Source organism: Rhinolophus ferrumequinum, chromosome 19, assembly GCF_004115265.2.
Source record: "Rhinolophus ferrumequinum isolate MPI-CBG mRhiFer1 chromosome 19, mRhiFer1_v1.p, whole genome shotgun sequence".
In the NCBI taxonomy this organism is placed as follows: domain Eukaryota; kingdom Metazoa; phylum Chordata; class Mammalia; order Chiroptera; family Rhinolophidae; genus Rhinolophus; species Rhinolophus ferrumequinum.
Genome location: NC_046302.1, coordinates 45,813,594 through 46,261,934, shown reverse-complemented (window position 1 = coordinate 46,261,934; position 448,341 = coordinate 45,813,594). Strand labels below are relative to the sequence as shown.

The following is a 448,341-nucleotide window of genomic DNA, read 5'->3' as shown; positions in this document are numbered from 1 at the left end:
TAGGTCTTATTTTTGGGGAAACACGGTATATCTATATCTATATCTATATCTATATCTATATCTATATCTATGTATATAGTGTCCCCTCCCTTTATCTTTTGTTGGACAAGTCATAATGTAAAATATTTATTGAGCGGTTACTACATGCCATGAATTGTGCTGAACACTTAAAATGCATTAGTTGATCAATGCTCACAGCAATCCTATGAGATAAAATACATGATTATTATCATTTCACACATGAGTATACTGAGGCCTAGAAAGGGGAAGTCATTGGCTAAAGGTCACATACCTAATAAGAGGCCCCCAGGTTTTGAAGCCAGGTTTGTCTGACTCAAGAGCATGTGCTCTCACCACTAAGACACACTGCCCCAAGTAAGTGATGGACAGCGGGGTGGACACAGGGCTGGCAGTTCTCAACATACAGAGTTTGAATGAAAGAATTCAGATCCGTGAAACTGCGCTTCATGTGATTAAGTAGATTATAGTAATATTTTGTTCCTCTTTGTGGAATGCTAGCTACCCAGTCTTTTTCAAGCTAAAGAATGACAAAGGTGGGACAGAAAGTAGTTCAGAAGGACAACTGTGGTTTTCCCAAAGCATTTGTGGCCACTGAGCTTGCTCTGTCATTTGAGTAGTTATAATCTAATTAACTGATGACTATACAGTATTCTCGGACAACTGGGACACGTGTTAAAAATGCAGTACTTGGGCGGACGGGTGGCTCAACTGGTTAGAGCACGAGCTCTGGGCAATGGGGCTGCTGGTTCAATTCCCACATGGGCCAGCGAGCTGCGCCCTCCACAGCTAGAATGAAGTCAATGAGCTGCCATTGAGCTCCCAGGTGGCCAGATGGCTCAGTTGGTTGGAGCTCCGGCTCTCAACCACAAGGTTGCCGGTTAGACTCCCGCAAGGGATGCTGGGCGGCACTCCGTGTAACTAACAATGGCGACTGGACCTGAAGCTGAGCTGTGCCCTCCACAAGTAAGATTGAAAGGACAACAACTTGACTTGGATGGAGCTGATGAGTCCTGGGAAAAACACACTACTGTTCCCCAGTAACAACAATAAAAAAAAAAGTCCTGGTAACACACTCTTCCCCAATAAAGTCCTGTTTCCCTTCCCCAATAAAATCTTTAAAAACAAAACAAAACGCAGTACTCAGACCTACACCAGGTCTACTGAAGTAGTCAGGTGATTTGCATTTCTAACAAGCTTCCCAGGTCATTCTGTGCCTGGTTAAGTGGTGTAGCCCTTTCAGGTTAACCCCATATCCTGTTCCCAAAGAGATGCCTTTGGTGGTGTAATAGGGAATGACTTGGACAGGGAGTGTTCCAGGCATTTACTGCTCTGTAACAAAACACACAAAACTGTAGTGGCTTAAACAATTAAATATCTAAAAACAAACATTGATTTAGCCCAGCAATCTACAATTTGAGCAGACCTTAGCAAGGAAGGCCCATCTCTGAGCCATGTAGCACCAGCTGGGGCTGCGGTGGGGGTGGGGCTGAAGGCTCCACTTCTGGGATAACCAACTCATGACCGGTGAATTGCTACTGGATGTCAGCTGGGACCTCAGCTGGGGCTGAGAGCCCAGGACCCGGGTTCCTCTCCATGCGGGCCTCTCCGCGGGGTGCTTGGGCTTCCTCACGGCATGGGCTGGGTTTCAAGAATGTGAGTTCCAAGAGACAGAAGAAGAAGCTGCCAGTTTCCAAAAGTCCTGGGTTGGGAAACTGCTACAGCGTTGCTTCTGTCATATTCTATTGGTCTGTCAATCACAGGGCCCAGGTTCAAGGAGTGGCGGCATTGGCTCCCCCTACATGGAAAAAGTGTCAAAGAATCTGGGCGCCATGTGTTAAAACCACCAGTCAGGATGCCTAAAGTGAACCCACCTTTGCAATCAGCTCTGTCATACTGGAGGATTTCCTTTACCTTTCCAGACTTAGGCTCACGGCACACAAGACAAAGAGGCTGAGTGATACAGCTGTCCGAGGACCTCTGATTTTATGTCTGCCCATCACAAATAGGAGAGGTAGAGCGTGGGGCGACGAGGAAACTCCTCTGTCAGACTTGGCTTTGTTCTTCAATGGTTAATACTGTATCGAGATTCCGTCACACATGTCTAAAATCCATATCCTTCTGGGGCTTATTTAGCTTGCCTGCAGTTTTAGGTCAATTTCAGAAATCCCCCTGAGTTCCTAAGGGGGCTCTGGAGGTTAACTCCACTATTGGGACACAGGCCTAGTTATATTGCCATGCCCCCCCCCCCAGGCCTGCCCAGCCTGAGGTCACAAGCACGCAACAGCTTGCTCAGAATCTAAAGGTCATTTTTCAGGAGAAAGTGGAGAAAAAGAATAGGTACTGCAGTGTTACTATAGTATCTTCTCCAAGGTCTGATCCAGAGCACATCAAGCATCCCCACGTGAAGGAAGGCAGGGGGAGAAGGGAAGGGGAGTTTGTCCAAGGCAGCTTGTTTCCTCCTTGCGGCAGATGAGAACGATGCTGCTCCTTCTTTGTTTGGGGGCGTCCTGTGCATTGGAGCGTGCACGGCACCCTTGACGGTCACCCGTAAGATGCCAATAGCGTGTCTTTCCCAGTCATGGTAATCAGAATGTCTTCAGACATTGCCAAATGTCCCCCGGTGGAGGGAATCGTCCCCAGTTGGGTCCCAATGGCCTATACCCAAACCTGAGGCACTGTCAGCACAGCAGGAGTCGTTTGGGGGATCCAGCAATCCGGGGTCCAGAGGCAGAGAAGTCTCCTAGGGCCACGTGTACAAGAAGGCTCAACACACTGCTGTTTATGGCAACTGGGAATGGGGACACACTTAGGTGCCCATCGCTGTGGCGAAGGAATAAGGGACGTGTGGTTTCCAGAAGCCTTTTACGCCACATGCTCCTTATCTTCAGACTCAACAGGCGCCTCCACCATCAACCACGTCACTGGCATTTTGAAGGGTCCGTTCCAGAGTCACCTTCCCTCAAGGCTCACTCCCTTCTATTGTCCACAGGCTCCTTTTTAGGGAGGAGACGATGTTCAATCCATCTTTGTTTGCCTCCAGCATTTACTTGATGCTTTGCACTCAAACATCATTCAATACAGGCTATATTTATTAAATATGTAATAGTATTACCTGGAACTTATTTGTTAACTCTACATAAGATGTATTGAGATTGCCCGAAATAAAAATAAATGTTTGATTCTTAAGAAAATAATCTATTTTTAGAAAGTAAATATAATTTAACTCGGTTGCCCTACACAAATAGGAAATCTGATTATTCTTTGATCTTAGTTTTCCTTTTTAAAATTTAATTCACGGAGTGATGACCAATCATGAATGACCCTACAGCTTAATAACGTATCTGTTAATGTTCGAGGAAAAAAACCCCAGTGAATTAAATTAAGTATTAATGGGGTTTGAATTGATTTGAGGAACAGAAATAAACAGCAATTGTACCCCGTTGTGATCTAGTTCTGCGTATTTTTACTGCAAAGGCTGACTTCTAGTTTGGCTATAGAGGCACCCTGTCCCTGTGTCTTCCAAATCCATGTCCCTTGGTCATATAATGGCACTAGACGCTCGGTGAGGTGTAAATGATAATAAGCGCAATAGCCACACTGGTAAGTAGGGTTGGTCCGTATGATTCATTCATTTATTCATTCCTTCTTCAGTTCACCCATTCAACAGCATCCATGGAGCCCCTACTGTGTCAGACATTGTTCTAAGTCCTGGACATTTAGAGACAAACTGAAAACAGGCCCGTCCTCAAGGAGCTGCCAGAATAGTAAGCAGCCGCAGACATGTCAACAAATTGGGTAATGATATTACTGGGGTGGTTGGTGAGCTGTGTACAGAGAACAGTGGGGACACCAGGTGGGTAGATCTACCTGGGAAGGGTCAGGGAAGTCCTCACGTTGAAGGTGACCCTTCCATTGACACAAAGGGGCTTGAAGAACATCAGGGGGAGGCCTGCAGTGGGCAGGGGACACCGAGGTTTGGAGAGCAGAAAACAAGTCGGTCCCACAGATACCGACCTGTATCTGCACAGGTCCTTAGCTCTGAGGTGGTTGTGTGAAGCTGGGGCAGTGGCGGAGATCCGGCACATGGCACCACAGGTCCCCTGAGAAGACAAGGGGGAAAGAGAGCTGAGCCTTAGCCCGTGCAGGGGCCAGGGCTGCACCTTTGGGACTGAGGGCCAGTGTCTGAGGCTGAGACACCAGAGGAAGCTGACCTTATTAGTGTAGCACACAGGCTCTGGACTCAGACAGAGCCGGGTTCTAACACCGGCTGCATGGCCTTGAACAGGCTGCTTAAACTCTCTTTGGCTCAGTTTCCATCACCATAGAAAGGGAGTATTAATAGTACATATCAGAGTTGTTGGAAGAATTAAATGAGACAATGTTTATAAAACAGTGCCTGGCACAGCGCAAACAATCATTGAACACTAGCTGTTGCTATCATTTTGTTATTAAAATAAATGTGAAAGACTAGGGAGCAAACTTTAACCCTTCAACTACTAGATTGTAATATGGGCTTTTATTTATCCCCAAAATATTTACTGAGCACCACCTGTAATGTGCCAGGCATGATTTCGATGCTAGTAGAGGAAAACACAGTACCTGTCGCTGGAAGAGCTTAATCAGAGGTTAAGAACTCAAGGAGTCTGTGAACTCAGAAGGGGGAAAAATGCATCTTTATTTTCACAAAGTAAAATGTAGCATTTCTTTGGATTATGAATGTAGGCAACAAACCATGCTAGTATTAACAGTCGCCAATTAAAATAAATATTTTCACATCACATCACAGTTATTGCAGATTGTCATGCTGGGTGTCATGCGGGGTCTCTGGTCCCGCTCCCCGCATAAGAACGCAGGATGTGGTGAGGCCCAAAAGGCACCCCCGGGAAGCCATAGATAGGGGAGTCACACCACTATAGTCTCACTGGAGGCTGGGTTGGAGACACAGGAAGCAGGAGCCACAGGATCCACAATCTGCCCTCTGCTTCTCTGCCAACCAACCCCTTGCTAACTGCAATCTCCACTTGCAAATTCAGCTACGGCAGTTATATCAGTGGCCAGTGGCTAACTGGTTACAGCTGACGGCCAACTAGCCACAGCTGATGGCCATCTACTACCTGAGCCAGCACCTTTCCAAGTGAGGCCGAGAGCCTGGAAACGGCTCGATGGGACTCTGTCCCCACACAGATATCTAGAAACATTTATTAGAAATAGTATTACTTCAAAATGAGGGCGTTGGTGGACCACTTTAGATACTGTTATTTTATGTGCTATTAAAGAAGCACATAGATCCCTGTATCAAATTTGTGGGTTCTTCTGTATTTTGATAATTGTATTTCAACGCAGCTGGGTTTGTTTGTAATCCTACATATTGTACCTGATGCATTTATAACACTTTATGCTGAAATGGGATCTGTGGGTTTCACCAGATTGCCAGTGGGGTCGTGGGAGCCCACAAAATTGAGAACACCTGATACTTATCCACGTCTGGGAGACAGACAAAAAAACGAATTCTGTGAACACGTAGGTAAAGTCGGGTAGTGATAAGCTTAATGAAGACAGAAAGTTAGGGAAAAGGCATAGAGAGTGGTGGGTGGTTTAAACAGTGAAATCAGAGAAGGCTTCCTCGAGGAGGTGACAGTGGGGCACGGACCTGCAGGAAACCAGGGAGAGTCACGTGTGTATGTCTTGGGGGCGGAGGGTTCCAAGCTAGGGAACAACAAGGTGAAGGGTTGAGGCAAGAGGGCGCTTGGCCTGTACCTGGGGTGGGGGTGGGGGTTGGGGGGGACGGTGAGAAGGAGCCTCAACGCTGATAGGAGACTTTGAGCCTCTGCCCTCTGCAGTCTGGGATCCCCAGCATCTGGCCAAGAGGCAGCACATAGTAGGCTCTCAACGAATGAGGCGTTCAAGGGAACTCATTCACCTCCCAAGCGAAACTGGGTTTTCCTCCCGGCTTGCTCTAGAAGGGTTAAAGTCAGTAGGCAGAGGCTAGGTGTGGCACCTGAGGTCAGTAGACAGAGCTGACTCTCCCTTCACTCAGCCCCAGGACTTCTGGCCAAGGAGAGGTGCAGGGTGAACCCCAAAGGGTACAAACGAGGCCTGGGCTGCTTCCCAGGTAATGGGTAAGCCAGAGGGCACAGGCTTCCTCCCTGTTGGTGAGCTGATAACTGATACTCCCACCGCTTCCCCACCACCCAACACAGTAGCTCCGCACCCCCACCCCCACCTGCCAGAGTGCTGAGTCAGAAATCACAGGGTGCCGGGCAGCAGCAAGTGCAGTAATCATGGCCATAGCGCAGTGTCATTGAGCCCTCATTTGTCCCAGGTGCTTTTCTGAGAGCTTTACAGATTTAGTGCTCACCAGAAAGACTTCCCAAGGTAGGGCATATTATTATCCCCACTTCACAAACAGGGAAACTGAGGCCCAGGCTTGACAACCTCCTAAGTGTGAAAAACCGCTTCCATCAGGAGGCACAAATACCTGGCATCCTACTGGCATCCGGTTGGTTCATTTTTGTCCGCACAGCACCTAACACTACATAATCGGTCATCAATAATCCTCGCTGGATGCTGTCCCAACAGGTGCTCTCCTAATCGTGGGATTTTAGGGAAAGGAGAGCTGTCCCTAAGAGCAGGAGTACAAAGATTTCAAACAGCACAGCAAATGAACTAATACACTTAAATCAAATTTGCCATGTGCCATGGTTCTAAGTGCTTTACATATATTAATTAATTTATTCTTACAATAACCCCACAGAAATAGGTACCGTACATGCTCTGCTTTATAGATGAGGAAACTGAGGTACAAAGTGGTGAAGTGACTTGCCCAAGGTCACACAGATAGACGATGCAGAGGTAGAAAGGGACCCCAAGCTGTCTGACTTTTAACCTCCACACTGCCTGCTTGAGACACCAGAATACAAGCTCTGTGGGTTGGGTTGTGTGTCAAGGGTCTGTCTATAGCACAAGGGGACGTCAGCAGAAAGGCAAGGAGCTGACCTCCTAAGTGACTGATTCTGACATTTGGATGGGGAGGACCCAAAACGCTACCCGCACTGGCCCAGCTTAGTGACCCACACATCCCATGGGGCCAAATTAGGCTGGGGCTGAGGAAATGGGGTCGTGGGGCTGCTGCAGGAGGAGCAGAAAAGCCATGGGAGAGCCCACCATGGGCTGAAAACCCAGAGTCACTTTGCCTGGGGCACTGCCCTGGGCCAGACCTCTCTGCTGAGAACGCAAACACTCCAGAAGCCAAACCCCATTGTTAATAGTTTTTGAATGACTGTGAAAACAAGAGCTCTGAAAACAGAAATCCCTTAAAGTACTTAGGGTTTCTGGGTGCAAACCCGTGGTCCTGCTTCCCACATCGCAGCTTCCAGCTCTGCCCCACCCAGAGCAACTCCAGCTGGGCCAGAGGTCGGGCGGGTGCCCTGCGGCCTCCTAGAGTCAGGCTGGGCCTGCAAAGGAACCTGCTCCTGTCAGCGATGGGCCCAGCGGACTGGAAGGAACTGGCTTAATAAATGTTTTTACTTTGGCATTTGGAGGAGGGCAGACCCCAGCCAGGCCTCAGAGCCCTGGAAAGTGCAGTGGGGCCCGCTGACGCTTCCCTGCCCTTTCCAAGGTGTTCTCATGACAGCTGCTACTTGCGGGCCTGCAGGCTGGAGCAACTGCTGTGCAAGGTGGTGACCTTCTAAATCCGGAGCAGTTAATGAACCTGGCGGCTGGGAGCCCCGAGGCTGCACCATCCATGGTGGCTTCTGCCAAATTCCTCTCCTTGTTTTTGATTCCCTTCTTCCTCCTTCTCCCCCTTCCCATTATGCCTGACATTTCTAAGGCCAACTTTTGTTACAAGCAATTAGCCTGTGTCAGGGATCTGGGGAGATGAGCTGTGTGCGTGCCAAGACACAGGCTGAGGTAGGAAGAGCGTCAGTGGGGAGGGCTGCCTGCAGCCTGGCTGCCGAGGTCCAGGGCAGTGCCGCCTGGCCCCCCGTCCCCCAGACCCCTGTCCCAGCCCTGAAGTGGGGCAGGAAGCTCCTGTGAGCAGAAGTTATGCCGCTGTGCAGCCCAAAGGGAACTCTAACACAGCACTCTGGAGCCCTCTCCCTGCCTCTAATCTAGAGACTCATCCTCCCAACCTGAGCTTCCCAGGCCTGGGATGTGTCAAAGGCCACAGTTCATGACCTATTTTTATCTTTGCAAAAGGAAAAAAAAGAAACCCTGTATTTATCCATAATAGGCCATGCAGGCTAACCAACTATGTCATGTCACACATCTGTATGTGTACGTATGTGTATTTTTTTTTAACTATTTTGCCTGGAATTCTTCATCCACTCAGTGTGGTTGCCTGGACGCTCAGTTATCAACTTTGTGTGCTGACGAGTAAAAACTAGAAACATAAAATATTTCTGAATCAATGCATTTCATGGGGTAGATGGCTCCCACGTGGGGGGAGGGGCGCTTGGTGGGAAGCAGAGGGAGGAGAGACAGGCGCTGAACCCACTGCCTCCTCGGCGCCAACTGCCCCGCCTCAGCCTCCGTGCTTCCCGCTCCCACCAGATACCCCACAGGCCTCCATCCTCAGGTTTCCCAGAAGGATGTCTGACCATTCAAACCCAACCATCGGTGTCAACGCGCTCATTTGTTCAGGGTCGGGATACAATGAACCAACTTAAGAAATCAACGTGTGCTCCTGAGAGTCTGAGAGCTCCCCTAATCCTTCCAGGTTACAAAGGTGGACTTCAACGCTGGCTTTCTTGAGATGGTTTCCATCTTCGGTGTGAAATCACAAGGGAGCGTTTCAGGAAGATGAGGAAACCAAGGCTCAGGGAGGCCCGGTGAGTTGCCAAAGGCCACACACGGGGATGTACAGCTGCCCACGACCAGAGCTCAGGTCTCCAAGCCCCACACAGGCTCTTCCCGCTTTGACAATGGCAGTGGCTCCCTGCCATTTGCGTTCAATCCATGTTCCATCCACCATCCATGGAGGGAATATAAAAAGAGAGTGTGCAATCGCAACGAGATCCAGAAACCCAGAAATAATCAGTTTCAGTCCTAACGTAAATAGTGCTCTCCTGAACCCACCAGCAGCCCTGCTGCGAATTTGACCAGACAACCAGAGCAAGGGAGGAACTAAGAAGAGAGGACAAAAGAGAGAAAATCTTGGTGGAATCTGAGGGCAGGGAGAGCTAAGCTGCCACTGGCCCTCTTAGTGTTAGAGCGTTCTTTCTCCCTAGTTGGATGGGGTCGAGGATTTGGGAGCCAGCTGTCCTGTCTTGCCCTGGGGAAGACTGTGAATGTGGCCCGGGAATGGGGTTAACCACCCCTACGCCTAGACTCCATAGGGTGCCAACCTTTCCTAGTAGCTCGCCACCAGCTGTTGGCACCCCTGACACCTCTCAGAGATCTTTCTTCCTCTCTTCCAGTACTGCTACAACAACACTGCTTTCCTCTTTCTGGTCTCCTCTGACCTACACCAGAACGCCTCGCCCATTTGCAGCCCCACGTGGTGGTTTCCAGACCAGGCAATGAAGCTCCAGCTCAAAAGTTTTGCTATAGAAGGCATGGAAAACCCCTCCTCCATGTTGTCCAAAAGAGAACAGATGTGACCATTTGGCATCTCCCTTCCCACTCTTGGCACTTTTTCAAAATTTTCAGGGTAATATATTGACATGATGGTTTTTACACCATGCGCAAAAAAAAAAAAAAAAAAAAAAAAAAAATTACAGGAAGCAGCAAGAAATATGCAATTGAAATATCAGTGAGAGGGTCCCTCTCCCGGTATGCTCACCAGTCAACAGCACAAGCTCCTCCCAGGGGTGAGAGCTGACCACGCCCCCCTCCGTCCGTGAGATCCCATTGGATGACTTGTTTCCTCGGTCACAGAGCCCACCTGTTGTGTCATGACCATCCTCGAGTGATGACAGGTCTAGAGCTCCAAACCTGACTGAACCTCTTTCTAGTTCTTTCTGTCTGGAGTCGGTTGATTTTAAGTCTCCAGGGGGTGGGGGCAGGTTTCATTAAAAACACTGGGCAAATCTGGCCTCCCCACATTCCAGTGGTACCTTCACTGGAGGGCAAAGAGAAGGCTAGTGTGAAGGATTTAAACCTGCTAGATAGTTGTAGTTATCTGTGAACTGGGAGTGTGTGTGTGTATTTCGGGGGTGGGGTAATTTGGGGTAGGGGTGGAAATAGCATCCAAGAAGTGATTGCTGAATTTCTGAGGACTGAGTAGATGGACAAAAGAAACTAGAAAAAGCTTTCTTCCTCCTCCACCCCTCCTGCCAAACAGAACAAAAATAGGCAATTAAGCAATGTCACCCTTTCTGTTTAATAGGAGTCAGAAAATAGCTAGTCCTAAGAAGTGGGGACAGAATGGGTCAGGAAGGGACGCAGTTCTGTTCCTCCCGGGCAGTGCCCGCTCCGCAGTGGTTCTCAGAGTGTGGGCCCCAGACCAGCACCCCTGGGAACTTGTTAGAAAGGCCAATGCTGGGGCTCTGCCCCAGACCCACTGCCCCAGAAACTCTGGGAGTGGCCCAGTGAATATAACTGAACGAGCCTCCCCAGTGACACTGATGTCCGCTCAACATTGAGAAGCCCTCAAATCCAGCTGCACCCCAGTTTCCTGCAGTGGGGGCCATTCAAATTAGAGTGGCTTCTCCTATCCGTTCCCCAGCTTTCTTTCAAGTCTGTCTTGCTCCAGAGAGCCCTGTGAGCCATCAGCCCCTGGAACAGCCCGCCTCCTGCTCCGAAGCCACATGCACTCACGTCTGTGACCCCCATTCTGCCCCTGCCTGCCTATTTTAGATACTCGTTTCCCTGGGGTGGGGGGCAGCGCCCTCGCCCTCGAATTCCCTATGTCTCTGACCCCATGATCCCACGCACACCCTGGGTGATCCCAGGTGGTGGGCCCCGGAAAGCTTCTCCAAAGGAGACCCCAGGGCCAGTGTGTAAATCCAAACGGAGAGTCTGGGGCAGTGAGACCTCACAGTTTCCTCCTGGGATCACCCTCCCAGCACATTGCCCAGGGAGCAGGCCTTTCCCTTCAGGCCCCTTCGTGCTATTCCCCATTTGGATTAGAGGCCGAACACAAACAGAATACAAAAGACAAAAGACAGGGAGCTTTCCTGGCTGTCAGAGTCTATAAAAGTCTGGGAAGTGACAGCAGGAGCTCTTGCCTGCTGCTGCTGCCCTGAAACCCAGAAAGAATCAATTTCAGACCCAGGGCCAAATAGTGCCCCAGGGGGCGTGCCTGTGACAGGCGCTGACTCCGCCCAGGCCCCAGGCCCCACCCCAGCCAGATCTGGAGGGGAGGGGGGAGGGAAGCGGGGGGGGGGCGGGGGGCGGGGGGGAGGGGACAGCCTTCGATTTACAAAGGAAATCTCTCTCTCTCTCTCTCTCTCTCTCTCTCTCTCTCTCTCTCCCTCCCTCCCTCCCTCCCTCCCTCCCTCCCTCCCTCCCTCCCTCCCTCCCTCCCTCTCTCTCTCTCTCTCTCTCTCTCTCTCTCTCTCTCTCTCTCCCTCTCCCACTTCCTGTCCCTCTCTCCCTCTCTCCCTGACTCTTAACTGCTCTAGTCCTCTGAAATCCTCTTCACTCCGCATCCACACTAAAATAAATCATTTTCTTGCTTGCTTCACGAAAGCTAGAATGTGACCCCAGCACAGCGATTATGCCACCTTCCCCTTTACATCCCAAGTCCCCTAAAAAATACACGTTTTCAATAAATGCTTGTAGTTCATTGAGAAAGACTGTTTAGGGCTCCTGAAATTACATTCATGTATCCTTCTGGATTTCAAGAAAGGAATTCTTTATCAGGGACCAGCGAGTGCGTGGGCATCTCTGTGCGTGCACAGGATGAGCTCTCTCAAGACGCAATGTTAGTTTTATTTATGTGTTTACTTACTTATTTTCAGAATATTGTTCAGCACATAAGTTAACGTTTTCCATTTGGTGGAAACAGGAAGCACCCAGGCCAGGACTGCCAGATTTAGCAAATAAAAGACAGGGCACCAGTAAATTTGAATTTCAAATAAACAACAAATAAATCTTTAATGTAAGTATACCGGAACTATTGCATGGGACATACTAACTATTGCATGGGACATACGTAGACTAAGAAAGCATTTGTTGTTTATCTGACATTCGAAGTTACCCAGTGTCCTGTATTTTATCCGGCAACACTAAGGATGATTCAAATACCAAAAGGACGAAGGGACACAACAGACGAAAAAGATAGAAAAACTTTAAAAATCATGTTACACTTTATTATGTTATTTTAAAACAAGGAACAGAATAAAAAACTGCTTCCTCGCGCACTTCTTAAAAGCTGAAATTAGGCTCCTTTTATGTGAGTGCAAATGTAGGTGCCAAGCTGGGGTCTCAGATGGAGTGATTTTAAATCTCAGAAAAAGCTTAGCAGTTTTTGTAAAAAGGAAAGTTGGCAAGTGATTAGTGCCGATGTGGCCCAGCTGCTCTTTTGTACTTTGAAAGAAACAATTAAAATGGCTGGGACATTAAACTTTAAAGAGCTGGGATGTTCATATTCGATAGCTAATTTTAAAAAGAGCCTGATAACCTGGGAGAGGAAGGGACCCCTTCCTGGAAGACACGATTTTTGTCCAGCCCTACTGCCTTCCAGACTCTAAATTTTGGAAAATCGTTTTAGATAGATAAATAGATAAATAGCCGGGTAGAAAACTCTCTCTTGCTTGAACATGAAGATACCAGATGCAAAATTAATTTTTTTCACATTTTAGATTCTAAAAGGCACAATCTGAGAAATTGAATACATCTGGAAGAGACAGACCCAGAGCTAGTTTCTTTCTACAAATTGTGGAGCCCCTGTGATGTGACAGGCACTGGGGTTAAGGAAAAAGAAAAACACAAAAAAACAACTGAACAAAGCAAGTCCCTACCCTGGAGGAAGCTCACAGTTGGGGTTGGGGGCGAATGTGGGGGTGGGGACATATCTCAGCAAAGACAGCTCCCCAGAGAGGTGGAGGCCAGGTGGTGAGGAGCCAGGACACACAGTGTGGTCTCTGCACAGACAGGGGCTCAGGCCCAGCCCTGCCACTTGGGGGGTCTCTGAGCCTCAGTTTTTACATTTGTAAAATGGGAATAAAAGTCACTAGATTGTGAGGACTAACCCAATAAGTGAAGTAAAGTGCTTACTACATCACCTGCCATTTAGCAAGTGCTTCCTCGATACGAGCTCTTATTATAAGTGCTGACACACCTGTTGGGATTTATGGGCGCACAGGGCAAGGAGCCTGTCACTCCGCCTGGTTGCAGAGATGGGGGAGCACGAGGTGAGTGGCTCCCCAGCAGAGGCTGGGTCTTAAAGCAGAGTAGGATTTTCTCAAGTAATTGAGGGCACTCCCTTCATGGATGTGGAGGGAGTGTGGTATGTACAGGACAGTGACAGTCATGTGGCATGGCTGTCACATGGAAATGACAGTGTTTGGGCAGCAGAGGCGACCAGAGACCTGATTATCATGGGCTTCATAAATCATGCCAGGTGTCTGACTCTCTAGGGCTGTCAGAAAACTGTGGTGGAGTTTAAAGGGGGAAGGATATAATCTGTATTTCTTAAAAGATCTTTAATAGTGAGGTGGCAAATGAATGGGAAGTAGGCAAGAGGGACGGAGGGGAGACAATTTAAGTGACTATTTCAATGACGGACGAAGATGATGCTGAGGACTGAATTATGTTGGCAGCCTGACAGGTGAAGAAGATAATAGTGACAGAAAAGAGAGTCAGGAGACAGGCTCATCACAGGCTTGGGGACCAATGGGGTGTGAGGGATGACGGAAAGGAGAGGCTCAGGATGACTCTCCGGTTTCTGACGTGGGTAACACAGATGCAGGTGCCGTTTACTGGATGCTGAACCGGTTTGGGGATGAGGACGGGGAGATAGATGTGGATAATGCATTCCACTTTTATTACTGAATTTAAGGTGCTTATGGGCCAGTCAGGTGGAGGCTTCTGTCTAAGAAGTCCAAAGAAATAGGGACCTGGGGCCTGGCGGAAACATCTGTCTCTCCGGAGATGGGGAACCTAGGTGGCGATTGCAATGGTGAACTTAGATGACACGAGGACCACCTGGGGAACTCAGGCAGGGGGCTGAAAAAAACAGCCAAAGAGGTGGGAGGAAACCAGAAGAGCCTGGATCATAGGCTGCAAAAGGCTCTAAGGTGCTCTTTAGGTGCCACACTGGGCTCCAAAAGGCGGCCTTTGGATTTGGTGGTGGTTGATGGTCCTCAGGTGGAGGCATCAATCAATGGAGGGTAGTTTCACCGAGAGAACCATATTGCATCTAAGAGCGGCAAAGGCACTGCCTGATAGAGACGTGCAGGTGCACAGGAAGAACACGTGGCATTTCAAAAGAAAAAGCACAATTTCATTACAATAGTCTCTCTCCCCTGAGTTAAAATGTTTATGCCTCTGAAATATAGACACCAGATTGTTCTGTGAGCTCTAGCATCACTCAGAGACGGTATATTTCACCAAGAAAATTCACAGTTATAGACTCCATCAATAATCTTACCCGATCGCAACTAAGATGCAAGTGCAGGTAACTAGAAAGGACAATACCTTGAATCTCATCACACAGGAAATAGTGAACCTACCAAGATTTCACCACAGCAATCCCCCCACCCCCACCCCCACTACTCCTATGATCAGTGCAACTAGGTTCCTTGCTTTCTTGATCAATCAATATTTATTAAGGGCCTAGTACCTGTGCGGCCGTGTGCTAAGCCTTATGGAGCTTCCCATCTGCCTGGCACGATATAACAGTCCACGCTTGCTCTGGCTGTTGCTTAAGATCCCCAGCATGCTTCCAGCCTTCCAAACACTTACAGTCTAGTGGGAGAGAGAAGACACAGACCAGAAAGGTGACTCGGAACCGATACAAGCTCCATGGGAACACAGATGTAACATGAGCCCTGAGCACATGCCTGGCACAAAGGAGGGTTCTGTTAATATTTGTTGAATGAAGACACCGCATAGATGAAAGGTGGGCGCCCCTATCATTGTGGAGGACGTCGGAAGCTGGGAGAACATGGCAGATGGCAGAAGGCTTTGCAGTAGAGCTGGGGCTGACCTGCGTCTTATTTTATCCATTCACTGTGTGCGCCCTTCAGGTGGAATAAGCGTTCACTTAGACGGCAGTCGCCTATGTGAATCAGCAATGAGTCTATGTGGTTCTCCGGGCGTAGCCTCGTGCTCAGATGCACACTTACTGAAGCTTTAAATAGTGACAAGAAGAACAGTCAGATTGCAGCAGTCCGCTCTGAGCTGAAAATGGCCACTGTCAGACACATTTCCTCCCCCTCCCCGCCAAGCCTTAGTTAGTGTGCGGGCCTGGTTCTCCTGAATGGCTCACTTGTGTATTATTTGTAATAAGAGCCATTAGGTTACCATAATTATCCCGTCACCTTTCGTCAGGGTTTAGGGCATAGGACAGAGTTCCCGCCGAGGCCTCACACCACTGCTCCCGGCAGCCCGGCAAACTGGAAGGCCACTGCAGTAACTTCGCTGACCTCCAGCTGACCTGTGGGGATCAATGAACAATTAATTACTATCATCCCACTCTGGGAGAGATAGCACACTGCCATTTCTCAATTACAACAGGAAGTGCCCCGTGGCTGACAGCTGCCTGTCGGCCAGGCCAAGCTGCCTCCTGGTTCTGACCCCTCTATCACTGCACGCATGCACACGCACATGCGAACACGCCGGGCCTGTCTCACACCACGTCTGTTCCCCAAGTGCACCCACAATCACACAGGGCCCCACACAGACCACACTCTTCTCCCACCCGCCCACTACACCCTCACCCACAATCACACTACAGTCTGACTCACATCACACCCATAGTCTTTATCAATATCGATTTTCCTGATGTATTTTATTGTGTGACATCTATTCCGATGTGCCTAAGAGGGGGGGTGGCCCATTGCAGAGCCAGGACCCAGAACAACTTTGTCGTCACTACACTTCCTTTGACATCTCTACCCACAAAACCTTTGGTGCTTCCTGTTTTCAGCTCTTCCGACACCTTCAATGCCCCCTCTGCCCCCATCCTAATACTCTGTATTCTGTACTCTCCTAAGTTACTCTAATCATGTAACCGACACCTTTCCTAGACTAGAGCAGGACTGATCAACTCTAAGATATCCACCCATGGCTGTTGATATCTTTGGATACCACTCCTATAGTTAACTAGGGCATTTAATCCTAAATTCAAAAGAGTAAATATGCTGGCAGCTTCAGGGACTCTGGCTCAACCCAGAGGCGGGACTGGGCCATTTTTGGTCATACAGGCTCTGAGAACCCTCATATCTCACTAGTGTGTGTGTTTTCCTATTTCGTTTCCACAATAAACTGCCTGAAAACTGTTCATTCCATTGGAAAGACCCAGAAGTGCATTAGCCAAGACTCTTTTATTGTATACAACAGAAACCCAGCTCAAAAAGGATGGAGGACATAGAGCATCACTTCTGCAAAGCCAGAAGTATGTCTCCTTCTAGCAAGGGAGCCAAGTGGTTGGACAAAGTCACCAGGACATGGCTTTCCGGGTGACTTTGGTCTCTGGACTGGCTTTCCTCCCAGGCAGGATCTCCATAAGGGCTCCCCTAACATGCGCAGGCTTACATTACCCAGATAGTTAGCAACTTTCACTGACGAAGGAACTGCTGAGTCTGAGGAAGAGAAGGTCCAACGCAAGTCCCAGGATTCTGTCTCGTGGTCCAACCTGAGTCTATCTTTGAAACAACCCCACGGACCAGGGGCTCGGAACACAAAACTCCAGACCCCTTCCCTTCCCAAGCTCCTGACCCCTGATAGCCAGAATAGACCCAGCCTGTGGCCAATCATTGTCCCTGACGGCTGTACAGCGGTAAAGGCATGGTGCTAACCCAAAGCTTGGCTTGGGGAGGCCGGTGGCTCTTTAGGAAAGCTGGCTTCTGGTCCGTTGTCAGAAAGCAAAACCACCTTAATTTAACAATACAGGTAACATCATGATCCATATGCCTGGTACATAGGAGGAGCTCTCAACTATTATAGTTATTAAAAGGACGTGTTTATGACCCTACCCCTTATATTTCTACCCCTCAGCCCAGGCGCAGAAGAGAGAAATACAGGGATAAACACTGCCAGTCCCTTTCCCTACCCAGTCCCTGGCTGCTGCTCCAGCCAGACAAAGAGGGACTTCTCTGCTCTGTGAGATCAAGAACCAGGCAAATCCATGGGGCCACATCTGCCAGGAGTTGGGTCCCTGAGTGGAACATGGACGTGTCTTGCTAGTTCTCACTGAGCCCTTCCTGGCTTCGTCTGGAGCTTGCTGCCCTCCTGCCCTGCGCACTCCCACGCTCAAGGGAGATCTGCGGCTGGGTGGGTACCGTAAGTTCAGACTGGAGAGCCAACTGGCAGATCCCGCCATCCAGTTTTATCAGGGAGCCCCATGCGTCCGGTAATGTTATTGGCTCTTTGATCCCAGATAGCTCCTTAATTAGTTAGAACTAAGAGGGGAGAGAAAGTGTAAATGATTAGCAGGTCCCCCTTCAACCACAAAGCGCATTTCGCCTCCTTCTCCCCCCTCCCCCTCCCCCCTCCTCCTCCCCCCTCCTCCTTCTTACCATCATTAGTATTATTGTTATTCTTATTATTGTTATGGTCCACACTGCTGTCATACCAACCCTCTCCCCAAACCCAGAAGCATAAGGGAGCCAGGCCAGTGTAGCTGTGGTCTCTCACTTTCCCTCCTGAGGAGAATCATCAGCCCTGGGTGTCCCTCTGCTGGGAACTGAGCCTTGTCCTGGGCAGAAAACACAAAACTAATTGGAAAGCTCCATCTCCATCCTGCAGAACCATACCAGTCCCTTGGGCTCAGGCACTAAATCATACCTCCAGCCCATGTATCTGCCCGGGGAAGAAAGAAAGCAATTGAAACCCAGTATTTAAAGGCAGTCTCAGATTTATCCCCCGTCTTGACAACCTACAGAACGTTGGAGAATAGACTCTGCCTTTCTCTGGATGATAAAACAGGATCCAGTGTTCAGGAATTAGCCCTGAGAAAGTTCATCACTCATCCTCGTGTGACCTTAAGAAACAAAACTACAGGCCCAAACTCTTAGTTTTAACAGTCTTCTTCTACCCACTTGCAAAGCAAGTATTCTCTTTCCAGCATCCCGGGGAGCTAGCTTTGTTTAACCAATGCCCCCTGGGACCCTCACCCTGACATGCTCCCAGAAAGGATGTTTAAGGCCAATTATTTTGGCTTGTTTCCATTCAGAAAGCTTCCCTGTTGTTTGAACATTAATGCATTAAAACCCAAAGCCCCGAGCCCATTTCCTCACCCCCAGCTTGACTTTGGAAGTTTGCTGGCTCCGTGGCAAACTGGTTACTGATGACAGTCATTACCCCTTGTCTGTGGGCAGGTGAGCCCAACTACCCGACAGGGCCAGACACAAGTCCACACGGGGTTGCGTCATCCGCAGCTGTCAGTCCAAAGGACCGTGGGCAATGTGGTGTGCTAGTAACTCCATGCCCGGTCTTGCCGGGGAAGCTCACCTGATTGTTGACAATTAACCCGATCCAAGAAACCCACATAAATCAATCACGACAGCCAAAATGTGTGTGTGTGTGTGTGTGTGTGTGTGTGTGTGTGGTGACAAATTTATAGAAAAGGTCAGTGACCTGGGCTTACCGTCTTGTATCTGAGGTGAGAATTTGGGGAGGAAGTTGCCAGTATAAGCAGAGACACTTCGGAGACTATAATTTCCGGAAAACCATGCTGGGTGGTTTGCCTTCCTTTGGCCATTCTCAGCCTCAGAACTGCTTCCTTAGCTCAGCATCTGATGTCTTTGGGCTTCTTTCTCAAGGCCTCTCCCCATGCCCCCCACACCCCAATGCATCCAGCCCCTCCCTTACAATTCCCCAAGAATGCTCACTGGATGAGTAATCCTGAGCTTCTGGTCTCTTCTCAGAAAGCAAAACCGCCTTAACTTAATAATACAGGTAACGTCCTGGTGAGAATTCCTGGCACATAGGAGGAGCTCTTAACTATTACAGTTGCTAAATGGACCCACTTATGACCTACTCCTTATATTTCTAGTTCCCAGCCTCTGCCCAGAGTCCCTTGCTCCTTCTTCACTCTACACCACCCCTCCTCCCGACTGGATATTCCAGGCAGGTCTCAGCTTAGATATTCCTTGGTGCAGGCACTTTCTTGGACCCCTCATTCTGCTCGAGGGGACCCCCCAGTGTTGTCAGATTGGGCCTGTATTAAGGTTCCTACGGCTGTATGGCTGAGTGGTTTAAACAACAGGAATTAATTAGCTCACTGTTCTGAAGGCTGAGTGTGAAACCTAGGTAATGGCAGGGCTGACTCCGTCCACGGGCCTTGCCCAGCCTCTCTCCTTGGCTTGTCAATGGACGGCCCTCTTCTCCCTGCGTCTTCACATCATCTTCTCTCTGGGAGTCTCTGTGTCCAAATTTTCCCCTCTCATAAGGACACAGTCATATTGGACTAGGGCCCACCCTATAGTGACCTCTGTAAAGACTCTTTCTCCAAATAAGGACACATTCTGAGGCATGGGTGGTTAGGACTTTGATATATGGATTTGGGGGGGACACAATTCAACCCACAACAGGGCCCTTATCACTTCATATCTATTATAAGGTATTAACGGGCCCCATTCCTCGTCCGTCCCCTTCACTGAGGGCGGGACCTTGTGTGACTCTCCTTTCTGCTCCCACGACTTCCCATGCTTCTCCCCGCACCTCCTTTTCTTTATGCTGTGACGCGCTTACTGCTGACCGTGGGCTCCGAAGGCCACAGGTCTTCCTGAGCTGCCCAGAAGCGGCGTGGGGTGGAAGGGCGCTCAGAGCCTGCCTGTTGGTGGGGGCGCTGCCTTAATGACCTGGCCACGTCCTCCCAATCTGCTTCACCCTCCGGGGAGCCGCTGCCGCCGGGGACGCGTGTCCCTCCTTGGCAGAGCGTGCATCAAGCTAATTCTCCGGCTCCATTTCTTAATCTAACTGGTGGTTCCAGGAATCCAGCCACGCACTCTAATGGGCCCCTGTCATTAGAGGCTTGGCAAATGCTCACGCTCCGGGGCTCCCCAAAGCCCAGGAGAGCTGGCCAAGGGCTGAGAGGCACCAAGGCCATTTTCAAAAGCAAAAGGGCAGCAGGATCATAGTCCGACATTTTTTTAAAACCTACATTTATTTAGTAAATAATGTATGTTAATGCAACATATGCTATATTATGCAATAATTATGGAAACAACCCGTTCCTGCTGTTCCAGACTCTTCTGCAGCTGCTCAGCAGAAATCCGGCAACCTCCCCAGCACAGCCTTCTCCTTGCGTCCATGAAAAGGCTGCAAACATTGGAGGTCAGCCCCCGGCCACCCTGTCACCTGCTGGGCTACCTGCCCTCCTTGCCACACCACTTTTCTCACACCAAACCACACACATCCCACTCTCTCCCACAGAGACTCCCACAGTCTCCACAGAGACTCCTTCAAGGTCTTGAAGGACTTTCAAGACCTTCCCAACCGTATTAGCCTGTAGTCATCTCCAGACTTGTGAAATCACCTCATCTTACTGTCATTCTGGTACTAATCGCCATACAAGGGGCCAGGGCAACTCATGTGTTTCCCAGGTCTGTCTCCTGAGCAGATCACAGATGCCCCTCTCTCTACCCTTCGCCCCAGGGCACCAGAGCAATGAGTCAGAATGATCCCAACTTCAGTTGACTGAAACCTTAACATCAAATCTGATCCCTGTTTACTCGGGGGTGTTGGGCGGGGGGTAGGGAGTGCTGTATGAGGGGGAGGTGACTGACTGTAAAGGCACATGAGGGAACTTTTTGGGGTGATGGAAATGTTTTAATTCTTAACTGAGGTGGTGATTACCTGGATGGATACCTTTTCCTATACCCATCAAACTGGATAATTAAAAGATGTATGTAAATCATACTTAAATAAGGTTGATTAAAACAAACAGACAAGCAAAACGGATGTCATCATAACAACACACAGAACCGGGTTTCCCTCACATTTTGGCAACTTTGAGGCTCTAACCTCGTCCTCTGTAGAGCTATCTGTCCTAACAGCCAATTATTGTGACATAGTTTGCCCCTGATGGTTGTTAGAGTATGGATCTGTAGGTATAGAATATTAGCATCAACTTAAGAGAATGCTTTGAGCCTTGTAGTATTGAGAAATTTTTGTTTTAACAGATTATTAAAATTCACATATGGGAAACCAGCCCAGGGCAAGCTCCAGGAGCCTGGTGTCACGTCTGACAACCCATGGAATCTCGGCAGCACGCTTACCCTCTCCAGTTCTCTGTTCCTTTATAAAATGAGGCTTCAGACTGGCTAATCTGCAGCATTTCTTTTCACTCTACAAGTCCCTAATCGGGCTGCACCATTCCTGTGATTTAAGAAATGCTGGGTAAAGTTGGACACTCTCCTCACTAGAGTGCTCTTCAGAACTTCTATGATGACAAGTGAATTATGAATCTTCCAATGTAGTTTGCCATGTTTCTTTTGACCGTCGAAGCTTACTGTTGGTAGTGGTTGTGGGATATATGTGCGGTGGGGGTAAAGCTGGGGTAGGTAGTGGTTTTTGCCAAATGCCTAATAACATCTTGAGGAACACCACAGAACAGTGTTTGGAAAAATACAGCTCTAGTGAGTAAAAGACAGGGTAAAGATTCAGGTAAATTAATATGGTAGCCAGCCTCCAAGATGGGCCTCAGTTATTCTGACCTCTTGGTATTCACACTTTTGTGTAGTTCCCACACAGGTTGACCTGTGTAACCAGTAGGATTTTGTAAAAATGATGGAGTGTGACTACTGAGGCTAGGTCAGGGAAGACAGTGTAGTTTTTGCCTTGCTCTCTTTTGGATCATTGACTTTGAGTAAATCTAGCTGCCATGTCCAGGGGAAACTCAAGGAGCCCTGTGGAGGCAGTACAAGTGATGAAGAACTGGGGTGCTTCACCAACAGCTGGCACTGTCTCTCTCGTTATGAGAGTGCACCATCTTGGAAGCAGATCTTCCAGCCCCAGTCAAGCCTTCAGATGAGTACAATGCCACTGTCATCTGATCTCATGAGAGACCCTGAGCCAGAACCACCCAGCTAAGCCATTTCAGAATTCCTGACTCATAGAAACTATGAGAGAATAAATGTTAATTATTGTTCTGAGCCACTAAGTTTTGGGGTCATTTGTTACGCAGCAATAACTAATACAGTTAAGCAGGATTTCCATGATGTTTTAGTGGGATGAGCCTTTGGGAAATAGTGTACACCTTTTAGAAATGAAGAGCAATAGCATTCTTGCTGTTATGCTTCCTTCCCAATTATTGAGACTAAAGTCTGGAAGACCTAGAATCACCCCCTTCCCCACCCTGTAAACTCTGTCTTGTCATTCAGTAAAATAAAACAAACAACAAAAACTTTTTGTCCGAGATATTTTCCTCAACTAACTAGAACACCAGTAGGGATCGTCACTAACAGGTGGCTTCCATAATGTCATTTTCACACACTGGATATAAGTACATTTCCTTTTATCTAGTGTAAAAAGTTAGCTTGCATTCCATTAATTTAGCTATATAATGAGAACGGCATGATGTAACCTGCAACAAGTGTCTGTCTCTTGTGGACTGCAAGCCCCTGGCTATAAGGACAAGTTGAGCAACCTTGTCCTTAAGGACAAGGGAGAAGGGAGAAGTTCTTGTTTTACCAAAAGATTGTGCTCATGGAGAAGGTAACTAGTGCTCAGAGCATCAGTGAGCCCATCCAGAAGCCTTCATCCAGTCTCCTGAGACTCAATGAAACAATATTAAAATCCTACAAAGAAGAAAATCCCATAATCTCGGCAAGAAACCACATTATATTAATATTTCAATGTTTGCTTTGTTACAATAAGGTTTTGTGATATGATGAGGGAAATTGTGAGCTACCACCTAGACGAGAAGGATATGTGGTATAAAACAAGACATTTAAAAATCCAACACTAAATAATATTAATAACATGGTGATGTTTGGTCTGAATTTTCTTGAATGATAAAAAAAAAGGATAAGTCATGAATAGATGAATATAAACACAAACTGCCAAGTTGAATCAAGGAGGCTGCATCTCTCTGAGCCTTGGAACAAGGATAATAACATACTGTTTTTGCAGAGCCCCTTTCTTGGAAGAAGAGCCCATAAAACTTTATCATACATATATTTGCTCTACTAATGTAATCGTTTAATCTTGCTCCTGCTTTTGTGAAGGCATCTTTACTACTATGTGGCAGGAACTCCAGACTAATTGTGTTTACAAAGAACGTCAAACCATCCTCTGGAAAGGCCTGATTTTCTGAGGGGATTCAACAGTGAAAAACACAGATGATTTTTCCCTTTATCAAAACACATTCTCAGGGTTTAATAAAATTGTAACCAGTGTCCCTATGAAGCAATGACATGTTGTGTTGATTAATCTTATCTGTAGTCTCCTCATTCATTCTCTTGGTCACACAGGCTGCCGTGGGAGAGTAAATACTGCCCAGACCTTACCTTTTCACCTCTTCCTAATCTTCCTTCCGGGGCTCCTAGCAACTGTCCTGCCCCAAGAACCCAAGGTCATAAGCAGAGTGGTGTGAACTCAGACAAAGCAATTAGTCTTTTGACCAATATCAACCAAGGAGAGGGAAGCTGAGAGGCTTCATTCTGGAATTTTCCTCAAAGAAGTTAAGTTGACTCTTGGGGAGCTGGACATACTCTACCACGGATGACACAACATCAAGAGAAAATGTGCCCCCCATTTGTCCCTTTGTTTGTCCATTTTGCGCAGAGAAGTGAAAAGCTAAGCACCCCTATTTTTAAGCAAGGTGCTAGGGTTTGCAAAAGGGAAGGAGCAGTAGAGACACTACATCTTACAAGCAAGGGTGAGGACTGCTGGTCCTGCCTGGACATTCAAATGCAGAGGCGAGCTTTGGGGGGCACTCCTGATTCTGGCTGACTTTCTCACAAGACATGCCTCTCTGTCAGTATAGAGATTTTACCCTTTTAACAGTTATTGAAAAGAAAGAAAGAAAAAAAAACAATACAACAATTGCCAGCAGTTTAGGGTCTAAGAGAGCATTTCCAAACCCAGTGTTCAATTGTCTCTAGTCATTATTGTCTGGTTCTCTCTCCTGAAAGAACTGGTTACAGCTGTTGATCTGATTGGAATTCCATGCCTTTGCCTCTCTGCCTTTGATGGAAGCTGATAGGGCTCAATCTGTGGTTATCCAAATGGATGGATGGATGGATGGATGAATGAATGAATGAATGAATATTTTTTCACATGCAATATATCGTTCCATCCTCAGAACAACCTGATGAAATACGAAAGCCAGGTATTCCTCCCCTCTTTAACAGGTGTGCAAACTGACGTGCAAAGGGACCTAATGACATCCTAAGGTTACGTGGAAAAGGAGTAACACCGAATCAGAACTCACAATGCTCTTTCCACTCTGGAAGGAAAGATGAGGGAAGCAAGGTAAGAGACTAATTCACAAACCACATCTTTATTATGTATGATTTTAGTTGAGTCATTTAATTAATAGTTAATTAGCCCTGCTCCCCCAGCCTGGATGGCCCCCTTCTCCTGCCCACTCTGCTCCTTCACACATACCCAGTGCTCCCAGGATGTCACAGCACAGCAGAAACACTGTTGCTCCCATGGCACCTTCCTGAGACCCACCAATGGAAGTTAACCTTTCTCCCTGCCCTGGGCACCTCCCTAATGAAGCTCATGCCATTCTATCTATCCTGTCTCTTCTCAACCAGATGGTCAGCTCATTTCTGGGTCTTCTTTGCAGTGTCCATGGCTCCAGCTTTGTCCCTATGACCACTCCCACCACCCCTGGGAAAAGTCTATTGGAGGAGGTATTTGCATCAATTAATTTGGAACAAAAACAAGACCACCCCAAGTAAAGGAAATTAGGAGTCAGGTAATATGGGAGAATGAATGGAAAGTAATCCGCCTTGAGTCTTACTTTTTCTGGACACTGTGTTGTTACTTCTTTGGCCCTCTCCATCCTTCCCGTATTCCCCCAGGCACAAAGTAACTGTATAGCAATGAAATTGATTTTTTTTTCATTCATTTAAATGAAAAGACTTTCCTTGAAAGTACTTTCTTATTCTAATGACATCCCCATTGTTCAAAATGTATTGATATCTCTTGTGGCATTTCTTTCACTGTTGTTGAATATTCTTTTGGATAATTCTCAGTGGTGGCAATTTTTCATCCCTGGGGGTGGGTTTGGCCATGGCTGTTTGGCCAGATAAAAATAACACTGTAAATGTACAGAGCATGCTACCGGTTCAGAGAACTAGGACATCCTTCATGTTGATAGATTTGGAATTAAGATTTACAACCAAAGAAGGTGAGAGCGTTGTTTGGGTAGAAGTGTTGACATATAACAAAGGAAAGAGACAGGTTTTCTTGGTTGGTTCCAGGATGGCCCCAAAGCAAGTCCAAGGGCCAAGTTCTGGACCAGCTTTGAGTGATGGTGGCCTCACTGATCTCCTAAGGGGACTGATTTGGAGGGTGGGACGGGCTTGGATGCGTTCATTCCAATGTGCTAGTTGCCAAAAATTGCAGCCACTGTGTTAGGGGCTTTCAACAAACTGTCACAAAGTGCCTATGAAGGGTTAGTTGCCGTGGTCATAAAGCAGTTATAGGGCTCCCATGTCTGGATCTGCAATCTAAAGGGGGAAATGCAGTAGGGTGACAGGTACAGGAATAGAGGTCTGTAGGGCCAAATGGCACAAAGGAAGGAGGTGTCACAACTCTTGGGGTCAATGGGGCAGAGGGGACTGATGACCAGGCATAGGGTGTCAGGAAAGATTTCACTGGATTAGCTCCGACACTCACAACCACCCCCAGGGTATCAATATTCTTATTGTGTAGATCAGAGAAGTTAAAAACCCGAACAAGGTCACACAGCGACGACGAGTGAAAACTAGATATTTTGTCTCTGCTTGGCTCACTGGTGTGTCTCCACATAATGGCGCTCAAGTAGTAAGCACCAGAATTGGAATCGGGGTCTGCCTGAAGCCCACCACAATGCTCTTTCCACTGCGGAGTGCGACCTCCCTTTTCTTGAAAGATCAGGGTGTTTGTCATTGTTGTTGCTCTTGTTGTTGCTGTTTTAACTTTATAGGAATGCTTCAACGAAAACAAAGCACCTAGATCAGTCCTTGGCACAGTAACTAGAGAGGACTCGGCAGGGGTTCTGCCAGTTAGTCTCTGTAAGACCTTGGGAAGTCACTTCACCTTCTAGGTTCCTCTTTCCCCATATAAAAAAGGGGGGGAGGGGATTCAGGTGAAGGGTCAGTAACCCTAAGGCCATCAGTGTGTGGATGCTCCCTAAGTGGGGGTGGGGGCGGGGAGGGGGACTGCGGTCTCCAGACGTGCAAGGTGCAGCCACCGCTCCATGTGGGAACGTGGCCCGCGGTTGCCAGAGCTTCCAGTTTTTCAAGAAAATCTCTCAAACTTTATTTTTATTAGAAATTTCCTGATTTTTAAACATTGACACACAAAAAAAATCAGCTTAAAGAAGCTAAATCACTGAAGAGGTCAAAAGACATGTCCGTTGTGGGGACACATCTGGCCACCAGTTTGCAATGTCTGGGTTACGTGACATTTGAAGCGTCTTGTAGATCTGGAATTTGGCAAGTTAAGTGGAGGTTGCTTGCTTCTCCCTTGTGGGGTGAAGAACAGGAGAAATAAAACCTAGGTGCCTTCTGTCTGGGAGAAAACATTAGTGAAGGCTGGGCCTGATCACAGGTGACAGACGTTCTCAAGCTGATGAATTTTCCTCTCCCTTGGCGGCAAGCCTGTGGCCGAGATCCTGCTTTCATGTTTAAGATGGCCATCCGACCTCACGCTCCCGTCCAGCTGAAGGCTACCTTGTCAGCTGATGACCTTTGTCATCCCCCAGTGCCTTCAGGTATGTAAATGAGGAGCATTTCCTTCCAAACTGGACAGAGAAGATGGACTGTCACAAAGCAGGTATGTGCAGTTAAGTCTCAGTTATAGAGAAAGGTGAGATTCTGGAAATATTTTGTGAAAAGAAAAATGTGTAAGTATGAGAAGGGTCATCAGATAACAGCAGCTTTTACAGATTGGGGCTGCTCAGAAGGGAGTCTGTCAGACATTCTTCACAGATACTCAAAAGGAGTATTGATTTTTTAGGAGCAGAGGGGGTCAAAATTACATCCCTTGCACAACGGCAGGCACTGCTGCTCCACTCTGGACCTTTATAACAAAGAACGAAGTCAGGAAAAGGCAGAAAGATGAAGCTGGAAAGAGGGACAAAGAGGAGGGCATTGTCTGGGCCCTGAAAACCTTCTCCAAACCGCTGTACTGAGCAGGGTGAATCTTTTCAGGAAAAACAGAACCTGGTTTTGTGTGGTGGCTGTTGTGGTGGACAGCTGCCTCTGGGGACACCTGCTTTGTGTCTGCAGAAAGCACTGGAAAAGGTCACAGCATGGTGGGCAGTGGCCCGATGACACGGGCAGCCCAAGTTTTCTTAGGTTGATTCACCTGCTCCTGAAAGTATTGGAACTACCCAGAAGGCACCAGACACTTCATACTCAGCAGGATCAAGATGAAATTGGTATGGCAGGGTCTGATGGCATGGGCCTCGTGACCGGAATATGCATGATTGCTGGTGCCTTCTGATCTGGAAGGACAGGCACATGGAAGGGACAAAAGGGTCACTCCTGTTATTGCACAAGAGGACCAGTGCCAATATCTACTACATGGGCCTAGAAGAGGTGCCTGGCCTTAAGGAGGAGGGAAAGGCTACATTAGAAAGGAAGCAGGATTAATAAATCAGAAGAAGACCATTCTCCTGATGGCTGCAGCCAGGAAGATGTCAGAATGAGAAGTTACACAAAGAAAACTCTGAGGTTAGTAACAAAGCAGACAAGAGAGTCAGGGCACTTTAATTCTTGCTATTCACTGGAAGTGAGGAGATCCTATGCTGTAGCTCATCCTCCCTTCCAGGTCTGATCAGTTGATAACAAGACCCATTTGCCTTCAAAGAATCAAAGTGTTAGCCCCTTTATGCAAAGTGGAAGAATCCGAGAAGGCAAGGTGAGTTTGGAGAGCCCTGCAGGGCGTCATACCTGCCTCCCAGGCTGGAAGTGACTCCCAGGCGGGGAAGTGGAGAGGAAGCCTGCTGCAGCCGGGGAAGGGGCGGGGGGGGGGGGGGGGGGGGGGGGGAGGGGCAGGTCTAGGGAGGCCTAGAAAGACGGGCCCATGATGCCTGCGTTTCGGTGGAATGTTCTTGCTCCTGGAAAATGTGTCCTGACAGAAACAGATCCCACCTGATCCCATCACACAGCCCAGAGGAGGTGGAGATGAGACCGAAAGAGCTCACTCTGATACAGCTCTACCACGGGGGAAACGAGCCAGAGGGAGATATGTGTCCCCCCACCCCTCGCACACAGACTACGGACAGGCTGGGCGCTCGGAGTTCAGAGCTAGTGTGTAAAGAACTACGCTGTAAAATTACACACCAGCTGAAAACAGAGCAGGGTCAGCAGGCGAGTCATTCATGCTGCCTACTGACAAGTGAGGTCAACCAACAGAGGGACACCACCAAGCACAAGGAGCCGTGAGAATTCGGGTTTCAGGAGCTAGAAAAGAACCAAGGAGAGGAACGCTACAAGAGACCGCAGAAGCGGTGGTGGCGCAAAGAACCTGCAGCGCAGCAAAGGCTTCCTTGGGAAGCTCATACCTTGGCTCCTTGAGAGTGCCGTGGTGTTGTTCTTCCTCAAGGTACAGTCTACAGGTTGGGCATCTGGACAAGAGCCAGATGCAGACATGAGGGAGCTCAGACGAGCATCGCCTGAAAGCCAGCTGTGAGGGGGCTGATGGACGCATGGAAAACCCCAGGCAACAATGGAGGTAAGAAGATGTGTTGGGATCACAGACTGTGCAAAGAGTGGGGTAGGATCAAGGGAGAAAGTTCTAGAGGTAAGAATAGTTGAGCTCCAGTTAGTGGCTGGGGTGGGGGAAGTCTGACCTGAATACCAACTTTCCAGACACTGAACTCCCAGGAATTTCCAAGAACGTGCTGAGAGACAGACCAGGCACTCGAGGGAGGGTCTTCGCGGCCTGATTCTGACAAGATCTGACCAAGATGGCACGCATCCTACCCGTAGCCTTCCCGTGTCCGGGGCCAGGGGTGTGTGCTGCCTCTAATGGCCTGCAGGCAGGGGGAGGCCTCAATTCAAGGAGCCATCGGAGCTCCTTTCCCACTCCAGGATTTGGTGAGTGTGGCCATTCCCCCTCGTCCGAACGTTAAGGAAACCTGGGGAATATCCATGATGACAAATCAGTTTAAGGATGGACACGATTCAGGTGAAAGGTGGGACTTTTCCTCAGTGAGGTCAGAAGCTTCTATGCAATAGCAAATTCTATTTATTTACATTTCTCAACTCTGTGGAATCTCATACAGTCAAATCTCCTGACTAAGACCTTGTCTCTTTCTTTGTGTACACACACCCCACCTCCTCCCCTAATAATCCCTTAAGGCTCAATCCTGAACTTGAGCTAAAGTATTTATAAGTAAAGAGAAACTATAAGCAAAGTTTATTATTCAAGGTTATGTTTACATAACCAACCAACAATAGTCCTTCACTAACCAAGTCATTCTTGTTTGGCCACTAGTCACTGATGCTGAACAAGGGAAAACCGAGGGCCTCTCGTCCACGGAGGTGCTCCGATCTTACCCGGGTGCCCACACTTCGGCCAGTGTTTTCTGAATAACCTGACCCTCAGGAAAGCTCAGGGCTCACGTTAGGTAATAAATAATTACCTGTCACAAGAGCACCGCAGACAGAACCCTAAGAAACGATTTCTGCTGGCTTACGGGGATTAGCCTAAACTTTCCCACTGGCAATTCTCTCTCCTCTGCCTACCTGGGGCTCCTCAGCCAGCCGACTCTCCTGAGCAAACGCTGGCCACAGGAAGGAGGGACGCTTATGGGGGCTCAGCCACGTTTGGAAAATGAACATAGCGAAGATGCGTTTATCCACAAAGTGTCCCTTGCATTAAAAAAAGAAAAGAAAATAGGGAAATGGGGCGTTACCCTTCTTTGGAACACTGAAACCTCACTCTGGGTTCATCCACTCCACAATGGGAAGAGGCCCTTACAAAAGAAGAAGACTTCTCAATGTCACACGGTTGGGACAGGGGTCCAGGTTGGACTCCTCCGCTCCTCAGGGCTGTTTTCACTTCACTGCCTGTTCCTGCAGAATGGAGGCTGGCAACGGGGTGTGCTGAGCCCGTAGAAATAACAGAACTAAGACAAACACCTCACACAACTCAGCGCGGAGAAGCCCAGGAGTAGAGAGGACACGCTACACTGGATCTCAGGATCGTAAATGCTTTAAAAAGGTGCACAGGTTCAGGGACATTTGTCCATCAGCCATGAATGACCCAATGATCCATTCTACAAAAGAAGAGCCTAAGTTTCAAAGAAGTTAAAAGACTTGCCCAAGGTCAGCGGGCTATTTATCTGACTGAAATTGAGCCCCCCCCGGCCGCTGCTCTTTGCCTCACTGTTTTCCCACAGCCCATTTGTTCATTTAACAGCATGGACATCTGCTTCCTGCCATCGTGAGAAAAGACGCACGTGCACTGTTTTTTGGTTTTTGTTTGTTTGTTTGTGTTTTAAATGAGTCCCCCGTAATTCAACTTCTATCAGGAATTCATTCTGCTGCTATAGTCTCCTGTGCATGAAGCGTGTGTACAAGGTTATACACGGAAGCATGTTTTAATGATTGGAAACAACCTAACTGCCCATCAGTAGGGGATTTTCATATACATTATGGTACATAGAAAGGGGAGGAGATACCAGGCAGTTATTAAACAGAAATGAAGCAGTTGCATTAAAGCAGATGTCCCGATGTGAAGTGACCTACAAGATACAATGTTAAGTAAAAAGGTACTTGACTGCGTACGGTGTGCTGCCCTTCTGCACAATGTGTGTGAGTCTGCCTCTCAGAATAATTTGAGAGAATGTCTAGGAAACTGCAAACAGTGGTTGCCTTTCGGGTGCTGACGTCTGACACGTCGTAGGTGCTCAGTGAGTTACCTGTGATTGGATGGACCACATCCACCCTGGCCAATGTTCACTTTCCACCAAGCATGAAACAGAAGTGCATGTATCCAGTTGTTTTTATCCCCCTAAAAGTTGACACCAGTGCCCAAGCCAAGATGTCTTGGCTTTAGAGAGGGAATGCCCATCCATAGCAAACATCTTTGCAGCCTGATGCATCCGGCTGGGTTACAGCAAAGCACAGGAAGTCTAGCCCCGGCAGCGGAGCACTTACTTCACACATCAGGAGGAGAAACTCATCAGTTACTTAGCGTCCCTCAGTAATACTTAAAAATGTTTTCTACACAAGTCTGCCAGGAAGTAATATTCCCTTCAGTAAAAAGTAAGTGCAAAAGTGACCTAGGCAAAAACTCCGGTAAAAAGACAGACTCCTTTCTCAAAATCACAGGAGAAAGCCAAAGTTTGAAATGCCTCCTATTCTTTATTAATTTTTAAATTGTTATCAAAGAAGCAGAATCCCGCATGCTGGCCAGGCCACTCCTTTCTGGGGCCACACCTGGACAGCCCAGGCCCCCTCATTACCCACCCCCGTCAAAACTTACCTACCCCGACTCCACTGCTGGTGTCTCTTCTCCATGACAACTAGGGAAGAACTGAATGCACTAAACATATTCGGGATGGACACGTCGCAATAACCCAATGGGATACATTTTCTAAAAGTCGAGTCTTTTATTAGAAGCAAACTAACAGTAACGGCTTTAAATCCACAAGAGTAATCGTACTTACATGGCACTTACCAGTTCCAGACACCACTCTAAGTACCTTACCAAAACTAAGTTATTTAATCTTTCTAACAGCCCGAGGACGTCAATATTATGATTGTCTTCAACGTACAGATGAGAAAACAGGTTAGTTAACCACTCCCTCCTCAGCTACACCTTTAATAAATGGTGGAGCCAGAATTTGAACCCAGAGAGTCCGCCTCTAGAATCGTGCTCCTAAGTACATGCCAGGAATCAGAGGGAGGATTTAAGACACGGAGTCAAGCCAATACTAAGGAGACGGCTTCAACTCCCAGTAACATGCTCCAAAGACACACAAGTCCTGAATAAAATATAACGAAAAACGGTTTTAAATGTATAGGCAAGTTGAAAGGAAAGAAAGAAAACCCTCCAGAAGCCAGAGATGTAAAGAGACTATAACATGGAGCCAACAAGGGCTGGAGAGCCGGGTGCATATAGATCCCGGACACGTGACACAGTGTGGGGTCCAGGTTCATGTGATGCAGGGAGCAGACCAGAGACCCTACCTCCAAACAGGCCCTTGGAAGAACTGCCTCCTCCATGAAGAGAAGACTGGAAAAATGTCTCCCAGTGGGTCCGGGGAATAGCACAGAGATGCATCATCTGCCTGAGACACTAGAAGAAAAAAATGTCTCCTTTGTGAAACTGATATCCCCAGACAGGTCCCAGAGAGGGACAGTCTGAATGGTAACTACGCACGGGCCAGAGCACCGCTAAGGAATTCACATGAGGTCATTCACAAAGGACAGAAGCAAATGCAGGACCTCCATACCCCCGGGCAATGGGACCCCTACAGAAAGTCACCGCCACTAAAAGAAATCAAAGCGCAGGACAGTATAAGGACTGGACCCACCCCAGGAAGTCCGTGGACAGCACCCAAGGCTCCTTTCCTGCTTTATTTTTCTTCAGCATCCTGACATTGTTGGTCTGTAATTTGCCTCTCTCACTAGGATTTAAGCTTGAGTGCTGGGATTTTATTTTTTCATTGGTCCATCCGTGCTTAGAACAGTGGCTCGTGTATATGAGGCATCCAATAAACCGTTATTGGACATTGCTACGAACAAGAATACATATTGTTTATAGCTATGTACGTAGATAACATGGATATGTGTAGGGAAGGAATCCAGTAATTTCAGGAGAGCGATTCCCTCTGGAAAGAGAGGAGGCAAAGGATGGGGACAGGTGGTGACGGTGCTGTCCCACTCTGTCTGTGAGTTATTTCTTAAAATAAGGGTCTGAAGCCTTCCGGCAAAATATTATTTGCTACATCTGGGTGGTGGGCACGGGAGTCTTACAGTATTCCCTGTCGTTTCTGTGTTTGAACATTTCCTAATTTAAAATAAAGGAAGGTGTCTGGGGAATTAAGGGGTGCGTCGGGGGCCCCCTGAGCACCCGGTGGGGCCCGGAAGCTGTCCTGATCCCACATCCAAATTGAGACCCCAGCTCTGATGCAATCTGACAGCCTGAGACAGGGAGGTAGACATCTCCTGTCTGGAGAAGCAACCTCCCCAGCTACATACTAACGAGTTGGTATGCCACTCTTCTCTCCAAATTTAAATCAAATCACTCCTCTTGCTACTCTTCTTTGTATCAGAAAACATAGTCATTTCTCATAAAAAATACATTCATTTTAACATTTAATGTGTTCGTTATTGTTGCTTTAAGTAAATTAATACATATTTTAAATCTTAGTTTTAATTTCTAATGTATTAAATATGTTGCATACAATCCACATAAACAAAAGCTCTTTGGAGTCCTCAGGAATTTTTAAGACAGTAAAAGTGTTCTGAGACCAGATGTTTGAGCAATGCTGCTCCCGTGTCTGCCAGGCTCCGTGCTAAGCTGGAGGAAAGTAAGATAAAGGAACGTGTAACTTGGTGAGGCAGGCCGTCGGTAGGCCCACCGCTGGCTCTCTCCCTCTCTGCAGGGCCTGTTATGACTTTGTATGGGGAGCAGGGGGGACTCCCATTTAGGTGACATGGAGGAAGGTGTCCTGCCTCAGGAGACTGATAATTAGGAGACCAGGTCGTTTATTGTTCAAACTGGCATATTTTATTTGAATCCAAAGGAACATACCATTTATGATTAGCCTGTCAAATCATCCTGTGACAGTCAAGGGCAAACCAGGATATATGGTCACCCTCCCCCAAAGTGTATCTGTGCTCTTGAAAAAACACTGGAGATACAGGTTGGGCAAGTGTCCGAGGGTGGGAGGAAGACATTTGGCTGCTACTGTCACGCGGGTGATGACCCTGAGTATCTCAGGGGCAGGATGGAGGACCTCAGGGATGGGCAGCTGGGAGGGGGCTGGGGGGGGGGGGGGGAGTGGGGGAGGGGCAGCGTGCTCCACCCAGAGGGCTGGAAGGAAGTAGCACATCCGTTAGCTGGGCCTGGCATCCTTGCGGTAGGGCTCCCTGAGTCCTGGTGTCCTAGGGCTCTTTCCAGCTGATTGTCCTTTACTAAAAATTGAAATCAGGACAAACAAAAATGCTTCTTGGTTGTGGAAGGATAATGGATAAAGGGGGTTGATTCTGGAATACTTTTTTGTAGGTACCAGGTGAACAGAAAAAGGACCCTGTTTATCTGAACTTGACCCCCTGATCACCCTCCAAGAGGAAGAGGGTAAGTCCAGCCCCCTGAATTTGGCCATTATTTTATTTCCTGCTTTGCAAGTTTCTAAGTTAACTTCTAAGGTCCTGTGATGAATGGAGTTTTGGAAGTGTCACATAATTTATTCTCCTACAGTGAGTCAGAACACATGGGTGCACCCATGTGTCCCGAAAAGCTGACAGCTTTTGACAAAGTATATAGAGGACACGACACCCCATGAGCTGAGTGTCATCTGTGTCAGGCATGGAAATGAAGTCCAAGCCCAGCTGTTTGCAGCTGACCAAAAGCAATTACCTTGTCCCCAGAGGTGCCATGCCTCGGGCAGCTCAGGGACAGTTAAGAGTCCTGGCTCGCTATGAATGTGGCGCATGGGAGACCTGGGATCCAGGCCCAGCTCAGTCACCGGTTAGCGGTGGGTCTTGCCTTTTAATTTCTATTTTTTGCATCAGGCAATTGGGGGTAATGAAGTCTTACTAGCATGCGGTGATGATTACAGGTGAGTTTGCCAAAGTGCTTGGAAGCTGTCAAAAATGTAAGGAAGCACCGTGTGGATTCTGTCTAAAATAAACCCTATAGCAAAGATCTCCTAAAATCTAGCAAAAGGTCTTGCTTTAGTCAAATAATGATTTGGTCACCCTTTAGAAAATGACCACCCTTCTTTTAATGGCTGCATGGGATTAAACTAAACAAACAAAAAAATGGCAGAAAGAGAGGGAGGAAGGGAAAGCGGGAGGAAGAGAGAGTCAAGATAAAATTAGACAGACAAGATTGGTTCCCTTAACTCGGAATTCAATCCTGTCATCTCCTTGACAACTGGCCCTGCCGAGGGACAGGGAGCAGAGGTCAGGTCCCAGGGGCTCACCTGCCTCTGCAGAAATCCAGGCCTAGGGCCTGCCTGGTCGGCTAACTGGAAAACCTGAAGTGGGAAGCTCCTGGACAGCTGTACGCAGCCGCCATCTCCCCTGAGTCTGACCTTGGGAAAAGGGGCAGCAAACGCACAGGGCAGCTGCCCCCATGGGGGCCCTGGGTGTCAGGGAGTATCACGGGAGAGCCCTGGCCGAGATCATCAGGAAGCTCTGTCCTGGACTTGGAGTCTAGAGAACCTTCCAGAGCCCTGTCTTCTGAGAGACAAACTCTACCCCCCCACCCACCCCCATCAACAGTCAGAGAAACGATGCCATGCAGCTTCTGCAGCGCTGTTATGACAAGTGGCAGCTTTTGTGACATCCCCACACTGGGCCTGGTCTCAAGTGGGCCAGGCTGGGTCGCACGGTCAGCATCCAGCCCAGGCCTGGGCAGCTCTAGGTTTTTAAGGTCCCCCAGTGATTCTGATGCAGCAGGTCTGGGAGCAGCGTTGGGAACCACTAACTAGACCAACCATTGCTCCTCTTCCTACAGCATCTAATTTTCATTTTTTTCTGAATCAATCATTTGGACTTTGCTTATGTTACAGAGTAGACTTCCAAGTTTGCATGAACTTTTAAGGAAAGAAAAACTCAAGAGAAATTCCGCACCTGCTATGTGGTGTGACTTGATCCACACGTCCACCGTGGTATACATGCTCATTGCCCACTGCCACGAGGGTGCTTTGTGGGAAAATGTGAAAGTGACAGGTCTGATGTGTTACCTTTCCCATGAATACTTGCCTTTTAAGAGGACCTCAGGGAGAAGAGCCCATAAACCTCTCCGAAATGAAATTAAACACAAATAAATGAAACGATGGTAGGACTATAGATATTGTATATCAGGCATGCTTGGGAATCGCAGGAATTCGGAGCCTCTCCACTTATGGCAGACAGACAAACAATAATGAGATAGCAGCTACCATTTACCGGGTACCAGCCAGGTACAGCTTCTCTGCAGGATAGGCATTGCCACACCACCTTAGCAATGATGAAACTGACCCTCTGAGCCATTGAGCCACTGGCCATCCACCCAGCAGGTAAGATTTGTACTCCTAGCAGGTAAGATGTGCAGGGTTTTCTCTGCCCCTGTTGTGATGGGGCCCCTCTAGGAAGTGAGGACAAGCTATAGGCAGAAGACTCACCTTGAAAAGGCAGTGACAAGACAAAGTAGCCTCTGTCCCCAAGAACCCACCGAGATGAGGAATGGCTCCTTTGAGCCAAGAAGCCCAGGGCAAATCAGGAAGGTCAGGCGTGGGAAGCCCACAGGAAGGGCGGGGTCTGGACTGGCATCCTGAAGTGAATTCACTTGCTTTTGTGGTTTCCTATTAACCTGCTTACTGCCATTGCAGAGGCCACTCCTGTTTGTTAAGGTCCTTAGATGGACCGGTTTCCAGCCGGTCACAACATTATACCTGGATCATATTTGGGGTATCACCTGAAGCTGGATTAAGTCCTTCCTCTGTAACAGGCCCTGCACCCTCTGTGAAGGCTGCACCCCTCTTTCTGACAGGCTTGGCCTGTGTGCGTTGTGAGGGGCAATGGAGCTTTTGTCAGACATCTGGTTCATGGCACCAGAGGGAACAAAGGACAGTCATGGGAAGAGGAGCCAAGCAATTGCACCTCTCTAATAAAACCACCTGGACAACTAGCCTTTTGGAAAAATAAATGGCAGGGAGAATAAAGAGAGTGAGATCTGACATTCGGCTCCCCAGACTGGACGCCCCCAGAACCCCACTTGCCTGACTCCTCCAGGCTTGATGCCCTGTGCCACCTGTGTCTCTGCCAGGAGCCAGTTACAAACGTTCCAAATCTCTCTCGAGTCTCATTACTATGCAGACCAATTTTTCATTCATCTGGAATCCACTGTAGCATTTTAATGTGGAAAGACTGCTACTCCATTTCTCTCCCCTGAAGAAAAATGGCTTAATTTCTCCAGCTGATAGATTTTTTTTCTGATCCTTCAGACAGTAGAAAAAGACCCTGGAAAATCAGCTGTTGGACTCGGCACAGACTTTTTATGACGGCCATAAACAGGGCTGTGGCAGAGTGACACCCAGGCAGCATCCTGATAGGTGGCCTCAACACTGTTATTATCAACCTTCTACAAAAGTGATGCTTAGGTAGAAAAATAGGTAGGTAGATGAGAGAAAGAGAGAGAGAGAGAGAGAGACAGAGAGAGAGACAGAGAGAGAGACAGAGAGAGAGACAGAGAGACAGAGAGAGAGAGAGAGAGAGAGAGAGAGAGAGAGAGAGAAAGCGAGGGATGGATGGATGGATGGAAGGATGGATGAACCATAACAGAGGCTGAGGTTTCCCCGCCATATTTGAAGAGTATAAGCCCTCAGTATATTTTTCCCTGCAGACATGTGAGACCTTCTGATACCAAATCAGTCCAGAATCCCCTACCTACCCATCTAGCCCCAAATTGAGACAGATTTCATCAGCAGGGGAAAAATCTATTTAGGAAGGAAATTAGAGGCAAAATTGGGGTTAATCATTTTAGCTGTGTTTTCTATTGTTCAGCCCACAAGACTTAGATGGATGAAGTCAGCCCATCCTGTCTGGGGTTCTTCCTCTGAGGCTGAAGATGGCCTAGTCTGGCCTGGGGAAGAAGGAGACCAAGAGCAGAGGAAGGCCAGGCCCACGTCTGGATGAAAGAACTGGAATCTCATTAGAAGAGGGTGGTCGTCTAAGGCACCGCCCTTGGAGCCAGACCACTGGGGTTCAAATCCCAGGTCTGCTATGCACTAACTTTGTGGCTTCGGCAAGTGACTTAACCTCTTTGTGCCTCAGTTTTCCAATGGATAAAATGGGAATAATAATAGTACGTACCTCACACAATTGTGAGGATTTGGTGAGTTAATATACATACAGTGCTTAAAACAGGCTGGCACATGGTAAGCACTATGAGGAGTAAGTCAAACCTCCCCTCCACACCCCCTAATAAGCAAGTTCATTACATAAAAGATGAGACTTGAACCCCAACAAGGTCATCAAATGTAATTAACTCAGCCTGACGGTCAAGGCTGAGGGTTCCCTTGTGCTATTTATCGGTCTTCCTTAGGATCCAAAGCAACACTCGCTGAAAGCAATAGCCAGTCTGGGCCTGGAGTCTGAATGCAGAGGAAGTGAATTCTGTGGCCTGAGGCCCTAGTTTAAACCCTCATCCCAAGGCTTGTGCTTCCAGGGTGGAGTTAGCTACCTTCAGCTGCTGTGGCTTGGAGGAACCACTGGGCCGGCGGGTGGAACCCAGAGGAGTTAGCAGGTTTATCCTGCCACCTACGGCACAATTAAAACACCTCCATTCTTAGGCAGGCCTTAGACGAAGCCCAGTGCCTGCATTACTGTGTGTTGCCTCTTTGTTAAATGTGCTTACTCACCTGTGGCCTCTTCCGGTGTCTGAGACCCTAGAGGAGCTGAGGTTACAAAAGTGGAACACAGACGAATATTCACATTAAACGTTACCATGAAGAACTTTGTACCATTGTCTCGGTGCCCCGCATCTGCCCATGCCACAGTGACCAGGCAGAGATTTGGTTGTGAAACTGAGAGCACGCGTTTGCTGATAAACTTGAGCCCTTGCCCAGGGCTCCCTGTACCTCCCACAATGGGGACCAGAGCTCTGCCTGCCGGCCTGCGGTCATGACAGCCAGTCCCCATGGAGCCAGGACATTTGTCTTTGGAGAACAGATGTAAAACTAGAGCATGTGTGTCAACATGATGGAGTACTATGTTGCCATAAAAAATGATAAGCGTGTGGATTGTGTCAATATATGGAAATGAGTATGTGGAATAATGTTAAATGGGAACAAGCAGAACACCCAATAGCTTGCACCCTGATTACCACTCCATCAATAATTACATCTGCACACTCATAAGCAAGGACTGCAAGTAAATTTAGGGTAGTGTAAATAGAGGATTATTTACTGCGTTCTTTTTTTCTCCCACAGAGTCTCATATACTTTTTTTTTTTCCTTGTTCTTCTGAACAGGAAGTTTGGACTTAGACCAACAAGAGAAGCATTTAGATGCTGATACAGTTGCTTGCACAGGAAGGGACATTTGCAGTGGTTGAAAATATGCATTGAAGAAAGCTGTAAGCCTGAAAACCGACACGTTTACAAGCCAAGCAGCCCCTGTTCCTGCCAGGCCGGCTGCAGCCCCAGGCTGAGAAGGGACTCAGCGCCATTCTTCCAGCTGGGCAGAGGACAAAGCCCAGGGGTGGAGAAGAGAAAGGAGGCTTCAGATCGATACAGTGTGGACTCTTTACTAAGTTCACACTTTGCCTTAAAGGAGGGTGATCACATTGCCCTGGTGTGCCTTAATTGTGCCCGTTGTCCTGGCAATTATTAATAACACGTATAATTATTAACAACATCCCTTTTATCTCAAAAGTGTCCCTGTTAAGACGATAAAGTAAAAAAGCTCATCCTACTTAACGAGGCCACACAGGTCCCATCCTGCTGCCCAGCCGTATAAGACCTGTACCGAAAGGCCTACGAAGCACTTGTATGCAGCACACAATGACCAGGGAATCAGGCTGGTGTTTCTGTCCTCTCTACAACCACACCCAGCCACGAGTATGCGTGGGGACTGCTGGCGGTGCTGAGCTGAGCCCGTTAGTACCAGCCCACAAGAACTGACTGTGCACATCTTCCCATCTCCACGTTCAGTGACGTCACGTTAGTAGCTTGAAATCTGCACCGATGGGAGTATTTACACCGTGGAAATCAGGAAATGCTCCAAACCTGGGCTGCCCACTCCCCAACCCCCCGCCCCCAAGGGAGCTGGTTGTAAAATATTTAGCAGCACGCCTCAGATTGCTGCAGTCAGTGAAGCCAGAATGTAAACCATCTTCTGGGGCTATCTGATCACACAGGTTTGCAGGGAGCCCCCAGCCAAAGCTCACAGCCACGTTTCACACAAAGCACTAAAGAGTAACCAGAAAACTGGGGAACGTGGTGGTCCTTTGCAGAAGAGAGAAATGGACAAGCATCTCTTTTCCTTTTCCACATACATTAGAAACAAAATGAGAATGCAAGCACAAATCAATTCAATTGCTCTGGGATGTGACAGCTTGTCTGAAATTCGGCCTCATCCACTACCTGACCAGGTTGTTTGAATTCTATTAAAGCAGATGACGAGTGTGCTATTGATACAGCACTGAGTCTTCTCACAATGACAGCTTTTGAAGCATGACTTTCTTCATCACAAAAATCACTGAAAATCGCTGCCTCGAATGACGCCATAACATGGACGTCACTACCCAAAGTGGCTTATTCTTTGATACCAACAATGTCTTGTTAATTCTTCCCTCCGTGCATCCCTTCCTCTTGCAAAGGGCTCCTCAGTAGGTCCCTTTGTGGAAGCCACATTTCATGGTCATGGACAATTCATTACTTCCTGTCACACGCAATTTATTATCAGCTCCCTTTTGTAAACATGGCAAACATATGATGAACTTCTACAAAGTTTTAAGAGGTTTTTTAAGTAACTTACCAGCACCTAAACTTCAGCACTTGGTTAGTGAGTCGGCTAAATCCAAAAGGGTTAATGAAAGACTTGAAGGCGAAGGAAAATTGTGGTCTGATCTTGGAACCCAAGGTACCGCAGAAAAAAGAGCGTGAGGGACAATCACCAGTACCGATTTCACAATAACGACGAGTGTTCAACTGTGCCAGCTTTGCGGATGAAAGGCGCGCTCTGCCTGCATCAATCAGACAGCTCCTGGGTACAAAGTACTCTGCTAAGTGGCACAGGGTAATTCAGAAAAATTAGGACATGTGTTCTTTGCCTTTATAAACTAGTGGAAGAGACAGGATGGAGGCAGAGGAAATAACGAGGTGCTCGTAATAGGAGGCGCAAGACAAACAAAAATGGCAATAGTGGACTCACCATAGTGATGGAGATAGGCTAAACCAATCTTGTGGTTGTGCCTGGACTGGTTCAGTCAGGGCTATCTTCTGGCAGGGGCTTTTGAGCTGGGCCCTGGAAGGTATTCCACTAGCAGCTATGGAGGGTTGTAGCTTCATGATCTGAAAGTGAACCAAAAATTATGAAATCCTAGAGATGAGAAAAGACCTTAGCATGTTTTCTTCAACTCTTTGGTTATTCCAGAGTACTCTCTATGACAATGATTTTTTTCTTTTTTTTCTCAATGACAATTCCACTACCCGTGAAGTTTCCTCAAACTTTAAGTGTGCCTAGGGTCTATGTGGAAGAATTAGAATAGGTGATGGCATAACCTCTGGAGGGACAGCTAGGCTCCCACTGGGCTGCGGTTACTTGCTTACTTGCCAGCCCCTCCCCTCAGCCCGTGAGCTCTCTAAGAGCCGGCACCACGCCAGACTCTGGGCCCCCGGCATATACAACCCTAAATGCACCTGACAGTGCCTGGTCTCGGAAGCTAAGCAGGGTTGGGCCTGGTTAGTACCTGGATGGGAGACCACTGCCTGCACAGTGAGGGCAATGAGCAGCCTCAGCCTTTCTTGAAGGCTTGGGTGAAAGGTCACACTTGACACTGCGACCATCGGGATCATCAGTTTGTTCATTATTTTTGTCATGTGCAAACCCTTACACCTATCTCAGGTAAACTCAGTTCTCCCAAAAGACATGTTTCTACTCATGTCGCCCCCTTACCATCAGCCAGAGTAAATGTTCTTTCTAGGTTTCATCAAGCTCTAAGAAGTTCAAGTTTTACGGTGATTTCAAGGACAGGTTATGTTGGGGAAAAAAGTATCTTTGAAACAGTAACATTTCTTATTGGTGGTTTTATAATAAGAGTTGAGTCCAATGTCATCTTATGATGCTGAGTGAATACAGCCGTTAAAATGGGGAAGAACGGAGAAAGATGGTTCCAGTTACAGGCAATGACAAGGATTTTCATGTTACACTTGGATTTCTGCATGCCCAAAGCAGTCAACTTTAAATTATACAAACATTTGAGGAAAAACTGGTACATTTGGTATGAGATTGTGTTTCTATAAGCAGATAGTCCACCACAAGGGACCTGGGAATATATTCTCCAGACATGTGTGCTTCTCCTTTAGCACAGGTGAACTCTTACTTCTCAGGGACTGAACTCATTCTTTTGTAGATCTCTGTGCTGTAAATGGTGTCCTCGGCGCCTTCACCGAAGCTCCTTAAATGTCTGCTTGTGTTTCAGAACAGCAGTTAGATTACATATCAGTGCATGATCTTCTCATAACAGATCACTGCCCCTGTATTCCAAATGTGACAAAATGTGCTATGTGATTCTAACCTATCATGCATAGGTAGTGTGACAAGAAAGAGTTCTTTTCTTACCTAATATAGTTCCTTTCTTACCTAAATGCTTTCTATGAACATCAATAACATAAACTCAGGTGGAATTGTCTGAAATTCAGCCTCATTTTTTTCGTTAATCCTGATAAATAATTGACAAATTTTCTTGACTCACGGTTCATGAATTTCTATTGTCAGTTCCGAGGATATTTCTCTTTAGACATATTTTCTGAACTTCTCGCTATGGTGTATGTATGTGTTGTGGGGGGCAGGTTGTATTTAAGAATTCCCTGTCTTCCTCTGCGTATCTGGATTAACCTTAGACTTTAAAAATTGACATGTAAGTGAAGCTCAGTCCCAAATAACTGTAAAGGTTGAACTGATTTCTGGATGATGACAATACATGAAGGGGTGGAAAGCAAAATCACACAGTGTGTCTCAGCTTTAATTTATTGCATGAATGAGTAGTCATTGGGGACAGCCATGAGTTAGGAGTCCGAGTCACTTTAGGACGCTGGTGTTTTTTTCTTTTTCTCCACAAAAGCTTAGCCCAATGTACTGTCTCAGTGAAATGTAAAGGCCAAAATCTCGATGGACCCCTTTTGAGTTCTACTCCAAAGGATTTCACTTATCAGATTCCACTTCAATTTCTAAGAGCGCATATAAGAAATTCCCTGGCTTGGACAAAATTCTCCACAAAGTGACAGAGCCAGTGGGAACTTCAGAGACCATATACTTCAATGTCCTCATTTCACAGACGAGAAAACCAGAGTTTAGAAAGGTCAAGCGATATGACCAAGGTCACTCAGCACGTTCATGGCAGAGCCAGGGCAAGACACATCATGCTCCATTCATCACACACACCTCCTGTCTAGTCTATAGACCACCTTGCTGCTACCATCTCCTATTTATTATATTCTCTCTTACTCATCCCCTGCCCCCACCGCTTCCCATGATTCAGCTGTTGCCTGACTACCTGTTTTATATTTTGGCCTTCCATTACACCATGAAACATTACATTGTCACCCAGTTGCTTACTAGTCGCCTTCATGAATTGTTGTATAAGGCTGATCGCTCTCATTTTTGCTTTCTTCCATGGTTTCTTGTCTCCGCTTTTACCCTGACACTCGAATCCTGGGTGCATCACCTAGAAAGGCCCTGAATGTTAGATATTCATTTACTTCTTCCTCCATCTGAGATTCCTCACTGTCTTCTCATTTGCAACCCACTGCCGACTCCAGACCCTTAACTTGGAGATATTTTTGGTTCTTCTTAGCTTGGCCACGCTATGGATTTACTGTCGCTGTCCGTGGTGCTGATATTAGCAACGGCAGCAACTCAGCAGCCTGAGTGGGAAATGCAGTTACAGATCCTCCACAGCACATCTGATGAGTTTGGTGGACTATTTGGCTAAACAAAATCAAGTAACATAATAAATACAAATTATAAATCTTCACTTAACCAGACACATCAAAATTTGTTCCTCTTTCTAATGACTCCTCAGGGAAGGGCTGTCGAGTGGGTGGTGGTTAGTGACGTGCTGGTAAACGTTGAACACATTTTAAACATTTTTCTCCAGGAGCAAAAAAAACATGACTTGTAGTGTTTTCTAATTTCCATAATGGAAATAGTATTCCCACAATGGCTGGCTTCAAATTACCCACGAGATGTCACTGAATACGAAGTGGGAGGGGATATGCATCATTAGCCCTCATGAGCTAGTGCAAGCTGGCTCCATCACACCCTGGCCTTAGCCCGATATAGCCTTTCGAGTTTCCAAACCAGGTCTCATCCAAGGTGTGACGTACCCAATACGGTTCATCGCAAAAATATCTGGCAGGAAGTGTCTCTGAGGCAAAGCCCTACAGTGAGACCTGAGTGTAAAGCCAAGAGAATAGCATACATGTAGAACACAACAAGGCAGAAACCATTCCTCAAAAAAGACATGTGATAGACGTTATGGTACGTATTTTTTAAAAAGTAGAATGGATTAGGGTTAACATGAACTTGGTACTGTAAAAAAAGTTGGAGCCTCGTCCTCATGGTCTGTGGATGGGCGTGGGTACAGCACATTGACTTAAAGGTGTGTGGCCAAGGGAAGCACCCTCAGTGTATCAAGTGGCCAAGAGGGCAATGTGACAAGGTTTTCTCAGCTCTGGATCCGAAGAGTGATATCCAAGTTCCAGGAGGTTTGTTGAGGTTCGTTCTTTTGCAATCACAGATAAAATTCCATTTTTGTAAATACTAATTTTCTTTCCAGAGGGTTTTTTTTTTTCAATTAAAAAGCTATTTTAGTATTGTGGCAATGATAATAGTCGGGACTACATTTTGGATATAAATGACAGGGACCAACTCAACCAAAAAAATGAGGACTTAATTGGAAGAAAATTGGGGCACTTTGCAGAACAACAAAGACCCTAAAAAGGCAAGGATTCACCAGAGATTCAGGAACAGTTGGTACCAGAAATACGACAATATCAAGATTGCTGTCTTTGATATCTGCTTCACTTGGGTATCAGCTACATTCTTTCCTCTCCCTACAGATGCCATTTCTCCACATAACAGAGAAGAAGGGGTAAAAATGACGGAACTCTTTTAGTCCCAAATCTAAGAATCACAAAGATATTCATTGTCCCAGATGAAGCAACAGCTTTGTCCTCGGGCCAACCAACTGTAGACGAAGGGTAGGATAACAGGAAGCCCATATAGTGAGAGGGGAAGTTCCTAGGTAAGGGATGTTGTTGGGTAGGGAATCCAACAGGCCTCTACCCCACAATCAATTTCTACATGTCAGAGAATTGACCCAGAGGGCTCAGTGTGACTCTTAACAAATTTTACTCAATGATGAATAAAGGCTCCATAAAACCGAAATACTTGTAGCAATCCATCGATATTTTTTTAACTACTGCTGCTGGGTAGTAGATCAGTTCTTTCCAAACCTGTTTGGGCGTCAGAAAAATGTCCAAATTCTCAAGCTACCCCATTCCTACTTAATTAAAGCCTCCGAATGTGGGCGCAGAAATGTGTTTAATAAGCTCCTTAGGTGGTTCTGGTTCAGCCAGTCTGACACTTGTACATTCACCTACACTGGGAAATCCACAGTCTGTGCTCTAAACGTATGTGTATCCAGATCTCAGGGGAAATGAGAGTTAAAAAAAACCTGAGATGTAGAACAGAGAAAACGTAGGGAAGCTTAGATCAGAACAAAATAAATACTCCTTCATATAATAGGCAAAACTCATTATAGGTATACTTTTCCTTAGCCATAACTATTAGGGCCACATGTGTTTCAAAATTCAGAATTTTTTGAGCATTAGAAAGGCAACACAGTTGCATGTGCCAACGTTGATACTTCTGCAGCAAAATGTATGAATATTTATACTTAGCCATATAAATAAAATGTTATACACAACCCATGTCAGTTCACTCACATTTAGCCACCAATGGCTTCAAGTCAGATCATTGGCACCACACGAGTTATGAAAAAACTTCCAAGCTAGAGGTATCACATTTCCTGACTTCAAAATATACTAAAAAGCTATTGTAATCAAAACAGCATGGTACTGGCATAAAAACAGACACATAAACCAATGGAACAGAATAAAGATTCCAGATGTAAATCCATGCCATGATGGTTAATTAGTCTTTAGCAAAGATGCCAAGAACACACAATTGATATTCACTGCAGAATGAAATTGGATCCTTATCTCATACTGTATGTTAAATCAACTAAAATGGATTAAAGATGTAAATATATGACCTGAAATTATAAAACTACTAGAAGAAAACCTAAGAAAAAAAATTCCTGACACTCGTCTGGGCAATAACTTTTCAGATATGACCCCAAAAGCACAGTAACAGAAGAAAAAATAGACCAGTTGGATTGCACCAAACTAAAAAGTTCCTGCACACCAAAAGAAATAATCAGTACAGTGAACTGACAACCTATGGAATGGGAGAAAATATGTGCAAACCATAGATATGATAAGGAGCTAGTGTCCAAAATATATAAGGATCTCAAATAACTCAACAGCAAGGAAAACAAAACAAAACAAAATATAGGCAAAGGACCTAAATAGACATGACTCAAAAGTGGACATATCAATGGGCGACAGCTATATGAAAAGTTGCTCAACATACCTAATCATCGGGAAGATGCAAATCAAAACCACAATGAGATATCACCGCACACCGATTAGAATGGCTATTAACAAAAAGATGAAAGATAATAAGTTTGGCGAGGATGTGGAGAAAAGGGAACCCTTGTACACTATTGGTGGGAATGTAAATTGGTTCAGCCATTATGTAAAACATTATGGAGGTTCCTCAAAAAATTAGAAATACCGCTACCATATGATCCAGCAATCCCACTTCTGGGTACACATCCAAAAGCAATGAAACCAGCATCTCAAAGAGATATCTGCATTATATGCTCACTGAAGCATTATTCACAACAGCCAAGATATGGAATCAACATAAATATACTTGAGTGGATGAATGGGCAAAGAAAATCTGGTGTATATAAACAATGAAATATTATTCAACCATTAAAAAGAAGGAAATCCTGCCGTTTGTGACAACATGGATGAACATGGAGGACATTATGCTGAGTGAAACAAGCCAGGCGCAGGAAGACAAATACTGCATGACCTCCCTGGTATGTGGACTCTAAAGAAGTCCAATTCACAGACACAGAAAGTAGAGTGGTGGTTTCCAGGGAGTGGGGGTGGGAGTGGGCTGGAAGAATTGGGGAGATGTTGGTTGAGGGTACAAAGTTTCAGTTATGGACGATAACTAAGTTCTCGGGGATCTAATGTATAGTATGGTGACTTGTACTGTCTACTTGAAATTTGCTAAGAGAGTAGATCTTAAATGTTCACACACACACACACACACACACACACACAAATAAGTCTGTGAGGTGATCGATATGGTACTTCACTTGACTGTGGTAATTTTTTATATATATACTTTTATATGTATGTATACACATCTGTCAAAATATCACTTTGTACACCATAAATATATACAACTTTTATTTGTCAAAAAGAAAAAAGAAACCAAAATTTTTCAGAGCTTTTTGGATTTCCAAATTACAGTAAAAGATCTGAGGATTTATGTTTAAGTCAATAAAACTACACTTGAAAAGGATTAGAGAAAATTAAGGCCAACATAGCTAAAAGCAGTTCCTAAGGGAAGCTGGACCATAGCTCGCCACCTCCACTCATACTTCCCTCCCGCCCATCCTCCACTTTGCCATCAGATCTGCTCAGGACCCTCCCCACTTCAACTCTCCCTCCATCACCCTAAGAAGATGCCCGCCTCCTTGGCATGGTCTCCTTAGTGGGGGGCGGGGGGCTCATGACCTGCTGTTTCCTCTTCCATGTCTTGTCTCACTTACCCCCCATGATTTTATCCTCCTTTCTTATGCCAATATGGCTTTGCATATGCTTCTCCCTCCTCCTGGGATGCCCTCTTCCCTTCTAGTTTACCTGGGAAACTCCAGCTTATCTCTCCTCACCCTCCTTGGTGTTGCCTCCTCAATGAGGTCTTTCCTGAACCTTGCAACCCCAACCACCAAACAGTCTATGTCTCCTTCTGCTGCACCTTTTTCCTACCTTGTCACGCCTCGATTACTGCCTCAAAGATGGTAGATAAATTTATTTATTTACTGGCTTATCTTCCCTTTGAGGCCAAGGAGGGCTTTTTGTCTCTGTACTCCAGGGCCAAGCACAGAGCCTGAGTATGTAGTAGATGCTCAGTAAATATCTCTAAGATTGACTGGAGTTCTCCTTTAAGATAGAAATTATGGAGGATAAAGATATACTTGGATCCCCAACAATTGGGGCCACCAAGGCGTCCAATAGGCTTCCCTGCAAGTCTATACCTCAAATTCAAGGACGCGTGACAAAAAATATGTACTGAGCATTTGCTTTGCGTCTGACGTTATCTCAGCCTGACAATAACTCCATGAGGTGCCATTCTTATGACTGTTTTCCAGAAGAACAAACAGACATAAAGAGGTTAAGAAGTGTGCACCATGTCACAAAGCTAGAAAGTGGCCAAGCTGGAATTAAACCACTGCATTATGTCACCTCTCAGAGATGTCATTTTGATGCCCATTATAGTTATCAAAACAACTTTTCCCACAGACTTTGCACCCAACAGGCCTGCACACGGATGGAGGAAAGGTTTGTTCTATATTATAAGGGTGTAGGGCTTTGGGAAAGTCCACTATTTTCCAATTGGTGTCAAAGAGCTATTAATGATTTAATCCCTTGGTAGGAATAACAGAGGAAGTTCTAAGATTTCTCATTACAAAAGGGAGGTCGTCACAAAGGCTTTGGGGAGAGAGAGAGGTGGTGAAAATAAAGATAGAGGAGGTATCACTGAAAACATGAAAAGTGGGGGTAGATAGACTTAGAAAGGAGAGCTGGCCAGCAAAGACCAGCTTTGCTATTTTACAGTTTGGCTTCCGGACCACACAGATCTTGTCAGTTCCTGCAGAGAATTTCTCTGGCCACTGAACGTATCAAGTACAAAGCCAGAAGCGCTTGCTAAAACAATGTAGGGAAAAGGCCAACTCCTCCAAAGCATACTTGAAATGTTTTTATTATGTTCCAAGCAGGTCGTCCATATTGTGGGCTTTCTCCATCGGCAGCAAGGGCCTTCCTTCAGAACAAAGCAGGCCCCAAGTCCATCCAGGAGGATGTGGCCAGAAGGCCGAAGTGTGTGTTCACCCTTGACTCACACGATCTCGCAAGATCATTTTTCTTTGACTTTTCAAGCCTGTGTGTCTGGTTTTGTTCTTTCTCTTATCACTGCTCCCAGGCTGTCTACCCCCCATGAATCATTCTCTCTTGTTTCCCACTGTCTGACTTCTTAGCTTCAATATTTCTGCCTTTTTCCTTTGCTCTCTGCAGGAAACCGAAGGCTCAGATTTCGCCTCTAACTGAAGCCTGACATGTTTTCAGCGCATGTCAGAGCACGGAGAATTCTTCAGACTCTGGTTTCCTCCAGCACATGTGCTTGTCAGCAGACATCCCAAAGGGCACCCAGCTCTGTGCAACACTTAGAAACTATCCACAGGGGGCCAGAGAGAGCATGGGGGGCGGGGAGCTCGAGGGTCTCTCACACAGGCTGCAGGTTCCCCAGCCTGTAGTACAGGGTTTCATATTCACCCAAAAGCTCTGCCTTTACCCAGGTTAGTAGGGGTCACCACCCAGCTTTGCCACTTCGGCCCAATGTGCCTTATTTATGGAAAAAAATGGCCACTTTGTGCTTAAAAAAAATAAGATGCTCGCAGTTGAGTGTTTCAACATTTAATGCTCCCTGATGCCAAAATTAAAGATGGGAGAAGAAATACAGAGAAGGGGTAATTGGTTTTCCCAGGACATGAAGCAGGTCAGCAAATATCAGAATTGGACCTTAGTAGGCTGGCTTGCTGGGGACTCTGCTGCTGTCTTGAATCACAGATTTGGGAGCTGGAAGGAGCCTGGAGTTCTGATCCCCTCATCTCACAAAAAGGCTGCCAAAAGCCACGCAGCCAGGTGGTGGCAGAGCCTGTGTTAAAGCACCCGTCTCTGACTTCCGTGCTCACCAACCCCACCACCCCCCTGTTGGAATACATACTTTATTTTGTCATTTTGAATATCAGGAAGATAAGGAGCCCTCTGGAAGTTATTCACAAAGGGCTTAGAGAGGAAAGAACTATGGTCTTTTGAGAAGGGCCTTCTCCTCCGGAGCCCAGAACCTGGGTGGGACTGGAAGGAACGGAAACGGAAAACTGTGAGGAGACCACAGTGGTGTGGCCCTACCAACCAGAAGTCTATGCGGGGGGAGGAAGACGAGACAGAGTGCTAGACATGGCCCAAACTCTGGAGGGTTTGAACCCGAGGGCTGGGGTACACTGGGGAAGTGTTGTGGGGCATCCAGCTCAGATGGCACTTGGGTGGCATGTAATGGCTGGTGGGGGGAGGGGTGGAGGTGGGGAGGGGGTGGCTGAGGGTCGGGGGTGGCTGGAGCAGGCGTGAGGTGATGGCCCCTGAGGTGAGCCATGTGCTGGGCCAGGGCTGGGGGTGGGGCGTGGTGGACCATCCATAGGAATGCAGCTGCCGAGGGGGTGACATCTGCAGGGGCAACACCTTACAGCCTCTGGCTGGGGACCGGGCAGTAGTGAGACCCCCTACCCCCTCAGGCTCTTTGGGGAGGCTCTGGTCCTTTCCGCGGACAGGGTGGAGCTGCCTGGACCACATTTCTGCTGGAGCAAAAGGGGGAGCAAAGCCCCAGGCTCCCTGGGGGCCGGAGTCTGAGAAGAGCCTGAGGCTTTGCAAAGGCCAGAGCGATCGATAGAGCACAACACTATGTGGAGAAGAAAGAGGGCAAAATGGGAGAGAAAGCGGGCTCCGAGCTGCAAGAGCTCTGAACACAGATGGCGAGACTCCCACCTCTCCCTCAGCCCTTTCCTTAGCAAGACAGAGCCTAGTCTCCGGTGCTGAACTTCTGCATTCCCTTTCTCTCTCCCTCCCTCCTGCTGTCTCTTCCAGTCTCTCTACCCTACCTCCGCCTCCCCACCCCCTCCCTGCTTCTCCTCTCCAGCCCTCCCCACAGCCCCTTCCTCCTCCTCCCGTCCACCCCCCTCTTCTACTACAGAGCACATCCTGGAGCAGCTGTGTTTTCTTCTGCACTCGCCAATTTTCTCATTATCAACATTTAGCTGCATCTCCTCCCGCATGCAAGTGGCTGTACTCCCTGACACAGGTATAAAAGGGGCACAAGAAGCCCCTCTTTCTTGGGGACAATCTTTGTGGCACCTTTCTGCAAAAGGCTACTTTAGATTCTGCCAGGTAGCAATTTGCAGTGTGACTGTGTGTGTGTGTGTGTGTGTGTGTGTGTGTGTGTGTAGGCTGGTTTGAATACTGTTGGCTTGCCCCAGGGAAGCCCTGGTTTTCCTTCCCCTTCTCCCCAGCCCAGCTCTAGACGGGAATATTCCTTTCCTTGGACACCTTCACTCTCTACCCCACTCCCCTGCCCTCTCCAGAGCACTGCAAGATTGGAAAGCAAGCAGGAAAGCTTCAAGGTGGGAGGAGGGAACAACTCAGTTTTTTGTCCCAGTATCTCTACTGACATCTGTGTAGTCCACTATTCCGCTCTCCTTGAACTGCCTTTGCAAAACGCAAATGCATGATCCAGGAATGTCATTAAAACCTTTTAGCACTTACCTGTATGAAATTGTTGGCTTTAGCCCCCTAACAAGGTCGTGAGGAAATAGGTCTTGGGATTCAAAAGCGATAAATACACTTAGGGACACAGTGGGGCCTTGGAACTGGTGGAGGACAGGGTGGTCCTAGGAAGTCCCTGGAGGCACCTGCTTATTAACAGGTGCAGCTGCAGAGAAAATAGTAAAGAAGCATTTTGGATACTTTATCCCCTGGCCTACGACCACCAGCCCAGCCCTGGGTTCTCTCCTAAGACATGAACATTTCTGCATCTATGTCCACTCTCCTTCAAAATGAGTCACTGCTTCCTTTGCTAGTAAAGCCGCCCAGCACTTGGCTCCTTCTGCCATGGGTGGTTGGCAAACGGCTGGAGCTCCAGCTCCCACTAAATTCACTCCACCACCCAGGGAGAGGCAATATGGTTCTGAAGTAGGATGAGCTTGGAATTGGGAATGACACAGACTTAGCATCTAATCTCAGCTTTGCCCACATAAGTAACCAACCGTTTAGAGAAGCGGTCTGCAGAGAAATCTATTGAACGCACACTGTCCCTTGTTCAATGAGCACTTTCTATGGGCTTTCTGATTCTCCACCCCTCCCGCCAGGTGGTCAATGTCCTGTGCATCGACTGGACTTGGTTTTGCATTTCTTTAGAGTCAGTGCTGCAGTGGTTCTCAAATTTGCTCCTGGTGAGTCATAAAAGCCTGGGGAATACAATTTTTTTTACTGTAAATAAATGAATTTTATTAATAATTTTTATTGAACTCATTCAGGTACCCTACCTAACCACCGAATCTCCAATAGCCATCCTGTCATAATCTCGTTGCCCTATTTTAATTCTTTGCTAGGAGCTTAACTAGCAGTTGTTTCTCTTGGTTGTGTATGTGTGTGTTTCCTGTCTGTCTTTCCAGCACACAGGCTTTGACCCATTTTGCATATCGCGCAGTCTTTCCTTCCTTGTCTTGGCTGCACAGGATCCCTAACCCCCTCTCCAGCTCCTCCCCAAGGCAGCACTAGGGACCACATGTTGCTCTGTCTCTAGTTATGCTAATTACCCTATACTGCATTTGCATATGAGTTTCCTCATAGGACCATTATCATAAGGTTAGAGGTTAGAACATAACGTTCCAACCTTATGTCTGGGCAAACGGGGTAGTACACGGGCAGTTTAGCCTTTGCCCAAATCTTAACTCTATTTGGTCAGACCCTGCTAGTGCTCTCCGTTCCCCCTTATCCTTCCCTTGGAATAATGCAAAGCATTCTACACTTTAACCTTTCCCACTTCTGCCTGGGTCAGCTCCCATCAACCCCGCATTCCTTCCTAAATGGACTGCCGCAACTCATTTTATTTTTACCAAGTCACCATGATGTTTCCCTTCCTCCAATATGATAGATTCCACTCCTGAGTAATACTGCCTCCTCAACAGCCAGAAAGTTCCACCAGTGTATGGTACGTTGGTACCATCTGACACTCAAAGTAGGCCCAAGGAATAATAGAGAAGTTGAAAGAACACTGGGAAGAGAAGGATCTTAGTGAATGGACCACTGAAATTGGAGCTGCAAACAGATGAAAAAGAACCTAGGGAGAGAGTGAAGCAGGTGCCTAGGCTATGGTTTGTTTCTCCATTCCCATCCTTGGATTTGTCTTGGCTAAGGCTCTTTTAGTTGTGACAGGAAACAACTCCAGCTGGCTGAAGTGTGGGGGAGGGGCAATTATATGGATATGGAGCATCTCTTCCAACCCACCTCTGCTCCTTTCCCTGAGAGGCTAGAATCAGAATACACGTGAGACCGCACAGGGCGCGGGATGGCCAGGATAGGCTGACAGTAAGAAAGCCCCCATGCCATCACGCCCTACACAGAAATGCAGAAGCACTTCATTATCTCCCTCCTAGCCGCTTACTTCCATACAGTGTGGAAACTACTGTCCTGCATGCAGTTGATCAAGGTTTGACCCCTACATGACCTTCCTGAGGTGGCGATAGGTAATGAGTCTGCCATCTTGCCCCGCAGCACAGGCACAACCATGGTTACCAGACAACAAAACCAGTAAAGCAAAAGCCCGCCACTTTCAAAAAGCCCGCCTTTACACACAAGCCTGCTTTGTCTCTAGCAAGCAGAGCCAGCCCCCAGGTCAGTTCCAAGGACCTTCCTTTCCTCTGTGCTACCGCCCTTGTGCTCGAGCATAAGCTTAATAAACTTTGTCTGGACATTTTTCTGGGGTTTCCTCTCAATCTCTGTGTTGGAGAACTCAAGAACCCAAATGCAGGTAACACAAGAACCAAGGCAGGAACCCACCAGCACCCCCGCTGTCTCCCCAGGCCTCTTGCTTCATACCTGACTCGTCCCCCTCTCTCTTTCTCTCTCCTAGTTGCCTCTGCTCCCCTGCCTGGATCGGGCACAGGAGCAGCTCTACGGCTCTTAGCATCATGTGTGTGTACAGGACTGCGGCTAACAGAGATGTGTGAGCCCCAATTCTACACTCCTTGATTGTCCTGGTTTCCACCAGCCACGATCAGGCAAGATGTCTCAGGGAGATAGAGTGGGACTCACCAGGCTGCAAAAGGTCTATGCAACGATTCTTCAGAATCAAAGGCTCCGTCCGGTGGCTGTTCTCAGTTTTCCCTTTTCTCACATCTCTATACAACCACTTCCTTCCCCATCTTTCATTTTCTGTTTATTGTGTTCAGGCGCTTGTTTCTGTCCTTTTCAGAACACAGGGCAAAAGTTTACCTAGAAACAGTTGATCGCCTCTGAGGCGGCCATCAGGGCTTAGTGACATTCTGTATTTGAGTGCAGATCTTGGAGACTTACTGTATCATTTGCAAAAACAAACAAACAAACAAAAAAACCCAAAACAAACCCCATCTGACCAGCTGGCTGTGGCAGTAAGCCACACTTTGCCTCTCCTCTACTTCTTTGTTCCCCTCTGTCTTGCTGTAGCCTGTGCAGCTCATATTAATACCCTGTAATGAAAGCAATCACGGAAAAGTTCTCCCGGTGTAGTTAAGACAGGTTAATAATTGTCCTACCACAATGTGAGAACATAGATGATGAACAGGGAGCCAATGAAAATGGAAAGCAATCAATGTTTTCCATTTTCTAGTTCATTCATTCATTCTATATCTCAATCTTCCAGCTGAACAGTCAATTCACCAAAGTTCTATTTTTTTCATTCTCTTGCTCTCTTGTTCACATTGTATAATGAAGGGATGAGAGATGGGGAGAGACAATTAATATAATGAACCCCTGGTGTATAAAACAGGAGGGAGGAGCAGGAAAAGGACACGTGGAGGGAACATGTGAGGAACCAGAATGTTAGAGGAGATCTGAGAAAATTGGAAACCTAGGGATGAGATGCTTGAGGCAAGGAGAACACGGAAGTTATACTTACTAGAAAAAAACAGGAGTTAATCAGTGAATTTAACAACGATATAGTGAAGGTCTTATATCAGGTATTCATGTCCTCCATATGCCAGTAACAAACAACCACAAAGACTCAACAACATACAGCAATAACATTTGTGCATATTCAAATGTCTGCAGTTAGCTAAGGGCCAAACTCAGGCTCTGCTGAAATGCCAATTTTTCAGACATCAGGGTTGGCTGATCCTGGCTGGGCTCGCTCATCCAGGCTGGCTCGCTCATGTGACATCCCACTGGCCACAGCAAGTCACAAGATTGAGCCCAGTGTTAAAGGGTGGGGCAGTCACCCTGTCTGCAGTGCAGGGGTGGGAGCTCAAACCCACATGGCAAAGGATATGAAGAACAGAGCTCACGGTTGCAATCAAACAGGAGTATGGTATTTAGGAAAAGTTCAAGGGTAGCTGCTTTATCAGCAGTCCCCAGTGCTCTGAATCTGTAATCTCTGGACTTGGGGCTGGGCCTGAGAACATGGTCATCTGACAGGCACAGACATACTGTGTGGCTGGAGGGTCTGGATTCCAGCAAGCCACATGCTAACATGCACAGATAGCCGGATCATCTGCATTTGTGGAGAGACTATGGATTTGCCCTCTTATACCTTCAGGTTTATGGTCCCAGAGCCCCCAAAGACCTTTCCCTTCTACACTGGGGTATGCATCTGGGGGCTGGTGGAGTGACATTGTGCTCAACCACCTGGTCTCAGAAAATTAATGACCAGCATTGAAAGAAATGTACTTTTTTTCTACTTTCCTCTCCAAATAAATATACAACATTAAACATATGGACACGTATAAAACGTGGTATTTGGAAAGCTCTGTGGTTCCTTCTTACGTAACCTTACCCTGATCTTATCAATGACTGATCCAAATGCTTTTTAAAAATTTACCATCATTCCCTTCTTGAGGCCATAATCCTTTCAGGTCAGCCTACAATAGGAGGACTTCCAAGTTAGCATTAAAATGTCTATAGGTTTCTTTTCTTCACCGGTTATGACCCCTTGCTTCTGAAGTCACACAACTGAGGTTTTTGAACTAATTAGAAATGGCCTATATTCACACAATGGCATATTATTCAATAATAACAAGAATTGCAGTACTGAAGTACTGATCCATGCTACAACATAGATGAGCCTTGAAAACATCACACTAAATGAAAGAAACCAATCACACGGCACCACGTACCGTACAACTTCTGCTTACTCATATATGGAGTGCCCAGAAGAGATCATCTATAGAGACAGAAAGTAGATTAGTGGTTTCCTAGGGCTGGGGGAGATGGGGAAATTGGGGAGTGATGGCTAAGAAATACGGGGTTTCTTTCTGGGATGATGAAAATACTCTGCAATTGATACTTGTGATGGATGCACAATTCTGTAAATATGCATATACTAAAAGTCATCAAATTGTATACCTTAAATGGATAAATTGTTCCATACATGAAGTATATCTGAATGCAGCTGTTTTGATTTTTTTTTTAAAGTTTTCTATCATTCCAGATCAACCAAGGCACCAATGCTACGTTTCTGTGCCATCTTTGTACATTTTCTGCTATGAAGTTGAAGAAAAATAGAGGGGAAAAGAGCCACATAGAACATTTATACAATAAGAAAGCAAATTCCCCTGTGGATATTTTTGTGTGTGTGTCAGGAAAGAATAATGTTTCGTTTTTAATATTTAATTCATTTACGCCTGCCAACACATTGACTCCTGCACAAAAGTCCAGAAATCTGATGTCATCTATGGAGCTTCCTTCTGGCTGCATTTTGAAATGCTAAGTGGTTCAAGGCTACAAGAAGTCTTATGAAGAAACAGATTCTACAGGGACTTTGTATCACTAACAACTTAGAAAACGCATCTGCCAAGAGGACACATTTGCCTTGGTTACATTGTACATCCTTCTTTATTCATCTGCTCCATTCTCACTTCATTCGTTAAAAGGTTGACTTGAAAGAAACTTGACATACTCAAAGCCTTCTGTGGCCCCCAGCCATTTCTTTTTCTCTCACTCTACTCTGTGTTGTATTTGTTCCAATCCCCCCACTTTTTTTAATTCAAAGAACCATCGACAATTTTATTGGGTCATGATATGTATAATTTACTAACTATGCTAATGTGCCATGAGCTCTAGGTTAAATAAATGTTCGTACAGGAGTTTCCTAAGCCTGAAAATTATGTCACAGTGTCCTTTGGAGCAACAGAATTGAGAAACGCTGTCGAGAGTGAGGGGGAAGGCAAGACTGGGCCTTGAGGTTGACAGTTTGAAGGGAATGGCAGAGTTCGGAACAGGTAATTTTGGAGAATGAGTAAGTGAGAGCTGGCTGGAGAAACCTAAGGATGCTGGTGGTTTTGAAGGCTCATTTGGGATTGGCGTTTGTAAGTTTACGGTACATCAGCCCTCTTGTGAGGCTTCTCCCAACTGTCCTCAGCTACACAAATGCCAGCAGATAATGGGGTCATCCAAGGTTGGCATGCATTAAAAAGATAGAAAAGCCAAGACATGGAAACAATTTAAGTGTGCATCGACGAATGAATGGATAAATAGTATATACAGAGGGTGCCAAAAAATGCATACACATTTTAAGAAAGGAAAAATACTGTATTAAAATTGTAATACAACGAATGACGCTAGCATTCATTTGATTAAAGCCATCTTTTGAGCGCATATCATACTATACATTGTTACGTAATTCAACTTTGAAAAGTTAAGAATATAGATAACATTATATATATATATACCATGAAGTATTATTCAACCATAAAAAAAGTAGGAGGGCCAGCCTGGTGGCTCAGGCGGTTAGAGCTCCGTACTCCTGACTTCGAAGGCTGCCAGTTCGATTCCCACATGGGCCAGTGGGCTCTCAACCACAAGGTTGCCAGTTCAACTCCTCGACTCCCGCAAGGGATGGTGGGCTGTGCCCCCTGCAACTAGCTATGGCAACTGGACCTGGAGCTGAGCTGCGCCCTCCACAACTAAGACTGAAAGGACAACAACTTGAAGCTGAATGGCACCCTCCACAACTAAGATTGAAAGGACAACAACTTGACTTGGAAAAAAAAAAAAGTCCTGGAAGTACACACTGTTCCCCAATAAAGTCCTGTTCCCCTTCCCCAATAAAAAAATCTTTTAAAAAAAGAAGGAAATCTTGGCAATTGGCGACAACATGGAGGGACCTCAAATGCTAAGTGAAATAAGTCAGACAGAGAAAAACAAAAGTATGATCTCACTTATTTGTGGAATTAAAAAAAAAGAACAAACTCATAGAAACAGAGATCAGATTGGTGGTTGCCAGAGGCATGGGGTGGTGAAGGTGGTTGAAAGGTACCAACTTCCAGTTATAAGACAAATAAGGTCTAGGGAATGTAATGTACAGCAAGGTGACTATAGAAACAACACTGCATTGTATATTTGAAAGTCGCTAAGAGAGTAGGTCTTAAAAGTTCTCATCATGAGGAAAAAAAATTGTGTGTATGTGAGGTGATGTATGTTAACCAAACTTACTGTGGTAATCATTTCACAATATAGACGTTTATCAAATCATTATGCTGTATACCTTAAGCTAACACAATGTTACATGTCAATTATACTTCAATAAAACTGGGGGCGGGGAGGAGATGGAACCAGAGTTTCCTCTATTAAAAAGGGTATTATTGAAATGATATACCATGGCAGCCACTTATTTTTAAAGAACACGAAAAAGAGGACAAGCCCAAAAGCCAAGTCTGATAGAAGGCACTCGCTACCTTCCAGCCTCGGGAGCCGGCTCTGCTACAGCACAATCAGAATTGGTTCCTTGTGGCCCGGGGGCTGGTATTAGGCAAGAGGTCTGCAGCCCGGGCCTCAGCAGGTGCAGCAGCCCTACCGCTGGGCTCTGGGCTGAAGGTGAATGGTGGGCTCACCTGCGGGCAGGGGTTAGGGGTCTGCTGAGCAGACTCCCTCCAACAGAAATGATCCAGCTACAGTCCCATTGCCACGTGGCTGCCGTCTGCAGCTGCCAGGGCAGCTGTGGGAGGCACAGAACCAGGCCTGCCTTCAGAGCGGGTGGGTGTGGAGGGGGCCACGCAGAATCTGAGAGGATTAGCTGGGTCTCCCCAGCAGGCCTGTCCTCGTGACAGACAGGGACTCCCAAGGTCGTCAAGCAGGAAAAGTGTTGGGTGGACAGGTGCACACGCTCTTTGGGAAGAAGACCTCATCTGGGAGTGAGTACCTTGAGCTGAGCTGCCAAGTACTTCTGTCCCCTCCCCCATCCCGACACATACGACTGGATCGTGCTTCTTGCTCCACTGAAGTTAAATGTGGCCGTGTGACTTGCTCAGGACAATGAACAGTGAGTTGGAGTATTGGTGTCACCTCCAGGCAGGAGAGTTAAGAGCATGTCCATCCATGATATGTTTTAAAGGTGGCGACGCTTCTATCAGCCCTTTTATCTACTCTTCTATCAACTCTTTTATCATGGAGTGAGGAGAAGTAGAGCAAAGCCTCCCAGCCACAGGCCACGTGGAGCACGAAGGAGAACTAAACCTCCGTTACTGCAGCGTGGCCTAGCTTACCCTGACTGACAGATCACCCGATTAACAAACGCCCAGACTGCGAGGAGAAACAAGGGGAAGAGGAAGAACACTAACGCTAATTGATCACCTCTTCTGTGCCCTTCCCACTTCTCAGGGCAGTTCATCCCCCCAGTCAAGCATAGGTGGACTCCATAGTTCAATCCGCAAACGGCCGACCCGGTCCCCTTGCTCCCATGTTCTTGGGGTGAGAGGAGGCTCCTGTGTTGTCTGGAGGGAACGTCCATCCTCCCAGCGTCACCTGTTGTGTGTGAGTGCTGTGAGGGGGGCGTTTGCTGAAGTACAGGACTGTGCAGGGAACAGGGAGCCGCGTCTCTGGACTCCGTTAGTGGCCTTGGGCCTGGAGGAGACGAGAGAAGACAAAGGTGGGAGCACATGGTGAGCTGTCCGACACCCGGAGCAGAAGAGTGAGGCAGGGCTGGGGGGGAGAAGCAGCGACCAGAGGCGACCAAGCAGGAGGGTGCTGGCCGGTGCCGGTCAGCGATATATCCCAGGGAGCAACAGAAGGGGGCCCGTCCCTCCTGGACGTGGAGACAGAGAAGCCGGGTTAAACTGAGGAAGAGCCTCACCCCTCCGGGAGACTACTCGTTCATTCATCAGGTATGTACTAGTCACATACTGTGTTCCAGGCACTTTGCCGGGTCATCAGAAAAAATACTGAACAAAGCAGACAATAGCCCCTGCCCTCTTGGAGCTTACGTCCTGGGAGAGAGACAAGTATTAAATCAACAAATAAGGGAACTACACAGTATTTCCGATTGTGACCGTGGCGAAAAGAGAGCGGGCCGGGTGTCAGGACGCAGGGCCAGGACAGGGCCACAGGAAACGGAGTGGTCAGAAAAGGTGAGTGACTCCTCAGGTGACAGGGGGATGAGCAGTGTGCAGGCCCTGAGAGGACAGTACACTCTCTCATGGACAGTAGCCGGGACCAGTCAGGACCCAGGAATGGACTCCCTTCTCCCCAGCAGCTCGGGGTTTGAATCAAAGGCAAGCGCTTGATTGGGACATCCCCTCCCTTCCAATCTGAGGAGGTGTTTTCATGCCTGGGTCTGGGTCTAAGAGGAAGTGGGACAGGCTCTCTGTTTCTCCTGGTGACCATTTGTTGGTCAAAGTCCTGGCCCAGCCACAAGGCCTGAATCCCTTCTCCAAACCCACAGCTCCTTCAGGTCTCAGCTGGGCCCCTGGGGCCTCTGGCAGTGAGTCTGTTTTCCTGCATCTGAGAGAGGGGAGGGAGGGGTGGCTGGGGGAGGGGGGTGCCCTCAGCCAGGAGCCTGAAGGATGGATGGGCTGGTCAGACCCATTGTCCATTAGTAACTCCAGTTCCATTTTCCAGGTTTACATTCTCAATTCATAAAGGTTTAAAAACTATGGATTTTCATTTTGCTTGTTGCACCTGTAACCTCCCCAAGCCTCCTTTGGGGCGCGGGGTGTCAAACAGCCAGGCCTGCGAGGTAATGTAGCACCTCGGCCGCTGAGATGGGCACTCAGGGAGAAGAGACATTAAACAGACCAACAACTGCAAATCAATCAGGCCTTGGGACCTTGGCGGGGGCTGCGCTGGTCTGCCTGGTCACGTGTCAGGGGTGTGTGTGTGTGTGTGTGTGTGTGTGTGTACAGGGGAGTGAGGGAAGCAGGTGGAAAATTCTGGAAAGTGCCTGGCTAGGGTACAGGAACCAGGCCCAAACTGTCACTGTGACAGAACCGAGTCCACCCAAGTACTCCCACCCTCCCCTGCCCACCTCCTAATCCACAGGCCAGACTGACCTTCCACACACCACTTTTCCCAAACCCTGGCTTAGGCCGGTGCCAGCACAAAAGATGAGACAGGTGCCGAAACCCTCTGCCCGCCTTCCCTCCTCGCACAGACACACGCACATCACTAAATATTTCAGTAGGCAAATGAGTTTGGAGGGGCCGGGGGGAAGCCAGAACAATGATTTATAGAATTTTTAGCAAACTTGATTCCTTAAGTGTACTTCACAGCAGAAGCCTCACACACACAAAGGCAGAGCGCCAGAAGATTCAGGAAGAAGAAAGGGGAGCCTGGGAGCCCTTTGAGCTTCATTTTCAGGGCACTGAGCGGCTCTCCACGCCCGGCCCCGCCTCACCTGCATCCTGGTCCTCTGTGCCTCTGCTCCACCCCTCACCTAGGACCACTCTGGCCAGTGGGGGGCAGGGCTGCTCCCTCCTCAGAGGCTCGGGGTTGTCTGCCAGGGGCCTCCCGCCTCGCCTCAGCGTGGTGTCTGCCCTGGGTGCTCAATCCCCACAGCTCAGGTTTGCCACAGCCTCACAAAGCTTTCCAACACATGTCCTGACTGGCCCTTGGCCCGAGGAGTCCTGCCAGGGCTGCTCCAGGCCTGGCTCCTCTGTGCCCAAGCCCAGCTGGAACCCTGCAGGGACCAGGCTGGGCCCTCTGCCCTGCCCTTCTCATCACACTCACCTGCAGCCACTTGTATTCCAGGGTGGAGAGGATGCCTGTTCAGGTGCCTCTCCCTCCCTGGAGAGAGACAGCAGCTGGGGGGCGAGAGCCCCTAAGGAGCTCCTGTCTTGTCCTCTGTAAGATGGCATCTGTGTGGACAGTCATGGTTTATGCTCATGTTCACCGTGCTTATCAAAGCGGGGACTAGGGGAGAGGAGAGAAAGTTGCCGACAGGCGTGCTGTGGGAGAAGCACTCACCGGCTCCCACCAATCACCCTGAGGTCAGAAGGCTCTCGGGGATGTTTCTGATTCTGACAGTGGGAGCAAGACAGCCTCCGATTAGCCCGGAGTGTGTGCAGTGTAGGCATGTCCCCTTGGCTGCTTCCCCCTACGCCAGGCTCCAAATAGGCTGATGCCTGCTGGGAGGCCTGGATCCAGGGCTGGCCCCCCAGGGCATGAAGGCAGCCCCTCTCTCCTTGCCCTGGGCTGCTGTGTCCTTCTAGAGACAGTCCCCCATGCCCATGTGGGCGGGGAACTTCCACGGGAACAGAGAGGACTGTGTGGGGACAGCCGCTGGCACAGGCCAAACCGTGGTCTGGCTGCGGCGTGGGTGGTGCTGCAAAGGACCAGGACGCGAAGAATGAGCGGCAGGACCTGAACGGCCACTGCCCAGAACAACCATCTAAGGCTTTCGTGTTCGGGCGCCAATTAATTATCCAAACCTCCCGATTTGAAAAGGAGGATGTTTAATCTCCTGTTCTCCCTGGGGTCCCAGCCCTTTGACCCCGCTTCTTGACCCCTGCCCTTCCATCCAGCCCAGCTCCCCAGAGGCCTGCAGCAGCCTGTTTAGTAAACATGGCTCCCCCCGGGGGGGGGGGGGGGGGAGGTCCAACACTGGACTGTGGCCTGGCGGGGGCATCTTCTGACGGAGCCACACTCTTTTCACGGAGCCACTTGGCAAGCCCCGGAGAAAGGAACTGGGCCCGGGAGGGGTCATTGCCAAGGAGAGCTCACGGGATTCTGCCTGGACTCCAGTGAGGTGCTCTGGTCATTCTTTGTCCTTTTTCTGAGCATTATAACAATGCGAAGGGGTTGGCCAGCGGCTCCCCTGGCTGCGAGCACAGCTGCAGCAGATGCAATAAAAGGGTCCCAGAGGGAGCCAGCAGGGTCCACGTGTGGCCCAGAGAGAGGTCTGTGGGCCTGATTTCTCCCGGCTCTTAAACCATCCCCTGGGGAGATAGAAGTGCCCCAGCAGGCTTGGGTTCAAATCCCAGTTTTGATACTAATTAGCTTTTTGGCCTTGGGCAAATTACTTAACTTCTCTTTGTTTTAGTTTCCCCATCTGCAAAAGGAGAAGAATGAGAGCCACACTCTCAGGGGTTTGTTGTGGAAATTAAATTAGCTAATAGAAGTGCTGGGCTACTGTGAGGTTTATGGAAGGGTTGGCTAATTTTATATTTTTCTGGTGAGAGGTTTTGCTTCCTAGCAGGTGACTCTGCCCCGGTTCATCCTCTTCCCCAATCCCCAGGCCTCCCTAGAAAGCATTCCTAGGAAGCCTAAATTCTAGGCACTGCACCACGTCTTGGGGCAAGTCTGGGTCTGTTTGCATCTCTGGTTACCTTGAGCCAGTGTTTCTCAATTAGGGGTGACTTTGCCCTCAGGGGACATTTTGCGGTGTCTGGAGACATTTTTGGGTATCAGGACTGGGCTGAGGGGTGCTGCTGTCATCTAGTGAGGAGACGCCAGGGCTGCTACAGGACATCTCACAAGGCACAGGACAGCCCTACAACAAAGAACTATCTGGGCCTAAATGTCCTCACTGCGGAGGGTGAGAAAGCCTGCCCTGAGCATAGGGCCACCATGAGAGAGAGGCCGGATGGGGAAACACACGAGGTGCCCGCTTCCTGCCTGGACCTGCCCTGACCTGGAGAATCTGGGTGTTGCCACGTCCCAGCTAATCAGACTCTGGGGGGAGAAGAGAGAGTGCCCTCCCTGTGGTATTTTAGTTCTCCCACATTCCCTAAAGAGTTCCAAGGAACAAAAGCAACCCCATGAGGCAAATTATGTATCTGGAGAAGCCGGCTACAATATGCATTCATGTAAATCAATTAACAAAAACCAATTGCTGTGGCACCGACTGCTGAACAAAGCCTCCAACTAATACCGGTAATTTGAAGTATTCACAAAAGTGATGAAAATCTATCCATAGTTCCTGGTCCTCCTCTGTCTCCCGGTGACACTTCCAGCCATCCAGCTGTTATTCAGTCACTGCACCTCCGAGAAGGGAGCCTTTGCACCCCTGGTCACCGGGGTCCCTTCTGAGTTAACACTTGCTGGGAGCCCACCCTCTCTCAGTGGAGACAAGAACCAAGAAATGTTCTTTCTGCCAGACCCTGGTTTCCTTGGTTACAGTCAGAGACAAACCTAACAACCTAATTAAGGGGGACAGGGGTGGGGTTGATATAAGGAGGGTGTATGAGATATTTCCCTGGAAATTTCTAGCACCTCCGTAGTTCTTTCCTCAAAATGGAGTCTGAGTCAAACTCCCCAGCTTGCTAGAGGACCAACTAACTTCTCCCTTTTGCTCTCTCTGGATATTTCTTTTGATGTCACCAAATGCCATTATTCCTGAAGACACTGCCACAAACAGCTCACCCAACATCAAGCCAAATCCTTATGTTATGCTTCTTCAAATGCTATAATTGGGGGTAACGCTAAACACACCAAGAGTATGACGCGTGGTCCTATGTGTGTCTTTCTGACTGATCGCCATGATATCCGAGACGTGACCATCCCTGACCAAGAACAGATTTCATTGCCAGAGAAGAAAGGAATTTGATCACTACCTTGAAATAGTGTGCAAGGCATATGACAGGCAATTAGAATCTTATTTCATTTTTTTATTTCTAAAATGGAAAAAAAATAATTATTTCAAAAACGATTTGTCTTTCTTGGGGTTGGGGAGGGAAGATTTACCCCAAACCACACGACTACTGATTTGGCATTCTGACTTTGTCTGTTCGAGCATAGACTTAATTATAGCTCCCCTTGCCACATGCCTATGAGGTTGGACAACATGCTGCCTACCCTGAGTGAAACAGGGTTTGTCACTAGAAGTCACTGACCTTGGCTTAGACAGGGGTGTGGGAACATACTTTCTACATTCACCTCGAAGTAGCCAGTGCTTTTAGCAACTAATACCGTAGATGCTATACAGTCAGTGGGAAACATGGAAACAAATGCGATTAGGTTGCTGAATTTTTCACACTCTGACTGCTGGAGTTGGTATTTGAGGACAAATCCTGGCACCACTGTCCGTGTGTCCTTGGGCAAGTCACACACCACTGCTCTGTGTTCTCACCTGTAAACCATGAATAACAATAGTACTCACTTCGTGACGCTGTTCTGAGAGTTAAAATCCGTGATGAGTGGATAGTGCATGGAAGTTTGCTCTTCCTGAACAAAAGTTAACTGTCACATCAGCATTGCAATAAGGTCATCTGCCCCACTCCTCCGGTATGGACTTAAAGAGGTTTCCAAGGCATTTTCGCTGAGCTTCCCAGCAGCACCTGTGAATGGTCTCCCTGCCCATCTGATGACAGAGAGATCCTGGAGATGGGGAGGTTGAACTTTTGCTGGGCCTATTAGCAACTTGAGAGCAGAGCCGACGGTATCTTTTAGGAGAGTCAAGGCTGCCTGGCTGGTCACCAGTCACAGACTGGAATTCAGGACACCAGTGGGACCTGACATGACTTCAATTCCCGATGCCTTTGCTTCCTTGTCCACAGGGCAGGGGGCTGGGCAAGGGGTCCCCAAGCCCTGTCTAACCCTGAACTTCTGCGATTTCAGGGCCCATAGTCCAGTGACCTGATAGAAACTGGAGACGGATGCACATATTCTGTAACCCTGGAGCAGGGAGGATGTGGTTTGCTTCTGTGAATCCCAGTGCCCAGCCCAGCGCTGGCCAGTGCTCAGTGGACATCTGCTGATCGACCCATTGGTCAGATCCCCGGTCTCACGGCTCCCGGCTCCTTGCTCTTTTAATTTCAAAAAGGTCAATCAACCAATCAATACATTTTACTGCAATATTGCAGTGCCACTGTGCAGTTAGGAAGTCAGCACCAGCCAAATAGTGTCCCTGCCTCCATCTGACAGGCAAATAAAGACCTTCACGTGCATGCACACACACACACACACACGCGCACGCGCGCGCATACATGCACACACACATACATGTATGCATGGGCTGACTCATGTGCACGTGTGTACACATGTTGCACACACGCATACATACATGCATGTACACACTCATGCATATACACACACATATCTGCATGTAGGATATAGTGACACAATCACCAGCAAGCCTCTGATTTCTAGGAGGCCCCCTTAGGAGTACACACCTTTTGGGGAACTCACAGGGAGTCTCCCGGAAAAGCTGTGCTGGGTTCAAAGATTTGGAGGGAAAGTGACCCAACCAGAGCACAGAATCAGCAAGATGGCACCCAACACCTCCCCAATGCCGGCAGGCTGAACTGAAGTGCAGACCCCACTGCAGACGTGACTGTTCCTGACTGTGCCGGGAAGGGGATAGCCCCCATTGTTGGAAAGGGGAGCCCAGAAAGATGAACAACAGAGAAAACAACCTCTAAGTAATAGGGGGACAATCTGGCCTCCTCACTGAGGCTTCTTCCCCAAAGAGTCCATCCATCTGGCCCCAAACTTTCCCCATTTTCCAAGTCAATGCACCTGATGGCCCATCGTGCTCCCTGATGCCATCCCGTCAGCTTCGCCAGGGAACCGCCGTCCGTTGAGAGCGGTTCAAATTCATTTCTTTATATCCTCAACCAGTGTTATAAAGGGCCTGCGGTGGTGGGAGGAACTGCCAGTTTTGTTCACTCGGCTTCCCCCTCCCTTCCCTAGGAGTCTGTCCCCCTCCCCTGGGGCCCCCAAGCCTGAGCTGAGATCCTTCCTCTCTGAAGTTAATGGCTGTAAGATTTCATATTATTATATCTCCAACAGCCCTGATATGTTAAATTTGCCTTTGACAAACTTGGGGCCCTGAAATGATCATTTAGGAAACAAAGCTTAAACCGGGAGCTTTTAAGGAGGGCTTTTCCCTTTCAATTTTAGCAGGGCTAGTAAAAATCAATAACACCGTGCTCCCATCTGTAGCCCACCTGACATCTCATGAATGGTCAATGGAGCCTGCTTCTGGCTGCTGAAGCTGCTAAGAGCTGCGGTGGCCAGCCCGCCAGGGATCACGTTTCTTTTCTGCTAATTTAAAGTCCTTTTTTCACCCCAGAAGAGGCTCCTGGGCGACTTCCTTGGGGAGAAGGTTGGGTCTTTCTGGAAAGAGTTTAGAGTGACCAAACGGAAGACAGGAAAATTGTGGGGTGGGGAGGGGAGGTGTTATCTGAGCACAGAGATGACCAAACTCTGTCTCTCAAAGGATTCATTAAATAGGACAAGCTTAGGATAGGGATTTGAAGGGTATTATTCCGGTGCAATTAGCCATGAGCTCCAGGATTCAAGGAGCTGTAAATTGGTCCTGGCTGGTGCCCAAAGGTGGGGGGACCCAGATTCCTGTTTAGATGCTTGGCAGGCAATGGGTTGAAGTAGGCACAACAGCAAAACACTGCCGTGGCCCGCAGACACGATGCCCCAGTCTTGCTGGATATCCCGAGGGTGTGGGTCCGTCCAGCTGCCCCTGGGGCATCTAAACGTGCCCCCCCGCCCTCCCCGCCTCAGCATGGCTCTGTACAGACAGCATGGCCTTTCTGGCAGCACAGGCGACTCCCAAACAATGGAGCCGACATTTAGGAGCTGCTGCGGCCACAGGACACGTGAAACACAGGACTCCGTGAACAAGAGCCAAACCAAGGCCGGGAACATGAAACAGGCACCCCTCACCCCACCCCGAGGCCTTTTCAAAGCCACAGACTGAACCATATTGTCGCTCCCAAGCCAAGTTTAACTTCTAAGGAAATCTTTTCAAGATGTTCAAAGCACCCGAGTGCAGTTTAGCTGTAAGCGCTACCATCTGCCGCAGAGGCCTATCCCGTAATCCCCCGCTCGGGCCGAGGCCTGTGGCGGCCTGCTGTGCCCACTGGAGAGTGTACATTGGCTCTTGGATGACAAAGGGCCTGCTGGGCGCTCTGGCTCCTGGGCTGCAGGGGCTGGGAACAGTCATCTGTGCTGACACCCAGCTCAGCCTGGGCCTGAGCCAGCTCTCGAGGGGCCCTTGCGCACCTGGAGTCCCCGCAGCTTGAGCAGGAAAGGAGGGCTCAGGGTCCACCCACCGGGCCTGAAATTCCTTTGACTCCAGAATTTCAGGTGCAGATACACAGGGACCTATCTGATTCCAAATGGAAATCCACCTTATATTGGTTTTTGTTTCTCTTCTCTTTTTTTCTGTTTGTTTCCTGTTCTACCGTATTGCATGAGTTGGCATGACAACAGCAGCTCATCTTCATAAGAGAACCAGTACGGTTTTAGCTACACGCCATTCACCACCTTAACTCCCACCTTGCATGTCTAGTACCCAGGAAATTCCAGGCCAGCAAGTCCGTTCTCCCAGGGCCAGGGCGACAGAGTTGGAGCATCATGAAGGCTCAGAGCCCAAAGGAGGAAGAGGAGCAGGTGCCACGGCCCCTCTAGGCAGGAGTGAGATGAGGGACAAGGGAGGTCAGGAGGCCCAAAGGTCCAGAGTGGGACAGAAAGAAGAGTCTGCCTGAGGAAAAAAGTGGTGACAGGAATCAGGTGTGTGCTGGCCTCCTTTGAAATCCCCCCAACTCCTGGGACCCAAGCTGGCTAGAGCGAGAGAGAGAGAGAGAGAGAGAGAGAGAGAGAGAGAGAGAGAGAGAGAGGGAGCTGGGGATACAGTGGCAATGTCTGCCCCAGGAAGGTCGCATGGAGAGGCAGCATGCAGGCCACATTCCCTGACAGGGGTCTCAACTCAAAAAGGGCTGTGATCGCAGATCCTGGGCCGCCGCTGCCTGATTGGGGGTAGCCTGCTCTATGTGGCAGGGGAGCTGGCAGCCAGGCAGAAGCAGAGCCCTGTGTGGAGCCCTGGACTGCAGCAGAGGGGCAGTGAAGGGCAATGGTCAGAAACATATGCCCAGGAGCAACTTAGCGGGTGGCATGATCCTGGGCAAATCATTTGAATGCCTTGTGCCTTAGTTTCCCCATCTGTGAAATGGGGGTAGCTGCTGATGAAAGCACACACCTCACTGGGTGGTTGCCAGGGTTAATATACATAAAGTGCTTAGAAGAGTATCCAGGACATAGTAGGTGTCAGATGAGGGTTAGCCATTGTCATTATTATTGTTTTATTTATCACATGGGTGAGAGGGTGACAGGCTCAGATGTCATCGTGGCTGGTGGAGAAAACGAAAAGCAGCTTTGGCCCCAGAACAAAGCTGGGCTCCTCTCCACCAGGGGCCAGAGTCAGCTATTGGAATTCCAGAGCTCATCTCGCCCCCACCACACACTGGCCTGGGCGCTTGTGCCTGGTGGCGTGGCAGATCTGAGACCACCCGCCAGGAGCCTGGGAGCTAGATTTCCCAGGACAGATGCCTCTTCGAAGCTCTGCGGAGAGAAACCACCCCTCGGGCGCTGCACTCCCACAGTCACCAGACATTTCTGGCAGCGGCTGTTTCAAAGCCACCCTGGGAACTGAGGTTCAGATGGGATCCAACTGGCACGCCAGGGGCTCCAGGGCCTCGTGACAGCCCGCTGGCTTTGGTCACAAAGAGCAACAATTGAGTTGTAAGAAGACAAAAAGAGAAGGTTGGTTTGCTTTGGGTTTGGGGTTTCTCTGTTTTCAATTTTTTCTGGTGCCCCAGCAGAATCTGGGTGATGACAGTTACACCTCCTGAAAATCTTCAGGGATCACTTTGGCCAAAGGCCCAGCCTGTCTTGCATCTATAATGAAATGGATTTCACTAGGATGCTCCAAACACTTCTTCCTTCACGCCTCCTTTTCTCCAGGCCCCTGTTGTCCCTGATCCTGCCTGGGGCTAGGAATCCTGAGCTCAGAGCAGTGACGGAGCAGGCTGTATTCATAAAGGGAACAATAGGTGTGTGGAGAACACACGGCTCCCAGGGGAGAGAGCGGGGACTTTTGGGGAGTACTTTGATTGTCACGTGACTGGTGGGCAAGACGACTGGCGTTAGTGGAGCCGGGCTGGGGCTGCTGGAGCTGAGTGTAACCTCCACATCCAGACCGCAGGTCTGCCACTCGCTGGGTGTGTGAACTTCTCTGGCCCCTGTGTTCTTATCTATAATTCTCCTATCATCTAAGGGATAGTCCCAACCCACAAATACTTGTCCTGTGTTCCAGTGACTCTGAAATGCTTCACTAAACATTTAAGTAGGTTGGAAAGTGACTTCATAATGCTCTGAGCCTGAAACACAACTCTTTTTAAAAATACATAAACCCAAAACAATTTGTAAAGGTTTTCATTAACATATACTGAGTCTCCCAGGAATGCAACCACTACGTCGTCGTGTCAGACGCAGGGGGTCCACCTCCTCACGGTCTCTTGGCTGCACCTGCCTGCCAGGCCCTGGATGGTGGCATCCTGCTGCACCTGGTCTCTGCCAGGTTTCAGGGTGCCACCACCTGAGGCCAGCCAGCCCCGACACCCCCAGTCTCTGGAGAGTCCTGTTGCTTCCAGAGCCAGATCAAAGGCCACCACTTCTGAGCGGGTGCCTCTGGGAGCAGCTGCCATCGCCCAGGAAGGCAGGAGAGTTAACGCCTTGGTTGGAACCAGCTTCAGGCAAGGGGCCCGAGGATCCCTGCCCCCTTCCTTCTGGTGGACTGTCCTGAAGTGTGACTTCTCCAGCTGGTCTGTCCGAAAACGTCCTCCATAACAGCACACTCACTCACCTGGCAGTGTGCCCGAAGGAGGCGGTTGCCCAGGAAGGAATCGTCCTGTGCGGCTTTGCGCCTTTCACACATCTTCTTCCCTTCCCTTCCCTGTGGCTGTCCTGAGACTGTCCCTCCTGCAGACAGCACCACTGCTTTATCCCTGCCTCATACTGCTTTCTAGAGAACTTGGGCTAAAATTTTTCTAAAGAAGGGAGATTGGACTCTGTCTTGGCTGCAACTTTACCAAGCAATGTAGACCATTTCGGAAAATCACATAATCGATAGCAGCAATGCGTAAGGTATTGAAGTCACCAATACAACATACTTCTCTCCATCTACACGTGTGGCAGTGGCATTCGCGGTGATTGTCTTTGAATGTAGCTGGGCCTGAGTATTTACGTATCGAGCCACTTCATTATGAATCACTTTCCTTTTATTTCTCCCTTATATTACGTGGAGGGCATTACATTGATTTTTTATTATGTATATAGGGAAGCTATATTATCTATAAACTTAATATCAAGATAGTTAAGAGGTCATTACAAGCCATTTGTCATGTAAAGTGAGCATCTGGGCTGATAGAGCCAAGAACCCGGAGGAGAAAGAGCCCCTAGGCCACCCGGCAGCTGTGTCCTGGTGGATGAGACACCGTGGGCCTTGGTTTTTGATGCTTACGACGATCCCTAGAGTCCTTTAGGGTTCGGCCACCCTCAGGTTTAATTTAGGAGATTTCATCTGCTTTAACTTTTCTGGGTTTCCACTGAGGTGCTTTCTCTGTTGCCAGAACCTAAACTCTGCCCACCTCTCACAGGCAGGACAAGGGTGCCCTTCCCACCTGGGACTGGCAGGATGTGCGTGGATGCCCTCCTGAACCATCTCTCCCTCCAAAATCCTAATCACACCATGGGGCCCAGAGGGCTGCCCTCGTGGCCCCCATGGAACGCCTGCCCCGACTGGGGACGTCTAACGGTGCTTTGTTGGCCCACCTGTCCAGCCCACCTGTACGAACCCAGCGTCTGTCCCGTCCTGGGTTCCTTGTGCTTCGGGACACAGGCTTTGCTTGCTGTCTCCTACCTCCATGGCTGAGCTGCCTGTGAACCTGTCTCCACCGGTCTCCATGCCTCCAGCTTTAGGTGCCAAGGTCATGGCACGGAGCTAGAAGTCCTAACCCGGAGGGCAGGAGGTCCGAGAGCCAGGATGCTGCCCTTTGCATGTTTCTCTGTGGACACAGAGAGGGGATTGAGTGTGGTTCAGAAGCAGGAAGAATTTTCTTACTGGAACCCCAGCCCCACGCCGCTCCCCCGGATCAGGACCAAAGCCACACTGTGAACCCCGTCCATACTGCCATGTAGACGATGACAGAAATCAGAGTGACCAGGGCAACTGCCCAACCCAACCAAGACGCCTCTTTTCTATCCAATGTATTTTGCAAAGCTTCAGGAATGCCTGGAAACATTGTCTATGAGTAAAGAACATTATAAAGTAGAAGGTCAGGACAGAAGAGAAGTGTATCATTGTAAATGGAGCAGTTTCATGCAGAAAAGGGTGTGCCAAAGAGGAAAGCCTGGGAGAGGGACAGAGATAGCCCTGCAAGCAGCGCCTGTGTCTCTGCACCTGTGCCCACTCGAGGAGCTCCAGTCTGCAGCCCAGGGCAGCTTTTCAGGTTGCTCCATCTCTGACTCCCTGAGAAGTCTCCACCCCTCCGCTCATCTCCCGCCAGCCCAGGTGCAGCGTGGATGTCCTGTGTCAAGATAGGGACTATCTAGGGACTATCTCTAGCCACTAGTGGGGAGCCACAGACAGTTGTGCTGGTGCCCTGGGTAAGTCTTGGGGCAAAACAGTTGCAAATGAAGCGATTAAGAACCAATGAGCTTAATGAGGACTTTTGGATAGAAAAAGAAAAAAAAAAATTAGTAGGGTCTTAAATTGAGGTTATATCAGTGCTGTGTTTCTGTGGAGCCAGTGGGTTCCTGCATAAGCAGCAGAACTAAGGGGCTCAGGAGAGGCTCTGGGGCCTGTCTGAGTCACGGGGACATGTTAGCATCTGTCCAAGGTGGCTTCTGAGGTGGCTTCTCGGCTGCAGTGAGGATTTTACATATAAGTGGGGCTCTGGGGGAGCTTGACATCACTTACAAATTTCCAGAATCATGCTTTGTTTAAAACCAGAATTTACTGAAGACTTCCTAGGCCCAAGGAAAGGCCGCTCTCCAAACACGATCAGGAAATGACAACAGAGCTTGTCAACAGAGACACTAGGACCCAGCTTGTGTCTGAGGGTCTCTGACTCAGGCCCCTCTCTTTGTGGCCTCCAACAGTGGAGCCCGTGCTCCCAACCCCTGGTGCCGCCTTCAGCTGTTTTCTCCAAACCAAGACAATAAACAAAGCAAATCAGAAAGCAAATCCAGGGCATGGGAAAGCCTCACAGAGGGGTGGCTGGTGCTGGTTACTGGGCCCTGGGGACACAGGGAGGGGGAGGGGGCAGTGGTCTCTACACTGGCGCCCACTGGCCCTTTGGGAGGAGTGGGGGTGGCTGAGCCTGCTGCAGGGGCCACCTGATCCTGGGCACGAGCGGATGCCCCTGGACATGGAGGGTACATCCTCCTGCAGCCCCCCAGCCACAGCTGGAGGGCCGAGCTGGGAAGCCGCCCATTGCTCTAACAGGGGCTCCCAGGCCAAGGACCTCTGTTCCCCCAGGAGTAGTGACACTCTGGGGGGCAGTGTAACTGAGTCATCTTACAAGGGGGAACCTGTCCAAATGCAGGTTGCGGGGCCTCCCAGGCCCACCCCATGGCCCCCTCCAGTGTGGCCGGGAATTGGGGTTTCTGACAAGCGTCAGGCGGATTCGTGCACATCCCAGTTTGAGACCGACCTCCCAGTGACAGCCCTGCTGCAGGGGTCAAAGGGTCACAGATGAATCAATCTTATCGACTTTCACTGCTGAAGACGTCAGGGCCCAGTCCAGCTCACCAGACCCTGCGGCAGTGCAGGGGTTATTCACTCCGCATTCAGGGCCCATTTCCTGAGCAAGCACCCTGCACCTGGCTGCTCAGGATTGGACAGTGAACCAGACAAAAGCCCTGCCCTCAGGGGCCACCATTCCAACAGTGAACACCTTACATTCAGAGGACACTTGACTTACAAAAACTGTCACATCACCATCACCCTGTGAATCTACAGAGTCTTTTGGTGCGTATATTATTATCCTCTTTTTATAGAGGAGAGAGCCGTCCAGGTGCCTGCATCGACCTTCCAGAATAAACACAGCTACTGCTTCCCTTCCTGCCCGTGCATCCCACACAGATTTCACCCTAAAGACACAGGAAAGGGAATCATGGGAAACACTATTCAGCTTAGCCAAGGTGACGCGTTGCAGAATCACCGGACATGCTTTTTCTTCCAGCTATGTTTGTTTTTATCTTTCAAGCTCCTGATTGTGTATGTTTGTGGATGTGTGTGTGTGTGTGTGTGCGTGTGTGTGTACTTGAACTAAACATACCTCTGCTTTTCTCAACTGAATTCCTCTGAGACTCCCTTCAACTTCTGACAGGAAATGAGGACCATGCCAGGAAATCTGCTGTGGTGTGTCTCTGCGTGTGTGTGTGTCTGGTATGTGTGTGTCTCTGTGTGTGCTGTGTTTCCACGCACATGTCAGTGGGGAGTGGGGGAAACGGGAGAAGAGAGAACAGGGGAGAAGACAATAACAGAAAACGAAGCCGTACATTGGGCCGTTAGGCCATGTCCTGCCCCCCGAGGACCAGATGCAGTTTTCAGTCAATTCAATCAATGGGTGATGTTTGCGGGCCATAAAAATAGCCCAGAGGTTGCTGGTCAGCGGCTCTAAGATGGATGACCAGTGGCCCTGGAGGTCTCAAAGGTCAAAGATGACTATCACCTTAAAATGTAATCTGTGCGGCCCCTCCCCGCCCTCCCCCCCGCGGCTGGGGCGGGTGCTGCTGGCCACGGGGTCCCCTGCAGTCACTGCCACACCAGGCTGCTGTCAGCCATGCTGCCCGCTCAGCCCAGCACTCGGGCAGTGGCCTTCGGGCATCGGGGGCTGTGCGTCTGTCTGTCCATACGGCTAAGTCCTAGCCTGTCCTCTCCGGCAGAGAACCCACACGTTTGTCCCCCACTGCCGTCCCTCATGACATTCCACATGGGGCTGCAAAAGTGCAGCGCTGCGCTCCTCCTTTCAAGCCCACTGCCCCTTTTCACTAAGCAAACCCTCCCTCCTTCAGCTCTGAACGCCTGCTCCAGCTCCTCAGGTACAGGCAGGGCGAGGTCACTGTCTTTCATCTGCAATTGTGAGCAAGGATGAGGGTGGCAGCCCTCTGCTCCACCAGTGAGTGACGAGGGAATGACTGACTATCGCAATTGCCCTCCTTCCTCTCCACGCCTAAGAACTCTCATTTCATTTGTCCCTTTCCTCCTTCCTCAGTCTAGAATTACCTCCTGCTTCTTCACCCAGACATCCTTTTCTGAGCCTTCCTGCTCCTGGGTAGACAGACACTGCAGCAGCACGTGTTGCATCTTAGCGCCTCACCAGCTCATCTTCAAATACTTCTTTCTTCCTTCTCTCTGCTCATTGTCTGATGAATGCCAGATTTTTCCTCGCTGTCTTTGGTGCACTGGTGTCCTTAATTTTTACCATCTGCTGTGTTGCATTCGGGAAGTGAGGAAGGATGGGAAATGCCTGATGCACTTTCTGTCCAGTGGCATTGTCTCCTAAAATAAGGCTGCTCTCTTGTTGCTGCTTGGGTGTGGGTGCTGCGAACTCGAGAGCAGGATCTGAGGACTGCACCTCAACCCCCTTTCACAAATCATTGTGGTGTGGCTATTTAATGGTCGCCGTGTCATCCGAAGATGCAGTATTTCCCAAAAGTCAGGAAGCAAATAAATTATTACAGTTTAAAAATGAATCTATTTATTGATCTCCTTCTTTTACACTATTAATGCTAATTGTTTTTCATGGTGCATGCATTTGGGATTCATCAAATTGAATACTTAACGAATTTCCAAACGCTAAAATTGTAGCAGATAACAGATAGAACCAAATCACCCTGCCATTCCTCAAAGGCCTTCTGCTCTGAAGGGCCCTTGTAGTATGGGATGGAATCACATGTGTTTGTCTGTGAGATCTGAGATACTGCTGCTAACAGAAACAGATGAGTGTGTGGATATTACAAAAAATTAAGAACACCAGTGCACAAGCTGTTTGAGTACCTACTGTGTGCTGGGCACTGGATGAAGTCATTTACGAACATTTCATTGAATCCTCACAACAGTTCCAAGGTCAGTTTTATTATTCCCACTGTCCTGTCTTCCATAGACAGGACAATGAATTTCCATACATTTTTTTTAGTGATGAGATTCTAAATAAGATGGTAATAGTTGAATACAATTTTTTTTTTTTTTTTTTTTTTTTTGTAATACAGGTCTACTACTGAAAAGGCTGGAATTCCTTTTTGGGGAGGGATACATTTCACTTAACTGGGGTTCAAAATTAGCATACCCCATCATCAAATTGATTGCAAGTGTCGACCTGTAAAATCCATCCCGAGCGCTTGAGCGCTGTACGCAGCAATGAGACAGGCTGGAGTTTTCTGATCCCTCTGCTCTCGCTCATTGGTCGACCTGCGATTTAGCAAAACTACCTGGGGGAAAATTTTCCCCTATTCCCACCCTGGACAGGGGATGGAATTCCAAGGTCCTGGCTCGATGGAGAGGTTTATCACCATGTCAACAGCTCCCACGCCTTCTCATGTGGCAGTTTACCTGAGGCAGCTCTGGGCCAGGTCACACACATGAAACAAAGATGCTGCCTTTTGCTTCTGAATGAATTTTTGCTTTGAAGTTTGCAAAGTCAGTCCATGTGAACACACATTCCTGGTGCCTGGCTGTCTTCTAGGCCTACCCTGCGTTACCCTTGAATGGTACATGTTTCCCTTGAATGACGCACGCCCACAGAAGCTGTGGCACTGCAGTCTGCCGTATTCAGTTTTATACTCAATCAACTGTGATGTTTCAGAGCCGAGCAGTCACAGGTCAGTGCGGAAGCCTGGTGCCCTCAGACCACTGACAGGGCAGCAGGGCTTGCTGGGCTGTCAAGGCTCAGGTTCTTTACAGGCATCTCTTCCCCTTCTGTGCACTGTCAGTGGCACTTTTTCTGGTCATTTCCTGCATTACCAGAGAACCTAAGTGTCCCGTCAGTCTCTGCTCCTCTTCCTCATGTGGGTCGATGTTGGGTAGAGGCCAACTCTTCTGGTCCAGCTTCTGCTATGAGATAGTGAGTTACGGGAGATCACAGCTCTCCTGTCCCACAGCTCACCAAACCATACAGGCGAGAACACCTGGGCCAGGTGGACTCCCAGCTCTGCCATTAACTAGCTGTCCACTCCTTCCTTCATTTATGCTTTTTATCACTCGGCAGAGCTCACTGAGAATGTAGCAAGACCCTGGATACTGGGGGTAAGTGACTTAACCTGCTGGAGTTCCTTTCCCCATCATCAAGCAGGGACAATTCAGCTTAACTCAAGATGTTGCTACCAATGAGATGACATGTATGAAAGCTGCTAGCAGAACAGCCAAATCACTCCAAGCAGGTTTTCAGTATGAAGAAAGTATTACCCTTTTATACTGAGTCCTCCCCCTTTGTTATGTAACACTGTATTTTATAAAGAAATATAAATGCTGGGAAGTGAAACATACAACAAGCGTTGTTGTAAGTGCATTTCTGAGCCGGCAAGGAAGCTTAGCCTTTGTCTTGAAAAAAACAGATCCAATGTGAGATTGTAGCTTTATATTGTTTGGCCAAGTTTTTAATCAATATATTGGAAGCAATTCAGCTTCCCCGTTCCCCAGTGGGTTGCAGTGTGGGATAAGGGTTTGAAGGGTCACCAGAATACAGTTTTTGTAGGTGGTTCTCACTCCTGGGGCTTATGTTCCTGATCAAGGTGCTGCAAGTCGAAATGTTACAAATTGAACGTGACCTCCCCATAGCAGCAATGTTATTATGTGGGATTATGGGAATGGGACTTCACGGTGCAAGGCTCCCACAAGGGAGAGAACCAGAGGAACGAAAGCACTGACGCCTTCTAGAAATAATCCAAAATACAAAAAAGAAAAAAAAAAAGGATTGGGGTGTGATATGAATGGTATTTTTCTAAGAATGGTGAGTGGTCTGGGCTGGCAGACACAGTCAGCGACCTGTTTGTACCACTGAAGAAACTCACGCCTCGCCCTTATTCCTGACATTTAAGCCAGTTAAATCCCCCAGCTTCTGCCTCCGCTACAGCGCTCAGCACTTCCTCTCGGCGTCCACTGCACCCGCTATAGTTTCAGTTCTCGGAATCTCTTGAATGGATTTGCAGCTATCTCCGTCCAGGTTTTCCTGTCACAATTTTCTCCATTTCTACGTTTTTTCTTCACCCTGCCACCAGGATCAGTCAAGAAACAGGATCGTCTCCTCCCCTGAAGTCATTGAGATCTCAGATCTCACAAGAGAAAGCCAAACGCCTTGGCAGTGGCCGTGAAGAGTGTCACGCTGGCCTCAGCTCACGGGCCAGACATTATTTCCTGCCATGTCATTGGACCACGTACAGTCTGTTTTCAAGCTTTGGCTACAAGTGGCTTAACCAATGGGGACGTCGATGTTATTATATAACAAGGAGTTGGCTACTCTAGGAGCCCAATGGTGTCGCCAAAGACTTCAGTCCTCTCCATCTCTCTGCTCTGCAAACCCCAGTGGGTTGGCTTGGACCTTAGTGGGTTCCGTGTGGGCTCGAGAGGGCTCGCATGGCCCCAGGTATCACGTACGCCCCCAGCTAGGATCATAGATAGAAATTTCTACTGAGGATCTCTTTATCGGGGAGGAAAACCTTTCCCCAAAGCACCCCCTACCCAAACTTCCGCTCATACCTCATTGGCCAGAATGGCATTCAGGGCCGCGTGTCCTAACCATCACTAGGAACTGAATTAGATTATGGCTTCAATTAATCAAACTTCAAACCCCAGCACTGATGAGGATTCCACCCTGAGAACATGGTCCTGTGGTGTGAAGAACAGAACCAGATCCGGACGAATTACCAGAGAGGAAAGAGGAAATGGTTCTTGGGTAAGCAACTGGCTATACTTGCCATTCCTTGAAAACATCAACCACTTTCACACCTCAGTGCCTTCATTCACACTCTCCCCTTTGACTGAATGTTCTTCCATCCTAGGCAGCTTCTATTCATCCTTCCAGATCTAGCCATAGTGCCTCCATCTGTGTGCTGTGGCTGTGTGGGAAGCCCACGTGGCAAAGAACTGTGGGAAACCCGTGGGAGCTGAGGGCGGCTCCAGCAAACAACCTGCAACAGCCTCCAGTGACAGCCAGTAAGAAAGCGAGGCCCTCAGTCCTACAACCAGAAGGAACTGATTTCTGTCAACAACTACATGAGAGGTGAATTCCTCCCCACACAAGGCTCAGATGAGACCACGGCCTTAGCCATGTAACACCTGGATCACTGCCTGTGACAGACCTGAGGCAGAGGCTCCCAGCTGAACCATGCCTGGACACCTGGCCCTCAGAAACTAAGATCATAAATGTGTTTGGTTTTATACCACTAAGTCTGTGGTAATACAAAATAGATGATACACCCTGTTTTTGTTTTGCCACTCCCTCTAACCCATCCCCAATCCATTCTCCACATGGCAGCTGAGTTTTCCAAGCTAAGTCATATCACACCTTACAACTTACAACTTTTAAATAGCTTTTGATTCCACTTAAACACCCTGACTACAGCCTATGTGACTCCTGAATCGGGACTCTCTGGTCCTGTGACAGCAGGCCTGGCTCACAGGCCCTTCTGCCTCAGGGACTTCACATGTGCTGTTTCCTGTGCTAGGAGGTCTTCCCCCTCCCGACTCCTCCTCAGATATCTGCTCCTTCCCTTCCTTCAGAGACCTGCGGTTGACTTTACGCCCCATCCCTGGGTTAGTAGGTCTCAGTCCTCTCCTTTTTAGTTTCATAGCCCATATTATGGTTTGTGGTTGATTTATCCTCCCATCCCCATGGTTCCTGTCCCACCCCACTAGAATGGAAGCCCTAGAATGGCAAATATCACGGTTGTTTCATTCACTCCCCCACCCCCCCCAGATCCCAACACCTAGCTCACTGCCTGGCACATGGTAGACATTCAATAACTATTTCCCAAGTGAATAAATGAGTTTAATTTTCAACCAACTCTACCAGAACGTATATATTCAAATGCATTGTTTGTCTTAATGTTCCACCAGTCTCATCATTCTACAGTCAAAGAACACATTTCCAAGGCCCAATATTTATTTCCTTTGTCTTTTCCTTCCTGGAAAATGAAGACTCTGGAGACAAAGGCTGGAAGAGGAAAAGCAATGAAGCCAGGGATGTCTGGGGCTTGGGCAGCCCGGATGCAGCGAAGCACAGCCCGAAGCACTTCACAAAGCGGAGTCCTGGTCAGCCAGGGGAAGGTACCCAGAATCCAGTGCCTGGGTCACCTATGGGGACACTGGCTGAGCTTGAGCATCAAGAATTGCTCTAAGTTAGACCATCATAAGGGTGTGTGTGTGTGCGTGTGTGTGCACAATATGTGTAATGGGCTTCACAAAATACACTGCATTAGCTAGAGAGCGTTCGAGATACAGATGTGATGTGAGTGCCCAGGCTGTATTAATTTAGCCTTCTCTAGAAATGCCTGGAAAATAATAGGCATTCAATGAGTCATTGCGGAATAAATAAATGAAGATTGAATTTTGAGGTCCTTGGCTTTTTATTGAGGTCAATATGAGAATGAAGCATGTCTCTTCAGCTGCTATGTAACTGGCCTTGAAGGTACCATCTGTCGATGGAGAGGAAAGAGCTCTTTGGATTTGAATCCTAGCTCCCCCCTCTAACTAGCTGTGTGACCTTAGGCCAGGTACTTAACCTGTCAGTGTATCCGTTTTCTAAGCTACAGAATGTAGACGAACTCACAGGATTTTTGAGAGGCTCAAATGAAATCACATATATAAAATGCCTAACAGAGCCCCAATAAATGTTATTTCTCCCTTCAAATTCTTTTATTTAAGCATCGAGGAAAATATATTCCATTCAGAATATAAGGATAGGACATTGGTCTTCCTCGCATCAGACAATTGGGACTATTTAATTCACCTCTGCTCCAGCTGTTATGGCATTTAGAACCAAACTGAATGGTAAATTGCAGTTATCACTTGCAGCTGGCCTTCTGGAAGCCTCATCCGCTCCCTTCCTCTAAAAGGTCTGGAAACAACATGAAGAAAGCTAAGTGTGAGGTGGTAGGGAGGAAGCAGGTGATACAGGAGCAGATATTTGGGCAATAAAGGGACAGGCAAAACACATGGGGGCCCTCTAAGAGGACCCCTTGACTCATTAGGAAAGAAACCTAAGATTTGTACATCACAGAATCAGAGCCGGACACATGCTCCAGAGCAAAATTTCAGGCTAAGGGATGTGGCTATGGTGGTGTGTTCTGGTTTGCTCCAGAAAATTCTGATATATTCCCATCTTTCCTGGAATGAGATCCTCAGGGGTGTGGGAACCTAAGGTATGAAAATCCAATACGGGATAGTACAGAGAGTGGCCCCTGTCTTGGGAGAACCTCCTTTTTGGCCAATGTTGGCACGTGGAACAACTAAGTTTTATGTTTCTCTATCTGGATGGGAGTTCAAGTCACCTGGGAGGTGTGTCCTAAAAGTTTGATTTTTGATTCCATATTTAAAATCTTAAAAGTGTCTGAAGTGTGTTATATATATATATATATATATATATATATATATATATATATATATATATATATATATATATATATCAGTGATTCTCAACTTGTTAGAAAACACCTCTCTGGAGAAGAGTATCCTAAGAAAGAAGAAATCCCAGCAAAACCAACCAGGAGAAGAGGTCAGAAAGATGTGGCCCCAGGAAGGCAGGGAGAGAGGGGAGGTCAAGGAGAATTGGCTGGCAGCACCAAATGCTACCGAATAATCAATGAAAATGAGGGCCCACTTTTGTAGATCAAATTCTATTTTGCCAAAGATATCCATTGCACAAAGGAAAACACTGATTCCTGGGTAATAATAAAATCACTCCATAAATGTAGCTCATTTGAAAGCTCACATCTTTTAACTCAATCATTTCATGGTAAAACAGTCCTATTACTCGCAACAGAGAATCACCATAAGTCCTGTGTTTTTAAAATTTGGCACAATGGCCATAAATACAAAGGGAAAAAAAAAACAACCAATGGCTTTAAGGACTTAAATGACCTCAAACCCTTTTCTGTTTGATCCCATTTCCTTCAGCTTCTAAAAGAGAAGAGCTGGCCAGCCTGCTGACTTCTGCCTCCTCATCTCGTCATTTGAGGAACCCTGGAAGAACAGAGAAAGCTGGGCCTTGACGACACAGTTTAGGATTTAAATACTAGATACGCCTTTTATTAGCTGTGATCTTGGCCATTCATCTTATGTGACCTGCAATTTGTTCATCTGTGAAAGGGAGATAATAATTCAGGGCTTTTTGGACGATTAAGAATTAAGCAGAATAATGAATGCAGCTACTCTAGTGTCTGGCACCAAGAAAAGTACTCAGAAATGTCAGTTCCCTTCCACTTTCTGCCTCACTTTTTAAAAGGGAATCCTTTGATCTGGTTTGAAGAGAGGAATAAAACACAGGAAAACAATGAAAGAAAAAGCATATTTCCCTGTGATGCAGCAGCAGGAAGTGAAGTAGAAGACCTGAAAAATCTCATATTTATACCTTAAGATAATAATAGTTAAGATTTATTGAATATTTGTCACTAAGTGACAGATACCGTTCTAAGTGCCTTCTTTCCATTTTAATTCTTGTAACAGGACCATGAGGTGGGTATGATCACTAATTCCATTTCACAGATGAGTAAAACTGGGGCACAAGGAGATTTAAGTAACTGGGGCTCAAGGAGAGTTATTTAGCTAATCAGTGGCAGAGTGAGATTTGAACCCAGGTGGGTTCATTTTCTGGAATGGAGCCTCAGAGACTGAGATTTCCTGGGGTCAACACTACATGAGGGAAGAGAAAATGGGCCGAGGGAGAAGTTGGGGTGGCCCTGCAGAGATGTCCCAAATTAAGGTCAGGAGGGTTGACTCTGTAGACCCATGACCAGCCATTGGATGCAGCTGCCTTCAGGACAGAGGTAGGGCCTTGAGAAAAGTGACTCTTTACAGCCCAGGCAATTCCTGAAGCAGTACTCAACGTCCAACCACCCAGTGCCTGGTCTTGGGAGACCGCTGGAGGCTAAGACCGCAGCCTCCTCTGGAGCTCTCTTCACAACACAAGTCCAGGCCTGATGCTCAGCTCCTGTTTGGCTGCAGGAGATGAGGCTCTCCTTAAGTGCTGTCAAGGACTCTCTGGCTTTCAGTTAGTCTTTAGGGATTGATTACCCTCAGCTTTCCATCATCTTTTTCCCGTGTGCCCAGCAACAGCCGCCCAAATCCACTGTCCTTGTGATTTCTATCTTTCCTTACTTCTCAAACACCCGGCACGTTGCACTCTCCAGTGCACCCTCTTCCATCAGCACGTCATCCTAAGTTCATCGTCAAATGTTTAGCATCATTGAAAGTTAACAATTGCATGGCCCCAGTACGCCAGAGGCTACCCAAGAAAGATCACCTACTGCCAGTGATAGGATCCTCGTAGCCAGTAGCTCTGTGGTGACCCAGCTCCGAAATTCCATTGTAGATCCTGTTTTCTTGGACCACTCCTGGTACCAAGGGCCATAGGCTGGGTTCTGGGGGATGCGGGCTATGAGACAGAAGTCTGCAGATAGGAAGTTTATGGAAGTGTCCTCAGGACCAACACTGTAGGAAAGTGGAGGAAGCAGGGCCGGGTGCAGGGAGCAGTTGAACTGTGATACAGTTCAATGAAGGCTTCAGTCAACCCCAAGGGGAGTTCTGGAGCTGGGACGGGCCAAAGCTGTTCTGAAACGGAGCGAGGGGCTGGCCCTTTCTACCTCCTCCCTGACCCACCACCGAACATGGTCAGTCTCAAGAGAGGGCGCGTGTCCTTGGGTCGGACAGCTCTCTGGCTGTGAAGCAACCTCCAGGGAAGGGCTCAGTAGAGCTATTAGACACCAATCGTTCCAGCGGCCAGGAGAATAAATGCTTCAGTCCTGGGGTGGGAGTTGGGGGAGTGGAAATCTGAGCAGCACTCATGGCAGGCACCCAACACACTGCTGTCTACACACGAGAAAACAGGAGACGGAGGATGCATAACTGCCTTTTAAAGCAAAAATTACCTTCTTAAAAAAGGAAATGAAATCTGGAAAATGAGTAAAAGTCAGAGAAATCTTTTATTAGGGCTTTGCTCTAATCTTTTTTATTTATTTTTTTTAGGGTTTTGCCTTCACTTCACCCCAGGAGTCTTGCTTCCTGTAGCTGCAGTGAAGAGCTACCTGGACCGTCAGCAATACTCCGTAGGTTGTAGGTTTGAAGTAGTTTATTTCCATTCAGATCACATAATAATTTTGACTCCCATAAATTCCTACTTTATAACATATCCTCCATCCACCCAATTAATTTCTATTCTTCAAGGACCAGACAAAATGCTTCCTCTCTGCGAAGCCTAACTTGACATGATCCTATCAGAATTAATCACTCCATATGTTCTCTTTGCTCATCTTTGTTTTGAACACTTATTCTGTAGGGTTATTAGTCCTTTGCTAGATTGTGACCTCATCAGCAGGAAGAAAACAGAACATATGCTTGGCATATGCTGAGATTCAATAAATGCTTGTAGACGAAATTTTAAAAAAAGTTACACTGTAGCATCTTTAAATTATTCATACATTTTCACTAAAACTTAAAGTGCCTCTGGGTGGGGCAAATTTTAGACAATACATTTCACATTTGGGTAAATCGAAGTGTCATTTTGACACTAGTCAAAACAAGAAGATATTGGCAACAGGACCTATACATATAGTTTCCTTTGCTTTGGTGATTCTATGAAACCTACTCTATAATCCCCTGCCTACAGTCTTGTTCAATCTTGACAAATGTATATTTGAAAGATACTCATACAAGTCAAACACATCCCTCATGCTAATATACATCCTAAATTTAATGTGGTGAACCACTTTCTTTTTGAGCAACCCTTTGTGTCATAACTTCAACAGCCATAATCAAGCAGTCCCATCCACTGCCATCCCTTTTGGAATTTCCTCAGTGTCTATAAATTTTGGTGAGAAGATAGCAACACATAGCAACATGATGAAGAGCCTGGGGAATACAGGTAGAACCAGAGACTCCCCGTTGGGTAAGATGTCTAGACCCATTATTAGAGTCTAGGTAGTGATGAAAATACAACAATGCAAAAATGCAACAGTTTTCCAAAGAATATAAGTAATTTACAATCTTGTTTATCTACACTCAGTGGAAACGTGTAAATGTCTACTAAAAATATTAGCTCCCTTTCTTGAGTGCTTACTAAGTACCAGTCTCGCAAGCATTTTACAGGCATAACCTCATGAATTCATGGATTTAACAGTGACTTGATACCTACAAATCAGGCATGTGCTAGATACCTGGCCTTCTCTGGGAAATCGTAGACTGGAGGAGTTCTGGCTGGCTGTGTCCTCTTTTTGCAACAAATAAAACTAAAAACTCTCCAGCCAGATCTATCTTCTCAGAAACAGTAGAATGGAATTTTTTAATGAGAAAGAGAGTACATAAATTAAGGCTATATTTTCAGTTATTCTAATCATCATATAATTAGCATATGTTTATGGCAAGCCTGATGATACATGTCCATGAGAAGACAAAGCGTTACCTTAGATGCTTTGCATACTCAGGATTCCTTTGTCCTCCTGCGCTTGGCTGGAAGGTACAGGCACCTTTTGACTGTTTTCTTCTCTGCAGAAAAGAAAAGAATCTGTATCCCTCTGATGGAGGTACCTGTCGACAGAATGAATGGATCTAATCTCACTGGTAAGAGTACAGTGAATTTCCTACCTATTTCTTAGAGATGCATAAGCCTCTCACTTCAGAGAACCCTAATTGGAATACTTTCATAAGTAATTTGCTTAAAGGGACTTGGGAACTAGAAACAATTCAAGTGCCAAAGGTACATGAACTCCTTTCTCAGGCAAATATGAAGGGCGGTCTGCCATCGTGGCAGGATTAACACGAATCAAAAACCAAGATGCTGAGATGCTACTGTAGCACAAAATGAAGGAACCAAGAAAAAAACGTACAGACACAAGAAGTCCCATCGCCTTTTTAGGCATTCCCTATGCATAGTGCTGCCTTCATAAAATTTCAGGTTTGATTCAAGAGGGGATGACAACCTGAAAGCACACATTTGTGAGCTCGGTTCCTTTAAACGACAATTATAAGCAGAAGCCTTTCTATGGTCTTTTTTTTTTTTTTTTTTTTTTTTTGTAAACAGCAGAAAGAACCGAACATCTAATTTTTGAAATTCTTCTGGCTTTTCTTTTTGACCTTTGGTATTTGTATGTATTGACGATCTCTAAACCATTGTACAAAAACACCTTGAAGTGTCAAGCTTTTAAAAATGAGTCTTCTTTTCTCTTTCTCCTGTGCAGCTTGGATTATCTTGGCCTTGTCAAAATACATTCTCTAGTTAGAGGTTGGAAATATTTCCCTCCTGGCTCCAAAGTATTGATTTTCTTCCACATTCAGCTCTGTCAGTCTGCCGAAGGGGTGAAAGGTGAAAGTTCACCCAGCACTGCTTGGCGTTACCTTCCTATTAATGTCACGCCCTTTCCACATTTGATCAGTTCATGTGATCACCAATCATACAGAACTGGTACTGCCCGTCTTCCCCACAAGGATCCATTTAAGTCATCGGGCGACGCTAACACAGTATCTGGGATAGACACTGGGCATTTGACCAGACACGGCCAGAGATGCTGCCGTCAACTCCTGTACTGTTTATCTGTTTCTTAAAGGAAATTATACTGTTACATGGTGATTGAATCACCTCAAGATGTTCTAGTCTTACCTGAAAATAAAAGAAATACATTCACTACGTACACATATAGCATTCTGTGAGCCACGATGACCTGTTTTGTTACTCTTTCTGAAAACCAATTATACCCTTTACTTAGGAGATTCAAATTCAACTCCAAACTGAGTATTAAATAAAATGAATCTAATGATCTCAGCCCAGCACCCCCGCCTGGGGCAGCCAACTCATGTCATCAAATCTGACAAGATATCATTTGGTACAGTGAACAAACAGTCTACTTAGGAGCAACTTAGGGTGGGGATAGAACAACACGTAGGCAATTCCCTTGCCCAAACCAGAGAGGGTGCTGTTGAGTTTCTGGTAGGAGAGTTTCTTAGGTTCTCTCACGTTTTGGCGGTATAGGAGAGGGACTCCTTTCTCTACTGTCCTACTGCCCTTTGTGAACAAGTTTGCCTTTCCTGAAGCTAGCTCTCCAGGGAAATGAATAATTAGATGGAAACAGAAGGCTTAAAGTGGGGGTAGGGAGCATATGGATTTCAATTGAGAATGTTCAACGGTGGACGTGTTTGTAATGGGAAAAACAATCTCCGGTACAATTCAGTTTTATTTAACACACATATGTACAGAGCAACATTCAGCACATATAGGATCTATTAAGTGGAATTATCAAGAAATGTCTTGAGAGGCAGACATTTTAATTCACTCGCTGTACACAGTGAGTTCAATCATTACATTTTCATACAGGTGTCACATCATGTCATCTTTTGCTTGGAAGTTATCAATGAAGCCACATATGTCTCTACATTTACAAGGACAGCTCCAAATACAGTGCCAAGGAAATTAATAAAACACTAAAAGCGTACACTGGATGACAAATACAAAGTTTACCTCAGTGCTGTGATGAAGTCTGGACTGCAGTTGTCAAAATAACCAACTGCAGAGATTGGTGCTAACAGGAATGCAGATATTGGTTTAACAGTTAGAGCTAAGTGTCTAACCATCATCTACCCCCCGAGTTTTAGGATCGTAATATTCTACTGGCCAGTCATTCTGGCTGTCTGTGCAGACAGTGTGTTAACAGGCTGGTCTATGCCGGTTGCCCAGGCGTTTCGCTCCTCTGGCCCTCACAGCTCTGTTCTAACTCTCCACGGTACGTGCCATCCCTCAGTGCATGTGTGGTGGCCTGCCTATCGGTCTCACACCTTTCTCCAGATGCACTGAACATTTTGTTTTAAAAAATCCCTAAGGTATACTTCTACTTCATCATTCCCAAACAGCTGTGTAGTCTAGAATAAATTAATCCCCATTTAAGTTCATAAAGGAAACACGTGCTGGCTTATTGAGATGACTCAGGAGCCCGCTGGAAAAACCAAGTGCACCTTTTGTTTCCCTCAGGTTCCTCTATCTACACCGAACACAATGGCATGTTCAGCAAACAAATAAAGTCTACACTGTGTAGTTCTTTGTTTCTTCCTGGAAACTACATATATAATCTTTATAAATACAATGTACATGCAGGTGGCAGAAATTCACTTTTGAAAGAACACCCAAAGTCTATAACCAGGAAATAGTGCAGGTTTGCCATCAACAGAAATAACATACTTCATATCAACATGAAAGAGACGTGCTAGTGGTCTTAATTTCTTAACACGTTCTTCAAAAGTCTGTTTCAATAAAATAACAGACATATTTGTTCCCAGACTACGATCCTACTCTTTTGTATATTACATAAACTCTGACATCTATGTTTTTTAAATTAAAGGCTCCCATTATCATTTTGGTTCCTCTGTAAACGTCACATATTTTCTCTGAATTTCATAAGTCATTTTCTACTTTTACATTAATAAACCTTTTTATCCAACTAACCAACCAATCAACAACCAACCAACCAAGTCCCCGACAATATACAGATAAAGGTTTGTTAGGAGCAATTCATACAAAACATTACTTTATGGATTTTCCCCCATTACTCTGAGCAGGAATCAGCAGAATTTGACATGCGAAGAAAGCAGCCAAGTTAAAGCCGACTTCCTTCCATGTGTCATGAACACTCTCATTTCAATGTTTGCTCAGACTGATGGAGCACTCACATTTTTATATATATGTACTCCTGAATGCTTGTGCTATACTTACTAATTTTCTAGGATACTTGTTTGAAAGAAACGCTGTCTTAGTTTTTCTTTACTCAGTAGTAGTTTGCAGGCTGAATTGTAACTATCACATGATAAATGACAGAGGTCGGATGCATGAGAACTACAGGTCTGTAACGTTTCTGAAGAAAGGGGTAAGCTCTTTCTTTAAAAGATCTGTAGCAGTAGACATCGCGTCTTCTTTGTAGGTATAGGTGATGCTTCCAAACTTGGTTCTTTATTACAAAAGCCCATTTAAGAGATTAGTTACAGCGACTGGATAATTATATTAACTAGATCATTAGTAGTGGTGATTTTTATTTTAGACTACTAAACACACTGTCACTTAAGCAGGGTAGGAGCATTCTAGAAGGCTAGGAGTCTGGGAAACCGTAATTCTCCACGAGGAACATTCTTTTTGTATATTTTCTCATTCGTCTCAAATTGGTTGGGTGTTAGTAACGAAACTAGTAGCGATACCCTAGGAAATTGGATTGAGTGATTTCCTAAACAATCAGCAGAAAAAGAAACAAACAACCCATGTAAACACAGAATCTTTTTGGTAAACAGTAGCATGTTTTAGGAAATCCAAAGTAAAATAATTTCAACAATTAGGACTGCACATTCCCTCAAAACCCAAATGTCAGAACGAGCAGGCTCAAGCAGTACTTCGGAGACGGGGTTTACTTGAGGAAAATGCTGATCTGGGCTGGGAGTGCAATCACAGTGTTTATTGATTTTCGGGCTTCTGGTGCACCCAGCAACAGGGGTGTTCCCAAGGGACCACCGGCTTCCCCTCCCTCTCTGCAGGGAAAAGCGACCCAGTGACAGGAGGGCCACATCCTGCAGAGCGATGTGTGCGTACCTCTGAATCGGTAGGTGGCACGAGCAGGACTCTGCCCGAGGACCATGCAGGAGTGACACAGACCTGGCCGCGCCCTGGGGGACACGGGAGTGGGCAGGCACTGAGGAAGGACCCAGCACAGGTAAGGATGGAGGGATCTCTGCCTAGAGAGCTGAAGCGCGGAGCTGCAGTCACGGCGGCAGATGCCAGCATTAGACCATGAAGCGGTGCTCCTTCCCATCGTGGGCCATCAGGATGACGTTGCGGTTGGAAGTCCAGATCAGCCGGGCCAGCCGCAGGGCATTGTGGGAGCCGGGGGAGGCGGGCTGCACCGGGGGCACCTGGTAGGTTTTAATGCAGCGCAGCTGAGGTGCCGAGTTCAGCATGCCGATGCTCCCCAGCAGTGACGTATTCATCTGGGGGACACAGGGACAGGAGAGCACACGTGTCACGTCAAGACTCGCTTCCCTTTCCCCACCACACAGTGGTTGGAGTGACACACACTTCTGGTCACTTCCTCCTCTACAATGCTTGTTCACGTTCATCTAAGAGTTTATTCTTAACCTTGCAATGTTCCTTTCAGTGTATTTGAAATTGTTCTGACGCTGTTACAGTAAACGCATACATGCAGAGAAATTTTACTTTGCGGGTAGAACTTGACAGCAGGAAAGTCCGATCTTAAAGAAGGGAGCTAAACTGCACCTGGGATAAAATGGTTCACTCAGACATTGTTTGGAAATCACAGGTATTTCAAACTGTGGGCCTTTTTGTTCTTCAACAAACAGTGCTAACTGCATCCCCTGAAGGATGAGTCCACGGAGACAAATTTGGGACAGAGTGAGAGGTTACTGGATCCGAGTTCCAAATTTAGCTCTTATCTCCATATCCCAAAACCTGCCCTCCTCACCTGCTTTTTAAAACATTCCGTCTCTGGGAAGCTCTAGTTTATTTTGAAGGGAAAAACAAGAATTGACCCCATGTCGACCTGGTCACTGTGGCTCCCTGTTTTGCTGCCATGCTAAAGAGAATATACTTTAACACTTTATTGGGAATACATTTTTATTAGTTGGTGATTTCTGCTTTTTGGTAGCTTTTCTGGATTTGATTTAAAATTTAAGTTCTTGTAATTCATTCACAGAAGTGGAAAATAACATGGAAATGATGGCTTATGAACAACTATGCATTCAGGTCAAAATGCCAAATATTGAATGGCAGTTACCTCTGTGAACTGTTGTCCAAGGGACTGAGTCTGACGAAGCCTTAAGATTCTAAATATTACTTAACATTTCTGCGATATATGTCTTTTGTGGTATTACCAATCGCAGGGAAGGCACACTGAAAATCAGGAAAGAGGCCTCAGAAGTAATGTTTTTCTTTGCACTAATTTTTGTTTCCAATTCTGCTCTGCAGTGAAACCTCCAACTAAACGTGTAAGATTCTGGGGATTTGTATGAAGCATGCAGATTACGATCCAACATACATAAATGGTTGACACATGAAACCTTGGCAAATCCTCGGACATTTAAGATGTGTTATTGCTGATATCATGCTCTGCATTTGGATCAGTGCAAAATATAAGCTATTCCTTTTTCTGGCCCTTCTCAGCAGCAGGATGGTGTCAGAGGGCGTAAATCACGGCGTCTCTAGCAGGAAGCGTGCAGGCTCCACTGACATTTTCACAATTTAAATCATCTTGAGTAATAACCCTTTTAAGATGACTAATGTTACTGATTTTACTGCATTAATAATAGTGCCGAACACAACACAGAGGTGAAAAAAAATCACTAGTGTACGAGGTCACATTTTAAAACCAAATGTATGGTTATCATTAACTCTTTCTGTTACTGTTCAGTGAACATTTAAAGCTAGGCATTACCTTACTGTCACCCTCAAAGGCCTCTTCCCTTGCTTCCTTCCCTTTCCCTTTTCTCCTTTCCTTCCTTCATTTTCCAAAAACTCCATAAAAGATAAAAAGTCAATGCCTTATTGCTTTCTGGAGGTTTCCAAATAGTTTAAATATAAATAATGATGGTGAGCTTGATTTGAGAGTTCTCACTTGTACAAAAAGCAACAGTACATAATAATTTAGCCCTCTTATAGGACATATCCAAATGATCCAGAAAATTGCTGGTTAAAATGAACTGGCATCAACAGGCATACTGTTCCTTTAAAGAAATCTAATTTCTCAGTTGATAAATAACCAGAAAGTATTTTTCATTCTTTATGGATTTTCTATGAAAATATGTATGAAACTTGATTTCTGCTAGTGGCTTAAAATGCTAAGGGTATCCAGTATGTTCAGACATTTCCTTATTTTTAATTCTTCTCTTCAAATTTAGCCATGGACAAGAAATGGGTTGCGGGCTAAAGGGGGAAGGGAGAGAATATCTTATCGGAATGCTACAGCAGGAAAGATTTTTTTTTTTTTTAAAGTCCATGATTATATCCGGGTGCCCCTTACAAGCTGAGCCATCCCTCAAACGATTGATAAATCCATTGATAAATGCCTTTGGTCAAACAGCCTTCCCGCCTCTGAACAGGGCTCTGCCAAATTCTCTAAGGTATATAACTATTACAGTGGTATACAGGTGGAATGATGAAGACCTTCATGTTAGCTATAATTTGTTGCATCTCAGACCTTCCTTTTCCTGTGACTTCTTCAAATTAGAGATGAATGTGAAATAGTAAAGATGAGTATTAATTTTTCTGATAAGCTCAAAGAACTCTCACCAAAACAATGAACCAAGCATTTTGTTACTCATTGTTAACGTTGACTTGACGAGTGACTGGCTATAAACCAGGCTAAGGTAAGGGCGATCTGAGACCTGAATTATGACAACTACCTGGAATTGTAATGTTCCTGAACATTAAATTTCTTCTTGATTACAAAGTTAAATACTCACGTGGAAAATTTAAATAAGGAAGTGTAAAAAAGAAAGCAAAAATCCCCTGACATCTCTTCCCGGAGATAATCACTAGCATTTTGGTAAACACCTTCCTAGACCTCCAAGTATATAAGGAGAAGCTGGTTTAAAAAATTTTACATAAACAGGCTCCTATGAAAAGGCAGTTTCACAATCTGCTTTTTTCATTCAACAGAATGTGGGGGGCAATCTTTTTATGTTAATGACTATAGATTTACACCATCCGTTTTAAATGGCTGAATAGTATTCTATTGTATGATGGAATAAATAAAAATAAATGAAACCAATTATTCACCTAATTTATTATGAACATGTCTGAAAGAGGATACTTATTTGTTGGAGGATAGTGGTCAAATTTAGGTGAGAGAATTAGGGTTGTATTTCATTACTACACTCCCCTTGATCAAATATCAATGGAAACACTGAAGTGAAATATTCAAATTGCAGAAAGATGGTATTGGAGAGTCAAAGGGACTGACAGGTTGCCAAATTATATCACTCGATAATAGCTGGGTATATAAAATAACTAAAATGTAACTTTGGCTTTTCCCTTCCCTTTAAAAACAATGCTTCACAAAACCAGTTCTGTGAAGATTATTTTCTGAACACACAGAAACACATACAGATGTAATTCATCAAAACAGGAAGTGTTTTAATGCAATTCTCAGTGTAAGTAATGCTGCACGCAAACCTTTTACTAAGTCTCACTTGAGTAATTATCCAACCAATATTCCTCATTAACACTCATTTCTCAGCAAAGGTTTTAATAGCTGATAGCTTTTGTAAGGTTCTGTATTAATAAGACTTCATTACGTTTTCAAAATATATTACAGTACATTTACTGGAATAATATAAAAGTGTTATCATACATCATTAGAACTAAACAATATGTATCTAAATAAATCAGCAAAGCCCATTTGGGGAGAGCAGTGGAAGATCCAACACTGCCTTCTGGATTCTTTTTAATTCAAATAAAAACCCACAATACTTCTGGAAGAGGTTTTATTGTATTTTCTTGATAAGGCTGAAAAAATGTTTCTGTGTCTTCCACTTAAATTTCAAGATCGAGTTGGGTATAATTTAAGCCCGTGAGAAATGGGCTGCATTTTAAATACTGACACTGGGTTTCGAGTCAAGACAGACTTGGGCCCTGGCTGCGTCGCTGTGTCCGTGGAATACCCATGCGTGCAGACGGCACGAGGCCACCCCCGCAGTAGACGCGTATGGGACAAGGGGACACTGTGCACAGTGCCACCTGTACAGTCACACAGGTTTCCGTGCACTTGGCAGAGACTGCGGCCAGAGCCTGCAGAGAACTGGAAGACGGAGAGTTGCCTCAACAAGGTGTCACCTAATGGGTCCTCTTATGTCCAGGAAAAGGAGGGGTGCTGCACAGAATTCCATCAATGAGGGGGGAGAAGAAACTTGGATAGAAACAGAAATATTCAAGCAAGGGACGAACACACCCAAATAGAACTTTGAACATCTAGATAAAGGGGGAAAAGGTTTAGTACAGGGACATTCAAGAAAATACTGCAAGTTGCAAATCTGGCTAATTTCTTTTATACAAGGAATTACATTTTCTGGGGAAGTGAAATTGGACAACTGAGATTTGTGTTTGTGTATTCCAAAGAAGAAAGCGTGGATGGGACAGCAGCTCCCTGAAAGCAGGGACCTACGACCTGCTGACTCTTTATGCCTGAGGCACAGGCCAACCCTCAGCACTTAGACGCCGAAAAAATGCTGAATGAGGGGAACTCGACAGAAACACTCCTCCCGGGTTTTAAGAGCTCAGGAAATAAGGAAAAATCTGTATCAAGGTACAGTTGGTGTAACAGAGATCTACTCATGTGTAGGCATGAGTAGAAAGAAACAGTTGGTAGGGAAACTCTTTTAAGCATCAATGCTGCAAGAGCCCAGTTTGTGGACACCTAACAGGTTTGCTGTGGGATTTCAATAGTATAAAATACGAGTCCTGTGGTTACCCACTGGGAAAAATGAAGACAGGGAGAGATCTCTAAGGAAAAGAGCTTAATATGAGCTAATTCAGATGCTGGAGATATATTCTGGAAGAAAGGATAATGAGATAATAAACTGGAAAACTAAATTAGATGAAGAGCTAGTAAAAGTCTGTGACAGATTTGGAAGTTGTCATGTTTTAATAGAATGTTGCTAATTAAGCAATTTATTATATCTGTTTTACATTTTATTAGCTACTGATTTTTTACAAAAAACATTATCAAGCTGTACTGAAGTCTTATTTAAAGTTTTGGGTGTTTTTTTTTAGTTTTCAAAGCAATAAACTGAGTTTCATAAAACATATTTGCAGCCTAGGAAAGTAAAGGTAACAACAAAATTTTAAATTAATTTTTCTTGGGGGAGAGTTGGTAATGTTTAATTTTTTTGTAATTATCAGAGGTAAGGTCATTAAAAAGAAGACAGGATAAAGATTAATTGGTGAGGATGAAACAAATTCTATTGAAAAAATTATTTGTTCAAAGTTAAAATTCACTTTAATCAGAATCAAACATAGGCATTCTCATGAACTGCCAGTTGATGACACTTGGAGTTTTAAAAATGTTTTGATAGTTTGGGAGTGAAGAGCATAATGTGGGAAATTCAGAATGCAAACAAAACTGAGACAATACAAACGGGACACAGGCTGCCTTTTTCCCATCCCCTTGTTGGACTTGTCTGAGCACCGTGTGTCAATGAACAGCGCGAGCATGGCGTCCTCCTGCCTGACTCCTTTCAGGCTAGGCCCTCGCACACACCATGCCCTGGCTTCCCACGGGATGGCTGCTCCCTCTCCCGAAATGCCCACTCCTCCCTGCCCTTCCTCAGCCTCGTGTCTCAGCTCAGATGTCACTTCCTGTGTGAAGCCATCCCACCACCTATTCTCAGGTTCCCTTCCGTACTGTAATTACTTGCGTTATTTACCTGTGTCTTCCTCAGATGGAAAGTTCTGTGAGAGCAGTGCCCCCACCCTTTCCAGGTTGCTAAACGTCTTCTCAGTCTACCCCACTGGCTAGCACTGAGCAGCACATAATTAGCAAGCAATGAATACTTGGTATTTGTTGAAAGAAGAGAGAGGGCTGGCATGGTCAACAGGGAGGCTTTCGCAGCAAAAGCCCGACATCCGTTTACTTCAAGACCCTGTAGCACGGACGCTTACCTGCCAGAAAGAAATGTGGCTATCGGTGTTGGAGTAGGTGGCAAGGTATCGTCCATCAGGAGCGAAGGCCACTGCAGTGATTGGTCCCTTGTGTCCATGGATTGTCTAAAATAAAATTCAGAGTCATTAATTACATGCACGCCCCAGAACTAGGACACACAGATGTGCAAATGTATTCAGTGTTGAACAAGCTATGTCATGGATATTACAGGCTGTTATGTTCTTTATTTTATCTATAAAATCAGGTCAGAAAAATTGGGAAAGCAACCAAAGTTCTCTCACTGGTTTACCCAAGGACTTCAGTCTTGCTCCGAGGAATCTGCCTGTCTCTGAGTTGGGCAGACAGCATGAGTCCAAGGAAAAGCATATACATGATAATGGGCAAAGCAATATGTTAATTCATTGATGCCCATTAGAGGGAAGAATTTCACAATTAATTAGGAAGGTTAAGAAATAGATCACCAAATCTACCCAGGAACCTCACTCATCTGAAATTAAAAACAACCAAAGCTGTAACAGGCCTGTTCTGGGAGGAGTTAAAAACTATAATTTCAACCCCTTAATAATTATACATTTTTCATGCTTTATACTTCATTTCCCACCAATAACACTGTGTTTAAATGCATATGGCTGCAATTAGTAAACATGCATGCATATACACATGTGTTGTAGGTTTGAGTACACATATAAATCAAAACGCTATTAAAAACAAGTTAACAAGATAATTTGGAGACTTTGCCAAATAGCGTCAGTCAAATAGCTCTCATTGATTTAACCATGAATTAAACAAATGAAGTTGTATTTTAGGCTAGGGCTTTGACTAATAAAAAATATACTCAAGTTTAATGATATTAACAGTTATCAAAAACATTGGGATACTAAGCAAATTAGTATAATACTGTATTAATGTCCCTGTACTCAAGTATTAAAGACCAAATGTCCCTACACTCAACTATTAAGGACCATCCCTCTACTACATTAATCAACATTCAGTCTGCTTACAAGCTATAGGTTGGTCTCCTCCCTTTGTCAAGACAGAAATGGGGACATGTGTTCCCTTAAACCAGGACACCGCCAGTAAGGTTTGTTTCCATCTGTTATTTATGTATCTCTCTATCTCTCTATCTCTCTCTCTATCTATCTATCTATCTATCATCTGAGGAGGGCACAGCTCACAGTGGCCCATTCAGGGATTGAACCGGCAACCCTGGTGTTATTAGTTAGCACCACGCTCTAACCGACTGAGCTAACGGACCACCCCCCATCTGTTATTTTTTGATGAAAACTTGTGAAGCTTGAGTCTCGCTGGGAGCCTCACGCACATTATGTGATTCAGACCCATACATGTTATAAATTTCTGTAAGATAACACCCCTCTCATAATTCATGTCTGTGTGGATACAGTGAGGGAGGGAGGAGGAGAGAAGAACGGGGCACGAGCACGTTCCTCAGTGCTCTGTGGATTCCGTTCTTTCCTGTCATTAGACTTTCAAGGCACCGTGGGATCCAAAATAATGCCTGTTTTTCAACAGAGGAAAATGTTCCACTGGGATAGCACTGGGCTTTGGGGCTGGCGGAGAACACGGCTCTCAGTCAGAAGACCGCCTGGCTGCATGTAGGCTCCTCTACTTCCCGACTGTGGGACCGCGAGCAAGTGATTTAAGTTACTTAACCTTAGTGTACCCATGTCTGTAAAGTAGGAATGATGAAGATGATGATGATGATAACAAGTAGAGCTTTATAACAATTACATGAGGTTATATCTATCTATCTATCTGTCTGTCTTTCTATCAATATCTATCTATCTATATCACTGTGAACAATGCACGGCACCGAATAAGAATTGAATAAATACTATTAATATTTGTGTCACTCCTCCTTACTTACAGATGACCAGACATACATACTTGAAAGTTGCTAAGCAAGTAGATCTTAAATGTTCTCAACACCCACACACACACACACACACACACACACACACACACACACACACACACGGTGACTGGATGGAGGTATTAGCTAATGCTATGGGGGAAACTGTTTTATAACATGTAAGTGTATCAAATCACCTTAAACTTACACAAAGTTATATGTCAATAATATCTCAGTAAAGCTGGAAAAAAATGACCAGACAAATGTAAACAATCATATAACTCAATTACCTGAGTATACCATTTAGTGAAACACACACACACAAAAGCCCTGATTATATAGGCCAGAATCAGCCTCAGCTAACATACTACGAGGTGGTCCAGAAACAGAGCTCAGACTGTGGCATTTTATTGACCAGCTGTGGTAACTGTCCATGGTACTAGCCCACAAATGTGGTGCTAAATTAGGCAACAGGGTGAGCATGCTGAATAATTATTGCAAGAAACCAACTTAACACCATCTATACTAAAATGAAAATTATTGTAGGTGCAGAGAAAGAAAAAAACGTAACCAGTTAAAAGAAAAAAAAGGACCATTCTCAATTACTAGGTCAGTTTAATGAGCTCATTGGGAAAACAGCTTTAATTGTTTTTTTTAAAAATCAAGATTCAGTTATGCTAAAAATCTGAAATTCTACTGGACCACTCTGAGGCTGACTTATGGGTAAGATAGTTGATTAGTAAGGTCTTGCTTTATAACAGAGATTGCAGACTGAAGACCCTTAAGATGAAACCTGATTGTAGATGTGTTTGGTTTAGCCTGTGAAATGTTTTTTTTTTTTTTTAAATATTTCCTGAGCCTGTATTCAAATTCATCAGATATCATATAAAATCAAGATTTCTAGCCTCTCCTGAAACTGGAGGTTCTGGCAATCTTGGGCCTTTGTTCACACATGGCGAGATCAGTCAGAGCTGAGCGAAAGTGGCCCTTCCACACAAAGGAGGACCTGTGTATGTAATACTAGTTGCCTGCTTTCTTTATTTCCTGCCTGGTCCCTCGTGGTACTTAATGCAATCCTTCCATTAAAAATATTTGACTCAAAAATAGTTTCTTCCATGCTCTGGGGTCCCAGTTTGCATCGAAAAGTGAACAGACTGAAAGTACCTCTAAGAAAGGTTAGCCCTTCTTGCGAGCCCCCCAAAGCCCAGCTCTGTGTAGGGGTGGATTGATCCTCCGTCCCTAAATCTCAAAACAAAATGCTAAGCCTGCCTCCTTCAGATTAGCATCCCTCCTTCTCAGCAACCAGAATGTGCTTCAGACAGTAAGAGAATGCAACACAGTGGCTAGAAACCAGCAGGTCTGGAGGAGGTACCAACCCAACGACCACACTGACGTACCTCTCTGCGAGGCTCGCTAGGTTAGCCCTGTTGTAAAGGCAGAAAACCAGACACATGGGGCTCCTTCAGAAAAGTCTTCATGGAATAGTTCATATTATGTCTTCCTATTTTATAGAGGGCTGGCATTTAAAACATCCACTTGAATACCTACTTCTGTGTCATTATGTTATCTAGTGTCTAATAGAAGATCCTGTGAATTAAGTTCATCTTGGAATTTTCTGCCAGGAAAATGTTTATCTTTCCAGATAAATTTTGTTGCTTTCTTTTACCATGTAACAATCATGACAGAATCTAACATGTGCTTGCTTTACTGCCAGGAAAAACACAGAATTAAATTTATGTTCATTCTGTGTGTCTGATAATAAATACTTCCTACTCATTTCACTAACCCTTGTCCTGTTTTCCTTGGTTGTTGTTGAGGTCCGGTTAGACACGGGGCTTAATTTGTTAGTTTATTAAAGTCTATTTTAGACAAAGGGGGGACTACACTTTAGATCAGAACACATCAGCACACCCCGCCCCCGCACCATCCCATATCGCGAGGTACCCTGCAGGGCCCTTTTGAAGAAACACAGAGAAATCCCACTGAGTACCGACTGCAGTGTCAGCCGCAAGACCTGTTGTCTTCTAAGAAAGCAAGTACCACTCATGGTAGCTCAGGGAAGCTCGCTGTTTTAAATGGTTCGGTACATCTGGTGAGCTCATTACAGTCTCAGCCTAAGAGGTGCTTCAGCCCTCAGTGTAATGGAAATGCTGCCATTGTCTTTTGTTCAGAATCTCTGAACTTCTAAGATCTGGGCAGGCACCACCTGAACTGACTTGAACCTCTATTTTGGCATTAGAGATACAGCTGTGCGGGGCTCACAGACAGACTTGCAAGTGCTTTGTGATGGGGCAAACCCAACGGTAGGGAGCTTCAATGCTAAACGGTAAAAGACATTTTCCAAAATAACAGGTTTTGAAATCAAAGGAGGTTTGCTCTACTTTTTACATGCGAATGAGTATCATGTCTTATTATATTTTTAGTCAAAGAAATTGCTGTCTTGAACAGACAGAAATGGAGGATGAAGAAATTAATCTAATTCAAGAAGTGCTATGAACAATAAAAGAAATCAAGTAATTATCCCTGGCAGGAGACAGTGCTGAATTGTTAAACACCCACTCCTCCTTTTTTCTTCGGAAAGAAAAGGACGCGAGAGGTAGCATTAAGAATGAGCAACACTGGCACTCACCACCAGGTTTTACCGGGCACTTTCCGTGTGCTCCGCAAAGAAATATAATGAGCCCTGTTGTACAGAGAAGGAGAGACGCGGATTTCTAAAACGATTTAGTTGGCGTTCACAGAAGCTGTAACTGTCTAGAATATTCTCTTTAAAACTGTTCTTTCTGTCCTCTCTCTCTTCCTGGAGTTCTTGATATTCAGCTTCCAGATGACCAATTTGAGAATTAAAACCAAAAAGTGGGACTCTATTACGCCCACTTTAAAAACTGAATGCAATCAAGGAGAGCATTTCATATTTATTTGCAGGTCTCATCACTTTTTTAAAGGGGAGGGGAAAAAAAAACCACCCAAACAAAAGCATTTTCCTCCTTTGAACGTAAATTGTGACGATTTCCAAAAGTAGGTAAAATTCTGCTATCATAAATCCCACCACAAGGAAAAGGTTTATAAAGTACTGACCCACGTATTTTGTGTAACATTTGCTAAAATAAAGTGACAGATAGAAGAATGTGGACTGAAGAGTCACAGTCCCCAAGGCCTATATGGGCCGAGAGGGAGGAAGGCTGCCCCTGGTTCGCAGGCCTCTGGGGAGCAGCACGGCTGGTCTGGGATTAGGGTAGGCAGTTGCAATGGAGGGCGAGCCTGAATGAAATGTCCATCTGCGTATGGAGGCAGGAAACAGGTTGGAGATGGGCCAGATATTCAGAGAAGTGAGTGCCTAGGAATTGATGCTGAGTCCCCAAAAGAGAAGGGAGGTAATACCAAAGACCTACAGATACCTCTGTTTTCCTAGTGTTGGTCCCTCTTCGGGATAACAGACGATGCCAACTGAGGTCCAGGGTGCGCTCACCTCTGCACCAGAAGCACCAACCATATACTTTTGGTGTCTCTCGCGGATTGCACCAAAGTCAGAAAAGGGCGGAGAAGGAGGGAGGACCAGGCCTTTCGGACATCCCAATATAGGCAGGAGGCCACAGATTTCAGGGCTGACTGGCAGGGAGGTAACTGCTCAAGGCAGAAAGAAGACAAAGACATTGCTCTGACTGACAGCTTTGTTTGTTAGCAAGGGAAAGACTCATCAAAAAAAAAAAAAAAAGCCATTTTAAAAGAGTTGAAAAGTTAAGAATTAATTACTTTCAAGGAAAAAAACTCCTTCTTTCTTTTCTCCGAAGGAACCAATTTGTAAAAATTTTATTATATATTTAATGTTTATCTGCTCAAAGAAAGAAATGATAGATTCAATAAATAATTTAGGCAGATGATAATGACATTAAAAAAAAGACAATCTCATCTGTGGCCGATGAGAAGGCTGAAGTAAAATTTAATTATCACTCTGAACTAAGCCTTTTGCAGCCCTTTTGTGCATGGGCTCTTAAGGCCATGTGATGTTGCCAAGAACCTTGAAAGGTCACCCATTCTTTTCTGTATGTGTGCAGGGTGACCTTGAAGCAGGAGGATAGATGAAAATCTATTCTTTAAACTATCTCTAGGGAAGATTCCAAAACCTCACTTTCCCTGCATTTAACAATGTGTGCCGTCACAAAATTTTTCCTTATAGCAAATCTAAATCCCAAATGCGACAGTTTCAGCCTGCTTCCTCTTGTTCTAGCCTCAGCAGAGATGGAGAACAACAGCTGGTCACCCATCTTTGCAAGACTCTACCTCTACAGATTTGACGACTCTTATAGCAACTTGGCCCCCTTTTTACTTTTTATTTTCAGGATTAAAACAAAAAAAAAAACCCAGCGACTATAACCTTTCCTTTCGGGTCTCATTTTCCAACTTTTTAAATCATTTCTGTGGCTTTTCCTTAAATGTTCTCCAAGCTTTCAAATCATGACATCTTAGAGTTGGACGGTATCTTAAAGGTTACTTTATTCAACCACGTCTCAAAACGTGGAATTTCCAAGTGGACTGCAACAGGGAGCTGCATGTAGTTAGTTTTGCACAGCACTCTGGAGGAAGGCTAACATTATGCTTTATCAGAAAACTGCTAGGTGGCTGATGATACTGTTAGAAGAGAATGTACTAGAACTCCTGGAGGAAGAGAAGCTGGAGAAACCGTTGGCATGCAGATGGCGGGCATTCAGAATGCCCCCCATTACCTCCAGGAGACCAGGTGTGGGCACCTGAGCCCAGCAGACAGTCTTGGTTGTGTTGAAATCCTGAGCGGCCTCTGCTGACAAAACACCAGTGACCAGTGCCCGCTCTCAGTCCTCGTATGGGCCACTTTCTCAAATTTTGTACTGATTTTGCATTCCGGCTGCTTATGTCCACTTAAAAGTACACTCCCATTCGACTACTGCCCATGGAGCCTATTTCTTTGTCTGCTTCTCCAGTTGCACATCGTATCACATGGGTGCTTAAGAGAATGTTTCTGTCTCATCCTTGTGGTCACTGATAAAAATTAATCACATCACTTCATACTTTAATTTAAAACAAAAAAAAATTGGGTTTATCAAAGACCAACTGCAAAACAGCATTGGTCATCAATCTAATAACATGTAAAACTATATACTGAAAGCTATATAAGTGTGTCTTACTGTGGGAGGCACTGCAGGGAGTCCAAAGGGTGTAAGGAAACGTTTGCAGCACCTGTGACTTGCTGGTTGTTACTTTCACATAAACGTCTTAATCCTAACACATTAACTCCATGACGTAAGAATACTATGAATATATTATCCTCTAAGTTACATATGAGGGAACGGAGGCATGTGGAGGTGGAGTAACTCGTTTTGACTGGAATCCAGGCCGTCTGGCTCCAGTCCATTACCTCACAGAATATCCTGTCAAATGAAACTATACATTGCCAGTCTTCAGCTTGCACACACTGGATTTCCGTTTAACTGGCACTTACGTGCCTTATATACCAACACTACCACACGACTTTCCTGGGCTAAACAATGAAGATTTGGGGATGCCTGGTGGTGCTCGGGGGCTGGGCACAGCCTCAGCCCAGGCAGAGGCAGCAGCGGCTGGAGAACAAGGCTCTGGAGGAGCTGGGCCTTGCGGGGACGTGTCCACCCCATTCCCCATGTACCAGGGGCTGTACAGAACCCCTAGACTCCCGAGCCTAGGTGACCCTGGGGTGGCTTCCACATTCAGGGCAGGTCCAGTGGAAGACCCCTGGAATGGTCCAACCTCCCTTCACTTCCTGACGCGGTCAGGCCCACCACAAATGCCCTGCCCTCCCTCCATCCCTGGGAGGATGGCGGAATGACAGTCAGCCCTGTCTGGCACAGAGGAGGCCTGGTCTCCCCAGGGAGCTCGCTCACCCAGCAGTCCCACACACCCGTGGGGAGAGGCAGGGTCCCCCATCCCATTGCAACGATGGTAGATGTAGGAGAACTCTTCTCCTTGACCCAGCTCCAGTAGTTTAAACCCCTTAAAACAGAGGCTTAAGGATTAGAGGCTGCCCTGGCCTTCTTCATCAGCTGGGACGGAGGAAGACAGTCGTTTCGGCTCCCCCACACACCTCGGCCACAGGAGGGTGGTGGCCCCACTTCTCTCATCAGCTTTTCACCCTCCCATTAGCTTATCTGTGCCCCCAAGAGGCAATACCTACCTACAATAAATAAGTACTTTCTGAGGAAAGAATAATTACAAAATGAGGGGACTGGCTCTTTCTCACTTGGGACACAAAACACAGAAACTAAAAGCATTGAGCAAAATGAAAGTGGATGGTAAATGTACTCCTACACCTCCAGTACTGCAGAGAGCTCAGCTTCTCTTACCGGCTGTGCCGTCCTGCCGCAAGCACAGAGCCTCGATGCAGCCCTCGGGCAGTTCTACAACGATGCTGAACAGAGATTGGAGGGCCCGAAATGGGTTGTTTATCTCTGTAATTTCTTTTCTTGATGGAGGGCCAAGGTGATGCTTTTTATTCACATTATGCCAACTTTATGTTACAGAGTCAACCCGTTGCGGCATTTTTCAGTCCAAGGAATATTGGAACTATCCAATGAATTACTTTCTATTGCTATCTAATTGAAAAGAATATACATTCGGGGCAAAAACCAAGTAGATTTGGTATCATTTTAACATCTTAATGGAAAATAGATTTAAGGATAAATATAATAAAGTGAGCTATCTTACGTTTTATTATAAAATATAAGGCCTCAAGTCAACAGACTTTCTTTATTCCTTAAAAATAGCTGTAGCATTTATTCCCTATTTTCAGTTCCTGAAGTTACTTAAATGTCATTTGGGGATAAACCGACAGTGACGCATTAAAGGAGTTTTTCAATATCTACATATTGGGAATCCTTAGGAACCAGCAAGAGTTTTTGAAGTTTCTTTTGTGGAGGATTATATGCCACCAGACACTTTTACACAAAGACACACACCTTTCTCCAGGACTAGTAAGAATCAACATTAATAGTCAAGATCGTTTCACGATTGTAATTTAGGCATTAGTAATAATTTCAGATTTTTATTATGTTGGGGCTTTTATTTTCACTAATATCAATTATAAATTATTAAAATTAATTTTAAAAAGGTCTACGAATGAACAAATGGAGAGAGAATAAGCATTTAAATCAATAGTTGTTTTCCAATCTTAAACTGGTATAATCATTATAATAGCAACCTCTGTTAAACATATACGCTGGTATTAGGAATGTTTCCCCTTCTAGTCAACTGAGGAACTTTTTCAGATTCAAAGAATAAATTTCCTGTAAGTCTCACCTAGTAATGAGTGAGTCCTTCTTTTTCCTTTTCTTGTTGCAGATAATCAGGAGTTGAATCCCTATCCCCCAGCCCTTCTGCTTCACTAGGTCAAATATTTTCAGGACGAAGTAACTACAAAATACTCAATTAAATTATACACAATTGATAGGTCCTTTCTTTGCATGTTGAAATGATCGCTTTTATTGAGTTATACTTCAAAAATTATGTTTGCCAAAAATCCCAAACACTGCAAACTTCCAATTATTTTAAAATATGATTGCCACCAATTTTTGGCTTATACAAGAATAGTAGCACATTAGTATTGTGAGAGTCTAAAACTAAATAATGGCAACATAAGAAAAAAAATCTAGCTAAAGACAAAATTCAAACCATAACATTTTTCATATAATTCAACATTTAAGAATAATTAGTCATATTAAAAGATATGACTAATTCATGGATATGACATATTAAAGATATGACTAATTCAAACACTGAATGCTAATGTGACTTAGATAAACGTGGTTCAGTTTTAAACAAAAGGATAGTGAATAAATTGTTACATAATATTCATATAATTATAAAACATTCATTAAAGTATAACTCAAATATGCTTAAAAAGTTACAGAAAATGTTTCATTCAGATTTGGGCAGACCTAACGCTACGCGACACGTGTTTTCATCAGTATTGCTAACATAAATCTATTCAAACCCATGCTGGACGTCGGAAAGTGCACACGTTTTTGCTTTTGTATTCTCAGACCATGACGATTCTGTTGTAAACATTGAATGCATTCTTAACAATGGAACTAACATAAAATGGTCCTATAATTTTTCAAAGAATACAGTAGAAAGCACTGCTAAAGGTAATAAACACTGAGCCCCAGAAGTAAACCCCAATTGCTTCCACTTGGCTTTCCTCAGGCACAGGATCTGGCTTGTCTCTGTTCCCTCTCCAAACAGTGCAGGGCCTTCCACAGCAGACCTTCCGCGGACATGTGTCCACAGGAAGCGAGGGAATGCAGCATCTTTGTGGGTTTTTATTTTTAATTTTATTTTCAGGTGTACAAAACAATGTAATGGTTAAATCGTACAACCCTCACAAAATGATAACCCCCCCCCAAATCTACTACCCCTCTGACATCTAATATAGTCCAATTCCACTGACTATATTCCATATGTGGTACTCCACCTCCCATGAATACACACACACACACACACACACACACACACACACACACACACGGTGCCAAAAAATATATACACATTTTAAGAAAGGAAAAAAACTATTAAAATTGTAATATTCAATATATACCGATAACAAAAGATGAATACAAGTCACGTTTGACTTCTGCAATTACAAGAGGTGCTCAAAGTGGTTGCCATCAGCATCCAGACATTTCTGATTACGGTGAACTACTGCTGGAGCACAGATAACATCTCTTAAAATGTGTATACATTTTTTTGGTACCCCCTACCCCCGTACATATACATTTTATCTTTGTGGTTCTGATGTGTGTTAAGGTTAACAGAACATGGCTTTTGGCCAGAGCAGTAGGACAGGGCCTTCACACACATTCCCTCCGACCTCTCTTTTGCCTGGGATGGTGCCTGGTGACATGAAATTGTCTTATCTAGATTGTATTAAAGCTACAGAATTGTATTTTTCAAAAACACATTTCAAAAGGATTTGACATCTTCAACATTCCAAAAAAAGAACTGACTTGAAACTGTTAAAGACAATTACGAATTACAAAAAATTTAAAACCATACATATATTAACCAATATATTACCGTATCTTTTGGCTCATATTTATTTTGGAGAATGATAGAGTATATACACTAATACATAATAAAGATTCTAGAATTTTACACTTTTATGGCTCATCAACTTATTAAAGCAGAAAACCAGATTAGTCTGGAATTTAGTGTTGTCCTATATTACAAGAACAATTTCTTAAGTCAAAAAAGCTAAGTTATAAAAATATAAAATTACCCTAACTTAGATGTAATATTCAAATTTTTCTTTAATAATAAAATAGTACTAAAACAATACAATAATTCATGTAGACCTTTTTTCACACAGCAATTGCATTTGCAAATAAATATTCCAGAACAATTACTGTGGCAAAAGAACACTGATATTACTTTGTCAGTCCTCTGACTTATTCTTAGACTATCCCATACTTACCTAGTAGATTAAAATTTGTCCTGTAGTTTTATGAAAGAGCAAAATTTTCTGAGACATTAATTTGCTTATCTGTAGAATAAGGATATCTGTCTTGCCTACGTCACGGGATTAAATATTTTTAGCACGGATGTACGTAAAAATGTTTATTGGGAGCTTATTGGGTTCCAGGCCCTGTGTTAGATATCAGAGTACACAGAGAGATATGACCCCGGCCAGTGAATCTAGGAGGGGGAGAGACAGGTTGGTAGTAAGGAACTACTGTGCAATGAAATAGAAGGTATAACACAAATGTGTATAAGGTGCCACAAAAACACAGAAAAATAAGCAGTAAGCTCTGTACAGCGGTAGGAGATGTCAGAACAAGGTCCAGAGAGAAGGTGGTAGTTGAGGTGAGTTTCAAAGGATGAGCAGAAGTTGGTTAGAAGGACAAGAAGTGAAAAGGCCTAGATCTAAACGGACACGTGTAAGCAAGCACGTGAAAGTGAGGATGGCAGCGAGGGCCGGAAACCAGTAAGCATGCCTGTGCCATTGTCCGTGGAAGTGCCAGTGGGCAGAGGGAGGTGGGGAGAGCCAGGGTGTGGGGGGCGGGGGACGCAAAAAGGCCGCGATGCCCAGGCTTTTTGTCGTGCTAAGAAATTTGGACTTAGTTCATAGGCAATAGGGAGTTTTCTAGAGTTTTTAAATTGGAGAATGGTCAGATAAGCCCAGTTTTAAGAAAATTCTGGTAGAGAGAGGAGAGAAAAACTTGGGGGATTAAAAAAAAAGGTCTGGATGAGAGGCAGGCAAAGGTAGTAGGTAAAGTAGTAGATAGTAGATAAAGCTGAATGAGGAACTGCATGTGGACAGGAAAGGGCAACCTGGCCGGTGGCGATGCTGTTACCAGGACAGGGATATACGAGAAAGAAAATGCTTGTAGAGGAGAAGAGGGAGAAGTGGGAAGTCGTCACGGGAAATAATGAGCTTAGTTTGGGACAAGTAGATATTAAGGTAGAGCACCTGAGGAGATAGAAATACGTTAGAAAGCGAGAAAGATGGCTTTGGAGCTCAGGAAAAGGCTTAGGCAAGGGGAGACAGACCTGGGAGTTGTTAGCACACAGACAGATGTTGAAGGCATAGATCCTGCTGTCACTTGTTTCTGGTGCAGCCGTCTCTCCATGAACATTTGTTAAACGACTGAGTGGAGGTGGTTGAGATAACCCAGCAGACTGAGAGAAAAGACCAAAGGGATGAGGATGAAAACAACACAAGACATGACCAGGGTAAGGGGTGGATAGGAAAGAAAGAGCTGGGTCTATTTTAAAAATCGCATAGTTGAAAGCTCAGTTTTTAGCTAATACTTTTATTTTTAAGTAAAAGATTTCAATGTTGCTCCTAATGTGCAAATCCCCTTTTAGGGGAGAGAATTTTGTGATGGATAACTTTAGTTAATACCTAACAAAGTTGCTTTGAAGTTTGGTAATATTTTGTCTTTTAAAATATTTTTCTTTTATCTTTTATCTTTTACTTTTATCAAGCAGTAATTATTTGAGATCAGGAAATAAATAATGAAAAAGTCAAATTTTTAGGATCATAAACATATATTTGAATTAGAATTAGATTTATAATTCTAAACTACGTACAATAATCAACTGCCAAAACTGACAGTCTAATATCTCTAATTTTAAATTTGCTTAAATTTCATCAGTTATCTTCAAATTTTGATATTTTAGGAAGGTCATTATACAATATACTTAAGATTTCTCTGAATGTAATTATAAAGAGACAAAAAAAGACATGCCCTTAAAAGTTAGGAAAGACGACAAAAAGAAATTAAAATGGAATTCATGTGTATTTGTGTATGTGTATGTGTACATATATACATACATATGTATTTGGTAGCTCACTTTGATATATAGCTCCTTTTCAAAAATAAAAGGAGAAATAGTTTAAGCAAATGAATGATATAGAAAAATTCATATCAATGATCACAATTACCAATTTGGTTCTGCCAGAAATTTCAATGATTCACTAGATTCATAAATTTGAATCAATGTTAAGACATACTGGATACTTTACTAATTATAGTCATACAATGCATATTTAAACAAGCATTCCCTATAGTTTGGTCAAAGAGAATTCACTTAAATCTAAAGGAAAACGAATTAAATAGACTATCGCTGAGATTCAACTCCACAGGAATATCTACTTGATATTCTTAGAGGGGGAGATAGGCTGGCTGAAATCTTTGTATCCTTAATGCAATCATACTGCCTAACGATAAGCAAAACTAAAAGGCCAATTCATTATAAAATTCAATATTTGGACCATCAAACTCTTTAGCACTTAATAAGCAATTAATATCTGTCAATGGAAAATGTTTTGGTAACACATGGAAATCAATAACGCTGGCCCACTTGTTGCACCCTCGCACTGACAAGCTATCCACATAACTGTGACCCTTGAGGGAAACAAACTGCTTTGATGTTTTAATTTATGTCCTTCCCAAGAAAACATGAATCCTTTGAAGCTTGTGTTTGTTTAGAACTCAGAAGGCACTTCGTTAGTAACCTGGTTATAACTGCGATCATGTATGTAACCAGAGACGAGTGTCTTAAAACAGCATTCTATATCTTACTACAGATACTGTTAAGAGCATACTTAATACTATGCACCTTAATTTTATTCACTTTGGTGCAAAAGCATGTAAAACTCAAACAAAAGCCTTCCATTTAAAATAATAATTCCCTTTTAGGAGTAAGTGTATAAAAAGGTACTCTGGATACATTTCTGAAGGCCTATTAGAGTGTAGATATGAGCTTTGTATTAGCAAAGTGATTTTTACCAGAAGCATGATTTTTATATAGGAGGGTTTTTTTTTCTTGTTTTTTTTTTTTTAAATACAGACACTAACACAAAAAAGGAAACTAAAAATTACCTATAATGCCACCACTTTTTGAAGTACCTTTAATAAAACTGGAAACTCAATCCAACTATTCTTATTCATCAAATTCCATGCCTTAGAAAAACCACCATGAGCCATCTGGCATACATCCTTCCAGACTTTCTATGAGTGCGTCTTTGAAATCATACAGTTTATCAGTTTTTCTTAGTAGGAACAATTTAGTATTCTTCTGCACTATTTCATTTTTTTTTTAATAAAAATATTTTTTTCAGAGCTAAGACTCATACTTGTCAGATCATTGTAAATGTTAAAATTAAAACTGTGCATACTATGATAAGTGTATGCTCCCCCCAAATCTGCTTCTGCTTAGAAAAACATTATTTATCACCTATTAATTGTTTGTATAGCGTGGAAATGACAGACTCACTAACAATTTTTGTAAAACAATAAAAGACAGGTGTGCTCTTTTAAAGGGGAGGGTTCTTTTAAAAGGAAATACTGTAGCTGAAGAAACATTTAAAAAAAAATAATATTACAATACCCGTTTTATGGTAACCGTTTTCCTTTAACACTCAAATGAGATGAATGTTTAGATAGAGCACTATACATTAAGAATGCCTGCTGCAGAACTGTCAACTATTTGCATTTACAAATTTTAAATGTATCATTATTCAGGTGTCCGAGTTTAGAACTGCTTTAACAAGGAACTTAAACTACAAAGCAAACAACCAGTAAACCTAAGAGTACTTCTTAAAACCATTGCAATCTTCACACTCAAGGTTTGAGTACGAGTTAATACGGAACAGAAGGTACCCTTTGTGGATCTCTGGCAAGTTTAAAATTTAATGAGAATTCTGGTTCATACTTCCTGCTTTACACATGGAAAAAAGTCATAGCCCAAATCAGAGCCAACAGAAAGGCAAATGAAGCATGTGAGGTTAAAAAGGACCGATACTGTAACAACGTTTTTGTTTTTTAAATTCTTGATAATTAAGTTTACATTAAATATAAGAAATAAGAAATCATTCTATTAATATTTGTAGTTCTCTATATTCACGAAAAACTGTGCCACTGTGTCACTCAATGCCACTCCACATGCAATCGGCTAATTATTCTTAGGATCACATGCCGGCGACACTTTCACATGCAGGATGTTGCAGTGTTTCCATAAAGATGGTCATCAAATAAGAGGTCCTAAATTTGTTTTGAATTCAGTTCTTTGGAACCCTGACCCCATTTATCCACAGAAACCATGCCACGAAGAGCAATCAGATTTCTAGGTCAGCTTTCAAAAGCCTATAGAGAATTCTTAATGTTTCAGAATTTAGTGCCAGTTCAGTCTTCTAAGGACTAAGTACAACAGTTTTCATGGGCGGAAAGGATTTTCAGGTCCAAGTCAGACACTAGGAACTAATGATCTACGGGAGACACCAGAAACTCACAAGTTCTGATGTCTTTAGATATATGGGGGGTGTATGTGTGTGACTAGGCCAGTGGGAGTGTATGTGAGATGTCCGAGAAAAGTATGAGGTTACTGTCTTGAACCCCTAGACACTGGACTTACCTAAAGTTCTAAGCTCAAGTCAGGGAGCCACTAATTTACTTGCCCCTATGCATACACCTTTAGGTACAATACAAGTCAATTATGGAGTGACTGTAGGAAACCTTGAGATTTTCTGGGTAATAACCATGAGTGATTAGGTGATGGTGGTTTGTGTGTGTGTGTGTGTGCATTTGTGGGTGTGTATGTCGGGGTGAAGTGGGGGGCAGCAAGACTGAAAGCGTGTTCCATACAGAGGGTGTAATATAATCAAAGGCCTAGAGCAAAGAGAGAGTGGACCTTGTGAGAACTGAAGAACCTTCAGAATGATCAGGATTTTGCTGAAAGGGATGAAGCGCAAGGATAAAGGTGGATGGAGAATTAGAGTGAAGACAGACTTTGAAGGGCCTAGTGATTTTCAGTGAATATATGTGAACTGTGAACACATACTGTGAGAAGGGCTTTGGAACCCCACAATATTTTAAAAATTACTTGCTGAAAGACATCGTGTGATCCAAACCATCACATTTTCCACATAATTTAACTTTTAAGATACAGTTATTTAATATTAGATTTACATCTAAACCTTTTGCTATAAATGAAGATTAAAAAATTGGTAACTACATGGTTTTGGTCATTTTATGTTTAGATAACTGTGGTTCAGTTTTGAATTAAAAATGGTGACTAATTCGATCATTTTCTCCCCACGTAATTACAGAGTACTTATTAAAGTGTAACTAATAGGTTCAAAAAGTTAGTGAAAACATTTTCTTTGGATTTGGGCAGATCTTAAAGCAAAACGTTCTTTTCAGTATTTTTAATTAAAAATCTATTTCGAACATATGGTAGACGTTTAAAAATGAAAATAGTTTTGTTTTAGAATTCTTAGATTATAAATTCTTTAAATTGAAAAAAAAAATCAAACCTGAAGAACCACAAAGAAGGGTTAATTCCTGAGGTTTATTTAAATTCAAGTTCAAGTTTGGCTTCTGTGAACACTAATAAATCTACATAAACATACTTCTCAATTATCTCATAAATTTATATTTTCTTTGATTTCTGGTCAATTTTCAACAACAGCAAGAAAAAACCCACAGTCAAATGTAAAAATGTTTCTCTAAATGTTGTATAAAATTAATGACTGACTTCTTTTTTAGGAAGGCATCTTTGCACTGATTATTAGAACTGTTTTGAATGTGAACTGCATGGTTTTTGATGGCTGCACACTCAAGGACAACAGTGAATGACCTTGAACAGCAGTGTATAAAAATACATTTATCACTGAAATGGCATGCTGGCTGCCAGTCAATATATGCCTCTCATTTGTTAGGAGGCTCTCCTGCTGTGATTCCGTCATTACAATTTGCTTTTACTTCCTGGGCAAATGACAACTAGAAAATGAGGCAGCTTCTTTCTTGACCAAACTTAATCCAGAAAAAATGAGATGACAGCTGCAGCCACTCAAGTGTTACAGGACATTTTACACATGTTTGTAAAAGGCACAATTATATAATCTAAATATTACATCACTGAATGTGACAGCTAACAAGTTATCTCACTTCCTTAGTCTATTTCATTTGTGGGAGGAAATGTTTCAGACACTTAGGACACTTTTTGCTCATAAAACAACTTCTTATATCCTATTCAATCTATTTTTCTAATTAAATAATTTGAGGTGTGAAATGCAGATAAACACTCAATTTAGAGAGAGAAGTAGAAAACATGCTTGGACACTTTTAAAAGAAGGATCCACCTAAAGTCTGACGACAGAATAACTAATTCCTGTCCAGTCTCAATGCAATTTCCATGTTCCCAGGAAGCAAGAAAGACACATTCACTGAGATAATTTACTTGTACTAGAGATATATTCATGTCTGTAACGAAAATTATAGTACAGTCACACATAGGTTTAAGTGATGATTATTTTTTTCATACAAGGATTCTGTGACCCACTGATAGCTAGTCATCATTTAAGACACTTCAGGGCACAGTACATTATTATAAGAGATACGAAATTATCATGAAACGTTGAAAACAAAACCAATTTTTCCTTTAAATTAAAAAAATACATACACATACTAGAAAGCACCTTAGGAGGTGGCAGACAAAAGAAATAAAAATCCCAATGAGTAATAATAAGGTACAGAAAATAAATTCCACATATATGTGGAATGATGACCACTCCCATAATTGTTTGTTTTTTCTTTATTTAATGTGGCTAAACAATTTCTGTCCCGCTGTAAATAGGCTCAGTTCTCTAGTTAGGATTTCGATTTGGGATTCTGTTTCTAGAAGTTCAATATCAGTTATCAGTAAGGAAACAATGAAAATATGGTTAGGTGGATGAACATAAACATGATGCTACATGAAGTAAGTCAGACACAAAAAAACCACTTACTGTATGATTCCATTTGTGTGAAATTTTCAATAAGGCAAAACTACAGTGATGGACAAAAATCAGTGATTGCCAGAGGGAGAGGACAGGGAGAGGACACTTCTGGGGGCGTGGCTATGTCCTTAGTTTGACTGGAGTGGTGGTGACAAAACTGAATACGTTTGCCATCACTCATCGAATTGTGTGTTTACAATGAGTGGATTTGTTATATGTAAATTACACTTCATTAAAGCAGTTACAAATATGTAAATACAGACACATAGATATATTAGGAGAGAGTGAGCTATGTAATAACTGATGCTTTTGTTGCTACTGCCCGGAAGAGTGGAGAAATGGCCATGCAAAGGGCTGATTACTTAGATCACCAGGCTACGGCTGTTCCCCGGAATGCATGTTCTAGGTTTCCATCAGGTCTCAAAGGAGAGTGCTCCCACTATTTCCCTTGGGGAAACTTAACCACAACCTGCCGTTTCTCAGTAAGGATACCTTTCCTGTAAATCCGCTAGAAGTGTTCTTTTCCTTGAATTCTTGGTTATCACTCTGGAGTAGATTTGTGTATGCCACAAGTGATTGCTTCCTTTTTAATATAAGCTATATGTTTTTGTTCAATTTATAATACTGGCTATTGATTCAGGATTGTTGGTCCAAACCATTCATAACTTCCTTGTTTTAAAGTCCTAAACCTAAAATTATATCTGTTATTGTCCACAAATATTTATATTCAATTCAAAAGGTGAAGATTTAGGAAAGTATTTGAGAAATTCTAGTATCTGTGAAAATAAACTTCCACACATTAACGATTCTATACCAGACAATTTTTAAGACTTATATTTAATAAATGGCACAGTACTGAAACCGACAGTCTAGCTTTTACATGAGGAAAACTTTCGAACATTTTCCAGAATAACAATGAAGCTATACGAAAACACAGATCCACACACTTTAGTTGTGTTGTCACCGTAGTCTCCTAAAAGGACTTGTGCTTCCCTACAGGCTCGTAAGGTTGACAGCTAAGGAGCTGCTGTTCAAGCTTTCCAGTTTTCAACACATTAATCCTCTTCCAAGGAAGATTATAAAACCATTAACAATCAAAATGATTAGGGCCTATTAGAAAACATAAATCTGTCTACAGAATATGATACCTATAATTAAAATGACACCCAACAAAGGGGCATGGAAAATAAAAACAATATTCCATGAAGGAAGAAAAAAAATCAATTATTTTTGTTTCATCCTTAATTCACACTTTATTAAGAAAAACGGGAAATTAAATATATAGGATCAGTGACATCAGATATGAAAAAGAGCTAGAGCACTATTCATTAAGGCTTCTCTTCCCCTTGGCCACTGAATAAATTCTGGTTTATGACAGGCTTTTAAAAATATGAATGTAATTCTAGTTAATTAAATACAAACACCAATAAATCTCTTCAAAACTGCTTTATAAACTCAAGGATTATATCGTCAGGATTTTAGATTACTGACATTCTCCCTAAATGTTTCCATACCATATCTCCTAATATATGACTCTATAAATATTTTGATACTGCAGTTCTTCATGTCTGAGTCTGTTCCCAAGCACAGGAAATTGGGGTCTGCCAGCCAGCTGCAGCACTATTCCAAAGAACGTGTCACAAGAAACTTTATCCCAAATGCAATTACAGTAAGAGGAATTTTGCCAGTGGAAGAGAGAGAGAAGCTCACAGTGGCCAGTGGGCAGCGGTCCCTTCTGTGTAAGGAACGGTCTTGGCAAGGCCAGGTTCATGCTTTCAAAAGGGTTTCTGGAGTCCTACTTCTGCCCCTGCAAGGCAGCTCTCTGCAGTTTTCTATCTTTCTTGTCCTCTCCCCTTCTATCCCTCTGTATTGTTGAATTTATTGGTATAAGATCATGCAGAAGCGTTACGTTCTCCTTAGTCTTGGGTATTTACTTATTCCTAAAATATTTATCTCTATTAGCTCCACCTATCTGATGAATTTAACTTTTCTATATTTCTATATTCAAAAACATTCTCCCAATCCTAAGATTATTACAGATTATGGGGAGACTCAGAATTCTACGATTGTTTGCCATGAAGTCTCACATTAAACTAAAGCACCCTACACTCGGGATTCTATTTCACTGACGTATTCCATAAACATTTTCATACTGTATTTTATAATATAAGGCTAATATTCTCATAACTCTGATTTCTTCATGGAGAGGCCATCCCCAGATGTTTGAAATTAGGGGATAAATTATTATACCTTCCATACGATACATTATTCATACTGGTACTAGGTTGGGATACTCTTGCTAAAAGCTTATTTTTTCTTCAGTGATTAAGTGCTATAAAGAACTTGGAACAATCAAGAACAAGGCCTGCGATTTCTGCAAATATTCACGATTTCTAAATTTTTAAAACATGTTTTCTCATTTTGTAAGTAGAATACGCTCTTTAATTTCTCTTGGGTAAGCAGCCCATTAAATCACATTCAAATTCACAAAGTACTATTCTTTGGATAAAAAGATGATTTTCTATGTGCTCAACTTCATAAATTTTATTTTTTAGTGACTTGCTTTTAATAATATTTGATAAAGATTTTTCACAGTTGTTGTATTATTTGCTGATTAACTCATTGAAATGGACCTCCCAGCTTCCAATCATCATTCCTTAATAGACTTCTATACGGGAGGGGTTATGAAAGTAAACAGCATAGTCAAGAAGTGTGGAAGTTAAATGATTAATTCAAAGCCACCAGAGGCTACACTGGTTTCAAGCATGCTGACAGAATTCAAATTCTTTCCCTGTAGACCGTTTTGTCCCCCATAAAGTATGCTCCTCCCTCCATGTTTTTGAGAGAGTCTACTCCGACCCAATTGATTAAATAGAACCCATAAAAAAAAAAACCCACTTTATGCCTATAGTTGCAGTGTCAGACGTTCACATCCAGAGATGGGAGCACTTCACCTTTGCCTCCTGGAGGCCCAGGGAAAGAGTTCCAGGAATACACTGGGCACCCAGAGACCTGCAGTTGAACCCCACCTCTCCCAGGTCTCTGGGGCAGGCAGGCCCAGGACACACAGGTGTTCACTGCTTCACCATGGGGGCTTCTGGATATCAAACTGTTCTTTTCAGAACTGCCTGTGACCTTGGCACTCTCCTGCCCAGGTTTTAGAAGACTCACCGTGCCTACATGTACACCTTCTTTCTTTTTGTTTTCCAGAGGATGTAAAGAAAACAACACAATAAGAGTGACTTTCTCCCCTGCTCTTTATCCTTCCTATAGAGATAATCAGAAAACATGGCTTCTCTAAATTAGAATCAGGAGGAAAGAACGTTTTAGAACACCGACACATACACACATTTATTATTTAATTAGAGGGCACACGGCTGAATAAAAGAACAAACTGAAAGTGAGGCAGGTTGACTATCTTCCCCAACTTCCTTGGCTCTTGCTCTAAACACTGCACATCCCGTTGTCAGCAGCCATTTGCTCATTTGCCTATAATCTTAGTAACTTATTCATCTTTCTTCTGGAAAAGCTGGAATGTAGAGATCCATCCATGTGCCAATAATCATCCCAAGATGAATTAAAAAATGTTTTTATAATGAGTACAATGTTTTTAAGAAGCCTCAAATAAGTTTTCCTAGTTCCCTTTGGTTGCTAAGATCTGTGTTATCTGTCCACATAGAAATGAAACACCCTTTGGACAATTCAGTACAACTCCTTATTTCACTCTGCTGGGAAACACACAGATATTTATAATAAAAAAAAGCACTGCTGGTTTTACTTCGGTCATTAACACCCAACCTTACAGATCTAATAGAAATGTCTTCCTCCCACCCCCTGGATCTGACCCATGGGGAAATTCAAGAATGGATGTTGTCTTTTCAGCAAATACTTCAGCTTTGCCTCAGATGTTTACAAGTGTGATAAACATTTATTTTTTTCTATATCTGCCACTACTGTGAGGTTATTGATCAAATCATACTTGAAAACACTCTGCCAGAGACCATGGAGAAGGACATATGTTGTTTCTGAAAAGTAATTGTTTCGTCTCCTCTGAACAATTCATTGTTTAATCCAGGTTTGTTTTAAATCTGATTTTTTTAAGGTCTCATGCAAGTCACATTTCTTATACAATGCTCAGGCAATTAAGGACTTACATACTATAACTTTCACTAATATTAAACTCACACGAAACTTTCTGGTTAAGAACTGGGATTCTTTCTGTATTAAGTATGGAAAATACCCAGTTTCTTTTTTTCTTTTTTGGCTATTTGCAGGTAATTTTTATAGAACATCACATGTTCTTTTCTACCTCAAGTGAAATATTAACGAAGCTTTAAAAACATGTTTAAAAGCTTCCATGACCATGGCAGGCTAAAAAGAGTAAAGAATACTGTATCTACACAACATTCTCCTGCTTGTTGAGGCCCCATTTTGTACTGGTTGACAAGGCAGAATGAAGAAATGAGGCAGCTTCTTGTGTTCTCTTCCGAAAAGTTCTGGGCATTTCTAACTTCCTTGGGGGGTTCTCCTCCCTATTGGACCAATTGCCCCAAAGTTGGAGGGAAAACAGAATTTTTAACAGGCATCATCTAATTCTACATGATTTCCCAATGAACCAAGTAATGTAATTTTATTTATATCCTAGTTTGTATTTTCTTGGTTGCATCTGTTGGTCAAAACTGCTGTAAATTTTACATTTCCAAATTAAGGAATTTAATCTCTCCGGTAAATTTGGTTATAATAGCATTTTGTCTTTCTGAAAATTTAATTTTGAAATGTTTTCAGTAATTTGTGAACTATTTTTAAATGTCTCTTTAAAAGCCCCAGAATCTAAGAGGGGAAGTCCTATTTCTTCTCTAAGTACGAGTATACGCACAAAAGAAATCTAATCTTTCCTTTTATTTAGATTCACCTAAAACAACCCCAAAGCCCCCAAAACACAACAGTACTGATTAACCTTCAAGTAGAGTGTAGATGCTTGGCCAATAAGCTGGTTCAGAAAAAGATAATCAATTTGTATTACAAAAAAATAAGCGTTTTCCCACTTTTCAAAAGTTCGCTTTACTCCACTTCATTTTTACAAAAAACCTACATTAGTACCTGTTTTGGCTAAGAGAAATCAAGAGAATTTTGGAGAGAATCTTTATGAAGCCAGCACACATGGAGCAGCGAGAACGGCCCCACCACGTTCTTCCCTGGTAACAACACTCGATCTCAGCTTCAAGCTATCACAGCTTTGAACTGTGTCTGTGCGTATCTCTGCTTCCTCGCCATGTATTTTGTGTATCCATTAGCAAGATACCTCCTAAGGTATCCGAAAAGCCTAAGACAGTTTGCAAGAGTGTTACACTTACAATAAAACTGAACATAATTGTTTCGATTTTGGTGAATGAAATAAAGGCTGCGTTGAATGCTGGATCTGGGAGCTCTCAAAAAATTTTCCATATAAATTAACGGCAATTGCTTTGTCCCTTTACACCATTTCGGCTTACAGAAGGTTTCAGAGGAATGCGACACCTTCGGACAGCAGGGGGAAACCTGTATTTCACACATGGATAAATAAGTGGAAAGGGATCACAGTCAGCTTATTAAATACCGGAGGGGGGGTGCCAAAAAATGGATACAAGTGGACACTTTGGTCAACGTTGCTCAAGCAGTAGTTCCCCGTAATCAGAAGTGTCTGGACGCTGATGGTAACCACTTTGAGCACCTCTTGTAATTGCAGAAGTCAAACGTGACTTGTATTCATCTTTTGTTATCGGTATATATTGAGTATTACAATTTTAATACAGTTTTTTTCCTTTCTTAAACCATGTATATATCTTTTTGGCCACCCTCTGTACTTCTGGGCTCACTTTAAAATAGGGGCACATGCTGATGCTCCAATGTCTTTTCACAGTCCTCTCATCTTACTGCTCTATTCTTTGATTTGATATCAGTAAGCCTCAAAAGCAGCAAGTGACCCAGCTACCTACCACATGTGCATTAATTCCAACTGTCCGGCCTGTAGATCTGAGCTTCTCTACATGTGCCAAAAGAGCCTTTACCTGCGGACCAGGTTCCAGCTTCACGATAATGTCATGGAAAAGGAACCCACAGATGTGTACACATCACACAGCTCAGGCAGCTCGCGCTGTGACTGAACCTGGGGATTTAGCACAGACAGGAGGTAGGACACCTGAAATTGGAAGCCCCCAAGTGGGTTCTAGTAGTTCTCATGAACTGTCAAGTGAAAAGCTCGATCACTTTCTGGCACGGAAGACTACACGTTAGGAGTCTAGGGTGAACGCCTGGAGGTGGGGAAAGAAGAGCAAATCTATGAGTTCTGGAAGAACCAGGCTCGGTTCAGAAACAGGCAATAGGGACAGACCGAGAAGAAATCCGTAATTTCAGACAATCCCAGTGGTGATTCCTGCAGGCAGGACGCGTTACGCTCCGGATACACTTTTAGTTCCCAGGAGACCAAGGCCCACAGGACGCAGTTCTGGCCATCAGTCAGATGTTCCCCCCAAGGAAATAAATACTACACATTCTGTAATCATTTATACCGTGCTTTAAAAAAAAACAAAACAAAAAACAATCACAAACTTTATGCCTTTAAACTTGTTTTTGCCAGGAAATAAACATTTTGAAGAGGAACCCGTCCTCTGAGTTGAAGTAAAATGTGTGTTGCTGAGGAAACTGGCAGGATTTTACCAAAGGTCGGTTTCTCAAGGTCGTCCTTTATCTCCATTATCCTCTAACTGTAGGCAGATACTAAGCTTACCAGTCATCAAATTCAGATTTTTTTTTTTGCTATGCATATCTCTTTATCACCAATGAAATAGTTCACAAAATTCTATTCCGCCCCCACCACACATGACCACAATGACATTCTCAGAGAGTGGAAGGCTGCATGACACACTAGACGTGAGAAAACGTTCCATTTGTGCTGTGGCTGCCTGAGGAAAAGCTTTGGAATCCAGGAGACAAGGGGAAGCCTTCCAGTGTAGCTTTGCTCTCCATGTGCTCTTTTGCAGAATTTAACATCCTGAGCATTATACCAGGCTCAGAAAATCTGGAAGTCTGAATTTCCAAAGGAAGTTGCTTTTGTCTCTCATACTGCAGCTTAAGTTATTTCAACAGACCAAATATTTGATGAGCAGCGACGAAACCTAAATTGTTTTAGCAATTTGAATTCTAACACTTTGAGAATTTAATTCATCTGAGTAACGTACCACTGCTCTTGCCAGTTTTGTTAAACGAATTAATATCTTAGTAGCGGCTTCCTAGAAATTTAATACTGCCTAGCATGTGGTCTGTTTGGTAAGATCCCCTCTTACAATCCCGAAGCCTAGAACTTTGTGGATGCTACAATGAAGAGAGGCTATGCTATGATATTTGAACGATTCAGTGTGTGCTAGAGTAGCATGCAATTGGATTTTTTTTTTTTTAATAATGGTCACTGTAAGGTAGGGCTCATGGATAGTCTACCAACACAGGATGCTAAACCTTGCTACTCCTTATTTTAAAATCACAGAGTCTATTAAATAACGCTCTTGCAAATGTAAATATTCTCAGCCAGTGTCATGAGAATTTACAATGAAATTATTCAGGGAAAACTTTAGGAAAGAAAACACACAATAGGGAAAAAATTCCCGGGACACAGTGAATGAATTTCTATTATTAAGAAGATCAGAAACCACACGTAGTGGTCAAAAATGAACAGAATCGGTGAAAAAGAAGGAACTCAGAAATGCTATATGCACAAAAGTCACGAGTTTCCAAGGATTTCCAGTGACTGCAACAGAGCCCACGGAACACATGTAGGTGCAGCAAAAATGCCCCTTTCGTACTAATGGACGAGCAGTCACACTGGTTTCATTTGAATAAACAGAAATGTGAAACAAATGACACACCAGCAAGGAGGCGTCTGTTTTCCCAAGCGATTGCCATACAACTGATTGACAGGAATTTATCTGCCTGGTCACTGCCAAGTATATGGCCAGTAATCCGAAGATTAGCCTGGGAGATGACTGATCACCTTACAGGAAAATACCATTCCTGTGAAAGGGTTTCCTATAAATTAGGGTGAGCAGGAAAAACACACAACCCCCACACCTCAGCGCCTTCCCCAGACAGAAGTTCCTCTTGACAGCCCAAACAAAAGTGCTTTGCTGACATACTTCACGTGGAGGGTTGACAGAGCTAAAAGCTGAAAAGGCCTATCCAGGGAGACGGGGGTAAATCAGATACATTTTTGCATTTCTTTTGATGCAAATTCAATTTTTTAAGAGCCTGTACCCTAGACACGACGTCACACTTTTTACGATAATAAAAATTTAAAATCACAGTGTGTGGCTTCAGAGTGGTCAGCAAGTTTTCTATTTTTTCCAGGCAGCCGCATCTCATTATAGCAAATGGCGCCATTCCAAAGAAAAGAAAAGAAAAAATTAAATTGATTACTGTGTCAACCTCGGCATCCCTATGCCAAATTGTTCTTTGATAAGAGCTAAGTTATTTTGCAGAAACTTGAGAAAAAGTTTTCTTTTTTGAATTCCAAATTGTTGCTATCAGATGTAATTTCTTAAGCTCACAGATTTATATTTAAATGATTTGAATATTTCCGAAATCACTCAAGGGGCTTTTCTATTTTCTCTCTTCAGAGGTCAGTTTATTGGCCTATAAAGTGCCTCCTTTTTTCTCCCCAAATTACTATGACATTCAACCTACCTGTCACATATATAAAAACAGATGTGATGTGTAGCCAACCACCAGCCATATTACTTCAGTATGGATTTGAGTTGGGGAGGTATATATTTTTAGGAAATACTAGGCTATTACCTCTTCTTTTGTTCAAGCTCCAAATGAAGGGCAAGTAATTTCACTGAGTTGGAGCAATGCCTCGTAATGAAAAATTTACACAAGCACACGCTACAGGTTCTCTTGACCATCCTACCCCTGAACTCCTACTTTACTGAGATATTTGGGAATGGCTTGGACTGGCCTTGAGATGTCACAGAGCAGGACTGGGGAAGCTATGCAACCAGAAAAAGTCTGGCTCACATGCCTTTATTTGACTATGTGCTAATTACATTGTTTTTCAAAATAATTACTACGATTCCTTGGAACAGTTTTCCATTACCATCATGTGTTCCATATGGATGTAACCATAAAACTTTTAATTCACACCCCTAATTAAGTCAGATCTTTTTAGAGCTCACAATTAATTAGTAGGTGCTATTGTTAGAAATGTGTTATTTTCAACTTTGGACAAACTCAAGCTTTAATTTTAATTTTAAAATTAGCATAAGAAAACACACTCCTTTGTGGATAATTTGTGTGTAAAGGCGCCACTCAAGGCCATGTTTGCCTCGCTACTGGTTATCTCATTTTCGAGATATCTTAGTTTGTTAAGAAACATTCCACACAGACAACTTCATCTTTATAAAAATATTCTACAGTTTCTTCCCATAGACAGACTTTAATTTACAAAATGTTGAGTTGCTGTGTACAGTTGCTAGTTCTGTACAGGTGCCAAAGAAGGTAGGCACCCCCATCTTCCCAGCTCTAAAGAATTCATATTAGTGCATTTTGTTACTGCCATGCCATGTCTAGCTTGGAATGGATTCTTAGGCTGAAGGAACGATTATAGAAGACCAGCTGCCTTAATCAAGATAGGTAAGGAAAAAGGAAGTTGTTATTTGATTAGCTGAATTATTCTTTTTCATTATGAGTGCTTTATAAAATTAAACAGCATGAGCTTAAGGGTACTTTACACTGAGCAGGCCTCATGTCTTTAATTTTCATTAACATGATTGATTAGAAGAAGAAATAGAGAATGTTAAAATTTGGGCAAAATATATTTATAATATAAATAATAATAGATTTTGAAAGGCATGAATATTTTGGACATTTTATTAAGTTACACTTGAACCCATAATAAGCTGAAATGAAAGATATGGATCCTCTCTCTCCACTAATATTTTGTTCCTCTTAGACATTTCTTGGGATCATATTTTAAGGCAGGATATTGGGATTCACATTTTAAAGAATATCTTGGGCTGCTAATAAAGCACATTCTAAATAGAAGTATGAGATACTGAGAGTTCAACAGAAACAGATTTCTTTTTCTTTCTCAGTCTAAAATCACTCATGTTTCTGTCCACATCTGTAGACTGCCCGCAGGCCCAGTGTGGTCTGCAAACTTGTTTTGTTTGGTGTATAGGATGTCTGCAATTTTTAGAGTTCTTACCCCTGTCCTCCAGTGGAGCAGGAACTCTCCACTCCACCATGATCCCACACCTCCCTCAAGATTATCCCAAACCTCATCTGACCAGTTTCTCCCCGACTATTTATGAAGCAAAGTAGAAAGACTAGGGCAGCAAGTGAGAGCTGGTATGATCTTCATAGGATGTACCCAAGGCTGAGAAAGGCACATGCCTTGATTTTAACCTCAAAAGAACAGGAGGTGAACAACCAGACCTCTGGATTGGTACTGAACTTAACGAGAATCAGTCTAATCCCCAACAACAATGTTTGATGTATTAGTGAGGTAGTGAGTGATTGCTGGGTTTAGGAACAAGTAAGGATAGTAGTTAATTTAAGTGAAGGAGGGAGATAGGATATGTGAGATGGAAAAAAGAGAGGCCCTAAATGAGAAGAGCATGTGCAAAGGTCCTGGGGTGTGAGAAACAGAAAAGGAGACATTAGAGTAAATAATAATAATACAAAAAGAGTTAGCGTGGCCTAAGCACAGAGACTGCAGGGGAGCCTGGTGAGAGATGGAGCTGGAGCAATAGGTAGGAGCTTACCAGTGATATAAGTAAAGTTTACCTCATAAGTATTATTAGTACTGATATTAACACTTACATTAGCTCAGGATTTATATGTACTTGCATTTAAAAATCATTATGGAGAATTTCAACATGTACAAAAGCAGACAGAATAGTACAATGAATCTCTAATATACCCTTCAATTATTGAATTGGCTTCAATAATTCCCAATTCATAGTGAATTTTGTTCATCCAGAAAAGTTCACCATTTCCCCCCTTCTTAAATAGTTTTGAAGAAAATCTTAGCAATCGTATGATCTCATATACAGAATATTTTATTTTAAAATAACTCTCTACCACTGTTTTTTTAACCTGTTTAAAATTAAATGTAAAGGTTCTCACTGGGATCTAAGAAAAGCAAATCAGGATTTTAAATGTACTTTTGGTCTACAGATTAGCCCCTCTGATTCTCTGATTGTCACATATGAAGAGATGGAAGCTTCCTTTCTCTCTAGACTGTTATGGGAGCTGCTCTACTGTTACTCACCTAAGAACTTCAGTTACACCTTTTTTCAAATATACTTTTGTTTCAAATATACTTTTACTTGCAGTTCACATAATAAATGGGGGCTCCCAGGGTCTTTAGCTCATGTGCCTTTCAGTTTTATGGATTTAATGCCACATTCTATGCTTTTATGTACTGGCAATTTTGTTTACAGTTTTCTGCCTGGGATGCTCTAATCTTAATTAATTAAAAAACACAAATAATACAAATACAAAACAGCAACAGGACGACTAATTATCAGCCTATCCTTTAAGAAATATTTACTTTCCACTTAAAGAAAGACATTAATTTTACATGTTCCTATTTGCTGATTTAAAGGACATCTACACATAGACTGGGGTTTGATAAATATTTTAGCTTAAAATGCAAAGTTTGTTTTAAGAATGAACTAGGTCATGAAAGCGATGAAGATGGACTCACCAACAGGCAAAGTTTAAATAGTATTCTGGACCTTTTCAAAATAGAAAATCGTACATACAAGAATAAAGACAAGTTTGGAGAAAATAATTCTTATTAAGAAAAAAATAGTGCATGCTTCAGCATCACACATACTTATTAAGAAAAAATATTTTTTTCTCTATGAGAGAAATAAAACTACAAGTTATGATCAAGGATTATAGGCACAAAAAGTCTCAGCATTTTTGGCTGATAGAAATTCTTCCTAAAAAAAAAAAGTTTTACTTTGCCAGAAAAGCTATTACTTTAATTTCATAACTAGATTCATAGTTTCAAAATTCATCAAATGCCTAAACTACCGAACAGAAACATCTGAAAACCTGAATATAATTTAGAGACAGAATAGTACAAGTTCTACTAAGGAGACTTTTAGATCTTTTTAAAACTAACAGCCTTTTTCAGTTGTTGCTTACACATTAAAATTTAAAAAGGCCATAAATGGAATATATTCTTTTAAGCCACAAAGCCATTCATTTCTCAGTAATGTTGTTAGAGGAGCTCAAGAAAAGATTAACTTTCAGAGGTTTTCTTTTTTTCTTTACAACTATGTTATTAGCCAAATGCAGCTATTTAAATTAAACAGCTATTAGCCAAATGCAGCTATTTAAATTAAAATTAATTAAAGTAAAATAAAATAAAAAATTCAGTTCTTCAGTCTCATTAGCTATGTGTGACTACTGGCTACCGTATTGGAAAACATAGACACAGAATATTTTCTTCATCACAGAAAGGTCCAGTAGATATTTTTGTTTTAGAAGACATGGTTAACTTAAATTTATACTGAAAATATTCAAAAGTTAGCCGTGGTATTCGTATTATTATTATTATTATTATTATTATTACTTTTTACAACAACAATTCTCTCTCTCTTTCTCTCCTTCTCTCCCCTTCTCTACCTCCCTCCCTTCGTCCCTCCCTCTCCTGAGAAGGTATGTCATCTAAAATGTGGCCTCTTCTTCTCTTTAACAGGTAAAAACTACTACAGACAATCCCATTTTCCTTTTAAATACCAAGTTAGAGTCTATTAAAAGAAAATAAAAATTATTCTTCCCTGACATATTATAAATTCACATGAAATCTGAACTGAAATATATTAGTTCCAAAGTTAATATTTTGTTCTCCCTGCATTGGTCTATTTTTAACAGTGACGATTACAAATGATAAGCTAAAAGGGGTTTTCCAAACCAAAAATTCAATTAATATTTCCTAAGGAACTTTCAACTATTTAATAACTTCATTTGCATGAAAGCACATGCATGTTTCTTCCAGGTTTACAAGAATGCCTAATCTTTTACCAGTCATTGGAGTGGGGTCCATTAATTGAAGCAAAATTATGACAACAAAAAAGTATATTTGCTTTCCATGAAACCTTTCTTCTGGGGAAACTTTACCTTAAAAAAAAGTAAATCTGCACTTTGTTCAAAGATGTGCTTGGCAATTGATACTATTTAAACAATAAAATAAAAGCTTATGGGTTCAAATTTGGGCTTATAAGTCTGAGATATGAACCAATAGCTTATAAAATCAACAATTTGGATGGGTGAGAAGGTGGGCGAGGAAATGTCAATTGTACCCCAAGTCCAGTAGTGTGTGTGTGTACGCAACAGTATCAGTGAGTGGCAACGTGGCATGTTTATCATGAGATAATCACACCCCTAGAGGTTCAGAAGCACTCAGCTGAACCTTGTACCTCACAACACACTTGGGGTGTCATTATCTCATGATAACCATACTCCCTGTCAAGCCTTATTGCTTAATTAGGGGTTATGAGGGTGATAAGACTAAAAGAAATCAGATGAACCGTACCTAAGATGAATGATACCTTAATCAACTTAAAGCTGGTGGCTGAAGTCATCAGAACAAACATAGGCAGTGACTTACACGTTATTTTTAGAGAAATTTGTTAATAATAAATGAGGAGAAACCCAATCTGCATTCACAGATTATTTGAATTGCATTTGCCATGAGATGTGATGTTGATGATCAATAATTTAAATTGTTTTCATACAGTATGTAAAATGTTCCAGAGATTAACGATAACATGAAATTTAACTCTGACCTAAGATACTCAGTTTATGCATGACAGCGATCCATCAGAATCCAAGCACAGAATTTAGGCATTAAGTCTGCAAGGGAGCTAATCAATGACACCCATGCCATATAGGATTTTAACAAACTAACCTGAAACCAAAGAGGAAAAATAACATGATACGCACCTTGCTATTGCTTTTTCCACTAGAACTTAAAATAATCACACACACACACACACACACACACACACACACACACACACACACACACACACAGCCCTAAATGCTCTAAACAACCATACCCAAATATTTAACTTTAGTTCTTTTGTTCTATTTTTATAAACAACTGCCATATTTGTGGATGGAATATAGCTCCACGTACGGTGCACTTGAAGCTGCTTTCCAATTCACTGTGAAACATCAATTATCTTTATCAAATAACAGTATCTCATCTCACTCCATTATCAAGATGGAGCCTTATTTTAGCTGGACTGCAGCCCTATCTGTGTATCAGGGCTGGCCGCAGTGGCAGAGCCTGAGTGAAAGGCTATGAAATAATCAATAATAATCATCAAATTGTGGTCGAAAGGTTGTGAGGATGGAAGTTTTTGATGAAACCTCACCTTTTTTTTTTCTTTCTTTTTTTTTTTTTTGGTGTAGATGATAAGGCTTAACCTTTGCAATACCTGATAACTAGGACTAGGTTAGAGGAGGCCTTCTGTATGCTCTAAAGTGGTTCTGAATGTCCGAAGACATACTGAAATACTTAGGCTTAAGTGGAACACAAACCTCGCACTCTCAAAAACCCTCAGGTGGGAGGGCTCAAAACCACTGTGACCACAGCTTGCAGTGAACTTGGTACTTGACTTCTACACAGAATTCAAACCTGACAACTCTGGGTGTTAAATTCATGTAAGTGAGTCAGCTCTGACAGAACAATGTTTGCATAACAATGGGACACATGTGCCCTGTAATTTTCCCCAGAGGTGAATGAAATGTTGCCGAAGCCTGTGTACTGATTTGGAAAAGGCCTCTGCCTGAGAGTTAGAGAGGTTTTCTGTTCTATCCTCATGACATTTGTCCTAAAACTTCGTGAGGTGTGGCATGCAGAAGCAGGGAGGACAATCAATTTTTTAATTTAAACGGAGGACACTAATTTGGAGGGATGAGAAGTGGGATGCCTTTGCTGATTTTTCTGTCATTGGGTTCTATTTACATCAACTGGACAAAAGCTAAAAGTAAATGAGCTAGAAAAAACTAGAGTCAAAATTAGAGACAACTTAGTGGTTTGGGGTTTTGTGCAGGTCTGTCACACAGAGTCAGTCTACTGAGGCTATGCTGTGTACCCCCACCAGCCAAAATCAGTACTTGCTAAAAACTTTAATTAAAAAATTCTTATTTTATGATAGTTTGATAGTTTAAAAAGCATATGTTGAGAAAACTATGTATCCCTGAAACATAAAACCCACCCACTAAAATTTGGTAAAACAAGAAGACACAAAAACTAAACCCACCAACCAACAGAAATTATGATTTCAAAATATTAAAAACATTAAACGGCAAAGCTCATTGAGATAAACTGTCAAACTTCTAACACTTTCCAGTGGTGAGCTGCTAATAATTTGAACATGTTGTCATCGGTGTTATACCAAACATTTTAGAAATGGACCCTAGGTCAGGGAATTCCTGAAGTGGGACATGTACTAATAAATAGAAATTAGCTTCATTATAAGTCCCCCAAATCCAAATTTATTGAAAATAGTTTTGTTAATGGCATATTTGTTTGTTTCTGAATAATGGAAACACTCTCAGACAACTTAGATGAAAAGTTACTAACAATACGAACCTAACCTACAGCTCTTGCTCTGACTTTGCTTTTCTATAAAAATGTCCAGATACTTCTGGCAAGAATAAAGTCATTGCTCTCTTTTGAGCGACATTACCATTTACACTAGTAATAGTACTAAATATTTTAGTGGGCTAAAATATGTAAAGTATTTTTAAGAAAAGTGCATTTTATTCTCTCTGTACCAATAAAATCGGAGCCTATTTCTCAGGCTCTCTGAGCTCTTTTTACACTACACTACAAATCAACACTTAGGGCACAAAGGAATTACTAATGCTAATTGTGGACCGAGAACTATATGGGAAATAAAAATTAAAAGAATACAACATCAAAATATGAAATCTCCAACACAAAACAAAAAGATATATGCTCAAAAAAACCCATTTTCCACTAATTACAGCTTAAATAGAAAAAATTCTTCCACAATAACTAAGAAGAAAGGTTTAACATAATTTCCTATAACCTGACACCCTATCAGAAGTTAAAATATATGATGGAGGACATTTTGACAACAGCAAAGTAGAAACATGTTAATCCAGTACAATCAGAAACATCAAAAAAACATCATTTACTATAGTAACAAATCATAGTATAATCCTTGTGACATATTTCAAAATTCAGTTTTGAAAATGAATATTATAGCAACTTGTCAAGCCTAACGGTAATACAGAATATTCTTTTCATTAGCCCAATGTTTTAAAATTAATTTTGTACCAATAATACAAAATTTCATGTTAACAATATATGCAAAGGTACTATTGGCTTTTTAAAGAAAATGAAAATGTAACAGTGTGTGTGGAATCTTGCTGTAGAGGTAGCTATTAAAACTACACAAGACAGAATCCTGAAATTGCTACAACACTTTATCCCACATACAATAAATGTTCTCCAGAAACATCGTGGCGTTCTAAGGCTCCTCTCAGAGCTGAGTAGCAATAAGATAGTATGGTTTATTATGAGTGTCATGGAGACGGTGTGAAAAATCAAGAGCCACAGGCATTCAGCGGCAATGGGTCAATAATGCTCCCAGAGACCCTGTGCAGATAATCAACAACAAGGCCTGAGGTTCTCCCTGCACTGCACACAGCTGAAGGGCAAATCAATACAGCCAGGGGAAGGACACTGCCCGCTCCACTTCCCACAATATGGCTACTCTAGGAAATATACCCCCAAACGGAAATAAAGCAAACTTGCTGTGCAACTAACAATCAACTAACCTTTAACGTAATCACAAATTCACCCTTCAAATAGGCTTCCAGAAATCCAGACAGAATTATGAAGTGTGGCTAAAAATGAAACGAGAGCAAGGAAAAAGAAAAAAAAAAATGCAACCTAAATAGGGGCCAGGATAGAATTATTTAAATAGAACCAAAATTTTTGTGAGTAAAATATTCTGTATTGGGAGGGTTTTTTTCCCCTTAACATTAGGGTCTAATATTGATAATGCCTAAGCAGATCATGCTTATAATTAGAGGAGTAAGCAAGAAAGAAAACCATATCAAATTTAGGAAATTATAAATTATATTTGAATTATTTTGTTTCCAGAACAGGAACATAACATTTTAATGTATTCTACTGGTTAAGAGGACAGCACTTTGTTGACAGTTTTTGTATCTGACACCTTGTTAAATATATAATGCTAATATTTCACATTTTTCAGTAAAAATTTATGGGTAGGAATATGTTGATTTATTATTTCTCAAGAAAAAGGTGATTCATCACATCCATCATTCTGTTAATCATTAGGTGTTATTTCTAAGTTACTATGTAAAGCCATCTTTCTTGAAACATGAAGAAAATGTGCTGCCAGAAAAATAGAATAGTGAAAAACATTTTAAGGTTTATTTATTTTTCCAAACAAATAAAATAACATATAAAAGCATTAAAATGTGCACTACCTCAAGAGTGAAATACTGTAAACATTCTTCCAACATAATCTAAGAGGACTGCAATATGTTCCTATTGTTACATGAAAAGAGTATTTAAAAAGAAGAAAAAAAAACTACAATTGTGTAAAATGCCTTATGAGTGAATTTAGGAAACAAAGCACTGATCTCTTATAGGATTTTAACTGCACTTTAAAATAATAATGTTATCTATTTGTTCAGTCTACTGACAAAGGACTTTTTTTCTTTTTTCTTTTATTCACTGACAATTATTTATAGGTATTGAGGAAATCAGTATTACATTGTTTAGTAAGGCACTAGCACAACAATACTCCAAAATTATAATTATTCTGGGGACACATGTTTTTAACAAGAAAGAATATGAATTCAAAACCAATTCCTTTGTTGGTTCTTACTATGTTTTACTATTAGGAGACTGACAGGGAGTTTACCGTGTGTGTGTGTGTGTGTGTGTGTGTGTGTGTGTGTGTGTGTGTGTGTTTACTGAATCTGATTTAAGTAAACTTAGACTCCAGCTAGGTAGAAACTGAGTGCAAATTGTCCACTCTGCACTCTACATTTATGACTAGCAGGTTGTTACAATATAGTTAAAAGCAGGTTTCCATTTTTGAAAAGTTCTATCTAGTCACCATGACAACAAAATTGAAGTACCATAGCAAACCTTAGGAAAATACCTGTTTTGAGGAAAAGAAAGTTGGCCTCTTAAAGTAGTTTGAATCTTTATAGATATTTACTTCATTAAAACACTAATCTCATAGAAATAATCTAAAGCATAATTAGTAAAAAATAGGAATGTTTCATCTTCAAATGAGGTAACTCAGATTTGGCAGCCAATGATGGGAAATCTGAAATGAAAAGCAGTAACAGCAGCAGTCTTTAAGAAGCAGTTTTCCTAAGGGATCCCTCGTTGTCCCTTCACATCTTCCTATTATTAGAGAATTTGCGTTGACCTATTTAATTTTAGACCTTCCACCTCTTTGTCAAATCTGGTTGAGATCAGCTTGCCTGAGTCCTGTGCTGTTGCTCTGAGACTGAGGAGCCTGTGACTTGACAGCTGGCCAATTGGCATAGTTTTCTCTTATTGGCCGAGGAAACCGCTCAGGCAGTGAAACACTCAAAGATTTGAGACGCTTCCTCATTTTGAAAACTAGGAACATTTCTCCATGCTTAGAGAGAGCATCTACAAAGCCACAGACATTATACATTAGGATAGCTTTTTTTTCACCAAACATGAGCAGAAGTTAAAGATAATTTAAAATGTACTCCTGTGGACATAAAGCTAGCAGATTAAAACCCCCTCAATTTTAATTGTGTTTAGAGGCTTTGGTGTTTGGTGCGAGTTTTAAAGTCCCATAACCACATGATCAATCCAGGTGATTTAAAATCAATGCGAAATCCAGACAAAGGCTGTTGTAAACAGCTCTCTATTTGCTGTACGGAAAAGGTGAAAACCAGAGTGAAGCTCTTTCTTCAGTGAGATGGCTAAACCATAAGACAATAGCTCAAGCCCAAGAGGCCCTTGCATTCCCTCGGAGGAAAATCATAAAGGCAAACTGAACCTACTTCTCTTTTGTCCAGAGAAAACTAAGAAGGGCTTTTAAAACCTGTGCTCGTTGAAACTGATACCTCTTCCTTGTTAACACAAAAAGAATGCTTGGGCCATAATATATTTATATCAAATATGTAAGATACACATCCAAATAAGGCTCCATCCTTGGCAAAAAAGATATGCCCTTTAATTCTAGAAGTACAGGATTGTTGAATAATTTCCTTTAAGAATATTCAGAAGCTGAGTGCTTTTGCAATCCACCAAATTGTAAAGTAATTCATGGTTTTGAAATCTCTGGACAAATGAGCCTTATTAAAGCTGGGTATGACGACACTGCTTTTCACCTTAGCCTGTGATTTCAAAGGTCTGTCTTAGTGGTCCTTTCGTTACTCTCATTAGCGCAGACCTAATACCACTTGAATTCTTTGGGTTGGCATTAAATTAATATTAAAATGGTTCAGAATGACAGTATTAACATGGGCATCGTGCAGGAGTATTTCTGTCATGCCAATCCAAAGCAGCATCTTCCACACCTGCTTTAAATCTTCCCTACTGCTAACTGTGTGACTTTGCTAAACCACAGGTCAGGTGTTCTACTTCAGAAGTCAGATATTCGGTAGCACATTTAAATATATATATATATATATAAATATATATATAAATATATATATATATATATATATATATATATATATATATATCTCGAAAGACAAAACTCTTTTGACGTCACCGTCCTCCTAACTACCTCTCTTTCCTCTCTTTTTCCCAGTCAAGCTTCTTGAAAGAATGGTGGACACCACTGCACCTGCCTGCCGCTGCTCGGCTGCCAGGCTTCCACCCCCCACGACTGCACTGAGGCTGCTTGGAGAGCCACCGATGACATTCTGTTGCCAAATCGGACGGGTCCTCTTCCTTTTTGTCGGACTTGATCTTCAGCAGCATTTCCTCCACGAGAAAGTCTCCTCTTTTGGTGTCTAAGACAAAACAGTCTTCTGATTTTCTTCATGTCCTCACACCATCCATTCTCATGATTTTACCAGATGCGTCTCTTGTATCTCATCTCTAAATGTTGAACGTTTTCGGGATTTGTCCCAGCCCCTTTCCCTTCTCACGCTATACTCATCCACTGCCACGGCTATGATACACCAGCATGTCAATCATGTCTAAATGATTCTCTCCTGAGCCATGTATGTAGCTACATATTTGAGAATTCCCCATGAATGTTCACTAGGCATCTCAAAGTTAACATCCAAAGTGGAGCAATTCCTTTTCTATCACCCTGGAACCCACAAACCTGTTCAGTTGCTCACACCAAAAACCTGGGAATCATCCTCAACACCCCATTCTCTCAACTACCATACCCAACTCACCACGATTTCAATTTTATCTTCAAATTCATCTCAGATCGGTCCATTTCTCTCTATCTGCACAGTTCTCCTACCGGTCTGGAATGTTGTCATCACTAGCGTGGAATACTTTGGCAATAGCCATGTAACCGCTCTTCCCATTTCCACTTTTGTCTTCCTTCCATCCATTCCCCCACATAGCAGTTAAATCAGATCAAGTCACTTGCTAGAAACTGTAATAGTTTCCCACCACATTTACGATAATATCAAAATTCCTCAACATGGCTCAAGGGCCTCTGTGACCTAGCTCTGGTCCATCTCCCGTCTTCTCTCCTGTTTGCTCTGCTGTAAAATCTCCTTGGTGTATAATTTCTTTTAGTATGTTATTAACGATGTATTGACAAACTGAATGCGTCGTGTTTTCCCCAAATAAGGAAGTAGCTCACATCCTGGGAATTTCACTGGATTCACAATTTGGAAAAGGCAGCTAAAAATGTTCTTCCACTTAGGCCTCTGGAGGAAGCAGTAGTTTCCTCAAAATCATTAAGTAGAAATATATTATTTCAATAGAGTGCAGCACTAACATAGTAGTTGGTATACAGTAAATATTTAATATTTATTAAATTAATAAATTGTTTGAATGGATGCTGCAGCAAGAGAAAAGATTCTGCCACACTAGGAGGGATATGTGGAGATGGAGAAATCTAGAATTGTGTGTCGTTATCTGAATAGCTGGAGAAAACTCCCAATGAAAGACAAAGCTATAAGGGGTTAACAAGATATTGGTGACTTCTGTAAGCACATTTTCTGTTAGTGATTTTATCTGGCTCCCTCCTGTTGTAATTTGAAGAACAGAAAAGTCATGAGAAAGGGGACCTGTGGAGAGAAAAGAAGGCTATACGTGGACCCAACAGTAGTTGCTTAAAGCACTGTCAGGGCAGGTTGGCATGATATAGGTAATAGGAAAATTCTCAAATGTAATAAGAAAATCTAGGGATTCTGGCCTCAGCTCAGGACAATGAGATAAATTTCTACACAGAAAGGAATAACTAAAACCTCATAAACTAAGAAAAAATGTATAATTTCATGTAATGTTTCAAAGCAAATACAGAAATAGGTAGACTAGGATTGCAAGTATCTATAAATAGTTATACATGTAAATAAGTGATGTATAAACAAAATCTTTGTGGGGTTTATGATTTTCTCCTCTAAACCTTTCTTTAATGTTGCTACATGGCCTTTTCAGTGGTGACACCCCCTACCCAAACCAAATTCCACTCACCCTAAGGCTCTATTTCCGACCATATGATTCTAGATCTAATGCAAGTTATTTTTCCTTATATTTAAATTACTTGATTTTATAGACTGTGGGGACTTAAAACATTAATTCACAAGAATTCACACATTATTTGGTTCTCATATAATCTGTTCTTTTATTTGGCAAACCCTGTGTTTCCCAACTCCTGTCTATGTTAGAATTACCTGGGAGCATCCTATAAAAATGTAGATATCTGGGTCCCGGCCTCAGAGATTCTGATTCGGAAGGTTTAAGGTAGGAGAAATCTATTTAGAAATTTCCTACTGATTGATATGTCACCTGGTTTGGAAAGAACAATTCTAAACGACAATGCCCAGTGAATTTATACCAAAGGAACTCCTAGACAGGTAGAAACATCCAAGGAGAACTAAACACATATATATCACCATATACCGGAGATATTAATTAGTTTTGTGTGACAGTGAATAATTATTTCCCCTTGTGCGCGTTCTGTAGTTTTCAAAGCCCGCTCACAGCCTTCTGTAAACCAACCACCTCATCTTTCTGGCCTCACTTTGGTTTTTTGCAAAAATAAGGATGTTGACCTAAATTATTTTGTTTAGACTGAAAACAAAAAACAAAAAACAGTGTACTTGATACATGGTAGGCACAAGACATGTTTGTTGGATGAATGCTTGGCTACCTTACAAAAACCTTGCAGAGTGTCCGGGGGTGGTGTTAACAGGTTTGTGATAAACAGTCTTATACCTAGTAAACTTGGACTCAGAGGAGTTAAGTGACAAAATAAGTAATTGGGTCTAAATGCTCTCACTACTTACTTGGTGATCGTTCTTTCAGCATTCTTGCTGAAATTTGCCAATGAGACTGCTGGGTAAAAGACGGCCCACCTGCTATATTTTGCATTCATACCACTACCAGTGAATGACAAACTGCTGTATATGTATAATGGCATGTAAGTTGTTACCTTTTTCTTTAACCTCTGTCTACAGTAGAAGCAGTAATTCCAGAGACTTGATATACATGTCTACAAGTGATAAATCTGTGTGAGTTATAGCTATGTCCTTGTAGATTTACAACTGTAAGTTTTAATTCATCTCTGACAATGCATTTACATAAATTACAGCAACACAGTAACAATGCCATATGCTGGGATGGTCGCCCAGAGACATACAAGAGGCTTAAAGAAGCTGGCTTTCTCACCACTACAAAGGGCCGTTTTCAGAATATATGAGAAAGAAGCATTTAATTTGGTGTGGTGGCCATTATATACACGTTTCCTTGCTCCTTTCACTCCTTTGAAAGTAAACTATGTTTTTAATACCTTTTTCCACATTAATGAATATTCCAGATTAAGATGTAATTTGGGTGAAGGGCAGAATTGCTTAAATAGTCAAACATTCAAAGGAATAAATGAAAATTATTTCTAAGCTCCTACTAGGTCTTCAGGTGTGGCTGTTCCCAGCTCTGGACCAGGAGCAGAGATCAGCTAAGCTGGGAGGAAAGAGAGAGAGGATAAGATAACGGAAAGCAACCTTCTCCCTCTGGTGCAGTGAAGGGAAAGGGTCCTTGGCCTCGGACGGGGCGTGGGAGAGGATCCGAGCCAGATCTCTGGAGGCATATCCTGCACTCTTCCACCCCAGCTCACTGTTTGTGTGGGAATAAAAGGGAAAGATGATACTTTTAAAGTAATTTTATTATTAGCCTACTGAGTTTTTAAATGTTTCCTACTTCTAAGAGTTTTGTTCATAGACCAAGACACAAAGTTCTCTTTCAAATTCAGAAACTCAAAACTGGACTGACCTTTAAAGACGGCTGTTAGTCAACCTACTACCACCATTTACTGAGCACTTAAAATGTAAAAGCAGGGAACTAAACATTGTACATATGTCAGCTGAATTAATCAAGAGGAACTAAAAAATCCTCATTTTATAGGCGAGGAGACTGGTTTAAAAAAGGCTAGTACCTTGATCAAGTTCCCAAAGATAGTGTAAGGGCAATCTGCTATCAACTTTCTTTCCTGCTTATCATATCTTACAACACGCCAGGGGAAATATGCCCAGTTCCCTTGGGGAGACAAACATTGGTTGCCTTTCTCAGGCCAATCCCGTGCTCACGTAGGGTGACAGACAGCCTTCTGCCATCTCAGGCGTGAATCTCAATTTGTCAGTCGTGATAAATCCATTCTCTTTGCAACTGACAGGTTTAAAAAAAAATGGGTATGTGACACCATTTTGGTTAATTGCGACAAGAGAACAGTGCTTTCAAAACTTCTCCTTTTGACCTCTGGATGGTGTCCTCTGCATAGTCTGCTGGCTCTATGGCAGCCACCCCATACCCGAGGCAGTCTGTCCTGAGAGAGCAACACACTGAATCCTGTGGAACAGAGAAGGAAAGACTGGGGCCCTGAGGACGCTACAGGGCTGCTCACTCACCAACTACCTCTGCATGTTTCGTTACAGGAAATAATAAATTATGTAATTTAAAGCCTCTTTTGTAGCTCCCATTACTTTGTAGATAAAACATCCTAACTCTTAACTCTTTCCAACAATTCCACAATTATTTAAAAAATTCCTCTTTAGGGGTGACTGCTTAGCTCAGTTAGTAAGATAAGAGCGTGGTGCTGATAACACCAAGGTTGCCGGTTCAATCCCTGTACGGGCCACTGTGAGCTGCTCCCGCCTTAAAAAAAAAATTCCTCTCTATGCCTAAAATAAATCTTTACATTTTTTTGTGTCTGTCTTCCCTATCAGTTCATATACAGCCCACCCTTTTTTTCCCCTTTTCCCTTTTTAGAAAATGTTGCTTTTACTTTTCCATTACGGTATCAATTTATGTTTTAATTTAGCGTATATATTTAAAACGCTACCTTTTAAGGTTTATCATAATCTGCTTGCTGTATATCATGTCCCTACTCCTTTTCTTCACCCAGCCACTGCTGATGCCAATCAATCCCTTATCACCTGTTACCTGGATTGTTCCCAAAACCTCAAGGAGCAAACCTTCTTCAATTCATCCTCTGTCGTCCTGACCTTCCAAAATGGAATAATATCTGATCCTCTTGACCTCTTGCTTAAAACTCTTCGAATGGTTTCTCTCAATGTAGCCAGTGTAGTATTGATTTATGCACTCTAAAAACTTTTAAAATCAGTCACTACCAGTTAAAAATTGGGAGGTTTAAAAATAAAAGCTCAGATTTTCGGCTTATCTTAAAAAATCAGGAGATTAGGCAACACGAGGTCTACAATGCTCTGTGGCACCAATTGACAGGATCTGAGACGTGCCTGATCCCTTTACACGTGCTCTCAAGGCGCTCTCAAGTCTGCCGCAGTCCCCACACCTCCCAGTTCTGTCCCCCACACTCAAGTGGACTATCAGCTGACGGTTTATTAAAGGCTTACACTATTGTTTTATAGAGAGTAGCGTTAAAAAGAAAGATAAATATTCCTTGGATGGTGCTACCAAAAATGAAAAAAATGAAAGATAACTTTTACCTTGTTTTATTAAAAGGGTTTCCCTTGTTTTATTCATTTATGCTACCTTCTTGGTCTCTGCAGGCATTTGAGTTTGTCACTGCTGACCCATGAGGCTCCAAACAATGAAGGAATCTATCCATGCAAGGCTTACCATGAGCTCAGCCCTCCTAACTACTAGGCTTTCTCTCTCTTTTCTATCACACTCCCACACTCTTTTGCAACCTTTGCTCCCAGCACAGCAAAACCTTACACTGCCCGGAATGCACGTTAAGATAAATGATGTCTCTGCACTTTTGTCGATGCTTCATTCTCTCTCTGAAAAGCTTTCTTCCTCCATGTGTGCCTTCGGAATACCTACCTACTCAGGACTCAGCTCAAATATCATCTTTTTTACGAAACTTTCCCTGTTGTTTACTACTGTTAAAGGAGTCGCCCTGTCCTTCTTTGTGGCCTGTCACATTCTATTGTATTAGGTTGGTGCAAAAGTAACTACAGTTTAAAAGGTTAAAAATAATTGCAAAAATCACAATGACTTTTGCACCAACCTAACAGCATGGAAGCACTTTATTGTACTTACGTACTTGTTTCACTTTTGTCATCCCTACGAGACTGTAAATACCTTACCCACACAAGTAGTTATTTCCGTCTGCATTTCATGGTGACATGTAAATACTTCTAGGCACTATGCAGTGAAGGTATTGGAATCTCTCTTACCTGACTTCTGTTTTACTGACTCAGGCTTAACCAATACTCTCTATTCCCTCTGTAAAATATGATGACTGATGCCCACTACAAGGAATGTTAGCGGTTTAATGGCCCACTTGCTACTGCTCCCACCCATTGAGCTCTGTGACCTGAAGTTAACTAAAGCTATGCAAATTGGGCTTGTCAATGTAAATATTAATATATAGTAGAATTAAATGCCACATAAAACTGTAAAATAAGAATGGGAGGACAGCTTTAGAAAGACATATACATACACACACTCATAAAATTAGGTGTGACACAACTGAAAAACTGGGAAAAGCATAAACAAACATCTAGGATTATACTCTGAGATTGCTTTATAAGGACCTTTCACTTCCCAATCTACTTGGAAAAAAAACAACAAACAAAAAAACAAAACAAAAACAGAAGCTGGTTTTTTGTTTTGGGGTTAGAAAGGGTTAGAAAGAAAAATGTTCTAAAACTATAATCAATGGACCGGTTATGCAAAGAAAAGGGTTTGGTCTCACACCAAGAGATGGAAAATAATTTAAATGCTATAAAGACAATTTTTAAATGAAATGTTTGCGATGTATATCGTTTTATATAATCCCACTCTTGAGCAACATTTTTGATTAACTGAGCGACTTTTGGGGCTGAATATGCCGGGTCCGAGGGCTTTTGTGGTACCTGTGTATCTGCCCCTGCCGCACAGACGTGAGCTCCACCAGCTCCATTTGACAATATGCTTCTTTAAATCACCATCAACATTTCTTTAGAACTCACCAAGAACTACAGACTCATGTCCTCATTATATACGTTTTAGAGTACTCAGGATTCATAGTTACTGAATGACTACTACACGGCAGGCCTTGTTCTAAGTACCTTATATAACAACAGTGGATATAAAAAATACAAGGCAGTGAATCCAGAATGAATCCAATGCAGCATGATTCTCCTACCTGATATTTTCTTAATTTATGGACTAAATGTATGTGAGATATGTATATTTAGACGTTTGTACTTTCATTTTTTATGTGTTGAAAGGAAAAAGACAATGGCTAGGAAGGAAACTGAATGGCATTGAGAAATGAAGATAAAATGTGAATTGTGAGAATCATAATAAATTTCAGTCTACCTAATGCTTTTGCAAGTATGTTGAAATGCTTGTAATAACTGCTGCGTCTGTAAACGGTAAAACTCTCTGCCTCATATATTTCCAACTATACATATTACCAAGAATGTAATTTTTTCTTTCTTGGTGCAAAAATCTTGACTACTGCCATTCAAAGTACAACACAGATATAAGAAACATTCAATGCGTGCTGGAGTAAAAAACCAATAGAAAAACACTCCTCTATACAGTCAGTTAAAAATATTCTTTAAAAAATTTTAAACTTTCAGAATAAATGATGATCCAATTTCAAGCACTGCTCCAGATATGTGTTTCTCTTCCTAGAGGTTCTTCCCTAAATAGCACTTCATTTTTAAAACGGGAAGCTTGTAAGGTAATTCTTCAACACAGTGTCAGGAAGCCATTGTCTTCTCCAACCATTCATCTTATTATCACCCCTGATGCCATATTTCTGGCTGTTGCTCCAGAATGTCATAGAAAGCACCTGCCATAAAACCAGCTGCTGAAAAGAGCAGGAAGAAAATACCTAAAATGTCACTGTCTGACTAAGTACTGTAGTCAATTCTCGCTGCAATTTCTGCAATCACCACGTAAGTGCCCTTGATGTATAAGCGTTATAGAATTCTGCTCAGTGAAAACTGTGCCTGGAGCTTCAAAACTCTGCCTTAAAGAAACATCAATCTTGCTGTCCACCACATCCCTAAGGCCCATTGCTCCTCCTAACTAGAAGTAAAATCTTTGTTATTTTTAGAGAGAAGAACACATTGTTTTCCAAACTTCCATTAATATAGGTGTGTTTGCTGACATTTCTGTTGAGTCTTGAATATTAGCTCTTTTGATATGTAGTAGCTGCAGAGGGCTTGCCAGAATTAAACGGCCCATAGAAAATTACTCTGGTTTACGTTCATTAGAATGCTTTAAATCCCATGCTGAAGACATTTTTGTATCTTGCCAAGCCCCCGTTTTCCTAAAAATATGATTTATGAAAGATGCCAGCATTCAGTTATTTCTTAAACACTTCGCTAACACTATGTAACTATTTGCAAAATCTGTTACTGGCTTAGCATTTCCTGAGCCACAGATAAGAGGTGTCTCTGCTTATCTTGGAATGACTGTTTTTCATATAAGATTTGTGCAATTCCTAGTGTGATGCTAATTTGAAAATTGCTGTAACAGGAACCATTCACATATAGCGGGAAAACATGTCTTAGTTTTTGGTAAGTTGCTTCCCCATGCTTTCTTACTCCTCGGGCCTTTGCAGATGTTGTGCCTCCTGGAATCATGTCCCTTCCCCTTCTTTCCAGAACTCCTCATTGTTAATGGCTCAGCTCAGATGTCCGCTCCTGTAGAAAGCTCTCCCCGCCCATTCTCCCTAGGCTCCTAGGCTAGTGTTCCAGCGTGTTCTCCCAGGCACCCTCCCCTGCCTCCCCTCCAGGAAAGGGTGGCCACAGTATCTCAACTACGGGTTTATACCCATCTTCCACACCAGTTTATAAATTCCTTGAGGGCAGGAACAATTCATGTTTATTTTTTGATCTCTTGCATATAATATGGCGTCTGGCACACACAAAAAGAGCCATCAGAATTTTTCAAAATATTTTTTATAAATAAAATGAGTGATAACTCATGAATAAATTAACTAACACTCCGTTATCTATGCTGACAAGTACAGGAGGTGAAACAGACCAACTGTGGGGTTTCTTTTCTTTTCTTTTTTTTTTTTTACGAGAATAATTGTGGTTCAAGAGTCATTCTGTTATTCACCAGACTATTAAGAAGGGTGTGAAGAAACTAACGCCCATAAACTATGGGAAAATAATTTCAGAGCATTCCGGTGATCAAATGCACAAATCTTTTGACCTAGCTCTGTACATCCAGGAATTCATTCTAAAAAATTCAGCGAGGCATAAAAGTGATATAAATAAGGCTATTCAGTGTAGCAGTGCTTATAGTGAGAAATTGGTGGTGGGCGGAGCTTAAATGTCAATGGACAGAGGACTGATTAATGCATTCTGCTACATCTGTGTTTTGGGATATTATGTGGTCAAACATTAAAATAGCCCCTCAAACATAACATGTCTAGTTCTCAAGTCTTGACCTTCATTCCTACTCCTAGACTGCTTTTTTCCCAATTGTTAATGGCACCACAATCCATCTAGTTGCTCATGACTCAAACCTACGAGTCACCCTTAAATTCTTCTCTGTCTCTCACCTCTGCCTGCCCCTTAGCTCCCTACGCCCTGAACCCTACATTTGTACAATCATCAAGACCTGTTGGCTCTACCAAAACACATCCTTTATCTGTCCACTGTTCTCCATCTCTACTGTAGCAACCACGGATGTTCCCCACAAGCTAGTAAGTCTAATTCTCAAAATTTGCAGTTGAAGACAAATGGGAATAAGTGAAGAGAAGATCGACAGGAAAGCAATGAGGCAATCTTCCTCAGATTCCATATTTGCTTTAAGTTGTAGTTTTCCTGTTTTTCTCATTAGTTTAGTTAGATGCCTGGCAGACGGGTGAATATAACAATCTGACTGGCCCAATCAGTGAAGTCTTGTTAGCGGAAAAATAAAGGGAAGCCAAGCTGGACAATGATGGGATAAATCAAAGTGTAAAGACTAGTGAAAATGGATTTGGACAGAGTTCAGAGTTGCTTTCACTTCAGTACCAGTGAATCAGCAAAGGAGCAGGGCAGAGAACATTCTGGAGATGAGGGAAAAGTAAGTGGACGAAGTACCCTGTGGCCTCCTCCTTTCCTCATGAAGGTCGATGCATCCCCCAGGGAGTACGGAATCTTGGAGGCCAGAGAAGCCCCAACTTCTGGCCCACAGCTTTTTATAGCATTAGGCGGTGTGATGGGGCACACGTCAGCATTCCGGAATTTACCTCCTGCTTCTTAAGGGATTAGAGCTAGACCTTAGTTGCCACAGTTCTATACATACAATCAATCTTTACCTCTATTTTTTCCTTCATTATCTGGCCTCGGGCAGACCTGGTCATGGTCCAGTACAGAAATATAGGTACATCTTTTATGACTCATAAGAAAGAGGCTCTCTCTGCTTTTGTTGAACAGATACCCTACCATCCCTCAGAGAGAAACATTTTAATGAGGTGTTTCTGACATCCCCAAATATAACTGCACCCAAATTACAAAAATATTTTTTACATAATTAAGGCACATGTTGTCTTCGTTTATCATGTCATGTTATATTTCTTATATTTTTTACTCCAAAGATTCAGGGTGTTTTATTTGATCCACATGTATAAATACTGTGCATTTACTGTGCAGTAGGCACTAGAAAATAAGGGGTTTTAAAAATGAGTTCTTTAAGGAACTTATTTAAAATTTTCAATAATAAAGTTCTTTTAATAATTTAAGATTTAGCTAAGGCATCAGCCACACTTTCTTCCTCTCGTACACCCCTGCCTTTTTTGTAGTACTATGTCAAAAGCAAGAAAGTAAGTGCCTAGATTTACCAAAGTGAATCAGATACTTCCAAGTGACACATACAAACGTCATAAGGAAAATTAGCGACCATGAGCCTAAGAGAATCTTGCACGGAGCCAGCAGTTATTCATTACAAAGAAGGATTGGAAAATCAGCTCAAAAAGGATTGGAAAATCAGTGAGATACAATATCAAGTCTGCCAAACCAAAGGCAAATATTGCTGGAGGGAGGATTTTCATTGCTGGTTTAACCAAACACATACCTGTAGCTCTAAGGATTCCTGGAACTTAATTAGCCTGCTTATCGAGAACAACACCTACCAACAAAACTTAAGCACTTCATAGGGAGTTACTGTTTTTTTTTTTCATTAAGCAAAATTCGCGAGTCAGGCATATATATCCCTCAATTGCTAGCAGGTGCCTAGTAAAAATGCAGCCAGCAGCACAGCAGGATTTTAACTATTGAACGGCATCAAAGTTTCTGATTTCCATAATCAGTAAAGATTCAGTTTACCACCACAGGCAAGAGCTGCCTTTAGAAAGGAAATGTACGCATGGCCTCAGGCAGTGCTGTCTAACTTTTCCACTAGCCCAGGAAACGAATGGGAACTCAAAGTTTTGAGTCTATAAACATCCTAATGTCTCAAGTTTTATCTTTAAACTTCATGTACTTTAATTGCAATGTAATGGATTTCCAAGTTCAGTATAATATAATAATAACCAACATTTACTGAATATTAGCTACTTGGCAGGCCCTGGGATAAGAATTTTACATAAATTATCTTATTTACATCTCATAATAACAGGCACTATTTCTATCACCATTTTACAGTGAAGAAACGTCAGCTCAGAGAAGTTAAGAACCTTCCCCAAGGTTATAAAATTAATAGGTGGTAGGGATGGAATTCAAGCCACACAAGTTTCTAATTATTCTTCTCCAATACATTACACTACACTGCTGTAAACCACTCTTCTTCCTCAGTTATCTACTTCAGGGATTAGCAAACTTTTTCTGTAAAATATAGTAAATATTTTATTTAGGCTTTGGGGACCACGTATAGTCTTTGCCGGCCACAAAAACTCAATTTTGCAGCTGTAGTGTGAGACCAGTGATAGACAATCCTTAAATGAATGAGCAGGTCTGTATTCCAGGAAAACTTTATTTACTCCAACAGGTGGCAGGCAGATTTGGTCAATAGTTTGTGAACCCTTGATATAAGTAAAATGCACGTTGCAGACACATTTGTATATTTATTCTGTGGTTTTGCATAATCCAGTTTGGGAAGAACAGGTTGCAAGAAAACCGAAGAGAGAGAGAGAGAGAGAGAGAGAGAGAGAGAGAGAGAGAGAGAGAGAGAGAGAGAGAGAGAGAGAGAGAGAGAGAGAGAGACCAATGCAAAAGAAAAGGGAAAGGGATTAAATGTTGTCTGTTCTGTTCTTCATCAGCCAATCTGATAACAACAGGGAACCTATATGACCTTCCCTCTAGTTCCGTGGTCTGGATTCCCTGCTCCCACTGGGCCCATGGATATTCTCTCAGCCTCTGGCATCCTGGCCAGGCCACAGCTGATTTCCCTTCAGCGGGACTCTCTCTTTTAGGTGGTCATGCCTTACCTTTTTCCACCTAGCTGGAACCTCATCCCCTAGAGGCCAGTGAATTTACATTTTTTTAGGTCCAGTCTCTATGTTTTCACTCATGCTAGGAAAAATGTCCCACTTTCTGATAACTGAGTCTAATAGCTAATTCAAGAAATGCTCTACTGCATTGCTGGTTCAAAATCCCTACTCCCCTGATTCACATCTAAAACATCATTTCTAAATATGTCAACTCTGCTTGTGTATCTTGTTTTAACTGTTGCCTCACTTATTTCAAGTACTACAACACTAATACCATAAAAGAATTTAGAGAATCTTTGTCACTTAAGAGCTCATGGATCTAACTGGTAACTGGCAAAAGTAGTTAAGATTGATTTTAGAGATTTGGCGTTGTTTTCATGTTCTGAATAATGAGAGAAAAAGGTAACGTTCAGTTTCACACAGAACTGGAAGGTAGAAGTATTCAAGCATGTAACACTAATGATAACTTTGGGTATCAACATCCAGACGCTGAGGTAGAAAAAATCATGGGGACACTAAAATGTCTAAATGTACTAAAATGATACACAGAAAGCAAAATGAAATATAAATGACATTACAAATTCCTGTTAAGAAAGAATGTCTTTGATTAATAAGTACATCTCAAGTAACTTAATTAAAAAGAATAAGATAATTCAAATGATTGTTTTTGCACATTACCAAGATCTTCACTGAGACCCCTTAGGAAGAAGAAAACTGTAAAGAAATGCAGTTTAGTACCGTTTCGCACTTTCTCATTAATTCTTAGCTGCTGGTCTTCTCTCACTCCTCTTTGGGTTACTTCACTATATGTGAGTTACTTCGCTTTTCTCTCTGCTGGTGACAATCGTGTCTTGTCCAGTAACAAGTGTCCCCTCTCTGATTTCCACACTTCCATTTTTAAGAAGCTTGGAAAGGTTCCCTTGTTCTATTTTTTTTTTTTTGTCCTTACTGGGTAGATGTTTGTGGCTTACTTTTCTCAAGTCTGCTAATAATAATATACTCCAATTTAAAAACACTGTCTTAACCAAAACAAATTCTGAAAATGCTATGTGAAGACTCGGTCTCTTAGGGCTTAGGTATGGGATGTCTTCTTTGTATATTGGTTTGAGGGAAGTGGATATTATAGGAGTGAATATTATCAACAATATGTAATTTAATTTTTAAGCAACTATTCAGAGTGAGTCACTGCTCAAAGTGTGAGTTCAGAGTAAAGAAATATGGTCACCAGTGAGGAGTTAATGCTTTGGAAAAAACACTAACAAAATTCAACAGTGATGCAAGGATGGGTCAGGGGTGCATACCCTGTGCGTTCCCAGGGGGGCACGATTCACATCCCTCCATCAGAGATGCTGAGATGGTCTGCTATGGAAACACTCCAGCAGTATCCTCTACGCTTGTCTGATCCCTGAGACTTTTACCCCCAGTACCTGCTACCATCTCTTAGAACTATTTCATGGAAAACAGTCAGGGAAGCTTTCGGAGAATTAATTTCATAGTTTACGAAATTTAAGAGACAGTTTAAAATTTTAGCCACATCCTTATGAATTTCTTCACATTCTGTCTGGAAATTCCTAATAGAGTTGAATATGTCAATCTGATACAGTTGAATGTAATTTCTAATAAGGTTGAATGTACCAGCGCTGATAAATGGTGCAGGAAATGGAAGTAGGACTTGGAACTACTCGTCAGTAAGCGCTGTAAATTATCGTGATCATGACAGAGCCTCGCCCTGGTTTTGGATTAACTGAGTGTGACTCTGGGATAAAGAGATTTAAAGTCTCTTCGATTCACTTATATCTAAAGTGGGGCTACACTTGCCCTGTCTACCCAATTGGTACATTTTGAGAATCAAGTGACCAAGACCAAGATTAAAATCAAGAATATTTCAAATAATTTTTCAAATAATAAAGTGTCATGAAAACATTAAAGTTACAAAAGTATATAAAGTAATATTATTATTTCGAATACAGCATCAGCTTCCTTTTTATAGAGTCCCACTAAATACTATTGTGATTTCTTCTTTTCTTGAAATTTGACCAGAGAATACTCTTACAATATCTCACTTTACCCCGTCAGAAAATGTTTATGTAGCCATTAACCATAATCATGTATCAATTTTTTTCAGAAAACATAGGGCAAAAATCTGGAATAAAATCATAATACTTTGTTTGAAAGAAAAAAAGGTTGATTGCGAAGGGGTCTGTATCACCTGTATCACCTGACGAGGCTCCATTAGGACCCATTTCTGGCAGCCCCTCCTTCCCACTGAATAAAGACAGTAGGACTCTCTATTCTTTGAGTCCTTCATTAAACTATTGATCCCTTTAGCATTATCCATAATGTTCCAGCAGCTCAGCATGTCAACTGGCGAAGTGCAAGTCTCTCACTCCTTTCAATAACTTCCACACTTTATGGAGAGAAAGTCATAATGATTTATTTACCTGACATTTTCCAGTCCGGATGTCGTACAGGGCCACTGAACCATGGCGAGCTCCGACTGCTATTCTGTGATTCCGCTCGTAATAGCTGACCATGTAGAACCTGAATGGAACATTTTTACAACAACAACAACAACAAAAAAAACCCAGGTGAGATGACCTGCACGTGGAAGTGGACAGCAACACATTTCAACGATTAAAGCCAACTCTGATATATATTCTTAAATAAATGTATCTGTAATTAATATATTGAGATTTTTCAACGATGTTTCATTTTGGTAATTCTTAAAATCAACTGAAAGAAAAATGATGCAGAATGCCACATAGACCTGTTAATAATAATTTTCAGTAGAAAACAATTTCATAGTAACAAACAACCTTGTTTTGAAATAAGAAATAAGGATCAAATACAAAAAAGATTAAATATAAAAACTCAGTTTTGCTACAGTACTATTATGCAAATATTTCTATTTGAACAGAATTGGAAAAGATGAAAAGGCTTACATATTCAATCTAATTATGTTCCCATGGTTTATTATAGTACTAAGGAGTGAAATATACTTTCTACCAGAACAATCATAAAAAGGCCATATAAATGTTATGCTTAGGTTCACATCAATAATTTAGAATTAAAGTAGAAAGTTACCCACCAGAAAAAAGTCATTTGGCAAATTCCCTAGATTGTCCACATTTATTAGTTTATCTAAGTGACAGCTGTGACTACAGGTAGCATAAACAAACGTATTCGGTGCTTATTTGGCATTGCACAAAAATAGGATATAGGGAAGATAGTTCGAAGTTTATAAGAGATTGATTTATTTTTATTTATTTTTCTTTTTTCTAGATTAATTTTCATGACTGGATTAAATATATGAATTCCTAATATAGGTTTTGTCATAATGATTTCATTGCCATATGGCTAGAATTCAGGAAAGTAACAATGAAAATAATTAGAAGTGTAAATAAGGTATGATTTTATACCCCCAAAGAGTTTTGAATATACCTTTCCATTATCTAGTCCTACTGTCTCAGTGCAAGTTGCCCGGATAAACAAGTGGCCTATCCTAAATATTTATGAGGATATTGCATCAATTCTACTACACATTCCTTGCCTTTTTTTCCCCTTTGGATCTATACTACCAGAAAAGGTTGGTAACTTTTCTGTTATTAGTTTTTAAAACATGGGAGGGGGAAGTAAAACAACAGAAAAGAAATATCATTCTCTATCTCTTTCTTAAGATTGATATAGAGTAAAAAAGAATTAGGGCATGGGACTGCATTTCTGAAATTCTGGTAAGAAAAGTTGAGAGAGAGAGAAAGAGAGAGAGAGAGAGAGAGAGAGAGAGAGAGAGAGAGAGAGAGAAATATTTGAATGTGAGCATTTTGAAACCAGGGACATTCTAACAAAGCTATTTTTGTATTAGCAGACATGACATGAATACACATTTCATCAATATGGAAAACTACTGAGTTTTTAAATTTTTTGTTTGTTACCTATTACTAAGGAATAGATTCAGTAATACTTTTGTCCCATCCCTAAGCCTTACCCAGTGATGCAAACTCCTTCCTCTTTAGTGGAAGATTAATGCTTCATATTTAGTCACATTCAAGACCCTGCTTTAGGATGTACTGCTGGGTTGTGCTGGGCTCAGGTATGGGATGTCCTCTTTATATATTGGTTTGAGGGAAGGAAGGGTATGGAAGGCTGCTGACACATAGGAAGCTTCCCCATTATTAAGTGGTCAGGAAAAAATTAGTTTCTCAAAGCTCTTCCTGTTACAGTATATCATGCTACCTTCATACAGAAGGTAGGAATCAGCACTCAAAATCTAGTGTTCTTATACTCAAAAATAAAAATGATCAAGAAGAGTTAAAAAATGTTTACTATTTTGTCATTCGATAATCAATTACAGTGGTCTAAATATTGGGCAACACTATACATCTATATCTCTGCCTATATTTGTATCTGTATCTCTATACACATGTAAGCACACACAATTTCTATGCTAGTACAGTAACATGGAATATAACATCTAACAAATATTTTAACAAATATTTATTTTGTGGTTAATAAGCCACAGGTATTCCACTGGTATTAAAAAAATAATGTATCATTAAGCTTTGCACAGATGTAACAGCTATATTGCCCAAATCCCACAAAACGTGAATATAATTACCCCTCATAATAACCCCCTTCAAAACAACTATTGGTAAAATACATTTATGTGGACAAAATTTTACTTAGTTAACTAGACTCTAAAAAGTTTTCATTACATTGACTATTTTCTATGCTCTGGATATCAACCTCATCCTTCTGTATCATCCACAAACACCAGTATTTATGGGAGAAAAAAAGAACAACTCTGTTATTGGTATCAAATCTTTAGTTGGCCTGAAAGAACCATGTATTACAGATCTGAATTTTCCATTCTTTGCAATTTACTACTAGATTAATGATTCTAAACAGCATCTTAAAGAATTTTGGAGATCTTATGGCATATTTTTATCTAGGACTTCTTGATCAACTTTTTATTCCTTTAATCATGTCTCTTTTAACAGAATAAATCTATGATACGTATGCAATCACTTCCTAAGTATCCAGTCTGGGGACTGGCTGCAGTGAGCCTATCTCTGCTGAGGGTTTCCAGAACCTCCTATACCCCTAGACTACTCTTCTCTGCTGGGGGTGGCTATCAAGATTAGGGATGGTGAGATACATATACTTGCCCCCAAAGTATCAATAGATTGAAGAGGAGGATCCATGACAGTTTTTAAGACTATTATAGTCTTGACCTGATTCTGCAGGGAAGTCTTGAATTCCAAAATTTATGGGGTAGGGTTAAGAGTAAGGGTTCACGTGTGCTGAGCCTTCTGGAAACGGCATCTCAGTCTCCAGTTCACTGCATTAATAACATGTCACTTGGGCAGCATTTCTTGGGCAACAACCGGATAAGAATCCTTTTGTTATATTTAAGTTAGAACAATGGCTGTTTCCTCAGCTCACCACAAGGAAACTCAGTTAAGTCAGAGAGAACATTGCCACTCACGTGTGTACGTACATACGTGAAAGGAGAGTAAAGTGGAATTGAGTAATGTTGCAAATGTATCTCTTGCTGGGGCTGGGGTGGTCCTTATCCAAAGTTTAGTCACTGGCCTCACCTTTCATAATTGCCCACATGCAGCCAGTGTGATCCTTTTCAACCATAAATCAAATCACTTGTCTCTTAGGCTGTCAAGCGTCCTTCAAGACCCTGCATGATATGGCCCTCCCACATCTCAGACTTCAGCACCTCTCCTTTGCTCACTCTGCTCCAGTCATATTGATCTCCTTGTACTTTCTTGAATATGCAGAGAGCGTTCCCACTTTGGAGCTTTAACACGTGTTGCTCTCTCTGCTTGAAAATCTCATCTGCCCAGTATCTCCATGGCTCAGGACTTCACTTCATTTGGCTCTCTGTTCCCAGGGTATCTTGATCAAAGGAGTACTCATGGGCCGTCCTAGTTAATCCAGCAGCTCATTCTCCATTACTCTTGAGTCCAACATCCTACTTTTTCTTTATTATACTTAGCATCTCTGAGATATTAAACAATAATTTTTTTGTTTGCTGCTTGTTTCCCTCTTTTGAGACTCTCTTTTGTTGAAGAATGTGTGAATATGTAAATATGGTCCAAGCAAGGATACAGCAGTAAAAAGTTTACTGCAGTAAGAATTCATAAATATGGTTCAAGCAAGCAGGACGTAGCAGTAGAGTTTAATTCAAAATACAGGACTAGTGTACAAACTCTACTAAACAGATCGAATTTGAAGACCAATGAATATTTTATAGGGTCTAAAATAATAATGGAGACAAACACAAAGCAAACAAAAACTGTTCAAAAAAGTTAGGCAGAAATCAAGAAACAAAACTGCCCCATGACCCTTCTAAAAATGTATTTTCAATTGAGACAAACAATTGCAGATTTTACAAGAAGTTGGAGCCTGGGTACATTAGCAGCAGACTGATAGCTGCATAATGGACACTATTTAATTATATCTTTGGGAACTAGAAAATATTACTCGGGCTGAAACTTATGGAGGCAAATCTAGTCTAAATAATGATCTATACAATAAAGTATATGTTTTTGGTATAAACATGGTCCTGGGAATAAAAATTATTCTAAGAATGAATTTGCCAGATATTTATATCACCACACATAAATTTCAATGAACATGGTATTATCACACCAAACATTACTGAATGAAATAATCACTTATCAATCATTATTAAATACTAGAATAGGTGATTTTATTTCTCCAAAGCCGTATTTGTGACTTCAGCTCTTCAGGAGTAACTCCCACCAGGGTGGTTTATGATGTGAAACACAAACGTGAATTGAGTTCATTCTGGTGCAGGATCCTGGGGCAAATCACTTTGCTGGAGAGTTTGCCAGGCACCCAATACCCGAGTCTCTAAATTATTTTGGTACTTTCTACTTACAGTCTCCTTGCTTTAATGACCTTTTCTATGTTTATTAAAAATGGCCCCCAAATCAGAGAAAGTCTGTGTGAAATTTAAAAGTTACTTTGGAAAAATATAGTTAAAGGAAACATGCAACTCTCAGCAGAAATATGATTTGAGAAAAAGAAACCTGTAAAATCACTTTCTTAATTACGACTTTGGTAATGTGCAGTGGTCTCAGGACACTGAGTTACTACTGTACATCATATTCTTGAGCATTAAAATGCAACGAGAAACACTCTTCAACTAATCCAAAAATTAGTCTCCAATTTAACATGAAACCATCTAAAGTCTAAGCAGGTATGGAATAGAATGTAAAGCTATTTACAATCCACTAATTGCAACTATTTGCAGCTAATATTCACTGAGTATTGAGTGTGTCAGGCATTGTCCTAAGTCCTTGGGTATGTATTTTCATAGGTAACTGAGCATTAGAAGCAATTCTTAATTGAGTTGCTTTTAGAATTTCTTGATGACGTTGATTTAAAATGGTCTACAAACTTTTGATTCTTTTTGTTACAAACGTATGAAGGCAATAGGTACTTATAAAAAACTCAGCCACCACCAATAGGTATACAGTAAAAATTAAGTCTTTCCTGTCATATCCCGCTCCCTCACCAAGGGTTAACTACTGTTAACAATTTGGTGGACCTTTCTAGAGCATTTTCTAATTTTTACTGCAAAAATGAAACATTTGATTATTCTGCAACTGACTTTTCTTCCCTTAGCACTTCATGGAGAACCCTCCCATGTCAGTATATGTGATCCCATGTCATTCTTTCTCACATCTGCATGTGTATATTCCATTATTTAACTATTCCCTTCCTGACAGACATTTAAGTTATTGTATAGTATACATGGATCCTTATATACCTAGGTGAGCATTTTATAGAATAATTTCCCCAAAGCAAGATTCCGGATTAAAGCATACACACATTTAAAATTTTGATAGGCAATGACAAATTATTTCCATTTCCACTAAAACTGAAAGAGTGCCCCCACTTGGTATCAATAAACTTTCCCCTTTTTTTGGCCAATACGAGTAAAAAATGGAATCACATTTCTGTTTTAGTTTACATGAAGTAACTTTTTAGATTGATTCACTTGGTTACCCTCTGCAGGATACGCATGTAGGTTTATTAATGTAAACAAAAATTATTTAAAATCGAACCAACACACCGCACCCTTTTACTCATCATGCATAGTGGATAAGGAATGAGTCTCCTCAATTTCCATGTTGTGCTTCCAATAACCCATGAAAAGATCCGAGCCCTAAACACAGGCAATCCTGTCCTGTTGGAAAGAATGGGAGGTCTTCTGCAGTGGAGTGACGTATAGGTCACTGTGACCATAAGAAGGTACCGACTCAATTCCGTCCCTGGCCAATGTGAGATGCCAAAGAGCTCTTCTGAGGGCCACCAGGTAAGGGGCCAGGGCCTAAGAGACTCAGGAGTAGGTTCTCAGAGCTTTGGTCGACAGCCCTCAGAGATGCCACCGTTGCAATCACGGAGGGACGCTTTGTAAAGGAGGAGGCACTTTACAGAGCACGCTCACACCCACCCACCAAGACTCCAGGCCTCCATGAGGCTGGTGGGTCTGAAAGATCTGGAGCCAAGAAAGTGGCTTTGGTGAAGGCATCAGCTCAAGGGGAACTGTGTTAGTTTTTGGGGGTGTGAGCGGTAGAGGGCGGGGAAATGTTTTCACCCGTCCAAAAGGACAAGAAGAAAAGATCTCTCATTCTGGGGTGGTGATGGGCACTGGTGGCGAATTCCATTTCAGAGTCACGACTTCCCACTCAGCATTTTGCACACTATAAATAGTCAATAGATATTTCATGAATAACACTACTGAGTACTTAATAGGTGAATTACTGGCCTTCTAAAAAAACTTGCAATACGCACACTGTAGCTGGGGTGTTAATAGAATTGGAAACACTCCCCAGGCTGTACAGGGAGAACTTCGCAAGGACAACTACCATGCAGGTTGAGGCTGTACCCTATGATGGCAGAGGAAAGGTCTCTTATTACTTGACTCTGCCACTTAATAATTGTGTGACCTTGGATAAGTTACTTAACTTGCCTATGCCTCAGTTTCCTCATCTGTAAAATGGGAACAATAATAGTAACTATTAAGGTTGTGAGGATTAAATGAGCAATACACATAGAATACTTTGAACAGTGCTGGGCACACAATAAACACTTACAATGGTAAGTCCACTCAAACTTTAGCAGCTATCATTATATCACCGTCACCATCGTCATCAGCTGCATCTCTTAATATATCGTGTTTCCCCGAAAATAAGACCTAGCTGGACCATCAGCTCTAATGCATCTTTTGGAGCAAACATTAATATAAGACCCAGTATTATATTATATTAATTATATTATATTATACCCAGTCTTATAGTAAAATAAGACCAGGTCTTATATTAATTTTTGCTCCAAAAGACACATTAGAGCTGATGGTCCGGCTAGGTCTTATTTTCGGGGAAACACGGAATACTACAGAAAGAATAAATAAAATTTGTTATTTTCCTAGGGCAAATAAGTACTGACTAATAATATGCTAATACATAAGAGAAATAAATGCCCTAAAATATTTTCAAGTTGCTTATTTCTTAAATACTTGTGATTTGTGAATATAACCTGATAACAATTGCAAATTACTTTAGTTTGAAACTCTTCTCTATCATTTCAAACAGTCTGAAAATTAAATATTCTTGTTGTTATATAGTGAAATGGAATACTCCTGGAAGCTTTAGAGGTTTTTTTTTAAAATGAGTAACTTTAATATTGAAAGACAGCTATGTTTGGGAAGTTTTTAGGAGTCGGGAAATGGACTAAACTGGTGTGGGAAGGATTTCTACTCATGTGAGTATATGAGCAACATCTATAATTATTTGCTACAAAGAGTATACTACAAAATGATAACCAATTTCAGAATTTTACTGGAAGTCAGGACAGAAGTTGTTTTATATCCCATTATTATTATCACCATATGGGATAAGAACAAACCACAGGTTTGGAAGACTTTTTAAAAAAATGAGCTCATGCATTGTTCTAAAGTAGACAGTGTTCATTTCCTTACTGGATTTTAAGTGCCCATTTAGGGTGAACAAAGCTGATTCAGCTTTTCACTTGAAAAGCAGAATCAATCAGTCTGTCTACATAATAACGAAGTTTAAGAAAAGGTAAACTATCTCTGAAAATACAGACTTTTAACTCTTCTGTCTCATTTAACTTTTTTCCAAAAAGTTTCAAAAGTTTAAATACTTATTTTTAATTGAATATTTTGTATCTTATCTATGTCATAGCTTTAGTGTTTTCTCAATAATTACATTTTATTATTTTTCATTTCAATTATTCTAATACATATCCAATTTTAAATTTAAAAAGAAACACAGAGAACACAGAAAAGAAAAAATTAAGAAAGGCAAGTTACCCTTTACCATTAGTCCCTTCTATTCCCACAGGTAACCATGACAAATACTCTGGGGTGTGTCTTAACAGATTTTTTTCTCTTCATATGTTTACATGTATATGCATGAATATCAATCCTTACATACAGTTATCCTCTTCCAAAATGATTTTATTTTATTCTTCTGAAGCTTTGCTAGTATCTCTTCAAATTTCTCTTCTACTGACATCTTTCCATGTCAGTAGAAATGGATTGACCTCAATCTTTTTAAGGCCTGTATGGTATGCCACAATTCTAGTATCTTTTAATGGAAACAACTGTTGGTAAGCAAAAATTACCTTTAGAGGATAGAAGTGAGTAAAGTGTTTTAATATAAAGTATATTTTCTATGTAAAATAACACGTATTAAGAGGTTCCCAAGAAAGGCCAATTGAGAGATAATCAGTTAAATCCAGCAAAAGCATGTAAAACACTTTAAATTTCAATGTCAATACTACTAAAATTTAGGTGATTTATCCATTTACAGTAAATTAGAGAAATTTATATTCTACGTCCTTTAAAATTAGTGTTCTCCTTAGTACCACTATTACTCTACAACTACTATTATTACTGCTGTCTTAATATCTACTAAGAAGCCCAAGTAGTTGAGCCATTAAATATATTGCTCAGGTCTATGCCTATACAGAGATTGTTTGAAAATTTCTTCATTCTTAGCAGTGAAATATGCAATGTAAAAGAGTACACACTGTAATTTTTGAAGAGTGACCATTGATTCATTAGTCAGAGATTCACCTTAGGATTTAATAGTGTTTCACTCGATGACATCCAATTTTTGCATATGGAAATAGCTCAAAAATTTGGAATCAGAAGGATTTGCCTGCCTAATGAACATCTATCTATTCACCTTCTAAAATTCGGCTTAAAATATCACCAATTCTCCTTTTTCCTCCTGTGCACAACTGCCTGGTCCCGCCTTTGTGTCCCTCTGGTCATAGCACCTGGGACTCTTCTATGTGTCCGGGATACCCTTTTAGTATCAGAGCGTGCCACCCTTCCCTGATGTACCACTCTGTCTGTCCCGTCAGGTCTGTGAGGGCAGTGCCAGTGCCTGACCGACCAGATGTAGCTGAGTGGCCCACACCACGCAGCCCAGCACAGTGCACAGAGCAGACACACGTTAAAACTCTGCTGAATAAATTCTACAAGACTTGCAGAAAATTGTTATTGCTTAAAAAGTATTTTACTTGGTTCAATCACTTGCATTCCATTTACTGATTCCTAATTCTTCAGTGACTTCTGTGTTTCCAATTTTGGAATTGGGTGCTGCGATTTAACATGTACATGCAAAAAAAAATCAGTGAATTAAAATATTTTAATATTAATTTTCAATTCTAAAAATAAACACCATCTAGTGTTATTTGAAATAATTGGATGTTGTAATCCATAATGGAGTGACTAATTTATTAAAATTTCTCATCATTCAGTGATTGGGAATGATACACTGATTCATCAAAAATAAATACTGAATGATCAACATTAAATATCACTGAAGTTCATATCGATTTTTTGACTTTTTATAAGTATAATGAGTAGATTCTGTTTTTAAAAAATATTTTAGTTTTTTAGAGAAGTTTCAGGTCCATAGCAAAATCGAGTACAAAGTCCAGAGTGTTCCCATATACCCCTTGCCCCCCCACCTCTTGCACAGACTCTGCCATTATCGACATCCCCACCAGATGGTACGTTGGTTACAATCAATGAACCTACACTGACACATCATTATCACGCAAAATCTATGGTGTACATTAGAGTTCACTCTTGGTGGTGCACATTCTATGAGTTTGGGCAAATGTATAATGACATGTGTCCACCATTATGGTATCATGCAGAGTATTTTCTCTGCCCTAAAAATCCTCTGTACTCCGTCTATTCAGTCCTCCTCCATAACCCTTGGTAACCATTTATCTTTTTACTGTCTCCATAAGTTTTGCCTTTTCTAGAATGTCATATAGTTGGAATCACACAGTAGCAGCCTTTTCAGATTGGCTTCTTTCACTTAGATATACATTTAAAGTTCCGCCATATCTTTTCATGGTTTGATAGCTCATTTCTTTTTAGTCTTGAATAATATTCCATTGTCTGAACGTACTATATACAATATGTTTTTTAAAAGCACAACAGTAATACTATATTAAAACCATGCCTTTGATTTCTACCTATTTTTTCCCCACAAAATTTTATCAGGTGAAAAAATAGCTTTTTTCACTCTCATTTTCCCACGAGTGTAGAGTTGAGTTTTCCAGATCCTACATGACGTGATACATCACAGGCAGAAGCAGACACGAGAATCCAAATGATGTCTATTGAGCAAGAGACGGGCAAAAATATAGAAAACAATGCTATTCTTCTAATTTGTTTTGTTTTGGAAAATATAGTATTTCATTAAAATATTATTTGAGGGTAAAAGGGATCAAATATATGGTGATGGAAGGAGAAGTGACTCTGGGTGGTGAACACACAATGTGACATATAGATGACGTATTACAGAATTGTATACCTGAAACCTATGTAACTTTACTAACAATTGTCACCCCAATAGACTTTAATTTAAAAAAAGATATATATTATTTATATGAGCATATAATGGGTTGTTTAAAAATAAAATAATCTTAAAATTTCTTGGTTTTAATTCCTAATATGACAAATATTGATAGTTATAACCCATATAAATAAAAATTTTGGGGGGGTCCTCAATAATTTTTAGAAGTGTAAACAGGGCCTGAGACCAAAAAGGTTGAAAATTGTTGACTTAGAGTCTCCTATCTTTGAAAAAGTCGTCTCTCTCTGTCTCTGTATATATATATATGTGTGTGTGTCTGTATACATGTATATATATGTATATGTGTGTATATATCTAAAGATATATATGTGTGTGTATATATATACATGTATATATATATATCTCAATATCTCATACATATTTTATACGAGGGTGCCAAAAAAATGTATACACATGACTTGTATTAATCTTTTGTTATTGGTATATATTGAGTATTACAATTTTAATACGTTTTTTCCCTTTCTTAAAAGGTGTATACTTTTTCTGGCACCCTCTGTATGTACCTTAATATTTCATATATAGCTTAAGATACGTGTGTGTGTGTGTGTGTGTGTGATGTGTACCTCCTAATAATTCATACCTTTGGGAATTCTATATATCATATATTCTGTATCTTTAAAATTTGAGTTCAATGAAACAAAAGCAAGCCAAACACTGAATAAGCACATAGGTTGCTGAGAAGAGACTATAGGATAACTTTGGAATCAGCGGGGTGAGACAAAATTTAGGACTGGGAAGAGGTGTCTGAAGAATGGAGCAGAGCTGAGGTAACCCAGGTGAGGGAAATGGTGTGAGGAGAGGCCTGTGTGTCTGCTCCATCCCTGTGTTCCACGAGCACATCATCTGACCCCTCCCTGCAGCCACAGGGTTTCTGAATTTGTTCCTTCAACAGTTAAGGCTGCTGGGAACACAGGAAATGAGTCAGACAAGTCCCCTGGTCTTCTGTGCCTAAGAAGTCAACGAAAACATGAACAAGACGAGTTCAGATGATATCATTTCCATGAAGATAAAAGAGGAATGGGATAGTAATGGTGAGGAGGTGACTGTAGACAGGGAGGTAAAGAGAGTTCACCTGAAGGAATGAGGAGACCAAACAGGCCACGTCAAGAGCTGGAGGAGAAGTGTTCTAGGCCGAGGGAACAGCAAGAACAAAAGTCCTGAGGTAGAAATAAGCTTGACCTTATTCGAAGAATAGAAGAAAGACGAATGTGCCTCAGCATAGTGAATTTGAGATTGGGATGTGAAGAATGCAGGTTGATACATTTAATAAGATATCACCTGCAACGTGAGCCCTAAATGATAGGCAGTGCTGCCAGGTATTATGTACCACGGCGGCTTGTGTGGCACCAGAAGTCCTGAGTTCTTGAAGGAGGCCCCTTCTGGGACCAGCAGCATTAAAGTTCAAAGAGCAAGATACACCCACCAATGGACTGAATATAACAGTATGAAAAGTTCGTTAAGATTGCTGATTTCACATTGCAATTAACCTTAAAAAAACAAAGAAAAAACTGACATGTTGACTTTTGGTGAAGTACCAAAGAAGATGAAAAATTATCTTAAAAGGTTATTGAAATTCTTCCCTTTTTCAACTATATATCTATGTGAGACCAGATTTTCACCATATACTTTAACTATAAAATATATAGCAACAGATTAAAGACATGCAGATATGAAATCCACCTGTCTTCTATTAAGCCAGACATTAAAGAAATCTATAAAAATGTTAAACAGTGTTACTTTTCTAGTATTTTGTTTTGTTTTGGCAAGTAGTTATTTTTCATACTGTTTTTTATATCAACATGAACTGAGATTATTGTTCTTTTAAATAAGTAAATATTTTATAAATTTCTCAGTTTTAATTTCTAACACGTTAAAAATCTATAGATACAACCTTTATAAACAAAAACTCTTTAGGATCTTCAATTTTTAAGGGGTTCTGAGACCAAAAAGTTTGAGAACCACACACTAAAGACTGAAAACACTTGGCAATGAAAAAACTGTTTGGAACCAAAGGGAGAGAGATATTAGTAAAATAGTAGGGGCAAAGATCAGATTACAGTAGACCAGAAGGGCACACGAGGTGAGAAAATGTGCGCAGCCTCGTTTTCCTGGAGAAGGAGAGATGAGAGACTGGACAGCAGCTCCAGGAGATGCAAAGGGAAGGCAGGGTTTTAAATGAGAGGTGATAAAGCATCTTCCAGGCCGAGGAAGAGATGCCATAGAGCACTTGAGGATAAAAGTGAGAGAAGGCTTCTCTAAAGAACAAAATCCGAGAGGAGATGAGAGAGGCTGGAATGAAGGATGCAGCAAGGAAGAGGCCTGGGCCTGGAACACAGCAGACATGTTGTCCTTGGATGAGAGGGCACAGCTCGGCGTGTCCCCGACCTGTGGATGCCGCCTGTGCAGTGCGTGCACACCCACCCCTGCAGAACGCAGAGTGGGTGTAAGATCTCTTCAGCAATGCTGGGCTTCACCTTCATATGACTGTCAGCACAAAAATGCTCTAAATGTGTCCATTTGTCAAATGAAGAACAGGAGCAGGAAACGTATGACATGAAGTCCTTTTCAGATTCAAAATCCCACACCTCCTAATTCTATAAAAATAATGCAGCAAGGTCACTGCTTAAGTGAAATAGCTGGTGCCATTTATTATGACGAAATTAAGGACTACACACGTGAAGCGGCATAGCTGGTATCATTACTCAACCACAGTTATTGAGTGCCTATATCGAGTGTTCGTATTTTCTAAACTAAAAATTGGGCCAGAGCCCAACGAAGGATTTCTTTTGAATCTGTGAATTTATTTGACAGGTCTTTAAAAGGAATAAAAATTAAATTACTCTTCGTTATACATCAAATAAATTGCCTCGACTTAAAAGACTAAAAATGCATGAAATAAGGATCTATCTGGGAATTCTTGGGCATGTAGCTTTTGGCCAGATGAAGCTCTCTTCTAGTTGCTATTGACACAATAAACAAAATGGGTTTATATCTTTAGTGTGCAAAATTGAGGAGTTGTACATGCCTAAAAATCACATTTAGAGACATATCTATTTTTTTGGTATGAAAAAAACCCTGAAATCTCTTATATCTCCAAATATAACCATATTTTCCCATCAACTTACAATTTCATTAAATAATCCTTTATTTGTTATGTATTATAATACTACTAGTCCTCGAGAACATAATAAAATAACCTTAAAATTTTAAATTACATTATAATCACATTATATTCCCAGAGGTACTTTATCTTCCTTTCTAACTGAGCTTTGATAGTCAGTAGCTTATAAGAGCTTGAATTTTTCTATTCTGAGATTAGTAAAGGATATTTTTGTAAAATGAGTAACAAACCCTTAAAGTGTTCATTTTAGAACAAGTATATATCACACGTGTGTTCTATACTGCTTTTCTCTTAGTTTGGTAACATCTGTACATTTCTACATTTTCATATTCTATGCTACCTCATATAGTAGTGTAAAATGCGTTAGAGTTCATACAGTGACAAAAGAGGAATAATTAATCAAACTGAGTCAAGCTCGTTGCTGGTTGGTCTGCTATGAGGGATTTCACAAGGATATTCAAGTTCAGTAGCACAGCGACCCGTAACTAAATTTTAACAATGAATTGTGAGGAAATTTTAGTGATGTTTCTCTTCTCAAGACTTGAAAGAGGTTAATTCTACTTTCTTAGTGTCTAGGGTATTTTTAACTGAGGATGCTGCATTATTTATAGTCCAGGCAATTAAATGTAAATTACTCAGAACCCTCTGTACTTCTGCGTCTAACAATAATTATATACAGTGCTGGATGATGCCTTTTTGAAGACCATCTAAGAGAGTGACAAAGACAAAGCAATGTCCAATGAGATGGCAGAGAATCTAAGGAATTCATTTCTTAAAGATTACCTTATTACACCTCTTACTCTGCTTATTCATAAACACAAAATTAATTCAATGCTGCAACAATCTTGTTGCTAATATGTCTATGTTCTAAAAAAAAAAATGCAGTTTAATTCCTATATAATAATATAGCCTTATCGATTATAGCGATGAAAAGTCTGGCAGTAGAACTATTTTTGTGTAACTGTGCTTTTTGAAGGATGTGGTGGGTGCTACATTCTCTCAAGGTCACTAAAATCTAAATAATTTTCTTTCATTATTAATGGATGCCACCATATTAATAATAATATCCCTAGAACTAAAATGTGAATTATTAGGAAATATTTAAATCTATGGTTATAAAGTTTATACATCAGTTAAAATTATGTGACTTTGTATCTTGTACTAAATATATTATAGAAAAATATTTATAGATAAACTCCTCCACAAAGATCTAGGGTATTTCCGTTAATATAAAGAAGGCTTTCATCTTCCTGATTTAAAAGAAGTGTCTTGACTGAATCTTCGTAGAAGGGACCCTGAACAGTGTACTGCATGACATCAGCATGACCCCCTACAATAAGAGCTCTGGCCGTCTTCTTACGACATGCTCTTGGAAGGGCCTCAGTGCCAACTGCCGGATAATGCTGAAGAAACACTTGGGGAAGGCAGTTCTGAAGGAGACCAGACATGCAGCCCTCCGATGGTTGAGTTTAATCTAGGGATATAAACTAGAATGTGTGGAGGAATAAATGGACCATGTGTCCATTTAACTAGCTTCTAAGTGTTGCGTTTTTTTCAATCGAGTTTTAGATAAAAGCTGATTAAGGAACAGTTTGAAGTTACAGTCCTTGGCAGGCATTCTGTGACAGGCTAAGGGCAAGTCTTTAAAAACTAATGGTGCATCACTGGAATGCAGGGGCTGAAGGGATGTCTTGAGGTGTTTCCTTGGAAATTCCGTTTGTTCAATAGAGAAACAAAGAAGTATTCCAAGATCCAAGGTTTTACATACCAGAACGTGGTCACAAAGAACAATGACTCAGGTGCTGTTTTTCTTGGTTTTGGATTATTGCCGTACTTGTTTTCAACTATAGTGAACATAAGAATCACCATGGGAGGCTGTTAACTGCAGCTTCCCAGGCTTCACGATAGATGGAAGTGGTGGCTCTCAGGTGGAGCCGAGAAATCAGGTAATTCTCTTGAAGACAGTCCATGAACTTTACTTAGGGATCCTTATACCCTACAGGGCCTAACAGGGAGTGAGCGCTCAATACCTGTTCTTACCTTTCACCTTCTTATCTGTGTCCTCAGTTCTCCCAACTAATAAGGACTGAATGTACTTTAATATTCAGTTATGTGAGCTCCTTCCCACATGCTGAAGTGGCAAAATCTCTAAAACGACGCGCTCAATAAATTACACATATTTTATGTCTATTATCTGAGGACTCTCAATTTCCTGTTGATCTCACTTTTACAAATAGTTACGTTTCTCTCTTGAACAACTATTTCTAGCATATGAACACTAGACTTAGGTATTGATGGTCGGCTCCTCTTTGTACACTGGCTGCTAAGAAGTTTAGAGAACTTTACGGCTTACCTCTGCTAAATACACAGAACTTCTAAACTCACCTGGGCCTTGTCTTTCCCACTCTTATCTTCCCTTTGCCTCAATTTTCCATTTTACATTATACAGTAACTTTCAAAGCTGCTTAAGATCTTCTATGGAACAAGTTATGTGGGTGGCGTGTGTGTGTATAAATGGAAAAGTAAATTATTACAGGTTAAAAATTGGATTGCAAAAGCAATAAATGATGAATAATAAGGTTTGGGTTTTACCTGGAAGGTACAACTTTATTTGTCACTTGACTAATAAATATCACAATCTAATTCTCCCCAAATTTTAATTTATATAAAATCCCTTCTTAAATAATTTTGAGAATTAATGGGTTTGAAAGCACTTGGTAATCTGTAAAGTGTTATATATATAAAAACGATGATTACATTATTTTATTTAATTATGCATTTCTATAACCTCATGTTTTAATATGTATCAGCAAGTGAGTTTTTGGTGAGTGATAAGAAAGAATGTCTATCAAATTTCACTGGCATGTGCTTTAATCCATTTCTATTTTTAAGCAGAAGATATAAAAAGTTTTAACAATTGATAGAAAAGCTATTATATGAAGAAAATTAGAAAAATCAAACTTTTTGTATCGATCCTTCTTTCTTTCAATGAATTTACAATTTGTAACCTAAACTTTAAATATGATTTGAACAAAGATGTCAAAGAAAAGAAATGCAGATAGTAATATAATTGGTTGGATAAATTCACCTCTCATTAAATTATAAATAAGTCATTATATAATTAATAGACATGAATACACAAACAAATAAATTAAAAAACCCCACCTGAATGAATAGAACTGACTATTGGTATGCAGCAACACACAGAGGTTAGCTTAAGCTAAAACTGAAGACTTTCATAATAACAATAACACAGCAATTTTATTTTAATACGCAATCTGAGAAAGAAGTGCCAAATTGCCAACAATAAAGAAAATCTTGGAAAAATTACCACATTACAAGTTTTAAAATTCCAAACTCAAAACTCAAAACCCAGGTGCATATCAGAATCACATGCCCATTGATCAAGAAAGGCAAACTCAGGGTCATTCAGCATTTGATGATGCTTTGTCACCTTGGTACTCACAGAAAAGACTGAATTTGATGTATAACTCAAGGCAGAACACTTTTAGTTTCAAATACTCAGTGACTTCGGTGTACTATATTAGCTCTTAATTAAATTAATACAACTTTAGATGTGAAGATCACCTTTACAACATTGACTAAAAAATTATTTAGTATTTTGGGAAGCAAACCGATTTTTTTACATATATAAAAATGATAATGTCATCTTACACGTTTTATACATATAAAATACTTTCAAATATAGATTAACTAATTTCTTCTGTATATAGTTTGGGTTTTCACATTATTATGAAGAGACCCACAGGAAAGTACCATTCTCTGAACACCTAAATCATGAGCATTTTGCTGGATGCTGTGACAAATACGTCATTTAAAAAGAATGCTAAAAATAAAAAATAATAATAATAAAAAAAGAATGCTAAATGAAGTTTTACACCTTTTTATGATCTACCAACCATAGTAACTAAATACTGGTATTCAGCAACATTACAGAAATCAGCCTAAGCTAAAACACGTAGCATCTTTTAAAAAGGGTAAAGAAAAGGAAAAGCAAAAAGAATACAAAGTTATATAAAGATTTTAAAAACAAATGTCACACGACTAGACCACAGACATTCATGTCATCAACTTGGACTGGAGTTTCATATTTAGTGAAAAGCATTTATTTATAAGTAGAGGGCTCGTAAATGCCGTAAGACACCTAGTACGATGGCATGGGCATGGCAGATATTCAATAAAATACTTTTAACTTCTGTTGATATCTTTGTTCATTTATCAACTTAGTACAAATCAGCCAGTAGGTAGTGTGGCATTGACCTATAAAACTTTTGAGGTCCCATCTAAGCTTAGTGTTCTGTGCAGTCCTCCACAATGTATTGTCTGTTTCAAACTCACATTTGGCGTAAGCTACAACCTGACATCATTAATCATCTTTCTGTGTTTATGGGCTGATTCTTAAATAAGTGGCCTTTGTAGCTAATTCTAGTCACAGCTCTAATAATATCTGACATAATTTAATAAGAGGTAGTCAACAACAGTTCATTATAAAGCTGATGTTTCATAAAGTTAAGTCTTATCAACTGTGTTCTGGGAAAAGAATTAACGTGTTTCCCTGAAAATAAGACCTAGCAGGACAATCAGCTCCAATGCGTGTTTTGGAGCAAAAATTAATATAAGACCCAGTATTATATTATATTATTTATTGTATTGTATTGTATAAGACCCGGTCTTATTTTACTATAAATAAAATTATTATACTATAGTAAAATAAGACCGGGTCTTATACTAATTTTTGCTCCAAAAGATGCATTAGAGCTGACTATCCGGGTAGGTCTTATTTTCGGGGAAACACGGTACACATTTTTGCTTACACTTTGCTGCCTTCCCATTGCTTATAGAATGGCAAAATTCCTTCATATGGAATTCAAAGCACTACTTGTATACTAGACTTCCATCCTCAATCTACATTCTAGCCCTGATGACACAGTGCTTACCAAACTCACTGTATACTTTTGCACCTCTAAACGTTCGCTGGCCTGCTTCTCTGTGTGATTCAAGATGGTACCCACCTATTCTTTCTGCCAAGACCACCCCATCAGCTTTTCCGTGAAGCTTTCCCAAAACTGACTACAGTTCCTACCACCACCACCCAACCCCCTGTGAAGGACAAAGCCTTTCCTCCATTTGGCAGCCACTTTTTTTAAAAGCATTTTCACAGATATTATCAGTGTGCCTTCTCCTTTGTGAAACTTTCTGAGACTCCCATGTGCAGAGTTCAGCCCTCTCTTTATTGGCCAACCTTGTCCCTGGTATGTAATTCTACTCCAGCGTATAACATAGCACCCTGGAGTTATTTATTGTTATCATTACCAACCCAGTTAGACCCTGAGCTCTTTGAGGATATCATCCCATTCCTCACCGTACCCCAGGGCCTAGGGGAGTACTTGATACACAGTAGGTGCTCAAACAAAATACAACTGCTTTCTGCCTATCAGAAAAAAACACTGGTACTAAGCATTCACTTTACACACCCGCCTCCTTAGCAATGACGCAGGGTCCTTCCTCTCAGTGACTGTGCCATAGGAAACAAAAGTGGACCCGGCAAACTAAGGTGACTCAACGCACTGAGGGTGCTGCTCGTGGAGGAGGCAGGCTTCCAGCCAAGAGAAAAGGCCCTTGAAACACTGAGCCATTTCCTCACCTTCGCTCCAGGAGGCTTATTCACAGAGCAGTGACTGGTGCTATTAGGAATGCATTGCTAACACTCAGTAACCTAAGTCCTAATAAAATGGCTTCTTCACCTCCACTAAGTGACAGACAAATGACCATTTTCACTTAGATACTTTCTTAGAGAACAATCGACTGGGAATCTAGCAGCTACATGAATTCTTAACATCAATTATCTGCATAAAAAAATGGATATAATTTTTAACAAAAAGGACATAAACCAAAATTGATGTGGCATGATGTTTAAAAAATTATGGTATTCTAACATGCCTAATCCATATTACAAGAAAATATGCATCTGTACACATGTATAATACAACATAATCTTTTTCTTAAACCTGTTCATGTTTTAACTTCTGGATAGTGGAAATCAGAAACAGCAAAATGAAGAGATTAAAATATAAACTATAAAGTCTATTGTGAATATGAAACATATACATAGAGTGGAATTAATTCAGAAAAAATTTGACCAAATATCAGGAAATACAGAAGACATAAAGATGCATAGTGTCAAGTCACTGCTCTCAGAAAACTTAGAGTTTAAAATATAGCTTTCCACTATAAAACACTCATAGAACTGAGCAAAAAATAAGGAAGGATATCACTGAATTTATCTTAAAAAGAAAAAAATTATGTAACTATGACCAAGTGGAAGTTCTCTTTTTTACAAAAATGATGACCTTCAACACATTTAAACATTAGTTTCACTGAATACATGGAGGTAAAAAAAAATTTTTAAGTGCACCTCAAGCTATAAACATTTTGAGAACTAAAAATACTTTAAAGGAAAAATAAGCACAATATTGCTACCTTTTGACATTTAAAAAAATCTTCATTTCATAACAATTATAGGCCATACACATAAAAAATCTTAAAGTTATAGTTAAAATATGCAACGTTGTTTATAAAAGTTTTAAATGCTCTTGGCTTCTTTTCTTACTTTCTCATAGGCAAAACATCTGTAATATGCAGATGCTCACCTTTACATTAAAAATAAAATTTACCAGCAAAAATGTGGCATAAATGTTTCTATTGGCTAAAACTGTATCTTCTCTTCTAAGTCAGAAGCTTCCTACCTCTCCTTTTTTTGTAATGTAGATGTTAATTCGAGTAATAGATATAAGAATAGACATATTCAATACATGCTCTTAATTCATTTTTCACGTTTTGAGACAATCTCTTCATGACCCAATTTCAAATAGTTAATTCTATTATATTTGTGTTTTTAACTATATGCCGCCTAAATTGATTTAGCAAGTAAGCAGATATCAATAACTGGATTTCTAACTTAACCAGACAACCATACCGAAATTTAAAAAAAAAAATTTGTTAATGAAAATTTTTATTTTGCATGCTATGATAGGCTTCTTTACCTGCAGATGGCTGGGAAACATTCTTGAAGACCTTTCTTTTTAACTAAAGAACCTTCAAGGCAGTACATAATGATGTCCATAACCTTTAGAGAAAAGATACAAATCTGAAATTAACTTCAAATTCTTGATTTTCCAAAATTTAAATTATTAATTTAGGCCTCATTTGCCCATGGAAATTCTAGATAGGTTGATTTTAATATTTGCTTCAAAACTACTACAGCATATTTACTAAAACTACAGTATTTTTACTTTATACTAGAGGCTTATCTTTTTTTTTTGTCGGTGAAAAACATTTGTAAGACAGTGCAGTAAAATGAAGAAACAGGACTTTTTACTTTAAAGGCTATTCATATTTATGTACAGTACAGGTAGCTTTTATTCAAGCACACTGTATGTTTTGTTTTATTTATAATGAAAGATGTCAAAGAGAACACGACCTTTAAGAGTTATGCTAACGCAGACCAATTAATTCCCTGTGAATGGTAAATGGACAGAGCAATCATTTTGATTTTTGAGGAAAATTTAAATAGTATAGATATTAATTTATTGTAGTTGTCTTTTTCCTTCTTTTAGAAATGCTGGAAATAAAGATGATGATTTGTATTACTACACTGGGGTATTCAATGTAGGCTGTTGATGTGTCACTTAAAACAGGATATTCTTACCTCTACGAGAAGATCCACCACATCTGTGGGCATCTTTTCAATAAGAATTTCAATGACTCTCAGAATTTCCCCTTTGGCTCGTGCAAGAGCTGTAGTGTGTATATTCTGCTGCGATTGGGTGTTTGCTGCAAGAGCAGTATGCCTGTGTACCTATAAAAACATTCACACTGTAGATATGGTTGACATTTGATAGGGTTTTACATTTCTAGCAGCTGGTTTATTTTTCACTTATTACCATAGAAAAATAAAAAAACAAATCAACACAAACAAACCTCCTGAAGTGAGTCAGGAAATACTTCTGATTGCAAAAGAAGGTATTTAGCACAACGAAAACTCAGTAAGTATTCTCTAATAAAATTCTGTACGTTTCTGGGTCCAGGAGACTTGAACACAAATGTCACCATGACGTTTCTTAAAAAGAGACTTCACCCCAATAAATTAAAAAGAAAATGTATCTAAGCAAAAAAAAAAAAAGAGACTGAGGGTTTGTCAAGTTGGTATATTTGGCACCGGGGTGGATAGCAGTTAGGGGATATCAGCAAATATAAAATACGATCCTTTCTCTCAAGTAATAATGATGTTTATATGCCACTTACTATGTCACAGGCACCATTCTAGGTGCTTTATAATCAAGTTGGGAGATTCAAATAAACATGCTTCCAAAAATAGTGAGCCTTGTAAATGATGTAAGCTTAGGGTGATTTTCCCCCATCCAAATTGTAAGTCTTACACAGTTCAGAGGGGAAAGAGCCTCGGTGGGCCCTGGACTGGCCATGGACCAGCCCTGGCGGAATGGGCATAGGGATGGCATAGGAGACAGCAACAACAGGGAGAAACACTTCAGCATTTCACTCGAAAACTCTAAGTGAAATGGAAAACTTGTTTTGAAAAGGTACTCTAAGTGGATGATTACATTAAAATATTTAAACATTGCCTTTCTAACCAAATGCTGGAGTAGAATAAATCCAAAGCATGGCTATTCTACCAGTTCTTTCCAAAATACTTACATATGTAAACAGTGCAAATTAAGTTAAAAAAACCCCACAATATAAATACTTGTTTATTCTCTTTGAAGAGGTGGCTTAATGCCTGGCATTTATAGGCTGTGTGTACATGGTCAGGCTGTTGTATGACTTACTCAGCATATCCGGTATTACAATCTGTCCATATTCTACTGATGGGAAAAACTGGTAAAAAAAAATTCCATGGCTAATAAGTCTGTTCTTTTATACATACATACACTTTATATAAGTATGTAATATCTATAAAACATATACACACATATATACATGTTTTAAATACAGTGGAAACTCACTTTAACACTGCGCACTATTAGAAAAACACACAGCCTTAAGTCTACAAATGTAGTTTAGCTATGAACAAAGTTCCACTGCCTTTATAAACCTAGACAAGATGCTATTAGAACCTTCCTTCCTTCTAGCTGTCTTTATGTCACAGATATTTGCTGCACTCCGATTAAGGATGTCTACGGGGCCGACGCAGGCCCAATAGGTTTCAGGTTATCAGGACAGACGCAGAGGTATTTATTTAGTATTTAAAAAATTCATCACAGCTAACGGAAAAGCAACTCCAACAGAGCCCAAACCCCATGGACATTATTCATGCTAAAATGGAATAAACCTTTGCAAAAATTTAGGAGCTTCTTATCCTTTCCTTTCTCTCCCACTACTAAGACCTATAGGAAAGATCCTATAATTGGTTCATTGTTCTTTACTAGCTTTTCAGTTAGATGTGGGCAATTAGTTAGAACACTAAGAACGTGGGGATCAATTGGCATTCAAGTCTTTATCTGTGACACGTAATAGGAAAAACAATTAGCAAGTTTATGACTTACATTTTTGTTTACAGTTGGAAAGCCAGCGTTAAGTAAGAAGTTTGGTTTTGATTACAGGTAGATATACATGTAAAATATGAACACCTTTAATATACTTGAATTTGAACAAGCCTGCTATATTTCAGAGACTGAAAATTATTGTTAGATATTTACAAGTGAATTAACTTCGAGAACAGAAATGAATAGGAAAGCACAAAATAATGAATGCACCTCCATGGAATTCAGGGTGCACGCACACAGGTAAAATGTATTCATTTCAGTACCAAATGATTAACTTGCCTTTTTCTACAACAACCTGGAAGGCTTTTTTGTGGATGTGGACCCTCAGCTCACAATGTCAAATAATTCCTCCAAATGAGAAGGCAGCGCACACGGAGACGGTCCACTCACCTCTCTGGCTATAGTGGTGATGAAGGCGGGTGGTCTGGCAGTGGCAATGAGTGACAGGGCATGCCTGGCGGAGCGGGCGGAGTCGGCTGCTGGGCTCAAAGGCAGCCCCATTGTGATGCTAACCAGGGATCAGAAAAAAAGGAAAAAAGAAAAGAAGCATTAGAAATATAGACTGCAAAGATTAGACACAGCTTATAATGTCAGTTCAAGGTCAATGGGAGCACTCAAACAGTTAGAATATAATAGACTTGCAACAATGAGCAGTGATTAGGAGTCAGGGTGTTCTGGCATCAAATACAAAATCGAATAATTAACCGTGAAGATTGAAAACAGTATGTGCATCTGTCCAAAGTGTTACAAACGCCTTGTTAACAAATTATCAAGAACTAGCGCTGAATCCGTATCGCAAAGCTCAGAATAAAGCAAGAACAAATACTTTGTTGGAAATCTTCAAATGTTTTCCTAAAAAGAAGTTAAAGGTAATTTGTTTATATGCTGCATGAAACGGCTATATTTAAGGACATATATCTGAAAGGGAGCAAAATTCACTCCTGTTTATGAAACTATCAAAAAACTGAAAATGACAAAATTGTTTTTAGTATGTATATTATTTTCAGTTAATTCACTAGTACTGGTAGTTTATCCCACACTCAATATTTTCACAAGCAATCCGCTAGTCAGTATGTTCTGCCAATAGTTATGTAGTATTGATGCAAAAATTATATTAACTGAGACTTATTCTCTCTCTATAAAGAACATACAGCCTGGCATTGTCCAGGCTATACATAAGAATATGTACATGATAAAATAAATATTTCCAAACCGTTGAGAATTTCCTGGTAGGACAGTGACATTATATTCCTCTGCCATCCCTAACATAAAAAAGATACTCTTCTGTTTCCAAGCTTCCTTTATATAGACTGCTGTGAAAAAGATTGACTTTTAATTAAAATGCAGCATGTGATCCACACATCAACTCTATTCAAGGTGTATTTTGTTATTCGGTAAGAGATCCAAATATAGCTTCTCCCTCTGGTTAAATCATCTTGATATTTAAATATCTACATGAAGTTGTAAGAAGATCTGTCCTGCTCTAATTAGTCTGTGTGCTTCATGTGTAAACTGGGTTACCTTTACGAAAAATTCTCTGAAAGTTTATAGGTATTTCTATAACATCTAGCAGTCATTATTTGAACTTCAGGTTGAAAATAAAGATGCATTCCGTAGGCACGCCCATCATTGTTAAAAGAAGGTAAACTGATTACAGAAAATTCTGCTTATAGTTTCTTTGTGAGTGTTGTGCTGCTTAAATCTTTGACTGAGAATATAACTGGCAAAGCAGGAACTCAGAGGAGAGAAGGGTGGTGAGGCTTCCTTTAATGTTTCCCACTAAAAAGAAAGATGTGAGCAAGAGGACAAACACGTATTGAACAATAAACAGAAGGAATGCACTGGAGGATGCATCACCCCTGCGGAAGACCCTGATGCCCGGGGCACAGAAGGAGCTAGAAAGAGATGTTGAAGCAGCAAAGTATGGTGGAGTAGTCAGCGAGTTTCTTTTCTGGACTAAACTTTAATATTGAGAATTCAGCAAAAGAAATGTTTACTACGTGAGTAGTGCTAGGGCTAGATTCCTAACTAATTATAAAGTTTAGATCATATTTTAAATCAAGTTTGAAGACATTCAAAAACTAACGATAATGTTTCCTTTTTTTTTTTCTCCATCAATGTGGATAAGAGATGCTGATAACACCTGAAAGGCTGAAACAAATAAAAATGGTATGTTCATTGAATAATTCTGAACAAACCTAAATCAAATTTCAGAAGAGCAATAAAATTACAGAATACTGGAGATGGAAAAGATCCCTAGGCAACATCCGGGCCAAGCAGTCAGTCATCCAGGGGAAAGGTGAGTCTATCTCCTAGGCAGCCTATCCATTGCTGGAAGCATGATACAGAGGAAAGCAACTGGCCATGGAACCCCCCGGGCTGAAGTCAGGCTTTCTGGTGCTATTGCGTGTTCTCCTGTGTCTACCTCCAACCATCCCTCCCTACCAGGTGGGTGACATCAGCATGTTAAGGAAGACAAATCAGGTCCAGAGAAGTTCAGTGAGGAGTCATGGCAGTAGTGAATGTCTTTCAGGATAGCTGACCTTTGGAGAAAATAAAGGGGGCAGGGGCTTGATGATATTTTGGATAATTGGGTTAATGAAATGGTAACATGACTCAGCTCAGAGGCTTCGGATGACTGGCTAGATCGTATCCCTGACAGAGGTTTCTAGTGGTTTGCTGTAGTACTTGGACTTCAGCTCTGTTTTGTTCAGCATCAATGGTGGTTTGAAGAAAGATACGGATGGACAGTTATCAACTGCTGTGGATAGAAACTTGTAATGGAAAACAACTGTATTAAATAACAGAATTGGGATTCAGAAAGTCTTCAAAAAGATCAAATTCAGCTAAACAAAGAAGTCGTATATGTGGGTACGACTTTACAGGCCAACTTTACAGGTATGGGACAGGTGATACACTGTTCCACCGAGCGTACGAGACACACCTGCAGGTTGTATTTCAAACACGGGTATCTATGTCAGGGCTGTGGCTGCCTACAGAGCTAGGTTGTATCGAGGGAAATACAATGATAAGAGAAAGTGTTACCCTGCTGAACTTTAGGCTCTGGGTACCAGTCTGCCCTCCCCATGGATGTACTGCTCCCTTAGTTGCTAAGAGATGGGGTCTGGATTCTGCAGGACAAGAGTAACAGCATCCTCCTGAGTCCAGAGAAGTCATGTCCACTCTCAGCTATGTGCTGCTGTGACCTCTTGCAGGTGGAAATCAGAGTTCTACTCACATAAACTCACCACCCATGTCTAAGTCCTTTCTTCCACACTTTTCCTTGCATGGAAGAGAAGCATTTAGTGCAAAGCTGAGAATGGGGTGGGGGCGGAAGGGAGAGGGAGGGGGAGGGAGAGGGAGAGGGAGAGGGAGAGGGGGAGAGAGAGGGAGAGAGAGAGAGAGAGAGAGAGAGAGAGAGAGAGAGAAGGAGTGGGAATGAATGAAAATGCATGTGCGTGTGCACCTGAGGGTGGGGGTGGTCAGCTGGCAGACTTTCAAGGCTCATGTCACAGTGACAAGTAGACAGCTCGCCGCACCCTTACGCTGTGCCCTGTGGCCACCATACACTGAATAAGCACAATGTCTGTCAAACGAGTACATTGAAATACCTGCATGACAAGGTTGGTGAGAAGATTTAATGAGACAACAACTGCAAAAACATCCAGCTCCGCTCTGCCCTATATTATATGTACAATAGATGCTCCTTCTGACCAAAGTTGCCTCTCACAAATAGAAAGAGTGAAAAGAAAATGAGATCAACTAACAACAGCTGACTGGCTTCGTTAACGTCACTCTTCCTCCATCTCAGCAAATGATCTTGTGAATTTGGGGCAATCAGTAAACTTCTTCCAGTACGAAAAGTGGTCAGGTTTGGTGATGGGTTGTGGGGTCTGCAGGACTAGCTGTAGAAGAATGGAGAAGGAAGCTGACTAAAGGCATATAAAAGTACTGCCTGCCGAGTTGAGTGGAAGCTGGAACACCCACCACGCTGTCGGGGCGTGAGTGTCTGCAGTTGAGTGATTCACGTCACTGGTGTCCAGCAGTGAGTGCAGGACTGCATGACATGGACAGATCTACGGCTCAGAGGTCAGGGCTCTGCAGTGACCTTTGGAGCATCCACTGCGCAAAAGTGGGAGGGTTGTGGGTGTGATAACAGAAAGGAGTTGCCAAGGCTCAGGAGAAGAAGAGAACCCTGTATCTCTCCTCTGTGGTCTATTCAATGCGCCATCACCAGGGCAGTCTTCCAAAAACACCAACTTTATTTATGGTTACTCTGCTTACCAACCTCCAGTGACTCCTACTCCTTCTAAGAAAGATCTTCATCTCCGTGGCTTCAGACTCTAGGCCTTTGATAGTCTAGTTTCACTAACTTACAACTTGGTTTCTTTCAACACTAATGCTCTTGAGGCAGGCTACTGTCAAAATTGGTCCCCAAAATTCTATTCCTTTTTTTATGGTAGTATTTTGCTAATGCTTCTCCTGTACCCCTTTCCCTCCCCTCTGTTCAATTCTTGTGGAAGCTCACGTGTATTTTGCAATTGCTTTCGCAATGGCCTTCTACCGAAACAAAAACCACCCACGACACCACCAGTTTGTTCTGGGCACTTAGCACTGAATCCCATCCTGCCGGGCATTAGGAATTCGTTTTGTATTGTGAACTCCAGGCAGAGTGGGACCATGCTTGCTAATCAAGTGCCTCCCCCCAAAGTGCCTAGGACAGCCCTTCGACAGAGCAGCTGCTCAATAGTTATGCACTAAATGAAGTTACCTGGCAAATTCTGCAGGAAAAAAAAATCACTTAAGCCGGTTATTTGACTGAATTGACCAGGCAATGAAGTCAAAGTAATTGATCTGGTAGTCCCAACAGACAGTCTAATTCTGCATATAGTTATCTTTAAAGTCAAGAGTGCATTGTGCGTGTGATATATTTTAATGTGGGATTCTAACTGACTGAAGAAGGACCATATTATCAGAGGTGAAATTAAACCAGTGTCTGCCTTATTCTGGAATCTGTATGTAAACACAGAACTCACTCTTTTCATCTGATCCTGCTTAGCTGGCTATTATGCAGATCATTTGTTATGTAGCTTTATAGGTTGGGCCTTTGGTTTCCATCTTTATTCTAAAAAAATATGATATGACACACTCTATTTTACTCAGCATTTCAGTATACATATCCAATATGAAATACCCGAGATGATAGATATTATAAATAAAAACATGAATAGAAAAATAGGCCACTCAGGCTGAACTCATTCCTTCCATGACTGCTCATTAATCCTGTTCTAACCCTTATTCCCCTGCAGTAAAAGCATCTTAAAAGTTACATGTCAGACTACTTCCGTTAAATGTCACTGTCTACAATTGTCAGACTTACCCATCTGTCAAATTAAGGTATACTGTAAGGGAATATTCAGGGAAAAGAGTACTTAAACTTTCATTGACTAGCCCACAAATCACGGTCTGAATGATGTCATGGAAGAATCCTTGAAATTCATATTGCGAAACCCTTACCCCATGGCGATGGTTATTTAAAGATAGGCCTTTGGGATTAAAAGAGGTCATGAGGGTGGGGCCTTCGTGATGGGATTAGTGCCCTTATAAGAGACATCAGAGAGCTTACTTTGTGTCTCTCTCCTCAATTGTGAGCACAAAGGAGGCATGGCAGCACACAGCAAGGTGGCCTAGAAGCCAAGAGAAGAGGACTCAGAGTAAAACCTACTTTCCCAACATCTTGATCTTGGACTTCCAAGCCTCCAGAACTGTGAGAAATACATTTCTTTTGTTTACGGTATTTTGTTAGAGTGGTCCAAGCTGAGTAGGACAAACAGTAACAGGGCATTGAAAACACTTCCTATTGAAAATAAAGACTAAAATAATTTTGAAAATGCATGCTATATAACATCTGGGAATTCTATCTTACTCCTTCTAGCAAAACAGGTGTCTTAACAATCGTTTTTAATGCAATAAGAAATCTTTAATTCCCCTGTTATGTTGGACCTTAAGTAGCTAATTCATAACTGACATTAATTTCCTAAACTCAAAGATGGCAATTCTTCCAACAAGTACTTATCTTTTAGAGCTGTTTCCTATATGCTGTATACATTTACAATGAATAAAACAATGCTAACATAACTTAGTTAAATGGTTTCCTCAGATTATAAATTTTCTACTAAAAATAAATGTCATGTGAATAGGAAAAATACTTGAAATATAGAATTCTAAAGCACCTTAGTGTTTATATGACTTTCTCCACTCTCAGTCCCTCAAATTTAAAAAATATGGTTGACATTTGAGTTCAAATGCCAACTCTTTTTCTCCAACTCTATATAGTTCAAAGAGTATCCCTCTAACATACTGTGCTCACCTATATGTTATCAAAGCACGTGTAGCTTCCAGATACTACATGTTTCTCTCTTAACATTTGGTAAACTGAATGTTCCAGAAAAGCAATGGTCTTGTGTAATTTATTAACATCTCTCAGTCGTGGCAGTATGAGATGAACACTGGCCACCTTCAGAAGCCAAGGCCAACAGGGCTCTGCCATTCTCTTTCAGGATAAAGGCCCTGAAACATAAACTAGGAAAATGGAACCCACATTGCAGACCACAACACATGTAGATGTAAGTCAAGCCTTCAAAAAACACAAGGATTTTTCTGTTCCTTTATAAAGTAGGATTTTCTACTGTTTCTAACATTTTATCAGTGGGTACATAATCATACTGATCTAACAAATATATGGATTTGTAAAAAAGATAATACTGCCTTTTTCCATTTTCTCTACAATTAGCTGGGGATAGCCTGACCTATGATTTCAATGAAGTACAGCCTCCGTTTTAGAGTAAACAGTTCATTACGAATGATGATTCGTTTACAAATAACCATGCATTTAAAAACCCCTCACCTCGGATTCTACCTGTGGATCACACGTCATGGAAAATGTAGCACAATCGTACAGTATGGGAGTAGCAAAACGGGAGTGGAAAGACCTAAGTGACAGACTTAGCTCTTACAGTACCACTGTGACCTCAGACACGTTGTTTGATCTCTCTAATCCTTATTTTTACTTAATAGCAAATTGAGGGCATTGGATCAGATGTTGTTGAAGAAGATTTTCATCTCTAAAATTCGATGACATTATTAAATGTTTATTGCATGTAAACTACTTGACAGTTGTTGTGAATAAGAATAAACGCATAACACATGGCCCAAGCACTCAAGAAGGTTACTAATATTTAAAATAGGCTTTTACTTTCTAGAAGGCACAAAATTCTCAATGAATATGATTTCATTAAGTATATTTTTAAAATCTGAAAGTACACTGAAAATTCTGAGTTAACTACGTTTACGTCCTTTTATTAGGTTGTTTTAAATTTAGGACTCAGTTGGTCTTTCATTCTGTGGTGTTAGATGTTGAATGCAAGACGGTGCGGTGTAAGGAGCGTGGTTTTTGGAGTCAGCGAGACCTGATTTTTGGAGTCAGCGAGACCTGGGTTTGACCAGAGACGATAGATCCATTTTTTTCTCATCTGCAAAATGGTAAATATAGTGCCTACTTCTTGAGCTTCCCTATATTTGGATGGAAATATCTGTGCTGTGTACAGCTCAGAAACTCATAGGGAGCAAACATTCAATAAGAGGACTGCATCCCATTCCTCTGTTTCCTTATCTAGTGCTAGGTATGTGGCAGGTGCTACAAGCAAGGGAAAAACGCACTAACACTCTTTTTATAAAGGAAAAGGTAAAACCAATGTTCTCCTTGACCCTAATTCTATTCCCCAGAGATAACTGGGAAGGAAATGATATTAGAGTTTTAGATGGGAGCATCCCACAGTTTAAGTTCTGCAAGGAATAAATGAATACAGTTAGTGAAAAGCAGTCTTGACTTTCGCTCGCCATATGTTTTCAGGTATCATTCGGCATCTTTTGGGTGTGCTTTCACATCTCTGTCCCACTGCATGTCCTCTCCTCATGAGCATCCAAATGAAAGATTCATAGGATACTCTTCCTTGCACACTTTCTGATTACCCAGCTATCTGTCTCTTCTCCTGCTCTGAACATCCAGACCTTTTACTCTCCTTTTCACTTCACATCACGTTATCTCCAGGCAACTCTTGTCTTTCCTGTAAGACTGCAAGTGCTGTGGAGACAGGCTCTTGTATGATGTACAACTGCCCGAGGCCTAACACGGTCCCTTACACATACCAGCTACTCAAGAAATGCCTGCTTAGTTTATAAACAGTTTCAAATTTGGAAAAAAAATATTTGAATACATTGGAAAATAACTGGTGAGATTTTGATTTCACAGATGTAAACTTCTAAGATGTATTTCTAAAATAAACACATTATTAATTCTGGAAAAATACTCTTTGATGTTGAGCCATACATAGCTGTTGTAGGACACTTCCTAGGAGTCCTCTCTGACAGAGGATGTTGATGCACAGACGAGAAAGAAAATAAACTGGGTGGTACTCTGCGTTTTCCAGAGTAAGGCAGCAGGCCCCTCCCGAAGACCCATCCCGCATAAACTCACAAGAATGAGAATAAAGAGGAAAACACTGCCTGTGTGTTTTCTTTTGCAATAAACATGCAGTTAAATTTTAAAAAGCACAAGCCGAACGTAAAAGCTTATTCAGAAGGCAGGTTTAACAGCACAGTCAGAAGCGAGGCAGCTGTACGCTGTGCAGACACAGCACATCAGACACAAAGAGGGAGGGGCAGCCCGGGAGGGCACCTGAGCGAAAGGTGCTCTGGGCACGCGGCACATGGCACCCCCGCACACGTCGCTCCTCTTTTTCTCCCCATTTCAGTCCTTCTGCAGCCTGTCCTGGGTGTCATGGTGTAACAGGCCATTTTCAATCTCAATCTTGTTATAGATTAATAAGCAAACATTTTCTTGCTTATTATGCAATTTATCATGATGAAAATTACATTGGACTCCTCAAGGCTAAATGCTGATACATTCATTTATTCAAAGCTGTGTATAGAGTCATACTAATCTTCATGACAGAAAAGGATACAATAGCAAGGTGTATATTACCTACTGAAAAACTCTAGTATTTGTGTCCGTAGACATACTACATGTAAGTAAAACATCAGTGCATCTTTCTGTTTGCTGATATCAGCTGCATGTAGATTTATTTAAAAACACAATAAAATATTAAATACTAAAAATAAAAACCCATCACTTCTCCCAGGCAATGAAATAGACATGCACACTGGTGAAACTGTGTTTTTAGATCAGATTTGAAAATAATCTAAAAAATTAGGTCAAAGTAAAATTTTAGACAATCAAAAATGTTAAAATCTTCTCAAGATAACCAGGAGAGCTGTGGTAACAGAAGTCAGCAATGGACTCTTGGGAAGGTGTCCATGGCAGCTGCAGCCAAGGGAAGGACAGAGGTTGAAATCATGTTCTGGGCTTTGCACAGAACTCATGGGCTCACATTCCCCCCAGTTCTCTGACCTCCGGCATCCAGAAACTATCCTGGCTACCACTATGTTGTTCATTCTAGAAACAGGCAGTTCTTGATCTGTTGAACTACAGGATAATGACAATGGCATCACGACCGTACTACCACCATAGAGGTAACATCCATTTAATCTCTTAATATGCATTAATACTCTTTTAAGCACTTTGCAAATATAAACTCATTTACCAGCAACCTTGTGAGGTAGGTACTTTAATTAGCCCCAACTTATAGATGGAACCAAGGTAGAAAGGTGAAGTGATTTGCTGAAAGGCATACAGGTAGGAAGACACAGGTGAAGTCTAGGAAGTATGGCAATAAAAAGGTGACAGGGGAGGGCAGTTGCCTACATTTGAAATGAATACCCTCTTTGGGAGTGCCCAACCTGTAGACAAAGCCAAGTATTCCAGTCTAGCCTTCACTTGTTTTTTTGGTCTCCACTTTCTGAGCATAGAGCGGCCAGCAGAAAGACTACAGCCCAAAGCATGCTGACACCAAAGAGAACTGTGGGATATGAGAGAGGCAACCATGAAGAAAAGGCAGAGAACTCTAGTTTTTTAAGAAAGATTAACAGTGATATGAATGAAATTCCATTCATTGAGAAAATCAAAGAGGTGGTAACATTTACATCAAGAGAGGCATCATGGGACAGTTTGAGAATTCCTACCACTAGGAATTCACACTCACAACCAGAAAATGTGCTGGGGAGGATGTGGAGAAAATGGAACTCTTATATATTGCTGGTAGGAAAGTAAAATGGTGCAGCCACTATGGAAAATAGTGGTTCCCCAATAATACTGTGTTTCCCCGAAAATAAGACCTAGCTGGACCATCAGCTCTAATGCGTCTTTTGGAGCAAAAATTAATATAAGACCCGGTATTATATTATATATATTATATTATATTATATTATTACTATATTAGAACGGGTCTTATAGTAAAATAAGACAGGGTATTATATTAATTTTTGCTCCAAAAGACTCATTAGAGCTGATTGTACAGCTAGGTCTTATTTTCAGGGAAACACGGTAAGTTAAACATAGAATTACCATATGACACAACAATTCCATTTTTAGGTATCTACCCAAGAGAAATGAAAATAGGTATTCAAACAAATACCTGTATAAGAAATGTTTACAGCAGCTCTATTCACAATAGCCAAAAGGTGGAAACAACCCAATGTCCATCAAAAGATAAGTGGATAAACAAAATGTGGTATAGCCATAGAATGGAATATTATTTGACTATAAAAAATTAAGTTTTGATACTCAACAACATGAATGAATCTTCAAAACACGCTAAGTGAAAGAAGCCAGACACAAAAGGCCACATATTACTTAATTCTACTCCTATAAAATATTCAGAATAGGCAAATTCATAGAGACAAAAAACATCAGTGATTTCCAGGAACTGGTGGGAGGGGAGAAAGTGGAGTGACTGCTTAACGGGTGTAGAGTTTCCATTTGGGGTGACCACTACTGGGGTGACCACTACTGGGGTGACCACTACTGGGACCTTGATAGTGGTGACGGCTGCATAACATTGTAAATGCACTTAACGTCACAGAATTACGTACTTTAAGATGATTATAGTGGTAAATTTCATGGTATGTGTATTATACTAAGAAAAAAAAAAAAGACTTCCTCCAGGAATCAGGAGGCTGAGTTCTCAAGTCAACACCAGTCTCCCACCTCCCAAGTCCTAGCCATTTGGTTACCAAGTGTTTTCCACCTCGTTTTAGCTACTCCCTTAGCTCATCTTCCTATTCCATTACTCTCATCATTGCTTCCCTGGGTCACCGAAACCCCCTTATGGCTGATCTTTTGCTGTATGCAAATAAAACCTCAATAAAGTAGATTTAAAAATTAAAATGAACGCAAAGAAGAAAGTCCCCAAACTATTTGGTCACCTATCAGTAAAACATTTTGGGGCAAGTGTATATATCATTTCCCTTATAAATGATACGTTTATACTATCATTTACACTATCACTATTAGCTAATAATATCTCAAGGCACAATAAACATGATTTTAAAACTATGTCACTGATCAATCATTCATGGGTCAATGCTAAGTCCCAATGGTGTTAAAATGATAGGAACATACTTCCCTTTCATTGTCCAAAGCCCAAATTTCATATATTGAGCTATTTGCCTATTTTTTCTATTGAAAACACAATTTATGGGTCATTGATGGCAAAACAAACGAACAAATCAAAACAAGAACAAATTAACTGGGAGTGAGCACATACTTGGCAAGTTGTTTCTCGGCATCAGCACAAAGTTCGAGAAGCCCCATGAGGACGGCAGACACATCCATGTAAGGCTCCCAAACTGTGAAACCGCGTCCAATCAGATCAATGGCTGTTCTCCGGATAGTGCTATGTGCAGGAAGTTTGGGGCTCGGGGGCTGTAGCAGAAGGAACGTCAGTGCCTTGCCTACAATTACAAGACAAAAGGCAGAGCAGTACTGTAATGTTACTTTTGTAATGTTTTCTTGGAAGTATATGTTCAAAATATAAACCACGTTGGATGTCTTTTTTTTTTTTTTAACTGAAACAGGGTTTTGAACAGTAAGACCATAAAAGATGTCGAGTTTATAGTTTGCTCAGCCACATGCTTTAAAGGGACTATTTGGGTTACAATATTTCATACCATATTCTAAAGTGTTTTAATTACATACAAATTATGGATAAATAACGATACATAATTTTATAACATATCAGGGATCCTCAACTTCCAACATTTCTCCCTACTCAGTCTTCTGCAAAATGGAGTTATCTTCAAATGACATGAAATGTAGTTCTTCACCTTTCTTCTGTATCGAACAGAGTTCAAACACTTCCCGCCAGTGACATGTCTCGTCACAGACAATGTTCATCCACAGGAATGAGGGATGGAGAAGGCAGACGTGGAATTTGAAAAAAGGCTCTCGTCCTAAGCCTGTGCCCCAACACATTCTGGTGCTCAGATTGAGGACGATGGTGTGAAGTGTACGGTCACGTCTTCACTCAAGTATGTTAAATTAAAAACAGCTCAATAGGACGTTTTCCGTCTGATGACATGATCTAGATTTTAACTAACATGCACCACTTTATGTGGAAGATAATGCTGACAGCTTGTATACTTGTGCCTAGAGGCTACTGAGCTGCAAAAGCCCATCTGCTTCAAAAGGCATTCTGACATTTAAAAAAGAAAACCACGAGGGACTGTGAAGAGCAAACTGCAATTTAGAAGGTTTTTGTTTGTTTATTTATTTGTTTTTTTGGGGAAGAGACAAAACAATTTATAAACCACAGGACAGCATATCATACTGGTTAGGGGAGTGCAGGCTTCAGCTTTAAGACAAAGAATTAACCAGAGTTTCACAACTTATTAGGGGGCAGGCTTAGGAAGGTACTCAGAGAGCCTCAGTTTCCCTGTCTGTAACATGGGGATAGTAATACCTATCTCTCATGAGTGTTAAATGAATGAATCCAGGCAAAGTGTATTGTCAAGCGCCCAGCGCTGGCGAGCACTCGCTAACGGCAATCAGGGCTCGTGATGAATCACTTGTTGAACTTGTCTGTCTTCAAAATGAAGAACATGGCATATAAACTTGAATGCATTCAACAAATAAAACAACTCATTTTATGTTATAACCGATTGTTAAATGAGAATGGATTGAAATGGAGGTGAAGAAAAACGAAGGTTATTGTCAAGCCAGGGTAAGAGTCTGAAGGCAGTCTGTAAATGACTGGTTCTGAATTTCTTCTCATAGAATCCTCTAAGAATCTGTTGAAAGCCACCAGTCCTTTCCCCAGGAAACTATATACGTATCCCTGTCCACCAAATCCTGCAGAAAATTATTCAGGAGGCTATGGACCTTGGATTAACAACTCTTACAGTAAACTAAAAAGGTACATATGTAAGGAAAGCCTCCTTAAGAAACACCCCCAATTCATACTTCATTCATGCATGTATTTGTAAATTTTACTCTCGTCCTTAGCCATTTCCCAACTAATATGGAAAACTTCAAGTTTTGTGAGCCATAAAAGTATAAATTCCTTTAAAAAAGTGATCCACTGTTCTCTCTTTTGTGCCAGCACTTACGTGTCCTTACCACATGATATTTTAAAATATAAGCTTTTCTGTGCATTTCCCTGTTCCTAAGTTTGTGAGCTCCTTGAGGGTAGGACTGTGTTCCACATAAGTCTGCATCTCCCAAATCACCAAGCACGGTGTTTTGTACACATCATGGACCTAAAGTGGAAAATAAATCTGCCCTTTATGGCACATACATTTCTAATGCAGTCCCTGCCCCAGTTTGTCAGTATTGTATTTCAAAGTGTCAAGAAAGCGACCACTTTCCCGTTTATTCTTTACTTCTAGGAAGTTGCAGGAGCTGCACAGAAACCCCACTACGTCCTGAATTGAAGGGCTAGAGCTCCCTAGAGGTATAGCCTCGTAAGTAATATTGCAAAAGGGAAGTAAAGTTTCCTATGTACAATGTTTTATGGCATTTCAATCATCATTTTCCTTAACTGCACTCTACCATTTCTGCATTCATGGCGGGTGGGAGCATTCGGGCCAGATCAGGAACCGGGCTGGTTCCTCACGGTCTCTGTGGTGGGATCCCTACAGGCAAGCTGGCTCACCACTCTGACAAGTTTTTCCTGAGAGCAATAATAAACAGTAAGTGGTGCATTTCTTGATATTTTCCATCAGTTTTCTGACAAAGCGGGAAGGACAGCATAGGAAATATGATCACTTGCCCTCCCATGAAATGGCAGGAAAGGGAAAATAGTAAGGGTTCTCCAAAAGACGCCTGGCCCTAACAGCCCCCAGGGGGTCTGCTGCTCCACTGCACAGTGGGGTCTCCCCTCAGCGACATGCCCGGCTGAGCAGGAAATACAGGTTCCCTGTAGTACCGCCAGTCCTCCCCTTAAATCGCTTCCTGTCACTCAGTGAGCTTGTAAGTAAAATTCTCCTACGGCAGCTCTCCTTCGTTAGTTCAACTCAGAACGAAGATCCCCACAATTCTGGCGGGACAGTTTTTATAGTTCTGGCAGACCATGTGTGGGGCATCGAGAGAAGCGGAGAGAAAAATGGCCCGTTTAACATACTAATTTTAAATCTCCTAGTAAGAGTATGATTGTTTTTTCCAATGGTCTGTTTTGGATCATACGAAATTCCACATCCGTCTCTGACAACTTACTCAAAAAAACAAACAAACAAACAAACAAACAAAAAACCCATGTAAATAATAGAAGATGAAGAGGATTTTCAAGTTAAACCTTTTGGTTTCTAACCCTGTTGATTCATAGGATGCTTACGACTTTAAAGCTACTGGTGATACGCTACTGAATGATGACACTGGTGTTCTGAAGGAATAATCCAGAAGGCCTAAAGCTTCCAACTTCCTAATCATACATTCTTTCTGGAACCAACCTTTAAAAAATGGTTGTGTGATAATAAAAAGGGATATATACGCTTATTCTTTTCTGAACTTATCCCATGTTCTCTAATGTAAGGTTGATTTAACTTCTAATCCCATATAATGTAGGTACTCTGCAAAGTGGACCAAGGTGATGAAAAAGCTAAAGTTAAGATAGCGATAATACCTTCTCAGATTGATAGAAAAAGTCTCATGATGGAATTTTATGATTTTGCAGTTTCTCTCTCAGAAGTTTTCTTAAGTCTTTGGTACCCCATGAAGGTTGTAGTTTAACCTGTATAGGATGGGATCTAATTTTGTACAGAAATACAGATTTACTTATTTTATGCAAATTGCCCGTTATTCCATAGTGCCTCCCTGAGTAAGCAAGGTGGAAGTGATGCTATCATCTGCCATCATGACTGACTCTCCAGGGGCAGTATTAAAAAGTTCAACAAACTGGACTGACGTTCTTCAAGGCTTTCCATAATTTGGTCCCAATCTATCCATCCAAAGATTCGTGTAATAACTATTTATAGAATATTACTATATTGTACTAAGTGCTGGGGAAATTTCCTTCCCCTCAAGGAAATTCATTCTAGTTCAGGAAATAGATGAGCAAACAGGTCATTTGAATATATTATGAACAGTGTTACATTTATAAGCACAAATTATCACGGCAGAGCTTAGCAGAGACACTTAACCCCATCTTTGGGGTATGAGAAGGCTTCCAGGGAAAGATGACCTCTAGAGAAAACCTAAAGAATAAGTAGGAGTTAGCCACTAAAAGGGGAGAAAACGCTCCAGGCAGAGAGAACAGATGTCTAAAGACCTGGGAATGAGCAAAAATGTAGCAGGATCAAGAGATTACACAAAGTTCAACATGGCTGGAAATCTTGTTGGGAGGAAGGGAAAGGGTTGAGGCAACGCACAAGGGGAAAGAGGGCAAGGAGGACGAAATAAAACAGTGAGGACAGGTTCTGAGAGCCTGATCACAAAGGGCCTTCCTTGCCTTGCTAAGAGTTTGTTGATTCTGGTGACAATGGGGAACCACTGGAAAGTTTTAATCAAAGGAGAGGTATGATCAGATTTTCATTTTAGAAAATCAATACTTGGGCTGTCTTGTGATTAGAAAGGAGCAAGCCCTGCTGCCTTTTTGATTGTGATCCAGTCGTCCCCAGCCAAATGGATTGATTAGAATCATAGAAGTTTTGAAGTCAAAGGACTTTAGAAAAATCTGAATCCATTCCTATGTTTTGGATGGGGTACCTGAGAACCACGGAAGGCAAGTGGCTAGCTGCAGGCCTGGTAAGACTCCTGGCCTCTGTTGTTCGGGCCATAGGTAATGACCAGTACACATCTGTGCACACAACATACATCTTTATAACCAGGTTTTATTCATGACACTCTACCCAACCACGGATTCAAAACTATACCCTTTATGACCAATCTCCTCCTCCTTCTGAATTATGGAATAATTGAAGCTATAGTTGCCAGTGTCTCCCCAAAACAGAAGCTTAAATAAATTATATGTTCTACCTTTTCTCACACAATGAGAAGGTTGCTATCACAGATTCAACATCTAAAAATGCCCGTACCACGACCCTATAATGTTTTGGCTCTAACTTACTTGCATCACGTTCACAAAATGGTCAATTGCACACTCAACACTGCATCCATCTTCCAAGCAGGAAAAGGGACAAGGTTGAAGGGCAAAAGGACATGTGCCAGTTAAGTTAAGCCCCCTGTTAAGGTCTGATTACATGTCATTGGCGAGAATCATATCATATAATAATTCCCTTACTTTCCAGGAAGGATGGAAAATGTAGTTTGTTAGGTGGACACACAGCCATCTTCCACAAAACTGAAGTTTTGTTCCCATGGAAGGCGAGAATAGTATTGCGTAGGTAGCTAGAAATTTCTGTAACATCTTCCCTGCTTGCCTTGGAGTGAAATTCTTATTATTAATATAGCAATTACTATCCATACATTAACAACAATCTATCATCTCTTGGCATTTATTCTACTGTCTAAAGCTAATTTTATTCTTTTTATTTTATTTTAATCTCTCTTCACATCTGCTAAATGACTAAGTTCTCTAGGACATATGAAAATTTATAAAAAAATACTTTTATGTTTGTCATAGGCTTAGCACAGTCCTTTATATTCAGTAAGTACTTAATACATATTGTTGCTTTCACAAATACTGAAAATTACTTTACATGATGTATGCCCAGCACAGTCAACAAAATTATACACAGATCAGAAATTTCCAAGAGCTTCTGCTGGCCCATATCAGGTTCCGACTCTCTGGTGAAATGGTAAAAATATAAACAACGTAAAGAGTCTTTTTCATAAAGCTAAATTGATTCAGCTTAAAGGAGTGCTCATTCTAAAGTCATGTTCTTTCTACTTTTTTGGTGAATAAAAGTTTGTTTTTAATAAAATGATGAAGATAGTGGTATTTTTAAATGTTTGTCCTCATCAAAAATGAAAAACAAAAAAACGAAAACACTGCTCAATAACCTCAAATTTTATTTTTGGAAATTGTACTGGCCCATGGAATCAAAAAGTTTGGAAACAACTGCTATTTGCAATGTATTTACTGTCCCATGGAACTACAAGGGTACTTTTTCCCACTCTAAGGATCACAACTAGTAAGTCCTATCACTGGTCACTGGCTCTTAACTGAGCTTACCAAGAGGCTCCTCACTGAACTTATTACGGGGTGGAATTCAGCATTATTCAGGTCAATCTGGGGCCATATTTTAGGTCAAGTCAAGGTCTTACGGATAATATAGGTGAGTGATACAGATAATGTGGCGGCTCTATAGTGGGAATTTAGTGAGTGGCACTCCATCACCAACACCCCTGCATATCTAGTCAAATGTCCAAATGAACTACCAAAATTCAGACAGCCTCAGAACACTGGAAAACAAAACGAAACAAAACCCTTTAAAAAGCAGAAAGCACTAACATCCAGCATTGGCTAAATCACAATTAACTTAGAGCCTCTGGCAGTTGAGAGACTCATTCTGTTGTTATGCAGTCAAGAGTAATTAATGACAATAGCTCCTATTTAAGTGCTATTTTATCTCAAGCTTTTTGTGTGTATGTGTTCCAACTTCAATCTTACTGTTGCTTTTTTTTTTTTTAAAGCGTGACAAAAGAGCAAAGCTGCAAGAAAATATTTACTCTTTGCTGCAACAGCAAAATGCTAAAGATGAAAAAAGGATTGAGACAGACAGCAAAATAAAGTCTATATGTAAAACCGTGGTCAAAATGCTGGCAGTATTATACTGTGGCTAACTCATTGCTTTGCTTTGTCAAGATGAATATTGTCCAATCATGAATTGACCAATGAAAAACATCAATTCAAAAATTTTTTATAGTATCTGGCTGGTTATGATGACTAAGTCTTTGAAAAGATGAATATATAAGCCACAAAATGAACACACACACACACACACACACACACACACACACGCTATTACTTAGGTAATAATGAATTTGTTTTCTGGAGCATTTATTCATCCCTGTCAAAAAGTGTATACTCACTTCATTAACGCACCCTACAATTTCTGAATGCCTATTATACGAAAACACTTTGTAAACTATAAATAGTTATATATTTCTGTAAGTATCAGGTATCAGTTTCAGTACCATTCATTTGATAATACATAACACTTAGACTTCTTTTAATCGCTGAAAACACACACACACAGTCAACTGCCAGTTACATACACTAACAGAACATTTTTAACGTGAAATCCAACCTTAACGTGAAATCCAACCTTTATTTCCATACAACCACAGATCCTACTAGAACATGAATCAGGTATACTTTTTACTTTACCCAGTTTCTATTTGTGTAAAATTAGTACTAAATAAGAAAGATAACTTAATAAATCATATAAAGTCAGTGACATTCTCCTCCAGCTTTTTTTTTTGGCTTAAGTTTTCCCTCCCATGATGCTTTCCTTGAAGCAGGAAGATCTCATAGGAATTCTTGGTTACCTCAGAGGCAATTTCTCGAACGGGCTGTTATAAGCCCTCTAGCAACCTGTACACTCTGAATGAAGAAGGCATTGGGTAACTGAAGAAGCTGAAAGAGGGAAATGTGGAAGGGCGGTAAATTAGATGGGGACATGGGGACCTCAACTATGGAGGCGAGGGAACTTGGATTTTATGGCAGCCAATGAATTGCTTACAGAAAACCAGTGGCCAAAGAGAGAAATTTTAAGAATTAGAACTTAAAACAGAAGCCAGAGGCAAACCACGGTTATCAAAGGAGAATTAAATTTTCTTACTAGACGTATTACAAAATCATAGCATTTTATGGAATTTTCCAAAGAGTCCTCAGAGATCATTCACAATTGTGACTGCTGAGCGGCTGGTAGGTAACATACATAACCATTTTCTTGGGCTTTGGTCCGTCTTAGGCCAGTCTACAGGCCCAGTTAAGACAAACTTGTTCCTCATATTTAAAAGGAAGTCATGAATGAAGAAATGGCCACTAACCATCCCTGGCTGTGAATAGTAGAGAAGGGAAAAAAGGTCATATTTTAAAAATACATTAATTAATAGCTCAATTACAAGGAAATTCCTGTGGGAGAACATATTATATGCACTTTAAATTAAATGAATTTATGATGATTTGTGCCATTACAATGAGTGCAAAATGAATTAATAATGATTGGCCACTTACTTCAAATAGTAACCAAGTGAATGAAACCTTTTCCCAATTGCTAATGTCCATCAAAGACCAAGGATGGCAGAGTGCCATCGAGAATTCTATTCCTTTAGCTTTATACTCGTACTTAATTTGATTAAAAATAATTCCAATGATTGTTTGTTTGGAACAAAGAAACAAGAACCCATAGACACAGAAAACAGTTTAGTTATTACCAGAGAGTAGGGGGGAGGAGGGCGGGGTGGCAGAAGAGAGAAGAGGAGGTTAAAAATGTGGTGATGGAAAGAGAACTGACTCTGGTGAACACACAATGTGATATATAGATGATGTGTTGTAGAATTGTACACTTGAAACCTATATAATTTTACTAACCAATGTCATCCCAAAAAAATTTAATAAATAAAAAAAATAATTTCAATGCATTGTGCATTATTCATGGAGATGGAAAAATTAACAAACATTTCTATAACTAGATGCTTTGTGTTAATGCAGTTATTAAAAACTGCTTTTAAACTTTTTACATCCTGCATGGCATAAAAAGCAAGTCATCATTTCTTTTAATAAAAAGCATAAAATAACTTTCTTAAATTAGAAAATTAATTTGATAAAGACATTTTAAAACTCATTAATCTAATATTAGCTTCATCAAAATAGTCCTAGTTCAAAGTAATTACTAATAGCTGTTTCTTGTGTTACAATCAGAAGAGTGTAAAATTCAAAAACTCCTTGATTCAAAGTACCTCTTTTTCTGTTCAACTGAGTTTCACATTAAGTCATGTCGTACAATGAAATTTAAAATCATTTTGCTTTGGGTAATTAATGTATTTTGGATGGCAGACTAAAATAGGAGATAGTCTTACTTTCCTATAACAAACAAGAGAATATTACTTAATTCATATAGCTTTTTTCTGCCTGTCGAAGGTAAAAAGTACTGATTTTTGGACAGTCTGGGGTCAGCAATAAAGAAGTAAAATAACAGAAGCAGAAGTTCATGATGTCTATTACATCTTTAACTGAGCAGCCCCAATACTTCTAGGTCCTTCTAGGTCCTGTTCACAAAATGTGTAGGATTACTGAATGGCATGAGTGGGAAGGAGGGAGAGAGATTGGGGAGCGGGAAGGAGACAAGACAACACCAGAGTTAAGTTCTAGCTTTAGCACCTATTAGTTATTATCACCTATTAGGGATCCTTTTATTCAGTTGATATCTACTGGTGCCTGCTGTGTGCCAGGCACTGTTTTAAGTGCAGGTCAACAAAGTCTGCTCTCATGAAGCTTACTCTCTAGCTGGGACATAAAAACCAAGTAAATAAACATATATGTCAAAACTGTACAAAGTTCTGTGAAGAAAAATGAAGCTAAGTGAGAGTGTAGAAAGTGATACAGAGGGAAGGACTCTGCAGAAGGTGACATTCAAACAAAGACCCGAGTGACATGAAAGAGAGGCATGTGGGAGAAGCATCCTAGGCTAAGGGAACAACACAAGTGGTGCTGTAGCAGGAGTAGGCCTGGGACGTCTAAGAAACAGCAAGAAGTCCAGTGCGGCAGGATGGCAGTCAACAAGGGGGAGAATGGAAAGATCTGAAGCCAGAGAGGTAGCCAAAGGAAGGATCAGGCAGGGCCTTTTCAATATGGCGTTTTATTTTAAGTGTTACAAGAAACTCGTGGAAGTTACATGGAGGAGAGTGCTGTGATCTGCTGTCACCTAGAAAGCAGCTGGGTGCTGAGTACAGAATAGATTGTGGTAAGACTGAGATTAGGGAGGCCAACGGGGAGCTCTTGCAATCGTTTGGGCAAGAGGTAATAATGACTTGGACTAAAACGGTAGTGATGGAGTAGTGAGAACTATGAATTCTGGTTTTTTTTTTAAATAGAGCAGACGGAATTCATTTAGGGATTGGATATGGATGCATGACAGAAAGAGAAGTAAAACTGATTCCAAGAATTTGGGCATGAATGACTAGGTAAATGGTGGCAACATTTACTGAAATGAGTAACAAGAGGAGAGAAGGAAGTTTTTTGTTTGTTTTTGAAGTGGGAGCAGTAATCCAAATTTTAGTGTTGGACACTGCAAACTTGAGATACCTACCAAACATATGAAAGTAGATTTCAGATAAGCCAATGGATGTATAAATCTGGAGATTGGTATAGAAACCAGGGCTAGAATTAAAAGTTTGGAAATCCTCCATGTACAGATAGCACTGAAGTCATGGGACTGGGTGTGACACCTCGAGAATGAGGGTAGGTACAGGAAAACTTTCACAGGTTGAAAAGAAGGGGACTATCAAGAGCAAGTACAAGTGGCTAATGAGGTGGGAAAAACCACTGAGGACAATGTCACAGAAACCAAGCAGAGAATAGTTTCACGATTCAACATCGCTGGAATCCCATGCTATGAAGAGACAGAGACAAGGGCTGAGAATTGCTTATTGGTTTGGCAACATGTAAGTCACTAGTACCCTTATTGAAAAGGTTTCAGTAGATGGAGAGGCAGAGAAACCTGACTGAAACAGATTCAGGAAAGAATGGTACCTGAAAGAAAGAAGGGAAGGAAAATATAGTGAGAGTATTTAGTACAGAATGTATGCAATTATACTTTGATTTCTTATGACTACTGAATAATTTGGTGTCCATGTAACTTTCTATAGATACAGGATGATGGATGAAATAAATAAGGATCTCTGATTTAGGATGTATTTCTCACTAAAAATTAATAAAGTAGTATTCCATGTTCTATGTATAGCTTCTATCAGCCTTCTCTGAGCCTGATCCCCTCCAGGAAGCAACCAATCAGAGTGAGTCTCTGGCTTTCAAAGCAGAGACTGGACCGCCCAGAAATGAAACTCTACTAACACTGCAGCTTCACTCCTGTCTGACCAGGAATGCATCTTTTACTCTGTGTGGTCATCTGAGCACCATTAAACATGCTGTGAGAGGAACCGGCCAAATGGATTACAGGGTTCTGAAGTGGCTGATGTACCTCTCCAAATAAATTGACTTACTACTCAATCAAAGGCTCACACTCAGTCATTTTACCGATTTGCACTACTCTAGGGCTTTTAGAATTTAATTATTAAAAAAATATATGAAGTCAAAACAATGACATTCTCCAAGAAATATTAACCAAAATTATGGGAAAAAACTGAAATGTTTCACGGTAACTTCATAATTGCCTCTTCATAGCTAATTAAGTTAGTGATCGTTACATAATAAATCTCGAAGTAATGTTATAGGTAGTCTAGTAGAGATTAAAATCAAATGAAAAATTACTTGATCTCTTTTTTCAGAACCACATTAAAAGAGTCAACCGGAACAAGGGAACTGCTAAGGGGAAGCCTTCACAGAGATGTAGTCAGAGACAAGAAGTTGCCCTCAGTCACTCGATAATAAGTATGTTGTGATATGGAGACTAGAGTAACCGTAAGAAAAATAAATCCAAAATTACTTTACATGCAGGCAAATGGACAAATACCAACATTCTCAGCACAAGCACTCATGTTTCTCCACATTTATTTTATGGAAGTTGAGTAAAGTGGGGGGGAAGATGAGCAAACAAAAGTCACTCTGCTTCCCGTTTCTCAGTCTGGACATCTTTGTTTAAGCTTTGACTTGGCTTAAATGAACGAATTAATATTGACAAAAACATCAACTAAGCTAATGAGTTGTTAGTTAAGGCAATAAACATGTCACATTAGAGTCAGCGCAGTAAAGAGGTAATTAGCCCTGGAAAAGCCCTGCTGATTGGAGCTGTTGAGATCCTCTGCTCTTAACCTTTGAGTCCATTATCTAACCCAGGAGTGGTGGCGATGTTAACAGGGACGCACGCGTAAACAGCAGCCCTGTGAGAGCAGCTAAGCCTGCGCTCAGAATTCTGGGAGGAGAGGGGTGCTGGTGGGTTTATAAGAGTCATCAGCAAAGCTCCTGAAACAGAGCTTTTGTGGGAACAGAGGTTAATGTCACACAAAAAGAGAGGGCAAATATACGTTATTTCCAAAGAAATGTTTGGGGGAATACGTATTTTTAACAAAAGCATACATAGCAATAGAGTAAGTAACATACACACAACGTGACAAAGAAAAAGTCACTCGAACCACAAAACATCCTTCTCTCTCTTCTACAAATGAGGATACTCTGATCCTTTCAAGAGAAAGGGCCAGATACTATATACAATGAATTTCTGACCATTTGAACTATAGAAGCAACGAAGTTCACAATGAAAAATCATAGATAATAATTCATATTAAGACAAAAAAGAAATATACACATGCTATTACACTTTTGAAATATATATGTTTACATGAGTACTTCCATAACATCCTTCAGAACTGCTTGCTCTGTAAGTTCTGGTGTTTTGTTTTGTTTTAACTTCTCACTAATTTTCACCGAGTGGGCTTTAGGACAACCAAAACTAGCATTTGAAAGTCTATGTTGAAAAAAATCAGATGCTTATAGAAAAATCATACAGCAGGACAGAATCTACAGAAGAGTTAAAACACAACATAACTGAATAAAACGCCAATTCTCTAGATTAGTGGATCTTTTCTGAAAGAAAGCAAAAGACCATACTGAAGAGTACAATTTGAATTGCATAATGCTCATATTAACTTCCAAAAAAATTATTAAACACAGACTAAGTTTTGACATTGCTTCTGATATTACATATGCATATAAATATAGTAGCTATATGATATTAATATATGCATATTTTTCCTTTGGAAACTTGCTTTTCTTTTGAGCTTAAAAGTAAACATATGATGAATTCAAGGTAATACTACAATGCCATTCATTTTGCACATTTTAATAATTTTATGTTATTTTATTTTACAAAGAAAGAAAATGTTCCATCCTAATTCTGTTATTACATAAGTTTGATGAAAGAAATAGTTAGACACGCAGTTCATTTCCACCACTGCTGTGTGTGTGTCTGTGCAGTGTGTGTGTATCTGTGTGCTAGCAGAGGAAAAACATGGGACATTTACTATACAGTAAATCAATATGTGCTATCTTTTTTCAGGCTGAGTAATTTCTAAAAGGGATAGGAAGCAATTAGCTGCCTCACACCTTATTGGCTAGTGTACAGTTCTAATTTTTTAAAAATTTTCCCTCTATACATGCTCTTTTTACTAAATTTGCAAAACAGCTATATGTGGCTTCATTAGTTAATTCTTTTATATAATCAAGTTTAGATTGAAAATCACTATAAACCAGTCTTCATTTTCAATAAAAGAAAGCAATGCGGCAAACCAAAATAAGAAATTTTTTTTCTGTTATTCTACTGTCATTGACAGTTAAGTATAACCTGAAAAAATATATTATAGTATTTACTTCTCATATTATACACATAACACATAAAAATGTCCAAATACTTCCAAATTGCCTACGAGTAATAAAGGAAAATATAAGACTGTCAAAATATTTTTAAGACTTCACATCCACATTCGGATTTAATTCGATATAATTCTTTATGTAACTTACTATCTAAGCAGTATATCACAGAACAATATATTCAATCTTCTTTTCTATCCCAACACACTTGAAGAATACGACATATTACCAAACCATCTCTTATTATGGCAGGTGGGGAGCTGAGTGCCACGAGTATAATCTGAGAAAGTCGTCCAGGTGATTCAGATATGTCCCCCACCTCCACACCTTGCCCTGTCCCTTTTAGTTAGGAGGCTAAAGCTACCCTTCTTTCTTCAGTGACTGAAAATCCATGGACAGTACAGCTATGAAATAAGATCTGGATTCTAATCCCAAACCTACAACTTGATAACAGTTTGATCTTAGGTAACTTAAACTGGGTATTAGTTTTCTCATCTAATGAGATACAATGAGATTGGGAAGAGACCTGTTTCTTGAGTTGACAGGAATACAAAAAATATAACATGCACCACACCTACGACAGGGTAGGCTCTGGCCATATTCCTCTCCCCGCACCCCCCTATATGTAATTACACAGATATTGTTCCTTAATTATGTTAGTCAATCACAGATATTTATTTTTATATTATACTCAGACTTCAAAAAGGGACTCTGTTAAAAGAGGACAACTACTGGAGCTTCCGTACTTTTAAAAATATATAATATAAAGCATATTACCAAACAGTATGAAAAACTAGTAAAATGAATGAATGAAGGGAAGGGAAGAAAAGAGGGAAGAAAGGAAAATTATATTTGTTGACTGCCTGGTAGGTGGCAGGTACTGCACTGGGGACTTTACATGTGCATTATTTAATTTTGAAAACAGCCCTGTGAGGAATACGATATTAATTTCAAATCTGAAGATGAGGAAAACTGCTTCTCAGAAACCTTAAATAACTTATTCTAGGTTACACTGTGAGTAATGCCGGAATAAGGTTTACCTGACTTGAAATCCTCTGTTCTGTCCATTTTATTATGGATAACATTAATTTAAAAGTAATCGGCTATATCATATTCCATACTTAATATAATATCTGCAAAGGAAACTTATGTTTAATATTACTATGGAAATATAAAATATTGTTGTTCCTGGTAATCCCAGAAACTTTAAACAGGGTTTATGACAATAGAGTAATAAGCACTGAATCATTTTAACATGTATGAAGAGTGAAAAGCCTAACTGGCAGAGCTCCTCAAGGATGGCCAAAATTATCTGAACGATCTGTAAATATTAATGCATGAAATGAAGACTGAGAAAAACAAACAAATATCATAACACTGTTTTTCCAACCTTCCCGTTAACTCTGGCCTAAACTGAGCTACTAGCAATGCTATTTTTCTTCCTCTCAAAATCTGTTCCGGGTGAATCAAATGTGAAAGCAAGATCAATTCTGTTCTAAGACCGTAAATGAGCTTCAGATCAGACCTGTTTCAGTTTATGGAGAGAATCTAATTATGCTAGCTTAAATGTTTGTTTATACAACTATACTACAGAGGCAGGTAAAAGAGAAATACCCTCACCTACCCCCACTGACAGCAGTCATGAAATTTCATGACTACTGATAGGATCAAAAAAAAGCAAAACAAACAAAAAGTCCATTTAGTTCCACCTACCACACCATCCACATATATAGCAAAAGCTATAGGAGCAAAATGTCTTCATGCACCATATTCTATAAAGTCAAGAACTGGATGGTCCAACCTTTTCTGTCTGATAGATTAGAAAAACAGAAGCCCAGACAGGTTATGCGGCTTATTCTAAATTAAAGAGCAGCTGTTATGGCAGGCAGGTCGAGAAGCCAAAGCTTCAGTGTCAGGAATCAGTCTTCCCTCCATGGTAACACAAAGCCTCCATAATAAACGAGGTTCAAAATTATTATCATCATGACTGTTTTGACCACAACCGTATGGCCCAGTGCTTGGCACACTGTCTGGCTCTGAGGCAGCATTACGAATATTTGCAGAATGAATGAATGGATTTGATGCATACTCCATCATCCACACTTTAACTATCTTTCAAGGTCTCAGTTAAGTTACACTTTATTTACCAAAGCTTCGCTGGTCACTCCAACCATTTTGTCCCTGAATTTCTGGAGCACATCTTGTTCACACCATTCAACGACCTAGAAAGCTCAGGATTAGAATGGACTTTAGAGATGATCTAGCCCAGAGGTTTCTAATCTTGGTTGATAGTTGGAATCACCTGATGAGCTTAATGAAAACACAAAATTGTGGCCTCACTGCAGACCTACAGATTTAGAACACATTGTCCAATGGGATGGAGTTCATTATTCTGTTGGACAGCCAGTTCCATTGTTAGACATCTTTTTTACTCTATCAAACCTCAAATATACACAAAAGTTTAACAAATTTTGTTGTAACCATCACCATCTTCAACAGTTTTGAACTTCTGGCCAATCTTGTTTCATTATACCCTCACTCACTCTCCCCAACACTTTTAATTACTTAGCAGCAAATCTCATCTATGAATATTTCAGTATATATGTCTAAAAGATTGTGACTTTTGTAAAACATAACCACAATACTAGTATCACAGTAAACAAAATTATCAATAATTCCTTCATATCATCAAGTAGCCACAGTTGGTGTTCACAATTTTTTTATTTTCTTTCTGTCCCCCTCGTCAACCCTCCCTCTTTTCCCTTTCTCCCTTTTTCTTTCTTTTCTTCACTTATTCACATTTGTCTCTTCCAGTCATAATCCAAATATGTCTCTTAAATCTCTTAATTTACAGTTTGCCCCTCATACTTCCTAGAAGATATCAGTTTTTTTTGCCCCAGTGAATTTCCTAAAATCCAATCCTGCTGCTAATATCCCTTTAATGATATTTAAAGAGTTCTTCTGGCCTCTGTTATTTCCTATAAATTGGCTGAATAGATTTAGGTTTGAATTTTTTTTTTAATCTTTCTTGGATGCTGTTATATACTTTCATCAAGAAGTATATAGTGTCTGCTGTCTCTTTTTCAGTGATATTATACGCCATTAACTGATTAGGGTGGCAAAATGGTGATATCGTATCATTCCTTCTTCACTTATTGGTTAGAATACTATTATAAAGAAGAGTTTTCTCTCATCAACCATTCAATTATGCTGAGGTGCAGTTGTATAAAAAACATAGGAAAAACGTTTATTTCCCTTTATTTACCAGTTTTCAAAATAACAAGTTAATTTCCAGCATCATTCAAAAGTGACAATGAGGTCTGTGTGATTTTTTTCCCCTTCAGAATCATTTCGAACTCTTAGATCAAAATAAATGGATGTGTTTCTGTTTCAAGTCATGTGTTTATTTTTATTTCTATTCTTTTTTCTATTTTACTTTTCTTAGGGTCCCTATCTTAAATAAACATAAATTTATAAATTGCTCCTGGATTGTGAGTCATGTATAGAGGTATTTCCACATCAAATTAGTTTACTTTTAGTACTCATATGATTTCCTGTAATATATATAAAATTTCAAGTAGGTGTCATATACAAAACAGATTGCATGTCTTGAATTCTTAGTTCTTAGTGCAATAACATCTATATATCTAAATCCACTAGAATAAAGGCAGTTGAAAACAAAACAAAAATTCTGAACATTATCTTCTAAAATTATCTACAATCAGAAACTGAATTAATACAATGTAGGAGTTTCTTAATTGTTTTGGATAAGGTATTTCTTAGATTTAGTTTTAACTTTCAGTCTTTTTTTCATCAAAGTTCTGCCTTCTACCTACTTGCTAAGCCATACTTACCCTTCAATATCTGTGAGATTATATATTTTCTTACCCTACTTGTATATAACTTCATGTCAATTTCCTGCATTCAGAATATTTGCCCTAATATTTACTTCAACCTGCTTCATCCCTTCCAATCTTCTTATTGTTCTACAAAAAAATTTTTAATTTGAAACAGTTTGTAGTTCATCTGATGATGACCACCATACCACAAAGATAATTTTGAGGGGAGAAGCTAAAGAAAAGGATATTTGAAAGTGACATTTCCTCAGTAACATAATACGTTCAAACACAAACTTTCACACAGTGACTTAATAGTAATTGAGAGCAAAAGACTCCGCATACTGGGTAATTCCCGCTTGTCAGGAATGAACTACATTACTTATCTTGGTTTCCACAGGTAGAAGGTAGGAATAACTGCTAATCTCTATTTTCCACACGGTTATGTATTTTAAAGCATGGCAATATCCCACGTAAAATCTGAGTATTTTAGAATCAAAAGGCCACAGAACACATCATTGCCCCCAAAGTTAGGTTCACGTTGTTACCAAGTTTAGCAGTGATTAAGTGCAAAACACTTCTAATTAACAGCTTCATTAATAGCTGAGGTTTTGAAAAATATACTGCATTAAAAATTAGTCATTGCATTTTCATATTCAAGATAAAAGAGTTCTACAAATTTATTGACCCATTAACTTTAAAACATTGCATTACAGCACTTTAAATGGAAAGCTGTGAATTATTACTAAGGATGGTTTGTTGAAATGTAAATATCTTGTGAATCATGGCAACGTCAAATCAAACTAGGTCCCAATCAAAATTTTAAAATAAATTCATTTCTGGGTAATAAGAAAAATGACTGCTTATCACCAGTGAGATGGCACTGGGTTCTACCTACTGTCTATAGCACTTCTTCTGAGATTGACAGAATGACCTCAAACCAACTTCCATTAAAAATGAAAAAATATGTCAACTGGCTGCTGTTTTATTAATGGGTACTCACTATCCATAACTCTCAAAAGAACGAGTATATCTTAGTACAAGAATGAAGATTATTAAAAATATCAAACTAATCACAATTTCATTTATAGAATTGAAAGACCTCAGTGATCTTCATCTTTAGAAAACAAAAGTGCCACCCTAGGCACTAGTGTATAATACCAACAAGGGGCAATCACCTTGATATTTATAAGTTAGAAAGGAGCAAAGCGTTTGGAAAGAAAAATCTGCTGTGTTAGGTATGTCAGGAAGGCAACCACACAAGCAAATATAAAAGAAGTTATCTGCATGGATTTATATAATCCTAGACATAAAACACATTATCCAGGGAGTGAAAAACTGACCAAAATCTTTTCTGCCAGTACAGTGATGAAGGCCACACCTCACTGCTGGTGCCACGGTACAGGACCGAGTCATAAATCACTCATTCGCTTTACTTTCCTTAACATTATTTCTGTCTCTTGTCCAGTTGTGGTTAATTTGGGTTCTGGCTTACACAATTTGCTTTAATAACTTGGTTCTCTTCCAAAGCACAGCACAGCTGGTACTTTAATATTAGGTTGAAGCATGAGAAATGGCCGATGCAGGCATACTTCATTTTATCGCACTTCGCTTTATTGTGCTTCACAGATGTTGCGTTTTTTTACAAATTGTAGGCAAGACGCTCAACCCACACAAAAATTATGACTTGCTTTATTGCGATACTTCAGTACTCTCTTTATTACAGTGGTCTGGAACCAAACCCGCAGTATCTCTGCGGTATACTGGTATTTGATCACTTTGACTTGAAAGAATGGCAATTTCCTGCTGTACAAGCTAATACTTGACATGTCGTAGCCCTCACTAGCACCACACCTGCAGCGTATGCATTTAAAGAGAACAGTCACAAGGGGCCTCCACCTCTGTGCACTTGGGTGACTATACACGACATCGGGGAGGCACTAAGTATGAAAGAGCAACTTTTTAATCTTTTACATCCATTGGATCACCATATTATATAATTATATACGTATGTCCTATAGAAATGTCCACAAAGGCAAAATCTACTTGACAGTTACCAAAATTAAGTTGACTGACAACCTATAGGTTCAGCATAATGATTTCTGGGCAATGAGAAGAGCTTGAACGACATACTGCATATAACTATATCCTACCACTATGCTTTCGGAGTGGCCACATCAATATTTTAGGACTTGTGCTGCTGCCCAGAACTCTTCTCTTCCCAGAAGCAGAAGGGCCTGCTCCACTCCGCTCGGGGAGGTCACAGAACCGCCACTGGAGACGTTCTGAGCAGACTGCTCCATCATGTGCTGGTCAGACAAAGGAGGATTTGCACTGAGCTCGGGCTTAACACACTACCTTCTCTGGGGCCGAAATTCTTACCCAGTGCTTCAACCCCGGAGAATGCTCCACCTGCCAGTAGTGTTCCCCCTTTAAACCATTCAACACGAAAACACCAGTAAATCCTCGGCTAGCCATTTTTATCTTTTGCTAACTCCCCAAATGCTGTCCCAGTAAACTGACAACTGCAGCTAAAATGGATGGCACTGCAACATTTTACAACATATCATGGAACTGGACTGCCTTTTCTGTTTTGGAGAAAACACATTGTAATGTCTCCTGGGACTGAGGATAAGAGATTATAGGAACCATTTCTTCCGTCTGATAAAGTAGCTAGTAGCTGGCCCAGAAATCCATAGCAATTAAAAGGCAAATAAAAGTTAAATATAGAATTTGTACATCTATTGTCCATTATAATCAAAGATTTGATCTTGTTAACAAATCATTAATTATTCCTTATCACTAACATCCCCCATCCCCGGGGAAGTAGCAGGTAAGTGATGGGACATTACGAGGCCATTGAAATGCAAATTTGGGGCAGTAGTTGCCAACCATCATTTATTTATCTGTAAATGCAAAATGGGGTTAGTTGTGCTTACCACACAGGGACAGAGTTCAGTTTTTTGAGGCCTGGTCCAGTTCTGTTTAAACTTACCCCATTCAGTAGCTACAGTACTACGTGGCCTAGATACCTACACAGTTATGAAAGGGGTACTTCTCAGAAAGAACAAACAAAATAGAGAACAATTTCTTGGTCAGTCTCTCAAAAGTTATAAAATAATACTGTAGTAACTCAATTCAAAAAATATTTATGGGGAACATAATTGGCTCATTACAAAGGACCAAGCAGAGAATGAAATTTTAGTGATTTGAAAGTTCTCACTTACTAGATGGTATCTTAGTGTTGTCTTAGAATTATAATGATAAATGATCTCTTCTGGGCCAGTTATCAAGTCAGAGTATCTCAGCTCCAAATCTACCATTTCCCACCCCTTGCTTCGTAACACTGGAGCTGGACTCTGTAAACATCTCCTCGGCCAGCTGGCAGAACGTTAAGCTTTGTCAATAGAGGTCAACAGAGATTCTGCAAGGGGAAAGACTCTTCCCTCCAAAACAGCTCTGGCTTGCCCAACCCCGGGAACATGGCACACTGCTTCTACAGGTCAGCTTGGACCATCACATGCCCTCCAGTAACAGTGGGAAGCATCCGAGCAACTCCACCCCTGCCTTGGAGAACTTCGGGACTAGCTCCCACCTGCTCACTCGCAGTAGCAGCCTGGGGGTTCCTTGGTAGCCACCCCCTCTTTGAAGAGGTCCCTTCCTGGAGGAGGGCCTCTCCCAGTCCCTAGTTCCTTCATTATCCATTTCACCTCACCCTAGACTAGGTAGTAGCCGATCTTTTGCTACTTCTGAACCCCTAAGAGTCTCTTTTATTACAGCAGTCAACCATTTTCTACTAGTAAGCAATTCTTTATAATTTGCCTGCTCAGAGAACTAATATGGTTTCTGCCTTCTGACTGATATACCACACCCTGCATCTTCCCTATCTCCCTTCAAGAATTATCAGGAACCAACATCACACCATCCCAAATATTTCACTGTTCCGGGTGGAGACTATTATACAGCTTTTAGAGTCTTCAAGAAGATTCTACTTCCTTTCTTCACACAATTTTGTTGTAGCACATTTCAGACACTTTGAGAGTTCTCTAAAATGTCCAGCCCAATCTAATTTATAGATGACAAGATGGAATTTCTGATATTAGTGAAAATTTACTAAAATGCCTAAATCAAAATGCCATTCACAACGTGACATGTTTACTTTTTATACATATGTTCAGTGAGTTTAATTCAGAGATCGTTTATTAATCATGCTGTTCATCATATTTGCTTAAAGGAGAAAATCTAGCAGTTTGGGGGTATAAATCAGAGAGACATTACTTAGGCACAGACACACAATCCACAATGGAAAGCATATTCTGAATTCAAATAGATTATTTCTCAAAATACTTGTTCATCAACATGTCAACACTTTTCAATGGCAACGAACACTCATTTACTCTTAAATGTTATATGGTGATCAGAAATTAACTAAAAAAACTTAATTTGTTATATATCGGATATGATTTGAGGTCAGTTTCTTACCGTACAATTTAGATTGATTTTTTTTTTTTTAAGAGTAAAATACAAAACAAGTTAATAAATGAAAGGTATGCTGTACTGGGATCTAATTTCCATGGGCTGCCTTCTTTAGTGTAGGTTCAAGGAACTCAACAATTAATTGTATAGGTAGGAACAAAAGAAAAACTTGTAAGTTTAAAACAAAAGGTGCCTTAAAATTTTCAGAAATTTAGGCAGTCTTAGAAACACATTATTGTATCTCTAATATTGTACCTTAAAAACTTTATTGAGAATAGCATGAAAAATATTTTATGCCTATCACTAGCTGAGAGAAATTAACAATAATTATTAAGATCTAAATAAATAGTGCAATATACTACATTCAAACATTGGAAGGCTCAATAGTGTTGAGATGTCAAGATCTCCCTAAATTCATCTATAGATTCAAGGCAATTCCAATCAAAATTCCAGGAAGTCTTTTTTTTAAAAACAAATTAACAAATAGATTTCAAAAATTTTATCAAACTACAAATGACCTAGGAGAGCCAAAGCAATTTTACAACAGAAGAACTAAATTGGAGGACTTATGCTACCTAATTTCAGTACTTATTCTAAAGAAAGGTCATAAAGACAGTGTAGTATTAATGAATAGACAGATAGATTAATGGAAGAATCTATGAAAGGGTCTAGAAATAGATCCAAACATCTAGCATTAGTGATTTTCGAAAAAGGCACTTTAGTGGGAACCAAAAAGAAAAATGTGTTCAACAATTGTTGCTGGAATAACAGAATTTCTGTATCTATATTTAAAAAAATATTAGCTCTTTTGTCACATTTGAAAGTTAATTCAAAATAGAGCATATGCCTAAATGCAAAAGCTAAAATGCCAAGAAAACATGGGGAAAAAATCTTTGAGACTTTAGGGAAGGTAAATATTTCTTAGAATACAAAAAACATGAACTATAAAACAAAATAACATAAACTGTACTTCACTGAGATCAGAGAATTGTGTTCTTTGAAACACCTTGTTAAGGTAACCAAAAGGCAATCCATAGAATGGGAGAAAAACTCATTTCACGTGTGGAAAGGTTTCACTAGACAAAGCAAGGGTAGACTCACAATACAGTACACCCAACTGTGTTCCAAAGTGCTTAAACCAATTTGCATTCCAAAGTAAGTGTAGAGTTCTAGTTGCTCCAAATTCTCACCAGAGTTTGATGATGTCAGACTTTAAGTTTTCAATTTGGTAGATGAGAAATGATAGTTTATTTTGCGTTTAATTTGTGTTTCCCTGAAAATAAGGCTTAGCATGTTGTCATAGGATTATAGCCATTCCTGTTTCCTTTCTGTGAAATGCTCTTTCGACCTTTACCCATTTTTCTGTTCTGCATTTGTCTTTTCCTAGGATTTTTTAAAAATAAGAGTGTGTTTAACAATCTCTTGCCAGTTACCTGTGTTATAGGTAACTTTTCCCTTTTTGTGGCTTTCTTTTCACGTTTTAGGAGGTATTTTTGATTACAGAAGTTTGTAATTTCAATGAAGTTGAATTTATCCATCTTCTTTACTGTTTAGTTGGGCTTTCTGTCAAATGTTTACAGAATCATTCCCCATTCCAAAGTCATGTTTTCCTATATTATCTTTTTAAAGTATTATGGTTTTAGCTTTCATGTTTAAGTCTTTAAATCCATATAAAATTGATTTGTCTTCCTTTTTTTTCCTTTTTGCTATGATGGGTATTAGGGATTCAATTTCATTATTCTTCCTCATGGATAGCCAATGGTAACTATACCATTTACCAAAAGTTCTATCCTTTATTTCACTGATTTACAGTGCTGATCTACAATGCTACATCTACATAGAATCAAATTTGCATGTTATCATAGAACTATTTCTGTGCTGTCTATTCTCTTCCATAGGTCTGTTGGTCTGTTCTGCACCAAAATAATTCTATTAATTACTATAAGTTTCTAATAACTTTTGATGTAAGGTAAGGGAAATCCTTCCACCTTGTTCTTGTTTAGAAGTGTCACGGCTTTTCTTAGCCCATTGCTTTTTCATATGAATTTGAGAATCAGCTTGTTAAATGCAATAACAAAAACAACAACAAGGATCTTATTGATGTTTTGTCTGTAATGGTATTGATTTTTGGAAAATGACATCCTTATAATATTGAGTACTCCTATCCATAAAAGTGTATATTTCCCTATTTATTTAGGTCTTTAAAAACTCTTTCAATAAAATTAAATTGTTTTTCTATAAAAGTCTTGTATATTCTTTGTTAATGCCTAGGTATTTTATATTTTTAGAGTACTATATAGGTTGATTTTGTAATTACATACTTCAAAGAGTTATAAATGAGGATAAGTGAGTTGATATTTGTAAAGTGCCCAAAACAGTGACTGGTCTATATGCGTTTATTGAGTAAAAAATAATAAATTACACATTCCATTTATCTTTGGTATGTTAATTTTAGAATAATTTTGACCAGCTAGTAAAAGAATGAGGTTGAGATTTTTTATTGTTTGTGTGAGATTTACATATTAATTTGGAAACAAGTGAGATATTTACCACATGAAATCATCTTATCCATCCAAGAACTACATGCCTTTTATTTACTCAAATATTATTTTATTTCCCTCAGTAACATATTAGAGTTTCTTTTGATTTCTTAAGTTTATTCTTAGCTATGGGACTTCCTTTGGTTGCCATAATTATTGAGATTTTAAAAAATATTTTGTTTTAAAAATATCAACATTTATTTATCATTTTAATTTATTTTAGTTATACAAATATCCACTCACTGTAAAAAGAAAATATTCTAAACAAATAAGTGTTTCTAGTAAACTTTTCTTATCCCATAATTCCTTTAATTATTGGGTAAATTGAGTATTTTTTGGCATCTGCATTCCTTCTATGGTAAAATGGCCTGTAGTCTTATTTTTGCTGCTGTTGTTGTTGTTGTTTTAACTGTATTTTCTATTGTTTTCTTCCTGGTTTTTAGGGTCTTATTAGTTTGAAAGATCTTTCAAAAAATGATGCTTTTCTACATTTTCTATTTGTTCACTAGTATACAGAAAAGCTACTGATTTTTGAGTATTTGTCTTGCTGATCAGCCATCTAGATACTCATGAGTGATGTGATCTGCCTCAGGTTTTAAAAGCATCACTACCATGGCGACTATGTTCAAACTCCCACTATAAGAGAGAGAAGGGTAGAAGCTGGAAGGCTTGGTAGTAACCTGGGTGAGAAATGAAGTTAGCTAATCAGGGTAGTAACAGCAAAAGTGGTAAGAAGTAGCTGAATTTATAGACATTGGAAGGTAGAGCCAGTAAGGTTTCCTGATAGATTAGATGTTGTGTGTGAGTGGAAGAGATCAGGGATAACTCTAAGAAACTAGAAACATAGAGTGATCATCAACTGAGATGGAGAAGGCCACAAACAGAGCAGGTTTGGGTTGGAAAATCAAGAATTTCAATAATCATTGAGTGTCTGAAGGTACATAATTTCTAGTATCTAGAGTTTTTTGGGGGATTTTTGTTTGTTTGCTTGTCTTTTTGTGAGAGTCTAGCCCTGTCTTTGGCAGTTTCTCTTTGCAGATTCAACATGATGCCAAACATCAAATTCTAAAACACACACAAAGTCAGTGCTACTGTCCTTGAAGTAGTGTTAAAGCCAAGGCAGCCACTGAGCCATCTCTATGGAGCCCCCGGGCACTACAGAACATAATCTGAAAACCAAAGGGAAAAGGTCAGAGCTCTGTGCTTCCTCATTTCATACGAGCGCTCAGGTCCTCCAGGGGACGTGGGCTCTGGCCGCTCCCAGTTGGATTGGTCAGCACCAAGAAGTTCACCAGCACTTCCTGTATAACCACACAAACCAAAGTGTAAAGAAATAAAACAGTGAGGCACCCTATCATTCAACAGTCTTGGAACTGGTGTTATCTAAGGACGTGTCAGGCAATCTACAACCCACTTCACAAAATGCTTCTGTGCACTTCTTACTGAATCGGCACAAGTTCTGTAGCTTACAAAGGGATTAGATTCGATGTTCCCTATTGCTGCTTTTTGATATAAAATTATTTGAACTTATAGGATGAAATATGTTAATTAGTGTGACCCTGGAGGACACATATATTAAGACAAATTTGAAGGAACCATTTTGCAGAACTGACAGACCAAGGTTATTTAAAAACCAGAAGTAGGACTGCCCTATGCCAAATGAAAAAAGGGGAGGGGTGCCCCTGGCAATACAGTGCTAAAACTCGTCATTCAATTTATTACAGGCAGGCAGCCCACTAAACAAGAAATCAAGGAAATTAAAAATTGAACTAAAGTTGAAAACTGAATCAAAGTAACTAATACATATATTAGATGGTTGGCAGAATCTTAGACCAATGCCTCATTACATTCTAGATAAAAATAAATTGTTCTAATGCCTTCGTACTACATTCCTATAAGATACAAATCTCAAAGTACCACAGATGTTATATTTAGCTACTAAACTAAATCCAATATAACACAGGTCCACGAAGCTGGATATATGTGTAGAGAATGCGTTATACAGAAACAACTGTAGCCTGGTAAGCTGATATAAGGTGCCCAAAAGGAGGCATGGGACAAAAGCAAAGATGTTCAGCTTCAAACATTGGGCATAGCTGTGAACTACTGGAACCTATAAAAGCAGATAGAATAACTGGTATAGAGCGAACAAAATAAGATATGCAAGTTCAAGTGGCAGCAATAAACACGAGCGCTCTATAGTTACAATAATAATAAATTAAATTAGTAATTTCATAGAACTCTGTAATTTTAGATGGAAGTGGCCTTAGACATAACCTGTTCAACTTACGTGTTTTATGAAGAGGAACATAAAACCCGCAAGTGTAGTGAATTAATAAAAAAACGATTGCAAATTGAAGTTATTTTTGGAGAACAAGGATGGGATTACATCACCAAACAGGTATTATGCAAGTATCAGAGCTCTGTTAAAAATGATAAAGCTGTTATACAACATAAATTATTTATAAATAAAAACAAAATAGTGAGAAGTTCCATTTGATTTGAGTTTAGTATGTTGATGTGGTTAAAATGAGAAACAAGGTAATAAACAAAGAAATTCATCTAGTTACAAATGATTATTAAAAAAAACTTTGTGTTTTAGTATATTTTTACACAAATCCTCTAGGAACTAATGTGCTTTTCTACAACACATACTCATTCCCACAAACAGTGGGACAAAAGAATATCCTAAATGCATCGGGATTCAAATCCCTTCCAAGACAGATAACCTTAAGGAAGTTACTTAATTTTTGTATCAGTTCACTCATATTTTAAATATTGACGGTAACACCTACCTCCTAAAGTTCTTAGGAGGATTTTAAAAAGTAGTATATACACATATAAATCTCGTAGATAGCAGATGCTTTAATAAGAGCTATTTCCTTTCCTTATCCTTCTATAAACGTTTCTAGTAACAATAATAAATACTAACATTCAACTAACACATGTCAGGCACTTTTCTAAGCGCTTTACATACACAAATTTATTTAATCCTCACAATAACTCTGTGAGGTAGGTGCTATTATTATTCCCATTTTTAGTTAAAGAAACTGAGCCACAAAGCATTAAAGCCACACAGCTCCTGAGTGGTGACGTCAAGACTGAAACCCAAGCAATTCAGAATAATGAAATTCCAATAAAAAGGCTGAGCTACCTAAAGAATTAGCTCTGAGAATAATATAAATGTCATTTATTCACTGTGATTAGTTCCCATTATCTCTTCCATTTTAAAATACAAAGAAAATTGCAATTTGTGCATTAAAGTAGTTTATGGACCAGAAATACCATAGAACACTTAATTAAAATAACTAAAGGTTTCCATATTCTATTGGGTCTCTCTACTCTGGCTACAATTGAAAACTACATATGAAGCTTTAAAAATAACCAATTCCACCCCCTACTTTCTGAATACGAAAACTCCAGGGTAATGCTCAGCCACTTGTATTTTTGAAACACTCTACATAGGATTTTAGTCCTAGCCAGAGTGAAGAATTACAATTCTGAACACAGAAGATGTAATGGCAATGTAAGTCAAGTGGCAGCCAGGATGATTTCCAAAGTAAAACCACAAATGAGAGGTGTTGGTAGAGAACATGGAATGCTGAGCTGGTGCAATGAGAAGAATGAATGAATGAAGTAGATCCCGGAGGAAGAAGCCAAACAGCAGGGCAGGTTTACATCCCAGTGTCAGAAAGGCCAGGTGACAAAAAACGAGGGAAAGCAAACAGAAATGCAGGCTCTCTCTCTGGCTACAGCAGTAACTCAGCAACACAATCTGATGACTTGTTTGTAAACAGTGAAAATATACACCTTCTCCTGTCATTGCTTATCCTTGCAAATGGCATGACCCTTTCCTCAGCATCGCTGCTACTTTTTTTTTTTTTATATTTTGTGATGACTACTAGTCTTGTTATTAATTGTAGTTCAGTGACTTTGAGCTAATCTCGATGATAAAACATTTGAGATTTGCCTTACCTTAAAATTTAGGAAATAAATTCATTATCAAATCATTCTCAACCAACATGAACAGATTCATTAAATAAAATGTGCATGGTGAGATAGCACATGAAGGGGTTGGGGGATCATTTTCATGACAGCAGACTGCAATAAAATAAAGTCAAATATAACACTAGAACAATATAAAACTAAATACAGATTTCACAGAACTAAAATATTCCTCAGGTCACATCTACCTGAGGCTTCCATTTGGGGGTATTACAGCTGAACTAATAAAGAAGGATACAACTATCCAGTTTTTTAGAATCATCGTAACAGAGAAGCAATTTATTCTAACAAACTCTTGGAGTTCTTATCCATTTTCATTTTAATGACTATCTTTTGAGAATTGAATGGAATCTGTGGATCTTTTTCCCAGAACAGAAACACAAATGCACATACCGACAGCATTTCCTGCGTACTACCAATGAGGCCACACACCTTGGCCAGCTGAAGAACCCTAATATTAGAGCATTTCTAAAGACTCTGTAGGGAAAACAAGTCGTTTCCTCTAATCTAAATGTTTCATACCACAGATACAGCCATCTCGTCAGTACCGAGACGTGGATTTTCTATATTATCGTATCCTCACGGCACCAATACATCCCCACACGGATAATTCAGCAGATGGTCATGTTTAAAGGTGACCTAGTACTTGCTGACTGGCTCCCCCTTTTTTGCAAAACTACTTCTGAATCTCCCTTGTTTGTAACACAAGAAGACTGTGTGAAATGGTGAAAAAACACTGCTTTGGAAGACAGGTGTTCTAGTCTAGGCTTGACACTTTTTAGCAGTATGACCTTACAACATTTAACCTGTGCCCTCAATTTATTGTCTGCAGGAAGAACGTTTAATCCCATTTCACAAAACTTTAGTGAGAACTGGGCAAAGTCAGTTTCTTCATCTGATAAATGGGAATAGCAGTAGTACTTATTTGATGGGATTAGAAGATCAAATAACACACGTAAAGTACATAGTAAAATGCTTGGCACCTATTGAGTAAATGCTCAATAACTAGCTATGATTGATGCGCCTTGTATTGTGTTAGGTGTTGGATAAAATATCTGTCTTGCAGGGTAACAAGAGATATATATGGAATTGGAATAAAAAGCATTTTATGAAATAAATGGCATTGCCTCGCCCCATTTCTGCTGAGAGAACGGGGTACTGGGGCACACAGGAAGTTAGTAACATGCTGAGTGGAATCCTGGAGGGACTGCCCATCTCCTCCCCTCCTCAATGGAAGTACTCACTCCCCAAAGTTCACGGGTGGCTGACAAATCCCAGCTGAGTCCCTCTGTGGGATTTGCCTTACGTTGAAGAGAGCTGCCTCACCCAAGGTCACACCCCCTTCTCAGGGTACTGGCACCTTGAATCCAATGACTGATTGACCCCAGGAAATACAGGCCAGGCCGAACCCTTAGCCCCAATTCAGGACAAGTCTGCAGGGCCATCCCAGCTCCAGAGTTCCTGCGGTCAGCTGAAGCTTTCTAGGCAATTGAAATGCAATTCAACTTCTCCACCTGCCCAATCCTGCTTCTTTCGCTGCCCTGAAGGTATTGATCCCGAGAATACGCCTGCATACAAATCTGTCTCAGAGCCTGCTGCCTGGGGAAATGACTTATGACACTTGCCCAAAGTCAAAAAGCTAATGAGAGATCAAAATGGGATTTACTACAGATGTGCCAGCATAATTCCACAATTATAAAATGAGGAGAAGAGACCACATAAAAGAATGAACCAGAAGACCCATAAGGTAACACTGTAAATAGCACCCTAAAATATTCTAATAATGCTTCACTTTGTGGATCCAAACAGAAATGAAGACTCTCTCCTGAAGTTGGGCTGATGTGAAACAAGAGAGCACGATGGAGAAGAAAATGGGGAGGTTATGAAAAAGGGGAACTTCCTGGGATGCTGCTTTCTACTTCACTTCAGAAGCAGATTAACTGGACAGAAAGAGGCTTTAACAACAGAGTCGTTCCTGCTTTTTCTTTTATACAAGAGGAAACTGCGACACAGAGGTGTACTTTACTTACCCAGGGTACAAGGTAATAGAGCGGCCAAGCCTAGGTCTCTAAATCGGCAGAGTCCTTCAGCTTTGTCTTCAATATGTGATTTTGACGTTTTGTGTAAAACGTAACACCCACAAAAGATTCATAGCATTTCATAGCATTTAATTCATATGACTTTTGAATTAAGCATCAGTGTCACTTTTTCCTCCCATCAATGTGGGTAAATTGGGATTTGACTAGGTTAGGAGTTTTCACGGAATGGCTTTACGAGGAAGGTTAGAATTCACTATCTATACCTCTAACTACATTGGCAATTAAAGTTCATCAAATATTGTATCTTAATAGCCTGATCTCAAAATGAGGATAATAATTATTATCTCATTCAATAGGATGCTATAGAGACTAATTATTTAATGGCATTCTAAATGCCACATAAACAAATACATGCAGCAACTTCTAAAAGGTTAACATTATAACTGGTTCGTTTTATACATAACTGATTGAAAAGAGCCTAAGTAAGATACAGAACATTTAGACATCTAACTGTTTCCAACCAGGAGAGCAATATTTAAACTGATAAATATAAATTTAATGAAAACATCCCAATTCAAAGAAGAAAGGTCTTGAAAATCCCTATGGTAGGCAAATTCACCATGAAATCTAAGACCTTTGATGAAAGAGTAATGGAATGGAAGTTAAAAGCACATGATTATATTTTATAACTATTAAAATAAAACATGGCAGCCATAATTAATGAGGAAAATATCCAGGACATTTGACATGTTTTAAACTAATAGGTACTAACTATAGCATTCATTTTTATATATTATGTCTTGCTTTCTAGAAAGCATTAAGAATCTGTCTTTTGGTTCAATGACATAATCATAAATGTAATTTGCTAAGAAGCATTCCCTTCAGCCCTTTGTACATCTAATCTTATCCAAACTGCTCAAAGAACAAACTTGGTTCTAAAACACTAAAATATTTCAAATGTTTGGGAATATTCCATTTACCTTGCTTGGAAAGGAGGCACCATGCAAAGTCCCTCCCTGTAGTACTGCTCGGCCCAGGGTTTCCCTCACCTCAGAAACAGGCCTTATGACACCACTGTATGTGCTTTAGCTCCCTGTCTTTTAACAACAAGAGCAGGACTAAGCCCCTTCGATTCTTTTATCAATTCCCAAGGCTTCTTTGAAAAAACTCTATTTCGACCCTGCCATAGTCTTTTAATTCCCTTTCTCCTGACCCATTTCTTCTTTTTCTAGTTAGTGATAATTTGCAGATGAAAATATTATAGTTAAAAGATAAGACACACAGAAGCAAAAGCATGAATATCAGAGTTTTATATAAAGATCAATGGTGGTTAGAAAAGGCATGATACTATCACTAATCGAGGTAACTAAAATAACGTGGTGCAAACGAATCTACCTGGCGACCAGCCAATGGCTTGGGTGGAATCAGTCACCAATGCATTAACGTACAAGTATGGTGCTCCTATATTTACATACAGATACTTATACTGAGCTATGGGGAAATTACAGAGAAACAGCGCTTATGTTCACGTTCCTTGCAGAGAAGTATAAAACACAAGAGAACACTGTTTAGAAATTATACAAAACATGTTGGACTAAATTAGTGGTCTTCAAAATAAGTAACGCCCTTCAAATGGGAACATCTTAAGACATCTTAAAACAGTTTTAAAAGCACAAATAGTTTTAAGAAATAGTTTAAAGGAATTAATTTTTGGATGCTAAATATGCAAATGACTATCTTCCCTAAAACTTTGAAGGTAGAAATGATCTCTCTTCAAGGAAGATTATCAAAGATGGAAGATTTCTGACGTTTTAAAGGAAAGTCTGTCATGTATTTTTAAGAAATGGTTGATCATAGATATCAAATAATTATGGTAAAAATTCTCTTGAATATATTAAAGAGAACAATAGTTCAATTTTAAATGTCAATATTCACAATATCCTCAAAGGCATAAGTTTTCAGGTCATAGCAGCTTGAGTTCAAATTAAGGTTCACCACTTTTTTGGCTGAGTCACTTTGAAGAAATCTTATTTTCTATTTTAAAGATCAAATGAGGGGATACAAAAGAAAGTGCTTTTTAAATTACAAAGTGATAGCACAAGTTCGTCATTAAGCCTTTTTCAACGAGGCACCACTGAACAGTAGCAAGTTTGCATAACGGTCCAACACATGAGCTCTGGAACCAACAGACAGTACGGAGACAAACACTGCCACTTCTTAGACGTCTGATCTCAGCCAGGTTAACTGCACCTCTCTGTGCCCCGCTAGCGTTTGTGTGTATGACGGAGATAATGGAGATACCCACTTTATAGGGCTGGTATTAGGATTAAGTGAGTTAATGGACTTAGAGAGCTTAAAATTGTGCTCAAAAGAATTAGTTGCTTTGCTATTGCTGGTGGTGGTATTGTTATTATTATCCTCTGATTCTCAGTGTAAACTAGAGATCAAGAGATTGCCAACACGAATAAATATTTATTGCATACGAGACAACACAAGGAGGAGGGCAGCTAAGTATATAACAGGGCTTCAGTAATAGAAGCCACTAATATAGCGCCTTGGTTTCACAGCAAAAGTATGTGACAATGATCCAATGAAGTTTTCTGCTGTCATAACTACCAAAGTAACATCTCTCTTTCCTTTGCTTAAAGGCCAAAAACCTAAGAGAACACATTGTAATTTGTTCTACAAAGAACATCTTGTGATGTATTTGGTAGGGTTATTTGGTCCTTAAGATGACACAATGCTAGAAATGATTTTGCAATATGGCAGGAACACTTTGACCTTACATAAAAGAATTCTAACACTGAAGTACCAAAAGCCATCATTATAAAATACCCTAACCTATTATCAACATACCAACCACAGAACGGAAGCAATGTGACAGAAGCCCTTTGAGCTCTGATTGTAATTTTTTCATCATTTTAAAACTGTTATTGGAATATTTTTTAAATTAGAGGCAATTCACAATTCCTCATTCATGCTCTTTAAAATACATATATTTTAAAGAAAAAATTGGTGTTCCACCTCTACCCCTGACTTTTCAAATGACATTCAAGGCAAGTTGCATAATTTTTCAGAAATTATTTTAGAAAAGTTTTAACTTGAAGCTAGCTTTCACAAATTTTGGATAAAATCTTGACCCAAATGTGAAAACACAAAGCTCAAAAATATGTTAGTTTAAGTATTTAAAAGACCACATTTTAACTTTTGAAAAGAAGTTCGGGTAACTATAACATAGTTATATGGTAAATCTTTATACTGCTTTCTAATAATCATTTAAGCATTCTATATGAGTTAAAACTCAGGATATGTTCAATGTTCTTAGATTTTTGTTAACAATATGTATTGAGAAGCAATAGATCAGCATTAGGAATTTTAAAACTTACAAGTATGTCTGGCCAGTGAGTAGTTGGATCCACCACTAGTCAAACCAAATCCCTCAGGAATTTGACTAGAGCTTCGAGGTCTGGTCAACAGTTTAGGAGGTTCAATTTCAGCACCAAATTCAGCTCCGATTACTCCTAGTAAAACAATAGCAGTAGCTTGTTTCCGTCTTTCCTCATATGATGTGGAAATTTTTTTCATTTGTGGGACACTGGATAAGCAACCTGTAAATAAAACATAAGAATATAAATTAAAAGAATACCAACATAAAAAAGACATATGATTAGAAAAACATTCAAGATTGTTCATTCAGGAAAGAATAGTCATTTCAACAAACGGTACCAAACGGTACCGGGACTACTGGTTATCCACACGTGAAGAAAAGAACTTGGACTTCTACCTCTCACCATACAAAAAAAAAAATAAACTCAAAATGGATCCCAGCCCTAAATATAAGAGCGAAAACTAAAGAACTTGCAAAAGAAAATATAGATGCATATTTTCGTGATCTTCAGCTAGGCAATGACTTCTTAGATATGATACCAAAGCACAGGTAATTTAAAAATATTTTTTAAGTAGACTTCAACAATATTAAAAATTTTTGCACTTCAAATAGCAGTATCAAGAAAGTAAAGTCTAGATAGAAAGTAAAGTCTAGTCTGAACACATAGACTGAGAGAAAATATTGTCAATCAATATTTCCAATAAGGGAATGCATCCAGAATACATCTCTTACAACTCAATAATAAGAAAACCCAACTTTTAAAATGGGCGATTTGAATACATATTTCTTCAAAGATGTATGAATGGCCAATATGCACATTAAAGATGCTCAACATCATTGGTCATTAGGAGAATGTGAATTGAAACCACGAGACACCACTTCATGTCCACTGGAATGGTTGTGATAAAAAGGACAGAACATAAATAACTTGTTGTTGAGGATTTACAGAAATTGAAACCCTTGTGCATTCTGGAGGGAATGTACAATAAAATGGTATCAGTACTTTGGAAAACTGTGGCAGTTCCTCAAAAAGTTAAACATAGAGTTACCATATGGCCCAGCAATTCCACTCCTGGGTATCTACCCAAGAGAAATGAAAACAAACTTACACACAAAAACTTTTAAATGAACGTTCACAACAACATTATTCATAATAGCCAAGAAATGGAAAAAAGTCAAATGTCCATCAACTGATGACTGGATAAACAAAATGTGGCATATCCATAAAATAAAATATTGATCATGAATAAAAAGGAATAAAGTACCAATACATACTGCAATATGGATAATCTTGAAAACATTATGCTAAGGGAAAGGTCTTCACAAAGGATCACACATTGTATGATTCCATTTGCATGAAAACGCCCAGAATAGGCAAATCTATACAGACAGAAAGTAGGTTAGTGATTGCCTAGAGCTAGGACAGGGGTGAAATAGTTAATGATGGCTACTGAGTGCTAGATTTTTGAGATGCTGAAAATGTTCTAAAATTAAATTATGGTTATAGCTGCACAATTCCAAATATACTAAGAATCACCAAATTCTACATTTTAAAAGGATGGATTTTATAAAATACAAATTATATCTCAATAAATCTCTTTTAACAAAAGACTGCTCATTAACTCATTTATTAATTTGCTCACTAATTTAAGGAATATTTATTGAGCATCTACTTTGGGCCAGAGAATTGCAAACATAAAAATAAATAGTCCAGGTTCTCAAGAAGCTCACTAGTGCATGAAAAAAAGAGCGCCTGTTCTTAAATGCTGAAATTAAGACTCAAAGGATAATAGGAGTTTGCCAGACAGTACGAGGGATGGGCATCACAGGATGTGGAGTACAGAATAAGGAACACAGTCAGTGGAACTTTACAGCTACTATGACGTCAGAGGGGTAGTAGATTGGGGGAGAGGGGTTATCACTTTGTGAGGGGTATAAATGTCTAACTATTACATTGTTTTGTACACCTGAAATTGAAAAAAAAACAACAAAAAACTGAGAAGGCAAAGGATGAGTATTTCGTCCAGATGGACCAGAATACAGACGCACAACTGGCATTTGAAGAAATACTTATAACCTGGACAAAGCTCAACATAATTTCATATTCAGAAGAGATATCATCATGATATCCAAAACATAATGGAAAACAATTGTAAATTTTTATTAAAGTATCAATAAATAGGAGGTAAGTAGAGGAATCACATTCCTAACACATAACAATAACACTGCTTAGTTTCTTTTCCCAATCTTTCTCTCAGTAAGGTATACACCACATTCACTCTCCCCAAATTCTAAGACTTAGTCCTTTGCTCAGTCTTACCTGCTTTCTAGTTCTGCTCCTTTCTACAAATGATCTGCCTTTTATTTTATGTTTGATATTTATTATGTGATTTATATGCATCCATAAAATTACATAGAGAACATAGAAAGAGTATCATGATGTACCTGCACACAATCAACTTTTTATAATCTAAATGTTTTTCTATAGGTGATGAATTTCAGATTTTTTAGAAAATAATTAACTGGGCCGGCCCGGTGGCTCAGGCGGTTAGAGCTCCATGCTCCTAACTCCGAAGGCTGCCGGTTCGATTCCCACATGGGCCAGTGGGCTCTCAACCACAAGGCTGCGGTTCAACTACTCAAGTCCCGCAAGGGATGGTGGGCTCCGCCCCCTGCAACTAAGATTGAACACGGCACCTTGAGCTGAGCTGCCTCCCAGATGGCCCAGTTGGTTGGAGTGCATCCTCTCAACCACAAGGTTGCCGGTTCAACTCCCGCAAGGGATGGTGGGCTGCGCCCCCTGCAACTAGCAACAGCAACTGGACCTGGAGCTGAGCTGCGCCCGACACAACTAAGACTGAAAGGACAACAACTTGAAGCTGAACAGCACCCTCCACAACTGAGATTGAAAGGACAACAATTTGACTTGGAAAACAGGCCTGGAAGTACACACTGTTCCCCGATAAAGTCCTGTTCCCCTTCCCCAATAAAATCTTTAAAAAAAAAAAAATAAATAACTAACGTAGACATAACTATAGTCTACTATAGATTGTGTCTTGACTTCACTACTCCTTCCTCATGCCCCAAATATCACCACGATCTTGACTTTATCAAATGTTTTCTATCTATTATATAACTATACCAACGTTACCTGCAATGTGATGTATTTTCTGGCCTTGAACTATGTTTGCATTCCTGGGATAAACTCTGGATGAACTGATGAGTGGATGGATGGTGAAGGATGAATAGATGGATGCCCATCGATCAATCAATAGGTAGGTAGGTAGGTAGGTAGGTAGGTAGATAAACAGACCAATACACAGACTCTGAACTAAATCTGCTAATAGTTTTTTTTACATTTATGTCCATAGGTGAGATTGGACGATAATTTTCTTTTCATATACTATTCTTATTGGGTCTTAGTAGCAATATAATACAAGCCTCAAAAACCGAGTTAAGTAACTTTTTCTCCCCAATTTTTTGAAAACAGTTATAGGGATCTTGAAGTTTAATGAAAATTCTCCTGTAAAATTATCAGGGCCTGTGTCTCTGGGAACTCCTCCCCCAGAGCCAGAGGGCAGGGTTTGATAAAGGTGTCGGGGAGGAGCACGTATTTTAAATTATGGAGGAAGTAATATTTTAAATTATGAATTCATTTTCTGTAATAGTTACTTATTATTTTGTTTGATTTTCTATTTCTTCTAGAGTCTCTCTGACAGCTAATAGTTTTAAAATAATTATGTATTTCATCGAAGTTTTTAAATTTATATTGGTGTGAAGTTATTTATAATATTCTCTGTGATTTAAAAATCTCAATTGTATCAAGTGCTATAATCCCTTTACATACAGTTTATTTGTGCATTCTCTAATTATTTTTCATGACTTTCTTCATCAGTTTTGCTAGAAATATATATCTTTTCAGATTTTCAAAAAAAAAGAAAAGAAAAGAAACTTTGGTTTTGATCTTACTGTTTCATTGCTTTCTGTTTCACTAATTTCTGCTGTTATTTGTTCTGTTTCTTCTTCCACTTTCTTTAGGTTTTCTAATCTCTCTTTCTCTGTTTTGTTTCTAGGTTCTTAGGTTAAACACAATTGACTTACGTTCATTATTTTCTGTTTTGATTATCATTGCTAGTCACATAGTGAATACCATTTTCCTCTTCTTTTTTGGTAATTCAGCCTCAGTTTTAACTGAGTAGCAATGTACTCACATCCTTTCAATGTCCTTCCAGGAACTGAGGAAGCCAAAGTCTCCCTCCTGGAAAGCATCTAATAGTTTCAGCTCAGATCATTGCATTTCTATTCCATGACTTGTCCATGGAGATAACTGTCTTTCCTGAGCCTACTTATACCTCTTTGGTTTTCTATTTGTATATTTTATCCATCATAGCTATAGATTTGGTAGAGAGGGATTTAAAAAGTGAACTTCGGGAGCCATCTTGATTGGAGGTCAGCGCTCTCTGCTCCTTCTACCATTAATCTATGTAGCTTTTCTGGCCTCTTTCAGTACATTGTTCTATACCTTAACTGAATCAATACTATCAAGGGCCCTCAGAACTCAGTATGCCAACCGAGAAATTAGCCGAAGGGACCCGTGAGTACTTTTAGACGTTTCATTTTGTCTCTTCATTCTTTCACTCTGTCATTCTATGCTATTAGAGGTAAGGCAGTCGAAAAGCAACAGCAGAGGCTACAGCAGCACCAAACCATGGGAAGCCTTTGTAGGGCACCTGAAGACGTTTAACCTTTGGTCAATGGGAAGCCACTGAACAATTCTGTATAAGGTGGTGACATCAGATTCGTGCATTGTTAGAAAAGATCGCATGATAGCGGAAGTATGGAAGGTCAGTTGTGAAGCAAAATGAGACAGCGGTCAAGTAGGACCAAAAAAGAACCAGTATGACGATCCAGTGGAAAAGAGTAAGTCCCAGTGGTGGCAGAAGGTCATTTGTTCCATCGGTTAGTCATTCAGCATATAAAAATTGAACATCTAGTGTACACATGGCATTATACTAATATAAATTAATATGAATTAATTGGGAGAAAAGCAAAGCCCCGTCCTTATTGAACTTAAAGGCTACTAAGCAGAAATTAGAAATGTAAAGGTTACAAAATCAATGAGAACTTTATAGACTGAGAGAACAGTATGTTTAAGACTCTAAAGCATGAAGGAATTTGTTGATTTCTATTTCAGGGATAAGTAATTGAGCTGGAACTCTAGGAGCCAAGCGGGGAATGGTAGAAAATGAGGCAAGAAAGGGCCAAGTACAGATGGCTCTGTTGGTCATATTCTCATTTCAATTAGTATCCTTTGAACATGGGAAGATAAGATAGGGTTCAAGCCACAGAGTACATGTAGGGTTTTAGAAAACCACTCAGCGGTGTATGAAGAATGCTGGAGCTGAGGTGATCAGTTAGGAGGCTATTGTACAAACCAAAGTGAGAGATGTAAATTGGTTTGGCATTGGGATGTTAACAGGAGACACAGAGAAGTGACTAGCTTTAAGATCCACAGAGAGGTCTGTGTAGATGATTGCAGGAAGACGTCAGGTGTCCTGCCCTGAATTCTTCTAAAAATCAGAATTAACTGAAACAAAAGTAAAACAAAACAAAACCCTTGGTAAGAACAGTTAAGTATGGCCTTTCCAGAAGCTGAATGAAAAAACCTGTAGAGCACAAAGCTTTTAAGTATACACTTTAAATTCCATTTATTTAGCTGTAATGAGAGGCAGAGTAGAATGTGGGCAAGAAGATCTAGTTGAGTCCAAGAAATGGAAATGGTAGGGTATTATAAAGAATTTAAGAGTTGGGAAGGAAGAACTAAGAGAGTGGTATAAAGTACTTAAGGAAAAATGGGCGGGGGGAGTTGGTTGTCTAGAAAACCAAGATGGCAACATCAAAGAGTAGTTACTGTTTATTTGGATTCCAAGAAAACTTTGGTGCAGTTGAGTACAAAACAGATTTGTTGTTGTTGCGCCAGTTTCTTAGCTTCTGCATGTCACACTTTATTGTTTAAAAAAAAACTTAGTTCTAGATATTTGCCATTAGTTTTTAAACAGTGTATATAGAATGACAAAGTCTAAGATGAGTCTACAGAGAATAGATTCATCTTTCAAAATATTCTAATTCGTTTCTATAAGATGTTTGTTATTACTCATTTTCCTAATTTAGTTTTGCACAGTATATTTCAAATCACATGCAGGCTGCTTTATAATGATGTTCCTCTAATGTTATAAAATTACTTTATAACTTCTAGGGTCAGGGTAAGTCATATTTCATAACTTAACATTTCTTACAAACAGCCTCAATTAAAATGTTTGAAGATATTTAGGTAACATAAGAAGTATCTTCTAATCTGATACCATAGTACACATTTCTTTTTTGTGGATTTTTCTAGTTGTATAAGGACAAAGAAAAAAATGTTAGTAAAAATATTAGTATGTACATGTGATTATAGATTCAAAGTATGACACTGATTTGTGATAGTTGATAGTAACTAAAGGGGAAAATAAAACCCTAAAAGCTTAACCATACGAAGAAGAAAAAAAAAAATCAATAATCACTGCCTGTGTATTTAGAAGGATGAAAACGGACCCTAATTCTGGGCAAAGTGGTATTTAACAGTTTGGTCATCTATATCTCAGCACATGCATTTAAAAACCGACTTTATTTATGTGCAAGAACAGACACAAGGAGTAAGAGCTCTGTGCGAGAACCTAGATTCCCCAGTCTTTATTTTACCCTTTACATAGTATTCTTGAAACAGGAAGCAAACCAGCTCCCCTCCCCCAGGCCTCAGCAAGAGCATGCTCCATAACAATAGTTCAAAGGAAAGCTCTATTCTGCAGTTGCACTGATTGTTCTGTCAGCTGACCTCTGCAGAAGGGAATTGCTAACCGCTGCCTTGCTCCTTAGCTGACAAATGAATGATCGCAGCTCCATCTATTTTCACTATGGCTGCCTCTAGCCCAGGTGCTCAGACAGAGAACCCGGTGTGACATCTTAGATCAAGATGAATTGGCACAAACTCCTGATCCAAGATTGTTTTATACCATTTAATTTAGTTTCTTCCCCTGCTTGGATGAGCACAGCTCTGGTTATGGATTTCTATTCTAATGTACTGAAGCAGGCCCTGAAAGAAGCCAATGAAGCAGCTGCTGGAGCAAGGGACTGCGGGGATACTGATCAATAGGCAAGGCATTGACCCCAGCCGTTCAGCCTCTGCAACGGCCTCGGCTTGAAGGGGGCGGGGGTGGGGATGGGGGAGGGCACAGAAGCACACATGGGCTGCTTCCAGTAGGAAATTAAACAACGGGGGCATTTGGAGAGCTCCGCCTCTGCCCTGGTCCCCCACCTTCTCTAGGTTCCTTTTGTTTAATTACCTCAATCTTGTCTTAACTCCCACCCTCAGGAAAGAATTAAGACTTGAGGGAAGTTTTAATAATGTACTTTAAGGCAGCCATTTGCAAATTGTATCCTTAAGCTAATAGAAAGAATCATAACAGGTGCCCTCTGCTAAGTGGCCAAAATACGAAATCTTAATTAGCTGTCAAGTACATCACTTGGTGTAATTTAAAGTTTGGCCTGTGCATAGGCTCATAAGAACACTGTCCAACTGGCTCTGAACACTACTGATTGCTGAAATTCTATGGTATATCATTTTTAATCAGTACTCATCTCTGGAAAGATAGCTCTTTGTTAACAAGGAGAGAAGTGAGAGTAAGAAAAGGTCCCCCCGAAACAGGCATGGACTGATGAGTGAATGTATAAGGCAGAGACGCCCATCTGTAGTACGACTCTAACAATACCAACAATTTCTGATTCTTTAAGTTTTCAGATTTGGAAATATTTAAATGATTGGCTTTGCCTGTGTTTTCACTTAAATACAAGAAGTACACAATTAGCTGCAATGTTTTCCTACAAATATACTGACAACCAAATGGGAGATTTCGAGATATTAAAAATAAAACAATTCTGTAAAAGGAGACCTTTCTACAGTTTCATTTATCTCATGAAAATTTGGTATTTTTTCACAGAGACATGCCTCCATTTAATCATGCTAAAGGGTGACATGGAGATCCATTTTCTTGACAGGACGGTTGATCACCCTATCACAGTAAGAAAATTAATACCTTCAAACTAGCCCTGTGTGGAAAACAGAAGCTACATGCAATAGTGAAGAACGTAAGTGTTCTACGTTTTAAGTTGCAAACAGAACATTGGTTCCGTGTGAAAATATGTCTACTCATGATTGGGTTACTTTGAGACAAAATATGAGGCTTTGATTTTATTAAAACAACCATTTAATTCACGCTCTGTTCCTCAAAAGTACATAATTGTCTTTATAGTTAGCATAATTGACTCTAGATTTACTCGAACAGGAGTAAACACTTTAGTTACAGCTTAACTAGAACACAGGTAAAATATTTGAGAAGTTTAAGCTATTAAAAGGGCTGTGAGATATTGATTACTTCATTTAAAAAGCAGTCAGAGAGTGCAACCAAGAGGTCAAGATAAATTTAACAGTTTGAAGCACTTTACTAAATAACTCTAAAGATCATGTTAATTGGCTTTGTGCAGTTCCAGGGTAAAATTAATTTTATCCTAGCTTACAATAAAAGGATTAAAAGACATATTAAGTTCTTCAGTTTTAACTGGAATAGGAATCAATGGATTTGAATTAAGGCTAAAGGAGGTTTTACGAGAGATGGACTACCAGCAGATACTTTATATCTGCTATTAGCCAAATATTGATGGAGCTCTGTTACTGTATTAGGTATTAAAACCTTAGATAAGAAGAGACTACCAATTTTCTACTCTGAGAATATAGTTTAAGAATTGTGTGATTTGACCTGGAAAAATTGTTTTTAAAAATTTGATGCTTTGTTTAGGATTGAGTATCAGAATGCTTTCTAAGTTGACATATATGTTACAATATTTAGAACTTTAGTAAAAATTAGTGAAACGATGTGGTTAAATTCAATCACATTGACATCAAGATTATATTTAAAACATTTAAAACTATATCACAAACATATCATTAGGGTTTTTTAAATCAAAATATTATACTCAAATTGATTTTAGCATACCAATTTTATGCCAGAAATTTCTGGCACATGATAGAATGCAAACGATATTCACAATGATGTAAGTACTTTCTGAAATTGATATAAATGTTGTTAATATGCTCTAAAAATGACTTTGGAAATTCAGAAATCTTTTTCTGAATTTTTAGTCACGATAAGTAAAAATAAAAATTTTAATGTTTTTGTTTATTCTTTCATTATTTAATATTTTGGAATTATATGTATAGAAAAGTAAGTTGCTTTTACTGTGCACTGACTAGCAGAGCAAAAAACACAATTTGTATTTAATAATGTATATATCACATATTAATAAATGTGACTTTGTAAGACTTTATAGGAATGATCGGAACATGTAAGTTGCAAGATCTCACGGCAGAAAACTAATAACAGCAGGTGGAGACTATTTAAAATAGTAATTTGGATTAAGCTCGAAAATAGTTTCTATTGTGGTTCTTTACAACTTTATTTGCAAGAACGTGTATTCACTAATGTTAGGTTTTGACGAATTATTAAAGAACCAAAGTAAACTTAGCAAAGTGAACTTTGTTAATATTGGCAATCTGGAGGACAAGAGAACTTTCAGAATAAGATGCACGATTTAGTAGTTACAATGTCTGTATACAGTTAGAATAGTCTTAGCACATACATCATTCAAAGCTCTACAAATATAAGTCAATAAGACTACAAGATTTCTTTCCATTTTCAGACTAGTAAAATAGTCTTCCAAATTTTCATTTTTATCTATTTTGCTTTTTTTTTTTAGCCCTAAAGACATTTTAAATGTGAGTGGCATTATCAACCAATATTCTATGAAAAACATATATGACTGTAGATTAAGTAAAGAGTTTAAAGTAGTACATGACAGTGAAATACGTCAAGTGAAAATATATTAAAAGCTTAAGGCATTAAGAAATACAAATTGTTAGTTACACAATAGTCATGAGGATGTAAAGTACAGCATAAAGAATACAGTCAATAATGCTGCAACAACTATGTATAGCGCCAGGTGGGTACTAGACTAATCAGGGGGATCACTACATACATCATACAAATGTCTAACCGCTATGCTGTGCATCTGAAACTAAAATACTGAATGTCAACTGTAATTGAAAAAAAAAATACTTTAAAAAAGAAAATATATTTTAATACATTTCTGAACATAAACAGAAGTATCTAAAAAAACTAGATCTTTAAAAATGAGTGCTAATTGTTTTTTAGATGTACTTTAATGAAAATAACTTCAACCTCCTCCTGACTGATTAATGGAATAGTAACAATTTATTTTTAAGATATGCCTTTTTAATAATCATTATATGGTACTAATCAAATACGTTAACTTTTCATATACATTCACACATCAGGTATACATAATTATACTATGTACACAGATAACTATATAATATTCTGAGTTAGGGTGTCAAGACATTAAACCTAAGTGAGCTAGAACTATATTTTTGAGATTTTAAAATGTGTCATCTATGTTTATAAATCATAATGAAAAACACATGGCCCTCTGTGGAGTTTACACAGTGTAAGTAAATTGTTTCCACTTATGTTTGGCCCAAATATTTTCCATACCTACTTGCTATTGTTAGGGTTGCTTAAGAATGATAAAGTACAATGCTATAAAAATGTCAAATTTTACTAGATATGTAATAGTAATCTTCCAAATAAGCTTTGTTAACATTTAAAAACAAGCGAAAATCTTTTAATATTAATTCATTTTTAAAACAATTTGGTTTTAAAATAGTATTCTAATTAAATTTCAGTTATCCAATATACACCAATTCTTAGTCAAATACTTCAACGATGAATTTGTTAAATGGGACACACAAGGCATAGATTGGTGACCATCAATGTGAAAAAGGACTCAGAAACCTCACTCTCCTTGGTGAATATGGGTCTCATAAGCTCATAAGGAGAACCTGTGGGTCTATGCCATTGTAAATGTGTGTAATTACGTTCCTTCTCTTAAGTCAAGTGCTTGTATAGAAATGTTACATATTATTTTCACTGGTGGCACAATTTACGATTTTTAAAAACTATGGCAAATAAGTTTTTGTGCTGTAGAAAACAATTAAAATTGTAGGTGGCTAAATAACCATGTAAATTTACACCTGTACACCTTGAGTAGATAAAAGAAAACATGCAAATTATCTGAATGTCCCTCTCAAGCGCCTGGGGGAAAAAAATGAACTGATTAAAAATGACGATGGGGGCACTTCAACATTTACTTCCAAACTTTCACACCCCTGTGTGTGTGTGTGTGTGTGTGTGAGTGTGTGTGTGTGTGTGTGTGTGTGTGTGTGTGTGTAGAATAACTGCAGTATTCACTGTTAGCAGCTAGGCATTTCCTCCATTGCACTGTTGCTTTGTGACACATCTGCCCGTGTTTTCCTCATACCTACTGATGAGCATATGGAAGTTGCTCCCCAAATCTCTGAGGCTTTTGCTATTCTTGTGCTCCCCTTACTTGGAAACTGAAGTAAACAAACATGCTACTAATTTGTATGTATACTCGATAGCCCCCTGCTGGAACACAATGGGTTCTGCAAATGCATATTTCTGCGGCTGCTGATTAAGCCATTTTAAAATAATGCCTCTTGCACACACATGTATTATGTGTGTGTGCCTTTGACAAAATACATCAAATCCATTTCCCACAAAATCAGATAAAAACAAAATAAATTAATACTCCAAAATGATTGTCTTTTTCAAAGGACATTTAATACTATCACTATCTCAGGATATGTCGATTATTTTGATAATTATAAACCTTAAACTTTGAGAGCAACTTGTAGGTTTTTCAAATAATTCTTGTAACAATTTCTTCTTCTTCACACAAATTCTGCACCCATTTTCCCACAATCTGCATTACCTTATTTTCCCCTTTAGTTTCTACATAAACATCAAAAAGTCCATTCCCTCCTTCCCCCCTTTTATTTTACTTTTAATGCAAATATTCTCAGTTTGGGGAAAAAATTGAGATTTTGAAAATTCCAAATATCTAAGACATCTATGTCATTGGGACTCTTGTAGGTAACAGTTATCAAGAATAATGTTCAATTCTTGGACTTTACCTTTCAAGGGTGAATCTAAGATACTTGTCAAGTTTTAAAAACTACAAATTGTAACGTAAGAAGACCATTATTAGCTTGTTCAGGAGGAAAAAAAAATATTTCAGAAATAGTGGTTCGTGGCTTGTGAAAGCATTTAAATCTGAAAACATAGCAAATTATTCTTATAAATAACCTTTTAGTACAGTTAATGTTCAGAAAAAGATAACTTCTGCAATGAGATTCACTTAAAATAAAAATACTGGAGTAAAAGATCAAAATCAAATGGAACACATGAGACTTAACATTTGGTGGCCTATTATATGAAGATTTTACACCTGTGCATTACAGCACAGTGAGAAATAAATTGCTACACCTGAAGTCATTTTTATTCATAAAATGACAAATAGTTTACTAGATTCACTTAAAATATATTTTCACCTACTTAATTATCTCTGTCAACTCAATGATACAAAACCAGATCAAAAGTGATAACTGCCTTGTTCTATCTTTGAGAAGTTAACAAGTACATCTGTTCATTTACAAGGAGTATTTGTAGTATTCATTTTTCTGAATTACTATACATTTGGTTACAATAACAAAACAATGACATGTAACTAAAAGTTAATTTTTAAAGGTTTGCAGTAAATTAGAACTTCTAAGGGATTTTTTGCTTTAATTTTTCTCAGTACGTGATTGCATAATGTTATCTCTGATTTTGAAAAATGACCACCTTACTTCACAAGTGTTTTTCTCTTCTGTGTTCTTCACTGTAAGAGAGGTGCTAAGTAGAACTAATGGAGCATAGTCAGTCAGGGGCAACACGATTAATGGAGCATAGTCAGTCAGGGGCAACACGATACCTTGCCTTTGAAATGACAGCAGAACTGGGAAAAGTCGTTGTGGATAAGCCCAACGCCAAGTTTTATATAAGGATTTTAATAGCCCAGTCCACAATTAGCAGAAATACATTATATCTTATCTTTCTAAAAAAAACACCCTGTAAGTTCTTATAACTTTATATAGATTAACATATGGTACCATTCCTAAGAACTGAATATTAAAGAAATTTAAAGAAAAAATATTTTTAAATTCAGAAGAGAAGAAACAAGAAGAAAAAAGTAAGTAAAGAAATTTAAAGGCAAAATAAAAAGGTCAAAGACAACTTTGACTTTTAATTCACTAATCATATTAACAGATGACCAATGGCTAGTTAGCTCTGTTGGTTAGAGCATGGAGCTGATAACACCACGGTTGCCGGTTCAATCCCCGCATGGGCCACTGTGAGCTGCGTCCAAAGCAAAGCTTTGAAAAAGAAAATAGGAAATAAACAAAAGTAAACTTGCATTTATGCTAAAAGTACAAAAGCCATTGACAAAATAAACCATAGCCTTAAACTGTAAAGGATATACTCATCATTAGCTCACAATCTATAGAAAAATTGGTCTACGAAATATGTATGTATGTAAATGACATAGCCAGTGTAAATGACATAGCCCATTTTCTAAAGAGATTTCTAAGTTACTTTGAAAAGCTTGAAGAAAAAGAATGCTTGAATCGCTATTAGATAGCTGCACAGATTTTTCATTTCTAATCTCTTTACATATATATGCTTTCATCATTTTTAAACTACATGTAGAAAGAAGAATGATGTGCCTTTAAAATCATTATAGATTTTAAGATTATTTTACATTTCCTCATTTTATGATGAAGATAACTAGTCTATCAAATTGACTCTAGTTATTTGGCAAATGTTTTTTTTTCAGAATTTTTTTTTGTTTATATGATTTTTTTTTTTTACTATGTGCTTTTTCAAATAAGCATATACAGATATTAACATTTACTATTACTCTGTCATGTAACTATTTTATATGATTTCCTATTAATTAGTTAATTCTATTCATAATTTGGATGTGAGTTGCCTATTTTGCACATATCAAATTAAAACAATCCTTTGGGCTGTGAATTATTGCACAGTCCTTCCAATGTTTAACCAAAAAAGCTAAGTAAGCACTTATACCTAGAAATCCTGGATACTAAGTCATTGATTTGTTAAAACTATGGATTGGGAAAACCTACTACGTACTCCTGAAAGGAAAACTAAGAGGAAAATGTTCTGTCAGATACTCAGGTTTGTAAGATGTCATGCTATTTTTATAAGACAATTTTTTTAAAAGGTCTGTTTCTGCTACATAACACATAATCCCTTTTTTTTCAAAATTCTCCTGACTCGCTGAAATCATTAGGATACTCAGGTATTGTGAAGAGAGAGCTTTATAACCTTCTCTTATCTGAATTCATTGTTTATTAAGACAGATAGATACTTCTATATGTAAAAACCTAGACAATACATGTATATGTACTGATGTTGGATAAATACATACATTCAGGATGGCTCTTGTTACATTTAACTGCTCTGAGACTTTGGCAGGGAAAAGAAAGGAACACCAAATCAGAAGATAAAATTTACTGAGAACGCCTACCATCACCACTGCCACAAGACCACCCATGTCAGTACCATAAATTACCATAGGAGGGTTCAACAGAGACTGATGAAAACAATCCAAAGCAAGAATTTACCATGTCCTTACAATTTTCTCAAATAAACCTGTTTTATTAGCAAAAGAAAAAAAAATTAGTAATTTCTGTAATACTTTATCCAGTGTTTTCGATTTCTACAAAATATGAAAATAAGCAGTATTTACTTAAGGTAAAAAAAAAAAAATAGCCTTCAAAATATGTCAAAGGTAGAAGGTTCCCCATTTCAAAAACCCTAACAGAAAAACCTGAAATCCATCCTTTAAATGATCAAAAAAATATTAGATCCATAGAAATTCCATATGTTTACTTAGGGTGCTTCAAATATCTACTAATATTGTATTTATTATAATGACAATTATATGCCTACCACAATCACTTTCCAATATACCATTAAGAATTTAAAAGAGGAAAAAAAAATCAGAAGTAGGGTGTGTAAAACATTTCCTAACCCAAGATTAGACAGCGGTTAGTGGGGGAATTTTGGAGGTAAAGGGAATCACAGGTCTCTACTAAACAAACCACTACCCATATTTTATAATAAGGAAGGTTAAGTCGGTCAAGTGTTCATGTGACAAGGTGAAGGGCATGAAGAAAGTGGGCACTCATAGCAATATCATTCCAGGCTCATCTCTGGCATCTCCACTGGTCCATACTGGTCAGTGTTCGTTGCAAAGAAACTAGTTAATATTTGACACCTGATCCATGGTAAATCTATGTTAGGTATCTTCAAATCATCATAATTAAAAATGCTTCTTAAAAAAATAACACACAAACAAAAGTTATAATTAGAAAAAAGTCTTAAAATAAGTTTTGGTCTACAGTAGTATGTAATAATGTTATATACATTTCCTAAGGGGGCTATCTATAATAAATATTAAAAACGGGGGGATATTCTATCAAGTATATGAAATAATTAAACTGTATTTTACATGGGATACATATGTGGAATATTGAAATACTGAAAAAATACACAGTACTGAGTATGAACATTAATACCATTTGGAGACCAAATATTTACTATATTATTCAACAGGGTAACAAAATCAGCACGTCATCCACAAAAACATAAACAATCTTCACAGACGAAAAACTTCTTCAAATACAATATATAGAGGAAAACACTAATTAAAAATGTAACTTTAAGTTTTAGTTACCTCTACATAAGCCTCCCTATAAGTTAATGGTACTGTAAGCTCACAGATACAAATATTTTCAAAATTCACATACTGAACTCCAAATATTGCAAATAAATTCAGGATCATTTCCAAAGTTGCCGTCGTGATATCAGAGAGTAGCTCAGAGTCACCATAAGGGTTAAGACAATCATTTTCCACTGCATACTAGTGCTATTCTAAGCCGATAGTGTGTTTAAATCCACACCAATGAAATCAATACAGCACTGTTCTATTCAAGGTGAGACCAAATAAACCTGTCTGAAGCTTTGAGAAATAGGCTTTGCAGTATACTTTGAGTGCTAAATGCCTTTCAGTCCAGAGATCTGTCATTAAATAATCATTAGCCATCATTCACTCTTCCTAAAAAGCTTAACGTCTAAACTTGTTCAGCTACCAGTAAAGCATTAGTATAGACTATCAAGTAAGTACTCATTAGCACTTAGGGATGTTTCAACCACTCTGTTTAACAATGCGTTGTCTTATCAAAAAAAAAAAAATCCCAAAATATTAACACATATTTACCACTAGACTAGAGGGCAATTTATACAAACGATCAGTGAAAAGGACACCAACATAATGACCAGCCTCTTTTGGACAATAGGGCACAACTCAGAGAATTACAATCAACTCTTTCCTGTCTGGTCTATCCATATAAAAGCTGATGTCTTTCCTAACATTCAGCATCATATATAATTCAGCATCACATATAAGCCAAATAAAATTAAGTTACTCACAATAGAGAATTCATCAGGAAGAAATCTTGGCTTTAATCCTGTATGTATTTTACAATAATGTTTCTTTTATCAATGCTATTCATATCTCCTTTTCGATGCATGATCATTTCAATTGCTGACTATCATCTATCATGGACTGTGCATTATTTTACATACCATGAGACAGAAAATTAAGGTATACTTATATTCTTTCCATTACCTGAAAGATTAAGTAAATAATATAGAATGATCTGTAGTTAGTACTGTTACTGGACCATGTGCATAAATTTGATGGTCGAGGTAATTTTCTCTGTGCATACAAGAAGTTATTTCTGTGTTTATGAGTTTTTGTTTCTCATTTGTTTGTCTTGTTCTTTTGTTGTTTTTGGTTTATATACCACATATTAGCGAAATCATATGGTTCTCTGCTTTTTTCTGTCTGACTTATTTCGCTTAGCATTATACTCTCAAGATCCATCCATGTTGTCACAAATGTTCCTATAGTTTACTGGTTACCAGAGGGTAAGGGGGGTGGGGGGTAGGAGATGAGGGTCAGGGGGATCAAATACATGGGGATGGAAGGAGAACTGACTCTGGGTGGTGAACACACAATGGGATTTATAGATGATGTATTACAGAATTGTACAACTGAAATCTATGTAATTTTGTCACCCCAATAAATTAAAAAAAAGAAGTTATTTCTTGTATACTATTACATTAATCCTCTCAATTTCAAGCTAACAATGAAAATGGCATTTCTGAAAGACCTTAATTTGTTCTTCATTTATAAAAGCTCAAATAAAAATATACAGCCAGATACTTACCATCGCATCTATGTATTTACAACTTATTACTTTGAATTTTAATATAGATTTCAACCTAAATGAGAGTCATGATATTATATGAACATTTTATTTAACAGGATAACATCTGATATTTTCCCAGGAGTATTAGATAGCTAAATACAAAATAAAAGTATTCTTTCAGATATTAGGTATTTTAAAATACCAAATACATGTAATAGAAACTTTCTAGAATTCTAATTATCAGCCAATTCAATCTTTGACTTTTCCATTTTTCTATCAATATGCCAACATAAAGTTTCAATGGCTAAGAGACAAATAAGTGCAATATTACTTGGACACTTTGGCAAATGTAATATCATTATATTTTAATTTATGAAATGTTTCAAGGCTCAGAAATTAAAGAGGATAATATCAAACCAATCTCATCACAGATAATTTTTAATGTTGAAAATTTCCCACAGAGGCTGCCTTAAGATACACTGTCAATATACAATGGAATACAAAATGCCATTCCTTTTTCACTTATTACCATACATCAGTAGTAACACTGACTAATAAAATACTTAACTAAAAACAAAGTCACAGTCTAGTCATTATAAAAAGGAGAAACTTCTTTGGGAAAAGTGCAAGAAAAATAGTAAAACTAAAACTCATCTCCTTATGTAAGAGTACAACCTGCAGATAAGAGAAAGAGGAACTATCTAAAGTAAGCACGAATATTGTGACTATAAATGCCACGCTTTCCTAGAAGAGCCTTAGATCTCAAAAAACCTGAAAATAGAGTTCTGCAATAAATACATAAATAAATAAAGTTTTGCAAGTACAAGAATTTGCCAGAAAATGTAATATTTTCTCAAAAATGCATAATTTACAAAATTTGCACCACTGAACTTGACTTTGACCTCATTCTTCTTGAAACATAAACTCTTTCAGAACCTCAAATAAATTCTCATTTTTTAAAATCTGTAAAACAGTGCTGGCAAAGTCAGCAAAGCCCAACAAAGTGCTTTCATCCCTTTCAGAAACTGTACCAAGAACATCTAATTGCTACCTAATCTCTTACTGACAGGGACATCACAATGTATACCATCTTTCCTAAATTTTAAGTAACAAGTTTTGCATTTTTATCATTATAATTGTTTAATTACTTTAAAACAAAATTTGTTTACTATCTCTACAATTAATTTTAGACTTTTTTTTAAAGGTAAAATTTAAAAAAAAGGGATTTTACTTGCCCTCCCTAACAATACAATTGCTTTGTATATAGTAAACAACTATGTTATGAAAAAGAAACAAAATGTTGTTTTCAAATAATTCATGACTTTAAAGATATGTTAGATTAACTGTTAATACAAAAACATCATCAATAAAAGCAATTCACTCTTGCCTCTCAAATCGCACTGGGTATAGGCGAAACTTCAATAAAACCGGTACTCGTCTGGATTTTACATTTTGAAGCATGATCGCTATTTTATTGAAAAGTATATAGGAGTAACACACTATTTTAAATTATAGTCATTTTGAAACTAAGTTGCAACTTATCCTGATTCTTTATGAATAGACGAGGTTCTTATTGAAAATCAATTGGAAGGCGGGTAAAATTAGATAGCAATGGTTACCAGAATATCAATAAGAGATAGCAATATCCAATTCTAAGTCTTATTGCTAAAATAAAAAAGAAAATAAAAGATACTAAAATAAAAGACATTTTCTTCAACCAAATGTTTAAAATGCACAATATATTTTCAATACCCTTATATATAATCTGAAATACACAATAAAGAAAAAACATTTTCATTATAATAATTATTTCCATCAAAATTAGCAAAACTGGATTTTATTTTACATTTTTCATTTGAATGTCCTAAACACTAAAACAATTACACTAAAACGTAAGGATGTAATATAGGTAATCTAAATTTTATTATATTTAAAATATTTAATATAGATATTAAGTAAATGAAAAAATTTTCAAAAAATTGTAGTGACTGCTATACTGAATCTAAGAGTTGACTGTATAAAATTAAGATAAATAAAAGGGAGAGTTCATGATAAACATATTTAAATGTCATTTCAGATAGAATTAAACCAAAAAGCCTTGCAACATAACTATTACTTATAAACGATCTTCAAAACACATAACATGGGGAACTTACACTCTTAAGTCACTAAATCAGAATCAGACCAAAATCTTCACGTTAAAAAACAAAGAATACAGAAATCCAAGCTATATAAACATAAAAGCTGACAATAATAAAGTGCTTCTGAAAATTGTTTTGGCTTTACTTCTGAATTTTTCACTCATTAATGTATATTTATATGCAAATTATCTTCTACTCTCTATAAAACTGGATCTCCTTAGGCTTATATGGAAAAAGGCATAACTTTAAATTTTATAAAATACACTAACATATATTAATAATCCATCTCATTTACTCCTTAAGCATCAATTTAAAAACAGAAATGCACACATCTATAAGGTACAATCACTGAAATATTTTTGTGTAGAAATATTGAAGGAATCCAACAGTGTAATTGTTAGTGTAATATAATGGTTTTATTACACTCGAGGCTATTAAACATGAATTCCTTATCCTAATTAAGTGTTCAAAATGGCTAGATTTAATTTTCATAAGAGACAAACCAATAGCATGATGATAATTTTTCTTAAAATATTTTTCAAAACCCTTAAACCAAAATACCCTGCTCTTTCCTACAGTGACAAATACAGGAAATCAGTAGGTTCTTGAAATATGCTACCAACAGTCGTGTTCAGAAAGGAAAGGCCAATACCATATTAAAAAGAAAAAAAAATGAAACCACAGATAAGTAACAATTACAGCAGGCCCCACTGTATGGTAGAAGCTCAGCAGTGGACAGCTGGACGGCTGCAGGAACTGAACTCCAGAGAGTTAACCCCGTGTGATAAAAGACTTGACAAAGCGGTCATGACTGTGCTGCAATGCGAAGTTGTGGACTAATACACGAACAGGAGGCCCAATCGCTGTCTTTCACCAGGCGCAATTTACACATGGCTTTATCAATAGCCTTAGTGCTGAATACAGAACACACTCTATTTGGCTTTCAGTCAATTAAGCTTTAAGCTGTCAGCAAACAAGACTTTTAAGTTAATTTTGAATCACCACGAATCAAGTTGAAGGTTGTGAAAGGGCGGCTCACATGCCGGCATGAAAAAAGGCAGTTTAATTGCCTCTGAATAGCTATTATATGCTGCAATTGGCCTATTGAATCTTAGATGATCTATTTATTTATCAAAGTGCAACCATCAGAGATCAGTAAAAGAGAGAATAATATGAATTGTACATTCACTATTTTTGCATAAGAAGTTGATGTGCTTGCAAAGGTATAAACGATTCATATTTTTAAAGCATATTATTTTTAACATAAAAATTTTGTGAAATGGAAAATGAGCAACACATAGTAGTCAGCACAAAAATACAGCAATTTTTTTCTAGCACAATAAAGATATAATGTTTTAAAAACATACACCTGTTACCATAAAATATTTTCAATTATTTGATGTAGAATTGACGATTCAGACTGCAAATACCCCTTTATAATTGTTCACATAATTGTTTATCAAATAGAGCCAGAAAAAGAACTGTAAAATTGAATTAAGTCAGAGATTTAAAAGCAACTTAATTGAGAATTCCTTAGATTAACTGCATCCTTAATTGTGTGAAGGGAAAGAACACCAAACATAATCACTCTAATAAAGATTATTTTAACTAAGATTAAGGTTTCCTCAAGAAAATGGCATAAGCAAATTAAAAGAATTATTATATTCCTAATACTGCATTAACACGTATTTTTTTAAAAGACTGTGGTTGACTACAATCCTAATCAGTGTTTTCCTGAAATTATTTTTTCAATCGCATGTACTCTGTTTATTATTACAGGGTTACTCATGAGTGCTGGATGCCCATATTGATTTTTTTATTAGAAGAGAGCACTGAAGCATTAGGTTAAGGCGGGGGTGGGGGAATGCTCAGATTTTATAAACAGATGTAAACATAGGTCAAATTTAGGGATGGTAAAACTGAACCATTTTGCTTTGGCTGTAATGAGCTACGGTTCTTTTTACATGTTAGCCCTTCAGTACTAAATGCATTGAACCATGCACTCACAGTTAATTTACATAGGGAAATCATATGGAGATTAATGGTTATCAAGTATTAATGGTTTATAAGAATTTGGGTAGAAGACGGGTTAATTTTAGTATTCCCTCGAGAACAGTCACATATTCTGGGAAGCCTGGACCCATTACTCTGTATTTCCAGTCAGCAGAGGTGGGCTTGGGAATCAGTACTGGCTACCATCATTCCAGGAACTACCACACGTCCAGGGGCTGAAATTCAATGAAAGAGTGTGGGAACGCCTTCTCTTTCTCGCTTCTCCCATCCTTTATTATAAAAACCTTTTTTCTGCATTTATGCTCACACAAAATATCATTTACTGATTACTCCGTACAAAAATTGATGCTACTGCAACCATAAATATTGCACAACGTTAGAGTAGAAAACGCCTACATGCGTTCTAAGGGAAACGGGGGAAGGAAACAGCTTGGATTAAGAGCCAGACTTCCCAAGATAAAACAAAGTAGAAACCATGTGAAGAAGGGATATTCTTTTTCTTCATAATTATCAAGAGACATTAACAAAAGACTTGTGTTCAATGGTCTCAAATGTTCACTGTGCATCTCCTACTATACTTGCATATTTACATAATTACATAGGACACAAAGTGTTTCAGACACATTCACATGACTCATACAAACATCCACTCATTCAGATGCAGAGTGGGAAGGGGACAACAGGGAACAAGACAGAGGTGTTCTCCACCTTTCTGCAGCTTACACTCAGGGAAAGGAGGCAAACACAGACAAGAAACTACAAATGACAAAATGTAGGACACTGCCATAGAAAATAAGGCAGAAAACAATCAACTTTAAACAGAGGGATGGGAGATATGGAAGGTGAGGCACAGTGCTGGAATAAGCTGCACAAGTCTCACAGCTAGTAAGTGATAGAGCCAGACAGAGAACCCAGGCGGAGAACCCAGGCGGAGAACCCAGGCGGAGAACCCAGGATGAGAACCCAGGCAGACTAAAGCCAAGGCTTTGAACTGCTACCTTAAAGAAACAATAAAAAGCAGATACAATAAACCCTTTCTTCACAGATTGCAGCTCTTACTAGTAAAGCAAAGATAAACAAATAATTGAAACCTGAGGAAGAAAGCAATACTTGTTACTAAGCAAGGGCAGAAACAGTAAGCAAGTCATGGATATTCGGAGGAAGCTGACCTCAGCTGGGAGAGAAGGGCAGGCCTCTCAGAGGAGGTGCCATTTGAGATCGGTCCCCAAATCCACTTGGATTTGACAAGAAGCAATGGGGCTGCATCTAAAGAATAAGAAATATGGTGGAAATAGAGGCCTATTTCAACTGTCATCCCATTCTTGCCTCCAACACCCTTTTACCCTGCTCTGTTTTCTCCTATGGTACCTACCACCTTCTAACATACTGTACAATATACCATGTTTCCCCCAAAAATAAGACCTAGCCGGACCGTCAGCTCTAATGCGTCTTTTGGAGCAAAAATTAAGACCGGTGTTATATAATGCGTCTTTTGCTCCAAAAGACGCATTAGAGCTGACGGTCCGGCTAGGTCTTATTTTTGGGGGAAACACAGTATTAATTTCTAATGTTTATTAAGCCAACTTCCTTGCCCTGCTGGACTGTAAGCTGCATGAGGACAGGAATTGAGATTTCTGTCATTTTGTTTGAGAATATTGCTCAAGGATCTAGAACAGTGCCTGGCACATAGATGCTTAGTAAATGTTTGTTGAATTAATGAATAAAGCACACAAGCAGAGCAGCTCCAGTGACACACAGGAAACAGAAACCAGTTTGCTTTGACCCAAGACAGAGACCCTGAAAGCAATAATTAGACGCTAAACCCAGAATATGAAGTGGTTTTAGAATACAGGTCTTGAAAACCAGGCTAAGGGAAATAAATTATATTCCAGAAGCAATGAAAAGCCAGTGAAAATTTTTGAACCCCTGGCTATGATTAGGAATATCAATCTGGCAACTGTGTATTTAAGAGATCTGAGACCTAAGAGACAATAGATACGGAAAGCTATAAACTACGGTAGTGGCAGTGAAATGGAAAAGAGGAGATATTACACAGCAATAAAAACTTTGTGTTGTGTCTCTGTGTTTAACAGAGCTAAGAGGTGCAAGAGGTGAAGAGTCAAACAGAATTTTAAGGCTTCAAGTCTGGGTAAATTGTGCCATTAATAAAAATAAGTTCAGTTTAAACATAACTGAGTTTAAAGTATCTTAAAGATATCCAGGTGAAGTGCAGTAAGCAGGGGGAAACCAAAGCCTGGAGCTCAGACAGATGAGATGAGGTTGGAGGAAGCTGGAAGTTATTCCTGGTCAGGTGAGACATACAGCCTTACTTCACTTATGTGACTGGCTGGGAAAAGGAGAGAGTTTACCCGGGAAAAGGAGAGAGTGGTCTGAGCGGAGAACTCTGGGAAAAACCTAATTACTACGAAACTTTAGGAGACAGAAAAGGAGCCATGGAGGGGAAGTCCCCTTTCCTACCTTCTCCTTTCGACAAATCTTTACACAGGCTTTCAAGTCGCAAGTGAAATGTCAGGTCTGTTAGCTGGATTGTCCTCTATGCTCCCGCACTGCTTAGTGCAAAGCCTCATAGTCATATTAAAAGGCTCTTTTGTGATTTGCCACTTTACACTTGTATGTCTTCTATCGCTTATATCCCCAGAGAGTATTCTAGAGTGCCCCAGGGGCATGCTCACGCACACGCACACTTACACACACGCATACAGATGCACGTGAGTACATATGTATATACACGTGTCTGATTACGTAATAACATTTGGGGCTGTGGTATGTATGTATCTTGTATGTATGTGTGTCTGAAAGTGTACATAGTTTTCTGCTGTCAGTATGTTCCTGGTCCATTAAGAGTTCCATGCTCTGAGAAAAAATACTAAATCAAAAACCACTGCTATTTAGTGCTTTCCTTTCTCTCTAGTAGAAAAGAACCAAGAAGCCTTGTATCTCCCGTCAAAGGAAGGTAATCACTGGAATATTTCGTAATGAACCAATAAAGGATTTTACTATGATAGGGCCAGCACTACCCACAGAATTTAAGCCCCATTGCTAGGGAGGTAAGTGACATATTCTGCTGGGGCCCCTAGTGCTAGCTTATCCTGACAAAGACACAATTAGAAGGAATAAAAGCAGACTCTCTCTCATATTACAAAACTTTCTCCTAGAATATAAAAAGAATGATATAAGGGGGAAGAAAGGTGGCCATAAGCAAAAATTTTAAAACAGCTATGGTCTCAGCTAATAATCTCTATTCAAAAATTCATCAGGGAAGAGTAAGGCAAGACAATAAAGTGGAATTAAACTCTTGCTTCAAAGTATTTTGTTTTCTTAAGAAGTTTTTAAAAAAATTTTAGGAAGAACAGAAGGCTATTCGAGACTTTGTTATATGTCATAGGTAACAATAGGGTTTTATTAAATGTAGGATAACAGCCTAGAAATATAAACCAACAAGTCTTCTACCTAAGTAAAATGTGGACTATTATTTAAATTAAAAAGGCTTTAGAAGTTAAAGGATCCTCACAAAAAATGGAATTTATTCTTCAGTAGAATAAATACACACAAAGAACCATCTGCTATGAGTCAGGGCACACTGATCATTTCCATAGTCAGTCTTAGAAAGTTTAGAAAATTATTGGAAGGTGGGAGAGGTCTTGTTTACCACTCATCTAGATTCCTTGACAAGATTTTCTCTAAGCTCTCCCTGGGCCTTTTCTTAGTGTTTCCCAGGAGCAGTAGAATGACTTTTCTGATGGATGAATCTGGGATACAGAATTTGTCGTAAGTAGCTCAGCCCCTTCCCCTCTCTTTGGGATATATTTACTTGCAAAGAGTGGATATTCTCCTCTGCTCTCAGAGTTGTGAGTTTTACAGAATCAGGTGCACATAGGAAAAGGCAGAGGTTTTCTAACACAGCCTGTGATGAATAATTAATTTGACTGTAAAACGTATTATGGAAGAACAAAGGGCCAAGAATAACCAAAACGTTTCTGAAGAAGAAGAGGAAAGATGTGCCCTATTGGATATAAAGATTAATTATAAAGCTACAGTAATTAAAACAGCATGGTGTTCGTGAAGGGATAGATAAATTTACAAATAGAGTAAAATAAAGAGCCAAAACAGAGTCCAGATACATAAACATACATATATCATGAAAAAGAAAGGTTTCTTTCATGAATAAAAACAAAACTGAATTCTACTTTATACCATACACAAAAAAAATCTACTACAGATAGATTAATAACTTACATTTCAGTAGCAAAAGTTTAAAACTTTTGGATGAAAATATAGATGATGCATAGGGAGAATAATTAAGTTCCTAAAAGCACTAGTCAAAAGGAAAGATGGGTAAGTTATGTGAAAATTAAAAACTCCTTTTCACCAAAGACACTTTATAGAATTCAAAACATAAGATACAGACTGAGAAGATACCCGTCATGAATATAATTGATGAACTGCTAGTATTCTGAACATATCTGTTCAGAACTGTTAGTATTCTGAAGAACTTCTACAATTAGAAGGACAAATGATCCAATGAAAAAAAATGGGCAAAATATTTGAACAGGTATTGCACAGAAAAGGAAACACACATGTGCAACTCATTAGTAAGCAAGAAAATGCAAATCGGAGGCACAATAAAATACCCTTTTCTACTCTGTATGTCAACTCTAGGAGAGGATGTAGATCAATAGAATCTGTTATATACTGTGGATAAGAATTTGACTCTATACTATAAGGCTGATCATTTGCATATCCTATCCACAGCAATTCCAGTCATACCGTGTTTCCCTGCAAATAAGACCTAGCCGACAATCAGCTGTAATGTGTCTTTTGGAGCAAAAATTAATACAAGACCCGGTATTACATTATGTTATGTTATATTATATATTATATTATATCTGGTCTTATATTATACAAGACCCAGTATGATATGATATTATATTATATTATACCTGGTCTTATAGTAAAATAAGACCGGGTCATATTAAATTTTGCTCCAAAAGACGCATTAGAGCTGATTGTCTGGCTAGGTCTTATTTGCGGGGAAACACGGTAGGTATATATTGAAGAGAAAAATTGTATGCATATGTATAGAAGACATGGATAAGAATGTTCACGATACTACTAAATAATAGTAAAAAAAACCCACAAAACCCTAATAACTCAAATGTCCATTGACAAAAAATGAATAAACAAATCATGCTTTTTTTTCTATTTACTATTAGTAAGTAGTAAAAATGACTGAACTATAGCTACATACAACATAAATGAATCTTTGTAATACAGAGTATTACAAAAAGTATAAGTTAAAAGCAAGTACCAAATAAATGATTGTATATACTATCACAGATTTTTATAAAGTTTAAAACAAGCGAAACTAAGTGATACATTCTTTAGGCACTCCTATGTATGAAACAAAACAAATAAACAGAAAGCAAGGAAACAGGAAATACAAAATTCAAGAGTAGTTCTCAGAGCAGGCAGGAAGATGGAATAGGGAACAACACACATATCAATATAAACGATTGGCAACGTTCTAGTTCTTGGTTTACATGGTGTGGTAGGTTCAGGTGTGATATAGTAATTACAATCAATTAAGTGATTAAATAAAATACATTTAAAATTAGTCAAATCAAACAGGTCCTTTAATTTAATGGATCAAGGGTAAGAATCATGCTCATGATCTAAGGCTAAGTAGAGGATAAAGCACTAGGACACAAAATTGTGTATTCCCAATAATAACTTTAAAAATGCATAGAAAACACTGAAAGAAATTCTAACTATGTTAATAGTTATTGTGGAGAGGCAGTGGTAATCCATATTTCTTAATCTTTTCTTTTTTCCAAAACTTCTGCAAGGTAACACACACTACTTTTGTAATGTTAAAAAGTATTTAAAACTTCATACACACAAAGGAAAATAATCTTTTAGGAAATTTTCATATTTTGCCTGAGCTCTTCATTTCCCCATAAACCAATGACTCATGTTTACAAGTTTACTAATAATCCAATGAATTTAAATATATTTGCATATTTCTGGAGGGCACACTAACTGTTTGACCATGGTAACTCGATGCTAGAACCTGCAAACATGTTAAATCTCAGTATAATTCAAAGCATAGGAAATTTTTTTAAAAATAAAATCATGCTGAAGTTCTTATTTAGTTAAAGCCATAAGTTCACCAGCAAAAGTATCTATTTTTTTTGTTGTGAATGAATATAAATATCCACAGATACTCAGCAATTGAAATATTCTAATCTATATTTCCATATATGTGTATGTATATGGGTGTGTATTTTTCACATATTTATATTTGTAATATACATTTATATTTATATTTGTAATATAAACATATTACATTTATATTTGTAATATACATCAATGTGCCACCAGAATGGCTTAAAAGTTTAAGTTATTCTGGTAATATTATAATGCTAACCTCTTGATATTTGAGTAAATACTAAAATGTAGTAAATTTCTAAGATAGAAATTGTTATTTACTAACAGGATGTACCCCAGATGCTTTCTTATAGGACACAATCAATGAATTGATGAATTATAAATAACTTCTAATTCAGGCTCTCTTGCCAGCTGAAGGTCCAACTGCCTAAAAAGAGCCTACACGTATTCCTGGGCCATTCTATAGTTACTTACGTGTACAGGACTATAGGTTATTATGAGAAGCTGTATCTATTTCCCCACCATGGGTGTAAGAAAGACAACTCTTTTTCAATAAGCATCACACCCCAGGCACCACACTAGGTATTTTATATCTATGAGGCAGCATGGAATAAAAGGAATAGTCCAAACTTTGGAGCTACAACACCAATTAGAATTCCAGCCTTTCTATATATAAGCTCAGTGAACTTGAGGAACATACTAACCCTCTCTGAGCTTGAATTTCCTCATCTCTAACATGTGGATAACATACATCTGAGTAATATGTTAGGATTAAAGAGATGAGATAACCTTTGCGGCGGTGACGACCTCCCCATGAGAACATGCCTCTCGCTAAGAATCTCCTTCATCCCTCTCCAGAAAAGAAGAGGAAACACAAGAAGAAGCGCCTGGTGCAGAGCCCCAATTCCCACTTCATGGATGTGAAATGCCCAGGAGGCTGTAAAATCATCACAGTGTTTAGCCATGCACAAACAGTAGCTTTGTGTGCTGGCTGTTCCATGGTCCTCTGTTAGCCGACAGGAGGAAAAGCAAGGCTTACAGAAGGATGCTCCTTCAGAAGGAAGCAGCCCTGAATCAAGATGAGGGAGGACCCATCCCAACAAACACAGTTTGGATACCGCCTCCCCCCCCCCCACCAAAAAACAAACACAAAAAACAGATGAGATAAAGCAACTAGTTTATAATACTAGAGATAATAAGTAGTAACAATTATTATTTTATCATCAAATCAACTCCTATATTTGGAGTTATAAAAACACTTAACAAAATGTAACAAAATAACATGAAGATTATTGGCAAAATCAAAGTTCTATTTAAATCTTTAAAACTAATCAGTTGCATTTGTTTAAGTGTAGGTCAAGTTTTGTTTGCTTTTCCCCAAACCTAAAAAGCAACACCCTGGTTATAATTCCAAGCTCGTGTTGTTTTGTCAACAAAAGTAGAGTCTTGTAATGTACACAGTACAGAGATACACAGTGCGTTTTTATTTCAGTCAGACACAATGCATTTTTATTCAGTAACTCAAAACATCAGAATGAGGACAAAATTCCTTTTCTGCCCTGTTCAGGAATGAACTAGGTTTCTCTGATACCTTTACATAGTAAGACTTCACATTCATAATTCTGATAAAAGCAGAAACTAACTTCCAATCATGAAGTAATGACCAAGTTTCCTTTGACTGTTGAACTTGAACCCAGTAAACTTATGCACATCTGGTAGTCCAGTCACGAAATCCAAATGTTGAGGTACCTCTCTGGCTACTCCTGGGAGGTAGAAATGGAAACTGCAGCCTTACAGATAATGTTTCCCTGTGGAGCTAGATGACTGGCCATAACCGACACTAATGCCACAGTCTACGCCACTTCAACAGGTCCATGGCCAGAGTGCTGATTTTAAACAGCTTTTTTCCTCTTTTGTATCTTTCTTTCTTTTGTATCTCTTGATCGTTTGGGTTCACTCATTACTTTCTACTGTTCTCCGTTACTCTTTCATTTTAGAATTCTTCATCTCTCTGGAGAAACCCACCCATTCAATGTGACCAATGTCACCAGGGACTGTCTTTCCATGGTCTCTCCATGTCCCCCCTGGACCCTGCCTCAGGATAACCCCTTTCCTCTCTTGATTCCATGCCCTAAGAGAAATGATACACAGCTTCCTTCCTTGCCATCACGAATCCCTTTGGCCTTATAGTTCCATATGCTCACCCCATCATTTAAAAATACTCCACCTGGACAAACCCATATCAGGTACATCTAATTTTTTGCCATAAATAATGTGTCAACTTCAAAAGCTAAATGGCTAATTGCCATAGCTTTCTGCTTTATACTGTTATTTTCTTCCCTAAGAAGATTCTCAAGGGAGAAGAATCTAGACTGTTGTAATTTGACTAATGCAGAATTTATGTCAATATAATGACTAGGTATTATAAACAAATAATGTTAATAATTTTAAATAAACACAATGTGGGTAAGTGTCATTATCAGTAAGAGATACAGAAGGATTAATGATAAAACAGTAAAATATCTGGAGTTTGTTTTAAAATAATCCAGTGGAAAAGAGAATAGATGCATTAAGACTATGTGTTGACATTTGCTGAAGCCGGTAATCAGTAAATGGATGTTCATTATATAATTCTAATTTTCTGTGTGCTTGAAAATTTCCATAACAAAAGTAATTTATGCTGAATTAAACTGGATCTTTTTGTGCGTTTAGGTTTGTTAAATAACCACAGAGTTCAAACAAGGTGGGGAATGGGCAATGAGCTGAGGTTTTTATGTGAATAAATGTATGCCAATTGCCAATTACAGAGAAACTTTATAAACTTTAAAATAAGCATACCCACTGGCTTTGTTTGAAAGTAATGAATCTTGCTTTAAAATATTTCATATTTTATATATTTCCAGCTTTTTCACTTAACTCTGGTATGTCACTATGAAATGACAAAAAAATTAAAGCTGATGAAATGAAATTTCAAAATATTACAGTGATGTTTATGGTTACATGTTATACATACTGAATATGCAAAACATTTAATATCACATTTGGCTTAAGTTCTTTAACATGGAGAATAAACATCACTTGGTTCTAATTCCAATTCATGAAAATGTGTGTGTCTGACTGTAAGACACAGCCTGTGTCTCACCTGTTTCCAGTTTTGAGTACATGCACCCAAAGAAATTAGCGCCAAATAATTGAATCAGTGAAACTTTTTTAAAAAAGCTTTTTGCTGTGGGGACAATTCTGATGTCCACAATGCTAGGTGTGCCCTGAGATTGAAATTAAATATAAAATATATACATTCAGAAGTAGATAAAAATTTAGTCATTAAAATTCTTGTATTCATACTCCATCAGCAGATGTCCAAAAATATCAAGGAAAAACTATGCTTAACTTCGTAATATCATTTAATCATTCAAAGGTGGTGGGTCCAGTTTGCTAGTACCACCAGTCTATACCCTGTTTCCCCCAAAATAATACCTAGCCGAACAATTAGCTCTAATGAGTCTTTTGGAGCAAAAATTAATGTAAGACCCGGTATTATATTATATTATGTTATATTATATTATATCTGGTATTATATTATACTAGATTACATTATATTATATTATATTAGACCGGGCCTTATAGTGAAATAAGACTGGGTCTTATATTAATTTTTGCTCCAAAAGAGGCATCAGAGCTGATTGTCCGGCTATGTCTTAGTTTCGGGGAAACACGGAACTGTTCAATAAACAGCAGAGAATCTAGACTTGACATTCCCCAAGCAGTTCACCCCTGCTTTAGATTAATATGCCTAAGAACTTAAATAAGGATCAAAGAACATGCTTTTGGGTATAAAGAAGTAAAAGGCAAGCAAAATAAAGCTACAATGATATAGAAACTTTATATACTGGGGTGCCAAAAAATGTATACACATGATTTGTATTCATCTTTTGTTACTGGTATATATTAAGTATTACAATTTTAATAGTTTTTTCCTTTCTTAAAATGTGTATACATTTTTTTGGCTCTGTGTGTGTGTGTGTGTGTGTGTGTGTGTAAATGAATTCACCATAGACTCCCATGCTGAGGGCTAAGTGCCTTAAAATTAATTCATACGAGGTATGAGAAAATACGGTGAATGTTTATTTAAATTTAAAAAATTGAATACAGTAAAAGACACATTGCCATTAATCCCCCGGAAAATACTCCCCTTCGCTTCAAACACACTTATCTCATCGTTCTTGCCACATTCTGAAGCAGTTCTGGAAGTCCTCTTTCATGAGTGTCTTTATTTGCACTGCTGTGGCTGCCTCAGTGTCCTGAATCAATTCAAAACGTTTTCCTTTCATGGCCATTTTGACTTTGGGAAAGAGCCAGAAGTTGCATGGTGTCAGATCTGGTGAATAAGGTGGATGAGGACACACCGTAATGTTTTTTGTTTGACAGAAACTGTTGTACCAGAAGTGATGTGTGACATTGAGTGCTTCATGATGAAGGATGAAGTAAAGACACTCAGGAAAGAGGACTTCCAGCACTGCTTCAGAAAGTGGCATGAACGATGGGATAAGTGCGTTCGAAGCGAGGGGAAGTATTTTGAGGGGGATTAATGGTAATGCGTCTTTTACTGTAATAATTTTTTTAAAAGATTCACCATATTTTTCGATCACACCTTGTACAAACCCAGATTTTCTTTTGTACATCATTATCATCTAGTGTTTATGAAATACCCATATTTTTATTTATAATGCTGGTTATTAAGATGCAAATTCTTAAATATCTCTCTCAGAATTTTGCCTGAAATGTTCTAGTTTATTTTACATTGATATATAGCCATGTCTGTCATACAGTACTAGTATGTCAGCTCTTAATGTCTTTCAAGTCTTAAAACAAATCAAATTATTCACTCTAAAATGGGTAACTTTATGTTCCATGAATTTCATCTCAATAAAATTCAAAATCTTTCAATATCTAAACCTAATTCCCAAGCTATTTTTTCACTTATTCTTCCCATATGTTTTTTCTTAAGTCCACAAGTAATCATTTGATTAAGTGGCATTTTTAACATACTAATCAAAATTAGAGGTTATAAAACTAAAATTTTACAATAGCAAATTGTTAAGTAGAATCAGCTTGTGACATTTTTACTCAAAATTGTTGGTGATTACAGCTGATGAGAAACATTAATAAATCCAATAACATTTTTCTACACAGCCATTTTGAAATGTCAGCTATTGCTAATCGATAGACTTTGTTTCTGACTGGTTACAATGGCTCACAAAATGACTAATTTTGAGATCCTTTTCCAGGTCATACTCATAAAAAGCTTAATCCAAATACTAGTGTTTTATGTTCATACTTCTTCACTAAGAAAGGAGCCAATTAAATTAAGGACAGTAGCCACATTTGTTTTCAAACTGCAAAGATTAAAATGTGAGCCTCTTTGAGATAGCACCCCCAAATTAAACTACATTTAACTTGCACTGACATCTGTCATTCAAACATGTCAACTCATAAATCTGTCAAAGGAGAAGTTGTTTATGCAAATTTGCTGTGTGACAGATGTTTATCAGTTATAGCTCCGAGAAGTCACCTTTGACTATGACAAAGTGATTTTTTTTATAAACTGAAAAATCACAAAAAATTAATATACAAATAAAAATTACAATCCTATTAGAATTCCAATAAAAGTAGTCTAGGAAAATAGTATTAATTTATTCTAATTTGAAGTTAAATGTTGGTATAAAAATTACCATTGACAAGGGGCTAAACCATCTTCTTAGAAATTGTATTTGAAAGGCTTCTTTTAAAGAAATGAAAATTATTACAAAGAATAAATCACTGAAAACAAAATAATCCTTTCTGTTCATATTATCTTCTTTTACTTATAATTTTTGAGAAAGCAATTAAGAGGTACCAAAAAGAATTAATATACTCATATTTAGCATTTGAAGAGATTAAGTCTATTTCAGATTTATAAAAAAAATGTACATACTTATCTGGTTGTTTTTTTATGCAATAGCTATTGCTGGATATGGTGGATGGTTTCTCAAGGAGTAATTAAACGCAAATTAAAAGCTGCTTTGATCTCTGTACGACTGTCTAGTGAGGGAATCACATCCCGAAACGTGTGCTGACAGGATCGGCCCTAACCCTCTGAAATGAGGCACAGCAGGAGTCCAGTCCAGGGGCCAACTTCTGTGTCACTAGCATTGTCCCCAATGCTGGCTTAGGGCTAGCTGGTTACGAGTGGCAGATGGTTTCATTTGTTCTACATTTTCGCCCTTCACCAAAATTTAGGTGAATCCTGGCCAGAGATGAGAGACAAGTACTGTTACTGCACCTGTTGCTTTTACTTCAAAAGAACCAACTGCAGTTGGAAGAGAATAAGGAAAAAAATCTCTTAAATGTGGCTCTAGCTGGTCAATAAAACTATAAGTAGGCTATCTCACTACTTTGGATATGACTACATATATCTTTCTATTAGTTTTCATATTTTCTTTTCTTTCAAATTAAACTCATGAAGCTTTAAAAAATACACCTCATAGTTATAGAAATTATTCTCAAAAAGTATACAGTATATTTATATGTATGTAAGGTTCTTTACATATTTCATGAATCATATGAAGTCAACTGCAAATACCTAAATATCAAAAATAATCAAAATATTAATACCAGAAGAGATTATTTTTCTATCCCAAGCCAAGTTTTCTTAGTTATATTTTTAAATAATATAGTACATAAATAATCTTATACATACCTGATTTACTATAACTTTTGTTAAAACATAGTAACACAAGACCTGTTTTAAATTGAGCAAATCAAGCATTTACACATTCTCATAAATAGTCCATCAATAAATGTCATGAAACTCACAATATACACAAAGTCAGAAATAGAAATATATATGTGTGTGTGTGTGTATATATATACATATATGTGTGTATACACACACACACACACACACACACACATATATATATATATATATATAAAAACACATGTATCTTCCTGATTTCCTGATACCCATGGGCAGATGGTTATATCTGTTCTATCACGACAATCATCTAGTCAATAACCCTTGAGGTGACCCCTAAAAACCCTGAGGATAATTACTGTTGTTGTTTGCTAATTAAAAAATTATATATTTCCAATATCACTGCAACTCAATGCATTTCAAGAATGATTTAAAACCCCTGTAAATACTTGTAGGTTAGACTCAATGCCACAAATTTAAAACTCATTTTCTTAAACCTATACTGTCCATAAATGCAATGTATTTCTGATTTGAGCAAGGCATCTGAAGAAATCTCTTGTAGTAGTATGAACAAGATGGGGAAATTTGAGTTGGGCGACACTGCAAAAGGATCCGTTTATACTGAGTTGAAAAACTGACCCTCCATTGTAAGTCAGGGCTGGTGACTAGGTGGGGTACCTCCCTAGCCACGTGCTGCAGGAGTCTCGTTGGGGCCTGGTCCACAATTAACTAGTTAGCATATGACACATAGAAGGCTTGTTCATCATATTCATGGAGGACATGAAGCTGAAGGAATAACTAATGCACTGGACAGCAGAAAGATTTCTAGTCTGAATGATGGGCTGAAGACAACAAGACAGAAATCAAAAAGGATAAATATCAAGTCAAGTTTCTAAATTGGGAAGACTTGAATTAACAACACTTCATGTAAAAATGAAGTGTTTAGGTGATTTCATACTTAGTAGCAGTCAGAAATGTGGGATGCTTCCTAAAGAAAACCAATTTAGTTTTAGAATTACGGAATCCAGATAAAGGGAAGCAATAGTCTCATAATACTTGTACCAGTATGCTAGTGACAGCATGGTCAAATCTGGGTGCCAAGTTCTGAGAAATATCTCTGACAAACTGGAGTACGTACCGTGTTTCTCCGAAAATAAGACCAGGTCTTGTGTTAAGGTTTGCTCCAAAAGACGCTTTAGGGCTTATGTTTAGGGGATGTCATCCTGAAAAATCATGCTAGGGCTTATTTTCCTGTTAGGTCTTATTTTTGGGGAAACACAGTACAAACAACTGAAGAGGGAAGGATCTAGAAATTAGGTCACATGAGAAGCTGTTAAGGACAAAGAGAGGACATGGGAGAAATTCTCTCTCTCCCTTACACACACACACACACACACACACACACACACACACCCAAGCAAAATAGGAAGGAATGATAGTGCAAACAGTGAGCCCCACGGCATAGGAGTGTGTGATGGGAGAATCCTAAAGGTAACTCCAATGAGTCACACCCTTCTGTCACCCCCTCCCCTTGAGTGTGGGCAGAGATCTCGGACTTGCTTCTAAGCAACTGAATTTAGCAGTGATGGGATGCCACGCCCATAATCAGGTGACATTGTATGGCACTCTCCATTAGGTTACAGTAAGCATGCACTAGAGCAAATCCCTGCTGACTTCGAAGAAGTGAGCTGCTGTGATGGGAAATGCCTACAGAGAGGGCCATGTGGCAGGGGACGGGGTCCGGCCTGGAGAAGCTGAGGACCTCAGTCGTACAAGTGCCAGGACCTGCATTCTGCTGATTAGCTGTGAGACTGGAAGAGGGCCACCGGCCTCAGATGAGACCCAGCCCCAGCCAACACCTAGACTGCAGGCTTGTGAGACCCAGAGCAGAGGACGTAGCGAAGCCGCGCCTGGACTCCCGGGCCCTTGGGAACTGTGAGGTCATTTTAAACCGCAACATTTGTGGTAATTTATTACGTAATGATAGAAAAGTGATGCCGTATGCAAGCAGAGGTTGGATAACCTTTATGTGCAGTTTGGTAATACTAGGAATTCCTTGCCCTGAGTCAAGACTGGTCTAGAATCTAGCTACTAGATTATGAATTAGGTCTTTCCATCTCCATGATGATATAGCAAAACTGGGGGGTGGTATGACAGTAATATTCTCTACACTAAATTCATAATAAAGACAGTAATATTCTCTACACTAAATTCATAATAAAGCACTTAAATAACAATATAAATTATTGTACTTCAACTGACATTTGTAAATGTAAGCATTCATTTTATTAGAAAGTTTTGTTTACTATTAGGTAACAACTAGCTTATTTTAATGGTAAACCTAGAGAACTTCAAATAATCAGACTGTTTAAACACAATTAAATAAATACCACTTTACGAAAATTTAGAGCACAAGTTCAGCTCTTAGGCACTTTGTGGATCCACCTCCTGAGCTGCACCTGCAGCACCTCAGTTCAGGCCTCAGCAGCTGGCACCTGGCGGCTGCAATATGCTCCTCCGAATGGTTTCCCTGCCCTTGTTAACTGTGTACCCCCAACTGCACTGACCCCAACATATTCAGCACATATAGCCAGTGTATTGTGACCAAGGGCAAACCTGATTATCCACTCACATGGCTTAAAACTCTTCAATGGTTCCTAACAGCCCCATGAATAAGAACAAAGCGGCTCAGCCTGAACTTCAAGGCCTTTTGTCATCTGGCCTTTCCTTTAACATCATCTCCTATGGGTCGTGGGCCCCCCCCACTCGGTATACATTCATCGTGAAGTGAAGGCTTACACTGGTCCCAAATGTGACACCACCGCTTGCTCTTTCCCTCCCAAGCCTTGACTCCAGCTTAGAAAGCTTTTCCCTCCGCCTCCCCTTTTGCCTGGCTAATTCCTTCAAGTTCAAAGATGCTCCACTGTGTATCATGAACCCCACACAGGGACTCTGCCAAACCTGTCTGGCTATCCTGAAGACTATGCTTCTGCAGGGCAAACATCTGCCAAATGCACCCCTGGACTCCAAAGAGTGAATGCCACTTTCTCCACATTAAACAGTAAAACATGTACTGTGACATCAAGCCAGGCCCTCTGAAGGATCGTGTATTTATGGGATGTGCAAAACCTTCCACATGAAAATAGACTCGAATATGACACACAGTTTAACATCACAAGTACAAGTGTGCAAGGTGTGTTCCCAGAGATGACCTGGGGTAACTCTGGAGCAGGGAGTGATTGCTACCACTGACATGTTTGTTTACTGTCCTGCTGAAGCTTGGGCTGGGTTGCTGGTATTTTCTTTATAGACTGTCTCCTATTTTTCAGAAGCTCTCTTCCCTAATCCCTAAGTCAGCCGATAATTTATCATGAGAAAATAATGAGTAAGGCATTAGCAACGATACTTGTGCCGGTCACAGCAGCAACAAGTCATGTCAAACCAAATTCTAAAAAATCCAAATTTATCATGAGAAACAGCTTTCCATGAACAGAATGACCCATTCTGTAGTGTATTGCCTGCAGTAAAAACCACAGAGGAGTATAAATGTCATTTTATGATAAATCATACACATCTTACACCAAAACATCCAAATTATTTTAGGTGATGGATGGCAACAAAATCAACACAACTGAAACACTGTGATAAAATTCAGGCACGTGGGAAGGCTCAGGGCACCTTTACCGATTCTCACTTTTCTTCTAGGTGGTCCCAAATCGTATTTAAAGTCTACTGTGGATTTTCGGTATATATGAACAGTACACTAGCCAGTTTAGCGTGTCTGAGATCCAGTTTGTCCCCATTTTTAAAAATACTTTCGTCCATCTACAAATTTTTTGTGCTCATTCTTCACAGTTTCTTTTTCAAATATTTCAAGAGTGACTGTTGTCACAGGAGCAGGTTTTCGTAACTCTTCGACGCAGTTTATGATACGGTAAAAAAACCCTAACTTAAAATATCTGCATTCCCTTCACTCCTCTATCCATGTCATCCAAAAGTTTTTCATGTCTCTCCCTCTCTGTCCATCCTATACTAACTCACACCCTAGTGGAGCTCTGTCTTCTCTGTCTTCCCCTTCTTTGGTACGTAGCTATAGAAAACAAGAAGGGAAGGCGGATGGACAAAATCACATACTCTGCTTGTTTCCAGTTCATTCTGGCTTGGACTTGGTGACATTATGTTATGTCACTTTTTACTATCACCTTTGGTTACGTACTTCTTTGTTCTACTTTTTAAAACCGAATTATACTTATAGTTTTTAATTTATGAAAATTTATGAAAGGATACATTGTTTAAAGACTCAAACAGTTCTACAAGTAAGTATAAAAAAGCAGCACTCCCTCAACCCCATCCCCATGTTCCACTCTGCACAAATCACTTTGGGCTCTTCTGGAAAATACTGTGTTGCTACTTTCTAATTTTTCAGTTTCAGGTTTATCTTATCTTTAGGCTTAAATTCCTCACTGTGGTCCATGAATATTGGGTTCTCCTTCATATACGTGTATATAACTTATTTGCACATGTTTCTCTCTCTCTCTCTCTCTCTCTCTCTCTCTCTCACACACACACACACACATATTCACTCACACACATAACCACATTCGCACATACTCTGTCTTCTGCCTTCTCCCTCTTCCTCCCAATTTATTATATCATAGTTTTTATTGAAACTATATCATAATCAATCTTCCTATTTTCACGATGACGTGCATGCTATTTATAGCCCAATCATGTGGATTATCAATCCTGAGAACTTTTTCAGTATTACTGTTTTTCCCTTCTTGTAGTTAATAATTGTCTTTTGTGGCTGTTGTTTACTTGGTTTTCTATAGGTTTCAATAATTTACCTCCAAATTCTCACCCATTTATGTAAATCTGGAAAATGGGTAAGCAGGCTAGGGAGCAGAAATCAAGCTGAGCCTGGGAAGTAAAGCAGATCTTGCTATATATCTGGAACGTAATTTGGTGCATTTGAAGAAAACTTGATAAAATTAATCCAATCGTGGTGTGACTTCCCATGAGGGCTGCTAGACCTTGAAATACAAATGCCTGTTTCCCAGAATTCTCTTCTCTATGCAACCCACTGGATGGCTGGGTTCCTGAGGTTATGTTCCTAAGGGTGCAGACTCACAAGACAGTGGGATAGGATTTGCAAGCACAAAACGGGGAGCTAGACTTTATAAACAAGGTTGCCTGTTTTACTGGATCCCAAGCTTCGTCTTTCTTGTTTTCCCTTATTTTGGTGGAGCACCTCCTGCACTAGTTCCTGATAAGAGAGCATGGGAGATATTGTTTTTTGGTTTGTTTTTCTTTTTTTTTTTGAGATATTGCATTTCTGGAAATGTCTTTATTCTACTCTCACATTTAATTGATATTTTGGTGTGGTATACCTTGTTCTACTTTTGAACACACACTTTTAAAAAACTGACCTGATAAGCAAGCATCCTTTGCAAGTATGAAAGCTTCATTAAATGTTTTTCCTTTTTCTTTCTTGGCAAGGTTTTTATTAATGATAGTGTGGCGAATATTTTCTTTTATCATTTAGGCTTTATCATCTTTTAAATATGCTTTCCTGTCAGTGACTCTCAACTAAATGGTTATATCAGAATCTTCAGAAATCTTTTCTGTATCATTCTCTCCCTCCCATTCCTCACTGATCACCACTGGCCAAACATAGGTCTGAATATGCAAATTAACTCTCCTTTCCCTACCATAAGTATAAATAAATATCTTCTTTTAAGGCTGTCATCATTTCTATTTCATGAAACGATTCATTCTTCTTGGTCAGATCCAACTCAGACAATAAGTGTGGTTAAAAGAAGTCAACATAAAAGTATTTAAGAAGTATAATAATTCATCTGTATTTCATGAAGCAATGTTTAGATATTTCTGAAAATTTGCATGGAACTTTGGTTGTAGCTTATTTCTCGATCTATAAAGTATAAATTTATCTAGTAATTTATGTCCCTGGGAGTGATGATCAAACTACCTAGAATAAACATTAAGTCATCTAGAAGAACTGATTTATAAATAATTTGTTAGTTACAAATCAATTATTCTATTTATTAAAGCAAATCACTTAAGGATGATGGTGGTTATGAGGTCGGGGAAAGGAAGGAAGGAGCACATAGCGTTTCTTGAGCACTTATGGGCCAGTTCCTCTGCTGAGAAGGCAGACATCATCTCATTTAATCCTCTAATCTTACTATCCTCACATTTCAGGTGAGAAAATGGAGGCTTGGCATGGTCAGGTAACTTGCAAAAGGCCACAGAGCAAATAAGCAGGGAAGCTGGTATTTGAACACAAGATGCTAGAGCCTGTGCGGCAACCATATATATTTTAAAATATTCTAATTATATATTTACTATTTATTATTGCAGACCAGCTTTTCATGTAGTTGATTTTAATCTGCTTTACTTTGATTTTCTATTTCTATGAAATCTATGGATTCACCCTCAGACATACATAGGAAATGTAAGTTTTACATCGCTCTAAAACTAAACTGTCAGCTTCTCAACTAAATGTTTGCTGTATTAAATCCTCCCTAGAATGTGCTGATAGAAAAATACAAGGTGCATATTAATGTTTTTGTTGAATTAAATGAAACATTCCTTTCATTTCTTTTAGGTGGCACCAATGACAATGAAAAAATATATATACAAAAAGGACAAACAGAGAGAGTAGCTGGTTTTGTCTTTCTGAATCCTTTTAAATTAGGTTTACTTTATTTAAGTCACCCATCTTTATTTAGGATATATAGTTATCAAAAAAACAACAACACAAGATGGGTATCGTCACTTGATTTTTATCCTACCTGTGAGGGAGGGCTCCTCCTTCCAGTCTATCACATGGGAGAAAATACATTCAGGTTCATGATCGTCTTCCCTTCAAATAGTAAATGCTAACTTTCATTTGTGATTAAAAAGTTCAAATTAAGAGTAATAAAAGGCTTTATGCTTGGCAATTAATTTTAGTCCAAGAAATCATGGGGAAAGTCAAGGATGCTAGTCAATGTAATTATCTTTTTGTGTATTGAAAGTGACTATAAAATAATCAGGAAGAATTCTTCAAAAGCCCATATCCCGTTTAAAACCTGTTTTCCCCTCTAACATGGTTTGCACAGTAGCAGTAATCACTCACAGGTATGACACAAAGTCTGTGAATTATGAGACACTGTTGTCATTACTTTCGTGAATTACAACTTTTGGTCATATGGGTTTGTTATCAATTACAAGGGCAATTCATGTAATATACAGATATATAATAGTGTGCCACAATCTAATGCAATTCATTCTTATCTGTGAGGTATTATTACATAGCTCACAAAAGGCCAAACTTGAAGTTCATCCTGAAGGTTATCCACTCACATGAAAGGCTTTTTTTTTTTTTTTAATAGCCCCTACATTCCTATCTAAGTATTTCTGCTTTTTCCTATTTACTCTAAATGCGTTAGAAAGAATATCTCGCATTAAATGTGAATAACCACACCTTAAGCTTTTGTAACCTAATATTATATATGTGCTGGTATATTTATGTCTGTAATTTCAAATGAACATGAAATACTTCTAATGTGAAATTATCTTCCTGTACTAATTATCTGTTTGTTTTTAAAGAAAACGAAGTCTTTTCTTCACATTTTAAATATTTCCTTGTACTCCATAAAAAAACTAAACTATATTAAAAATTAAAATGTAAGTTTCCACATCACACATAGAGAAAATGATGAATATATGTGTTTATTTTCTTAGAAGATTCTTTAAATCATATTGCTTGAACAAATTACTTGCATTTAAGAGCACAAGATCTAGAGGCGGATGGCCTGGGTTCAAATCCCGACACTGCCATTTCCTATCTGCGGCCTTTCTGTGGAAAGTTACTTGACCATTCTGTGCCTCATTTTCCTCTCTCGTAAAATGGAAGTGAGAATGAGGATTTATTACAATTAGTTGTTGTGAGGATTGAAACGAGCCTGGAGCACAGCCTGACACATATTAGGTACTCAGTAAACGCTAGTGCGTTACTGTGATAGTTACTAAGTCCCTGATTTTTAAATGTGTTCTTTTTAGATGAGTTTGCTAACATAATGTCCATCACTGTTTATTTGACCAACCCTTTGCTCAAGTGTTATATGCAAACAGACTATGTACACGTGTATACACACATTATAAAAAATAAAAGTGCTATTATTAGAAAATATCATTTTGAAAGATTAGGTGCCAATGCAGCAGTTGATTAATTTACGTTATGGCACCTCTGATACTTGACCAGATTTAATTCATTTAAATACACAAATACCTTTTTGGTGAAAATACATTGATATTAAGTAGATTTCCCGTTTATAAAAGTCTAAAAAAAGTTTAAAGAGAAACTGAACATTCAAATGCTTAATTATCAGCCATCTTTTGTCCTTGCTCTTGCCTCTTTTTCTTTTGTGCCTTTTCTTAGGCAGATCACCCTAGCCAAGCCTTTAAACATAAGCCTGAACACATTAGATTGGAGTGTGTAACTTGCAATTTTCAATGGATGATAAAAAGCAAGTTTTCTTAGCGCTACATAGCTGATTGCAGACACGCAGAGCAATGACACCAAAGCAGCATGTACACCATCACACGACATGATTGCACACTCTCATTCTTCAGTGGAGTATGTTTAAATGTCAAGTCTCCTGGAGAAACTCTGCATTTCTCTCCTTCCTATGAGTATCTGTCGCCTGCCCCTCTCTCCATCCTCCCATACAAGCCACCTTGCTTCTCCTGAAGTGGCCCACCGACCCCCAGAGGGATCTCTTGGAGAACAGCTACCTGGTAACGCTAGCTCCAGGAAAATCACAAGAGATTTGGGTTTTCATTGACAGAGCTGAGCCTAAGAATGAGGTGGCACAGCTCCCAGGGCAATGGCGGAGACACACAGAGAAGACACACAGAGAAGAAAAGCGTGGATTAAAGAGAGAGCAACCAAACAGGGATTCACAGACTTATAAGAAACCAGGACCATCGTTCATCAGCACATCTCCAGGGTCTGTCTGGGTCAACGCAGACCACAGGGGACTCTGTGCGAGAATTCTAAGGGTTTATTTCTCTACTTGTGCATCCCTTAATAGCACATCCCACCTCTATCCTCTGATTAAGATTTAAGGTACAAAACACATTTGCCTCAGGTATTTTTTTATATCTTTTCTCATTTAAATCCCATGGACCACATCTTTTTCCTAATTTTGAAGGCATATTGTTTTCCAAGAGAAAAAGATAAACTTTTAAATGGGAATCAACAGTTACTAATTCAGTAGACGTAATCATGCACTTAGATCTGTTTCAAGTCTCATTTTCACAATATCGAGAGATAGTTTATCTGGAAATAAGCCTATATTCCCTCACTAATCTTTTGCAAATGTTTTTTGAGCCATTAAATACCCAGTAAGAAGAAGGGGAGAGGTTAAGAATACACACACACACATAGATGAATAAGAAATATATAGTAAATATACATAAGTAAATAATAAATATATGTAAGTAAATCTATAGTATATAGTATATAAGGAATGCTATTTGAAATACGAGTCATCTTATGGATTTACTAATTCAATCATTCATTCAATAAACAACTGAGAAGATAGTAGGTACCAGGGTGCTATTTTAAAGCTGGAAATACAAAGAGGTGAGTCACATGTCCACACCTGACTCAGACAGGGCAGGTGAAGTGGTCATTTAACAGTATTACGGAGTGCAACAGCAGAAGTGCATACAACACACTGGGAGAGCTCACATAAGTGGGGTCTAGAAGAGCTCGGAAAGAAAAATCACCAGGAGATTTTAACATTTTACAGGAACCAGTACCAACTACATGTGGACATTGGGAGAGACGGAGAGCCAGGATTATTCCTTGGTTGCTAGTTTGGAACGTGGGGTGGTTAATGGTACCTTTCCCTTAGTGATTCCTTTAAACTAGATACAAACATAAAAGGAGATGAGTTTTAGGAAGAAATACGAGCTTATTTTGGACTTGGTATTTAGGTATCTATGGGACATTAAGGCCGGAGGACATATTAATCTGATAGCAGAAAGGCCTTGGTTACACATACAGATTTAATAGTCATTAACATGTAAGTGGTAGTTAAAACCAAAAAGAAAGGGAAAGTCAGTGAGTCACCCAGAAGGAAAAATATGAGAAAAAAATGAATGACCGAAAGTCATTATTTGGTCTGTACCTTAATATTCCAGTCACAAACTCTCAAATACCATATTTAGAAATACTCTTCTTAAAATTCTGTCAATATGCAACTAAAACTGAGTGTTAAACACTAAACAAAAAAGAAATATTTTAATTTACATTTTCATCCTCCCAATTAAAAAAAAGTACAGAAAAGTATAAATGATTTGGAGTAACATATTTCACTCAGAAAACTATGAAATCCACACTTTTATTTTCCTTAAGATCTGTTTTCATGAAAACCGAATGGGAAATAAATCCCAGTGTTCGTACTTTATAATTATCCCAAAACCTTAATATAGTAAATTTATATTTTGTAGTAGCTAATATTCTGAAGTCAAAAGTAAGGGTAGTGATCACAATTTTACAACAAACGATTTAAAATTCACACAGATCTCGCACTACCTTTTAGACTGTTAATCATAAAGAATGAGAAAGAAAAGACGTGCAATGAAAAAGTCTTATTCTAGTTTACTAACTATAAGGCTTTTGTCTCTACGCTTAGAAAGTACTTCTGATTTCTGAATATATAATGCCGTAAATTTTGTTCTTTGCAACTTATCTGTACTTGAACAGGACGAATTTCCTAGCTTTCAGCCAAAACAAACATATAAACATTTTATGAAGTTTTAGTAAATGGTAAAATGCACAAATCAATATTTAGTCTCCGACCAGATGTCCTTTTCAGCTCTAACTTAATATACTAAAGATGTTGACTTTAGTATATCAATATGCTAAAGTGTCAGTTTTATATCGATGACTTCAAAAAGATACACAGAACAATAAATATTTCATTTATATATGCGTGAATAAAATAACTGTTTAGTAATGAACACTACTTATATGTACAGTCTTATATCACAGTAGTCCTAAATAATGGCCTAAAATTTAAAGAACAAATATGTAATGATTTTTTTCTCTAAAGATCATCTCTTGGTCTACCTTTGAATGATAAGTTTGCATTTTAAATAAGAGAGGATATCCGGCAAATATCAGGCTTATGCCTAATGTTATAAGCAATGAAGGTAGACTGACATCATCTCACATTTCAAAAGAAAACCGAAATCAGCTGAAGTTCAACGAGCTTGAGAATTGTGAGGCAAGGGGAGGTGGCGCTTAAGCTCACACATAAGCTTGGGAATCAGGCAGGACGCATTCTACGTCCCAGATCTCTCACTTGTTAAGAGCGTGACCTTATAAAAGTGACCTCTCTGAGCTTGTTTCCTCATCTATAGCTGGAAAAATACTGGTATCCACTTCAAAGAAATGATGTTTAAGAGTCAAGTGTAAAGCGCGTGGATACTGTAAGCTGTCAATAGATGTTACTTTCAATTTCTCTTACTCTTCTCTATTTTTTCCTTTTCTCTATAGCATTTCTCATCTTTTTTTTTAACAATTACATTTAAGTTTTACAAAAAAATACAACAAACCCATCCAGATTCATATATCATCGTTGCTTTTGTTGTAAGCAGTTGAATCTGTCAACTGTGTTACTGATCTACTACGAAGCTGTCTTTTCTTGACAATGTCAGTGACTCTTGACCTTTATCACTGTTATGTGGTCAGTTTGTGTCCTTGCAGTATTGAACAAGAGGCAGGACACTGCAGTATGAACCTCAGAAGAATACAGTGACTTTCTGAAACAGATTCATGCAGGTCTGTGAATGAAACCCTTCAAAAATTCTTTTTAACCTGCAATTATGGGGAGGTTGTTTTCAAATGCAACATTTAGGGGATGTATAGCTTCATCCCCACTCAGAATGCCATCCTTCACCATGATGAAAACTACATAAAGATAGCTAACAAAGTCACCTAAAAGGTCTACCTTAAAAAAAATGGATTATGAGTTATCTAAAATTTTTTCTGTATATGTCAGTTTTAGTGGGATTTATTCTACTAATATAATTATAACCTCTTAATATTGTAATGAAAATAAGAATACGTTATTTACAAATATTGATTATGTATTATGTCTATGTAAATTATAATACTACAAATAAAAGCATACATACGAAAGCAAATACACAGATTTATAGTAATATTCTTGTGACTCTGAAATTATGAATAATCTAGAAACAATCTTAATGCCATTCATTTAACTTCAAAGAAAATCTACTACGTTGTAAAACAGATTTTAAATATAGAGTATTGCAAAACCTGAAGCAATGCCATTGAAAAAGTAAGTACATTCCCATGCATACTGAACAATAAAAAAGAAAAACATGGAGTAAGTTTTAATAGTTTTCTACATTAAAAATAATATTAACATGTAAAAATAGCTAATATAGCTTTGATAGGTAATTTAAAACACGTGGTTAAAGGAAAGAATTTGATGAACCTTAAGATAGAATGCTAAGTAAAACCGAGTATGTGTGTTGACTAAGGCACACTGCAGCATTACTTTGTAGAGCCGATCAATAGATATTAGCTTTAAAAAAAAGAGATATAGAAAGAAGCTGAAGCATATTTTCAAAATGACAGCAAGAAGGTTTAAACTGTTTCAATCAAGACTCAATTTTTTCTTCCCAGTTTTTCCAGCTGTTCTTTTCCAGTTAAGACTTTTCATTTCAAAGAAATTTAATTAGTTCCAATTGATCATAGCCAACGCACATGGTTCCTTACTTTTATGGAACAAACACTAACAAAGACTGTTAGGCTCAGGTTCAAGTGTCGTAAGACAACCTCCATACCTCATTCATTTCTCACCCAAAAGAAAAATTCCCAAAATGACTATTCTGCCTAGAACAAAAGCACTGAGTTATACTTCATATTTTAACTGGTATCTTGGTCAGCTAATTCTACTGAAGAGTTAAGTTCCAGATTACTACAAATATAAAATTAATACAACTATGCATATTAGCGTAACTATAGCCATCAAGTAAGAATTCACTCAAACTCCAGGCAAATATCTCTGTCATGATATAATTTCTATTTATTTTATAGGCGATATTATTAGAGCAATTCCTTAAATAACCGGGAAAAAAACAACAACAGATTTTTCAAAGTGAATGGCCAACCAGACCTGTTTTCCCTTTTGTATTTGGTTATCCCAAAATAAGATTATTGTGCTTTAAACAGGTTTCTCTCAATGCATCGGCCATATTTTTCATAATGCAATTTATATAGGATTCTAGTCAATAAAGAGAAATATGGTTTTCTTCTAAACCTTCACAAAAATCTATAGCACGTCTTAATCAAGTCACACAATCTAAAGGTAACCTGAATGATCTACAGACTGCAGCAAGCTAGTTGTTTGGACAACATGTTAAAGAAGCCTTTTTTAGTTATTTAAATTCTTTGAATATTGACCATTCTTGCCTCTAGTACCCATGGCATGAAATGAATAGATCAACTGATAAAAGCCATTCATCACATATGTTTAACTGAACTTCTTACACATTAAAATACAGTTTGCAGAGCATTAATTGACTCTCCAAAACTAGATTTTCGTTTTTAAGCTTCTTAATATTTTAACAACCAAATAAAAACACCATCATGTAGTGTAGTGCTGTCTCATGGCTTTGGTAGTGCATAAGGCAGAGCTTCAATGTACTGATTTAAGAATGCTTACTCGAATGCTCAAAAATTTAGCGTTTATTCCAGAATGCAAACTGAGTCAGTCTACCATTGCAAAGGTAACTTTTTTTTTTCCTATGAATGACACCACCACTTTTGATAGATAGAAGGCCTTTAAAATTTACAGGAAAATAACATATAACAAAACAAATATAAGAAGGCCTTTAAAATTTTACAGGTAGTTAAAATACAACCAAATATCTATAACAGCATAAAATAATGAAAATAGAATAAAACAAAAACTAGTTTTAAAAATCTGCAAATAATTTCCTTTAGTAGCTACTGAAACAAATTCCATAATTGTGAAAAGTTGAAAGTTTCTGAAATAATTTACATTCAAGGTGGATGATTTTTTTAAATCAATGAAGTGATACATTAAAAAGAATTTAAAAGTAACAAATAGTAACCACCATCATCTCATTTTTACTGAAAACCAGATGCTTCCAACTTAGTCAAATACTTATTGGCAGCAGTTGTACAGCTATGGGTTTTTCTTTTAATACAGGGTTTGTATATTTTCCAGGGAGATCGTTAGGCTCCCTCCACTTTTTCCCAGTGAATATATTTTAAAGGCATTGAGGTGGTAACAGTAAATAACACACAGAGTTGTGAAAGAAAAAAAATAACAACAACAAAAAAACCCTTCCCGTTTGTTTTTTTCTCCCTTTAATTTTAGTGGAAAATTTTAGTGATATTTTCTGGGCCTACTTCTTTTCAAATTATTGGTTACTATTAAGTTAATATTTGTTGCTTCGTGATAATTATAGCTATGTATCATCAGATTTTATATTTTAACCATCTGCACCAAAAACAAAAGGTTATCATTCGTAATACCAATCAAAATGCCTATACATACTAGGTTGTTTTTATCCTCTGTGCATTGAGAGAAATTGAGCTGAATGCACTTATAGATCCAGTAATTGGAACTGTATTAAGGCTATAAAAAGATGGGCTGAACATATGTGCTGTATGGCTTTCCTAAATTTTACTTTATGCCTGGTTTATGTGATAATACAGATAAGAATGTTCAGTAGCCAAGCAATGTAAACAACTTTTAAAAGCAGCATTTATTTGTATACTATAGGCACAAAGTGCATCTGAACCTCTCCTTATGTAGTCTATATTGCATATATTGCTATTCCAACTTCAGAATTTTCCCTATAATTGCAAAACCTCTTGTAATATAATAGGTATATTCCTCTATGTTTTCTGTGGCTTTAGTGATGATCCTAACCTCTGAATTAGAAGGTCCCCAGAAAATCAAATGCACAGCTAGCAGGTTCATTGTTACAGCAACAATAAGCAAACCTGGACCAAATAAACAGTTCTGCTTCTTTCCACTTCAAGATCAAAAAGGACGCTAAAGAGTCCTATAAAACTAAACACTCTATCAATACAAGTTTCCATCCTTTCCACCAACATATTTAGTCCCACTATAAATGACCTAAAAGCATTTTCGAATATTGGACAAGGTGCATGCAGGTTCTGTGAGGGATGTGATGCCCTTACCAGTTGTGATGTCGTCATCTACAAGGTCATGTTCTTCCTCTTGGACTTTGGCTTCTGGCCCCGTAGTGGTATCAGGAGCAACGGTGATTGTCTGCATGGCTTCTGCTGAGACCCCAGCTAAAACAAAGGGGAACCACAAGGTTTAGTTTTTAAGAACTAAAAGCAACATAGATCTAAACTCTTAAAGCTTTTTTAACTTGCTTATTGGATGCAAATGCAACACATTGTTTAAAAATACAATATAATCACCAAACTTAAGAAGACACCAAGTAATGAACCAAATGTTCATGTGTGTTCTATATTTTTATATGTTTTATATGTTTTACATATAAAGAAATACACACACACACACACACACACACACACACACACACACAGGAACAAACAATATTGACTTTTTTTCATAAGGTCTGGGAAAAACCGAAAAATGGTGCTGATGTAAATAACATTTTCACTTGATTTCTTTCAACGTTTTTACTGCGGTTACTTTAGCTAATTTAGACATAATTATGCTAAAAGAAAAAAACCTAGAAAGTGAAGGACTATAAGTTTATTTAATATTAGTTTGCTTATAATTTGGGGGCTGGGAAGAAGGATGATGACAAAAGAGGGATTTGAACCCTGGGTCAAGGTGAGAGAACTGAAATGCATTGCATAAAGAGTATAACAGATCCAACTGAAGGAATTAGATATTAGCTCAGATAATTATCATACTGAAAGAACCTAACTAAAACAGACAGGGGAACTAGATCAGGGCTCCCAAAGCTTCCATTCCGTAAAATCATCTGAGAATTTGACAGTTCATACAAATGTCTTTTCCTTACTTATCTTCCCATCCTTGATGATATATTTTGTTGCCAATTTACATTTACCACATTATTTCTAATTAGGCAATGAAGAGTCGGGTGTCTCAATATTTTTCATATGGTGATCAACAGGTATTGTTCAATCATGGAATATAAAAATCTCCCCATTGGAAATAGCTTTTGGAATTGAATCTTCTAATCAAATCTTAAGTACTTTAGTAACTTCATACATAGCATCCATCAAAATATTCTAAAAACCAAAAGCTACAAATATTCAAGAACTTCTTTTCTTCCAAGGTGTATTAACTTAAACATTTCTATGTGAAATTCAACCTTGTTGCCTCTGGTTTATGTAAGGAACCAAGACAGGAAGAATCTTAGTCATAAAACAGCATGAATGATCCAGAACTAGACCTACCAGTAGGCAGTTCCTAACAATTTAAATGTGGGGAAGAGAACACACCACGTTAGTACCACCATTTTGTTCAGAATTGCTCCAACATAAAAAATGAAAAGTGCTGGATCAATGGTGCCTGATGAATGTACGATGACAAAGTCATCCCTTTGCTGTATCATTTTGTTGCTGGGTTTTCAGAAAAAATATTAAAATAAAGGAGGGGATTACTAGAAAAAATGGTATTAAGTATATTACTTAAAAATGTCTATCAATAAAATAATCACAAAGAGAAGGTAAATGCTACATTCCTAAACATTTTTTGCTTAAATACAAAATCAAATATCATTATTCTGTATTATTAAATCAAAATATAAATCTCTGAAAGCTCTTAGTCTCATTCCTTATTTAACTCTTGGTAATTCTGAAAATGATCAGAGAAACAGAAAAAGATATTAAGGAACAGTTTTGTAGCATTTTCCTTTCCTGTAAAATTAAAAGGTTCCATGAAAATAAAGCTGGTATTTATGTAGTAACAAGTTTACAAATCCATTTAAATTGATCTCATTTAATCAGAGAGGTTAAGTGATTGCTAAACTTAACACAGCTACGAAATTCAGGAACCATTATTGACATGTAGGTCTTTTGCTATCAAACCCCAATATCCTTTTACCACCGAGTCTTTCAAGGGGTGGAGTTCCAGGGTAGGAAGTATGACAGAACACCACTACACAACCATGAGGAATTATGGGTACTGATTATTATACTGAGTATAAATACTTAGTATAAATACTATCAAGCCCTCCATGGAGTTCTGGGATTATACGAGGTAACTGTTCAACTGAAGGCATTCAATATTTTGGGACAAAGCTTAAGGAGCAAACATGTATACCTCAAAGTAGCCAAGGTAGAAAGACAAGGTAGCTATGCTGAAACTGATTCTTTGATCAATGCTTTCCAAAATAAAGTAAGGAGTATAAAATCCTTTACCTCTTGGTAGAAAAAAATAAAATACAAAAATAAAAGAAAACTACAAATCAATATCTCTATAAATATAGTCTCAAAAATCTTTAACAACATATAAGCAAACAGAATTCAGTAACATATAAAAACAATTATACACCATAACCAAGTGGGGTTTATTCCAAGGATGCAAGTCTGGTTCTACATTCAAAAATCAATCAACATAATCTAAAATATTAACAAGTTAAAAAAGAAAAAAAAAATCCTACGATCATATCAATCATTTGACAAAATTCGGCATCAATTCAAGATAAAAAAAACTCTCAGATGTAATTCTAAAAAAACCATATACAGGATTTGTATGCTGAAATCTACAAAACACTGATGAAAGAAATCAAAGAAGAGCTGAATAAATGAAACCGAAACATATCATGTTCATGGGTTAGAAGATTCAACACAGTAAAGATATAAATTCTCCATAAATTGAACAGGTTTAACATAATTCCTATCAAAATTCCAGCACAATGTTTGTAGCTATAGACAAAATTATTCTAAAATTATATGTAAAGACAAAGGAATTAGAATAGCGAAAAGAATTTTGGAGGAAAAAAAGAATAAGGTAGGAAAAATCAGTGCCCCATTTCAAAGCTTATCGTATAAAGTTATTAAAATGTTGTGGCTCTAGGTTAATAGAAGACCCATAAAAAGATGCACACAAATATGTCCAACTGACATCTGACGGGTGCAAAAGCAATTCAATGGAGTAAAGGCAGTCTCTTCAATAAATCACCTGCTACCACTGGACATCCACAGACAAAAATACGAACCCTGACCTAAGGCTCACACCTTATACAAAAATTAACTCAGAATGAATGATGGACGTACATGTAGAACCAAGAAGCATAAAACTTTTACCAAAATAAGGGAGAAAATCTTTTGAGGTCTAAAGAAGGTTTCTAAATCACATAACCAACAAGGGGTTAGTACCTAGACTATCTAAGGTACTCTGAAAACTCAACATCGATAGTCTGGCAGTTCTTCCGAAGGTTAAACACAGAGTTATCATTATGACCCAGCAATTCCACTCCCAGGGAATGAAAACCTACGTCCACACAAAGACTTGGACAGGAGTGTTCATTGCAGCATTATTCATAAAAGCCAAAGAGTTTAAACAATCTGAATGTCCGTCAACTGATGAACATAAAATATACCGCAATTTATTAATAGATTATTGTGAAATACTCTTACAACGGAATAGTAGTCAGCAATAAAAGGAAATGTACCAAGTAAAAGAAGCCAATCATAAAACACCCCATGTTGTTACGATTGCATTTATATGAAATGTCCACAACCCGCAAAGCTACAGAGACACAGGTACAGCTGTGCTTGCTAAGGGATGAGGGGGCCGGGGGGAAGGGGAGTGACACCATGGGAACAGAGTTTCTTTTTGGGATGATGAAAATGTTCTGAAATTGATTGTGGTGATGGCTGCATAACTCTGAATATGCTAAAAACCATTGAACTGTGACACTTTTAAGGGCAAATGTAATGGCACGTGTGTTATATCTCAATAAAGCTGTTTAAAAAAAAACGATTGCCTTTCTAACCTTCCAGATCAATCAAGGAATCCACACTACTTCTATATAGTTTCCTGCCATGTAGCTAAAGAAAACGAGGGAAAAAAAGGACCACATAGAACATGCACACAGTAAGAAAAGTCACCATGTATATTTCTTGCGTCAGGAAGGAGCAACGTTCAGTTCTTATTTTATTTTTTTTAATTCAACTATATTCTTGATTTTGACTATATCTGTAAATCACTCTGTTAGTCCTCAGTCAAAATTCCTGGGTTATTTTGTTACAATCAATTAAAAAAAAGATTAATTTTGGTTACTTCAAAATGATAATATATTTCATTTTTTAAAGATCAGCTAAACATCCTAACTTCAGTCAAACTGGGCCTTAAGACAGTAATAGAATATCTCTGATTCCTAACCTTTGTTGGAGGATGTAAAGGTAAGAAATACTGAGAATGAAAGACCAAATTACTACCATGAATGCTCAAATCCAAATGGTACAAGTTGTTTAAAATGAATTTTAACAGTTTGTTTTAAGGAAATGACAGAAAATTTTACTTTTGAACTTTTGGACCATAAAGTTATGGTAAAAGATGAGCAAAAAATCATTATTTAATCCTTCTAAGCATAGAAACTACTGCAAAAGAAGGAATAATAACATTTTTAAAAATTCCCAGCCATAACTTAGGTATCTCTAATGGCCGCAGTATTTAATTATATTTCTATCTTATCATAATAGGCAAACATTATAGCAGACATTCTGTAAAAGGCAACACTACAGGATAGAAATCAAATCAGTGGTTGCCAGAGGCTAAGGGTATGGCAAAAGAGTTGACTACAAAGTGTTTGGAGCACATATTTCAGAATAATGAAAATAACCCGTATCCTGATTGTGGGAATGGGAACATGACCATCCACATTTCTTTAAAACTTATAGAACTGTACGCTAAAAAGAGCCAATTTTACCAAATGAATTATATCTTAATAAACCTGCCTTAAAAAAAAAAAAAAGATACAGTCGAAGGTTCTACGTATCACTGTCACTAAAGAGAACTGAGAATTTTGAGGTTTATGCCAGAATACACTGCTATTTTCAATGAAACACAAAGACTAGGAAAAAATTGTTTTATTTTCTTCCTGGTATAAAAGAACAAAACTTTTTGAAACATAAAAATCACTTCATCACTATCCACGGTCAATAAAATGAAGAAATATTCCTGAGAAATATGAAGAACGGCCCACATAGAAAATACATGGAACCTTCAGTTTTTTACATATTGATAATCAAGATTATAAACATCAACCCATTATATGGTGGTACTTTGCTTTTCTCTTAAGTACTTGATGTAAGTGAACTTATTTGTCAAACTGTGCCATAAAATCTAAGACTTATTTACTTTCTGAGTATCCCCATAAAAGGCAGTGACGAACATTTCACAAAAGTGCAATAAATACATATTGAATAGAACTGAATACCTTCAATCTCATGACACAAATTATGTTATTAAATACACAATAAAATAATACGTTTGCTCTTGGAAAAGACATACAATAAAAAGGTACAATAAAGAGATGATAGATAAAGACAGTAAAGAGATACAATAAAAAAACATACACAAAAAATTAATGGAAAGAGGTGAAAAACCAGTTAGTCCCCAAATACAGATTTCACAAAATAAAGAAATGAAGGTACATTCAATGCCAGACAATAGGTGTCTATAAATGGGTTCTATGCTGTGACTCAGGAGAAAAATAAGGAAAAAGTGGAGTGGAGCAGAAACTGGGTAGGAGCTAAGTGTGGACACGGCAGAGAAAGGGAGTGCAGGGGTGGTGCTATGGCTAGAAGCAGAAGGAAGAGAAGGCGTGGAAGGATGGAAGGCTGTCAGGAGAGCTTCACACCATTTAGATTTCGAAATACTTAGATCACTAGTCACTGTGAGATATTATATACATACACGTGTATATACATACATACACACACCTTTCCCATTTGAATGCAATATTTTTAATCACTTTAGAAAAACATTTTTAAAAATGCAAATATGGAAATACAGTTTTCCAAATCAATGTAGCAAGGCTGCACTCGCCTATCCCCACCAGTAAAATCAGGTACACTATTCTAAATTTATCTTTCAAAAGCTTGTAAATTTCTTTTACAATCATTTTCTCCTGCTGGCTAGTAACATCTGAGTAATGATAAATAATATGAACTCAGAAGACTTCAGTGTCATGAGATTAACTTAATAATCAAAGATTAAATACTAAATTTTAATAGAGTAACATTTAAAATGTATCACTTTAACCAATACTGGAATATAAAATCATGTGAGTTCATTATAATTTTATTATTTCACTGAAGATTAGATGGAAGCAGTAAACAATACTTTTAGGACTCAGAAAGAAAAATATATACCAGAATATTTATAAATATTAACAAAAATTATATTTCTCATTCTCATAGTAATAAAGATTTCCACTGAGATTGAAAATGGAGCTAAAAGAATAGCAGGCATCTTTATTTCATCAGTTTCTCACAACTGTGGTCCAATTAAAATAAACTAGAGGCAATAATTTGGTATGAACATCCACTTTGAATGAAGTGAAATGTCACAGTGAGGAAGGGAGTATGTGCGTATCTCGAGTTTGTTTTCAGGCAGAAGGCTTGAGTTTATTGGAAGCAGATCTCTGCAGTGACTGACCACATTCCCCGCAATCCAATGACAGACAGACGGCCTGCCTCGCATTAATTCACTTCACACCACTTGTATCGATCCACAGCCAGTTCCCTAGTCTCTCCGCACACATTGCCTGTCTGGCTGCCTACATTCACATCAGCACATACACACAAAGGCCAGAGAAAGATAACCTTTTGCTTTCCATTAAAGACACAGTATCCACTTTTCCTTCGGCAATAGGATAAAAAATATAAAATATAACAGTACAGATGTCTCAGAGAAACATCTTCCTGTACGGAATGCTGAGGGTATTTATCCCTTATCCCAAATAGAGATAATTGCAATTTATCAAAAAACAAGTTATTTTATTAAAGGCCACACACCAATTACAGAAATGAAAAATACAGTTAAAAATAAGCAAACCGTCTTCAAGCTTGAATAAGAATGTAATTTGGTAATGCATTTCAATAGTTATTTTTTAAAGAAATGAAATACATTTTTCCTAAATAGCATTTTGATTTTTTTTTAGAAAACTGCTGTCACATTAAATGTAATTATAAACAATTCTGAAAACAACAAAAGAAACATTTACTGAAAACTGCACAAGGAATAGAAAAGACAGGAAGTGTACTCTATCAGCAGAATATTAATGTAGAAGTATAAAGCTTTATTATTCCTCTTTCCCAACAAGAACCTGAAAAGGGTCCATGGTAAAAAAAAATCACATGTAATATTTTTAATTCATTGCATGCACTTTTTCAAAGATTTCTTTTTGATTTGCAGGCTATGAGCTGACTCAAGACCAATTTTGGTTTCAGAAGACACAATAAAACAGAGATTTACTGTTCAACCTACAATGTGTTGAGAAACAAAGGCAAATCTGTCTTAACACACAACTCTACTAAAGCATGAACTTAAAATCATAACCTCCGGCTGATTTAGAAACCCAAATTAAAAGCAGAATTCTATATCTCAGAACTGAGCAAAGTATATTCTCCTGGATAAGAAAGTACCTTTGAAACCCTTTACGGATTTTCATTTTTTTGCTAGCATTACCGAGGCAGATGTTACACCACCAAGTGGTAACGAAGCAGTGTGCAAAATAAATAAATAAATACAGTATACTAAGCATGTAGTTCTTTATAAGTAACTTTAGAAATCAAAAGAGAAACTGATGAAGGCTGCTAAAGCTAAGGATTGCTTCAAAATAAGGAGGTCAAGATTTGGCTGGGCCTCAAAGATGAGAGAGATCTGACTAAGAGCGTCTGGCACTGCCAGAATGAATGAAGCAAAGCTATTAGAATGATGAAGATAGGTAACCATACAGAGTCCCCTCGTTACCTTACACGCTCATGGAGAACCCCGGCTACTATGTGCCCAGCCCATACCAGGTGCCGGGGACACCAGGTGAGAAAGGCAGAGATTGTCTTAGCTCCCAAGAAGCTCACATGTGAGATGAGGCCACGGGGACGCATAACGAAATTTAAGCATGACAAATAATGTGATTTGTGTTTTAGAAAGATCTCTCTGTGAAGAATGATTTGGAAGGACTGAAAAACTGCGGTAGCAAAAGGCCAATGATTTTCAAACTACGTATACTACTTGGAGCCTTAGGAGTTCCCCAGAAGTGCCGGCAGGAGAAGGGAGACCTCCCAGATCCCATCTTTGCCTTTTCATATGTGGGTGTGTGTGAGTAGGCACACGCGTGCACGGGCGTGCACACACACACACATACCGTATAGAAGTTTTCATTTGAAGAAAGGATACCACTGTTTAAAAAATGTGTGAAAACCACTGATCTTGATTTAAAAAAAAACAAAGACAGTATAAATGGGGAGAAAATCAAGACACATAAAACATATAGAAGGAGAGCTCTGAAGACGGAAAAGGATAAGAAGGGAAGATTCATTTCATCAACTTTTTTTTCAATAATGGTTATGCTCGGCAAAGGCGATAAAAATGAAGGGGAAAAATAAAGGACTATGAACTATAGAAACTTATAGCCATGTGGAAAACAGATTTATAAGTGCATAAGTGAAAATCTACTGTCCATTTGAAGAAAAATCAATGAACTCTGCTTGGGATGGGGTAAGAGAACACATGTCAAAAACAACCTCATGTGGAGGAAATAGTTGAGCTGGGTCTTCAAGTACATATGAAAATTCACCATGGGATGACACTAAGTGAAGAAAATTCCAGGAAGACAGGACAATATATTAAAGGACCCTGATGTATCTACAGAACTGGGTAGCAGAAGCATAAGAAGTATGAAGAGAGGTGAAAGTGAGGTTAAAAGGATATTTAAGGTCAGAGCCCTAAAAGCAATGAGAAACAGGGTGCTAACAGAAAAAATGAAGCAGAAAAGGAATCTGTTTTTCTTTTCTAAGGCTCCAGCATGGTAGATGGAGAGCAAGTCAACAGGTGGTAAATAAAACCACAAGACTGCTGGGGTTGGTGGCTCTGCAATGACAGTAAACAAGAACTTGAATAACTTGAGATTTTAGGATAAGTAAGAAGAACCCCATAACTTCTCTTTCTCATCAGCAGAATAGTCCAGGAATTTAGTTTGTGCAGAGTTGGAAGCAGCTGTGTGAAGACAATTATGAAAGTATAGAGTTTGAGCTATACCTGTCGACAGTCCCAGAGAGGCAACCAATGAAAAGCAGTAACTTCTGGCAACCCAGCCAAACTGACTTGCATCCTTGTATACAACCCACTGGATACAAGATAAAAGACAGTGATACATTATCTCTTAAATTCAGTGATGATATAAGGGGTATAGTTCAGCACAGCACCTGGGATGCAGTAAGTTCTCAATAAACAACTATTCATATCATTGCTGTTGCTTTTGTTATTACTAATTTTGGCTCATTAATTTATTTTTCTCTAGAAGTACTTTACTTTCCTCAACATTCAATATTCAACTTTTATCCTGTTTGACAGACCTATTTGTCTTTCTTAAAACTGTTATTAAGCATCATTTCCCTCCTTTTAGAGCTCCATTTCCACACTTCTATTACATCTGTTTATACATAAGCCAAAAACACTTAGAGCAAATATTTACATTTCAAAGAATCAATATATTGTACGATGACTTGTTACTGCCAATTATGTTATTTTCAAATATCTACACACACACACACACACACACACACACACACACACACACACACACAGAAGTAGGAAAGCTTTTGACCTCGTAATCTCTTTACACAGAATGCATAATTGATTTGAAAATTAAGACACAGGAAACCTTGTTTTAATATCATCCTAGTAGATGACACATTTAATTGGCAGCTCTAAGATCACATTTTAATGCTAACATTATAACATCACATTATATTATAACATCACATTAATTATAACATCACATTATAATGCTATAATACCTGATTATTCATTTGTCAAAACCCAAAGACTAAACTGTACTGCAAGCCAATTTAAAAAAATGAATTAACCAGAATGCCAGGGAACCCAGGATGAACTGTAGACCGTGACCAAATGACTATATTATAAACGTATAGCATAACCTCACTGAAGGGTATAAAGAAAAAAGTAGCTGACCTAAGGAACTGGAAAACAGCTAAACTACTGCTTACTGTAATGCTAAAGACAAAAAGAACTGTATACCAACACTGTATTCTAGTTGGTAAACTGATTTTTTCACAGAGATACAGGTTAGCAATTCTAAATTACTTTTTATGTCTACTAGGGTTGAAAAACACAGGTACATCTATTATAGATGAGAATCAGGTTTCTCACATAGAGAAAGAAAATACAAAGAAGCAAAAGGAGAAGACCAGACTGAAATCCGGTGGTGGTGGATTAAAATGGGAGACAGTATGAATTCTTACCTATTTTAACATATACGGCATATATGGAGAGAGAGGCAGACACAGAAATAGATATTTGGGTATTCCTTGGTCATGCACAGATATTATTTTGCAGTTCTGCCCAGGGAGGGGTCTGGAAGCAATGAAATCCCAGTAAAACAAGCATTTCTAGCACCCAGGTCTTAGTTTCTAATACTTCTCTTCCATTAGAAGGAACCAGAGAACCTTGGGAAAATGGCTGATTCTAGGACTGGGGCAAGGAAAATACAAGATGATAAGGAAGTGCTTTAAAAAAAAAAAAAAAGATGGGATCACATCAAAATGACACGGGAGCCAATTTAATAGATTTCCCTATGCCCAATGCTAAAACAACCTGAGCCACAAATTGGCATTACAACAGGTCTATCCCTCAGTGGTGCTTGCTAAGGGCTTAGGGCTCGGTTACTTCGGGACCAACGTTAGGGTCCTCGACCTTGGCCCCAAGATTCCCATGCAGGGCTTACTGCATGTATTTATTTTTCTGCAGATTGGATGGCTTCGTTATCATAACAAACTACAAATTATGTCTCAAATATAAATAAATATTCATGCATGGTATATACAGAAAGAAGTAAAATGGTACACCTTAAAGTACACTAAGCAAGCAGGTGCATGAAATATATTTACTTCAGCCTGGAAACATGACAAAATGGCATCAAACTACTGAAGATAGAAGCATTCATACACTGTAATGAGCATAATGCATCTACAGAAGCATATCATTATTCCACATTACACTGATTAAATCTCACAATTCATTTTAAAGACTATTCATATCTAACTAGTGATTTACAGGAGGATGGAAAGTTGAATTAACTAAGGTAGCACCAATCATTGCCTCTGGCAGAGCTTTTAAAGAATTAACTTGCAATCAAAGTTCTAAAAAAAAAAGAAATGAAAAATGAATGAGTTCTAAGATAGAGGGAATACTATGATGTGCAAAGAATATAGACTTCCATTTTATAACCCAATCCCACAAATAAAAATACAACTTCAAATGTTTTTAAATTAGGCAGCGACTCTTAGATTAGAATTCAAATATATCCCCCCCAGTCTGGTGGCGGGGAGGACTGAGGGGTGAGGAAGTACCACGAAAGGAAGTACAGAATCACTGAAAACATACTATCATTAAAGAAACTTGAGATTAACAAAAGTAGATCAACTTTCTCTTTCAGAGAATGTCAATAACAAAGAACTACTTGTGTGCTTTAAAGAGGTTCGGTGAATGGCTCCGATCCACTTGATGTCATGAGAATCCAGGGTACCCGATATTGCAACCGCTCCACCCCCACCAGTAGTTCCCCTTGGGGTGCATCACAGCACATCTTAAAAACATGTTTAAGTTTTTCAACATAAATAGGTGTATATCCACACTTTATCAGACTGGCTTACACATTCTTTTCAAATGCTCTTTACTTAGGATGACGACGATGGTGCAAATAACAGAGGTCAATATATTAAAACATATAATGCTTGGACTATACCAAACACTGTCCTAAGAAGTGCTTTACATACTCGGATTAGTAACACTTCACTAAATGGTGTACGAAACATATGTACAACTATGTTCCGTCTTAATGTTTCCAGCTCTTTTATGACCACAGCACCGAAAATAATTTTGAAGTATTTCATTATTTAATTAGAATAGTGCCGTGCTGTTCCATTTACCCTCATTTACTTACATTGCAAAAATAGAAATTTTAAATTTATGTAAAATTAAAATGGACTTACAGAGTTTAAACTGCTTCCACCTTTAAAAAGAGTTTTATTAGGATTGCCCTCTGAATACATCTCTTTTACATGAAGCCCCTGATTATTTTTCATGTTTCCATGCCACTGGCCTTGGTGCTGCTGACCCTCTCTCAGTTCTGTACAGTCTCCAGACTATAGCTCTTACCACACTGTTTTATTGCTCATTTGATGACCTGCCTTCCTAATAGAAAATAAGCTCCTTGAAGACAGGGACCAGGACCATCTCGTGCGTCATTATAGTCCCCAGTGCCTCCAGCTTAATCATAGCTGCTGAATGCGGGAGAGAAAAGAGGGAGGAGAGACTGAAAATATGATACACAGATTGATGAGCAGGTTTACTTTGTTTTTAATCTTTTGTTGTTTGTGAAAGCAATTCTACAAGCACATATGCAGAGCGTTCATAAACAGAGTGTTAGCACGTGCCCCTTGTAGATCTATTTTACATATTCTTAGTACAAATGAAAAAGCCTACCATACAAGTTATACAATGCATATCTTAAGACAACTTTTTTCCCTAAAACAACAGGGACTACTAAATGCAAAGATAATCAACTAGGTGACTTCATTTTATATAAATACCACTGAAAAACACTATCTATGCAACTGCTGTATTATCCTCAGTCACATAAGCCTATGCACTCTATCTCCTAGAAATGTAATTGGAGAGAAAGCAAGAAATTTACCATTTTTAATGACTCTAGCCCAGGGTTTTTTAGCCTCATCACTATGATACTTTGCAGTGAACAATTCTTGGGTGACGGTGGGGGGAGGGTTCTGTTTAGCAGCCTCTCTGGCCTATAGCCACCAGATGCCAGTATCGCACCCTCCCCCAGTTGTGACAAAGATGTCTCCAGGTTGTTGCCAAATACGGGGGTGGAGAGTGTGCAAACATCACTCTGCGTTAAGAAGGACTGCTCTAGACGAATGATTCTCAAAGCTCCTAGTCAAAACCTCCAAGTCAGGTGAAGTGGGATATATTTTATCCAAAAAGATCGTATGAATATCAACTTACCCTTCCCCTACCCTATCGCCACTGTTGATAGAAACATGATGTTCCCACATGTTCCACCAAGGCTGACTGAGGTCCTTTCTCCAGATAGTGATTATCTAATTACAATTACATTTTCTATTATAACACTAAAATAAAATCATTATATCCTTTAAAAATAAAATACTTTTAACCAAGGAAATATTACCATCTTTGATCCATTAATAAATCAATCACATAATAGATTATAAAAATATTTCCAAAATTACTGTATATTTCCCTCAGTCATATATATAATAAAAGTGATGACAGTGCCAAAAAGTGGTAGAAAAAATAGAAAAAGGAAAATTTATAAATACAGTAGGTTTGAAGAAGCTACAAATGTTCAAGCGGAGATGGAGACCATTGAATCAAATGGGGTCTCGTTTTTTAAAAAATATCCAGCATTTACAACAATGTCATGTTCAATGTATTTGTACAACACAATTTGGTCAAATGACTTAACATTGCTTCATGTTTTAGCTGGTATATTTTTAGACAGATTGATAAAAGTTTATTCTGATGAATTCCCAAGATGGGATTGTTTCTTTGGGAATGGGGAAGTCTAAATGAAAAGATATGGACTCTGAGAATGATTACCAATCTGGTAAAGAAATTTGAATATATTAATAAATTTAGTCTTCAAAGAAGAATCAATTGCTTCTTCCCCTTTTCTTATGTATCCTATTTACATCTGTCTTATGGCAATTATATTTTTTAAACTGTGTGGAACTAATTAATCACCTATCAGCAAATGAATCCTTAAATTTTCCATTTATTGCCAATAAAGTATTAGAAGGAGTTTTCTTCTGCATATAAGATTCCAGTACTAAGATTCAAGCAAAGGGAGGTGTCTTCAATCCTTAGGACTGCAGTTAGTTTCATTTCTTTCCTCTTTCTATAATTAAAAAAACTACACACACAAAATACTTCAAACTACTTTAAGAACTACAGAAGAAAATTTGGAGATGATCTTGATTTTTTTTTAACCTTTTCTTTTCATTTCTTTCCATTCCATGCATTTCCCTCCAGATCACTCATTAGCACATTTAAATCTAATAAAATTAAAGAAAATGTAGATATACCTACCACAGTGCATGGATTACCACAGTACAAACTTCCTAATTTATTCCACAAACAAATCACAAGGAAAAGGAAAAGAAGAGGAGTGAGGAAGCTGGAGACAAGTAGATAGATGATAGACTGATTGATTGACTGACTGATTGATAGGAATTCTATAGATTAAAAGAAACGTAAGAGACATATAAACCAACTGCAATATATTGATGTTTATTTGAATCCTAAATTGAATAAGCAAACTGTAAAAAAAAAAAAATTATGAGACTACCGGAGAAATATAAACACTGAGTCATTAAATAATTTTAATTGGGTTTTTTTTGGCATTCTAATGGTATTATAGTTTTTATTTTAAGAAAAGAGTCCTTATCTTTTAAAAAACAAACTGAGATGTTTATGGAAAAAGTGATACTGTATCTGAGAATTGCTTCAAAGTAACGTCAGGAAAGGGTTTAGAGGGATACACATAAAAGACTGCCCACGAGTTAGCAACTGTTGAAGCTAGGCAATAGGTACATGGAGAGTCATTACATTACTTTTATGTACGTTCAACATATTCCACAATAAAAAGCTTTAAAAGCCAAATAGCAAAACACATACATCTTTTATCCAAAATTAGTCTATAAAGTTATATTTGACATTCAAACAGATCATTTCACAAAACATCCTGACATCTCTATGCAGCGATCCCAAGAAGAAGAAAAAAAAAATTTACTGATTAGTAGTAAAGGTTAATACAATTCCTTTGAAATAATGCCCATTTGATGTGGTGTTTTCCCAAACCCCTATCCCTCTAACAATCATTACCGAAACTGTTTAGCACGTAATTAGTAGAAAGAGGTAAGCCTGCTTTTTGTAAGAAGCATTTCAATATGGTCTGGCCAAAAACAAACAAAGAGTAAATCATCTGTGTTATCCTGCTCATGCACTTGAATAGTCAACTTCAAGAATGAGTATTAGTTTTGCATCGATCATCCCACGCACACTGCAAGGCCACATGGAGCCAATGATAAAAAGGGGAAGTAAGTATGTGCAGAATTACATATGAATTCTTCAACCCAAAACAAAATCTCTTGTCAAATGACTTTTTAAATATTTAGTACAAAAAAAAATCAAAATTCAAATAACATGCTTCTTAAGAAGGTATACAAATCAATTCACTGATTCCATACAGACCATACCACAGAAACATTACCGCACTTACTTTGGGGCGGGGGTGGGGGTGGGGCCGGGGGAGGATATCTAAATCGACGGACTGGACCTCACCCGATGATGATGATTTATTAAGTCACATGGGCAAAAAGTGATTATTATAGAGGTTTTTCAAGTGGACCATGACTATTAAAAGATGACTGAATATATATGAATCTCTACTCACATTATACAATTATACTTATATAAGAACAAATAAGTTCTATAAAACCAGACCGCTGGCCCATCCATATCTGAAAGGTTAGCACATTTTAAATCAAAATAATGAAGTATATATCAAACATTATATAGTGTGTTCAAAATTGTCTCTGTGCTTCCAGGAGAGAACTATTGCAAACAATATTTGAAAGCACACAGTGTGGCAGCACTCAGCGAGGTACAAGCTACTATGAAGCTCCATTAAGAATAGTCATTAGCTGGAGTAGCCGCAAGAATATATTCTGTAGGCTGCCATAAAGAACCATTAGGGATATTTGGTTTTCCCCCCTAAAGCAAGGGTCAGACTTCAAAACAAATACTATCAAAGTCAGAGGAACTAAACTAGAAGTGAATCTCCTAGTTCTGGGTGGTGGGTCGAGGACTGGACATTTGTAGTAAGACCTGCTAGCCACCCTCAGCAGAGTCAAGAAAAAGCCTTCTTCACTTCACGCCTGAGTTAGAAAGGTATCTCAAAATATGAATTTACGTCTTTGTATCTTCAAGCTATGCCAGAAATTGTTTAATGTTTAATAATTAGAGGGATGTAATTTCAGTATATGTCTTAAAATCAGCAGGAATATTCATGTATTAAGAACCAACCCTCCTTGTCTGTTTCCATTCTCCAAAAGCCAAGTGTTCTTTAGTCCAAGTAGACATTTCAAATGTAAGTCTCATCGTCTTTCCCCAGTAAAATGTAAAGTCCTTTCATAAAAAGAAATTACAAAAAAGGACTGTGATTATAGCAGTGACATTAACTGTAGAAACAATCTTTTTTAAACGACAAGCAATGAAATAGGTGGTTGTGGTGGTTTTCTTTCATCTCTAAATCAAGCAAGGAAAATCTTTTCAAGGGATAGGTAAGTTTTATAGGACAAACACAGAAAATATGTACAGAAAAATTGCAAAAATACTAAGTACTGTTACAGATGACTGGATTGGCATTTAACAGGCTGAAAGAAACCAGATCAATCTCAATCTTGCTGAGGTCAATTCGGGTGCTCAAACCAATCAAACAAATTTTTTTCTTTATGTTTGTGTACTAGAAGTGCTAAAATATTAACCACGTCTGAAAATGTCATGGACAATGAAACCATTTATAAATATTAAAACACATTTAAAATACTATCTGTATCAAAATCTGCTTAATAAAAGTAGATAGTAGATGTAATAAATCATTAGGACAATAATACTAAGTAAAAATTAAATATAAAATACCATACTTTCCCCAAAAAAGCAGGGAAAAGAAGGGAGAATGAATTAAGCAAAGATATTTTAGTATAATTTGATCATTTTAATCCCAGAGTTTATCAATCACATGAGAACAAAATATACTGTTAACTATTATATCAAAATACTACAGGTAAAATAGGTTCATATAATTTTCTTACAATAACTTTACTGTTTTCTTTCCAAACTCTAAGATTTATTCTGTCACATTGCAGATCACTATCCTTCAAACCAAAATATTAAAGCAACACAGTCACATATAATATCCAGTCAACAGAAAGAGATAATAAAATTAGAAATGCGGTATAAAATTACAGAAGTCTCACTTCCAATCAAAATTGGATTCATTCAGGCACATTCAGTGTCTAAGATTTTTAAAATCACAAGATTATCAATTCAGCTTTTTGCTCTATAAAAGCAAGTTGAACAGGACTCTGAGCATCTGAACTGGAATAATCTTACTAAAGAAAATTTATATTTAAAAGCTTACTAGACACTTGTTCTATTACAAAGACATGTTCCTGTATCCGTGTGCAATGTTTTGTAAAGTACTTTATTTCCATTAGCATTATAAATTTTCGTTCTTCAGCAAATCAGCAAGAGACTAATGGCACAAATCAATATCATACTCTTCATAGCAACTAATATCGGGTCATTTATTACAGCAAAGGCCACTAGACCCTCAGCTAAAGGTATGCCAGGCATTTCTATTTGAACGCCATTTTTTTAAAAACACTGTGTCACAGGTTGAATTTCTTTTTTTTTCTTTCCTCCCCCCATCCCTGTCTCTCTCCACAGCTGGCTGCTGGGTGCTTTGTTGCTGGATGGTTTTGGGAGCAGGCAGGGTGGGTGAGGTTTTTTGTTTGTTTGTTTGTTTTTTAATAAAATAGTCTTCATGGGCTCTAGTATCTTCAACTAAAGCGCACAAACACCTCAGAGAAAGCCAGCCACACCTCCTAGGGGCCTTGCCACCAACTGCAACTCTAGAAGAGGTAACACATTTCTGCTCTGAAGGGAGGGAGATAAGGAGACTTGTGAAAGAGAAAAAGAAAGGGGAATAAGAAAACTAAAATTATTTCCAATCCTTTCAGCTCCAGAAGCTTGTCCACAAGTGGTAGCTGATAGTCCGGTCCCTCAGTGGAATGAGGGGGAAAGAAGCAGGAAAGGAGCCCCACGCTCGATGGAATCCCAGTTCCTCAGAAGGAACAAGTCATTGGATTTCCTTACGTTCCACTCCTTGCTTTGTTGCATAAGGTGGAGAACTGTCCCGGGGCTCCCACTGATAACCTGCAACCAGACTGTGCAACCAGACTGTCCTCACAGTGCCTCTTACACAGAGGACTCTTCCTGGCAGCAGGAAGTTACCTGCCCCTGTGGAGTTCCTCCCCTACAGCAGAGCTTCCTGTTTATTGCTTAGAAGTAAAGTCTAACCAATTGATCCAGTAATGCTTTCATTTTTAATTTACCACTTCTCATTTCTAAGACTTGTAAATAGGACACAAGGAAAATTACACGAATACTAAATATCACCTCAAAGAACTCAAGTCACCTGGAACTAAAGGGTTTTCCTTAAGATCGTTGTGACGGATGAAGAAATTCCGTTGTTATTCCATTAGGTTAGTAGCCAAATATAGATAAGAAGAACAGTTTAATGCTGTTAAATACAAGATCAGTCTAGAGTGCTTAAAATTAAGCTCCACAGCTCTGACACTCGGAAAGAAAAAAGAGGAACAAATCCCTTTGGTCTCAATGAAACACTGCAAACATACAATACAGATACAGTGTGCTTTGCATAATATAGTTCGTCTTAAGACAAACCCTTTCTGCCTCACAATATAAGAATTCCCACAGAACATGAAGTACTTTTTATGTAGATCACTTAGTCATAATTTAACACTTTCCCTTTCAAATCACCATGCACCATCATTTCCAACTGGCTTTGTGAACACTACAAGACAGCTAATTACAGATATTTTGGAGGACACCTCGCCTTTTCATTTCAGCTGATTCATAAAATAGGCATTAATTACAAAAGCGGAATTTTAGAATTCTCAATTCTTCATGAGCTACCCAATGATTTTCCCTTCTTTCCCCAATTTTAATTATAATATCTTTCCCCAAAAGAAAGATACACCCAGAATGCAACAAAAGCCCTGAGAAAGAAGTCAAGCGAGAGCATGTGAGGAGTCACGGGGAGGCCACAAAGTGCTTACACCAAAGTGGAGGGATTTTTTTCATCACAGAGCCCTTAGTCTTAGCCAATTTACTCTTACATGTAACTCAGGTAAGTTTGGTTACTGACTTCCACACTCAGAGAACGGTGGAAACAGTAAACGAGGAATCAGGGCAAAAGCGACTTCGGGGTGAGACAAAACAGCCCCAAAGCAAACACTGGTAACAATTACCAGACAATAAAAAGAGGAGGAAGAAAAATTATTAAAAAAAAAAAAATGAAATGCAAGATGCATATAAATCTGGGCACTTCAAGTTCAGATAAAGAGGTTCACTGTCTTCAATAAGCAAGTGGTGGTAATTTTACAGCACGAGCCAAAACAACAACTCTTGCTACTGAGAAGTTGTTTAAAAAGCCAGAGATATTTTGAAATATTATAACAAAAAGGGTTAAAATTTTTTTTAATCTGAGCATCTAGTGATTTTTAAATCCTCAATTATCTAGAAAATCATTCCTAAGAAGACTTTAGATAACTGAGGCATATATAAAAAAGAAAGGAGGAAGGAATGCTATGTCGTTTAAGGCCTTTTGAAGGGGAAGGAAAGGGGTCTCACTTACATGATATTTATCTAACCCCCTCCCTATTCTTTCCCCCATCCTCTCCCTGCCAGCAAACCCTACCAAATTATGCACTAATATTTACATTATTTTTACTAGCTACAATACACTTTTCTACTACCTCTATAATATATAGTTCCATCTTACCTTCTTGTATATTGTTGGTCCATCCACATTTGTGCTCAGAATGACCACTACTTTATAATCATCAGAAAAGTGACTTCAATTCCAGGTTAAAATAGGTACTACAGTGTGGCGTGTTGAAAGTCAAACCCAAAACATTGCCTAGGAGTGCCTTTCATTGAACAAAAAAGTCCTATTCTGTTACCAAGGGGGATAGAAAGACGAGTCTAACCCTGGTAACCTTAACACAAAAGGAAGCTAAAAAGGCAGGGACTCGATAAGAACAAAGGATTGTTCTTTCTGATGACATCAATACGTATTAAACACGATGCGTTACACATCCTTCTATCAATATCTGAGATGATAAATTTGCAAATTAAACTACATCGGCTATAACTGCATAAAATTACAATAGCACCCTCTTTGGAAGAGCGTTTGATTTATATAATGGTAGTAACTTTTATGTGCTTAATGTTTCTGAAATTAAAGGAGGAGATGAGCCACTGTGAGCAAGTGGAATACAACGTACGAGAAATAATTACGCGTGTGACCTCCTGCCCTGGAAGGTCACTCTGCATCACAGGCCAAAGGAAATCAGGGACCATCAGCATTTACCTCATAGCAGTCACTGCCTGGAATGAAGGGCAAGTGTGGGTGTATTTCATAAAAGAGCAGGTGCGTGACCTCATCAAAGAGTCAGTTATCAAAATGCTATACATAGAATGTCACAAGTAAGAAATACATAAAATTGGGTTCTGCAAGATATCTTCCCTTCACAATAAATCTGAGACAACTTCTAACATTTTATCTTCATCACATTGTAATCAACAGCACAAAATATTAATCCTTCATAATTCAGAATAATCAACAGAATTTTTAGTGTTTTTAAAAAAGGGTTTATAAAAGCATTTTCTATAAAACACTTTAAAAAGTGATTACAAATATATGCTAAGGAGTGGTAATTCAGAAAATATTTACTTTTACATCAAATTGCTATACTAAAATGTAGGCAGTATTTATAATTCCAGTCCTATTATCGTTCAAGTAAAAATCAGAATGCACTTAACCCTCAAATTTTCTATTAGAAATTAGGCATTAAAAGTTTACATACTGACTGTATTTATAAGGGATAAAAGGTTTTCTAACAGATTCAAGGACAGAGCTCCATTGCCTGAAACAAAATTCTCATATCACTCAATTAAGACTTAAGTTTTTATGAAAATTTGTAAACTGACTTTTCAGTTAAGGCAAACTATTGCTCCTTTTCCAACCCAGCGATTTCTGGTCCACTGCCAGAAATCTAGGGCAATATAAATTTAAGTGGATTCTGAGGCGGTGACAATAAGGAGAACAGAACTAGAATACAGCACAGGAAGGGAAAAGGGACAGCAGCCAACACTCACGACCCTGTGCTGGGTCTGTACAAAGCTTCTGCTCTAATGTTCTCAACAGCTCCAAGTAGCTGGCTCTGGCCCACTGTTATCCTTACATTCTCAGACAAACCTACGTACAAAAGCCTTTTACCGCATAACAAACCTAAATAAAATTTCAGAAGACCCCAGTCAATATGACCAGCTGATTGTCACCTTAGTGACACTTAGTGACACTTCAATCACTTACTGATTGTGAAGTCAGAGAAAGTTACTGCCCACTTTAAACTTCAGATTCCAGGTCTCTAAGACAAAGGGCTATCACAGTCCATCAGCCCATATGACACCCTGCTCTTCAGGTGAAAGTATTTTCTGATTTTCAGACCAATATCTAATAAAGGGACTCTTACAGCAAGCCCAGTCATAAGTTAGGAGCTGCCAATATTGCTTAGGTAATTACTGTGTATTTTTAAATGCTCGGGATAACTAAATTATATGATGAACGGTGTATTTACCAGATATATTGCTTATTTTACCTACTTTACCTACTTTAGTGATGAAGAAGATTCTTATGCTAGAATAAGTTTCTAGAAGAATGTTTTAGGCTGTGAAATGCTACAATCATCATCTATTCAAACATTAATGACAACAGTAGACGCGATTTCACTACAAGCACGTTGATGGCAGGTGTGGGCTGTCCACCAGCTGGCTCCATAACCTTTTGATCCCTTCGGACAGCAAATCTGTTCAACAGCCCTCTGTGGCCATTCCTCATTGGCTGTGTGCTTTCTTCTCCTTTCACACATTCAGAATCCCTACTCCTTTAGCTCGACATCCTTTTATTAAAATAGAAAGCTCCAAGTAAAGCAAACTAAAACTAATTTTACACTCAGTCAACATAAAGTTCCAGAATAGATTAATATATTATAGCAAGAGCTGTTGGTGTGCGATGTTTTATTTACATGTAGAATGTGTTTACTCTTTTGCTAAACATAAATAGAATTACAGTAAATGATAAGACTAAAATTTTAAGTCAGCCAGCATTCAGTTAATTTACAAAATACTCCAGGATATTATAACTAAATACCAAGGACTTTAATTTACATTAATGGAAAGGTTTAAAGAACAACCTAGTTTATGCTTATTTAAACATGATGAAAACCATTACGAATAATTTTCTTAGTACTTTTCTGCTCTATTTTGTTGTTAAATTGAATATGGCTGAAAATAACACTGTCTGAAAGCAGGATTAATTAACCCAAATATCTCCTCATTCCTCTACCCCAACCCCATTTAAGATGTAAGGATGATGGAGGAACAAGACAGAATAAATAGTGGTTAAGAGAGTGAGTTCTGTAGTCTGACAATCACTTAGTAACTGAAGGATCTTCAGAAATTTCTTTCTTGGGGGAAAAAGCAGGGGTGGTAGTGACAATAGTGCCTACTTTACAGGGTTACTGTAATTGTTTCATGAGACAACACAGAGCAGGCGTGTAGCAAAAGCCTAACAGAGAAAAGTGTTCCGTTCGTTAAGGGTGGGTATTGTCATTATTTTACTTGCACTGTACCCTCCCTTGACCCACTAACAGACATCTCTCCTAGCGACATACACGTATTTATCATTGCTTCAGAGAGTAATCTGTGCACCTAACTCATTTTCTTCTTCCTTGCAAAAAAAATAAAATGGCATCCACCACCAATACTAATGTTACCTCTCTTTCCAAACTGTCAAGAATACAACACCGTCCCAATCTTTGGTGTTTTTCTTAGACCTTTATATTCAATCTGTAATTAAGGCTTATTAGAATCATCTCCTATTCTACCCTATCTACATTTAGGTCTGGGTCCCCTATTCCTTTCTGTAACAGCCTCCCAGATACTTATTCTACTTTAATCCATTTTCCCACTCTACACTACTCCATCCTAAATAAACATGTTTTGAAAATGGTACTCAGTATTTCCATAGTAGTGTTCTCCTTTTAAAAGAAATCTCTGATGATTTGCTATTTAGTTTCACTTTCAATCTACTCTACAGTACTCTCCTCATAGTTTGTCCTTAAATAGGGGGATCTTTTATTTAATAGGGTTTATGATGAGCTGATGAGCTAATTCTATTTTCTGGAAGATGATGAAGTTAATACCTACAAGGTTACTAAACAAAGAGCAGTGTTCCAGACTATTCAAATATTCAAAAGCAGACCTTTTTTCATTCCAATCTTATTTTTTAAAACTTTTTTTATATTCCAGAAAAATTTTAAACCTATACATATTTATTTATATACAAACATTAAGCTTAATACCTTAGAGTCCATGTTTGAAACCCTTGGTTTTTTTTTTAAACTTAATTTCCTTTTATTAAAATAAAATAAAAAATCCCAGTAAGTAAATGAAAAACAATATTCTCTCAGTAAATAGTCTTGCCTAAATAGAAAGAATTTTAACTGGAGTTGTTTATTTTGTGATGCTCTGGTTATATGTGAAATAAATATTTGCATTTTTATAGATTATGAATGTATTTAACAAATATATAGTGTGTACCATGGCCTATGCACGGTTCCATGTGCTTAATAAAGATTAACTCATTTCCTCCTCAAAATAACCTTATAGTTTCACTATCTTCATTCTATCTTGTGACAAAACTGAGGCTGAGAAAGGTTAAGTGCCCAAGGTCACATACCTAATTAAACAACCACTATAGTCACCACTGGCAAACATCTGGTAGAGTTACACCAGATATAACAGTTATAATCCTGTTTGAATCTTGTTTTCATGTCCTTCTTATACAATTATGTATTGTCTGTCTTGACATGTATAATGAGTATCTCATTAACAAGAATAACTGGTACTGGCAAAAGGTCATTTAAAATGAATCCACCTAAAACCCACATCAAATTTTCACAGTAAAAAGATTTTTTAAAGTTTCATTGAGACTATCTTTAAAAAATGTGAAAATGATTTATTTTATCTTATATTCATAACAGATTAAAATTTTCATTTTGAATTTTTCTTTACAAGAAGAAAAAAGAATGAATCAAATGCTGAACTGAGATTGATGAAGCACACTTTTTCTAAAAATAAAAAACTTATGAGAGCACAAATACAACTTCTTCAATACATACTTGATCTAGCAGCATGATTAAAAAGGTTTTATTTTGCAAAAAATATTCAAAAATTTCAACAATTTTTTTCCCAAGGCCCTTCAGAATCCATTCAGTTTATACTCATTTGAAAGATCCATTAGTGAAATCCTTGCTAATTTTCTCTTTTTCAATAGCACACTGCTCTAACTCGACCAGATTTTTATATCTTAAAGTTCACAATTCCAACTTCGGCTTGGAAAGGATCTGCGTTGTATTTGCACTTAAATATCATCAGATCAATATCTAACATTGGCACCCACAAGCATAATAACACAATGGGCAGAGACAGATGCTAGTGTTAAACAGAGTAGTAGAATTTTTGTTTGGGGATTAGTTTTATAAGGGATCAGTCCATTAGTGAATATCAAACCAAACTCCAAACCATAGGGATTTCAGAAAATGAACTAGCAGAATTTGACAATCCTTGTTTTCACTTTAAGGTAAATGATTCCCTTTCGTGGATAGGTAGTAGCAAGCATATTTGTGAGTTTTGACACTTTTCTAATGAGCATGAAAAGCTTCGTAGAAGAGCATGAGAACTCTTACGTGATATGACGTGGTCCATGTACTGAGGTAAATAAGGGGCCCAGGCATCGATGGCTTCCTTCCGTCCCGCCTGCTCAATTCTTCTCAGTTCTGCCAGAAGCAGGGCCTGCGCAGCTTCTCTGACCTGAAACCACAGACCAAATGGAACACAAAAAGCAGACCAGTTAATGAGGTGTTTAAAACCTGGGAAGTTCACAGTGAAGTAAAGCTAGAAAATACATAAACCATACTTATTTACATGAAAAAAACTACTAACTAAATAATGAATTAAGTACTTAAGCTGGAATAAATTGTATGGCAGTAAATCATCAAAGACATTTTAATTAACAATCTCACCGAAAAATATTTTAACACTTGAACATTTAATCAGCTTTGGGTTTAAAACTTCATTTTCCAAAGTTTTCAAAATATTCTCGCACTTCCACTTTAATTTAGCATTTTCAATTTTAAAATTTCTATAAAGATTATTGTTAAGTCACCCTAGAACTATTAAATTTGTTTTCTCTTTTAGCCTGAAGAAACTTAACCTTATCTAGTGAATTTCTTTACTATATATATATATGTATATATGTACATATATATATGTATACACACACACACACACACACACTGAATAGGTATTGTTCACACAAACAATACATGTATAAATCTACACATTCATGTATACCTAAGACATGCTGAAACAATTTGTTTTCAACAAATAAGCAAATGTATTCCTGTGTAACAACATTAGTTCTATAAAAGGATACTATTTTTCAAAATTATATGATAAGAATTTTTCTTTTCTTTGATAACAACTTTTATTTTGCAGTTTTAGTTTAGCTCTGTTTTATTTTGGCAAAAGTGCCATAAGCATGGGGTTAAAGAAACTAGTCAATTGTCAAGTGCTGTGCCAATCAATTGATTGACTATCATTGAAAAGATGAAGGGGGAGGGGGGTGGTAGATAAGGGTAAAATGGATCAAATATACGGTGATGGGAGGAAAACTGACTCTGGGTGGTGAAGATAATGTGAGATATAGATGATGTATTACAGAATTGTACACCTGAAATTTATGTAACTTTACTAACAATTGTCATCCCAATCAACTTTTATACATATATATGATAAAAAAAAGATGACGCAGCAGCATCTGATAAGAGCTTGAATAGTTTTTTATGATAAGTGACTTTTGAAGTGAATTCAAATATTTTTCAATGCAAAACCATGAAAATTTTACTATGCTGCAATTCCACTAGGAGTTGAGGGAAGGGAGACCAGGAAAAAGCAAGTATGTTAATTATGTTTGGTAAATTAAAAATCTTGAATGATACAAACTGATACAGCTATATGGGTCCAATGCCATAATAAGGAAAATCTCTGTAAAATGTTTCCAAGGTCCTGATGATATTATATTTCAAGCCTATCTAATACAGCATAAGTCCATTAACACAGAATAATAGCTACCATTTATTGAGCTCCTACAATGTGTCAGACTCTGTACTTACTGCTTTACTTGCATTACCTTACTCAACCCTGACAACGATCCCATGAGGAATATATTATTATCCCCACTTTACAAATGAGCTTCAGATAGGTTAAGTAAATTGTCCAGGGTCACAAAGTTAATAATTGGCAGAACTGATATTTAAATCCAGGTCTCCTCTATTCCAAAGGCCTCTCCTTTATATAACACAGTACCTTTCATTGGACTACGGCTATTCACTTAGAATTTGAGTGATGTGATTATACCTGAGCATGTGATTTGGGGGGAGGTGGGTGTATGTATGTGTGCAATCTGTATAAAAATCCATACTTAAGAAACAGTTCCATTAAATAAATGAAACTTTTTATCAAATACTCACTGGTTAAAAAAAGTAAACAAATATGCAAGCAGAAACATTACTGTTTAGTACATAAACTTAAAAAAACCCACGAATCCGTATTTTCTATCACATAATAAACAGGTGATAAGAAATTAGATAAACATTAACCATTTTTGTTTCAAATGTACAGTAGTCCAGTGCCTTTTTCCTGTTTTTGTTTTCTAGCCATATCACCTTGATATTACCTCCAAGCATCGATCTTGCCATCTCCGAGCGAGCATCTCTAGAAGTGGAGGCCTAAATTTGTCCAATCCCAGCAGGTCTGGCAGCATAACACAATGCATAGCAGCCAACTGACTCCATCCTAATAAAATGTAATATATTAAAAATACTTAAAACATTTCGGCATTCCCTAGTTCAAAGACTTTTTCTTTACGTAAGTATACTGGAAACAAACAAAAAAAGGCAGACCTGCTAAATTATGTTAAAAATGATTTCAATTTATTACTAGATGTTTTGTACAATGAATTATATCAAATGTATTTCATCTCTGAATCATGTAACTGGTACTTATAAGAACTCTCAAAGTCTTAAATAAAAATAAATTTCCTTATGAAGCATATGTGAATTCTACCTAGAAAACACATTTCTAAACAATCCCTCTAAAATAAAACATATATTCAGGAGTGGGAAGCATAGAAATAAACAGGTCGTAGGGCCATAGATTTGAAACTACTTTTAGTTAAAAGGGCGTTCACACAGATCTCCACAGACAGGCTCATATCTATCTTAAGGCCTGGCCGTCTGTGTATTACCATCATGTCAGTCAACAGCGATTCTTCCCTTCTCTGTCAGAGGGCCTCTAATTATGGTACTTATTGATCTTAGAAAGTGAATCACATATTTAATCACAATCATAGCTGAAATAAGTAACATACCACAAAATTTTGAGAGGAAAAATGAATTCAGACATTCCATAAAGTAAAACCTGACCATCTAAAATTTATACAATCTTAAGCATCATTAACTCTCACTTATAGGAATAAAAAGTAATTTTTATTCACTTATAGGAATAAAAAGTAGTTTTTCCAAAGTTCTAATCCAAAACATGGAACCTGATTATATGAAGAAGACAAAACTGTAAGTCACCACAATATTTAAAAGTACTAGTATCCAGACATTATCAAATAATCATTTCAACCCTATTTTAAAGATATCTAAAATATATATATGTATATATACATACACACACACAAACACACACACACACACATAATAAATGCCTCATTCTTCCCAAAATATATATAAAGCCACTAACAATCCATAAGAATTACCATTACATCCTGTGGATAACATTTAAAGACAAATAATCAAGAATAAGTGCAAAAAATTGTCTACTACCATATTATAAGGTGAGTTATCTGTGATTGTTGAATTTCAGCAAATCAATGTTTTGAAATAATCTAAACTGTAATCTTCTAAAACAACAACAAAAATTCTACCTCAAAATGACTATTGGGATTGTTAAAAAGAGCCAGTAAGTGAGTGAGAGACAAAGTCACCTCGCTAAAGATTCATACTTCCAGTAAGGAAATTCTTATTAACTGAGAATAATATATAATTACATAATTAAGGTGATGAGTACACACATTTTAGATTATAATTTATTTTCAACAGGGCGATGTATTGAAAGACAGATATATACATAAACATATATAAACATAAATTACTACCTAGTAATTTCTTAAAGTGTTTTAATGTCTCATAAAAGTGTGAAGTGTATTTATGAGCTAAATTTTAATACAATCATTCTCACGATGCTCCAAAGTGAGTAGCTTATTTTTGAGTCTTTCACAATAGCCTAACAAATATGAACCTCATTATTTTTGCTAAAATCCAGCCTTAACAAAAAATGAGTTATACTTTTAAGTTCTCATGTTTTCTTTTCAAAGAAGTGGTACTTAGAACATGGGCTCTGTACTTTACAGATACAGCACCATTCTTTCCATTTGAATGGGCTGGTAATAGTGTTTTTTAGCGCAGGGTCAGAATCATTCTGAGTTACCTTTGAAATTTTGTAAGTTTCCTCCTTTTTATATTATAAAAACTGGTGAAGACTGAGGCCACAATGAAGAGAGTGGATATAACTCAGAGCTCACAGGTTCCATTAAGCTTCCAGGCAGTATAAATAATCCTAGATGGCTCTTAGGGTATAAAGGTTCGTGGATTCCATTCACATTTTCAGAGCTCCAAAGACACTTTCTACTAGTGTAACTCCACAGGGATAATATGATAGCCTTACTACATCTTAAAAATTGAAATAACCAATTTTGCCTCATCCAGCAAGGGAAATAGTAAGGAGGATAAAATAGGGCAGTTCCTATCAGTCTGCAATCACTGGTGCTAATCATTCTGAAGACTTTTCAAATGAGAACCTAAATTAGGAGACCCGTCATATCCCCCTTGAACCAGGGCACATGGTGTATAGAGAGAACAAAGTGTGTCTCTCAGAGTAATGATACACATAAAATAAACTGGTAGTTCTAACACCAGAGATCACATGGCAAACATCAATATGAAAACCAATCCACCTTGTAATGGCTACTTCACATCAAACATTAGCATCTTTGCACTTCTTTTAACAGCATCCTAGATTACAGGAGAAACACTGTTTGTTCCAACCAGGAGTTAACATTACATTTTTAGACCTGGCCCTTATCATTGGCATTAGCAAATAAAGTTATAAAACGCAAACTTTATGATCTCATACATAATAGAGCAGACAAATGTATAAATTAGATAAAAAGAACATGTCATATTAGAATAAAGCATAGACTGAAAGAAAGTCGTTAGGAAGTTGAGAGAGAATACCTTCATTTACTAAGAAACAGGTATGTAAAGCAGGAGTAGGAGCAGGGTCAGAGCCAGAGTGATCAGCCTCAGACCGAGCGGAAATGACAGGTGCAGGAACTTGCAGAGGAAAATAGAAGAAATAAAAGAGAGAGAATTGAGGTACAGCAGTTTCTGAAAAAAAGCTCAGTATTAGTGAAGAATGAAAAACAAAGTTGGCAAAATGTAGTAAATGTAGAACTGAAAAATGATGTTTCATCAAAAGGATATGATCGTTAAGGATTACAGCACAGAAATGATGTGTTTTATTCAATAGCAATCAGTATAGTTGAAACTCCTCTTAAACCCAAAATCTACTTAATATTAGAGTTGAATGAGGTATCAACTAATACAAAAAACAGTTCTAAAACAACTATGGCTATAATGAAAAAAATGCCAACATATTAAAAATTAGCAAAAATGTAACTCAGGCTTTTAAATGTATCACATAATGGAAAAGTTTGTTGATCTTCATACTGTGAATTACATTTTTTCAAACAATTTATTTTCTAACATTATATATAAATTATTTGTTAATATCTCAAACTAATATCCACTGAGATCATTTCAATTTCCCACATTCATTTTATAAAAACTCAATTTAAAATATACCAACTTATGAAGAATATATATATATATATATATATATATATATATATATATATATATGCTACACTTCTGTTAGAAGAATCCTAAAATAGCTTCATTCTTTGGAGTTCAAAAAATATTTTGATGATACAAATGCTTTATATTCTAAAAGTTCGCTGTGAATGTTATAATCCATACAGAATAGATGCTGCACCACCACCACCACCACCACCACCACCACCACCCACCCCCCTACCCCAAAGTTATGTTACCAGGAAAATGTTTCAGCTTAAATTATCATATGAAAAGGCAAAAGGACCGTATGGCACACACATTCTACAACTGGAGGTCAATGTTAAGATTTAGAGGTCACCATTTGACACTTCCTTCCTATGGAGAAATTACCATATGTCATGCACAAGCATCTTCAAATTAATCCCTCTCCTTTCTTCTGTCATTGAACAGCAATAGGTTTGGGATCCCGAACAGATTACGCATTGTCTGCTGAATGATGTTTGCTTTTCATGCAGTGAAGTTCTTTTGTAACTACAGGACAGCTGCATGAAAACAACTTTTCATAATTTCCACACGAATGCATCATAATGTCAATTGGGCACGTGTAAGGTAAACAGTAGAACTAAAAGTAGTACATGAACAGTAATAAAAACAAAATCTAATTCTATAAACCCTAAGAAGCATATCTTGCACACATGCAAGTTTTATCTGGGAAATTATTTTCTATAACAGACCTGTTTCCTGGTCTTTATGAAATTACAATTATTTTATAATGTTATGCTTATGCTCTTAATTGTATATTTCATAAGATCTAATAGTTCCATTGTAATCATGCAAAGAAATCTCCAATATTTCTATATTCCATTGAATAATTTTTTTCACCTAGAAGTCAAGGAATCAGATTTACTATGTTTTAAAAATATCTATCACCACCAAAAAATACACTTTATTTAGACTATGTCATAATTGAACTGCAGAATCTACAACTACTTTCATAATAATTGAGAATTTTGAAACTAAACACTGTTAAAGCTTTTAAGACTGTCCACATACAGAAAAATCAGCAGCAGTAATAAGAAAAAAGTACCACTCCAAAAATAAAAAGCTCAAGACTTCATGACAAGTAATGCAGCTGAAGAAGTTATGGGTAGCACTGAACACCAAAGATTTACACCATAAAACATAAACATTTGATTTCCTATAACAGAAAAGCTGTCATGTCAACTATCAATTTGCTTCTCTTATTAAGGATTAGTAAAACACAAGGGAAAACAGTTTCAGCACACCTCCAAATGGTGACAGAATTGACACAAGTTATTATTCGGGGAAAGTTCTTCAAGTAATTTTGCAGCTAAGAGCCTCTTTTGTAACTGCTTACTCTTACATGAAAAGAAAATTGAAGATAAACTTGTGTGACTGCATGCACCCATATGCTCTAGCTTCCTTTTAAATGACATATACATAAGTACTCCATATTACAATACTGAGTTCTGTTTTTGAACAGGTCTATTTTAGTCTTCATTTGAAATCTGATTCTAAACTCCATTTTTCCCTACTGCCATTGATATATTGAATATATACTGGGGGTGCCAAAAAAAAAAAAGGTATACACATTTTAAGATAACATCGGTATACACAACAGAAACTTAACATACTTTAGGTAGCAAGTGCTCTCTACATATTGGTCTAAACATCATTAGTTTCCCGGTACTGAACACAAATAGTCCTTTCAATATTTTTCATAAGAAGAAAATCAAGAAAGGACAGGAAACCAAATGTGATCCTTGAAGTAAGTTTTTTTTGAAGCACAACACTAAAAAAAAATGAAACTCCTTAATGATGAATCACTTAATCTAAAGTGCTACATGGTCATCATGAAACTTCCAGAGGGGAGGAGAGAGGGGCAGGAGAAGGCAGGCCACACCAGGTCCGCCATCTAATATAGAGATCTTAGAACAACATTTGGTTTTTTATCAACTTCCTTTATGCTACACTTTTATGTCTTATGTACATGGGCATTCCAGTTAGCTTTTAAATCAATATGAAGCATTAGGGTAAACCACAAACCAAACATTCGAAGGAAAAAAGGATATCCTTAAAACACTGTCATAGAAGGGCACAGACACCTAAGGGCAATAGGGGAGGACAAAGTTCCAGGCAACAGAAAGGATGAGGACCTACCACAAGGCAGAATGAATGGACAGCCCAAGATGGCATTCGGACAGACATCAAGGCAAAACATGAAAGTGTGGGTAATGCCTGAAAAATACTGTAACACTATTTAATGACCTCTCGATCACCATTGGGTTACATCAGAATTGGAGTAAGTTCGGATATCATGACAATTTTACCTTGGCCTGTAACTACAGCCAGAGTCTCCTTTATTACTAACATCCAAAATAAATAAATGAGCTAAGACGCAAACCCAAAAACCATGGGGAAAGAGTTCATGATGGTGAAAGATAGAGTTATAAGTACTAACTTGAATTAAACATATGAAGGTTATTAAATTTTTCCACTTCATTTAATTATCACTTAGTAAGTGCCTACTATGTGCCAGGTATTGGGCTAAACATATAAAAACTCACAAGGATTAGACAAGGACGCTGTCCTCAGGTACTCGGAGTTGGGTAAGAAAAGCAAATCAGTAACCAATTGAAATATTATCGTAAATTGCACTCCTTTGGATCTTGGATCTCCTTCACTAGACATAAGCTCCTTGACAGCAGAAATTTCTTTTTTCACTACTTATAGCTGCAGCACCTAGTTATTAACATATTAACTGTAGAGCATAGAGAGAAGGTATCTATAGATTCATCATTCAACAAACACTTACTGAGCACCTTCTATTAGCCACTGTTCCAAGCACTTGTTATAAGTTAGTAAAAAATAAAAATAAAAAAATGAGTAAATGTCCCTGCCCTTTGAGCTTCCGAAAAAGATCAAAGTTATATGCTACTTTTTTTTTTTTTAAAGGCACATAAGTTGAAACACAAAATTTTAAGGGGTTTTCAGGTCCATCCATTGACCTGATATACATATTCCAAGATTTTTGCTCTAGGCCTTAGAAAAGGATGGTGAGAAACTATTGGTTAATTTACGTTAATGATTCCTAAGATCATTTAACAATGACTACTGCTTACTTATAAGTTTAGACAACATACATTGAATCCACTTCTGAAAAATAAAATGTAAATAATGTAACATAACCTTAAATCTTTAAGTTGCTTAGACTTGCTTCCACACCTACCACTGAGGAAAGATGTAAGTGCTAAGAAAGACATGGTCCACCATCATAGAGACACAGACCAAAGACTTATGCCGCGAGATTACAGGATTGATCGAGAGAAGTACAGTAAGTCAGAATGTAGAAAAGCCTAAAGCCATGGGCAGATTTAGGGCTGTATGACCATAAACAAAAATTTAGTTTTCTGACATCCCTGATCCCTTTCTCATGTGAGATGTTTTATAAACTGCAAAATCAAGTATCTAAGAAATAACTGTCTCTATCAAAAAGTACATGACTGTCAGTAAATGTTAATTATTGGCAAACACCGAATTAACAAACTTACTGATAGACAAAATAAACCTCTCACGAAGAAATTATTTTCCAATGAAAAACCCTGATATTGTTTATGAGAAAGCATGTTAGCTAAACTACCTATACCTATACATCTTTATTCTCAGATCCAAACATCTATGAAAGGTTCAATCCCTAGCTAAAGTTTTTGCTCCATGCAGATTATTTTGCAGCTGAACAAGTATTAGCCAACATATAAGTGACAGTTTATTGAAAACGAGTATATTCATGTTTGCATTCCAACTTGAAAAATGGATGGTGAGTCAATGTACACGGCAGTGGGTGTCAGGAAAACAAAACATAAGGAAAGAGGAAAATGTTTTCTAAAAAAAGTAAGGTAAAAGAAGTCAGAGTAGAAGATGAGAATATATAATCCTCTAACTACTGAATTGTAGCAGAGAACACAGCTTTTGTCTGTATCTGTTACTACTTCTTACCCTAAATTGGTTATGCCCATGTGTCACCTACTAGATGTATAAAAACTACGCAAGAGAATACACATCTGATTAATGTCTCTAACATCTCAAATAAGAGTTTGGAGAAGAAAAAAAAAGTGCTTCACGAATATTTGTTAAAGAGAAAATTATGACATATTTTCATTTCCATGTTCAAATAGAAAGGGGGTTTCATACCATCCCTAAGTATTTTACCACGTAACTCTCAGTGCAGATCACTGACCTTCATTGACTTTAAAAGACAAGCATCTGTGCTGTTCCGAATGGAAATTCCTACATCTATCGCTTTCAGTACATGCTTTAGAAAAAGACTCGATTCTGAGTGCCTTCCTCATTGCTCTCAAAACTCGACGCTTTCTGAGTGGCAGCAGTGAAGCATGCCAACTTTCAAATCCTCTGATCGGACCAGGTGAGCAGACTCAACACAGTAATGGTAGTCAAGTGGATCACGACACTGTCACAAATAACACTGGATCACTTGTGTCTGCTATGATTACAGAGGGAGAAAAATGTAATCTAAGAAGAAACATCAACTGTAAAGAATGATAATGAAGATGATGATGATGACAAATAATATCTCTAACAGGACTCAATCTTAAAGAAAGCTTTACACTAAATAAATGGAGGAGAGTATGTCCTGCCACTGATTTGTACTGTGTAATCTGGAAGGTATTTTCAATGGATTTAGATGTAGAGTTAAAAGGTGCTGGTTGTGTCCTAATCATTCCATCACAACTAATCCTGCTTTAAACATTTCCTTTTCCTTACGTGAGCCTGTTTCCATTTCTCCCTGAAATAATGCTCTAAAAATATTAAAACTATAAAGAACTTATAATTTTTTATTTATAATTTTTGATAAAGAATTTTTATTTTATAAAATAATAGTATATTTAGAACATTTTAAATGTAAAAGGAGAACTTCCACTTCTGGTCAAGATGGAGTAACATGAAATAGATTTACAATCCCACGTAAAGCAATGTCCCCAAGAAAGAGAGAGAGAAAAATGAAAAAATACATAAAACAATTGTTCCAAGCCACAGAACATCAAGCAATTATGGACTGAGAATCAGGAGCCCAAAGAAAAAGTGAGCCCTGTGATTGCCCCAACTTATTGCCTGGAGGGATTTTCTAGGACAAGATACAGGAAGGGGAAATTGAGGACGTGCCCAGCAGTTTCCCCGAGTTGAAGAGAAAGAGCTGAGAGTCTCAGGAAAGTAGAGTGGCTAGAATTCATAGGACAGAGAGAAGAGAGCTGCAAAGATCAAAGTTCTTCCGAGATCCCCCTGAAATATTCAGCAGAGTACTTACTGGTCAGTAGCACACGTGCGTCAGGAAACTACTAGAGGCTGGGTGGGGAAAGAACCTACGAAAAGCCTAGAAACCGTACCTGCTCCCACCAGCCTGACGGAACAATCCATTAATTCATGAGGTATCGGACAGAGTACTCAGGAAGGTCTTGCCTTAGTACTGAGAATTAATTAGCCTTCGACAGAGAGCACCACTCCAAACCCACCTAACATACAAGCGAGACCAAAAAAAGATCAAACTGTTTCCAAGTAACTTAACAACATTCCAGAATATTATAGCTTGAGAAGATTTATAAGAATGCAAAAATATTCAGTACCCAACCAGGTAAAATTCAAATATCTCCCATCTCATCAAAGATTACCAGCATGCGAAGAAGCAGGAAAGCACAGTCCAGAATGAGGAAAACAAAATCAATTAAAATCATGCTGGAGGTTTCCGGTCAAGATGGACGATCAAGTAAAAGCTGTGCTTGCCTCCTCTCACGACCACAACAAAATTACGCCCAGACATGCAAAAAACTTAAGGATGATATAAAAAAGACCCTAGTGAAAAACAAAGCTATAGACAAAAGTTAAGATGTATAATGATTTAAACAAAAAGAAAAGATTTCCCCTTCGGATTACAATGCATGAACTACAGGCAAATGGCAGAATAGCCAGAGTATGGAAGAATTTAAACATTTCTAAACGTAGATAAACAGTAAGGATAACTTTTAAACTCAAGATACACACAATTAAGCCACTAGTGTTGTCAAGTTAAGGTGCCTCTAATGCATAAAAATTAGGCCAAAGACAGTACAATAAAATTATGGGAAATATGCTCATTTATCAATTTCTAAATAAATCTGATTTATTTTTAACTGACATCTTAATTATCTATATTTACATCTGGAATATAACAACTTTTCTGTCTTTTAACAATCTGAGACAAACAAAATGTTATGATTATACATTAGCTGTGCCTCCTCAGTTTCTAGAGCTGAAATGTCATGTCAATTACTTAATAAGATTTAATCTTACCTTGTTTAATCTGTCCTGGCACGATATTTCTAGAAGTTGGAGGGGAACCCCGTGCCTTAGAAAGGTCTGGGGTGCTTGGTCTGGGTGGCCTTTAAAAAGAAGAAGAAAATACGTGTATTTATATATTCATATTTTCCTATTTCCAGAACCACTGAAAACATTAAACTGTCTAGTTCCAAACGAACTGCAAAAGAAGCACATACAGAACACTTTCAATTTACTGTTCTGTACAGTAACATCAAGAATAAAAATAGGAACATTTTGTTTTGCACCTATTCACATTTTCCATTTCAAATTTTAATATAGTAAATTAAAGGACTAGCAAATAGCAAGGAAAAATTTCACAGCTACAGTTTATGCTTTATACTAGGTTAAAAAATATTTATGAACACTTTAATGTGCTACCATTGACAGATAAATATCATAATTAGTCCTTCAGGGTTTAATTATTAGCATGCTGAGATTTCAGCCCATCCCATTTCATTAGTCCCAAGAAATCATGGTCCCATACATTTAGTTTAAAAGAATTCAGCTCAAAATCTGAAAAAAAGGTAATAAGGCATTAAGAAATCTTGGACAGGAGAGGCAGGCTGTCTCATTTTGAATTCTGGCTCTACCACTTACTACCTGTGTGACCTTGGACAAGTTACTTAACCTCTCTGTGTCTCAGTTTTCTCATCTGTAATAAAATATAATAAAAGTACCTACCTTATAGAGTTAAGAGCCTTATTGAGATAGTATCTGTAAAGTGCTTACAACAGAGCCAGACACAAGATAAATGCTACTTAAGTATCTGTTACATTAAAAAAAAATATTCTTAATACGGTCAACTCTCACTAACATAATAAAACTGTAGTTTAAAAAATAGTCTTCATGATTTCTGGAAAATAGGAAATAGCAATTCAGCTTACGTCTAGAAATATTAAAACAGTACTCTCCTGCACTTAAAAAAGGTTTCTTTTCCCATTGAAAAATTCCAACTATACTTCTCACCAAATTCTGAAACCAGTCACTCAACACATATTATTCATTACATATGGGTCAAAATGAAGAGAAGCATTTTAACCAAATACACATTTTGAATGAAACATTGCAAACGCTAAGTAAATGCAATTCAAAGATCACATTTACTCAAGTGCTAGTCTATAATTCATTTATTAAAACCGAACTGTAACCTACTCCCTCATTCCAAATTCTTTTTTTAAAATAGCTAGTCACTATATCTGAATGTTGACAAAACTATATAATTTTATGTTTTAAATCATGCATGTTGTGTTTTAAAATGTAAAGGGGAAACACTGAAATGACACAAAAATGCTAACGTGGGTAGAACCAAAAAGAAAAAAAAAAAAAGGAATAAACAGTGACGAAAATAAAACAGGTTTGGGGTCACACCTGGTCGGGCCCTTCTTCATATGATCACCAATAAAAGTGGCATTGGTCATACTCATTAAGGTATTTGCCAAAGAGATGACAGACAGGAGATGCTGTGTGGTGACGGCTCGGGACACTCCATAAGTGCCCTTTCCAACTCCCTCGGTGGCTGGCAGCTTCCTTCCTACTTCTGCTTTGCCCTGTGATAGTTTGGAAGCCGCCCGGTTATAACCAGGAAGCATCAGTGACATGTGACCGCCTCTCGATAAGAGACCAAACGAGACTGGGCAATGGGGTTTCAGCATTCCCAGGCGATCAAGACACACTTCATCCAGAACTTCATTCAAACCCCAGGCGTGAAGGCAGGACATGAACAATTTTGCAGTGTCCATAGTTAAGTTGTATTCTAAGAGGGTCAAGGGCTTCGATTTGCTGGCCCGATATTCGGGATCACTCTCCTCCCGTCTCTGCCTCATGGTCTCCTCATCCTCTTCTTCATCATCCAGGAGGTGTTCCTTTATGTTCTCTTTGATGGTTTCTTTCACTTGTTGGAAAAGAACTGCTGCTCGCTTTCCAGTCAGAAAAGAGCCCCCTTTGTCTGACCTGCCAGATGCTTTTTGCAAATTCTCTGGGGAAATAAGCGCAGTATTCGGCCTAGAGGCTTCTTCAGTCAGGAGTTGAATAATCAACGCTTCCACATCAAAGAAAAGCACATGTATGTCCGGGTCTGTCAGGTTTGTCTTTATTGCTTGAACCATCAGGGAGTTATGAGAATACTTAGGTAAATTTCCCTGCAACAAATATTTATAAAAGATGGTTATAGTTAAAAGTGTTTAATTTCATACGCTCATTGATGAACAATAAATAGTCGAAGGAATTTAAACACTTAGAAAGCTGTCTCTTTAAGTACCTATATCATTAAAGTAACTCACTAACATTGCTAATCAGCAGCATGCAAACGACGCAAACTTACACAATCCAAAGAACCTCATGCTGAAACAATGATAAAATCATTGATTTATTTTTAAGACACAAAACAATAAACATTTATTAGTGAAGCTGGGAGTCTTCTTACTCATAGAATGGATTAAAATTGGTTTCAATAACTTATATGCAAATTCTATCTCTGAGAAGGAAGTACTGCTCCACCTGAAAGAAGAACGCAGTTATCACCGCCGCTCATGATTTTAAGTGGCTGCACCATCAAATACCACCTTTTTTCCACTTTACCTCCCATCGCTCCCTGTTCACAGATTGCTTTCTCTCAACAAAGAACATGTTCAAGTGTACTCAGAGTCTACAAAAGTGTGATCCTTTGACCATGCCCCGTCTTCTATATATTCCTCTTCCCTCTTTTAGCCAAATTTATGGCAACTAGTAGACTAATCCACTGAAAACTTCTCAGTCCCTCTCCTCTTTAATCTCTCTGCAGGATCTGACATTGCTTTTACTGAGCGAAAGAGAGAAAAAGTATCAATAACAAGAATAAAAAGCCACCTCTCCCAACTTCCCAGAGAACAACTTTCTGGTCAGCCTTCTAATTGTGACCACCCTTCTCAGTCATACTGAAAACTCATTCTTCCTCCCACAGTAGAATTATCACCGATATGTAGGTGGCGCCCTAATTTCCATCATCTGCGAGACCAGCCTCCTGAAGGAGTTTCAATCCTGTGTCTCCCACTGCTTGTATGTGGATGTCCCACTGTACCTCGTATCTCTTGCAGTAATCTCCACCCTCCTACTAAACCTGCTGTACCTCCCGTGTCGTCAGCTGAGAAGCATTCCTCTTCCATTCTATCCGCACTGTCACTATCACCACATTCAGATCCTTATCTTTTCTCCCCTACACAGGTTTCACTGCCCCTCGCTCTCCTTCCTCCAATCCGGCCGTCACAGAGCCACAGGACTTTTTTCTGAAGCACAAATTTAATCATGTCACTCTTCTGCCAAACACTGCCGTTATCGTGGGTTAAGAAAAAATAGAAAACACAAAATAATTAAAAACTAAATCAAAATATAGGTGAGTATATCTGAACTCAAGATGAGAATGGACTTTCTAAACACACTTAAACATAAAAGTCACTACTATAAAAATATTCAAAGGCAAGTAAAAAATAGGACTGATGAGTCATACTCTATATAAGTATTTCTTAAAATCAATAAGAAAATACTAATGTCCAAATAAAAGGGGACAATACCATAAAGGTCAAGGATAATTCACAATAAAAGAAACATAAATAGTCTATAAGGATAGGGGAAAACCTGCTCAAACTAGTTGTCAAGGGATAGCAGTTAAAATAACCAGAAAGATACCATTTACAAAACTAGTAAAAAGTACACACTTAAAAACACTTAGCCAGGAGTACAATGAAAGTCAAAGCCACACTGCAGGCAGGACTTTAAATAGCAGCTATTCAGCAGAGTAATTTGGTAAACTGTATCATAAGCCCTTAAGACTGTCTGATCCAGTACATTTATTTCTAGAACCCTATACTAAAAAGTCAGAAATGCAGACAAGGATTTATGTGCAAAGATGTTCAGTGAAACAGTATCCATTATTTTAAATTGAAAACAACTTATATAATCTAACAATAAGGAAACAGGTAAATAATTTAAGCATACCCAGATAATAGAATAAATACTGCAATCACTACAAATCTTGCTTTCTGGGAACATTTAACCACATGGCTAAATGCCAATGTTCCAATTTTAAGTGAGATAAAATTACACACATGCGCATATGCACACACAGTATGGTTCTGATTTCATTTCTTTAATGCTTAAGTGTATAGGAGCATGGTAAGAAACAATGGAAAGAAATACACAACAATGTTAATATAAATTACATTTTGTGATGGAACTACAGGAGATTTTCATTTTCTTGTATTTCTATATATTTCTTAAATTATATATAACCGATATATAGTAATACATAGTGTTTTCATAGTTAGAAGGTAAAGCTCTAGGGTAAAATGCAAAATCCTGTAGCATAACATTCAAGGCCCATTACAGTCTGATACCAAATATTTTTCCAGCTTTAACAAACAGCCTCTAGCACCATAACCTGGGTCCCTCATACATTAACCTTTTTACATATTTATTCCTTTGCCTAAAATATTCTCCTTTGCTCTACTCCAGTCCCTTCTCTTCTATCAAGACCCTAATTCTCCCAAGGAATGTTAGTCAACAATGAATCCAGCTCACATAATATTTTATATCTACTATACCTCACAAATTTGTATGTCTTGGTTATATTTATATAATTGGTTAATTTATGTATTTACATTTTCCTGTACTGTATGGGTACCACTATGTCTTACTCATTTTGTGTAACCCTAAGTCTACCAGAGTAGTGGGCAGAATGAACAAAGAACATCATATAAAAAACTTTATAAAATTTTTTTAAATTGCTAATCAACCCTTCTATCATAAAATTACCACAAAATAACTGGTTTCCTTTTCGTCTCAGTTCTTCTATCTATGTTTCTTTCTAGCTTAAGAGGCTTCAACTGCATTTTATAACCCATGGATAATATCTTTGCAAAGACTTCTTTGCAAAGCACAGAACACCCTCCCAAATATATCACTGCCTACTCCTCCAAATTCATGTCTAACCACAACCCCTAAATCTTCTACTGCAATCCAATTACACCCCTTGTACTTCCCAGAAGCATGCAGTTCCAGGCATTTGTACCTTGCATGGCTTATGGCAGGATAATGCTCCTCCTTTCTCAATCTCCCTGCTGCCACTCAAGTCATACTTCTACCCATCCTTCCTTCAAGAAGTACCTCAAGTAGCTGCTCTTCCAAAAATCCTTTCCAGAATTGCCATTAATTCTGCCTTGTTTGTATAAATCTCTGCTCTGAATTAAATGATATTTAAAGGAAAGCAGAAAATAAATACTATTTCTATACTATAGCTAAAGAACCTAAGGTGCATAATAGACAAATTTATACTACATAACATATGAAGTAAAAAAAAAAAAGTCCAGATTTTCTGAATTCCATTCCTGTATTTAATTCCTTCAGTCAACATTCACATATGTTTGTGCCAGACACTGGGGATACAAAAATAAATAAAGTGGTTTTTCTAGTCATGGAACTCTAACAGTAAATAGTGCATGTAAAGAAATTATTACAGTGTGGTATGAATGGTGCTATAAAAAGAGAGATTGCAAGGTGAGATAAGGGACACGATGGAGGAAAGCATCAAGTCGACCTTGGGAGACCGGGGAGATCTTCAGAGAAGGAGTAACTTGGCAGAAAGAGCGCAGGATGTGAAAAAAGGACAAAGGCAGGAATCATTATAGGATGGATGCTGATGAAACCACAGCTGATCAAGATGAAGAATGCAAGGGATGGCTCGTTGCAGGTCCACACCAGGGCTTCCGAACTATACCCTGTAGGCTCGGGAGCCCACAAGCAGCACTTCTCTCAGCATCATCAGAGGTGCTGATTACAATACAGCAGCCCTGAATCAGTAGCTGTGGGAATAGGCCAGCATCCGCCTCGTGATTACTCCCGATGACTCTCGGCCGGAGAGTTTGAGGACTACTGTCTGAAGACTTACATGACGGAGTAACATGATTAAACTTAATTTTATAAATTAAAATTATAAAATTTTACCCACCAGCAATGTTGGCCATGACTATGAATTGGAAGGAAACAGAAGCCTTCCAGAAGAGAGGAGATACAAGTATGAAAACGCAGAAAATGGGAAGGACTGAAGAATATGTACGTCACCCTTTTATTTCTCACAGCACTGTGCCTTATGGTAATAGTTGTTTTGTCAAACACTGAATGTGTAATGTCAGATCATGTACTTAATGCTTTGTACCTACTGACACTAATTTGACTGAATGATACATAAAATTATATATTTATAATAACTACATTATATCTAATATAACATTGATATGAAAATTATTAATAATGATAGCTACCACATATTAAGCTGTTGCTATGGCCCAGGCATTATGCTAGGCATTAGGGTTGGTTATGCCACAGCAAAAGGTACAATATCATCTTATAGCAATATTAGGTACACAGACGTGACAACAGATATGAGGGAAGAGGTAATAACAATATTAGATTTAAATAAAAAGAGCCCACCAGAATACTTTAGTAGATATTGTCTTTCCAGTAAAGACCTACAAAGTTATTTTAGGAGAAAGACACACCATTTCTACCAAAGGATATAAAATCAAACATGTTTGGTAAAAAAATTATTGAAGCAGCAAGAGTGGCTTGGAGAAAAAAAGGAAGAGTGAAGATAAAGATCGACTTTTAAGCTCTCTCCTCTGATGTCAACCACACATGTGCCCCTTTCAGCATGCTCAGATCTGCCCAGATTTCTGCCTCTGTCAGGAGACGTGCCAGCAGACAGCCTGTGTGCTTGGACAACCGAAAGGTTATCTAGTGTCTACCACCATGATTTCTGGATGTGATTGCGTGGGACTCCTCTTATCACAACCTCTCACAACCTGCTACTAATTGTGTCACTACGGCAAAAACCGTACCAATAGCAATCCACAGTCAGAAGAAGACAGGGTCAAAGAAAAGAGAAACAACACAACGATAAAAGCAGATTAGAAGAGGATAGAGACTGAAAGAAAGAAGGGACAGAAAATGATTCGTCCTCAGGTCTGTGGATGAACTAAAATTTCTGATATTGCCAAGTCTTGCATATGACTTGTAATGCCTGACAATGGATTTTACTGCCTTAATTAAAGTCTTATTACCACAAAACATGGATATCCAGCAAAGCTGTGAGGGCAAGATTTTAGTTGAACGCTTGGAGGTGGCAGAGTTGATCACCGACATGTTTGATATTCTAATATGTTACACTAAGATTAGCTAAAGGAAAACGAATAAAAATATCTATCAAACTCCATAGGGCTCTTGGCTTAATCTAAAGATATACATGTCTAGGGCAAACGAACTCATTCAAATCCCCTTTATATTCTGAACACCTTCCCATCCAAGCTGTAATCCAGGCTACCTGATCCTGGAAATTCTCTAACAGGAATGTCAGCATGCTGGCTCCGCCACCTTTATTAAGAACATCTGAAATGTGTGCTCACAAACTCCATTTTACATGATCATGGAGGATGATTAAATTCAATTCAACAAATATTTGTGGAGTGCCTATTATGTGTAAGATGCTTGGGAGAATGTCAAGCCTCTGTACTTAAGGCAATAATTTAAAAACTTCCTGGAAAAAGGCCAAGGAAAGTTAAATCATAAGGTGCATATAAATGAAACGGTCTCAAATTTGCCAGTGAAACTCAATGGTAATGCACAATACATACATATACACACACTTACTTAAAAAGCTAGTAAGACATGTATTTGACATTTTCGTTGTAAGTACTAAACCTATTACAACTTTGTTTTCTGTATAGGGGAAAATACAGGTTTAGCCATTTCAAACACTAAATAAGGAACTTAAAATGTTACAGAAATGCAGCAACAGGAAAATTATTGAATTGCTTGTTCATCACTGAACCTGAACCTGTGGTGATCACATGAAAAGTAGCGGTTAAAATGATCTCAAGTGAAAACCCAAGGCAAATGACGGAATGACAATCACGAAATTATTCCTTATTCAAGCATGGGTAGTTTTTCGACACCTATACACACACATACACAACACAAGCAGCAGCTCCCAGCAACAACAGCAACAACAACAACAATCACAATGTGCAGAGGAGAAAATGTCAATACATTCTTGTTATACCACTTATTACATATTTGAATACATGCGAGGTTAAATCATGCCTGATAAAAACATCTGATAGCTCTGTCCCCTCAAACCCATGTTCTAGTGACAGGAGATGCGCATTTCATTATCCCCAGGGACTCACAGGAAATTAAGACATTGGCAATAATCTTCTCTTGCCCTATTCACATCAATGGTCCTAATTTAAAAGCTTATACTTAATTCTGAATCGTTTTTTAACATCATAGTTTTTGAGACTATTTTTCAAGTTACCTGGTACAATAATTTATTATTTTTCCTAAAAGAGCACCAAGTCTGATCTATAACTATAATATCAAATGGTTCAAATTTCTACCTAAACGTGGAGCTGATTCATGCCACTGAGCGTTAACCGTCAGCTGATTTTGATGCTAAACTGTAAAGCAGGAGAGTGGATGGTGTTTTTAAAAAACTGAATCCGCTTTGAAACCGGAGATCAAGGATACTAAGAAGAAGAGTAGGTAGTCTTAGGTATCTAACACACATACATACACACTTCTAGAAATAGCAACACTGAATCCTAAAATAGAACACAAGAAAAAGAATATAGAGGTAGGATATTGTATTGAATAAAGATCTTTAAGAACTTCTGAAATTCTGATGTATAATGTTAAATGCAAAACGTTCAACAAATAAAAGCACACTGATATCTTAATGTACTTTTAAATATTCTAAAATTAACTAAGGGAAAATCCCACCTACTATTAAAACTATGGTTTTAATGTTAATGATTTTAAGTACTAGGAAAAGGGAAGAAAAGGATGGAGGGAGGAAGAGAAAAAGAGGGGGGAGAGTATAAAGGGAAACAAAAACAGTATCAAGAAAATGTATAAAACTGAAATGGACATTTGGTGCCCTCTGCTGTTGTATTGCTGTTACTTAATACCTATGGTTAGGATAACACAATAAGATGAGTTCTTTCTCAGAGAATCCATTTAAGTTGGAATTAGACAATTTTCTTATCTTAAATATTTGAATTGGGCTAGGACAGGATTTTAGGTATGAATGACAATATACTCACTAGAGTTGAGGTTTTTGATTCCTTTCATGTGTTTTCATTAACAACAAGCATAAAAAGAGACAGTTAACCTGAGGGATTTTAAGGTTTGATACTGTCTATAATTTATTTCATGACCTGAAATATAAATTACTCAAAAGTAAATTATAAGTATTAAATATAAACGCTTAGATGATGCCTTTTATACAGAAAATATCTTCTAAATATATTTCTACAAGCCATGTCTTACTTAATAATGTTTGAATAATAATATCCAAGTGGTACTAATAGATTAAGAGATTAGAAGATTAATATATTAGGTTTCCACACAGTAGCACAAAAGAGATTGACTTGCGACTCTTCCCAAAGGGCTAAGTTACCAAAGTAACAAGACCAGGAGCCCTGGAGGCGAACGGCACCCCCACTCCTCCGTCAGACAGACCTTTACAGGAATCAGTTTACCCCCTCGCATAAATTCTTGTGTCTTCCAAAGAAAGAAAGACTACCTACTTCAAAGAGAGGTTGTGAACAGCTAATAGATAACACAGGCAGTATTCCTTTCACTGGTAAAAGGGATAATAGAACCCACTCATTTTATCTCAAATGAATGTGTTAAAGACTCATATGAAAATAGTTTAAACCAACTGAAGGAATGAAACTGGAAAGAAAAACAAAAGGCGTCCTATTGTAACATACCCTCCTGGGTATACTAAAACCCTAATACACTGTGAATGAATGGAAACAAGAGGAGATTCTTGGAAGCCAACTTGGTAAGACTAATAATGACAAAATGAAAAGGAGAAAAGAAAACTGCTCTACTCCACCCCAGGTCACTGGGGCGAGCAATCGCTTCATTTCAGAAATGTTTCCACTCCAGTAGGTTCCAACCTGCGTTTCACCCTCTTCTCCCATCACTGCTGGCCTTGGCCCACTTCTCACTGCTCTCATGATGCCCACTCACCAGCTCGCCCCCCACCTGCACATACTGTCACCTTTGATTCGGACAGTCCTCCCCACTTTTCTTCATGCACTTTTCTTTCTTCTATGCAAATGACTCTCAAAAGCCTTCCCCATAACTTTTCAGGCCCGTTCATCTCCTCCGCCCGGGCTCTCTCGCATTCAGTTTATACCTGAAGTTAAAGCCCACCACACTGAACTGCACACGTGTCTCCCCCATCAGACCTGGGGCTCCTCGCCACTCGGTGTGCTGGGTGTGATTCATATGAAAATAGTTTAAACCAACTGAAGGAATGAAACTGGAAAGAAAAAAAAAGGCGTCCTATTGTAACATACCCTCCTGGGTATGACTGACGCATTTCCCAGCTGTTCCAGCGTGGGGCACAGAGTGTGTACTCAACTCGTGCTGAATGAATGACTCAGTCAATCAAGAGTATTAAACTAATGTGTGTTAAATAGCTATGTGATAAATGTTTTCAAACATTTACTCAGTTAACTTCATTACAACCTTATTACCCCCACCTTACAGCTACAAAGAAACAGAAGCTAAGAAATGTGTCAGTCGGTCCCATGGGCCACGTAGATTGGTCCATGGTTAGGTCACGGGAGGAAGTCAGGGTCCTATTGAATCTGCCTGACATTTTATTCTACACATCAAGTTCTCAGCGTTAGTTCTGCAGAGATTCATAGAGATGGGCAGTGGGGAGGTGAGTGAGCCCTCAAAGACTGGGTCACTCACAGTGACTCAATGAACACGTGGTGCTGGGCACCAGAAATAACAAGGAGCCATACTGAATGGTCCTTTGAGCAGTCCTTAGTCTGACGGAACAGTGGTGCTAAGCCAGGGGCGATGGTTCCCCCAGCTCCAAGGGACATTTGGCAAAGTCTGGAGACCCCCTTGTTAGTCACAAGTGGGAGAAGGTGCTACTGGCATCTAGCGGGTAGAGGCCAGGGACACCGCTAAACACACTACAATGCACAGGATGCCCCTAGAACAAAGAATTATCCAGTAGTGCTGAAGTTAGGAAACCCTGATACAGAGAAAAACACATGTAAACAAAGACATCTCCTCGCTTCCACACATTGGTACAAGAGAGTAAGCCCTGGGACAGAAACATAAGCCAAGGACCATAGGATCAGAGAAGATACAAGATACAAGATACCTGGAAACCGGGGAGCCTTTGCAGAGACAGTGGTCACAGAACTGAGGCTCAGGAGATGAGCGGGAGTTAGGGTGCCGTGGGGAAGAGAAGGGCGTTCCTGGCTCAGCAGATAGAAGTGCTACATTTCCTAGAATGTAGGTGACCCAGACTGGGGAACCAAGTTACATTTCACTTGCAAAACTAAAATGCTGATTTATTTTGATAAATGCCCTGCTTTTGTCCTTGCCTTTCTTTTTTCTACCGCTTCCTGTATACCGTCCCACTCCCCGGAGAAAATAACACTTTCACCAAGGCAGACTGAAGCTAGGTGTGATTGCGATACGAGTGGGACTAAGAAAAATAGCTACCTTTACACAAACTACAAAGAGAGAGAGATGTGTGGAAGACATTGAAGACCTTTGGATCTTCTTTGCCTGTTCTAGGCTACTGAGGAGCACAGTATGGAGCTCCGACCACAACCAAATATATTTCCTATCCTTGGACAATGCAATAAACTGCCGCCCTGAGATGACTGTCAGATTGTTGTATTTCCAACCACGGTTAATTTCAGGGTCTGCAATACCGTGTTATATAAATCATCTTACGAGTTTCATATTTGAAAACTTTTAAAACCTCCAAATCATTGTCACTGGCTCACAGTATTGTTTGCCATCTAGGACATTTCACCATCCACATAGGTCAGTGATTTTCAACTTATGGTCTGCAGCCCTTGGTGGACAAGAGGCCTCCTTACAGATATGAAAGGATTCAAGGTCAGAGAGCAAATGCCAATGTTAAACATAAGGCCGTTTCCTCATGCAGTGAGTCACTAAGGTTACATGTGCTAATTATGTTCCAGGTGATATTGTTGTGTTTTGCTACTTATAACTTCAAGTTAGCATGACTACAGTTTTCTAGACTTTCAGTATTCTATTTAGATGTCACACTAGTATGAGATGCAGAACAAGGACACAAAGATTCTACTGCGTATGAACCTATGAATTTCCCATAAAAGCAATGTTTTGATAACCACGTGTTGTAACACAGGGCTGGTTTCCAATTGCTGCTATTCCTGCTTTGAAATTCTAAGTTCCTACTAGTTTCACCATTTAGTTTGGGGTTTTTTTATTTGTACCAACAGTACAAATTCAATATCACACTTGCTAGAGCCAATCAGAAAACCCGAAGTCACCCATCCTTACCACCTGTACCTCATTCATCACTAGGTCCAGCCAAATATCTTTCACAAACAATTCTTGAATTTAAACTCTTCTCTATATTCCTTTGTATCTGTTATACATACTGGCTTTCACAAAAAATTCTTTTTGAGGGAAATATTCTAATGTTAATTTTTAAAAGTTGAAAGCCACTGAGATAAAACATCAAGTTTAAGCACCTTTACAGGGTATACATGACCTAGCCTCTTTCCCACCACCTCCCCGCTCCCCTCAGCTGAGACTCCAGCAAATACTGAACACACATGGTGTTTCACAGTTTCCTCTGTGCGTCTGCCATCCACTCCTCCCAGAATACACTGCAACCCATCTCCATTCATCATATGACTTATATTCTACTCATTCTTTAATGTCCCCTTCTCCAAACAGCCAGTCCTAATGACCTCAGGTCAGGCCAGGTTTCTGCAATACATTCGGCATTTCTCAGCCATCTCATTGACTATATTGCATAGTATTTACCTGTTTATATTTCCTGAGGGTAAATATCACATCTTATTCATTTCGGCTTTCTAGGGCCTAACACAGTACTTAGTAGTCAATAAATGTTTACTGAACTAGACTGATTCAATTATTTTCTAACAAAGGCTTATAAAAGTCAAGAAGTTTGAAAATCTTTTATATGGTCTAATAGAGTGTATTGGTCAAACACATTAGAATAGAAGAAATTATTTCTTACCCAAAGTACTAACATATTAGTATTTAGCCACAGATCTTTATACTTCTATCAAATTTACTTCACAATACCTTCAAGTTCCCAAATAAGAGTTAAATATAAAGTATCATACACAAAGGCTAGAAAGATCTGGCTGCTGAGAAGGTCACCGGGTAAATCTATCTAGTGTTCCTATTCTCTCAGCAGTCTGCCATTTGATTTATTATGTAAGACGGTGAAAGAAATTTCTCCTTTGCTGTATCTCACATACATTGCACACCAATCCAAATTTCTTGTCAGATAGTGTGGTGTGTTAATGTTTTTCCAAAGAAAAACGAAACTGTTCTGAATTTAAAACCATCTTAGAACAAGACCACTTTTTCTTGATTCAGAATTATGTTTATACGAACTGTGAATTCCATTTATAAATCCATTAACTACTTATTATGTACAAGGCGCAGGGCCAGTAAGGCACTAGAACCACGCAGTGTGTTAAGTTTCAGGAAGAGGCGTTCCCTTGGACGTGTCATTATTTGATGGTGTTATGCAAGGACCATGATAAATCCAGTCATGTTCAATTCCCTTAAAAAGGGAAGAGAACAAAAACCCTGTAATCAACAAATTTAGTAAATATGAATTAAATATGCAGTTATTTTGGGAGTTTAATTTTATTCCTTAATGGAATAATTGTGTTCATAGTAAACTAAAAGTCATTTTCCTCAATCTGAAGCAAGAATTGATGGAAAGTTAACTTGAGTTGGAAATATGCAGAGCATGCGTCCCAAACCTTATGAAATATCCACATATGATGCGTGTGCATACACATATACACACACAGACACACACACACACACACACACAGGAGCACATGCACTCTCAACCTATAGTGTACTTTCCTATGTGTGGGAAATATACTCTGAAAGTAAGGTAAATATAAAGAAAGAATAAGAGAGAACAACAGAATTAGAACATAAATATGTTAAAGGAAAGTGAACCATTTTTACAGAAATGGGTTTAAAATGATGGATGGATTGTGGAAGGGAGGAAAAGATGGAGAAAGAGAAAGCAATAGGAAGGGACGAGGGAGACAGGCCAGCTGGACTTCATGGAATCCCCTGTATTTACTTGTGTTTGTGATAATAGCAACCAACGTAATAATGTATGTTCAGAAATTGATCACATTACCTTACCTATATACCTGTGTCTAATCAATTACTTTAAATCTTTTTGCATTTATGGTTCCAAAAACAAAACAAAACAAAACTTTTTAAGATTACTCCTTAAGGAATCTCTTTACCAAAAGCATCACATTAAATTCTGAAATTTTCATTCTAGAAGCTTTTACGGCAATTTTAAGTTTCTACCAATTGATAAACAATAGAGAGGGAAGCAGTGGCAAGAAATAAAAATAAAAGTCACTGACTGTTCACTGAGAGTTTAAAGTCACTCTCACTAACCACGATGTTAGGAGATTATGGGGTAAGGGCAGTAGATGGGGTAACACATGACGAACATTCAAACCCAGACTGACAGACTGTGGGCTATCTGTCACCTGCCAGTAGGTTAAGGATCTTCTCACATAAACAGAAAGCATGTGTCCTTTACATTCAAACCCACACTGGTATTTTACCAGTGCAATCCAGAAAAGAGAAAAAAATACACATTCACAGATGTGCTGCATCTAGTTCAAATAATACACAATTGATATAAAGAAAATGAATGTTTAATACTATTTCTCCTTAACTAATTCATTTCACCAAATTTTACACTTAACATCAAGAACACAAACACTTAAAGGAATTACTGGAAGATAGTGGCAGCAAAGGCAGCATAGTTATTGGATTTTCCCAAATCTCCACATAAAATGAGACAGAGCAACTAGATGGCATAATCACACTCACCAAGAATACTGGCAACAAAACCAGGTGACAAACTATATCCACAAATCCCCAAATTCAAGTGGATGAGAAAACCTGGTATTGGATATCTCTGTAGGAGGAAGGAAAGGGATACAAGGAGGTAGCTGACAGATCGAACAGGAGAACACTAAGATTGCTAACCAATATTTATCAGGGAAAACAAGGGGTCAATTTCAATCTGGGCGGGGTTTCACCCACCTCAATAGCAAGTGAACACAAGGGCTCACCACAGAAAGGTCTGAAGGGGCAGGCATAGAACCATCCCAGAGCACTTGCAACACTGATGCCTCAGGGCTCCCTTCTAGGAGAGCCCACCACCCCATCCCAATAAGCATAAACTGCTACAGACGTAATCAAAATTGACAGGTAATTCAAAAAGAAAAAGGAGGGAGAGGAACAGTTCCAAGAAATATTAGAAAGCAAGCTACCATATTTTTGCACCATGTGAGACAACGAAAGAGGAAGCTTTCTGAAATTAGAAAAGCTATTCAAAATATGCAGGTAAAGTCATTTCACAAAAGAGTGAGCAACAAAAAGTATTGAGGTCAAATTATGGTAAGTAAAATGAGAATAAGAACCAGAAAAAACAAAACTAAAAAAAAAACAGACCTGGTTACAAATCAGATCAAAATGAATGTACTATTTCAAAACAAGCTAACGAACATTTTTTTCAATGATACTCAACATGAAAGAATAACATAAATGAGAATACGTAAAATAGAAGTGAAATAACTGAACTCAAGAAAATATTAGTAATAAGAGAAAACATCATTTTAGCAATGAAGCCTAAACTGAAAGAAACACAAGAGTGAGAAAATACAACCAATAATCCCTTCAGAGAAGCAGAAGGTGGAAAGAAGAAAAATGTTTGAAATCAAAAAGAAATGAAGCTTTTTCCCTTTGTAGGACGCAAGCTTTTGGTTGGCTCACCTCAAAAAAGGTTGGGGTGGGGGTGGGGAAAGGGGGTAGAAAATTGTTTACATAAAGGGGTAATTTAAGCAAATAAATAAGTACATTGAAAAAATTGGGAGTAAGGTTTCTCACTGTTGCAGAGTTACAATATGCCAGAGGGGAGGCTACACTGTGGTGTTTGCTTAGAATTGGAGGTAATGGTGTTAACTCATGGTACTTAATACATTAGGTAGAGAAACACTTAAAGATGTATGTGTCTGTGTATGTATTTATGTATACACACATATACAGATTATCTAGCTCTGTCTCCTGAGAGGCCCAGATGTAATGTCACACAAGGAGCAATGAGGGCACACAGCATCCAGATGTGGTTTCTAATTATTAACCTCCGTTAAAGGGAATCACCTGTCACACAGGCGGGCACTCCATAAAAGTGTATTCTCTTCCTACGGCCATAGACATCTATTCCTTTGTTTTCTTAATGCTGGACAGCTTAGCTAAGGCTTCCTAAGTTTATTTAGTAAAGACTAGACAAAAAGTAGCATAATACAAAATTTTTATCATCATAACCACTTAGAACAAGCGAAAACTGACTTTATACATATACACTTATAAATATATCATCAATACACCATCAACATATTCATATTTTCTATTAAAATTCATTCAAGTTTGGGGTAGAATGCTAAGCAAGTTTAATTGATTCTTCAAAGGTCATACATGTCATAGGAATTTTTCTAAGGCCAAAAAGAGTTCATCAGACAAGGCCCAGCATCCTGGGTAGGACGTTATTTGGCTTGTCCCGTCAGTTCCCTTTTCACAATGAATCGGAAAATCAATTCAATCAGTATAAATTTTTTTTTACAGAGTGAATTTTGTAAGCAAAAAACACAGAGTATGTTCTCAGTGGGTTATGTTTGACTTCTGAATTCCATTCTCTCACCTAGTTACACGGAATACAAAACTACTGACCTTTGCAAATATAACCCATTCATGTGTTCAGGCTTTTGACTAACTAGACAACATAAAGAGAAATGTAAGGTAAAAAAATAAATCATCCTGGTCATTTTTCATTTTCTTCAACCTGGTGGTTTTTCAATATAAATAGGGTGACTCTGATGGCTACGATCCTGCTAAGATGTACAGATGCCGAACAGAAAGCACACACGAGACCTAAGCAATGAACTGCATGGCAGTCAGCGCGGTCCAGCTTCACGAGTGAAATCCCATTGGCTCAAGACATCCCCCAAGATCTCCTTACCAAGAACCAAGGTCTCAAATGCTTTATAAGAAAATGTGTCAAAAAGATCACCTGATATGCTCAGGCCATCTTCTTAAAAAATTCATTTGTGTATATTCATCAAACACTACCACATGCTATCTACGACTTACTATTAATATTTTACAAATTTTCTAACTCTTAATCTAGTACACTACTTATGCTGGGTGTCACGGGGGATTAAAAAAAAGATGATTCTAACTTCACAGGATTAAAACCCCTTCCTTCCTTTTAACAGACACCACAGCCTACTTTTCTCCTATCCCAGTGCACATAACTTGGTTATATTTGTCTCCCTATCTTTCATCATTCCCGATTCTGAGGAAACAATGGTAAGGGTGAATTCTCCAAGTCTTTTCTCAACACCACATTCCACCAACGACCCCTCTACCAACAAAAGTGTCAGTAAGCAACTAAACAAACTATAAAGTCTGCTCTTCTCTCTCTTTTTTTTTTTTTTTAACTTTTTAGATTTGGTTCTTTCATCTGTAAAATTTGAATGGCAGTAACATTACCTACTTTGTGTGTGTGTGGTTGTGTGCATTAAGTTACAGTGCATATTTTGCACTTAACATGTTTGTATAGAAATAGCAAAACAACCTCTCTATACATTATATATAAAATATGTATATTAATTTATATATAAATTTTAATGTATACACACATATATATGTGTATATGTGTGTGTATATATATATGTAATCTGTCTTCTTGGACCTTCTCTACAAAGTCTGCACTTAACCCTGAAGCCACTGAAGCTAACTATTCTCTTTTTCTCCAAAAGCATACTTCTTCCTCACTCTCTGTCTCTACTTTATCTTCTACTCATTTTTACCGTGTTTCCCCGCAAATGAGACGTAGCCGGACAATCAGCTCTCATGCGTCTTTCGGAGCAAAAAAGGGTCTTATGTTCATTTTTGCTCCGAAAGACGCATGAGAGCTGATTGTCCGGCTACGTCTCATTTGCGGGGAAACACGGTAGCTCTTCATACCCTGAGTTCTGGCTCAATTAACTCAGCCAAAGCATCTCTCTTAATGATTACCAATGACTTTCCCAATTACTAACTGAAAACACTCTTTTTTCTTCCCCAAGTCTCAATGTTATTTCATTTATCTGATCAACTGTTGACCTTTGCTTCCTTTACAAAGATTTATTTTCAATTAAATGTGTGACTTAGGCCATTGGAGGTTACTTGCCCAAGGTCACCCACAGGCGGCAAGTGTAGAGTTGTACACAGAGAGGCCGTCACCAGAGTCCGGGCTCTTAACCACTCCTTTGCACTGCTTCTCAAAACTGAACCAAAGCCTACACCACACGGGCACTGTACACACAACCTAGCTATTAATAATGGCATCTTCTGAGGCAGGCAGGGGTCAGCAAACTATGACCCAGTGACTAAATCTGGCCCACAGCCTACTTTTGTAAACCAAGTTTTCCTGGAAACTCAGGCATTTCCATTCTGTCTGTGGCTGCTTTTGCACTACAACGGCAGAGATGAATCACTGTGCCACACTGTGTGGTCCACAAGGCCTAAACTGGTCACTATCGAGCCCTTTACAGAAAACGTTTGCCAGTCCCTGTCCTAACCGTCTTTTAGGTGCATCGTGAGCAAATGTGAAGACTGTAATAACTAACTCATCTATATGCAGTGAGAATTAAGGAAGACAGCACATCTGGAATAATCGAATAATAGCAGGCATCCCAAAATGTGAACTGCCGTCCAGTTCAAGCTCTGCACTCCAGCATTTATTTAAGGAAAAAAAACAATCCCACTTCTTTCTCAGAGGTTTTTCGCTCCCCCTGCACACACGCCATCTCCCAACACCACAGAGAAGAGGCAAGTGTCTCCTGTTAGAGTCAGCCTCAAAGCGTATCCCAGGAGTTCTTCATTTCTGTTAACAGCGACCCCACCATTCTCCCTTCAACCAGGTAGGATCTCTGAACTCACCCTGTGTGTCTTCACTCTTCCCTTGCTCATTTGTGGAGTCCTATTTACTCAACCTCCACAATAGCTTACAAGCCATCCCCTGTCCTACATGCCCACGGCCTAATTCTATTCCAGTCCCCATTACCTCTCAGGGTATCATTCTAGTAGCCTCACAATTCACTTCCCACATCGATATTTGTAAGGGTCCTGCATACAAATGTCAGACAAGGCAAACTGTTTCTGAAACAAACAAAAATCTCCTTTTAAGACTACTGAATAGTGTGTCGCTACCCACTGAGTCCTCAACTTCACATTCAAGTGAATTACACAATATGCGTCCAATCTACACCTCCAAACCAACTTTACACTACATTTCTTGGGTCTTCACTATGCTTCACATACAACATTAAGCACTGGAAATAAAAAGATGAATAACTCACCTCTTGTCCTCAGGAAGCTCAAAATCTAATAGGGAAGACAGACATTAAAGAAAAAAGGAAATACCCCATGCAAAATGAAGTGTTTCAGGAAAGGTCTGAACAGGAAGGTGTGAGCACAAAGAGAATGCGAAGAGAGCTAATTCTGCCACTGGGGACAGAGGAGATAAGGGCCGGAAGGGATTCACTATCCTCAAAAAGGACAGGAATTAAAGAAGCAAGAGTGGGGAAGGAAAAAGAAAGGTAGGATAGAAAACATAGGATCCCTACCATTTCTTAACCTTTTTTCTCCAAAGCAGTGCTTTTAAACCATAGGCATTCCCCACCCCAGGGCAGGGAGGTGGGGCTGGAGGGGCATTTGGCAACATCTGCAAACACTTTTGACTGTCACAACTTGGGAGGAGTACTCAAACTATTGGCATGTAGTGGGTAGAGAAGAAATGCTTTTCAGTGTTCTAGCACACACAGGACAGCTCCCCACAACAAACAGCTATCCAGCCCCAAATGTTGATGTAGTGCTGAGGTTGAGCGACCCTGGTCTAGAGCCGCAAGGAAAGGGAGTCAAGGAGAGGATACAGTGGCCATAACTCCAAGATGTAATCGAACACTGAAAATACAGAAATGGGAGGGATTGCTGGACAACCTTGATTACCAAAACCAAAGAGGAGAAAGCAAAACTGAACAGAGGACAAAAGTTATTAATACATGTTCCACCTCTCATGCTCATGAACGAGACAGATCTGAGTGTCAAGATAACCAACTATGAGGGAATGGAGACGACATGGGCAAAGAGGCTGAAGCAGAAGCTGGCAACACTTTTTGGTAAACATGATCCAATTTGACGCGTATTTATTGCACAGCTGCTACTAGGTGTCATAGGAGAAACAACGGTAAGTCAGTCATGATCCCTGCCTGCAAGAAGACTGAATTTCAGCGGCAAGAATGAGATAAGTATGTAAGTTATTACAATAAAAGGGGGAAAAGATACATGGCCTAAGAGAAATACACAGGGGTTTGAACACACACATCTTGCAAAGATTCAATACAGTAATAAAGAGTAATTTTATTTAATATCCTCTTGATCTTCCAGTGCAAGAAAAAAATTTATAGGAGAGTAAATGCTCCATCTTTGTTTGCAAAGCCGTATATGTCTGGCATAAAAAAAAAAACATAATTAGCAAAATAAAATATTTGTGACTTCCAAACAGCGCAATGGCTAATACTATCCCAACAGGACAAAGCAGGATAGTTCTATAGAGTATTTCCACGAGATTTCCCTTCCTATTGAGAGACCCATGAAAGAAATTAGTTTCAATATCCTAGTAACTCCTACACTGAGAGGCTCTTAGTTGTTTTTTTTTTTTAAACTTTGGGTGGGTTTTATTTCTCCTGAGGTTAGAAAACCATCCAGAGGACAGCTCTTTAAAAATTCCCCTCAGAAGGAGCCTCAAATTCAACATGAGAAAATAGTTACAGAAATCCCTAATGGTCCAGCCAACATACATTTTTCATAAAGTGATTATCTTCCTGCAGCCTCAGCTTCCTAAGCCTTCCCCCCCCTTCTATAATTGTTTTCCTTGTAGGCCAGGCAACAATTACCACTGCTACAAGACTGAGGACGTTCACGAGCAGTATATTTTACAATACATAAGTGTAGTGTCGCTGATATCTGGTGCTTTTATCACTAATTGCACTATAAAATGCGCTATTAAGAATAGGGACAAACAAGATTGTAAAAATCACATAATGGACCGTGACCACTTACAAAAGCCATTCATAAATGTTACCGTACCACTTATTTTTCTTTAATTTTCCACTTATATAATTATTTTTCCAAATTTGTACTTCTTGGGGATACCAACAAAAAAAGAATATATTTGGAAATTACATAGCGTACATACATGGTTGCCCTTGAATACATTGTTTTAGAAATTCACTCAAAATTAAAATTATATAGAACGTGAGACAATGTGCGATAAACACTGAATTCCTCGGGACAGCTATGGGATCTTGAAAAAAAATTATAGGCATGGAGAATGCATTTAAGTTGTGATTTCTATTCCAACTTTAGAGCATGGGACTGAAAGCATGAAAAAAAGTGCAGGAGGATTTCACAATTCTAATTTATGAAACATACAGTACAACACAGCCAGTATCTGTGGAAAAGACAGAATGATCAAATATTGCTGCCAATTACTAGAGGCCGCGGTCACTGGAGCTGTAGTCTTTCCTGTAGTCTTTCCTCGTCATTAGCACTCACTAATTCATGCACAAATGTTTGTGGATCAATGTTTCAGCCTCTTCGTTATTTATTCTCAAGTTAAAATATTAAAAAAATAGGAATCAGGAATAAGAGAGAATGAAAATACAAGTAATTCTGTTACCCATTAGTAATTTTAATAAATACTTAGAACTAGAAATTTTAAGTACTGACGCAGATGAACCGCTGGGATTGTCTCTGTTTCATTTACTCATGACCAGAGACAAACTGGTTCTAATACCACAGAAAACAAATACCACAAACCAAATACTGGCTAGCCCGTACAAAACAACAGATGAGTAACCAATGAAACAACTGGGATTCTTTGTTCTTCTTGTAATAGGATAATTAATAGGATTAATTAATAGGATAATTTACTGTTAACTGAAGAAGTGACTGAGGCCTTGATTCTAAGTGTTAGTAAAGGAACGTGAGACTGAACTTGGGTCTCAAAGAAAAATGCCGGCACCTTGTGCAACTCCATGATACTGTGTCAAATATCTTCTTCAATCCTTATAATGGCCTAACTTTATTACAATCAGAATGTCCTTTTAAAACAAGAGATAAGCCACAATTATAAACATTTAGTTGTCTACCTAAATTATCATGTTTTTCTCCCAGAGATAATAGCTAGTGCTCACCTCCATCTTTCAATAGGAAGACTGCCAGAAAGTCAGAAAGTCATGACATACAAAACATCTTCTCTAATTTCAGAAACTGAAGCCACTTAGTTCGGTAAGAATCATGTTAAAATATTTTTAATGGTAAGAATAATTTACTTTTTCAAAATGCCGAATACTTGAAATACTCTAAAACTATGTTGGCTACACCTAAATAAAAATCATCTTCTTTTTCACCAGCGTCATCTCCCAAAATGATTCCCTAAGACATGTCAAAGCTATGCGATTGCATGAAGTAAAATGGGGACTACACATGAGTCCACATACAAAACTTACTTTGTCAGATGCTTCAGAAGCCAAGAGGTTAGTTGCAAGGGTCTGTAGCTTATGATGGGCCATATTTTTCAGAGCAGCAAGACTACGTCTGGTCATGGCCTGTTTCAGGTTGACTGCTGGGTGACTGAGGGAATCCACCACGGCCGGAACTGCTTCATCACAAGCATTCAGGATCTCCACGGCCGTGATGCCCATCACACAGCGATCCAGGGCACCTGGAAGACACAGTCACAAATGCCACACACGATCAGGTTTTAAGTCGTTTTTTAAGAAAGGAAAATGCAGGGACATTTTTTACGTAGAAATATGTTGTTACAGTGCCTCCCAGAAACATGTCCTTGTACTTCCTTCCTCTAACGATCTTTCATGTAACATTACCTTAATCATTTCCTCTCCCATAAGGCACCTACGCAACTTCCCACCAAAGTCAAGAGGCGAGAATTGAATGACTTTGCCCCACCCAGGCTTTTCCATGTTCTTTCTACTTCTAAGATGGTCTCCTTGATCACTCCACACCATTCATTACTCTATTACAAACATCAATTTCCGTGATTTCAAGTCCTCTGTGTTGTGCATCAATCTTAAACAAAAAAAACTAAGTTTTGCGATTTTTCCAGTTTTTTTCTACTTGAATAACTCCTGAAGCTTTTCTTTCTCTAGGAAATGCCCACAAAACAGGAAAAATGACTTCTCATTCAATCTGCAAATTTCTTGACTCTTACACTTAACACCCAATCAAATGTTTTCCTGTGTGTTTGTGAAAATGACTGCTACATCAACTTGTAGCCACTTCAAAGCTTCTTCATTTGGCCATCCTTTCTATTTACATCCATATATGCATTTCTTGTCTAAGGACGCAAGCTCCTGACTATAAAGCAGAAAGCCCTGCGATATACTTTGTTTGGTACAGTACCTAGCACTGCATCGGGTAGATAAGGGTCTCCTTGTGAAGACTGTATTTAAGTTTTTGGAGATTATAATAATGATAATGGACTTTATTTTGATTTGTCAGGCATTCTTCCAGAGTCGTTTTAAAAGAGGATAAAGCCAATGGTGAAAAATAACCATAGAAAACACAGAAACTTAAATGTCAACAAAATACAAAAAAATTTACTGTTTTGAGCTCGTGCCCAAACATCCAAACACATATTTTCTTCCCATTGTTGACTGGTTACATACATGCCATTAAAGTTTGCCCCTCGTTGCTTAAAGACTTTAACTCCTGACTCATTGTCCTCTTTGCAAGAGTACTCCTGGAAAGATTCTTGGTGATTTCAGTATTAACATAAATCAGTGTTTTACTAATCAATTCACTGAGTGTTGACAAGTATATTTTGGAAGGCAAAGCAAAAGTACTTTAATGGTATTCAAAAGTTCAAAAGGTTTGAAAATCACCGGCACATATGAATTCTGCTTTCTTTGAATTCATAAAGAATTCACACTCTACTCCAATAAATTAAGTCCTTCCCTTGATCACAGCCAATGGTCACATTCTAACCTTATTACCAATGACTGAAATCCCAACATGATCTCAATTTCAAATATTCCACTCTCTGACATCAACTCCCATTCTTCACTTACACTCCCTCCAGTTCCAATAATTGATTGTTCAGCACTGACTCCAACAATTCATAAACCTGTCACCCTGGCACTGTCTCTCACCTACCTGATGTCCTCATGCCCCTCCCTACTAAATTAAAATTCCATTCTCCATCCTTATACCCACAGCTTTGTCCTCATGTCACTTCCTCGTACTAGCCAAGCAAACTCTAACCCTGGTTGAATGCAACCCTCCACCAGCTCTGCACCTGCACCATGAAGACGGACATGAAGGACAAACATGCTGACAGCGCCACCTGAAAGTCATGACCATTGATCTCACGTGGGCCGTTAGTAGTGGCCACATTTCCACAGAACTTTCACTTTCCTACTCTCTTGGTTAATTACTCCATACCTTTTCTTTCTTCCAATCTCCAACATTCCATTTCCTGCCCTTACCTGAGTGAAAAGTTTTGTTTCCTATTTCATCTAAAAAGAAGCAATCAGAAAAGAAGTTCCGCCAGCTCCCACCACATTTCCACTTACATTACCCTTTAATTATGAATGAACTACCCAGGCTCCTTCCTAACACTCTTGTAACTTAAATCCCATCCCTCTCTCGTCTGCCTAAGGACATCATTTCCGCAATTCTCCCCTTTGTCTTCATCAGTTTTCCCTACCTACTGGATCATTCCCATCAGCACAGGAACATGCAATTATTTCACCTGTTTAAACACAACACAGTTGACACATCCTCTCTCTAGTCAGTATCCCATTTTTCATAAATATCCTCCAAAGAGTTGTCTATATCTGCTATCTCCAAGTTTTTCTCCTCCCATTTTTCCTTTGAACTTACTCAAATCATATTTCACCCCTAAACATGCACAGAACCTACTCTCTCCATGTTGTTAAATCTAATAATTCTCTGTCCTCATTTTACTATCATTTACTATCAGCAACTTGATTTTCCTCTCTACTCCTCAAAGCACTTTTTTCCTTTGGCTTTCTTCATTTTCTTCTTTTCCTTGGCAGTTCCATCTCAGTCTCCTTTGCTGGTTTCTACACATCACAGAAATATATCTAAACCCTAGAGTATCCCAATCATTACCTACCTGCATTCCATTGTTGACACATCCAGTGTCATGACTTTATATCTTCTGTGTCATAGCTTGTATATGCTAAAAAAAATTCCCAAATGTACCTCACCCACCCTGACTCCCCACCTTGCATTCCAAACTCATACATACAATTTACTTATCAACTTCTCTACTTCAATGTCTAATACTCAACTCAACTCAATATATCAAAAATGAATTCTTGATCTTCCCACAATCTACTCTTTCCACTATTTTCTCAGTTCTCAGTCTCCAAAAATGAATTCCATCCTTCAACTTGCTCATGATTAAAATCTTGGGAGTCATCTTTGACCTCTCTCATTCTCTTATTCCCCTCAGCCAACCACTAGCAAATCCTGTTGGCTGTACCTTCAGAGTATACCCAGAATTCACCCACTTCTCACCAGTTCCACTGTTGCTACTCTGGATTAATAACCCACCATCCTTTATTGCCGAGGGGCAATAACATAGAAGCTAACCTCCACCCTTGAATTACCTTCTTAGTCTCAACCCATTTAAACTTAAAGCCCTTCAATGGTTTTCTGTATCAATCGGAGTAACAGCCAAAGGCTTACAAGACTTTCCAGGATCTGGCCTCCAATTATGTTTCTGACTTTATATCCTATCACTCTCCCCTGATTACTCCACTCCAGCCACACCCGTCTTATTGATGACCTCAAACATGAATTGCATACTGCCTCCTGAGGGCCCTTGCACCTAGTGTTTATTCTGCCTAGAAGTCATGCTCCTTGATCGTGTGGGCTCTATCACCTCCTTCAACACCTCCGCTCATTCCTTTACCCCAATGTTACCTTCTCCGTAAGTTGTTCCATGTTACCTTCTCCTTAAGTTGTTCCCTAGCTACCTTATCAAAGATTTCAACATCCCCTCCCCCAATACCATTCATTATCACCCTTTTCTGCTTTATTTTACCGATAGCACTAATCACCTATACATACATACATACATATGTATGTATGTATGTATAGGTGATTAGTGCTATCGGTAAAATACACATATATATCTATATATACACACACACACGCACACACACACGTGTGTGCGTGTGTGTGTGTGTATGTATTTAAAGACTTTGTTTGTTGTTTTTGACCTGCCTCTCCCCACCCAGAATGTAAACTACTTAAGAGCTAGAGAGTTTTAGGTGTTTTGTTCCCTGTTGTATCCCTGGCACACTGAACAATGCATATAGGAATCACTCAATAACTACCTGTGGATTAAATGGAGACAGAGTTAACAGCTTTAAAATGCAAAGTTCTAACAAATCTATAAGAAAAAAAAAGCCAACATGTTCAAAGGATATGAAAAATTCAGAAATATGAATGGGTAGTAATCATATGAAAAGACATCGACCTCACTATAAAGAAATCCAAACTGAAGCAACAATGAATATCATTTATGTCTTACCATGACAGATATTCACCATTATTAAGGGTATGAGGAAATTGGTAAAATACTTTCAGTATGAGTAAAAATTAGCAACTCTTTTCTTGACAAATTCTATTAAATTTAAAATTCACATTTTCTTTAACACAGCAATTCTCATTCTAAGATTTATATTAAGTAAACATACCATATACAAATATAAGTTGACATATATACTAACAGTAACTATATATATATATATATGTCTGTGTATGTGCATATAGGTACAGATATACAAGTATACACATACACATATTTACTGATTGTCTTATTTGTAAATTTTAAAAATTGAAAAAAGTAAACATATATCATTAGTAAACAGGTTTAATGAATCATGATATATCTACTAAAAGGAATACTGGGAAGTTGTTACAAAAACAACAAAATGAAGCGCATGTGATGTTTACTTTTATGTGTCTACTTGGCTCAGACATTATTCTGAATGTTTCTGGGAAGGTGTTTTAGATGAGATTATACTTAAATTGGTGGACTTAGAGTAAAGCAGACTGCCCTCCATAATGTGGACAGGCCTCAACCCATCAGTTGAAGGAATGAAAAGAACAAAAGACTGGCCTCCCCCAAGTAAGAAACAGAATAGAAACTATATAAAATGAAACACAGAGAGAAATAATTATAAAATAAAAGACAATCCCTGAGCAGCGGGCCATTTCAAGTAGCCTAATGGTCAGATAAGTGGCGTTTCCAAAGAGAGGAAAGAGAAGGGAGGATGAAAAATATATTTGAATAAGTAATGGCCAACGATATACACATTTGTTGAAAAATATATACTCACAGATCCAAGAAGTACAACAAACCCTAAGCACAAGACATATGAAGAAAACCGTAATTTCTCAAAACCAATAATAAAGAGATAAATTTTAAAGCAGGTAGAAAAAAAAAGACACAGCATATATAAAGGAAAAAAATAAGCGTGACAACAGATTTCTTACTGGAAATAATGCAAGCAAGACAGTGGAGTATAAATGAAAAAAAAAAAAGAAAGAAACTGGCAACCTAGAATTCTATACCCAGGAAAAATAAATCCTAAAAATAAAGGTGAAATAAAGCAATTTTCAAACATTCAGAAGCTGAAAGAATTCATCACTCACGGACCTTCACTACAAGAAATATTAAATATTAGGCAACAGGAAAATCACTCCAGATGGAAATTTGGATCTACACAAGCAATTAAGGGCAACAGAAATGGTAAGTACATGGGTAAATATGTAAGATTTTGTTTTTATTATTCAAATTTCCTTAAAAGATGATAGACTAAATAAATATGAAAATAGAAAAATGTTCCAACTGAGTAAAAGTCATGAGCAACAATACAGATGATACAAAAGACAAGTGGTAGAAAGTGACCCAATTATTCTTGACTACAATTATTCTTTACACAGAGCAAACAGTCTGCATAAAAGCATAGTAAAAGATAAAGCCAAAGGTAGGAGAGTACCACAGTGTAGAGGACCTTGCCTTAAAGGCTATATCAACAAAAAGTATGGTGTTTTTTTTTCATTAAGACAGTGGCATGAATCCTAAGATTAACTTGCCAGCAGAGTACAGAATGGATTAGAAGGTAGAAATAGAAGACAGAAATACTACTAAAGATAGGGCTATATTTTTTTCACACCTCAGCTAAGGTAGAATGATACACTGCAAAGAAAAAAGGGAGGGCAGGGGTACCTAATGAGTAGGACTTAGTAACTAATTGCACAGAGGGTTCATGGGGGGGAAGGTAGTAAAAACAGTCATATTTCCACTCTAACAATGCTTTCCTTCAAAATTCCAGAGTGAATCATTCAAAGGGAAAAAAGAAACTCTCTGATTATACTTGGTTTTACGAAGATTTTAGAAAAGTATCATTTTTTTATGTTATTGGTTATCCATGCTTTTTAATACATTTTTATAGACATAAATATACATTAATTCATCATTCTCTGCTATATGCTATTAGCTAATAAAATTTTTAAAATGAACAAATGCATATTCATGAAGTAAATGCAAAAACAGGAATATTTTCCAAAACCTGGAGGGACAGAGAATAAAAAGAAAAAAAGATAACAGAACAAAGTAAATTGACAAGACTTCAGACACTGATTTCTAATAATATTTGGCAAGCACTCTTGGTGTTTGCATTTGTACAAGAACACCTAATAACTGTCCCTATAGGAATAGGTATATGATGTGAGAATCACTTTTGTTATGTAGTAAAGATGATAAAAATGGGCAGATGAGAACGTTGTTAAGGCTTGGTAATGAAGAAGAACGTCTTGTAACATCAGTCATTACTGAAAGCATGCTACTATTTCCCAAATAGACAGGATTTTGACCTTGTCAAGGGCCTGTGGCAAAGACAACACATGCTTATTGGGAACACCCAATGTGATGAACGAGAGAGCTGATCACATCAACAGCTGCAGGTAGGAGCGGTCACCATCTAGGTCAGTGGCCCACCTTCAGTAAGTTCGTAAGTGGCGGTCCTGCTACTTGTTTGACTGATTTTCTAAACATCCAGAAATGTGGCTCTACATCACCACTAATTACTATTGCTATATATATATATATATATATATATATATATATATATATATATATAAAGATTCTGGACCTCTGTCTCTCTAATTAAACTTTATATGACTAGCTTTAAACTCATTTCATTAGGAAATTAATAATGAAGATACAACTACCCATTTGAAGGGTAAAACAAAAGAAAATGCTGCATAGAAGTATACAGAAAAGGCATTTTTAAGCGTTTATAAGCATCAGTACAATTCAATACCAAACACAGAAAATTATACAATATACACGAGTAGTTTTAGTGTAATATGGCTTCATTTGTAAAAAGACATTCCCAAAACACTAAGAAGAGGAAGAAAGTATCTCCTCAGAGTTTAAGTACACTTCATCCATCAAACCTTGGCTGAATGTGATTTATTTAGCTTCATTTTTTATTTATTTAATAAATAAATAAATTTAATAAATAAATAATGTCAATACCGTCAGGATATGCCTTACTGACTCCCCAGGGACCTTTACATCACTAGCCGAAGCCTGAACAGCAAGAAGGAAAAAAGAATACACACTTCCTATTATGGTTGAAATCCAAAATAAATTCTGCCTCTCTATTCTTTTTTCGACTTCAGACTGTCATATTGACTGACTGTTTACCAGAAATCCTCCTGAAGGTCAGAATTGTGAATTTTCAATATTATATATTGTTTAATCTAAAATGGGCTTAATTATACTACATCAGTTGTAAGGACAACATCCTCCAGTATACCTATAGATAGGGGCTATTTGTCATTTCCTTCTATGGAAATTATTGTAAAAGTAACTTTGTGAAATTATTGTAAAAGTAACTTTGTCTTTCAGTAATTTGGCATTCGTAAAAAATATGAAACTTAAAGTATTTGAAATATTCAAATAGTATTATTTAAGTACATATCTGAAAAACTCAGGAAAATTATACTATTTTCTTCTATCATATTTATTTCATTTATTAATGTCCTAAAAGAGTTTACCATACATTTGCATTTGAGATATAAAAATTGTTAATTTAATATTTAGAGTATTTTAAAACATTGTCATTATTGCTGTAAGAACTTTAATACTAATTCCCAAAGAAAATATTTCTAAATATACATAAGGTCATATTCCCAAGTTCAACAAAGTAACAATTTAAGCAGCATGTCTCTTTAATAACATGCATGTACACACACACAAACTTACATGTACACAAACATACACATTTACACACTCACATTATGTCTACTACATACCAGGTAAATAGTATCTCATTTTATTCTTCCAGCAACATTATAAAACAGGATTATTGTCGCCGTTTTACAGCTAAAATTGAGGGACAAAAATCCAGTGACTTGCTATAGATTACAGTGCTAGCCATGGCGCCAGTGGTCAATTCTAAATTCAAACCAAGCAGTTTGACTGAAGAGCCCAGATCAAACTCTGTATAGTTAGTTTGTGGGATGGACCAAACTAGCAAACCAAAAATGTGCTGCACAGCAGACAGGAATAACAAAAAGCACAAAAGTAAAATTTTTACATACACAAAATTGCAGATGTAGTATGATAGCAATTGTGGTTTTAAAAACTCAGGGAAATAAGACTAGAAAAAAATATGCCAAAATGTTAACATTTATCACTGAGCAGTGTGATTGAGGGTCATCTTCTCTAATACTTTTGTGCTTTTAAAATTTGACAAAAGGCATGAATCTCTTACACAATCAGACAGGAAGAACAAAGGATCGATGCAAAGGCAAAGAAGCCTGACACTCTCCAAGAACGCTTCATCTTGTCCGACAGCCTTTAGACTAGCAGTTAAAAGGAGGACTCTAAAAGATAGGATCACTGAAGAGTACTTGTTCCAAAAAACACTTAGAACTCCCTATGGCACCACAGTGCAGGCAGAAATGTGTACATACTCTAATTTCTAAAAGGACTATTTAAAACAAACAACCCCCGCCCCCAAATAAACAAAAGATGAAGAACAGGGAAACCACTTAGTAAAAATATCATATAGTAATACTAGAAATGTAAACAAAAATTTAATCACTGGCACATGATTACTTAAGATCGTAAAAGTAGAATAAAATGTGTTTTTAAAAGCCTAAACTAATAAGCACATTTAGTTATATGCTTAAAGACTTCCCAGGGAAAATCATGAGATTCCATGTTTAACATTACAAATCATTGCCTGTACGTTTAAGGTAAGCATTACTTGTTCAATATTATGCCCTTATACATATAATTTCTGAAACTGGAAACTTTAAATGTTCTCTCTAGAACTAAAAAATTTCATTTCAATCACTTCCTATAATTAACTGTCCCGTATTGCTTTACTGCTGTTTAAATAAAAGAGGATTTTACCTTTTCCCACAGTTTCTGAATCTGAGACAAAAATGGTTTCTTCATGTTGATCACTGATTTTTTTTTTTGGTCTGTTATCTGTATGTCTGTCCTAACATGCATATTATCTTCAATTACATTCTTAAAGATTTGGCCAACTACAAGTATGTAGTATAGTAGCACAATAGATAAGAGGACATTTAAGGTTTTTTTTGGTGATAATGAGAACACTTAGAAAAAGCAATGATCAAAAATAAACATAGCCAACATGGATGATCTTGAGATTATCCTGCTAAGCGAAATAAGTCAGACAGAAAAAGTCGAGAACCACATGACGTTATTCATATGTGGGATATAAAACTGAAAGCAACAAAGAACAAGACAAACAAAGGAACAAAAACTCATAGAAACAGACAACAATTTAGTCATTACCAGAGAAGGGAGTCCAGGGGATGGTATAATAGAGTAGGGTAAAGGGGGTCAAATAAACGGTAATGGAAGGAGAACTGACTCTAGGTGGTGAACACATAATGCAATATAGAGATGATGTATTACAGAATTGTACACCTGAAACCTATGTAATTTTATTAACCACTGTCACCCCAAAAAGTTTAATTTAAAAAAATTTAAAAAATAAACGTAGCAACCTTGTTACATTCCAGGGCATTTTTCCTCATCCTCGTATAAAAGATTTTTAATTTCTAGGAAATCAAATGTACCCATTTAATTTTCGTTCTATCTCTTAACACTTGTTCTTACCAGTATCCATTTGCCAGACGTACACAGAGCCATCTGAACATCCCACTACCAGGTAATCATCAGAAGGCCTCCACTTGATCACTTGAATAGGGAAAAGATGACGAGATGCCAGCATAATGCATTTTTTCTCTCGCAAACTTAGAAGTCCTACTGAGTGGTCACTGGCTACAGAGCAGACGCAGTGCTGCACTCTTGCCTGAAAAGAAGAATAAGCCTTAATTATATTTAGATTAAATTCAGAATGAAATGGACCCTATCCTCAATAATTTAAACCAAAAGTAATTACACATTCACTATTCCTGAAAACCAACCGCAATATTAGGTTGTGTTGGAAAACTTGTTCCTTTATATTGTACATAAAACACCCAGTTCAATCATCACAACACACACACACACACCACCACCACCACCACCACCACCTAAATTAATCCTACATTAAAGGTGGGAAAGATGCTTTGGAAAATGCGCTGTTCAAATATAAAGATGACCTTCCTAAAAGATTGCTATACATGAGCAGGCAAAGCTGGAAAAAAATTGATCCGTTATTACGTGTTCTCTTTCCACAATATGAACTTCCCTTTGATAGCTGCTAGAGCTGCTCTGTCTAGTGCTTCTTTCTGTTTGTGACTCTGTCATTTAGACCCATGCTCCTTCCTGCTCCTTTGCTCAGAAACAATACCCTCTTGGTCCCTCTGCCACAATCACTTCTGAAGAGCCACAGACATTTTGTGTTATCTGGAGATGAGCTCCACAGCTTCCGTCTACAATGTCAGCCGGTGCCACATCTCTACTAACACACAATAGTCCAATTAGACATTCTGCTGTGCGTTTCCTGCTCAGTTCTAGTTTCTGCCCTTCAATTCTTTTTTAGAGCAAGTGAAATGTAAATAATCAAAGACAGTAAAGATTTTCACTAGCAACGGAGAACTCAACCCATGACCTAGAAAATTAAAAAATTGAAGTCTTTAAATTTTTGAGACAATGTACAGGCAATTTAAAACTTTTTAGTGACCTCCTAGATTATGCTTTCAGTTCATACTACGGTGAAACCACGTGAAAACAGCCATCTGAAACTCATGATTGTACTGTTTCCCCGAAAATAAGGCCTAGCTGGACCATCCGCTCTAATGCATCTTTTGGAGCAAAAATTAATATAAGACCTGGTCTTATATATATTATATAACATATAATATTATATATTATATATTATTTTATATTATACCCGGTATTATATTAAAATAAGACCGGGTCTTATATTAATTTTTGCTCCAAAAGATGCATTAGAGCGGATGGTCCAGCTAGGCCTTATTTTCGGGGAAACACAGTATAAACTGTGGCGATTCGCTGAGGAGGAGGCCCACCGCGCTCATATGCACTATCCCTTCTATGGGATCTAAGGGGAAACCTCTCCAACAGCACTCTGCTGGGCTGTGTGTGCTTCAGCAAACAGACTGCTCTTAGCTAAAGAACAGTATCTCACTGATCCGTCTGAGTGTGTATCACTGAATGAGAAATGTTGACAGGTATCAGATGAGAAAGGATCGGGGCCAAATGTGCAAGGGAAGCACAAGTTACAGTTGTGGTTTTTACCCGAACTTCCAAGAATGTTTAAAATGCTGATGTGAATACAATCATCTCTACAAGGGGGAGAAAGCATCACTCATCTGTTAATTTATGCCCATGGTAATCTTATAAGACCTAGTTTTTGACGAACACACTTTGGGGAAAGCTGCTCTAATTGGTTCCTTTCATGTTTTGGCTACTAACAAACTCAGGACTGAATTTTCTGTTCAGAACAGAAAATAGTCTTGGACATAGTCTCAGTGGTCTTGTCTACTTTCTTCTCTCATTTTTTTCTCCATGATTTAGCTTTATTTTTATCTTAATGAATAATGTTTATTTTTTATACAGTTTTTGAACGAAGCAGAGCATTAATAAAACAAAGTTCAAGTTAACTATTTACTCTGTTCTTAAATTCAGGTGTTTTATTCTTTTATTCTGTATTAGCTTTATTTGTACTTTTTGTTCTGTAAATGATTTAAACACTATAACAAACGTAGCAGGTATTTACTAATTTTAAAAGTTAGAACTCAGTTCAGAAATATGTTAAAAACATTTATGAAAACATCATAGAGAAGTTTCTTAAACCAAGCATTGGTTAAGCTTACTGATTTCATGTTCCCTGCTAGGCATTTAATTGAAACATAAAACATGATTTCTTTCTTTAAAGAGATATTAAAGACTAGGGGGTAATTGACTTATGGCATGCAAAACTTAGCTTTATAATTAAGCAATAAATCAAAAGAAAGTGGCAAACTACAAAAAATTCATTTAAATATATGCAACATTAGAATAAAATAGGGTAAAAATACATATAAAAATATATGCCTTTATTTTGTTATTTCACACTATATAAAATATTTGAGTTTTACCAGACATACATTGTAACTGAAAGTATTTTAATACAATGGATGTTCTGCATTTCTACAGATTACCATTAGTGTTGACTTTGTATTTATCAAATATATCTATCATTCAACTTACAAAAAGGGATGGTTTGCTATATTAATGGTTAACTATTATTTCCTATTTTGCAATATCAATCTGCATAAAAATGGTCATTTTATGTATTTCTCTCATCTGAGAAAATAAATCTAAGAGTGATCTTTTTCTTTGTGTATAATTAACTAAAAAGAGTAATTCCTATAATCAGTAATATAATAACTGTGTATGGTGTCAGATGGGTTCTAGAATTATTGGGATGATCACTTCATAAGTTATACAAATGTCTAATCACTACGTTATACATCTGAAACTATTGTATGTCAACAGTAATTGAAAACTAAAAAAAGAATAATTCCTAAACAGCATTACTTTTCATCTATTCATGTCTTTTAATCAAGCACTGACGTGCCACAGTGCTTACAGTACCTGTGTCACTACTTTTGACTCTGCTACTTCAACATACCAGCCTTCCAAAATCTTCTTTGAAATGAGCTGCTCCTTAGTTAATGCCACTCACCTAACTAGCCTACTTGCTAGTCCCCAAGTCCATAGTCATTTCATTAATGTTCACATACACTCTTGTCATTCCTTTTCAAAGAAAGAGTAGAGAAAATGAGGCACAGGTCAGGGTGAAGTTTGTTTTTTCTTTAAAATTAAAAAAAGAAAAGTGAACTTTTACCAATATTTTTTACTATGTTCAGCGTTCCTCAAATTGTGATCTATTGGTAGATCTCAACATCTAAGATGATGGAAAACTAGTGACAACCACTGAGCTACACATCCTCTCTCCGCCAGATATCTAGTACTGTAGTATAGCTTAGTAGAGAAAGGACCGCAGACATTTAGCAAACAAACAAAAAAGGCAAACAAACTTGACCTCGGCATCAACTCCTCAGGAGAACTTCACTGTCAGAACTTTCACTCTCCCCATTTATATGCAGGTGGACAATTTTAAAAATTCTCATAAAAAGATTTAAAAGCTCTATATCGTGTTATCGCTCTATTAGTAAAAAAAAAAAATACAAACCAAATATTAAATTACGCCATAGGACCTGCTTTAAAAAATAGACTATAGGATGTAATTTTCTAAAGGGAAAACAGAATTACAATTCCAAAAATTCTAGCTTTTGTTTCCACATGATACATTTTCTCTAAAACATATATTTACATCAATGTTTTAAAGAATAACTCTGTTACTCTTTCATACAGTTCAGTGATGAAAATTGGCAAATGACATGCTCCATCAACAAAAAAAAGGTCCAAAATAAAAATGCTAGACTGTCCATGTAAATGAAAATAAGCATCTGAAGAGTTAACTATAGCTTTACTGTAATGAGCAAGTCTGGAAATAGCCAAAATAATCAAGACTGAAAACAAAAAAAATCAATATTACTAAGCCCAAGAAAGCATAGTTATTAGAGGTACTTAACTCAGAAGAAAAGATGGTTCTCTGCTTTTTAAATATGGATTAAAATAAATCTAATTTTTCTTTTTTCAAGAAAATGCTAGTCCAACTCGTGTGAAGAAAACTGGCCTAGAGTGGAAATGGCCCAATACAGTAAAACCTCATTAATTTTGATTCCACTAATTAATTCTGAGTTGATGGTTACTTTTGCCTGCTGTGTGAAAACAAATTAAAGGTAAAAACAAAGCAAATGTCTAGCCTATCTAAATGTAAAAGGAAAAAAGACCATTCTCAAGCACCACTTTGGTATTAATTTTAATTCAAACAATGAAGAGAGTAATGATAAATAATTCTCAGCTACCTGTTTAATGAAAGCATTTAAAAGATTTGCTAAAACACAATTAACTTGGTTTCTTATCTGTCCTCAAAATTATAAAATGGGCACTTCTTAAAGAATATTTTATAACTCCCATCTCTCTTTGATTTAGACCCAGCTTCCCCACAAATGAGTTGAATTAGCACAATTCCTTTATAATTAAATTCCAGGGATCACCATTATTGAACATTACTTCACCTATAATGACTGATTCTATAATTTGATTAATTGCATTCTACTTCAATTTCTTTCATTTCAACTGGAAGTCACCTAAACATGACTTAACATCAGGGAATTATAACAATGTGTAACATATTTAAATTATGTAATTAAATAATAATACAAAAAATGTGAACATCATATCTTTTAAGTTATTTGAGAAGCATTTATGCTCCAAACTTTTTTTGATCACACACCCATTCATTAAAAATCTTTGCCATGTATTCCCATTATATATATTTATGTTATACATGTACTTCTGTGTCAGTATATCATGTACATTATAAAACATGCACGAAATTATATCTTAAAAGGAGAACTCAAAGTTTAAATAAACAAATTTAAGATTCAATGAAACATTTTCTTAAATGTCTTGCTAATGTTAACAACTTTATGTTAGCATTAGTCAATACCTCAAAGTAGAATAGACAGAGGGTGCCAAAACAATGCATACACATTTTAAGAAAGGAAAAAACTGTGTTAAAATTGTAATACTCATATATACCGATAACAAAAGACGAATACAAGTCACATTTGACTTTTGCAATTACAAGAGGTGCTCAGAGCGGTTACCATCAGCGTAATTTTAATAACAGTTTTTTCCTTTCTTAAAATGTATATACTTTTTTTGGCACCCTCTGTATATCTTTTAAAGGTTTCATTGTTATAATAGATGTAAATACATATTTTATGTAATTAAGATTTTTTTGGATGCTTTCCTGCCATATTGATCAAATAATCAGTGTTAGAATCTAATAATTTGGTGGATGAAAAGATATTTAATTTTCATTGGAAATGTCTTCCATCACCATTCTTTCCTCCCATTTTGCGATAAGTAGGTTGAGAACTCCACAACAAAATCTGCAAACCCCTTCAGCAGGAACCTTTTAACAGGAAGCACACCCAGTGATAGGAAAGCTGTCGGTCTCCTTGTGTGCCTGTCTGAGGTGTCAAACACGTGAGACACCACTGGCCTTCCATCTGGTAAATGTTCAGAAGCTCAATATCTTAATACTAAAAAGTCATAAATGAAAGCTTTAATATTTTATTCTCATGCCCTAATTAACGGTCTCACATATTCCACTCTTGCAACCACTGGCATCAACGGACTTAAAGAGTCCCACATAAACAGGTCTTACATTCTTTTTCTTGTTATGCTACAGCATAGATTAAGCATCCTATCAACTTGGCTAGTAACTTTTGGGTGAAAATTATCCAAATTCATGTTCCAAACACTATTAGTCCTGCCCTAGAAGTAATGTGCACCAATGACATCAAAAGCTAATTAATTGCAAAGGCTAACAATAAGCAACCCAAAACTCTATTTTTATTTGATGAAAAAAGTAAGATAACTGGGGCAAGGAGAGGGAGGAAGATACTGGACTAAAACAAGTTTATTCCAAGGCCAATTATTCTTTTTCAAAGAATTCTGATTCGAAACCAAATAAAGTCTCATTGAATTTGCCAGTAAACACTCCTCACAGTACATTACTGATGAGCAGCAGAATTCCACCAACTATCACAGAATATGATAGAGTCAGAATATACCACCTAGGTCGTCCAGCCTGACCTTACGCATTTTACAAGACTTCACTTTAAACCATTCCCAGAAACCTCTTACGTAACCTGGTGCTACGCATCTGCCATGAATTACAGAAATGAGAGACAGCTAGTTTATCCCATCCCTTAGCTCTCTGGGGAGACGATTTGCTTTCCAACCATTCCCAATGTAAACTACATGTTGTTGTGGTTTTTTTTTTCTGGTTTTGCTAATTTGTTTTCTAAACTATTCTTTTTTTTTTTCATATCATTTCAGGAGCAATCTCTTAGCTGCCCCCAAACAATTGTTCTCTTTGTCTGAATATTCTTGAAATATATGAACACTAATGACTGTCTCTCCTTTTAAATGAGACAAGCTATAAATGACCAGCTTCTTTCACTCATAAATCAATCCCACTATTCTCTTAATCATTACTTCTTGTACTTCCCAGAACTCTTTCTATGAAACATAAATGCGCAGTTAAGATGCATCATTTATCACTTTTAAATATTCTACCTAAAGGGGAAAAAAGATCCAATGAATGTTAATTTCATTTCCATACTTTCACAAAACTGAATTTTTTTTTCAGAAATCCATAGACCATCCTTCTTTTTTAAAAAAAATGATAGAGAGCTATTACTTTAACAGCTATTTTAGAAAATAAGACCATATGGTCCAACAAAAACAGTGACTAACCATCTACTTGGATAATTATGTTCTGCATGAAAATTAAAACTTTTAGGGACTAGTTTTAACATCTTCACGCATTCACTATGTACAAAAAATAACAATGGAGAAACACTGGTCCATCTTTCTGTGACCGCTCCCTTATTAGTAAAACAGCAAATAAAAACTGAAAAATTTAATGTAAGATTATGAAGATATTGCCTATTAGAGTAAAAAGATGTACTTAACATTGAGATAATTTGTTAGTTTAGGGACTGAGATAGACAAATCTGAGGACTCTGAAAATGTTCTAAGGTTTTAAGAAACTCAAGTGTTGCCCTCTTTCCCCTCTCTGCACACCAGTCAGCTGTCTACAGTTACTGCCCAACCCCACACCCAAATCTTGGGCTGCACACACTCCAGGCCTAGCGTCCGTAACAAAGGGCCTCACTTACCTGAGTGCACTGAGTTACGACTCCAGGCGGCTGCAGGTCCTGCCCTTCTACTTCCTGACTCTTCACTTAGAACTTGAATGCACTGTCCATCTGGCCTAGTAACTTGAACCTGCCTGCCTGGCCTCCACCTATTGACCCCAATCATACCTGTACCCTTATGAGACATAAACACTGAATTGACATACCTCTGATAGAACCAGAATAGTTTTACCTTTCTCATGGAAACAAATGGGTTAATAGAGAGTGTCCCCATTTTTCTAAAGGAAGATACTGAAAGAATCTGTGTATCTGCTTCCTAGCGGTAAATTAATAGAACATATATGCTAAAAATACATCTTTGTTTACAAAGGATGCTGGCTTGCTTTTGAAGTCTGTATCAAAGAACAAAGGGAAACCTAACCCTCAGTGTCGACAGTTAGGCAAGAAAGTTGTGCCTAGCCCATAATTTGTACCCCAAGAAAAGAAACAAATGGGTTTAACCCCATCCCCAGTTCATCGGGGTCATGATGGTTTTGCAATAGTCATACCCTTCTATAACCTACCTACAATTCCAAAGAAATGGCAGTTTCGTCCCCTCAGACAGTTGAAAAACCCCAGTGTTCAGGAAGTGAGCAGGGAGAGAATAATACCCACTCAAGACTACAATTTCAAGGGAATTAGGGGAGAGTAAAAGCCTCTCATCTAGTTACTCTTGATACCATCCAACTTCTGTCATGCACTAAAAAGACGCAAAGTTAGACTGACAGAGAAAGGGGACTTATCACTAATTTGGGCACACTCTAAAACCAACTGGCCATAGTTGGGAAACAGGGAAATGAAAAGTAGTTTCTAATACAGGAACAAAGTATACCTATAATAAAATCATTCCAGTGCTGGAAATGAAGGAAGATATTGCCTAGATTTAGTCCCTTAGCATCTAAATGATGATGCAGATGACTGAAAATAGAATAACAACAATAAGAATGAGTTAATTAGCTCCTGTTACAGGCCGGGCATTATCTCAAAACTTGAAACCAACATTTCACAGAAAGTGTCGCCAGAGCTCTAAGATGTCAAGTAACCTGCTAAAGCCGCCCATGATGAAGACATACAGGCAGGTGTGCTTGGTTCTAAAGGCCCTGTTCTCACTCACAGGACTAACCAGTGCTTCATTAGTTTAGGCTCCACATGGCTTACAGAGGAGTTTTCTCCAACTCCTTTTGAAAGTTTTCATGTAGGTCTAAGAAAAACCACTGATTATGACTCCGAAAAGAAAAATCATCGTACAATAATTGGTATTTTTGGTGATGTTTGTAGTATGAAGACAGCCAATTAAGATCATGAACTCATCCTGAAAAAGTGCTACATACCTCACTGCTGAATATCACTTCAGTCACCTTCCAAGTCCTCCCCTTGGGAAGCTATGCACTGACGCCAGTGCCTAGTCCACCCTTCAAAGCAATTTTAGAACTTTTTCTGGAATGGCCATCAGAGCTGTCATCATATTACCCTTGATGTCCTGAAAGTCATCAAAATGTCTTCCTTTCAATATTTCCTTTATCTTTGGGTAAAGAAAGAAGTCATGGGGGCCAGATCAGCTGAGTAGGGAGGGTGTTCCAATACAGTTATTTGTTTACTGGCTAAAAACTCCCTCACAGTCAGTGCCGTGTGAGCTGGTGCATTGTTGTGATGCAAGAGCCATGAATTGTTGGCGAAAAGTTCAGGTCGTCTAACTTTTTCACACAGCCTTTTCAGCACTTCCAAATAGTAAACTTGGTTAACTGTTTGTCCAGTTGGTACAAATTAATAATGAATAATCCCTCTGATATCAAAAAAGGTTAGCAACATCGTTGCGACAAGCTCCGGAACTTAACTGTCACACTTGTATACATTCTTCCTTTCTAATCTGTGTCATTCCATTTGCATTCTACTTTACTCTCTCGTCAAATCTTTCTTAGGAAGAATACCTTCAATATTTCACTTTTGAGTACAATTTCGTATTTTATCATTTTAACCTTTTTTTTCCCAAATACTCTTACTAAGTGGGATGAAATAAAGTGGCCTAATAGACTCACATACAGCTAGCTTGCAGCATATACAAAATATTACCCTGATCTCTTGGTCATTATTTTCAAAGTAATGTACAAATACGTCAAATGCCTGCCAGTATTTGCCATAAACGGATCCATCAGGTACCAGTCAGGACAACTTATCACGAGCTCCAGACTGACTGCTCCCCATCACGCATACAATACCACGTACCTCTGCAAACAGAGGTTGTTCATAGACATACATGATTTTATATTCACCCACAAAACTAATACATTCAGACACCTTCAAAATACATTCAATACATTTGAATACATTCAAATACATTAAAAAAACTAGGACATTCAAATAGGTATCACCCTTCTTGAAAGTCTTCCCAAACCCCCAAAACTGGCTTACTCAATTTCTCGGACCTCCCTGAGGGCCTGATATTCAGGGATGTCACAAAACGGGTACTTCAGAATATCATGCTGCATTCTAATTGTTTGTTTTCTCGTCTGGCTCTTTCATTAGATGTAATTCTTTAAAACGGGGACTATACCTTAACCACTATTATATACCTGGTCCTCGAAGGACTTGGAATATAGCAGGCACTCAAGATATTTGCAGAATGAATGACTATTCAAAAATACGTTGTAGCTCACTGAACAGCTACCTTAAAAGGTCATTTTTTCTAATAACTTCTGCCATTTTAAAGGAAATTTTAACTCATTTTGAAATTGCTTTATGATCAAGTTACTCAAGAAAAATTAGTCTTTGCCTGTGTCATACTACCTTTTCAGCCCAAAATAAAAAGTCAATTTAATCAACCACTTCATTCACAAAGTTTAGCACCAAATCATTTGTATTTTTAAAAAGTAACTTTCATGCCACATGTAATCTTCTCAAGAACATGAGGTAAGACCTAAAGGAAACTTTCCAAAAGAGAGGCATTTCTAAAATGTTTAGCATAATATCAGACAGCTAAAATAAGAATACAATCTTTCTCATTACTGTTGAAGGGACTCCTCACTGATGTCTCTGGAATACTACTAATTTTTTTTCAGCTCCCTACACAAGAGACAGGGTTTATTGTATTTGAATATATAGATAATATCCATAGCAGGAAAATTTTATTTTTTAATCTTGCATACAATAGCAATATTATAGTAGAAAAATTTGAAAAACATAGAATTATGAAGAATAAAATATAAATTAATCAGAATGGACACATACACTATGGGTACATTAACACATTTGTGTTTACAAAATAAGAATGACTACTATACACTTACACATATTCTACAAACTGTACTTACAAACCTAGAAAATTAGCAAGACTTAAAAGATTGTAAGCAAGATAATGAAGAATGAGGGGGTAAATGGTGGTTATATTGACCTATTCTTAAATTTTGAAGAGCAATTTGGCAATACCTATTCAAAAGCCTTTAAAAATTAATGTCTTTTTATATAGCAATTCCATATTTAAGAATTTATCTGAAAAATATCATTCCAGATGTGCAAAAATGCCTAGCTACATTCATTTGCATCACCACTGTTGATAAGAGAAAAATTTTTAGTAAAGCAACGTTGTAAAAATTTCTGATAAAATTAACTACAGACTAACATTAAAAATGATATTAGAATAGACTTAGTGACATAGAAAGATGCCCACACCAGATTTAGAAAATATCTGTATTTTATATAACACTGTATTATTTAATTGAAATAAATAAAAATTAACTTCAAAAAGACAGTACTGAATGCATAAAAATGTATGGTCTCAAAATCTAAAAGAGTTGTTAAGGAGGAAACAGAATGTTACAGAACATTGTGTCCACTGTGATATATTATCAAAAACTAATGGTAGGTCTGTTTCCTGCTTTTGCTTAATTTCAATTACCAAAGTTTATTCTGCTTGGCTTCAGAGACTATGCTTTAATTATAGACATTGCTTTGTAAATGTAATATTCAAGTTAAAATAATAATAAAAGTCCAAATTCAAACAGGTAAGATAAGACCCAATTCAGGTAAAAGCTATAGGTGAAAAGTACAATATATTAAAAGAAAAACTCATTTGCTAATTGCTGTAACCAGCTGTAAACATTAACCACACTCGCATACATATAGTCATAAATATACCATTCATATTATCGTATCTCTGTCTCTAAGGCCTAAGGATTTAATACTGTCAAATGAAGGAACAAACTAACGTACAGGTTAGATACCTGGCATTCCGGTTTTCACAAAGCCCTGCTGCCCCCTTGTGGATATTTCTGGAGATTACATGACATTAAAAGTTTTAGTAAGGTGTTATAAATGAAAAATAATCATTTAACTAACCTATTAAAGAACTTAGCCTATATGCTCACAGAGAAACACATATATTATTGGTACTAAATAATTTATTTTGAAACATGTTCCAAAAATTCTGTTCTGAATAAAGTTCTAACAGCAGCAAAAAGCTCTGATAATTCAATCATCCATGCCAATGAGAGAAGAAAAATGTTAAATGTATATTTACTAGAAGTAAATAAAATTGACACTTAAAGAGGTCACATTTTTGTTCCCTTCCATCTCATTCTTCTCACTCCCCAAACAAAGCAAAATCTGATTCTGGTACTTACATTTCTAGTTCAATTTTAATACCTTCACTACCTATACATGTATCCATAAATATCCGTGTGTTTTCAAAATGTAAGTAAATGGCATCATATTGCATTACACACCCAAATGTTCCATGTCACAGCTGTACTTCCAAAATGCAGCCACCCACTGCATAAATCAACAGAGGAAATGTGGAGAGTTCTGTGCAAAGATATCAGTACAATTCTATAGTTAAGAACGATACTATCGAGTCACTAGGGTTATTTTTCCACTTCTGAATTTTCAGTCCTGTCAATCATATATACATGGTTTATTAAGGAAAATAACCCTAAGTGCTTTTCAAAGCACTCCTAGTATTATAAAATTTTCCTCTTTTAGTATTTTTTCCCCAAAGTCTGGTTTCTTTCTTTGAAAATAAACTATGTAAAAATAAAAGAAAATGTTCCCGGGTCTCGGAGAGTGGACTCCTTTATACCAGAAGCTGTAGTAACAGGAGAACGATAAATAAGAGGAGAAGGTGAAATAAGCTGGCTGGAAGGTGGGAGAGAAGAGAGATTGGCCCATTCTCCTCTATGATGACATAATCCTAATGCTCGAGATTTAGGAGAACTTTCCTGCTGCAGCACTCCAGCACCCTAAATATACCTGCCCTCCCTTTCAGTGGCTGTCTTCCTACGACTTCCCAGCTAACTGGTACACTCATTTGGCCTCCCCCAGCCTAGAGGTTCAGATTTTCCAAATTCACCCAAACCTACCTCGGACAGCTATTCAAATCTAGAAAGCATTCTATCTCTAACCACTCTCTGGCACTTAAATTTCTTAGTTATTAGAATAAGATTAAACTAAAATGCTATAGTTCTGAACTATTAAAATATAGTACAGAAAATCTGAGTGATGATAAGACATTGCTCTCGGGGTTAAGGGAACCTCAAAGCTGGAGAATAGGAGAGAAAGGGATATTGGCTTTTCATTAATAACCTTTAATACCTTTTACATTTTATACTGTGTGCATCATTACCTATTTATAAAATATTTTGAAGATACTATGGCAAATAATATTCTAAGTGCAGATGAAAATTAGTAAGTCAGTTAAAAATTTAGCAAGACTTTTGAAATAATATTCAAGTGCAGATGAAAATTAGTAAGTCAGTTAAAAATTTAGCAAGACTTTTGAAAAAGCTCTATATGAGTATTCGAAGCGGCAATCTAATTTAATAATAAATGCTCCACTTTAAATGTGAATCCTATTAAAACTGCTAAAGAACTATCCTACCTGAATAGTAGCACCATGTTTCCACAAAAATAAGACCTAGCCGGACAATCAGCTCTAAGGCGTCTTTTGGAGCAAAAATTAATATAAGACCCAGTCTCATTTTACTATAATATAATATAGTATAATATCGGTCTTACATTAATTTTTGTTCCAAAAGACGCCTTAGAGCTCATGATCCGGATAGGTCTTATTTTCAGGGAAACACGGTATACAAGGTCAAAGCCATTCATTTAAAAATAATAACACAACTTGGAATGACAAATAAAAATGGTATAGGACTTCATTTTATATTATGTTATATAATACTATTTAAATAGTTTCACCTCAGTTTTCATATATGTACATATATACATATATACTATTGATATATGTATATATTTATATGTATATACAATACATTTTGTTTTATCCAGAAACTAAACCAACAAAAAAGGAAAAAATAACAACCTCAAACGGAATTTTTTCTTCTACATTCCATACACTTAAGAAGAAAGAAATAGAAATGGCAAATAACCTAATATTAGAGATCTCAAAACTACTAGTTCCAGCACCTCTCAAGTCAATATACTGTTAGTCAAATCTCACAGTTCGGAGTAATTTACAAAACTACTTAGCTGTCTCCAGCTCTACCATCTGGCAGAGAGGATTTCATTACGTATTTCTTCACTAGCTACCTAAGTTAGGAGACAAACAATGATTTTGTTTACTACTTTTTCTTAACAACCTTCTATATTTTAGGAAACATGAAATATGACTATAAGAAAAATCATCAATCTTGTACATTCTTAATGACAATTTAAGTGATTTTTAAAACACAACAACCATTTCTGTTTTAGAACATCTTTTCCTGAAAAGCAAAAAAAAAAAAAAAAAAATGGAAGAAGGCCAAACAACTTCCTTCTGAATACCGCTATGATAAAAACCAAAACTCTATTCTAATCAAACAAGCAGAAGACAAACATTTCAGCATTTATCTTTTATCATTACGTTCGGTAAGTTTTATCATCTTAGGACTGAGAAGTAATCTAATCTACCAGAGATCACAACTTTAAAATAAAAATATTTTCTGCTAAAAGAAAATGACACTGGATCAATTGATAAGTGCGGCAGCAATTCAAGTAGAACCAGCATATGATACAGTTGACTCTAATCGCAGCTAAACAGTCACTTGCTTAAACATTTAGCAACTACCAAATTCTTCTTAGCTTTTCATTGATCAGGTAGGATCTTTGATCTTTAAAGACATTAGTGTACCTAAAAAAACCAGCTAAATGAAAAGGTTATTAACGGGGCAGTTATTACTTTCTTGTGAAATTATTGCAAAGCTAAAAGCAAGATTCTTGTCTTCATCAGTACTTTTGAATGGCAATTAAAAGCAAGAAAATCTCTTATTTTTCAGGCTTCAGTAAGTAAATAGCAAGTTATACATCATTTTTCAAGTACCTTATCTGTGTCGCTTTTTCATATTCCCCAGGCAACTAGGTAGCACGTTTGGACCACTCCTAGTCTAACAGAGCCCATTCTCTACTTACTTACGTAGATGTCTATTAAGTAGACTTTTTATGCACCAAAAATTATTTTTAAATATAATTGGTCAAAAACATTTTATTGTATTAAATACCACTTGAGTTTTTTTTAAAAAAGAAGCCAGAAAATACTCTCATACTAACACATAAGCTACAAAAGTGTATGTATTAATGTAGTTCAAAACAGAAACCATGACTTTATGGAAACCCTTCCAAACTTTCCTTTTACCTATACATATAATGTTATAAATATATATTAACTACAATATTCCAAATATTTTATTCTTATAAAAACAAAAATCAGCCAAATCAGAAAAGGTTGTTCTCAGCTGATAGAAAATAATCTAAATAAATTTCAGCATGGAAAAATTAGGTAGTTCTTCAAATGTGTATAGTCAGAGATAAAAATTTTCATGTTTCATTATGGCACATAACTACTATAAAATGAAGTTTTAGGAGGGGGTTTGTAATAGTGCTATAATTTATGAGTGCAAAACATTACCTATTTCACTAAAATATGACATAATATCGGTCATTCGAATAAATACATAACAATTTTTCACAGTGACAAAGATACACTAACAACCAAACTGGAAGGAAAGAAAAAGATGGGAATAAAAAAGACGGAAGAGAATGATTAACAACCTGAATTTTTAAATCTGACAGAAAAAGAGAGACACACTGGCACTAGGACTTCTTACAAAGGCACCAATATCAAATCAAACAAAATCTAGTACTGGCAGAACATGGCAGATAAAGTACATTATCAGGAGGATTAAGCAGAAAGGCCAAAGAAAGTTTCTTGGATTTTGGAACAGCATACCTTGTGTATTCTGCATCAGATACAAATGTTTTGTAATTCAGTAAGACCATAACTGGTGACACTGAATGGATTATAATAAGCCTGAAATATGTGTGCAAGAAGATAGTTCGTGTATGTATGTGTGCAAATGGGGTGTGTGTGTGTGTGTGTGTGTGTGTGTGTGTGTTGGGAGATGGTGATTATGCACACAAAGTTGGCTAATCATGTGAAGAAGTTCGTGGTTAATAAACAGTAAAAGAAATTATGGCTCGGTTATTTATCAGTCCTAAGCCCTCCTAAAATCTTATTTCTAAAATCATTGGGCTTTCTATCTGACATTACAGCCTGACTGACACACACAGCACTAAGAAAGCAATCTGCTTTCACAAAGGTATGTACAAAAGTTTCCAAAATTATTATCAGTGACTGTTCTAGTTTCCTTTGTCCCAATAACTGTTTATTTAAACAAACCTATTTAGAAGTATTGATAAATATTTTTGCCTCTACCAAAGCACACATTCCCTATCTTTTTGCTCAGATGGGCCTGAAAATAATGAGACTGTCTTTGGGATATTTAAATTATTTTAAAACAGAATATTGAAACTTCATTCAATAAACATATTCTAAACTGCTTCTACATTTCAGGGACAAGCCATGCTATTTAGGAACTAATAACAGGAAAAAATACTATGTGCATCTTCTATTTCTACGTGCCCAATAGTAAATCATCATAACTTTGCCTAGATTATATGTTACCATTACTCAGTTTTAAAATCAAAAGGGTTTGTTCATTCATTTGTCACATTTCCTTCAAGTCACTCTAGACTCCACTTATGTTAAGCTTGATAGCAGAAGAACTCAGCTCTATACAGTGAAATAACTTTTTATCAACTTACACTACAGTTTTCAGGTGGAACTAGAAGTTGAGTAATCTCGCCACCATGCACACAAAAGATATGTTTCATTTCTCCAGAAAATATGTCCCAAATTATGACCGAAAAATCCACACCTCCAGAGATCAGATATCTTTGATCATAACGAGCTGAGACCTGATGAGGATATAGCAAACATGTGACTTTGTTCCGATGACCACGGAGTGTTCTGTGAGGTGGCCAACCTGTGAATGAGGTTTTGGATTTAAAAATGGGAAAATTAAAGTCTTACAAAATTTCAACAAATAAAAGTAAACATGAATCATCAAAACAGCTATAAATTTTATCATAGAAAAGGCTTCTAATTTTACATTCTAGAACTGCTCTACCCAATACAGCAGCTACCAGCCACGAGACCACTGAGCACTTGAAATGTGGTTAGACCAGATTCGTATGGGCTCTAAACGTAAAACATACATAAGATTTCAAAGACTTAGTACAAAAAATAATAATGTTAAATATCTCATTGAAATGCAAATAGTTTTGCTATATTGAGTTAAATAAAATATATTAAAATCAATTTCACCTGCTTCATTTTTACTTTTTTTAATGTGGCCATTAGAAAGTCACATATATTTATATATATCTATATATCGTTATAGACATATATCTATATATCGATATATAGAGATATATATTGGGGGTGCCAAAAAATGTATACACATTTTAAGAGATGTTAACACTTTGGTCAACATTGCTCAAGCAGTAAGTAGTTCGCTGTAATCAGAAGTGTCTGGATGCTGATGGTAACCACTTTGAGTACCTGTTGTAATTGCAGAAGTCAAACGTGACTTGTATTCATTTTTTGAGTATTAAAGTTTTAATACAGTCTTTTCCTTTCTTAAAATGTGTATACATTTTTTGGCACCCTCTGTGTGTGTGTGTGTGTATATATATATATATATATATATATATTATATATGTCCACTGGACAACACTGTTTTAAAAGATTATAAGTATTATTAACAATATGATTATTTAGTAAACCATTAACTAATAATAAACGAAACTCTTAACATATATCAAAGAAGTAAAATTGGATACTTCTTTATTCACAGTCATTAGATGGTATTTATTCCAAGAAGAGGCACTGAGTATTTTATTATGTGCACATGAAACTCTACCAACTACATAGCACACTAACAACTACACTGATTCATTGTATTTGTTAAAAAGGAAGAGTGCCAGCATTGTCAATATCATGGTTCCAGAACTCTCAGAACACTTTAGACCCTGGTAGGTCTTCAGTATACCTCTTCGAAGCATGTGTTCCCCTTGCAGCAGCTGCACTATGGCCGTCTGTGTGGCAGGGACAATAATGATGCTTCCGTCCTCACGGCCACACACAAGTCGTCCATGTGCGGGTATGTACACACTTGCGGTCACTTTAAGAGGTTCGTTATTACTGGGAATCACACTCAGCTGATCTATAATTCCAGCAGGACAAGGATTCAGCTTATCAAATGCCTCTTGCAAACTAACAGACGTTGTCACTTCCAACCCTGTGGAGGTTTTGTTTGGTATAAAAGGAAAACATTTGTGCATGTTAGAAAAAAATTAAAAACATTAAACACGTTTACGGTTGACTCAGTAATATACCAAAGAATGATAACTGTCATCAACCATAATTCTAAGAAGGAAACAACAGACGTACATTACGAATTTGTTATTCAGTGGTTAGCATTTAGGTTGTTAAATTAAAAGAATTAAGAAATTGCTACACATGATTTACTATTACCTCCTTCACCTTCCTGTTTATCAGGTGTGTCTGAAACGTTCCAAATATTCAATCTTCCAGAAGAATCTCCCTGAATTAATAGTTTATGGAAGTATTCCCTGCATCCATAGAAGAACCGAGTAACAGGAGGACAAATTAGCAACTGGAAAAAAAAATTGTTCAAATATGTTTAGCTATCTTTTTAATCAAAATATTTCACCATCAACATTTTTTTCAAGTAAGGATGTTAATTATTACTTTGCTTCAGCACCAGAATAAAAAAAAGTGTTTTTAGCAATATTTTAATATAATTTTGTAGCATTAATGTACTTGTCAACTAATATTCAAATCCATTAGATCTCAAGCATTCAAAAAAATGAAAATTATATTTATAGTCTTTCTATAGAATTACTACTTATATTTTTTCTCTGCTTTATAAAAATCTATAACTCACCACAACAATGCAATTTACTTAACTGTCTCTTATTAAACAATCACTACAAAGATATACTACGTCTTTACTAAAAAGAAGGCTCCATTTAAAAGGTCAAAAGGGGAGAACTGCTAATGCTACCCTTTTGCCCATTCCTGACTAGTCACTAGGAACAACAGTAAAATTAAACGACCAAGTTTGTGCAATTGGAAAACTCTGCTTTTTTAAAATTTTTTAAAAAATTTTTCCATTTATAAGTTTTACATTTTTATTCTTAGGAACAATGAAAGACTCTTTTTAAATTTAATTTACTTTTACGATTAGTTTCAGGTGTACAAAACAACATTATTAGACATTTACACCCCTCACAAAGTGATAACTCCCCCCCAAGTCTACTCCATCTGACATCATACACAGCTATTACAGTACCACAGACTATATTCCATATGCTGTACTGTACATCCCATAACTATATATTTAATTATAGTTGACATGCTATATTATTTTATATTAGTTGCAGGTGTACAGTGCAGTGGTTAGGCATTTATACAATCTATGAAGTGATCCCCCCCCGATAAGTCCAGTGCCCATCTTACACCCTACATAGTCTTTACAACATTATTGATTATATTCCCCTTACTGTATTTCACATCCCCGTGACTATTCGGTGACTACCAATCTGTACTTTCTAATCCCTTCACCTTCTCCCCCATCCCCCAACCCCCTCCCATCTAGCAAGCATCAGTTTTTTTCTCTGTATCTATGAGGACTCCTTTTTTTTTTTAAATGAGAATATTCTTCAGCTAATAGTATAACATTTTACAAAGTCACATTTACATAATCAATTTGAATTATGTTAGCTATAAATTACTAGGAAGAAAAACCATTCATTAGGGTCTTCTGTATATTTTCATTTTTAAAACAAATTATTTTTCTGATTAGAATCTTATGCCTTCAGTCAGATCATATATTTGAAAACTCTAAACAGTGGTAGAATCCTAAAATTAAATTTTTGAGTATTAATTCACAGATAATTGATTATTAAAACATAGAATCTTATCCTGAAAATCAGTAATGAAGAGAATTCAGTTTGGACAATTATAGTGAACAAGTAATCTAATTACTATGTTTGATATTAGTTGTTTTCCTAAAAAGCACTAGCCTATGGAAACTATATATTAAGTATAATCAATTATTTGACTTTTCTTAAAGTCTAAAAACTACTAAAAGTATTAATGGATGAACAACATGCTGAACAAGAAGTTGCTACAGCAGCTGGAATAACCAATATTTCATATTTTAACATATGAATATCTCATACCCTATAATAATAATAATAATAATAATAATAATAATAATAATGTATTTTAATTGGAAATGATAAGGGAGCTGATATTTAAGGAAACATGATATAAGTTTATGTTGTGTAGATTTTTTATAAAGTCAGTATCCCTTAGTTTTATTGGAAGTGATTGTCTCGGTTGGAGCAGTAAGCACGAGTTTACGTTAAGAGAATACAGGACAGGTTATAAAGGATCTTATTTGTACATACATGTATAAATTCTGGATATTCAAAATACTCATGGTACATAACAGTTCCCTTCCACTCACCACCCCTCTACATAAAGATGGAACGAAATGTTCAGAATGATAAAGCTGTGGAAATCCAGAACATAAGGATATTTTGTTTCCAAAAGCAAAATTTCTTTCTTACTGCTCAAAGACTATAGAGTGGAAACCCCAGTACCAAGTGCTGTTGCATTTCAACTTTCAATTGATATTAACCAGGTTTTAAGAAATTGTAATAAACTTTGGTTTTTTTATAGAGAAAAATGTCTTGTATTCTTCATTTCTAAAACATAATGATTTAAATCACTACATGATTTTTGGAAGACATTGCAATAGCTTGTTCAAGTAATGAACTATAATTAGTGAGCATTATTACATGCTTAGCTTTGCCCTTCCAAAAGGGTATTACTTCTGTCACTGGCTTTATAATTGCATGATAGTGTAAAATAAATTTACATTATCAATAGGAACTTTATCAAAAAGCCATTTACACTATGTAATCAGCATTAGATCATTTGTATTCTCAGAGAACGGTAAATGCTATATTATAGGCATATCATATGTGTAAGATATGCAAATTTTAAAATTGTACTCACAATCAACTATATCAAACTGTTTTAAAATGTCTAACATAGTGCCTTGAATTATATTGTACCTTTCAAATGATTAGCTACCAAAAAAGACACCAAAAAAGAGTTGTGAAAAATTTTCAACATAACCATCAATTGTAAATGATACCTGAAGAATTTTACCTCTTTATCTGTTCGATCCAAGAGGCTATCTTGTACAGGAGGAATTAAATTTTCCACCGCTTTCCCCACATCACTGCGAAATGAATCACTAGCTGGAAGGGAACTGAAAATGAGAAAAATACATCATTCAATTAAAATACTGACAGTAAATATTTTGTCATGCCCCATGAAGTTTTTGGACAGGAACAAAAAATGGATTTTTAAATTATAGCTAATTTAATTTGGCATTAAATTAAATAATGAACATCATTCAAATAGTCTATTTCAAATAAAAATTCACCTAATTTTTGTACTTAGAAGTTAAACTGGAATTACATATCTAACGTAAGAAGTTCTGAGGTTTTTTTACCTAAATTAGTTATACCTCAAATTCGCAGTCTTTTGCTTTTGATTAAAGTCCTAACTTATTATTTATTGAATACCTGGCAGGTAGTTTGTAAATGTAACTTTGCCCATTTTCGGTCCAAATGATTACTTTATCTGCTGATACAAAGTCACCTCCAGTCCATGTCTGTCCATTTTCACTAGGACCTGAACACAACAGGGAATAATCTCCAGCATCAAATACCTACAAGGAATAAGAAATTCACAATCTTGTCCATTTTGGTCATTTGTCATTTGGTCTTGTCATTTAAGTGAGATACAGCAACATTTTAACTGAAAAAAAAACAAACGCAAAACAAAAAAAATCTTCTAGAAATACACTTAACAAACTCAGGCCTTTCAAGCTCACTATGTCAGTGAAAGATGCTTTGTCAGTGAGCCCCAGAGCACAGCCACCGGCAACAGGGAACACGGGTAGGTTTCCAGCTGCGTGGTCAGACAGCAGACCATGACAGGTGAGGCCAGGCAGCCTTCACCTTTCTTATCCAGAGGGAGAAGTGCTTCATTGAAGAATGGCAAGTAACAGGGAGCCAACCTTTAGCATGAAGGTTATGACTCCTGCTTTATTTCTATGTTCAGTAACATTTCTAACAATAAATTTTGACATCAGAACATCTCCTTATTAATAGGGGAATGACCTTACTTTACCTTATTTCGCCAATGTTCTAAAACACTGTAAATAGGAAGTTAACAGACTCAGTTTTATAATTTAATAATTCTTACATATAAAAGTCTGTATAATTTCATCAGCAACACAGGCTATTGACCATCAGGGCCTTATATTTGTAAAGCACCTCAGTTTACAAAATGTGATTACTATTTTATATGACCCTTAGAATCACTGCAGGAGGTGGCAGGCAAGTATTGCTACCCTACTTTATGCAGAGGAAACTGACAGAAATAAGTGTCACATCACCTACTCAAGGTGAAGTGTCCAGTACGTGGTAGAACTAGGACTGAAATCCTGGTCTTATAATTCCTGGCAGAAATTTTCTATCACTTTCAATATTTGATAATATATTCTATACTGCTAGAAATTCTCCCCAGGAAGAATGAGTAATTCAGTAGCCTAGAGTTTTTATTTTACTTCTCTAAAAAAAAAAAAATGAAGTTGCTTGTGCAGAGCCTTGAAATTAGAACAAATCCTAGCTAAATTCACCACGATTTGCTATACTATTTATTAGTAGTATAACATTAGCACTACAAAAGTGGCCAAGAAAAGTCCAAGAAAGAAGAATGAAGGGAGACCAGCTTTCTCACCCTATTATCTACTAAAACAAATTATAAAGCTAGAGAAAATAAAGCAATACAGTACTAGTGCATGCATGAATGGAAAGACAAATCAAGTCCAGAAACCGATTCAAGTAATATAGTGATAAAGTATATTATAAAGGCACAATAGAAAAATGAATTATTCAACAAATGGCATCAGAAACTGGGGTGGGGGGGAGGGTCCATCTGGAATAAAAGTAAAATTGGATTTACATCTCATAATTTATACAAAATTAATTTCAGATTAAACATTCAAAGGTATTTAGGATAAAATCATATAACCATTAGGAAAAAATAAAAGATTAAAAAAAAAAAATCTTAGCTTGTGGTGAGGCCTTTAGACCATGTGACAACTGTTCTGGAGACCGTACAATAAAAGATGGTAATTTAACCATACTAAAACTGAAAATTTCCTTATGTCAATAAACATATGAAAACATCATCCTGGTGGGTTGTAGTGCTATCTTAGTATTAATATGCATTTCTCTGATGATTAATGGAGCTGAGAACATTTCTATACATTTATTGGCCATCTGGCTTTCCTCTTTTATGAAATGTTTTTGTCCATTTTCCTATTGAGTTGTCTGTATTTTTCAGCTTGATTTATAGGAATTGTTTTTTTAATAAATAATAATAGACAGGTCCTTCATCATATGTGTGTATTGTAACAATCTCTCAGTCTGTGGGTCGCCTTATCACTCTCTTGTATGCATTTAAGAAAAGGCTGTTCTCACAGGATTATAAAATGCCTACAATGAACACAAAAGAAAGTGGTATTACGTACTACCTCTGGGGAGGGCTAGGGAAGCACCAGGGGAAAAACTATACTTTTCACGGTATCCTCTCGTACTCTGTTTTTATTACTACTTGCATGTGTTTTGAATTTTAAGACACAGAAGGACCCCATATAACTTCCTATAACTAAGCAGCTGGTAGCTTTTCGTCTCTCATCTTAATCTGAAACCGCAGAAGCGGCAAGGATAAGACACTGCTGCCTTAGGCAGTCCTTCTACCACACAGCCCATTACCTTTGAGGCAGTACAGCAAGGCAGTAATCAGAGCAGCTGCTGCACTCACACTACCTGTGTTGTAATCCAGCAACTCCACTACCACTTGTATAACCTTAGTCATTTATCCCCTCTATGCCTCAGGTGCTTCATCTGCAAAATGGGGAAAGCAGCAACTCCTACTACAGGCAGCCTCTAAGATTACCCCACCGATCCCTGTACTTACACCTCTGTGTCATCCTCGCCCCTGGATTTTGTGACTGCTTCTAGACAAGTGAATATGGCAGAGGTGATGAGATCTCAGTTCTAAGATTAGGCAGCTCTTAGCTACACCTCCTCTTGCTCACTTACTCTGAGGGAAGACAGCTCCCATGCTGTGAAAGGCCCACATGGCAAGGAACTAATGTTTCCAGCCAAAAGTCTGGAGGATCTAAGGCCTGCCACCTACCAAGTAAGTAAGATGGGAAGCAGACCCTCCCCAAGCTGGGCTTTAGGATGAGATCATAGTCCCAGCATTCACCTTGATTGCAGCCTGCGAGAAACCCTGAGCCAGAGGTACCCAGCTGAGCCACGCCCGGATTCCAGACCACAGATGGGGTGGTGATACACGTATGCGTATAAATGGGTGAAGATACATGTGCAAATGGGTGGTGACACATGTTTGTGGTTTAAACTACTATTTTGGAGTAATTTGTTATGCAGGATTAGATAACTAATATACTTCCCCTCTAAGCTATGAGGATTAAAAGAAATGACATGGAAAGCTTTGAAAAATATGTTAGGCTAGGCACCAGTGGTCAAAACCTGCTGACTCTTCAAAGATATGCCCACCTGCAGAAAACCTACTATCACCGCATATGTTGTACTGACAAGATAATGACTAAATCAGTAGCAAAAGGTAGAAATTAAGATCAATAATGCTCATTAACTGAATCATTCTATAAACAAACAAAAAAAGACAACTATATAAGGCCAAATCCCAACACCTCAAAATATGGTATCAAAATCACACAGGAATTCCAAATGGTTAAAACATTCTTGCATCAAGCTCTTCCGTACAATTATCTTTGGAAGTCTGATAAACTAACATCTTGAAGAAGAAAATTACAACTTCTTACTTATGTAATCATCTTACCCTCCAATACCTGGAACACACAACCAAAAGTGACCTTTGTGTGAATGCACAAAAAGAGATGCTTTGGCAATTCTGACAATAAATTGGTTTGGATTCCTCCTCAAATATTGGCTCAGTATCCTAAAAAGAAAAAGATTTGTAAAATTTTAGGAATGGCTTGGTTGTCAATTAAAATTATCACACGATGATAAAAAAATGAAATAAAGACATCACTTGATATGTTCATCATTTTAGCCCTTCATGTGAGAACCAAGGCTGTAAACAGCAGCAAAAAAACACTACAAAAACATCTTGGCATGACATCTTTGCTACAAAGCTTCTCAAGATTAAAATACTGATGGTAATCAGTATCATCACTCTGACTATAACCTATGATAAAAGTTTGAGTCAAGCCTAATTTTTGTAGCTATAAGTGCTTTTAAGTTAAAAAAAAAAAAAAAAACTAATCAATTCCTCCAGTTTCTCCCAGATACAATGTCTAAAAATTCCCTAGCTGAAGAGATTAGCATCAATATTGTCAGAAAATTGATCTGCCTTTCTTATTGATAAAAAAGTAACAAGGAATTCAAGCCCAAAGAAGAGAGAGAGAGAGAGAAAGAGAGAGAGAGAGAGAGAGAGAGAGAGAGAGAGAGAGAGAGAGAGAGAGAGAGAGAGAGAGAGAGAGAGAGAAGAAGAGAGAAGAGAGAAGACTAAAACTGGTTTTAAATATACTTTCTGTGATGGTTTGCTTTATTTTTTTCCCTCGAGCAAACTACATTTCAACTTAAATAGAAGCACTTGAGGAAAATCCCACCTCTTCCTACCCTGTGCAATATGTTTCTCTATTTCTATCCTATAAAGCAGATGTCTACCATCAAACATGAAAAAATTAATTCACTTACAGAGACAACATTCTAGAGGATCGTCTATGCTACGTATGTCAATAGACTATCAAAAAAGAATAGCTTTTTCCTTCCCCTTCAAGGGAAAAAGGGAAGGTGCATATCAACGCTAATTGAAGACTCCGTAAGGAGAAAAACGGAGCAATCATGTCAGTCTCATTTGTCTCACCTGCATGCCACTGATTTCAGAGGTAACAATCCACACCTTCAGGATGCCGGTCACTGACAGTGCTACCACAGTGTCCTCTAAGCCAAGAGGGAACAAGAAGCCAAGGTCACAAATACAATTTGCTTTATTTCTAAATAGGAACATGGTTATCATAGTAACATGAAACATGGTTCACTTTAATGAAATTAAATAATAGTATGTTTTACAATTGGCATGAAAACATAATTCTGTATTTCCTAAAATAACAGAAACCAGATTTTGAAACATAATAAAGATGACCATAAACATTTCCAACAAGGAAAATCTGTTTCTAGCTACTTGAATTTATTTTTGAATTCTAACCAAGTTTTTAATAATTTCAAATGCTCTTGATCACTACGTTAAAGAACATTTATTCTCTGAAATTCATTAACTTTTAATTATCATGAATGAGCATACTCACTTTATTTCTTCAAGGCACTCGTTTCTCTGCTTTCCCACCTATCTTGCTTGTCTTCTAGACATTTTACTGTACATTATACCCTCCACAGATTATGATAGAGAGAAAGACATGACATAAAATCTAAATTCATAAGCTTCGCGTAAGGGAGCAGTCAAACTTTCATTAAATTTAAATATACTCGTATATCATCCCCTTCCTTTTCATTATCTCCATAAAAAATGGAAACGCTTGTTATGCCTCGTAAGTGACAAAACTAGGCCTAAGAAATATACAGGTAAAACTATGATTCCTCCCACCATGCCTGCAAGAGGTTAAGACAAATCTTCCTCCACTTCACAAATACACCCACACTATAAGACTGCCAAAAGCTAGTGATCTATTCCATGGAATAGAGATAATCTAACACTGTAATTTTAATCCAATCAAAGATTCCTAATGAAGGTAGAGACAGACCATCAATTGTTAGTTATTTCTTAAATAAAAGAATCTAACCAGATATATTACCCTATAACATTACAGAACTCCATAGTAAATAACCATTAAGTCATGGTGAAGTTCGTAAAGGGCACCACACACTGACCTTGTGTCCGGTGGGATCGAATAATACTCATGGAGCTAATCCAGTCTGGGGATATCTTGGATACTAAGGAGTATAACACCTCAAGGCTGGTGGCATCCACAACCAGGATTTCGGGATAATGACCATGGCATAAAAGCCTTCCTTCTCTCTGATTCCCAACAGAGAACTGGTAGAACTAAAAGGAAAAAGATTTTTAAGTGTTCCCCTTTACTTCAGATACTTGATTCCCATGCATCCATCAAGCTTATTATGATACTCAATTCCTTCAGTAATATTTCCTGACACCTGCTATACTCGTATGGCACATATCATATGTCTATGTATATACACACACATCAAGGTATGTTAATATTTCAAAATATCTAACAAAAATTACTCTTTTCCTAACATCTTATCCTCCCCTTTGAACTTTGAAGAATTCATGATAATTCTTTTTTATCCTCTTGCAGCATCGGAAACAGGACTGTTGAATGAACTGATAAAACACCTGAATCAAATCAGTTCCACAAATCAAAGCAAAAGGGAAGCTCCAGTGGGTCACAAAAATAAGATGAATTTTAGATGCACAAGAACAGGTGGGTTTAGGATTATAATTACTAGTTATGACCAAGTAAAATTTAGAAGTGAAGATGATTTATGTCCAAACATTATAATCAGAAGTAAATTCTGATTAAGTGAATCATTTCACACTAGAATATGAGACAACTGTGTAACCATTCTCAGGGTGCACATTTACTTTGTGGAAGAAAAACAGAAGAAGAACCAACACCATCATAAATTCAAAAGAATACGATGGGTTCCCATCGACCAAAGAGCAGAGGAAGAATAACTATCAAAACGAGACCAACAACTTACGAAGGGACCCATCTTCCCTTAGCCTCAAAATAGTGACACTCTGAGTCGAGTGATTCATCTAGAGGATTTTTAGAAGGTGAAGACACCTAAAGATCAGACTACCACTTCTTAAGGATTGGACCTTACACAAATCAAGCTAAACGCAGCACGAAGGGCAGTGCTGTAACCACTCCATAACTGGAGAAATAACAAAGAAGCCCAGGTCTGATCTGCTCCCACACTCACTAGTAGCCCTGTTCTCAGAGCTCAACATAGTATGTGAAGGAATACCCCCTTTTCTCAACTATGGAGTAGCCTGTATCAGAAGGACTACAACTGCTTAAACATAAACATGGATCATGGAACACATTAACTTAGCTCAAGGTAGCACCACTAAACCTCGAAGAGGACGTCTGATAAAACGCAGACGACCACAGGGGGCACCTCTAGACCTCAGAAGTTGGATGAAAAACACATGACACACCCTAGAAGTCCCAGGGACTACCAGGCACTCACATATAATAATGTGACTACTGGTAACCCATAGAACCGGAGGATGCGTCAAGGAGGACAGGGTGGGTACAGAGGAGCAAACTGTGTCAGTGTTCACGCAACACCAGCCAGGAGACACATGGCACTGCAGACACTACAGCAGAGCTCTCTCCTGAGGGCAGGTGCATTTTATTAGACCTCTCACCTTTTTCTCTAATCTTTTGCACACTAATATTGACCTTCTTAGACGCTTTGATACTGGCAAAGAAAGTGTCCTAAATGGAGAAACAAGTTTTCCAAATATTAAACAGGGATGCCCCACGTGGCAATTTATTAAGTTGGCACTTCCTTGTGATTGCACTAAGTGCTAGTGTCACCAAGGTTTATCATTTCTGAGTATATAAAACACAACTCGCTTCTGGATCTGACAGGGTAAGGATCACACAGGAAATAACTGTCACACACGAGTCAATCTGCCAGAAAGAATCTTCTACTTAGAGATGGCTCCCAATTTAAATGCAGAAGCCCTAATTGAGTATCTGATAAATACGCAGGCACTGAAAATATGCTAAATAAATATAATTTTTCCTAAAACGTAAACCAAAAATTTTTAAATCATAAAATTATGCAACCATCAATACTATATCCAATGAGTTTAAGACATTTCTATATAATTTTTCAATTAAAATAAATTTTCTACAAAGTCAATGACTCTACATAATTTTCTTTACCTCTTTTCTCTCTATAAACCTTGATGATTCTGCGTATGACACAAAAATAAACAATGTATGCCCTTTAAATAAAAAGCATATATCCCAACAGCACTGAAAAAGAAATTTTTCAAAGGCCTTTGCCAGCGCAAGAAATTGTCACAAAAGACCTTTACCACACTAATCACCATCTCTTCACAAACATTTTCCATTGCTTTTCTAATTTGTGTTGGCACAAGTGTTTTTTATTTTTTCTGCAACAAGTGACAGTATTTGTTTTAACAGAAAGAACACAGCCCATAGAGTCAGGCAAATCTGATTTGGGATCGTGGCACCAGGATGACTCACTCTGAGATCGGGGCCAAGTCATTTCATCACTCTGGGTCTCAGCTTCCTTATATGTAAAATGATATACTCCTATTTAATCCCTAAGGATGTGGGAAGAACTACATGAAACACCATACAAAACAAGCTTATACAATCTTGACTCAGTAAGTGTGAGTTCTCTTCTCTTCCCTCTCCTACCCCATTGAGAATCATGTTTTCTACATACCTGTAATTTTCCCAACACAGTAAATGATGAGTAAACTGAAGCACAAAGAACCTGATAATTACCATATGAAAGAGGAAGAAAGAATACAAGAACAAGACAAATGAAAAACCAAAAACTCGTAGACACAGACAATAGTTTAGTGGTTACCAGAGGGTAAGGAGGGAGGCGGGTAGATGAGGGTAAACAGGGTCAAATATACAGTGAAGTGGGTTAAATACACACACACACACACACACACACACACACACACACACACACACACAGAAGAAAGAATACTAGGACTGTATCTCAGAAGCTATAGATTCCCATGTAAATTCCTGTATCAGTCAGGTATATGGAACAGTCACTTCTTCTACAGAGTTGGAAAGTCAAAAAAATATACCCAAGGACCAACTACACAAGCAATAAAAAAGATATGATCCATAAAGTAGGTCAATTTGTATCAATCATGAATGGAAACATACAGGCTTTCGTAAGAGAGAATCCCATTATTTCGGATCTAGAGGAGTTACCCAGTTAGTAGAGAGGCTCTCACGTGGGTGACCAGGAGAGGCTGAAAGAGCAGAAGCAGCAGTGGCAATCGGCTTAGCTTGCATCTTTCCACATCAGTCTCCTCTACTCTATGACCTCCCCTTACTACACCATCTTATGAGGAATACTTTTACTACTTTAATTCTAGCCTTCTTGTCATCTCCACCCATTTTGCATATAAAACTACACAGCACAGTGCTTAAAAAACATTTTTTAATTGTATGCCCATAATAAATTGTGCTGACTTGGACAGTTACAGAAATACTCACCTGTATGCCAGTATGTGTGCAGGCTAATTTTGTAAATTCAATACATCTGCCATCACTCACATCCCAGAGGCACATTTCTCTATAAAGCAAAATCACAGCTAACTTTAAATCTGATTTTTAAAAAGTACTGTTCAACTTTGTCACAATGGTTTAAAAGTAATTTTCCATTCAAACTGGTATATTAAAAAAAAAAAGTAGTGTATAGTCATTATTGCTGTTCATCAAAAATTCTGGTTGTCCCAACCCACCATCCCCACCTCCTTTCAAACCTACCCACCCCCACCTCGATCTGCATTCTTTCTGGGCACATGCTAGGACTGGACGTCCAAGCTCCCTTTTGGTTCGTGGAGTCTTTCTGGACAGAAGTGATGCGAGGCCCTCCAGAACTCTCTTTCTCCTCTGCCTCTGTTCCAGATACTGGCTGCTTCAGACAGTGGTTTTTCCCTCCCCTCAACCTCAAAGTTAGGATAATAATGAAGGAGAGCAGAGCCCCAAGTGACATATGAGGGGCAAGTGACATAAACAAGAAATAAACGTATAGTTTAAATCACTGAGATTTTTCCATTGGTTGTCAACAAAGCTAGAAAATTGAACACAGCAAAAAAACAAATCAAAATGAAAATTAACTGAATACCAAACCTTTTCAAATTAAACATAATATTCCAGGTTTGATTCTGTATTTACTGTAGAATATGAGTGCACACAAAGAAGCTTATATCTCAAACAAAAGACACAACATTCAAAATCAGAAATGTCAATCAATATGCCTTGTCTTTTAAAGTAATAAACCTAAGATGTATTTAACAGAAAACAACAGTACTAAAATGCAATGACCCTGATATTATGATTTTCTTTGAAATACCCTTTCCCACATGGTATGAAACAAGTTTTCAAAACATGTTTGATCTATTTAGATTATGTATTCTAATGTGAATTATCCTTTAATAGACCAAAAGGTACTATATTTTTCCTTGACGCTGCCTCGTCTTGTTTCAAACAGTTACACAAGGTTCTTTTCAAATTCATAAAATTATGGGGAGGTTGAAAGAGACAACTTCTTAAATAATTCTCTTCCAGTTCCCCAATTCTCTTCAATAACATATTTTGTAAATACATAATTTTCTAAGCACCAAAAAAGTTTTAAAACTTCCTCACATTCTGGATTCTACAACTACTGTCTAATAACCTGTCCCCAAAAGCAAGTTATTTTCTGAAGCTTGGGAAGATATGTAGTTACATGACTGTAGTAACATACATCAATATAACTGTATGAACATTTACATGGCTTCATCGTCCAAATTTATGCTAGCCTAGCATCATCAGGTTTTTTAAACTCTCAAAGTTGTCACGGGAATTCATGATCAGGCTTTAACTTCTGGGGTATTCTGAGTTTCTCAAAAGCAAGGCAAAGCCATAATCATAAATTATAATAAAAGTATTATAAAAATCACTAATCACATTCACATTTGTAACACCATATTTCAAATATCTTTAATTTTAGATAACAAAAGCATTTATTTAAAAGATAATCCAAAAGAGAAAAAAATTTCCTACTTACTAATACACTGGTACCATTTTCAATAAAGACTTATGAGGAAAAAAAGTGAATAAGAAAAGACTTACCCACTTTCAGAAGCACTGACAATATATTGTTTGTCACTAGAAGCACAAGCTTTAGACAAACAGGTGATTGAAGCTGTATGACCAAATAACAGTGCTCGAGGAGTAACCTAGAAATATACAAATGTATCGATGTAAGGACCAAAGTTTTAAAAACTACTATTTTTTAGGAATCCTATTAAATATTCAATGTAAATATACATATAGAGGTTTGAGAAGAATTGTTCAGAGCACCAAAAACTAAGAACAACGAAACAGTGACTTTCTATTTAATGCCCACAATCACCCTGCCAAGTAGTTCTGAGGTCAAAGATGGAACACCAGGAGGTGGCACCTGTCCAGTATCATGCAGAGAGTGATGGAGCCAAGATGCAGACCATGGCCGTCTTAAGGACCAAGCTACAGTATCTGAGGAATCGGGTGAAGAAAGGGGATTACTACCTAAAATAATTTAATCTCACTTACTTTTAAATAAGACTTTCATGATCTAAAAGCACATTTGCAGTCTGTAGGCTGACATCCCTAAATATAAAAACTACAGGACAGGTACCCTCCCAAATGCTGATATCAACGTTAACTATCAGGAACTAAAACTGATCTTCATAGACTGACTAACCATTTAGTAACATAGAGCCTTACAGGAAGTATTACCCAAAGTCACACAACTACACAGAATGCCTACTATTCTAAAGTAGTCTGGCAATCAGGACCCAAATTTATCTAGTTTGTACCAAATGGCACATTATTACTTCAGGCTACTTCAGGGTCATAGGTTATTTCATAATTAAATATTTAATACATGCAAATGATATTTATAACATATGTATAAGATATGAATAGCCACATACTCAATACCAGTTAAAAAAACAGAATATGACCAACACCTTTAAAGATCTTTTGTATCCTTCATAGCGTCCATTTTGCAAACAATTTATCCTAATTTACTAGGAAAACTAAATTGTTCAAAACCAAATATTGCTTGGGAAGAGTATTGAGATTTTTCTATAGTTCTGATATGTGACACCTAAAGAGATTTTCCAAATTAAATTTATCTTAGCCATCTCTTGCACAGTTATAATTAAGAGAAAAATTCAGTCATTGTTTATGATTAGAATAGGCCTTGAAAGCTTTCTCACACATCCAAAATTTTCTCATCCATCGAACCCTTTTTAAAGTCAACTTTCTTGACACTACATTCCATGCCAGCTACCACCCCATTTTCTCTGTCCCCCTTTACAGAAAAATTCCTGGGGAGATTTGTCAGAAGGGAGGTTTAAAAATGGAAAAAGACAGGCCTGCCGGGTGGCTCAGGCAGTTAGAGCTCCATGCGTCTAACTCCAAAGGCTGCCAGTTGGACTCCCACATGGGCCATCTCAACCCCAAGGATGCCGGTTCAATTCCTCGAATCCCACAAGGGATGGTGGGCTCCGCCCCCTGCAACTAAGATTGAACAAGGCACCTTGAGCTGAGCTGCCTCCCTAACCGCTCAGTTGGTTGGAGAGCGTCCTCTCAACCACAAAGTTACTGGTTTGACTCCTGCAAGGGATGGTGGGCTGCGCCCCCTGCAACTAGAAACGGCAACTGAACCTGGAGCTGAGCTGCGTCCTCCACAACTAAGACTGAAAGGACAACAACTTGAAGCTGAACGGCACCCTCCACAACTAAGATTGAAAGGACAACTTGACTTGGAAAACAGGCCTGGAAGTACACACTGTTCCCCAATAAAGTCCTGTTCCCCTTCCCCAATAAAATCTTAAAAAAAAAAAAAAAAGGAAAAAGAGAAAAGTAGAACAAACCCTGTGGTGTTCTACTGGAATGGTAGGTACTATGTGAAGAGTGTGTGTGTGTGTCCTCAACTCTTATTTTCCTAGTCTGTCTGCTGAGAAAGCCTAGGAGCAGAGCACATGGAGCATTCATGTCCACGATAGGAAAGAATGGCAATAAACACAATATTTACAACAAAATTTACGCTTTATAAAAAGTTGTGCTCTCTTCAACAGATTCACCTTAAAAAGTATAAATGTTCAAAATTGTTTTTTAATACCTTTTTGAAAACCCCCTTCAGAATGGGTAAAAATCTTTTGAACAATCTTAAATGTAACATATTATGCCACTTAGGGTAGATATGATATTTGAAAATAGTCAAAAGCCAGCAGAAGTTAACTCTGATGAATAATGGAAATAATCAATCTGCATAGTACCAATTTTAGTCAAAATGTATTTCACAGAAAATATATTGTGAAGCCAAGTGTTATTCTGGAACTGTGTTATTCTCTATTAAGTAGTTTCTTGTATTTAAAAAGTACAACAGGCATTTCAAATACTCACTTCCAATTCTACTGAAAGATCCCAGAGACATATCTGTCCATCATGGCATCCTGTCACGATTGTGGCCCCGTCATCTGTTAAAAGTACTGCTGAGATGCAATGAGTTGGGGCTTTGCGACCCCAAAGAACGATGGGTAGAACAAGGCTGTTTCCTGCCATTGTGTTTTCAATCCTGGAAATGTTATCAGAATAATGTCAAATATTACAATATTTCCTTCTAAAACATATTATACATTTCTATTATGAAGCCAACTTGAACTTCCTAAGTGCCAAGAATTCTTCTATTATATATAATGCACACATGTACAAAAATATATAAATCTCATTATATGTATATATAAATCTAATTAAAATCTCAATTAATCCTCACAACAAATCACGCAGTAAGTACTATTAAATCACTCCTCTTTCACAGATAAAGACAGTGAGTCATAAAGAGTCACAAAAGTGAAAAGTGAAGTAATGGAGGCCAAGCCCAAACCCAGGCAGCCTAACTCCAGAACCTATGGTCTAACTCACTATGCTATGTTACCAATGACAAATGAGGACTCCAGATCTTTTTAAGTCTCCAAATCAGTAGTAAACATCAATGTCCAATAAACACTCAGTGTTGTTTCACAGAGTGCTAAACATTCAAAAGAATACATTCAGTGAGAAACTCACTCAATCATTTTACCACAAACCTATTATGTCTCAAGGTCACGAATGTCTTTTGCTGTAAACTCTAATTCTTGAGGGAAAATAAAATTCTCTTTAAACTCCTTTCTGCACAATAACATTTAGTTCTAATACAAAGGTTTAAATTTGAGATGAATAATCAATTAACCAATGTATACCGCAATATATCTCTTATAGGAGAGCACGAATATAAGGAATTATTCCTTCGTATGAGAAAATTAAGATCTAGTTGGTGAAACAACTAGATTTAAGTGTTATTAACACTTCAATACTTAAGTGTTAATAAGTATTAACACTTATTAAAGACTTAAATACTAGTTCAGAGAAGTTACAGAGAAGTGAAGACTAGAATAATGAAAGAGGGCTCTATAGAAAATAGAAGACTCTACCAGATCTTATGAGACACTAGGTGGGTCACCTATAGGCTTCACAGATGGTCAATCAAAAGAAATGTCACTGTAGTGATTTTTTTCTACTCAAGACTTTTAAGCAACAACAGATATGTGTATAATTATAGACAGGTTAGAATGCTAAGAGTGTCCTACGAAATTTTCAGTAGCACCTGAAGGAATAGCCACTTTCTGTGAAAGACACGACTTTGACAGCCATGGTTTTATTGCTAGCTGCTTTTAGCAAAAGTCTCTTCTTTAAATGACTACCTCCACTCCTTAAATCTATCAATCAATAAGAACGAAAACTAAAATCTCTTTAAAAAATGGTTAAGAGAAATAAAATCAGGCAAGCAAAAAATTACGAATGACGTTGGAATGTTTCCTAAAAATAATACATATTACATCTTTTATTTTTCTGTTAGAATACATGGCTTTCATTAGTTTTTTTCTCCCAAAATATCATCTTTTTGCTATAAGTAAAAGGTATACATCTAGAGAAAAAGATTCCAATTTCACTTCCTATGAATAAAACCCTGTATCATGTTCACCATTTCATAAACTATCCTGACACTAACAATTATTTTCATATTCCTATTTGATATCAGAAAATGAAACAAAGCACTGAATCAATTTTAATACATTTGGTACAGCATGTTCCTGGCTGAATAACATATCCAACAATGATTTTTCTCAAAGAGAGAATCTGGAAGGAGTTCATTTTTCCATGGTGACAACATTCAGTTTTAAATTATATCACCCAAAGAAGATTTCTCTCAATTAAATAAGTTCACAGCATCGAACACAATATGGTGAGATCTGAAAAGAACACCATTTTTCTAGATATTTCAGGACTTGTATTCAGTGCATACTGCCTGGCTTAAAGAGAATGCAAACATATAAATTCAGGACTAAGGAACGTGTGTGCTATAGAGAGATGTGCTCACTCTGATGCAACAGGAAAGAACTTCCTAATCTTGAAGCGACAAGGCAATTCAAGGTAACCTGGAAGAATAATGTTTGCACAGCCCTTAAAACAAGTGAAAATAATGGCCCATTACATGATAAAGGTATAGCTAACGTCATTAGAAAACACACTAATTCAGCTTCTCCAGAAGCTAAAATCATCACAAACATTTGGGAAAAAACAAATCCCCACCTTCTCACAAAACTAAAGGACAGCCAACCAGAATCTGAGAGGAGATCTCATTAAGGGCAATTAAGGAACTTCCTAAGGGATTGGATTCGTTTCCTGGGCTGTCATGACCACAGACTGGGTAGCTTAAACGGCAGAGTGTATTGTCTCACAGTTCTGGAGGCTGGAAGCCTGACTTCAAGGTGTTGGCAGCGTTGGTTCCTTCTGAGGCTGTGAGGGAAGGACTGGTTCCAGGCCTCACTCCGGGGCTCGCAGATGCCATCTTTATGCTCACGTGGCATTTGCCCTGTGTCTCAAAATTTCCCCTTTTTCATAAGAACGTCAGTCATATTGTATCAGGGTCCACCCACCGTATTTCCCCGAAAATAAGCCCCAGTTGAGATCGTCAGCCAGACAGACGCATTTAGTACATTATGACAATGTTCCAGAAGACGATGACATGACTGTGATTGAATACATGTAGATTGTTGTACATGAAAAAGTAAGACATCCCCTGAAAATAAGCCCTAATGGAGCAAAATTTAGTATAAGACCCGGTCTTATTTTCGGGGAAACACAGTAATAAATTCATGACTTCTATAAAGACCTAAACAAGGTCATATTCTGAGGTACTAGAGGTTAGGACATCCACATATGAATTTCAGGGGAACCCAATTCAGTCTAAGGAAATTAGACCGTAAAAACTAACCTGTCCTGACCCCGAGATGCATATACTGTCACAGGTCCTTAAATTATGCACAATGCTATTCCTTGGCTGGCATACTATAACGAAAGATCTAAACAGCAAGTGTCAGGTGAAACATTTAAAAAGTAAATGATCATAAAGAGTGCCCGAAAGGAAGCTGCGATGTCAATCACAATCAGTAGCTGATATTGATATGTCTTACTGCCGGGGTTAGGGTAGTTTCAGTGAAATATAGAAGAAACAGAAACAACTTCTAAATAAATAATCAATCAAAAGGGCTTGGTGACCAACTGGACGATGGTATTAAAAGAAACAGGGGAATAAGGTTTCAGATCTTGGCTAGAGAGGGGGGAGCAGAGAGTCTTACTCACAGGACTCACGTGGAGAAATGGATTTGTGCTCCTGGGGCTCAGCACATACTTGATATTAAAACCTCCGAGGTAAAAGGGTATTAACTCAGAGCTGAGGGCAGACTGTGGGGAAATGGGTTTGGGGGAATGCACACACGTTGAACAGAAAACTGTCAAGGACATTTAGGCACTGGCTCTGCCATCTCTCCCATCTCTCTCCTTGCTAAGATGCTGCATTAATTCAAAACACAGGACAGCTCAGCCTTTATAAAACTCCTCTTAACCCTAGACTAGACTTCCTGTTACGCGGTGGGAGGGGAGGGGCACTAAACTTCCTACTTGTTTAAGGCCATGGTTTTTGAGTTTTGTTACATGTAAAGGTACAATGCTCCTAACTGCACATTCAAATACACTACACCCCCGAAGTCTGTAAGAAAAATATCCCTGGCATAAATGAAGTGGTAAGAGGAATAAGAAATTACCATAAAGGAAAAAGCTTAAGGCCCCTACAAGTGAGAGGAGCAACTTTGTTGGGAGTGAGAAGAGGACAGGGAAGCAAATACTACCATCACCCTGGGGCCAGGCGCCTTCATACACTGGCAGAAGGTAACTAAAATCCATCATTGGTCAGCCAACAAGTGAAACATGAATTTGAGTTAGATGGGTTAGGTGGGCCACTGCATAATGTGTGTATATTTAAGTTTTATACAAGTCCAACATATAAAAGCTAGTCCTGCCTAATTTATAAAAGAATTCAAGGAACTTATACCCCAAAGGAACACAGTGATATTTCCTTCCAGCATGGAAATGTGCTAGTTCTTACTTTTTGATTCCTTTGATATTCTAGGTCCTCTTAATTTCTATACAAATTTTAAAATCAACTTGTAAATTTCTGCAGAAAAGCCTGCTGAGATTGTGACTAGAGCTGCATCAAATTCATGTATCAATTTGGGAAGCACTGAGTCCTCTAGTTTTGATGAAACCTTATTGGCGCATAAGTGCATTCTGAGGGCGGCCAGATGGCTCAGTTGGTTAGAGCGCAAGCTCTGAACAATAGGGTTGCTGGTTCGATTCCCACGTGGACCAGTGAGCTGCGCCCTCCACAACTAGATTGAAGACAACTAGCTGCTGGAGGGTGGCGGGATGGCTCAGTTGGTTAGAGCAGGAGCTCTCAACAACAACATTGCCAGTTCAATTCCCACATGGGATGGTGGGCTGCGCCCCCTGCAACTAAAGATTGAAAACGTCAACTGGACTTGGAGCTGAGCTGTGCCCTCCACAACTAGATTGAAGGACAACGACTTGGAGCTGATGGGCCCTGGAGAAACACACCGTTCCCTAATATTCCCCAATAAAATTAAAAAAAGAAAAAGTACATTCTAAATCCAATGTTAATTCTTAAAGGGCTTCAAGGCCAAAGTAGTATGTTTGACTTTTTAATGAGATTTCACCACTCTTGTTTCAATGTATTTCACTCTTATTCAGTGTATACAAGTTATGTTGTACAAATCAATGTAACTTGGTCTTACAGGGTTAACCAGGCAAAATTAATACTTAACAAAAGAAATCAAATAGAAAAATCATTTTGTGGCTATCTCCTGAAAGGTTTAAATTCTTCCTATCACTTTCCTGAGAGAATAACACTTTTCTGCTAGAAAACATAAAGTTTGTTCTCTCCTTAAGAATGCTAACCTACCTGTTCACCGGCAAAGAAGAAGAAACACTATAAGGTATGTATAACGAAATGTCATATATACTAAACTGGATATATAGCTAATAATGAATGAACACAGTCTTAGTGTTGAAAAACTACACTGTATTTTGACTTTGTTAAGGTATATTAACATGTTTTCCATTAAAACAAATAATTTTCAGGTCATAGATACCAATTTTTCTTAAAAGCTTATAATTCCCTTTAGCACATATGATATATTCCACTTATAACAACTTGAAAGACTGACTATATGATACTAACTTGAATTTCTAAATAAAGGAAAAGACATGTTATTTTTAATACTTGTTTTTACTAAATATTTCAATGAGTGTTAATTAATTCTTTAAAACCTAGAAATCTGGTTATGGTGCACTAATTAAGCAACCAGAATTTCTTGAACATCTACTGAAGAAATCTTCATTATAAGTAAACATGATCTGGAAGATGCTTTATATAATTCAGTCACTGGAATTTATGGAATAACCTGGATCATTTTAGAGCCTAATTAATTTACCTTAAACTAAGATACCCAGCCTCTGCCTTCTGTGGTACTTGTCACCTATAACCAAACCAATGGATGGCCAATGAATTACCTAAACTCCACCTAATCCTCAATCATTATGCCAGAGCCCTTGGGCTTTCCACACATTTTTTTTCTCTCTTCATGCCTTTTTGTGTAATAAAGTTTTCTAGATCTATTTGAATCTATTCAAGATGTGAATATATCACTATAATTTAGATAAAAAGAAGGAAAGAAGGAAGGAAAGAAGGAAGGAAGGAAGGACTTCCAGCACTGCTTCAGAAAGTGGCAAGAATGATGGGCTAAGTGTGTTCAAAGCGAGGGGGAGTATTTTGAGGGCAGTTAATAGCAATATGTCTTCTACTGTAATAAATACTTTTTATTTAAACATTCACTGTATTTTTTTATCACACCTCGTATATGTTTGAAAATTTCTCTAATTGTTAAAGGGTATGTGGAAAAAATTTTATGTCCATCAATCAGGGATTAGTTAAATAAATTATGATAGAGCCATACAATGGAACATTGCAGTATGAGACATGAAATAGTGTCCAAGACATACAGTGGGAGAGAAAGGTGCAGTATAGTGTGTAAAACACACTTCTATTTTGGGTTTTAAAAGGTGGTTTTATATGTACACACACACATACAACGGTTAGAATAATTCTGTAATGATACCAAATCCCAAAACAACAGCACCCTAATAACGATGACTGTGAGACTGGATTGAGCAGGAATCCTAATTCTCAAGAGAAATCTTCTGGTCTTAAGGTTTCTCCCCCACCTTTGGGTATTTCATTATATTAAAAAGACAGTTTAATAAATAAAAGAATTAATAAAATGGCCCTGATTCACCAGATTCTTTTGTTTTAAATATGCACATACACACACATGAAGTTTTCAAAAAACAGTTAACCTTAAGAATCCATCTTTAACCTATAAACTTTTCAGATGCTAGCTCCTCCATGTTCTGAGTTCCCTGTCCCAAACCTCTAATCCTGCAACCATCATTTTGCTACATTTGCTATGTGCCGGTGCACAACACCCATTACCTGTGTGTAGTTATTTACTTAGCAATCTGTCCACTCCACTAAAATCTGTGTTCCTCAAGGGTAAAACCAGACAGATCACCTATGTAAACCCACCACCTTTGTTATTTAATTATTCTCAAGCAAACCACAGTCCACTGGCTTACCCAGCTCCTAGAATAGTTGTTTTACGAGCAGTCAATATGTATTTACTGAATCTGAATGAACACAGAATAACAATCAGCATTTATTATGCTCTCACTGAGTGGCAAGCAAGATATTTCTGAGAAGAACTATCTCCTCTTTTTTGCTAAATCTAACTCCTCCTGGACTCTTTAAAGGATCTTTCTCTTAATTATCCTCTCACCATCTACCATGTCAATCTTTCTCCTAAACTAGCCTTTGTCCTTCATACATGTTCACATCTCATTTTTGTCCAAAACCCCTTCACCTGTTACTGGCCGCTGCTTGTAAATCTAGTATCAAGGTCTTCCTCTCTCATTCTCGCTCGTCCCCTCTCCCACTCGCCTTCTCTCTCCTTCTCATTCTAATCACAATCAACATTTTGAAACCTGTGGTCTTTAACTCACCTGTTTCCAGTTCCTTAACACAAAAGGTCTCATGTAATCTAGTCTCTATCCTCAAACAGAGCTAATCTAAGGACACTCAAGGTCTCCCTCTACAGGAAGAGGTTAGCGATTTCTCTAATAAGACAATCCAAGGCAGAATTCGCCAGTATTGCAGAGAGACAGAACGCCTTGGGAGAGAGGGGAGGAAAGAGGATACTTTGCAACTAACGGACTGTTGCTACTACCTATTCTTTCCAAATCCAACCAGCTTATTCAGTCCTCACGGTCTTCTATAGCTGTCTGTTAGACACGCTGATCACTTGGTAATCCTCAACCCTCTCTTTGGTTTTTCGTACAGCCTACTTTCCACAATTATCTTCTTCGTATTTTTTCAGCTTTCTTCTGCCTAGATATATGAAGGCCTAGGCAGCCCTAAGAAAAATGCAAGGGACAAGGAAGGATCTTTCATCCCTGTTTTTTATTAGATTTGGATTTTTTTTTCATTTGATTATTCTTTTACTAAAAAGCCTAAGATGAAATGTACTTTTCCCCTTGTGACGCTCCCCAACTTTTTTTGTTTTTAAGATTTTATTGGGGAAGGGGAACAGGACTTTATTGGGGAACAGTGTGTACTTCCAGGACTTTTTTCCAAGTCAAGTTGTTGTCCTTTCAATCTTAGTTGTGGAGGGTGCCGTTCAGCTCCAGGTCCAGTTGCCGTTTTCTAGTTGCAGGGGGCACAGCCCACCATCCCTTGCGGGAGTTGAACCCGCAGCCTTGCGGTTGAGAGGATGCATTCCAACCAACTGAGCCATCTGGGAGCTCAGCCGCAGCTCAGCTCAAGGTGCCGTGTTCAATCTTAGTTGCAGGGGGCGCTGCCCACCATCCCTTTTGGGACTCGAGGAGTTGAACTGGCAACCTTGTGGTTGAGAGCCCACTGGCCCGTGTGGGAATCGAACTGGCAGCCTTCGGAGTTAGGAGCATGGAGCTCTAACCGCCTGAGCCACCGGGCCGGACCCCAAATTTTTATTATGGAAAAAGTTTTAAATTTTTTTTAAACTGATCTTTTTTCTCATTTAAAGCTATCAATAACCTATGGAGTGATACTCTGATAAGACCGTCCCGTTCTACCACATCCCATGAGATACTGGTATCCCATGTGATTTCTAAAAGCTATAAAGTAGTTAAGATTATATATGAAAAATCTAGTATCAGATCAATGTCAATTTCTCTACATTGCTTTTCTAACTCTCAAATGCAGAAGCAAGATATATTTCTATCCCAGGAACACAGGCATTTTCACAGGAGAGTCAGTTTGATCTTGGTCTGTGTACTTCCGGTGCCCCAGGCAGGCCTCCTGAGATGTGCAGACAAAAACAAACTCAAATATTCTCTCATGGGAATGGCCACATATGAAAAAGAGTGAGCCTACACTAGCCATGTACCGATGGGGAATATGAGAAGCAGGGATTACACGTGAAATAGCTGCATGTACTCGCCACAGTTGCAATGAAAGAAGAAAGAACCATTTTTGAAGGTTTACTCAAATTCTCAGACAACATTCCAACATCATTTGCCAAGATTACATCATTTGTTCAAGTCAAATTCATAGTATGATGTAATGAAGGAAGTGATCATTAAGATTATGAATTTTCTTTGTGCTTGTGCTTTTGCTACCATTTTATTGAAGACTTGGAAAAAAACTGAATCAGATAATGAAGATCGTTTATTATAATGCAATGAGAGAGCTAGGTCATAAAACGTCTGAAGAAATTGCTGAGCTGCTTCTTCAGGACAAAGGGTTTACTTCCAGAAGGAAATAAAGAGTTGGGAGGCACATAACCTTCTGAACACGAACCTTGTTATTAAATTGACAAGATTATACTTTCTTATTTGGGTGGCAAGAAACCTACCTACTCCCAATGAACTTGACATTTTAGGACTGTTTTGTAAAAGGAAGTTCCAGTATTCAGTTTTAAAAGGACATGTGGAATGAGCAGATGGCAACTGAAGATACACTTATTTCTTATTGCTAAAACAGCCCTCATTGCATGGAAGTCAGGTTTTGAAGAACTCTAGAGCTATCTGGTCAAAAATAAATCACAATTCTTAAAATGAATCATAGATTTTGAGGCACATGAATCATGTTTAAAATTTCTGCAGCTGCCATTAGAATGTCTGAACTCTTCTACTTATGTTCTATCCATCAACAACCTGCCTCAGTTTCAAGAGTTACTGATTAAGCTAAAAGCAAACTACGCTCACTAAGCCCCTGCATTTTAGGAAAAATAGATTCCCATGAGGTAGAAGTAACTTCAACTTTATCCCCCACCCACTTCTATTCTCACCTGCATCTCCAATCATTCCTACTGCTTTCCTTCACGTTGCCATCAGCGTTTTCAATTGAGCACTGAAGATTCTCATTACCCATTAATTAAACTACCCAGAAGAAGAAACGAGCATGCTTTCTCAAACTGGAAGTTGAATCATCACAATATTCTGGGGTTCGGTAAATTGTGCTGGCTGAGCGTGAAGATTTGAGAATCACACTGACGAGGCAAGATCCCAGCTTCCCCATTTCCTAGCTGTAAACCTTGAGGATCTGTGTCACCTCTTTCCCCGTCAGAATGTCCTCATTTGTAACATTCCCTCCTCCTTCTACACAGACTACAGAAAAATGTTCTGCCAGTCACAAACTGCTCGTCAGGTCACCAATGGCCTCCCCATTGCTAAATCCAATGTCAAGTCCTAATCCTCACCTCTGTTGACCTACCAGCAGCATTTGGCATAGGTCATACTTCCTCTTCTTCAAAACACTTCTTCACTTGGCCTCCAGGTCTTCACATTTTCCTGCTACCTCTCTGCTTTAGTCTGTTTTCCCTATTTTTCCCTTTAAATGTTGGACTTCTTTCTCTAGCAACACTCCCTCCCTCCTTTCAATGATCTCACCAAGTCTCAGAGCTTTAAATACCATCTATAGATGTCAACAGGCACATCAACAATTCCCCAATGTATGGCTTGGGGCTCTCTGCTGAACTCCAAACTCACATGCCCCACTACTATTCAGTATCTCCATCTGGATAGCTAATAAGCTTCGCAAACTTGACATGTTCAAAAGTGAGTCTTCTTCCCCAAATCTGCTCTTCCCCACAGACTTTCTCGTTTCAGTTCATGGCAGCTCCATCTTTATAGCTCCACAGGCTAAAATCCCAGAATCATCTTTGATTCTTCCCTCACACGTACATTCCATATTCCAATCCATCAGAAAACGCGACTGGCTGTACCTTCCCAGTAGATCCAGAACACAATGACTCCTCGATGTCTTCACTAAAACCGCCCTGTTACAGCTCACCAGCATCTCACACCAGTGGTGACACAACAGCCTCCTAACTGGTCTCCCTGTTTTCCACCCTTGTTCCCTTACAGTCTCAACATGGCATGGAGAGTGATGCTATTTAAAGAAACAAACGAACGGATGAAAAAATCACATCGTGTCACACATCTACGCAGAAATTTCCTGTGGCTTCCTGTCCCACTCGGAGTGAAAGCCGCACTGCACACAACCACCTAACCCGTACGAATGAGGCTGTTGTGCTCTCCCTTGTATACTCTCTCCATCTGCTCTGATTCTTGGTTGTCTTCAAAGACAGCAGGCAGATTCTCACTCCAGAACAATGTCCCTCAGACTTCTTCCAGGCACACTCCCTCAGCCAGTTCCGGTCTCTGACAAAATGTCTTCTTCTCAGTGAGGCCTTTCCTGACCATCGTAAACTGCAAAATCCACCATCCCAACAGTATTTTATTATATTCCTCCAGAGCACTTAACAATCATTGAACATACCAAATGTTTCACTTATTTCTCATTTGTCTCTCCCACTAGAACATAAGCTTCATGAAGGTGATGATTTGTTTGTTTGGTTTTTTATACTATATTCCCAGGGTCTAGGTTTCCTGCCACATAAGAGGCACCCAAATGTTTGTTGAATAAATGAACAAAGCAATGCATGATGTTTGCCTTAGTTTAGAAAAAGTTGTACCCATCAGCAACTTAAAATACATCTTGATTTTACATACTTTGTTTTTCACAGAACTGCTTATCAACTTTCCTATAATCATGTCAATAATTAATGTCTCCTTAATCAAATTCCTATTAACACACTAATTGTTTCTCCCCAACTAAAGTTTGTGCCTACATTCCAGCCTCTTTTATTCTATATGTGACCCATACACAGCAAGACAGAGCTTAGGACTTATGAAACAAATTAGCTGACATGGTTTACTTTAATCACTATACACTCACTAAGCCTGTCAATGAATCACAAAACTGTTTCTTAAACTAAGTAAAGTGATATTTTATTAGTGTGAACTTGTGAACTTTTTACTCCCACTAATGGTGGTTTTTGTTTATATTTGAATTCTTTTCTTTTTCTTTTTTTTTAAAGAGAGCCCTTAAGGAAGACAGCCAAATAAATAACTTGAATGTGAGAACAGGTGACTGGCATACTCTGTTATCATTGACACATACTAGCTGCAAACATTCAGAGAGAAATATTTACGTGCTAAACAATAGTAAAGTATCGTGAATGAGCTGGAAAGTTGATAAACTACAATTGCTAAGCTGAATGAGAGACAGTGGTTAAAAAGTCATATATTTCCAGTAATTTTCTATTCTAAAAAAGAGATTTAGCACTTCAGAGATTTTCTCTGCCCTGAACTGACCAGTGCTCTAACATTTTATTGGTCCATCATTTTACAGCTCCCACTAACCCAAAACCACAGCCAAAAAAAAAAAAAAAAACCTACATGTTCGTTAAACATCACAAGCACATTATGGAAAAGATGCCTAATTTTATTTAAAATATTTAGTATTTTATGAATATAGTATATATGCTCTTTGATAGAAAAAAAAGAAAAATTCAACTTGGACAAGGATTTTCTGAATGCAGTTACCACGTAGGACTTCTCCTTCCAACAAAATCTTTGTGCTCTAATCTATAATACAAAGTAGTTACAAGTGTCAGATACAGATCAAGACAAATGAACCACATACATGGAGTTCAATTCCTAAGCGAACATCACTATCATAGGAGGAACATAAGGCATCCAGTTATTGATGACAGGACTTCACTAAGCCATACATGAGCTCTCAGTTGGTTCTGCCTAAGACCAGTGGCCTGCATATATGTTAAGATTACTAACTCTTCATTAAGTGCAACAATGAAATGGACAAAATGGAAACGGAACTTATAAATTCACTGACCCCCTACTCTAATCATCAAGTTTATCTGTCCCAACAAATAGTGTCACAGAGAAACGTAACAGATAAACCCAGGAATAAAGGCAGCACCTAGTTCCAGACCTAATTCTACAAGTGCTAAGACTATTTCAAGATATGTACTATGAATTTTGATCTTTATCTGGTACGATACCATATATATATATATATATATATATATATATATATATATATATACATATACACATATACATATATAATATATATATACAACATATATATACAAATATATATACTATATATATACAAATATATATATATTTCATATATATATATATATGAAAATGAGTAGTATTTTCTTCTATCAAAGATTTCTTTCTGCTCAGTCATAAATGGAAGACCATTCCATGCTCTTGGATAGGATGACCTAATGTTATACAGATGTCAATTCTCCTTAAAATAAATCTATAAATTCAACACATCCTCAATCAAAATTCTAGTTGTGTTGTTGTCAGAAATCCTAGCTCTAAAATACATAGAAAAGAGTAAAAATTCACAAATAGCCACGCCAACTTTGAAAATGGGTAAATAGAGAACTTGTCCTACCAATATTTAACATCACTTGCCATGTTGGAAATGCAAATTATGACCACAATGAGCTATCACTACACATCTATTAGAACAGTTAAATTTTTTTAAAAATTTAACTAAATGTTGACAAGGATGCAAAGAAACTCAACTTCTCACACATTGTTGGTGGAAGTGTAAAATCGTGCAGCCACTCTAGAAAATAGTTTGGCAGTTTCTTCAAAAACTAAACATATACTTACCATATTACCCAGTAATCACATCCCTAGGCATTTATTTTAGAAAATGTGAAAATTTATATCTACACAAAAAAAGTACAGGAATTATCATAGAAGCTCTATTGGTAATAGCCAAAAACTGGGAACTGCCCCTTTGTCCAGGTGAATGTACTGTGGTACATATACAGCATGGAATACTATTCAACTTATGCAACAATTTTGATGAATCTCAAAATTTGTCTTATCCAACAATTTGGATGAATCTCAATCTCAAAAAGTCGCATGCTGTATAATTCCTTTTATATAACATTCTTATAATAAAATTATAGAAATGGAAAATTGATTAGTGATCAGAGGTTAGGGATAGTAGGGGCAACGGAGATGGATGTGACCAGAAAGAGGTAGCAGGAAGGAGATCTTCGTGGTGATGAAACAGTTCTGTACAGCACAGAACTATATACAGGCATTGTATCAATGTCAGTTTCTTGGCTTTGCTACTGTACTGTAGTTGTATGAAATGTCACCATTGAGGGAAATTGGGTGAAGATACATAAAATGTAAACATGGAGGGAAACCAGACCTCTCTCTGTACTATTTTTGGAACTTCCCGTGAATCTATAATTATTTCAAAATAAAGCTAAAAAAAAATAAATAGGAAGAATTATTCACGTAGGGAAAAAAAAAAAAAGCCATAGTATTAGAGCACAAGCAAATAAACCAAAGGAACAGGACAGTATTCAGCGTATACATGAGAATTTAATATATAATAAGTGTCACACCACTAATCTATGGGGAAAGGAGAGAAGGATGCTGGGAAAACTAGCACACTACATGGAAAATAAAACTGGATCTCCACCTTGTGACATAGAGTCATGTGCAGCTTAACAACAGGGATGTGTTCTGAAAAATGCATCCTGCAGACCCTGAGAAAGAAGGTACCTACCAAGAAGTGCTCCTGCCTGCCTAGTGGCTAGCTGGACTCCAATTAAAAAAAAGAAAAAAACAGAGCCTAGAAGCCATTTCTAAACAGAGTCCTCTCACACAAGCCATACTTCAGGGAGAGAAGCCTGCACTGAAATGCTGGCCTGAACTGTGTTCCTGCTTTCCCAGCCAGCCCTTATAAAGGAGTTCCTGGAATTGTATTTCAACCAATAGGACTGACTTTCCCCAGCCAATCAGAGCTGTGCAGCTACATCCTCACTGGCATCTCCAATGACCAATCAGAGTAGCTCCATCATGACCAATCAGGACAGCGCTTTTTGGACCAATCAAGTTACAAGGACTTGGAGTCCTCATTCTTATGAGGACAGACCAATCAGGGACCAGGAATAGAGACCTCTCTCTATATAAGTCAGCTCCCCTCTGGCTCAGAGAATGCACCTTCCCTTTCCACCAAAGACTGAAGACTGTGTTTCCATAGCGGGAGCTGAAATACCAAGTAAGTCTTACTGGAGTGGAGCAGAGCCGTCTTGCCCCAGGGCAGCCTCACAGCCATAGAGTTCCATAGCCATGCAAAGACATGTAACTGAGCTATAACGAATATTGAGCTGTTCCCCAGCTATGCTGTTCTAAGCCGTGCTGTATCACAATTGATCTGTTTGCACTGAATAAAGTTTCCTTTTCCACCACACCCCAAATTGGGGATTGCTGCTGGTCTTGAATTGGCGCCAAAAGCCATCTATTGACAGTCCTTAGGTGATTTCGTCATATGTAAACATCATACAGTGCATTTACACAAACCTATAGCCTACTAGACACCTAGGTTATATGGTATATTGCTCTGTGGGTGAGGAAAAATAATCTCCCTCCATCCTTCTGGGTTCTTGGCTGAGACATCCCTGTAATAAAAGACAGATTAGCAGAAGAAAACCAAGCAAAAGTTTAATAACACGTATACCTCCTGTATACATGGAAGAGACCCATGAAAACTGAGTAACCCGCCAAAATGGCTGAAGCCACCACCTAAAATACCACCTTCAGTTTTCTCTTCAGAAGAGAAAAGATGGTGAAAGTGGGGAGTCAGTTATGGAAGGTTACCAGGAAAACAACAGTAAATAAGGGTAAGGCTGTTATGCAGGTTTAATAACATTATCTTCTGCATTAATAAGAGTTTCTAGAGAAAAGGTCATGCCCCTCTTCCAGCAAGAGAGAAACCCTTACAAATGTAAAACATCTTTTACAAAAGGTAACTTCTCCTTGGTTTTCAGAATTTCTCCTGTGTCTACTATTTCTTAAAATTAACCAGCCTAAAATAATACATGCCAAAGAGACACGTTTTGGGGTGACAAATTCTGTTCCCCCACAGCTCCCAGGCTACAAACCTACACCACATGTTACTGTATTGAATACTGTAGGCAATTATAACACAATAGTAAGTATTTATGTAACGCCTTGAGCTGTGACATCTGATGGCTATGACATCATTAGGCAATAGGAATTTTTCAGCTGCATACTCTTATGGGACCACCCATAGGATACACGGTCCATTGACCGAAACATCATTTCACAGAGCATGACTGTAAAAAGATAGATGTATTGAAGAGCTAAAAATTTAAAGGAAAACTATGAAGTTAGTGCATACAATAGGAGAGAAATTTTGTGAAACAGAGTTGGGGAAAGAGTTCCTAAACAAAACACAAACCACAATGCAAAAAAATTTTAATTTGATGATATCACAATTGAAGATTTCTGTTCAATGAAGGACATCATGAAAAAAGTTATAAACAAATGACAGAATAGGAAGACATGTATTTATAAAATTTAAAGGACTAATACCTAGGAAATAGAAGGAACTGCAGATCAACAAGAAAAGGACTGAAACTTTGAACTAAAAATGGGGCAAGGGATAAACTGGCAATTTTACAAAAGGGAAAACTCGAAAAGATAAAAAAAAAATGCACACGAAGAAATGTTCAATCTCATTAGGCATAGTGAAATGCAATTTAAAATGAGTTTTCACTTTGTTTGTCTGGTAGTCTGGTTGGGATATAAGGTTATAGAAACTCTCATGAACTGCCTGCAGGAGTGTAGACCATTACAGCTTGTTCTGGAACACAAGCGGGCAGTCCTTCAATGAAATATGTATATGAATGCCCTATGATCCAGAAATCACATTCCTGGATCTAAATCCCAAAGAAAGCATCATAGAGGTCTGAAAGGTATGTTTATCATAGCACTGTCATAATGGTAGGAAAATGGAGGTAATATGGGTATCCATAAATAGAGTAGATATAAAATGTAGTACATATACGTTCTGAAACACTGTGCAGGAGTTAGAAGCAATAGACTGAGACACAAATAGATCTTTAAAACACAGTAGGGAGAGAAAAAATTGTTCATGAGATATATAGCATGATATCTCTATAAGTTAAAAATGTGGGCACCCAGAACAATATACAATTAATAATACATACAAAGAGAAGGATACACATCACACATGTTAGAATGGTTGTTTATGGATTGATGGGTAAGGGAACTGAGTGGGAATTGGAAATAAAAGACAATGAATGAAAACAAAGAACAAAAACAGGACAGCCCAGTGATGATCATTGAATTGAGAACGATTAACTCCATCCTCTGCACCTAACACCCAAACAAACTTTAACGACTCACACGTAACACAGAGCACATCACTAAAGCTAAATGTCATCCAACCTTTCCCTTGACAAAGGCAAAAAACCAGCTCACTACTTTTGAAGTTTTCAGTGCTGAGCCTATTACATACATAAATTACCCCATTTCCTTTGTTTCAAAACAGAACCTATATCCAAGATAAAAATAAAAGGAAATTGTAAGACACAGGCTCATTATGTCAAAATTTAAGCTCCCACAGTAATACTCAAGTAAGACAAAGCCCACTCCCTTTGATTAATTATAAAGACCTTTTAAAACTTAGCTACAGGTGGCAAGAAGAAATAATAAAGTTCTACTCTAGTTTTGCTATTAAGTAGGGAGCATTTAAAAAATAAAAATAGACATTTAAACAAATGAATTTCTCTACCATAATCACTAATTGAAATTAACAAGGTATTTACTATCTATTTATATTGTTCCATTTTCCCAATTTGAAATAACTATGACCTGTTATTTTGGATGAAATCAAGGCAGTTTTTGATTCTTTGTACTAATAAAGGCATTTCAACACATTATTTTCACTTTTTAACTGCGCTCCACTCCGACCTGTCACAAGCTGCTTATATAAAGCAAGAAAATTTGTGCGTGGGTAACAAAAGTTCAAAAACTCAGTCAATTTCTCATACAACAGGTGATTCTTCCCATTTTGTCCATAAAATCCTATGCAATAAACATCTGAAAGAGTCGTAGCTTGTCTTTCTTGGCTGATGGCAAATGTTACTGTGAAACCAAGCTGTAGCTCTCACTGAATCCTAACACCAAGAGCACCAACAATACCAACACCGTCTTCCGGGCAACTGTAGCTGCCATTGTTTGAAACCATAACAATCAGCAAATTCTGCCTAGCACCTGAGAAACTGACATAGCAAGTGAATCAAAACACAAAACGCAATTTCTGAATCAAAGATTGACTCCAAACATATGGCTCCAGAACGCTGGGTTCCTTTAGTGAGCTGGAGTAGCAGATGTCCTCTTAGACCAAGTCCTAGAGCAAGGGGATGAGAAGGAGCAGGTGGCATTGAAAGATGAAGTTCGAACAGACGTCTCAATACCTCAGGCAAGGGCAAACTAAAGAGGAGTACCGACAGGTAAGGAGAGACCATGTGGACCCCAAAAGCACGCACACCATTACCAGAAAACAGTCAATAAGCACCTACTCATCATCACTAACCAGCTCACCGTGTTTACATTGCCACTGAGAGCAGGGCGGTCCCATCTCAAGACCAAAGCCATGGTCACCAAAAGCAACTGTCACTTACCAGGCCAGGGAGCCCCAGAGACCCCTGGCAGGACCTACGCTCCTGGCAAAGGCAACTAGCTGTGGGCCTGAACCTGAAGGCGCGGCACAGAACAGTGCTTCCAGCAGCAGAGATCTGACAGCTGACGCCGCCACCGGAGGAAGCGGGCTGTGACCCTTGACCCCCGCCCCTCCACCCCCCGCCCTCCAAGTTGTGGGCACATCTGGCGCTGGAGATCCCCCTGGGGAAGCTCTAAAGCCTCCTACCTGTCACAGCTTCATCTCATGCCGTGATGTTGTCTGTCGGACCACTCGTGGACGCCCCCGCAAAGGAGCCCAAGGCAAGAACGTGTCTAAGAAAGATGTGGGGTGGGAACATCCGAGTGGGAAAAATCTTTGGGATCACAACCCCAGCCCAGCCGCCGTCTCCCCACCGAGGCTGCAGGGTGCCGCTACCGCCACCACCGCCGCGGCTGCAGTAAATCAGCTGACACCAGCCTCAACTGCCGTGACTTTCGCTGCAACTGTCGCAAAAATGAGGGGGAGGGAAATGCTCAACGTTTCCATACACGCCTGGCCGAGGCTGACACCATGGAGACGGGACAGAGGTGAAGGGGTCAACTGTGGGCAAGGAGTGCACGGCTACCATTTTGGTTATGGGAAGTGTAGTCTAGGCTCTCTTCTCGCCTCGAATGCTCGTGCTGGGAGGACCAAGATGGAGGAAAGCATGAAATGGCAAGTCTACGTGTTTGTTCCTTGTGACCAGGATGTTGGAAGGTTACTCGTCTGCCGCCGCGACTCAGTCCAAGGGCCTGAAAAGTGCCAGCTCTGGAATTTGTTACAGTTTCCTTGTGACCCCCAAATTTAGCTGTTGCCCACCTCACAGGGGCCAGACAGAGGAAGAAGAGAAGAACTCTGCTACTCGACTAGAGGAAGTCTGACCTTGTGCAGCAGTCCTGCAGAGGAGAGAATGAATGTGCACCCTCTGTGTGGGCGGCAAGAGTGGTGGAGCGTGAGCTCTGCATTCGGAGAGGCATGTATTCGGATCCCGATTTCTCCACTGCACACTGTTACTGTCATCTAGGACATGTTGCTTCTCTTCATTGCCCTCAATTTCCCCATATACGAAATAGGCATAATAACCTGGATATCTAGGCGATTAAACGAGCTCAACAAATGTTAATTTCGTATGATGCTTGCTGCCTATTTTCTTCCCAAATATTTATTAAATGAATGAATGGATGGTAGCCGAGGGAAACTGGTACCGTTCTGGTGACCACTGGTCAGTTCTGTTAAAAAGAGAAAAGATTTTTCATTCTATGGCTTTGTTTTTCCTTTATAATCTCACTAATGGATTTACAGGACAAGTAAGACTTCTATTGTTGTCCTCAAATGTAACTGTGTATTTGAATCATCTGGAGAGCTTGTCAAAATGAAGTTTCTGATTCAGTAGGTCTGGAGTGGGGTCTGAGATTCTTCATTTCTAATAAGCTTCCAGGTAATGGCTATTAATGCTGGTTCTTGGAACAAACCTTCAGTTAGTAAAATACCACTGGACAGGCCTGAATCAGAGAATTAGGGGATTAGAACAGGGCAGAAACAACTACTTCAGACAGGATAATGTCCTGGCTAATTTGCCAAAAGAGAAGTGTTGGTTTGGGCAAAAGGCTTCATTGAATATTCAACAATTTATTATTGAAAGTCAACAATTTCTTATTCCTGCAAATGGCAAACTTTTCAATCCCCTTTTCCCCAGCTTAGACATGACACACCCGTCAGTGTCCTGGTTGGCATGCCCCCTTTACTTTCATTAGGCCATTTAGCATCCTTTAGGCCTTCAGGTGTGGTTTCTTATTTGCTGTTTCTGTTCATTTGTAGAGGTCAGGTCTGCTTGCCACCATAATGAGCAAAACTAAATAGTAATGTTGACCACTGAAGTCAATAGAACACTCGAAAGTTAATAATTCTGAAAATGTCTTATATTGCACATTGAAATACTATGATTTTGTTTTACTTTTGACAAACTTCCTTGCAATCACATGAGTTAAGGGAGAAGAACAGGGAAGTTATCTTAAATAGAAGAAATTAATTTGTGGGCCTGCTGGGATCAATATACCTATTACATCTCCTGTGACGATGAACACATTTAAGATGTTACATAAATAATCCCCTTTACAACTTGTAAGCACTTTTTGGAAATGTAGGAATACTGAGTGGTTACCACAGGATAATCTTAGTTTACATTAAAGCTATTTTTGTTTGTAAATGATATCTATAAGTTATCTTTCCTAGATAAAGTTGACTCTTGTATTCAACACATACTAACTGAACACTTACTAGGCTTCAAATACCTTCTTAGGAATACAAAGGTTAACAGGAATATTAATGAGAAGCTTTCAGACTTTTAGCACTTTGGACCCCCTCTACCAAAGTTTACGAAATTTACTGCCAGAGTCTACGTGTGTGTGTGTGTAAAATAAATATTCAAATAGTGAATAAAATGCTTCTGGTTCAGAAAAATTCACTCATCTTTATAAACATATATATCTGTTTTACATGGATAACCTTCCTGAAAATTAAGATTTAGAACTTCAGTAAGATGATCCTGAGTATATTTATTTGAATTATTTATTCCTCTCCTCTGGAGGAATTATACAAAAAACCTTAAAAGATTTAAACAGTCAATAAATTTAGTTCAATGTGTATTTACTGAACCTTAACTGAAAGCGAAGCTGAGAAAGTGAGCATTTGACAAGGTTAGCTTCTATAGAGGAAGTCAGATTCTGTTTCCCACCAAGACTCACAAAATAGGGAATTCCCTAAACTTTTGAAAGTGTGTTGGATGCTGGGCAGCTAAAAAGAATGACAAAATGTCTACCAAGATTTGTGGCTGTAACAGTGCAGTCTGAGAAATACACAACAAAAGGAGTAACGGAGGAAAGAGATGAATTACTTGCTAATTCTGTCGTTTCCTTAGTGAACTCATTCCCCTAAAAGTCATGTCATGGTTAGGGGCTTCACATTAGCACTGAGAGTCCTTGCACTTTATCATGCTGCAGAAGAGTAGTCTAATAATGTTTGTTGTATGGTTTTGTATGGTTAAAACTATTTAAGAGCTTCCCTTAGTACTTTCTCACATGACATAAACATCAAGTGTTGAGACTTCTCTTTTTTTCCTATCTCATGACTCCACTGAATCAAATCATTTCTTTCTAAGTAACAGGATGTCTTTTTCTAGAAATATCCCGATTTGCTCCACATTCATGACATCTAGGAAGGAGTGAAGGTGATAAGATTGGGGGTGCTCAAGCTCCTCACAAATGAGGGTTTGGGGGCCTCTCAGCAAGCTACCAAGATCAGCAAGGGGAAATTGGGAATGTAAAGGAGAAGATGATGAATGCCATCTGTGGCCCTGTCACCAGCTGCAGCAACAGGAGCTGTGGTTTGTCCCACTAACCTCCCTCTTCTGTTTCCTATCAGGATGAGAGGAAGAGTCGCTGCCCTAACCTGTGTGAAAGAAGAGGATCCATGTGCTACAAACGATGGACTGTGGAATGCACAAAGGTGCACTACCCAGATTCCCCTTCCAGAAAAAACCATTTCCCAGCTTCATGAGGAGTGGTTTGCTCACTGCCCCTGCTAGTAGCTTCCTCGGGGTCACCTCAGATTTCCAGCGAGGTTACCTCTTCCTGGCATGGCACCTGGTGAATGCCTGAGCCAGGTGAAGTCAGTAAGAGCACACTCTTCTTGGGGAGTCCCCCACGCAATGACTACCAAGAAGGAGTACCTACCCTTCTTGTCACTGTACCACCTCCTTCTCCCTCTTCCTCCTCTTCTTCTTCTCCTCCTCCTCCTTTTTCTCTCCTCCTCCTTCCTCTATTCTGTCCACTTGAAGTTTTTCAAATAAAAAATACGAAAATAAATAAAGATTAAACAAAGTCTTAATAAGAGACAAAAGACAAACATGTCAACCCATAAAATGTATATACCTTATTTTAATATCGATTCAAAGAAGTTGTAAAACCAATTAGGAGAAAATGGGGAATTGTTAACAATGAGTGGATATTTGATAATATTGAAGAACATTGTTAACATTTTAGGTATAACAATGGTATTTTGATTACTTTTTTTAAAGGAATTCTTACTTTCTAGATATGCAGACTGGAATAGTTACATATGAAACTATATCATGCCTGGTATTTGCTCCACAATAATCATGGATGAGGAGGACAGTGGCTACGAGTACTTTACTTCCCTTTTCATGAACTAGTACTGTACTTTCTTTTACTTGTCCTAAATTTAATTCTCAGAGGTGGGAAGTGTCACTTATTCAACATGTGGTGTTAGGTACTATGCTGAGCTGGGCACGCAGGTAATGCGAAGAGCTGGTTCTATGGTCAAGTTGCTCACAGTCTGGTGGGGAGACACATCCATCCACCGTGAGCACAACACAACGTGAGAAGTGGTGTGCAGTCATGCTTTCTACCACTCGCGCTGGGTCTGATCCTCCTACTGTCTTTTTGATTCCGATATCCTGAATTTTTGTGGGAAACACTGTTTTTAACATTGTGTAAATAACCAATTCCTTGTTGTGTGGAATCCACTAATATGATTTTTATTTTACTGAATGTCTTTAGTCCCTGGCCCTTAGATGTATTCAAAGTATGCAGATATTGCTACTCAAGAATGGACTGACTGATAGGGGGTGTATGTTTGGGGTGTGTGTGTGTGTGTGTGTGTGTGTGTGTGTGTGTGCTTGAGAGCATGCCTGGGAGAGGGCTTTGAATACAGTGAAAGCCTCTATTAAGAATTTTATTATTTCTTCTCTATTTTACTTTCTAGCCGGACAATATCTACTACACTACCACAAGTAAAAGAGAACTGTTTTTACAAGTGATAAAGTGAAAACATAATTATATATAGTTATGTCTAGTTTTTCAGTTTCAAAGAGTTCATTTCAACCCCCAACACACTTTTTAAAAAAATTAAAATATGGATTTTTATTTCAGAGGCTGTGGTGATAGATATATTTGTCTAAATATCGGTCCTTAATAGAAGCTCTAGGCAGTTTAATGATTTCTGAACATCAGTAATAAATTTCAGAAGAATAAACTATTTACAGTTCCAGGAAACACCCAAAACTGATTCAGAGTTGTCAGCAAGTTTCTTCAGTATGTTCCAGGAAAAAAAGATTTGTGTCAGAGTGATTATAGATCACTCTACAACTTCCTAGGAAACTCTCTATTCCAAGACACTGCCTGGTGTCCAAAACTAAAGAATATAGTGTTAGTAGGACAAATGGTCCATCTGGCATTATTTTAAGAAGCACTTGATATCTAAGGGAAAATCATACCCTTTGACTGAAAAGATATTGCGCCACCTAGGGACAACTTGGGAAATGGTATTCAATTTTCAGATTCAGTAGCATACAGCTAAAAAGGGTTTGGAAATTATGAAGCAGGATTTCTTTTCTATTTAATATTTATATTACATAAATTGCATATTTTCCCTCAAAACTTTAAGACAAGGCTTATCTGAAATAAATTACCCAGTTGATAAGCAGATTTAATTGGTATGATATAAAATATTCTAAGTTCTCTACTTCAGAAATAAGGTAAAAATAAGCTAATAAGCAGCAGTTATTTGTACACACACACACGAGTGTGCAGCCAAACATCACATAACTAACTATAGGCTGGATCAGCTCCAGCTGGAGAGTTTGTAGTGTCTGCCTTGAGGGAAAGGGATTACAGGTATAGACAAAATACCTTGAATAAACATGAAGTCAGAGGGGTTTTCTCTGCACTAAAAATAGGTTCCCTTGTAGGGAGGTGAAAGAAAAAGAAAGTGCCTGAGATCGTTCCTTGCAGCGGAAGGAGGAAGTAAAAACCTAGGAAGGAATGGCGGGGCTGGTGCATCTAGGCAGATGGGTCCATAGGCAGCCTCAAAGGGTCCCACGCCCTGTAGTAGTCACACGGAGCGGAGAGGGCTCGACTTGAAGAAGGTCTGTTGGCAGAGACAGTGATCCTAGGTCCCTGCCCTCCAAAGCCCCATTCCCACCCCAATCCCAGAAATACACAGTTTTTGAGGCAGGCTCTGCAAAAATAAGGTTAAGTTTTTGTTTTAGTTGGATGTAATGGGAGGGTGGGGATTCAGAGTCAAAATGAAATTGAGTTACACAATACAAAGAATAGGCTGAGAGAATCGGTAACTGGATCTCACACTCTTTTACCGTTCCGTCTCCAACAAGAAGCTCCAACAAGGGATCCTGGTGACCTAGTCGTATAGGTCAGCTTCCTGGAGCTAAGAGCAAGGTGAAGAAAGGTTGATAGTGAGTGTGGAGGGACACATGGAGAATAAAAAACAATGCCCCTGTCAGATCCAACTTTCACAGTGCCTCTTTTTGTCTGGCCTCTCAGGAATCTATAGAATTCTAAGGTCTTGCTTTCATAAGTCCGCTCTCCCCTTGATATTCACTACAGCTGCTTTAGTTGAGACTTTCTGTTTGCTTTTTAGGCCAAACTGGGAGGACCATTCGGAATAAGGATAAACCATCTGTTATTACTGAATTGTGTGTCTTCAAAACTCATAGGTTGAAGCCCTAAGTCCCAATGTGACTATGTTTGGAGATAGGGCCTTTAAGCAGGTAATTAAGATTAAATGAGGTCATAAGGACGGTGCTAATCCAATAGGAGTGGTGTCCTTATAAGAGGAAGAGACACCAAGACTGTGTATGAGTGTGTGTGTGTGTGTGTACGCGACAGAGAAAAAGTCCACGCGAGAACACAGTGAGAAAGTGGCTGTCTATAAACCAAGGAGAGAAGTCGCAAGCGAAACCAGCCCTGATAAGCAATTTGATCTTGTTCATGCCTCCAGAATGGTGAGAATTAAATTTCTGTCGTTCAAGCCACCCTGTCTGTGGTATTTTGTTATGGCAGCCATAGCTGACTAATACGGCACTGCTTCTAAATATCTTTCATTGAGCACCTTATTTTCGAGTTCTTTAATACATCATCTACTACTATATTTACTTCTCAAAATCCTATAAAGTAGGTTTGACTAAACAAGTTCTCACAGACAAGAAAGCTGAGGTTCAGCAAGACTGGTGGCATGTCCATGGCCACAAAATAGTAAGTAGCAGAGATTTATTATAAGAACTTCTGTTTATTTGGCTCTGAAGTCATTACGTTGTATTCCTATCACACGAGAAAGGAACATAATTACTGTGGCTCTGCTCTGCCTGGGTTCAGTTAGGAATAATTATTTTATGCTTCAGCAACCCTCTTAGCCTTCTCTTTTCACATTTCTTGGGCTTTAATTATCACCCAAACTAATGACTCTCAAATCTAATTATAACCTACTCCTTTTTCTTTAGTTTCAGACTTATCCATCCATCTCATTTGGATATCTGACAGGCATCTTAACTCAGTAAAAAGAGGCATGAGATTGAAATATTTGTGTTAGTCTAGATTCCTTCCTCTGTCATCTCACTATATCGGTCCAGTTGGTCACTAAACCCTTTGGTTTTTAGTCTTAATTGTTTCTCATGTACATCATCTCCTCTTCATTTCCACTGTAGCTGCACCTATAACTCAGTTCCTGGGTTACTATAGTAACCTCCTAAACTGGTCCTGTCTTCCATCCGCCTCAACTGCTACCTCAGGGCTTTTTCTAAAGACACTTTTGTAATCACAAAATTGCCCTGCAGTGTTACTCCATTGCCTTTATGTTAAAATATAAATTTTTTAGCTAGTCATGACCTGACCACGACCTTCCTTTTCCATTTCGTCTCCCCAGCTAAATCCCAAAGCAAATTACTTGACTTGTCACCTAGCCTAATATTTAAGAGCACGTTGGTGTTAGACAGCCTTAGCTTGAATGCAAACTTGACTTATTGGGTGTGTGAACTTGGGAAAATTAGTCTAAACATGAAATAATAATAGAACCTACTTCACAGAGTTGTAAGGATTAAATGAGCTTGTATCTGGCTCATAATTTGTTAAATATTATCTATTATTATCAGCTTCGTAACCCGTGCATTTGCACTGCTGCTCCCTCTGCCTGGAATACACCGTCATCTCTCACCATCTGGCTATTTCTTTCTTCTTTATCAAGATTCACTTCTGGGGTCACATCTCTTAGCAAGTTGACCCTGCCCCAACCTCCTACTTCTCTTGTCTCCACCGTTTCCCTTGCGAACTTCTTTGTTACTTCTTTGTTAAGTACTGTTTGCATCTATCACTGAGTTCCTAAAAGAGGGATAGTGTTTTCATATTTTTTGACACAACCCACAGTGCACAATATTTTCTGGCTGTCTGCACAGAGAGCACCCCACATATTATGCGATCTGTAAATAACTGTTCCTAAAGTCTGTTCTGTTTAGAGAGGCGACTGGTCCCGGATATAAGACAAGACCACCCTCAAGGTACTTCCGGGGGGGAGGCCGTAAGACCTTAGGCAGTAGTCATGAACCCCGAAGAAAGAGGGGTTCCTTTATACTTTCCCAGCTCAAGCAACTTCTGGGTAAAAACCTCAGGTCCTAAACCGCGGAGGAATACACGAACTTTTGAGATGCACTCAGCACCTGAGCTTGTGACCGCTACTCGTTTGCGCCTGCGCCGCTTAGGCCGGGGTAGGGTTCCTCAGTTGAGGGTGGGGCCACGGTTCGCGTCAGAGGATTGGGCGGTAGGAGCCAAAACGGACGGCGCGGAAATGACGCCAAAGTGCGCAAGCGCAGGGGGTCTTGCCGCGCGGTGGCTGCTGGGAGCCGCACGCCTTACCTTCTCGCGCCTCTCCGGTCCCCGCCCCCTCGGCCTCTCGGCTCCCTGGCGTGACTCGGCACTGAGAGCCGGAGAAGCCTCCGCGGTCGCCAAGCCCTGTGTCCAGGCCTCGGCCTTCCTGAGCCTTCCCCTTTCCTCTCCCAGACCTCTCCTTCAGTTTCGAAGCCAGTGGCGTCGCGGCCGCCCTTCCGGGCTCTCTGAGAATGGTGGGAGTGAAGCCGGTCGGGAGCGACCCGGATTTCCAGCCGGAGCTGAGCGGCGCGGGCTCCAGACTCGCCGTGGTCAAGTTCACCATGAGAGGGTGAGGCCGGGCCCGAGTCCTGCGGGCCCTTTCTGCCCGTCGGTGCTTTCTTTTCACTCTCCTGGTCCCGACTCCCATGCGGTCTGTCTCCTGCTCCGGAATGGCAGGCGCTGGAAGCAGCCGCAGGCCGCTGCCCAGATAGGCCTCAGCTCTTGGGTCTGAGCCCCTATTTGTGCACAGGGGAGTCTCTGGCGGGCACGGAGGCCTGGCCGGCCGCGTTCCCCGGCCCAGGAAAAGCCGGCCTGCGCGTTTTGAATCCTCAGAGGAGCCCTTGGGGGTGGCCCGCCTCTCTTCTTTCTTGTCTGTGGGAGTCTCCTGCAGCCGCACCTGCTTGCGTCTGTCCCCTTTCCTGGGAGCCAGCTGTCACTTGCATCTTAGAAACCCTGAAATGTTAATTTACGGAACACTTTGATACTCTTCACCTGCATCTCTGTAAAGCCTTTGGAAAATTCAAATGGGACCATCCAACTGATCTGCGTAGTGTTCAGTCCTAAAACTCAGCTAATGCATTTTAAATTAATTCTGGGTTAGGATGCTTTTTAATTCTTTTAACGTTTTTGTTACTCGTTTGGTTAGTAACTTTGGAACTTAGGCTCCCCTGTGTATGCGATTGCATGTGATCACACACATTGTTTTAATAGTAGGTGTATATAATACTGGTAAACAGGTGTCCAGACGTCTGGGTTTGACCAAATAGACTCCATTTTTTTTATCTGATAATTTATAAGAGGTCAGGGATCTTGAAAAGGTTTTCACTGGCTTTTTGTAAATCGTAACGTGATTTATCTGTCGCAGAGCTGGTGGATTTTCGGTATTGCGTGTGCAATGTCCTGTGTGAGTAACCGTGGCATTTACTGGGCATTTAGAACCAAGGTTTCAGTGAGTGTGTGCATTTACTGATTAGAGGTTTCCACTTGATTTACCTTGACCCCCTGGCATTATTTGCACTTACAGTAACTTGGAGAAGTACACTGCAGGTATAATTGTTTACGTAGCACAATAAAGTTATTGTCCAACTAACTATATAAACATGAGACAGTGTTTCAAATCCCAGAACAAAAGTGATTCATATCTGTTGAACATGATTCAATAAATGTTGAGTAAATAAGTGGTGGCATTAGGATTAGTTTTAGGGGATGGAGGGATGCACATAGAGATGAAAACTAGTTAGGACTTATTTTTGGATTGGTTTATGCAGAATTGAAAAGGGGCAGTACATTGAATTTTATATGGTGGAATGAGTATCCATTTGACATGTGGATTTTGACATTTACAAAATTGAAGAGGAAAAAGAGTTCATATACGTATAAAGATATGTCTTAAAGGAATGTGGAAATTCTATAAGTGTACCTTCCCAGATTTAGCTATTTTGTAATGTCTATGTTCTTAATATGGGGGAATATTTATACATTTGTTAAGTACCTAGGCCGATGTTCGAAAAGGGAAGAGATGATTTTAACAACAAATCTCAGTTTTAGTTCATTTTTCTAATTCTAGTTGGAGCATTTATACTTTTGTCCCTCAGTGACACTTTTTTCCCCCCTTACTATAGTGGAGGGACAGTAATAAATGACAGTAATAAATCTGTAACTGAAGTGAGAAAAGTGAGGAAATGTTGCTACTAAGGAAACACTTCCATTAACAATATATATTATTTAACTGTAAACGTAACTGCAGACATTGATTGGTAAAGCACTGTTGTTTTTTACTTCTAAAAGGCATTTTGGTGGGATGAACATTATATTTTCTTTGTAAAAGCTGAGCAAATAAATAAAATGGTTGAATTTAGGTAACTTTTAAATTCAAAAGTATATTTAGGTGACATTTATAAATCTGGCAAGATTGTATTTTCCTTCAAAGTACTTTTAACATTTTGGCCATGAATGCATTCCTACACGAACTCTATGCCAGTGTGGCTCCAGATTTACATATATGAGCTTCAGTATTAGACCCTCAAACAACTATAACTAGTAAAATCATATACGAAACCTCTTAGATCAAAGTTAAGGTTGTCCCATTTTAGGCCAAGAACATAGTTTTCTCCGGCACCTGTTTCTTCCTTCCTTTCCAACTCTATGTTAAGCCTTATTCCTATTTTCCACTTCCATGCTTTATCTATCCTGTCAATTTTGCGAAAACTCTGTACAGATTGTCACTCTTTTAGAATCTTCAATGGCTCTCCAGTATTTTTTTTAATAGCAGAATATATGTAACATAAAATTTACCATTTTAACCATTTTTAAGTGTCAATTCAGTGGCATTGGTACATTCCCAACATTGTACCACCATTACTGCTAGCTATTTCCTAGAATGTTTTCATTATCTCAGATAGAAACTTTGTACTCTGTAAACAAAAACTCCCAGTCGTCCCCCCCCCCCCAGTCCCTGGTAACCCCTCTGCTACTTTCTGTCTCTGAATTTGCTTATTCTTTCTATCTCATATAAGTGGAATTATAATATTTATCCTTTTGTTTCTGGCTTATGTCACGTAGCACAGTTGGTGTGCAAGGATCTGTCTGAGTGCCTGCTTTCAGTTCTTTTGGGTATTTCCCTAGGAGTGGAATTGCTGGATTATATGATAATTCTACGTTTAACTTTCTGAGAAACCACCTAACTTTCCACAGTGGTTGCACCTTTTTTGCATTCTCTCCAGCAATGCATGAGTGGTCCAATTTCTCTGTGTACTACCAACACTTTTTACATTTTAATAGCCATCCTAAATGGGTGTGAAGTGGCATCTGGTGGTTTTGGTTTTGTATTTCCTCAGTGAAGATGCTCAGCATCTTTGTATGATAATTGACCATTTGTTTATCTTCTATGGAGAAATGTCTATTCAAGTCCTTTGCCCATTTTGAATTGGATTGTTTTATTTTCTGTTGTTGAGTTGTAGGAGTTCTTTATATATTTTGGGTATTAACCCCTTATCAGATACATGATTTGCAAATATTTTCTCCCATGGTTGCTTTTTCACTTTCTTGGTAATCCCCTTTGAAGCACAAAAGTTTTTATATTTTGATGAAGTCCAATTTATCTGTTTTGACTCTGTTGCTTGTGATTTTGGTGTCATATCCCAGAAATCATTGCCAAATCCAGGGTCATCAGGATTTTCCTCTTATGTTTTCATCAAAGAATTTTATAGTTTTAGCTTTTTTTTTTTTTTTTAAGTTATTGGGGTGACAATTGTTAGTAAAATTACATAGGTTTCAGGTGTACAATCCTGTATTACATCACCTATATATAGCATTGTGTGTTCACCACCCAGAGTCAGTTCTCCTTCCATCACCATATATTTGATCTCCCTTACCCTCATCTACCAGCCCCCACCCCCCTTATAGTTTTAGCTTTTAAGTTTAGGTCTTTGATCCATTTTGAGTTAATTTATGTACATGGTGCAAAATAAGGGTACAACTTCATTCTTTTGTATGTGGATATCCAGTTTCCCAGCACCATCGGTTAAACTGTCTTTTCCCCAGTGAATGGGCTTGGCATTCTTCTCCTGTATTTTTTTAACCAATTAAAATAATGAACATTTATATATTATTTAGTCTGTGTAAGTGGCTTGTTTAAGCACTTATATTGACTCATTCAATCCTCAAAATAATCTTTGAAATTATCCCCATTTTACAAATGTAGAAATTGAATCATAGGTAGGTTAAATAACTTTAGTCTCATTGCTGAATGTACTTTTTGGATTGTTAAGTGCTATCCTTGTTCTTCTCAGCCTAAGCAGAAAAGAAATGCAGGTTCATTTCTGTGTGTATTGTAGAGCCTGACATTTTTCAGTAAATGTTGCCTTCAATGAATTAGCTACAGCTCTGCCTGCACAACTAATCTTACGACCAATGACGATTTGGTTCACTCTCTGGTGTTATTTCCCCTACCTGTAAAGTAATGTGTAATCTAAGTTGTTTAGAGAATGAAATTATAAATGTGAATTATATACTGTGGTGACATATTTTTATAATTGGTATCTCCAAACTATTACTTCTTAAATATACCCAGATACATTTTAGTGGTGATAAGCAGTGCCAGTTTGGTTGTTATCATTGGTGGCTAAGGGCCAACGTTAAAAGAATATACATTTCTCTCTTCCATAAAACTCAGTATAATTATTTTTATCCTGAATTCGTGAATGTATCACTTTTGTAATGTATTTACCATATATTCAATTTTTTTACAGCAGGTTTTACTTTGTAGTTGGTTAGGTGTTACTGTTACCGTCCAAGAAGAATGTCAGTGTATGTTAGGATGTTGAGTTCTGATGGTTAATGTAGCTTGTCCAAATAATATATTGCAAAATTGCTGTGGACCAAGATAGCTCTATTACAGTTAGCAGACCCAGCAGTCCACAGGGACCAGGCAGATAATATTAATGAGTGAGGCAGGTAGCTAGCTGCAATAAGATCACTAGGGGGAATGGTTGAGTTCTTAGAGCATATACGGGGAATTTTTTTTTTTAAACTAAACTTTTTTCACTGAAGTATAGCCTGCATACAAAAATGTATAGAAATCATTGAAGTGTGTAGTTTCATAGATTTTCAAAGTGGTTACACCAGCTTAACCAGTACCAGCATTCCAGAATCATCCCTCCAACCCCAGCCTCCTGCAGGCTCCTTCTCATCACTCTTGAATTCTCACTGTGCAGAGTAATTCTGTGTGTATTTGAACTTTATAAAAATGGTATCATACAGTATGTAATCTGTCTAGATTCCTTTCAGGGGCATATAAAATAGTTTTAATCTTGGCAGTTAATTTAGAAATAACAACAACAAAAAACACTGTGTAGGCCACTGTTTTGGGGGTTTGGGACTGGCAGTTAAGAGTTGGGTTTTGTGATCAAATTCCAGTACTGTACTTCATTGTTCTTGTCATGAAAGTGAGGAAATGTAAAGCTTAAATGAACGTAAGGCTTTTGTTAAGTTGCATAACATACCGTGAATGCTCAATGAATGCTAGCTTTTTTGTGTTATTAACAAGACCAGTTAAGATTATGCCTATCCATTAGTAAATGTAATACATCTAGAAATTACCTATTTTAAAGTTATGCCCTGCAGAAAAAATAAACTTTTAACGTGTCTTTAGAAAGCACATACATTTTCCTTACCTATTTACTAGCTGAATGTGGTTATGCCGTCATCTACTCAAGGTAGAGCATTGACTACTTTAGTAGCAAATATGGAAAAATAACAAGTTCATGAAATGGAAATTTTTTATATTACCACTGTAAACAAAAATCTTACTTCTTAAGAGGAACTTAACGTACTTTCAAAGAAAGCTGATCCTGGATTGGATTCAGGAGCTAACCGTTCTAGCTGGGGTCCTGCCATTAATTAACTACAGTGTCTGACATTGGACATGTCATTTAAATGTTTCTGGTCTTGCGTTCTCACTTACCAAATAATTGTGTTAGGTTAGGTCAATTTTAAAGTTTTAGTTTTGTGGGTTTGGTTCTTTATGTATTGCAGAAAGCTAGAGAGTTGTCTCTTGTATTCTCTTACTCCCAAAAAGCATAATACAGAATCTTTACATAGCCATTTTACACCTAGGACTTAACAGATAAGCTTTCCATCAAAAAGAGGGTCAGAGGTAGAAGAAGAACTCTTTTTTAAATCTCTGGACTAGATGGTCTGTGGTCTTTTTTACAGCAAGTTCAAAGGTCCTATGATTGTGTAATTACTATCGAAGGGCTGCAAATCAAGGTCCGTGCAAGAAAAAGTACAATTCTGAAATTCAGGCATACTTGGGGCGTAATATTTTGAGAGATGGGAAAGGTCCTTGGAGAATCTTGTCCCTTCTCATTGTCTACAGAGAAATCAGGTAACATGTTGGAGCTCAACCAATAATGGAAATACTAAGTTTACTCTTAAATGCTAATGATAAGAAAGACAAACATCTTATTTAAAGTAACCAATCAGTTCATTTGAATTATGTGAAAGTATGTTGCTGTGCTTCTGTGTTCTATGACTCATTTTGACTTTTTGACTGAAGTTCTAAACTATGAGGCTAACTAAAATTAAACAAAGGATCTAGATAAGGTTAAATTTGGAAAGGAAACAGTTATTTGCAAGATAGCCATTTTATACAGTGTGTTTGGCTACAAGAAGTGTTTCTTTAACACCAGTTAGCTCCTACTTGATTGGTAAAGAGAGCAGTGATGTCAACATAATGTGGAAGTTGTGTTGGTTCATATTCTATTTTTCCTACGTAGTGAAAAGCAGGAATGGAAATAGAACCTTTAGCAGGGAGGAAAAAAGCCCTCAGCCCCGCAGACAGGCTCCGTTTCAGGTTTATTTTTAAGAAAGTTAAACCTGAGCACCTAGCTCTTGTTCCCAGAGAGGTTCGTTCTCAGTGTTGCATGCGCTTCCTCCTGTCCCTACCTTAGTGACAGAGCCTCACTGGCTCAAAGCTCCCCTTCCATCTGGATTGTCACAGCACCTGGAGTGTAAGCGGGCACTTCACTGTTTTGTTCCTTTTAGGTATCCCCTGAGGTCGCCTGTAGTCTGAGCCCCCTGCCTGGCTGCGCAAGTATTTCCTGAGTACTAGTTACTGTTTTTCTTAGGGATGTTTTTACAGAATTGCGGGGCTTTAAATGGTTTGCCTCAATCTTATGTTTCCCCGTCAGCTTTTTATTTTGAGTGCATGCTTTTGCAGAAGTAGGGAGATTCTTCAGGAATGAGTGTATTGTTGTACAGCCTAAACACCTGTGCTTCATTTGTGACAACACATTTAATATTTTAAAATAAAAATACCTGTTCATAGAAAAGCAAAGGATGCAGAAGTATGGGTAATTTAAAAAGTCTCCCCTAAACTTTCTTTCTTCCTTTTCTAATCCCACTTTGCAGAAGTAATGAACTGTTTATTGTGTGACCCACCTAACCCTGTGTGTGCGTGCGTGTGTGTTTGATGTGATCATAGAGAATGTTTTTGTCATGAGAGTTAGTTTTCTTTAAACAGTACAAATTATCCTTATCCCCTGGTGTGAATGTGTCATAACTTTTAAAACGACTTCTCTATTAATTGCTATTTAGATCGTTCCTAAATTTTTTATTATAAAAATTGCGTTGAACTTCCTTATACATATTACTGTGAAATTGAGTAAGTGTTAAGATAGGATTGACTTTTCAAAGTGAGGTTGTTGAATCTTGGGTTATGTTCATATAAATTGATAAATAATGGCCCTAAATGGCCCTTCAAAAAGGATCTACTAATTTGTACTCCCGTCCATAATGTTTAAGACATTAATAGCTAGAAGTATTTTGCTGAACTTAATATGGTTTAGTAGACTGTAAATGTGTGTTTCTTTAGAATTTAGTCTCAGGGCCTATTTGATGATTGTTAAATCCAAAAATCTACTTTCAGAAGCACCAAATGTAATATTTAAGAGCTTAATAGTTGTTTTCTTAGCATTTTGGTGAGAGGCTTAAGGATGGCACAGGATGAAAATGCTGATTAAAATGTTAGTAATGTAGATACCATCACAGTTTTAAGTTTGAACATTTGTGAGTTTGAACATTTTGTGCTTTAGAATTTGCTTTTCCTTGTGTGTTTGTTAAAACCAAGATTTTTCTCATTTTTTGACTTTTTATTGAGATATAACATACATAGTGTACAGTTATAACTGTATAGCTTAGTACATTTCCACAAACTGAACACACACCCATGTAATCATCTTCTGGACAAATAGAAATCTCTGGCGCCTTCAAATCTTCCGTTACCCCATCTGGTCACTAACTCTGACAAAGTTAACCGTTGAACCATTGTCCTGATTTATAATAGCCATTGATTTATTTTCCCTGTATTTGAAATGTATATAAATGGAATCATATAGTGTACTTCTTTCCTTAGTATTATTTGTAAGGTTCATCCATGTTTTTGCATGAGATTTTAAAAGTCATTTTTGTTGGTATGTAGTATTCCACTGTATGAATAACTACAATTAATGTACTTACCCTGTTTTTGATAGAAATTTGGGTAGTTCCCAGTTTTGGGCTGTTAGAAATACTGCTACGGTCAATATTTTTTCAAATGCCTTAAAGCATATATTTCTGTTGTTAAATGCTCCCAGAAATGATCATAGGTAGGCATAAATCTTGCTTTAGCAGAGACTGCCTGTTTCTTTTCTTTCCCCTAAAGTGGTTATGCCAGTTTGCACTGTTACTGGCAGTTCGGTTGCTACACATTCTTGACCATACTTCATTTTTTCTCATTTTAGCTATTTTGGCGGGTGTAGATTTAATTTGCATTTTCTCTGATTTTCATAGTGACTAATGAAGTAGGACATCTTTTCATATTTTTTGACTGGAGAACCTCATTTGTCAACTATGAGTTCAAGAGTTTACCCATTTTTCTTTTGGGTGTCAGTCTTGTTTTTATTGGTTCGAAGGAGTTCTTTATACTATATTAGAGGTATAAGTCCTTTGTTATATATGTTGACAGATATTTTTTACCAGTCTGTAGGTTGTCTTTTCATCCTCTAAGTGATATCATGATGAACAAAAGTCTTAATGTTAATATTTCCAGTTTATCAAGTATATACCAGTATATCATTATATTATTTCTTTCCTTTTTTCTTCAGTGTTTTTTTTTTGTTTTGAGAAATCTTTGCTTACTACAAGGTTTTAAAAGTATCCTCTCTATTTTTTCCTAAAACCCTAAAACCTTTCACATTTAGATCTGTAATCCATCTGGAATTGTTTTTTGCAAATGGTGTGATGTAGGGGTCAAGATTCATTCCACCCCACCCCCGCAGCCCCCATGTGGATATCTAGTTGACTCAGCACTGTTTATTAAAAAGACCATCTTTCCCCCAATGCACTGCTGTGTCAACCTTTTCATAAATCAGTTTAGTTACTGTGTATGGGATGGGTCTGTTTCTGTATTCTTTTTACATTGATCAATTTGTTTAACCTTGTACCAATATTGTACACTTAATTTATAAAGGTTTATGATAGTTCTGAATATCTGGTAATGTAACTTGCTCGCTTTTAACCTCAAAATGGCTTGGGCTATCTTTGGTATTTCCCTATGAATTTTAGAATTTAAATTTGTTAATTTCTCCAAGAAAACCACCTGGGATTTTACGTTGACCCTAAAGACCAAATTGAAGCGAATTGACATCGTGACAATAATTGCATTTTCCAATTCATAAGAATAGTATATTCCTCCAATAATTTAGATCTTTTTTAATTTCAGTGAACAAAGCAGAAAGACTCAACAGTATTAGATTTCAAGATTTGTATATAATACAAATCTGTAGTCATTACAACAATGTGGTATTGATGCAAGTATATCTCAAAATAGTCCAATGGAAAAGATTAGAAAGTCTAAAGCCAGAATGATCAGAGAGTTTGTTTTATTTTATTTTATGTTTTAATCAACAAAGTTGTTTAGAGTATAAATTAGTACAATCTTTGGTGTTATTTTACCAATCATCTCTAATCTTTCTCACAGGTGCGGACCGTGTTTAAGGATTGCCCCAGCATTCAGCACTATGAGTAATAAGTATCCGCAGGCAGTTTTCTTGGAAGTAGATGTACATCAGTGTCAGGTAAGGAGGGAAAGGTGTCCTTTAAAAAAGAATAAATTTCTAAGTCAGTTTGTATTTCGACATTGTCATCTTTCATTTATTTATCTCTTTATGCACATAGCATTTATTCTTTTGAAAAGAGGAAAATTTTATATTGACATGATTATTGCAAACTGTTATGGCTGCATTAGTAAGAAGAATAGTCCAATTATTAATTACTTTTGGGTTTGTTTATATTAATAGCCTCTGATATAAAACTAATATGTTGTTAAACTAATGGGTCACCTGGTGGTTGTGTTTTACATATCTTTGTTTATTTTTTTGCAAATGGGAATTAACATTTTTTACTATAATGGCATTGGCTGATTAGAAAGCCATGGCAGAGAATTCTTGGTTTGATTTGAATTTCATAAGTTTGTAATCTTTGCTCCAAAGCTGCACAGTCAGCAGAAACTTTCAAATGTTGATTACTTTTGATTGAGTCGCAGTTTTGTAGAGGTAGATTGCCCTGATTACTTAGTTGGAATGGCTATTACTTAGGGGCAGATCTGCATTTTCATATATAGAAATATTGAGGGAGTTGTATTGGGAAAAAATTGTTGGAAGACTCCTTCCAACGCTAAAAATACAGTCTTTAGTGAAAATAGTTTTAGAATGTTTTATATTTTGCAGTTAGTTGTTTGGGGATTTGGTTGGTGTAAACCCTGTATTCCACGTTTGTTCAGTACTATGTCACAAACTACTGGACTACATTGCTAGCTATTATTTTAAGTATTCACTATCTCTGATCCAGAAGTGCTGTCTCCTGGAGCTGGGCTGTCCTATATGTAGCCATAGCTACATAGTGCACTTGTTTCTCTTTACTCTTTTATCGGGATACTAGAAAATTTAAAATTGCGTATATAGCTCACATTTATGTCTTGCATTATATTTCTTTTGGACAGCACTATTCTAAAGGGTCCTTTTTTTAATGAGGCTTAGAGAAGACATCTTTACGTAAACTTTATGCTTTTTTTCTTTAAACAGGTGGTACCTCTTCATAGAATTTGAATATGTAAAGCGACACATTGGCTTTACTATTTCCTTTACATTTTTCATGAAAAGTTTAAACCATGAATCAGTGGTTGTTAGCTAATTTCTATTCAGTAGTCTTATAAAATTGTGGAGTTGGAGTAGAGCTTTAAAAGATAGCTGTTGCAGCGTGCTTGAGGGGAGGTCAGAGTGGAGTTGGGTGGGGATTGCAATACAAAGGATGTTACCTCCTTTTCATGGACACAGTTTTTCCCATGTGTACTTTTTCCTAGTACCAGTGGTTTGTGTTGACATGTCAGTAACCATTTGGGAAACAGAATACTTACGAGAGAGCGACCTGGTGGTGTTGTAAAGCACTGTTCCTATATTGGAAGCTAATAGTCTATTGGACGAAGTATTTAACACTAAAACACAAAAATACAGGGCTGTTCTTCATTGTGGATGTAAAGCTAATGTAATATAGTTGTGCCCCAATGGGTAACGTAGTTTAGGGAATAGGCTTGCTTTTTCTTAAATAACAATTAGGAATAAATTATTTTACATGTTTTAGTACATGCTTGTGATATTTATCTTCCTTGGAGATGTAGAAAGAATATTCAAAGTGGTTTAAGATTAGTTTTAATTCATAATGTTGTCTAACTTGCCAATTCTAGGGAACAGCTGCCACCAACAACATATCAGCAACACCTACGTTTTTGTTTTTTCGAAACAAAGTGAGAATTGATCAATATCAAGGAGCAGATGCTGTGGGATTAGAAGAAAAAATCAAGCAGCACTTAGAAAATGACCCTGGAAGCAATGAGGACACAGATATTCCAAAAGGCTATGTATGTAGACTTAAAAGTGAAATTATCATATATTTGCCGTTTGCCATTATTTGTCAAAAAATGAAATTGACTGTGTTTTCGTGTTTTATCTTTTACTAGTTCAGAGAACTTTCAAATGAGAACTTTGAAAGTAAATTCACTGGTTGACTGTTGGGTGTGTGTGTGTGTGTGTGTATTATAATCTTAAGTCCCTGTCCTAAACTATTTTCCTGAATTTCTCCTACAAATATTTTCGTCACTTTTTTAAAAATCTGCTTTCTGAACTATTTTAATAGCCATTTTAAGACTTTTTAAAAATACATTTTTGCCCCAAAAAGTAAAGATGTGTTAGTTATTGATTTTGTTTTACAACCAAATGTGACTTTAGTGTTGGATGTTGTTTTCCAGCGTTTTAATAATAAGTTATTCTAAATAATAACTTGAAGACTTAAGAACTTGAAAGTTTTTGAAAACTACCTAACATGAATAGTTATAATGCAGTATCTTTATATTTGAGAACTATTCAGGAGGAAGTAAAATTCAGAAGTAGCACTTTATGGTAGCTGATTTGTTTATGCAAATTGGCAAATTCTGCATAACAAAATAAATATTTCTTAATTTTTCTTGTTATAAAGTTATTATATTGGCAGGTCCACCAATGATTTAAAAAAAATGTTACCTCAAATTAAAGCTGATAGATGAAAGCATGTGTATCAAGTACATTAAAGCAGATCTGTGTCGTGGGGCTACAGTCCTTTCTGTAAGTCTCTCAGGTTCATGCTGAATAAGGAGAATCTATAGTCAGGTAAATATGAGAGATTCTTTGTGTGGGGGAGGTGGGGGGGTATGTCTTCAAAAAGTGTCTTTAACATGGTACTGGCACTAATTGTTTTTAGTTAGGGAAGTAAAATTAATATTTATTTACAATGGAACTGTTATGTAAGCATTAGAAATTACAATATTCAGTTAGAAAGTATGAACATGTGACACCTTTTGGAAAATTTGGAAGTCATTTCACTTGTAAACTATTATGTTTACATCTTTGTATTTTTTCCCTTTATGCTTAGGGTGTTCGCATGAAAACATTTTAGGAGCAAACAGTCCTCAGGGCTGCTTAGTTAGCTACAGGGGTGTTTTTTTACACATCAGTTAAGTGCGATGCCAGCATTTTGGCCTCAGGTAGGGAAATAGCAGGAAAAAATAAATTTTAAGAAATAAAAAAACAACCACGTTTTCATGCACATGTTATGAATACAATGAAAAGCTGTTAAAACATTTTCATTTTTTTCCATCAGGTGTCAAGGAATTAAAAGTTTTGAACTATTTAGGTCTTAACAAAATATTAAATATTTAAAACTGGTAATGTGTTTCCAAGAAACGTCATTGCTCTCACAACACAATTAGAAACTTAATGAGAATAAGAGTCACTGAATGAAAACCTGTGTCTTAAGTAGGTTTAAATATAAGCATTACAAAGATGTATGGACAATTTTAAAATATAATTTTGGGTTTCTTAGAATAACAATTTTCAGTCACTATGTTTTAACACTGAGAGGCTATATACAATTATTGATTTTATGCATGCTATAGTTTTGAAACGCCTGATTTGACGAGCCAGAGTAAGAAAACATGTATCTCTTCTAGGGAGGTTTGAGGTACTGCAAAAGGTGTACCTGTGATACTCAAAAGGTTAAGAATCATAATAGATTCTTATTCAGAAGTTAGAGTGTTTTTGTGAGTATAATGACTTCTAGTTTTTGAAAATGTTTATTGAAGTTGGGAAAATTTAAAACATTACATGTTTTTTTCTCCCATATTTGGTAAGAGTACATAGTAAAGAGCTCCCCTCATGCCTAGCTCCCTTCATGCCCTCTAAATCAAGTCTTCCTCTCCGGAAGTTTGCATGCGAGGCAATTCAGAATTGAACTTCCATTTGCACATGTTCTGAATCTTGAGGTTTGTTACCGTGTTTCCCTGAAAATAAGACCTAGCCGGACAATCAGCTCTAATGCATCTTTTGGAGCAAAAATTAATATAAGACCGGTATTATACTATATTATATTATATTGCATTTTATCACATTACATTACATTATATTACAGACCCGGTTATATAGACTGGGTCTATTACATTATATAGACCTGATCTTATAGTAAAATAAGACCCAGTCTTGTATTAATTTTTGCTACAAAAGACGCATTAGAGCTGATTGTCCAGCTAGGTCTTATTTTCAGGGAAACATGGTAGTATATTCTAGTGTTTTGACCTCAGAACTAAGTTTTGGTCTACAAATTTGTTATTCATCAGAATCAAATCAGACATTAAATGACCCTAATTGATGTAGTAAGTAGATCTTTCTTTAACCAAAAACTTGAAGCTTGGAAAGGTTTTTGTAACTTCTTTGTGTATTGTGTTGGATTTTCCCCCTCTACAAATAAAAAGTAAAACTTATTTTAAAAAGTTTTACAACAACAACAACAACAAAAAACAGTTGACAGTGTAGTACTAAAACCACGTATACCCTTCAGTCAGTTGTGAATGTTTTGCTATTTTTGCTCTGTCTTGATACCTATCTACTCTTAACTTTTGCAGAAGCATTTAAAAGTGAGTTATAAACATCATGACGGTTCATCTCTAAATATTTCAGCATGTAGCTGCTAAGAACAAGAACATTCTACATAACGGTGATACCATTCATTATCACTCCTACCAAACTTAACATTCATACAGTGTCTCTAATGAACAGCTTACATTCAAATCTCCTTAATTATCTCCAAAATATAGACTTTATAGTTTACCTATCTAGGATCCAGTCGAGCGTCATGCGTTGCATTTAAGTTTTCAATTCTCTTTAGTGTGTTTTAGTTTAGAAACTTCTCTCTGCCTTTGTTTTCTTCTTTTAGGACTGCCTTTTTTGAAAGTTTTAACCGGCATCAGTCTGAATAAAGTAGCCACTAGATACAAGTGGCTGTTGAGCATTTGTTTTATGACAACTGAGGAACTGAATTTTTAATTTTATCTTTTAATTAATTTAATTTTAAATTGCCACATGCGGCTAATGGCTGTCTTATTGCACAGCACAGGTCTGGAGCATCGGTTTTGCAGACTGCCGCCCGGTCTGGGTTTGTCTGCCTGTTTGGTCTGCTTCTTTGCTCATTATTGGCAAGTGGCTGCATAGGTGGTGGCCTTGGTTTCCCACTGCATGTTGTCAGAACATGTCAGTTTGCAGTTATGTCAGACACGCAGCAGGCCAGTTCGTTCCCCATACACAAAGCACTTCAGTGTAACTGTCTGAATGTGATACTTGTTTTGTGTGCTCCATGCACAGTAAATAAATACAAAAACTCTTTTAAATAATTCAGCTGTTTAGTTTATTTGCCTCATTAAGGTATTGGAAGTATGACTACAATGTTGTCTTCATGCCTGGGATCTTAACCCAAGATACAGTATTGAAGATGCACCTCTGTAGAATGGAAGACTAAGCATTTAAGAGATGTCGTCAAAACCACCCTTTCAAGGCAAATATTCATGAAGTTCAGCTTAATTCTCCAGTAGTTGAACTTTGCTCTATAGCACTCCTTTTTTCTCTCCCCACTCTTTTGAGTTGGCCACAGTATGTTATTCTGAGTACTATATTTAACGTTTAATGTACTGTAACATTTAATGTTATATGAAATAATATTTTTGCTTTGAAAATATTTTGGCTACTACAGGAATAAATGGGGTCTATTCTAATGGATGATTACCATATTGATATTTATTTGACATGTAAAAAAGTTTTCTTTAGTCTTTCAGAACTATATACATTCATTAGTATCTGTTGGTAAAAAAATAGAATATTGTTTGTGATAGGAAGGTGGTCGCTCAACTGATAATCTATAATACTTGGTAAACTTTAAAAATTCCCTGTTTAGTAGATGAAATGGATACTTTTCTAGAAAAATACAGTTTATCAAAACCAACTCTTCTAGAAACAGAACACTTAAATAGACCAGGCACCATAGAGAAAACAGTAAAAGAGCTCTTCCATGAAGGCCAAGGTGACTTGACAGGGGAATTCTAAGAGGCTATATTCTAAGTGATACTGCAAATACTTAAGGCCATATGAAAAGAGAGAACACTTTCAGCTTTCTTTTTGAAGTACGCATGACATTGATCCCACAATCTGACCAAAATTTTTGCCCAAAAAAGAAAGCTTCTGATGAGTTCTAGTTAGGAATATTGATGTAAAAACTCTTTAAATAAAATATTATTAAACAAAATCCAGCAATCCAGAGGAGAACAATTATGATATCCTAATATGCAGAAAAAGCATTTGACAAAATTTAATACCCATTTATTATAAATCATTCAGTAAAATCTTAATGAGGAAGTCCTAGAGGCATTCCCACTAAAGTCAGAAATAAGGCAGTGGTGACCACGACCACTGCAACTCTTGGCGTTGTGTTGGACGTATGGAAATACCAGCCATCACATGCACAGGCATATGTCAAATGACACCACAGGGAAGCAGTTGGCAAAATCCAGACTATGTGATGTCAGATGGCTAAATGACCATAGATTAAAAGACGTTTAAGAGACTTATTAACCAAATACAGTCTTTGTAATTTTTTTGGATTCTTATTCTGAGTCTTAACAATTCACCTATAAAACATATGTGAGACAATTGAGGAAATTTGAACACTGATATTTGATGATATTTTTTTGTTTCAGTTGTGATAATGATATTGAGGATTTTTTTTAATGAGTCCCTATCTTAGATACACACATTGAAATGTTTATGAATGAAATTAAGATTTACTTGAAAATATTCAGGGGAATGGGAATGGCTAGGGACTGGTTGCAGGGGAGCGATGAAATAAGAGGGGCCATGAATTGAGGAGAATTGTAGCTGGGAGGTGGGTACACATGGAGTTCACTGTAGTCTTTTCTTTATGTAGTGAACATAAAAATTTCCGTTTGAAGTTTCTATAGTAAGAAAATGTTTAATCCTTATTTGCTATTCATCTAATCTAAATTCTTCATGAATATAGATTTAGATTCCATGGCCACTAGAAGAATGTGGTAGACTTTCTTTGGATCTTAACAGATATTTTAATTTGCGTATTTCCCACTGTAAAATGATATTGTTAAAAAAGTGTAAGTTATTATTTTAAATCTTAGTGTTACACTTGGTTTTCGATACTTTATCAAGAGGGCTAAGCCTAGATTTGGCTTTAATAATGAGTCGTATATCTTAGTCGCAAATTCAAATGAAAGGATTATTATTAAAGTTTTAATAACTATTTTAAAAGAGAGAGACGTTTTCTTTAAAATTGCTTAATCTAAAGAGAATCACATACTTAAATTTTTTAAACAGATTTTTATACCAAACCCAATGTGTTGCCTAATATCTTGATTTATTTTTTTCAGATGGATTTAATGCCTTTTATTAACAAAGCTGGCTGTGAATGTCTTAATGAAAGCGACGAGCATGGATTTGACAACTGTTTACGAAAAGACATGACTTTCTTGGAATCGGATTGTGATGAGCAGGTAATGGAATGCTTAAATTAAGGCTGGTGGTGATTAGCAGTGTGTATGCTGGCTGTTGGCTGTCGTTGCTACCTCATGGCTTTGTGTCTTTCCTGTCCAGATGACCACTCTTCCTTTCCTTTTTATAACTTTCATTTTCTTTGACGCCTCTCCTTTGACCATGCAGCCCCACCTCCTTTTCTGTGTTCTCTGCAAGCTGCCAGGCGCACGAGGGGGAATCACAGGATTCTTGGATTACCCCACGCTAACGCTCATCTTTGCCACTCTTCAGTCCTTTTGTTCGTTCTTGACCTTCCTTTCATACTTTATACCCACCCTAAAGAATTTGTCCCTGAGAAATAGAGACTGATTAGATGAGCACTTCCTACTTGTCCAGTTCTCTCTCCCACATGGAACCCGGTGTCGTACTTGTTGCATTGTTGTCACAGAGCAAATGGTGGAGTGCTGCCTTGGTCAAGCCATCTTTCGTCTTGACTGTGGTTTTCCTGATTTACTTTCTGTTCCACTGACTCTGCTTTGTCCCCGTTCCAGTCATCTTCTACATGTTCACAAAAGTTAGTTTTCTAAAATATAAATCTGATTATGCTTCATTCTTAAACGAGTTAAATGATTCTCACTGGCTTCAGGAGGAGGGTGTCAGATTATTGCTGACTTGATCTGCTCCTAGCTTTTCACTCTCATCTCCCTTTGTTATATGTTCGGGTCTGTAAACATGCCAGCTTATTATTTTTTGACACTTACAGGTCAAGTATAAAAAGTACTTATATAACCAAAGCAGATAGTCTAGTATTTTCTCAGGCAAACAGATCATAATGATTCTGAAACCATAAATCTAAGCCCTAGTTTTTTTATGCTCCTAACAGAGTGACCTTACTATATAGCTTTAGGAATCTTGTTCACGTTGTGTTTGTTGGCGATGTTGCTCTGAATACGTTCTGTTGACACGGGTCAGCGGGTCAGCACGATCGGCCTCAGCTTCTCTGCAGGCTTCCTCCCAGGGGAAGTTTCACCTGGAAAGAAGATTAGCAAACGAAATCAGTTTCTGACAGATAGGCACCACAACAGCGTTTTAATCCCAATTTCCTTATTGGCCATCTAAATTCAGTCAAATAAGGATGGAGATTTGGAGGTGACTGTAATGTAAGGCTGTGAGAATCCCTTTCTCTTGAGTTTTGGGTCAAATAGATTCCATTGGAGGGCTAGAGTCTCCACACAACCTGTGCATTGTCTCCAAATTGTCAAGTGACATGATAGACGTTTGACAAATAAACCATCCTAGAAAACGTTAAGTTTATATGCTAAAATATACAGCTTAAGTTTTAATTTGGGAATTTTGATTTTTTGAAAAGCAGACTGCTTGCCAGTTTATGGGTCACAAGACGTTAGTTTCTTATGCATAATTTTAGTTAATTTTATTTCATTAAATTTGTCCTTGTCATTCCCTTATATGAATAATAGATGATTGTATTTCTAAAATGTCAGTCTAATCAAGTTACTTTCAACTTACTGATTTTACATGTTATATTGGTTTTGTTAGCTGAATTAATTTTTTTCTGCTTTTGAATTAATTCTACTTTGTTGTGTGTATTCAAGGTGTTCAAGAACCCTTTTAAAATGAAACTATTATTTTCTTCACAGCTACTCATTACTGTGGCATTCAATCAACCAGTTAAGCTTTATTCAATGAAATTTCAAGGGCCAGATAATGGTGAGTAACGGGCAGCTTTTCTGTAAACTAACTTTCTGCTCTGTGGACCTGTTAACACATATCTAAAACTTTTTATTAAGTAGAGGTAAATATTCCTTGTTTTGGGAAAGAGTGAAATTGTTTTTGGAACAAAACAAGGATATAAATGAGTAGGCAAATAATGTGAGATTTATTTGTAAAGTTTTCTATTTTAGAATTTAAGTTCCCTCTTTAATCTGAAAGCAAGCGAACCCTTTCTTCCAGCTATTACTCTAAAACTAGTTTCGAAGCACCATTTTTTAGGATCAAAACTTGGAGTTATTTATTTCAAACTCCTATTACAGATGATAAAACTAAGGTTCTAGATCATCCTATTTGTGCCCTATTAATAGGTTCATCTTCTTTGTACATATTCTGTTAATATGATTGTACAGGCTTAGCACTCCCCTTTTTATTAAATAAAGAATTTTCCATATTCACCACTGCTACTTTTCTGTTTCTGTTGAGGGTTCTTGTTGCTGAGGGCTAGGTGTGGAGTGGGGGGAAAGTCGGGAGAGTAGGAACTAGGTTTTTTTTTTTTTTAATTGCTTAGGAGAAATAGCACCCTGTTTATCAGATAGCATTCCCTTCTCGTTTGTTATTCTAAATTTCCATGTACTGGGGGTGCCAAGAAAATGTATATAAGTGGACACTGGCAGATGTTGCTCAAGCAGTAGTTTGCCGTAATCAGAAATGTCTGGATGCTGATGGTAACCACTTTGAGCACCTCTTGTAATTGCAGAAGTCAAATGTGATTTGCATTCATCTTTTGTTATTGGTATATATTGAGTATTACAATTTTAATAGTTTTTTCCTTTCTTAAAATGTGTATACATTTTTTGGCACCCTCTGTATTTTCTTTTTTTTGGTGTCAGTTTTTATTCCAAATTGCATTAGTTCATCAAAAAGGAATAGTTTACAAAGGACCTGGGCCATAACTCTTTAACAGAAAAGTAATACAAATCAGAAGTATATATTAAAGTATATATATTATATATATTAAAGTATATAAATTATAAAGTATACATATTAAAGTATATAAATTATATAAATATATATTATGTTAAACAATATTAAAGTAGCTACACGTAGCAGTTAATGTGATATATATACATGGATGTTTATAGATGAGATTATGGTTATATTCTTGCTCAAACCAACATTTTGGAAAATGTTAAGATAATGTTGCTTTTACTAAAAAATACAGAGCAAAAGTGGTCTACCTAGCATTCTATCATCCACATTTCAGTAAACTACAGTATAATGGTAATTAAATTTTCATATTCTAATGAATTTTCATTAATAAAAGTATATCTTTATTCTGAAAATACAAAGTATTTGTAAAAGCAAACGCTGTAGAAATGAATATTTAAGCGATGTGAATATTTTAAGATTCTTTAATGAGCCATAAAATATGGATCTTATATTGTACCCTGAAGTTAAAGGGATTAAGACACTCTATAAATGTGATCTTACCACTGAGTACATCTTAATTCCTCAGATGAAATTTGGCAGTTTGTATAATTAATTGCCTTTTGGCTAAATGGTGTCACTGATAATGCTTTCTTTCAAAAAAAAGAAAATAAATGTACCAGTTGTTTGGCAACTGCAAGACCCAGCTCAAATGTTACTTCTTTATGAAACGTGTGAGCCTGCATATACTGTCCGACTCCATTGCTACCTTCCCTATACTACCCTGCTAGTAGTATTACATTTATCATAGTATGTCTTTTGTAGTTGAGGGCAAGAACTTTGTCTGTGTATATGTGTGAGCATATGTATGTATGTGTTTTAATCTAGCATTCCTAAAATATGGTGCTAGCAGGCCAAGAATATACCAGTAAATGTCTTTGGAGGTAGGGTTGAGGAGAATGGCTGTGAAAATACTCAGTCTTTCTTAGAATTCCTAAGTGTGTGTGTGTGTGTGTGTATTTGTGTCTGTTTGTACAGTGTGGATGTAATGATAAAGGGAAGAAAATATTACATATTTCATTCTACCATTTTATAGGTCAGGGTCCTAAATACGTAAAAATTTTTATCAATCTACCCCGATCTATGGATTTTGAAGAAGCAGAAAGAAGTGAACCAACCCAAGCTCTGGAACTAACAGAGGATGATATTAAAGAAGATGGCATCGTCCCACTTCGTTATGTTAAGTTTCAGAATGTTAACAGTGTAACTGTAAGTAATATATTTAATGGGTTTGTGGTGACAATTCATGCTATCTTCAGTGATTCCATGTGAAGTAGTTATTTGTCCACTTGGTTTGAAATGAGTAAAAATGTATAATGAGCTAATTAAATCTTCTTTTTAATTTATCTATATGCCCTAAAAGGAAGAAGGAAAGGCTGATTTTTAAAAATCTGTGGATTTGTCAGTTTATCTTATCTATGTCTAAATCTATATATCTATCTATATCTATATCTATATATCTATATCTATATAAAAGTTTATTCTAGAACATTTTACTTAAACTGAAGATATTTGTGCTTTATTATTCATATCTGGTAATGAATGACACCTTTGTAAAATTCACTGTACTTTTCTAGAATATAGAGTTTTTAATGTAGTGGTTATGATCTCAGTAAAAACAAATCAGCTGCTTCTTAGCAGTTGTTAATTGATTTTGTGAATTTACGTATTGCAACCCAGCGATGCTAGCTGATCAGAAAGTCTAATCAAAGTAAGTAGATGAATTTTAAAAGCAGTAAATATAAACTGTTATGTTTAGATTCAAAGAGCATTACAAATAAATAAATGGAGAGCTGGTTTAATAGTCCACTAATTATAGACTTGGAGTTTTTAGTTGATCAGTTCAGTTTGACATGAATCTATAGTTGCCTATACACACAACAAAAACTGACAGATAAATGCCATCTGAGAATGAAAGAAGTATGTTATCCAAATCAAAAGAGACAATATTCTTAAGTAGACAGCATCCAGAGTATTGTGTTTTAAAATATGGAGCGAATTAAGAAATAAATCCAATATACTGAACAAAGATTTAAGAGTAAAGCTTCTGTTTCCTAACATGCTAAGGGGAGTTTTTAAATAGTAGCATAAACAATCAAGCTTAAAATAGGCAGGGCATAGTATATTTTTAGGAGCTGGTTACCAATACTTTTTCTTTTAGTGTTCTAGGAAATAGAATGAATGGATATTAGAAAGAATACAATTGTAGAGATTTTCCTCAGTTAAACACTATAATTTTTATAAAATTTCAACAGCAGTCTACCCACTGTAATCAAGTATTTCATACTCTTTCAACATTCTCTGTAAAGAATTTAATTATGATCCCTCCACACCATCGTACTAAATTATCAGGAACTTGGATAGGATATGTGGGTGTCTTGCCATGACATCCCTGGAGAAGATGAGAATAGCAGGGCAAACAGTGGAATTAGTAGTCCTGTAGGAGTGCTGGTCTAAATATAATGTGGATTAATCCTTACAAAGAATAGAAGGTATTTTTGTTGGTAATCTAAGGAAATAATTAAACTTAAAGCATTTTTATGAAAAAAAGGATTGTAATCATTACTATAAAATTATTTTTTTGGTAGATATTTGTTCAGTCCAATCAAGGTGAAGAAGAAACAACAAGAATTTCATATTTTACTTTCATTGGTACTCCAGTCCAGGCAACAAATATGAATGACTTCAAACGAGTAAGTTTGTTTAAATGATATTTGGGGGAAGTAATACTATAATTTTAAAGAAATAGTTTCATAAAGATCAAAGTCATATGTCATGAAATTTTATAAGGTTAAACTAGAACAGTACATTCTGTTAATCACATTTTTAGATATCCAACTAAAAGAAATCTCTAATAAAAATAAGCCCTACTGATACAGTTTTGTAATGAATGACATCTAATTAAGTGGGTGAAAATGATTGTTTGGTTACAGAAAGTAGGAGTAATAGAAAAATCAAAGTAAGGTAAATCTTTGTTTTTAGTAAGTTTTTAAGAACTTTATTAAGATTTGGACTTTCATAGTTTCTGATGAAAATATTTAAAATAACTTGAATAATTTTAATTTAAAGAATGGACTTGGCTTTGTTACACTGAGATGCTAACTTTGACACTATGTGTGCTGGAAGAACACATTTCAGCAAATAAATTTGCAGTGAACAGGCAGATATTTATTTATCTATCTTTCTACTTATTTATTTTGAGGACACAATCCTGAGGTTTGCCAAGAATTTATAAAGAACATGGGACGTTTAGGAATGAGAAAATTTTGTACATTCATGGAATTCCTTCTAATTGGTAGCAGTTCCTTAGGGTGACACTTAAAACTATACAACCACAGATCATAGAATTGCCACCAAGAGCTTTATCAGAACAGCACTCGAGTGCTGTCCACAGATTAAATATGCAGCAGCACGGGAGACGCAGTTATCACCATGTTCCTGACGGCTGCTCTGGCAGGCAGTCTAGAACTTGAGATGATTGTGCGAGCAGAAGAATTTCCCTACGCTGCCCGGGCCGGGAGGAAGAGGCTGACCCAGCCTGACCCCTGTTTGGGGAGATGGAGCTGTGGAACATCCTGAAAACTTCTATTTTTGATGCTATCCACAGATCTAATTTTAATTCAATTACAGAAAAATCTCATAAATTTTCATAACAGTGGATGAACTTACATGCTGTTTTTTACAAAATTGATGACAGTAGATTTTTTAACTAGTCATTTTTCAACTATCATCTTCCTGTTTCACAGCATAATTAACTTTTGGGAGCTGTAGGAACAATCATGTACTTAGATCTGTCATGTTAAATGTTTGACATATGTATAATGACAGGTCAGAAGAAGCAGAGATTAAACATCTACATTTGTATGATGTGAAATATGCTGTACTGGGAAAATGTGTGAGCAACAAAGACATTTTGGCTGCCTGCTTTGTTACTTTGCCTGTTTGAATTAAATGCCGTTGCATTTAGCTTTAACCGTGCCTTGCAAAGTTTGTTTTTAAGTTAATGCCTTCATAAGATCTATTACTATTTATAAGACCTATTATTTTCTCATACCATTAATTCAAGTTTCCTGCTTCTCAGCTTATGCTATTTGACTTCCATTTTCTAAATAGCTACTGCTTTTATCTTGTCTATCTTCTTACCAGCCTGCCATTTAGTTACAGTTTCTCGAATGTGCATTGATAATTGTCCATCTAAAAATTTGTCTCTCTCTCTGTTTTTAGCATCCCCCATCCCACCTCTTCTAGACTAGTTTTTCTCTTTTTTGACTACCAATCTTACCTGTTTTGGACTGTAGTTAGGATAGCAAAGGTGTTAGACTGTTCTTGCTTGAGAGTGTTCATGCTTGCTTTATAATTTGGCTATGGTTTCATTTAACTAAATACTTTCTTATTACCTCATTTAAAATTACTATAGAGCAATAGTTCTCAAACTTTTTGGTCTCAGGACCAAATAATATTAAATATTATTGAGGATCAAAAAGACTTTTTGTTTCTGTGAGCTATAATTACAAGAAATACAAAAAATATTTATTTACAAATAACAAACTTATTATACACTAACACAAATAATATTTTAAAATTAAAGTGTGTATTTTCCAAAACAAAACCAACTTCTTGAAAGGAGAAGCATTGTTTTATGCTTTTACAAATTCTTTACTATCTAGCTTAGTAATAGAATCCTCTCATTCTCCTGTGTGCTTCTGCATTCAATCAGTTTTGCTATTCCAGGTTATGTAGCCTTGAAAACTCAGTCATACGCTTGTGAGACATTGAGAGTTAGAAAGGCAAATAACAATTTAGCTTTATTATGAAAATAGTTTTGAGCTTGAAGACACCCTGAAAGTGTCTCCAGGACACCTAGCCTGGACCACACTGAGAACTGCTGCAAGATAACTTAATACTGTAATGGACTCCTTGGTGTTCTGGACTTCTTCATCTCTTGCTTTTAATATTTGGTGCATTTTAAATTGGTTGAATGGTTTTCTTAATGTAAATATTTCATTATATTTCCTTTTAATAATTTCTGAATGAGACTTGTTCTGCTTGTGTCATTCATTGTCCTGTAGGCTACTCCTCAAAAGTAAGCCAATTTCAGTTTTGGGTTTTTTATTATTATGTTAACAACTTCAGTGTAGGAAAATTGAAATAAAATTAGTTTATGTGTAACTGAAATTGGCCGATTTGGGCCTCGTATAGATGGAGTTGGTTATTAAAAATGAAGAGTTTGCTTTCTAGTGAAGGAGCTGACAGATAGGTGGTGTGGCATTGTTGTCCCTGTCGTGCTGTGCTGGGTAAGGTCGTGATCCCTGGCTATAGCGAGTTTATATTCCTGAAAGATAAGGCACAAACATTTGGAAAGTGAATCAACATTAATCAAAGCTTAGTTCAAGGCCCTCTTCCTCCACGGAGTATTCTCATACTTTCCCAGCCCAGTGATACTTCCTTTTTTCCATCAATGGTTGGGAAAGTATGAGAATATTTTATGGAGGAAGAGGGCCTTGAACTGAACTTTGGGAGTAGAAGTAGACAGAGGAAAAGATAGCAGCGGGCACTCTGGGTAGAACAGAAAACAGGAACTTGGGCATGAAAGTGGGAAGTGTAGGACTCGTTCAGGGATAAGTCGGGTATGGCAGCACTGCCTGCCTTTTACTGAGTCTGAATTTTACGGGGATTACACATAGGAATTAGAATTTCAAATTTAAAAATAGATTTGGCATGTATTTTATCGGCACAGAGGAAAGTTTTGATACCTCTTTGTGTGGTAAAGAGAGCTATATAAAATGGCTTAATGAAGGATAAAATAGAATTAGCATTTTCAGTTTACATTTTTATGTTGTCTGAGTTGTTCCTAGATAATTTTAGTTTTCAGAATGTCATTGAACTTTTCCTTATGTCACTAAGATGACGGAAGCTAAGGTAACACTAATGAATCTTGGATGTGGATAGAAATCTTAGATCACCTTGCATGCTATTACAACTTTATAAGGCTATACTTTTAAAATTTGGTAGACTAAACACACCTACGTGTGTCTCTTTGGCTCTTACAGACATTGTGCACAGATTATAACATACACTTAGGCTATTTGTTGTAAATGGATTCTTTGTGTTGCAGCATGAAAAGCTTGCCATCTTAATTGGAAGTTGATGTTTTTTTTACTAAAATATGCTCTTTACATGGATTGCTTTATTTTAATACAAAAGTAATAAAATATAAGTGTAACAGAATTGAAGGGGCTTTTGCTTAGGGAATGAGGTGCATGTGAGAAGCAGAGCAGATTTTTCTATCACAGTAATAAAAACAGACTTTTCTAAACTGGCCATTTACCATATCAGCTATTTTTGTAACATTTCTGTCTGTTTATTTTTCAGCTTTTTTAATCCAACTCAAATGAACTAAAACCAGAAGATTTTTAAAAATGAAGTAATATAAAGATTGACCTTATCTCACTCTACTCCCCTCCTTGCTTCTCTGCTCATCTTGCACCTGTCCGCTCTCACCCTTCCCATGTTCTCATCACTGTCGGTGCAAGATCTCTACAGCTTCCATCGTCTGGACCAGACTTACTGTTACCTAGGTTTCCTCAACCGTTTCTTTCTTCCAGTCTCATCTAGTCATGTTTTTTCATTGGCTTTCATTTTGTTTTGGTTTTTGTTTGGGGCTTGCAACCAGGTGCCTTGATTTCATTGCCATACTGTATTGCTCTTGACTTTTTTTTTCCCCGTCTCATATTTAGTATTGTACTACATTTTGAAAAATGCTATTGCAATAAAATGTACGTTGTTGTTAAATGGTTTCAGATTTAACTAGTTGTTGGATAATGTTTTAATCCAATCTGAAGTTTAGATTTTATTTTTTAGGAACTATAGAATCATTTTGGAAATCAAACATGAACAGTCTCATCAAGTTCTTTTATACTAGGACTAGTGCAATATATCGATTAGGTTGTAGTTGAGAGATGTGGGTTTCTTTTCTTATTGGAACTGTAGCCCAGAAGTCGTTGCTGATGTATTGTGGGTACGTCCTCTGCTTTGCCTACCCAAGTGAGCTCAAGGCCAGTTGAAAGACTTACGGACTGAATGTTAGGCTGGTTTAAAATATTAATATAGAAGATCAATGGACTGACTCTTCACTGAATAAATATTTTTGACACCTAATTTTGCTGTACCTAGATTTTTGTTTGTCTGAGGTATTAGTATAAAGACTTCAAAATGAATAAAAGCTTTGTTTGGGGTGAGAAAATCCATATTGGAGTGCTAAATTTCTTCTTTTTTACAGAGAATACATACTGGCAAGTTGAGAGCTATCAACCTGTGAAACAGTATGCAGATTTGTGTCTTCTGTATCACATCTGCTAAAATTTTAATTTTTTATATTAATCGGTTATGTTTTCTTTTGCTTAGTCTAATAGCTCTGTGTTTTGGTGTGTTCCCAAGTGATACAATGATTAGTAATGCTTTCAGTGTTCATCTGCTTAAATTCATTTATGATACACATAGTTCCATCTCCCCTTCTTTTTTAAGAAAGCTCCTTTTGGCTCGTAGAACCTGAATTTCTTACTCTCATCCACATACTTTTTCTGAAACTGTCTCTTTAGCATCTTTCTGGGTTTTGGGGCTTTCCAACACGTGGTTTCCTTGGATCAGAGAGGAGTTCTTTTCAAATAATAAAAGTGGTTTTACTTGAGGTGGGGAAAACAGTAGTTCTAGCATCATGTGATTGAGAATTCAGTGCAGAGGATTTTATAATCTTCTCTCATGAATGACTTTGACCCATTCATGTTTTATTTTAGACCAGAAATGTGCTGAAGACTTTTGAGTTTTGCTTGATTCAGACATTACCATTTGGAACAGAATCAATTTAAAATACGAAATTTACATTTACAAATGTACATAGAAATATTTCTGTATACAAATATATATTCAATAGCTTGTGCGTTAATTTCTTTAGAGGCATCTCTGCTATGAGAATACATTATTTGATGATAAACTTTAGGTTTGAAGTAAATTCATAGTTTTGAACCCTCCCACAAAGGATTTGTTTTCTAGAACTGTTAAAAGAAACCACGTTTATTGTTTACAGTTTTACGCTGCTACATTTATAGCATTTATAGCTGTTACATTTTAAAACCCAGTAATAGAGAATTTTTATAATTGACAGACACAAGATTTATTCTTTACATTTTTAATAGTACATTTGTAGCAACCAGGGTTTTTTAAAAATAGAAATTGGGCAAAATTAGTCCTTTTAATCTGTTTTCATTCCATATCTATATATTGAGAGAAAAGTCTAGAAACCTGTCATCTTGGACATGAAGATATAAATTTAACATATTTTCTTAATTTGAGATTATTTGTGATTGACATTTGATTTCTAATTCCTTAAAAATAATATGCCAAATACATTTCATTCATATAACATCTTTTTATTAACTTCTCTAAACTGTGAACCTTGTTTTGAAAAATTGTATTACTTTTTCTTAAAACAGTGTGGGAACCAAAAATACCCTGCATGTGTGTTCTTTTTAATTCCTTGAGGCTGAAGGGAAGGGTCACAGTTTGTTTCAACAATGAAAATACACTGCATGCCAACAAAAATGCAGGGATAAAAATTAATACCAGGTTTTAAAGATTACCAATTAATAATATTATTTTGAAAATAACCCATATTTCTAAATCAATAAGATGTACATATAAAGTTATTTTTGTTTTTCTAGGTAGTTGGCAAAAAAGGAGAAAGCCACTAAGGTACAAAAGACACTGGAAGACCGTATTGCAATCAGATCTACAGCTCCTGGATAATTGCTTGATTCTCGCCAGAGACTGTCAATATTCCATTCATTGCCATTACCAATAAATCATTGCTTTTGTTCAGATGATAGCACTAGTGTTTCTATTGTAATCTTGATACATGCAATTGTAAATAAAAGTCACTACTTTGCCAAGCTTAATTTTTGTCATTCTAAAGAAGTATTTTCTCTTTCCATTTATTTGAAAATTGGCCAACTTCTGATTTTAAAAGAGACTTAAGTGTCTGGTAGCATATTGAGTGCAAGCCAAGTTTCTCTCTTTAGAGGAGCAAAACTGTTTTAGGGAATTAAGAAGTACATGTGCCCTCATGTGTTGCTACACACACACAGAACAAGTGATTTTGATAAATAGACTTGGAACAGCTAACCATGTTCAAATGAGTACTAACTCATGTTTTTTAAACAACATTTGGGTACCTGGGCTATAGAAATTACTCAAATTAAAAACTACCAGAAATGAAAACAAGTTTAATGAAATCTAACTGTTGTTCTCACCTAAAACTGTTAATGGGACCACATATTTTAATCCCTTCTGGATAAACTTTAAATGTTTGAGTTAGCCATTGTCTTTACTAATAGAAGTGTGTTAAATCTGACAGTAGGGGAAAATATAGAACTAAGAATTCATGAAGCAACAAATTTGTATCTTTTAATCAAGTATTTATTATTTTAAGTACCAAAAGATGCAGTGTAATTGTTCAGAGAAGTTGATTTAAGGTTGAAAATGAATTGGCCAAATGTATGTGTTTAAAAGGTCTTTCACAAAAGGCTGGCAAAACAAAACATCTGTTCCTTATTTTTTAATCTTAAAACTGTATAAAGTATTGGTAAGTCTAATTTTTTAATTTCTCTATTTTCAGAATTTAATATTTTAATTTCTCTAAGTTTTAAAAATTCAGTGTTTGAAAAGAATGCATAAGAATATTAATTTTGATTCAGTTAATTAAATAGTATTTTTGAGGGCATTTTTGTCTAGGAATATGGTCGAGATACCATTTTTGCCTTTGGGAGACCAATGTGGTTTATACAGGTTTATGAAAAAAAATTATGCAGAAGTTTTTGTGTTAATCACTTTCTGAAACCCCAGTGTCATTAGATAATGTTTAATTCTTTTGTATGTAAGTACATTAACTGGTTTGTGGTGATGTCTATATATCTTATGTATTTCATTTTTATGTTGCCTTGGGTCAAGTGAAGGCAGAAGGGCAAGAAATAAAAGTTTGTAACACTGCTTAATGTAGACCATCTCAGATTAATCACGTCTGAAATTAAGGATAAGATTAATATCAAGAGTTTTGTTTTACGCTTTGTACACTTAATCTTTTTGAGTAAATGTTAAAGTGCCTCATCTGAAGTACTGCTGACCTCATCTTATTTATACTTGACAATTTGAAAACCCAGTGAAAGTAATTACATATTTGTAAAGGATTGGGCATCAGATTTATATTGTTGATGTGACTTTTCTATAACCCAATTGGTTGCATTATACAAACATTCCATAATTATTCAAATTGTAAATAGTGAAAAATGAATGTTTATAGGTAACTGTAACATGTTTCACTTTGGGAAGTTTTACAAATAAACATGCATAGTTGACATTATTTAAATTAATAAGCTGAAATGCTGATGTTTTCTCCTAAAACTGTGTGTGTATACACACACAGACACAGACACAAAGCATAAATAACACTGAAATTTCCAGATGAATCAGAAGAGCATTTGAAAAATGTTACCCTAGTTATTTTAACTGAAGCCATCCATTACATAATGTTTTCTAGAAAACATATTAGGTTTATTGTTTGTTTTGTCAGACATGGGAAAAAAATACCTCACAAAACTTTTCCTCTTGATTTTGCATATTTTATATTTCACATCAGGGAACATTATCTGATATGAAACAACAATGAAATATCCTGTCCATAATAGAAACAAAAGTATTTCAGTATAGCCTTTGCCAGCATAAAGAGGTAAAGAGGAGCACACAGGCCCATAACAGGGATTCATGATCCATGGGCCCAGATTGTCCCCCAGTATCACTGTCGTGTTTGAGGTAGCCATTTAATACGTTGGAGTTGACATGTGACTTGAAATATGCCTGCCATCTTCGTCTCAAGGCTTGAGAATGTGTGTGTGTGTGTGTATACATATATTTGCAGCATTTACAGGTATGCTGTTACTGTACATCTGAGCATTTTATATGTGGCTGCCATTAATACATTTGATATGGGGGGGATTACCTAAGATAGTTCAGGTCTTCCCATGTTCCTCTTAATGTATAAAATAAATCTTTAATATTGTAATAAGAATAAAGCATTGCAGTTGAGTAAATTAGTCATCTTAAACCCTCTCCTTTGTAAGCTTTAAAGAAATTTAGGGCTTACTGACATTGCTTGTATTTATATAGTTCAGTTTGGTACATTAAGTTTTGCATAGATATATATCGCTTCTAAAATTGGTCATTTCTAACAGATAATTTCTTCTTAAGTAACAGAATAAGAAATCAATTTGTTCACATGCTAAAGGAAAACTTTGGACGAATATTTGTGTTCACTTAGCTTTAATACTTCATTAGGAGAGGTACTCTGCATTTTACAAAATTTTCCAAACACATGTATGTTTTATACATATAGCATGTTTGTTAGGTAAATGAATTTTAAGATACTATTTTATTCCCCAGTTAAACTTCTACTGCTTAAGGAAGAATATTGATTGATAAGGAAGCATATTTTCACAGCAGGTTTTATTTTTAGATCAATACTTTTTATATGCCCAGCAAAAATAATAAGTGAGCAGGGTAGAGATTTTATAGGCTAATAAGGTACATTTAAACTTTGTGGCTTATGCAAAATTATTGAGGTGTAAATTATACCTGTAACGTAAGAATTTGGATATGCGACTAAAACTGTACACAGCTTGGAATAGTATTAAAATCTTAAAAATTGTAACCCTAAACCTGCTAGAGTATTTCTTCCTCTACACTTGCTATACTTCTCTATGAAAAGACATATTTAGCAATTCTGGTAAGTTGAACTGGCCAGAATTAGTTGTGAAAACATGATTTGTTGATTTCTACTTGGACATGTGTTTGAGATACTGGCACATTATGCTCCTTAAGATCAGGGTCTTTGAAGTTTGAATCTCTGCTCCTCCTCCTTGGAAACTGTGTCATCCTTAGAAGCTTGAGTTGCCTAGGAGCATTACCTTTTGGGCTTGTTAGGAAGATTAATTACGTAACTATCTGGAACAAGTGTGACGCTGCTGTCCCATCTCACTGCCACTGTTTTTTCAGCCATCCTTTGTTGTGAGGCTTAATGAGTGGCCTCCTAACTCTGCCTCTGACCTGGGCTCTATAATGTTCCAAGGCTGCTAGTTACCTTACTTTTTCTAGGTCTTCATAATGTAATCCCTCTTTCTCCAGCCTTCTCCTCCCACCCGCACATTTCCCTTGTGTGCTGCACTGTACTAGCGGTTACCAGAATGTACCCTGATACCTAATGCCTTCCTCTACCAATCTTGTCCACCTGATAAATTCCTGACTATCTTCAAGGCTCAGTCCAAGCAAAACCGATAGAGGTAATACACATGATTGTGTATGCTTTTTCTGTTGCCTTAGCACCCTGTGGTCATTTCATCCTGGTACTTAGCAAACTGCTTTGTAATTATTCATAGTCTTACGGGCTCTACTAGCTTACGAGCAATAGTGCAAGGATTTGTCTTTAGTACTAGTTACTTTGATTTCTATCAATAAACACAGTAATGAACAAAATTTCAGGTTCCAAGAGGAGATTGTAGGAATTTGCAGTTTAGAATGGTAAAGAGAATTTAGCAGAAGTAAAGGAAAAGTGCATGGTGTGTACACAGAATGAGAAATTTCTTGGAGAGGTGAGGGAGGAGATGAAGTGGGAAGAGCAAGTAGAACCCATAAAAGGCTCCTCTTGCCACGTGAAAGAGAGAAGACTATCCTTACTTTATGGGAGGAGTCTACAATGACTCACAAGTGTTTCACTTTTACAATTTGATGCAGAAATGTTGGTTCTTAGAAAAAGCAAGTGTGGAGGGGAAGTTGAATATGTTTTTGGACACGTTACCTTGAGCAATGTATCTGGAACGCTTTGTGGGCTTTCAGGTGAGATGTCTGGTAGCTTCACAGGAATGTGGTTTTAGCCTAGCGCTAGAAGTGGGGAGCTAGGGGTCATTTACGTGATGAAAGTTGAAATCGATGTATGAAGTGATAGCATCTACCATGTTTCCCCGAAAATAAGACCTAACCGGAAAATAAGCCCTACCGTGCTTTTTCAGGGTAACATCCCGTGAACATTAGCCCTAATGTGTCTTTTGGAGCAAAAATTAATATAAGACCCAGTCTTATTTTCAGGGAAACACGGTAGCGAGAATATAAGGGGGAGAAGGAAACTAAGGTGCCAGTACTAGAGAATACTAATAAATATTAAGGAACTACATAGCAGAAAAGGATCCTGGAAAGCAGAGTTTAATTAAGCGGGAAGGTAGAAGGAAAAACAGGAGGAGTTGGTTGGTAAAGTGTTAAATGAATTCAAGAGGGACTAATCAAATGAAGAAATGTGAATTTAGTAGGGATATCCAACTGTCCTTAAGTTGTGGAAATGATCTCTGTAGTCCTTAATGATAAGAATCATTGACCGTATTAATATTCTTTTGGATGAAGGGGGAATCGCATACAGAATGATTCTGAAACCCCTCTGGCAAAAAAATTTAGATGCTTTCATAGTCTACCACCGAACACAGTTTTACAGGACGATTAGCAAAGCATGGAGATTGATGGCAGTGTTCCATAAGAGAAGAGAATATGAAACACTGCTTTGACGTTGTCATTAAAGGCCTTAGTCCCTCGTTATAATCTGTTTTTCCTGTATTTGGTTTGTAATTATAAATTTTGTCCCATCTGTCATTCTTGAACATTGTTTTATGACTGCTTTTATTCTCTTAATGGTTTCTAATTTCACTAAGAAGATTCCTCTGTCAGAGTCCTGTATGGGTCAGTTAGGTTCCTTAGTAATCAGGTTTCTTATTAATATATTATTTATCTCATTTATATAATTGTGTAGGGCTGTGTTGAATGTAAGTTGTTAAAACCTGCTCTTCTGGGTCTTGAACACAGTAGTTCCCCTCCCCTCCACCCACAGTTTCACTTTCCACAGTTCCAGTTACCCACAGCCAACTGTGGTTTGAAAATATTAAGTGGAAAATTCCAGAAATAAATAATTCGTACGTTTTAAATTGCGTGTCATTCTGAGTACCATGGTGAAGTCTTGCGCGGCCTGGGACCTGACTCTTTGTCCGGTGTCTCCACACTGCAGACGCTCCCCACCCATTAGTCAAGTAGTAATGACTATCTTGGTTATCAGATTGACTGTTACGGTATCTCAGGGCTTGTGCTCAAGTCACCGTTATTTTACTTCACAATGGCCCCAAAGCCCAAGAGTCGTGATGCTGGCAATTCTGGTGTGGTAAAGTGTTACGTGTGTCGGAAGGTCCATAGTAGCCTGACATTCTATCACAATGCCTACGTCATTCACCTTATTCCATCTCTTCACGCAGGCATTTTACATCTCACATCATCACAAGAAGGGTGAGTACAGTACAGTAAGATTAATTAGACGGCAATCACATAACTTATTACAGTATGTTGTTATAATTGTTCTATTGTTAGTTATTGTTACTCTCTTACTGTGCCTAAATTATAAATTAAACTTTATCATCCATATGTATTTATAGGAAAAAAGATATACAGGCTTCGGTACTATCCGTGGTTTCAGGCATCCTCTGGAGGTCTTGGAATATATATCCCCCATGGACAAGGGGGGACTACTGAAATATGGAACTCCTTTATTAGATCCCTATAAAAATAGTGGTGTAATTTCATTTCCCTGGCTATGTAATACTCTCAAAGGAGTCAACACATTGACAGCATTAGGTATCCTCCTGCATGGGTTTAGCCTTGACTGCAGGTAGACTTTGAAGTTTAAAAGTGGTATTTAACTCAAAAATACAATGGCATGTCTGGACTCTCTTTAATATATGTATGCAATTTCAGGAATTAAGTGTTTTATGGACATATAACTTTATTATAAAGCTGGTGACTTCTTTGATGGAGTGGATAGGCCTCTCTAAATGGTTTACAACCCATTCTCTATAGTAGTTTTCGTCACACAGAACAATATCTCATATATATATATTTAGATAAAAACACGGATTATTAATTACCTTAGCATGACACAAGCCCAAAGTTATTTAAACTATATGCATGTGTGTGTGTGTGTGTGTGTGCACATGCAATGTAAAACAGTAGGAAACCAAAACTTTTTAATGACAAAACACTCAACAAACGAGGAATAGAAAAGAACTTCCTCAATCTGATAAAGGGCATTTATGAAAAAACTACAGCTAACATACTTACTGTTGAAAGCCTGAACGCTTCCCCCTAAGATCAGGAACAAGACAAGGATCTCAGCTCTCACCACTTCTGGAGATTCTAGTGAGGTTAATAAAAAGAAAGAAATAAGCAGCATCCAAATTGGAAAGGGAGTAAAACTATTTGCAGATGACATGACCTTGTATGTAGAAAATTCTAAAGGAATCCACTAAAAAACTATTCGAACTATTAAAATAGTTCATCCCTGTTGCAGGATACAAGATCAATATCAAAAAACCAATTGTATATCTATACACTTGCAATGAACAATCCAAAAATGAAATGAAGGAAACAGTTCCATTCACAATAACATCAAAAGAAGAAAATACTTAGGAATAAATTTAACAAAAGTATAAAATGTATACTCCGAAAATTATGAAACATTGTTGAAAGATGTATATAAATGAAAAAACATCCCATGTTCGTGACTCAAATATCTTTTCTAGATATTTTTGCTGATTTTTAATTTTATTCCATTTCTCTATAAGATTTCAATCTTTTGGAATTTTTGAGACTGTTTTGTGTTCCAACATAATAGTCTGTCTTGATGAATGTTCCGTTTGCACTTCAAACGAATGAATATTCTGTTATCAAGTTTAGTATGTATGTATCAGTGAGATGAAGGTGGTTGATGATATTGCTCAGGTGATCTGTAACCTTACACATTTTATTGTCTGATATTCTATTAATTAGTTACTGAGGAAGCAGTTGTAAACTCCAACTATGATTGTGTATTTGACTTAAATACATATACATGTCTTTCTGATGAATTCACCCTTTAATCATAAATGTCTTTTAATACTGTGGTAATACTCTGTGTCTTCAAGTTTATTTATTTTGCCTGAAGTTAATATAGTCCCTCCAGCTTTCTTCTGACTGCATGCATAGCTTTTATAACTTTTAAGCTTACAATATATCTGTGTCTTTACATTTTAAATACATCTCTTATAGAAAGCATTTAGTTAAATCCAGCCTCACGGTCTCTGCCTTTTAATTGGAATTATTCTATTTACATTTAGATTAATGATTAATATACTTTATTTAGATCTACCACTTCGTTATTCATTTTCTAGTTGTCCCATCAGTTTTCAGTTTTTCTTTATTTTTTTACCTGCCTTCTTCTGTGTTCATCAAAATTTTCATAATTCCATTTAAATTTCTCTTTCTTTAGTGGCTATTCTAGGGAATGCATTGTATATCTTTAATATATCACTTAGATTTAACATATGTTATGCTACTTTACATAAAATATAGGAAACTTGAAGCACTATAGTTCTATTTAGCCTCCATCATTTGAGGTAGTGTTGTCACATATATTTACAAGTTATAAACCTCATAATATAGTATTGTGTCTTTTAGCAGTTGTGAAAATTTATTTGCCATTATCTCTTTAAATATTACTTGTGTTCCATTTCTCTCTCTTTCTCTGATTTCTTCTATTCAATCCAATTATATGCTCACTGTGTCTTACCATTTCTTCCGTATTTTTTATCCTTTTACTTTAAACATCACAATCTACATATTTTCGATTGGCATGTCTTCTAGTTCTCTATTCTCACTTTATTCTAATCTTCTGATAAATCTATCATGTTATTAAACTGTCTGATGATTCAATCTTGAGTCCTTGTGAGTCTGTTTCTACTGACTTGTTTTTCTATTTTATTCATGTTTTTGTTCTTTGTAAGAGTCTTTTAAAGATGTTCAGGTGTGATTGACACAATAAATTATCCATAGTTAGTGTATAATTTGATACGTTTTGGCACGTGTACACTTGTGAAACCATGACCACAATGAAGAAAGTAAACGTATTCATCTCATACTAAATATTTTTTGTGCCCTTCATAACCCATGCAACCTTTCCTCTGCCATTTCAAACAATAGCTTAATATGTCTATTTGATTAAGTTTGTGTGTTTATTTTTCCTTGAAGTTCTGTCAGTTTTTAATTTCTAGTTTTGATATTATATTACTAGATACATATAGATTTAAAACGGCTCACCTTTCTGTCAGTATGGATGAATTTGTCGTTTTGAGAGTTTCATGTAAATAAAATTATACAGTATAACTTTTTTTCTGACTTTTTTATTCCACCTACTTATTTTTAGATCCATGTTGCTGTGCATATTTATGGTTTATTCTTTTTTAATACTGCGTACCATTCTATTGTATATACCAAAATTTATTTAGTCATTCATCTGGTGATCAAAATTTGGGTTGTTCTTAATCAGTCTCACCAGAAATTTATCAATTTTATTAGATGTTTTAATAAAACAACTTGGGTTTTATTGAATCCCTGTATTTTGTGTGTGTTTTCCCCTGATGCATTAATTTATGTTTTTTCTTTATTGTATCCTTTCTTATAAGATCTTCCTTATCTTATCCTTTGTGACTTCTTATAGTGGAGACTTACTTCATTAATTTTCAGCTTTGTTTTTTAAATAAATGCTTTAAAGCTATATATTGCTAAGGACTGGCTTAACTGCACTCACAGATCTGTTGTTGTCTAGACCAACAAGTTATCTAATTTTTTTCTTTGATTCATCAGCTATTTAGAAGCACATCTATTAATTTCCAAACAAATGGGGATTTTTTAAATTTCTAGCTTAATTACATTGAAGTCAGAAAACATATTATATATGATTTAACTATTGAAATCTGTTGAAACTTGACTTATGGCCCTATGTATTATAATACATACATTTTAATATAATTATTTAATATAATTAATATCAATATAATTACAATAATATATTCTTGTAAATTTTTATAAATGTGTTTTTTTGAAATATACTTAAAATAATGTGTATTCTTTAATTGTTAGATACAGTTTATATATAGTCTATTAGATTAAGTTTGTGTTTATTTGTTTTTCCGTTTTTCCTTGAAGTTGTCAGTTTTTAATTTGATATCATATTATTAGATACATATAGATTTAAAATTGCCTTACCTTCCTAGTAAGTTGAATCTTTATATTTCAGAAGTGAATTTAATTTCTAGTCATGCTTTTTGCCTTAAAGTCTAGTTTTATCTGTTTTTAATATAGCGTATTTGCTTTCTTTGGGCTCTTTTTTTTTTTTTTTTTTTTTTTTTTTAATGGGGAACAGTGTGTTTCTCCAGGGCCCATCAGCTCCAATCATTGTCCTTCAATCTTTTGTGGAGGGCACAGCTCAGCTCCAAGTCTAATCTTAGTTGCAGGGGGTGCAGCCCACGGTTCCATAGGGGAATTGAACTGGCAACCTTGTTGTTGAGAGCTCACACTCTAACCAGCTGAGCCATCAGCCGCTCCTCTGGGCTCTTTCTTTACTTCTGTTTGATGCCATCTTCCTCCTTCTCCCCCAAGAACCATGTCTTTCGTGGTTCCTGTTCAGGTTTGGGAATAGTTTCTCATTGTTCCTACCTCTGATATGCTCCAAGCTTCATAGCTACTTCCCTAGGAGGGTGCAAAAATGCAACTCAGTTACATAGTTTCTTCCCCGGGATTGGCAAATGCCCTCAGGGCAAAATGGTCTTGTTGATTTAGGCTAACCTCTGATGCTTCCAAGAAGATTTAAAACCATTTGTCTAGCATATTTAGTTGTCACCAGTGGATGGCTAATCTGAGTTGCCTAGTTTGTCTTAATAGTAAGTAGACGTTTCAAATAAAGTCCATTTTATTTATAGACTGAAATTGTCTATGGCAAAAAAAAATAATAATTGTGAATCTAAAGCCAGGTCCCTCTATACTAGTTATATTTTAACCATCATTTAGGTTGATAAAAATGTATATTCATGAAAAATAAGGTTTTAACATATTACAAGAAAATGTAAGTATTCAAGTGAGAAAGATGCATATTACTTAGTGATAGAATGAATTAGGCTAGGAGAAACTTTTAAAGATGCTTTAAAAAGATAAAAGCTTCATTGAAATAGAATTCATATACCATACAACATACTCATTTAAAGTGTGTACTTTGATGGTCTTTAGTATAGTCACAAAGTTGTGCAGCCTTCATCATAGTCACTTTTAGAATATTTTCATCAACTTAAAAGGAAACCCCATTCCCTCTAGCTATCAACCTCCTGTCAACTCCTATGTAACTACTAATTTACTTTCTGTCTCTCTACATTTCCCTATTGGGGACATTTCATATCAATGGAATCATATGATATCTGATTTGTTGGGCTTTGTTGACTGGCTTCTTTCACTTAGTAACTTTTCAAGGTGCATCCATATGTATCAGTACTTACTCTTTTCTTATGGCTGAATAATACTCTATTGTATAGATATACTACATTCATTTACGCATTTATTAACTGATGGACATTTGGGTTGTTTCTATCTTTGGCCATTATCCATAATACTGCTATAAACATTCATATGCAAGTTTTTGTGTGGATATATATTTTTTCATTTCTCTTGGTTATATACCTAGGAGTGGAATTGCTGGTTCGTATGGTAATTCTAGGTTTAACCATTTGAGGAACTCCAGACTCTTCCCAAATGGGCTGCGTCATTTTATATCCCCGCCAACAGTGTATAATTGTTCTTGTTTCTCCATATCCTCATCGAAACTTGTATCATATGACTTTTTGATACTAGTTATCCTCATAGATATGAAGTGATATCTCATTGTAGTTTTGATTTGTGTTTCTTTGATGACTAATGATATCAAGCATCTTTTAATGTGCGTATTAGCCAGTTCATTGAACAAATGTCTTTAGTATTTTTGCCCAAGAAAAAATTGAGTTGTTTGTATTTTTGTTATTGAGTTGTAAGAGTTCTTTATAGGAGCTGGAGTTACGTCAGCAAAATGGTGGCAGAGTAATTTCTAGTGTTCATTTCCCCTACCGCAACATCAATTTGGATAACTATCCACACTCGAAAATACCTTCACAAGAGCCAAGGATTCCAGGTGAGGGATGATAGCACCTGGGTGAAGCACAGACATAAGATACATTAAGGAGGGTAGATTCATCACAGCCATCACACCCCCCGCCCAAGCCTGGGCAGCCCAGTGTGGAGAGAGACACCCTCCCTGTGGGGGAAGGGTGAGCACTGCGAAGCCCAGAGCCCACCAGCCCCACCACCAGGTTGACTCCTGGGGCCCTAGGTGACTCCCTGTGGGCTCCTAGGAGCACAGGCCCCTGGCTTACCCTGGTGCCTGCCAGCTTCAGCTGTCCCAGGCAGTTCCTATGCCCCCTGGCTCCCAGTGAGCTCTTGCAAACCCAGGCTTCTGTCCAGGCCAAGCACCAGGCTGAATACCAGGGACGCAGGCTTTCACCCCAGCACCAGGTTGGCTCCCGATGGCCCTAGCTCCCCAGCCCCCCAGGGCCAGTCTGGCCCCCAGGGACACAGACAATAGATGGGCTCCTATAGACCCAGGTTCCTGTCTCACCCCACACGAGGCCAGCCCTCACAGCTCCCATGGACCCTGGCTCCTGAGCTGCTCCAGTGCCAGACCTGCCCTTGAAGACCCAAATCTAGGCTGGCCTGATGCTCCAGGTTACAGGCCTACTCCCTTGGCCCCAGGCTGACCCTTGTGGCCCTAGTGCCAGGCTGGCCCCTGTGGCCCCAGCCTCAGGAAGACTCCCGTGAAATCAGGATCCAGCCCCATACCAGTACCAGACTGGCCCCCACACACCTGGCCACTAGGCCTATCCCAGTGGTCCTGGTTCCTGCTTGGCTCCTGTGGGCCCAGGATCCAGGTTCACCCACAGACCTACGTCCAAGGCCCATCTCTGGAGGCCCAAGCACCAGGCTCAACTCAGTGAATCCAGGCTCTAGTCCTGCCCCCATGGACCTGGACACCAGGTTGGTCCCTGTATGCTCAAGCATCAAGCCTCCCACCTGCTGACTCAGGCACCTGTGCACCCAAGGATTCTAGCAACAAGCCCAGACCCAGACGGCCCATTCAGAATCTGGATGAGTTGACTGGTGAAAAGCTTGCCTTTGAATTAAATATGTAATATTTCATTTAAAAATCTATATTATACTAAATGTGTATATTTAAAGTCAACACAACCCGGAACAGATCAATAAAGACTCTTTGATTCAGAGGTAGTGATTGGATGTATCTTTTCATGATTACTTTCCTGTTTCCCGGAACCAAGAAGTGAGCAAACGCGGTAGGAATTTTGCTTTCCTTGCCAGGGTGAGGCTATATTTCCATTTTACTAGGGGCACCATCGGTAGAGAGCCACAGCCCTGGTGTCAACCATGCTCACGTCAAAGCCTCAGTCTGCCAGTGTGTGGTCCCTGGCACCACAACGGCCCCCATGCCCGCGGAAGCCCGTGCTGAGCGGGGATTAGATGCCAGCACCTGATACACAGGGTTGCTTCCTGCTCCCCCTTGGAGTCCTGACAAGAAATGACCTTGTTCAATCCTGCTGAGCTTCCTAGATTTACTGGGCTTATAGCAACACATGGGAAGGAGATTATGTTTATTTTTAAAACGTAAGAAAATTCAACCTTCCCAAGGCCTTTGGGGTGTCTGTGTGCAACCACACACAAACACACACACACACACACACACACACACAGGCACACAGGCACACACACACACACACGCGCGCACAATGTGTGTATAATCACTTCTAATTAACTTTTGCTCTTCCTGCAGAACTAAGTGTGAAGTCTTAAAGACCTGTCAGCTTCTCTGCCTGTGAAATTTATCTACTTCTAATTGTGAATAACAATACAGTCAAGGTTAGCTATAAATGGCTCAGATTTCACAGGAATCCAGAGTCTTAAAACCACATTGGAAGATGAATATATTTATGCAAACCATTTTTGTAGTATGCTTCCAGATCAAAATATAGTTATTTATGCTTATCCAAATTGACTTTTTTATTTCCCCTAAAGAAGGATGGTGTGTTTTTCTGGCATCTGTGAAAAAAATAGATTTGATTGATTTCAAAGGAATCTCAGACATAAAAATAGACAGCAACAAAGACACCTAAAATAAAGATGAATATATCATTATAATGGATTGAAAAATGAATTCAGTTTACAACTTCACAAAATAAAATATTTGAAGAGCAAATATTAAATGATTGTTTCCCTACCTTCCCAGTACCTTTCAGAGAACTGTGAACTCTTCCAGACTTCACCACTAGATGTCAGGAAGAGCCCGGTGAAATACAGTAGGCAGTCTTCCTGAATGGTCTTGTTGCAGAACCTTTGGAAAGTTTTTCCTGATTCTGTAGTTAGTTTGGAAAGGAAGCAATTTCTTTGGGGGTTTCGCGTCAAAATATTTATTGTGGATTAATTTTAAGTAAGATACTTGAAACGATTAGAAAATGTGATTGTTTATCAAATGCTGGGAAACGAACCTAGTAAAGCCTGGGGAATATCTCCAGGGAGAATGTGGTATGTTACATGGGGTAGCCACGCTGTACTAAGGTCTGCTCTGAACTAAGGTCAGCTTGGGATCCCCCAGCCTTCCTCTTCTTCTGAAATAGACATGGGCTTGTCAGATGTGCAGTCACCAAGACTTCATAGGATTGTTCATAAAACTAGGCCAGTGAAAGGAACAATAAAGGAAAGGACCTTGATGATCAGGTAAGGTGTTTGAATTGGTCTTTGAGATCCACTGATCAAAGTAATTCTGGAGGACTAGAAGTGATGGGTTGAAGTTTAGAGAGAAAGAATTTGATTCAACATAAGAAAGAACTTCCTAAAACTGAAATAGCCCATCAAGTACATACTGCACTTTAGGAAGCAATGGGGTCCTTATCACTGGAAAGATTTAAGCACCAACAGAGTGGTTCTCAGTGGGCCAGAGAGAATCTCTATTTGGGGTGGCAAGTGGGACTAAGTGACCTGTAAGATTCTCAGATCCACAATTCGACCCTTAGTGATGACAATTATTCAATGACCAAGAAGGCAGCAAGAAGAGAGTTGAGACTGTGTGCTTTGGTAAATACAAATGAATATTTGAGTTTACTTCACAAAGGAAAATCGAGTTCTTGAAGCCCCACAGGGGAATTGAGCTTGTCATGCTAGGTGGTGGGAAAAACTGATAAGAAGGCACCATTTGACTGTGGTGCTTCCAGTTTCTGGTTTCTCAGTCCTCTCCATCCCGGGGCACATCTCCTCTCCGAAAGCCACATGGTGTATTTGTCCCTCTTCTTCTAACCAAAAGTTGATCTTGACTCAATCTTTAAACAGTAAATCTGGGAGTAACTCAAGTGACTTTTCCCCCCAGTGTGTTGCATTCTGTTAGGGACCAGTACCTCCCTAAGGCTAAAGTAAAGGAGTAAAAGTCAGTCTGGGAATGGAAGATCTTGGCCGACTGTAGGGGGAGAAAATGGGACCTTGCCTGACTTCCTAACAGTTGCCTTTTCTGCCAAGACGATAAACCCCAGGCTGGCCCTTGAAGTATATACATATCACATGAGCTCCAGAGATTGATAAAAAATAAACAAAATGTTTCCACATACTCTATGCTCTTAAAAAAAAAAAACACCAAAGAACTACAGCTGAGCTATGCCTTAAGCCCACCCAAGACCTTGAGGTAGAGTGTATTACCCCAGTATATATCAGGAGCATATCCAAATACATCCAATACATACCAGATTTTAGAAGATCTTTCTAAACTCAGAGTTTGGTAAAATATCATGTGGTTAGCCTAGAAGGTGGATTTATAATTTCCTTCTTATGCCAAGAGTGAAAAAGTTTTACTTGTGCTCACATTTTCTAGGGGTGCAGAAGAGTTAAGTGCTGGACTGTTTACCTGGATTCTTAATCAGATGTTAAATGACATCCTTTCTCTTCCATTCCCCATGGAAGGACCACCCACAGCACCACAGCGTAAAGCTGAAGTGGACTACAGTGATCATTTAGGCCAATCTCTTCATTCCTCAGATGAGGGAACTGACGCCCAGGGTGACTTGTCATGACTGGCAGCTGCCTGTCCCTTCAGCACAGCATCTCCTTCCCAGGTGCTATGCTGGAAGTGAAGAGAGACATTTACATCGGCCCAGGCACACACATTCATCTGTATCTCTAGGGAATTAAGAACAGGGCTGCCTGGGTGGTGTGGAAGTCGGATCTACTGGCCTCATCGTCCTCAATGGTTCTTCCTATTACCAAGGAATGAATGCTTTAACGGAGTTATTTAATCCTCTCTATACCATGAGGCTAGGCATTAGGATCTCTGTTTGATGGGTCAAGAGGCTGAGGCTGAGAGAAATTAAGGAATTAGAGCCAGGTCACACATCTAGCGACTGCTGTCAGACCTGTCTCCTTTCCACCCTGCAACTCTGCTCGCCATTCGTTCTCTGTCAAACGAGAGAAGAATGGTGAATCAAAATTCTAGACACAAAATCCAGAAGTTTCATAAGGTTGAACTCATGTTTTTCCTTCTAATCAGCATCTCACTGTGCAGTCAAGTGTCATCTTTCATCATTCTCCAGCATGTGCACTTGTGTTCATCTTGTCTCTTTTTAAATGGCTTGGAATTTCCCACTGTACCTAACATAGTTTTGGGCATGCGATGGGTCCTGAGTTAATTATTTGGTTAAATGGATTCAGTTTTCTGAACGCTATTAAACGACTGCATGACCGTTTTCGGGAGACTTGAATTTTAAGTCTGCCCAATCCTCTGCCCCACTCCTCTAAAAGGAAATTAATATTAGATTAGAGAAGTCCATGAAGAAGAGAAGGTTCCATTTAAGGATTTTTACAAGACTGAGTTGATGGTGGTGATCCTGACTCTTATTTGTACATCTAAATAGACTCAGGAAATTTAAACATTTTAACCCAAAACACATTGATGTACCAATTCATTTTTGTGCACTTTCCAGCCTTAAAAAAGGAAGTTATTCATTTTCCAAAATGTGAACACTATATAAAAAAAGCAATTGATCTAATTTTCCACCCAATTGTATAATTCTGGGATATTCATGGCTTAAGGCACCTCAAATATACTGGAGCTCTGGAAAAAGAGAACCAACTTTCAGAGAACTGACATGTTTTCTTTCCTTCTCTAGGACTGCATCGGGGAACCACCACAGACTATTGAAGTCCAAATTACTGCTTCACCTAAAGGCCTTTTAACTGACTTAGAAAATGATTGCCTACTTGGCACTAAGAAGCCTGAAACCACAACAGACATAGCTAGACTAAAAAAGGAAAACAAAATGTAATGAAGATGTTTATATTCATTCAAAAGTCTGCATGTGTATTTAAACAGAAGTTATAGCCAAACCTGCCTTTCAAGTTCGTTAGGAAGTTTTCTATTGAAGGGAAAGGAGCAGGGAGAAGCTATGTTCTTCTAAATCTAAACAATCCTTGGTGTGCTCTCCAACTCCATGGGAGACAAAGTATTAATTTAGATGTACGTTATACCAAAGCACATACTACAGACACTGAGAATTAGTCTCACATTTCGTCATTTTTTTCACTGTACACAATGGAAACACCATGTTGTTCATTTTCCTACAGGTGGAGCATTAAGGAGGCAGAATGTATATTTATTCTCTCCCTTATTATAACCTCCTTATAACAGGAACATTGAATGCCATCAGTAACGCCCAGGTTGAAGGCCAGTAGGATTTTATAACTGTTTTCTCTGCTTCGGTCTGTAGTACGTACGCTGACTCACAGAGTTTCTATATGGTAATCGGTTCCAATTAGTATAAATTTACAAAAGTTCAGGTTTTTAGCTTGTCAGTGTTCCACCATCCCCCTAAACAACGTCTGTGATGTCTGAAAGAAACGTAAAATCTCTAGCAAGCTAGGTGGAATGGGAGGGGGAGAAAGCAAGAGACACTTCCTATCGACTCCAATTAAAGAATTTTTGCAAATCATTGCTTACACCTTGGCTTGTACACTGTGCACTCAGCACTGCCTTTTGTAATTTGCTTTCAAGAGCAGTTCAAGGTGTGGATATTGATCTCTAAACCCCCGATGGTTGATCCCTGGGTACCGAGCTACATCTCTTTGTGTACCATTGTGACAGCTGAGGTCAGTTAGAATGCTGGCTCACAACCCACATCCTGAAGAGCCGTCCTTGAGAAAGTACCCCCAGCTCATTGAGGCTCCTTTCCTGGATGGCCTGGGTCAGAAAGAATTGCCAAGCAAGGCCCCTGAACCAAGATCTCCATCACAGCTTAGGTCAATTTACCTTCTCAGGTTTGGGTACTAAGCCTTTTTTTTAGAAAGCTTACTTTGTTAGAATCTGGGTATCACGAACAGTTCTTGCTGGGACTGTCTTCCAGTGTCCATGGAACATGCAGTATTGATGTCAGTGCTACTCAAAGCATGATCCACCAACCAGCAGCTTCCCCTGGGAGATTCTTCAATGTGCACATGCTTGGGCCCCGTCCCACACCTACTGAACTGGGGACTCTGGGGATAGGGCCAGCACGCTGCCATTTAATAAGCCCTCCAGGTGATGCCAATAAACACTCAAGTTTAGGAACCGCTGCCATCCAGGAGGACTTCAAGAAGTAGGACAACTCCCCCACTGCCTCCTTCACTCCACACCGTGTCCATCTCCCTCCACCTGTTACACACCTGAGCTGCCATCGGGCGCACACCTTCTCCTAGTTTAAAGCTTTGGCTCTTGCAAGATGCAAATGTCCATGAGCACTTAAAGCTGTCATCTGTTATTTCTATCTTAGTATGAACAGTTTCATATTTTTCTGGTTTTACTAGAAAAGCGGACTCAAGATGCTGACCTTCAGGTGAGGAGGGATGCCCCCGCTTTTGAGAGGAAAAAACTGCAAGCAGGAGGCAGCAGGGCACTGAGTCAAAACTTCCTTTGAATTATAATTTCATTCGGTGTGAGCTTTGTCTTGTTCATCCGAGAAAATTTGCAGAGGAATGTCAAGAGGCTAAAAACTCCTTGGCAAACAGCAAAAATATTGAAGTATCCATGTAGGGACGGAGTCCCAGAGAGCAGTTTCCAGGCTCTCAGCCTCACGTGGAAAGGTGCTGGCTTGGATAGTAGATGGCCATCAGCTGTGACTAGTTGGCCATCAGCTGTTACTGGTTAGCCATTGGCCACTAATATAACTGCCGTGGCTACGCTAGCAAGCGCAGATTGTGGCTGACAAATGCGGTTAGCAAGTGGATTGTGGATTGCAGATTGCGTTGATCCTACCTCCTGTGTCTCGCCCAGCCACCAGCGAGGCTGGGGTGCAGGAAGACCCCTCGGTGGGGTACTGGTGGATGTTGGCTTTTGTCTCGACCAGCCGCCATCAAGAATATAGTGTTATGACTCCCCTATCTATGGCTCCATTGTTGTTCCTTTTTGGCCGCACCATGTCCTGCGTTCTTGTGTGGGGAGCGGGAGCTGAGACCCGGCATGACAATCTAACATATTAAGCAAAGAAGACTTTTTGTTTAGAATTGGAAAAGTGAAGATCAGTCAGTGTGTCCCCAAAATGTTAATAACGAGAAAGGGAACCTAACATGGAAACTGGAGTGGGACAAATGGAAGGGGGAATTATTCTTGGTTCAGAAGTTTACAAAGGATTCTTCAAAGGCCTTATTTCCACCACAGAAAGAAAAAAGGAAAAGCGTATACAGGCATACCTCATTCCGTTGCATTTCACAGATGCTGCGTTTTCAACAACATCAAGGCAAGACCCTCTACCAGCAAAAAGATTATGACTCATTGAAGGCTCAGATGATGGATAGCAGTTTTTAGCAATAAATTATCTTTAATTAAGGTATGTACATTGTTTTTTTTACACATAATGCTATTGCACACTTAATAGACTATAGTGTAAACATAACTTTTATATGTACTGGGAAAGCAAAACATATGTGTGACTCGCCTTATTGCAATATTTGTTTTATTGTGGTGGTCTGGAACCAAAGCCAAAATATCTCCGAGGTATGCCTGTAATCAAATTTCTACCGATATCACAACTTGCATTGGCCATGGAGACACAGAGGAGTTTATATTTTTCTCATTGGATCTCACTGGGGGGCTGAGCAGTTGTCTTAGGAGGAGATGGTTGCCTAGTGGGCTGAGAATGGACATCAGAGACAGGGAACCTAGCATTCTTTGTCCTAACTCCACCATCAGTTCAGCCGAGCTGGGGGTGAGTCTCTTAACTTCTCTGTTGCTGTTTCTTCCCTGTAAACCAAGAATAAAAACGTTCACCTGCTCCTTAGGGGGACCCTCGGGGTCTGACTGGTGGATGAGGACTGCCCTTTATGTTTTCAATATGCCACATAAAAGCTGTTTTGCTTGTTGGGGCACTCTTGTCTGGTTTCTCACAGAGCAACCTTTAATGACGCTTTAGAAAATCAATTCCGTTTGTAAACTCTATCAAGTAATCACACAGAACTCGGGGCTTTAACTTCTGAAGCTAAAGTTGCACAATAGGAAATTGCCAAATGTGGATATTGTCGAAATTTGAACATGCGAATGTGGCCTTGCGTCGGATAATAATGGTATTGAGGAATGTGCAGCTGTTTGTAAGGGAGTGCGTCGTCCCAGTCCTTGGAGATCAGGGAATGGCAGGAACTGCCTCTAACTATTGTAATCTTCGAGATTATCCCATTAATCATATTTGTCTCTGGGAGTACCTTCGTTCTAACGCGAAGTGTTGTTTTTCCCTTGATGCATCTCATGCAAGAAAGCTTCTAATTGAAAACATTACAGGGACAAATTTCAAAACGTTCTTAAATACAAGACGAGTTTTAGCTGCCAATAAAAGTAAACGGCACACATCACAACCTGGTACGATTACATTTTTCGGTTTTCCTGTTTCTTTGTCTTTTTTTTTTTTTTTTTTGATCTATAAACCATTATTTGTTACGATCTGGAACACTCTAGTCTTTTCCTTAGGTAGATCTAATGCCTGCATTCTTTCCCAGACAAAATAGCTAAGCTCTCCAGGCCCATGGGTCAGTAAGGGAGTAACTTGTCTCTTCTTTCTACCCAGAATTCAACAAGACCTGGAAGATGCAATTAGTCTGGGGACAAAAATTAAAAACACATTTTAAAAAATAAGATTCAGATGCACAAGGATGGGATGATAGATTTTTATTAATGACATAATATTGGAGACATTAGCCCCATTACAGCAGTATTTCAAGGCCCAGACAGCTTCCCCTTCAGCAGCTGGTGTGACTTTTCATGCTGCTTCTGGAGCTTTCCCCTACTGAGAAGCTGTACAAATCTTAGGGTGTGTGTGTGTGTGTGTGTGTGTGTGTGTGTTTCATCTCAGTGTATAAGAATATGTTACTATACTGATCCCAGGAATCAAAATTATGCTGTATGCATTTGCATGTCTCTCTGTAATGGATATAAGAGCTGTATATGTTCACACGTACACATGTACCATTCATACAATAGACTTTAATATAGATCAGAGTTTAAGACCAAATGCTGACAGCAAGGAAGAACAAATAATTAATTGATTTATTAGGTTACACTTAAAACACAGGAGTTAACATTTTGTTTATCTAACAAGTTCTGCATTGATTACAGACCAAAAGTGACCTCTAATGTGTAAAACACATTAGTAACTAGGAAGAATATTTCATTTCTTGGGTCATATACAACTGAGCAGCTTAGCCCAGCTGGTACTTTCAAATTTGAACTACATTAGGAGAAAGTATAGAGTTGAATGTACCTATACTGTTTTTGAAACTGAACTATAAAAACAAAAGTAGAGTTACTTCATCAATTTGTTCAGTATTTCTTGTTGTCAACATTACCTAATAGTCAAGCCTCAGCCAAAATATCCGTATACTAATTCTGCTGCTATATGTGGCACATGTTTAATGGATTTATTCATTCAACAAATATTTATTGAGTGTCAATGATGTGTCAAGCATGGGGGAGGGACAGCTCTCACTGGGAATCAAACAAATGTTAAATGTTCTCTTTCTCTACCATCCGCTACTATATTTCTCTACTAATTTTTCTATCTCCCCGAAATTCCTAAAGATTTGCAAAAAACATGGTTGCTCCCATAATTGAATGTGTGTCTGTGTCACATCTTTTAGTTTAGAATCCATGCCTTGTAAAGGTTCTTCCTTTAAAAGGGACCACTGAAACACACCCTCCAGTTCTGCCCACAGGTGTGCATTCCACATGGACCAAGGTGAGAGAGAATTGGGTTCCAGTCCAGATTGTTTCTTACCCACCGTGTGATGCTTGGCAGTTCACTTCCTGGTCTCAAAGCCCTTGGCTTTTCAGTCTGCAAGACAGCTAGAGCCATCCATGCCTTGTAAACTGGAAAGTGCTGTCAAGAGTTTCGAGGACTCTGAACCAAAGCCTGAGGCAAGGAGCAGAGGCAGCCAAGGTCTGTGTGTTGTCCCATGAGGTGTGAGGCCCATTCATCCCAATCCACTTCCTCCAGCCAGTCTAAAATAGAACGGCCGCATCTGCAGCCCCATGTGGGAGATGTGGAACTGTCGGATGAGGGCCACAAGGGGGCCGATTGGCTGCAAGAGGCACAGGTAACCACATGGTGGCCATAAGGGGAACTGAGCCTTATTAGACTGCATTCCAAATGAGGTCACATTGGCTTTTGTCACGTTACCCTGCTTCTCTAATGCGGGTGGAGTGTATACTCACTGATAGAAATAAGCACTGATAGAAAAAAGCTCTGGTCTGAGCCATGAGATTCAGCTGCTTTGCTTTCGGGAAGGGATGGAGAAGAATGATGGAATGGTGAAGGGACAGCATCGGGTGTCCCTGGGCCCTCCTTCCCCCAGTGAAATTCCCTCTCAGTGGTACTGTCACCAGTCACCTCTTTTCTGCCCAAATATCGTGCAAGAAGGTAGGGTGGAGGGTATGCAAAAAGCCAGAAAGAGATGGACAGAAAATGATGGGCTGCCCAATTCTGTTCACTATTTTCAATCTTAGACTAGCAGTCACCTTCTCCTGGAAGCCTCCCTCAAGTCCCTAAGTCTCCCCCAGACCACGGTGGCACTTAGGATGTGTCACTGTAATTGCCTGCTTACTCATCTCATCTCTACCCCAAACTAGGTGTAAGCTCCTGGAGGGCGAAGCCTGGGCCTGTCTTGTTGACCCAAGGATGCTGTTCCTACATGTATGGATGACCCCAGGCCTTTGGGAGTCCAAGGGGGCTAGAATGCAGTAGGAACTCACAGGAAAGGCCTTCCCTCTCTGCCTAGGATTGTCTTCCCTAGGCTGGGTCAGAGGAATTGAGATGCTGAGGAATGATTAGTTTTTTCTGGCGTGGTTGTTGGAGTAGCTGCAGCAGCCACATGAGGGAGGGTGTGGACCAGTAGAAAGCAGAGGGTGTGAGGTTATAAACATTTACAAGTAAGGCAATAGGTCCTGGCGGGTGGGGATTGCGAGTTTTGTACAAGTTCCTCTAA

General features: G+C 38.7%; 3 protein-coding genes and 1 pseudogene across 6 annotated transcripts; 3 read left to right on the top strand and 1 right to left on the bottom strand.

The window, feature by feature from the left end:
• Window positions 1-87,802: 87,802 nt before the first annotated feature.
• WDR7 (WD repeat domain 7) lies at window positions 87,803-388,573 on the bottom strand. Of its 2 annotated transcripts, XM_033087148.1 has the most exons (28): window positions 388,371-388,573; window positions 370,106-370,277; window positions 367,781-367,887; window positions 366,158-366,236; window positions 362,769-362,943; window positions 361,747-361,823; window positions 360,697-360,816; window positions 357,321-357,466; window positions 356,899-357,001; window positions 354,166-354,307; window positions 353,681-353,929; window positions 352,392-352,612; window positions 336,115-336,310; window positions 326,390-326,604; window positions 304,977-305,746; window positions 303,582-303,670; window positions 296,598-296,696; window positions 293,972-294,090; window positions 291,921-292,044; window positions 267,171-267,287; window positions 217,421-217,642; window positions 183,957-184,143; window positions 172,624-172,741; window positions 170,379-170,528; window positions 169,714-169,796; window positions 148,996-149,095; window positions 96,285-96,389; window positions 87,803-90,601 (listed from the first exon to the last, which is right to left on the bottom strand). In XM_033087148.1, the coding sequence occupies exons 2-28, from the start codon at window positions 370,262-370,264 to the stop codon at window positions 90,398-90,400; spliced, it is 4,476 nt and encodes a 1,491-aa protein (XP_032943039.1). In that variant the 5' UTR covers window positions 370,265-370,277; window positions 388,371-388,573; the 3' UTR covers window positions 87,803-90,397. The 2 variants fall into 2 exon arrangements, with proteins under 2 accessions (XP_032943039.1, XP_032943040.1); XM_033087149.1 differs by lacking the exon at window positions 296,598-296,696.
• LOC117038660 (40S ribosomal protein S27-like) lies at window positions 245,964-246,215 on the top strand (annotated as a pseudogene).
• LOC117011687 (uncharacterized) lies at window positions 387,892-390,149 on the top strand. Its single transcript, XM_033087184.1, has 4 exons — window positions 387,892-387,954; window positions 388,041-388,176; window positions 388,316-388,838; window positions 388,990-390,149. The coding sequence occupies exons 1-4, from the start codon at window positions 387,892-387,894 to the stop codon at window positions 389,042-389,044; spliced, it is 777 nt and encodes a 258-aa protein (XP_032943075.1). The 3' UTR covers window positions 389,045-390,149.
• A 6,705-nt stretch (window positions 390,150-396,854) lies between these two features.
• Window positions 396,855-426,827, top strand: TXNL1 (thioredoxin like 1). 3 transcript variants are annotated; one of them, XM_033087445.1, is made up of 8 exons: window positions 396,855-397,184; window positions 406,635-406,731; window positions 408,396-408,569; window positions 413,961-414,083; window positions 415,722-415,791; window positions 417,818-417,990; window positions 419,370-419,474; window positions 424,061-424,114. In XM_033087445.1, the coding sequence occupies exons 1-8, from the start codon at window positions 397,087-397,089 to the stop codon at window positions 424,097-424,099; spliced, it is 879 nt and encodes a 292-aa protein (XP_032943336.1). In that variant the 5' UTR covers window positions 396,855-397,086; the 3' UTR covers window positions 424,100-424,114. The 3 variants fall into 3 exon arrangements, with proteins under 3 accessions (XP_032943336.1, XP_032943338.1, XP_032943337.1); XM_033087447.1 differs by lacking the exon at window positions 424,061-424,114 and adding an exon at window positions 423,154-423,499; XM_033087446.1 differs by lacking the exon at window positions 424,061-424,114 and adding an exon at window positions 425,499-426,827 and having other exon boundaries at window positions 396,856-397,184.
• The last annotated feature ends 21,514 nt before the right edge of the window (window positions 426,828-448,341 follow it).

Coding starts and splice junctions, on each gene's coding strand:
- WDR7 (XM_033087148.1), bottom strand. CDS start 370,264: ATGGCAGGAAACAGCCTTGTTCTACCCATCGTTCTTTGGGGTCGCAAA. Junction 292,045..293,971: donor GGCAAGATCGATGCTTGGAG/GTAATATCAAGG, acceptor CTGTGGTTTCAG/GTCAGAGAAGCTGCGCAGGC. Junction 217,643..267,170: donor AGATGACGACATCACAACTG/GTAAGGGCATCA, acceptor TTTTATTTACAG/GTTGCTTATCCAGTGTCCCA.
- TXNL1 (XM_033087445.1), top strand. CDS start 397,087: ATGGTGGGAGTGAAGCCGGTCGGGAGCGACCCGGATTTCCAGCCGGAG. Junction 408,570..413,960: donor CAGATATTCCAAAAGGCTAT/GTATGTAGACTT, acceptor TATTTTTTTCAG/ATGGATTTAATGCCTTTTAT. Junction 417,991..419,369: donor AGAATGTTAACAGTGTAACT/GTAAGTAATATA, acceptor TTTTTTTGGTAG/ATATTTGTTCAGTCCAATCA.
- LOC117011687 (XM_033087184.1), top strand. CDS start 387,892: ATGAAGTTCGAACAGACGTCTCAATACCTCAGGCAAGGGCAAACTAAA. Junction 387,955..388,040: donor CTAAAGAGGAGTACCGACAG/GTAAGGAGAGAC, acceptor ATCACTAACCAG/CTCACCGTGTTTACATTGCC. Junction 388,177..388,315: donor GACCTACGCTCCTGGCAAAG/GCAACTAGCTGT, acceptor CCGCCCTCCAAG/TTGTGGGCACATCTGGCGCT.